General features: G+C 41.6%; 2 protein-coding genes and 2 pseudogenes across 13 annotated transcripts; 2 read left to right on the top strand and 2 right to left on the bottom strand.

Moving 5' to 3' along the window:
• Positions 1-25,328: 25,328 nt before the first annotated feature.
• On the top strand, positions 25,329-199,612 carry VSTM2A (V-set and transmembrane domain containing 2A). 9 transcript variants are annotated; one of them, XM_055131847.1, is made up of 5 exons: positions 25,329-26,174; positions 27,993-28,159; positions 28,961-29,011; positions 31,934-32,270; positions 196,449-198,030. In XM_055131847.1, exons 1-5 carry the CDS (start codon positions 26,096-26,098, stop codon positions 196,562-196,564), a joined length of 750 nt encoding a protein of 249 aa, XP_054987822.1. In that variant the 5' UTR covers positions 25,329-26,095; the 3' UTR covers positions 196,565-198,030. The 9 variants fall into 9 exon arrangements, with proteins under 9 accessions (XP_054987822.1, XP_054987825.1, XP_054987826.1 ...); XM_055131850.1 differs by lacking the exon at positions 196,449-198,030 and adding an exon at positions 182,272-182,485 and having other exon boundaries at positions 25,331-26,174; XM_055131851.1 differs by lacking the exon at positions 196,449-198,030 and adding an exon at positions 42,737-42,810 and having other exon boundaries at positions 25,331-26,174.
• Positions 125,113-125,635, top strand: LOC101553653 (riboflavin kinase-like; annotated as a pseudogene).
• On the bottom strand, positions 193,815-397,147 carry SYNDIG1 (synapse differentiation inducing 1). 4 transcript variants are annotated; one of them, XM_055131844.1, is made up of 5 exons: positions 396,771-397,147; positions 352,755-352,851; positions 304,316-304,873; positions 256,830-256,967; positions 193,815-195,011 (listed from the first exon to the last, which is right to left on the bottom strand). In XM_055131844.1, the coding sequence occupies exons 3-5, from the start codon at positions 304,793-304,795 to the stop codon at positions 194,853-194,855; spliced, it is 777 nt and encodes a 258-aa protein (XP_054987819.1). In that variant the 5' UTR covers positions 304,796-304,873; positions 352,755-352,851; positions 396,771-397,147; the 3' UTR covers positions 193,815-194,852. The 4 variants fall into 4 exon arrangements, with proteins under 4 accessions (XP_054987819.1, XP_054987820.1, XP_054987818.1 ...); XM_055131845.1 differs by lacking the exon at positions 352,755-352,851; XM_055131843.1 differs by lacking the exons at positions 352,755-352,851; positions 396,771-397,147 and adding an exon at positions 396,014-396,165.
• LOC129403767 (small nucleolar RNA U3) lies at positions 374,068-374,165 on the bottom strand (annotated as a pseudogene).
• Positions 397,148-478,936: the final 81,789 nt, after the last annotated feature.

Consider the following 478,936-nt stretch of genomic DNA (forward strand, 5'->3'; position numbering starts at 1 on the left):
CTGGGGCCCCTCAGAGGGGATGGGGTCCAGCTTCCCTCCCCACCCCGAGCAGAGCTTCTGGCAGCTGAAGACCATCAGAATCTAGCTACAGCCATGCTCCAGGCCCCTCTCCACACGTTCAGACAGGCCTCATGCATGAAGGTACTCGCAGAGGAACCCAGCTGTGGGTAATCCCAACAATGGCCAACATCCAGAGAGAGACTTAAAAGCAAGCTCTCAGAAGTGTGTGGCTGCAACGCTCCATGCAATAACTTGTAGCCTACTTCTCCCTCTGGGAGAAACTGGCAATCTTCTGAGAGTTTCCTGCCCACATGGGACAGTCTTGCAATCTTCCCATGGTGTATTCATATGCTAAATCCAGTAACAAGCTGGATCTCAATCCCCTGACCCTCAAAGAGCCCCCAATGCAACATCGTTGGGAGGGCCAAGTCGAGATAGACTTCTAAGATCTCAGGGAAAGGACGAAATGAGAGGTTACTGAGCCCGCCCGAGAAATTGGTGATTAATGGGATTTCGTGATCATCATCGTGATTTAAAATTCTATCTCCTGTCCCCGCACCAGTCTTTCTTCAGAGGGGTTCCTCAGAGGGATATGGATTGGGTTTTCCTCCCCACCCCAAGCAGAGCCCCGGCAGCCGAAAACCTCCAGAACCCAGCCACAGCCATGCTCAATCCACAAGCTCGGAGGAGCCTCACAAATGAAAGAACCGGCAGAGGAATCCAGGTGTGAGGGACTTGTGGCTGAGATCTCCAAGCCTGCTTGGAGATCTGGGCCTCCTGCACCCAAACCCCCCATCTTCCAGTAGCTTGGCAGTCAGACCCACAAACTGCCCCGGTGCCATGTAATCCCATCTACAGCCAAGATCCAGAAACTATAAAATAAAGATCTCAGTAGCGCAAGACCTCGAACCTCTTATAGTCTAGCTCACTGATGTACGTAAAGCAACAAACATATGTTTGGTCTTAACTTGCTTGTATTCTCTTATGTACATTCTCTGTCCCTCTCAGAGAGCCCAGCAAGCTGCCAAGAGTATCCCTCCTGCACGGAAGAGCCTGGCAAGCTCCCTGTTGTGTATTCGATATGCCAAATACAATAACAATAATAGGTCTCATTCTCCTGACCCTGAAAGATCCTCCAATTGTTGGGAAAGATGAGTCAGGAGAGGCTGCTAAAATCTCAGGACTGGGGCAAATGGAGACATTACTCATGCCTGCTCGAGCAAATCAATGAACAATGGGATGATAGTGATATAGTGATTTAAAATTCTATTATTGCTTAAATATTCAAAAACTATATTCTTAGGCATTGGGAAAATAATAAAGCCATAGTAATCATAAAGAAAACATTTGAAACTGGTCAAATTTAATGTTGAACTTTTTACTAGGAACATTGCTTAAATATGTGTTTAAAACAATAATTCACAGCCACTTAATCAAATCAAGAAATAGACTATGACCTTGGTCTCAAAACTTCCCCCCTAAGCACTGCTTTACAGTGTTAATATTTACTGCCAAGACTATAGTATACTTTTTACTGGATTTTCCATAATTATTAAATAAAACATGAATTCTTCTTTATCAGAAGTCTTATGCTCAATATATTTATGGGTTGCTTACCTGTTCTTTGACAGAGTTTGCTTTTACAGTGGAATTTGGGAGATCAGGGGTCATTCCCAGCCCTACTCAGCTTGATGGCATTGGTATTTGGGCCTGGTAGTGCCTGATTGCCCTGTAAGTGCTCAGGGATGCTCAATACTATTCAGTGAACCATGTGGTGTCAAGATTGAACTCAAAGCTCTGTCTATGCTAAGTATGTATGGTTCTATGTGAGATAAATCTCTGACCATGTACATGTATCTTTACAACTGCCTTTGACAATATAATGGGAGAACTGATGCACACAATTGAATTAGGTGGGGGGATGAGAGGACCTTTCCTCTCATCTCTGGGGCCAGTTCTTGGGAAAGAACAATAGATACACTGGGGATGGGTGTGGTGGTGCAATTATGTGTACAAGAAACCTCATGAGTAGTCTTGCAAACCATAGAACTAAAACATAAAACAAAAATATTAAAACATAGTACCATGATTAACAAAGTTAATAGAGTTGTTGCAGGTATACAGCATTTCAACAGAAATCCCACCACCAATATCCCCTACATTCCTCCAGTGTCTCCAGCTTCCCTGCCACCCGCAGCCAGATCCCTTGGTAGGCATTAATACCTGTTTATTTTGATGCCTGAAAATTTTCCAAAAAAAGAAACATGCTAGATACATTTGTCACTGACTACAAATGACCTTCTGATATTTTGACAGGAATTCTCTATATTGGCAAATTTTCCTGAGTATTTGATCACTTATAAAGTCTATTTTTAATTTATGTTTTACTTTGGTGGCGGTACACCAGTTGTACTCAGTGATTACTCTGGTCTCTGAGCTCAATGATCACACTTGGCAGGACTTGGGGATCAATATGGCTGCTGAACCCAGATTGGACTCATGTAAGGCCCTGCCACTGTATGATCCCTCCAAAAGGTTCTACAGAGACCCCAAAAGTCTCTATATTTTATTAATATATATAGCATCATGCCAGAATATGGAACACAACTGATTTGATATGTTCATAAAGTATCTAATAGTTTTTGTAAAATATACTTACAGTTAGTGACAATTTGCACTTTGTCTATTTTGGAGAATGATCGCTTTGCAAACTCTGTGTGCTCTCAGCTCTATCTTTCTCTTTGTCCATCTCCCTCTTTGTTTATCTCTTTCTCTCTAATCTCTCTCACATATCTTTCTCTTCCCTCGTGCCTGGTGCATCTCAATTTTGAAGGTTTACCTGTATCTCAATCTGAGATGTGAATCCTTGGTTTTTACCCTTATATAGCACTGTAGCATTGTCATCCCATTGTTCCTCGATTTGCTCGAGCGGGCACCAGTAACATCTTCATTGTGAGACTTGTTGCCGTTTTTGGCATATCAAATACGCCACAGGTAGCTTGCCAGGCTCTGTCATGCATGCGGGTGGGGTATTCTTGGTAGCTTGCTGGGCTCTCTGAGAGGCACGGAGAAATTGAACCCGGGTCGGCCACATGCAAGGCAAACGCCCTACCCACTGTGCTATCGCTCCAGTCCTTATATTACTGTATCACTGTCATCCCGTTGTTCGTCAATTTACTCGAGCGGGCACCAGTAACATCTCTATTACACTCAGCCCTGAGATTTTAGCAGCCTCTCCTTACTCGTCTTTCCCAATGATTGGAGGCTCTCAGGGTCAGGGGAATGAGACCTATTGTTACTGTTTTTGGCATATTGAATACATCATGGGTAGCTTGCCAGGCTCTGCCGTGTGTGGGAGATACTCTCGATAGTTTGCCGGACTCTCCAAGAGGTATGTATATATCTTTTACTGTATTTGGGATATGAATACTCCATGGGAAGCTTGCAAGGCCCTCCTGTGCGGGCAATAGACTCTTGGTAGCTTGTCAGGTTCTCCAAGAGGGAGAAAAAGGCTATTAGATGTCGAGTGACGACATTGCGGGAGCTTGGTTTTAAAGTCTCTGGATGTTGGCTGTTGGTGGGATTACATGGCGCCAGGGGCAGTCTGTGGATGTGGCTGCCAAGCTACTGGAAAATGTGGGGTCTGGGTGGAGAAGGCCCAGTCCCAATCTGAGCAGGCTTGGAGATCTCAGCCCCAGGTCCACACCCCTGGGTTCCTCTGCTGGTCCCTTCATGCGTGAGGCTTGTCCAAGCGTGTGGAGAGGGTTCCTTGAGCATGGCTGTGGCTGGGTTCCAGAGGTCTTCAACTGTCAAGGCTCTGCTTGGGGTGGGGAGGGAAAGGTAAACCGTCCCCTCCAAGGGGCCCTGGGGAAGACAGGCAGGTGCGGAGCAACAGACTCTATGTCACTCTCTTCCGGGAGCTTGGTCTTATAGTCTCTGGATGTTGGCCATTGGTGGGATTACATACTGCCAGAGGCAGTACTCATGTAGAAGGATATATTTTCTCTTGAACACCTCCTCTGTCTCTCCCTCTCTCTCTCTCTCTGTCTCTCTCTCTTGTTCTTCTATTTTGCTTTCTCAATTTTGTTTCTTAATGTCTTATTTTATTTTGGGTTTTGAGGGTCACACCCGGCAGTGCTCAGAGCTTACTTCTCTCAGTGTTCAGGAATAACTCCAGGCAGTTCTTGAGAGACCATGTATGGTGCTGGGAATCATACCTGGGTTGATCACATGCAAGGTAAGTGCCTGAGCAGTTTTAATACATCTCAGGTCCTCTAAATGATTATCTTCTGTGTAAAACTATTTTACTTCACACAGAAAAAAAAGTGAAAATTTTCTTAGTTTTCATATTTTCCACATATGCAATCATATCAGCAGCAAATACTGACAGTCTCAAGAGGTGAACCATTTTTTTATTTTGGTTTTTGGCCACACATAACAGTGTTCAGTGGTTACTCACATATCTGTGCGCATAAAAGTGTAGTTCTGGATTCAAATCACCTTCCACATGCAAAGCATGCCCTCAATCCTTCAAGCATGTCTTTAGTTTCCCTCTTTTTCTCATGTTCTAAATTTTCATATACGTTTCACTTAATTTTTCTGACCCAAAGCATTAGCCAGTATGACCAGTGAAATGGTAAGGTTGTTGTCTGGAGCAGCTCTGAAGAAAATCAATGTGGACGGTTATCAATAAACTCAGAATTGGGCTCCCATATGACCCATATATTCCATTTTTGGGTATCTCTCCCCAGGACAGCACTCATTCATTTGAAAAAATGTTTGCACACTATTACTTATTGTAGTACTCAGTATAATATCTAAGATTTGGAATAAGTGTCCAATGAGAGATAAGTGGAGCACGAAGATGTGTGTGTATATTTAGATATAAGGAATGATGAAATCATGCAACTTACAGCAAAATGAATTGAAATATAAGATACCCTGTTAAGTGAAGTAAGCCAGAAGAAAGAAGATAAACACAAGATGATATCACTTATAAGTGCTATTTAGAATAATTGGACAAAAAAATGCAATGTTTTAAATACTGGATGCTCAAATCAACCTCAGCTCCACAGCCTAAGGTCGAGAAGGAAAGAGAGAGGAGGGAAGCAGGAGAAGAGAGAGATGAGACAGGTCAGGGAGTCAGGCGCAAAGGTGGTGTTAAGGAATGACAGAGATAATATCTGAACCACAGAGACAACAAAACATGAAATCATGAGACCCAAACTTTAACAACCAAACTTGGAAAGGTTCCTGTGAGAGGGCAGGCTGAAGGGGACAAAGAGGTTTGGGAGGAATCCTGGGAACACTGGGGGAGGGACTGATGCTGCAATCTTGTGTGTCCAAAACTTAACTGTGAATGTAAATCATTGTGATTCAATTAAAAATTAAAAATAACAAAAATCATTTTTAAAATATTAGATTGTGGCGAGATTTGTGGACGTCTTTGTCTATGTTCCAAACTCAGAAGCATGTGTTACCAGTTTTGAATGAATTGTGATTTTAAACTTAATAACCATATTTATAGCATTAAGTGTTTTCTTTTTTTGTATCTATAATGTTATTTTCTTATTTATTATTACTATTATTATTATTTTTAAGTAATGTAGGAGTACTATTATTTGTTCAGCCATTGATTAAACTGATTGAATTGGGCATGAACTCCATTTTACTTTTTTTTTAATTGTGTCACCATGAGATAGAGTTACAAAGCTTTCATGTTTGAGATTCAGCCATACAATGGAACACCCATTCCTCCACCAGTGCACATTTTCCACCACCCACATCCCAGCCCTCACCCTGCCTCTATAGCAGACAATTTCCCCAATACTCTCTCTAAATTTGGACATTATGTTTTGCTCGAAATTTCCCACCACCATTCAAGCCTACCTACCAGGGGCAGACAGTAGATAATTTATTTTTCATTGCTTATTTTGAGTATCATGAGAGCTCGCATGGCCGTGATTGTAAATGTAAATTTCTAAATTGTAAATGATTGGGTTCCAGAGACATCTCTGTATGGCACTAATCCATTTTTGGATTCAATTGGGAGTCTCGATGCCAGAGCTGTTGGTGTGCTAAGATGGAGCCCAGCGGCAAATTGTTGGCATGACAGCCAGTCTTCTGGGAGGGCAGGAACCTGGAGAGGGGTAACCTGGGTCCTCTGCCACCATGTGGCCTGGAGATTTAGTCCTGGAACCCGCATACCTGGGCCTTGCTTGTGGAAGCTCTTGGTCGCCGGGATTTCATCTAGAGTAGGTGGGGAGACTGCACCTGCTCCATCTGTGGTGCCTGGTGATATTGTCTCAGTATGAGGCCTGAAGAGATCTCCGGCACTGTGGTGTCTTCTGGGACTTGCTGCTGTGTCTCTGGACTAGGGCTGTTGGTGCGCATTACAAAATTTTCAGCAGATTTTATCTTGGTGATATCCATCCTGAGATGGTAGTCAGGCTCAGGTATGGCGGCCAGTTTGGATTGTGGAAGCAACTGGCTGCTGGGGGCTCTGCTTGGGCGGGCACAGGTCATCCCACCCAACTCCAATTTATCCTGGTCTGTTCAGCCATGCACGAGTCCCAGCTTTTCTGTGGATTTTTATCTCTTTCGAGATTTATTTAGGGGTCTTTGAAGCAAGGCTGACAGTAGAGCTTACAGGGTGGTGCTGGAGTTGGTTCATGGGGGTGACTGCCAGTGCTTCCATGTGTATTGGGAAGTGGGGGGAGGTAGCCCACGCCAACTCTAAAAAAGTCTGGAGATTTCAGTCACAAAACCCGCATACCAGAATTTTCAGCAGATTATATCTTGGTGAGGTTCTTTTCTGAGATGGTGGAGTCAGGCCGGGTATATGGCAGCAATTTTGGATTGTGGAACCATGAGGTTTCTGGGACTCTGCGTGGGAGGGCACCAGGCCAAGGCCAACCTGACCCCTCCAATTTACCCCAGTCTGCTCAGCCATGTGCAGGTCCGAGATCAACAGTGGCCTTGGATATCATTCAAGATTTATTTATGGGTCTCTGAAATAAGGCCAATAAATAAGCTCGAATAGCTGAGCCAGAGGTGGTTTGTGGGTGTGGCTCCCACATACCTAACTTTGGCCATTAATTTCTTGGTAAACTTGATCCCAAGTTGTTGGGATCTGGCCATAGGCACAGTGGCAACTTTGGGGTATCAGGAAGCCTAAAGGCAGCATCAGGCTGCTGATGCACTTGCCCCACAGGTACAGGTTGACCTGCTGGTGACACCATACCCCCATATTAAGTATTTTCTATGTTGCGTTTGTGCTAAGGGATTTTATTTTTCAATATCATAACCAAAATGTTTATGCCACATATTTATTAATTAATAACGTGGCTTATTAAATGATTCTCAATATTTAAGATGCTAACATAACTTAAAAGTGATTTAACAGTATCACTGTATCACTGTCATCCCATTTTTCATCGATTTGCTAGAGCAGGCGCCAGTAACATCTCCATTTGTCCCAGCCCTGAAATTTTAGCAGCCTTTCCTTACTCGTCCTTCCCAAAGGTGCTGTGTTGGAGGCTATTTCAGGGTCAGGGGAATGAGACCCCTAATTATTACTGTTTTGCGCACATTGAATACACCACAAGGACTTTGTCAGGCTCTTCGTGCGGGCGGGATACTCTCAGTAACTTGCTGGACTCTCCAAGAGGGATGAAGAATGTATACAAGAGAATACAAGAAAGTATATTAAAACCAAATACATATGTGCTGCTTTAGGTACATCAGTGGGCTGACTGTAAGAGGTTGCATGGCACAAATGTGGTCACATTCTGCCGGGAGCCTTGTTTTATAGTCTCTGGATCATGACCATTAATGGGATTATACGGTGCTGGGGGCAGTTTGTGGGTGTGACTGCCAAGGTACTGGAAAACGGGGGATCTGGGTGGAGGAGGCCTAGTACCAATCCAGGCAGGCTTGGAGATCTCAGTCATGGGTCCCGCATACCTTCTGTAGGTTCCTTCATGCGTGAGGCTCATTCGAGCTTGTGGAGAGTGGCCTTGAGCATGGCTGTGGCTGAGTTCTGGAGGTGTTTGGCTGTCGGGGTTCTGCTTGGTGCACGGAGGGAAACTCAACCCTCTCCCTGCGAGGGGCCCCAGTGGAGACAGCCTGGCATGAGCGCAGGAGATTCTGTGTCGTCTGATTTAACAGTATACTTAGTTGAATAAGATTTTAACTTTAAAATGAGGTAAAAATGATGAGTTTTCACAATAAATAAATCATAACGAACTTTTAAAATAAATTATTATTAAGTTGCATTATTTAACCATTAAAGTTTAATGATAAGCTAAAGAGATAACATGGCAATCAGAGTATCCTGACTGCCATAAGCTAAACATTAGTACTTAATAATCATACTTAAATATTAAATGTTTTTCATATTGCTTTTGTGCCATGGGGTTCTATTTTTCAATATAAAGCTAAAAATTTTATATACAATATATTCATTAATTAATAAAGTGACTTATTAAATGATTCTCATTATGGTAAATTGGTCATGGTTACTCTAATAAAATAAATCATTACTCAAAGTACTATATGGCAATATCAGAAGAGATATGGATGGCTTTTGTGAAATAGTTGATCATCTAATGTGTTAAGAGAGCAGGAAAGGAAAATAAATGAAATAAAAAATTTTACATAAGCAATGCAATGTCAAAATTCATATCTCTCAGATATAACTGTTCTTGGAAATATCGATATTCATAAGGAGTTAGTAGAAATGGTATCTGAAGTAGGTTGAATACTATTATTTATAACCCAACTATAAATTTGTTGTATTAGTCTTCTGAAAGCAGCATCAAACTGATGGTCAATGTGTGTAAAAGACAAGGTTATAGGTTAAGAGATAAGTCCTGACTTCTCCACAGATTAAGGATAGAGTCAATGAATAATAAGAGAGTGATATATAATTTTAATGGCATAAGCTTCAAAGGAACATTAATCTTAAAGTGGATAAAAGTCAAGATGGGAATTTCTGATATTTAGTTATTTGAAGAATAAAAACCCCAGTTGTTTCTACAGATGATTTCTGAGTATATGTGAATTGTAGATAGTCAGGAATTAAATAAGCACTAACTGTATGCTTATTTAAAAGGAAAAAATTGTTGAAGTAGGTGGCGATTATAAGTTTGTTAATTTAAAAATGAATAAACTAAAAAGCAGTGGTTTTCAACCGTTTTTATTCATGTGGGCTACTGTTGGAAAATCACTGTTCTAACAGAAAAAGAAGAAAAAGTAGGACATTGCTAAACGCATGAAAATGAGGACTTCATCATGGAGAAAATCTGGCATGCATCTCAAAACAGATGGACACAGCATGTATGTTCCAGTAAAATCATCTGGCCAAAGTCACAAAAAGATGATTCCAGCTGTAGTAATCCCTTCAACCTTCTGTTTAATACCCATTCCCTTTATTCATCTTACCTCATAACTTCATAATTGTAGAACGCTGTGCATTAAAATATGCTTTTAAAGTGGAATAGTATGCATATATTTCACAATTAGTAATCAAGACCTCCAATATAGAACAACTTCAGAGGAGAATAAAAAAATGCCCTTCTAAAAATCTTTTATTTTTCTCATTATATATTTTATTTTATTGCGGTAGTTTTGGTTTGTAAAACTATAAATATATGGGGCCAGAGAGATAGAACTTACAAGTGTGTGTTTTATTTGTTTGCTAGCTGCCCCAGGTTCAATCCCTAGCATTCTCCTAGATGGTGAGCCCGTACCCTGCCAGTAGTGATCTCTGAGCACAGAGCCAGGAGCAAACCCTGAGAACTGCTGAATATTTCTCCATCAAAAAATGACTTATAGGTTTATTTTTGTTGTACATATTTATATCGCTACCTCTACCATCAGAGTGCCAGTCTCACAGGCAAGTCCCTTAGATTTCTTAAACCATTTCAGTCCAATCTACCCACAGGTTTGATTAGCCTCAACTTTGCAGTAATAGTCTTGGGATTTGTTTCTTATCAGATGTTGCATGTCCCTTTCCTTATTTCTCTACATACCACATAAGAGCAAAACATTCTCTGATTTTTCTTTCACCTTCTGGTGAACTTTGCCTAAAGTGACCTCTGAATTCCAGTTATAACATTACAAACGGCAAGATTTTATTCTTTCTCATAGATGAGTAGTATTCCATTCAACTTCTTTATCCACTCAATTATCATTAGATCCTTGAGCTGTTTTCAAATCTTTGTTGTTACATGCAGTGCGACAGTGACCACTGAAACACATTCATCTTTTCAGATAAATGTTTTTAGATACTTTGGATAGATAAGTTCTTTGGAAGTGAATTCCTGAATCATGTGGCATATCTATGTGTGGTGGGGGTGAGGGATATTGTGTGTGTATGTGTGTGTGCATGTGTTTTATTTGTTTGTTTATTTATTTTCAAAAATTTCCATACTTTTTCCATGGAGGCATGTGTGTGTTTTATTTGTTTGCTGTTTATTTTCAGAAATGTCCATACTGTTTCCATTGGAGGCATTCTTTGGGATCAAAGAATCCACACTCTCATAAGCACTTTTTGTTTTTGACATTTTTAATATATCATTCTCACAGCTATTAGTACATTCTCATAGGTTTCACATTTCATAGATTTCAAATTTTTATTTGCATTTCCCAGATTATAAGTATCATTAGGCATTTCACATTGTGCCTTTTGGCCATCCGTATATCTTCCTTGGTGAACTGTCTGTTCAGTTCTTCTAACCACCTTTCTTTTAAGGATGTTTCACTTTTTGTTGTTGAGTTTTCTGAGTTCTTCATATCTCCTAGATATTAGCCTTTAGTTAGATGTATGTTATGCAAATATCTTCTTTTATCCAAATATATGTCTGTGGTGTCATTATTTTAAATATAGTTTATTTCACTGTGCAGAAGTTTTTTAATTTTCTCTTTTAGTGGTTTGGTTTTAGGGCCATAGCAGCAGTGCTCAGAGCTCATTCATGGCTGTATACTGAAGGGATCACTCCTGGTGGGATTCAGGGGGACATAGGAACATATCAGGTGTCAAGGTCAAATCTGGATCAATAGCATGCAAAGCAAATGCCCCATTTACTGGATTTCTCTTGGGGTCCAACAGTTTAAATAATCATATTTTATTTTTTGTTTTACTTGCTATTGGAAAGAAATCCCTAAAGACGTGACTGGATTCACTATCATGGAGTGCTTTGCCTATATAATACACTGCATTTGATTTTTTTCAGATTCATCAACCAGACCTTTGTTTAGCACTATGATTTTCACAACATTAACAGTTTTGTTCAATTGATATTACAGCTTGTTTTGGGCATTCAATGTCCAACAACCAAAATTTTAATTCATTTTGAGTACGCTTTTGTACATAGTGTGAAATTATAATAGATTTCATTATTTTGCATGTGGTTATCCAGTTCAAAGAAAAATTCCTTTCTTTGTTTTGTTTTGCATTCTCATTGTGAATTAACTGTATATGTATATATACAAATATACAGTTGATGATTTTATATATATATATATATAATCATCCTCATCCTCATCATCATCATCCTGTTGATCATCGAATTTCTCGAGCGGTCTCAGTAACATCTCCATTCATCCTAGCTCTGAGATTTTAGAAGCCTCTCTTTATTCGTCTTTCCCAACAGTGCCGCATTGGAGGCTCTTTCAGGGTCAAGGGAATGAGTCCCATCATTGTTACTGGTTTGGGCATATGAATACACTATGGGGAGTTTGCAAGACTCTCCCACATTGGCAGGAAACTCTCGATAGCTTGCCAGGTTCTCCCAGAGGAAGAACTAGGCTAAAAGATGTTGCACAGCCACTTTGCGGTCACATGCTTCTGGGAGCTTGGTGTTATAGTCTCTGGATGTTGACCGTTGGTGGGATTACATGGCGCCGGGGGCAGTCCTTGGGTGTGACCGCCTAGCTACTGGAAATGGGGAATCTGGGCAGAAGAGGCCCAGTCATATATATATATATATATATATATATATATATATATATATATATATTATATAAGCATTTATTTCTTAGCTTTCAATTATATTTCATTAGTCTGTTTGCTTTTATTCCAGCCACACTTTTTGTAGGATAGTTTAAGATTTGAGCATATGATGCATCAGTTAATTTCCATCAAGATTGATTTGAAGACTGACTATTCAGATTTTGTGCTTCCATACAAATTTCAGTAATGTTTGCTCTATTTTATTCAAAACTTTCATTGACATTTTATATTAAATTGTATTAAGTATGTTTTATGATTTTGGTATGATGACAATTTTAACAATTCCTCTGTTAGTGAGCACTGAATATTATTCCATTTCATTGTGTTTTCTACTTCTTTTGGAAATATCAATAAGTATATCATGCAAATATATTTTACATCAATAGATATATTGTATATTTTACATTAATCAATATCTCATACTTATGTATTTATTGATGTAAAAATCTCCCATCTCTTCGGTGTTAAAAATTCTATAATATACTAAATTATTTTTTGGTATTGTAAATGATGCTGTGTTTTTTATTTCTTTCAATTAATTTTTGAAGACTTATTTTGTTAGACTCCTACTTTCCTAAATCCTTCAATTTTTAATAGTTTTAGTAGAATCCTTAAGGTTTTCTATTTTTACATACAACATATACCATCAAGAAATATGTAAATAGTGATAACATTAGTTCTTTTCAACTCAGCTCCTTTATATCTCCTTTACTTGCCTAATTGTTCTGGATAGGAGTTCCAGCTTTAGGTTGCTAGTAATTCTGGTAGTCAACTCTTGCCTACGCTTGATTTTAGTGAGGATGTTTTCAGCTTTTCACCACTATGATCATGAATATGGGTATGTTGTTTTCTTTTTTATGTTATTTACTCAGCTGAATTATGTCTTTCTATCCCCAATTTATTGTTATTTTTATTATAAATGTATGTTTCAGCTTTCCCTACACCTACCAACATAATCATATAATTTTTATCTTTTCCTTTTGTTGATATAATATATCACACTAATTAACTTCTCTGTTGAATTATTCTTTCATCCCTCTAAACAACTCCATTTTCTTATGGCATGTAATATTTTTAATGCATTATTAAATTTAATTCCCTGAGATCTTATTGGAGAGGTTTGCACCTAAGTTCATCAGGGATATTGGTTTTTGTGTCCTTTTACTGTAATGTCCCTGATTTTGGTATTTAAAGAAATATTGGTTTCATAAAGGTGGTTCGATAATGGTGATGGAAAGCTCACACCTAGTGGAGGGTGCAATATTGGAACATTGTACACATGAAACACTAACAGTTTGTAGGGGTAAGAGATATGGTACAATATGGTACAGTGGTTGGGTTACTTCAATTGCACATGACCAGTCAGTAGGTTTCGATCTCCAGTAATTCATATGGAACCTTGAGCTCTCCAGCAGTAAGCCCTGAGCATTGCCCCCAAATATAAAATAATTATAAAAATCATGGTTCCTCAAATGAAAAATTTTAATTATAATACAATATCAAAATGATAATACTTAAGCAAGCTGTAGCAATAGTGTAGCAGGTTGACTGTTTGCCTTGCACACAGCACACCCACCTGGATTCCGTCTCCGGTACCACATACATTTTCCCCAGGCCCACCAGGAGTGATCTCTGAGTACAGAGCCAGAAGAAAGCTGTGAGAACCACCGGTGTGTCCCCATGCAAAGAAAAAAAAAATAGGGGCCTGGGTAGAAGATTTGTCTTGCAGCAGTCGAACTAGGTTCAATCCCTGGCATCTCATATGGTCCCCCAGCACCACCAGGAATAATTCCTGAGTGCAGAGCCAGGAGTAACCCCTGAGCATCACTGGGTGTGACCCAAAAAGCAGGAAAAAAACAAAAATAATAATAGTAGTAATTAAATAGTTTGCTTTAAATAAAATATATTATGTTTTATAAGTATTTGAAATAATTCTCTTCAAAATTTTAGAAGAACTTGAGAATAATCGATAACATGTTATCACTGAAGGTTTGATAAAAATTGTCAGTAAAATTATTCCAACCTGAGATTTAATTTTGGGATATTTATAATTACATTTTCAATTTCCTTATTTGTAACTAGGTTGTTTTGATTTTTTCTGTCTCTGTCTCTGGAGTTTCTTTGAGACTAAGAATTTGTGGTTTCTACTCTGTTCTCTAAGTAGCCTAAAGTTATTTATAATCATCATTCTTGAGCCATTGTATTCATGCTCTATTGGTTATAATTTTCATTTCTATTGTATTACTCTCATTTTATTGTATATCTATAATTTTTCATTATAAACTTAACTCTAGGTTTCTCAATGTTGTTTATATTTTCAAAAATCAAGATTTTGGTTGCTTACTGCTGGGAATATATCCCAGAGAAGCAAAAAAGTATAGTAGAAATGACATCTGCACTTATATGTTCATCGCAGCACTATTTACAATAGCCAGAATCTGGAAAAAACCCGAGTGCCCTAGAACAGATGACTGGTTGAAGAAACTTTGGTACATCTATACAATGGAATACTATGCAGCTGTTAGAAAAAAGGAGGTCATGAATTTTGCATATAAGTGAATCGGCATGGAGAGTATCATGCTGAGTGAAATGAGTCAGAAAGATAGAGACAGACATAGAAAGATTGCACTCATCTGTGGAATATAGAATAACAGAGTAGGATACTAACACCCACGAATAGTAGAAATAAGTACCAGGAGGTTGACTCCATGGCTTGGAGGCTGGCCTCACATTCTGGGGAGAGCGCAACTCAGAGAAGGGATCACCAAGTACAATGCGGTCGGAGGGGGAAGGGTGATGTGGGCTGAATGTGGGCTAGAGACTGAACACAATGGCCACTCAACACCTTTATTGGGAACCACAACACCTAATTAGAGAGAGAGAGAACAAAAGGGAATACCCTGCCACAGTGGCGGGGGGGGGGGGGGGGGGAAGGGGGGGAGATGGGATTGGGGAGGGTAGGAGGGATGCTGGGTTTACTGGTGGTGGAGAATGCGCACTGGTGAAGGGATGGGTTCTCGAACTTTGTATGAGGGAAACAAGAGCACAAAGATGAGTAAATCTGTAACTGTACCCTCACGGTGATTCACTAATTAAAAATAAATAAAGAAAAAAAAGATTTTGGTTGCTTTAAAATCAAGATTTTGGTGCTTTGTATTGCCTTTCATAAATATATTTTATTACTCACTGCTTTATTTTTATAGTCTTATTCTACTGATTTGGATTTAACTTGTTTTCCTAATTCCTTAAGATTTGAGGTTAGATTTTTAATTTGAGATCTCTTGTGTATCTTGTGCTGTGTTATGGATTGTTACGGACTTCCTTCTATTACTGCATTTGCAATGTCCCATATGTTCTGATAGCATATGTCTTCATTTCTTTCTGGGAATTTATTTTTATTTTATCTTTGATTTCCTTCTTGACACAATAATAATTCAATAGCATGCTGTTTAGTTTCCATATGTTTGAGTTTTTCCAGCTTTCATTTTGTGTTTAATTTCTAGTTTTATTCTACTGTGATCTGTAGATACTTGGTATGATTTCAGTCTTCATGAATTTATTGACACTGGTCTTTGTGTTCTAGCACTTAGTTCTGGCAAATATTTCATGTACACTCCAGACAATTGTATTCAGCTTGAAAGTGGCAAACCCTGTAAATGTCTTTTAATCTCACCTTGTAAGACCTCATTTAAATTAATACTTTCTTGATTTTTTAAGTGTTTTATATAACCCTTTGCAAAAATGACATGATAAAGTTTAAGGAATTGCTCTCATTCTTTCTCTTTAGGCTTTCAGAAGTTGTTTTTATCTATTTTGACAATGCTTCTTTTGGAGCATTTATGTTAATGAGTGATAGGTCCTCTTGATAGATTTAGTACCTAGACATTATGTAATATGTCCCTGTCTCTGTTACCTTTTTTATCTTGGGGTACATTTTGTCTAAATGATATAAGTATAGATATTCCTGCCCTTTTCAGTCTATTATTTTTCTGTATTACTATTTGCCCATTGTTGTACTTTGATTCTGTGTTTATTACCGAAGTATAGAGTAAAAATGGTGTCTGCTAAAACAGATGAAGCTTAGTTTTCTAAACTTAGTTTAGAAAAAGTCTTAGTTTAAGTCTTACTTTGATTTGATAAGCAGATGGGGGTTTTATTTTCTGATTCATCAGGTTATTTCGTTTCCATTTAATTGATGAGCTTAGATCATGTACTTTTAATAAAATTGACGTAAGTTAATACATTGTTTATTCACAGAGATAACTCAAAAAATAGTGGTGGCATACATTTATCATTTGCAGAGTCCCGGGTATCATTCTCAGTACCACACAGACTCCCTACATGTCCTTTCTAAAAAACCACCCTCGACCCAAAAGAATTCATTGTCACTTTTCATGTGGGTTCTGGTGTAATTGCATTTTGATTTTGTTTTATTTTTCTCATAGTTTTTTATTTTTAATTTTTTAAATTTCATTATATTTTGTCACATGTTTACAATACTGCTAATGCTTATGATTTAATACACAGTTATTTCATATTACCAATGCCAAAGTGTTGGGGACCTTCTACCAGTGTCTTTATGCTACTTCTTAATGCTACCAAAACCCTTTAGAGTTTCCCCAAAAGGCCAAGGTTTTGTCACAGTCCAATACTGTCTATTGTCTCATTTCTCTGTAGATCACAGATAAGTGTGATCATCTGGTATCTGTCCTTCTTATTTCACTTATCATTCCAGTTCAATTCAAGTCACAGTGAACTTGAAGATTTCATCTATTCGTACAGCTTCCTATTATGTCATTGTGAGTATACACAACTTCTCTATCCATTCATCTGGTGTTAGAAATTTGGGTTCTTTTTATATCCTCTCAACTGTACTAAATGCTACAGTTAAAATGAATGACCATATATATTTTAAATTAATATTGTGTGCTTGGGAAAAACACATAGAAGTGGAATTTCTGGCTAAGTCTAGTTCATATGAAAGCACTATTCTGATTTTTCTGAAAAAATATTTATAATGTTTCCATAGAGAATGTAAAAACAACATTCTTATAAAGGTTTCTTTTTCACCACATTTCTAATAACACTAATTTTTCAATATTTTTATCCATTCTATGAGATGACATTTACTTGTAATTTTTATTTGCATTCCCTTAATAAGTGGCAATGAACACTTTTTTGTATGCTCATTGTCAATCTTATACATTCTCTTTGGGAGAGTGTTCATCTCCTTTCCCTGATTTTGGTGATTAGTTTTCTGTCCTTGCTGAACTTTATGGGTGCTTTAATAAAATTTGCTATGGCAGCGAGCGAGCAAAAGGACAGTGGAGTCCCATATTAACTGGCTATACTTCAGTTTTTAGCTATTGCAATGAGTTCTATTAGCTCATTTTTTTTATTTCACTGAAGGTTTTCCTATAAATCAAATCACCATGAGATACAGCGTTAAAGAGCTGTTCATGGTAGGGTTTCAGTCACACAGTGTTACAACACCCTCCCTCCAACAGCGCACATTCCCATTTCCCACCACCAGTGCCCCCAGTTTCCCTCCTGCAGCTTGTTTCTATTTTCATCACACAGTTCTTATCCAGCGTGATCATTTGCAACTCTCCTTGTCATAGTGGTCCCTTCTCTATCTCAGCTACCTTCTCCCCGAGAGCTTGAGGCAGACTTCCAAGGGTGGACCAATCCTCTCAGCCCTCATTTCTACTATCCTTGGATATTAGCCTCATATTATGTTTTTTTATATCCCACAAATGAGTCCAATCATTTTACCTTTATTCATCTCCTTCTGAATAATTTCACTCAGCATGATGCTCTCCATGTTCATCCATTTATAAGAAAAATTCATAACTTGATTTTTAACAGTTGCATAGTATTTCATTGTGTAGATGTACCATCATTTCCTTAACCAGTTATCTGTTTTGGGATGCTTGTGTTGTTTCCAGATTCTGGCTAGTGTAAATAGTGCGACAATGAACATATAAGTGCAGATGGCATTTTTTCTGTGTATTTTGGGGCCTCCAATGTAGATTCCCAAAAGTGGTATTGCTGAAGGTCATTTCTAAATGTCTATACTTTTGGATTATGTGGGCTCTTCCGGGTTATAAGGATGTGGCTTACTTTATATCAGATTGGTATGGACAAGTGTGGATCAGATATATTTGTAATTTTTTTCAGCCCCTAGCTAGTTTTTTGCTAGGCTTTCTAGGGGCAGTGAAACTGTCCTCAGGGATCTACCCTCAGAGTCTGATTCTATCTAAGATGACATTAGTAAGGTGTCCACAGACACTGTTATCAGCAAGACTGCAAGTGATAACAAAAGGGCACCTACCAGTGACTTCAATCTCATATTACATTATATGGCATCTTGCTTCCTTTTCTAATGCTATAATATCACAATTAGAATGCTGGGTATCCCATGAAACACCTCTCCCAGATCTGTGGGGTACTCTTCTGTACATTACCAATCTCTCTCTGATTGCAACTTGTTGCCCCACAATGCCATTCATTTCTTGGCATTGGAGTTTCTGTCACTAATTTCCTTGATGCTGTCCTTTTTCCCTCGCTGCTGCAATTATTACATATATAAAAACTAAGTGATGTCTAAGAAGGATAAGTCACTTGCTTACAAGCATAGAGTTAATACCATTTTGAGGTAGTGTACTTAGCAGAAAGTCTCTTGCCCCCGAGCCAGGCTGTCTTGTCTTCACTGGGGTCCCTCAGAGGGGGTGGGTTTCAGTTCCCCCCTGCCCTGAGCAGAGCCCATGCAGCCGAAGACCTCCAGAGCCCAGCTACAGCCATGCTCAAGGACCCTCTACACACGTTTGGATGAGCCTCACGCATGAAGGAACCGGCAGAGAAACCCAGGTGTGCGGGACCCAGGGCTGAGACCTCCAAGGCTGCTCGGATGGGGACTGGGCCTCTTCTGCTCAGATCCCCCTTTTTCCAGTAGCTAGGTGGTCAAACCCAGGGACTGCACCAGGTGCCCTGTAATCCCACCAACTGCCAACATCCAGAGACTCTTCTTTAATCTCTCATAAGTTAATCAAGCTCCCAGAAGCTTTGCAGCTGCGCAACATCTTATAGCCTTGTTCTCCCTGCCTTGTTCTCCCTCTGGGAGAACCTGGCTAGCTACCAAGAGTTTCCTGCCCGTATGGGAGAACCTCACAAACTCCCTGTGGTGTATCCATATGCCAAAACCAGTAACAATGATGGGTTTCATTCCCTTGACCCTGAAAGAGCCTTGGGAAGGACGAGTAAAGAGAGACTTCTAAAATCTCAGGGCTAGGATGAATGGAGACGTTATGGAGACCGCTCAAGAAATTCAATGATCAACGGGATGATAATGATGATGATGATGATGATGTACTTAGCACTTGCCTTGACAGTGTGGAACACTATTAAACTCCCAGGACCACAAAAAAAAATAGAGAAAATTAGACATTTTGAGAGAAAGATACATATAAATATAACTTTATTACATATTGTTATAATTGTTTTATCTTCCTGTGCCTAAATTATTAATTAAACCTTACCATAGGAATGCATTATAGATAAAACTCTGCACCTATGCTTACATATCTTATACGTGTACTATTTTATATAGTTCATATATAAAATATACTACTATATATGATTTTAGACATTCACTGGAGTCTTAGAATGTATCCTACTTAGATAAGGGGAGACCACTGTACTGAAGAAATTGTTGAACAGCCTGATAACCAATTATTAGGAAACATTTATACTTTAAAGTGTTTTTAATTGGTAAACTTCTATACTTAAAATATGCTAGTTAAATGCTTACAAATTGCTTTGTTTCTTGAAAGATTTTCAACAGCATTATTATGAGTTATTATTTACTTTTTTAGGTTGTAAATATAGGCAATGAAATAGAGCAAGCTTGGAAATTATAGACTCTACCAAAAATTGCTGCTTTTCTTGTTTTTTAGTTTTCTTTCCTCAAATAATTATCTGTTGTATAAAAATAGATGTAGACAGTAGTTATTCATGTCTAATCAAACCCACAGGATTTTTAGTGGAAAAAAACATATATTGAAATTAATAAAGATCACAAATGCTGAGTTCACACAAGGTATAATTTTGAAGTGAAAAGAAAAGTTTTGGTAATCATAGCTGTGGTGTAAACATCCTCAAGTCTTCTAGTCACAGATACTTTTACTGGGGAATAGACACAGTAATCGTATCTCTCTTATTTATTTTTTGCTACTGAAAAAATTAGCAGATCCAATTTAAATTTGATCACCTGTCTTCTTTAATCTCTCATAAGTTAAAAAATTGTTAATTCAAGGGTTCTTGAGGGTTTTTGAGGGTTCTAAGCAGATTGTTGCAGCAACTTTTACAGAAATGTGAAGCTTCTCTTTGCAGTTTCAAGAGGTCACCTCTAGGGTAGACATTACAATCTTAAAATGGCATAAGATGATTTTATAATGATTTTGATTTTTAAATTTGTGAATTTCAGCCTCAAGTTCCTTGGAGTTCCATAGAATAAATCAGTTCTAAATAAATTACTTAAGGTTGTAATGTAGGACTGAAAAAGATAAAGGAAAGAATGTGAACCTGGAAATTCTAAAGAATGGCATCTATACAATTTAAATGAGGCCCTTTAGACTACTTATTATTTAAAATATGTGATTCTAAACTACGAGTTATCCTCTCTCTCTACGAATTATTTTCTTAATAAGAAAAATATATAAGGCACCAATAAATTGTGCAGAAGGGATTCAATGACTAGTACCAGGACCTAGAATTTTAAATGTCAAGAAGTTATGGGACACAATTTTTTTTGACTAATTACTTTTTCGATATGACTAGTAGGAACAAAACCAGACCAACAATTAGAATGTTTGCCTTGAAAAATTTAATCCTCTACCACCTTTTTAAAAAAATATATTAATTTAATTAAAGAACTGTGATTTACAAACTTATTGATAGTTGAGTTTCAGGCACATAACATTTCAATTCCACCACCAGTCCACCAGTGCCAACTTCCCTCAACCGGTGTTTCCAGTTTCAACCTTCAACCTCTGCCTCGTCCCCTGCACTCTACCACCTTTCTGAACAAAGTTAATATTATGACCTTGAAGAAATAAAGTCTTAATCTACTTTTATGACATAATAACAGGTGGTCGCTAGCTTACCCTCAGACATCTTGTACAGAATGAATGGTTTGAAACAATTTGTTTTCTGAGTCCTACTCAGTACTGAAATGTACAAATTTTACAAATACATCTTATAGTCATGTATGAAAGAGCTTTTATTTACATTGCTACTTTAATCATCATCATTGTCCTCTCATTTCTGAAAATGTGACAGGTGAAAGATCTGTAAATATTGCCCTACCAAAATGTTGCTTCTGTAATTCAATGGAAAACAAATGTAATAGTTTATTTTTGGTTATGCTAATGACTTCCTCTTGAAATTTTCTTTTCTATTAAAATGAAGTTTCTCTTTGAAGTTTCTATATTATGTTTATATTTAATGACTAACATTTTAATTAACCTAGTGAGAAAAAAGTAGGCATGAGGTCACAGGTGAAAAATCTCCAAAACCCTGAAAAATTCTACCTATATAGTTCTGATTCCTCCATGGAACAAGTTCAAGAGTACCTTAAGATGCCCCTCTAGGTGAAAAACCATATGCTGTATTGCACCTGCTAAGACAATCAAGAGAAAAAAGAAAAAAAGATCTTATCTATAAAAAATAAAGTTCACTTATTTGAATTCTAAATAAGGTAGTAAACTTTGTGTCTTCCAATTATGAGAACACCTTTATATTTTTGTTGGATGCACTGATTATGGGTGAGGTGTTGGATTTCTGTGCATGGGAAATCATCACTACTGTATTGATGCTGGATTTATACACATGGGAAACCAGCAATATCACAATAGGAAACACTGTAGCACTGTCCTCCCATTGTTCATCAATTTGCAGGCACCAGTAACATCTCCATTGTGAGACTTGTTTTTACTGTTTTGGGCATATCGAATACACCAGGGGTAGCTTGCCAGGCTCTGCCATGCGAGCAGGATACCCCTGGTAGCTTGCTGGCCTCTTCGAGGGGATGGAATAAGAAAATAAAATAAAAATTCAGGGGGCACTTAAATTACAATTTAGAGCAAATTATGAAAACATAGATTGAAAAGTCATTCATGATTCTAGTAATAAAATATTGTGCCCCATCAAGATCAGGGTGCACACATACCCAAAGCCCTTTGACAGAGTCTTATCACAGAACTGGAAGCTCTCCTGAAAATCATCTCTTGATGTATTCAATGACTCTGGAATCTCATGCTCAAGCTTATGGATATTAGAAAACAGCATTTAAAACACAAAGTTAAGTGTGTGTGCATATTTATTTACATATATGGATGTATATATACACACATACACAATATATTACTTTCTAAATAATGTACCAGAGGAGGACAATGAAATGAATTTACATAGATTAATTTTTCCTGAAGGAATAATTTATTCAAATTAACAGTCATATTAGAAAATATAGAAAAAAAATAATTGTGGGGATACAGATATTTGGGGCTTTCTGTTGGGTTAATTTGTTGGTTGGGTTTTGGCCATACTCGACAGTGATCAGAGTTTACTCTTGGTTCAACCCAGAAATGACTCACAGCAGAGTTCAGGGGACTATATGGGGTGCCAGGGATCAAATCCAGGTCAGTTGCATGCAGGCAAGTGCTTAACCCCTGTACTATCTCTCTGAGTTCTTTTTGTTTGTTTATTTTTTTTTGGGGGGGGGGCTTGGGGAATTGGGCCACACCCAACAGTGCTGAGGCTTGCTCTGGTTCTATACTCAGAGAAAACTCTTGGTGGGCCTAGGGAACCATATAGGGTACCAGGGATGAAATATGGGTGGCTCTCATGGGAGCAAGCCCCCAATCCACTGTATTATCACTCTGGCCCACATTGTGCTCTTTAAAAAACAAAAAATAGAATGAGAAAAACTCAAGTGGCCAGGAAAAAAAATGAGATGGTGTTATTTTATTTTTGGAGTATTAGGCACACGTGTGTATTTTTTAAAAGGATATTTGCAGACATTTTTATAGGATAAGAAGTAAGCAGTCACTTGAGATAAAGAGCTGAAACACTCCAATATCTGCATGTAGAAGAATTGTCTTTTCCCATAAATTCCATCACAACTAGTAGGAGACTACCACATTTTGCTAGATATGTTCAAACGAGGAACTTAAACTCCCAGTGATATCACTTAACATACTGATACTTTTCTTATTATTTCTGTAAATATAGATATTTATCATAATGTGGCACATTTTCTAAAGGGGATGACCTAAAGTTTTATTTTTTTAAACACAAACATTTTCTTTCTAGAGATTATATAATGGAAATGTAAGATGCATTTTGGTCTACACTGAGAACCTAAAAAAAAATATGACATTTTTTAGAAGAAATAGAACATTAGTCTTTTAGTAATTTGATGTTCCTTCTTCCCCTCTCTCTCCCTCCTTTCCTTCCTTCTTTCTTTTGTTTTAAATGCTTATTGCTTTCTCTTTAAAGTGCCTTTTTTATCTGCCATACACAAGTTTAGTATTATAGAAGTACTTTAATGGACTTTTTCAGTTGCAGTGATTAAGTTTCCCTTATAAACAGTTTGAAGTGTTTTACAATACTCATTAAGACTATCCTTTGCTTATAGTCCATACCCTTTTCTTTACATCGGAAAATGTTATATATCAATAATCTTCACATGTGGTCATTTTTCTAATATATTAAGATTTTGTTTATGTTAAATATTCACATGAAACTGATACTTTGTGATAATTTTAAATATATTTTATTAGGCACACTATATAAGGCTTGAGTTAAATAACTTTTGACAATCTAATTCCAGCAAAATTTTGTTTTCTAAATAATACTTAGAATGGAGTCAGTGTATTAACTTGATTTTATTTCTGTATTACCAATATATTGTCCATGAGAGATTTTTGTGGGCAAAAAGAAACTTATTTGTATAGAGTGACAGACTTCAAAATATTTTGCTCAGCATGAAAAGAAAATAGACTAATCTTGAAAAAGAACATGTTGCTGAAATATCTTTCATGACTTTCTCCAAATCTTATTCTACCTTATCCAAGTTAAAAAATAAAAAGATCTTCAAAAGTCATTATTATTAAGTTACTGTGTCCTCGTTTTTAAATCATTTAAGCTCCTGCCACATTCAGCAGTAGAAAGATATGGGAATTAGAAATCAGACAACTATGTTAAAGGGTTTGTTTGCACGGTGGATGAAAGAATTAATCAACTACAAATTCTATATAAATAAAATGAAAATACATATACTACATTGGTTTCCTGACAGCATTGTTAAGACTGAGTCATATTTCCACATAGCACTGAATATTTGTGGTAGAGTTACATAGAAATATTAGAAAAAATGGTCTGGTTCTCTCCTTATATGACAAATATTTTAAATGTTGCTAAAAAGATTTAAATTTGTCAACTTTATAATGGTTGGGCTATATAAAGACAAATAGAGTCATTAACATGCTATGTATGTGTTTAGATTCATAATTAGAAATAAAATATCCATTGCAAATCTTCTACAGAGCAGATACCTACATTTCCTCCCAATTCAAAAACTTACTGTGCTTTTTGCTCCTAAAACAATATTCCTTGTTTATGTAATCCTAAGCAACATCAAATCTTTACTGTGTTGTGCAAAAGAAAGCAAATAAAACAAAAACAAGCCATGCAAGAAGCTCTGGATAGGATCGGAAACCCCTCCCCCACTCCAAAATACAGAGGAGAAAGCAGAGGCAGATTTTCAGAAAAAAAAAAACTGAAAGTAAGCCTAGTATGATGGTTTTTCTTTCTCGAAAATTCTTTCATTATGTGAGTGTGTGTGTGAGTGTGTGTGTGTGTGTGTGTGTTCTGTGTTCGCGTGTGCGCGGGCGCGTGCGTGCGTGTGTGTGTGTGTGTGTGTGTGTGTGTGTGTGCATGTGTGGTCTTCTGTTTGCCAGCTAGCACGGCGTCTCTGCTCGAGCTCCTTGCTTCCAGGCTCCTGGCTGCTGGGGGCAGCGCCGCAATAAATTCCTGTGAAATCATAGCCGGGATCGTTCTAGTTAGCGCAGTTAATAACTGGTGAAGCTACATCTCCCTCAAATGCCTGCTCTTGTTGCCCCAAGACAGCCTCACCAGATCCAATCCCCCTACAAGCGCGCGCGCACACACACACACACACACACACACACACACTCACACAGACACGCTCAGACACACACGCACACACACTTACACACAGACACGCACAGACACACACAGACACACACACACACACACACACACACACACACACACAAACGGAAGCGCGCGGCGCGCGCGCTTTCACTGTCCACTCCAGTGCACGCCGGTCGGAGAGCGCCGTCCCGCTCGGCCAGTCCCCTGGGCCCTGGGCCCGGAGGCGTCCCCGCCTGCTCCTGCTCCGGGCAGACTTGGGTCGCGGGGAGAGGAGAGAAGGCCGGGAGCACCGACCGGGAGCACTCGCTGAGCACTCGTCGGGCACTAGCCGGGAGCACCGGCCGGGAGCACCGGCCGGGAGCACTCGCTGGACACTAGGCGGGCACTCGCCGGGAGCATTCCCTGGGCATTCGGCGGGCACTGACCGGGCACTAACTGGGCACTGACCGGGCACTAACCAGGCCCTCTCCGGGCGCTAGCCTGGCCCTCTCCGTGCACTCTCCGGGCAGTCTCCGGGCAGTCTCCGGGCAGTCTCCGGGCACTGGCCGGGCACTCTCCGGGCGGCGCGGGCAGGACGGCGCGCGCGGGGTTAAGCGTCCGCCGAGCAGCGGCCCCCGGCCAGGCGCGGGGAGGGGCGCGGCGCGCGGCGGCTGACGTGGACCAGCTGCAGGTACCGGAGCCGCCAGACACTCCCGCGTCGCCTCGGACCCGGCTCCCGCCGCAGCCGCTCCCGCCGGCATGAGCCGCGCGCCGCGCCCTGCGCTTTGAGCCCCCAGCGCGCGCCTTCCCTCGGCCCTAGGCGCCCCGCCACACGGATGTGACCCCCCTCCCCGTGCGGGAATGATGGGGATCTTCTGGGCGTCTGTTGGATTTGTTTTCTTTTCCGTTTTATATGTACAGCAAGGGCTTTCTTCTCAAGGTAAGTCGGCCCATTGGCAAATATACCATTGGTAAATGTGTGTGTGTGTGTGTGTGTGTGTGCTCGCGCGCGCGCGCGTGTGTGTGCGTGCGCTGTGGGTTTCTACTGTCAACGAATGCCCGGACAGATGTAGTGAGGGTCTTAGCAACTACTGGTTACACAAATAATATTCGCTTTGGAATTTTTCTTTTTAAAGTTTACAGTTAAGCAAGATAGATTTGAGAGCAAAGCTAGTTGGTGCCTGAAAATGAAGTGAGTTTCTTGACAAGTACACACACATGGGCCTCTGTGTGTGTGTGTGTGTGTGTGTGTGTGTGTGCGCGCGCGCGCGCTTGCCTTCATCTGTGTGCATGAACAGGGTGAACACTCATGCATACATAATCATCCCAAACAAACCAACCCTGGGGATAGAGCCTCTCCATTGCCAGTTCTCCTGGTGTAAGACAGAATGAGTTTCGAGTTTCCTTCCCTTGCATCCGTGTGACTTGGTTTGCATATGTGCTCTTTCAAAGGGCAGGCTCCTTTCAGACCCATAAACTGGCACGACTTGCATCCAAACAGCAGCAGCCTGCTGAACCCAGTTGTTCTGCACTTCTCGAGCTGCAGTGATTAGTTCAGCACCATGAACAGATCACATCTCTGCTTCAAACTGCATCACTTCAACACAAGCAGAAATGCATCCCCCTCCAGCGGGCTGAACAGAAAAGTCCTTTTCTGATCAGAATGTCTTCGAAACAGCTCCCGTTTCCTTTCACATAGATCCCATTTTATTCAGTAGAGATTTTTTTCTCTGGCTTTTATACAATTTTGAAAAGGGGCATCGTGGTGTCTTTTCTTAAAAAGTGGGGGTGGGGGGGATGTATCCTGCCAATTCAGCCTCGGAGCCCCTTCTCTCCCTCCCCATGCCTGTGCCCTGTGGCTGTACTCTACCAGCCACAAATCTCTCCAGGACTTTAAAGGAATCATCAGTTCCTCAGAAAGTGTCCCTTAGACAAGATAATAACAAACATCCAATGCATTCCGTGTTAAAGGAATGCCTCCAGGAGCAAGGAAACATCTTATTTTTGTGAGTCTCAGCATGACTCCATGAATCTTGCAAACTAGCAGTGTCAAGATTGGTAATGGCTGTAAAAAAAAATCTGTCTAGTAAATTCAAAACACTCTTTTAATCTGAACTAAGCCCAGGTGTGAAGTTCTTCTATTCTGTTGGTGCATGACCATTTATAATGCAAAGGTTTTATGTGGAAAAAATAGTGAAGTTCATCTAAAAAGAAATATTTGCATCTTTGAGTGTGCAATGTGTTTCACCGCTGAAATCTTTAATATTGCTAATATTTCTTTGACATATCATTTTGACAGATAATCATGATCCATTCTTCATTACATGAAACATTCAGTTTGTCACTGACTGTTTAGGAACCAGAAGGCAGAGGGTCTTCTCATACATCAACTTGACAGATCTGTCTAAATTATATCCCACTGAATTGCTCCGTATGTTTTGGGAAATACTGTAATGTGACAAAAAAAAAAGTGTCTGGCTCTAATGGTGGGCAGCTTGGCTAGCAGGGGTGGGGGGTTATTGGCAGCCTCGTTAACCTTTCTTTTCTCTCTATTTGATCAATAACGTGATTTAGGCATGCTGCCAAAAATAGAACAGGAAGAGGGGCTTGCGGAGCCAGGCTAAGCCCTGAGATGATATAGAAGGGCTTTTGTTCCGGCTGTCTGAAGTCCAAAAAATATACGAGCTCTCAAAAACAAAAAAATTGATACCTTGGTAAAATTGTTGTGGACATTTCAAAAGGGTTTCTGTCTTTGCAGCAAAATTTACTGAGTTCCCGCGGAACGTGACTGCGACCGAGGGGCAGAATGTGGAGATGTCCTGCGCTTTCCAGAGCGGCTCGGCCTCAGTGTACCTGGAGATTCAGTGGTGGTTCCTGCGGGGCCCTGAGGACCCCGAGCCTGGCGCCGAGGTGGCCGGCGCGCAGGTAGAGCAGCGTGTCTGGGTACCCGCCAGCGCCCTCCCTTCATCCCACTGCCCCTTCCTCGGATGCTCCCTGGGGTCCGGGGCCCAGTCCGAGGCCTGGAGCCCCCTTGGGACGCTCAGAGACCTGGGGAGTGAGCCGGGCTTCATGAGAATCCTAGGTTAGAACGGGAGTGAAGGGAGCGGAGGGAACCCTGCTGCCCCGCGTCCCCTTCTCCAAACCAGGAGCCCATCTCCTCCTCCGACCTGGTTTCCGGCGGTGCTGTCACCATGGGGGGAGAGCAGGGTCCCCCTGGGGCGAAGGCTCCGTCCCCGCGGGCAGAGAGAGGTGGCCCTGGGCAGGGAGAGGGGGTGGAAGGGAGGCGGTGTGCCCATGCGGACGGGAACGGGACAAAGAGGGGACCCCAGGGACTTGAAAATGATGCGGAGGAGGGAAGGATGGAGGGAGTGGAGGGGACGGACGCAGGGGGGGCGGGGAGGGGACCGGCGCGGGGAGGGGGCCCGCCAGCGCGCACTCACTGCCCCTTAGGCCAGTCGAGGCGCCGACTCCCTGGGTCAGCGCCCTTCCCGGGCACCCCCTCTGCGCGCCCCTGCCCCCACCTGCGAGCCGCGCCCCCGGCCGACCCGCGCCCCCGCCGCTGGCTCCGAGCCCGCGAGCCCCGTCAGTCTCGCGCGGGCGGCGGAGACGCGGCGGCGGCCTTGCGCGCCACCTGCCGCCGGCGGGGCGGCCTGTCCCCGGGGCCGGCGCGGGGGTCCCGAGGCGGCCCCCAAGCCGCTGCCCAGCGCGCGCCTTCCCGCCCTGCAGGTGGAGCCGGTGCCCGAGCGCGACCCAGACGGCGACGGGACGAAGATCAGCGTGAGTACCCGGGGCGCCGGCAGGGGGCGCCCTTCTCGCAGGGCCGGGCCGGGGCTGCGAGTGGGGGGGGGGGGGGGGGGGGCGGCGAGCACCGGTTACCCCCGGAGGAAGCGATTTGACAAGCACAGGACTGTAGTGAACTATGAATCGAAGCCAATTTATGGCTGATAAAATAGAATTATTTTTAGCATGTGTTTTTTAAATGATGACTAGAGAGTTATTTCGCCGTCCAAAGGGGTGTGTAAATATTTTCTTGCTCCCTCCCTAGTTATGCAGTGCAAGGAATAAAGCACTGCGCTCTGCTCAGACCCACCTAAAATCGTGGAAGCAATCATCCGTTTGATAGGTAGAGAGCTAATATACAAAAATCTTACAAAATGAACAAAAATATTAAAACATCCAAATGAGCTGTTGAATTTGTAAAAAAGACAATTCAATTATCAATATAATATGCATAGTGCACATAATGAATTTTTAATCCCAGTGTTAAAAATAATATAAATAAAATATATAACCAAAAGACTATATCAATATTAAATAAAGATCGACCTGTTGAAAATGCAGTCATCATTTTTATTCTTCTGGTTAGTAGTTTTAATCATTATGTGTGCAATTAGAAGATAATATGAAGATCTTGTTTCTAATTATACCTCATACAAAGTCATATAGAATCATTTTATTCTGACAGAACCAGTTAGCTGATTGATAAATAGTAAATATATTTCCATTACTTGAAATAATATTATAATGAACCAAGTCTTTAAAATAACAATAAAATGTAAATAGATAAACATATGTATGGAGTGTAAAAATTCAATTTTTAAACATTTTTAAAAATAAATTTAATATGAGGTTTTTAATTGCATAAAGTGATATTTATTGGGGTTATGTCATAACTACATGTGGAAAAATATAATAGGATCAAAATGTATAATCTTATTATTATATTTCAATTCTTTAAAAACCAAAAACATTACATATAAAACAGAAACTTTAATTTTTAATTCATTAAATTACCACCTTTTAGAAATTCCAAATAAATTATTTTTGTATCACAGAAATAGTTGCTTCCATGCATTGTTAGAAAATTTTATATTGGTTAGATCACTGACAAACTATATTTTATTAAATATTTAATATAAATTGCTATAATTATGTTTCTCAAATGTTCCACATCAGTGGTTAGGTTTATGATGACTAGGGAGCTTCCACCACTCACCCATTCCCATACTGTCCAAAGTAATGAAATATCAAAATAAATCTATACAGTCCTAGCCCAGGGAAGCTTCTACTCAGATACATAAACACATATGCAAGTGCTTGCTACATTCTAAGCCAATTAGTGATGAAATGTCATAAATTGGAGCTAGTTCTAGATAGAAATTAATGTAGAAAGTTCCTTGGTTCCTGTGAACGGTGTCATCTCAAGAGCAAACTTACTGTTCTTGTATAAAGCCAAGTGAGATTGTTTTCTGACAGTTCTCCAGACAATTCTACTAGGCAATATTCAAATTCGTTAATCCCCAACTACTATGTGAACATAAAAACCAAGAATAATCATGTATAAAGAAATATGTTGAAATACTAGAAAAATATAAAATTTAATCTTATGGGGCTAACATTTTAATTAATTTAATTAAACTCTTCAAAAAAAAAGATTCAGTAGCCTTATCTACTTTCACCTCAGTTTACTCTAAAAATGTGATAATAAAATATAAATAGACCTCAAATTCTATGTAGGTAATAAGATTATTTTTGAAAAAAATTAACTTCCATTATTTTAGTAGTATTAGTATCTGATCTGTAATGTTGCATACAAATTAATATATAGTTATGGTTCAAATGTGAAACACTATTTTGTATACAACTATAGAGCTGTAACTATAGAGGTTACTGTTTCTCAAATGTCCTGAATTATTTATGGCCATTTGAAAATACAATGATCAATGGCAAAATAACTTTCTGCCTTCACTTTTTTCTTTATCTTTCCAAACAGTCAAATCCTTAAATCCTGAATTCCTTGTGAGATCCGTCATTCTGTTAGTCAGGAATAACATAGAATTCATGTCATAGCTAGCTCTTCTGATAAAGATCTCTAAGGATATATTTAGATGCATATGTGTATCTATATTGTATATAAAATGATATATCAAATATTAGTTATTACATACAATCTCTTAATCATATGAAAATATAATATTAATATTAATCTGGCCTATGACTATTAGGAGAATAAAGGGTTTATTTAAAAAACCAAATCGATATTTCATTGATGTTACCTCAACATCTAGTAAATTAAAGAACAAATAATATCGTATATACATTGGGAAGCCATAAGACTTCAAGTGAGATAAACTTGAAATTTGGAATATGCCACCCTTAGACTATAGTTTAGACTGCACAGAACTAGTCTGGGAAGAAAAATCTTTAATTTCCCAGTCTATTTTGTCTGTGTGTTTAGTAGTCATTTCAATGTGAAGATAAAAACAAATTATCATTTAAACTTGAGGTTGATCTCAATGATCAGAATCATTTGATAATCTCTCTGAGTTGTAGCCTTCGGTGGAAAGAGATGTTAGCTATAGATTTGCTCTCATTAGGTTTGTTTGATTCGGCTGAGCTAATGGAGCCAATCCATGATTAGAAAATAGCAAAGTTGCCACCGGAACCTGGGATACCAGGACCGCATGGGTAATGGAATTTGGCGCTGACTGGACTGAACGAATTATTCCATGATTTTGTGAAGCAGTTGTTAGTAGATTAGAATAAATTGGACCTGTGCTCTGATTGCTGAGAAAAGAGAAAGCTCTCTGACTGTGCCAAGTCAGACCCTTTAATTTCTAGAATTAACAAGTTTAGGACAAAGTATGGGGAGGAAATCATTTGACGTAGCACTTTACCTTTTTGCCTGCAATTTTTCAGACAGTGAAAGTCCAAGGCAATGACATTTCTCACAAGCTTCAGATTTCCAAAGTGAGGAAAAAGGATGAAGGCTTATATGAGTGCAGGGTGACAGACGCCAATTACGGAGAGCTCCAGGAACACAAGGCCCAGGCCTACTTAAAAGTCAATGCCAACAGCCACAATCGCAGGATGCAGGCCTTTGAAGCTTCGCCCATGTGGCTGCAGGACATGAAGCCCAGGAAGAACGTCTCCGCAGCTGCTCCCAGCAGCCTCCACAGCCCTACGAACCAGCGAATGCACTCCACCTCCAGCCCTCAAGTGGTAGCCAAAATCCCCAAACAAAGTCCACAATCAGGTATGGAAACTCATTTTGAGCTTTCATTTACCACTCACAAAACTTCCACAGGAAGCTCGGTCCAGTAGAGCAGACTGATTTATGTATGGTGTTGTTTGAGTCGGAGCCCTAGTTCAGTGGAAGTCATGATGTGCTGACGTAGAGCCCCAGGCTTGCCTTCATAAAGGGTGTGACTTGCCTATTAGTTACTGGCAGTGCATCATGTTTAGGAGATCTAAGGGCTGGTCTTTTGTTCTTTCTGTATTTATACATTAGAAGAACAATAAATCATGTCATGTGGATTGCATTATAAATGCAGGTTCTTTTTCTCCACAGATTTATGTATCCATAATGACCCAAATTATGAGGCTTTCACTTAATCAAAATGTAAATGAAAGAGGCACCATATTTTCAACAACCCATAGCTTTAAGCATGACTATTCTTCAAGCAAGGGCTTTTGATTGTGAAGGAGAAACTTCAGCTGCTTGTAATGAAGTGATGATGCTGATGGAGGAAGTGGTGGGGTGGGCAGAATGAAAGGCAGTAAGTAGTGAAGAGATAAGGCAGCTCCTGTAAATGTGCCTTTGACGCCAATTTAGAAGCTTAGTCACACATTTCCTAAATCAGCTGTGCAAGTTAAAGCTGTTCTGAATAGCATTAATTTATGCAATCATTCAGCCAATGGAAGCTCATTGATGTTTTAACCTTGATGTGGGATAAAGGCTTCTTGGATTGAGCAGTACCCTGCATGACCCCCCGAATGTTGTGTTTTTTTTTCTCGAACATTTGTCAAACATAGGATTAATGGAACACAAACATAGTTAATGTTGTTTTCTCTTCACATTTTATCATTGACTCTTGAATATACTGTTGGTGATAAAAATCATAGTGCTTACGTGCAAGGTGTCAAAATACCTGGTCATTTCATTTGAATGATTTCACATACCATGTATATTTGATTGTGAACAACTTTTTAAAGAATGGTTTCAACACTGGTTCCCTTTTTGTACTCCACATGCTAATGGAATCATTTACTGGGAACTTAACTTAGGGTTCCTGTGAGTTTGTTTACTTTGAAATGGAGTTGCATTATTATCCTAATATGTTTTGGTCTTGGAAATTTATGTCAGACTGAGAAATAGCTAGGTTGGTTTTTCTGAAGGCCACTTTGTGTGGATTTGTCTTGTTTTCCTCATAAGCATCTATTTTGTTTTCCAATTTAAAGAATACATATATACACACATTTGTATGTACCTCATCATTTTAATTTTGTAACCGTAATGTGATCAAAATATACTCGTTTACTTGGTATCCTTGCTCTCTCCCTTTCAGTCTTACAAAATGAGCCAGACTTATAGTAAAAATTATAGAGTAACTTTAGTAGACAATTTACAATATAATTAGTATGAGTTCTAAATCATGGAAGTGAAATTATTAGCTTACATAAGAATATACCAAGGCAGATATCATAAATATGTTCTATAGAATAAAACCAAGCTGTTCCAAATGAATAAATGAAAGCATAGAACAAAATATTTTATTTCTAAGCTATTTATTTTGGATCACAAATGATCTAAAATATTTAGTTAATTTAAAAATCATCCTTAGCATTGTAATTAGAGATAAATAGCAACCTATGGAGAGCTTCCAATAATTTTTATTTTTTAAAATTTATTTATTTTTTAATTAGTGAATCACCGTGAGGGTACAGTTACAGATTTATACATTTTTGTGCTCATGTTTCCCTCATACAAAGTTCGAGAACCCATCCCTTCACCAGTGCCCATTCTCCACCACAAATAAACCCAGCATCCCTCCCACCACCACCCAATCCCATCTCCCCCTACCCCACCCTGCCACTGTGGCAGGGTATTCCCTTTTGTTCTCTCTAATTAGGTGTTGTGGTTTGCAATAAAGGTGTTGAGTGGCCATTGTGTTCAGTCTCTAGTCTACTTTAGCACACATCACCCTTCCCCCTAGTGGCCTCCAACCACATTTTACTTGGTGTTCCCTTCTCTATCTGAGTTGACCTCTCCCCAGCATGTGAGGCCAGCTTCCAAGAGCTTCCAATAATTTTTAAATAAAAATCATTGCTCGGGGCCGGAGCGATAGCACAGCGGGTAGGGCGTTTGCCTTGCACGCGGCCGACCTGGGTTCGATCCCCGGCATCCCATATGGTCCCCCAAGCACCGCCAGGGGTAATTCCTGAGTGCAAAGCCAGGAGTAACCCCTGAGCATTGCTGGGTGTGACCCCAAAAGCAAAAAAAAAAAAAAAAAAATCATTGCTCATTTTCTCCCTGACCAGCTTCACTCATTTTTCTCTAGAGTAAGAGGTCAAGAGATGCTGACTCATAAAGCTTATTTAGTAAAAGACCTTTTTACAAAAAAATTACTTGATAGCAAATGTTTATCTGAAATACATCATTTTTTAAATTTTTATATTTTCCTACTTAAATACATCAAAATTACTCATTTTTTAAATTTTCTACCAGTGAATACTGGAAGATATTGTATATGTTTAATATTTTCTAAGGTCTAGTTCAGAAATAGAGGTGATCCCATTGTACCCATGTGTAAATTTCATTTCTTGCAAAATTATTGTTGTTGACAGATTCTTGGAAATGCAGCTTTATAATGAACAATATTATGGAAAATCCAAGTCCTCAAATAACTTTATTTTACTCAATAGTGGCCAGTTTGTTTTCTTTCTTATCTGTGCTGTACTGAAATAGCTTTGAACACAGCCAAAGTATCTGAGGACCTGCTGTATATGATCATGGGCTATATCTGATACAGTATCTACAATGAATATTTATTTCCTCTATAATAAATGCATCCTGATTTATAGTTCACTTTATAATTCTCAGGTTAAATTCAAATAAAGTTTACTTCATACTCATGCTTCATTTATTCACTCATTTATTAATTCTCCGGCTTATAGGTCAGGCACAATAACACTCCCCCAAAATAGAAAAACCTTTTTAAATTAGAAGCAACATTTATAAATTCTATTTATCACTCATTCTTTTATTCTATTAAACACTAGGTCTGATAAACATACCAAATTAAGACTAAAATATTACCTTAAATTTTCACTTACTCAAAAAGTGATACTGCTTCTAACAGGGCATGGTTGACACTGAATATCATCCTGTGTCTTTGAAAACCTGGTGTTTTCCTTTATTTTCATCATTACCTTTGACTTAGTTGACTAAGTTACATAAATTAAATAATCACAAAAATAAGTTATTGTTTTGAGGTCACACTTGGCATTGCTCAGGCATTATTCCTAACTCTGTCCTCAAAGGTCACTCCTGGAGATGATCAGGGGAATATTTGTGGTTCTGTGATCAAACCCAGGTTGTTGATGTAAGGCAACTAAGCACCTCTCCCTCTGTACTGTCCAGCTTAATATTGCTACTTTACTATCAAATAATTTCTTTGTATGAAGGAAAGTATTGGTTGAAAATAGTAATATGTGCACATAAGTAAAGTTGAAATTGTCACAGATTTTTAAAAACAAATCTATTGAAGAGAGATTAAATATAATCAGTTTCTATCTACATATCAAAAAAATTAAAAATAGATATTATTTCATATTACCATCCCCATATTTCCTAAACATTTTCCTAAAGTTAGTGATTAGCCCCCTCCTATTTGAATTTTTTTCTAAATCTTTATAACATCTTTGATTAAATTCTTTTAATTCTACTTCCATTTTATAATCAACAACTATAAGCAAAGTAAAGAAAAATTATAAACCTGACAAGATAAATAACTTTTGGACTCTGCAATTTCTTAAGCTTCTCCTTTCTATTTTTTAAAAACTTGAAGTTTTTTGTACACATAGCCAACATTGTTCACATCACTTCTCATTCCCCATCTTAATTTTTATGCTCTCTTTATGTGAAGTATAAAAATGGGAGAAAATATAATTGATATGATTTATGCAGAAAATAAGATATAAATACAGATGTTAATAATTGCTCTATGTATTTTTTGAGATGGAAGAATCTCAAATTCTGGCTATAAGCATCAGGGAAGGCACCTGAAGAGAGTGTGGAGTTTTCACAAGCAAAAATGGTGCAGAAACCTTTGGAAAGATACGTTGCCACAGGAGCCCAAGCTCACCATGCACCACACTTCCCTATCTTCCTTGATCCTCTTAGTCTTCATTCTGTCCAACTGATCCCCTCCCAGTGTCCTTACAAAAAGCAAATAAAGGGGACCAGAACAATAGAACAGCAGGTAGAGTGCTTGTCTTGCAAGGGGCAAACCTGCTTTCAATCCCCAGCACCATGAACACACCAGACTGATCCCTGAGTGCAGAGCCAGAAGTCAGCCCTGAGCATAGCTGGGTGCACCCCATTTCTGGTGCAAAGCAAATCAACCGTTGCCAAATTTCTTTCCCTAGTTCCCCAAACCAGCAGCCACATCTCTCAAATTGTGCACATCCACTGCTAGCCTCCTCCAGAAACTTAATTCTCTCTCCTCCTGATTCAATCCCCACCAGGCTTCCTTCTACCTGTCATATTACCTGTCAGGGTGCTAGGGAAAGGCTTTCCGGCTTGTCGTTATCTTCCCAAGCTTCATATTCTTGTGCTTCTAGTGTGTATCAGTTAAGTAGCATTTATTCAAAGGCCCCTCCAGCAATATTTGAATCTGTTAGCATAACCCTTTCTGGCTTCTGCTCCCACATTCTTCTTAAATGCAACACCTCCATTCTCAACTCTCTGATCTTCTAACCTATTTCTGGGCTCATGCTGAAAAGTTTTCCTTAGTAAATTTTTCCAGCCACAGTTTAGTGTGCAGTTTCTCTCTGAAGCTCCAACTAGGCCTCATTCTTGTCCCCCGAATATCAATATCATCTCTACTACAAATAATGATGGCCACACTGTTCATGCACCACTCTCTAAGATGCCGCCTAGCTTGTCTCTTCCCTAGAAGCTTGTGCGTCCTGTGACTACTTTTATAGCAGGTGGAAAGAATGTTATGCAATCAGTGCAGTGCCTGTTCTAGGCGAAGTCAGCAACAAGCAGTTGCATTGGAATCCTAATCAGCAGCCGTCATAATAGAAATCCAGCCGCCTTGGGATCATATTCTGAGCTTCAAGCCCCTCCAGCTGCTTGTCAGATGGCAGCATTAGGGATCCCGGGACGGATGACTAACTAGCACATAGCTCCACAAAGCAAGCAAGAAGAAAACTGCTGTTTCACATACTGGGTTTTCAGATGTTTTATTTCACAGTGATTAATTCAGAGATCAGGCACCTAAACTCAATCATCTAAGAATGGATTTACTATCTTAGTTTGCTCACCAAAAACTAAATACTATTTTTCAAAGATTTTCCAAATTCTTTAAATAATGTTGCCACCACCATAGAGGTCTTGAGAGAATACAGAAAATATTCCAATCTCCTCTTTGACTGTCAACAGCTACAGCAAATTATTCAACCCTACTAGTATCTCTTCAAAAATATCCTTCAAAAAACTACAGCTTTTTACCAACATTGGGTTGAAGGGTCTCAGAACATACCCAACTACTTTTCTCATCTATTTGCATAGCTCCTAAATTTTTCTTAGCTTCAGTTACAATACAGCAAACAAATAATAGCAGAGCAAATACCTGTCTCCAAATCATGATCATTGGCTTTATCTAAGTGCCTTCCCTATTCCTCCAGACAACCTAGTCCCCACAGGAATCTCCCTGAATGCTTACATATTTTTCTTACCTCTGCTTCTTTGCCTATGCAGTTGGCTTTGCAAGTGTTTTGCCTCTCTGTTGAGTTTCTTCTCAAGTAGTTCTTTTATCGGGTTTTCTGAGATCGTTCAGAGCCGTTTGCTCTTTTAGGTCTGTGCTTGCAAGCCTTTGCTATACCTTAAAGTGCACTAAGTTTTCTTCTAGGAGTTTCTTCCCCCCCCCCCCATCATTTCTCTTGTTTGCTTCTTTTGAAGTGATTTGTTAAGGGTGTAAAATACTTATATATAAATACCACACCCACACCACATCCACCTCAAGCTGAATCCCACATTCTGAGACATTTGTCATCTCAGATGACCCCACATAGGGCTCCCTCCAAGAGCAGCTCTTGGCTGAAAAGATTCCCTTTAGATCTGCATTCCTCCAAGAGCCTAGGATGGTGAGAGGCATGCTTGCTGGGGACAGACGGGGCCGAGAGGGATGATATATCATGGTTTTGATCTTTTCTTGTAATCTATTTTCATAAATACATATGATTTTTAAGATTCCAAGACAAGCAAAACTCTTAAGCTGTTTTTCTAAGTATATAATATTGATGACCAGTGTCAGCTGCACCGTTTCTTGTCAAAAATCCATTTTCAAGAATTTTACTTTAGCACTACTGAGTCACACTTTATGAATCTTAAGTCAAAAAGAGGAATTTTATGTGTAGTAAATCATGAGAATCATAGGCCTATAAAAGTTGGTTCAAATGATGAAAAAATCATTTTCTGTACACATATATGTATATATATGTGTGTGTGTGTTGCTACATTTATAGAAACTGTTCTTTTGTTGCTATTCTTTTATTCTGGCATTAGGATAGGCTCTTACAGAGTGTTCTCATCATTCCTGTGATGAACAGCTGGAATTTACAAGAAAACTGGCCAGAGTTAGGGTATAGTTATGTTTCTACATGTGAAGTCTGTGGTTACTCAGCAGGAATGCTGGTTCTCTGGACTCCAAAATATGATTATTGTGTTTTTACCGGGAAGTGGACCTGAGTATTGAGAGGCAGCTGCTGTTACAGCTGCTGGAAACCAGGAGCTCATGGAAGCCCCTCTGCTGAGGATAAATGTGGCAGCTTTCCAGTATTGCCAGATTTGCAGGAAAGACATGAACACATAGAATTCAGTGCTGAGAAGAGAGATGTGTGACTGAAGTTTTTCTAGGAGATTTTCCCATGACTTGATGTGACTAAATGGTGCTTATGTCTGAGCCACAATAAAATGCAGACTGTCATGTTGGTTTTGATTTCAATGGGTCAGCTTGGCTGCCTACTTACACAGGTTAAATTAATTTGTTGTAATTCTATCAGTCAAAAGACTTCTATGTAAATCCAATGTATATAAATGAGATGCAAAAATTAATTTGAAGCAATGCAAATCAAGGAAACTTTGAGATAATGCAGACCAAGAAAAGTGCTAGAAATCTATTTGATCCCAGATCAGAAGATGACGAGTTTATACTGACAAAATTCTCTGAGAGCCTGAAATTTAACTTAATTCACTGAAATATTGTGACTAGCTACCTCTATGAACCAGAGCCAGCCTTAAGTGAAAGAGGCTACTCATTGCATAACTGTTTACATAGCAATTGGCTTGGGGTTATTAGCAATTCTATAATTGTGGAAGCATAATGCAAAATTCCCCATGTGAAAGGTCTTATGGCTAATGATTTTTTTAAATTTTTTTATTGAATCACCATGTGGAAAGTTACAAAGTTTGCAGGTTTAAGTCTCAGTTATACTATGGCTAATGATTTTTTTATCCTAAACATTTTTAGAAGGGGCTGGAGCAATAGCACAGGGAGTAGGGCATTTGCTTTGCATGAAGCAGGCCCCTGGGTTAGATTCCCAGCATCCCATATGGTCCCTCAAGCACTGCCAGGAGTAATTCCTGAGTGCAGAGCCAGGAGTAACCCCTGTGTATCACCAGGTGTGACCCAAAAAACAAAAAAAGAATTCTTTTTTAGAAGCTGCAATTGGAGGAGCTTTTAGGATATAAGACTAGAGGGGTGAGAAATTACAATTAAAAACATTACTGGTCAAAGTCATAGGTCCTTAAAGAGAAGGAAAAAGGCTCCTTCTCCCAGTAAACTCTGCTGCCCTCTGCAGCCTGACCCTTTGCCTCCAGTTCAGCTGCAGAGGCTGGAGGAGGCCTCTCAGTCTGCTTTGGCTGACAGAACTAGCAGCTCAGTAAGCGTAGCAGTGAAGGACCCAAACTCTCACATTTGATGTTTATCACCCGTTATCTGCTCACATCTTGGGTCTTTGTTTATTAAATGGAGATATAGCACTTTCTTCATTGAGCACTGAAGATAAGTGAAATTGTATACATAGATGGTGCTTGGTATTGAATAAACCCTCAATAAATGTTAAGTAGTTGCTATCTTAGCATGACTCATTGTGCATGCTAATACGTTATTATTAGCATTAGCAGTTAAAATGATGAGTAAAATAGTCTGTACTATTTGGTCCCACAATGGTGAATATTATCCTTCTTGATTGATAAAGACAGTCTTCATTCCTTTTTATGTTTTGTTGGCTAAAAGTTTAGAACTTTTTAATTTTTGTTCTGTCACATTTCTTTTAATTTATGACTAATTTTCCTATTATCATACCATATTAACCACCATATGTCATTTCCAAGGGTGTATAACTAGATCTTTAATGTAAGAAATAATGAAATTTCAAAGGAGTTTTAAGAATATGAAAATGTCACATGAATCCAGAGCGTATATTTGGAAGCCACAATTACACAAACTAGTTTCTCTCTTAATTAAATTCAAGGTTGAATGGAAAAGACCCTCGGGGGGTAGAAAAATAACACAGGGGTTAAGGAGTTTGCCTTGCAAACAACTCGTTTCATTTAAGTCCAGCACACTGCATAAGTTCCCAAAGCACCACCTGGAGTGATCCCTGAACCTAAAATCAGGAGCCAGCCCTGAGCACCACTAAGTGTGGCCTGCTCCCTCCAAAGATACTCGGGACTCTTAACATCAGAAAGTAATTATAGGTACATTGAAGTAACAAGCAAATGAAGTTATTGGTAAAAGAGAGGATAAGATGTTTTTAGAACTGTTGGCAAAATGACTCAGTTTGTAATAGTCAATGTAAAATCACTTTCTAGAGGCCCTCTTTATAATAGCGATGCTTGGCTAAGGAACAGAATGTCTGCACTGTAGAATCCTCAGTTATAAAACTAAGATAGTGATGCTGGGCACCAAGGTTTACTTTCAGGATTAAGTTACATAATGATGTAGTGGAAAAATCTGCGCAAGATTAGCAGTTGTTACTTTTCCTCTATTGTAGGTACCATTATTAGAGCATGTTTTTCAGTTAGCTGTGATTTACATTTATGATAAATATAGATATGACTAGAGATTAAAGAAAATAAGAGACTTAGAAAATAAAATTATGAACATATATAGCATTGTATATATTTCAAATATAATTAAAGAAATATTTAATTAATAAATGATAGAAATAAAATTATATATCCAAATTAATTCTAATTAAAAGCTAATCTCAAGAGAAGAACTAGACCTATATGATGAGCATAAAATCAAGGGTCTGAGGTTTTGAAGACTTAATGTTACAAAATATATGAAAATAAAAATAACATTTTATTATCACAAAACTCAGTATTAACCCCATGCTTGGGAATGGAGTGATAGTAGAGCAAACAGGGAGTTTTCCTGGCACACTGCTGAACTGGGTTTGATTCCCAGCACCCCCAAATGCATACTTCCATGAGTGATCCCTGAGTGCAAAGTGCACAGTCCCTGAGCCTTGTGTGGCCTGCAAACAAACAACAGCAAATTAAATATATATAATAGACATTTATATAATTCAAAGTAACTAAAAGTGAAGTAACTAAAAACATATATGTACATAAATATGTATATATGTATATATACACACATAAACAAAATACATAGAAAAGAAGGAAAAAATAAGTTTTACAGATTCTATGATTATGTAATCCACTCCAAACAGTATAGCTAGTAAATGCTATTGTGTAACAGTAATAAAGATGAGATAAAAGTTATACAAATCAACTGTCCATATAAGAGAAATCACTGTATCACTATATCACTGTCATCCCATTGCTCATCAATTTGCTTGAGCAGGCACCTGTAACGTCTCCATTGTGAGACTTGTTGTTACTGTTTTTGGCATATTGAATGTGCCATGGGTAGCTTGCCAGGCTCTGCCATGCGGGCGGTATACTCTCGGTAGCTTGCCAGGCTCTCCAAGAGAGACAAAGGAATAGAACCCCGGTCGGCCGTGTGCAAGGCAAACGCCCTACCTGCTGTGCTATCACTCTCATTTGTTAGCCAGAGATATAACACAGGTATTGAGGCACTTTCCTTGTATGCTACTGAACTCCACAATTCTATCCCAGGACTGCATGTGGTCCCCACGGCACCAACAGGAGTGAACACTAAGGAAGACCCAAACATAGAAGATGTTGCACAAAATTCCCAAATTATTTTAAAGAAATTATTTTGGGCATAATATGTAATCTTCAATAGTAACACAACAATATGAATAATAACAAAAAGAATAAAATACATAGCTTTCTTAAAGTAATAATTAGTATAAATGCAAGGATAATTAGACCACAATTAAAAGAGGGTGGGTCTGAACAACAATTTTAGATCCTTGTTTTTTTATGTCCAATCTCAGTATTGTAAGAATGTCAAGGTTTTTTGGTTATTGTTTTGTTTTGTTTTGTTTGAGGCTCAAACCCAGCAATGCTTGGGGCTTACTCCTGGCTTCATGCTCAGGGATCATTCTGACAGCACTGAGGTGAGTCATCTGTGGTACTGGGGAGACAGCCCAAGTTAGCCATATGCAAGTCTAACCCCTGTCCTATCTCTCTGGCCCACAATATGTCAGGCTCTAAAATATATATTCACAGGCTTTTATATACAATATATATTACTTTATGTGTACTTTACATATACTATATACAAATCAAAACTCAATTAATTTTTACAAATACAATCTTGGTAAAGATTTTTTTGACCACTCAGTTGTACTCAGAACTTACTCCTGGCCTGTGCTCAGGATCAGGAATCATCCCCCAGTAGTCCACGTGATGACCATGTCCAGTGCTGGGCATCAAACCAAGGTCAATAGCATGCGAGACAAGAAACTTACTTGCTGTGCTATCTCTTGGGTCCCAAAGATTTCTTTTTGGGGGTATGGGGTAAGGGGTAATATGAATTTAAATTATTTTAAATGTTTTGTTTCTGTGTTTTACATATATTTCAAAGATGTCACACTATGCTCATCACCAATATATATTTTTTAAATGTTTAATTGAATCACTGTGAGATAGATCCTTACAAAACTGTTCATGATTGGGTTTCTGTCGTACAGTGTTCCAACCCCCATCCTTCCACCAGTGTATGTTTCCCAGCACCAGTGTACCAGGTTTCCTCCCATCACCCCCCACCCCTACCCCCTGCCTGCCTGTATGACAGATTCTTTTCTTCTCGCTCTGTCTCTCTGTCTCTGTCTCTGTCTCTGTCTCTCTCTCTCTCTCTCTCTCTTTGGGTATTGTGGTTTGCAATTCTGACACTGAAAGTTTATCAAGAATGTCCTTATATTATTTTTAGCACTCAGAACTTGTCAGTATAATCATTCCCAGCTATTGTTGTCATACTGCTCTCTTCTCTATCTTACCTACCCTCAGCCCCACACACACTTGTGGTTGATTCCAACCATTGGCCAGTCCTCCTAGCCTCTTTTTTTGATCTGACTGTTGATATTCACAATAGCCAGAATCTGGAAACAATGTGAGTGCCCAAGAACAAACAAATGGATAAAGAAACTATGGCACATCTACACAGTAGAATACTATGCATTTGTTATGAGAAATGAAGTTATGAAATTTGCCTTTAAATGGATGGACATGGAGAGTATCATGCTGAGTGAAATCACCAATATTTTCAAGTCAACCTGTGCCATATAGGTTTTAGGAATCTCGCATTTTGCTGAGTCATTATTTGTATGGTAAACTGGAACTTTCTCGCAGGAAAAGAAAAGTTAGAAAGCTCAGCCACAGGGATTTTGTCTTTGTGGCCCTTCTGTGGCTGAAGATTCTCTTGGGAGGAGAATCCCAACAGTGAGACCAACCCAGGACCAGGGAAGGGATGCTTATCACTGAGTCTTCCAGTAACTGAAAAAATTCAGTGGCCTCCAAGTTGGAAAGTCACAGAATGAATATGCTTAAAAACAACATATCAAGAAGCTTCTCGAATGTCATATTCAGAGAAAGGTTAATAATAATAGAAAAGACTCATTAAAGAATATAATGCAAAAAAATTAATAGAAACTTTCAAAGTGAAACATAAAAAGTACAAAACTTTAAATCAACCTGTGGTGTATGCGTGGGGATAAATGCCCAGAAGGAAATGTAAAGCAAAAGTAAAGTTTTGGTTTGGAGGCAGGAGAGCTAGTATAAGAGTTAAGACTCATTCCTTGCATTTGGCTGACCCAGATTTACTTCCTGACACCCACCAGGGCCCCTGAGCATGACTGGGTGGGAGGCTGTGCCTAGCACACCAGCACTTCAAGCCAGGGGCCATTCTGCAGTCTCCGGGCTTCCCAGTGAAGGCTTCTGTGTAGTGGGGGAGGCCCTGGGGAACAAAACTCAGTTATTAGTTTTGTTTGTTTGTTTGTTTGTTTAGGTCATATCCTGAACACTGCAGGATAGGACCCGAACAAACAAATTCCTGGTTCAGCAGAGATCACTCCAGGCAGTGCTCAAGAGTCCATATGCTGACCAGGAATTGGACCAGGGTGGGCTACATGCAGGTGCCTTCACCCTTGCACTATTGCGCAGTTCAAAGCTATAACTTGGAATTATTTGATTATTTTATTTCTATTAACATTTTTAAAATGTTCACATTGCTTTTGTTATGTCATAAAAACATTACTTAAATTTTACCAAATTTAAAAATTGGTGGATTTCAGAAAAACAGAATCTTAGTAAACACTAAAATATATCTAACAGAAAAAGTTAAGTATGGTTCTAAGTATCTATGGAATTCATCACAGATTTTAAAAATGTATATAAACACATGTCTCTATACATACAAACATACTTACAAATATATGAATCTGGTATATTTTTAAAAATACTATAATAATTATGATGTGCTAAAATTTTGTAATAGCATTGAAATTAGAGACATATCATTTCTTAAGAACTTAGTGTATAACTTGATGATCAAGGTATTCTTATTTTTCAAACATTGTTAATATGAACCCAATAAATTTATATTAAAAACGAATTAAGCAGATATGAAGTCCAAAGTATTATGGAATCATTTTTTTGAATAGTAACTCATATAATGCCCCCAGGCTAAAAAAAAAGATCAAAGTGAGGAATGTTATTGGCATTGATAGCGTCAAGAGAAATCAACACACTGGAAAATTTATAAGTGCTAATTGTTTTATTTCAGAAAACTTTTTTATAAATAAAATATTTATAAATAAGTTCTGAATCCTATATGCATAAATCACACCAATACAGGCTTAACTCTTAGTGACTGAATTAAACAAAATGTAAGGGCTAGGAGTGAGATTCATGCTCCATAAAGCACACAGCTCTGGAGTTATTGGTAAAATAATTTTAAAAATTAAATAAATATTTTATTTTCAAAAACAAGAGTGTTTTAATGTTAATTTATGCAGTCAGGTTGTCAAAAATTCAATATAAAGGTCTCAAGGATTTCAAAATAAGATTGATTATTATGTTTACTTTCTTATTTAGATGTCTTAAGTACAAGCTGCAATATCTCCAGCTATTTATAGAACATTTTATTTTTCTTGTTAAATAAATGTATAGGCTATGAAGGCCATTTTCTCTATTCTCTTAACATTGGAAATAGATTTTTAAAAAATTCTACATTTAGTGGCTGGAGAGGTAGCATAGCGGGTAGGACATTTGCTTTGCACTCGGGAGACCCCCAGGTTCGATCCCCAGCATCCTATATGGTCCCCCGAGTACTGCCAGGAGTTAATTCCTGAGTGCAGAGCCAGGAGTAACCCCTGAACATCACCAGGTGTGACCCAAAAAGAAAAAAATTCTAAATTTAAAGATCAAGCACTAAAATCACACATTAAGTAGGAAAAATTTAAATTTAAAAACTTAGGACTTTGAAGATACAAATTACATATTGATATTTTTATTTTATGGCAGTATCTATCTAGCTCTGTGCTTAACATTTAATTAGAGCTATGTATTATAGAGGTGGACTGAATGTGTTGGTATATATATCAAAACTTTTATGAACTAAGAAGAAAGATTTGCATGTACTTTGGCTTATCTTTAAGAAAACAACCCCAAACCACCTATCAAGAAATGGAAAGAAAAAACTGGAAAATAACACTTGGACCATACTTCATATAAAATAATATTCAGTTATTTTAATATATTTTAATTTAATTCTATTTAGTATTAAATTTTGTTCAGAAAGTTTGATTAACATACCTAGTCATTTTTTCATCATTTTATTAGCATGTTATGATAAATAGGACGTATACAATTTTTAAAGCTTGAAATAACTGTTAATTACTTAATTCTGATTACTTAAGTGCTAATTTCAGTTATTAAGATAATTTACAAAACATTCTAATTCAGATCATTCTGCAATAACTAAGCCAAAGAAAATGGTAATACCATTGGCTCAAACTTGGGAAAGACTTGTCTATAGATGTTTTTCTTAAAATGCAAAAAGAAAGATACAAATATCTTTATATAAACTATTGGCATTAGGTCCTCAAAAAAGTTCTTCAAAAGCAAATATTATTGATCAATTAAAAGTATTTTTAATTTAACTGGATCACCATATTTATAAATTATATTGACATCTTTACCTTCCATTTATATAAGATTTGTGATACATTTGCAGATATAGTCTTTCCTTCTCTTTTTTTGTTATATTTCTTGAGTTCAGTGGCCAATGTTTTTAAGAATATAAGAGATGTTGTTTACTTATTTTGTGAGAAATTTTTCTCCAATGTTAAATTGGGGATCTATGATGACTTGAAGAAATGAGTGTAGGTGGGAGAGTATTTAACTGTAATATGAAATACAGTGAAATACAGTCGTCAGTAAAACCAGTGTAATGCTATTTTTTTCAGCTTTCTCAGTGGGAGTTCCTTCTCCTGCTCTACAATAGTAACCCGAGTTGTCAACAGTCTTTAGTAATGTCATCCTGCATTGATACCAGTTTCTCCAGAGCTTTCTCTGTTTCATTCCCCAACTGGAATGCACTTACCTAAGCTTTTATTCAAATTTATCATTGTGTAGCAATATGTTAGAGCAATAAAACTGTGCATGCTATAGATGTACCAAAGTTTCTTTAACCAGTCATCTGTTCTCAGGCACTCGGGTTTTTTCCAGATTCTGGCTATTGTAAACAGTGCCTCGATGTACCCACAAGTGCAGATGTCATTTTGACCATAATTTTCTGTTTCTCCGGGATATATTCCCAGAAGTGGTATTGCTGAATCAAATGGAAGCTCAATTTCTAATTTTTTGAGAAGCGTCCATATTGTTTTCCAAAAGAGCTGAACCAGTCGGCATTCCCACCAGCAGTGTAGAAGGGTCCCTTTCTCCCCACATCCTCTCCAACAGTGGTTGCTTTTGTTCTTTTGGATGTGTGCCATTCTCTGTGGTGTGAGGTGGTACGTCTATACAATGGAATACTATGCAGCTGTTAGAAAAGATGAAGTCATGAACTTTGCAAATAAGTGGATCAACATGGAAAGTATCATGCTAAGTGAAATGAGTCAGAAAGAGAGGGACAGACATAGAAAGATTGCACTCATCTGTAGAATATAAAATAACAGAGTAGGAGACTAACACCCAAGAATAGTAGTATATAATACAAGGAGGTTGGCTCCATGGCATGGGAGCTAGCTTCACATGTTGGGGGAAAGGCAGCCAGGATAGAGAAGGGAACACCAAGTAAAATGTGGTTGGGGATCTCGAGTGAGAAGAGAGATGTGTGTTGAAAGTAGAGTAGAGACTAAACACAATTGCCACTCAATACTCCTATTGCAAACCACAACACCCAAATGGAGAGAGAACAAAATAGAATACCCTGCCACAGAGTTGGGGTGGGCTGGGTGGGTACGAGATTGTAGGGTGTGAGGGATACTGGGTTCATTGGTGGTGGAGAATGGACACTGGATGAGTTCTCGAACATTGTATGAGGGAAACACAAACACAAAGATGGGTAAATTTGTAAGTGTATCCTCACAGTGACTCACTTATTGAAAAATAAATTTTAAAAAAAAGCACAAAAAAAAAACGTGCATGCAATTCCTAGTATGGAACTTGTGATCATTCCAGCAAGTTCTAGATTAACATTTACTTTTGCCGTATTAAGAATCTTCCACTTAGAGGCCAGATGTGGCCCTGTTGGATCCCCAGAACCTCAAACAATGGGGAAAATGACTTTTCTAATGAGGTAAATATATGCATTTGACATATTTAAATTCCATTAATAAATAGTTTTGAGCTCTTTAGCAGCATTTCTTTACATACTCGTAAAATAATACCACTAGTACATCATTTTTATTTATGCCTTAAAGTAATTATTAACTATATGTAGTATTATAACTTCATTGTTTAAAACATTTTTGTTTTCCCAATCATATTGTTTTCCTTTGCATTTTATTAAAACTGTTCTATTTCCTTTTTTTGAATAAGCAGACTGAGAAATTTATCATTTTCAGGTGTGAAAAACTATCAGATGAAGTAATTAAGAAAATTCATTTGTAGATTCAAATAGAACTGATTTTTAAACTCAGCAGCATTACCTCCTAGCATAGTAAACTTGAACAAGTTATATAAATCCCTCACCTTCAGTTCCTTAAACAGTCAATCGATTGTGGAAAAACTCCAAGGATCACTGTCAGAGGTAAAGAATTAGTCTATTGAGAAATCATAGTTGCTAACATCACCCTCATCATCCCGTTTCCTGCACTATAGCCAGGTCTTTCTTGGGTGAGTGAATTGCATGAAAATGTGTTTTTCAGATGCACTGTAACCTTTGGGTGGGGATAACAGTGTCACTATTACACATCTTCACTTTAGTTACTGTAGGAGAAGAAATTTTGAAGGCCAGGGATGACTTGTTCTAAGTCTGGAACATTCTGTGGGAATGAGTCATCTTTTTTCAAATGCCCTGTTGTTCAGACATTGTGTGTGGGATGAGCTGCTCTTTCCCTCAGCAACAATGAGAAGGCTCATAACTAGAAGAAAGGTATAAATTTGCTGACTAAAGGAAAGCAGGGAAGGAAATTTTCACAGCTGCTGCCAACATGGCAGGGCATGATAAAATACGTAAATAGGCAGTTTATGTATTAGGTCAGATAGAGCACATTATTTTTTTTCGAATGGCTTTTGAAAAAAATATGGCACTGGATCAATAATAATTCTAATAAAATTTTATTATTTTCAAAAACTATAGGATAAAACATTTCTGTCATTTGATTTCCCCCCTTAAATAGTGATCTAGAATGTGCAAAACTGAATAAAAACTGTATTAAAAGCTAGCTTGAATTTTCTCATACAGCTCTTTTTATTTCTGAATGCTGGCATCTGTAATAAAAGAGAAGTATATCAAAGGGACTGTCTGTTCTGGGCGCCGGAATGGACACTTCATTCTTTATAAGCTTGGCCTCTTTACAAATGAGAAAAAAGAAGAAGGGGGGAGAGAAAAGTTATTTACTGTTGCTTCTTTTATTATTGGAGGACTTCCTTTTTTAGATTTGTTCATATGATATGCACCATTAATATTCACTTCTACAAACTAAAGGTTGTTGAGTCAGACTATGGAGTCACAGCAGGAGAGAAATTGCTTTCTCTGGCTTGTATTACTTCTTTTTATTTCACTAAATACTCAAATAACAAAAAGAGAAAAGCCTGTGAAGGATCACACCTAAATAGCCTGATCTGTGACTGCTGTTCACCTAAACCAACTAAAAATTATATTGACACAGAAAATTATCCCATCAGAAAATACTCATAGTCAAGAGAAAGTGGATATTTAGAGAACTGGTAGATGTATTCTAGGTTGCCTCAAAAGTCCACTTAATTCTTGGAACTAAATACCTGGATCTTTCTGGTAACTAAGCATTGCTTTTCATTTCTTGCCTGTCACTAATAATGATACTTTAAGCAAGTAATCTTCCTTGGTCCCGGCTCTCAAATTTGAATTGGAAACAACTTCCTAGAAAGAAAAAGAACTTAAAGATTTAGGTATCAGCACGTCTCACACAAACATCTAAATGGATGTGGAGAAAACTTTAAGCTTTATAAGTTTGAAATATGAAAAATTTAAACTCTAGTTAAGAAAACATTTGAGGGGGTCGAGGGTGAAATATGTACTGACTCCAAAGGACTCTGCCTAAGACAATGTATCCTTACTCCTGACACATACTAGATGCTCACTCATTGCACTGGAGACTGATGTGGGCAAGAAGAGGGAGCAGTATTATGAATTAGTTATCTCCGGATTGCAGATCAACAGTCTAAAGAGATACCCCTCGCAAGAGAGGGACTGAGTTTTTTTTCTCTGAAAGGGACAAGGGATCTGACAATGTCCCAGTAAGCACAGTACTTGCACCTATAAGGTAGAATGAGGTGGAAAGTGACTGTCCTGATGATACAGTGGTTATAGTGGCACATCACATGACATTGAGGACTCAGGGCCTCATGTGAAACAGGTATTTTTTTTTCAATCAGTTATTTTTAAAAGTAGAAACCAGGACCATAAAGATAGTAAATAAGTTTAGGTGCTTATCTTGCTGATGGCTGATGAACCCTGTGTACAGAGCTGGTAGTAACCCCAGCACCATCAGACATGGTGCATCCGGTTGTTACTGTGAAATAACCCTAACAAAGATAAAATATTTGAACTTTCTTTTACTTGGTTTTTTTCCTTGATCAAACAACACTGACAGCAACATGAGAGTGGTGGTGGCATAAAAGGTTTAATCAATGCATGTCCTATACTACTTAGATATCTAAGATTTCTTATACTTTTCTATTTGGAAAATAAAGAAAATATCTCTCCTGTCTTATAATGTTAGCAGTTATTATATTTAAGAGGCCACAATGAAATCTGCTAAGCACAAAAGATGGAAGTGTACAATTATTAGGTAGAAATCAGAGGACATCACAAAATCATAATCCAAGTCAGAGAAAAATGGCACCTTTCTTTGTTCTCCACTGAACATTTGCTTTAGGAGCAAAAATACAAAACTCTCAACTCATGGTCTTAAACATAGAGAAAAATTATTTGTATAGATAAAATTGTTTTGTCTACTCTGATAAAGCCCTATTCTCTCTTGAATACATATATTTTCTTTCTCTTTCTCTCCCCTCACATTCTTTAAGTAAAATTATTTTCATAGAACTGTTTTGCTTTTGGGGCTGGAGCGATAGCACAGTGGGTAGGGCATTTGCCTTGCACCCGGCCGACCCGGGTTCGATTCCCAGCATCCCATATGGTCCCCTGAGCACCGCCAGGGGTAATTCCTGAGTGCAGAGCCAGGAGTAACCTCTGTGCATCGCCAGGTGTGACCCAAAAAAAAAAAAAGCAAAAAAAAAAAGAACTGTTTTGCTTCAATAAATAAATAAAAAGTAAAAATTTCACCATCTGACTTTAGTGAGTTTATAATATAATCAGTGAAATATGTACAGTATAATGAATAAAGGGCAAACAAAGTACATTAGGAAAGGCAACACCAAAATGTTGCTCTTTATCGTAAGAAAGAGAAATTACAAAGAGCTGTTCAGAAAGGGAAAAATGGGGAGAAGTTTAAATGAGGACATGATTGCTAAATGCGTGGTCTCAAGAAGACAGTAAGAATTTATTTTGCACAGCCTGGATAAAAGAAAAAAGAAGCCAAATTAAACAAAATAGGTGATTCTGTTTCAATACAATGTCTGGCATAATAGCTAACAAAAAAGATAAAGCAATAATATGCAAAGAGGTATTGTACTCAATCTAGAAAACAGGAAATAAGCATCTCATTTGTGACCTCATAATTGAGTGGCAGTAGAGGAAATTAAAATTTTGGGTTTCTGACTACATCTACTATGTCACAAAAATGAAATGTTTTTATATAAACAATGAAAATGGAACATAATGAGCATGGTGGCCAAAGTTTGCTTTTTCAGAAAGTGTTTTTTTTTAATTTCCAATACAATAGAACTAATCGTATTTGATAAACAGTTTTTTAGGTAGAATGTTATATTCTAAATAAAATACAGCTGAATGAGAATATCTATAATGGCTATTCATTAAAATTATATGGGAAAATTATTGCATCTTAAGTACTGAACTGTCTGAGTCTTTACGTTTCATTTTCATTTTGTTCAAGGTATAATTAAAACAAAAGAAAATTCCTGTGATTTGATGTCAACATGGGTTTGCTTCAGTCACTGTAGAGAAAAAAAATAATTGTAATTAACCAATAGAAATAAATTTAAACCACGATGTATTAGGAAATGCATGCACCTAGAGTGGATGAATGATTGCAATCTGAGAATACAGTCTATGTACAATGAAATATTCATGTCAGTCAATATTTGAGTAGTCATGAAGTACGCCATACTACATACTTGTTTTCTTCCCAGTTAGAATGCTCATGTAAATCCTGTTTTAACTTGCACATGCTGGACAGAGTATGATAGGAAATGCTGGATTAAAATGAACCAGTTATCCACTCTCTGTCTTAAAGAAATGAGGAGTCAGGTACTTCCTATGAGGGACTAATTAATTGAAAAAGGGTCGTTGTTTTAAATTTGAATCAATAAGAAATGCCCATTCTGAAAAGGAAATCATTATCTGAAAAAAATACATGTCTCCAAGAGTAAATAGTTTTGCTTAGTTGTACTGCTTTTTAGCTAATTTTTTTAAACTCAATATTTGCCAATTTTATTTACCAAGTGCTATTGGCTATTTAAGAAATCATATTAAAGAAACTATTTTAAAAATAGCAAAAAAGTTAATTTTGGAAAGCTCTGATGCTAGTGGTTCATTCACATTGCATATACATATATTTTCTTTGTGCTTTGAGTTGCATGTGAACTATCTATAACTTTTCATTTTGACCTTTTTCCTCAACTTGATGAACTGATACCCTCCAGAGGTCCATAATTAAGTATTTGGCCCAGAAATTTCTGTGAAGAAACTTCATGCTAACTCTAGGGCTCACCTTCCAGCAAAACAAATACTGGCAACACTTAAGTGACTGAACTAAAAAAATAACAGTGGTATGAGACTACAAAATGACCATTTTAATATCCCCAAATATTTGTTCTTCTGTGACTCACTAAGCATGTTTGTTTCCTTAGTTTTTTTTATTGCCAATATATACCTACGCATGATTAGCTAACATAAACAGAAGATTGTGCTTCCCTATTCTATTCCCTACTCTATACCTTCCAGCCTAATTTACATTTCTCCACTTTGGGAAAAAAAGGAGTCCGAGCAGCACCATGGTTATCCAAAATGCCCCCAAAATACTTTGAGCTTTATAAGAAATTTCATCACCCATTTTGTTTATTGAACAAAATATATAAAGAAAATTGTGCAAATACAATTTAATTCTCTTCCTTCCATGGTCTCAGAGCTTTTTCAAAATTACCAATTCTGACAACTAGTAAGTTTTCCTCAGATTCCAAGAAAAACATTTGAGAGACATCATGACCTAACAACAAATGACCAAATGCACTTGTCACATATTTCCCCCCCCCCCCCCCCCGGGGAAGCCTGTCCTCTAAGTTGTGTGTCTGTGTTTCACACTTGGGAGGCAGTAATATAGATGAGTCTTAACTACCAATATCGGAACAACCAAATGACATGAGGGATGATCCTCAAAGTTACTTGAGGGAAAAGTATTTGGATTTGTTCCTCTCAGTGTTCCTGACCTTGGGATGGCATTGTTTGAAAACAGAACAGACAAACAAGACCGACTTCCTGGGACTGAAACACTCTGTATGTGTTGTTATTTGCAGTGCATGCCAAGACATTCATGAGCACCAGAGCCAAGCTGGCGAGCTAATTAAATATATATGTGTATGTGTTTAAAACAGCCTAATAAGGAGCATTGGAAATCTTCAAGATGAGCGAATATCTTATAACTTCTTCCGCAGGTGCGAGGATAGCTACAAGCCATGGACTTTCTGTCCTGCTTCTTGTTTGTGGCTTTGTGAAGGGTGCTTTGCTTTAATCTAAAGTGCTGACTTTTTTCCAATATCACTTTCTCTTCTTAAAGCAAAGAGCAAATCGTCTGTAAAATCTACGGAGCGGACAGCAAAGTTGACCCTAAACTCCAAGCACCACTCTGCACCCACTGTACTCTAGTTACCTACACAGGAGCGCCTGCTTCCGGAGCATAAACGAAGAGGCTATCACATGCTTTATTCATAATATTTTCTTTGAAAAATCACTGATCCTTTATTTCAAGAAAATTAGTGTGAAGTGGTAGAACATTTTTCTAATATCAAGATCTATTTTTTCCCTTTCTTTTGGCTACTTGAAAGCATCATCTCACTGACTGTCAGGGGTTGGTCTGAAGGTCAACAGGATAATAAAAATATATACCCGTGGATACCACTGATTTCCAACTAAAAGGCCAATATCTTCAAGAAGCAAACAGAACGAAAGGAAACAGAACACAAGCTATCATCAAATAAAACTCCCATTTGTGGGGGTAGGATCAAAATTCTGCAGTTCAACAAGGAGAACATTCTTTTAAATGACAATTAACAAAAGAAATACTTTTATTTTTGGTTTTTCCCTGGATAGTTTTTTTCTTGATTATAGTTGTTGTTCTATATGATGGAAGTGCTGATCATGGCCAATCCTTGTCAATCCTGGGCGGTTTATATAAATACATTTGAGTGTTCTGTATTTCACTGTATTTTAATTCATTTTGAAATTCCTGTATATGCAAACTTGACAAATTCTGTAAATTGCTTACAGTATGTGTGATATAACTTCACAGTAGATAGACTATGACTCTCATGCAAGCTGATTTTTTATCATATATAAATATATGCACATAAATATCTATTTGTTGGACCACCAACTTTTTTGATAAAAAACCCTTTGTTTCCACATATGATTCATATATTGTGAAATTCATAAGATATAGTTTTACTTCTACAGGTTTGACAGCTGCAGATGGCCGCCGTTGCCTCTGCTTTCTTCTGGAAAAATGCATATTAGCATATTCAAAATTGTATTAGTCTCTGATTAGTTAATTTCTTGTGTGTATACTGTGTCAAAATTTTCTATGTTCCTTTATATATGGTGTTTATTGAGGTTTGGAGGTTCTTCACTCTAAAGAAAGTATAGTATCTGGTTTTGACAGCTATTCTTGTCCTATTAATATTGTTAAAATAGAATGTCAATTCTAGATTACTTAGGAGTTTAATGTGGGGAAGGTAAAGTGGTCATCATGATTCCCTACTTTCATGGAAGAGCATTTCTTTCTGCAACTAAAAATGCTACTTTCTTTAACTGTTATGATTTTCTGTAGCTTTGTCATTCTGTTATTTGCTGCTAATTACAGTTTAATGTCTCCTAACTAAGAACTAAAATGTGACTTGGCAAAATATAAAATGTAAGAGATGACCGCAAATCCCTGACTGAAGAAGAGGTGTTCAGTTTTCACAAGTTAAAATAATTATAATTTTAATTGTGCCATTCTTATTTTGGCTTTATAATAATTCAGAGTATATATTTGGAATCTGCTTTCTAATCTGGCAAAGACTGACAGGCAGAACTATTAGTTGTTGCATGTCACTGTGGAATAGATACGGGTTAAAATCTAAATGACATGAGTTTTCCTTCCAGATGCTTTTTTTTTTTTTTAAGAACAAAACTGGAGGCTCATCTCCAGCTTCCAGACTAAGGTCCTAACTAAAGCTTAAAGGTAAAGAATACCTCTGCTTTTCAAAGGTAAATGCATTGATTTTCCACAATTCAATTACAACTAGTGTGCATATTTTCATACTATTTTTAGCTTTATCTTCTAAGAAAAGAAATGTTTCATGCTAAATCTTTTATTGACATTTATCTGTTCATTTGGTTTCTTATTTCAGTCTAGTAAAAAAATAAAGATTTGATTATGCTATTTTCCTAACCTACAAATTAATTTTCTCCCAAAGTTTAATACCTAAAATGTGTAAAATTATGGTAACATAAGTATCTTCTATTAAGTATTTCTAGACTTAAAAGATTATATACACTCAAACAGAAGTTAGTATCCTGAGTCTAGTAAGTCAGACTGTGAAAATATGCCTTTTGATTTATTTTTACCTGAAATTTAGAACATGAGATCAATGTTCTTTAAGATCAAGTTTTTTAGCAAGACCCACCCTCTTTAAGCAGGCACATGCTAAATTAAAAAGAGTTCTCATTAAACTCATTGTGTCAGTGTCTAAAACAATGAGAAACGTGAATATTCTACCAATACTCTGACTCATTAACTTCTCTGAGAAAAAAATTTTATTCTCCCAAACCTTAAAAAGTTAATGTTGAGCCTTAAAAAATGAAAGAGAACACTAGGAAATCGAGGAATCTTCTAATTGTGTCCCTTTGAGATTATTATTACCTGTATGTAATCATGACTATAGAAACAAATAAAGGTTGAAAACTAAATTATCTGAATTGCTCTACCTTGATTTCCAAGGATATATAATAATTTTGATAAGAGGAGATCACCAAATAATGAAGTTGGTTATCTAAATTCAAGCCAATTTTTTGTTTCTGTTTCAAAGACTTGTCACTACTTACAAATGGAAACAATTTAGGATAGTTAACTGAAAGGACTCTAGAGCAGGGGGTCTTGATCTGTTTCAGTAGGTAAGTTTGGTATAAAACCACTTAAACCATATGCATATATTTGAATATGTATATTTACTGCACTATGGGTTGATTCTGAAAGTGAACTACTTATAATTTGCTGCCCTAAAATGAAAAATCTTAGAAGGTTTTGAGCACCTATGGCCTGATTTTAATATCACTGAAGTTGTTTGCCTTAAAGTTATTGGGAGCAAGATGTTTAAGTTAAGTATTTTAGTACAAAAAATGCTTACATGTGTATTTCTCATATGTAGCATGGAATAAAAAAAAATTAGAGAATGTGAAAATTTTAAAACCCATTACTTATCCTTCAAAATATAACTTTACAAAATAGATGGATACCATTCAAATAAGTTACTCTACAACTAGTCTATGGGAAAGACAGAGTATTAACTATAATTTAGGGATTATTCCTATAAGAAAATATAAAAGCAAAAATTTCTCTGAAATAGTATATAAACTGATGACAGTACATGGAATTAAAACTATGAAATTATAAGATATATACACATTTAAGTTTAATATCAATTCCAATTATTTTTAGAACTGGTTATTTCTAGAGGATTAATCTACTCTTCAATAAGTGCCATATATGTCAAAGTTTTGGAAACAGAATAAATAGGATCTCTTCCCTTTATCCAGATAGAGACAGAAAGAGTAAACATTCAAAAAATATATTGTGGGAAAGGAGAAAATTATGTAGAATGATAAAAAGGGTATGTCTAGATGGTAAGGCTAGAGGACATTTCTCTGAGGAATCAGCATTTAAACAAAGATTAAATAATAAAATATGAACCAGAGGAGACTGTGGTAACAGAACCTTACTGGGGAAAAAAAAAATTGATGTATGAAAAACTCCCAAATGTTGTCTACACTGGGCTGACTCATGGACAAGAAAGAGGCAATGATGTTAAATAAGTTCAAATCAAGATCCAAGAAAAGAAAACACATAATTTTTAAAAATTCTTGTACAGACCATAATTCTGACAGATAGTTCAGGTTGTAATGTAAGATTCTTTTGGGAACAATATTAAATCTTTCAGTCTAATTATACTTTTCTATAGGAACTGCAGGGATATTTAGAGGCCTTTTATTTATCTAGTTAAACATTAAGTTAGGGAACTTAATTTAACATTTTGATAATTTAGAGTTGATAATTTTGAGGAGCAGGAAGAGAATAAAATATAATTAGGACTGCTTTTAGTGTACAAATAAAATAGTTGCAACAATGGCAATTGTATTTTTAAATTAAGTCATGAGTATGTATATGGAAAACAAAACCAGGTTGAAAGAAGACTTTTTTTCAGACATCTGTTGACAGACATTGTAATTCAAAGGGGATGCTCTAGATATATATACAGAGATATAAAAATTTCAAATTTTAGAGTTCTCACCAATGCAAATCCCATATGACAATAGAGAGTAAAGTAGAAAAAATTCTAAAAGAATAAATTATATTTTTAAATGTTATAATCACACTGTCAAAGAAATAAAATTACTTGGAAGTAGAGAAGTCCCATAGTAAAAGAGCACATAATTTTTTTATGAATACTATTTGTCCATATATCACCAACTGAATTATGCTCAACATTTATTAAAATAAATAGGAATACATAATCTTCCATATGAGCTTAAAATTGTGCTAAATCTAAATAATTTTAATTAACTATACAGAAGAAACAAAATTCAAAGCAACAATTCTTTTGTGCATGAAATACACTGCAATATTACCTGTTTTGCTATTTTTCTTTTGATTTTGTTAACATTTGCACAAAGCACAGAATTTGTTTTACAACCCAAAATTCAAAACCAAAAACATGGTAGGTGTATGTATTACAAAATTAAATTAATAGACATAAATAATAATGTATGATACAGAAATATATTTACTTGAGTTCTAATTTGTTATAGTCTATTATAACAGATTAGGAAGTCTTTGAAAATCTAGGAAGTAAAATGTCTAGGGAAGGGAAAAATATGTTCTTTTGCCATTCATTAAAGTGATATCACTTTTGGCAAAGGAAAATAGTGCCCCTGTGATTTTGTGTTTGCTTTAAGTTTAAATCTTCTTCTGGTTTATCATGTTCAGAACCCCTTCCTATGTTTAGAAGATTATCACCACTTAGTTAAAATCAAAAAGAGCTTCTAAAACATTTCTTTCTTTAAACTTAGGAATGCACCAACTATTTGAAGTCATTCCCAAGATCTCTGCAGATATACAAAAAAAAAAATGTAGTGCTGTTCACCCGGGTTATTGCAATTAGAAACAAAGTCCAAGAAGGTCAGAAGGATCATCTAATCCAGATTTGAATAGTTGCTTAATCACTAGATCTCCAAGAAGGAAGTGTAAGAAAACCCTTCTTAAACTCACACTTGATTTGTTTGGTAAGAATAATCCTGGCTTTTTGGAACACAGAACTTTGAACCACCTCATTTTAGTCACACTTCTTATCCAAACACATCCCAAAAGCCATTTCAAGAAACAGAGACCCTTCCATTGAAGTGGTCCCTAGTTACAAGAGTAACATATGTGGCTGCTCTCAGGCTCTCCAAAATAGCTAAGATTCATAAAGTTACATTCATAAAGTTCATGTGCATTGAGGAAACAGAAAGTAGCAAGGTTTTTTCTATATTACCAGTCAATGACTCAGAATTTATTACTAGTTCCTGGGCTGTGCTAGTCAAAAATTGAAAGCAGATTAATATATTTTGTAAAACATTGTTTTACAAAATATATTAATTTATAATTATTCCAATTTATAATTATTCCCACAGCTCCTAAAAACACTTGAAATGTGTAACTTTAATAGTGGAAGAAAATCTGCATACTCTATCTTCGAAGGAAATTATTCATAAATATAAGAAAGGACCTGAAAGTTTTTTTCTTTACCAAAATAATCAATGAAAAACAATGACAGGAATAATGATACTATTAAAATCATTGTTGAGGCATTTACCTCTTTCTTTGGTAATACAAAAAACAGCAGAATCTTAGGTCTAAGTTATCAAAAGCACAGTTAGATGCTGGGTTACTTACTGAAGTGAATTAGCAGAGTTATTAGCACCTGTTGTGCAGTCAGTAATTTAGCAATTTTCTACTTTATTGCAATTATCATAGATAGAGAGGGTATTTTTTACTGCAGGGTTTCATAAGGATTAACAGAGTAATCCCAAGCAATTGAAAAGTGAAAAAAACATTGTCTTGACACTGGAACATAAAATGCAGAATACACTGGATTTTTTATTTTTATTTTTGACACAGCAGGGAGGAAAATGACCATCTTGCTTCCAAGCTATATTAACTCCACATACCCATTACGTTGATGACATCATGATGGTAGGATCTAATGTCAAGAAGAAATAACATCCTGGAGCTCTTAAAATTCACATGCCTTTACTGAATCAAAGATAAACTTGTGGGGAAAAAATGGAGGGCTATCAAGACTATATTTAAACATTGAAGAAAATGATGGTAATTTCAGTCTTTTAAAACTATTCCAGAAAATAGAGAATGCAGCATGCCTTCTAGATTGTTTTATGAAAGTGATATTCCCTGCTAGAAAACCTGACAACAGTAAGAGAAAGAACAATCACAGTATAATATAAGTCATGCATATCGGTACAAAATCCTCTACATAATAATAACAAAGCAAACACATCAATAAATGTTGTACCACATGAAGTAAATATAAATTATTCCATGATTGCAAAGGGAAAAAATATGATTCCCAACTATCTATGTATGTAGTGACCTAAGAGCAGATGTGAGAATAAGATGTGAGTCAAATTGATTAACTAATTTATTTGTGAGATTCAAGAACCAGGAATAGAGAAAACTAATAAAACAAAAAAAAATGACAAGGCATATTATCAAGTCAGTTACCACCATGAGCACTTGAAGTAATCCCACAGGGAAGTAAAACTAGCACAGTGCACAGTGCCTCCCATTCAGTCCCAACCAAAGGAGAGGCTGGAGTATTTAGACATCAGTCTGTGTGAGTCATTGACTGAAGGTGACTAGCCCTGGGGAGATGGAGATACAGGGTTAATTCTTAGGCTCTTAGAGCTTTGTGCAGGCACAGAACAGGCTTCTAAGAAAATCTTAGTTCAGAGAACTGCAGATCTTGATGGATGGAAATTTGGTTGAACACTTTGGAAGTGCTAAGGTCAAGTTAAATATAGGCCACAATAGCTCCTGCTCCAACAGCCATTAGCAGAATAAGAGAAAAGCACGCAGACACCTTAGCGGATAAGAGGGAGGCATTTGAGGAAATGCTACATCCATTCATGCATGACTTAAAATTTAGAAAACCAAGAACATAAAACATTGTATTAGTTTCAGGTATGCAGCATAAGGATTTTTAAGTTTGTGTACACTGCAAAAGCTTTACTACAATAAATCAACTTAACTTATAACTTATAATTGTATATAGTGAGAAATTTTTATTCTTGTGATGAGTACTTTTAAGATCTATTCTCTAATCAACTTTCAACCATGCAACCAAGTATTGTTAACTAGAGTCCCTGTTCTGTAGAATTATGTCCCCAGAATATATTTCTTTTACAACTGGAAGTTTGTACCACAGGACCCACTTTATCTGTTGTGCTTACCATCTACTGCAGCTCTGGCAATCACCTCTCTGTATCTATAAATCTATGGGATTGTTTTGTAGCCTATGACTTTAGATTACACATACAAAGGAGAGCCTCTGGTATTTGCCTTCCTCTGTCTGACTTATTTTCATTTATCATAGTGTTCTCAAGTTCTAGCAATATTGCTAAAAATGACAATAATTACTTCTTTTGGATTAGTTTAAGGAATGACCTGGAGTTAGACCGATTTTGGTGAAAACCAAGAGTAAGAAGGCTGCTTTTCTGTCTAGACCATAATTGACCAGTCTTAACGCATGCCAGGCCTTTCTCTAGGTGGTGAAATTGGCCGAGCAGGGAGGGAGCAGTACTATTTTCTCAAGGCTCCCTCTCTCCTCCCCACTTCCCCCGTTACCAGGGACACCATTACACAGACAGTAGGCAACTGGGAGGAACCTCACTATGAAACCAACTGTGTAAGAACCCGTGGACCTCATTCAACTTGCACATTGACCTGAATATCTCAACCTGCGATGTGTACTCTTGGCTTTTCCTCTTCTGGAGAAGTCCTGTCTTTCTTTTTCTCTCCCCTCACATTTCTCTTAAGTAAATTTCTTTAAATAAAATATTTTAATTCATTATTTTGTCTCTTCCTTTTTTGTGAGGGAAGGCAATGTTTCTGAAAAATCTGGGCAGAGTTAAGTAAGGATTGACTTTCCTTTTCCTGAAAAGAGCAATTCGTCACTCCAGCCTGAGTTCACAGCTCCCCGAGAACTCAGCTCATGGATACCAGTTCCTGCACTTTGTTAACCAAGTGAACATTAGGTGCAACATGATGGCTACCTTTTGGGACTAGTGGGATGCTGAGCACCTCTGCTGAGATGCAGAATGTTCAGCACCTACATGTGCTGCATGGATGCTCACACTTACTTTAATAGTTCTAACCCACACAACACATCTACTACCAATTTTCTAGGTGGGTTGGGGTACTTTTTCTCCCTTTACTCCTTTATTGTATTGCAGTACAATACCCATAACAAATATCATCATAAATATCACAACAGTTCTACACAGAACCTGGTCGTATTGAAAATAATTGAGAACAAATCCACTGAGCTATCTTGACTGTGAGATTTTAGATCAATAATTATTAGCATATCTTAATAACCTTTAAGGAAGCAAAAAGAAGTCACTTTTCAATAGACTGACAGTTCAGTGGAGTAGGTATCCTTTAGAAGCAAATTAGTACCAGAAAACAATGAAGTTTAAAGTTGAAAATTGTTCTCTAAAAGGGTAAATGATAGAAAAGGTAAAATAAGAGAAGAAAAGGTCTTGAGATTGGGGAAGAAAAAGACAAGGAGAAAGGAATGCAGGTGAGGAAGAAGAGGAAAAAAGATCTATGCAGTCCTTCTTGAGAGGTTAACAGAGAATATTATTCATTAGAGAAATGTGGGAAATAGATTAAGAATTTAAGAAGATATAGGATTTATGGAGAGATCAAAGAAAGAAAATGGTAGCAAAGTAAAAGATTTACCATAAGTTTTGCTGCCAAGAAAGAGCTCTCTAACCATTAGCCTGAATAATTGGTTCTCAAAAACCAGGTTCCATTTTAATTGAGAACTTTGAGAACTTGTTAAATGTAAATTCTCTTGGTGTTATCTCACTGCGCCCAGAAGTTCTAGGATCTGTAAGCTGAACCTATGAGTTTCCACAACAATGGCTGTGGGGTGTGGGTGTGGCTGATTCCAGAGTATGGTTGGGGAAACGTTTCCACCCCTACTCTAAGACCTCATGGTTCTAAGCCTGAAAACCAGTATACCTGGAATTTTTGTAACTTTGGTGTCTCTACATCCAACATTTGTTGAGAAGCACTGGAGCTAAGCCAATGGCGTGACAGAAGCTGTAGGGTGTGGGTGAAGTTGCCAGCGCTTTGCCTGACTTGGAAATAGTCGAACCATTTCCTGAGGGCACTAGAGTTTTCAGATGGGAGACTGGTGTACCCATAAATGTTATCATCTTGGCTTGCATTTCTTCTGACATTTAGTCATGAATCTGAAGAGTTGGCCCATGGATAAATTTGCATGACAGCGGCTGTGTGATTTAAGTAAAGATTTTTAAAAATTAGGCCAATTCTGAGCTCTTGACAGACTTACTGATTCAAAATCTCTGAGGTTGGAGCACAACCATCTGTGACATTGGGAGCTTTAGAAGTATGATAAGTACTGGTACTAGAACCTTGGACATGTACTGGGATCGTGCTCAGAAGTCTTTAAGTTTGTGCTATTTTCCTGAATTTATTATAGGCAACAAACATGAAACTTTAATTTTTGTAAATGAGACTTCTGTTTTGAAAAACAGTGTATATTCTGAAACAGGGTCTTGAAAATATAAGGACAAATATATGAAAAATATCATCTATAATTCTACAATCTGGAACAAAGCAGAAAGTTGTTATATTACATATATATATTTGGATGAGCTATATGTATTTGAATAAGATTTTTATTTAATATAATATAATGAATATTTTCCATGTCACTGAAATAAAATCTTTCCAAATACTACTTTACTGCTACATTGTTCATAATATAGTGGTACATATGTAATTTTAAGTAATTTGTAAAAACATGCCTCTACATGAAAGCTGGAAGTTTCTCTCATTATGTAAAGACTAAGCAATGCTGTTCAAGTCCTGGTGATTCCCTCTAGCAGTTTGTTAAACTGCTTCACTTTGCTTCTTTTCATCCAATCTCATAATCTCAGGATCTCATCCATAGAATTCACTATCTAATCTAACAATGCTTCAAAAATCCCGGATTTTATTTTTCTTTCTAGGTTTTGTGCCTTGGCTCAATGATTGATGTCCTTCCTCTTGTGTCATTTACATGTTATGTGTCTTTTGGTGCATTAACTGCCTATTAATTCTGGTTTCTTTTTCTATCCATGTTATTTTTCATTGTTTTTTATTTTATATTCTTCATGTAGAATTGTCTTGAGGATTGAGCAGGATATGTGTAAAGCATGGTACTACATGCTTGGAGCAGCATTCATCGAAAATAAATCCTAAAGCTAACAAACACTGCTCTGAGGAAAGAACAAAAGAGTGACAGCCACTTTAGAAAAAATAAAGAAAGAAAGAAATAGTTCTGTGCTACTTGACCATGTGAAAATTTAACAAGCCTGTTCTGTTCTACATGCACAAATATACAATGGGACTTGTACATAAATGCATATTCATAAAAATCATCAACTGGAGAACACAGAAACTATACCATATAATGGAATATGGAGCTACAGTAGCAAAAAGATAACTAAATAGAACAATAATGACAAACACTATAAACTTATGCAAAATGAAATGTATACTACATAATAAAGAGAGAGGAGCTCAAAATGGGACCCTGGAGGGGTAGTAAAGGAATTTACTAGGAAAGGTAGATTGCGTAGATGGGAGCAAAGTTTACTAAACAAGATTATAAACCCAGTGAGATAGTAAGAAGAGTAGTGCACTTTTCTTGTAAGAAGCCAAGCCAGGTTAGAACCATGGCATCCCACATGACCCCCTGAGAACCAACAAAATTGATCCTTGACTGCAGAGTCAGGAGTAAGCCTTTGTACAGTTGTGTGTGACCCTAAACCCAATAACAACAATAGCAAGATTATGCTGATCAGGGAATGGACACATGCAGAAGGAGGCAGATCAGTTTAGCAGTCTTGGGAGTCTTTTATTATGTGTCTGTGCAGGAAGTTTCTGCATTCTAAGGGCACATTCTAAGTAGAAAAAAAGCAGCACATTTAACTACAAAGATGTTTTAAAAAATGAAGGTTGAAAGAGAGCATATGCACAGGATTCTAGGGAGCTAAGAAAGGCCCAAACAATTAAGGACAGGCTCTTAAGTCATTCTAAGTGAGATAATCTTAATAGAGAATGTTGCAGGCAACAAGATAGGGAAACCCTAATAATGTATAGCTGGAGAAAAACCCTATCTGAAAACTAGCCCAAACACATAAAGGGCTAGTTTAGTTTTGAGACACAGGACCCATGCCCTCTCAGGAGCCAACCATGATGAACCACTGAGATGCAGAATTACAGGCGCAGAGCATGGCTGGAACCCTGGGGAGAGGCTCCACTGCTTGAACAAAGGCCATGTTAATATCACCAAAAGAAATCACAAAAAGAAGACCATCATCAAGCTCACTCTCCTGGCAGCCACACATAAATGACACTAGAGGACAGTTTTGGAAAACTGTATATAAACTAATCTGAAGAGGAAAAAGTGTGCATTTGTCCACATTTCCCCCTGAAATGTGTAATGTACTACTTTAGGTTACATCTTTCCCGTTCTGGGGAAAGGCTAGCATGTCCATCCTGGGATGTTGACTTACACTTTCTCCGCTCTGAAGAAGCCTGTGTTCTCTCCTGAGCGTGTATCACTCTCTGTTTCTCCCTTTCTTTCTAAAATAAATTTATCTTACTTTGCTCTTCATCTCCTCCTGAAATTCTTTTCTTCAAGGGAAGGCAACAAACCTGGAAAGTCCAGGTAATAATATAGGACTGGCTTTCCTTTCCTGCAAAGAGCAATTCCTTGCTCCAGCATGAGTTCCGCGGCTCCCTGAGAAACTGGGCAGCAGACATCACCTCTAGACAGAACAAATGGAACCCAGGTACAGTTTGATGACCACTTTCACAACTGCCTTCACTGCTACTTTGTGGGACTGGTGAGACAGGAGGCCTGGACTGTGCTCGAATCTATGACAGACATGTAGTTATCCTAGATTTCCTTGTGTACTTTCCTGGACGACCAAGGTGAGCACAGAGGGAAGTGGTCGGCTCCCTCTCGAGGGCTGCCATTTCTCTACCCCCACCTCACATAAGCTGCTCAGGAACACTACTCCTTTGACTGTGAGACTATTCCATAGTCAAAAGAGAATAAACGAATGGAAAGCACTGAAAATGGTTCATTTTCTTTATCAACTTTGTTCTTAGAATAAAATATGATGAAGAGGACAAGCTGAAAAGCCATAAAGTATTAGAAAGTTATCTAAGAGAAAAAAAAACGCCGAGTTTGAGACTGGAGAAGTAATAGATTCCAGACCCACTGCAGAAATAGAACCAATAAGATGTTAAGTAATTAGATATTAACTCTAAGTGAATGTTTTATCGTTCCACTTTTATCTGGTCAAACAACATGGGAATTATGTCCTACTAATTCAAAGAATATAAGGAAGGAAATAAATGTAAATGAATATTTTAAAATAATAATCCTTTACTAGGGGCATTTTTACTCTTACTTCCCAAGTATATTATGCATCATTTTTCTCACAATTTTCAGTACTGCTGACAATGTTGCTAATGTATCCAAAATTTTATCTATTTATTCACTAAAAATGATACTTCTTTTAGTGCTGTAAGCCACAAAATGCTTTGTATCTACTTTCCATTCCTCTCCAATATCTCCACCTTTCTCTACACTGCTATGTCCTAGGGGGAAGATATAAATTACTGTGGTATAATCAAAAGCACTTTCAACAGGGAACTTCTAGCAGAGGCTTCCTTGCCACCTGTTCTAAGCAGGACTGCCCAGTGAAACTGGGAGGGAGACATGCAGAGTCGATGACAGGTGTTATGGAGGACAATTCTGTTTTCTCTCCCTCAGAGAAAAGAGCCATTGGATGAGATCTGAGCACTACACAATAATTCTCTTCTCTATCCTTATCTTTCTCTCCTTCCTTTTCCCCCTACCCTATTTGCTCCCTTATTTTCACCCTCTCTTTCTCTCTTTCTAGGTTGGCTTATATTTTCTGAGAGTTTATCCTCTCCTTCTCCTTTGCTTGTCCAGGTCCGTAGGTGGAAGTAGAGTCCCCGTAGCTAGCTAGGTGGACTACACTCTGTCAGTTTCTCTACATTATGCCCACATCTATTTAAACAGCGCATTGATTAAGCTGTTATCAAATTGCTTATATTGAGTGTAACATCTGTTTCCTGCTGGGATGTTAACTGATACAGAAATTGGTACTGGAAATAGCTTCAGGAAACAGACCTACATGGAATTCTGGGATTGGGTCAGTCTCCTTGCCTCTGGGAAAGGGACCATGATTTTCTGGAGAATCATGATTATTCAAATTAAAGCATAAAACAATGAAGGGCAAGTGGAGGGCAAATTGCTGTGAAATCAATTATCTGTAGCAATCAGTCTCTATAATGATAATCTGGATTAAAATATTATAGCATTAGGTGGCCTATATTTTGATAGCTCTTGAGTAGTGATTCTCAGTTAGCTACCATTTTGAACTCGGACAACCTTTAGTAATATCTTGGGATTGTAGGATACTATTGGAATCCAATTAGTAGGGATTCTGCTAGTTATCTAATTATGATGGCTGTCACAACCACAAATTATCTGGCCCAAAATGTCCAAAGAGATGTATCTGCCTGAGAGAGGAAAGGAAAACAATGAATTGCAAGTTGAGGATTTGGATAGATATCAATGTTTTTGATGATAGATTCAGAATTCTCCTCTCCTGAAATTTGGGGCAGGCTGATATGAAGATCCAGTGAAAGGTCTGATCATAAAATACTCTACCATGTCAGATTCCACACATACCAGAAATGTCCTGCTGAATTGTTGTGGAGCTCTGGGACAGAGCAGGACACTTGGGACAGAAACATTTGGGCCAAGGAAGGCAAGGTAGAGATGTAGAGCACTCAAATCTTTCCCAAAAATCTCAAATGTGGAGACAGATGATCACTGACTTCCTGAGTAGGAGTCCACCTTTCCTGGATCAAAAGCTCATCAAATTCTTCACCTGTACCAGAGGTGTCCACAAGCTGATGCCAATTTTCACTAGACAACTTCTATACCATGCATGAAGCTCCTGATCTAGCTAGACTCCAACATAGGTAGGCAGGCCTCTAGAAATAGGTACTAAATCAAACTTTATAGTCTTTATAGTCCTTATAGACTAGAAATGGTCTTTATAAATAGATTCCAGAAGTAGATATATACTGAACTTCATAGGGTTGATCCAAACCTGTTGTGAAATACACTATAATTGGGTTTCCTGTGACCTCTGTATTGGGAGTGGCATCAATAATAAGGTAGGTTGAATGACTAATATGGTTTGTATTAGGTTGCATTCTGGGAAGTGCAGTATGGAGCTTCCATGTCCCGCTAGAGATTTTCTGACTGTCAGTTCCCTGGGAGTTGGATCCCTGGATCCTCATATGATCCCCAAGTCCCACTAGAACTTAGCACAGAGCTGGGAGTAAATCATTGATATAACCAATTATGCTTTTCCTCACATAAAAATATGCTTTTGCCCCTAGAAAAAAAATCCTCCCAGAAAAATTAATTTTCTGGTGATTCTAGCATGCAGCACAGACAGATGTCACCTTCAGGGGAGGGATATGAGTCCTACCAAAGAGGACTTGTAGTGTGCTGCAGAAATATATGGCGTATATAAAGAACTTCTATGCAATTTTTCAGATGAATCTACTGACCTTAGCTGGTCTGATGGAAGAGAAAACAGAGGAGTTGCGTGAATTTCAACAAAAGACCTAACAGTAACTTAAAAAATCTAGAATGCTGTGGTAGCCCACCCAGATGACTGGCTCCAGGAAGGCAGCTGGCAGAGGAACTCTAACCTGAGTTTGCATCTGCAGTGGAGCAGTGAAATTATAGATTCCAGACTGTGGGGCTTTTTTGCCCTACCGGAAAGATAGCTAAATTAGTCATCAGGAGAATGTTCTTGTTTATTTCTAACCAGTGGAATAAAGACCACTGCAGTTAAAAAATAAACAGATGGTGGCCTGAAAAAAATATTCATTTCTGAGAAGGTTAGTTAAATTAAAATGCCACCTCAGTAGGGAATGCAAGAGAAAAGTGAGCCCATTGACTACTTAGAAGAATCTTGGGTTACCAATTTCATCTCTTTTCACTTCTCATGTTTGGCTAATAGAACAGTGACATAGACCTTCCAGATACCTCACCAAAAATGAACACTAACCCCTATCGGGAAGCCCTAACATTAATATGACATTACTCACCAAGTGAGCAATCTGCTCCATGAGCTTGGGTTGTTCTATTGCACATCTTTGATTATGGAGGGGAAGGTGACTTATCATCATTTGACAGATATATGGACATGGTGAAAGTCAATCCTCCAATTATATATTTCATGCCCCTATTTTTGCTCAATGATGCCATTTATAGATTTACAAAATTCCTTCTTCATCTTTGTGTCACCCTTCACATATTGCTGCTGCTCAAGTCACTCATTTTTATCGTGAAGAATTTATGGCAATGCAATCTGTTCTTACCACCTACACTTTTCCCCTGAAGCTAGCTCATTTTATACCAGTAAGGAAATAGTACTCTAGTAGGCTAATAGAGTCAGGCCCATTTCTTTACCACTGTGAATATGTTAACTTATAGCCATAGTCAGGTTCATGATCCAAGGCAAACTGTAGAAGTAACTCTGATTACTAATAAAAATCCCGATGAAGAACTATCTGAGCTGCTTTGGACTTAGTAGTCTTAGACCCAAGGAAGTGATACTTTCCCCAGAGAATACAGGTATGAAAACATGATTTGGAACATTAGCCATTTTATAAACTGTATATCACCAAATGGACAGAGGAAGTTATCTTATGTGGTTGGTTCCAGTTGAATGCTACTAGACTCCTTGTTATCAAAGACCTAAAACTAATAAAAAAAGATTTATGATGTTTACGGTCCACTTGAATAAAAAGTGAGTCATTTAACTAGGTAAAGCCTTACATTGCTGAGGTATGTTAACCAAAATGCAGGAAGAATTTAGAATAGGTGGGGAAAGATGACAGCCATGACTGACAGCAGAGCTCTGCAACTATAGCCAATTATAGTATGATTATTACTTTATATTTTTTACTTTTCAGGGGCCAGAGTAATAGTACAATGGGTAGAATATTTGCCTTGCAAGCCACCAACCTGAGTTTGATCTCCAGCACCACATACAGTTCCCCCAAGTCAACCAGGAAAGATCCCTGAGTGTGGAGGCAGGAATAATCCCTGAGCACAGCTAGGTGTGTTCCCAGTCCTCCAAAAATATTTTTAGTCTTCTACCAATATTCAGAGGAACAGTGTACAGCTTCATTGTAGCTAACAGTGTAGGTTTCAGAAAGTAGTATGGGTATTGAGATAAGTCCCCATAATGATATGCATATCTTCTGTTCCTATTTTTAAAATGTGGTTTTCAAGTTGAAAAAGAATAGGGCAGAAGGCTGAGAGACCAGTGGGAGAGCTGTACAGATATCTCCCATTTGTCTTCCAGATACACCACTAACCTTCCCTTCCTGTTTCCCAGGAGGCTAACCCAGTAATAACTACTTTCCCACTGAGTTCCCAAAATTCAGTAAATTAACTAAATAAATTGGTCACTTCCTCCTCTGATGTTGTCCCTCTGGGGTTACATAGATGGAAGACCCCTTCATAAAACTTTTCTGTGAATGAGCCCTTCTTGTCCTCACCCTCAGCACCCCATGTTCTCATCGTCTATTGGGATTTCAGGGGACTTCCGAGCTTTGGCAGAACATGAAAGATCCCACCACAGGTTCACCCAGTGCTGGGTGATCACCACCCTGGAGCCGAACTCGCTGTGTGGAGCTCTTGCACAGACGATCTTAAACCACAAGATACCTGTGGATGCAGGTGCCGGGAGTGGTGGGGTGGTGTCAGAGCTCCAGAACTCTGAATTGCAAGAAATACTTCCAGGCCCTGTGCTTGGTTGAACTTCAAATCTGGGGTACCCCAGAGGGAAGTGGGTTTTGGGCAAACCCACTCCCACCTGCCCAGCAGAGTCCCAACAGCCCATAGCCTCCAGAACCCAATTGCTGCTATGCTCACAGCCAGAGCCCATAGGCTCAGGTGAGCTTCTCGCATGGATGCATCTGTTGTATAACTCAGGTACGTGGGTTTTGTGACCAAAATCTTCAGGCTTCCACAGAGTCAGGATGGTTGACCTTCCCCTAGTCTCCTCTTTTCCCAGGAGCCTGGCAGTCACGCCCATGAATTGCTCCAGCACATACCAAATAAGTTCATTAACCGGCTGTGATCCGGAGACTCATAGATAAATCTAGAAAAAGATTAGCAAGCTGCAGAGATGCTTCTGGAGTCCAAAATCACCATCCAGTTAGTAATTCAACCCCACTTGTATCACCTCATCAAAAATGTAGAATTCCTGGAAAGCTGCTACACAACATCTCATACTTCACATCACTGACATACTGGGAGTAGCACGCCACATTGGATGGGATGTAAAGTGGAAGGCAATCACAGACTTTACCTGTAAACAACATGTTAGTACTCTTTTATACAAGAGCTTAATGGCTCTAGGTTGAGATACAATAATACTTATATTTCTTTTAAGGAAATCTGTTTTGACCATTTAAGAGTAATCAAAATTTATCATGACAAGCAATATAAAATGAATCATTAAGGGTCTGGGGCAGGCCTGGGTGGTTTTGGAATATTGAATGCAATAACAACTTGAACAATTTTATAAAAATAAAAGTAAAAATATAAAGCTCTCCTGACCTGAAAATTCTGGTTAAGTGCTTCCTAGATTTGCCCATCTGGCTCAGATAAACTCCAGGCAGGCACCAGTCAGTATCCTACACACATTGGTAACAATGTTTATTATTTATCAAACTTGCATCAAGTGATCCGCACTGAATTTAAACTTTGTTTTTACCCAGACTCTGGATTATACAGTTCCTCTTTTGAATGATTATTTTTCTTTTTTATGTTCTTGCTATCTGAAAAGTTTTAGAATTTTTTCATTGAAATAAAATAATAGTTTCCTAAAGAAAATTCAAACTTATATGTGTATACACACACAGACATACACACACATACATTTTACATTTGGGATGATAAAATTCAAAATAACCCTGATTTTGGATTGCAGGCTACCAAATTGCACTGTAAATAACTTTGATTTGGAATCGTGTGCCCCAAAATCAAGGCTATTTGCAAATTTATTTTACCAAAATCAGAAACTGAGTTTGAGAGTTCCAATCCACTTACTTAAGGGAAATATTGTAACAAACTGAGCATAATTGTAGAAGAAAAGTATAGAAACATTTTTCTTGCCTGTGTATATCTAATTTGCAAACTACAAACAATATTTAAGCCATTCATTTGAGCTCATTTGCTCAGTTATTGCGGTTACTTCAATCAGAACCATAGTTCTCTCAGTATGGCACTGCCCAGCTGAGAATGATAATTCTGCTCCCTGTTTTTAAGTATGCTGAGTCAGAATTTCTAAAGAGTGTTTAACAAGCTAGCCAAAGAAATGAATACATTTCATATCTCTTCAAAAATATTCAAACTCTGAATACAGACAAAATAAATACATTTTAGGATACGAGTTGCAAAATAAGCATTCAAAATGTGATATTTATTGAGCACAGGACTAACATTATTTCCATTTCCTAGGTAGTACACTGCCTAAATAATATGGCCTTGTGTTTATATCAGTGTAAAAACTATACACTTAATATTTCTCCATACTTATAATGCCAAGAGTGTTTCTGAGACATTTAGATATTAAAGTGTGACTCTTCTAGATGCCTCTTCAATAAAGTCGCCGAATTTCAAAGCAAGAAGATAGACATGAAGTAGACTAACTTCGAAAGGAGGTTGTGAAGAGCTCTTAATCTGAGGGTGAGAGTCGCTATAGACATACTGACTGACTAAGGGATTAAGAGAGCTATTCACCCTAGGGCCAGTGGGCATAGTCTTTGCACATACTCTACCACTGTGAACCTTTTATAAACATCCATAGTAGGCTTGTGCCACACCCATGAACTCAGGATGGTGGGGATGGGAGCTAGAGATCACTGGTTTTTTTTTTTGTTTATTTGTTTTAAGATTCCAAATATGCCAGCAAGATTGAAATCATGGCTGTATGAACTGAGAAAACAGGACACAACTTTATGTTACCCAGTCTCAAAAAGATAGCACTGTAGCACTGTAGTACTGTCATCCTGTTGTTCATCGATTTGCTCAAGCGGGCACCAGTAACGTCTCCTTTGTGAGACTTGTTACTGTTTTTGGCATATCGAACATGCCACGGGTAGCTTGCCAGGCTCTGCCTTGCAGGCGGGATACTCTTGGTAGCTTGCCAGGCTCTCTGAGAGGAATCGAACTCTTGGCCACCTACCTGCTATGATATCGCTCCAGCCTCAAAAAGATAAAAAGTAAAATATTTCATTTGTAGCTGACTGGATGGAGAGAGATTCTTGGCAGGGACAATAATGTCTATATTTTCTGCAGAACCAGAAGACCCTGGACCCAAAGGAAGTCAAGCTAGTGAAGAGATCTTAGGAAAGGTGCAGTTTAGCAAGGCTTCCAGCCGGGGTTATGGCACCTGTGGAGGAAGAGACTATTAAAGACAGAGGCTGAGGACAATGCACTAAGCTGCTGCTACTGCAGCTGTGTCTAGAAGTTAACCAAGGCCTCTATGTTTTAATAATGATACTAGACTACACCAGTGCCACAAAGTAAAATTCCTCTTGATCCTCTTCAATCCCCTCCCCCAAACCAAGAGATTGGCCAATCATGGAAAAGGCGAAAAGAAAAGGAACTTCCTTCCTCTTTCTCCCCATTAGGGTTTCTCTGTGGGAAACTGACACAGTTGGAGGAAAAGAAAAACTTTAAAGTATGCTTAGAGCTTCGGTTATTACAGGGCATGAATATTTTAATTACTAAGAATGTAATGTTCTTGGAATTAAAGATACAAAGGGAAATTCTGTTATCTATAGTAACTAAGTTTGAAGTTCTATCCAAGATTTTATCTGAATTACTGAGAAAAATGCTGAAGTTGGGGTTGAAAGACAACGGCTGTTTTTGTTTGTTTGTTTTTGTTTACATTTTCCACACTTTCAAATTCCACTTGCTCAGCAAAAGTGTTACCTCCATGTTGTCCAGTTTTCTGCTATATATTCAGACTGCAAATGAAAATGTTTCCCATTCTACTAGCTAAGACCAGTTTACTCAAGAGCCCAGGAGACCTACTGTGCTACTCAGCTGTCATTGATAGTCATCCACTATGGAAAGGAATTTACAATTTAACAAAAATGAAAGTATTAACAATCATCATTATTGTACTTTATTGTACTTTAATGTACATTATTGTACATTATTGTACATCATTATTGTACTAAGATATGAGAATGCCAGTGGAGCCACTAAGGACAAGCACAGAGGGAATGAGTGTTCAAAGTACTTGCTGCTCACAAATCCCACTGTTTCAGTGAACTAGCTAAGCATAGAGATGTTGCCAGCCCAGCTAGGGATGACAAATATTTTAGTAACAGATGTTCAATACCATTTTTATTCATGTGGACACTGTATAAGACTAGTACACCGAGCATCAAAGGTCTGTGTGTCACAGTTCTTTATTTTTGCAGCTCATATAAGAGGCACTGACAGCAACCTTTATATCCAGGACAGCACCTCAGCAGTCATACATTGCCTCCTATCAAGAGTCCTCTAACTCCCCCTCAAAAAATTCGGAAGGCACCAGAAGTAAAAGAGCTGGGGAAAAATTGGCATAACACCAGAGCAGCTGAAGCAACAGCAAGAGGGGTAACAGCAGCTCTACAGATCAAGGACTGCAACTCATTTTGAGTATCCATATCCCATGCCTGCTAGCAGAAGGGACTAACACAAGGTCTTAATTATCTTACCCCTCCCTCCTTAATTTCCTCTGTAACATTCCCAAGTCTTGTATAAAAAAGCCTTGGAAAAACCCTAAATGCTTTTCAGGGTATGGGCTTGAGTCCTTTTCCTGAAGCTAGTTCTCGCTGGAAAGAGACACTTTTACTTGTAGGACATGTGGACTCCCCTCTGGCTTCCCAGCCAGAGGAGTGCCTATGGAGGCAAAGTCCAGAGTGCTTCACATTTTCACGTGGTGGGTCAGATGGTCATGGCGCAGAGAAGCATAGTTGGCAACAGGGTCCTTTGAGGTTCTTCGGATCTTGGTGAGACAGACTTGGTGATAAGATAAGGGGCAGATAAAACTAATGGAAGATACTATATCTAGATCTAACAAGAGGCCTCTTTATATGTGAGAACAAGTGATGTTGAGGTTGGTACTTACAAGTTAAAAGGATGAAGTAGCAATCACATACTTCACAGGAGGCTTTAAAGAGGTGTTTTAGGCCTGGGAAAATTAAAAAGTAAAATATTTCATCTGCAGTTGGCTGGATGCAAAGAGGATGGCCTAATGCTATTTCAGGATGGTGAGTTTGAATTAAATTTGAGCTCCCACATATTTATACTAGAAATAGGCTTATACAGTATACTTACCAAAGGGGTACTTATATGACTGAATTAGTTCTAGAAAGAAAAGCTAGAGAAAGACTGTAAATAAAACCACAGCAGGTGGGGAAAAAGGTTAATTTTGAGTATTTTATATAATTCATCACAATAATTTACCCAGCCTGTTTTATCAACTCCCAGTGAGTATGAGAGATAGAATTAAAATGTAAATAGCCATATTCACCTCATATTATGCAGTCATCAAGATTCAAGCTAGTGCCGCTTGGTTGCCCCTGAAATTAAGTTCAGCACAAAAGCAAAACAACAACAAAAAATTTCTTTATTTTCCTATTCAGTATAGGATTTGTCATTGTGTTCAAGTTTCATTTGCAAGTTAATTTGGCCTCACTTAAAGATTCATAAGCACAGCAGCAGTCATTTTGACCTTTTGGTAAATTGTCACACATGGAGATGTTCCAACTTTTATGTGGCCACAGCAGTGGTTTAAGGGAGCAGGGTGGTGTTGGAGGAAATGAAGGTGCCCTGAGGCGAGAGTTGGAAGGGAAACTCCAGGATTGGGAAACAGGCAATTGTTCTCAGCTCTCCATCTGCTGGAGCATCACATCAAGGTGAAGAAATGGCCATAGGGACAGGCAGGAAAATAGCAGATCCTATTCAGCATGAATAAACAATGAAGAAACACCTTGGAACTAGTAATAACTGGATGTTATTCAGATGTTTCCAGTGAAGGGGAGAATTATAGATATAGTTTTGTGCCAGCAGAGCAAAATAGTCAAATGATATGACTGATCATATCAAAACAAGTTTTTGTGTTTCAGTGCAAGTCTAATGGAGACGCAAAGGTTATACATAGCATTTCTGGATTTGAAATACTTTTTAGTAACTAAATCTAAGTGCCTACACCAGTGAAAAACTGTTAGCATTAAAGAATTCCATTTCAACCCATCATTTCCCTTTGTCAAATCAGATTTGAATTCAAATCTGAAAGAAAAACTACATTCCTATGAGTAGAGTGATATTTCCTCTATCTGGAAAGAAGAGGGCCTGGTCAATAGCATATACATAAAGATGCAATCAATCATAAAACATGATTTCTTTCCTAGAGCTTTACTAACTGCTCTTCACAAATATTAATGCTCTATATAGTTTGTTTTTATTAAACTATTTCTTCTGTTCTCTGTGAGGAGAAAAAGAAATTGCCACATTAAGTATCACTGTACAACTTTCACTACATTATGTGCCTGAGTATTGTACCCTCTGGCACACAGATATTCAGGAATGTTTTATTCTTACATATTAACAATTTTACTCTTGACTTCACACAGACATATCACATCAATTTTTCTGGATTAGTCCTGTAGGTTGAAGAAATAAATTCAAAGACAGAATCTAGGGAAGTCTTAGGTCTTTTGCTGCATTGCCAATATCACATTTTAGTAAAAACTTTATAAGAGATAAAAGGCACCAGTCAAATAATAATTCAAAGACCCAGAAAACCTAGAATGCTGTTACATTGTTTTAGAAATATTGTACACTTAAGAAATATTCTCATGCTTTAGTAATCTAACATTTACTTAATTTTTATTATAAAGTTAGCTCATTTTCTTACATAAATTTGAATAAAGCAAATAAAAATAAAAACACTTAACTAAAGTTATACTGTTTAAATTTATATGTATATACATATACAATATTTTCATTGTTCACCAACTGTTACTAATATGAGAATTTCAGGGGTTGATTTTCATTTTATATTTTTAAGACTGTCGCTTGACGAACTCCACATAGGGACCCATGGCCTAGAATGGAATGAACAGGGTAAGAGACTGTCTGAGTTCATCATGTCGACCAAGACCATCCATGGTAACTCACAGTTCCAGAAGGCTGAATCTGAATGTTGGTCATGGGAGTCTCCCGGTGGACAGTTCCACAACAAAATTGACCACATCATATTCGACTGAAGTCACTGTTGTCCCAAAATTCCAAATAGGATTCGATGCCCATGTCCTTCATGCAAAATTCTACTTCACAGAGCAGGGAGGAAGGACTTCAAGGTTTAAGTTTAAGAAGAGAACTCCTAGAATGACCACCAACTGGAAGCTCTTTATCACTTTGCGGCAACATGGGAAGATGTCCTCGTTGACAACGTCAACAAGGAATACGATCGACTGTTTCAGCACCTCCATGATAGTGCGAGGAATGCAGAGAGTGGAAAAGCCACAAACAGACGCCTGTCTTTGGAAACTCTCGAGCTCATTCGCCAAGTGGTTTGGCACTAGCCTCAGGCAATCACAAGCTAATGTCCAAGCTCGCAAAGCTGTGCAGAAGCAAAAAAGTAAGACCTCAAAGAGAGAAGAGCAGCAGTGTTGGCTGATGCGGCAGAAGCTGGGAAAAGTTTTCGAAACACTTGCCTGTCCTTCGCCAACTACAAGACCAAGATGACTGCCCTCCGACATCCTCACAGATGTATCACATCTTCCAGAAGGGCAATGGAGAAGATTATTCACAACTTCTACTCAGATCTCTTCGACAGCCAGGCTCACCAGCCCACATACCAAATTCCGCAGATTGATATGTCGTTCTCAACGTTCTCCCTTCCAAAATCCAAAATGCCATTTTGTCGGTAAAGACACATACAGCACCCGGTCCAGACAGGGTCCGGCCCAAACACCTGAAGAATCTGCTGCCAGTACTCGTCAATACACTGGCTTGACTCTTCACACACTACCTGTCTGAATGCAAGGTTCTGTCCCAATGGAAAACCAGTAGGACCGTTCTGTTGTACAAGAAGGGAGACATCCATGACATCGGCAACTATCACCCAATCTGCCTGCTGTCTGTCATCTACAAGTTGTTCACTCAAGTCATCCTGAATAGAATAGGCAGAACACTAGACAAAGGACAACCATGTGAGCAAGCCAGGTTCCGAAAAAGATTCAGCATGATCACCATATCCACACAGTGACCAAGCTCATTGAAGTTTCACGAGAGTTCAAGATGCTGCTCTGTCTAATGTTCATTGATTTAAAGAAGGCCTTTGATTCTGTTGAGACTGAAGTGGTCATTGTTGGGGATGGGCTGAGCTACCAGGGCGAGCCCACGTAGACTGTACTACAGACAGGAACATTTTCCCTCTTCAAGCTGCCTTCAGAAAATAATTTCAGTATATTGAAAGAAACAGTTTTTCCTTCTCTCACAGAAGCCTGGCTGGTTTTTGACATGCAGATCTCAGGTGTTAGCCAGGCCTGACCTTTGATATTGAAATTTGTAGGCTCTGGCCCAGCCTAGTCTTTGGGATGTAGATTTCAGGTGCTGCTTAGTTTGTAATTGACATGTAGATTTCCTGTGGCAGCCCAGCCTTGTCTTTGGGATGTAAATCCAAGTGCTTTTAGCCCAAGAAAGTTTTCAGTTTTGGTTTTGTATCTTCTTTCCGGAGGCCTAGATTACTGGCCTGCAGATACAAGGAAATAATGTTGCCTCAATGTTCTTCCTGTAACATCTTTTGATGCCTTTGGTGACGTCACTGTATTGCACCCTTTAGAGGTACCATGATCAATAAAAGGAGATCCACGAGGCCCTCTGCCTTTGCTAAGAGCCAGTGAGAGCCTTAGTCCTCCATGAGACACATTTCTTCCTCGTGCCTTATCTCAGCACCGCTGATCACACGAACGTTCACGCAACAGGTCATCAAAGCCAAACAGGGCATTCAAACTCAGTACATCAAGATCCTTCATGAGCTGTATTACAGATTCACCATTCTACAAGGAAGTGATGATTGGCATAAAGAGAGGGGTTCGGCAGGATGATACCATTCCACCAAAACTCTTCAGTGCCACCCTTGAGAACGTCATGCGATGACTGGAATGGGAAAGAATGAGAGTGAAGATAGATGGTCGGCAAGTACACCACCTCCGCTTCTCTGATGACATTGTTCTAATAACACCAAGCATTAGCCAAGTGGCACAAAATGCTGGCTGACTTCAATTACAAGTGTGGAAAGGTCGGACTGCAGCTTAATCTCACCAAGACAATGTCCATGAAAAATAAACTAGTCCCTGACGCTCCATTTGCTCTCAATGTAATCAACATCTCTGAATGCAGCAGCTATGTATACCCGGGTCAAGAACTCAACATGAGGAACAACTTGGCACCAGAACTGCACAGGAGGAAGAGAGCAGCGTGGAAAGCCTTCAAGAGCATCAAAGAAGTTAAGAGGACACAGAACCTTTGGCTCTGAGCACATGTTTTCAACTCCACTGTTCTCCCTGTGATGTAGGCAGGTAGATAGGGAAAGGCCCTTGGCAATGAAAATTGAGATTTAACAGAGTCTCTGGGAAGGGGACTCTTAAGATGTGCAGATTCAAGAAAACAAAAGACCAGGAAGAAACCATCAGCAGACCCTGAGGACAATAGACCCCTCCCCAGGGGGTTCCCCAAAGAAGGCCATCACCACTCCCAACCTCCCTGGTAACCTCCTTAGCAACGGACTTTTACCTGGGAAGAAGCCCCCACGTGGGGGCAGGTTGGAGAAACCCTATAAAGGCCACCTTGAACAAAGGAAGGGCGCGCATATGCTGCTTGAGCCCATGTGCTGCTTGTGCCATGTGGCCGAGCACATGTGTCGCCCGCATCTCCCCCCTTGAGATGTGTACTTTCATGCTTTCGTGTCCAGTGCTATGATGTGTGTAGAGCTCTCTCCATCTTTGGAGGAGCCCGTGTTCTTTCTTGAACGCGTTACTCCTACTGGTTTTCCTTTTCCACTTATCCCTTCCTCCTTCCCTAAGACCTTCTAAATAAAGCCTGCTACTTCACTGCTTGTCTACTCCTGAAATTCTTTTCCGCGAGCGAGACAAGAACCCAGTAACCCTGGGTCCCGGGTGCTTGAGGCGGTTGGAGAGAAAGTGACTGTCTTTCTCCTCCCCACTTCACGTAAGTCACCCGTGGGGCCCACCGACATCATTTTGGCGAGCCAGCCAGGAGTAGCAGTGAAGAAATCCACGAGGAAGGAGGTAATCTGTGGAAAATCTGCTGTGGAGGTATGCTCCCTTGGAAATCTCTAGGGGGGATGAGGGAGGAGTGTGATAACCTCTGTGTGAATGTGTGTGTGCATGAGCACCCTGATAGGTCCTCCTATCAGGCGTGATTTTGTAGCTCCACGACCTGGCACTCTTAAAGTCCCTCTAAGTCACGGAGCTCGAGTGGGCTGCCTGCGATTCCACGGAGAACGTACGGTCAAGGGTGGCACTGTCATAGCTGCCGGTCGCAAGTCACAATGCTGAACCACTAAGGCTAAGTTCTCCACCGGCCAGGCAAGCATCTGAGTGGTCTCTGCAAAGAGGCACCCCTCCTTTGTCTGTCTTGCGTCACCATTCACTATGGGAGGAATGGGAGGGAAGCCCACTAGTGAGAATAATCCGGGAAACTAAAGTGAATCAACATCCAGGTAGAACATCCTTTCCCCACCCAGTCGCTGTCCGATTAAAGGATTAGCTAGAGGTCGATTGTAATGCTAATGAAGGCAGCCAGCATGTTTAGCTCTAGACAAAGTGAGACTGAAAAAAAAAAAAAAGAGGTAAAAGCAGGGAAGATGTAGCAAGCTAAGAAAGGCAGAACTTCTTTCAAGGAGCAGGGCTTCTTTAAGACCACAGCATTAGGTTCGGCTCGGGCACACAGCTGTGGGTCTGCCCGGTGCCAGGGACACCCAGGGACGCCTGCGGTGGAAGCAGAGGCTATTGGTGGAGACGTCCAGATCCAAGAACCCTCTGAGAAAAGGCCTATATAGGAGGGGTTAGAGTCCCCTCAGGAGAGGCCAAAGTAGAGGCCAGTGTATGGGGGGTTAGAGTCCCCTCGGGAGAGGCCAAAAGAAGGCCAATGTAGGGGGTTAGAGTCCCCTTGGCAGAGGCCAAAGGAAAGCCAATGTATGGGGGGTTAGAGTCCCCTCAGGAGAGGCTGAAGCGAAGCCCTGGAGAGTAGTTTTGCTCAAGAACCATCCTGTCTTAGGTTTTTTTCTCTTCCCTAGGTTGTTGCTGGTACTCAAAAGACATGGGCAACTCAACTTCAATACCTAAAAATTCCCCTCTGGGTTGCTTGTTAAAACATAGGAAGAGTTTACAGTTAGGTAGTTTAAATAAAGATCGTCTTGTCGACCTTTGCAACATCACATGGCTTGAATATAATCTAGAGCATGGGGAAAGATGGCCAGTGAATGGCAGTTTGCATTACCAGACCATTTTGCAGTCAGATCTTTTGCAGGTAACGAAAGAAGTAGGATTATCAAAGCAGAGAAAGATTTAATATCAAGAACGAAGAAGTGTGTCACTAAGGTGGTTTATCCCCACATTTGATAAGAAGATACTAGCTCCCTGCCTCAGAAGTAATCTTGATCTTAAAATGGTAACATCTGGCAACCTTAAGTTTCAACAACTTGGTCATAGTTTTGCCGGCTTGTATCAACAAAAGCGCTTTCTTGACCCATTTTTAACAAGCAGGAAACTGGCTGGTCAGGCAGAGAAACGGGGAGCAATGTTCCCAATCGGCCGACAGGGCTTAACTTTGCCCTGGGAACTGCTCCTTCCTTTCTCAGTCTGTCAGTTCTCTCCCTGCCATTTTTTGAAGGGTCAGATTGATCGATCAAATGCATACATGTGCACATGTAGTGGTGTTTTTGTTAGTAAGTTCATTGTCTGTCTGTCTGTCTGTCTGTCTGTCTGTCTGTCTCTATGTGGAACACTTGAACTTTTGAGTGTTGGAGCCAGAGTGAAAATCAGCAGTAAAAATTAGACCAGGGAAAGCAAGATCATCACGAGAGATCAAAGTGATATGTAGTCCAGCAATTTAAAGGGTTGAAGTGTTTTTGGAACTTGTTAGACAAGGTTTTAAACAAAGATTTCTTATCAGAATGTTGAGCCTACAGAGAAGGCAAAATTCTCAATCTGGATTTCTTATTGGAAGAACATTAATGGCTATTACAGTTGTAATTCATCTGAACTTCAGAATCTACTATCTAGGAAGAGCTGCAGAAGTAGTGCCTAAAACTAAAGTGAAATAAAGCGTTCAGAGGATGCAAGGCTTTATTTTACAAGATTCAGCCAATCTTAATGAGGAATTTAGCCAGTTTACAGAGGTACAGAAGCCATCAAAATAGTTTTCTTATGTTTCCACAAACATTGACAGTCCAAGTGTTTTTTCTATGCTATTATCAAAGTTTAGTTAAAAAAAAAAGGGCTCTTTCCATGTTAGAAAGCATGTTTGTATTGTGCAATTGTTAGTTAGAAAGCTCATGATTTGAAATAACTAAGGTACAAGAACTATTGGATTTAAGCCAAAGAAGGTTTACTCATGTTTCATAAAAATTGATGGTTTAAAGGTCTTATGCTGTTGTATCAGTGTACATATGCATCTGCATTGGATTATTAGAATGTGAGCTGAAATAATTGTGGAAAAGCAGGTTCAAAGGGTAATAGTTTAGTTAAAACATGAGTTTCTAGAGTTATGAATTTGGTTGCAAATCTTATCCTACTGGTATTTTATTTGATCTGAGACTTTTGGTAACTAAAATTTCTAGAGATACTTAGCAAATAATTATAACAGGTTAATCTCAGGTGTTAGCCTGATAGTCTGAAGCCATAGCATTGGGCCTTGGTTAAAGTTTGAGATAAGAATGGAGTATTTCATGGAAAATGTGGGAAATTTTACTGACTATTGTTAAATCAGTCTGTCCAGTACATGAAAATGCATGTTATTATTCTGATAACTTTATTCATTGCAAAGCTTTGTCACCAGGTATCATATCTAGCTCTGACCATCACAGAGAAGTTTGTATGCAAGTGTGAGATCCTTAATATTTTATGGTAATCTATGAGTGTTTTAATCTTTATATTTGTGTTTTCCTAGAAATCAGAATTCTAAGATGTCTCTTGGTTAATTTCTAATGTGAAGTGAACTTTTGCCAAGTGAATATGTTGTAAGAACTTCCTAAACCTTTATGAATATCTATAGAACTGATAATGCTTTTGAAATGGTATGGCAGAGTAGTTTTGTCATGTTAAATGAGATGATTGATAACTAGTGTCCAAATTTGGGAAATCTTGTTGTACTGAGTTCAGTAAAATAAGAGTTTAAATTTGTGGGACGACTATAAGGAATATAGATGTATGTCTTAAGTCAGAAAGATAATGGATGCAGATATCATCAGTTGGAAAAAGGAAAGGAATCCTGTTAAAGTGAAGTTGATTTTGAAATGGGTTGAAGGAAAGTTACAGGACAGAATGAATATAAAGGAAAGTGTAGAAGGTTTGAGGTTGTGTTTGAAGAAAAGAAACTGATCACTGTTTTAAGAAACTCTTTAAATCACATGCAGAATTGTTCTAGTATGTTTTTGGTAGGATCTATGGAAAAGATATTAGATGGATTGTCTGGAACTCCTGTTACAGTGCTCTTAGATTATTGAATTCTTCAAAAGTTGTGGAAAATCAAGTGTTTTTTCAAATGGGATTAAATGAATTAGACATGTTTAACTGTACACTGGACTCCCAGTACAGTGCTCTTATTAATGGGAAGTCAAGGTTTTCAACATGGAATTGAATGGGTTAAACATGATGTAAATTGTACACTTTTCCTCTACAGATTTTAGCTTCTTTGACTAGGACCCACAACAAATGGGTGTGTTGCATCTCACTGTGAGTAAAGTGAAATGTTTGCTTTTCTCTTCTTTTGTACCTTCAGTATGTTTTTGATGCTTCATGGCACTATGTTGGTTTGCATAAATCCAGACAAAAGTCTTTCCTCTCTGTAATAGGGTCTACCCCTCATGCAGACAGGAAAATCAGTTTTGGGACCCCAAAGCCCTCTTTCAGGGAAACAGTCAAGGGATTGGTCTAAATGACAGGAGCAGGTATTTAACAGGTACTGTTTCAAGTACCCTACAAACCTCAGGGAGACCCTAGAGGCCAGTTGGCTCAAGGAAAGAATGGAAATCATCACTGCTATGGAAAATGAGAAATCCGGGAATCTGTGTGACTGACACAGTCTGGGCCTACTCAGCATCAAGAAAAACCCTGGAAACCAGGATCTCTCTCAGCCCTGAAAAAGGGAGGGGATGGACTCCTTTCTGCCAGGATGCATCTACGGAAAAGGCCACCTCCAGTTCAACCTGAAGGCTCGAGACCATCCAGTTCATCGTGGGACATTTATGGCCAGGCCTGGGTAACTCTGACGTGCCACATAGAATTAATGCCATTATTGGCGTGCCTCCTGTCTTTAGCCAACCCCCAGGACTTCTCAGTAAATAATGGGGTACCCCAAATGGAGAGTTCTCCAATCTTGCTGTATTTATGCAAAAGAACAAGTCAGATTTGTTAAGCCATCAGGCAAATTTTAAAATGAAGGTGGAGAGAAAACCATGTTTCTGTAACTTGCTTTTTAAAGAATCAGATTCAAATTCTACAGAGTAATCTAGTAAATGTATTCTAATCTTGATCTAAAAGGTATCCCTTTTGGGTAATTCAGGTACAATGTGTTTTGCTGACTGTAAAGTAAGCAGCCTAGTCTTTGGGACTCAATGTTGAACATGCTGTCACTAGTCTGACCAGGAGATTGGAAGCCAGAGCTTTAGTGGGGGGAACCTCAGCTCAAAGTGCAGAATTAATGCTTTCCCCAAACCTGTCAATTGGCTACAGTGCCAAGTGTGGACATCTAAACTGGTTCTAAGTATTCACTTTTAGTTCTATGAACACAGTCATTTGGAGATAACTAACTAGAATTTTAACAGCTCTTAATTTTCGTTCCATCATGGGATTAATACCTCATCCAGAGAATACTCATCTAAAATACTCTGCAAAAGAGGAACAATAGGCATTGGAACAAGGTTTTCAAAAGGAAATTGATAAAGGGTTACACTAAGCTTCCAACACTAGTGAAAGCCATCTTTCATGGGAAGGAACTCAGAACTGTGCTTTCTGTTTCATTAATGAATTGTGGGCCTCCTTTCCTAACACTTGTAACTTCAAGGAACTTGCCGAGGAAAGGATTGGCAGATTGACATGCAAATGATCAAACGCTCATATTCAAGATATAAATATCTACTGGTTCCAATTGATAGCTTCAGTGGATGGGTAGCTTTTCCAGTCTGAGAAGTAGCTTGGTGTTTCTATGCCACTAGAAAAATCTGGACATAAGTCATTTTCTATCAACCATGGGTGAAGCAGTTATTCTTTTTTCATTGTATTTATAATAGAAATGGGTATTGCTTTGGTTTCTGTTGCTTTAACTCTTACGTTTTCTAAGATAGCAAACTATTTTGTCCTTACTAGGTCAGAAAGGACCTTCCACATCTCTAGGGTCTAATCATTTCAAAGTGCCATCCCTCAGTCTAATTGATCTGATCTTTTCTTTCAGATAACTTCAGGAACCCAACAAAGTCATTGCCTGGGGCACATAAGGTAGCATGAGGTTTCACCCCTTACATAGGCAGAGTCTGCGCCCATCTGTCAGCATGAAGCAGCTTCAGAAGATGGATCACCGACCATTTTCCCCTTAAAGATTTAAGGTGGTGAAATCTCTAGGGGGGAATATGATGTAGGCAGGTAGATAGGGAAAGGCCCTTGGCAATGAAAATTGAGATTTAACAGAGTCTCTGGGAAGGGGACTCTTAAGATGTGCAGATTCAAGAAAACAAAAGACCAGGAAGAAACCATCAGCAGACCCTGAGGACAATAGACCCCTCCCCAGGGGGTTCCCCAAAGAAGGCCATCACCACTCCCAACCTCCCTGGTAACCTCCTTAGCAACGGACTTTTACCTGGGAAGAAGCCCCCACGTGGGGGCAGGTTGGAGAAACCCTATAAAGGCCACCTTGAACAAAGGAAGGGCGCGCATATGCTGCTTGAGCCCATGTGCTGCTTGTGCCATGTGGCCGAGCACATGTGTCGCCCGCATCTCCCCCCTTGAGATGTGTACTTTCATGCTTTCGTGTCCAGTGCTATGATGTGTGTAGAGCTCTCTCCATCTTTGGAGGAGCCCGTGTTCTTTCTTGAACGCGTTACTCCTACTGGTTTTCCTTTTCCACTTATCCCTTCCTCCTTCCCTAAGACCTTCTAAATAAAGCCTGCTACTTCACTGCTTGTCTACTCCTGAAATTCTTTTCCGCGAGCGAGACAAGAACCCAGTAACCCTGGGTCCCGGGTGCTTGAGGCGGTTGGAGAGAAAGTGACTGTCTTTCTCCTCCCCACTTCACGTAAGTCACCCGTGGGGCCCACCGACATCACCTGCACTAACATATTCTCAGAGACCTGGGCCCTATGGAAACAGGATGAGAACACTATTTGGGTGTCCCAAAGAGGAATTGAAAGAGCCATGGTAGGAGTATCATGTTTTACTCAAGAGAGAGGAGGAATCCAGAGTTCTCACCTCTGTCAACCATCAAGATTCAGGGACATTGTCTTGTTTGCCAGGCATCGAAAATCAGATGGGCCAGACATGTAATGCGATTCAGAGACGACCTGTGGACTGGAGCTGTTTCCGACTGGATTCCACAAGACGTCAAAAGACCACATGGCCGCCCACCTATGAGATGGTCAAACTTCTTCGTCAAAACCCTGAATGAACAACCGGTTAGAGGCTCTTCATGTTCCTGGAGTGAGCAGATACCATTGGGCTACACTGACACGAAACAGGGATGAATGGAGACATTACTGCTGTCTGCTCGAGCAAATCAAAGATCAACGGGATGACAAGTGACATTTTTAAGACTGACTAATATGGGAATTTCAGGGGTTGATTTTTTTTAATATGTTTAAGACTGCACCCACTATAAAAGCTCCAGTTCTATCATCAAAATTATCCTCTACCTTCTCATTTCAATCCCTTTTCTTCCATTAAACTAGGGATTACTTCAGATTTTACTCAGTCTTGGAGTTAGCTTTATTGTTTACACTAGTTAAGTGTTTCAAAAAAACAATTTTTTTTTTTTTTTTTTTTTTTTTTTGCTTTTTGGGTCACACCCAGCGATGCTCAGGGGTTACTCCTGGCTCTGCACTCAGGAATTACTCCTGGCGGTGCTTGGGGGACCATATGGGATGCCGGGGATCGAACCCGGGTCGGCCGCATGCAAGGCAAACGCCCTACCCGCTGTGCTATCGCTCCGGCCCCTCAAAAAAACAATTTATTTTCTGGAGGTGATAAAGTTTGGGTTACATTTGGTGCTTCTTGAGGCAAATTTCTGGCTCTGTGTTTAGAGGACCAGACCAGGGTTGCCCAAAAGAAAAGAAAGCATGGAGTTTCCATACTGCCACAGCCTCTTTATCCAGTTATCTGTTGACTGGCATTTAGGTTGACTTCATACTTTGGACTACGGGATTAATGCTGCTATAAATATAGGGTTACAAATAGTCTTTCAAATTAGTGCTGTTATACCCCCCCATGCCAGGCTGTCTTCACCAGGGTCCCCTCAGAAGGGGCGTGTTGAGTTTCTCTCCCTGCCCCAAGCAGAGCCCCAGCAGCCAAAAACCTATAGAACCTAACCACAGCCATGCTCAAGGCCACTCTCCACATGCTCGGATAAGCCTCACGCATGAAGGAACTGACAGAGGAACCCAGGTATGTGGGACCTGTGGCTGAGATATCCAAGCCTGCTCTGATCATGACTGGGCTTCCTCCAAGTAACTTGGCAATCGCACCCACAACTGCCCCCAGCGCCATGTAATCTCATAATCTCATCAACAGCCAAGTACCAGAGACTATAAAACAAAGCTCCAGGAAGAGAGCGATGCAGAATCTCGCACAGCAGAGCCTGACAAGCTACCAATGGCATATTCAATATGCCAAAAACAGTAACAATAATGGGCCTCATACCCCTGACCCTCACAACAGGGACGAATAGAGACGTTACTGGCGCCCACTTGAGCAAATTGATGAACAATGAGAGGACAGTGATAAATATCCTTAGATATATGTCTATGGATGTTATTGTTAAACTAAAATTTTTATTTGTTTTTTGTCTCTTAAGCACACAAGGCTTATTCCTTTTATTGATCATGGCACCCTTTAGAGGTACCATGATCTCGGGGATCTCTGGAAATGCTCAAGGTACCAGACATTAGACTGGGGTCAGCTGCAGGCAAAGTTAGTACCTCACCACAACCCTTTGTACTATCTCTCCACCCTATTTCCAGTTTCTACTTATTTATTGGCTTTGGGAGGAACTCCTGTAGTACTTGGAGCTTTCTCATGGCTCTGGACTTAGGAATCACTCTTTCCTGGCTGTACTTAATGACCAGGTGAGGTTTCTGCATATATGTGGATATATGTGAGGTTTCTGGATAGGCTTTCCCTCTCCCCCAGTAACAATTTTTTCCTAAAGTTTATTCTATTAGTAATCAGTACAGTTCTCTCTCACTTACTGATTGCAAAGTATATCTCTTTCCATACTTTTTCTTTCACCTTATTGTATATTTCAATCTAAGGATGTTTATTACAGGCACACAACTGAATCATTACTTCCTCCTTTCTGTCAATCTCTGCCTTACTGAAGTGCTCTACTTTGAATATCATTACTGATAAAGACGGAAGAGTGCTTTTTTTCTGGAGGTGGAGTGTCTCCCAAGCAGCACCCAGGGGGACCAGGAGACACTTCTACTGATACTTGGTTAACCAGGCCAGAGAAATCATGCTAAGGTATGAGTATATAATGCTACATGGGCCTTACGGAACAGAGGGACCCCCCAAACCTGAAATTGCTTGGGTCTCACCAAACCTATATCTAATGGGCTTTGACCCCTACAAGACTATACATGGTGTTGCTCTGAATGGTGCTGGAGATTGAATCAGGGTCCTAGGCATGCAAATCATGCACCCTGATCTCTGTGCTATATATCAGTTTCTCTTTTTTTGTTTGTATTTCATCTTTTCCCTCTATCATTAGATCCTTTCATGTGAAATATTTTTTGAGTGTGTAATATCAATTACCTTGTTTCTTATAGTATTTTTATACTTTTTGTAGTTTTTCCTTAGTACTGACCTGGGCATAATTCATATCATAACAGTCTTGTTAAACTGATCACCAAATTATTTTGAGCTATAAATCAACATTATTTTATAAATAATGCTTTGTGTAGTCATCTTTTGAGAGGAAGAATTATAAGCAAAAATACCTCTATAAATTTTTTCATATTAATCTATGTAGTAGTGTAATTACCTTATCCTTTTTTTTTATCATTTCAACTGAATTTAAGTTACTGTTTAGTGTCTTCCATTTCAGCCCAAAATATTTCCTTCAGCATTTTTGCAGGTCAGATCTCCTAGCAAAAAAACCTAAGAAAAAAAATCTCTTAGTTTTTTCCTTTATACAGTAATGTATAAATTAAGACTAATTTTTTTTCTTGTTCTGTTCTCCCTCCTCGCCCCCCCCTCACAATTTTTGCCGCACCCAGTGATACTCAGGAGATTCTCTTGGCTTAAAGCTCACGAGTCACTCCTGGCAATGCTCAAGAAATCATGTGTGGTACTGGGGACTGAGCCCAGGTCTCTTGAATGCCAAGTATGTGCTTCAGCCCAGGGAGCCATCTCTCCACTTTTTCTTTTTTTGAAGGTTAGTGAGCCAGAGGAATAGTACCATGGGTAGGGCATTTACCTTGCATGCAGCTGACTCAAATTGAACCCCCCCATGTAGTCCCCCAAGATCTACAAGGAGTAATCCCTGAACGCACTTTTTGAAGGATAGTTTGCTGACCTGATTCAAGGTATTACATATCAATATAGTGAATCCAAAAGGAAGACAGTTATAAACGAACACCTGACAACACAGTCCTAAAGTCTCAGCATCAAGCGCGGCAGATTTGAAATGAAAAGTAAAAAAATTATTTTGTTTGGGGGCACACCGACAGTTCTTAGGGGTCAATCCTGGCTCTGCACTCAGAAATCACTCCTAGCAAGTTTGGGGCACCATATGGGATGGCAGGGATATGCACCCTACCCACTGTACATATCTCTGACTTAAGAACAATTAGAACTAGAACAATTCAATAATTGTTATTACCAATTATTCAGTTTAAATAATTGCTAACAGTTAAGTGAGATATAATGTGACATATTTAGCAGTCTTGGACACAAGGTGAGCATTTGATAATTTTAACTTATTTAGAAAGAAAAATGAGACACACAGAAAGTTGTTCATGATTGAGTTTCAGCCATACAATGTCCTAACACCTGTCCTTTTACTAGTTTACGTTTCCCACCACCAATGTACCCAGTTTCCCTCCTTCCACCCTTCACCCCTAGTCTGCCTCTATAGAAGATACTTCTCTCTCTGTCTTTCTGTCTCTGTCTGTGTCTGTCTCTCTCTCTCTCCTCCTCCCTCTCTCCTTTTGAGCATTATGATTTGCAATAAAGATACTGAAAATTTATTGTGTATGTCCCTTATCATGTATGTCCCATGGCAGGCTCTCTTCACTGGGGTCCCTCAGAGGGGGTGGCAGCTGAAGACCTCTATAACCCAGCCACAGCCATGGTCAAGGCCACTCTCCAGACGCATGGACAAGCCTCACACATGAAGGAACCAGCAGAGGAACCCAGGTGTGCAGGACCTGGGACTGAGATCTCCAAGCCTGCTCAGATCGGGACTGGGCCTCTTCCAACCAGATCTCCAATTTTCCAGTAGCTAGGTGGTCACACCCACAAACTGCTCCCGGTGCCATGTAATCCCATCAATGGCCAACATCCAGAGACTATAAAACCAAGCTCCCGGAAGTGCGTGGCCATGGCCGCACATCTTATAGCCTAGTTCTCACTCTGGAGAACCTGGAAAGCTACCAAGAGTTTCCTGCCTACACAGGAGAGCCTGGCAAGCTCCCTGTGGCGTATTAATATGCCAAATACAGTAACAATGATGACTCTCGTTCTCCTGACCCTGAAAGAGCCTCTAATGCAGCACTGTTGGGAAGGACGAGTAAAGAGAGGCTGCTAAAATCTCAGGACTAGGATGAGTGGAGACGTTACTGGGCCCACTTGAGCAAATCAATGATCAACGAGATGATAGTAATAGTGATTCTGTATAGGCCATACACAAAGTACCTTACCTGCTATGATAGCTCTCCACTCACTATTTTTATTTAATAGGGGAGGATTCACAGTGTATTATTGTTAAAAAATATTTTTATGGCACCATGATGTACAACATTAGTTATGGTACAATTTCAGATCTACAATATTTTGATACCAATTCCATCACCAGTGTTAACTTCCCTCAATGTCCCCAGGTTCCCTCCAAACTTTTAACTTTCCTCTCACAGGCATATTTTAGGTTAATTGTAACAGTGTGTGTCTCATGCTTCGATGTAAATGGTTCTATGGTTTAGATATATACATAGATATATACACTTTAGATATATACACTTCTACACTATATATATCTAATATATATATTTAGATATATACACTTCTACACTACCTACGGTCTCAGATCCCCCAACCTCTGCTCCTGTTACCGTCTGCCTTTTCTTACTCTCTAACTTCGATTTCTTTCTTTTCCTGTCATCTTTTCTATAATCTAGAGCCAAGGGAAATCTAGCTCTCCTGCTTTGATACCTTTCATTCCTTTATATTGCTGTTATATATACCACAGATAAGTGAGATCATTATTTGTCCTTCTTTTGACTCACTTCACTTAACATAATACTATCCAATTATAGCCAGGTTGCATCAAATTGCATGACTTTATCATTGCTTGCAGCATCATAGTATTCCATTATATATATACTTAACAGCTTTCATTATCTACTCCTCTCTCCTTGGACACATAGGTTGCTTCTATTGCTGATGCATTGAAACTTTTATTTTTCAAATAATGTAGGAGTACTGCTATTTGTTCGGCCATTGATTAAGCTGATTGAATTCGGCATGAACTACACATTACTTTTTTAAAAAAAATTTTATCACTGTGGGATAGAGTTACAAAGCTTTCATGTTTGAGATTCAGCCATACAATGATTGAACACCCATTCCTCCACCAGTGCACATTTTCCACCACCCACATCCGAGTTCTCACCCTGCCTCTATGGCAGACAATTTCCCCAATAATCTCTCTCTAATTTTGGGCATTATGTTTTGCTCAAAATTTCCCACCACCATTCAAGTCTACCTGCCAGGGGCTGACGCTAGATAATTTATTTGCCATTGCTCATTTTGAGTATCATGAGAGCTTGCACGGCTGTGATTGTAAATGTAAATTTCTAGATTGTAAATGATTGAGTTCCAGAGACATCTCTGTATGGCACTAATCCATTTTTGGATTCAACCCTTTGACCCAATATTTATTAAAGAATATGGTGCTTATGGTGCTTAATTTCTAAATGTTTTAATTTTTTCCGTTTCTTTGAGTATTTGTTTAATATAAACAGTAGCACTGTCATCCCATTGTTCATCGATTTGCTCGAGAGGGCACCAGTAATGTCTCCATTGTAAGACTAACTAGATGTTACTGTTTTTGGCATATTGATTATGCCACGGGTAGCTTTCCAGGTTCTGCCATGCGGGTGGGATGGCTTGCCGGGCTCTCTGACAGGGAATATAAGCAGTAAGAAACAATATTTCTTACATAAATTTATGCTTTAATTTTTGTTAAGACATTGTGATTTACAAAGGCTGTTTATAATAGAATTGTTTCAGAAAATACAATAGTGCAACACCAATCTCACCACCAGTGTCTCAGGGCCCCTGACATCCTCCAGCCTACCCTACTGGCTGGCTTATAATATATCTGTTTCATATTACTTGCTCCAACAAAACTAAAAGAAATGGAAAATGGAATTATCAGAAGATAAATCAACAAAAGTCCATTTGGAATATTAATTACTATATGATTTTAACCTATGTAAATAAGAAAGTTCAAATAATTTAATGCAATATAGTATGCTGTCTATTCTCATTTACTCTGGCATCTAAAACATATTGCATTAAATTTTATTTTGTATTTGAAGCTTATCCAGATCCCCCATTTTCTAGTAGCTTGGCAGCCACACCAACAAACTGCCTCCAGCAGCTGTGTAATCCCATCAAGGGCCAAGATCCAGAGACTATAAAACAAAACTGCTGGAAGACCTCTTATAGTCTAATTCTCCTTCTCTGATGACCTGGCAAGGTACCAAGAGCATCCTGCCCCCTTACGGCAAAGCCTGGCAAGCTCTCTGTGGCATATTCGATATGCCAAATACAGTAACAATGATGGGTCTCATTCCCCTTACTATGAAAGAGCCTCCAATGCGGCACCGCTGGGAAGAACGAGTAAGGAGAGGCTGCTAAAACATCAGGGGTAGGATGAACAGAGATGCTACTGGCACCAGCCCTAGAAAATCAATGATCAACGGGATGATTTGAAGCTTATTGCATTATCGTCATATCTTTGCTGTCATAAATGAGGCATCTTTTTTTCCACCATGGTAGCCACATAACAAATTTATTTTCTATTTCTTGGTCCAAAATTTTTTAAAAATAGCAAATAGAATTATCAGAAAATAAATCAATAGACGCCATTTTGTGATGATTAATTGCTATATGTTTATAACTTTTAAAAAATATATTGTTTACAGGGTTGGAGTGATAGCACAGAGGGTAGGGCGTTTGCCTTGCTTGTGGCCGACCCGGGTTCGATTCCCAGCATCCCATATGGTTCCCCAGCACTGCCAGAAATAATTCCTGAGTGTAGAGCGAGGAGTAACCCCTGTGCATTGTTGGGTGTGTCCCAAAAAGCAGGAAAAAAAAATGTGTTTAGTTCTAAATGTTAGTGACAGGTCTAGGCCTCACCCCTCGCAGAAGGAGGGACAGAGACAAGCAAAGGGAAGAAACAGGAGAATTTTGTTGGGGTGCGCTCCTGGGGCAAGGTTGGGGTATGGGGTAGAGCTGCGCCTTGGGAGAGGCTAAACTGGATTTTAAATAGTCTTGAATGGGGAAAGGAACAAAAACCAGTGGGAGTGGTAGGCTTGGTAAGGAAATGGAATGCAGCCTGGGGGCCACCAAACGTGGGGTGGTCCATGGAAGTCCTGTCTTTGGTGCCCCCAGGGCAGGTGATCTGTGATTCCAGAAATGTCACTGTTTCATCACCTGAACGCCATTTGGTCCCAAGCAAACCTGACAGTTGCCATTCTTTTCATGGTTTGTTTTCACTTTCACAGTGAGCTCAGAAGATAATTGGTTGAATTTCAATACTGTTTACTTCACTGACATGTTGTTAGTGCACAGAGCATCCAAGAGTAGTCACACTCTCTTCTTGAAACTGGCTTCACTCCTGTTGTTAGCAAACCATGTAATCTCTATAGAGTAAATTCCTCAGGTTTTGTTAGGATTTTACCTCCGTGAGAAAGAAAGGTATGCATTTTCTTGTCAGAATGAAGTACTATTAGATGGCAAAATTTGAAGTTTATAGTTCTTCCGTAGAATGTGATCTCTAGGAATATTCTCTTCAGACATTTTTTCCCTCAACTTTGCTGAAGAGTAGTAGCTGTCTGAGTTAGAATTTGTTCAAGTGGTACAATCCTGACCATCTTTGAGTTATCTTTAGTACACAGGCTGAAGGCTTTATCTCCTTGTGTCATGAGTTTAACAACAAAATTGCTCCGGCTAACATATAGCGACAGGCAAGTCATTTTAAAACAATTGTACAAAAAATTCTTTACAGTAGTGATTATCTTTTGTAATAGTTATTCCTAAGCCTGTCATTTTGAGTGATTCAAATGCATGGATCACTCCCTAATAGTAACTTGGGTGTGAAGATGGGAGAGGGGAGGTGCCCTTCCTTCCTCTCTCTCAGTGAAGAAATTACAGTTTTGGTTTATGCTCACCATAAAATATATAAAAAGAGAAACTTACATAATGAAATTGATTTTTTCATTTTTGCAGTATCAGCAGCACCTTAAGTCAGGTATAATGTCTAACAACAAAACCACTTAAGAGGATTCAGTCTGAACAAAGAAAAGATATTGCAGACATTTTCATCAAGATGGTTTCATATAATTTTATTGTATCATCATAAAGTGTAAATTAAATATAGGAAGTAGAGATGTTAAATAAGTAAAGTCATTTGTTATTCTCTGTGATCAGAAAGGAATGAGATGAGAAGAAAAAGGTGTTTGACTAAAGTAAGTCTTCTTGTCCTTAAGACAAATAGTCATTAGCTCTATTAATCTTTATTTTGAGTTCATTATATCAGTTGCTTTTCTGGTAGACCAAAAGGCCAGTAGGATTCTTTGCATAGATGCAATGGATGTGGAAATATTACCAAAGAGAAGTTGTGATTGACATGTAGAATAATCAAAATATATTACATGATAAAAATTTTATATAAATATCATGCAGATATATGTGGTTTATCTATTCTGTTTATTTATTCTATTTATTTATTTATTAATAAATAAAAATTCTATTTATTCTATTATTCTATGAAAACATAGAAGGCATATCAGTTGAAATGATTTTTTGAAATTATATGCTACTATGCCTTTCTGGAAGATGTGATATCAGGATGTCGGAGGGCAGTCATCTTGGTCTTGCAGTTGGCGAAGGACAAGCAAGCATTGCAAATACTTTTGCCGGCTTCTGCTGCACTGGCCAACACTGCTGCTCTTCTCTCTTTGAGGTCTTCCTTTACCGCATCTCTGCACAGCTTTGTGAGCTCGGATGTTAGTTTGTGGTTGCCTGAGGCTCACACCAAACCACATTGATGAATGAGCTCGAGAGTTTCCAAAGACAAGCGTCTGTTTGTGGCTTTCTCACTCGGCATTCTTCACACAGACATGGAGGTGCTGAACCAGATCATATTCCTCATCGATGTTGTCAAGGATGGCATCTTCCCAAGTTGCTGCAATAGTGCCAAAGAGCTCCCAGTTGGTGGTCATTCTGGGAGTTGCCTTCTTAGACTTAAATTTTTCAGACTTTTCTCCCCGCTCTGTGAAGTAGAATTTCGCATGAAGGAGACAGTGGTCCGATCCCGTTTGGAATTTTGGGACAACAGCGATATCGGTCAGACAAAACCTTCTATTGAATGTGATGTGGTGAATTTCATTGTGGAACTGTCCACTGGGAGACTCCCATGTCTAGCGTTTAGATTCGGCCTTCTGGAACTGTGAGTTACCATGGATGGTCTTGGTCGACATGATGAATTCAGACAGTCTCTCACCCTGATCGTTCTATTCTAGGCCATGTGTCCCAATGTGGAGTTCTTTGGGAGACCTTCTTGGACCTATCTTGGTATTAAAGTCACCAACAATGATCTTGTAGAAGGTGTGGTCTTCTTTATAGAACTTCTCCAGTTCCATGTAGAACCTCTCAATTTCTTCTTCATCATAGTTGGAAGTTGGTGCGTAGATGATGAAGATAGAAACTGCAGGCAGTGAGCCACATCAATTCAAGTGTAATCGTCCAATTCAGGTTGTTAGGCATTCAAATGAATCGATACTCATGGCCAAGTTCGTGTTGACAAGGACACCAACGCCACCAACACCTCTGTTGTCGCATGTTCTGAGGAACAATTCTTCTCCGGTGTCGAAAATGGCGTGATGTGATTGCTGTCTCTTCGTTTCAGTCAGACCAATGATGTTGTACTTGATCTTCTGCGCTTGCACCATCAGGTCCTTGATGGATGTTTCTGATGCCAGTGTCTGTGCATTGAAAGTACAGACAATCATTTTAGTCTTTCTTTGTTTTGGCAGTCTAGTTCATCCCCGAGATTTTTTCAGCCTCTCCTTGCTTATCTTTCTTAATGCTGCCATATTGGGGGCTCTTTCAGTGACAGGTAAATGAGGCCAATTGTTGTTACTGTTGTTGGCATATCGAATATGCCACAAGTAGCTTGCTAGGCTCTGCCATGCACACAGGATACTCTCGGTAGCTTGCTGGGCTTTCCGAGAGGGACGGAGCTTTTATAGCAGCCTCCAATCGCCCTTAGAGGTGTTACCATGGTTCACACCAAATTTGAACCCTATCAAATATAGTATGGAAATAATGGGTATTAAGTGTCTTATGGCAGTCTGGAGAGCAGCCTGGAGCGTGGCGGTGGCTGGGTAGTGGATGTAGTGGGGGTTCGCCAGTGAGGTATTTATCTGGCTTGGGTAGGGTGGGCGTCTAGGTTTGACCCTCCCTCAGATGCTGGAGATTGGAGGAGGCAGACAGAGGATCTTGCTTTCAGGTCTCGTTGAACCTAGAGTTCAAGGTGGCAAAGTTCTGCTTACCTGGCTTTGCGGGGCTTCACTCGTGCATGAGATTTGGCCCAAGTGTCCGGAGAGTGGCCTGGAGTGTGGCAGTGGCTAGGCAATGGAGAGGATTACTCACAACTTCTACTCGGATCTCTTTGACAGCCATGCCCACCTGCCCACATACCAAATTCTGCAGGATGGATAAGTCTCTCCCAACATTCTCCCTTCTGAAATCTGACACGCCATTTTGTTGGTAAAGACGCGTACAGCACCTGGTCCGGACAAGGTCAGACCCAAACACCTGAAGAATCTGCCGCTAGTACTCATCAATACACTGGCTCGATTCTTCATATACTACCTGTCTGAATGCAAGGTTTCTTCTCAGTGGAAAACCAGTAGGACCATTGTGTTGTACAAGAAGGGAAACATCTACGACATTGGCAACTATCACCTAATCTGCCTGCTGTTTTCATCTACAAGTTATTCACTCGTGTCATCCTGAATAGAATAGGCAGAACACTAGACGAAGGACAACCATGCGAACAAGCCGGGTTCCGAAGGGGATTCAGCACACTTGACCATATCCACACAGTGACCAAGCTCATTGAAGTTTCTTGAGAGTTCAAGATGCCGCTCTGTCTGACGTTCATCGACTGAAAGAAGGCCTTCGTTTCTGTTGAGACTGAAGTGGTCATCGAAGCCCTGGCCAAACAGGGCATTCAAACTCAGTATATTAAAATCCTCTGTGAGCTGTATTGTGGATTCTCACCAGGATCTCACCATTCTACAGGGAAGTGATCATTGATGTAAAGAGAGGGATGTGGCAGGGTGATACCATTTCACCGAAAATCTTCAGTGCCGTCCTTGAGAACATCATGCGTTGACTGGAATGGGAAGGAATGGGAGTGAAGATAAACAGTCAGCAATTACACCACCTCCGCTTTGCTGATGACATTGTTCTCATAACGCCAAACATTAGCCAAGCAGCACAAATGCTGGCCGACTTCGACCACGACTGTGGAAAGGTTGGATTGCGGCTGAATCTCAACAAGACGATGTTCATGAAAAACGAACTGGTCCCTGAAGCTCCATTTGCTCTCAATGGAACGAACATCTCCAAATGCAGCAGCTATGTGTACCTGGGTCGAGAAATCAACATGAGCCAGAACTGCGCAGGAGGAAGAGAGCAGCGTGGAATGCCTTCAATAGCATCGAAGAAGTGGTTAAGAGATCGAAGAACCTCTGACTTCGGGCACATCTTTTCGATTCCACCGTTCTTCCTGCACTAACATATGCCTCAGAGACTTGGGTTCTACGCAAACAGGATGAGAATGCTATTAGGGTAGCCCAAAGAGGAATTGAAAGAGCTATGCTGGGAATATCATGTCTCACTCAAGTGAGAGAAGGAATCCGGAGTTCTGACCTCCGTTGACAGTCAAAAATCAGGGATGCTGTCTCATTTGCCAAGGCATCAAAAATCAGATGGGCCGGTCACGTAATGCAATTCAGAGATGACTGCTGGACTACAGCTGTTACCGACTGGATTCCACGGGACGTCAGAAGACCTCGTGGCCGCCCACCCAGTAGATGGTCAGATTTTTTCGTCAAATCCCTGAATGAATGATTTGAGGCTCTTCCTGTTACTGGAGCAAGCAGATATTATTGGGCTGCACTAGCACACAACAGGGACAAATGCAGACGTTACTGGTGCCCGCTCGAGCAAATCGAAGATCAACAGGACTACAAGTGATACAAGTGATATGCTACTATGACTAAATCCATGACAATGTTTACATCATTTAATATAGTTTTTAGAATATTAATTTACATAGCATTAAAATAATAAATAATAGAGTAGGAGTACAATGATTTTGTTTGCTTTTGCCTATCATAATCATAGCTAAAAGATTCAATTTTATTCTTCTTTCAAAATATATTCACTCCCCAATCTAAGATCTACATGTCTTATTTTTTTTAAATTTTAAGTATCACAATTTTCAACACTGTCAATGATAGGGCTTCATGCATATGATGTTCCAACATCACACCCACCACTAGAGCATGTACCCCACCACCCATCACCATTGTAAACACGATTCTGTGAAGTTATCAGGTTCTGTGACCTTTGACCATTCATTATTGCCAATATTTTAAGGGAGATAGACGAGGCCAAGTCTGAGTGATGGGAGCCATCTTAGCTATAGAAGAGAGACTTTGAGCAAGGTTTTGATGCAATCGTACATACTCTTTACTGTCATATATACATTGAATTAAAGGTCAGAGAAGTGAAACAGCAAGCAAAAAGACTGTTAATAGAAAAATGTGATAAATTAGAATGAAAAGGTGAGATTCTGCAATAAGCTATTTGGGAAAAACAAAACGGAAATTGGCAATGAAAAGTCATTATAAAGACATAGAAGGAATTAAAATTCCTAGTAGTTTGACTTGAAGAATCATATAAACAGTCTTCCCATTCAGTAGAAGTAGGCTTACTTCTATTGAATTAGAAATAAGAAACTAATTTGGGAATTTCATTAAGCAATAGGTTGCACAACCAAGCACAGGTGTGTTTCACATTTTTTATATTTATAAATCTGAAGGACTGTTTATTTTTCAAAATGTACACTTTGAAAAAAGTAATCATGATATATTAAAAGCATTTATTTATGAGTCATAGGAATTTTTTTATTGTTTCTGTGGAAATATATGACAAGATTTTCAACACAAACAAAATACTAATCAGATTTAAACGGTGCTAATTTACTCACTAAGGATTCATTATGAGTTTCCTTTGCAATAGGAAACTCATAATGCCAAGGCAAAAAATAATAAATAGTCCTTTTTCCCTAAGAACATATTTTTACACAGGAGGGGAGCAAAGTGACAAAGAATCTAATGTTTTAAGCACCAGGACACAAGTACAAAGGAATAGGCCAGGCACAGAGAAGGTTGCTATGTGCCAGCGTTTCATCTGGCCATGAAGATAATGAGGATGCAATTTTATGTGTGATTTATACTTGTCTCTAAATCAAGAAGAAAATCAGGGAAAATTTTCAAGCCTTTCATCTGGATTCCAATGTTTCCTTTCCAGACTCTTGAGGGAGCCCGGTGTGCAAAGAGGTGTGAACCACAAGCAGTTTTATTTAGAATGTACGTCCATCTGGGAGATTTTTCTTCCCACTTTTGGCATCAGACTCCCCATGAATCTGTTGCAGTCATGAGTTTGCATCTGTTTTATTTTCCTTCACAGGCATTTTAATGAAATTTAGACCTTTAATATTGCCAGTAAAGCTGGTATAGTGTTGATTAAACTTCAGCAGCTTTTGCTTGTCTGAAAAGTTTTAAATTCTTCACTTCTGAAGGGCAACTTGATCAGATGCAATATTTTTGTTCATCAGTTGGTTTCTTTCAATATCTTTAGAATATTGTGCAATTATTTTTCAGCTAACAAATTATATGCCAATGATTTCTCTCTTTTTAAAAAATTTAGGGTTTTATTTGAAGCACCCTGATTTATAATAATGTTAAAGATAGAGTTCCATGCATACAGATTATTGATACCACACCTTCCACCAGAATGACCACTTCGGTCCACTGTTATCTCAGTTTCTCTTATTCCAGCCCAATTTCCCCACCATAGTAAGCTTCATTCTATATGTCATTTTTTATAATCATGTTCCTTATGGCCATTGGTTGTTCACTTATTATGTTTCTTTTTATTTCTACACATGAGCGATCATTTTGTATCTTTTCCTCTCCTGATTACTATGCTTATAATCATATTTTCACATATATGTTTTTTTTTGTTTGTTTCTAAGATCTACTTCTAGTCTTTAACTTGTTTTAATTTTTTATTTTTTTATTAATTTATTCTTTTATTGAATCAACATGTGGAAAGTTACAAAACTTTCAGGTTTAAGTCTCAGTTATACAATGCTCGAACACCCATCCCTTCACCAGTGCTCATATTCCACCAACAAGAATCACAGTATACCCCCCCCACCTCCTCAGCCCCCCAACCCGCCTGTGTAACTGGTAAATTTCACCTTAGTTTCACTTTACCTTGATTACATTCAATATTTCAACAAAAAACTCACTATTATTGTTTGGAGTTTCTCCCCCCCTAAAGTCGACCTGCTGAAAAGGAAGCATTTGATAATTTGTTTTCCATTGCTGAGAATGAAGAGATATGAGGTTGAGAGGCCACACTAGCAGCCGCACGGTTTTGGATTTCTGTATTTTAGTATTTTAGTAACTAAGTCCAGAGAAATATCTGTCAGAAATTGCATCATTGTAAGCTTGTACTTCTCAGCTACTTTATATTCCACATATGAGTGCAATCTTTCTATGTCTGTCTCTTTCTCTCTGACTCATTTCACTCAGCATACTTTCGATGTTGATCCGCTTATATGCAAATTTCATGACTTCATGTTTTCTGACAGCTACGTAGTATTCCATTGTGTAGATATACCAGAGTTTCTTTAACCAGTCATCTGTTTTTGGGCACTCTGGTTTTTTCTCAAATTCTGGCTATTGCAAACAGTGCTGCAATGAACATAGAAATGCAGATGTCATCTCTACTATACCGTTTTGCCTCTCGGGGATATATTCCCAGAAGTGGTATTGCTGGGTCAAATGGAAGTTCAATTTCTAATTTTTTGAGGATCGTCCATATTGTTTTCCAAAAGGACTGTACCAGTTGGCATTCCCACCAGCAGTGAAGGAGAGTCCCTTTCTCCCCACACCCACACGAACACGAGTCGCTTTTGTTTTTTGGGATATTCTCTGTGGTATGAGATGATATCTCATTGTTTTGATCTGCATCTCCCTGATGATTAGTGATGTGGAACATTTTCTCATGTGCCTCTCAGCCATTCGGATTTCTTCTTTGGGAAAGTTTCTGTCCATTTCATCACCCCATTTTTGATCGGGTTGGCAGTTTTCTTCTTGTGGAGTTCAACCAGTGCATTGTGTATCCTTGATATCAACCCTGTATCAGATGGGTACTGCATAAATATCCTTTCCCATTCTGTAGATTGTCTTTGTATTTTGGTCACTGTTCCTTTTGAGGTGCAGAAGCATTTTAATTATAATATGTCTTGGTGTGGATATCTTTGCATCCATCTCATTTGGACCTTTCTGAGCTTCCTGCAGTTTACTGCTTGTGCAAGTACAGCCAACTCTAGATTAGAAAAGTTTTCAAATCATAAAGCATTTCCAATAATAAAGTTTTCAAATAATAAAGAAATTTCAAATAAATCCTCTATATTCATTTTTTTCCTGGAATCTCTCCCATGCAAACATCTTTGTCTTTGGCTCTGTAATTTCTATTTGGCACATTCTCATATTTTCATATCTTTTGCAATTCTCACTTTACTCATGCATCATCTTCCTCACCTCTCTTTTTTTGATTAGTGTTCTTAAATCTTTATAAAATCCATCAGTCCTTCCCTGTACTCTTGGGTCTATTTCTGAGGTTTTTATCCTGTTCTTTTGTTTGAAACACATTTCTTTGCTTCTTTCCTTTTCTGTGACTGTCCATATTGGTTTCTATGCATTAGATAAAACGGTCACTTCTCCAGCCTTCTTATCCTAGTTTAATATAAAAGAAGAAAAGCTTAGATTCAGGATGATTAAAATAGGAGCTCTCAAGTGGCAAATTTGGAAGTATACAGTAGACACCTTTTAGGGAGAGAATGGGAGAGAAGTGTTTTTTCAATGTCCTCTGTATCAGGCCATTGACATCATAGACAAAGAAGTGATTTTTGGCCTATATAGATCTCTGGGGCTAATTAAAGTATATATTCTAGACATTAGAACTTGATACAAAAGCCAGAATGACAGAAATGTACTCAAGGTTGTTCCATTGAGACACTGGAAACCTAGAACTAGCTAGAGGTGAAATACGGGTGTAACCCACCCATGCTTGTTCAGTATCCAGGGAACATTTAAGTCATTCCTTAGAAGTGTTCTGAATTAGGATTTCACCCTTGAGCCATACATCAAGCTGTATTCCAAGACAGGTAGGAAGTGGGTATCTGGGGAAATCCTAAGCCCTGCTCAAGAGGCCCAAGGTCCCTCCAGATTTCCCCACCAATCAGGTTCAGTGCAAGGGTCTGAAGATGTGAGGCCTGGACCATCCCTATGATGCTTGAAGACCTCTAAGGACACACCTGGTGATATTTGAGAGACTATGGGGTGTCCAAAATCAAACAAGCGTAGACCATTTTATTCTACCTGAGATGGCCATTTGTGTCTACAGTCTCTGTGTTAGTCCCTGGATCTGTGTTAAGACAGAGAAACACATCTATTTTAAAACATTTACATTTTTCCTTCTTTTTTTTTCTGTTTTTGTTGTTGTTGTTGTTGTTTGTAAAAAACATCTGCCAGAAGTAACGGCCGGGGGAGAGCTCCGACGGCTCTCCTGGTCAGTCGTCCGCGGGGTTTCGTGGAGTTTGGTCCCGGGCCGCTCGCCCAGCCTGAGTGATCTGGGCCATGGGGCAGATGAAGGAAGAAATGAGGGCCAAGCCAATTGCTCGATCAGTTGCCATTTATTCCATTCTCTTCTGTCTCTCTCTCCGCTTCTCTCCCAGCTCTCGATCTCTCCCCCAATGCACTCTTCCAGCCTAGTTAAATCCCCCCACCATGAGGGGGTTGGGGTTTACACATAGGTGTGGTAACAATCAATAGGGGTAAAGTTCTTTCCCTCAGGGGATGTTGCTTCTAGGACAGGGTGGAGTCCCATGAGTGTGTTTCTCCTTTCCTCATCCAGCAAACATATAAGCATTAATAATATTAATCATTCGTATGGACACAGTAAGAGATACATTAAGCTTATAGAATTGCTCTCCTGGGGCCATCTCAATCTCAGACTACGGTGCTCAGGCCAGATGAGTCTTTCTTATCCCTAGCAGGGTCCTGGTCTCATCATTACTTTTGAATAATGACAGCATTTGTCCATGATTAAGCTCTTAATTTATAGTTAAGAATTGGGCACTTTACATGGCAAGCATTATCCTCAATGGAGAAACATTAAAGGCCTTCCCTCTAAGATAGGGAACAAGACAAGGATGCCCACTCTCACCACTTCTGTTCAACATAGTACTGGAAGTACTTGGAATAGCAGTTAGGCAAGAAAAAGACATTAAGGGTATTCGGAGAGGAAAGGAAGAAATCAAGCTCTCACTATTTGCAGATGACATAATTCTATACCTAGAGAATCCTAAAACCTCCACTAAGAAACTCCTAGAAACGATAGGTTTGTACAGCAAAGTTGCAGGCTATAAAATCAATACCCCAAAATCCCTGGCCTTCCTATATGCAAATAGCGAGACAGAGGAAAGTGAAATTGAAAAAAAAATCCGATTCACAATTGTGCCCCAGAAAATCAAATACCTCGGAATCTGCCTAACTAAGGAGGTGAAGGATCTCTACAAGGAAAACTACAAAACGCTACTCAACAAAATAAAAGAGGACACGAGGAAATGAAAGCATAATCCCTGCTCATGGATAAGAAGAATTAACAATGTCAAAATGGCAATACTCCCCAAAGCATTATATAGATTCAAGGCGATCCCTATAAGAATACCATAAAATTCTTCAAAGAAATTGATCAAACACTCCTGAAATTCATATGGAACAAAAAACACCCACGAATAGCTAAAGCAATTCTTCGGAAAAAGACGATGGGAGGCATAACCCTCCCCAACTTCAAACTTTACTACACAGCGGTAACAATTAAAACAGCACAGTACTGGAACAAAGGCAGAGGCGCTGATCAATGGAACAGGGTGGAATATCTGTACATGCAACCCCAAATATATGATCATCTGATCTTTGATAAAGGAGCAAGAAATGTGAAGTAGAGCAAGGAAAGCCTCTTCAACAAATGGTGCTGGCATAACTGGACAACCACATGCAAAAAAATGGGCTTAAACCTTGACCTAATACCATGCACAAAAGTCAGTTTAAAATGGATTAAAGACCTCAGCATCAGACCACAATCCATAAGACACATGGAAAACAAAGTCGGCAAAACCCTCCACGATATTGAAGCTAATGGTATCTTCAAAGATGACATGCAACTGATCAACCAAGTGGAAACAGAGATATACAAATGGGACTATATTAAACTAAAAAGCTTCTGCACCGCAAAAGATACAGTGACCAGAATACAAAGGCAATCTACAGAATGGGAAAGGATATTCACCCAATACCCATCGTATAAGGGGTTGATATCAAGGGTATACAAGGCACTGGTTGACCTCTACAAGAAGAAAACATCCAACCCCATCAAAAAATGGGGCGAAGAAATGAACAGAAACTTTCTCAAGGAGGAAATACGGATGGCTAAGAGGCACATGAAAAAATCCTCTTCATCACTAATCATCAGGGAGATGCAGATCAAAACAACTATGAGATACCACCTCACACCACAGAGACTGGCTCACATCAAGGGGAACAAAGACAACTGCTGTTGGCATGGATGTGGGGAGAAAGGAACCCTCCTACACTGCTGGTGGGAATGCCGACTGGTACAGCCCTTTTGGAAAACAATACGATCACTTCTCAAAAAATTAGAAATGGAGCTCCCATTTGACCCACCAATACCACTTCTGGGAATATATCCTAGAGAGGCAAAAAAGTATAGTCAAAATGACATCTGCACCTGTATGTTCATCGCAGCACTGTTTGCAATAGCCAGAATTTGAGAAAAAACAAATGCCCGAGAACAGATGACTGGTTGAAGAAACTTTGGTACATCTACACGATGGAATACTATGCAGCTGTTAGAAAGGATGAAGTCTTGAACTTTGCATATAAGTGGATCAACATGGAAAGTATCATGCTAAATGAAATGAGTCAAAAAGAAATAGACAGATACAGAAAGATCGCGCTCATCTGTGGAATATGAAACAACAGAATGGGAGACTAACACCAAAGAATAGTAGCAATAAGTACCAGGAGGCCTGCTCCATGGCTTGGAAGCTGCCCTCACATGCTGGGGGAGAGGGAAGCTCAGATAGAGAAGGGAACACCAACTAAAGTTTCATGGAGGATCCACTCGGGATGGGAGAGGAGGGTTGAAAGCAGCCTATAGACTGAACACGATAGCCACCCAGTATCTCCATTGCAAACCATAACACCCAAAAGGAGAAAGAGAACAATACGGAATTCCCTGTCACGAGGGGTTGGGGGTGGAGGAGACAGCACGGGTTGGGGGGAGGGACACTGGGGCCATTGGTGGAGGAGAATGGGCACTGGTGACGGGATGGGTATTCGAGTATTGTATAACTGCAACACAAGCATGAAACTCTGTAACTGTACCCTCACGGTGACTCATTAATAAAAAAATTAAATTAAAAAGAAAAAAGAATTGGGCACTTTGGCCAGGCCCATCTCTATGCCAGGGTAGCACATAACTCACCACTTGCCCTGGGTCTGTCCTGTCCCTCGTCAGGACCCTGCCTTTGGAGTGCTAGGAACTGAAGGCAACTGAGGTTTAAGTTGAGAAAGCAGATGCCCAGGAACGAATAATATTCAAAGCCAATTAAATCCCAAGTTTAATTAAGACAAGAGCATAATATTGTCTTCTTATGTCTATACAAAAGGGACATTGCTTTAAAGTAAACTATCCAAAAGACAAAAGGAGAGGAGAAAGGCAATATTAACTTACAATATAAGTTCAGTATCCTAGAAAGATCTGACCTTACACATTAAGTTTCATTAGGGGGAAAAGCTGATTAACTGTTTGAGGAAGAGAGCACAGACAAGTGGTTATAGCTAAACAAAGGAATGGGAGTGACTCAGGAGCACTTTGATGGGTGTGACAGGGATAAACCTAAGCTCCTTGTGGCAAGGGGGAAAGGACACAGCAATGTCATCCTACAGTTGTTTGTTTGTCTTGGCAGCACAGCCAGCAATGTTCAGGGCTCACTCCTGACTTCATTCAAAGACCACCCATGCCACTGCTCATTCACTGTACTTTTGTATCTCATAGACTCAAGCCCCAATGGCTTTCAGAGCTAGGTCTTTCAAGCATATATCCTCAAGTGGTCTCCCAAGAGCAATGCCATCTGTCATAGCAAAAGCCTTCTTTGACCTGCAGAAAGAAGCTGGGAGCTATCATTTCACCTCCCACAGTGGAGGTCAATTTCCTCCTGGTAGAATTTATTATTATAAGTCAGTAGCCTTTTCTACTCATTTTTACTGCAGTTCGTTTTTCCCCCTCTTTGCCTGAAGTGTAGGAGTTTATAGTTTTCTTTCAGAGAAAATTTTTCTATATGTAGTTAGAGATTAGTGTAGGATAACATAGCCTCAGGTAGTTTAGGTTTATTGGGTTACTCCCGTTACAGTGCTCCTATTCCTCTTTGTTTATTTGTAGCTTCTTTCTTAGTGTTCTGTTGACTTGTAAATAATGTTTTTCTCTTCTCCTTGAGTCCTTTGCATAGTTTATTCATAGCAAGTCCTTTTTGTATGGACACAGGAAGACTTAACAAATGTTATACTTTTGTAACCTGGGAGTCATTTGACTCTACTCTACATGATATTTTCCTCCAGGGCATCTGTTCTCTTGACCTAAGCCTCAGCTGCCCTTACTTCCTAGCACCCCCAAAGCAGGGTCCCTACGTGGGACGAGAAGGACTCAGGGCAAGGGGTCAGTTGTGTGCTACCCTGGCATCGAGATGGGCCTGGCCAAAGTGCCTAATGCTTAACTACAAGTTAAGAGCTTGATCATGGACAAATGCTGTCATGATCCAAACAGTGATAACTAGATTTGGACCCTGCTAGGGTGAGGAATGATTAATCTGGCCTGAGTGCTGTGGTCTGAGCCTGTGGCAAGATGTTGCCAAGAGAGCTGCCTTGCAAGCCTCAATGTATCCCTTGCTATGTCCATACAAAAATAACTAGTATTAAGATGTTAATAAGTTCCTGGACTAAGAAAAAGAAAAAAAAACCTTAAGAGTGAGGAAGGGCTTTGGAATGCCCTGCCCTCAGGAAGGGCTTTCTTATGTTGATTTTGCTACATAATCAAAATTGATTTGGCTGGGTGTAGCCTAGAGGGCAAGGTGGGAGAGAAAAGTAGGGGGAGAGATGAGAGAAGAAAGAAAGAAGCATCAGTTGATCCAGAGAGAGGCCGGAGTTGGGAGTGCAGGAGATGAGAAAGATGGAAGATTGAATAAACGGTAACTAATCAGCAACCAGCTTGGTCCTCGTTCTTCCTTCGCCTGTCCTTGCCCACCGGCCGTCCTGATCCAGTCCACACACTGCGGTTCCAGGGCACCGAACGTGGGCGGTGAGACAGAGCCGCCCGGAGAGCCTGCGAGTGCACTCGCCCCTCGGCGAGCTTTAGTTTTTTACAGATTAGTTTGGTCTGGGGAAGAGATGAACTAAGAAGGAGCTTATCAGAGATTAGGTAGCTCTCTTGGACTATAATAACTATAATCAATAACATTTATTTTAAGAAATGCTTAATCAGAAAACATTTTCCTAAATGTTAAAGTCATTGCAAAAACACTTGAATAACTTGGCCCAGCGATATAGCAGTAGATCGTAGCAATACATAGTCGTGATAGATCATAGACCCCAATGACTGAGGTCCTGAATTCATCCCTGGCACCAATAACTAAAAACAAAACAAAAAACATACCAACTCCCTACTCCTACCTTCCTGTCACCTAATAATAACAACCAGAAAAAAATATGCAATATATTTATATTTTTACGTCATCAACGAAAAAGAATAGTGATATTATTTTTAACTACTTTAATATAATTTATAAGTAATATTATTTTAAATCAGCAAGAAAGAGCTAAAATCAGCTAAAACCAGTTTCTTGTATGGAAAATTGAGTGAATAGTGAGGCCATGTGCTGAGTTGTAAAAAGCAGGAAGAGAAGGAAACAAACAGGAGAAAATGATTTAGTTTTATCTTATATTGTAGTTGGAGATCTGAGATGTATGGTTCCTTGAACCCTCAGAAAAGGTGAGAACCATTGAGAAGATGATGGGAACGAGAGTATTTGTGTAAACTTATTGCTGTGTGACAGGGACACCTTTGTAGACCAGAATTTCAGAGTATAATAAAGCAGTGGGGTATGAGGGTGACAATTTGACATGGCAAGCCCAGACGGTGGAGCAGCACGCAACAAGCAGCTACCGAGAATGATGGGAACTGTGTTTTAAAGTGTCTGCATGGTTTGGATTTCCTTCTTGTAGAACATAAGTTACTAGGAAATATTTAAAATGCAGTCAAAATATGAAGAGAGAACAGATTCACACAACTGAGTACTGGGGAGAGGGGTGGCAAAGGGAGGGCTACAGGGATTCCTGGGAGAGAGATGCGGGTACACTGGTGATAGGGGTTATTGAAGTTACATGCATGGGAAACCATGATTAACAGTATTGTGTAAACCGCAGAAGTTCAATCAATTAACAGTATTGTGTAAACCGCAGAAGCTCAATCAATAAAAAATAGCTGAAGAAAAAAAAGAAAACATTAAGCTGTGTCCAAGGCATCTAACAAGGATCATTTTAGTTTGGGCCCACAAACATCTTTTGGAAAGGAAGCATTTCAAGGGCACCCAAGGTATACTTTGTCGGTATAGGTGAAACATGAAACTTCATGAAGACAATACCAAGTAAAACAAATCCCAAGAGGCTGTGGGCAAGGTTCCATCAGAATATACAAAATCTGCTCTTTTTTTTTTTTAATTGAATCACCGTGAGAATAGTTACAAAGCTTCTAGGTTTAAGTCTCAGTCATACAATAATCAAACACCCATCCCTTCACCAGTGCACATGTTCCACCACCAAGAACCCCAGTATACCCCTCTCCCACCCCTTAGACTGCCTGTGTGGCAGATGATTTTCACTTTACTCTCTCTTTACTATGATTACATTCATTTTCGACATAAAACCGACTATTATATTTGGAATTTTCCTCCAACAATCAGACCTGCTGAAAAGGCACCATTGGATAATGTGTTTTCTATTGCTGATAATGAAGAGCATATAATGTCGCATGGCCTCGATAGCAGCTGCGGGGTTTTGGAATTCTGATATTTTAGTAACTAAGTCCAGAGGTATTTCTGCCAGCAGCCGCTGCCTTCCGAGATTGGTTTGTGTGCCTCTGGGATCATGGCTGTTGAGGGGCGGAGGAGCTGTTCCTGAGTGTTTTTTTGTATATCAGCAAAGGTTGTGCAGTGGCTTTAGAGGCTGCACCATTTGGAGAAATAGTCCTGGTCTCCACATATCGGAGCCATGTTTGTAGAAGCTCATGGTCACCGGGATTCCATCTGGAGAAGGCGCGGAGACTACACCTGCTCCATCTGGGGCACGCTGTTGTTATCGGCTCGGCCTGGGGTCTGGAACCTTCCCTGGCATTATGTGCCCACTGGCCAGGATTCTTCACTATTGAGTTCGGCAAGATGGTGCCAGGGGCAGGTTGAGGGTGTGACTTCTGGGGTCAGGAAAATCTATTCTTTAAGAGATAAAATCAACTTCGTCAAAGTGGAAGTGTTTCCCATTACTGTTATACAGGAACACTACACGTTGGAACTGGGTTTGGTACCAATATCTAAGCAATTTCAAAGAAGAAAAATGCCAAACCTTTAAGTTGTAAAGCTGGAATAGACAAGTTGTTAGATGATGGGAAGAGTACTCTTGACTATAATTTAGTAGAAAAGGCTTGACTGAAAATAGAACCAGAACAGGCTTCTAGAAAGAAAGAAGTCCAAAGCCAATATTCTATCAGTAGAAACTCAGTTTTGAAGTAAAATTAGTGATTATGCACTGAAAAGACAGTGTTTCATATTTAAACACATTAGCAAAATAAGACAAGGCTGAAAATGTCAAGAAGTTCAGCTTACTAAAAATCAATCAATCAATCAATTAAGAAGAGTTCAACTTACTTGATTCTCAACCTCCATGAAATGCAATCCCTTATAAGCCCCATACACTTAGAATATTTCACTATAATTGTGTAAAAAATTCGTCATCGTCATCATCATCATCATCATCATCATCATCATCCAATTGATCGTCGAATTTCTCGAGCGGTCTCAGTAGCATCTCCATTCATCCTAGCCCTGAGATTTTAGAAGCCTCTCTTTACTCGTCCTTCTCAACGATGCTGCATTGGAGGCTCTTTCAGGGTCAGGGCAATGAAACCCAGCATTGTTACTGGCTTTGGCATATGAATACACCATGGGAAGTTTGCAAGGCTCTCCCATGTGGGCAGGAAACTCTCGGTAGCTTGCCAGGTTCTCCTAAAAGGAGAAATAGGCTATAAGATGTCGGGAGCTTGGTTTTAAGTCTCTGGATATTGGCTGTTGGTGGGATTACACAGCTTGGGGGGTCATTCTCTATGTGTGACCGCCTAGTTACTGGAAATGGGAAATCTGGGTGGAAGAGGCCCAGTCTCGTCCCGAGCAGGCTTGGAGGTCTCAGCCCCAGGTCCCACACACACCTGAGTTCCTCTGCCGGTTCCTTCATGCGTAAGGCTCGTCCAAAGGTGTGGAGAGGGGCCTTGAGCATGGCTGTGGCAGCTACATGTAAAACATTGATTAAGGAAATTAATTTTTTCTTACTTCAAGCTGTACATTACAAGGCCCAATCAATATTTTTGTGTGAAAAAATAAAGACCAGAATTTGGTAAGTCTATAGATATCAGAAAACATTAAAGGTATTTATAGGGAAGAATAAAGTGAAAGCAAAGACCTAGAGACTCAACGTGAGCTATAATGTTACACTCACTGAAGAACTAAAATTAAAGAAGGCCTTAGGACTTCTGCTTGCTACTCCAGAATGCCAGGTGACTGCCTCTGACTGATATCACTTGCCCTTGGCTCACTGGGCCTATTCCAAACTGGAAGCAGAGTTAAAATGGGAGGTAGAGCCCCTTCCTACCCAGTGAATACACACCCAGATTGTGCCATATAAAGTATCCATACCGCAGCTTTTGAGGCAACAGATCTATTCAACAAATTGCATCCTGCTTACAGTTATTATTCTTGTCATTCTGTGAAGATACCCCAAGAAGACAGAGGTAATCTCCAGCTTAATCCCTCAATATTTTCCAGGGAGGTTAATTACAAAGACTCACCCTCAGGTCTGTAAGAATGCTAGAAAAACAATGGGAAAAACACAAAGAAACTCTCCACGCTCAATGAGTGAAAACACTTGCGCGTTCCCCTGGAGATCTCTCCGGCCCGCGGAGAGACAACAGTGGAAAGCGCTCCTAATTAGGTGGATTCTGTGAGGGTCCCGATCTGAAATAAGACTAGTGAGGTTAGTAAACAGGGGGCCCAAGACGACACATACCGATCAAGGGCAACTTTATTAACTGCCACGCTGGCTTTATACTTTTCTTAGCAGGGGGTTGGTACATAAGTTGTCAATCATCAGGGAAGTGTCTTCTCAGACCAAATAAGGAAAGGTTCGGGGTGTATTAGGTGGGCTTACAACATTCTTCAAGAGTAGATTGAGAAATAGTGGGGAGAGGAAGGCAAGGGTTTATCTGGCAGGAGCATCTGGCAGGAGGAAGGCACAAGGTAGAGGAAGGTATTCTACTTTAGGGCTTTATGGGGTCTCTCAGTTAACTGCCCTGGGCTACTTTACCTCTTGAGTTTGGCTATTTCCTTTGTCACAAGGGCACCTTTGCCTCAGGTCATGCAAAGCTGGTAATGGAATTTTCCGGTTTGTCCAGGGTAAAGGTTTCGGGGTCCTCTTTTGTTCAGGGTCCTGAGCAGTCCCCAACAAACACTATCACCAAAGATGTAAACACCACCAGTAAATCCTCAGACTATGATGTGGATGTTCAATGAGTTCAAGGAAATGATAGCACAAATAGCAAAGCACAGGAGAGTATGAGAGTTAAAATGAAGAAATTACTACAGTCAGAAATGACAGAAATGAAGAACATGGTAGGTGATATAAAAAGTCAATAGAAGCTCTCTTTCTCAGAATAATAGAAACTAAGCAAAAGATTGAGAAGCAGAAAACCACTAGGAATAGCAGAAAGTGGAAAAGAGCCTGAAAAGAAATGAACAGCATACCAGGAGCTATGGAATGAGCTCAAGAAGAACAATATAAGAATCATCAGAATCCCTGGGGAACAGGAAAACAAATATGATGAAGAAACAGTAGTTAAAGAAACTATTAATAAGTGGTGTGGAGGGATAGCATAGTTGATTGGATTTTTATGTTGAACGTGGCTGATATGGGTTCAGTGCCTGGCACCCTATATGGTCCCCTGAGCCATACCAGGAGTAATCCCTGAGTGTAGAGCCAGAAGTAACACCTGAGTATGCCAGGTATGCCTCGCAAAAAAAGAAAAAAAAACAAAAAATTATTAAAAAGAGTTTCCCAGAGTTGAGTATTACAGTCACCAAGATCCAAGAGACCCAAAGGATCCCAGTAAAAATAGGCCCAATTAGGAAAACTCCAATACATATTATCCTCAAAATGACTAAATCCAAAGACAGAGACAATGTTGACAGCAGCAGGATCAAAAATGTAGCTTACATACAAAGGAAAGCCCATTAGATGAACAGCAGTTCTATCAAATGACACTATAAGCCAGAAGAATATGGAAAGAAAGAGTTTGATAACTCAATGAAATGAATACCTTCACAAGAATACTCTACCCAGCTAGATTATCATTCAGCTTTGAAGGAATTGTATGGAGTTTCAGTGACAGGGAACAGCTTAGTGAATGCTTAGTCTTGAAACCAGTTCTGCAAGAAGAATTAAAGGCCTTCTTTAAATCAATGAACGTATGACAGAGCAGCATCTTGAACTCTCACAAAACCTCAATGATCTTGGTCACCATATGGATATGGTCAATTGTGCTGAATCCTTTTCAGAACCCAGCTTGCTCACATGGTTGTCCTTCATTTAGTGTTCTGCCAATCCTATTCAGGATGACTTGAGGGAATCGAGAGAATAACTTGTAGATGAAAGACAACATAAGATCAGGTGATGTCGTGGATGTCTCCCTTCTTGTACAACAGGATGGTCCTGCTGGTTTTCCACTGGGATGGAAACTTGCATATAGACAGGTAGCATGTGAAGAGCTGAGCCAATGTATTGAGGAGTACTGACAGCAGATTCTTCAGGTGTTCAGGTATGACCTTGTCTGGACCAGATGCTGTATGCTTCTTTACTGTCAAAATGTTGTGCGGGATTTTGGAACGGAGAACACTGGGAAAGACATATCCATCCTGCGAACTTTGGTATATGGGAAGGTGGACATGGCTATCAAAGAGATCCAAGTAGAAGTCGTGGATAACCATTTCCATTGCCCGTCTGAAAGATGTGATAGATACATCAGGATATCAGAGGGCAGTCATCTTGGTCTTATATTTGGTGAAGGACAGGCAGGTGTTTAGGAATACTTTAACCACCTTCTGCCGCATCAGCCAACACTGCTGCTCTTCTCTTTTTGAGGTCTTCCTTTATTGCTTCTCTGCACAGCTTTGTGAGCTTAGACGTTAGCTTGTGATTGCCTGAGGCTCATGCCAGACCATGTTGGCAAATTAGCTCGAGAGTTTCCGAAAACTGGCGACATTTTGTGGCTTTCCCTCTCTGCATTCCTCGCACAATCATGGAACTGCTGAAACAGTTGATTGTATTCCTCATCACTGTTATCAATGACAGCATCTTCTCATGTTACTGCAATAGTGCCAAAGAGCTCCCAGTTGGTGGTTGTTCTGGAAGTTTTCTTCTTAAACTTTGCAACCTTTATCCCCATTCCGTGAAGTAGAATTTCACATGAAGGAGATAGTGGTCTGATCCCATTTGGAATTTTGGAACAACAGCAACATCAGCCAGGCAAAACCATTGATTGAATATGATGTGGTCAATTTCGTTGTGGATCTGTCCACCAGGAGACTCCCATGCTCAATGTTTAGATTTGGCCTTCTGGAACTGCAAGTTACCATGGATGGTATTGGTCAACATGATGAACTCAGTCTCTCACCCTGTTCTTTCCATTCTAGGATATGGTTCCCAATGTGGAGTTCTTCAGGTGACCTTCTAGGTCCTATCTTTGTATTAAAATCACCTTCAATGACCTTGTAGATGGTGTGGTCTTCTTTATAGAACTTCTCCAGCTCCATGTAGAACTTCTCAATTTCTTCTTCATCGTAGTTGGATGTTGGTGCATAGATGACGAAGAAAGAAACTGCCGGCAATGAGCCACATCTATTTAAATGTAGGTGTCTGATTTGGGTTGTTAGGCATTTGAATGAATCAATGCTCATGGCCAAGTTCATGTTGACAAGGGCACCAACAACACTGACACATGTTCCAAGGAATTTTCCAGTATCGAAAATGACATGATGTGTTTAATGCCTTCTCTACTCGGTCAATCCAATGATGTCATACTTGATCTTCCCTGCGTGCACTATCAGGTCCTCGTTTGATGCTTCCGATGCCAGTGTACATGCGTTAAAAGTGCAAACAGTCATTTTAGTCCTTCTTTATTGTGGCAGCCTAGATCGGCCCTGAGATTCTACCAGCGTCTTCTTGTTTGTCCTTCTTAATACTGCCGTATTGGGACTCTTCCAGGGTCAGGGGAATGAGGCCCATTGTTGTTATTGCTTTTGGCATATCAAATATGCCATAGGTAGCTTGCTAAGCTTTGCTATGTGGGCGTGATACTCTTGGTAGCTTGCCAGGCTCTCCGAGAGAAATGGAGGCTTTTAGAGCAGCCTGTAGTCATCATTATAGGTGTTCCGATGGTTCACACCATATTTAAACCCCATCAAATAGGTGCAGAAATGATGGAAAATGGGTAGGAAGTGTTTATGATGTGCCCAGGAAGTGGCCTGGAGTGTGGCAGCAGCTGGGTAGTAGAGGTTCGCTACCCAACTTTACTTAAATTTATATGGAGCCAGCAAGGTGGGTCTTATGGGTGTGAGCCCTATGTCACCGGAAATTGGTGGAAATAGGCAGAGGATCTCTGTTTACGGGTCCCGTTGAGCCTAGAGTCCATGGTCACCAAGTTCCACATTACCTGGTTCTGTGGGACTTCACTCATGAGTGAGGCTCGGCCCAAGCATCCGGAAAGCGGCCTGTAGCGTGGCAGCAGTTGGTTAGTGGAGGTCAGCTGATGAGGAACTTACTTGCCGATGAGCAAATAATATGAAATAAATTTGTTATATGTCTGCCACATGGGCAGGAAATTTGGGGAAATTGATAGAGGGAAGGGGACATTGATGGTGGGATTGATGTCAGAATATTTTATCATGAATCACGAATCAGAAAAATCCCATTAATCACCAATTTCTCGGGCGGGCTCTGTAACCTCTCATTTCTTCCTTTCCCTGAGATCTTAGAAGGCTATCTTGACTCGGACTTCCCAACGATGTTGCACTGGGGGCTCTTTCAGGGTCAGAAGGGGAATGAGATCCAGCTTGTTACTGGATTTAGCATATGAATACACCATGGGGAGCTTGCAAGGCTGTCCCATGTGGGCAGGAAACTCTCAGAAGATTGCCAGTTTCTCCCAGAGGGAGAAGTAGGCTACATGATATCTCACTTCAGAGAGCTTGCTTTTAAGTCTCTCTCTAGATGTTGGCCTTTGATGAGATTACACACACCTGGGTTCTTCTGCCAGTACCTTCATGCATGAGGCCTGTCTGAACGTGTGGAGAGGGACCTCAAGCATGGCTATAGCTAGGTTCTGGTGGTCTTCGGCGGCCGGGAGCTCTGCTCGGGGTGGGGAGGGAATCTGGAGCCCATCCTCTCCGAGTGGCCCCGGGGAAGACAGCCAGGCGTGCGGGCAAGAGACTCTCTGAATATTTTATGCCTATTATGTTCTATTATGAACAACTTTGTAAATCATGGTGTCTTAAGAAAAAAAACTTCAAAAGTGCCTGAGAAATTGTAAAGGAGAATACTATTGATAACTTAATTTATATTGAATATAAGAACATTTTTGGAAAAGACATACATGAAGTATTGAAGATCACTTTTTCTGAAATGAGAATTTTGGCATTTTTTCATCTGCTTTGTTAAATTCCACAAAACACTTAGCTATTTTGAAACTCATAAATGATCAGTCAGAAAAAAAAGAGCAAAATCTCTATGAATGAGCAACTACCAGTAAAGACCATGGTCAATGACAAAGACATTAACTAAGAAAAACTTGGGGCCAGACCAACAGCACAGCATGGAAGGCATTTTGCTTGTATGCAGCCAACCCGGGTTTAATTCCCAGGACCAAGTACCCCCAGAAGTGATTTCTGAGGGCAGAGGTAGGGAGAAGTCCTAAGTACCAACAGATACGACACATACAAAAAATTTTAAATAATAAATCATATTATTAAGCAATTAACTATAAATAGGTAACTCAAAGCAAATAAATTTTTAAAAATTTAACCTAATATAAAAAGGAGAAGCATTAATAAATCATATTGGTTAAACTATAATAGTGAGTAAAATTTAGCATATATTTTTCTACAAATAAGTAAGAAACATAATTAATCTGAATACATTCCAGCTATAAGATAAATGAAATATTGCCACTTGAAAAAACATAGACATAAGTATTAGAGTGCTACACTTAGTGATATAAGTCAGCGAAAAAAAGAAAAACTACATATGATTATATTTATTTTATGATATATAAAAGACAAGTGAGCAAACTAAACAAAATAAAAATCAAATGTTTTGACAGAAGACCAAATCCACAGTCACTATTAGAGAAAACGGATGGGACATGGTAAATCTAGAAAAAAAGGATCAATTGTATGATGAAGGGTGGAATTGGAATTATGTAATTAGCTTTATGCCGCCTACATAAATATTAACCTATAATGATTATACCTGAAACTTTCACAATATCAAGATGCATTGTTGCTGAAAAAAAGAGTATGTGATTAAATGAAATTATATTTAGCCAGAAAAATTAATCATGTGGAAAAAGCAAAATAAATAAAGATTCTAGGAAAAAATTTTGAACATGATTTCCAAAGAAATCATACTGGCGCTGGAGCAATAGCACAGCACAAAAAGTATTTGCCTTAAACGCGGCCAACCCAGGTTCGATTCCCAGCATCCCATATGGTCCCCTGAGCACCGCCAGGAGTAATTCCTGAGAGCAGAGCCAGGAGTAACCCCTGTGCATTGCCAGGTGTGACCCAAAAAGTTAAAAAAAATTTTTCAATTTAAAAATTTTTAAAAATTCAAAGAAATCATGCTCTCTGGGATACTCAAAGCAAATCAATTTAAAATAAGCTTAACTTAACCAAATACAAAAAGTTCTGAAGTTATTGGGAAGATGTAAATTGCAAAGTTCTAATCTGGAAAAAGAATATGCTGCAAACCCAAACTAAAAAAAGTCAATAAAACCAGAACCAATTCTTTGCAAAACAGAAAACCCTTAGAAAATGTGAGAACATAATAAAGCATTTTAAACAATCCAGATATTTTTAGCTAATTATAACCCACATTTGCATTCCACTTATTGGAATATAAAAAGCACAAGGTGTGTGTGTGGGGACAATCACCTGATGAAACTGAAGTACTCGCTGATTCTCGCAGCCGAGCACTTTCATCAAGCAGCGATCAGCTCTTTTCCTTTCATCTTTCTCAATAAACATGCAAAACATATTAATCAATCTGCTCATAGATTCTGTAAAAACTAGTTCTTCTCTGTTCTATTAATAGCTGCCTAGTTTTTGAATCAGGAGTTGATGGCTCAAGATGATTAACATTTAAATGCAGTTTTCTCCCACTGGAAATCAGATTTGGAATGATAAATGTGGGAAAAGGTATACAGAGAAACAAATAGTAATGCCTATTTTCCTTAGTCCAAAAAGTCCAAGAATGTTTCTAGTCCTCAATCAATGCTATTATGAGTCATTATGAATATGAAACTTCTCCTTAAATCATCTTCTCACTCTCCTAATAATTCTATACCCTTCCCCTTTAAAATTGTTCTTTTTTTTCTCATGCATCACTTAATTTTCTACTTATGTATAGAATTCCACGGTCTGCTTGGCCTCTTTTTGGTTTCTAAAAGGCTATTATTCTATCTCTCAGAATATTGTGAAAAGTATCATGCAATTTTTTTAATGTGATAAGGTCCATAATCTGACAGTCATTAAATGCTTTCCTTACCATTTGAGAATCCAGACAGGCTTACTATTGAAACTGGCAAAGATAGCCTGAACTCTTTCTGTGCCTTTATCTCATTAATTGGCAGACAAAAAAAGAGAAGTTAGCATTTTAATGGGGATTATTATAATTGCATTTTATAACCTTACAGAAAGTCTTTAAACTTCTCTTAACTATAATATGGTCAATGCGTAAAGTCATTAAGAAATGAGGATGTTTACTTTTCCTTCTTTGATTTGTGTATGCTTCTCTTTACCAATTGATGAATAAAATCTGACAGTCAATACCACATTCTGAGACTTTCAGAAATTTGCCTCCACTCACATTTCCTTGGCATGAACAAGGAAGTATCTTCAACTATGAAATCAATTAGTATATTTGGGAGTTCAAATAATAAAATCATATACTCAGTACTATGAAGCTAACAAAATTAGAGAAAATATCACGTATGATTGAAACAATATGCTTTGTGGGACTGAAATTATGCTTCTGCTGCTTTGCAGATGTTCCCTATCCAAGCCCCACTTTTGGCACATCTTGGGCCAGGATCAATGTGAGAAAAGGAAATGCTCCACGGGAGCCCGTTATTAGGTCGCCTGCCGTGATTTGGTTCATTTATCTTCTCTCTCTGCTCTTACAGACACAGGGACTGATTCCATAAGCCATTCGACCAGGATCACCAGCTTTTATCTAGCACACAACATAGAATTCTCTTTCCTTCCGTGGCAAGGTCTCATCACCCCGGCACTGGAATATTTAGTATCCCACAGTATCTGTGACGCCCCAACCTCCTTTCCAATCTTCCCTTCCAATTTGGGTGCTGTGACGCCTAGAACTATCTCCAAGGTCCACAATTCCCCCGGGGTGATAAGGCTCCCCATCGCAAATCTACCACTGACTTCAATGGTGTCAGTTGTCCCTTCACATTTTGTTGCCTCTACTGTTTCTCTGTCGCTTTCCAGTACGTGGACTGCAGCAGCAAACTGACGATGACTGAGAAATACTTCAAATCTCTACAATGACTGGACTTATGAGAAAATGGTAGTAGAATTTGAATATAGAGCTACCTAACTGTTGGAGAGTAAGTAATAGATCTTTTTTAAATAGGGAGCACAGCCAAGCGTTGCTGGGGGTTCCTGGGTCACTGCAGGCTCTTCTGCGCCTGCTCACGGGTTCCTTGTGAAATTGCAGAGTTAAAAAGTGTTGAGTATGTGCTCTACTCTTTGACCTCTCCCTGCCTAGAGGAATCGTTCTTTTTTTCAACAAAAAATAACATGGAGGACTAAATATAAGACATTGTGCAATTTTAATCACAAATTAGAAAAAAATCCATTCCTGTAAATTAAAACATTTCTACATATGGGATTGTTAAGACAATACTGGTAGTGATTTCAAAATACTTGTTATAACAATTTGTAGCTGAGGAAAGTTCTAAAAATATAAACCAAATATGGAGGAAATAGGTAATACAATTCGGCAATTAATACTTAAAGCAGTTCTGTTGTGACTTGAGTTTAAGTACTGTGCTGTAAAACAATTATTTTGAACTAAATTATGTATGTCCCAGTAAAATGTTTGTAATTTACTTTTGTAATTTAATTAACTTTACAAGTACACTTACCTTTCACAGTTCATGGTTTGATATAGGACTTGAAGTAACTGAGCAACAACATAGCCCTCCTTGACTAAGATAGGAATTCTATTCTGAATAACACATCCTAAATTAAAAACACAATAGGGGCTGGAGCTATAAGACAGGTAGGGCATTTACCTTGCATGTGACCAATTCCCAAACGTGAGTTTGATTCCCAGCATCCCAAAGGATCCCCCTGAGCACTACCAGGAGTAATTCCTGAATGCAGGAGCCAGGAGTAACCCTTGTACATCTTTGAGTGTGAACCCCCCAAAAAACAAACAAACTAACAAATAAATAAATAAAAACACAATAAGCCAAAAATGTCATTAATGCAACTCATCTATCAACATTACCATGGCTTCCCCTGGGGGCCTTCCACCTGTTCAGCAGCCTACACTGCCTACCCTACCACTGAGCAGTGATCTCAAGTTACATGTCAAAACCAATTTTATTGACTAGAGTGTTAACACAGCTGAGCAGAGAAGGTGCTCGTCTGACACTGCTGTCCTGGGTTCCATCCCCAGCACTCCACTAAGGGCTGGGACATCAAGCACCACCTGGAATGATCCCTGAGCACAGAGTAAGTGCTGAAGTGTGCAACCCAAAGGCAACAATAATAAAGACATTATAAATTCTTCTGCTTCTTAGAAAAACAGGACACAGGTATTTTGTAAATATAATTTAATATGAAAATATATACTACACCATATCCAAAATATATTGGCAGCAGAGGACCTAATATTGAATAGTTGAGTGAAGACAAGAAAACAGACTTCACAGGGGATTTAGATGTCTATCAAGGTAGACAGACATCTACAGCTGTGTGCAAAAGAACAGGACACAATATAAAGAACTATTGTCCATTTATGGTATTTTTATGTTCATATTTTTATGATAGAGAAATTATGTGATTCCTACTTCAGAATGCATCTAAACATATTTTTTAAACAAATTTGATGCTCAAAAATTCTCAGAGTTCTAAAATGTATGAAATTACTGTATGAAATAACTATATGAAAGTTTCACTCGTATCACTTGTTGACCCGTTGATCTTCGATTTGCTCGAGCGGGCACCAGTAACATCTCCATTTGTATCTGTCTAGAGCCAGTGCAGCCCAATGGTATCTGCCCGCTCCAGGAACAGAAAGAGCCTCAAATCATTCATTCAGGGATTTGACAAAGAAATCTGACCATCTACGTGGTGGGCGGCCACGAGGTCTTCTGACGTCCCGTGGAATCCAGTTGGTAACAGCTCTAGTCCAGCGGTCGTCTCTGAATCGCATTACATGACCCATCTGATTTTTGATTCCTTGGCAAATGAGACAGCCTCCCTGTTTCTTGACTGTTGACGGAGGTCAGAACTCCAGATCCTTTTCTCACTTGAGTGAGTGAGATGTGATACTCCTAGCATAGCTCTTTCTATTCCTCTTTGGGATATCCGAATAGCATTCTCATTCTGTTTGCGTAGGGCCCAGGTCTCCGAGGCATATGTTAGTGCAGGAAGAACGGTGGAATTGAAAAGATGTGCCCAGAGTCGGAGGTCCTTCGTTCTCTTAACCACTTCTTTGACGCTCTTGAAGGCGTTCCACGCTGCTCTCTTCCCCCTGGGCAGTTCTGGCGCCAAGTCGTTCCTCATTTTTCAACCCAGGTAAACATAGCTGCTGCAATTCGGAGATGTTCATTCCATTGAGAGCTAATGAAGCTTCAGGGACTAGTTCGTTTTTCATGAGCATTATCTTGTTGAGATTCAGCTGCAATCCGACCTTTCCACACTCGTGATCGAAGTTGGCCGGCATTTGTGCCGCTTGACTAATGTTTGGTGTTATGAGAACGATGTCATCAGCAAAGTGGAGGTGGTGTAATTGTCGACCATCTATCGTCACTCCCATTCCTTTCCATTCCAGTCAATGCATGATGTTCTCGAGGGCGGCACTGAAGAGTTTTGGTGAAATGGTATGACCCTGTCGCACCCCTCTCTTTACATCAATGATTACTTCCCTGTAGAATGGTGAGATCCTGGTGGTGAATCCACAATACAGCTCACAGAGGATTTTAATATACTGAGTTTGAACGCCCTGTTTGGCCAGGGCTTCGATGACTGCTTCAGTCTCAACAGAATCGAAGGCCTTCTTTCAGTTGATGAATGTCAGACAGAGCGGCATCTTGAACTCTTGCAAAACTTCAATGAGTTTGGTCATTGTGTGGATATGGTCTATTGTGCTGAATCCTTTTTGGAACCCGGCTTGCTCACATGATTGTCCTTCGTCTAGTGCTCTGCCTATTCTATTCAGTATGACACGAGTGAACAACTTGTAGATGACAGAGAGCAGGCAGATTGGGCGATAGTTGCCGATGTCGTGGATGTCTCCCTTCTTGTACAACAGGTTTTCACTTGCTTGCCAAGGGTGTTGCATCCTAAATGATGTGTTTTGTTTTAACATCATGGAGAGTTCTTCCTACCTTTTCTTGTATGTAACTTATGGTTTGTGGTCTGATTCAAAGTTCTTTAGTATTTGTTAAATTATTTTACTTTTTAATGAATCACCATGAGGTACAGTTAAAAACTTAGAAACTTTCATGCTTACACTTCAGTCATACAATGATCGAGTACTCATCCAGTGCTCACTCTGCACCACTAATGTTCCCAGTATCCTATCACCACCCTGACCCCATCCCCTGCCCCTGCCTCTGTGGCAGGAACATTCCCTTTGACTTTCTCTCTCTTCTTTTGACTATTATTGTTTGTGATACAGGTATTTAGTGACCATCATGCTCAGTCTATAATCTACTTTCAGCGCACATCTCCCATCCCAAGTGGGCCATCCAAGTATCCTTTATTTGGTGGTCCCTTCCCTGTCTCAGCTGCCTTTTCCCTCAGCATGTGAGCCCAGCTTCCAAGCCATGTAGCAATCTTCCAGGTCCTTATCTCTACTATCCCTGGGTGTTAGTCTTCCATTATGTTACTTTATATTCCACAAATGAGTGCAGTCCTTCTATGTCTATCCCTCTCCTTCTGACTCATTTCACTTAGCATGATATTCTGCATGTCAATCCACTTATATGCAAATTTCATGACTTCATCTTTTCTAACATTTGCACAGCATTCCATTATGTAGATGAACCAGAGTTTCTTTAACCAGTCATCTGTTCTTGGGCACGCAAGTTTTTTCCAGATTCTGGCTATTATAAACACTGCTGCAATAAACATACAAGTGCAGATGTCATTTCTACTGTACTTCTTTGCATATCCAAGATGTATCCCCAGAAGTGGTATTGCTGCATCAAATGGGAGCTCAATTGCCAAGCTCGGCTGTGTGCTCCTGCTGGCCCAGGGTCCGGGTGGCACCCCCACGACGGTGGCTCCGTGGGACGCATGGACCGGGCCCCGCCTGCAGCGGACAGCACCATGCGGCACCTGCCCTACTTCTGCCACGGGCCTGTGGTGCGGGACTTCGGCCACGGCTCCTGACAGTTGGATAACCCCACGGCCAACTTCTCCTAGCAGGTGGTGGACAGCCTGCCCCTGGACCTGCCCATGAGCATCTACTACGCTGGCCCAGCGTGGGCAGTGGGCCCGTGCTCCTGATGGTGGCCAGCGTGGGCTGGAACCCCTACTACGGCAATGCCAAGAAGTCGGCGGAAACTCATACATGCACACCTTCAAAGAGGACTTCTGTGGAGAATTCCTCAATGTAGCCATCATCAGCTACCTCAGACCAGAAAAGAACTTTGATTCTTTAGAATCACTGATTTCAGCAATTCAAGGAGATATTGAGGAAGTATAGAAACGACTAGATTTACCAGAACATTTGAAACTCAGAAGACAATTTCTTCCAGGTGCCTAAAGGCAAAATAATGAATGGCCACTGATGAGAATCATTTATTCATTCACTGTTTTCTAGTATTTTGCTGATCATACTATGTAGTTTCATTGTCATATATTTTATAAATCAGACCTATTCCTGCAACTGTGGATTAGTTTAAACAGTACAGTATAGTCTAGTTACCGTATTAAGCTTCAGCTGTTAAATTAAACTCACCAGGCTATCCTACTAAAATGATTCATCAGAACTCTTTTTATGTATTATGTTGATTAGAATGGACTGGTAGGATTTTTCCTTGTCTTACATAGCCCCTTTAGTCCTTCTTTTAAGGTTGGTTTTGAGTCTATGAAGGTCCTAAGCTGTTGTTTATCCATGAAATAGTGTATCATTACTTTGAGTTTGAGTGAGAGTTTAGCAGGATAAAGTATTCTTAGTGAAGCGTTCATTTCATTGAGTTTTTTCACTATGTCCCACCATTGTCTTCAGGTGTGGAAGGTTTCCTCTGATAGGTCTGCTGTAAATCTTAAGGGGTGCTCCTTTTTATGTGATTTTTATGTGATTTTCTTCTTTGATCTTCTGCTTACAGTATTGTGTCTCTATATGTGCTATCTGTCATTCTAACTATGATATGTCTTGGAGTCTTTTTATTATGGTCTCTTTTAGCTGGCACCCTTTGGGCTCTTTGGATGTGGATGCTTGCATTCTCCAGCTCTGGGAACTTCTCAGCTTTAGCACAGTTAAAGTGATATCTTTAACTGTGGCTTTTTCTTTGGGATTGCCTTCCTGTCCTTCTTGTACTCTGATGATTCTTATGTTGTTCCTCTTGAGTTCATCCTCTAGGTCTCTGATTCACCCTAGAGCTATTTTGTGGTCTTTTTCCATTGTGTGTTGTTGCCTATAAGCATTCTGCCGCTCCTGCGACTCATCTTCAAGCTCACTGATTCTGTCTTTGGCTGTAGACATTCTACTGTTTAGGGCACCCACTGATTTTTTTTATTTCATCGACTGAGTTCTTTATTAGTGACACTTCTATTTGTAGCTTTATTATTTCTACTCTTATTTCTCCCTATATTTTCTCGGCAGTCCATTCCACTGTTTCCTTCATGTCCTCCTTTAATTTCCTGGATGCCTGTTCCACTATTTCTTTTAGTTCATTGAACATCTTCAACATTTCATCTCTGAATTCCTTATTGTAGAGTTCATATTTGTGAGTAACCCCTGTTGAGTCTTCTGGACTCTTCTTCATCCTCTTCTCTTGGTAGGGATTTGTGCTGTTTCTCCATGCTGTTGTGGTAGTATGGGGATGGGAACCTCCAGTTCTATCAGTGTACCCCTCTCGCTGGGAGAAAGGATTCTGTATGAGCTTGTTAATGGTGGTCGCCTTTTTCCCCTCCTAGAATACAACCTTCCTCTTAGGTGCTCCTCTGTGACTTATGTGAGGCCTCAAGTGAAGCTTCAGAGAATGTGTTCTTTTATATTAGGCTTGTACAGCTTCTTGTGTTCACCGGTATTTTGGTGAGATTGGAATAGGCTAGTGTACTATTGGCCTAATGTGTTTGAGATAGCCATGATGTCCTCCACAGGATTAGGTGAAGGAGATTGAGATGTGAGTCCAGAGAGCTGCTGAAGGGAGCTGGGGATGGGCTGGAAGCAGGTTGAAGGTCCTTGGGATGCTGGGAGTTGTTACCATTCGTGTTCCAGGTTGAGGCACACGTGGGGAATGGGTCACTGGCTGGGGGGTCCACACACTTGCTGCTGCTGTTGCTGGAGGGAGCCAAGGCGGCGCTGGACACAGGCTGCAGTCCCACGGGCTCTTTAATACATTTTGATTTGACATTTGTGTGTAGTTTGATGTTGGGGATGGGTTTAGGCACCCCCTGCCTCTGTCCCTGTAAACAAGGACTGGGTGAGGAGGGGGCCTAGGCACTCCCTACCTTAGTTCCTGTAAATGGGAATGAGTATGGAGAAACTCGGCATGAGGGCGAGTCATCCCCTGAGAGCCGACCTTGACAGGCAGCCGAAGGGCCACCATGCTCTGGCGGCCAGCCTGGTAAGGGGGTCGAAGGGCCATCATGCTCTGGCAACCTGCCTCGTGAGAAAAGTTGAAGGGCCACCATGCTCTGGCAGCTGGACTCTAGAGGAGGCTGAAGGGAGGATTGGCTCGTATCTGCCATAGCCACGCTCAAGGCCACATCTGCTTTCCCATGTTTCTCAAGGCTGACAGAAGGAACCGAAAAACAAGTAATACTGGCAAAAATAAAGTTGCTTGCACCACTTGATTAATAACGTTTACGCCACTTATGTAACCTGCTGATTATTGCTAACGTGAGACTATGTAAACCTGCTTGGATTTCAATAAACTTGCTATATGCCGTATATTGCATGCAGTCCTCCCTAGCCCACTCAACTCTCATTCCCTCTCTCCGACCGAGGTTCAAGTTGGCCGCGCGGGCCTCGGCAGTTTGAAACAGGTCTGAGTTTGCTTTTTTGCATATATTCAACTGATCTTCCCAATACTACTTCTTGAAGACTTCACAGTTGTTGCTCCTTTATTGAAGATTAACTGACAATATACCCGAGGGTCTATGTATTATCTATGCCATTAATCTGAGGATCTGTCTTTATTCAAATACTGTTACTATGCTGCTTTAATTATTACTGCTTTATAGTACAGTTTGAAATTGGGAAAATAATGCCCCTCATCTTATTTTCCCCAAAGATTGCCTTAGATATTTAGAATTTGGGCTGGAAGTGGGCATTGCTCCATATGAATTTCAAGAGTTTTTGATCTATTTATTTGAAAAATATCATGGATATCCTTATAGGGACTGCACTGAATCTGTATAATGCTTTGGGAAATATTGCCATTTTGATTGTTATCTCCCAATTCATGAACAGGTGATATGCTTCCATGTGCTTGTGTCCTTCTAAATTTTATTTAAGTGGTCTTTTGTAGGTTTTTTTTTTTGGTATAGGCGTCTCAACTATTTACTTAACCTAATTCCTAGGCACTTGGTTTTCTTAGGCACAATTGTGAAAGACTTTTAAGTTTTCTCCATTGAGCATAATGTTTACCTGGGTTCGTACTAAGTGGCTAAATGTGTTGAGGAAAGTCCCTTCAATTCTCATTCTGTTGAGAGATTTTATCATGGATTATATTGGAACTTGTTGAATGCTTTATTTTCATTTATTGACACAATCACATGACTTTCCCCCTGTTTTTATATGTCATATTACTTTGACTGATTTGTGTATGCTAAACTCTCCTGGCATCCCAGGGATGAATTCAACTTGGTCATGTTGTGTGGTCTTTTTAAGAGTTGTAGGAATCAATTTTCTAGTATTCTGCTTTACTAATGCCCCAAGAGTCCCTCCTATTCAGTACCCAACCACTCACCCACCAGCCAGCTCAGTCAGTAAACCAACTCTCCAGCCCTGTTGCAGTAGGTCATTTGCTTCTCCCTTACTGTATTTTAAATCCCACCTATGATTAATATTCTGCTTGTTAATCTCTTCCTCACTGACTCCACACAGTGTGATACCCTTCATTTCCATCAATGTACCCACAGATTGCTTGATTCCATTTTTTACAGTCCAGTTATACTGTATTGTGTATACATGGCACATTCTCTTCATCCATTCATCTTTATCTTATTTAGAGCCAATCTTTGGGGTTCCAGGACTAGAATGTATCTTACATAATAGATCAAGTCTCAAATCTTGCATGATCAAATCTTGCAAGATCCACTTTTCAAAACCCATCACCAAGTGACATCCCCCCTACCCCCCACAAACACTCACCTATACTTGTGGATGTGGCCTTTGTGGCCTCCAAGCACCACCAAGTATGGTTCTAGTGTCTCCACAATAGAAATATAAGGGGGGCGTAATATTTTTTTTTAATTTGCCAAAACCTCATAAAATGAACCCTTAGCAAAGTTTGAGATTTGGGGTTAATGCAGCCCATTTTCTCATTAAGAATTTCCAATGGTACTCTGAACACATTCCAAAAATACATGAAGAATCTTTTATCTTTCAGATGTACACATCTTATTTTTCTCTCTTTGTATATTATGTTAGTATGTTAGTATGTTGGTATGTTAGTATGTTAGTATCAACACAAGAAAGTGTCAGACTAGGGTCTGGATGACAGTAGAGAGGGTAGGATGCTTTTTCTGTGCTCAGCCAGCTGTTTGATCCTTGACATCCCATATGGTACCTGGAGTGCCCCACTGTCATTCCTAAGTGCAGAACAAGGAATAATCCCTGAGCATCAATCGCCAGGTATGACCCAAAAACCTAAGAAAAGAAAAGACTGTCAGATTAATTCTACTGTTGCTTTAAAGTGGTTGACACTAAGACATGCAGTACTTTTGTCATTTTCTTTCCTGTTCTTAATTTTGCAGACGACAAGAGATGGATGTGTCTTTCTGCAGGGACCAGAAATACAACACCCTTCCCCTCCCAAACACACACACACACACAAACACACACACACCCTGCATCTCCATCTGAAGATTCAGTTTTCATTGTTCCGGTTTCCAGCCACCATGAACTTGAAAATATTACAAACATAAGATATTTTGAGGGAGAGATTATCACCATTTGTTATAGCACATAGTCATAATTTTATTTATTTATTTTATTGTTATTCCTCTCTAACCATTCCTGAGTGATACACAAAGTTCTCACAGGCATATCGTCTTAGGGAAAACAAGTATCTGGGGTTCAGGCATTCTTTAGAGGGTCTGGGATTAGATCCCCCATAGGTTATGGGAGGTTACTATGAAGTAGGAATGGAGCAGGAGCGAAACATTCAACCAAGTGCTTTGCATGTGAAATACAAGTGAGTTCTATGATCTGATGTGTGGCTGATTCCACTATATTACTTGAGCTGAAATGCAGGAGACTTATTTTCCTACAGACAGAGAGATGTAAACAGGTGTGTGTATATGGTGGTGTGTGTGGGGGGGGGAGCAAGGTGTTGGCCAGTTGCCTGTGCCCAGGGCCAGAAAACTCTCTGATCCTGCACCCACTTTATCCTAAAAGAAGGGCATTGGGAAAGGTGGTTCCTAAGGCACTCCTCAGTGATATGGGTCTACAGCTGTAATGCTGCTAACACTAAGAAAATGCACATGGTAATGTGTCCTCTCGCTGTATCACTTGAAATAGGACACGATTCAATAAAATGTCAATTTTCAACTGCAACTTCATGGTGTAGTTTTTTAAAATGCATTTTGAGACAGGAAGATTGTTCTAAGCTTTTATAGATGTTAATACTTTTTAACTTTTGTTTTTTACTCACAAGATGCCAACAGGAATAATGTACCTCTGTCCTTGTTCTGTCAGCATCTGTCTATGGCCTTGTTCCAAAATTATGCCAGCCTCAGCATATAAATGTAAGTATCCTGAACACAGAAACCTAGAAATTAATGAATTGATATTTAAAAGAATAAACAAGAAAAGTTTCAAATTTGATGCTTAGAAAATTTCTTATGTGTGTATATATGTACATATGCTTATAAACTGTACTTTTTTTTCTTTTTGGGTCACACCCAGAGATGCACAGGGGTTACTCCTGGCTTATGCACTCAGGAATTACTCCTGGTGGTGCTCAGGAGACCATATGGGATGCTGGGAATTGAACCTGGATCAGCCGCATGCAAGGCAAATACCCTACCCGCTGTGCTATCACTCCATCCCCATATACTATACTTTAATTGAGTATTTTGCATTTCTCTTCTTTTTTTGACAGATACCCTGATTTATAAGTCCGCATGTATTTTAGAGGTACAAATTCACACTTCTTCAAATGGATGCTCCACACCACACCCACAACACTAAAACCAATTAGGTGACTTGAGTTATCTAATTTTTTCAGTTGGTTTTAACTGTTCCCTTGCCCCTGTTTTTGTGTTTATACCACATATGAGTGAGATTACTCACTACATGGCTTTCTCCTTCTTAATCCTTTTATTCAGCATGACCCCTCCACTCCCATTTATCTTGTCACAAAAAGCAAGACTTTTTCTTTACTAGTAGCTAGCTAGTATTCCATCATGTATACACACCACCTTGTCTTCATCTATTCATCATCATTAGGCACTTGAATTGTTTACAATTCTTCGCTATTGAAAATAGAGCTACAATGAACATAGATGAGCATATATCAGCACTAATTTTTTAGTATTTTTCATGCATTTGTTGCTCAGACATTTGTTGATAAGACATTACTACAATGGTTTGTGTTATAGAATTAGACCCCAACTGTGCCTGCTTCACCATCTTCACCTCAATTTAATAGGTTCCATTCTTGAATTTTATGCACCAGTACAAAAATTTACCAGGCTACACTCTAATTTAGTTAATATCATAATTCATCTATATGACTGAGGACAATAGATTAGGTCTTTCCAAGGTGTCATTGGAGTGATATCTGATGGATAGGAGAAATCGGCCTTTGATTCACCTCTTTTTTTGGTCTTTAGGGAAATTTAAATTCATGAGGATCAAAACTTATCAGGTTTTTTATTTATTATCCATAATATTTTACAACTTGACTAAATCTATACCAATACAAATAAATGGCATTTTGTTTACGAAGAACTTTCACGAATTTTGTTTTGGTTTAGCAAGTAAGTCGTTCTAAATGTAATTTTTTCCTTATAATCTGAGAAAAGTGAGACTTCAAGCAGTAACACTAAGTAATTAAAACAACACTGTTGTTATCTGGGAAACAAATACAACAAACCAATTAATTTTCCAGTATAATATTTCTACCCATAAAGTATAAAGGCATACCTAAATCACCTGAATATATTGATTTGTTAGAGATATTCCAAATACCTGAAGCAATATTAAAATTGGTTAAATATTATTGTGCTACTTCTTTCAAGGCCAGTAATTCTACTCTCATGATGGATAAAAAAATGTTAATCCACATTTCTTTCATCAGAATAAGCAGCCAAATATTAGGACAAAGCATGAATAGCTTCTTGATTGTGGGCTGTTTTACAAAGAGGCCAGTGAAGCCTCTTCTCTAGCTCTAAGGATAGGATACAGCAGGGAGGAACTCAACTCCCCACAAACCTGCTAACACTTGTGGTTCCTCTGGTTACCAGGAGTTTACAGCCTCTCCTGAAAGGATATTCGTCGCACCTCAGCCTGTTTCCATGGCTTCCAGAGAAGGCAGAGTTAGGCTTTCTCTCTGTAAGCAGATAAACTCATATTTGTATCTGCCATTATGTCTCTACCTAGCTCTGTCCACCAGGAACTTGGCATCAGCTAAGTCTCCTTTACATGGGGGACCTAAGATGAAAATGGTGTCTTAGTTTTGCAACTGTTTGACTCTACTACAACCAGTCAGTTTAGTACACTAGAGCTGTTTCTGGACTTGAATCCTTCAAATAGGCTGGAAGCAGAATTTGCCTTCACAATCCTGAAACACTAAATTGATTATAATTAGCCCAATGAGGAAATTTACTCTCAGGGAATTCTTCTTTTTCTCAGACCCTCCTCGGCTGCCCACTCTCCAATCTGGGTGGGTCAAAGAAGCAGCAAATCCACCAATACACTGCATTGATTGATGTGTGACTCTGTGTGACTGTTTGTGCATGCAAACTCCTAGGTTTATAGTTAACTTATGTGTGTGTGGCACTGGGATATTAAAAACAAGTAAAAATCAGAAGTAAAGATACTCAGGGAGGGACATAGTCTAGCCCATCAATAGGGAAAGCCACATTACTTTAAATGAGAACAGAAAATAATGTAGCAATCTTAAAACGTGAGATGCTTTATTCATTTACTGTGGCTTTACTGGACTACAAAATTAGGCTGGAAGGTTTCTATATCAATATATGAATCTATAAGAATTGTATATCTCAATCCAAATTTCCAGTTAAAAGAACTGAATCAAAGTGATCTTTCTTCTACCGTAGGACCTGCATTCTCCTTGGGAGAATTTGCACTTGTAGAACTGCTCATGATTTTGTTCGGGCCTCTGTTTTGGTCTGAGCTTATGTTTAGAATGTGGTTATGACTTTCTTTTGATCAGTTTGGGTATTTGTTTGAAATTTTGTTTGAGTTATGTTTGGAATTTGGTTTTGTTATTTTTAATTTACTGGCATTGCTTGGTATGTTATCTTGCTGGCACTGGAAGAGTCAGGACTGCTGAAACTAGTAGCCAAGTGCCTATACTCTCTCCCAATTGGAACTGCCCCATTAAGACCTGGAAGACGAGATAAAAAGGTTTTAGGTTCAGGTCCATATGTGACTGCATAATGGGCTCTGCTCACAGGGTTCCACATCACAAATAGTGGGGAGAAGGGGCATCTCTCCTATCCAATATAGCAAAACCTGAAAGACAAAACATAATGATAGAACTCTTATGGAAAGTCTGAATAGGTTTCTCCCTCTGCATAGATCCTTGTACCTCTTCCTGCCAGCCACTTTTATTTTATTTATTTTAAATTTATTTTTACTTTTTGCTTTTTGGGTCACACCCGGTAATGCACAGGGGTTACTCCTGGCATTGTACTCAGGAATTACCCATGGAGGTGCTCAGGGGACCATATGGGAATCAAACCCGGCTCAGCCGTGTGCAAGGCAAACATCCTACCCGCTGTGCTATTGCTCCAGCCCCCTGCCAGCTACTTTAGCAGCCATCAGAACTACATCTCTGTCCCTTTCACAGTCTGTTACTAAGACCCCACAGCTAAAGCCCCTCTGTCTTATGTTTAAAAGATTCAGAGATTTTTCCTCTTTAAACCATTACCTCCAGCAATGTAGTAGACCACATCTTATAAGCAAAACACTTGCTCTTCTCTCTACTTGATACCTTCTACACAGTTTTTTACTTCAAAGCAATATCTCTCTTCAATAAAAATGCAGAGACAGATGTTTTACCTCTGTATCAATAGCAAAATGCTAGTGTTGCTGATAAATATGTTATGAAATTCTAACCAAGAAGATAGCCCTCGAGGTGTATGAGGGACAGAGCATGTTTGCTGGGCAGGCAGAGATCAACCTAGCTATGACCCTGGGAGTCAAGGCATGAACACAGCTCCACGAAATTTTTATACATTTCTCTTGGCAGGCAGCAGGGGGTGAGTGGGAGTAGGAAAAATATTTTAGTTAACACATTCCATGCTTGGGAGATCTGTCACATTAGCTCCCTGGCCAGGTCCCACTATACAGGTGGTGTTCTCAATTACACCGTGTTTTGTGAGGGTACTGTCTGATATAAATCAACTATTAACTGTTAACCAAGTATTAATTTGCTGATAAAAGTCAGCTAAGTTCCAGCACCCAGACATCCTGTTTTGCTTCACTCCAAGTCTTGACAGGCGCCGCCACAGCTGCACAGCTGGAATCTGCTTTTGCAGACTCTGGGAATTCACCATGCAGTTGTGCAGGCTACGTGAGCCAGGGCCCAGAGATCTCTCAAGATCTTTGTAGATCTTGTATCTAAATTTTTACAGAATGGAAAGTTACCCTTGCTATTAACATAGTTTTCTTTCTTTCTTTATTGACAATCTACTAAAAAATTACTGCAACAGGTTGAGCTTACTGCTAATAAACCTTGCACCTCAGTTTTGCATAGCACAATAAGAAAAAAAGGTTCATTTTATGTATAATTTTATATTATGCCTAAACAGCTTCTCTGAGCTCAGGAGTAAGATGTGGAATAGGAGTGCCTGAGGAGTAAGCTCAAGAGTGAGAAGCAGGGTGATATTATTTTCTGGAGATATCTCATCATATTCCCCAAACTATAGTCCCTGGTGAATTTGTTTTAGCTTTTCCCAGCTTCATAGGCCCTTGCATTTTTCCTTTGGACAAGAACCTATTCTATGACCTTGTTCTGGATGACTTATAGCTATACTACTTGTGGGCCCTCAGACCCTTCCACATCAAAGCTAGGGTGACATGACACTTGCCTTGGGCCCATCCAGATCCTATGAAATTGAGGGTGTCATGATGACTGCCCAAGATTCATCCAGTCCCTCAGCAGGATCCTCATTTTTGAGTGTTAGTGTAAGAGCCAATCTTAGGGCAACTAAAGCTTAAAATAGTTAATATGACAATGTACCACCAAGATCTACTCACAACGCTAGCATTTTAGAGTTAATTATTTTAAAAAGCAAGTATTTATTATCTGCCTTCCCATATCTGTGCTAACAAGATATTACCATGAAAAATGTACAAAAGGCATGACAGAGAGACAGAGTATTTCTGGTAGTCACAATGAGCTGATATAAGAGCAAATCTAGAGTCAAGCCCAAAAAGTTATAGACTTTTCTTTCTGTAGAATCTACCTCACATGAATGGTCTGGCCTTCAAGCCATCCAAAGGAGACCCACAATGAGATTAAGGATTTTGAGATGAACATTGTACACCGACCATACTGTCAATCACACATATGTACATCAATATCAAAGTTATTGATCTGCTCCCCCACATTGTGGGGGTGACAGAATAAGCCTACGGCTGACAAACAGCAAAGATGCATTTGGGTGCTAGCATATACAGGGTACACTGGAATATCAAGAATTCTGGTAAGTGTTCCTCAAGTGTCCACCCTGCATTGACTAGCCAGCTTCCAGAATGTGGCCCGAACAGAACCATTATCTCAGCTGGATGTGGAGCACATCACCTGTGCCGGTCTACACTTTGCACTGAGGCTGCTCCCTTTTAACAAGCACTTGGCACATCCCAGAGCAGAACATTGGACCTGCAATGTTAAGATTCGTGGGGAGGACAAGAACCACAGGGCTGGGTCCTTCCAAATTGGTTGGAGTATTTCTATCTTCCACTGTTTAATCTAGATGTGATCCCCGAGCTGGAAAATCTGTCTGTTGGAAAATCTGTTCAGCACTTGTCTTTGGATTCTGCTGTTCAAATCTACGTACTGTAGGATGGTACATTTCAGGGTTCCCTGGACATTTCTATTTCCATGGTTAGGGATTCCCTGAAGAAGGTGGGGGAGTTCTTGGATCTGTGGGGTAACTAAGTCTATATTAATTGTGTTTTCCTGCCCATCTCTGCATTCTCCCACTCAAAAAAATGGGGGTCAGCTCACTGGCACAATCTGTAGGCAGAAAAACATATCTCTTAAAAGATAAACCAAGGCGGCACCATGACAGGCTCAGAGAGGAATGTGGCCGACTAGGTCTAAGTTTTGGTTCCCTAAACTTGGGTTGCAGTTTTCCAAAATAAAGTGGTGAAGTCAGCAGAACAACTAATCAGAATGACGCCAGCTAGAATGTCTAATCTCTTCAAACCAGGAAAGACCCCACCATACCCGCATGTAACCTCAGCCTCCACCCATGTAACCTTAGTCCCCACCCAATCAGAAGTTACCAAGTCATGGAAAGTCCCCTAGACCATCCCCAACGGAAAGCCCCTGCTATGTAAATGCTATGTAATGCTGCTATAACAACCCCGCACTTCTGTGGCTCGGGGCGCTCCCTAGAAGATGTCACTGTGTTGGTGAGTCAGACAGCAGCCCTAGCTCAGACTAGCTGAGCTAGTCAATAAAGATCCTTTTATGCTTGCACTGGAGTCAGCTCCTTGGTGGTCTTTCGGGAAACTGAGTCAGAGGCTAACACTCTAACATACAGGCAAGTAAACCACTGGACTGCAGAGGAAAGCAGAACCAAGACAGTATAGGAATTGGGTCCTTCAGGGCAAATAATAATCATTGCCCAGCACAGTTCTTGCACAGGTCAATAGCTCCCTCCTTCGAGATTCTTAATCAGGAGCAATGGAGCGTTCTGAGGCAAGGGGCATTCCACCAATATTCCAGCCTCCCGGAGCTTCTCTATATGTTTCTGGACTTCACAAAATATTGGATAGTGTCATTGACCCACAGGACTAGCTCCTGAGGTCAACTACCAAAAGGACATGGTTTCTTGCCATGCAATGTTCTTTACTTCTACCCCAGCTTCATAAAATTTGATTGTTTTGTTTCATTTTTATCCTTCTAGGCATCAAAGTCCATGGGCACAGTGACAGCCGTTATGAGGGAATCCCAGAGGCATTTCACATTAGGGGAGGACATGTCATTTTCATTAGTGTGGAAGTTTATTTGCATTACAACTTAATCAGTTCTCACCTAGAGCTACAGGGAAGTGAGAGAGAGAATCTTGTGCTCCACTCATGCCCACCCCCGTCCCCTAGAATACAAGTGTCAAGCCCTGCAAAGAATATACAGGCTCTGGCTCAGTAGTTCCCACTGTAGGATCTATCATTTGGCCAGTAAATGGAGCAAGTACTTTGGATACTATCTTTGTATCAACCGTCAGTCTCAGTTTTGGGTCCCAAACACTGGCTGAGATGTTGGACTCTTGAGGAGTCAGCAGACATGAGCTAAATCTGGCATGAACCTCTCCTGCAAAGACAATGAAATATGGCACCTTTCAACTCTCGTCTGTTTCCACCTCATGTCTCCACCCTCAACTCAGGCATCCTGAGACATGCCCCTTTCCCGAAGGACAGCTCTTCTGAGACCACTGGCTCTTCCAGTGACCCATCCCTGTGCAGTCAGTGCACAGATTCAGTGACAAGGCGATAATATTTCGCTGTTCTTTTGTCAGAGGTTTCCTGGATGACAAGGTCTGTGCTAGGGCAGTGGCCAGGATATTGACTTTCTGCCCCTTTCTTCCATCTGCCTCTTTCCTTTCATCACAGTAAAAGGGGCCCTGAGAGGCAACCCAGGATATGGAAGGGAGCATCATCATCCCTGATAGATATTTGGCCTCTTTTTTAGAGGGCCTCATGTACAAAGCCTTACTCATCTGACTTCCTTAAAGAAGATGGATGACCAATAGACCTACAAAAAAGTGTTTATCATCAATCCTGATTAGGGAAATGCAAATCAAAACAACAATAAGATATCCTCTTATGCTTGAGACTGGCACATGTCAAAAAATTGGAAACAGTCTTTCCAGGGTGATGGTGAGTAAACCTTATCCAATGTTGGTGAGACTGTCTTCTGGTTCAGCTTTTAAGGAAAGTATTATGGATATTTAAAAAGAAAATAGGAGTAGAATACCATATGATCCAGTGATATAATTCCTTGGCATCTATATCCAAAACAAACAAATATCACTGTGTCACTGTCACTGTCATCTCATTGCTCATCAATTTGCTTGAGCGGGCACCAGTAATGTCTCCATTGTGAGACTTGTTATCACTATATTTGGCATATCAAATATACCACGGGTATCTTGCCAGGCTCTGCCATGAGGGTGAGATACTCTCAGTAGCTTGCCAGGCTCTCTGAGAGGGACAGAGGAATGAAACCCAGGTCGACTGCGTGCAAGGCAAATGCCCTACCCGCTGTGCTATCGCTCCAGCCCAAAACAAACAAACAAACAAACAAAATAAGCATGATTTGAAACAATACATGCCTATGTTCATTGCTGCACTTAGTGAAATAGCCACGATATGGAAACAACCCAAATGCCTAACCAGAGATGAATGGATCAAGGGTTCGTGGAATGTGTGTGTGTGTGTGTGTGTGTGTATATATATATATATATGTGTGTGTGTGTGTGTGTGTGTGTGTGTGTGTATTCGTGGTGTGTATATATATATATATGTATATATATATATATATTTGAATACTAAGCAGCTCTAAAAAAGAACAAAATAATGCAACTTGCAGCAACTTGGATGGAACTAGAAATACCATACTAAGTTAAGTCAGTCAGAAGGAAAAGGATAGATACAGAACGATCTCCTATCTGAAACTGAAAAATGCATAGCAAGGTAGCAATGATGATCCAAAAGCAACAAGCATAATGAGAGAACTGATCCATGCAACTGAGTTGGGGGACATTGGAAGGAGGAATCTTGGGGTCCTTAGGACTCGGCTCCCTAGGGTGCTAATGGGGCCTGCTGGGGTCGGGCCCTCCTTATAATAATCATGGGGATTGTCCCCAAGGGACTGGGGAGACAACTGCGGAAAGGCGGGGGAGGAGGACGAGTGGGTCTCCGGCCGGCTGCTGGGGCGCCCTCTGGCGGCTGCTCCCTCAGCGCTCTGCCCTGCGTGCCCGCCTGCTCCTGGACTTGGCGTCCAGGGCTGGGCTCAGGGAGGCCCTGCCGCTCTCCCGGCCCAAGACCCAGGCCTCGAGCCCGGGCTCTCCTGCCTTGGTGTTTTACTGAAGGTAAGGCGGCTGCTGGCCAGCTGGGCCAACCCACTGGACTTGTCCAGTTCACTTGGTGGCCTGGGAGGTCAGGACCCCCCCGCACGAGGCTCCCCCTGTCTTTCTCAGCGCCCCCATCTCAAGTCCAGCCCCCAGGCCTGGGCAGCGCCCCAGGGGCTCGGCTCAACGATATGGGGGCTTGCAGCCCCGCCTCCTCAGTCCTAGGCGGCAGCTTCCGGTCACTGCGCCCTCCTGGTGAACAGGACGGGCCTAGACTTGCAGGAGTCCCCGGGGCGGGGTCTACACTCAGGCTTCCCTGGCACCCATCCGCACAGATTGTCCGGGCTTCACATCTCGGGCCAGCCAGATCCGACTGGTTGGTTCGGTTTGGTTGTCTGTGAGTACACCTGACCTTCTCGAGGCTCTGCACTCAGGAATCAGTCCTGGGGGACCCAGGAGATCATATGCAGTGCCGGGGCTGAACCCAGATTTGTCATGTGCCCTGCCCACTGTGCCATCTCTCTGGCACCAAAGTTTTGCTTTGCTTTTAATTTTTTATATCTTTGTGTCTGCTTTTACTTTAAAAATATTTAAATGTATATGGGGAGTTCCTTTTTTGCTTTCTTTTACATCAGGGAGGGCAAAAGCAGACAGCTTAATTTTAATTTCTTAAAACATTTTGGATTATTTAAGTTTTTACATCTACTTCCTAGGAACATAATGGGGTTCAAGACGCCTAAATTTTAAGTTTTTACTATTTTAATTCAATTACTTATTTACTCTGGAGTGAGGAGATACAGGATGCCTGGAGGCAAGTAGTGTTGGGACTCTGCAGAGAGGGTGGAGTCCTGGAGGCAGGACTTGAGGCAGGGAAGCTTGAGGGGTCCATAGCCAGGTAATGAAGGAGAAGTGCTCTTAAGCGTTTGTTGCTAAAGAGTTCACCTATTGTGATTTGTATTTATTTAAATCACCTTCTGATCCCTGACTCCATCTGCTGCCCCCGCCCCTGCACCAAAAGGAAAAAAAAAGACGGTCTTTTGTCTTTATTAATTTTTAGATTACCTTTTATTAGTAAGTACCTAAATTGATTTTTTTATGAACGGATCAATGAAGGTGTTATTGGTGCCCGTTTGAGCAAATCAATGAGCAATGGGATGACAGTGACAGTGACAGTACGGATCCTTAAAGTATTGACTTTTTTTTTTTTTATTGAATAACCGTGAGATAGTTACAAGCTTTTATGTTTGGGTTACAGTCTCACAATGATCAAACACCCATCCCTCCACCAGTGCACATTCCGCACCACCAATATCCCAGGAATGCCACCCCTCTCCCACCCTCACCCTGCCTCTAAGGCAGACAATATTCCCCATACTCTCTCTCTCTACTTTTGGGCATTATGGCTTGCAACACAGACACTGAGAGGTCATCATGTTTGGTCCATTATCTACTTTCAGCATGCATCTCCCATCCCAACTGGTTCCTCCAGCCATCATTTTCTTAGTGATCCCTTCTCTATTCCATCTGCCTTCTCCCCTCCGCTCATGAAGAAGTCTTCCAGCTATGGGGCAATCCCCCTAGCCCTTGTATCTATTGTCCTTGGGTGTCAGTCTCAGGTTATGTTATTCTATACTCCACAAATGAGTGCAGTTCTTCTATGTCTGTCCCTCTCTTTCTGAATCATTTCATTTAGCATGATACTCACCATGTTTATCCATTTATAAGCAAATTTCATGACTTCATCTCTCCTAACAGCTGCATAGTATTCCACTGTGTAGATGTACCAAAGTTTCTTTAACCAGTCATCTGTTCTAGGGCACTTGGGGTGTTTCCAGATTTGGGCTATTGTGAACAGTGCTGCAATGAACATATAGGTAGATATGTCATCTTTACTGTGCTTTTTTGCATCCTCAGGATATATTCCCATAAGTGGTATTGTGGGGTCATATGGAAGCTCACTGTTTTTGAAGGACTGTCCATATTGTTTTCCAGAAAGGCTGGAATTCCCAATTTGGCATTCCCACCAAGAGTGAAAGTGTGTCCCTTTTTCCCAAAATTCACGCCAGCACTGGTTGCTTTTGTTCATTTGAATATGTGCCAGTCTCTGTCGTGTGAGATGATATCTCAGTGTTGTTTTGATTTGCATCTCCCTGATGACTACTGATGTGGAGCATTTTTTCATGTGATTTTTGGCATTTTTGTATTTCTTTTTGAGGAAACTTCTGTTCATTTCTTCTCCCCATTTTTTGATGGGGTTGGGGGATTTTTTCTTATACAATTCTACAAGTGTCTTGTATATCCTGGATATTAATCCCTTATCGATGGGTATTGGGTAAATATTCTTTCCCATTCTGTGGGCTGTTTCTGTATTTTGGTCACTATTTCTTTTTTTTTAATTGATGAAGGTGGGATTATAATTCTTTTTTTTAAAATTTATTTATTTTTAATTAGTGAATCACCGTGAGGGTACAGTTACAGATTTATACATTTTTTGTGCTCATGTTTCCCCTCATACAAAGTTCGAGAACTCATCCCTTCACCAGTGCCCATTCTCCACCACCGGTAAACCAAGCATCCCTCCTACCCTCCCCAATCCCATCTCACCCCACCCCACCCTGTCACTGTGGCAGGGTATTCCCTTTTGTTCTCTCTATCTAATTAGGTGTTGTGGTTTGCAATAAAGGTGTTGAGTGGCCACTGTGTTCAGTCTCTAGTCTACATTCGGCCCACATCACCCTCCCCCCGCATGGCCTCCGACCGCATTATACTTGGTGATCCCTTCTCTGAGTTGCCCTCTCCCCAAAATGTGAGGCCAGCCTCCAAGCCATGGAGTCAACCTCCTGGTCCTTATTTCTACTATTCTTGGGTGTTAGTCTCCTACTCTGTTATTCTATATTCCACAGATGAGTGCAATCTTTCTATGTCTGTCTCTATCTTTCTGACTCATTTCACTCAGCATGATACTCTCCATGCCGATCCACTTATATGCAAAATTCATGACCTCCTTTTTTTAACAGCTGCATAGTATTCCATTGTATAGATGTACCAGAGTTTCTTCAACCAGTCATCTGTTCTAGGGCACTCGGGTTTTTTCCAGATTCTTGCTATTGTAAACAGTGCTGCGATGAACATATAAGTGCAGATGTCATTTCTACTATACTTTTTTGCTTCTCTGGGATATATTCCCAGCAGTGGTATTGCTGGGTCAAATGGGAGCTCAATTTCTAATTTTTTGAGAATTGTCCATATTGTTTTCCAAAAGGGCTGAACCAGTTGGCATTCCCACCAGCAGTGTAGAAGGGTCCCTTTCTCCCCACATCCTCTCCAACAATGGTTGCTTTTGTTCTTTTGGATGTGTGCTAGTCTCTGTGGTGTGAGGTGGTATCTCATGGTTGTTTTGATCTGCATCTCTCTGATGGTTAGTGATGCAGAGCACTTTTTCATGTGCCTTTTGGCCATTCGTATCTCTTCCTTGGGAAAGTTTCTGTTCATTTCTTCGCCCCATTTTCTGATGGAGTTGGATGTTTTCTTCTTGTAGAGTTCAACCAGTGTTTTATAGACCATTGATATCAACCCCTTATCAGATGGGTATTGTGTAAATATCCTTTCCCATTCTGTAGATAGCCTTTGTATTCTGGTCACTGTGACTTTTGCAGTGCAGAAGCTTCTTAGTTTAATGAAGTGCAGAAGCTTCTTAGACTTTCAGCACCACCTGGTCCCGCGGTGTGCCCTACGTATCTGTAACCGCGACTTCAGGGATGGGCACTTCCCAGGACGGCCGGCAGGGGGCGGGAGAGCACCACGAATGTAGGAAGCAAAAAACCCAGAACCAAACCAGCAGGGAAGGAGGGGCTGGAGCTTCACTAACCCAAACGGTGGGGGGGGATTACTAGCCGGCACCCCGGGTGGTCTCCTGAGCACCGACGAGAGCGACTCCTGAGCGCAGAGCCAGGACTAACCGCTGGGCATCTCCGGCTGTGACCCAAAGGGGAAAAGAAAAGAAAGAGAGAAAAGCGGCGGGGCGGCCATGCAGTACCGCATCGGGCCGTGAGGTGGGGCCGCAGAGCTCGGCCGGACCGAGAGCGCGCAAAGCCCGGCCGCGCTCCCGGGCCCTGGACCGGGATGAGAGGGTCCGGTTATCCCCAAAGCGCTGCTCCTCACTCTCCCTCCACTTCCACCACGGTCACCGCGCCGAGACCAGCACCGGGCCCTGGCATTCCTGCCCATCCCACCTCATGCACACACAGACGTTACAGAAACGAAGGTTCCTATCCTGGGAAAGCCCCGACCTCGCTGACCCTTAGGGGCCAGTGTGCACCCCCAGGCGCCCTGGGCATCCTCTCTCTGCGGACTCAGAACCTCAGTAAACAATGCTGGGACACTGGCCGGTCTCCTGCAGAAACGTACAGCTAAATCCTCGGGTCCCTTCACTCATAAAAGTTAGTCATAGTACACTGAAGGCCCCAGTAGGACTGAGTCCTGCCGGCCGCTGTTGCTGGAGAGGGGCCCTGCTTTCGCTCACCTTCATCTCCCTGGTCCTCCTTCCCGAGTCTTGGATGTGGAGCGGGCAGAGCTCACCCGCATCTCATCAGTGTGTGTATGCACTGGCTTGCCTGCGCTGCTGAGGCCCATGCAGCCTGAGACCCCTTCCCATCGTCTCCCACCAAAGGAAGATGGTCGATAGTTGAAAGCAGTTCACGGCGGCTTTTCCCGGAACATCTGCTTTTCTTAGGATTTGGAGGGAACTACATGGGCAGTTCCTGCGGGAAGCTTCAGACTGCTCTGGGGATAAGCCCCTGTCATCTTTAGCTATGAAAAGCTAAGAGGCTGTAGGACAGCCTTAGGGTGTGGGAAGCAGAATCTGGCTTCTGCCCTGTGTTTGCCACTTATCCCTGGAGCCCTTCTGAAGACTGTTCAAACCCCTGGAAGCATCTGGGGTAGACACAAGTATTGTTGTCCATTGGTTGCCACCACACCCATAGACAGAAAACCATCTTGGTCAAGAATTCAAGGTTGTGGTCATAAAACCCAAAAGGATAGTGGACTACAAAACTCAGAAACTGGGTGAAGACTCATTTCAGAACTCCCTGAAATTTTTCACAAATGCCAAAGATAATTCAGGGTATAAGAGTGGCAATAGGTCACAACACGAATGCCATGACGTAGACTCAACTCTGTCCCAATGTGTGCATGGTACAGGCATATACGCATGTGTATGAGAGAAACAGTGTATGTGTGTGTGAGGGAGTGGGTAGAGAGAGAGGGAAAGAGAGAGTGAATTTGTGTGTGAGAGAGACTGTGTGTGCGTGTGGGGGGGGGTGGGTTGGGTGGGTGGAGAGTGAATTGTATGTCTGAGAGAAGTGTGTATGTTTGTGTGAGTGTTTGTGTGCCCAAATGTGTGTGGCCTAGGGACAGCTGTCTCCAAGCAGCTGGGTGAGTTGTCAAACCCAAACCCAGGGCAGGGTAACTGCCGGCTGGGGTGTACTGGGAGGTGCTCTGTAGCCAAGACATGCAAACCTCAGCGTCTCCTGCCCACCCCCATGGAAGGCCTGAGCAGATGCAGGTCTGCCCTGACAGGAGAGCATCAAGGGCACAGCCCAGTGAGCCTGAACTCGGCAGGGGGAGGCAGCGCTCCTGGAGCTGAGCCTCTGTGGTCCTTCCTCAGCAGAGCAGGCCACAGGGGAGAGAGAAGCTGTTCTACATTTCCTCCCGGTCCAATTCCTCTGAAGAAAGTCTGGAATCAGCCAGCACCAAGCAGAGCCAGACACCGTGCACGCAGGAGTTTGAGACGGGCCAAGGAGAGCCAACTCCCCGAAGGGCCCCGCCTTCTCTGTCTGGGTACCTGTCATGGCCTGGGTCAAAAGCGAGAGAGCCAGACTCTGTCATTCCTTCAAAAAGACAGGGCATGAGATCTGGGGTATAGACCTGTCCGGAAAGGGGATGGAGAGATGGCTCACCCCGAAGTGCCCGAGGGGAGGTGTTGGACGGGAGCAGGCCCGAGACCTGGTCTAGGAACATGACCCCGGGAAGACGCCCGGCCGTGTACCATGGTCTCTGCTCTCCAACAGGTCCCGACTGTGGTGAGCATCGGAAAAGCTCAGGGAGGCAGCCATCCGGGGACCGTGGTTGGGAAACCATTATCTCCAAGGTGTGGGCACGCTGCGCACTGGGCCAGACAGGAGCATGGAGTGACCCTCGAGCAGGCTCATGATCTCAGCTCGCTCTACTGACAAAGACACACACTCTTATTTTTTTAAAGAAAACCTAGAATTCTTTTTGTTACATTCTTTACCACTTAGTCCTTTTTATTTTTAATTTTTTTATTTTATAAGGTGTTTCACAATATTTGATTATATTTAATATTCAAATGCCAATCCAACCACCATTACACCTTTCACCAACAAATTTGGGATGTTTCCATTCCAAGCCCTAATCCCTGTCCCAAAGCACAACCGAAATAAAATATATTGTATTGTCCGTTATGGAAAACCATGAAAATGCTACAAAAAAGTATCCATAGGGGAAACAGTGTGAAGATTGTTCTTTATTGACAGGGGCCACTAAGATATTCTTTAGGATATCACTAACATGTTGTTAAAGGCTGAGTGATGTGAGCTTTTGTATATATATCTGAAAAAAATATATATGTGTATATATTTTTTCCTCTATGATCTGTTGCCTACTAGTTGAACCCCATCAACTGTGGTGTGGTACTTATGCAGAATGGGTAGAGAGTGTCTTATGATGTGTCTGTGCAGGTCCAGGAATACATTCACTCGTACGAGAGGCTTGGCCTGCACAAGAATACACACATTCTTATAGAGGGTCTAGGCATACAGGAGGCCCAACCACATAAGAGCTGACACTGTTGACCTCTCACCCTTCCTCTCTGTTGTGCCCTCGGTCCAGTCCCCCTTCACGGCTGTATGTTGGGCTTAGGGTAACTTCCTTAGAGGTACCTGATGGTTTCTGCTTTTCAGGTATACACCTAGTGAGGCTCAAGACTGGACATAAGATGCAGAGACCCTGTTATGAAATCTCTGCCCAGTTACTCCCCCTTCTGGGAGTAACTGGGCAGAGTTTCACTTCAGGGTTGTTTGGCAAGGTCAGGTTTGTCCTGCTCCAGGCCCCGTCGCCCTGCTGCACAGCCTTTTATTCTCCAGGCCTCAGTTCCTGCTCTAGAGGTAGGCCTGGGCTCTTTGGACAGCACCAGTGACATCTCTGGTAGTGGCTGCAAGCACCAACAGGACTGGCAACATTGGGCAAGGATCCTGAGTCCCAGGAGGACCTGCCAGGAGTGTCCTGACAAAGCGAGATCTCGCTCTCTGACCAGAGTCTTGTTCTGTGAGACAGTAGAGCCGGGGCCTCCAAGTCACCATCTAGGAAATAATAGTAAAGATACGTGTAAGAAAACACAGACTGTGAATTGCAAGACCTTGAGGTAGAGGATAGGTGAGAATAATGGATAACAGAAGGAACATGTAATACATCAGAAATGGATTCAGGGAACGCTGCACAACACTGGTAAAAGACTATTATATCCATAGAAAATAACATTTTCTGGGGCATGGGAGAGAGTCCAGTGGCCATGGTGCTTGCATGCACCATCCGGGTTTGACTCCAGCACCACATAAGGTATATTTTATGTGGTCTCATTAGCTCTTCCAAGAGTGAAGAGCTAATTCTGGGCACAGGGCTAGGAATAAGCCTTTGGCACTGCTGGGTGAGGTTTAGAAGCAAAACCAGAAAAAAAATAAAACCGCATTTATAAAATCAAACAATTAAAATTTATTTCAATTCAAAATCCTGTATCTACTTATCCTTGGGTGTCAGCCTCAGGTTATGTTATTCTATACTCCACAAATGAGTGCAGTTCTTCAATATCTGTCCCTCTCTTTCTGAATCATTTCACTCAGCATGACGCTATCCATGTCTATCCGTTTTTAAGCAAATTTCATGACTTCATCTCTCCTAACAGCTGCATAGTATTCCACTGTGTAGATGTACCAAAGTTTCTTTAACCAGTCATCTGTTCTAGGGCACTTGGGGTGTTTCCAGATTTGGGCTATTGTGAACAGTGCTGCAATGAACATATAGGTAGATATGTCATCTTTACTGTGCTTTTTGCATCCTCAGGATATATTCTCATAAGTGGCATTGTGGGGTCATATGGAAGCTCACTGTTTTTGAAGGACTGTCCATATTGTTTTCCAGAAAGGCTGGAATTCCCAATTTGGCAATCCCACCAAGAGTGAAAGTGTGTCCCTTTTTCCCAAAATTCACGCCAGCACTGGTTGCTTTTGTTCATTTGAATGTGTGCCAGTCTCTGTGGTATGAGATGATATCTCAGTATTGTTTTGATTTGCATCTCCCTGATGACTACTGATGTGGAGCATTTTTTCGTATGCCTTTTGGCCATTTGCATTTCTTTTTTATTTATTTATTTATTTATTTATTTATTTTTGATTTTTTTAAAAAAATTTTATCACCATGTGGAAAGTTACAGAGTTCTCAGGTTTATGTCTCAGTTATACCGTATTCAAACACCATCCCTTCACCAGTGCCCATATTCCACCACCAAAATCCCCGGTATATCCCCCGCCCCCCACCCCAACTGTATAACTGATGAATTTCACTTTATTTTCTCTTCACCTTGATTACGTTCCATATTTCAACACAAAACTCACTATTGTTGTGGGAGTTATATCCCCAAACAAGATAACCCTAATAAGGAGGCAATTGATAATTAGTTTTCCATTAAAAGATTGTATGTTTTCAGGTTTTAGAAAAGTCCCGAATCCTGGAGCCGTGTTAGTTGCTGCTCAGTGTCGCCAGGGTTCCATCTGGAGAAGGTGTGCATTTCTTTTTTGAGGAAACTTCTGTTCATTTCTTCTCATTTTTGATGGGGTTGGAGGTTTTTTTCTTGTACAATTCTACAAGTGTCTTGTATATCCTAGAAATTAATCCCTTATCAGATAGGCATTGGGTAAATATTCTTTCCCATTCTTTGGGCTGTTTCTGTATTTTGGTCACTGCTTCTTTTGAAGTGTAGAAGTTTCTTAGTTTGATGTAGTCCCACTTGTTTATGTTTGCTTTCCACTTGCATAGTCAGTGCTGTTTCATCCTTAAAGATGCTTTTAGCTTCAATGCCATGGAGGGTTCTGCCTATATTTTCCTCTATGTACCTTATAGATTCATGTCTGATATTGAGGTCTTTAATCCACTTTGATCTGACTTTTGTGCCTGGCATTAGACAGAGGTCAGAGTTCATTTTTTTTTTTTGCAGGTAGCTGTCCAGTTTTCCCAACACCACTTGTTGAAGAAGCTTTCCTTGTTCCACTGCATATTTCTGCTCCTTTGTCAAAGATAAAGTGGTCATAAATTTGGAGGTCTGTGACAGAATATTCCACTCTGTTCCATTGGTCAGAGGTCTGTTTCTAGCCCAATACCATGCTGTTTTAATTACTACTGCTTTGTAGTAGAGTTTAAAGTTGGGGAAGGTGATGCCTCCCATCTTCTTTTTCCCAAGGATTGCTTTAGTTATTAGTGGGGGGTTTACTGTTCCATATAAATTTCAGGAGTGTTTTGTCTATTTCTTTGAAAAATGTCGTGGGTATCCTGATAGGGATCTCATTAAATTTGTATAGTGCTTTGGGCAGTATTGCCATTTTGATCATGTTAAATTTCCCTATCCATGAGCAGGGGATGTGTCTCCATTTCCTAATGTCCTCTTTTATGTCTTGAAGTAGTGTTTTGTAATTTTCCTTGTAAGGTCCTTCACCTCTTTGGTTAAGCTGATTCCAAGGTATTTGATTTTCTGAGGGACATATCCCCTTTAATCTCTTGCATTGTCCTGTTATTCTATCTACCATAGGGAAGTGAGGTCATCCTGTGTTTGTCATTCTGATGTAGTTCACTTAACAGGAAATCTCCCTTTTCATCCAAGTTGCAGTGAATTGCTTGCTTTCACTGTATAGTATTCCTTTATGTATATATCACTTGTGTCACTTGTCATCCCCTTGCTTATCAATTTACTCAAGCGGGCACCAGTAGACCTCTCCACTCATTCCTTTTGCATGCTAGTGTAGCCCAATGGTGTCTGCTCACTCCAGGAACACGAAGAGCCTCAATCCATTCATTCATGGTCTTGATGAAGAAGTCTGACCATCTCATAGGTGGACGGCCAGGCATTCTTTTGACATCCCATGGAATCCAGTCGGTAACAGCTCTAGTCCAGCAGTCATCTCTAACTCGCATTATGTGTCTGGTCCATCTGATTTTCGACGCCTTGGCAAACAAGACACATGACTGATTCTCGATCATTGATGGCAGAGGGAACTCTGGATTCCTCCTTTCACTTGAGTGAAAGGTGATACTCCAAGCATTGCTCTTTTGTTTTCTCTTTGGGAGATCCGTATAGTGCTCTTATCCTTTTGTAGAGCCCAGGTCTCTGAGGAGTATGTTAGAGCAGGAAGAATGGTGGAGTCGAAAAGATGTGCCCGGAGCCAGAGGTTCTTCGTCCTCTAAACAACTTCTTCAACACTTTTGAAGGCATTCCACACTGCTCTCATCCTCCTGCACAGTCCTGGTGCCAGGTCATTTGTCATGTTGAGTTCTCGACCCAGGTACACATAGCTGCTGCATTTGGAGATGTTCTTTCTGTTGAAAGCAAAACAAACATCAGGAACTAGTTCGTTTCTAATGAACATTGTCTTTGTGAGATTCAGCTGTAGTTTGACTTTCCACACTCACGGTCGAAGTTGATCAGCATTTGTGCCTCTTGGCTAATGTTTGGTGTTATTAGAACAATATCATCAGCAAAGCAGAGGTGGTGTATTTGCCAACTGTCTAGCTTCCTTCCCATTCCTTCCCATTCCAGTTGTCGCATGATGTTCTCAAGGGTGGCAATGAAGAGTTTCAGTGAAATGGTATCGCCCTTCTGAACCCTTCTCTTAACGTCAATGATCATTTTCTTGTAGAATGGTGAGATCCTGGTGGTGAATCCGTAATACAACTCGTGGAGGATCCTGATGTACTGAGTTTGAGCACCCTGTTTTGCTAGGGCTTCAGTGACTGCTTCAGTCTCAACAGAATTAAAAGCCGTCTTTGAATCAATGAACATTAGACAGAGCAGCATTTTGAACTCTCGAGAAAACTCAATGAGCTTGAGTGAACAACTTGAAGACGATGGACAACAGGTAGATTGGGCGATAGTTGCCGATGTTGTGGATATCTCCCTTCTTGTACAAACAGAACAGTCCTTCTGGTTTTCCACTGGGACGGAACCTTGCATTCAGACAGGTAGTGTGTGAAGAGATAAACCAGTCTGTTGGTGAGTACTGACGGCAGATTCTTCAGGTGTTTGGGCCTGACCTTGTCTGGATTGGATGCTGTACACTTCTTTACCACTGAAATGGTGTGTCAAATTTTGGAAGCAAGAACATTGGAAATGACATATCCATCCTGCAGAATTTGGTATGTGGGCAGGTGGATGTGGCTATTGAAGAGACCTGAGTAGAAGTCATGGATGACCTTTTCCATTAACCTTCTAGAAGATGTGATAGATCCATCAGGATGTCAGAGGGCAGTTATCTTGGTCTTATATTTGGTGAAGGACAGGCGGGTGTTGCGAATACTTTTTCCAGCTTCTGCCACATTGGCCAACACTGATGCTCTTCTCTCTTTAAGGTCTTCCTTTATTTCTTCTCTGTACAGCTTTGCGAGCTCGGATGTTAGCTGTGATTGCCTGAAGTTCACACCAAACTGTGTTGGCAAATGAGTTTGAGAGTTTCTAAAGACAGATGTCTTTATGTGGCTTTCTCTCGGCGTTCCTTGCAAAATCATGGAGGTGCTGAACCAGTCGATCGTATTCATCGTTGATGTTGTCAATGATGGCATCTTCCCATATTGCCACAATAGGGCCAAAGAGCTCCATTTAGTGGTCATTCTGGGAGTTGTCGTCTTAAACTTTGCAACCCTTTCTCCCTGCTCTGTGAAGCAGAATTTCACATGAAGAAGACGGTGGTCTGATTACATTTGAAATTTTGGGACAACAGCAATATCGGTCAGGCAAAACCATCGATTGAATCTGATGTGGTCAATTTTGTTGTGGAACTGTCCACCAGGAGACTCCCATGTCCAACTTTTAGATTCAGCCTTCTGGAACTGCAAGTTACCATGGATGGTCTTGGTTCACATGATGAACTCAGTCTCTCACCCTGTTCATTCCATTCTAGGCCGTGGGTCCTGATGTGGAGTTCTTTCAGTGACTTTCTCAGTCCTATCGTGGCGTGAAAATCACCGACAATGACCTTGTAGAATGTGTGGTCTTCTTTATAGAATTTCTTCAGCTCCATGTAGAACTTCTCAATTTCTTCTTCATCGTAGTTGGATGTTGGTGTGTAGATGATGAAGATATAAACTGCCGGCAACGAGATACATCTATTCAAACATAAGTGTCTGATTCGGGTTGTTAGGCATTCGAATGAATCAATGCTCATGGCCATGTTTGTGTTGACAAGAACACTGACACCACCAATGCCTCTACTGTAGGATGTTCCGAGGAACAGTTCTCCAGTGTGATGTGGTTGATGTTTTCTTGTCTCAGTCAATCAAATGATGTTGTATTTGATCTTCTCTCCTTGCACCATCAGGTCCTCAATGGATGTTTCCGATGCCAGTATACGTACGTTAAAAGTGCAGACAGTCATTTTAGTCTTTCTTCATTTGGGCAGCCTACTTTGGCCCTGAGATTTTAGCAGCCTCTCCTGCTCATCCTTAACGCTGCATATTGTGAGTTCTTCCAGGGTCAGGGGAATGAGGCCCAAATTTTGTTACTGTTTTTGGCATATCGAATATATCACGGGTAGCTTGCCAGGCTCTGCTGTGCGAGTGGCATGTTGGTTCACTCTTTGACGGTTGGTACTGCTGCCACCCCCTCACCACAATGAGGCAGTGAACCATTGAGGGGATATATATATATATATATATATATATATATATGTATATATACTTCACTTTTATTATTAACTCATCTGTTTTTGTGACACTTGGTTGATTCCAGAGCCTAGTTATTTTCATAAGTGTTGCAATGAACAAAGTGTGCATATGACCTTTAAAATCAATATTTTTGTGCCACGATGGTATATATTCAGAAGTGGAATTGCTGGTTTGTGTGGAAGCTCAGTTCTTACTTTTCTGAAAAATCTCCAAACTGCTTTCTATAGGGGTTGAACCAGATATCATTCCCACCAGCAGTAAATGTGAATTGTATTTTCACCTCATACCTGCCAATACAGATTGCTCCCAGTGGGTTTTTTTTTGTAAGTGACATTTCTACTGCTGTGCAGAAACTCTTTAATTTAATGCAGTCCTATTTGTTCATTTTTGTTGCTGTTGCTTTTCCCATTGGTTGAAGACACCTTTGAGGCGCAAGTCTTGGAGAGTTCTGTTCATATTTTTCTCTATGTATTTTATGGATTCTGGTCTGATCTGATCTCAAGGTCTTTCTTGCACTTTTGCCTTTTTATAATGTCTGATATATAGATCTAGCTTCATTTTTTAAATTATGTGCTTATCCAGTTTTTTCAATACCATTTGTTGAAGAGGCTGTCTTTAATACGACTCCTTTGTTAAAATTTAGTTGACCCTAGCCATCAAAATTCAAAGATGCATTGGTCTCTCGGCTGAAACCTCTGTAGCCCCCCTCTGAGGTGGTAGGCAGAGTTCCCGCTCTGCTGCAGCCCTGGGGCTGTGCTGCAATGCCCACAACTGCTGCCATGAAATTGGCTGATTCTACAGGCTCATGAATGCATTGTGCAGAGAGGACAAACTGACAAGTCTCCAGGCTGAGAAACTCTGGGATTTTCTTGGAGGGGAGGCGAGATCCTCCCCCGTCCCCATACTTCCTGGGTATGGGGGTATGGGCCCAGCAGCCACACCCACACCCCACAACTTCAGCCATGAAAGCTCATTGTTCTTTCATGTTCTTACAATGGTTTCGATCTCTGGTACCAAATATGGTCCCCCAAGTCCCTGCAAGAGTGAATCCTGAGCACAGAGCCAGGAGTAAAACCTTGAGCAACACCAGGTGTGGCCCCAAAGAAGCAAGGGACTTCTCACAGATGACTCACACAGAAGTCTCAAGAGACTCACACAGAAGACTCAACTAACAACAGCCTAGGAAACCCTCGACAGGTCTCAGTATCCTGATGGTGAGATATAAAAATTTTCACAAATTTTCTTTTACTGAAATATTTTTGATAATTGCATGAGTCACTTAATGGTAGCAAGCAAGACAAAATAATTTATTTTGTGCCTGCTCTGGGGCAGCTTATGGGGTAGTTGGTAAATGGGGACATTGGTGAAGGGAAGGTCATAGTGATGATGGGATTGGTGTTGGAATATTGAATGTCTGTATGAAATAAACAACCTTGTAAGGCATGGTTGTTTATTTAAATAATGGAGGCGGGGGAAGAAAGAGTTGGCCATAGGTCGGTAATTTGTCTTTGGTTACTCAATTCTTATACTTTGGTTAGAGTGTCTGTCTACCTTGCTGTTTCACTACGCTGCTGTTTTGATAGCAATAATATTGTAAGATAGCCTCAAGTAGGTAATGAGATACTTACATTTGCTTATTTTCAGTATAGCTTTTACTATTTTGGGATGCTTTCTGATATATATTTTGGCTGTTCTAAATCCTTGGAGAATTTCATCGGGTTTGAATGAGGATTGCATTGTATCTCCATAATAATTTTAGCCAAGTTGGTCATTCTGACCTTATTCATTCCTCCAGTCCATGGACATGGAATAATTTTCTATTTCCTAAGGTTTTCTAGCTTCTATCTTTAAGTGACAGAGTTTTCAACTCTTTGTTAAATTGTTTCCTAGGTACTTGATGATCTGGACTCCATTTTAAAAGCGGGAGACCTTTTGGTTCCTTTCTCATCTAGTTCATTATTTGCATATAGGAATGCTGCTGCTTTTTTTCAAAGAAGGGAATTTTATTTAATTTGTTCTTTGGGGCCACACCTGGTGTTGCTCAAGGTTTTACTCCTGGCTCTGTGCTCAGGATTCACTCTTGCAGGGACTTGGGGGACCATATTTGGTACCAGAGATCAAAACCAGTTAGTTTTGATCAAGGTGAACTCCTTACTCTGTAATATGTTCCTAGTGAAAGGCAAGGTGGAGAACAGACTGTTTTTAAATCATTTAAAACTTTTAAAAAGTATCATTATTTAAAACAAATAAATCTTTGCACATATCTTAGAACAAAAGTCATTATTATCATGATGATGATGATGATGATGACGGTGATGATTTTGCTTTTGGGGCCACACCCACCCGTGCTCGAGGTTTTATTTCTGGGTCTGCATTCAAGGGCAGCGCTTGTGGGACCATATATGGAACAGTGGACCTGCATAAGCAAGCAGCCCTATAGGCTGCACTCTCGAGCCCCTCCATTCTTATTTTCATTGCTTTTTACGACTTCCTCCAAGAAACAGTGAGGTAGACAGGCCTCTGTAAGTTTTTAAGTAATGATGAATCAATTACTAACTTCTTGTGTGGAAGAACACACCCAGAGGCTGATACTGGCAATGTTGGACAAGAGGCGTGGTGGGGGGGAGAGGGGGTAGTATTTGAGGTGGGCTCAAGAGAGATTTGCAAAATTTTTTCTTTCATTTTCTTTATGAGTTTACTCTAATAATTGCTATGAATTAATTCAGTTACTGATTTCTTGTGTTTAAAAAAATATTTATCCTAAGATTCACCTGGTCTGGGGTGTCTCGTCGTCCTCCCGGAAGCTCCTTTACCTAAACATGGTATGCTCAGACCTATTCCACACGTCTCCAGAGAAAAAAAACCCTTTTTCTCTCTGTAGTCATCCCCCTTTAGAAATCACAGGAAGGTAGAGCTGTTCCTAAGAAAGGCTAGCAGATGGCAGCAGAGGACAGTGAATCCAGGACGCTGGGTCAGCAAAAACCCATTCCAGATTTATGTTCTCACTTCTGTGCTATTTCTCACAATCTCCTTGTTTGCCCTACTAACACTTCAAAAGTAGGGTTTTTTTATTTGACTTAAAAGACATATGACATTTTATTTAAATACAAATGGCAAATAACATAACATGATCACAACAATTTCAATTCCATGCTGTGGCATTCCTTAGAGCCTTTATCATGATAAGAACACTCAGGATCAACGTTTGAGCAACTTTTCAGGCATCAGTCAGTCACTTTTATTCCTTATCATCACAGTGCTGCGAATTAGATTTTAGAATGATTCACTTCTAAATAGAAAATTTGTAGCACATTCCCTCCACCTCCTACTCCCTAAGATCCATCATTCTAATACATTTCTCTGAACTCAACTGCATAAGAATATGAATTATATATGAATTGACTTATATATGAATTGAATTATAAGGTATTTGACTTGATTTGACTTATTTAACTGATAATATGCTTTCAATATCCATCTCTGCTATCACAAATTACAGAATCTATTTCTTCCTTAGGGTTAAACAGTGTTCCACTGTGTAGTATTTATAGTATTTATCTGCTCATGTTCTATTTTCCTATGTGTGGGAGATCTTGATTTCGCTGTTGTTCAGAAGAGCAGAGAAATTACAAATGTGACTTCTTTAGGTAAGGAGGTAGGCCACCTATATTCTTGAATGTGTCTCCAAACTGTGCATGGACCATCGTCCTTACAGTCCTGAGTTACAATGCACGAACTGCCTGTCATGGAAGAAAATAGAAAGAAAATACAAAAAAAAAGTCGATATTTTAGCTTTTAAAAACTCGCTCAGCATATTTCCCCACATAGAGCCTTAGAGATGAGCCTTGATCAGGAACCTCCTCAAAGAGCAACTGTCACCCAGTGGAGTGAGTTGAGCCTTGAGGTGTTTGAATCTACATTAACAAGATGAAGGTTTTTCCCAGGTTACAGCTAGGAATGAGGATGGAGAGAGGCAGGAACCCCTGAGATTGGACAGCAGACCTCAGGGACGGTTTGAAGGGCCCAGAACGTGATCTGAGTTAGGGACAGGGACTCAGGGCATTGGTCACACAGTGGGAATGCGTCCTGGGGATCCAGGGCTAGTGCTGTGGAAATCTCTGTGAGCCATAGAAAAACAAACTGAGTGGCTCCGAGAGGTGGAATAACACGGGTTTATTACTCCAGTGGACCCAACAGAGCTTGTGCTCGGAGGACTGTGCACTGCACAAAGTTGGGAGTTACATTTTAGAGTGTCTCTGGTGTGTGTGTGTGTGTGTGTGTGTGTGTGTGTGTGTGTGTGTGTGTGTGTGTGTGAAGGGGTGGACAGAGAGCATTTGCAGGCAGCTGGCAGAGTACAGAAGTAGAAATCCTCAGTCACATAATTTTCCAGGGCAAAGACAAGACTACCTCAGGAGATGAGCACATTTGGAGCACAGTCAGGGTAACAGAGAGACTCTGCCACTGTTAGGGACATCCAGAATGCAAGGCGGGATGACGTCATGTTGTGCAGACTCTGCTGTCCCCAACTGCTCCTACCCTCTGGTGTTGGTCTTACTGAAGTCAGAGCAGGGGTCTAGTTTCCAGAGAAGCCCCTGCAGAAAGCCAGAGCTCAGAAGGGGCCAAGAATAGGCGCTAGTGGACATTATTTAGGGTTAAGAAAAGGGCAAAGACTGATGTTCCACCTGCATTTGCTCCTCACGAGCTGAGTGTTTTCATGAGCCTGTTCCAGACCTGGGTTTCCAAGACTCAAGGTTAGAGGTGCACCCCCCAATACAAGTGTGGTACCGTGTATGAGGTCCCGCTGAGGTCTGGAGGACAGAGATTTCAGCATTTAAACCTGGTACCTAAGGGCACTATACTGGGTATCCCCAGGAACTCTTAAGGGCTGAGCTCTATCATTGGTCCCATTTAAGTGGGATAACCATAGGGACCAGCAAATGTCACCCTGGATACCTTGGGGCAGAATTGCCTTTCATTGGGACTAACTACATGGAGGACACACAGACAGACACACATACACACATATACACCACACACACACAGGGAGAGTGTGGAATTGCCAGAATTCCCAATCACTGTCCCACTCCGGCACTGTGATCACCCAGTGTGTGCACCTTATTGCCTGCCCCATCCCCCCTGGCACCTCTTGTGCTCAGCATGGTCCCATCTTTGGTGCAAGACTGACACTGGCTTCCTAAAAGCTTATGAGTGTCTGGAAGCTGCCCCCAAACTCAAAAAGATTGCTTGGGAGACTCTGGGTACAGACAAGATTCTATCCATCTGCCATCTGCCTGTAACAGGCAAAGGGCTGTGTCATGTGGGGTCACTGGAGAGCTGTTCTGGCATGCTTGTCTCTGTGACTTTGGGGGCCACTCAATCAAGACCCAAAAGGTGCTTGATAATTCATTGTTGTTAATTCTACTGCATAGTCTCCTCATTAACTACTTAATCTTGGCATTTTGTTCCTCATCTAGGCATTTTTTAAAAGGACAGGAGAAGGGGAAGACTTATTATTCTCAGTCTCCCATCCATAAGAGATCTATATATTTATTGGACATATTTTTCCTTCCCAATCTCAACCTGTTCCCTTAGGTACATAACAAATTTACTTTATATTGCTTATTCCAACAAAACTGTAAGAAATGGTAAATAGAAGGATCAGAAAATAAGTCAGAGCCAGAGTGATAGCACAGCAGGTAGGGCATTTGCCTTGCACGTGGCCGACTGCATTCCATACAATCCCCTGAGCACCACCAGCAGTAATTCCTAAGTGCAGAGTCAAGAGTAACCCCTAAGCATGGCTGGGTGTGGCCCAGAAAACAAAAAAATGAGAGAAAGAAAAAAGAAGATAAATCATTAAGGACCAATTAGTAATTACCATATAATTTTGACCTGTGCAAATAAGAGAAAACCATTAAATACAGTATAAAAAATGCCTATTCTCATTTACATAGGTTCATTTTCAACTCTAGAACATAAAATATATTGCATTACATTTTATTTTATACTTGGATAGTTATGGCAGTAATCATATCTCACCTGTCAACAGTACTCTCAAAGCAATTCTGCGTTAACATAATTTCAAGTTTACATGGAATAGTAAGGGAGAGCCTGGCAAGCTCCTTAAGGCATATTCATATGCCAAATACAATAACAATGATGGGTCTCATTCTCCTGACCCTGAAAGAGCCTCTAATGCGGCACTGTGGGGAAGGACGAGTAAAGAGAGTAAAGAGAGGCTGCTAAAATCTCAGAGCTAGGACGAATAGAGATGTTACTGGGCCTGCTCAAGCAAATTGAGGGTCAGTGGGATGATAGTGATAGTGATAGTGATTTTCCCCCCTTATGAGATTACAAAGTCATTCATGATTGAATTTCAGGTATACCTTATTTCAACATCATCCCTTCATCACGGCCCAGCTCCCTCCACCAACTTTCCCTACTCCCCATTTGCTGCCCACCCACCAGCCTGCCTCAATGAGGGCACTTAAAATCTCTGTCTTTTCATCGTGGCTTACAGCACTGTTGCCAGTAGGGTCCATACAATAACACTCCAGCGCCAGGTTGATCTTCCCTTCACAGTGGTCATTGGTGTCCTATCTCTGGGCCCCATATCCACCCCCACACGTGATATGCTTCCCATTGACTGCCAAGTCTTCCAATCTCTGTTTCCAATGTCCTTGGGCATTCATTATTCCCCCTTATGTTTTCTGATCCCCTGCAGATGAGAGAGCTTTTTAGTGCTTGTCTCTTTCCTCTGCCTAACTTCACTCAGCATCATACTCTCCCGGTGCTCTCCATGGAGCAGCAGATTGCCTCACTTTATCTTCCTTATGGTCAAGTAATATTCCTCTGTGTAGATGGACTGTAGTTTCTTTATTCATCATCTATTCTTGGACATGGGTTGTTTCCAGATCTTGGCTATCACGCATAATGCTGCAAAGAACATAGAGATGCAAATGACTTTTCTCCATTTTGTTTTTGGACTCTTGAGGTATATTTTGAGAAGTAGGGCTGCTGAGTCAGTATAAGCTCAGTTTCTAGATTTTGGGAGAAATTTCCATATTGTTTTCCAAAAAGGCTGGGCCAGTCAGCATTCCCACCAGCAGTGAATGAGAGTGCCCTTCTGCCCGCATCCACACCAGCACTGGCTGCTCTTGTTCTTTCGGATATGTGCCAGTTTTGATGGCTTGAGCTATTTAATTGTTATTGTGATTTTGCATCTCCCTGATGATTAGCTATTCAGATTATTTCTTCATGTGCCTTTTAGCCATTTGTATTTCTTCTTTGAAAACATTTCTGTTCATCTCTTCTCCCCATTTTTGATGGGGTTGGACATTTTCTTTTACAGTTCTACTAGCACCCTGTATATCCTGGGTATCAACCCTTTATTATATGAGTGTTGGGTAAATAGTTTCTCCCATTCTGTGGGGTGCCTTTGTATTCTGGTTATCATTTCCTTTGAGGTGCAGAAGCTTTTTAATTTAATGTAGTCCCATTTATCTTCACTTCCACTTGCTTTGTCAGTGGTGTTTCATCCTTGAAAATGACTAGCTTTCATATCATAGAGAGTTTTGCCTACATTTTTCTGTATGTGCCTTATGGGTTTGGGTCTGATATCAAGGTCTTTCATCATCTTGATTTCACTTTCTTGCAAGGCATTGGAAAGAGGTCTGAGTTCACTGCTTTGCAAGTAGCTGTTCAGTTTTCCCAGCACCACATGTTGAAGAGGCTTTCCTTGCTCCACTGTGTGGACGCTGGGGTGCTGGCCTTGCTTGTCTTATTTTTACAACTGATTAGGCCACACAATCAAGGCCCAAGGACACTCGAGAAAACACTACATTAATGTTAAGTCTACATTATACTTTCCTCATTAACCACACACATTCAGTATTATCTTTGTTGTACAGTGTTTGAGACAGGACAGGAGAAGAGAAACACTCATTATTTTCAAGCTCCCATCTCAGAAAGGATTGGCATATTGATTCAACGCATTTGAAATTCCCTTTGTACATGTACATGTACACACACACACACACAGACACACACACCCCTATGGCATCCCTAGGTTGAGATGCTTAGAACCACATCAGTGGCTGAAGGATATATAGGTATTATTTAAGGTTCATCATTGGTAAGAAAAGGGTCCAGGACTGAAGCCACCTATGTCCTTATACCAGAACAGAGATCCTGGTGGAAACTCTGCTCTCCAGGAGCTGAGTTTACTCTCTCTCTGTCTCTCTGTCTCTCTCTCTCTCTCTCTATATATATATATATATATACATATATGTATATATATATATGTGTGTGTGTGTGTGTGTGTGTGTGTTTGGCGTGGTGGGGGGGAGTGTGTACAAAACTTGGGTGAAGATGGAGAGAAGCAACTCAGAGGAGCCACAGGGAGGTCTTTATGAAGAGAAGGAGCAGGTCTGAGGACCAGGAAGTGACCTCATGTCTGATAGAGCTTGGAAGCCTGGTCACCAGCACCCACATTCTACAAGCAGCAGTGTGCTTGGTTCACTTGCTGGCAAGTAGAGCAACCAGCCATGTTTCACTGTTTCACTTGCCCCCCGGGCTGTGGCCTAAGAAGACAGGAGGGGAGCAGGTGACTAGAATGAGAACGTGGGTGAGGACACAGTGCTGAGCCTGGTGGCACTTTGCACAGAGGACACCAAAGGTGAGCCAAGGCGGCACAGGTGGGCCAGGCAGTCGGGGCCACCACCCTGATGCCAGGGCACTTCACATCCCCTCCCCAAGCATGATGTGTGTTCAGACGCCCACCTGAGCACACATGCGTTGGGTGTTTGTATGTGCGTGTTTGTGTGAAAAGGCCTGACCCTGGGCAGGGGGTGAGTTAAAGCCCCAGCCCAGAGCAAGGCTGGCTTCTCAGCCAGGGTTTGTCTCAATTCTGAGTGTATCGTACTCAGCCCTGGAGGACCCCCGTGCAGGTGTGTGGGATCTGGGGGTCCAGGGGACCAAGCCGCAGTGGTGAGCATGGACAGGGCGCTAGTGCTGAGCTGCTGCTGTCTTGGCTCCTCAGGGCTACACACGCTTAGACGGGGAGCTGGCTGTGGAGGACACCCCACCCCTCTCTGGCTCAAGCACGGGGTCCCAGCACCAGGGACACCGGGGGAGGTGTGGGGCTGCTTTGGACCTGGAGAGGCCCAAACAGGGATTCCGCACTGGCCAGGTAGAGCCATTTAACAAGATGCCAGCAGGGCCACTTACACATCATGGTCGCAGGAGAGGCCAAGGAGGGCAGCCGGCCTCAGGCCACCCAGAGCCGAAGCTGAGAAAGCAGGATGGGCTGAGCATCTGGGCAGGAGGGAGGGCCACCCAGGGGGTCCGGGAACTGGTGTTCCGACGGGTCCATCTTAGGTCCCGGCCTTCTGGGCAGTGTGGTGGGGACACACCCTGGGCTGGGCCTTGGGGAAGCACGCGGGGCAGACGCGCCCGAGCCGCTCTTCTCTCCCACACCAACGTCCTCCCCAATCCCAGCTGCCTCCCAGCCCCTCGCCCTGGCGGCGCGGGATGCGGCCGGAGAAGCCAGGGGCGCTCCCGAGCCCGCTGCCGCGCGCCAGAGGGTCCCGGCCTGGCCTCGCCTGGGACCCAGGAGAGGAGACGGAGGCAGCGCTACTGGCTGACCCAGCCCTGCTCCCTCCCGCTCGACCGCCCTGCAGGGGCCCGGGGAGTGGCGCCGGCTCGCCCTCTGGGTACTGGCGCGGATGTTCTTTGGTGTCCTTTAATGCTGTTTGCGCCCGGTTGTTTTTATGACTCTTTGATGCTTTAGTGAAGCTTCCGTAGTCTTGTCTTATCTGAAAGGTGCACGCCCTGAGTGACGCAGAGCACTGGCAGAGCTTGGAAGCATCCGCCAAATCTACCTGCAGGTCTGTCACAGGAAACCTGCTCTAAAACCCTCCCCATCCCGCATTCCCCCAGCCCCGCAGCTCCAGATCTTCCACTCCCTGCCTATTGCCCATTCTGCAAATCTCCTACAGCTGGCATTGTGCGCGCGGAGGGTCCATGCAGTACTGAGAGGCGGCCAGCAGATGGCAGCAGAGGACAGAGAATGCTGGAAATCCGAAAGGGCCCATTCAGGATAAAAATATCCATTTCTTCTCCCCATTAACCTTGAAAAACAGTTATTTCATTCAACAAACAAATGAGAGTTTTATTTAAATATATTTTGTATATAACATAATCTAACAGCATGATTCACTCTATAGCATTAGGTAAGATCTCCAGGATATCAAATTATTTACTGTCTTTGTTGTTGTGGGTTTGTTTTGGGGGGGAGGGGCTGTAAAAAACACATAAGACCTAGTTTTGGAGCAACTTTCACAAATTAATAAGTTCAGTCTTTTCTGTTATCACAGCTTTATGCATTAGGTTTCAAAATTATTCACCTTCAGAGACAAAGTAAGAACTTCCATCAACTTCCAACAACTTTTATATAACAAGTTCAGATTCCCTCTACCTTTTACTCCCCAGTGTTCTAATCCCCAGTGTTCTAATCCGTTTCTCTGAAGTCATCTTAGTAATATCTTGTTTATTAACAAAATTGTATGGTATTTGCCTTTTTCTGATCTTTTTCACTGAGAATGGTGCCTTTCATATCCATCTTTGGTAACCTAAGTGGTAGTTTTCTGAATATTATTCTGTTTTGTGTATATTTACATACACAGCTTCTACTTTCCCATGTGATGGTAGCCATGGTTTTGTTCTTTTTCACAAAGGTTCTAAATTTGACTTCTTTATAATAGTGAAATAGGGTCACCCTTACTTTTGCAGGTGTTTGTATACAATGAATGAACTAACAAATCTATAATACTGCACCGCAATGCAATGAAACACAGGCCTTATTTTCTAGATGTCAAGATTAACTAATGTTGAGTTTTATCTGTACCTGGGGATAACACACACATATGATCCACTTAATCTGAGTTGAAAGCTTAAAACTCTACGCATACCCTGATAGTTTATAATGACACCGATTCTCTGAGGGTCACACTGACAGTCCCCAGAGCATCTGACCATTGCCTGAGAACCACTATTCTCAACAGAGTTTTGGCTGCATGCTTGCATTTAAATCTAAATATTTTATTTATGAAGAGGCAAGATTGTATTTTACATTTTAATATGTATCATTATTATTATTATTAGGGTTTCTGGGCCACACCCAGCAGTGCTCTGTGCTCACGCCTGGTCCTCTGAAGAGTGGTGGTATTTGGAGGCCGAGTGTGGTTCTAGGGAACCAAACCCCGGTTGGCTGCATGCAAGGTGTGCATCTAATGAGAGCAAGGCAAATACCTTATTCCTGTTTCTCTATTTGGCCCCATATATATTTAAAGTTTCTATTAAGAGTATTATATTTCAAAAAGCTTATGTTTTGTGACGTGGAGGGCCAGAGGTTACTGCTTTTTGTCTCAGAGAAATTGAGGGGTTAGATGACAATTTTATTATAGGTTATCTGAAGAGCTATGTATAGGAGAATTCTCTGGTGTTTATGGCCAGGTCAGGCCTTCAGGCTCAGGATCGGCTGGGGAATTTTTGAAAAGACCTAATGTTGAATTCCTGACAACTGATGATATGTAGACTTACAGCAAGTCTTTCTCTTAACAAAAAAATACATGCATTTCTTTTAAAATTTATTATTTTTTATTAGCGAATCACTGTGAGGGTATAGTTACAGATTTACATATTTTCGAGCTTGTGTTTCAGCCATACAATGCCTGCCCGATGCCTCCATCCTGCCCACCTAGTGGGGTCGGGAGGAACATCTCCCCACCTCTTGTCATGCCTGGGCTCAACCCTTCCCTGCCTGTACCCTCCATCCACTGCCATCCTGCACTCTTGAACTGCTATGGGGAAATGGGCATCAACCTGGAATGCTGCTTGCCTCAGTAGCCCCAAGGGAATTGTAGTGCACCTGGGTGAACTAGGAGGGGTGCTGTCACTCCATCTGTGCTCCCAGGGACAGGGGCCAGAGGACTAGTACAGGGCATCCGGTGCTTGCCCTGTGTCAGCTGCCCAGGGTCTTCCTGTGAGCTCCTTATGGTCCAGGAGCACAGAGCCTGGTGTAAGGCCTGAGGCAGGAGAAGGGCAAAGAGTCAGCCACACCACCCTGGCCTTTTGGCCAGGTGCTGTCCCTAGACGGAGTTCGGAAGTGTCTAGCTTGGCGCCATTATGCACAAGCCTTTATAAAGACAATGATGATGACTAATTGGGAAGTACTCAGAACACAGAATGAAGAAAAAGTGATTAAAAGCCTATTTTCAGATGGATACGGATAACACAAGCATGATAGAAGTCCAGCTAATGTGATCATGATGGGGACATGGTCAGTCCCCAGACAGGGTGCCCTGCTTTGGGGGAGTCTGCAGGCCACCAGACTGCATTGTGGTGAGTCTCTGCCGTATCTGAGCCATACACAAGGGCACGTGTCATCTCGTGCACAGGGAAGCTGCGATAGGTCTGATTCCTTATTTGGTTGGCTGAGGAGCCAGTGATGCCTCAGAAGCAGGAGGCTGGGAAGGAAGGGCCTGTGCCAGCATCTCCTGGGGCCCTGCAGTGCTGAGCTGACAGGAACCTCCTTTGGAGGCTCTCATTTTAACTTTGTCTCCAAAGCACAGCTGTAGTCCAGACTGAGAATGATAGTCTTGGATGAACCCAGACCTCCGGCACCTGATCACGTTCGACCTGCAAGTTTTCTGCTGAGAAAGCAGACAGTCTTTTCTTCTGACCACTTGAGAGGAAGTTGGGTCGTATTGTGTCCTTCCCCCCAGTGTTTAAGGATTTCCCCCTAGGAGTCAGAGCACACTCACTCTTATGTGGTCATGGGATAATCATCCCTGACCAGGAAGTTCAACATTAACATAGTTATGAATGCCCGTTTCTCTCCCATCTTTCCTCTGAATGTCCCTTTTTCTTTTGGGGGGTATGATATGACACAAAGTTTGAGGTAAGTTCCTATATCCCGGTTCTGTTTTGCTCTGTGGATGTGCTGCTTTTTAAAAAGTGACCTAAAGTTCTCAGGCTCACATCTACTCAGAGCTTGCCTCAGTGCAGGTATCTGGGCCACGTTGCTAAGTCACTTGTTTCTCCCAGGGTGAGCTCTCTCTCTCTCTCTCTCTCCATCTCCTTCCCTCCCCCTTCCTCCCCTTGTGTGTGTGGTGCTATTAGTAGTACTCTGCAAGCTCAGGATCTCACTGATGGTTCTCAGCTCAGAGATTCAGTTTTGTGCTTGAGGGATCACTTGGGTCCCTTGGTGAGCCTGGGACCCCAGAGCTGCACCCTGAGATGCCTGCAGGACCCTGTGACATGGCAGATCAAACCATGTCTGGCTCATGCCATGCAGGCACCCTAACCACTGCAAATTTCCTGGCCTTGTATGAAAATGTTTTAAGCCAAAATGCAATAAGCAGATGCCATTAATTCATATGTAAGAAAAAAAAAAGACCATTCCCAGAGGCCCAGACCCCCACAGTCTGCCAGGTTATACCAAATAGTGCACAAGACCAAAAGTCACCGTGACAGTGGAGAAACGGTCTGGGAGACAGTCGAGGAAGCGAGTTCCAGGAAGGAGGCATGATGCTCTGTGGGTTCTCAGGCCCGCATCCTCGACCAGGCGAGAGGCTATTCCAGCATCTTGCTGCTAGTGTCAAAGCAGAAATCTTTTCTATCTTCCTGAGCAGGCAAATGGGCAGCAAAGAGATCCTTTCGCATCCCAGGCTTTCGAAAACCTGCGGGTTAGCACCCTGACCTGCCTGGCCCTGAGCGTTCCCCGTTCTCTCCTCTATGGTTCTCGGGGGTGGCACGAAGAGCAGGCAGTGGGCACGGAGAGCCGGCGTCTGTGGCAAGGACCCCGCCAGGCAGCCCGGGCACTGACACTCTCTCGGACCCAGCAATAGGAAGCCCCCAGGGGCATCTCCCCAGCCCTCTGATGGGGGCTCGGCCGGCACTCCCCTGCCCAGCCGCAAGACCTGGAATGCTGCTGAGGGCAGCAGGGCCGGCCCCGCCTGCAGCCCAGAGGGAGCACCAGCCAGTTCCCCAAAGACAGCACTCAGGAGCCAGAAACAGAAGCCAGGCCGTGAGACACAGGCCTGATCCCTCCACCGTCTGCGCCCTGCTGGCCTCAGAGCCTGTCTGCCTGAGGGGGCAGCGCTGGCAGGCTATGGGGCTGCTCTGTGCCGGTGTTCAGGGTCTTCAGCGTGTTTGCGCAGAGGGTGTCATTAGCATCTCCTTTCCCGCCCCACGCCCCCAAGCGCAGGAAGTCTTTAAGGCGTGAAATTTGGCTGCTCCAGTGAGGAGGTCAGAGTGACCCGCTTCATTGGATTTGGGGCCATTCTGCACAAAACACTCCAAGATCGCCCTGCCCTTCCCCTGCCACCCACGACTTGTACTCACCCGGCTGTGAGGCTGCTTCTCCTTTGGACACGACATTAAACGGCCGTTTTGTGGTGAGGCTGTTCTCGCTTGAGCAGATCAGCAAACGGGCAGCAGAATCTTCGCTGCAGTTGGGAGGCGAGAGAGAGTGAAGTAGTGTGGAATGTCAGGGCAAAGGGGCGGTAGGGCAGCGAGGCCAGGAGTCGGCTGCCTTTCCCTTGGCCCGTTAGGGGATGGTGCGACGCGCTTAAGCCTGGGAAAGGGAGGCTCTGTCCAGCTGCTGTCCGGTTCCCCGCCTGCCGCTCTCTGCCTCCCAGAGGAGTTAGGGTCAGCACCCACCAGGCTTTCAAGGAAGACAGGTGTGCCCCGGAACTAAAGCGCCATGAGTCAGTTACATGGGTTTCATCAGAACCTTCTGCATCTCCTCGTCTGCACATTCTAGCATTCACCGAACAGACATATCCCAAATCCAGAGTCCTCATGGGAAGCATGAAAGGTCCCGGTACCTCCCGGGCAGGGCTGGTGTTAATGTCCCTCCCAACCCCACCCCACCCCAGAGGGGACAGAGCCCACACTGAGGAGATTCTGATGAACCTGTTTGGACAACTAGCTCTTCTTATCCACCCAGACCCGGATGCACTGTCACAAATCGCCAGCTCGGTTTTGATGACTCTTCCTCTTAGCTCTGGGGTGACACGAGAGGAGCCCCATTGCATCTGAGAAAACTGAAGGGGGTCACAGAGAGAGATGAGCACCATCGCCCTGTCTCTTCTCCTCCCCCTCTCTGGCCCTCCCTGCCCTCCAGTTCCCCACTCTCTGCTTCAGACCCCACCACCTAGAGCACCCATAGGCCTGGACCCCGTGGGGGGTGTCCTTGGGGTGCCTGGGTGGTCTTTGCGCCCGGCTCCTCCCAGCAGCCTCCTGTCCTGAGGTGTGCCTAGCTGCTTGTCCGTGAGTTTGAGATCAGGCAGGAGGGGTTACCTGCTCCCTGCTTGGTGCACGGTGGCCCCACCCACTGACTGACCCCACATGGTGGTCCAGGAGACACAGCCATGGGGAGAGCAAAGAAGCCAAGCCTGGCGTGAGCTGGCCGGGCTGTGTGGAAGAACATGGAGGGACAGATGTCCTTGGTGGAGCCCCCTTCAGAGGTTTGCTGTCCAGACCGTATTTGACAGAGCTGACCTCTGTTGTGCTGACCAGAGCATGGGGACCTGTGTCATTGGGCCAGGGGAGGGCTGGGGGTAAACAGAAGATAAAGCCATTAGCCACAAGGTGGGTTCCTTCCTGACACGCCCCTCAGCCTCTCCCACCCTCAGGCACTCAGTTCTTCCCTGCATCTGAGTAGCTGTGGGGGCCAGCAGGGGAATGGTAGATTTGGGCCTCAGAGGGCATCTCAGCTGCATGGATTCCTCGGGACCCGGCGGCTGGCTGGTGGCTAGTGAGTCCAGTAGGGCCAGCTGCCTGTCTAATTAATCTCTAGCCGAGAACCTATGTCTCACTCCTTCCACCGGCTGGAGGTGAGCATGCTTCCTGCCATGGTGTCCGGTAAACAAAGGACCTCCCTGCTCAAGGCCCAACAAAAGCCCGTTTGACCCCAGGTCTGACTCAAGGTCTCAGGAGGATCTGGGGCCCCACCGTTCGCTCAGCCAGGGCCTTCTCAGAGCTGGAATCCTTTGGGCCTCCAGGGAACAGATGGAAGCTGCAGAGCAGAGTGGACACGACCTCAGGCTTCCTGTGGCCCTAGGGGTTTACTAGGGCTCCCTGAGAAAAGGGTCACACCTGTGCTCCTCGAACCCAGCACCTCCAGGTTCTACTCTCCACCGGGTCTTCCTCCTAATGGCCTCAGAGGCTGCCCCAGGCAGGGCACTCATGCTCCTGAGCACAGTATTTCCCAGCACCAAGGGACACGCACAGCTGCACCCTTGGGTGAGTTCTCTGGATGGGCAGAGGTGGGTGCCAGCTCCTCCTTGGCAAAGCAGTCGCCAACCTACCACAGGAGACAACAGTAGGTGGTGGTTCTGGGCTGGCACCGCGTGGAAGGAGGAACACTGGGGTTGGGGGTGGGGTGCAGGGTGGGGAGAACAGTGCTGGACTCAGCTGGAGTAGACTGGCCCAGAACCACATGCCCCATGGCCTCTTCTGAGCACTCCTGGAGAGGGAGCTGGCAGCTGTCACAGCCCCGGACAGAGCGACCGACCTGCACAACCCTGAGAGCAGGTGCAGAGGATACTGAAGAACAGGCCCACAAGGAAGTGCTCTCAGAGGGGGCCCAGCTGGGGAGGTTCCAGGGAGCTCTCTCTGTGGGGACCCCCATTCCTATTCCTCACAGTGGCCGCCTGCTTGCTGGGCCATCTGCTGTGCTGAAGCTGGGGCTGCTCCCTTGGCCTGATCCTGGATCAGGGCTAACAACCGGTATCTGCAGCACCCCTGCTGGAGTGTCCCATCCTCCTCTGCGTGGTACCTCCCTTCTGTGCTTACCTTCTAGGTTTCCTTTTGTGTGCCAGGTTCTGCTTATTTAGAAACCTGATATGTCTGACTGTGCTTTCCAGGAAGTGCCTGGACCCTGTGATGTGCCTTCTATTTCTGAGCTTGCACCAACCCAAAGCCCCCTGAGCACTTCTGCATGTCCCTGTGAGCAGAGAAACCTAGATCTGCACAGGACTTTGACCCAAATGAAAGTGGCTTTGGTCTGTGGTGATATCAGAGGGAATGAGGCTTTGGCAGGCGGCTCCACAAAGGTTCTGTGGTGGGGACAGTTCCGAGGGTCAGGCAGACGGCCAGGCTGCAGGAGAGAGAGATGGAAGGATGAGTTCCGTCCTACAAGTTTCTGTGAGCTCCTGGCCATCTCCCAGCCCCAGGGAACCAGAGCAGAGGCAGAATCCTCTACTGTACAGCAGCCTGGCATGTCGCTGAGCCCAAGAGCCTGGCAAGGAGTGGTACAAATCACATCTTGCTTGAACAGGAGATGGTGGGACTCAATTAAATCAAATCCTCCTTCATCACCTTCCAATGGAGCTCCCAGTGAGGGTCGCCTCACTGCAGGGCTGAGCAGAGAGCCCTTCAACTTTCAATTACTCTGCGTCTACGTGGGCTTCAGGTTGTGTCCACAGCACTTCCTCAAGAGGAAGGCACCTCTTTCTTGGGAAGCACGTGATGTTCCCCAGCTAGGAACCAGCCCCCGTAGGAGCTTGTGGTGCACAGACTCGTGTGAGTGCATGTATTATTGTGCATCCATGTGTGACGTGCACCTGTGTGAGTGCATGTGTGTGCACTGCATCTGTATCTGTATCCCATTGTGATAGTTACCAGGTGTCTACTGGACAGCGGCCAGCAGCGCATCTACCACCAGCTAGAAAACTGGTTCCCAGAGGACCAGAGACTCCCACAACCCCATGTAGCTTGTCTAGCTTCCTGCATGGAAAGGATGTAGGGATTCTGGATCCACAGAAAAGCCTTCTCTTGGTTGTGACCATTCTCTTTGCTTCCTGCCGCCTGAGCTGGGGACCCACAGTGGCCCTTATCTGTGGGAAATGCAGGTGCCGGGAGTCACAGTGGACCCTATGCAGAGTGCAGAGGGTTGCTGCACACAGACCCGCTACATCCTCTTCCTGGAATGTCAGGGCCTGTGGCAGCTGGCACCTCCTGTCCAGAGGAGGGAGAGGCGGAATGAATGTCATAAGCACTGGTCAAACCTTCATCCCTCTTGGGACCGTGAGTCTGAGCCCTCAGTGTTACGGATCCAGGTGGATCTGAAGCAGAGAGGGAGCACGTGGGTGAAGGCATTTGCCTGCACCTGGCTGACAGTGGTTGCTTCCCTGGCATCGCACACGGACCCCTGAGCACCACTGGGAGTGACCCCTGGGCACAGTGCCCCTCCCCCTAAACCCCGATGGCTTCTTTCTGGTGCCTCAAAGCCCTCATAGAGCAGCTGGGCCCCGGGGGTCGCCTGTGGGGAGGGCCGGCCTGGGAGCTGGAGACGCGGGTCTCAGGTGGGTTCTCCCCAAGCCAGAAGCCTCTTACGCAGAGCGTCCTCATTGGTGAGTGACGGTGTTAGAAAGGGACAGGTGAGCAGAAACGGGGGCCATGGCTGGGAGCTGGCAAGAGCTGACAGTCCTCAGATGTACCTGTGTGACATTCCCATCACAGATGACATGTGAGGTTCAGAGACATGCCTGGGCCAGGCCTTAGCATCTCACTGTCTTGTAACTTTGGCCCAGGGCTCACTAGTGGCCCCGCGTCATCTTTGGAGCATTTCAGTGTCACGTCCCTGGATTGGCATCCCCGACCATTCCTGCTTGAACCCTCAAGAGCCATTTTGTCACGTGCCTTTATGGCCTCATGGCCTGCCCGCATCTCTGTTGCTCTCTCACTGACACCCACCAAGACTGGACTCCCCTCACCGCACACCCCCCTCAGAACTGAGCCCGACTCCAGGGCAGACATTGGTCAGCGACTCTCCCTGTGCAGAGACCCATCGAGTGGAAGGATGGCGGCAGGGGGCACCTGATGGCACGTGCAGAGTCCCCGTTGACTGGAGCAACGGCCAGAGGAGCTGGACCCAAATGGGCTTGTCTTCCGGCTCCCTCCCAGGCTCAGCTGCCCTTGCTGTGAAGCGCTTCAGCTCTGCCCACCTGAAAGGGCTTCCCTATCACACAAGCCAGCGCTGCTGTGGGGGGCCCCGGGCTGCCCTTTGACCCTGCAGGGCAGCATCACTTGTGGTGGTGCAGAGCCCGTCCCACCAGACCAGGAGCAGGGAACCCCCTGCACTTGGCTCTGGGAGGCTTGGGGGCTCTGGAGCTGGCTACAGGGAAGCCTGGGCGTGGGGGCCAGGAGAGTGCTGAGAGCTCAAGCTGAGGGCAAAGGTGTAGAGGTGCCCTTAGGACCTGCTTCTGTGCTCCTCCCAGGCCGGTACCCGCAGGGCTGTCCCTTCTGACTGTCCTCCCATGCCCTCTCTTTATGCCTGGGCACTTCCCATCCTCATCCTGGCAGGGCCTGAAGCCCTGCCCGACTAAGGGTGTTATGGTTCCCAGAAGCCCCATGGCCGGGAGCGGATCCCTGACGGCTGTCTGAGGTTTCATGGGTCTCTGTCTGCTGGGACCAGGGGTGGCATCGAGGGAGGAGCTGAGATCAAGGGAGAAGCTGAGTGCCTCCTCCAGCCTGGGTCCTCCTCCTCCTCAGACACCAGTGCCCCTCCCGCCCCAGGGCGCAGGGCAACCCCAGAGCTCAACAGAGTACACAGCTGGGGCCCACGTGTGCAGTGGGCTCTGGGGATCGGGACTCACAGAGTGTCCATCAGCACCTCAGGGCTAGAATCCTGGGCCCAGCTGGACAGCGACAACCTCTGGAATCGGGGCAGGGGAGGTTCCACCTCCCAGAGGAGCTGCAGGGGCTCCACCTGCTAAGCGCCCTGCTGCTCCCGTCAGGTCCCTCAGGCTCTCAGGCCGGGCCCCTCCCCTGCGCCGTGGTGCCTGGGTCCCGGCTGGTTCTCTGAGCTGAGCCCTTGGCATGCTCCATCCCCTTCTCGCGGGGTCTGGCTTTCCTACAGGCCCGCAGAGGTCTGGCAGGATGGCCCAGGCCTGCCGTGGTTTGCAGCCAGGGCCCCTTGCCACACACTCTTCAGATGGAAGCCACATGCTGTTCTTAAAAGGCCACAGAAGGGCAGGCGGGAGCTAGTCTGGACACTTGGAGAGCTGCACGGGAGGGAGTAGCGGGAGCTGTCCCGGGTCAGCCCCTGCCTTTACCTCTGTCAGGGACTGAAGCCCAGGGCGAGGATGGGCCTGACCTGATTTCTAGGTTAGACACCGTCCCTGGGCCGCAGCCAGCCCTACCAATGGCGGAAGGAGCCCTTAGTGTGAGTCAGGACGCCAGCTTTAGGTCGGCCCCTCCATAACTCAGTCCTCGCAACAGCTAATTTTAGCAGACCCTCAGCGCTTACTAGGGACATTTCGTCTTGACTCAAACAGACTTCTAAAGGTGTGCCGGGATGTGAACTGTCCCAACATAATAACAAGCGGTGCTTAAAGGGATGCTGGTCTCCATACTCCATCTACAGATCAGTGCTAGTTTGCATCTGATGAAGGAGCCCCAGTGCTTTTTGGGTCATACCCAGCAATGCACAGGGGTTACCTCCTGGCTTTGTACTCAGGAATTACTCCTGGCCATGCTCAGGGGACCATTTGAAATGCTGGGAATTGAACCTGGGTAGGCCGCATGAAAGGCAAATGCTTTCCCCGCTGTGCTAATGCTCCAGCCCCTCACTGTTCATTCTTTAGCTGAGTCTTGAGCTGGACTCCATGGTGTGAGGCCTCACCACTCTGGCCAGAGAGGCTGGTAGAACCTGGCCGAGTCCTGTGGGTGCCAGGGCGATGTTAGCTGCCCACTGCCCTCTCACACAGGGGCAGTGCTCTATGGCCGAGGTCCTTCATCATCAACCAGGTTTGTCTGTTTGTTATCTGGCAATTTCCTGTCATCCATCAATGCCATCTTACCATTGTCTATTGATCTTCACTATCACAAGTGAGCAATCATATCCACTTATCTACCTCTCATAATCTGTCATCTTCAGATAGGCCCCAATGACCTAGTTCAGTGCAAATCCAGGCATAGTCCTAGAGGCCACAGAGGCACAGGGTCCCTCCCTGCTCAGGCAGTGCCCGCTGGCTGGCCGTGTGCAGGGCCAGATGCTGAGCTCAGACGTGACCCCTTCAGCCTGGGCTAAGTGTTGCTCTGGGCTCTTAGGGTGACAGAGGAAAGGCTTTCTAGAGACAGTAAGGAAGGAAGGGGTGTCATCTCGGAGGAAGGGGTGTCATCTCACTGCAGGAGCCCAGGTCCACCCCCTTGGTGGGACAGTCTGGGTGGGACAGCACAGCAACAAGCAAGCGAGGCCCAGAGGCCAGAGCGGCCCTCACACTGCAGCTGATTTGGATGCAGTGGACACCCTGGGACCACACCCTGGGACCTGGGCTGCACCTTGCTCCCCTGGCCACTTTTGTTTGGGCAAGCCCAGGAGGGTCCACCCCAGGGCTGCCCTTGGGAGGCACCCACTTCTTCCCCAACACCCATGCATTCTTCCTCATCCTGCCGTGCTCTTTTCTACCTGGAGATCTGGGCAAATGTTTAGCACCACCAAGGGAGTTTACCTGCCCTGACTCCTTCAAGCCCATCTCTGCTCGGGAGGCCCATTGCCCAGCAGAGGACAGCCCCCTGCCATGGACACCTCCACTGTGACTTAACAGCTCCAGACCTGGTCTTTGACACCATGGAGCTCTGAGCCCTCTGGTGCGACCCCACAGCCTGCCCTGATACAGGCATTGCTGGATTCACTCTTGCAGGAAGCCGCAGCCCGATGGTCCCACAGCCCCGGGAATCAGTGTCTACCTCAGCTCTGCAGAAATGAGTAGAATCTTCAGTGAGAGCCTTGGGCAAGTGAGGGGCTCAGCCCCTAGCAGCTTGCCTCCTCTTCCTGGGAGGGGCTTTTTGGAGACCGTGGGTGGGGAGCCCACAGGTGTAGCTTCTGCTACTTCTGCTGACCCTGTGTCCCTAAATGTCACCAACAGGACTTAGAGACAAATGTGACATCCAGATGGGAGATGGGTGAGGGATCATCTTCCCAGAGGGAATCGTTAGCTTGGGGGTCTGAATCTGCCTTTCAGGGTTTATTGGCAAATTAGTGCAACAGACACGATCTGGCAATGGGTGTGTGGAGCTTTGAGGAGGATGGTGGGGCACTTGTCAAATGGGATTTCCCAGACAGCTTGGACACAGGGAAGGGGCGGATTTATGGGATTTCCCAGACAGCTTGGACACAGGGAAGGGGCGGATTCTCTGACTCTGGACTGTGAGGAATGCCTCCCATCACGGGAAACCTTTCCAGCTAGGGGGAATTCTCTTGATTCCTTGGGGGCGGGGGATGAGACACCTGGTGTTGTTCAGGACTTCTGGTTCTGCACTCAGGAGTCACTTCCAGCGGTACTCGGGGGACCATGTGGCATGCTGACCCCAGTTGGCTGTGTGCAAGGCAGCACCACACCCTCTTTACTCTCTCTCCAGCTTCAGTTCTCTTAATTTTGACTGGGGCACCTGAGCCAGAAGTTTCCCTCTTCTGGGTCTGGAGCCGGGAGAGAACACTTGGCATGTTTCATTCCTAAATGTGCTACACTTTAACATCGCACATGGATACATGCAGTTTCTCCTTCAGTGAGTATTTTGAGGAAATCACATTCCAGTGATTTCAGGCAGTTACCCTACCCTGGGGGTTGTATATGAGCCCACCTGCCCACCCTGCTCCTTAAAGAGACCCTCCCCAGAGGTGTGTGCATGCACGAGTTTCATCTCACACACAAACACAAAAGTACTCTTTCTCACACATATGCACTTCTTTCTCCTCTCTCCCTCCCTCTCTCCTCTCCTTCCCTTATCTCCTCTCTTTCTCCCCCTCTCTCCTCTCTTTTCTCTATCTTCCCCTTTCTCTCTCCTCTTCTCTCTCCCTCCCTCCCTCTCTCCTCTCTCTCTTTCCTCTCTCCCTCTTCTCTCCTCTCTCTCCCCTCTCTTTCCTCTCTCCTCAGTGCTGTGGCATGGACCTGCCCTGAATTACCTCTTGTCTTTGTGAAGAATTCCAGGGAGTTTGGCAATGAGTCTTCACCCAGTTTCTGACTCTTTTCAACATGCTACACGTTGGGGTTTTATGACCACAATTTCGAATTCTTGGCAAACAGCAAAGCATGTTTGCTTCCTATGCATTCCGTAGTGAAGGTAGGAACTGTGTCTGGGTGTGGTGGGGAGGCTTCCAAGTTCGTCTGATTGCATCACAAAGAGAGGTCAGTGAGGGTCCTCAGAGTGCACCACAGGGAAGAGGGGTCAGTTGTGGGGTCTTGTAGCAGCACTTCCTCCTCATAGAGATCTCTGCATGGCTAACATAAGCTGGTACTGATCTTCCTCTTCCTTCAAATTATAATCACACACAGTTACACAGACACAGTCAACTCACAACCCTGGAGCAGGCAGGGTGCAACTAAGGCCTCAAGTGTGAGGACACAGCTGACCCAGGCTGGACCTTCTTTGTCCTAATGATGAGACCTTGAAGAATGCCTGAATCTCTCATCTTACCCATTTTGTTCATGGGTGTGCTATTAGAACATCTAAGCTTTCAATAGTGTGTGTGTATGTGATATAGGAGAGAGAGAGAGAGAGAGAGAGAGAGAGAGAAAGAAAGAAAGAAATGGGTTTGGATAATATATCAATCCCTTGGGTGTATTGTGTCGCCAGCAGGTTAACCTGTACCTGCGGGGCAAGTGCATCAGTCAGCCTGATAGTGCCTTCAGGCTTCCTGACACCCCAAAATTGCTGCTGTGCCTTTGGCCAGACCCCAACAACTTGGGGCCAAGTTTACTAAGAAATTAAATGGCCAAAAGTTGGGTATGTGGGAACCACACCTACAAACCACCTCCGGCTCAGCTATACAAGCTCATGTATTGGCCTTATTTCAGAGACCCATAAATCTTAAAAGAGATCAAAAGCTGCAGTTAGGGCCAGCGCAGCAGGCTTCGGGCAAGCAGGCACGCTCTGCAGGGTATATGCCAATAGTTTATTTCTCTGGAAAAGATAGAAACAAGGGCCATGATCTAGAGACACACAAAAGAATTTCTGAACCCAGCAGCTCTCTGCAGAGATCCTCCAGACTTTAACCAGTCCGACTTCATGGGGTGCCTCAGATGGGGGCAGGCGTTGTCCCTCCACCTGCCCCCTAAGAGCCCTGGGCAGCTGTCAACTACCAAAACCCAATGAAATGTACAGGTACATGGGTTCAGTGACAGCAAACTCCAGGCCTCAAGGGATAGGGGATGGGTCGGTCCCTCTCATCCCCCGTCCCCATGGGACACTGGAGGTCACGCTCATAAACTGCCTCTGGCTGCCACTTAAGCTCCTTAACAGCCATGCTCCAAGACACACGAAGGAAACATGGAGCAGCTCACTGCAGAGATTTCTCCAGACCCTAATAATCTAAAATTTAAAATTACAGGAGCAGATGCCATGCAACATCTTATGCTCTTCATAAGAAATACAAGAACGTCGGGGAGATACTCTATGTTTGCCATCGAGGCAGGGAGAGAGGTGGGATGGGTAAGGAGTATACTGGGGACCTGGGTGGTGGGAGATGTGCACTGGTGGAGGGTTGGGTGATCAGTCATTGTATGACTGAAACTCAAACAGGAAAGCTTTGTAACTGTATCTAGCGGTAATTAATAAAGGAAAATAACAGAATAAAATTAACATACTGAATAAAAAAAACGAAATGTGGAGTTCATGCCAAATTCAATAAGCTTAATCAATGGCTGAATAAATAGCAGTACTCCTACATTAAAAAAAATGTCAACCCCTTCAAAGGTGACATCGAGAATAATGAGTATTTCCCTGCTTTTGTCCCTGTTAAAAAGCCCATAAAAGGAGTATAACACAGTCTATGGTGTTAATGAGGAAACTGCTTTAGACTTAACACTGATGAATTGCCTTGCCAATTCACCTAGATCTTGATTAAGTGACCTAAATAGTGGTGGAACTGGACCTCCACACTGGCATTGTGTCCTCAAATACTCATGCTCCAAGTGCCATGCTTGTTCTCCTATAAAGGTCAAGCACACACTTAGATGGAAGTTCCACTGAAGACCTTGACACAGCACCATTCAGACACACCTGCGATTTCTCTGGATCCAAGGAAATTCCTCTCCCAGTCTGCTGGTTTCTTAGACACCCCCTGCAGAAGTTTGGAATTTACAAAAAAATGCATGTTCCCTGCTGGCTAAAAGCTTCCTTGTGTTCAGACTGTGTCACAATCAGTGCACAGGGGTCCCGTGCTGTGGATGAGTGTCACAATGGAACTCAGGGCTCCTGAGTTTGTCATCTGCTCATGCAGCCTTGTTAAACTCTCTCTTGGTGGGCAGATTTGACTTGACATACTTCTCTTGTATAACACGAGTCCCAAAGCATGCAGTGTTCCTTCTCAGAGACTATGGAACAAAAGCATTGTGAATTCTGATGAGTTTCTTAGGTGTCCTCTCCCTCTCTCACACCCTTCTTACTTAGCTGTGTCACTGGATATCCTCATAATCATTTATCATTATTTTTATGTTACACTGATTTTACAGCTGAGGGACCACTGATGGATTGACAGTTGATTCTACAAGTCAGTGCTGCATTGTAGGGAGCAACCATTGAACGGTCGATTCATTCAATACCCAATGGCTGTGGGATGGGAGCCAGTGTTTTCACATGAAAGGGTGTGTCTGACATACGTAGCCACATCTGAGATCTCTCCTCCACTTTGCTCCTCTAGCTTCCCTCAGCTCCTGGCCTGAACCTAGGGGAAGAATGAGCTCTCCCTGGGTCAGAACAGTATAAACATGGTCCTCAGGGTCTGGGAGCCTCTCTGTCCCACCCCTCAGCATTGTGTGTTTCAAGGGGCATAGTGTCCTGCAGTCTCAGGGTCTACCGAGGGTCAGTGGTATCCTCAAATCGGGGAGGAGGGCAGGTCTCACAGACTGATTCTGCCCAACAGAAGATACCCTGGGGTAGTAGGGGATATCTAGGGACATCCCTCACTCAGATGGAGAATGTGACCTGGATGGTGTGGATTGCAGTCTGAGCTACTGCTTGGCCCATGCATTGGGACACAGAGACACCATGGTCCCAGTGCCAGCAGTGCTGAGATCAAACTTCTAACTACATTTACTGGATGGAGGGTTCCTGAGAAGGGTGATCAGGACAGATGGTGCTAGGTTGGCATACCTGAGGCTGAATGCCTAGGGATACAGTGAAGGCTGGCATGGGATGCCCACACTCTGGCACCTTCCACTCACCCATGCCTGCAGCCCTCTAGATGACAATCCTGTGCTTCTCACAAGATCAGGCCCAGCTGTGACCCAGAACTGTTTGGAGAATGTGTGGTCCAGTATATGGAGCCATCAATGGATACTGGAGAGCATGACGAGGAACAGGAACATTGAAATGACATGTGCTTGATCCAGACTACACAGGGGTGGTGACTCATGGGGGTGGGAACAGGCCTGCCAGAGACCTCTCATACCGCTGACTGGTGTCATGGGAGTCCCAATTGTGTTTCTCCAGAAGCTTCAGTTTCTTCCTCAGAGCCATGTGGATATGGTGCCCTGTGTCTGGGTGGGAAAGAGGAGAGTTTCCACAGGAAAGGGATGGAGAAGTGTAGAGTGTCCTCAGGGGACAAAAAGGGTGGGTGGTATTTCCCACAAGTATGTTTTGGGGTTGCAGATGCTCCAAAGCCAGCCTGCATCAATCAGATGGAGGATGTCGGAAAATTTTCTGGATTGACGGGACAGTCAAGGGATGGCTCAGAGTGTGGTGCCCAGAGAAGGCTCCAGTAGGCCCCTGCCTGGTCCCCACTCCCCGGGGTATTAAGGAAAAGGCCCAAAGACTTTGCCGCCTGCTTCCTCCTAAACAGCTAAGGGCAGGAGGGACATGGGAGGAAATAAATAGAAATAAAATGCACTACAAAGAGGAAGAAAGGCTGCAGCAGGACCACTGTTGGGACTCTCTCTCTCTCTCTCTCTCTCTCTCTCTCTCTCTCTCTCTCACACACACACACACACACACACACACACACACACACAGACCTCACTGTGGTAAAGTGCAAGTAACAATGTGCTCCATCATCACCACACAGCAACCAAGAGAAGATGGAGCAGGTGAGGAGCTGTTAAAGAATGTGACCATCCGTATGGGAGAAAGGCCTGCCAGGGTCCCAGCTGGTGCTCCCAGATGGAGCCCAGAGCAGGTTTGTAACATCTGGTGCAGACTCAGGATGTCAGGCACTCAAAGCCAGTGCCCCAGTGCCAGCCACACAGTGGTCTTTAAAATATCACTGATGGATCAATGGAATCACGATTGTACTGAGCTTCCCAAGCCAGACTAGGCAGGCCCAAAGATTAGTCACAGCCCTCACAGCCCATCAGGAAGATGGTCCCATCAGTTACATCAAGGGTGTCATTCCTCTGTGCTCAGGATGTGACAAGGGATGGTGGGTGGTGAACACCGGGTGATGCCTGTGGGTGTTGGAAGTCCTTCAAGGACACACTGGGCAGGAAGTACTATCAGCCATCAAAACTCAGTGGTGCTAGGCTGTCTGCCTGGCCCCTGAGCCATAGCCACCTCTAAAATACTTTTTACGGGGTCCAAGAGAGAGGCAGTGGGAACAGGCCCTTGCCTTGCATGCAGCTGGGCTCAACCTCCAGCATCCCAGGTGAGCCTCTAAGGCTGCCGTGACTGATCCCTGAGCACAGAACCAGATGTCAGCCTCAAGCACCAGTGGGAGTGGCCCCCAAACCAAAACAATTAAAAAGTCATATAAAATATTTTTCACTCGGTTGACTCCATGGCTTCGAGGCTGGCCTCACGTTCTGGGGAAAGGGCAACTCAGAGAAGCGATCACCAACTATATTGTAGTTGAAGGCCATGTGGGGGAAGGGAGTTGCGGGCTGAATGAGGGCTAGAGACTGAGCACAGCGGCCACTCAACACCTTTATTGCGGGCCATAGAAGCTAAATAGAGAGAGAGTACAGAAGGGAAAGCCCTGCCACAGTGGCAGAGTGGGGTGGGGGGTGAGATGGGATTGGGGAGGGTGGGAGGGACGCTGGGTTTACGGGTGGTGGAGAATGGGCACTGGTGAAGGGATGGGTTCCCGAACTTTGTATGAGGGAAGTATAAGCACAAAAGTGTATAAATCTGTAACTGTACCCTCACGGTGATTCTCTAATTAAAAATAAATAAATTTAAAAAAATAATAAATAAATAAATAAATAAATAAAATATTTTCCACTCATGAGGGTAGAGGGCCTCAGTGTTCCCACTGCAACCTGAGACCAGTCAGAGTAAACTGGAAACATGGGGATGAGCCTCTCCCGTTCAGAACAAGGAAGGCCATGCATGACACCCCAGTCACTCCTGGCATATGTCAGTCTTAAAATCCAGGGGGTTGAGAAAGGTATTTTCAAGGAGATTCAAAAGACACGTTTGTCTGTGTGTTTTCTCCATGCAGGCAATCCCAACAGAGGTAATTCTGCTCCAGGCCCTGGGCAAAGTGGGTAGGGTGAGAGACTGAGATTCTCCCAGGTCTCATCATTACTATGAAGAGGGTCCAGAGTGAGGCCAGTGGTGTCCTCACACCAGAGCCCTGGCTGCACCCTGCTCTCCCCAGGGTCTTGAGTTCACCGTGTGAACAGAACTGTGGGGAGAGGAGAGCAGTCCCTGCCCAGAGGGGCCATGTGGAGAGCAAGCCCTGCGACCAGAACCCACAGCCGACCTGTCCTCCTGTGATGCACTCTGATGACCTCACTGACCTCTCTTTGTGATGCAGCCAGACAGCCTGGCAACCTCCCCACACGACGCCCCACCCTCACTACTTGGTTCATTGTGGAAACGCATAGGAAGCAAACATGTTTTGCTGCTTACCAAGAACTTGTGGTTGTAGAACCCCAAAGTGTACGGCACTGAAAAGGCTCAGAAATTGGGTGAGGACTCATTGCAGAACTCCGTGGAATTCTTCACGAAGACAGACGGAAATTCAGGTTAGCAGAACAGGCCTGGGCAGCCCAGGATGCCAGAACAGCACTGATGCCCAGGATCAGTCTTCATCAACTCCCAGAGCATGATGGCGCAGGTGCTGTGTGTGTGGAGAGTGTGTGCACGTGTGTGTGAAAGTGTTTATCTGAAAGTATATTTGAGTTTGTACTTGAGATGGTGTGTGTGTATATATGTGTATGCGTGTGTGTATGTATGTGTATGCGTGTGTATGTATGTGTATGCGTGTGTATGTATGTGTATGCGTGTGTGGATGTGTGTGTCTACATGTGTGTGTGTGTTATGGGATCACCTTGAGGGCAGCCTGCTCTAAGCAGGTGAGCCATCAAATCCAGCCCGCAAGGCAAGGCCACTGCTTGCTGAGTTGGTACTGGGAGGTGCTCTATTGCCAAGACTTTTCTAAACTCGATTGTTTCAATTTCTTCCCTCTGGGAGGTCTGTGCAGACGCAGGTCAACCCAGCAATGTCTACCCAGCAAGGAGGAACTCAGGAGGGAGGGGGGAGGCAGCGCTCCTGGAGCTGAGCTTTTGTGATCATTCCTGAGCAGAGGTGGATGCGGGGAAGAGAGAGGCTGTTCTACATATCCTCCCGGTCCAATTCCTCTGAGGAAAGTCTGGAATCATCCTGCACCAACCAGAGCCAGACGTCCATGCAAAACGTTGAGATTGGCCTAGAAGAGCCAACTCCTCGAAGGGCACGGCCTTTAATGCCACGTCCTGAGACAGATGTCAGAGAACGAGCCTCAGTGCATCAGGAGAAGAAGGGTGAGAACCAAGGGGTGTGTGTATGCACATATGAAAGGGGAAGGGCAGAAGGCCCACCCAGAGGTGTCCTAGGGGCTGGTGTTGGAAAGGAGAGCCCGCTCTGAGAAAGCCTCTACAGGAAGCACCTTGAGGTGGGCCCGTGGTCTCCCCTTCCTGTTGGGGTCAGCTTTGGAGAATCCAAAGAAGTGACCATCTGGGTGACCTTTTCTCTTACTGATTCTCTAGCTCCAGCTCTGGAAGCATACTTGGCTCCATCTCAAAGGACAGAGCCATCAGCGACATCTCCAGGTCCAGCTGCAGGGCCACCTGCTCTGGCAACATTGGACAAGTCCCCAAAGGACCTACCCGGGTCACCACTGGAAGCCCAGGGTCTCAGCCCCACATCAGCGTCTCTCTCTGGAGACCCTCTCGCCAATGCCTATCTCTCCTTGGCATATTTTATTATTTTTATTCTTTGTTTTCACTTTATCTGTTATATTTACATTTAAATAAATTTTCATTGCTTTACTTTGTGAATGCCATTTTATTTTTGTTTTTGTTTATGAGCCTTACCTGGCAGTGCTCAATGCTTCCTCCTGACTCTTCGCTCAGGGATCTTTCTTGTCAGGGCTGATGAGACCATATGGTGTGCAGGGGATCAAACCCAGTTTGACTGCACGCAAGGCCATCTCCCTGCCCACTGTGCTCTCTCTCTGGCCTCAGCAGATGTTTTTCTCTATGGATACAATGAAGTCTTCTGAAAGTGCTGTGCAAAATTCACTGAATCCACTTCTGGTGTGTTTCCTGTCCCATCTGCTACCCTCAGTTCTTACCTACCCTCTTTCTCTAGGCCCTACAACCTCCAGGCTGTGTTTCGTTCCCAGTTTCCTTACCGAGTTTCTGTATTTTCTACAACAGGAATACCATTGGTACCTTGGGGGTTCTCCCATTATTTTTAAGATGAACCAATGATTTGGGGTATGATTTCATGTAAAATACCCATTGAAAGAGAAAGCCCAGGTGTTTCCATGTGCGGTGTTAAATGAAGCTCTTTAGAATAGAAACGCAGTGTGCTGGGTGGAGACTGTTCTAGCGTGGCACCAGGCCCAGGAGAGGGACAACTGTGGTCCCTCACAGCCCAGACCAAAACTGAGAGGAGATGAAAGCTGGAAGGCTGACCAGAATGAGGCGTTTGCCACAGTGAGGAGCCAGAGAATGGGCTCCCCTCCGTGTGTCTGAGACCTCTGGGGAGGCGTGTGGGAGAAGGGCAGAGGCAGGCAGGAGGCGCTCAGTAGTGGACCCGCCTGGCGGGAGTGGGGCCAGTACTGTCATCCTGAACACAGCAAAGGGCGAGTGTGGCGCAGGGGCGTGGGTGGCTGTGGTCCTTGGCACCCCCAGTGTGGGATCAGTGGGCAGCACCCAAGGTGCACATCGCCACAAAGCCTGTGAGCACTGTGGGCCCCAGTACACAGCAGAGGGGAAGAGAAGGGAAATAGACTAAACCGCCATCTGACATCTAATGAAGCAGCAGCACCAGAGGAGCCTCTCTCGGGTAGGTGAGACCTGCCCCCGTCCCCTCAGGGTCTCACCGCCTCAGGCTGACACACGGGGTGCTCTGGAGAGCTGCTGTCCGCTCACCGCCAGGCTGGAGTCTGGGCACCAGCGGAGACCGCGGGAGGGGAGCAGGCCCTGCAGATGCCTCTCCAGGAGCGACGTTGGACAGAGCCACCCCCCCCTCCCTGGCTGACACAGGTGTCACCTGCCCCAGGGGCCTCTCCTCCGTGTGCCGGGAGCCCAGCACCTACTCTGTGCAAAGGCCCAGCTCTCCTATGCATCACGGGGCTGAGCACACGGGAACGACCCCCGAGCAGGGATGGAGCGACCCCAACGAACTCAGGGTGTCGATGTTCCCGCTCCCCACAATAAAATAAGAGAGGGGTCTGTGCCCCGGTGTTGGCGGCAGGGCCTGCAAGGCGCGGTGTGAACAGACTGCAATGTTGCGAGCCCTGAGTGTGGCGACTGCTGACGTCAGCAGATGTGGCCCGAGCCCCCTGCCGCTCCCCGAGACCCCCACTCTGGGCAGCCCTGCCAGCAGCGGCCAGCGGTCCCTCTGGCTTCCCTACCCGGGAGACAACTGAGGCAGGTCCGTCCCGCAGATGCGGACCTGGGCTCCGGGCACTGGCTCCAGGGCTGACCGCTCGCCGGGAGGACCCCGACACCAGCCCTCCTCCCCTCCCCCCGGCATAGGGCGGGGGCGCCTCGAGTCCTGGAAAGAATCAGACGGACTTGGTGGTCTTGAATGCCCGCACCTGCTCACAAGAAAAATCAGGGTGGTCCGGGGGCGGGGGGGTCAGCGGTACCTCACAGTGCATCGGCCGGTGGGCTGGAGACCTTCCCTCGAGACGAGGCCGAGCGTCCAGGAGCCAGAGCCCTCTCAGATGGCACCGGCCTCCGCGCCCAGGCGAGGGCCGAGGTGTGGGCGAACCCAGACACGCAGAATGGAACAGGGGGAACTGATCTGTGACCTCAGGGCACCAAGGCTCACCCATGCAGTAAGTCTGAGAGTTGGTCAGCAGGAGCCCGAGTTTCCCCCTCAGAGACAGGGATGCGGGCGGGGGCAGGGGGGGTGCAGAGGGGCACTGGAGGCACTTCACAAACTGCAGCGTGGGCTGCTGGGTACATGTCAGCATTTCAGTGGCATCCTTGACCTCATTCCCTTCCCCCATCTGTGGTGACTTCCCAGCTGTGTCAGGCAAGCCACAAGCCCCCAGCCACGCCAAGGAATAATGATTCTCAGAAGCCCCATGGCTGGGAGCTGGTCCCCTAGGGCTCTCAGATCTCAGGAGGCGTCTGTCTGGCGGGATCTGCGATGGCTGGGCAGCAAGAAATGCGCTAGACCCTCCGTCCAGCCTGGCTCCTTCTCCATCCCAGACACCTGTACCCCGATTCCCCACAGGGCTCAGCGCACCTCCAGAGTTCAGCACACAAAAGCAGGCTGGCTCCCCACATGTGGCATGGGTTTGGGCGCACAGGACCTTGTGCTGCCACGTGCCCGTCCACACCTCAGGGAGCATCCTGGGCAAGGCGGAGAGTGGTTGGGCTCAAGGGAGTGAAAAGGAGGATCAGAAAGCTAGAACTGGGCTTACAGCGCTTTGCCTACATGCAGACCCCCACCCTGGTTGAGTCCCCAGCACTGCACAGAGTCCTAGAGCACCACCAAGAGTGACCCCTGATACAGGACCAGGAATAGCCCTTAAGCCCGGTGTGGCCCAGATACCAAACAAACAGGAAAGGCAGAGGAATGCATGGGAGTTCAGGGTGACACACACCATGTGTTTACTGTCCTCAGACAGGAACAGAGGGAAGGTGGTGAGGACAGAGGGAGGGAGCCATACTCAAACTCAGGAGAAACTTGCCTCTTGTACCTTGAGCTGGGTCTTCTGACCTCCAACTGTGTGGAGTGAAGGTCTGTATTTCCACCCCCAGCTATGGAGCATGGTGGCTGTGTCAAGACCCCTCCCTGGCTCACACTGGTTTTCCTTGGCCTCTTCCAGTGTTTGCGCCTGAGCTGGATGACTTCAGGGGCATGTCCATACCCCGATGTCTCTGCCCTCCCTGTGTCTTCACGTGACACTTCCAGAGGCCCCCAAAGGCTTCTAAAGCTACTCCTCGGCCTGGCTGGCATCAGGCTGCTGAGGAGATGCAGTGAGGGGAGAATACCTTGCTAGGGCTGCAGAGGTGAACTCCGCTGTGGCCTGCTGGGAGCAGCTCCTCTTCTGTGGGGGTCCCTGCCCTTGAAGTTTGGTCTCCCCTCGTCATGTGAGTGTTGAGATCAGTGCTCACATTGAGGGCTGATGAGCTTTCAGGGCAGAGACCCAAGACATTCCTGAGATCCACCAGGCACACACCCCCCCCAGGACCATGTGGGTTGCACTTCTTCCTGCCTTTGCCCCCACCCCATCCAGCCATGTGGAGTTAGGGGTCTGAGTTTTCATGGCTTCAAATCAGATCAGATTGATAATACTAAGAGTGAGGGAGGGGCAAAAATCTCAGTTCAGGGCCCACAGCAACCCCCTTGTTGCAGGATTACATGCCCCGTTGACACCCTGGAAAACCAGAAAACTGCTCATGGCACAGTCTTATTCATCTCTCTGGCAGGTATGTACCAAGGAGGATCCTAACCCTTTTTAGATTAGGTGGGTTTGACCCTCAGATCTCACTGCTCTGTGACCTTGAATGATCCTCTCCATGACAGAGCTTGTTCCTGTCAGTGTGCAGGATATTCTGGGCATGTGAATGAGCCCAGGTCAGTGACAGGAGACAAACGTTCAGAGCTGAGGCACCTTCGATGCCTCCTGTTAACCTCGATGTCATAGCTACCTCATCCTTGAGCTTAGGATGACACTAAACTTGTGACAGAAAGGGGAGGATCAAAGATGCTTCCTCACCCTCCACTTTCAAGCCTACAGGTGGTCTTGCTGGCCATGAGTGAGGAGGTCTTTCTCTCCCTCCATGCCAGCTCAGGCAGGTACTGAGAGGTGGAAGACAAAGCTCTTTGTCACCAGCCCTCTATGAGAGGTGAGACTGTCATACAGGTTCACTCAGATCTGGGCTGTCTCCTTGGTTTTCATGGAATTGTGAGGTGGAAAAGACATTATATGGCACAAAAGTTAGTGGACACTGGACCCCATGTTGGTCGGCAAAGATGATTAGCAAACCCAAGAGAACTGAAGGTTCTGCTGGGAAGGCTGGGCTCTGGGCTCAACACTAATTTCTGGGTGTTCTGGAAGATCACAGTGCCGGCCTCAGGGAGGAGTTCCCTCTGCCCGGCCCGCCTGCCCCATCTGCATCACTCTGCTCTGGAGTCAGTCTGTGGCTCCATGCCCCAGCTCACCTCCATGGGCACCTCTGGCACTCACAGTCCCACCTTCCACCTGTGCACTAGGCTAGGTGTTTTCTCAGACCTGTTATCTTCCTGTATTTGCAACCTGAAGGAACTTTGCAGCCCGTGTGCACTGTACACACAAAAAACGCCTCTTGAACTGTCTTGTGTTAAGGACCAGATTGGGATCTTCCAAACACAAGGGGACTTGGAATGACATTGTGGAATCCAGTTGTCGATGAGATCAATCCTACAGAGAATGACAGTAAAGCCCCTATTTCTCTTCATTCTCTTCTGAGCCACCTACCATCTTACTAATTCCCTTCTCCACTGAGAAGGAGCAAAAGAATCACTTCTTTGCCAGTTCAGGATGAGGAGCCCTGATCTCTTGAGTGTAAGTTGGAAGGGTGTGGGTTTGGAAATGTGCCTCAGTGGCAATGGAACTGGAAGAGTGGGAACAATGATGAGGCTAGTCTGGTCCGACAACTGCCTGGTCTTTTGCTTCAGAACAGCTGGTGAAAGGTGCTCGGATGGCAGTGAGGATATCAGGTTCCTGTCCACCTGTCTGTCCACCCATGTTCTGCACCAGGGAATTTCTTCAGTGGCTGAACCAGGTGGAAGGCTTTTTCTCCCCAAGACACATTCATTGTGAGAGCTGTAATTATGGCTCCAGCACCCTGAAACCAAAATGGATGCTGATAGGTAGTGGGTCTTGAAAAATAATATTTTCCAGAAATCTGGGGTGGGGGATCCCCATCCCACCCCATTTTCTTTTAGGGTTTTGAATTAAGTTGCTCTATTGAGTAGGTTCCACGTTTCCTGGCTGTTTGCATTGGGGGGTCCTGATTTATTCTTCACATTATTTGTGCTGAGCCTGACAACGTGCCAGTGGAGGATTTTCAACACCTTGTGTGGGACTGTTTGGGGGCAATCCTGTGTGGTAACGAATTTTGAGCAGCACCTTTGAACTTTATCCACTATAGAGGCAGCTGTAATATTCCAAATTGTCTCCACAGCTGAGGCACCTGGGGTGGGATGGGGTGGAGAGAGGATGTCCTGGGCTGTCATGCCTTCCATACCTCCAGGCCTACAGCTGTTCTAGGGCTCTGTCCTCCCCCTCCTGGCTGAAGGACTGGCTTGTCCACCACTGTCCTTGCTTCCTGGAAATTGACCTGTAGTACTAGGGCAAGAGAAGTTCTGTCTCGTGTGGGAGGAGGAACCCCCATGTGCCAAGTGCCCTGCTGCTCCCTCTCTGGTTCCATAGACTACCAGGCAGGGGCTTCCTACTCCCCTGTCCTGTGCTGTCTGGGTCCTGCCTTGTTTTCTGAGCCATGCCCCTGGACAGTCCATCTCTTTCTCGTGGGGTCTGGCTTTCTTATACGCTCACAGAAGTCTGGAGGATGGCTCAGGCCTGCTGTGTTTGAGGCCAAGGCCTCTTGCGACACACTCTTCATATGGAAGTCACACTGTTTTTAAAAGGCCCACAGAATGGCAAGTGGGGAGCTAGTCCAGACACTTGGAGAGCTGGGTTTAGGGAGGGGAGGGAGTATCAGGAGCTGCTTCCGGGTCAGTCCCTGCCTTTACTTCAGTCAGTGACTGAAGCTAAGGGAGAGGATTTTCCTGACTTGATTTCTAGGTTAGAAACTGTCATCTGTCATTGGGCAGCGGCCAGCCCTACCAACGGCAGAAGGAGCTCTTAAGAAGATAAATTGAATGCCTGTTTCTGATGCTGAGTTAGAGATGTCACAGTTTTATATCAGCCCTTCCCTAACTCAGCCCTCAGCAACAGCTAATTTTAGCAGAACCTTCATGCTTACTAGGGACATTTCATATACTGAGTCAAATGGAGACTCTAGAAATGGTGTTGGAACCATATATAGGGAATGAAGACAACAGGTGATTTAGAAGAACACTTGTAACCCTTAGCTCATCACCCCCCTTCATCAGTTTGAATCTGAAGGATCTCCTGGTATAGGTAGACAACAACCTCAGCTCACCAGTAATTGCTTGAGTCACAGACTGGATCCAGTGATGTGAGGCCAGAGAGACTGGCAGACACCTGCTGCTGAACCCTGTGGGTGCTGGGGTGGTGTAAGCCCTCCCACTACTCTCTAAATGGGCAGTACTTTAGGACCTAGGTCCATCATCATCATCATCATCATCATCATTTTCATTTATTATCTGGCAATCTCATCTGCCATCGATCAACCACATCCTACCATAGTCTAATGACATTCTCTTTCAGAAGCTCTTAATCATATCTGCTTATCAACACCACTAATCTGTAATTTTCAATCAGCCCCAATGACCTAGTCCAGTGCAAATCCAGGCATAGTCCTAGAGGCCACAGAGGCACAGGGTCCCTCCCTGCTCAGGCAGTGCCCGCTGGCTGGCCATGTGCAGGGCCGGATGCTGAGCTCAGACGTGACCCCTTCAGCCTGGGCTAAGCATTGCTCTGGGCTCACAGGGTGCCAGAGGAAAGGCTTTCTGGAGACAGTAATATTCGAAGGAAGGGGTGTCATCTCACTGCAGGAGCCCAGGTCCACCCCCTTGGTGGGACAGTCTGGGTGGGACAGCACAGCAACAAGCAAGCGAGGCCCAGAGGCCAGAGCGGCCCTCACACTGCAGCTGATTTGGATGCAGTGGACACCCTGGGACCACACCCTGGGACCTGGGCTGCACCTTGCTCCCCTGGCCACTTTTATTTGGGCAAGCCCAGGAGGGTCCACCCCAGGGCTGCCCTTGGGAGGCACCCACTTCTTCCCCAACACCCATGCATTCTTCCTCATCCTGCCGTGCTCTTTTCTACCTGGAGATCTGGGCAAATGTTTAACACCACCAAGGGAGTTTACCTGCCCTGACTCCTTCAAGCCCATCTCTGCTCGGGAGGCCCATTGCCCAGCAGAGGACAGCCCCCTGCCATGGACACCCCCACTGCGACTTAACAGCTCCAGACCTGGTCTTTGACACCGTGGAGCTCTGAGCCCTCTGGTGCGACCCCGAGACCTAACCTGACACAAGCATTGTGTCTGGACCCTCACTGTAACTTAACAGCTTTGGACGCTTGTTTCTGCATCTAAAAAGCTCCTTCTGGTTTGACTCAGTGGCAGGGCCTGACACAGACATTACTGGATTCTTGTGTTCCTCTTGCAGGAGGCCACAGTCCGCAGTCCCCACAGTCCCGGGGTTCAGTGTCTACTTCAGCTGTAGGAATGAGCAGAATCTTTAGTGGTCAAAATCACTTGACCAAGTCAAGTGAGTGGCACAGCCCTGGCAGCTCAGCTCTGCTTCCACATGAAGGCTTCAAAGAGGTTGTGGTGGGACTTCACCCCTACAGCCTCCTGCTACTTTTGCCCTACCAGATATCCACAATGTCACCAACTACAGGACTTTGAGACAAATGTGACATCCAGATGAGAGATGGACAATGGGCTCATCTTTCAAGAGGGAAGTGTTAGCTTGGGGTCTGAATCTACTTTTGCAGTGTCTTTTGGCAAATTGGGGCAATAGACACAAACATTCTGTCAACTGATGTGTAGGGGCTTGGAGGAAAGATGGTGGAACACTAAGTTTCCTTGGAAAGGCCGCTCTTCAAGACCAGTCCGAAGAGGCTTTGAGAAAGCAGGCTGGCCACTGCCTCAGTCTTCAGGGTCTGTGGACAGTCATTTCTGTGCAGGGTGGCAGCTGTCAGCAATGAGAAATGAGCCACATTGGCCTTTGGCACAGATCCACTTGTGGGTGTGTCGGCCTTGGGCAGGCAGAGAGGTCGGCGTCATTGTCAGTGTGTGCAAGCACCACTCCAGCAGTGGGCCAGACTGTACTCTGCCATCTGGACACAAGATACATGTCACAAGTCAAAACTGATGCCAGGGAAGTCACTGACACTTGTTCTAGTCAGGACTTTCCTCAGGAGTCCTCATAGCTCCCAGTCAGCCGGGGAATACCAGGTCCACAGAGATGCCAGGAAGCACGTGATGCCAGTTCACCTCATGAAACCAGAGACTGGTGAGCTGGGGACACCTGGCTAGTGAAGTCAGGTCAGCTTCACACAGCAGCAACTGAGAGATGCTGAGTTGAAGGATGCAGAAGAGAGATATCATATAGGGTGACAAGGTGGGTGCAAGAAATCCTGTCCAGGAGCCATCTTCTTGGGTATCACCTCTGTCTCCTTGCCTTTTCCCCATGTATCTCCCCAACAGACCGACCTGCCACCATACACCCTCCTTCAGGTCCTGTCCCTCTGACTATGTGACTTAGGCCCATAAGTGGCTTTTCTCTCTTCAGACAGTCCCAATCGAGACAATCCGATGAGAGGAGCAGTGGGTCAGGGAGGTGGAAGTGGGGAAAGTGCCCAGAGGGCTGCAGTGCAATGAGGAGGCCCAGGCTTGATCCCAGTGTTCCATGGTCCCTGGAGCACTGCTTGGGGCCAAAACATAAGAAAATAAAGCAACAAGCAAGCAGCCATGGACTAGGACTGAGCTGATGGTCTGGTTGCTTCGTGAATGTGCTGTTTTCTGGAGCACATTATGGGGAAGTTACTGGCCTGTTCTGGGTCTGTAAAGAAACTGATTGTGGAAATTGCATCTTAGGACTGAAAGGAGCTGGTGAACATGAAGGCTTTGGCCTGTGGTGAGGGGCAAGGAGCAGAGTCCCCCAGAAGGGCTTTGGGACCAGGCAGGCCAAGAGCTTTCCACCTTTCACAGGTGGCTTTTCTGTGCCTGGGTGAGACTTCTTGTCTCACCTGCCCACCGGGGTTCTTGGGGCTCAGGAGACAGTGTGGGCCTTGAGTTGGATCAGGACCTGCCAGAATGGTACCTTATTCATGGGATCTGACGACAACTAGGACAAATGGCATCCCACTGCATTTAGAGGACTGCTTGCTACCCAGTGGACACCAATATAGTCACCAGTCACTGGATATGATGCCTGCCACACCCTTCTACTGAAGCCAAGCTGGTCACAGGACCAGCCTCAACACATTCACTGCTTCATTCACTGAAATGAGTGTGTTGTCTCTGAGGCACACACACACACACACACACACACACACACACACACACACACCACGCAGAAGCACATGACACCATGTGTTGGTTCTGGAGGAGGACTTGGTAATATCTGCAGGGACAAAAGATTACCTTGTGGACAATCTATTCAGAAAGGAGGAGGAGATGGGCGGCCGGTCCAGAAGGCTGTGCACGAGTGTTGTGACCATGCTGATGAGCGTGGGCAAGCACAAGCCAACTCTGTCTTTAAACCTGGAGCTCTGCGCCCCTGGGATTTCCATGGGCCCCTTTGTACAGTGGCTGTAAGCCCTGAGAAACTAGGGTGAAAGGCAGAAAGGGCACAAACAAGTGTGGGAGAGACCCTAACTTCTTAGACTGGGGGGTTGACACCACATGGAGCATAACTGAGTGTGGGGGCCACAAAAGACTTTCAAAATAGAATTAATGATTTGTTGTTATATCTTTGACCTGAATTCTTAGTTTAGATGCCCGGTGGTGATCTAATGATTTTTTTGGTGAAAAGAGGCCCCTTGAGTGTAAAATGTTTCTAAAGCCCCAGGCCAGGGACTGGAGAGAGTCCACAGAGGGCAGGGGCTTATCTTGCATGTGACTGATCTGATTTTAATCCTTGCCGCTGTGTTTGGTCCCCCACCCCACAAGGAGTGATCCCTGAGCACCACAGGGAGATCCCCAAACAAAAAAACAAACAAAAAGAAAAGCACTGGGTTTGACTCTTCATGGTTCTGGAAGGAATGGCAAATTATTGGTGCCATACTCGGGGGCCTGGGTTTTGCCCACTCATTCACCAGCCATCCTGAAGAGTTGACCACATCCATCACCCTCTCCTGAGAGGAACTTGGAGGTTGCACTCACCTGCCCAGGATCACACAGCTACAAGTCCACAACTGGATTCCAAGCCAGGCAGTGTGTTGTTAGTGGCCTGTCTGCTCTCCAGATTACTCTGACTCTGAGGGAGAGTATCAGGGCTTCTCATGGTCTGCTGAGAATGTGCTAACAGGACGCAGGACCCCTCTCATGAAGCCAGTGCTGGTAGTTTTCAGAACATGAGGTGAGTATTTGGGGGTGGGGGGCAAGAGAGTGAGACTGGGGGGCAAGTAGGGGGGTAGGTGAGCAGAGAGAGGGCAGAGGATGAGGCGCAGAAGCCAAGGCCCTGTTGCAAGACAGGATCTGAATTCCCACTATACCTGGCACTAACACATGGACCCCCAAGCCACCAACACTCCAGTTTCTGGGATGGAGAGCCCAACAGCACGGTGAAACACAGTTCCCGAACAGCGGGCTCTGCATTCCTTGGCAGGGAGGGCTCAGACTTTCCATCCCTGGTACTGTAAGCAAGGTTAAGTAGATGGGTCGGTTATACTTCCTGTAAGAGGCCTCAACTCTGCTCAGAGGGGATGTCCTTGACTCTGCAAGAATCAAGATTAATCAGCAAGAAACGTCGTAAGCCAAAACAATTTTTTTAAAAAAGCTCAATGACCATTTTTGCTAAATAAAACATCAAACAGCAGTGAGATGGTATTAAAATGTCTCTGATTATGTATTTATCAGCATTCATCTGATAACCGAAGCAGCATGAAGTAAGAGTTGCACTTCAGAAAAGGACAGGAAAACAGCTCTTCAGAGCTGCCAGAGGAGGCTCCTCTCCTTCATAAGATTGCCAGCAGCGCTTCCCAGGCCGGGGCAACAGCCAGCTCTGAAGCATTCGCTGGACCTTCAAGCTGCTCTGCCCTACGGCTCTTCCTGAAAGCATCTGGAGCAAATGTGGGGGGTCCTTCTTCGAGGTATGGTGGAGGGTCTGTGGCCTGCCCCCAGCCCAGCCCCTGAGGTCCCAGGACTGCATATTGCTGCTGTGTTGGCTACTCAGCCAGACACGTCTAGGAGGATGCCGAGTACTTTGGCTGGAACAGCACTTGGGAATGACACTCTGCCTGGGGACATGTCCTGAGCACTTCTGTCTCTGCATCTTCAGGGCTGGGTCCATCTGTAGCCCCATGACAGGTGGAGTCCCACAAGCAGCATCTGTCTCTCTCTCCCCTGTCCAGGCCCAATTTCTTCCTGCAGGGGAGCATGTGGACTGGGGGATGCGAGAGAGTCTTGCAGGGTCACAGACAGCAGAATGGCTTGTCCTCTGCCCTCTGCTTATGGCGCCAGACTCAATAAAATTAATTGCCACCCCCCAACCAGCAGCAGTTGGCCATTGTCGTATTGCTAAGTTGATGGCCTTCCTGGCACAGGTGGAGGTTGAGGGGAGAGTTCACTGTTGTCCACTGGGCAGAGCCCATCCAGAAACAGCCTCAGGAATCAGGATCTTTGGAGCTTCCCTTTGGAACAGTGAGCAGTGCCCAAGTGTCTCGTGCTTACACAGTGCTGGAAAAAAAAATATGAAAGCGAACTCAGAAGAAGTCCGCGGGGAGGAACCTCCAGGCTGCCTGGTGCCACCTGCAGCACTTCCTAGTGCGTCCGGGCTGGAGGAAGCTCAGAGGTGGTTGCTCTTGGAGAGGTAGGCGATGAGGGCCACGGCCACGCCCACATAGATGCCAGTCCCGATGGTGATGGAGAGCACCGCCAGGAAGAGAGCCCGCCGGGAGCTGGTGCTGGCCTGGTGGAAGTCCCCCTTGGCCACCGCTTTGTTTGTCTGGCAGGGTTGGAAAGAGGAAGTGAGAAGAGAGAGGAAGTTAAGGTGAGAAAGTGGGGTCAATTGATAAGAGCTTCTTCCCAGCCCTGGAGGTGACTCATTTTGGAGAGAGGTGAGCCAACCAGTGCTCCGGGCAGCTGTGGGGGGCAGAGCTCCCAAAGGCTGAGAAAGGGATGAGGCCTCAATATCTCCCTCTTTCTCCCCCACTGCAAGGCAAAGCCTGTCTCCCACTGCTGAGCTCTGGGGCATCTACAAGCCAAAGGATAAATGTCTCACCTCTGGAGTTGTTCTGTTTCCTCCAGAACGATGGTCTATTTCATTATCACTAAATAAATTGGCATGCTTGCTTCTAATGCATGTCCACATTTTTTTTACTTCATCTACAATAAGATAGGGGAGTAGGAAGGAAAAGATAGTTCTCTTTTCCTGGAGAGAAAACTCTGGCACAAAATCATGTGAACTACTTAAGATCTTACCCTTTGGCAGGTGGCCGTGGGCTGATGTTTCTGCCTCTCTTCTATGCCATCTTTGGAGCTCGTCAAGTTTGCTCGTGAATAAACTAGTTTTATATGACCAAAATATCTATTTTTTTTGTTTGTTGGACCACATGGGGTGATGGTCAGGGTTGATTCCTCACCCTGTGTTCAGAAATTACTTCAGGAAGACTCGGGGAATCATGTATTGCCAAGGATCAAACCAGGGTTAGTTTGCCACAGTAAGGCAAGTGCTCTACCCAATATGCTATCTCTCCAGACCCAAAATCTCTATTCCTAGTAACTCGATTGCTTAAGAATAAATTTCTTCAATGAGATTTGTGATACTTGTGTCTCAAAATAACAAGAAACACGTAGGGTTCAGTTAACTATACCTGACCTTGTACTTTTGTGGCCAACCTCAGACCCCCTTCCCAGCCCTTTCTTCTCTCTCTCTCTGTCTCTCTCTGTCTCTCTCTTTCCCCAAGACAGATTAGAAATGAGACATGAGACCCTGGTGTTTGTCCATTTCCACTGCAGTCAGGAATGCTTGTGGTTATTTGGTGAGATCTCAGGGGACTCTGTGCTGTATTTCTATTGTGTATGTAGTTAAACTGAGAAGGATTTTGCTCCCTTGGCAAAATAAGGGGCTTGTAGGGATGATGTAGCCCCCCTCCTCCTTTCCATCCTGGGATGTGAATAGGATCCAGAGTGTTGGATATTAACCCTAAGTGGGTTAGGCTTCACCAGTGAGTTGCCCCTTTTCCTCCTCCCAGAGAAGCTTACTGTGCTCTTGCTAGCATCCCCGATGTAGTTCAAGCTTATCTTTAACCTTTCCTTTGTGTTTTACCTCTCATTGTCACAGTTCCCCAAGTCAATCTTGATTACCTGTAAACCAAAACTTTCTGGTAATTCTGTATTTTGTATTTGTAGTGAATTATCTGTTTTTCTATTTCCCCTATAGCCCTTTCATATTTTATTATAGAGAAAATCTCCAGTACTATAGAGAAAACTTCCAGAACCCAACCACAGGTATGCTCAAGGCCACTCTCCACATGCTCAGATGAGCCTCACCCATGAAAGAACCGACAAAGGAACCCAGGTATGCAGGTTCCAGGTATGTGTCTGAGATTTCCAAGCCTGCTCAGATCAAGACTGGGCCTCCTCCACCAAGATCCTCAGTTTTCCAGTAGCTTGACAGTCACACCCACAAACTCCCTCTGGCACCATGTAATCTCATCAACAGCCAAGATCCAGAGACTATAAAACAAAGCTCCTGGAAGAGAGAGATGCAATTTTTCCTGGAGCACATGGCCGCATTTGCAGCCGTGTGACCTCTTTATTTTTATTTTTTCCCTCACAGCAGAGCCTGGCCAGCTATCCATGACATATTTAATATGCCAAAACCAGTAACAAAAACCTGCTCTTCATGTTCCTGGAGTAAGCAGATGCCATTGGGCTACACTTGCATGTGACAGGGACAAATGAAGACGTTACTGGTGCCTGCTTGAGCAAATCAATGAACAACAGATACAGTGATACTATAGAGCAATTCTCTTTGGTTAAACACAGAAAAATCATTAATGCTGTGTTCCTAATATTGGGGAACTGATTGACTCTGAAATATATCTACTAATGGGCATTGGTCATAATTACTTGACTCAGGTTTTAGTTGCTGTATTTCCTAACACCCCAAAAGGGAGGTCCCACCATGGGACTGGGATGGACCTGGGAAAAGTGGTGAAGCTATCCTGGCATCAAAATGGGACAGTCTAGAAAGCACAAATGCACGGTCTTGATGCAAGGTATTATGACAAGAGATAGGACCCTCATGGGGAAGGACAACTGGGAATTACAGTAAAAGTCTTGCTTGCTCTCAGAGCCCAGAGAACTAAGTGTTGGTTTGTCTTTGCCCCTTCCTTTGTTTATCCAAACAACTGCAAGTATTGATAAGAAGTAAACTTAACATATACAACTAGAAGGAAAGCCAAAAGTAATGTAGATGTTCTTGGAAGACAGAATGTTTCCTTCAGTTAATCTCCCCAAGAAAATTGCCTCTGCTGAATGTTTTATCTCTGTAAATGATCAATCACACCTATGTCCTATACCTCAACCCCTCTCAGATGCTCTATAAGTATGGTAGCAACTCTGCATTAATGGCCATTTTCACCATCAGACTATGGTCTCTCTGCTTCTCTGCTGGGGAGGTGTGGGGTGGGAAAGTAGCTTGATCACCAAAATCAGAGGGTGCCCGCATATTATTTCTTGAACACACATCCGAAGAGGACAGATTTCTCCAGAAAAGCAGGGAAGTAGTGGTGACTCTTTGGCACCTCTTAAAACACGATCAGATCTTGCACCTGGAGTGGTGGAAGGAGGGAGAGATCCTTGCCTCTTGGGCTGCTGCTAGCTGGGTGGAGGGCTTCTTGTTGACACACACCCCTCCCTGACCTGGAAATGTGTGTTGGGGGTAGGGGGCTTGAGTGTGATTAAACTTTAGTCATCAGGAAATGACATGAGTAGGCTCTCACTTGGCTGATGCAGGTGGGACATTAATTGATGCTGATGAAGTTAACTCTAAGACAGTGGCTGGGGGTGGGGGGGCGCACAGTGGGGAGATTCTGGTCATAATAAAGACAGAGCCTGCTTCTGGCAGAATGTTTTTACTTGTTGTTGAGCCCATTTCAAACCATCGGTTTCTCACCAGGTCCCATTAGCCATGTGTGTCAGTCTCAGAATTTCAATGTTTTGTTTTTAAACTTAATGTTTATGTTTTATATTTGATTTTCTATATTTCATAGGTGAGAATGGGGAATGGCATCTCAGTCACTTAAACTGAACTACAGTAACACCTCCAGAATGGATGAAGGATTGTACTTAATACTCAGAAGATGAATTTCCTTCTTCACCGCCTGACCGTGACCTGGCGAAATGTGGTGATGGGAGCAGGTCTGAGAAATGACTTGGTCCTTCTTGTAGCCTTCATCTCTTTTTGTCTTTAACTTCTGGATACTGATGGTCAGTTTTTGTGTCTTGTTCTGTAATCTTTATTTTTTGGCTTGGTAGATAACCAGGAGTTCACTGAGGACAACTTTAAATGAAGCAGAGCTAAGGGAATACAAACTGGGAAATGTCCTAGGACAATGGTAATTGAGTCTTAATGAGCTGAGTTTCATTTTATCTAGCAGTGTTCCCACATGCTCTAATTCCTGCTGTATGGATCATGCAACTGCCTTTCTTGAGGTCGTGAGCATTAAAACAGGACTTTGCTCTTCTCTCTGTCACTGCACATAATTATTTCAATCCACAGAGAACTCATGCAAGAGAGGAGGTGAGGAGATGGAGAATAAGAAAGAATAGCCACTGGACACTCCTTGACCAGGAGCCCAGGACCCTTCCAAGAGCATCTGCATCTTGACACTGCCATTGGTATCAGAATCTACACATATGAGTGATGCCACATAGAACCTGTCTTCTGTGAGCCACCAAAATCTGCCTGAGGGAAGATCATCCATCTTTTGAGTGCCGGCTGGCCGGGGCCTGGGCTTCTGCCAGTGGCAGAAACTCACCCACATTCTGGAAATGACTTTAAGAGTGAATATGTCAAAATTAGTTATTTTAGTCCTCCTTGGGGGTCACTGAGGTGCCTGTTCCTGGCTGCTCTGGGAGCAAACAATTCATTTTCTGGACAAGAGGACTGCTACCAACTGTCCCACCACCTGCAACCTCCAAGAAGCTCTGTGAGGCTATGACAGCACAACCATGCTGCACACCAGACATTGTGGACTAAGGAAGGTGAACCAGACACATATGCACTTCATTTCAGAGACACGTGTTTAATCCTACAGATTCCATACCAAAGACCCAGGCTCTTCCCAAGTTTCCCGGCTCTGTAGAAAGGCAAAGGTACATTCCTTATCAGGGCTCATATGTTTGTGAACTTCTGGTGCTAAAAGACTGAACTTTGAGTAGGGTGGCCTTTTTGTGAAGAGGTGTGTGATCTCACCGCATTCTCTGGAAACCCTGCATCCAGCTGTACCAATGCCCACTAAGAGGGAAAGAGGGAGAGAGCTGCAAATAAATGGAGTCAACTTTGCATCTCTGAGAGGGACAATAGGGCATGGGTCTTGGGGGTTGAGTTTTTCTTTTCAATACCCATGATGGTAGCACATGGGGTGTGACTATTCAGATGTCCTACCCCAGGTTGGACTGTGTGTCTGTTTAGCATCACTAATCACAAAGGTTTGGTGGTGCTCAGACCTGGTAAACCTCTGAATGGCGCAGTAGCTTTTGAAATTTCCTCTATCTGAGCATCCCTGGAGCTCTATCTGTTACTCTATCTCTTAACTCTCTATCTGTGACTCTCTGGTTGCCAAAATACCTCCCATTAGAGCCCCTGCCACTAGAGCAGGGAGTAAGCTCTGTCCCCAAATGTCCTGCTGACATACCTGTGTGAGGCAGTGAAGGGAGCCAGAACCACAGAGGCATATGTGGTAGTCTGCAAATGTCAGTGAGTGGTATTCACGCTCAGAGCTTCAGAAATCTGTGGTCAGCACTCACAAAACTTTTAGAACAAAGAAACAAAGAAACCCTTCCATTCCAGCAGACAAAATACATAAGGCCATGCAAGTTCTCAAGTTTGTCCAAATACTCAATCCTAAATCAGCAAGTAGGATCTCGAATCAACATTATCTAAGATGTTAATGGAAATTAAGTCATTTCTAGAAGAGAAATTCAAACAACTCAAAGAATATCAGCTTCAGAAAATTAAAGAAGCCAAACACATGGAACCAAGAAAATTAAAGAATATAATAGCAGGTCACAGCTGCAGAATTTAGAAATCCAAGAACTGCTATCATGGAATTCAAGGACAAGATACAAAGTTTCAACAGTAATGAAGAGGCAAAAGATAAGACACTAAAGAATAGAGCAGAATTTACAATCCCATGCCATCTGGGGAGGGATTTTCCCTCTCCACCCTGTTTTTCTACGCGGAAAATGGTGGTGGCAGCAACATCCACGTGGCGAGAGCCACCTCCTAAGACTCCCAACCCAGAGGTATGAATTTTGCAGTGACGTTGCTCATAGGAAATCATGGGGGGGGGGGCGAGGTGTTACCAGCACGCCCTCTGCCCAGATAAGATCTGGAGCTGTTGAGCACGAAACGGACCCTCTGCTCCTAAAGACTATGATACAAGAGGTCTTCTAACCCATTTTGGTACCCAGAGTGGCTTCTTACAGAGATGCATCTAGATTGTGAACTGAACTAAAATGTCAGAAATCCAAAGCTGCGCGGTTGTGAGCTCATAGAGTCTTCATTCTCAGCAATGAAAATAAATTATTAAATGAGGCCTTTTCAGCAGGCCTGATTATTGGGGGTAAATTCCAGACAATAAGAGTGAGTTCTCTATTGAAATATTGAATGTATTCGAAGTATAGAGAGAATAATGTGAAGATCATTAGCTACTTAGGTGGGGGGTGGGTGGGAGGGGGGTATATTGGGGTTCTTGGTGGTGGAACATGTGCACTGATGAAGGGATGGGGGTTTAATCATTATATGACTGAGACTTAAACCTGAAAGCTTTGTATTTTTTTCACGGTGACTCATTAAAATAAAAATTTAAAAAAAATCCACTTTGAGCACACACACACAAAAACAACAAAAAAAGAATGGAGCAGAATAGAAGAAATGTAATGGCTAACAGTAATATGAATTATCTCTGAATTATAGGAATACTGGAGGGAGAGAAGAAAGAGAGAGGTAAGGATAACTGGTGTGAGATTATAGCTAAATCAATAGTCTCAGAAAAGGGGTTACTTGCAGATTATAGAGGCCCAAAGAGAACCAAACAAGAGAGACAGAAGAAGAGTAACACTAAGATATCATCAACAAAATAGTAAGAGAGGAAGAAAAGAAAGAGAAAATAGGAAAGGGAAAGGGAAAGTGGAAGAAAAAGAATGAAAGAGAGAAAGCAGACAAAGAGAAAGAGGAAGAGTTACAAAAAGAGAAAGAGAGAGTACTTAAGGCATTAGGAGAGAAAACCTCAGACATTCAGGTAAATTGGGATGAGACCCTGTCAGGAGGAATACCCGATCACTGCACTTCTCTTGTCAACATACCTCCTCAGATGGTCTAAGGGCTAGACACGGATCCCAGTTACCCTTCTCCTGATACCCGCACTTCGACTTGCTGCGGGCTCCTGACTCTGAGCCTGGCTATGATTGTCAGTGGGCAGCAAGAGGGCCTGGCAGCTGCCTCTCTCCTGATTACTGTGGATATTTCCCCAGCTTGGTGCCCAAGAACAGTAACAAGCACTTAGATCTTTCCCACTTTCTGAGGGTTGAAACTTTGGGATCCCTTGGCTGTCAATAGATTTTCAGGGTCCTGGGCTGTGGACACCCCAATATTCTCATGTTGCTGGGGGCTGAGTCAGAGCAGTGAGTGCACTCCTGCACCCCTTCTTCATCTGCTGACTCTGCATGGGCTCAACGGCAAATGCCTTTTGTTCATGGGGACTGTGGACAGAAACTTCTGGATCTTTACCCAAGGTTGGGCCAGCCTCCAACCAACTCAGAGAGATGCCTTCTCCTAGAGAAAAGGTTCAAGATCCCTCGCCACCAGGTTCCCAATCTTATGTCAACTGGGGACTTGCATCCAGAAACTGTGAGGAAACCAGTGGCCATCGGGTGAATGAGCTCCTCCAGGTGCAACCCCAGAATGTACACATGCATAAGCACACACTCAACACATCATGGTCTGCAGTGCCTCCAGGCAAAGCTCAGTCCAATTAGGAAAAACCCTCGTGGAAATGGGAGAGTTGGACTCCTCAGAGGAGGCCCAGAGGTGGTCTTTCTCTGTGGTATACTGCTTGGAGGGCAGCTTGTCCACGAGCAGTTTTCTCTCCGTGCAGTGCAGTCCCCTCCAAGCCAAGAGGTTACTAATGTTAGACAAAAGTGAAGGTGATAGAAAGGCACTAGTCAACCCCTCTGACAGGCCTGCAAATGACATTCCCTCCCTGGCCCTGAAACCTGCAGGAAAGTGCCCTACTCCCTTCCTGGGCTGGAACTTTCCCGCAGCCTGAGCTTCCTCTCTTGCTCTCCTACCTAAAGCTGTCAGGCCTAAAGCTGGTTTCTTGTCTTTGGAAAGATTTTTGTCGAGAAAACTGAGTGAGCAGGACTGGCTCTATCCTGAGAACTATCACATGTACTTTCTGTGGCCAGTGTAGCATGAAGAAAGCATATGATGGGGCCTGAGTAAAAGTCAGCAGAGGTAGTGAGAGCCTCATGTCACAGCCTGGAAACAGCCACAGGAACTGTTGGCCTCAGGTAGCATCACACAGCCGACTCAGGAAATGGCCTTCAGCCCACAGCTGGCTGTGCTAGCTCACCCGGCTCCCAGGGGCTGTCCAACACATGTTGACAGGTGGCAATGTCCAACACACACCCCCAGCTCTTGGTGTAGAATGCAACACTGGCCCTCTGCAGTCACATGCAGAAAACCTGATTTGAAATCATAGTGCATGTAAAACGTGGGGGTGGGGAATGTCCCTCCCTTGAATGAAGTGCAATTGGAAAGGAGGAAATGAGAACCAAGCCAACAGAGAATGCACAGCCTGGGCACGTGGCTCTCACAAGGAGGTCACCAGTAAGGCGGACACACTGCAGGAATGCAGAGGTGCCCCGAATCAGCCCTCAGGTTCCTGTCGCGATTAAGTCCTGTTCACCCAGAGCAATGCAGATAAGAAGATCCTCCCACACGGTCCCATTCTCACTTCCTCATGCTCAGGACTTCCTGAAAGATCAGTTGTCAGAGGAAGTGAAATCCGTACATACGTATCAGAACTGCACCGGATCCACTGTCAGGCCCCAGTGCTGGGAGGGTTAAGGGGACGGTTCTGTCACAGACTTCCTCCTTCTTCCCTAAGCCAGCATCTTGGCTGTCATCACCATAATGTCTTCCCTTCCTGCTCTCACCTAAGGGCTTGACTTACCCTGAGTTAGTTCCCAACACCCTGCAGTCTCTGTCTTTCCTCCTTTCATCCTACCTCAGTGCATCAATGACAGGTAGAAATTCCACACAAACCACCCTGCAGGACGCACAGTCCAGAAGTTCCACATGGCTGGGAAGCAGTATTTGGTAACTGTGAAAACAGAAGTCGGAGTTGCCAGGAATTGGAATTTGGAATGCCCAGGTTCCCCAAAAGAGACAAAGGATCCAGGCATTTGGATGAGGATGGGCAAAGGATCCATCCTCATCAAAGAATGAGGTTGAGGAAGGATGCAGAAAGACTGACATCATATGCTATGTGTCCCTGGTCCACTCTCAGAGAAAGGGTAGATGCTGCGGTCATTGTGGGCCCAGAGGATGCAGGGGTTCTTCTAATGGTGTCCTTTGTACAGAGAACATGGGAAAATGACCAGTTTCTGCCTGGAGAGTCCAAAGCAGAGAGCTCACTACCAGTTAGGGGAAGAGACCTTGGCATTCCCTAGGGACTAGCCTGGGTTGCCAAGAGGCTCATCTTTAATCCTGTCCAAGAAAAAACAACCAAGACCCAAGAGACTTTCATAATGTTGGCAAATAACAAATGGCCTGTCTCAAGTAAACTGGAGTTGATGATGCAGAAAGTGTGTGTGTGTTTGTGTGTATGTTATGTGTTGTGTGCTGTGTGTGGTCTGCAAAGGGTCCAGGTGAAATTCCCAAATGAGAAAGAAAGCTTCACACATTGAACCCAGAAGGAAAAAGACCCCTATGACAATATGACTCAGGTAAGATGGACTGGAACCCTTATCTCTCCTGACTCAATATGCTTACCCCAAGTGGAAGACATCATGGCTAACAAACTGAAGTGGGGAAGGATGACCACAGTCTTTCTTCCTAGGCATGCAGGCATGTCCACCAAGTACTCCCTAAAGGAACAGTGCTATGTGCCAGCCCCAAGACGGCTCAAATGGAAAAGGATCGAGTACAAAATGTGGGTAAGACTATGTAAAAGTCCAAAATTCTCACACACTCATTACCAAAGTGTAAATTCATATTCCCAGCTGGTAAACACGTCAGGATTCCTCACAAGTGAACATAAATATTGATTGCAAAACAACTTCATTTCTAGTGAATACTCCACTGATAGTATGCATTCACCAAAACACATCAAATTCTTGCATGGAGGACTATGTCAATCACAATAGTCCCCAAAAGGAAATGAGCCAAATATGTAACACAATAAAAAGGGACCAATAATAAATGTGGCCAATAGCAGTAATGAAATGTATCATGGATGTTAATGAATGAAATGTTGAAAAACAAAGCCTCGTTAAATTGACATAAGAACAAAAAGAAACCTCATTCAGTTTATATTAAGGAAATTCATGCTAGGTGAATACAGGTGAGTGGGTATTTTGGGGTAGAAATATTATGAAATACAGTTTTATACTCTAAGATAACTTCGTAGAATAGCAGTGATTCTATGAAGAATTAAATGAATAGGGAAGAGCTGTCCATAAAGAATATATATTAATTACATCTAATTATAGTAATAGGAAATCTTAAAACCAAATGAGACAAGAAGAGCGGGAGCAAAGGCAAGAAGATACTGATTTCCTCTCTATAGACAGATGAAGAGGGGATTGGTCAGATTTTGATGCTGTGACCTGTTCTGCTTGCGTTGTTCTCAGAGTTCATCTCCATTCCAATCCTCTCTCTCAGGTTCTAGCTCCAGGATAACCTTGGTCACCCTCTATTGAAGTACAGGCCGGAGTGGCCTTGAAGGTCTCCTTTCCAGCCTGCTACTTCCTGTGCACTAGTGTCTATTTCTCTGCACCCAGACTCCTGCATGTTGTAGTGCCTGGATGGAACTTGGGACACGTTCATGCATGAATAATGGGAGAAGATTGAGGCAACTCAGTGGTCATCAGCTTTTCTTCCCACTGTTCAGAGCATGACAGACTTGGCCAGAGACCATCCTGCTGGGATATGAAGGCATCATTTTGACCATAATTAATGGTTCCCTTAAGGATAGTGTTCACTTAAGGATAGGGTCATAGTTCATCTACTGACTGATTGGCAAAACAACTGAAGGATTGGATATGCCAGGGATGAAACTGGGACCTCACGTGAAACATGTGCTCAGCCTCTAATCTACACTCATGGCCCACAGTGATCACTGTTCTCACAGAGAATCTATAAGAGCATAAGGTTGACAGCAGCATACGCACACACACACACACACACACACACACACATACACACACACACAGAGAAATTACAACTAGCGCTCCTTGTTCTGACTGGAAAAACCTGTACTTTCCAAGCAACCCCACGCATTGAAAGGTCTTAGAGATATAGACTGGACAGGGTGAACTGCTAGGTGGGCTGAGGGGAGCAACCAGCAGGCAGTACATCCCTTGTGCGTGTGCTACTACATCTCTGAGTGACATTTTACTGATTCATGGAATACAATTAAATTCTGTCGACGGTAAGTTCCAGGATCCCATCAGTCACATTGTGAGTATCCACAAACAGAGGGTTTGGAGGAATGGAAAACCCTGATGTGGAAAGAGTTAGAAATATGGACAGAGGAAACATGTGAGGCTGTGGGATTCTCCCTAACCAGGAAAACACTCCACGAGCCTGTGAAGATTCACATGTACGTGAAGCACTATTCCCCCACCTGCTTTACAGTCCAACTGTGGGAGGATGGGGTCACAGAGTGAATGCAACAGCCACACCAAGAAGAAAAATGGGGTAACCCCAGGAAAGAGAAAGGAAATTGAAAATCTGTTGAAACTGAGGCAGGTTCGGGGACTTCCACATGGCCTTAGAAGCTCACCTATGTCCCAGAGGTCTAGCAGTCTCCCGCACACTGGCATCCCTCACAGGGAGTCCTCCTGATCCCACCCCTGCAAGGCCACAGCAGAGTCCTTTAGGCTGAACTTCATGCCTCTACTCATGACCACCTCCTCTTTCCCAGGACATCTGGAGGTGCCCCAAAGGACCAGGATCTGGCCTTTCTCAGGGGTTCCCAGAGCCTTGGGTAAGCATTTCTCTGAGGTCTGGATTGTGTTTTTGCAAGTGTTTTGACAAAGGCTTCATTTCCTTTGGCTGAAAAGTACCACCCACTATTTGAGGTTCAGAAAAAAATTAATGATTTTCTCTAAGATACATCCTGCTACTTTGTTTTCCTTACAGTTCCTATTTTTAGGGCCAGACGCTGGTAGGGGCAAATGTTTCCACACACCACATCACCCACAGGCACACCAGCCCTGACCAAGGAGAGCATTGGGGCCTCACAGGAAGTGCCTGTGCTGGATGCTGGCCTCTGAGGTCTGTGACTAGGGCCCAAAGACGGCTGCTGGAGCCAACTCTGGAAATTTATAGCACCTTGGTATTTTGTGGCTCATTTTTCCTCTAGTACCAATATCTGACTGTCTTGATTACATTTCCTAGCATTATTGCAAAGGTTATTCCCATGATTTATTACTGACTACCATTTGTGACTCACTGATGAGGTTCCCAGAGCTGTTGCAAAGAGGCAGACTCAATGTCACACTCTGGTGAGGAGGACCAGGCTGACTCAGACCAGAAACTGTGAGGCAGAGACGTCCCCCAGACAGTCTCATGCTCCAAACTCACTTAACATGCAGGTCTTCCTTTGCACAGGGAGTTAGCTTCAGGCGCATGTGTATGATCTCCCCTTTGAAAGCAAATTCTGCTCTGAGACTACAAAAAAGACAGATCTAGACTACAAAAAAGACAGATCTTTCATGTTTACTCGAGTCTAAATGATAGAGAGGAGATGGACTGTTAAACCCCTATGACTTGTCAAACCTGAGCTTGCATGTCCCCTGGCCCTGAGGATTGGACTCTTCCTGGGTTTGCATCACTGCACTTGGGCTGGTGGTTTTCTACAGAGATGGCAGCTGGCAGAGGGTCCCTGTTATCAATTAGATATCATTTCCCTGAGGCACAGCCTTGACGGCACAATAGCAAACAAATGCCAGGGTGTTGGGCCCAAGGACAGTCAGGTCTCCCAATTCTCCATGTGAGAGGAGCGGCTGCCAAATGTCCAGGGATCACAGCAGCCAGCAGCCCTGGGGAACCTTCTCAGGCTCTTCCACTTAGTTACAGGTTCCTTTTCCAGTTATTTACAGGTTGGCTCCAGAGACAAGCTAGTCTTCACTTCCTAACTTGCTCTTAGTTGGCTTGTCTATACAAGGAAGGCTAAACAGTTGGAACTATCCATGTGAGAGAATAAGGAAGTCTACAGAGTCCAAGAAAGTGGAAATCGCTGTACAGGCAAGGGGAGCTTCTATTCAGGGAACTTCCCTGTGTCTCCCTCGCCGAGGTGGCCCAGTAGCCAGAGTCCTGGCCCCCAAGTGCCTCTCCCACTATACTTCCCAGAGCCTATCCCCACCCACATAGCTATTCTCTTATCATGGGTGGTCTAAATGAAGGTTCTTAGGGAATAATAATGATCATGAAATCATCAAAATTGTATTATTAAATCAGAATGACACCATATAAAGGGTACAAAACAATTGATGCTCTTCCCACCTCACACATTTGAGTGGCTGTAAATGGCCCTCCATTTCCAAAGTGGCTTTTCTATCTTCTATTCTTTTTATTTATACATAAACGAAAGTTGTAAAATATGTAAAAGAAACTGTAAGTGGAGGCCCCCAACCTCTAGATCCTTTAAGACTCCAGTTCCAGCAGAGGCTCCTGCGGAGTGCCACTAAAAGGCATGCCCTGGAAACCTCAGGATCATGGCAGAGGTAGCAGCAACAGGGACATAAGTGGCCCCTCCCACCAACAGATATGCCAGCGTGTTGGGCGTGTCTCTGGGGCAGCCACAGTTATTTTCCCAGCACATTGGACTCACAGCTCAATCTCCATTACCTAATTCTAAAGCGGACATCCTGACTATCCCAAACATACTAGACCATAGATCACTAGCCTAGTCCAATCAAATTATACCGAAAAAGTGGCCACCATTGACCGAGCTCTTCCAGAATGGAGAATGCAGGCATCCAGATCCAAGGAGCCTGAAGGGTGCCAGCTAAAAGAGAATCTAATAAAGACTCCAAGACATATCATAGTCAGAATGACAGATGCCATAGATAGAGACACAATACTGCAAGCAACAAGGTCAAAGAAGGACATCACATACAAAGGAGCACCCCTTAGATTTACAGCAGACCTATCAGAGGAAACCCTCCATGCCCGAAGACAATGGTGGGACATAGTGAAAAAAACTCAACAAAATGAACGCCTTACCAAGAATACTTTATCCAGCTAAACTTTCTCTCAAACTCGAAGGAACAATACACTACTTCATGGATAAACAATAGTTCAGGATAGCTCAGGAACTTCATAGACTCAAAACCAAACTTAAAAGAAGGACTAACGGGGCTACTGTCAGACAAGAAAAACCCCAACAAGCACAACAAACCACTAGAGAAAGATGGCAAAAAAACACATGACAATAATCTCTCTCAATGTCAATGGTCTAAATGCACCAATTAATATACACAGTGTGGCAAAATTGATTAAAATCTGAAACCAACATTCTGCTGCCTACAAGAAACACATCTGAACAGTTGGAGCAAACACAGACTCAAAGTCAAAGGGTGGAAAACAATCCTACAAGCAAAAAACTCCCTCAAAAAAGCCGGGGTGGTCATACTAGTACCTGACAACATAGATTTTAGGTAGAAAAAGATTAGAAGGGACATAGAAGACATTTTTTTTGTTAATCAAGGGATATGTACAGCAGAAAGAAATCACACTTCTAAAAGTATATGCACCTAGTGAGGGATCAGCTAAATACTTCAAACTACTGCTAACAGATACTAAGGAGGATATTACTAGCAACACAATAGTAGTCAGAGACTTCAACACCACCTTATCAACTCTGGATAGACCAACAAGAATAAAACTCAGCAAGGACACTGTCTTTGAAGGAAGAGATAGAAGAGAGAGGGCTAATAGATCTATACAGGGCTTTACATCCCAAAAAGAAAGAATATACATTTTTTTCCAGTGCATATGTAACAATCTCCAAAATATGCCATGTGGTGGGTCACAAAACATATCTCAATAGAATCAGGAAGATAGAAATTGTATCAACTATCTTTTTAGACCACGATGCACTGAAGATAGAAGTTAATCAAACACAGATGTAGAGAACCAAATTATACATCTGGAAATTAAACAACTCAATGTTAAACAAGGAGTGGGTCAGAAAGAAAATCAAGGAAGAAATCAAAGATACCTGGAAACAAATGAGAATGAAACACGAGCTACCAGAAACTATGGGATGCAGCTAAAGCCATATTAAGGGGAAATTTTATAGCGCTGCAAGTGTTTCTCAGGAAGGAAAAAAGGGCCCACATAAATAACTTGACTTCACAGCTTAAGATCTTAAAAAAGGACCATCAGAAAGACCCCAAACTGGCAGAAGGAAAAAAAATAACAAAACTTAGAGCAGAAATTAATAACATGGAAACCAAAAAAAAAACAATCCAAAAGATCAATGAAATCAAGAACTGGTTCTTTGATTATATAAACAAAATTGATAAACCACTAGCAAGATGCAAAAAGAAAGAGAGAGAGAATTCAATAAACCGAATCAGAAATGAAAAGGGGGACATCACAATGGAAACCAAAGAAATACTAAACATCATCAGAGACTACTGAAAGTCTGCATGTCATGAAATAAAAGAATCTAGAAGAAATGGATAAATTCCTGGATTCCTATAACCTCCCAAGACTGAATCAAGAAAATTCGGAATACCTAAATAGATCTATCACTATCAAGAAAATTGAAACTGTAATCAAAATTCTTCCCTAAAACAAAAGCCCAGATCCAGATGGATTCACTAGTGAATTCTTCCAAGCATTTATAGAGGATCTATTTCCAGTTCTTTTCAAGCTTTTCCAGGAAATTGAGGAAACAGAAACTCTTTCAAACAGTTTTTATGAGGCACATATCTCCCTAATACAAAATCAAAGACACAACTAAAAAAGAAAACTACATGCCGATATCCCTGATGAACATGGATGTGAAGATCCTCAACAAAATACTAGCAAATAGAACCCAACAAGTCATCAAAAAGATCATACACCACTGTAGAGTAACATTTGGTTTGTCCTTTCAGCCTTGCTGCAGGGAACTTAGTTTACCTGAAAGCAATGGCCTTTCTGTATAGACACAGGAACACAGCTAATAGTATGCTTTGCAACTTGGGAGCTGATTGATTCCAATAATACTTACTCTTGGGCATCTACTTTCTCAACTCAGTTGCCCTTAGTTCCTCGCACCCCAAAAGTAAGGTCCCGATGAGGCACGGTAGCTGTGGGTTACCCTGGCATCGAAATGGGTCAGGCCAAAGCTCCACAATACTCAACTATAAGTTGAGAGCATAGTCATAGACAAATGCTGTCATGATCCAGGAGTAATGACAAGACTAGGACCCTGCTGGGGTTAGGAAGACTAACCTGGCCTGAGGACTGTGGTCTGGAATATATAGTGAGATGTCCTCAGAAAGAGCCAAACTTTAAGTTTGATATATCTCATACTGTGCTCATACAGAATGACATTGCTAGAAATATTAGAAGTAGATTTACTACAACTAATAAGTGGATTACTAACTGAGGAAAGAAGAAAGCAAAACACCCTGGATGGAATCCCACCCTTTAACAGATTTCCTAGTAATCTGGAGTAATCTCCTTAGATGAGATTTTGTTAATCTCCTGGAGGATTGGTCTTACCCCTCTTTGTTGATTTGTTAATGTTCAACCCACCTTTGTGTCACCACCCTATGTGATTGCTATATAAACTAAGACTGTAAGAGAAAGAGGGAGAAGACACAGTAAGACACAGAAGAAGAGTAAAGAAGTAGAGAGAAGACATGGAAGCTAGAGAGAAGATATAGAAGCGGGGAGAAGACACAGAAGCAGAGCACAGAGAGAAAGAATCATCAGAGCCAGAAGCAGGGGAAAGAAAGAGTACAAAGCAAGTGAAAATAAGAGTCAGGATCAGAAGTGAGAACAAGCACAGCTTCAGAGAGAGAAGCAGAAGGGCAAGAGAGAGAGAGAGAGAGAGAGAGAGAGAAAGAGAGAGAAAGAGAAAGATTAGAAGAAGAGAGATCAGAAGAGACCAGAGGAGAGATGACAGACAGAGGTCGAAAGAGAACAGAGGAGAGACTACAGAGACAGAGATAGAGAGACAGAAAGAATAGAGCACAGCGGCATACACAGAAGCAGAGCCAAAGGAGGAACCATCCTGATCCAGTCCATATACAGCAGCTCGAGAGCACCAAACATGAGCAGCGAGAGAGGGAGTGTGCCGCCTCAAGAGCTCAGAAACTTTCTCAAGGAAGAAATATGAATGGACAAAAGGCACATGAAAAAATGCTCTTCATCACTAATCATCAGGGAAACGCAGATCAAAACAACAATGAGATATCATCTCACACCACAGAGACTGGCACACATCCAAAAGAACAAAAGCAACTGATGTTGGTGCGGATGTGGGGAGAAAGGGACACTCCTTCACTGCTGGTGGGATTACCAACTGATTCAACCCTTTTGGAAAATCATATGGACGCTTCTCAAAAAATTAGAAATTGAGCTCCCATTTGATCCAGCCATACCACTTCTGGGAATATATTCTGGAGAGGCCAAAATGTATAATAGAAATGACATCTTCACTTGTATGTTCATCGCAGCACTGTTTACAATAGCCAGAATCTGGAAAAGACCCAAGTGCCTGAGAACAGATGACTGGTTAAAGAAACTTGGTATATCTACACAATGGAATACTATGCAGCTGTTAAAAAGGATGAAGACTTGAAATTTGCATATAAGTGGATCAGCATGGAGAGTATCATGTTAAGTGAAATGAGTCAGAAAGAGAGGGACAGATATAGAAAGATTGCACTCATTTGTGGAATATAAAGTAAAGGAATGCAAGACATACACCCAAGAATAGTAGAGATGTGTACCAGGAGGATTGTTCCACGGCTTGGAAGCCAGTCTCATATTCTGGGGGAAAAGGCAGTTCAGATAGAGAAGGGACCACCAAGTGCTAGGAGGGCTCACCCGGGATGGGAGATGCAGGCTGATAGTAGACTATAGACTGAATATGAAGGCCACTCAATACCTATATTGCAAACCACAAAACCCAAAGAGAGAGAGAGAGAGAGCGAGCAAAAGGGAATGCCCTGCTACAGAGGAGGTGTGGGGTGAGGGTGAGGGGGTTGGGGGGATACCAGGATCATTGGTGGTGGAGAATGGGCACTGGTGGAGAGATGGGTACTCGATCAATGTATGACTGAAACATAAGCATGGAAGTTTGTAAGTATGTAACTGTACCACTTGGTGATTCATGTATAAATTTTAAAAAATTTTAAAAAAAGAAACTAAGTTTACATGTATGTGTGCATAGACATATGAGAAACCTTACATCTGTTATTGCCGTATACTTTATGTATGTTGGACTTGGAGGATTCTTCACTTATCTTTTAGAGCTCGACATTTAAGACAGGATATCCATTATGGTTTCAAAGCATCTGATTCATTGTGTGCTCATGCTGCTCTCACAGACACACCGCCCGGGCACTGCTGCACTGACTGATGGACAAAGGTCGAAGACCCGGATCAGATACACACACAGCCTTCTGTGGCCTACGGATGGAGTAAGTCAAGTATCGGGAACTGGTGAAGGCATGGGTTCCCGAACTTTTTTTTTTTTAATTTATTTATTTTTAATTAGAGAATCACCGTGAGGGTACAGTTACAGATTTATACACTTTTGTGCTTATACTTCCCTCATACAAAGTTTGGGAACCCATCCCTTCACCAGTGCCCATTCTCCACCACCCGTAAACCCAGTGTCCCTCCCACCCTCCCCAATCCCATCTTCCCCCCACCCCACCCTGCCACTGTGGCAAGGCATTCCCTTCTGTTTTCTCTCTCTAATTAGCTGTTGTGGTTTGCAATAAAGGTGTTGAGTGGCCGCTGTGCTCAGTCTCTAGCCCTCATTCAGCCCGCAACTCCCTTCCCCCACATGGCCTTCGACTACAATGTAGTTGGTGATCGCTTCTCTGAGTTGACATGTATGTGTGTGAGGCTGGAACGTGAGGCCAGCCTCGAAGCCATGGAGTCAACCTCCTGGTACTTATTTCTACAGTTCTTGGGTGTTAGTCTCCCACTCTGTTATTCTATATACCATAGATGAGTGCAATCTTTCTATGTCTGTCTCTCTCTTTCTGACTCATTTCACTCAGCATGAAACTTTTCATGCCCATCCACTTGACTATAAAATTCTTGACCTCCTTTTTTCTAACAGCTGCATAGTATTCCATTGTATAGATGTACCAAAGTTTCCTCAACCAGTCATCCGTTCTGGGGCATTCGGGTTTTTTCCAGATTCTGGCTATTGTAAACAGTGCTGCGATGAACATACATGTGCAGATGTTGTTTCGATTGTACTTTTTTGCCTCTCTGGGATATATTCCCAGCAGTGGTTCCCGAACTTTTTATGAGGGAAGTATAAGCACAAAAGTGTATAAATCTGTAACTGTACCCTCACGGTGATTCTCTAATTAAATATAAATAAATTAAAAAAAATAAAACATTTTATAGGTTTAAATAACGATTGAATAGATGCAACTGAAAGGTGAATTTGTATGTTCAAAGATAGCTATGAGGGAACAACTAAGATAGGCAGAGAAAGACCCAGAGATGAAAAAGTAGGAAAGTGACATATAAATACATAGGAAGTAAAGGTTCACCAACAAAATAAACAAACAAATAGGAAAACCCAGAAGGAGAGAATGAGAAGAGGATGGGTTGGTATTCAAAGTGGTGACATTTGGGAATTGTAAGCTGAAGACAGGTCTGAAAGCCAAAAAGAAGTTCACTAAGACCTCAGTAGAATAAATAAAACTGAGGCTCATAAAGACACAGTATGGTGGAACTACAGCACAGGGGATGGATATACTAACAAAAAGTTTGGCCTTCAAATACACAGTTTTCTACTTTCCACCCAGGCCATCTCATTGATGCCAACAGATTTGATGATCAGATGAATTTATCATCCCGGCCTGGATAGGTATGAAGGAGAATATCTTTACTTGGAGAGCCAAAGGTGATAAAGCAGGTAGGCAGCAGATGGGGAAAGAGCTTCCCATGGCAGAGTTCTTGGAAGTGATAAAATCAAGTAGCCCTGAGGTGGTCAGGAAAACTTCCTTGTGGATTCAGGAACTAAGACCTGATAAGACCTTTACCTGGAGCCTCTGTAGACACAGAGAAGACTGGACCCCCTCAGAGAAACTCCAGAGATAACAAAGGCCAAGAATGAAATTTCAGTGAAGACCATCAATTACTCCCAACTCTAGGCAACTACCCTAGCAACAGAAGAGACTCTTTTTTATTTTATTTTTTAAATTTTATTGAATCACCATGAGATAGTTATAAGCTTTCATCTTTGGGTTACAGTCTCACAATGATCAAACACCCATCCCTCAACCAGTGCACATTCCCCACCACTGATATCACGGGTATACTCCCCCTTTCCCACCCTCCCTCTATCTCCATGGCAGACAATCCTCATACTCTCTCTCTCTACTTTTGGGCATTATGGCTTGCAACACAGACACTGAGAGGACATCATGTTTGGTCCATTATCTACTTTCGGCATTCATCTCCTATCCCAACTGGTTCCTCTAGCCATAATTTTCTTAGTGATCCCTTCTCTATTCCATCTGCCTTTTCCCCTCCGCTCATGAAGCAGTCTTCCAGCTATAGGGCAATCTCTTACTGAGGTAGAAAGCCCAACATGGGGAAGGTTGGGAAGAAACCTATAAAAGACTATTTTAACCAAGGAATATATGTATGTGCTGCCTGAGCACATATGTCACCTGCACACATGTACGTTGCTAGCCCATGCATACAATATCTGCACACACATGTAGATTGTATCTCCCATCTTGAGATGTGTACTTTCATTCTTCAATGCCAGGGTGTGGCTTGGGGCTCTCTCCACTCTGGAGAATGGAGAAGTCTGTTTTCTCTTTATCCCTCGAGCTAGAGCATGGTTCCCTCTCTCTCTTTCTCTGTCTCTGTCTCTCTGTCTCTCTCTTTCATCCTCCCTCCTTCCTCAAAACTTTCCTATAAAACCTGCTTTTACTTCACTGCCCCCAATGGCCTGGGTAGTTCTAGGACTGACTTTCCTTTCCTGCAATGGCCTGGGAAGTTCTAGGACTGACTTTCCTTTCCCAAAGAGAGCAAGGCTCACAGAAGACTTGATCAGTCCTATATTTCTCCAGCTGTTCCCAGTGTGGCGGAGGCAGACAGAGAACATTTGTGGATTTTCTTCTCCATGGCACTGCCTCTCTCCTTTTCACATAAATCAAGCTTGGATGCCCACTGGTATCAGTGACCTGCAGAATAGAGTTCTAGATCTATTTTGGATCATTCCTGCTTGAATAATGGTCCCTCCACCACATCCATCAACATTACCAGTTTTCTTCAGTACCTCTTTAATTAAGTGTGTCTCAAGACACTGGGTTCTAACCCAAAGCTCTAAATTTACACTTGCTTTGGTTTCACTCAGGAGAGACCCACAGTCTCCCTTCCCTTCTTAGAATTCACTAGAGAGAGAGACTGCCTTCTGCTCACTTTTTAAAAAAACCTTCAACAGAATATAGTGTCATGCACATGAATGATATTTAAAAAATTCCTTTAATGAATGTATAGTTTTAAGGCATGCGAGTTCTTATTTTGCAGCTGTATTCCAAACATTTGAGTGAATCATTTTCCTTTTTCAACATGAAATCAGACACAACAGAGAACTTGTGAATCTGGTGATGATATACTCTGCAGACAGTGGCCTCTGCCAGCTGCTAGCATCACAGTGTTGACTACTGAGCCCGAGCCTGGCTCTGCTGGCATGGCCTCTGTGCTGCTTGCACATTCGGCTCCCTCTTCTGACGGCTAGCCTAGAAGAGTTGGACCCCAGCTTCCTAAAATCATTTTTGCATCTGCTGCCAGTCAGTTGCCCATGCTGTCTTCATGTCGGCCTTACTCCTGGGTGCCTGGTTCTTCCCTGGGAGCCTGGTTGGCTGCAAAGTCTGCTGGTTAGCATGTGTACTGCCAAATTCCATGTTCTCAGGGGCCCAATATTTACCTCTATTTTTTTCTGCTGCAATCATTCCTGACCCAAGGTAGTCATTGACAGATGTTGACTATATGGGAAGGAAAACTTAGGCTTTAGGACTTAGTTTCAAGCCAAATGAAATCAATGTGATGGGGTTCAGGGTAGGTACCACTAACAAGGTGATCCAGGGAAATTTTTATTGAGCAGCTGTGAGCCTCTTTTCTTCAAAAGACAATGCCTGCTTCAAAGACAGGGATTTGAGATCTGCTGAGTATTCTTTTATGTGCCAGAGTCATGTCTGCAATCCAAACCACTAGAGACTGAGATTTGTTGAGAACCAAGTGTTATTACAAAGTCTGTGTGCTGGTCCTGAGGGAATGCTCAGTGGCAAAGCACATGATGGGCACCTGCGAGGCTCCCGGTGGGATTCCCTCCACTAATTCTTCTGGGGTATTGCCCTTTGGTCTCTCCCAGCACCACAGCAACATGAGTATATCTGGCATGATACAACCAAGTGTTTGCAAATGCCATCACTCTGAGCACACAACACCCAGCCACAGAACATCAGAAAGGGTAAGCAAAGGGAAATGTGGGGAAAAGGTATTGCACCTTAAAAATACACCAGGGTATTTGGAGGTGGAACTTTTGGGAGGTGGCTGGGTTTGGGTGAAATCAGAAATTGGATTCCCCAGGGAATGACCACCCTCCCAAGGGATCCAGGTCCAGAGAAGACTGCAGGAAACCAGAAAGAGAGCCCTCACCCAAACTCCACCTTGTTGGCATCCTGATCTCAGGTTTCTCTTCCTCCAGAGCTCCGAGAAACACAGGCTTGTTCTTTAAACTGCCAGTCTGTTGTCTTTCACAGCAGCTGAAGCCAAGACAGACCTCTCTGTGTGCCCCTAACTGCCCAGGCGTTTCCTGTGTCTACTGTCTGGAATATAAAATTCATTTCCTCATCTCACACAGGAAAGAACGGCCTCCAAAAAAAGGCTAGCAACATGTAGTAGGGAAGTGAAAAGGAGCTCTCATTCTACATTTGCGGAAATTTAAATCAGCCCATTTCTTGTTAAAGAAGTATAGCGATTTCTCAAAATATCAGAACACATAGCTATATGTCTATCCAAAGGATAAAAAGACACAATCTCAAAAAGATAGGTGAATACTTTGTTCATTCATTGCAGTGATATTTACAAGAGTTAAGACTTGTAAATAATCCAGGTGTTTAAGGTGGATGAGAAGATGTTTTATATATATATACATACATATGTATGCATATATATGTATATATATACACACACACACACACACACAAATCACTGTCACTGTCATCCCATTAGTCAACTTACTCAAGCGGGCACCAGTAATGTCTCTATTCCTCCCAGCCCTGAGATTTTAGCAGCCTCTCCTTAGTCGTCTTTCCCAATGATTGGAGGCTCTTTCAGGGGCAGGGGAATGAGACCTATAGTTACTGTTTTTGACATATCAAATATACCACGGGGAGCTTACCAGGCTCTTGTGGGCAAGATACTCTTGGTAGCTTGCCAGGCTCTCCGAGAGGTAAGGTATGTGTGTGTGTGTATATATATATATATATATATATATATGTATATATATATGTATATATATACTGCATATATATGTACATATTGCTCTCTATGATTTGTTGCCTACTGTCTGAACTCCATCAAATATGGTGTGGTAATTATGGAAAATGGGCAGAAAATGTCTTTATAATGTCTGGAAAGCAGTCTGTAGCTTGGTGGCGGTTGGGTAGTGGAGGTCTGCTGTTGGGGCTGACCTTCGGGTGGGGAGGGTTCTCACCCGTCTCCCTCTGCACCCCCCACCAGTGCAAACAGCCTGGCTCAAAGTTCGGTGGCATGGCTATGGGGGCCTCATTTTATACTCCCCTCTGGGAGGAGCAGCCATTGAGATCTGGTGGGTGGTCAATGAGGAGGCAGGGTGTGGCAGGGTGTGACTTATGGGTGTGATCCTTGGGTCACCGGAGATTAGCAGATAGCAGGCAGAGGAACTCTGCTTTCATCCCATTGAGTCCAGAGTCCAAGGTCACAAAGTTCCGCGTTATCTGGGCTCAGTGGGACTTCATTCATGCATGAGGCTCTGCTGGAGTGTCTGGAAAGCAGCCTGGAGTGTGGCGGTGATTGGGTGATTGGGTAGTGGAGGTTAGCTGGTGGGGCTGGGTCCCTTGGGGCGGGAAGGGTTTTCACCCACCCCTCTCTGGGGCGCTGTGAGTGCAAACAGCCTGGTGCGGAGTCCAGACTGTTTTCATATGCATATATCACTGTCACTGTCACTGTCATCCTGTTGTTCGTCGATTTGTTCAAGCAGGCACCAGTAACGCCTCTCATTGAGAGACTTATTGTTACTGTTTTTGTTATATTGAATACACCATGGGTAGCTTGCCAGGCTCTGCCGTGCGGGCGCGATACTCTCGGTAGCTTGCCGGGCTCTCCGAGAGGGGCAGAGGAATCGAACTTGGGTCGGAGGTGTGAAAGGCGAACACCCAACCACTGTGCTATCGCTCCAGCCCATATATATATATATATATATATATATATACATAGTAGTATGTATATATATGCAATGGACTATAACTCAGATATAAGAAAAAATATGTCTTATCTTTTGCTGTAACATGACTAGAACTGGAGAGGTTCATGCTAATTTATGTAAATCAGAAGGAGAGAGACCACTACCCAATGTGGGATATAAAGAAACAGAAAGAGAGGAGAAAAGAAAATGAAAAAATAAAGACTCCTGTATCTGCAGAACTGAGATTAGGAGAGAAAAGGTGGAGGGATGGTGATGTTATATAGTGACTTAGATAGTGGCCACATTATGGCAACCTGTTTTGAAAAAACATAAAATTATATGCTTAAATAAAAAATGGAAATTCAAATCAATACCACCTCAATAAAAATTTAAAAAAATCTTAGAACTATGAATAGCTGTGCTGGAGTGACAGCACAGTGGATAGGGCATATACCTTGTTCATGGTGGACAGGAGTCCATCCCTGCCATCAAGTATCCTCCCTTGAGCCCTTCCAGGAGTCATTCCTGAGCACAGAACCACGACTAGGCCCTGAGGACCACTGTGTGCTCCTATCCCCCTCCCCCACCCAAAAAAGAGAACTGTGGATGCTTACTGAGGTGAGTATAATCAAGATCAAACAGCTGGTAACAACTTTGCTTGGTGATACACCTGAATAAAGACTGTTGTGTAGTTCTCAAGCTTTAGGCAAAAGTCTTTTTCTTTGATCAAATGGAAAGAAGAGAAATGGAGAAGAGAGAAATCATTTTCTTAAATAACACTGGGGAGGAAGAAACATTCCTGGGAAGAAATGTGCATGTTTGGATACTGCAGATGACCTGCCATGCACAGCAGGAGTGACCAGCAGGTGGGAAGAGACTGACTTGCATGCCCCAGGGCTCCCCTGCTGTGTGCAGCTGTTACAGGCCAGTGACAGTCATGGGGTCCTTGCTCAGTACCTCCGCAGAAGTCAGGAGTCCACCCATGCTGTCTGCCAAAGTGCTCACTACAGCTGAAGTTGGCCTGTGCACCACAGGCCTTCTTTACCTGCTACAATATGGATGACATAGTCTATGGGCCTCAGGTACATTTCTATTAAAAATATCTCACAGAAGGTTCACTAGACAATCATACTCATTTAGTGACTTTAAGAAAGGATTTTTTTTAAGATGGGAAAATGAAAAAAAAGGGTAAAATATGAAAAAGACCAAATCATTTATATATGACACTGTAAAGAAAGTTAGTAAGAACTCTAACTGCTTTAAAACGAAATGTTACAGCCATATGGTGGGATATTGGGTGGCCATAAATAATCAGGCTGACTGAAGACTGCAAATAAACCATCCCACAAATGGGTCACAAAAGTAAATATTATTATATAATCTACACTATAGAACAATGCAGAAAAAAGACTAAAATTACCTGCCTAAATTCCTAAGTATAGATAATGTTGAACTTTTCTGTTGTTTTTAAAAACAGCTATATTTATCTGTCAATCTATAGTTTAAGGCATTCACAATTTCAGTGGCAGTAAACAAAACCCAAATGGTACTTCAAGTGCCATTTTCTCCTAGATAATATCAGCTGAGGATTCTATTCCTCTTTCAGAGTGCAGCTGAGCGACGATAGCACCTGGTCACTGCGGTAAGGAACAGGTGACACCGTCCCTCCCCAAGCACTGCAGCTGCTGGAAGGCCTCAGAGCTCCACATCTGGATTGTCGACAGGGGCTACAACACTGTCCTCTCTGGTACTGACCGCAGGGGCTGTTTGGTTAAGGGCTAAGAAATGTCACCACAGCTTGTTGCTGGAGGGTCACCTAACTGGGTCATGACTCTTACTTTCATTAGAGGCTGTGAATCCCCATCTGGACAGCCGACACCTTGCGATGGGCCTGATCACACCATGACCACCACCAGCTTCACAAAGATGAGCTTTCCCTGCACTTTGTCTCAATCTTCCCAATGTCCATATTTCTAATTGGGACCTTTGATGTTCTACATGACTATCGGGTGCGAAAGCTCCTCAGTTTTGTGGGGGGATGACCCCAACCCTGATTCTTATTCAGCCCCAGAACCAGGAAACCAAAGATAGCATAGGGCAGCCTCCGACTTGGGTCAGAGCAAGGCTCAGCATGGAGGCCCTCGAGCTTGGCCTTTCCCCTGGCCACCTCTTGGCACACCTCTGCACTGCCCCAGACAAAGTTCATGAAGGATCCAATGCTTACTCTGTGTGCTCAGAAAGAGGAACAGTCACATCCCAAGGTGCGGGTCAGAAGGAGCTTTTCATGGTTGAGCCCTGAGGTCTGCTTTCACATGTAATCTACCATTTATCTTAAAAAATTGCACTTCCTTTCCTCTGTTCTCAGTGTGTTTGTTTTGGGAAGCAATCCCATCCACAGATATTCATCCAGTGGCACATTTATGAAACATGCCCCTTCTATTTTTACCTTCCATCATATTGCTGCTCCTAATACATTTGCATGCTTGTCAGCTATTGGTCCTTCTTTGAAAAGACAAACAATCCCATTCCATGCCTGATGTAGAAACACAAGACTGATGAATACTTAAATCCTACACCCCGACAAGCCCTGTTTCCACATGGGCTCTTTTGCAGTCCTCTGGACTGTCTCACCTTTGGGGAACTGATTCCATTTCAGATCTCTTTCTTCACAAGGTGGGTAGGGAGGTGGGTGCTCTTGCATATGGTGTTATCATGGGAACACTAAACCTTTGACAAACTGTGGCAAGTCACATGATTTCACTCAAGTGAGGTCAGATTTTCCCTTCCAAAACTCAAGTTTTACAGCTCTCAGAAGCTCCACTTCTCCTGGTCAGATAGATTGGTTCAAACTTCCCATAGCTCAGCTCCTTCCCTTTGTTTTTTTTTTTTTGTTTTTTTGCTTTTTGGGTTACACCTGGCGATGCACAGGAGTTACTCCTGGCTCTGCACTCAGGAACCACCCCTGGCTGTGCTCAGGGGACCATATGGGATGCTCGGAATCGAACCCAGCTCGGCCGCGTGCAAGGCAAACGCCCTACCCGCTGTGCTATCGCTCCAGCCCCCAGCTCCTTCCCTTTGGCTAGTCCTTCAAACAGGCAAACAGTGATCACCCCTCAGCCACATCTGCCAGTCTTCCAAGACCTCCCATACAGCAGGGTTCAATGTTGACCCCAGCTTCAGAGGATGGGCTCACTCCTTTGGTCCTGTCTTTCTCTGTCCCATTTATCACTGAAGGGCTTGGCTTAGGGATGTGGCAATTGTTGCTTGATTACACTGCCATTCTTCTGCAGGTGATGAGTGAGTAGTATCTGTTTTCCTTAGAGGACCTGTTTGCTTTTCTCTCATATGATCTGGTTAGGTGGGGGAATGTGCAATATTGAAGGAACAGTCTCTGAAGCTTGGAAAACTGGGAGTTTATCCCCTGGTCGAGCATCTAACCCCTCACGGCCTTAACAGTCTCTAAGATATTTCTCTGATCTTCTTGGGTTTTATCCAGGGTATACCAACTACAGAGTCTAGTGGATGTCTGGAGGTTTCCTGGGGGTGGAGGGAGAGAGAATACGGTGGGCAAAGAGCTTCACTGTGTGTTCCCTCACCCCCACTCTGAGCCCGTGTCTCCTGGTGAGACCTGCACCCCTGGGTGTTTCCTGCTGGGGAAGCATCTGTTCTGCTTTTTGCTGTGTGTTCTGTTTCTAGAACATCTGCCGTCTCCTTTTCCTTCTTTGAAATTTAGGAATGCAATGACTTGGTATGCTCTACATTTAGGAATATCAGCATTCCAGAAGCAGGCCAGGGAATTTGGGGATAGCAAGAGATTTCATGAAGAGGATCTAATGGCTAGTCGGGGACTCTGAGGACAGAGCTCTCTAAATCAGTTCCATGATTGCAAGCATTCATTTTCAGTCTTGCCAGCGCTTACTGCAGGGCAGAGGCTGTCAGAGATGTGGGAAGGTGGGGGATGGGGTGGGAGGAGGGAAAATGATGCTATGTGAAAAAGTGACCTTAAGTTAACAGGACATACCTGCTACCAGTGTGTATGGTGACTTGCTCGTCGTTCACTGGTTTGTCCACTGTGTATTTGTCATGTTTAGTAGATCATGTTTATGTTTAGTAGATCGTGTTTAGTAGATCTCACTGGTGCCCTGTCCAGACCCCCTTTTCAGAAACTCTGCCCTTTCTCCAGCTGCAGGGAGAGAGACTGCTGATGGATCATGGGACATTGCCTTCAGCTATGGGCGGCTGTCTTCTCCAGGGTTCCCTCACTAGAAAATAGTCTCACTAATGTCTGGCTCATAGGGGAAGTTGTTCTCTGTCTCTCTTTATCTCTCACTCTCTTGCTTTTTTTGGCCACACTTGCCGATACTCAGTGGCCTCTACAACTCTGTGCTTGGGGGCCACTCCCAGCAGTGTTCCAAGTAATATATAATGCCAAAGGTTGAACCATCGCAACATGCATGCAAGAGTGCACTCAGCCCACTGAGGATTTTTTTTTTCCCTAAAAGGGGAATTGCAAAGTTTTCTGTAGGATTGACAGAGGCTTTCAAGGCCACCTGCTATCTCCTGCCGCATTCCTGGGCAAGGACTGACACAGTCTCGGTAAGTTTCTTCCCTAATGCTAGCTTAAGATTGCTTCCAACATATGATAATGAAGTCATTATTCCCCCCCCCACAAAAATAAAACCATCTACTTGCATTCTAGTCAAGTGCACCCTCAAAACCACTTTTATTCCGGATATAGGTCATTTGCTATTGGTGTGTATTTTTCTGTCTTTTTTGTTAATGTTATGATTATCATATCAAATTTGATAATTTAAGTTGTTATTGATTCTTTTAAATTCTTTCAAATAAGTGATTGTAGGTTTTATCTTCTGTGCTATTTTCAGTATTAATTAATTTCTTCTCTGATTTTCATCAATCCCTTATTAGTCTGATTTATTTTTATTTTTTTTACTTTCTTAAGGTAGAAACTTAGGTTATAAAATTTTAAATCTTCTAATATATCCATCTTATGCAAAAAATTTCCCTCAAGTGTGACTTTAAATACATATCTTTTTATTATGTTTGTTTTCATTTCAAAAACTTTTTACTTGGGGGGGCTGGGGGCTGCACTGCAGGTGCTCAGGTCCTACAACTGGTTCTGTGCTTAGGGATCACTCCTGATGGTGCTGGGGGATCCATATGGTGCTGGGGATCAAGTGCATGGTCCATGCCTCTCCTGTTGTGCTCTCTCCCTAACCCTGAGAGTATGACCCATGAGTACTGAGAAATATACATTTAAATCCAAACTATTTGGGAAACTCCAACTATATTTATGTCCCATCAAAAAATGGGGAGAAAAAATGAACAGAAGTTTCCTCAAAAAACAAATACAAAAATGCCAAAAGGCACATGAAAAAATGCTCCACATTGCTAGTCATCAGGGAGATGCAAATCAAAACAACAATGAGATATCATCTCACACCACAGAGACTGGCACACATTCAAAAGAACAGAAGCAACCAGTGCTGGCGTGGATGTGGGGAAAAAGGGACGCTCCTTCACTGTTGGTGGAAATGCCAACTGGTCCAGCCATTCTGGAAAACAATATGGACAGTCCTCAAAAACTAGAAATTGAGCTTCCATATGACCCCACAATATCACTTCTGGGAATATATCCCGAGGATGCAAAAGAGCATAGTAGAAATGACATCTGTACCTATATATTCATTGCAGCACTGTTCACAATAGCCAAAATATGGAAACAACCCAAGTGCCCTAAAACAGATGATTGGTCAAAGAAACTTTGGTACATCTACACACTGGAATACTATGCAGCTGTTAGGAGAGATGAAGTCATGAAATTTGCTTATAAATGGATAAACATGGAGAGTATCATGCTAAGTGAAATGAGTTAGAAAGAGAGGGACAGACATAGAGGGACTACACTCATTTGTGGAATGTAGGGTAGCATCACATGAGGCTGACACCCAAGGACTGTAGATACAAGGCCCAAGAGGATTGCCCCATATCTGGAAGACTGCTTCATGAGCAGAGGGTCAAAGGCAGATGGAATAGAGATGGGATCACAAAAATAATGATGGCTAGAGGAACCAGTTGGGATGGGAGATGCATGCCAAAAGTATATAATGGACCAAACATGATGACCTTTCAGTGTCTGTGTTGCAAACTATAATGCCCAAAAGTAGAGAGAGAGTATGGGGAATATTGTCTGCCTTAGAGGCAGGGGTAGGGTGGGAGAGAGGGCTATACCCGGGATATTGGTGGTGGGAAAAGTGCACTGGTGGAGGGATGGGTGTTTGATCATTGTGAGATTGTAACCCAAATATGAAAGCTTGTAACTATCTCATGGTGATTCAATAAAATTTTAAGAATTATAATAAATAAATAACATTATGTGTATCTGGTATTAAAATATTAAAATATGCCAACACACGTTATTATTTATGTCATATAAATTCTAGCTCCTTGAGCTTTGTCCATGAGTGAAAACACACATGGAGCAGACAGAATGGAAGGAAATGTAAAGGAACTTGAATTAGCTTTTGGAAAAACAAACTCTTCCTTCCTTGCTTTTTTGTTCTTTTGAGCCACTCTCAATTTTGCTCAGTGTTTACTCCTGGCTTTGTCCTCACAGATCACTCTTGGTGGGCTCAGTGGTGGGGGTGGTGGGGGCAATATGAGGAGATAGGAATTGAACTCATGTTAGCCATGTGCAAGTCAAGTATCTCACCAGCTGTTCTATCTCTCTCCTCCTCTTCCTCTCTTTTATTGTGAGAAGCCTTGATATTCATGCCACCCTAATTTTTTTGCATTGTAAAAAACAATAATTTCTATAATAAAAGTGCCTCTCTGACTAGGAAATTAGGAAAAAAATAGTAATGGACTTGACTCTTGTTTTATTTCCAGTCTCCTTCCAGAAAATGACTTGTATCGAGTTCTTCCTTCGAGTCAGTCCAAAGAGGCAAACCTCTATCTTATCACCTCCGAAGTGTTGAGAAATCAAAGGAGACATTATTATATCTGCACAAGCATTTGCTGCCTCTAGTATCCTTAACAGCAGCACAGGTCACAGAAGAAGCTGGAAAAAAAAATGGGAGGAATCAACCTCCTCAACTTCAAACTCTACTACAAAGTGGTAATAATTAAAACAGAATGGTACTGGAACAAAGGCAGAACCACAGACCAATGGAAAAGGGTGGAATATTCTGACACAGCACCCCAAATATATGATCATCTAATCTTTGATAAGGGAGCAAGAAATGTGAAGTAGAGCAAGGAAAGCATTTTTAACAAATTGTGCTGGCAAAACTGGACAGCTAATGCAAAAAAATTGACTTAGATCTCTACCTATCACCTGTACAAAAGTCAGATCAAAAATGGATTAAAGACCCCAACATCAGACCACAATCGATAAGGTACATGGAAGACAAGATCGGCAAAACCCTCTACGGCATTGAAGTCAATGGTATCTTCAAAGATGATATGCCACTGGCCAAGCAAGTGAAAACAGAGATAAATAAATGGGACTATCTTAAACTCAGAAGCTTCTGCACCTCAAAAGAAACTGACCAGAATACAAAGACAGCCTACAGAATAGGAAAGGATATTCACCCAATACCCATCAGATAAGGGGTTGATATCAAGGATATACAAGGCACTAGTTGAACTCCACAAGAAGAAAACTGCCAACGCGATCAAAAAATGGGGTGATGAAATGAACAGAAACTTTCTCAAAAAAGAAATCCAAATGGCTCAGAGGTACATGAGAAAATGCTTTACATCACTAATCATCAGGGAGATGCAGATCAAAACAACAATGAGGTATCATCTCACACCACAGAGACTGGCCTACATCCAAAAAAACAAAAGCAACCAGTGTTGGCGCGGATGTGGGGGAAAAGGGACCCTCCTTCACTGCTGGTGGGAATGTCGACTACTTCAGTCCTTTTGGAAAACAATATGGACTATTCTCAAAAAATTAGAAATTGAGCTCCCATTTGACCCAGTAATACCACTCCTGGGAATATATCCCAAAGAGGCAAAAAGGTATAGTAGAAATGACATCTGCAGTTGTATGTTCATTGCAGGACTATTTATAATAACCAAAATCTGGAAAAAAAGATCGCCCAAAAACAGATGAATGGTTAAAGAAACTTTGGTACATCTACACAATAGAATACTATGCAGCTGTTAGAAAAGATGAAGTCATGAAATTTGTATATAAGTGGATCAACATAGAAAGTATCATGTTGAGTGAAATGAGTCAGAAAGAAAGAGACAGACATTAAAAGATCGCACTCATCTGTGGAATATAAAGTAGCAGAATGAGACACTAATACCCAAGAGTAGTAGAGATAAGAACCAGGAGGTCTGCCCCACAGCTTGAAAACTGGCCTCACATGCTGGGGGAAAAGGCAGCTGAGATAGAGAAGGGAACACCTAGTAGAGAATGTTAGGAGGACCCACTTGGGTTGAAAGCTATGTACCAAGAGTAGACTATAGACAGAACATGAAGGCCACTCAATATCTCTATTGCAAACTACAACATCCAACAGGAGAGAGAACAAAAGGGAATGCCCTGCTGCAGAGGCAGGGTGGGTGTTGGGGGTTGGGGTGGGGGGGTGGGAGGGATACTGGGAACATTGGTGGAGGAGAATGAGCACTGGTGGACGGATGTAAATGAAATGCAAACATGAAAGTTCATACATTTGTAACTGTACCTCACGGTGATACAATAATAAAAATTAAAAAAAAAAAAGAAAGAAACTGAACTCTGAGCAGGGAATACCCCAGGTGCCTGCTGAGTGGAGGAAGCACCATCCAGACTTCTGCCCTGGGGGATACTTACAGTCTCTTTGCCCAGCCTAGACCTTTCCTACCTATTCTGACTAAGGATCTTTGTGCCCTAATAAAGGTCAAGGTTGGTTGTAGGTTCCAATAAGTGATTCCCAGGCTTAACATGATATACTTACTTAGCCTCCAAATAAAGTCCTATGGTTCACACTTCAAACTGGTGAAAAGGAACAAAACAAAATAAAACAAAACTGAGGATCACTGACTCTCTACCCACTTCCACCTCCTTTCTGAAGGCCTAAATTGGAGGGCATTTCAAACAAAAGCCACCACCCTTCTCCACTCCCCAGCCCACTGTCTAAGGTGTGACCTGCATTTCCCAGCACCTGAATGCCCAAGATCTGCATCTTTGAATAGAAGAACAGTGTAATTTCTGCATCTTTTTAAGGAAGAGCCAAACTGGTCAAAATGAGGTCATGTGTTACCCTGGGTATCATTTGATGATTTCCCTGGTTACTCCCATTAAGGAAATACTACTTTGAAACGTAACTTGGTCATTCTGTTGGCTATAGGGGACTGATGTTTAGGGAAAAAAGCAAGGCAGAGAAGGAAGAAGTGAAAGGAAAAAAAGTACAAGACTATTTCAGAAAGAAGGAAAGGTCACTGTGGCTATTTCTGATATGTAAAATATTCCATTAGCATTATCATTTGGAGGAATTAGCATATGCATGGTGAGAAGGAATATTTTAATACAGAATACCATTCCCCCCCCCAGTTTCAAAAGTTAGGAGCAGAATACAAAGGGGAAAAATTAGTGAAACTTCTGAGGTAATGAAGCCTTTTTCTCTGCAGGGGCTTTTTGTGAGAGTAACAGGTGAACAGGAACATCACTTCTGGGGTCAGAAATGACCCTGGCCAAAGAAGGGACTGGATCTCTCGAGTGCACTGATCTTTCTGACTGGATGCAAGACCAACTTTCTGGTGTGGCCCGGGACCACCCCTCTTTGGAGCACCTCAGTCTCTCCACAGCCCTCACCTGGGCAGCCGGCCAGTGACACTGAGAGCCCCAGAGACCAGCCCACCTCAGAGAGAAAAACACAAGATTGCCGTCCTGTTCTAGACCAGAGCCTGGGGTCTTAAAGGGGAAAGGGGCTTCTTTTGCCTGGATTTGGAAGGAAGGAGGGGTTGTTTGATCCCTTGCAAACACCCAGCACCCTCCCCTAGGTCACTGTGTACCTTCTGTTGATGGCCATGCTGCTTCGCCTCCCCTCAGGAATGTTGCCCCAGGGACCCACCCAGTGTCCAGAGTGAATTCATCAGTTGTCTGTTTTCTCACTTCTGTGTCGAGAGGAGGGGGCAGGGAGACATGGCTCAGAAAGGCTGGATGCTGGCAGTGCAGAGAGCAAGCCTTGGTGGAGTGTGCAGGCATGCTTCCAGATGCCTCTGGGTCCTGTCAAGTCTCACCCTCGCCAAATGCAGGCAATGAGAACAGGAAACACAGAGGAAGTGATCTCTCATGTCAGATGTCAGTCAGGGTTATTAGTGAGGCTGCTGATGAGAGTCAAGAGGTGGGAGCAAGACAGTGAGGGACCTCTGGGGCAGCAGGAGGGCAAGGCTATTTCCCAGGACAGCGCTTCTGACAGTGAGTCCCCAGGCTACAAAGCACGTTTCCGGCATGGGGTTGGCGGGCGGGGGGGTGGGGTGTATTTCAGGAATCTGTTTTCTAAACTTCAGGACTTTCAGAAACTGGTGTCTGGGCCAGAGTGATAGTACAGTGTGGAGGGCATCTGCCTTGCACACGGTCAGCTGGGTTCAATTCCCAGCATCCTATATAGCTCCTTAAGCATCACCAGGAATAATCTATGAATGCAGACCAGGAGTAACCCCTGAGCACTGTAGGATAACATTAGCTTGTGTTTTCTCCCTGGACGCAGGGTGCTTAGGTTTATTGGGCTACACCCATCACAGTACTCCCGAGACACTCCCTTTCCTCTGTTGTATCTGTAACCTCTTCTCTGTGCTCTGCTTCCCCAATGAGTCAATCACCTTTTTCCCCTAATCTAACTCTGTTGACTTGTAAGGTCAGATCCTCCTAGGAAACTGGATTTGTATTTGTAAGTGAAATTGCATTTCTCTTCTTACGTCCTTTGCATAGTTACTTTAGAGCAATGTCTTTTTTTTTTGTGTAGACACAGCAACACAGTTAATGCTATACTTTTGTAACTTGGGAGTTAATTGACCCCGAATAATATTCACTCCTGGGCAATAATTTCTAGACTTAAGCCTCAGTTACCCTTAGTTCTTAGCACCCCAAGTGCAGGGTCCCGACAAGGGACTGGATGAACCCAGGGATGTGAGCTACCCTGGCATTGAAATAGGCCATACCAAGCACCATAATACTTAACTATAAGTTGATAGTCGTGAACAAATTCTATCATAATCCCAAGAGCAACAACGGTATTAGGACCCTGATAGGGTTAGGAAAGACTAATCTGGCCTGAGCACTGTAGTCTGAAATCTATAGTGAGAGAGCCACCCTATAAGCTTAATGTATTTCTTACTGTGTCCATAAAAATGACTAATATTATTAAGAAATAGAATTAAGGTAAATGTTTAAATGGTTGTTGGAGTAAGGAAAGGAGAAACACACCCCAAGATTATATTTCGCCCTTAGGCGGGTCATCTTGCTGGATGAGAATTTGTCCTAGGAGAAGCTTCCCCTGAGGGAATGACTTTACATCTGTTGGTTGTATGACCATGCCTAAGTGTAATTTCTACCCCAACCCCTCATGATTTAAGGATATAACTAAGCCTGTAAGAATATCAGAGAGAGGAGAATCCAGGAGACTTGGGAAGAGGAGAATCAGAGAAGGATGGAGGAGAATAGGAATAGGATTGAGAAAAGATTAGAATAAACTGTAACTGATCACCAACCAGGCTAGCCCTCATTTCCTCCATCTGCCTACTGCCATCTGCCATCCAGGGTGGGGAAAGAGGCCTGAGACCACCGAACATAGGCCACAGGTGGCAATGTGGCTTGTATTCATTGGTTGAATACACCAGCACTACTGGGTGTGGCCCCAAAGCCAAAAGAAAATGAAATAATAAAGAAACTGGTGTCCACTTCTGTGGGCATGAGAAATCTGCCTAAGGGCACAGGGACTCTAGTGGTAAGATAGAGAGAAGCACCACTTGGCCAAGATCTCTGGGGCCGTGGATTCAGGGAACATGGTTCTATCTCTTGATGTAATAAACTGTTGCAAGTAAAGAGACTGCACTTGGCCCATGCAACCCCTGACACCAAGCCTTGCAGCTCTCTTACACCTCTTCACAGTGCATGATTCACAGAGGAAAAGCAGAAATGACAACAACAACTGAGAAGGGCTCAGACAGCTGGATCTCCTTAACAAGCCCCAGCCTCTGGTTTTGGGAGCTGGGGGCTGGCAAGCAGAGACCTGCTGCCCTGCGTCTGTCACTCTGCACCCTCTAAAGGGCAGCTGCCTTCCCTCAACCCCCTAATCACCTCCCCCACTTTCTCCTGCTGGACCCTGACACCTACAGAGGGTAGCTGCACACCGTGAAGAGGGATGGCGGGGGGAACTGTAAGGTTGTTGTGTATCAATCATGTGAACTTTGCCCAAAATGGGGAAAAACTCCAGAGCTCTAAGGCAGAAATAGAAGGAAACATGGGAAGCCATGAATCAAGACATAGAGATTGTGCACATGGAAAATTATGAACCAAGACTCCTATCACAAACCATGCGCAAAAGCCATTCAAAATAGATTAAATACCTTGATAATGGGCTGGAGCAATAGCACAGGGGGTCAGGCATTTGCCTTACACACAGCTGACCTGGGCTTGATTCTTTCATCCCTCTTAGAGAGTCTGGCAAGCTGCAAAGAGTATCCTGCCTGCACTGGCAAGCTACCTGTGACATATTTGATTATACCAAAAGCAGTAACAACAAGTCCTAAAATGGAGATGTTACTGGTGCCCGCTCAAGCGAATTGATGAACAACTATACAACAGTGCTACAGTGCTGCTTTGATAATAGATCTGAATCCATAAATTACAATGAAGAAAACACAGGCAGGAACCTTCATGACATTGAATCTAGAGGCATCTTCAATAATTCATACCACTAGCTAAGCAAATGAAAGAAAGATAAATAAATGGGATTATATCAAATTATGAAGAGAAGCTGGAGATATAGCATAGTGGGTAAGATGCTTGCCTTGCATATGGTGAGATCAATTTTTTTTTAAATTTATTTTATTGAATTACCAAGTGGAAAGTTACAAAGTTCTCAGGCTTATATCTCAGTTACAAAATGCTCAAACACCCATCCCTTCACCAGTGCCCATATTCCACCACCAATAAAAACAAAAACAAAAGCAAAAACAAAACAAACAAACAAACAAACAAAAAGGTATAGATCCCACCCCTCACCCCCCAACCCATCCCATACTTGAGTGATAATTTCACTTCCTTTTCTCTTTACCTTGATTACATTCCAGATTTCAACACATAACTCACTATTGTTGTTAGAGTTTCAAAACAGACTCACTATTTTTGTTGGAATTTATCCCCAATACAGCTCTATTAATAGGGAAATATTTGATAATAAGTTTTCCACTGATGAGAATGAAGAGATAAAATGTCACGCGGCCGCGGTCGCGGCGCGCGGTTTACAATTTCTGTATTATAGTAATTAAGTCCGCGAAGATTTAAGTTTGAAAATGAATCATTTCCCTTCCTGGAACAGCATGTAGCCAAAGTTAGTTCACAGTCTCCATACATGGGTGCAAGCACTTGCTGGAACCCCAATTCCTAAAGCTGTCTCTGGTTCCCGCTCGTTCCACATCCACCGGGTCTGCAGAGGCATGGGCACCCGGGCCGAAAACCTGGCCGGCCGGAGCCGAGCCACCGGCCCCGGCTGGGGCTGGCCCTGTAGGTGGGATCAATTTCAATCCCTGGCACCACATAGGGTCCCATAAGCCCTGTCAGGAGTGATCCCTAAGCAGAGAGCTAGGAATAAGCCCTAAGCACTGCAGGGTGTGGCTTGAAAAAAAATACAATTTTTTTTAAAGCCTCTGCACTGAAAAAGAAATGATGACCATAATAAAAAGATAGACTGGGAGAAAACATTTGCCCACTACTCAACTGACAAAGGGTAAATATTCAAGATATATAATGCACTTATAAAATTTAACAACAAAAAGAAACCTGGGTTGTTAAATAAAAAAAACATTAAATAGAAAAAGATATGAACATAAACTTCCTCCAAGAAAGTATACAAATGATGAATAGCTATATGAAAAATGCACTGCATTACTCACCATCACAGGAAATGTAAACTAAAATGACAATTTGGTATCTTCTCACATCCAGCAATACTTGCACAAATCAATAAGAACAAAAAGTAACTAGTGTGGGCATGGTGTGGGAGAAAAAGAGCCCTCAGAAGTGCCTATGGAAATGTCAACAGGTTCAACTTTTTTGAAAAACCATCTGGATGCTTCTCAACAACTAAGAACTGTGCTTCTATATGATCCAACAATTCCACTTCTTGGCATCTCAGAAAAGATATTTGTGCTCCCATGTTCATTGCAGCTTTATTTGTAATAGCTAGGGTCTGGAAACAGTGTTCAAAAATGAGTGTCCAAGAATAGATAACTGGATAAAAAACTATTATGTGGACATATATCAGTATATATCATATATATGCATATATAAACATACTCACAATGAAATACTAAACTATAAGATGAAATTACACAGATTGATACTTCATGGATGGAATGAGAGGTATCATGCTGAGTGGGTCAGCCAAAAGGAGAGGAATTGATACAGAATGATCTGTCGTTTGCAGAATATGAAGAAATATACCAAGGATATAATATATGGCCTATGACAACAGAATCCAAGAAGTGATCTTTGAAACTAAGTTTTGAAGGGTGGAGGGAACACTGAAACAATGATAGAGGGATAGAGTGAAGCAGAAACTCTGGTAGATAATATGGTGTTGGAACACTATATAAAACTGTTTCATGATCTGTATTGTAAATCATGGTGCCTGGAAAAAAAAATTTTTGAGAGAGAGATGGTGGCACTCAACAGGTGAGAAAGAGGTTCCGCTGGACGAAAAAGGTAATCAGAATGCCTGGTGGCCCTTCATCTCTGGTGGCATGATGACCACTAGAAGCAGGCAAAACTTTGGTCAGAATAGATCTTGTAAATTTATAAAATAAAACCAAGGATCAGAGTAGGCATCAAATATATTCAAATAGATTTTAGAAAAGACTTAATTTTTGTAAATTTCAGTTAAGCTTTGTAGTGTTAGGGTAGGACCCAAGACTTGATACACATGAATCATGCACTCTATTGCTAAGACACAGCCCTGAAAATAGTTTAAAAACCACAATTGTGACCAAATCAACGTAGGCACAACTTTGTTAAGAAACCAAACAGTAAACCACTGGGAATTGCTTTTTCAGTCTGACGAATCTAAAAGGGCTTTCAGATCTTTTAAACTACGGTCCTCTGAAGATGCCTGGGACTCTACTGTGATGAGTCACAATGGTGTTGTTGGTTGCTGACATTCATAGTTGTCAAGCAGATAAGTTAAGTCTGGTGAAAATCAACATGTGGAAGGTAAACAAAGCACCTTTGTCTTCTATACTCATGTAAGCTCCTGGTTCCCAGAAGCTTCCTCACGGCTAAGGCAAGCGTATGGGTATTCTTGGGGCTCTCAGGCTTTTTTTTTCTTTTTGGTTTGTTTTCTTTTGGGGGGAGGGCACACTTGGTGATGGTGCTCAGGGCTTATTTCTGGTTCTGTGTCCTGGGGCCACTCAGGGGATAATATAAAATCCCAGACAGAAAAGCCAATTCAAACTGCATCAAAGCCCTTAATATTGGAATAGAAACTATAAAGGACATTGGGGAAAATATAGGCAGAAAACTCCAAGATTTTGGCTTCAAAGATGCCTTCAAAGACCTAATACCACTGGCAAATGCAACACAATAAAAAAATAAGTGAGACAACAAAAAGTTAAAAAGCTTCTGCATGGCAAAAGAAACATGAACTGAAACTAAAAAAGAGCTAACTGAATGGAAAAAATTGCATCACACAAGCTAAGATAGAAATGTGAAGTGACTGAAAACCATGGAGCTTCCTGGAGCACTGTAGCATTTCTCTATGGGAAGGACCACGGGCCGTGAGGGGCTCCAGAGAAGATGCCATTACTGAACTTGACTAGTCCCTGGGTCAGAGCTGTTTCTAAGGAGACCTTTGCTCTCTTTCCACATCTGAGCAACCAGGAGTCCTATAATTCTAGAACTCACTGTCTTAACATCTGCATTTGAGTTGATTTTGAGGTGACTAGTTCCTGCAGCCCTCACTACAAATACAAAGCAGAACACAAGGGGTTCGCCACAGCCTGGTCTCAAGGGCCCTGGAATGCTGCCACAAGTTCCAGCAGCCGTAGACACGGATCCATGCAGGTGTCCAAGATATTCTGCAGGTGTCCCTCAAAAACTCCATGCTATTTTACATTTGACCAGGGAAGAATCACCACAAAGAGTGCCATGTCTAAAAGGAGATAAAAGGAGAAAGAAACACAAGGAGTAGACAACAGACGCTCTGCAGGTCAGCATGGCACATAGTCTGCTATGGGAAATTTTTAGTTCTACATTCAGGATCTGTTATGTTCTATGTCTGAGATTACCGAAATTCTAAAAGTGCCAGAAAAATCCTAAAGTAGATCAAGGAAGCTAAAAGGCAGTGTTTTAGCTGCTATCTCTGCAGTGGTGAAGCCAGGCCCTATGTTCCCCATTTCTCACTGTGTGGCTTTTTATGGTGGAAGTGCACATGACAACATTATAGACACCTTTAAAATATCTACATCTATAGCTGCCTGATGGATGTTGGAGCTAGCAAAGGATTTATGTCAGGAAGAAGGATATTATTACCTTGTGTCAATCTCAAATGGAAATGCCAGAGAGAAATCAAAATTGGCCCTAGATTTCCATGAAAACTAATAATGTATTTAGCAACCATGACTCATCATAAGCACTCTTAAATATGTACATCTGGTTTGCATCAATATATCTGTAGGTCGTGACATATAAAATCAGCATCCTCCAACTAAAACGGTGCTCTGAATAGCAAGTCAGATCTGAAGCCTTACCCTGTACCTAGTGCAGGAGGGAGTGGGCAAACACTGACCACCCTAAGACAGCCGCATCCCCGGCACAAAGAGCCCAGAAACCTGAGTAATGCCATGTGACTGTACAGGAAGTTATTCTGCTGCGGCTCCTACACATGTCTGAGGCGACCCTTTGTCACCTGCCAGTGTTCTGCTTGGATGTGTTTCCTAGAAAGGTTCGAGGAAGGCTGAACTCAGTCCTAGTAAGCGTGACTCAGTGGTGGCCAGCAGCAGAAGGTCACTGAGGGAAACAAAGAGCTCCTGGCACCAAAATACCTCTTTAATTTTTAGGGTGCAGAGGGCCTTGATCTTAAGAGGGAGGAAAAGAAACATGAACAAACCCACGTTCTGAGGCTCTAGACACATCATCTAAACACAGAATGATTGCCCCTTTGGAAGTGTCATCTTAGGCAAGTCCTAGGGACAGATGGGGGATTGCAAAATTTAATAAATGGCCTGTTTTAACCTTCAATTTTGAACATGCAGGCATGGTTGGGCTCTGCACTTGAAGTATTGTTATGTGGGTTTCACTGATACAGACAAATGATTTTGAAATCAAGACACTAATTACTGAGACAATTCATCACCTAAAAGTGAAAAAATTAATCTGCCCAGGATACTCTGGGGGAACAAAGCAGACATGATATATTTGTTCTTCTACATAAAGAAACAAGTTAAAATCAGTAACTTAACTGTGGAATAGATTCCAGAGGCGGGGAAATAGATCAAAAATTGGATTTGTCTTGTCTGCACCAGATCATTAATATTCATATGGAATTGTTTAAAACTAGCAGTTGCAAAACAGCTCTCAGAAGCTACAATCAGCATTTAGATAGACATATGGACATGTAGATGGGGGTAGAGAGGGAAAAAAGGGAAGGGATAAAAGGAGGGAAGAGAAAAAAAGGAGGGAGAATAGAGGGTGGGGATCTCTCTGGATCCCTTTGATAGCTACCATGACGCCACTGCATTTTGTTACAATTAAGAATCTATCCATGAAGCATCCTGGGCCCATTCTTCTAGGGATGTGTTTCAATTCTTTTATCCATAGTCACTGTTGTTCCTGTGCCTGGTGGATACTTGGGGCTGCACAATTTCCTTCCCATAACTTTAATTTATAACTAACTCACATGGAGAAGCTGAGGTGGGCTTGTTCCAGTCCTTCCCACCCACTCTTCCTCTGGTATATTCTCAGTCCTCTTCACCACTCCATACCTGCTGGGGCTGGGACATCTTCTGCCAGGCCTTTCTCCCCCAGCTCCAGAAACGATCTGAGTCTTTCATAGTTACCTTAAAGAGCCACCTCAATCTCCGTCTCTGTTCCCTTAGAAGACCTATGTCTCTGGTGAGAAAATCAGTTGAATCTATTGCTAATTATGAATATGCTAGTGTCTGAGATGTATTCACTGAGTGGTATTTAATTCAATACTGTCAATCAAGGGACATTTATAAAAAGCTTGAGGATAAAAAAGGGAGATAAAAAAATACACTAGCCAGCCTGCAGTGCATGGAAGACACAATGATCAGTTTCATGTAACATATCTCTTCTAAGTGCACAACCTTGAGATGAAAGGAATAGCAAACCTTTAGAAAGACTATCACTCTTGCCATAAAGTTTCAATAACAGCAAGGTTTCAATCACATGAAACAATGCTTTGTTTTTATGAGATAATTGTTTAGAAAGACAGGTGACAGCTTCTGAAAACCCAAAGCATTTTGTTTCAAATGCCTATCATGAATGGTATACATCACAGTGGCTCAAAAAACAAAAACTGACTCAAACCCAACAAAGCAAAAAGTAAACAAACAATGTCTGATGCCAGGGATGTAGCATAAAGGTAAGAACACAGGTCTTGCAAGTGTGGGAGAACCTGGGTTTGATCCCTTGCAACGCATCATACCCCCACCACTCGCAGATGTGGATCTAGTGCCTACTGAGCACCCTGAGCAGAGCATTGCACGGTAACAAAAGCAACAAAAATGAGTAGCAGAAAATAAAAATATATCCAGGGAAATGTCAAAGTGAGAGCAGGGAGACACAACACAGCAATTAGAGTTCGCATATACTGTGATGATCAGTCTGTCACTGTCACTGTCATCCCATCGCTCTATCTATTTGCTCGAGCGGGCACCGGTAACGTCTCCATTGTGAGACTTGTTACTGTTTTTGGCATATTGACCACGGGTAGCTTGCCAGGCTCTGCCATGTGGGTGAGACAGTCTAGGTAGCTTGCTGGGTTCTCCTAGAGGGGTGAAGGAATGAACCCAGGTAGGCCATGTGCAAGGCGAACACCCTACCTGCTGTGCTATCACCCCAGATCAGTCACAGATATAAAATAGCTCTGCTTCCTACATTCAAGGGAATTACAAAGTCTGAAAATATTGACAGGTAATTGACTATTATACAATGAACTCTGCAGATGTGAGAAAGAGGAAACAAAGAAATTTTAGAGCTGATAAACTTAAAAGAGCTTATTATAACCTATTAAACCTCTGGTAAACGGTTTTTACAGAATTTTCAGTACAAAGTTGGAACTATCAATCAGACTTTTATACCTTATGAAAACAACTGCAGGATTTAAGTAATAAAAACACTTTTTTTCAAACAACACGAGACAATTTACAACCTGCATTTTCACAGTAGAGATTCTAAAGAATGTTCTTTTGACAAAAGTAGTTATTCAAGTTGGTTATAGATTCAGTAAAGAATTAGAAACAAAGCAAGTGGATTGTGTGTTTATATAAAGAAATACTAATAGAAAACAACACTTGTCTTTTTTAAAGCTTCTGTGTTTATCTGCCTGCTATCAATTCATCTATTCATGCATCCATGCACCTTTTTATTTATATTCCTCAAAAATAAAAGGATTAGTTTATACTTTAAAATATTAATAACATTTATTATTTATATGAAAATGACAAAATTCTAGAAAAATACAACTTTTTCAAAATTCAGTATACAGTATTCAAAGCATCACAGAAAACTTAACCTGCAATTTAAAAATCCTTTAGTAAAAAAAAATCTCTGGACCAGGTAACTTCACCAGTGAGAATTACCAATGATTTAACAAGCACATAATTTCAATTTACACAAATTTTCAGAGTAGAAAAATGGAAGTATTTATAACTAGTATTCTGCTACCAAACTTGAAAAAGAAATTGCCAGAAAAAATAGTAGTCTCTCTGAGCCTAGATATGAAATTTCCAAGCAAAACAAAAATGTAAAAAATTGACATCTAAAACATACAACTAATTATGGTTTTTCTGTGAATGCAAGGTTGGTTTAACACTGTCAAATCAGGGGTCAAGGAATAAACTCTTTTGGGGGGGAGGGTATGACTCTTTGGGTCACACCTGGTGATGCTCAGGGCTTTCTCCTGCTTTGCACTCAGGAATTATTCCTGGCAGTACTCAGGGAACCATATGGGAAGTTGGGGATTGAACCTGGGTTGGCTGCATGCAAGGCAAATGCCCTCACTGCCATTGCTCCAGCCCCCCAAGGACTTAACCCTCCAGGTTGACCACATGCTTATCATGTGGACTGGCCTGTGTTCAGTCTTTGGACCTACATGGTCCACTTGATAATGGCTGGGAGCAACCCCCAAGCAAAAATCTGGGAGTATCACAGCATCAGCAGGTGTTGTGACTTCCAAACAAAACATGCAATGAAATATAATTTTCCATATTTCAGATTAAAGAAAGCATTCATTATTTTCTTTTGCACAGAAATAATCTAATACATTCAACATCTATTCATGAGTTATAAATGAGTCATGGAAAACATCCTACTTAATAATGAAATGTTGAAAATTTTCCCTTAGAGACCTAACAAAAGATAAGATTGTCAGTTACATTCATCATAGGTCTTATAAATGCCTAGGTAGAGGGAAAGAATTAAAGTCTTAAAAAGCAAACTAAGGCAGGGAAAGTAATACAGCTGTGCAAGGAGGTTAATCCTATAGAAGACGTGGCTGTGGTCACTGAGTGCCGAGCTGGGGCTGTCGCTAGAGTCTGGGGCCACACTTGGCAGTGTGCTTTCCACACAGGGTATCAGCTACCAAACTCGGATTGGCCCTGTGCAAGGCAAATGCCCTACTCCTCCTATCCCTCCAGCCCCTACATGCTCGACTTCTAGCCCTTTCTGTTACAAGGTGAACTAAGGGAGTGCTCCAGTAGTCAGATGCCACCGTGTCTAGCTCAGGGCTCTGGCTTCCAAGACGACCTGGGCCAGACCACTTCTGGTGGGACCGGGGGCAGGGAGGGCAGTTTATCAGGCTCTGCCCTCTGGGCTTGTCCTGCCTGGCTGCCCTGACTCTAGGGAGGACTGCCCGTACTACCTGTGGGAGCAATGGTCCAAAAGTCCTCCTCTGGTCCCTTCCACTGTTGTAGGAAATCCTGCCCAGAGAATCCTGTGAGAAGCGTCACTGGTTATGCCGGGAAAGTGAAGGTTGGTAGGATAAGACACTACTCCTCCCCCCTCCCCGCTCCTGCTCCTCTCCCTCTTCATTCTGTTTTCCTCTCCTTCCTCTTTCCCTCCTTTCCCATTGTTTCCTTCCCTTCCCTCCTTCTACCCATTCTCTTTTTTCTTGTTTGTTGGCCTGGGTATGTGCCTCTAAGGATAGCCCTAGCACCCCAACCTTGTTACAGGCCATTGTCCTAGGGAGCCAGCAGACCTTAGTCCAAGAGTTCTAGCTCCTCTTCCCCCTACGCAGGTTACAAGTACAGAGGTCAAGACCCATTAAATGTGGACGACTAAGTGTGTAAACAAAAGGAAGGAAGGTGATCATTGCATCCATCTGACAGGTCTGGGGGCAGGATGAGAACACAGAAACCACATGAGTTAAATGCCACTGACCTATTCTGTATGGGTGGGGGTTAAATAGAACAAAGACCCAGAAGCAAAGAAGGAAAAAATCTATATGTCGAGTATTAAGAAATAATGCTCAGAGTCTCGGGCCGGGGCCAATACTGGCTTGCACTCCGCCGAGATTCGACCCGGGTGGCCATGTTTTTGCACGGCTACTTTGCTGCTGAAGGACCAAGATCCAGAGCCAGCTACAATACTTCTGGTCCCAGCAAGTGCTTGCAGCCATGTCTCTAGACTGTGAATTAAGCCTTTGCCCCATGCTGGCCAGGAGGGTAAATATCCTTCTTCCTCAGTTTTTCTCCCTTTTGGGGGAAGAAGCAGCATGGCATCCACCATATTATGGGACTTTTAAGCAGGTATGAACTTGGTGGTGTGGGAAGGAGGAAAAAAAATGTGTTTTGAACTTGAAACAGTGGGACGCTTGGGCAGTCTCAGGACAGGGCCAATACCAGCTCGCGCTTTGCTGAGATTCGACCCGGGTGGCCATGCCTTTGCACGGCCGCTTTGCTGCCAAAGGACCAAGATCCAGAGTCCAACTACACTACTGCTGGTCCCAGCAAGTGCTTGCAGCCATGTCTCTAGACTGTGAACTAAGTCTCAGCCCCATGCTGCCCCAGGAAGGGAAATGATGCAATTTCCAACATAAATCTCCCTGAACTTAATTACTAAAATACAGAAATCCTAAACATATCTCTTCATTCTCATCAATGGAAAATAATAATCAAATGCTTCCTTGTCAGTAGGGCCGTATTTTTGGGGGGTAAACTCCAACAGCAATAGTGAGTTGTGTGTTGAAACTCCAACAACAATAGTGAGTTTTGTGTTGAAATATGGAATGTTATCAAGGTAAAGAGAAAATGAAGTGAATTTTTTCAGTTATGCAGGAGGGGGTGGAGGGTGGGGGGTGGGAGGTATACTGGGGTTGTTTGGTATTGGAATATGGGCACTGGTGAAAGGACGGATGTTTGAACATTGTATAACTGAGACATAAGTCTGAGAACTTTGTAACTTTCCACATGGTGATTCAATAAAATAAAATTTTAAAAAAAGAATACTTTATACTAGGATAGGTACTTTCTACTTTGGGTAGGATATTTGCCTTGCATGTGACTTAGCTGGGTTTGATCCCCTTATCCCATATGGTCCCCTGAGCACTGCCAGGAATAATTCCTGAGTGCAGAGCCAGGAGTAATCCCTGAGTATCAATGGGTGTGACCCAAAAAGAAAAAAAATACTCACTACTAACTAATTACAAAAACTTGATTCATTGGTTAAATGTGTTACTTTATTGAAGACTTAAAATTTTTATTCCAGATTTGTTATGATAGTAAAAAAAATTTTTTGTAAAATATTACTTATATGTGAATGAAAACATGCAAATAATGTCACAAACCTGGTTGGGATGCTGTGGTGTCTGTTTGGATTTTTTCTCAACTGGAATTTTAGAAACCTCCTGAACACTAATATATCATTTCTTTTTTTTTCCTATGGTTATGATTCCAAGGATTTCAGTACTTGCATCTGTCAGGTTTCTGGGGCTATAATTTAGCAAGTGTATTTAGTATCTTTCCTCTGATACTTACTTAGGAACGTATATATTTTGTGAAGTGGAAGGAAACACTTCTAACTTCTTAAATACAAACTACCATAGATTATCATCTCTCCAGTGTATTGTTCCATTTCGTATTTTTTCATTTAATAGCTTAAATTTGCAACATTTATCTGAAAACTTTTGTTGTTTTTGTTATAGTTTTATGGATCTGCTCAGTAATTTATGTGAACTTGTACCTTATGTTAATAATAGAGATTTTCTGCTCTTAACAAATGACAATGTATGAAAACCATTGTATAAAACTTATTAAAAATAAACTTTGTTAAGTTAAAATTTCTTTGAACAGTTAACCAGTAAAAAATCCAGCAAAAAAAAAAAAAAAAGAAACAATGCTCAAAGAGGTTTCACATGTCATGATTAATCCTCTTTCAAAGGAGAACTGGCAAAATAAACATGCAGATTAAAAAGAGTCTTATTCAAGTTGCAGAGGTCAGATATCTTAGTGATGATTAGAAGTCCTCAATGCTTTTTCTGCTCCGTCATTTCAAATTCACTAAACAATATACATTTTTAAAAGAGAAACCCCTCCTATTGTGATATTATGAACCTGAAAGATATATGTGATTCAAGTTTTGTTGTCCTGGCTGACTGTTTTAGAACATCCGAGGACTGATCTTAAGTGCATGATGATAGAAACAGAACCCACCTTTAGACTTGGTAGTCTAAAGGAAGTGAGACATCTTGATGGAGATTGTAGAGATCTGGGTCCTTTCTAGAAAAGGGCTTGTAAAAACTGACAAGTACCCTGTCATGAGCAGTCAATATAGTTATCCTAGGTAATGATGAAGCAGAAGGAGGGAATATTTAAGTGTTACAACAGTGATGGTTTTCCGCCTGTATTCAACCAAGTCCCTTGTTTCCCTTCCTCTGCAGAATTTGCAGAGCCCCTTATTTACAGGAGAAAGGGCATAGCCTAAAAAGCACTTAACTATGTTTTCGCTGTAAGGGAAAAGTCAAATTCAAGAGCAGTAAGTGCCTTTCATATATACTATTACTCAGGACTCTCTTCTATAAATTAATACAATTCTAAGGGAGTCAGATAGGGGTAGCCCAGACATATCCCAAGGAGATAAAATGAGGGTTGTTATTTCACTATTTCCTTCAGAATCCATTGGCATTCTGTCTGTTCTATCGTCTTTCTTTGAAGAACCACATGTCTAGAATAAAACCCAGGTTTCCCTAAGGCACAGGCTATCTTAGGTGGAATCAGTAACCAATCACCAAGCACAGCTCAGAAGTAGGCAATGACTTGGGTTGAAACTGTGACCTGGGGGCAGCGGCTGGACTGTAGGATGACATTACTTTGTCCTCTCCCCCCCTTTCCACAGGAGCTTGTCCCGGTTTTTCCTGGAGTTTAGGCTTACCCAGTCTCACCCATCAAAGTGTTCCTGAATCTCTCCCATTCCTTTGTTTAGCTTGTAATCACTTCTCTATGCTCTCTTCCCCAAAACAATTAATCCACTTTCCCTTAATCTGACTCTGCTAATTTGTAAGGTCAGACCTTCCTAGGACACTGAATATTATAACATTGCCTTTCTCCCCTCTTTATGCCTTTTGAATAATTTACTTTAAAGCAATGTCCCTTTTGTATAGACATAAGAAGACAATATTATGCTTTTATAACTTGGGATTTAATTGGCTTTGAATATTATTCATTCCCAGGCATATGCTTTCTCCACTTAAGCCTCAGTTGCCCTCAGTTCCTAGCACCCCAAAAGCAGGGTCCTGACAAGGGACGGGACAGATCCAGGGCAAGCAGTGAGTTATGTGCTACCCTGGCATCGAGATGGGCCTGGCCAAAGTGCCTAATTCTTAACTATAAGTTAAGAGCTTGATCATAGACAAATGCTGTCATGATCCAAAAGTAATGATGAGACTAGGACCCTGCTAGGGATAGGAAAGACTGATCTGGCCTGAGCACTGTAGTCTGAGATCGAGATGGCCCCTGGAGAGCAATTCTATAAGCTTTAATGCATTTCTTATTGTGTTTATACAAAATGATTAATATTATGAATGCTTATATGTTTGCTGACTGAGGAGAGGAGAAACACACTCATGGGACTCTGCCCTTGGGTGGATCCTCCTGCTGAAAGAGAATCAGTCCTAGGAGAAGCATGCCCTGAGGGAAAGGAACCTCAACCCTATTGATGGTGACCACACCTATGTGTAGGCCCCAAACCCCTCATGCTGGGGGGATTTAACTAGGCTGTAGGAGTGGGTTGGGGGGCCAGATCCACAGACCCAGAGAGAGATCTAGAGCTGGAAGAGAAGCAGAGAGAGAGAATTAAATAAACTGATCAAGCAACCAGTTTGGCCTTCTTCCTTCTGTCGCCTGCCCTTGACCGATAGCACACACAGCGGTCACAGAGCACTGAACGTGGGTGGTGAGACAGCCCACCCAGGCACGCCAGCTGTAAAAAACTAAAGCACGCCGAGGGGCGTGTGCACTTGAGGGATCTCCGGGGCGGTTCTGTCTCACGGCCCGCGTTTGGTGAGACTGGGATAAGCCTAAACTCCAGGAAAAACTGGGACAAGCTCCTTGTGGCAAGGGGGGGAGAGGACAAAGTAATGTCATCCTACACGGGACTTCTCACCTGAACATGTGGACAGCGCCATCCTCCACAGGGGCATGTTGCATGAGCAACGTGAGTGTGCAGTGTGCTCACCCAAGGGTAGGGCCACACACAGCAAGCTCATGGGGCTCATCCCTCCCGGGGCCCACTGTCCTGGCTCCCTGCCACTCCCTCACACCCAGCCTCCCTGCCCTCCTGACTCCACCTCCCCATATCACAACTGATCTTTCTCCTCCATCACTGTGTCCTGCGTCTTGCTTACAGGTCCGCTTGGGCAGGTTTGCCATCCTGGCACACCCCCTCTGCCTGAGGATGTGCACCAGGACAGTGGCCACTGAGGTCTGGGGGTCCAGCAACAGTGGATACCTGCTTCCCTCAGATATCAAAACCCCGCCCTGCCCTCCCCAGGTCTTACCTCGTGGCTTCTCCTGTTGCCTTCAAACTCAACACCTGCTCCTTTAGCCTGGCTGCCTGAGCTGTCTAGGAAGGAGCTCTGAGAGGCCACCCGCAGCCTCGCCTGGGTCTCCTTCAACAGGGTAAGCAGGCACTCCACCCTCCTGCTCCAGAGCTTCTCCCCAGAAATGCTCTTCCACCAGCATCCCCGCCTGCAGGGGGTCATCTTCACTGCATGCAGAGAGGACACAGTTTTTCACACTCAGACAAAAGTAATAATAATCATAGCAATATTGGTGAACACTACTATTACTTTACCACAATTTCTTCCTGTTTACAACAAAATTCTTCAAAGGGATGACTCGACATACCATATATAATTATTCTTCCTTACTCCTTAAATGAATTTTAATTGAACTACCACATATAGGAAACTATATAAGAAAAAAAAAGTGACATCCAATAAGTAAATGCATTTACCTTCCAGCACCCCACTCCCTCCTGGAGCCCATGTGCAGTGTATTAGTGCTAAGCCAGGACAAGTTTAAAAAACAACAACAATAACAACAAATGAATCCAAACGGCTAAAAACTGCCCTTCTGGCTTTAGTGACCTTGCAGTTGAGCAGAGGCAGCCCCCAACCCCGCCGCTCTCCCTCTGCAGCTGAGGCAAGTGAGATGGGAATGGAGACATACCACAGTATTATGCTGATTCCAGTGTTGAAGTTAGGAAGTTAATATCTAAGTGCTAAAAAGTTTTTTTTTTTAGTTTATTTTTAATTAGAGAGTCATCGTGAGGGTACAGTTACAGATCCATACATCTTTGTGCTCATGCTTCCCCCATACAAAGTTCGATAACCCATCCCTTCACCAGTGCCCATTCTCCACCACCAGTAAACCCAACATCCCTCCCCCCCTCCCCAGTCCCGTCTCCCCCCACCCCACCCTGCCACTATGGCAGGGAATTCCCTTTTGTTCTCTCTCTCTGATTAGGTGTTGTGGTTTGCAATAAAGGTGTTGAGTGGCCATTGTGTTCAGTCTCTAGTCTGTATTCCGCCCGCCTCACCCTTCCTCCACATGACCTCCAACCACATTTTACTTGGTGGTCCCTTCCCTGAGTTACCCAGAATGAGAGACCAGCCTCCAAGCCATGGAAAGAATCTCCTGGTACTTATTTCTACTATTCTTGGGTGTTAGTCTTATAGTCTATTATTCTATATTCCACAGATGAGTGCAATCTTTCTATGTCTGTCTCTCTCTTTCTGACTCATTTCACTTAGCATGATACTTTCCATGTTGATCCACTTATATGCAAACGTCATGACCTCATTTTTTCTAACAGCTGCATAGTATTCCATCCAGAGTTTCTTCAACCAGTCATCTGTTCTAGGGCACTCGGGTTTTTTCCAGATTCTGGCTATTGTAAACAGTGCTGCGGTGAACATATAAGTGCATATGTCACTTCGACTATACTTTTTGGCTTTTCTGGGATATATTCCCAGCAGTGGTATTGCCGGGTCAAATGGGAGCTCAACCTCTAGTTTTTTGAGAATCGTCTATACTGTTTTCCAAAAGGGCTGAACTAGCCGGCATTCCCACCAGCAGTGTAGAAGGGTCCCTTTCTCCCCACATCCTCTCCAACATCGGTTGCTTTTGTTCTTTTGGATGTGTGCTAGTCTCTGTGGTGTGAGGTGGTATCTCATGGTTGTTTTGATCTGCATCTCTCTGACGACTAGTGAATTGAGTATATCCAAAAAACAAAATATGTATTTGTGGTAAAAAATAAATTTAAAGCATGAAGTATTTTGGCAGTAAAGTTTTGTCTCAAGAATTATGAAAAAAATAGGAGATTAAACAGAAAACTAGAACGAATACTTAATCTTTGTACTAAGATAAATATAAACAATCTAAAACTTTGTTTCCTTTCTCGATATTTTGTGATTTTCACTTTTTTTTGGGGGGGTCACACCTGGGAATGCTCAGGGGTCACTCCTGGCTCATGCTCTCAGGAATTACTCCTGGCAGTGCTCAGAGTAATGCCGGGGATTGAACCTAGATTGGCCGTGTGCAAGACAAATGCCCTACTAGCTGTGCTATCACTCAGGCCCCTGTATTTTGTGATTTCCAAGAATTGTTTAAAAAATATAAGCTTAAACTGCATATGTAGCTATTTGAGTTGTATATTGGAGCTTACAAATAGCTACTGAAAAAGTCCAGAAAATGCCTCATTTGGAATACTTAGAACAAAGTGTTTGGTAAACTAAAAATATTCTACAAAAGATACAAATCAGGAAGATAATCTAAAAATGTTACATAACTTTCAAAAATTATTAGGGGATATTAATTGGCTTCAACTGTCTCTTGGAATTCCAATTTACACCTTACAAAATTATCTCATTTTTAAGACCTATAATATTAATCGTGTTACAGGTATTCTATACAACAGCACCAGTCAACCAGTCATAGAGAGTAACAGAACCCTGAAAGATATGCTCATTAAACAAAAAGAGGGAATATAGAATACTGGTAAATTTCTAAAATTTGATTTTTTTAAATTTGATTGAAACTCAAAGAACTACTGAATTACATTGCGACAGTCATAAAATTCAAGAAAAGGACAAAAATCCTCCTGATTTGAGGGAAAGTCCCTCTGAGAATTACCGAGTGACACAATATAAGGATCCTGTGACTCATGAATGTGTCCCCATGAATATCATATGATGGGGAAGAGGCTTTAGTTTTACAGATAAAGAAAAAATTTGGTGCAATTCTAAAAGGCTCAAACTGATCAAGAATACACGTAAGTTCATCACAATTAACCCGACATACTGGGCTTACATTCCTGACCCCCTCTTTACTGAGGGTGTGTCCTGAAAGGATAAAGTGATACCTATTTACAATAATGAAACCTCTTGACTGCCCAGCCTGTATGACAATCACAGGCCCCTAAAACCTGAGGGAAAAGGAACAAGTTTTCCTGAATATGAGACAGGAATTGAGGGAATGTCTGTTTGCAGTGGAGCAGACCATTGCCTGCAAATGACCAATCAGGTCTGGCTGACATGCTATTTCTTTATTATTGAGCCTAGACAATGTAGGCTGTTAATGTTCTCAGCTATAGGCTTTAAAACTATTGGATTGGCTACAAATACATCTATACAAGCCATACCTCCGTGTAAACTGGAGGCTGTGAAAGATTTGTACCATGGGGTTTCTTGGAAAAATTGTAGGGGATCAGTCGCTAGTATTTATATTAATGATTCCATTAAAATTCTGGATTGGAGCCTTAAAAGTTATGCTATTCAGATGGACAAAAGAGGAATAAAAAGAAGCCTGATACGGCTATCAAAGGTGATCAACATATGGATACTGTATCATATGACACTATGTATTGGGAAACTGAAGGAGTTATTTCCTACAGAAAGTGTTCCATGCATACGTGTATTAACCCTTCTATGAGACTCCTAGAAGTAGAGAGTTCATATTTTCTCAGAGCCCGAGTAGGTGTATGGATGCCAGTAACTCTTCCTAGACCATGGAAAGAGTATCTAACCTCAGGCATGCTTTGACAACTGATTGTCCATCTCTCCCAACAGATCAAGAGATTCCTGGATCTGCTCATCGCTGCTATTATGGGGATCATTGCAGTGATGGTGATAGCAACTGTGCCCAGTGTGGCCCTGAAGCAAGGAACACAGAAAGAAGAATTCATCCAGAAGTGGCATGAGAACTCTGAGAAATTATGGGTTGCTCAAAGACAAATCGACTCTGAACTGCAGGCTGAATTAGTTGATGTTACACAAACTTACTTTACTCGGAGACCAGTTAGCTAGTCTCTGCTGACAAATATCTTTGAAATGTATTGGAATATTACTTCATTTTGTATAGGCCCTGTACCATATAATGAAATGGAGTTTCCTTGGGAGAAGGTTAAAAAACATCTTTTAACACACAAAAATATTATAGCTAAGATCCTGGACTTGCAAAGTAAATTACACAGTACTTTTAAGGACCATCTTCCTAATCTGGGACCTCCAGAAATATGGCAAGGAATTTCTGATAGACCAAACTCCCTCAACCCTGTAACTAGCATCAAGGGATTGATGGGTGGATCTGCATAAATGGGTGTTCTGCTACTTGTACTGATCATTATGTGTCTGATAGGAAGTTTAAGCAGTACAAAACTAGAAGCCAGAATAAACAGGTGGCCCAATTTTCTATGATGGCTAAAATTTGCCCTAAACTAAAAGGGGGAGATGGTGCTAAGAGAGAACATTAGGATGAGCCTTTGGGTGCTGCCCTGCAAGCAGGAAGCAGAAACAAGGCCCCACTTGTCACTAAGTGGGCAAGCTAAAAACCTGTGAGTCCGATGACCTGGAGAAATACAGCATGCGCTTATACACCCGCCTGCTCATACACTATCTTGGCAGTACAAGGCAGCAGTTTCCCCCTCTCTTACACATCCTTAATCTGGATTGACCTTCAAGTATCAGTCTGAGCCTTCTCTGCCCTACGTGTAACCAACCACAAGGTGGTGGGGGACATAATCTGTAGAGCCTACTGTCCAGTTCCATATCTTCCTCTGACATTTTAAATCATTGCAATATAGCTTTGACAAAACAACGTGTACCCTGATGTTCTTTTGATGAATGCTCATCCTATAACTGTCTGTACCCTCATTAGTGAGTCTTTCTCTGTGACAAAGTCATTAGGATGTAACTGATAAAGAATAGAATAAAAGGAGGCCTCTGGCAGTTGCTCTTCACCTCGAGCCAGACGAACCTTGACCCTCTGTGCGCTGTACATTCCTCTTGCGTATTCTATCTCCATGCCTCCGACTCAAAGAATGTTCATGCCACATCAGTGCTACTGCCCAGGGTCCAGCAGCACAGCCCAGCACCATCTGAGTCTCTGTCTTCTCATGGGGTCATATCCCTGGGCTTCACTCTGGAGCAGCCCTGAATGGCTCTGGTCAGTGCTGCCATCAGCTTTCTCATTGCTGAAAGGGTAACACTATCACTTTGTGTGACATTAATGACTTCTCTCTTTCACCTGGATCTCACTGGGCACTGTGAAACTCTCAGGCTCAACATCAGCCCCACCAGCTTATCGGACACTAGGAATCCTCAGTGGTCCCCAGGCAGAACTGTCTTCAGTGATACCTTCCTTTCTCTCCTTCTTGACATCAACAACTGGAACCTGGTGGCTGTTTTGCCCTGACCCCTCATTTATCACTTATCACTGAGCCATGGCTGTGCCCAGACTCCACTGCTTTCCTGGCATAATTACACCTGCCTGTGGCATGCGTATTCCTGAATCTACCTATGCCCTCTAACTGCAACCCTGTGGGATGTAGACAGACAGTGTCTCTCCTATGCTCAAACACTTTAGTGGCTTATCACCCCAAAGAAAAAGCTCATGGCATAAAATGCCCTAAGAGTTTGTTGCTTACATCTCAGTTCTGCTCATCTGCATCTCACCCCCATGAGCCTGTGGCCTCCTCACCATTTCACACACCTCAGGCATGTTTCCAGGACTCTGTACTGGCTGGACCTCTTCTGGAAAGCTATTCCTCAGGAGAGGCTCACGGTGTAAGAGTGGAGTTTTATGGTGCAATGCCATCCTTCCAGAATTCCTGCGATGACATCTCTATAACACTGTATGCTCTAGATGTCTCATATGTAATTCCAACCTAGTTTTTCTTTATGCCCATTATTTGTGCTGTTGCTGACTTCAGTATGTTATCTGCCTCTTGTCACTAGAACATCCTCACTGTGGGCTGGAGACAGAGAATAGCAGATAAGAAGCTCATCTTGAAAGCAGCTGATTAAGTTCGATTCCTGCCACCACATATGATCCCTGAGAACCACTTACACCTGAGCACACAACTAGGTGAGTGTACTAAAAACTGCCAGGGGTGGCCCCAGAAACTAAGAAAATAAAAAGAATGCTCATTCTGGGAAGTGGGGTTCTTGTTGGTTCATGTTTCAGGACACTGTTATGGGTACACTGGACTTGTTCTTCTAGGTTTTCACGATCATAAAAGATTTTCCTTTTTTCCTCTTAATTCCCTTTGCTGATGCTATTCATAAAATTCATAATTTATACTTAATGCCCTAATATCATTTAATTATTGCTATCTTATTGTAGTTAATAAAGGAAAAAAGTATTTTATGAGAAGAAATGAAATCAGAGCATGACAAATGCTGGGATGTGGATGGCTTCTGCAGAAGCTGTAACATGCACAGCCCTCAAGCCGCCAGCCTGTCCAGAGCAGGGCTCCGGGGGCAGGGGTTCCTGTTTCTGTCTCATGGTCCTGTTTACCTGCCCCCTGGGAACAAGTGAGGGTGTAAAGTGCAGGCACCTGTTCAGAATGAGCTTCTCTTCGGGGCTGCACACAGAGAGTTTGGAGGACATGTATTTTGTCCGTGACAAGATTAAAGTTAAAACATATTACAGAGGATTTTATTTTAAGGGTTAGAAATAATGATATTGGCATTGCGCATCCATTCATACATGATCTCTTCCTGATTTCTATTACTTAAGCCCTTGAAACAAATATTTTATTCATAAGATGAAGATAATAATTTTTTATCTATTAGACTCATAGCCAAGATTCAATAAGCTATAGTGGACTTGTCCACTCACAGCTGCTACCACACATATTATAGGTTCTTTAATAACCTCAGCTTCATTCAGAAGATTCAGTGTTTACAGGTAGACACTCAAATTGCACGCAGCAGTTGCCTCTTTATACAGTGGTCTGCGAAGTCTGTCTGCCTTGGGAGTTGGACCACACAAGTAACTGCACTGGAGTAGGGTGGACTTGTGGGCACGAGCTGTACTCATTCTCCTTCACTGACCTCACAGAAATGTTTATCACCGCTCAGGCCCAAACATCCCTCCCCTGAGACATCACTGAGACAGACCACCCGGTGAATTTCAGCCCAGTAATAGACGGCAGTGGTCCTAGGATACTTCCCTACCTTGCTAAACCTCGATTCCATGGCCCACAAAGTGTCCGATCATCTATTTTCCATGAACAGCCTAGCTTAAGCTCCAGTTGCGGTTGCTTGCAAAATCAGAGGGAGGGTAATTACTAGGCCCCGCCCACTGAGGCTCTGGTTGGGCAGTTCTGTGTGCCCGCCCACTGAGGTTCTGATTGGATAGGTCTGTGTGCGACTGCATATCATTTGCCCTAACCTGGAGTGCTGCTAACCATGAACATCCCGAACATCCCGAGTGTCCAGGTGATTGGTAATCAATATGGTAAAAGGGCTGACAGGCACTTTACTTATCTTTTCGTTTCCACTGTTACTATTCTTCATTAACACTCTTTTTAACCATCGGGTATGCCCCTAAGTCCACCCCCCCAAAAAAATCCCTTCTCCTTTTTAAAATTTTGTTTTATTATTTGGGTTACACCCAAAGGTGCTCAGGACTTACTCCTGTCTCTGTGCTCAGAGATCACTGCTGGTGGGACTCGGGGGACCACGTGGAGCGCAGAGGATGGAACCCAGGTCGACAGCATGCAAGACAACTGCCTTCTCCATGCCCCTGTCTCTCCGGCCCCTAGTCCTCCTTCATTGAATTATAAATTCCAAAAGCTATAAAAAGGATTCTATGACTCCCTCAGATATGTCCTCAGCTGGGCCCCCCAGGTGTGATGACAATTGGACACTCAGTAGTATGTGGTCTGCACCTGCTGCTTCTAGAAAGCTGGTGAATATTCTTCACTTGACCGCACTCTTCTAGCCCATCGAGCTCCATGCCACAAGCTAACAGTATACTAGTGACTGGGAAACTGAGGCCGGGAGAAGCTGCTTGCTGTCCTGCCTTGCAAGAAACAAATGGGATAAAAAATAGATGAAGAAACATTTTATTTTTTATTTTTTTAAATTATCGTAGTCATTGCTTTATTCTTTTTAAAATTTTTATTCAAGCAACATGTTTGTGACATTCACAGGCTTAAGGTACACAACATTATAATTCAAGATCTGCATATAATATATTTTGCTCATCACCAAAATCTAGTATGTCATTGCTTCCTCTATTTTTGACTTTTTGGGTCACACCCAGAGATGCTCAGGGATTACTTCTGGCTTGAAGAAACATTTTAAATGCAGAGATCCTGTGAACTCCCTCTTCACTATTCCCAATATAATCTAATGAGTGAGAGATTTGTTTTCCCAGAATGGCTTCCCATATTCCCTTGGCCTCACTGAGTAGTTATTTTGACAATGGACAGACACAATCTAATTGCCAGTGATGACGCTGAGATCTGGTCTGTGATAAAAGAAACCCTGAAAGGCACACTTAGATGCCAGAGATTTTATTGTGAAGAGCATTTGGAACTGAAGGGTTTGGATTGAGACCATGCTATTTACTCTCATCTGACACCATCATCCCAGACTCCAACATCCTGGGCCTGAAGGTGTTGGCAGGAGTCAGGAGAGACTAACGGGCCTCTGGAGCCGGTATGGAACTTCCAACTGGCCTTGGCCAGGAAAGCACTGACTTAATTCAATGCAGTGGCTCCAAAATGTCTGTTCTACTATGTAGTACACAAACTTCTCAGCAGCTGCCTGCTCTCCTGCAGTGCTGTGCGAGTCTGTATCTGGCCTCTGTAGTTAGCTCTAGAGACACAGACTTAACATTCAATGGCCTCGGGCTCCAAGATGCCTTCATGCCAGAAGCAGCTCCCCTCCCAGCTCTGCAACAAAGCCTAGAACCACCCCTGCTGGGAGACTGAATTTGAAGGGGATTTCCCATCAAAGGGCACTTACCCAGAAATGTCTCAAGAAATATGGCAACTATTCTTTGCTGTGATTTAACTGAAGATAATCCTTGCTCATAGCACAGGGAAAAGGTAGGGATAGTGGAGTTTTTCAAAAGACAAAGCAATCCTGATCCTTTTCAAAAGTGTTTGCTCAGCACCTCTAAGAAAAGGGACCAAAAGCTTCTGAGAAAACATACTTCATATTCATTGGTGAGCAAATCATCACAATCCTCTTTATCAACAAAGGTATTAAATGGCAGGAGTCTCAGCCCTGAGCCTAAAAGGCTGTTTCTCTGTGAAGAATAAAATTAGTTTCTGACAAAAAGAACCAAAATGCCAGTCTCTGAAAACATGACCTTGATTGTTATTATAATTACTGTCATCCTGACAGATGCTGTGCACAGCTTGCCCTGTTCCAGAGACAGAAGCTTCACGCCAGGTTGTGTGGAGTAGTTGAGACAAAGGGAACTTCACCACATCCTGTGCTGCCCCCTCCCATTTACCCAGAGCTCTTTGACTAGCATGACCCTAGCACCCTACTAGCAAGATGACATCAATGCCTACTCTTGTCTATTTGAAGAGGATATCTATTCCCATGATATCCAAAGTAAAAATAACAATGCCATAGCTGTCAATCAAAATCTATCCCTGATGTCCACAGTAGTCCTTCTGCTGTCGTGGGTAACGTTTGGTCTGAGGAGGTTGGGATGGTCCTTTCCCCTTGCCCCAGAGATGGGCAGAACTAAGACCAGCAGCAGAGGGTTGCTGTCACACAGCCGGGCCAGCAGGAAAGCAGGCCTTGTTCAGGATCCGTGAGACACTGCATTTCCATCCTTCGTCCTCCTGATCATCATGTCCTAACAGTGGAAGTGCATTGCCTGTTGTAGTGTGCTCGCCAGGGTTTGGGTGCAGTTCAGAAGGGAAGGCCTTTTCTCAGCTGCTGGAGGCCTCCTCAGACCCATTCTACAAGCCGAATGGGTCTGTGTCCATCTTTTCTACAGATATTTCTATGTGCCTTAAGCTCAGTTTCTCCTTGGGATCCAGGCACTTGGCTGGAAAGTCCCCTCTCTGACCAAGGAGCCTTTAGTTCCCTGATGTTTGTCTGAAGCACAAATTTACAGAAGAGAAGAAGCCTCTAGGCCAAAGCTAGATAAGAAGCAATTGCTCAGTCCAATGTCAGTGGCACACAACCCTCAGCCCTCCCAGAGAGGAACCTCTGGGTCCCCCCACCCTAAGAAGCACCTGCCCTCTGATCCCTTTCTTGACCATTCCTGGCACTAGGAAAAGGTTTGGGTGGGAAGAAAGAGCATGCAAGGACAGTCTTCCATCAAAGAACACAAGTCGGCACAGATGTGGGTGAGGGGCTGCTGTTCATCTCTGCCAGGAGAATGAAAACAAGCTCCTCTATAGTAGCAAGGGGCAACCTCAGTACCAAAGACCAAGACCTCCACGTAATGGGCACCATATTCAGGTATAGTTGGGGAATGGTTGGACCTGGTGACACCAAAACCACACAATTTAATAGGCAAGTGTAAATGTCATTCTTTGATTACAAAGAAAGAAAAAAGAGGAAAATGTGGACTGTTTCTCAAGAAACACTGTTTTGTCAGAAAAACACTTTTGAAAATCTGGGTTCTAGCACATTCTCTGCTGCCTGAATCACAGTCTATGATGTGTACTTTCTCGCTCTCTTTTTCTGACCCTTCTTGCATTTCTCTAAATAAAACCATTTTACCAAAAAAATTAAAATAAAATAGGTTGTGGGTCCCATGAAAGCATGACTAACAGATGCTTTGCACTGAAAAGAGATGGTCCTGCTGCCCCATCAAGAAGCACTGCTCGAACTCAGTGCTCTTCAACCACCAGATCAGTGCCAGGCACAGGTGGAGAAAGATTGAGTACCCAGGGTCGATGGCCTTGGTTCTAACTGTAGGTCTGTGTGTTGGGGATCATGGCAGGTACTAGTCTGCAGGTATTAAAAGGTTGCCAAAAGCTGCTCTAACTGACCTTTTGTTTGGAATGAAAACACAGAATCTGTTAGAATCTTGTTTATTTGTCTGAGCCTCAACCTCCACCCCAGTCACCACATGCATTCCTGCATGCCTGGCTTCTCTTCTCACAGAAAACTCAGCATTCTCACTGGCACTGGGTAGTGCTGGGAAATACTGCTGGCAAGCTTCAAGTGTACTGGAAGACTGGCTTTCCGAGTCACTCACCTTCTTCTGTGAAGACACAGGCTTCTATCTAGCTGGTCTCTTTCCAGAGGTTTATTTTGGGGCAGGGGAGGGGGACAGAGAGGGTAATCAGGGATCAACCCAGGTCTCACGCAGACAAGGTATATGCTTTCCTGCTGAGCCACATTCCCTGCCTCTTTCTTCCCAGCCTGGGTGTCCCCCCAGAGAGATCTTACCTCATGGGATAGGTAGAAGGCTGCAATACCCAGCGGCCAGAAGCAGCAGAGCATGGAGAATACACTGAGGCCCAGGTGATCCCTTGGGGGCATCATTAGGAAGTTGTCCTCACTCTCTGTGTCACTGGAGTAGTCACTCTGTGGAAGAGGGGATGAGAGAGAGTGAACAGAAGTATTTAAGGCTCCAGACACAAAGGGTGCATGGGTGGCAAAGCAAACATCTGGGAAGGTTGCTGCTGTTGCTGGTGTCTGTGACCCCGGGGGAGGGCAAAGCATCAGGGTTCTTGGCCATTTCATCCTACACAGGTGCGTCATTTCACAGGCAGTGGGAATGAAGTGTTCAACAGTGGGGTACAGGCTGAGTCCACAGAGAAAGAATCAGGAGTTTTTTGAGGCATGTGAACCAGCTCTGGAATCCACAATAGAGGATAAGGGTTCCAGCTGTTTACAGGACAAGGCAGGATCAAGTGCAGGGAGTGGCAACAGCATCCCTCCAGCTCAGCTCTCTTATATGCCGGCATGGGAAAGGGATGCTGGTGGCCTGGCTTCAGGCCTGGACACGGGCTACATCCCAGGAGCTGATTTGGTAAGAAAGTGCCTTTGACTGGGTGGGGGGACATTGGCTCAGCACAGGTCTTCACAAAACCTCCCTGTAGTTTGGATATGGTTCTGGGACTGATGAAAAGCTGGCTCTGCTGGTGCCAACTCACTCTCTCCAAGAGATGGGAGTGCTGGGCAAACGCTATGCACAGGCTACACGGTGCTCGAGCTGCTGCCAGAGGCCACCTGGCTGTCCCTGCTTATGGAGCCTGTGCACAGATGGCCATGCCCGCTAGCTGGACCTCAGACTGCTGATGCTCCCTCTCCAGTGAAACAGGGACACTCAGGATGACTCACCCCAAAAGCAGGGTGCTTATTTTATGGAGAGATGAAGTCATATTTCACTCCAGCATTTGTTTCCTGAAAAGAAATGGGGCATTTGCTTGGCCATCCTTTGCCTGTTGTTCGAGGCTATTGACTGTGTGGGTCTGATGCCACCTGCAGAAACTCAGGTCATGCAGCAGTACCTGCTCGCCACTCCCTCAGGTGACTTCAGACATAGACAGTGAACAGAGGAAGTAAATGCTCAGTGGGCATCTGTGCCAGTATCATGCCTGTTACCCTCGGATGCCACTGAGACAGGACCATGCTCAGTAGCCCCCAGTGGGCCTCTCCCAGTGTTCCAGAATACAGAGACACAGGAGTCCAGAGGTGACCACAGTGTCCATTCCTATTTTAGTTAATAAAATGCCCATGAGACTGCCAGTCAGAGCCACGCATCCACAGGCAGACAGCTGCAGTGCTGGATGGAGTGATGGAAAATTCCTGAGAAACTGCTTTTTTCTAGCTGAAAGAAAACAGGCAAAAAAATGATTGGGCTCACATGTCAGAGAAAGGGAGTTTCTCCAAAGGACCAGAAAGCAGGGGACACCCCTTCAACCACACTCATACATGCACACACACACTCACAATGACACACCTACATGCACTCACACATATACTCAGTCACATACACGCACACTCACTCACTCACATACATATATACACACTACTTGAAGGACAGGAACTTGGAAGGATTTCTCTCAGAGATGGTCAGCTTCCACTTCTTTCCTGCCACGCAGTCAAAGTGTACAGTCCCTGGGGTGGGGTCTCTGAATCTGGACTGAAGAACATCTCTTCCTCCCCAAATTTCTATTCTTCCTGCTCTGTGGCACAGTGCCTAGTACAAATAATTAAAAACATGAGGGGGAGCAACGGTCTCAGTGACAACCCCAGAGTGAACCGTGTCCAGTGTCCCCTGAGAGAGGCGTGGATCTCAGAAGAAGCACTTCCTGCTTCTATTCCTTCCCTCAGATCTGTGTTCAGGAACTTCAGGCTGACAGTCCGATCGTCATGGGGGAACAGTCTCATGAGCTACAACTGCATCTAGCACATGTGCTTTGCTTCTCTTTCTTCCTTTTCTTTTGTGGATTTTTGCTTTCTCATGGTGTATTATATACCTGAGTTGACTGGATCATCATGATTCTAAAACTAGGTGCTGTTACTATTTTTACTGCTATTTCCATTTCACAGAGAACAAGGATGTGCTCCAGTGACCAAGTCTCACAACCATTGCATGTGAAGGAATGGTCCAAGCTTGCAGCACAGGCAACCGGCTTTGGAATTTGCTTTGATCTATACTATAAGCTTTATGAGCCAAGAAAATTTATATTTCAGGGCACTCCCCCAAATCTTCACAGATTTTTATTTAGAAGCATAAGAAAATCACATTCTCTAAATTGTCAAGTTGTGGCTACATGGCTCTAAAATAATTAGTCGATTTTGATTAAAATAGATTTCAAAAATTCAGGCAAATTATAGGGCAGGCAAAAATAGTTCAACTCCTTTTATGTTCTCTCCTCCCTCCATGGGTGCACTATGGGGAGAGCATGTGAGCACCAAGCATGTGAGAGCAGGAGTGGAGCTGAGCTGGACGGGGCGGCTGGGGGGAGGCAGGGGAGCTACCCAGACAGCCAAAGGAGAAGAGAAAACACACACAGCCCTGCACCAAGACATTCATCACGCAGAGCAGCTGTTTTTAAAAATTATCTTCATGGGTCATTACATGAGGACATCTGCAAGGCACAGAGTGAATTCCAGAAGAGTTTAACATTCTTGACGAGATGGAGATCCTTCCTCTGAAGCCAAACTTTTGGGGAAGCAAAATACTTGGAAGGTCAAAAGCTAGAAGCTGCTTGACCTTGGAGGCATCCTGCAGGCTCCAGAGTTTAACCCCAGGTGTTTTGCCCTGTGTCCTCACCTCTGCTCTCCGCTCAAGAGGCGGCAGATCCCCAGAGGACTTCTCTTTGTGGTTTCCTTCCTTGGACCGGTTCGAGAAAATGATCCCAATATTCCGTTATTTTTCACATTCTGTGTTTCATGTTCACTCAGCTCTGTGATCAAGAAGAGACCTCCAGGGCTGACACTGGGCTCAGCCTTGTTCCTCAATCTTGGTCACGGCCACACACAGCTGCCTCCTGCCTCCTGTGGCCTCACGCTGCTTCGTTATGCCCCACTCATCTCTGCTGGCTTACTACTGCTTGAGGAACAAGGGAGTGGCGGGCCGGAGGGCAGGAGAACACTGCAGTGGCCTGCTCCAGGTCACAGGGATGCAGGGGCTGCTACAGGGGCTCTTGCTCAGGGCGGGGGCTAGGCAGGGAGGTGTTCTCCCAAGAGTGCTGCTTGCAGCACTGTTTACTTAGGATTTAAAAATTATTTTATTGAATCACTTGCAAAGCTGTACATGATTAGGCTTCAGTCAGTGTCCCAACACCCACCCTCCACCAGAGGACATTTCCCAGCATATATCAGTGTCTCCGAGTTCCCTTTTCCCCTCCCATCACCCCACCCCCCCACCCCAGCCCCCAACCTGCCTGCTCCTATGGGAGGCAATTCCTCTCTCCCCCTTCTCTCTCCCCTCTCTGTCTCTCTCTGATTCCTTTTGGGCATTGTGGTTTGCAATACAGATGATGAGAGATTGTCGTGTTTATCCCTTCACCTACATTCATCACTCCATTCTTGTCCAGCACGATCATCCAGCTATTATTGTCATACTGGCCCCTTCTCTATCTTACCTACACTCCTCCCCCCACACACTTGTGTTAGATTCCAGTCACAGACCAGTCCTCCTAGCCCCTGTTTCCCTTACCATGAATATTAGTCTTCTACTATATATTTTTATATTCCACAAATGAATGAGTCATTCTGTATCTGTCCCTCTTCTTCTGACTCATTTCACTTAGCACACCACTCTGAACATGCCCAGTTTCATCTGTGTTTGCTTTTTTAAAAATTTTCTGACAGAATATTGAAAACTGCAAAATTACAAAAGAATTCTACATAGAATTTTATATAGTTATGTGGATGATGGTGCTTATTTACTGACTTAGAAAGATCTTTATCACAACCAAAATAGAAAAATTATAGTAGAGTGAGAGAGGGAGAGAGGAAAGGTGCCTGACATAGAGGCAGGCAGAGGGGTAGGTGGTAGGGAAACTGATGACATTGGTGGTGAGAAATTTACACTGCTTAAGGGATGGATGGGTGCTGGAACATTATAAGACTGAAACTCAATCATGAACAACTTTGAAACTGTGTATCTCACTGTGATCTGTGATTCAATATAAAAATAAAGTATGTATATATATGTATATATATGTACATAGGGCTAGAATGATAGTGCAGCGAGTAGGGCATTTGCCTTGCACGTGGCTGACCCGGGTTTGATTCCTCTGCCGGTCTCGGAAAGCCCGTCAAGCTACCGAGAGTATCTCAGCCGCACAGCAGAGCCTGGCAAGCTACCCGTGTGGCGTATTCTATATGCCAAAAACAGTAACAACAAGTCTCACTATGGAGACGTTACTGGTACCTGCTCGAGCAAATCAATGAGCAACAGGATGACATTTATACAGTGATGACAATGATGATGATAATCATCATCATCATCCCGTTGATTGTCGAATTTCTCAAGTAGTCTCAGTAACATCTCCATTCATCCTAGCTCTGAGATTTTAGAAGCCTCTCTCTACTTGTTCCTTCCAATGGTGCCACATTGGATGCTCTTTCACGGTCAGGGGAATGAGACCCATCATTATTACTGGTTTTGGCATATGAATATGCCATGGGGAGTTTGTGAGGTTTTCCCATGGGGGCAGGAAACTCTCGGTAGCTTGCCAGGTTTTCCCTGAGGGAGACTAGGCTACCAATTATACAGTGATATATGTTTTATATTCTCTTTTTCTACCATATATATATATGGTAGAAAAAGAGAATATAAATGAGTGTGTGTTTTTGAGTATATATGAGTGTGTGAATGTGTGTGTGTAATTTCTTCAAGAATATCAGATCTTAGATGCTTCTGACGGTGGCCATGTTTGTGACATTTTTCCTTTTTGCATGTCTGGATCTTAGTATTTTCTACAATAAGCAACACTTAGGTGGCAATGAGAATGATAAAGGTGCATATATGTTAACAGGTGTGAGCGTCTATCATTCCTCACGCAGGAACCCTGTGGGATACAGCCTTTCTGACTTGGCATAGAGAACTCAGGTAATGTGGTCTTCCTTCCTAGTGAGCAGCTGTTTGGACAGGATCAGAACCATCCCAACACCCTAGGGAGCTCAAAAAGGTCAGACCCAGCCATGACTCCCTTGGCCTACTCTGACTCAGAGTCAGAATGAGTGGACTTGTCATGTGTGTGTGGACATGGACATGTGTGTGGAGATGGCAGCCATGGACATAGTAGTTTCCACTTATTACTTAAAATTAAATACAACTTATAATCATTCCTTTAGTACACGCCAAAATCTCGGGAATAGAGATGGTTAGTCTCTACTTACCACATGAATAGCATGGATGTTAAGCATTTCTCTCCTCTCAGAAAATTTTACTGGGCAAAGTTTTCTTATACTATCTAATCCCCCATTAACACTAATTCACTTTTTGCCTCTGACAGTGAGGCATTCTTCCCCACTTAGCATGCTCCTACTCCAGGACCTTTGCACTTGCTGTTGCCAGACACACATGTGACTCAGCCTCTCAATTCACTTGGGGTTTTGCTCAAATGTTATATCTCATTAGGACCTTCCCCAGATATACAAGACTGTCATTGCTATGTAAATCCTTATCCTTTTAGCCTATCAGTGTGTGTCCCTTGTACCCAAGGTGAGACTGGCTTATTAACTGCCTGATTCTTTTTTGCTAATTACCAGAAGGGCAGAAATCTTTGCATTCATGTTTGAGCCGCATTCCACTAGCCCCAGATGGTACCAGGGACACAGCAGGCAGGCAATACATTTGTGTACAATGGAGAATTCACAAGTGCCCTCAGCCATTTGAAGAGTACTCACTGAAGCCCCCAGTACTTCAGAGTGGACCTCAGAAGACATCTATGGCTTTTATGTGATAACATTGGGGTAAAGAATAGGATCAATGGGCCTCAAGATGTAAGGAAAAGCCTCATGCTGAAATGAATCAACTGATGAAGGGACTAGCTCTTCTGCAGCCAGACGTCCACAGGAAATCCCTTCCAAGGCCCAAAGGGGCCCAACCCAATGGCAGATGTGAGAAGAAATGGACCTATGCTGAAAAAAAAAAGGCATGCATATGTTGCCTGAGCTCATGTGCTGCTTGGGCCCATGTAATTGAATACATGTCACCCACATCTCCCCTCTTGAGCTGTGTACTTTCATGCTTTCATGTCTAATGCTGGGACATGTGTAGGAGCTCTCTCCACCCTTGGAGAAGCCCGGGTTATCTCTTGAGCAAGTTACTCTCCAATCTCTTGCACACTTTCTCTTCCTCCTCCCTTTCAAAACCTCCTGACCATTAATGGTGGGTCTGACCTAACCAGTTGTTTTGCGCAACACTGAAAGCATAACAGTGCAGGGAGCAGAATCATTTGTTGTTTTTCACGGAGTACTGGGGTACATGACAAACCATAGTGCACACTGTGGGTCTCTATGTACACAACCTTTGGAGCTAATTCACCACTCAGCAGAAAACATTTTATTTTCTTTTATTGTCTCCTGGGGTATTTGATTCAATATTTCCTAAATGATTTCATATTTTTTATAAAAGGAAGTTTGTGTAGAAGTACTGAACTCCTCAAAAGCATAAAATATGAGCTCTATTTGATTATGAGGGAAATAAAACTCAACTCAGAAAGAAATAAAATATGACACATGTTGCATTTTCCAGAATAAAAAAATCCAGATCTTTTGATTATAATTTGAGATATGTCCATATATAAAGGAACACACATCTATGCATTAGCCACCTATCGTAGTCTTGCACTTCTGATCCTATGGTCAGAACCAGAATATCATAAATACTTAAGTCTATTAGTTGCAAATAGTTTTATCTGTTAAACCAGTGTCCAGTGTGCAAAAATGGGAGCTTAGAACCTAAAAATATGTAGTTTGTGGTTACATTTAGGCACAGTGGTTGATTTGCTACTTTTTCTACAATTTACTGTGGTGCAGCCTTCAGTTTCTATTTTATTTCCTACCAGGTTTCATGAAGACTATGTCTATAGTCTTGATCCATGGATTTGGTTGGTCTGAGATTCTAGTTCTCTGATGAAAGGATCACTCTTCTGGGGCAGACATCAGATTCTGGAAAGAAACTCCTCAGAAGTGCAATGCACTTAAGACAGCAGCTGGGGAAGGGACTAGGCTGGGGCAGCAGACGCAGTGTTGGTCCTGCAGCTTTCCAGAAGGCAGGCATTTGTTCACACAAAGCTGCTGTCAAGAGCAAAACTTGAACTGCTGGTGGTTGCTTATTCTAGTCAAAGTGCAAGTTTACCTCTTGTCTGAGAAATGTCTTTAGCCAAGGACAGTTGTGATCTAAGGAGCCTGAAATGTTCTGTAAGCAGAGGCCAAACAGGCAAGAATCATTAAGATTCTCATCTGAGTAGAGCTCCTGGTTTGTCTTTGTCTGGGTAGGTGCAGCGTATGACTCAACATACTTGGGCGTTGTTAGCTTATCTCTTGCACCAACTGGAATGTTTGCTTATGAACAGGCTCTGGGGATGGCAGTATAGTAGTTGGGTTAGGAGAACCGGCTCCTTGCTCAGTGTCTTCCTGTGTGGAGGCTCTGAGCACTCTGAGCAAAAGGTTTTCTTGGAACCTCTGTTTTGTTCCCCTAAGAAGCAGATCTTAAGGGAAGGATTGGGTTATAATAATTTCCTGGTGAAATTAAATAGGAAATGCTGGCAGAGAAGAAAATTTTAGCTGGTCACTCTCAATGACATTAATGTTACCATGTATTGTCCTTCTGTGGCCCCTGGAGACCAGGTCCTGGTGGGCCCTCACAGGTGTCAGAGCACAGCCTTCCCAGAGTTGGGTCCTCGGGGTTAAACCACCTCATGGACATTAGAGGGTGAGGACTTCTCTTGAGGGAATAGGGTCTCCTACATTTTATAGGATAGACTTCAGGTCCCCAGAGAAAGTCCTCAAGTGAGGAGAAGCCGGAGCCCAGGGCTTCTCCTGTAAGGCTGAAAGTACCTGCTACAAAGCACTTGTGGGAAGATGGTAGAAATTTCAATCAGGGCAATAGAGCAAACAAAGCCCATACTTGTGAAACAGATGGAACACTCACAAGGAATGTGTACATCCAGAAGGATAAACCCCATTCACTGTCAAACAAATAGACCCAGTAAGAACAAATATACGTAATATGTTCTCAAAGACAGAGTTGTGCAAAGCTTTCTAAAATGATTGGCCAGAGTGAACAATTAGTGTGTGTCATTTTTATGTCATTTGTTCATTCTCATTTGCTATTGTTTTTAATGTATGGATAAAACTGAGTTGTACACTAGACTTTGGATTTTGCAAAGAAATGGAAAGCCTCATCACAAGTTTCCATCTCAATCCAGGGACCGAGAGGAGCACATGAGCACATGCACGGGTACAGTGGAGTACTGTGCACATACAAGTGGCACACAGCAAAAAGAAGGTGTGAAGTCCACAGCCAGAGCACTCAGAGCACTTGAGAACACCTGGGCCGTCTCACATCAATTATGTGACAGGACATAAACAGGGACACGTACAGCCTTTTATGACAACCCAGAAGAGAAGGTGGGTCACAACTAACATGTCCCCAAGTGCTTGATGACCCAGTTTATCTATGCACATCTCTTCCACCAATCTTGAATCTTGCCTTGAGAAACATTCTGAACCTTCACCTCCGAATTTTATATATCTATGTGTATATTTATGTAGTCACATTTGCACATGTAATGGGAAATATCAGAAATGATTAAAAAATCATTGACAGGGAAGTGATTACGTAAACTGTGAGTTATCTGTGCAATAAGTGTGATACCACTTAAGAAGGGGGATTATAAAGATGACCCATTAGGAGGGCCCAACCTCCCTAGAAATTCTTCCAAAACTGTAGTCACTTGAGCCCACCCAACAAGAAGCATAAGACGGACACCTGTTGAGGGTTTTTCTATAAAAGAACTGACCTGTACTCTGCAAAATGTCAAGGTCATGAAGTACAAAGAAAGTAAAGTCTTCCCAAGTATGGAAGACTGAAGGTTGTTGCAAGAAAAAGCAATGTGAGCAATGTGAGAAAAGAATCCTGGATCTGTTTTGTTGTTCTCATTTTTTGACTTTTGGACCACATTCAGAGATGCTCAGAGCTTATTCCTGGTTCTGTGCTCAGGAAATTACCCCTGGAAGGACTCAGGAAACCATACACAGTGTGGAAAATTGAGCCTGGGTTGACTGTGTGCAAGGCAAGCACCTTATCTTACCTGCTGTACTCTCTCTTGTTATATGTTTGGTTATTTTTTACTTTGCTATAATGAGAAATATTCAAATAACTGAGAAAAAAATAAGAAAGGACCATAAATTAAAGAAAGTGAGTGGCAAGTACATGGAATTTGTACTTCTTTGACCAAATTTTATGCATATTTGAAATTATTTCAAAAACAAAAAAGTCAAAAAAATCTCTATATATGTGCCATTTTACGAGGAAAAATTGTACTTTAAATTGAATTTTTGCTTTTGGGATTAAATAGTGTCTGCATATTTTCTTCCTATTTCAACTGGGCTTTAATGAAAACACTGTAAGAATTGCTGGAAGATTGAAAAAATATTGAATTTACTTTTATCATGATGTATGAATAATTCATTTTATAGTGCAATCTGGAATTTCATCAAGTTGATTCTTTTCATGCTTCCACCGAGAAGTAACTGTGTAAGTCTGATATCGCACACCTGCACACAGGAGTTCAGCTTAGAAGAGATCTCACAGAGCTGAACAAACCTATAGCAGACTCAGAGTAAAGCATGGGCCCTGTCAGAAGAACTGTACCAAAGCCATGAGTGCCTACTTTTGGGTGGCACACACAGGATTCCTGGGGTAATCTGGCAGAAAATAGCTCCTTGGTGCTCCTGAGAATATTAACCCAGAAGATGCAGGACCTCAGGGGCTCCGAGTAGAAAAACGGGTACAACCTGGCTGACTAGTGTGAGGCACCATGGACTGGGAGCTGGAGAAGTCTGGGAGGGGGTAGAACATTCAAGTAACAAAAGGCAAGTTGCAGTGCTTATTATTCATCTAACCACACAGCTATGCACCTCCACCAAAATAGGGCATGAGCTCCATGCAAGTGCTTGGAATTGTTCTTGTTTATGTGGGAGAGATATAGTAGGTATCACAGTGTCCTTTTCTGGAAGAGATCCATGGCTAGCTATACCCACATACTCAGTCTTGTGCCACACACAAAGTACAAGAAACCTCTTCACCATCACTAGGAAGCATCTCAATCTTGTTCTGAAGAAGGTAGAATGTTGGTCTTCCACCTGATTTACTTATTATCTTCTCTGTCCTCTAAAAGTTTCAAGATCTGACCACCAGTCCCTAGGTAGTATGAGACCTTCCACATCTATAACAAGGAGGAGAGCCAATTGTCCAAATCATTGGGTCAGGATGTATCTTGTATTCATGAGTCCAAAAATCCCTTTTGCCCAGTGACTAACAGAACACAGTTCCACATATTTGGAAGCACCAATGGCCCAAATGAATTTCATAATTTTTAAGAATAATATTTTTTTTACAGCCTGCTTCAAATATTTGACAGAACTTCCATAATGACCGCAGGAAATCTACCCCAAGAACACTAGAACATTCATGGAAAAAGATGAATATACACTGATATTAATTTCAGAAACATTTATAGTAACCAAGACCTGGTAACAAAAAGCCCAATAATAGATTACTGAATAAAGAAAGTGTGGTATATAAACAATAAGGAATACTGCTAAGCTATGACAAAGGATGAAATTTAACAGTTCACTGCAAGTTGGATGGAATTTGAGATTGTTAGTCATTAAGGAAAAACAAATAAAAACAGCAATGAGATATCATCTCACACCAGCAAGACTGGAACACATCACAAAGAACAGCAGTAACTTGTGTTAGTGAGGATGTGGAGAAAAAGGAAACCCTAATTCACCTCTGATGGAAATGTCAACTACTTCAGACTTTTTGTAAGTCAATATGGACATTTTCAAAACTAGGAATTGAGCTTCCATATAACCTAGCAATTCCATTCTTGGGTCAAAAAGCACAATGCATAAAAGACATCTACTCTCCCATGTTCATTGCAGCCCTACAAACAATGGCCAAAATCTGGAAGCAACCAAAATATCTAAGAAGACATGACTGGATAAAGAAACTATGGTGCATATACACAATGAAATACCACATGGAATATAAAGAAATATAGTTTCAAATGCCCAAAGGCAATAGAAACAAAAAGCAGATGAACTGATCTTCAGGAGAAGCTGACGCAGAGGTCAGAGTGAATACGTTAGGGAGAGATTACTAGGATAATCGCAGAGGGGAAATGTACCTGCCACAGAGACAGACTGGGGCTGGGGGTGGGTGGGAAGGAAACTGGGGACATTTATGGAAGGTAGTGGACACTAGTAAAGAGACTGCATTGGAACATTGTATTTCTGAAAATTAATCAAAAATATCTCTGTAATTCTTGGTGATTCAATAAAAATAAACTAATAAAAAAGAAACAAAGAAAGATTAGACTATCCCCAGTTGAAACAAATCCTGAAACATGATCACTAGAACTAGGAACTGAGAGGACTCAGAAGTGATGGAGGGAAAGAACCTTGGGGTAACTCTGGAAGAATCTTAAGCACTGGTGGAGGGATTGGTGCAATAGGTCTGCAACTATAGAAATAACCTCTTTAGTATTACTATAAACTAGGATACTTCATTAAATAAATCTTGCTTCCTTAGAATGTACAATTATAGTAAACTTCTGGTTATATATCAATCGACTGGTTGGCGTGTTCTAGGTCAGTCTTTCTTAACCAAGAGCCATGTGCCCTACCTCCTTGTGCTGTTTCAGGTTATTCCAAGACACCACAAATGAAAAAAGTGACAATAGAGAGGCCACAATATGAGACTAGGGGACCAACCAGCAGAAGAGAAAATGTCACAGGAAGGAAACAAGATGGAAAGGAGGCCAAGTTGGAAAAGATTGAAGAAGAGTGTTTTAGAAAACCAAATATCATCCAGCTAAAAAGTAATTAATTTCCCTCCTTTTCAGTATTCTAAAATATTCTGCGTTATTGAAAGAAAATCTTGTATTTAAGTTTAATTTTAGTTTTAAGACTACTGAAAAATTATGAAAATGCATTAAAGATGATCTATTAATCCATATATGTATAGATATGTAAATATGTAAAATTATTTTAAGGCATGTGAAAATAATGTGTGTAAATATATCCTTTCACACACATATACTCTGAGAGTATATAGATATATATTTTTTAATGCCTGAAACAATTTTAGAGTCACATAAAAGTTTCAAAAATAGAACAGAGTTCCTGTAGCAATGACAAAGATAGAATGAGAGTTCCCACAGAGCTTCTTATATAAGCACAGCACACTGACGAAATGATTAAAATCAGGGCATTGGCAGCAGCACAGGACTATGACTAAACCGCAGGCCTGAGTTGGGTTTCATACTTTGGTCATGTCTTCACATTGGCTGGTTTATTTGTTATGGTGTCTAGACCTGTGATTGGTTCATGAGCAGATTATGGAACCACTCCCACCATCAAGAATAAAAGAAAGTTCCGTCATCTACCAAAACCTACTTTAAGCTTTTTATGATATGCCCCACCCATATCTATTAAGCACTGTTATCTGTGAAAATAGAATTCTAAAATAATGTCCTAAGAAGGGAATCAGTGAGTGACCTTTGAGGCTGGTCATTTCCACTCAGAACAATTCTGTGAGATTCATCTGGGATACAAACTTATTTGGCCATTGCTCCTTTATTTTTGGAAAAAAAAAGCATAATCACACAGCAGTCTGCTGGAAACCTATATTCTTAAAGTTTAGCAATAAAAAATGCATTCTAGTTGCACCAGAGGCCACTACTGTTCAGCCCCTAAAGATGGGAGCACCCACTTAGGGAAAGAAAAAACGCTTATTCTTTTTAATTTCCTAGCAACAATCCATGATGAGCAAGTGCTACCTTGTGTTTTTCTATAACCACTAAAGAACATTTGTTTCTAGTTCTTTGTAATGAAAAATAAATGCCGTGACATATTTGTACAGGTTTCTGTTGAAAGTAAGTTTTCAGGGGTGAATATCCAGGGGTGAACTTCTGGGCCATAGAGGGGATGGCACTTTTTCAATAACTATTTCAGAGTGTCTATACTGTTTTGCATTTCTACTAGCAATAAATGAGAAGTGCATTGCAGCTCTCCGACCAAGGTCCTGTCCTTTTCTTAGATTCAAGCCATTTTAAGTGTGTTGTCATATTTTGCCATGGTCTCAGTTTGAATTTTCTTGATGGCTCATGATGCTGAACAGCTTTTTGTGTGCTGGTTCTCATTCGTATATCTTACTTGGTGAAGTGTCTGTTCAAATCATTTCTCCCTTATTAGAGCTGGAATGTTTGATTTCATACTTTGGACTTCAGTAAGGTGTTTCTTAACACATGGCATAGAATTTTTAAAATATGAATTTTTGTTGAAGATACAATTTTGTTGAAGATATGATTCAGAGAGTCTCTTGCCTGCACGCCTGGCTGTTTTCCCCGGGGCTCCTCGGAGGGGATAGGCTCCAGCTTCCCTCCCCACCCCGAGCAGAGCTCCTGGCAGCCAAAGATTACCAGAACCTAGCTACAGCCATGCTCGAGGCCCTTCTCCACATGTTCGGACAGGCCTCACGCATGAAGGTGCTGGCAGAGGAACCCAGGTGTGTGTAATTCCATCAACAGCCAACAACCAGAGACTTAAAAGCAAGCTCCCACTTTGTGGCTGCACGATATCTTGTAGCTTACTTCTCCCTCTGGGAGAAACTGGCAGGCTTCTGAGAGTTTCCTGCCCATATGGGACAGCCTTGCAAGCTTCTCATGGTGTATTCATATGCTAAATCCTGTAACAAGCTGGATCCCATTCCCCTGACCCTGAAAGAGCCTCCAGTGCAACATCATGAGAGAGACTTCTAGGATCTCAGGGAAAGGACGAATGGAGAGGTTACTGAGCCCGCTCAAGAAATTGATGATTAACGGGATTTTGTGATTCATGATTCATGATATGATTTGAAAATATATTTCTCCCAGTCCATAGCTTGTTTTTTATTATCTTAAAGAGTTTGGCAAAGCACAGTTTTTAAATGTTGACGAAGTCAAGATTACCTATATTTTCTTTATGGATTGTGCTTCTAACATAACATCTCAAAACCCTTCATTAAACCCCGTGAGTATTTCCTATATAAGTTTTATAGTTGTACACTTTACATTTAAATCTAAATATAAATTTTATTGGCCCACTTATTTTTCAAAGTAATGCTGCTACACATTTTTTTCAGTAAATTGGCACATTAGAATACATTTGCCTCAAATAAACTCTAGACTATGAAATATAAAGTTGAAAAAATGTATATCTTAGTTTTTAAACAGAAGGTTAAAGGGATTAATGAATAAATGGTGCAAAGACACCTGCTCATCTCCTGCACCAAATGCATTCAGATAGATAAACATACATAACAGTTAAAAGAATTATACAGCAATGCTCATGCAGAAATCACTTAATTCTACTTTTAGCAATTCTACTGTAATGCCCAATCTGTTCATTCCTTTATCCATCCATTACTTCATCTCCTTTTTTATGTCTCTCAAAGTAAGTTGCACACTGGTACGTTCTCTCTGAACACTTCAGAATGCATGTATTTTTGGTGGTGCTCAGGGAATCAGATGGAATGCTGGGGATTGAACCCAGGTCAGCTGCATGTAAGGTAAGCACCTTACCCAATATACTATTGCTCTGGCCCCTATCATTATTAGTTATAAATGTGAAAATGTGATTTTGGTCTACAATCAAGATACAAGATCAATGAGATTGGTGGTATAACATTTTATGCCTACAATGGGACTATCAATCATGGCTCTTTAATAGCACTGTAGCACTGTCATTCCGTTGTTCATTGATTTGCTTGAGCAGGCACCAGTAATGTCTCCATTGTGAGACTTGTTATTACTGTTTTTGGCATATTAAATATGCCACAGGTAGCTTGCCAGGCTCTGTCGTGCAGGTGGTATACTCTTGGTAGCTTGCCGGGCTCTCCGAGAGGGACGGAGGAATTGAACCCGGGTCGGCCGTGTGCAAAGCAAATGCCCTACCCACTGTGCTATTGCTCCAGTCCATGGCTCTTTAATAAAACAAAAAAATATAAAAACAAAAAAAGACCCTAAAGACTCCAGTAAAAACTCTTAGAAACAATTACTAATATATCACAGTGCAGGCTACACAATCAATAGATGAAAATTGGTCAACTTCTACATTAAATAACAGACTAGAAGAGAAAATAAGAAAAGAAAATAATAAAACTATTTTAATTTCACATTAAAATAGTGCCCTCAAAAATCAAATATAGAAATTAACTTATCAAAATATGTCAAAAACCTAGTAATTGAAAACAATGTAATTTTGAAAGAAATTAGTGAATAATAGGAAACGGAAAATTAAATGTTAAAAAAATCTACATTGTCAATATGACCAAAGCAGTACACAAACTGAATGCAATTCCCATCAACATATCTGAGTTAGAATAAATGGAATAAATTGTATTAAAATCTGTATGAAATTGTAAAACTACCCAAATAGCCGAAGTCACTGTGAGAAAAAAAGAAAATGCATTTATGGCTTTAAATTATGCAATAAAGCTATAATGTGCTAGAATAACGACGGACTCTCAGACCAATGGAACAGAAAAGAGACCCAGGGATAAACGGTCAGATTTATGGAAATTTAATTAATTTATGACAAAGGAGCTCAGTGCATAAGTGAAGCAAGTAAAGACTCAACACATACTGCTGAGAAAGCTGGATACCTAAATGAAAAAAAAATAGATTTTTATATTATACCACACGCAAAATTAACACAAAGTAGATTGAATAGATTTAAAACCTGAGATAAGATCAGAATGTATAAAATTTATCAAGGGAAATATAGATATAACTCTCCGTTTATGGATGTCAGGGGTATTTTCAATGATTTTGTTCCATTGGCAAAAAGAAAAAGAAAAAAAATGGAACTAGATCAAATTAAAAAGTTTTTTTTTTCAAATTAAAAAGGTTTTACATGACAAAAGAAGCTCGAGCTAAAATAAAAGGATGCCTACCAATCGGGTAAAAATTTCAAATACAATACATCTGTTGAAGGCTAAATTTAAAAAATAAGTATAAATTATTCATAAACTTCAATAAAAAATCCAAAACTAATAACCACATCCCAAAATGGGGAGAAGAGATGAACAGACATTTCTCCAATGAGGACAGTAGGCTAGTAGGCAGATGAAAAGTGTTCACCATCTCTAATGGATAAATAAAAATCAAAACAATGAGATAGCATCTCAGGCTAATAAGATGGCATATATCAAAAATATTGGTAATGAGTAGTGTTGGTGGGAATGTAGTGAAAAGGAAAACTTCTTTCACTGTTGATGGGAATGTCAATTGGTTCAGCCTCTATGGAAAAAAGCATGGAGATTCTCCAAAGAGTAAGAGTAGAGTTCCTATATTACCCAGTGGTACCACTTGTTGACACACAACCCCCAAACTCAAAAGTATTAATTCAAAGAGATATATGCACATCTAAACCTATTGCTGTAATGAATACAGTAGCCAGGATATGTAAGCAACTAAAACATCGAATAACAGATAATGAGTAAAGAAGTGATACATAATGGTATATTATGTAAGTAATAAGATAAGATAAAATTAAGCAGTCTGTTGCACCTTGGGTGGAAAAGGAAGATATAATGCGAAGCAAACTATGTCAGAAGGAAAAAGTCAAATATCAATTGAGCACTCATTTATGGTAAACAAAGGAAAAGGACAAGAGAATAGAAGAAATAAAACCCTGACCCTGGATGAAAGAGCTGATAATGACAAGTAAAGGGGATATGATAGGAAGAGTGTTGAGCTACACTGGGTGGAACAAAAGAACATTGGTGGAGAGTCTCAGGGATTCTGGTGGTGGTGAGGTCAGGTACTAGTGTACATTCAAACCATATGCACTGACACGAACATAAGCATGTGGTCCAAACTAGAATAATTAAAATCTTAAGAAGAAAAATATTGACCCCAGACATTTTATGTAATGTATAAATTACTGTATTAAAAAGGGAACTCCGGATGGGACAGGGCTACTAGTCCAACCTGAGGAGTGAGTGAAGTCCCAGAAAAAGGTACTGTCTGCCCCCTCCCCTACTTTTGGGTCTTTTTTCTCTACTGGCCAAAGAGGAAGTGCTATGGAGATAAAAATTACCTTGGATTTCTTCTTTTTAAATTTGTATTTAATTTTATTGAATCACCGTGAGATAGTTACAAGCTTTCATGTTTGGGTTACAATCACACAATGATCAAACACCCATCCCTCCACCAGTGCACATTCCCCACCACCAAAATCCCCGGTAAACCTCCCTCCCCCTTACCACCCTTCCTCTATCTGCATGGCAGACAATATTCCCCGTACCTCTCTCTATAATTTTGGGCATTATGGCTCGCAACACAGACACTGACAGGCCATCATGTTTGGTCAATTATCTACTTTCGGCATGCATCTCCCATCCTGACTGACTCCTCCAGCCATCATTTTCTTAGTGATCTCTATTCCATCTGCCTTCTCCCCTCCACTCATGAATCAGTCTTCCAGCTATGGGGCAATCCTCCTGGCCCTTGTATCTACTGTCCTTGGGTGTCAGCCTCATGTGATGTTATTTTATACTTCACAAATGAGTGCAGTCCTTCTATGTCTGTCCCTCTCTTTCAGACTCATCTCACTTAGCATGATACTCTCCATGTCTATCCATTTATAAGCAAATTTCATGACTTCATCTCTCCTAACAGCTGCATAGTATTCCATTGTGTAGATGTACCAAAGTTTCTTTAACCAGTTTTCTGTCCTTCAAAAACTAGAAATTGAGCTTCCATATGACCCCGCAATACCACTTCTGGGGATATATCCTGAGGATGCGAAAATGAACAGTAGAAAAGACATCTGTACCTATATGTTCATTGCAGCACTGTTCACAATAGCCAAAATTTGGATTTCTTCTTACATAAGATACCAGCGCTCATTGTATCCTTCATGCTATTATCTTATTTCCTATTTTCAGCATGTTTTGTCATCCTTTTTAAAAAATACTGTCAGCTCTTGTGTTTCAACATGGAGTCAAATAGTGCTTGGGAGCATTACTTAACTGGCGATGCTAATCTGTGTCTTTCAGAGAGAAAGATGCACCAAGGCACTGCGGGCTGTGCAGAGAGCTGGCTGGGCCAGAGGCTACCTGTGAATCCCACCTTTTCTTCAATTTGACCTCAGAGACTAAAGCACTTTACTGAAAAAGTCAAGGTCACAGAAGATATTCTCATCAGAAGACCCTGTTGGAGCTTGAGTGCTCATATCACTTAGCTTCTTTTCTCTTTAACAGTAGCAACAAGAAACAAAACAACTTCTGATATTGACCTTGAATTCTCCTCTTGGGGGTTCATTCATTTATCAATAACCTTAATCAGCACAAATGCCTACTTTGTGGCTCTCTGAGCTCAATGCCAGAGACGGATTCAGGAGTTTATGTCTTGGCCTCTCACTCTGGAGGCTAGGAAAAGTGGGCCTCCCGTCACCCGCACGAAACTCACATGCTGGTCCTCTCTGCAGCATGAAACCTAATTTCTTGACTCCTCTCTTGCTTTTGCTTATTGCTGGCTGGTTGGTTCTCCTAGGAGCATTTTCTTTGTAAATCACTTGTTCATGGTCCTCACTCGAGGGACATGTGAGGATCAGCCTCTGTTGACTGAGTCAAACAGGACAGAAAATAAAAAAGTAAATCCATTCCAATTGCTTGATTTTTCTATTTTCCAGAGAAACTTTGAAGTCCCATTCAACCTGTCAAATGGAAGCTGATTCAGATCTCATCAGTCTGCAGCATTAAAAGTACTGAATGGTTTGCTGGGAAGATGTCTTGAGACTTTACTGTAAGTTATGCACACCCCTCATTTTGTCCAGGCCCCATCCAATAGCAAACCTCCCCCAAACATCATATAATCTCTGCTAAGTCAGTATTGGATTTATATTTTACAAAATGGACCTTCATGAATGATGTATTACATAATGTTATAAGATTCCAAGTAATGTAATTTTGTTCAAAATATATTTCTCTTAACTCTAAAGACATAAATCCATTTTTTAAAGATTACAGTCTTTTACTATATTCTAGGGTACATTGAAACTCTCCAAATGTGAGGTTACTGTTTGTCCTCCAGCATATGTCACTATTACAGGTTAGATAACTTTTTTGCCCACAAATAGAAAGGTATGAGCGTAAATTCCTCCTACTGGGCTTCCGATGGCTCTCAAGCAGCCCCAACCTACCTCGCTCTCCCATGATCCCCCAGACCCTGCCTCCCACTGCCACGCCTCTCTGCTCTCTCCCAAACCGAGCTGCCCCTGTCGTGCAGGTAATCAGCCCATCCTGAGCACTGCCACTGTCCCAATGGTTACTGGGGGCATGGCCTGTATCTCAGGGGACATGGCCTCAAAAGGGGTGTGGCCTCCTGCCAGAGCAGCAGCAGTTATTATTACTTTTTTTTAACATAATCTGTATAACCTGTTTCTCTGAAAAATACCCTGGCCATCTCAATCACTGTACATTAATAGTCTATTAGCTTATTCTAACTTCACAAAAACTATCCGTGAACAATAGAAACTTTGCAAGGAAAGCATAGCTGTAAACATTCACAAGAGGCCCCACATAAATCAGGATGAGAGTAAGAAAGAATCCTAGAATAGGAACAAGGCTACCATTATCAATTTAGCACAATCAGAGCCCCTCCTCCTGCAGCAAGAGGGAATAGGGATAGACAACTAGAACATTCCAACTCTATACTTCCATACCAATATGAAGAAATAGTGAAAGTCCCCTCCGCGAAGAGAGGATGAAGAAAAGATTCCAGAAACCTCAACAGGGGGTACCCACATATACTACATATACGATCTTTCAGAAAAAGAATTCAGAGAGAAAATCTTGAGAAGACTCGATGTACTCCAAGCAACCATGGAATAGATATCCAACAAATTAAGGTAGGATATAAATGAAGCATTGGATCTGTCCACCAAGAAAATGTAGGAAAAAATGAGAGCAGAAATTTCAAAGCTATGACGGAAGTCACAGAAAGAAAGGAATCACTACATGAATTAAAAATCTCAGTAGGAGCCCTGAACAGTAAAACGGCTACAGCCAAAGACAGAATCAGCAAGCTTGAAGATGAGCTGCACAAAGTTTACAGACAACAACAAATAATGGCAAAAGACCTCAAAACGACTCTAGAGCAAATTAGAGTCCTAGGGCATAACCTCAAGAGGAACAACATAAGAATCATTGGAGTACTAGAAGCACAGGGAAGTAACGCCAATAAAAAAAAACACACAGGAAAGACATCATTGCTAAGAAATTCCCAGAGCTGGAGAACGCAGGCATCCAGATCCAAGGAGCCCGAAGAATACCAGCAAAAAGAGACCCGAATAAAAAGACCCCAAGGCACATCATAGTCAGAATGATGGAGGCTGTGGATAGAGACACAATACTGCAAGCAGCAAGAACAAGGAAGGGAATCACATACAAATGAGCACCCCTTAGATTTACAATAGACCTATCAGAGGAAACCCTCCAAGCCCTAAGACAATGGTGGGACATAGTGAAAAAACTCAATGAAATGAACGCATCACCAAGAATACTTTATCCGGCTAAACTCTCACTCAAACTTGAAGGAACCATACACTATTTCTCAGATAAACAACAGCTCAGGAACTTCATAGACTCAAAACCAAACTTAAAAGAAGGACTAAAGGGGCTATTGCAAGACAAGGAAGAACCTCACAAGAACAACAAACCCAAAGGAAGATGACACAAAACCCCATGACAATAATCTCTCTCAATGTTAAGGGTCTAAATGCACCAATCAAGAGGAACAGAGTGGCAAAATGGATTCGGAAACTAAATTCAACTTTCTGCTGCCTACAAGAAACACATCTGAAAAGCCAGAACAAACAGAGACTCGAAGTCAAAGGATGGAAAACAATCCTGCAAGCAAACAACTCCATCAAAAAAGCTGGAGTGGCCATACTAGTATGCAACAACATAGATTTCAGGTTGAAAAAGATCAGAAGGCACAGCGAAGGTCATTTTCTATTCATCAAGGAATAGAAACAGGAAGAAATCAACAGAAGAACAGAAGAAATCAACCAAGTACAACAGGAAGAAATCAAACTCTTAAACGTATACACACCTAATGAGCGGCCAGCTAAATACTTAAAAGAACTCCTAACAGAATTTAAGGGGGACATCACTAGCACCACGACAGTAGATGGAAACTTCAACACTGCCTTATCACCTCTGGATAGATCAACAAGAACAAAACTCAACAAGGAAACAATGGCTCTGAAGGAAGAAATGGAGAAGACAGGGCTAATAGACCTATATAGGACTATACACTCCCAAAAGAAAGAATACACATTCTTTTCCAGTGCACACAAAACATTTTCCAAAATAGACCACGTTCTGGGTCACAAATAATACCTTAATAGAATCAGGAAGATAGAAATTGTATCAACTCTCTTTTCAGACCATGGTGCACTGCATATAGAAGTTAATCACACACAGACACGGAAAACCAAATCAAACACCTAGAAATTAAACAACTCACTGTTGAACAATGAGAGGGTCACGAAGGAAATAAAGGAAGAAATAAAAAAGTACCTTGAAACAAATGAGAATGAAGTCACAAGCTACCAGAACCTATGGGACGCAGCTAAAGCTGTGTTAAGGGGAAAATTTATAGCTCTCCATGCATTCCTCAGGAAGGAAGAAAGGGCCTGCATAGATAGCTTGACTTTGCAGCTTAAGATCTTAGAAAAGGACCAGAAAAAGGAACCCAAACCAGATCGAAGGATAGAAATAATAAAACTTAGAGCAGAAATTTATGACATGGAAACCCAAAAAACAATCCAAAAGATCAATGAAACAAAGAGCTGGTTTTTCGAGAAAATAAATAAGATTGATAAATGGCTAACAAGACTCACAAAGAAAGAGAGAGAGAGAACCCTGATAAACCAAATCAGAAATGAAAAGGGGGACATCACAACAAAACCAATTAAATTCAAAACATCATCAGAGACTACTTTGAAAATCTATATGCCACAAAACAAGAGAACCTAAAAGAAATGGATAAATTCCTGGAATCCTGCAATCTCCCAAGACTGAATCAAGAAGAGTTGAATACCTGAACAGACCCATTAATATCAAGGAAATTGAAACTGTAATCAAAAGTCTTCCCAAAAACAAAAGGCTAGGCCCAGATGTTTTCACTGGCGAATTCTTCCAAACATTTAAAGAGGACCATTGCCAGTTCTCAAGCTTTTACAGAAAATCAAATAAACAGGAACCTTCCCACACAGTTTCTATGAGGCACATATCTGCCTAATACAAAAGCAAATAAAGACACTGAGAAGCTCCTGGTCCCCGCCAATTCCCACGTGGCCGTGAGGCTGGGTTGTCCAGCAGCAGCTCGACCCCGCCTCCCCGCTAGGCACCTCCCTGCCTGGCTCCCTAATACCACCTCTGTCTCCAGGTAATTGAAACACCCCCGCCTCGCCTCCAGGTCCCTGCAGATTCCCACGTGGCAATCAGGCCGAGTCATCCAGCAGCCAACTGGCCCCGCCTCCCTGCCTAGCTCCCTAACACGGTCCCTGTCTCCAGGTAAACCCAAGAGGATACTGGGGGCGTGGCCTGTGTATCAGGGGGCGTGGTCTCAAAGGGGCGTGACCTCCAGCAGGAGCAGGGGCCACTAACGTGGCTGCAGTTATTATATTTTGCCTCAGCATAATAGGTATAGTCAGTTTCTTTGAAAATCACCCTAGCCATCTCATTCACTCTATGCAAAATAGCCCATTAGCTACTTCTAACATCACAAAAACTATTAGTTAATAATAATAGCTGGACAAAACCTTCATAAAGAGATCATACACTTAAGCCTTCACTAGAGCCCCCACATCAATTAGTTAGAGCGCCCGAGAGTAACGAAGAATTCTAGAATAGGAACTATGCTGCCATCAACAATGGCACAAACAAAGCCCCCCCTCCAACAACAAGAGGGAATAGAAATACACAACTACAAGGTTCCAACTCTATACTTCCATAACAATATGAAGAAACATTGAAAATCCCCTCCACACAGAGAGGGAGAAGAAAAGATTCCAGAAACCTCAACTGGGGCTACTCACATATACAACCTCCCATATAAAGAATTCAGAGAGAAAATCATGAGGAGAGTCAATGTACTCGAAACAACCATGGAACAGACATCCAATAAGTTAAGGGAGGATACGAACGAAGAATTGGAATGGTTTACCAAAAAATGCAGGAAGAAATGAGAGCAGAAATTTCAAAGCTACAAATAGAATTCACACAAATAAAGGAATGAGTAGATGAAATAAAAATCTCAGTAGATGCCCTCAACAGTAGAATGACTACAGCTGAAGACAGAATATTGAGCTTGAAGATGAGCTGCACAAGCATACAGACAACAACAAATAATGGCAAAAGATCTCAAAATGGCTATAGAGAGAATCAGAGTCCTTGGGGATGACTTCAAGAGGAACAACATAAGAATCATTGGAGTACCAGAAGCACAGGGAAGTAACCCCAATGAAAGAAACACCGTCAAAGACATCATTGCTAAGAAATTCCCAGAGCTGGAGAAGGCAGGCATCCAGATCCAAGGAGTCCGAAGAGTACCAGCAAAAAGAGACTGGAACAAAAAGACTCCAAGGCATATCATAGTCAGAATGATGGAGGCTGTGGATAGAGACACAATTCTGCAAGCAGCAAGGTCAAAGAAGGAAATCACATACAAAGGAGCACCCCTCAGATTTACAGCAGACCTATCAGAGGAGACTCTCCGAGCCCGAAGACAATGGTGGGACATAGTGAAAAAACTCAACAAATTGAACGCCTCACCAAGAATACTTTATCTGGATAAACTCTCATTCAAACTCAAAAGAACCATACACTATTTCTCGGATAAACAACAGCTCAGGAACTTCACGGACTCAAAACCAGACTTAAAAGAAGGTCTAAAGAGGCCATTGTAAGACAAGGAGGAACCCCATAAGAACAACAAACCCCACAGAAAGATGACACAAAATCCCATGACAATATTCTCTCTCAATGTCAATGGCCTAAATGTGAAAATTTAGAGACAGAGTAGCAAAATGGATCCGAAAAATAAACCCAACATTCTGCTGCCTGCAAGAAAGACACCTGAACAGTCAGAGCAAACACAGACTCAAAGTCAAAGGATGGAAAACAATCCTTCAGGCAAACAATTCCCTCAAAAAAGCTAGAGTAGCCATACTAGTGTAAGACAACATAGATTTCAGGTTGAAAAAAATTTGAAGAGACAGTGAAGGTCATTTTCTATTTATCAAGGGATATATACAACAGGAGGAAATCACACTCTTAAACGTATACGCACCTAATGAATGACCAGCTAAATACTTAAAACAACTCCTAACAGAGATTAAGAGGACATCATTAACAGCACAATAGTAGTCGGAGACTTCAATACTGCCTTATCACCTCTGGATAGATCGACAAGAACAAAACTCAGTAAGGAAACATGGACTCTGAAATAAGAAATAGAACAGAAAGGCCTAATAGACGTATACAGGGCTTTACACCCCAGAAAGAAAGAATACACATTCTTTTCTAGTGTACACGGAATATTTTCCAAAATAGACCATGTACTGGGCCCCAAAACATACCTCAATAGAATCGCAAAAAAAGAAATTGTATCAACCATCTTTTCAGACCATGATGCGCAGAAGACAGAAGCTAATCAAACACAGACACGAAAAACCAAATCAAATACCTGGAAATTACAAAACTCAGTGACGAACAATGAGTGGGTCAGGAAGGAAATAAAGGAAGAAATCAAAAGATACCTAGAAACAAATGAGAATGAAGACATGAGCTGCCAAAACATATTGGACACACCTAACGCCGTATTAAGGGGAAAATTTATAGCTCTACAAGCATTCCTTAGGAAGGACGAAAGGGCCTACATAGATAGCTTGACTTCACAGCTCAAGATCTTAGGAAAGGACAAGAAAAAAGAACCCAAACCAGACCGAAGGAAATAAATAATAAAAATTAGAGCAGAAATTAACGACATGGAAACCCAGAAAACAATCTGAAAGGTCATTGAAACAAAAAGCTGGTTCTTTGATAAGATGAACAAGATTGATAAATGAACAGCAAAACTCACAAAGAAAGAGTGAGAAAGAACCCAAATAAACCGAATCAGAAATGAAAAGGGAGACATCACAACAGAAGCCAACAAGATTCAAAACATCATTAGAAACTACTTTGAAGCTCTGTATGCCACAAAACAAGAGAACCCAAAGAAATGGATGAATTCCTTGATTCCTACAATCTCCCAAGACTGAACCAAGAAGACCTGGAATACTTAAAGTACTTAATGGAATACTTAATATCAAGGAAATTGAAGGTGTAATCAAAAGTCTCCCCAAAAACAAAAGCCCAGGTCCAGATGGATTCACTGGCAAATTCTTCCAAACATTTAAAAAGGCCCTGTTACCAGTTTTCCTCAAGCTTTTCCAGAAAATTGAAAATACAGGAACTCTCCCAAACAGTTTCTATGATGCACATATCTCCTGATACCAAAAGCAAACAAAGACACCACTAACAAAGAATATTACAGAACAATATCCCTGATGAATACCGATGCAAAGATCCTCAACAAAATATTAACAAATAGAATCCAATTACTTATCAAAAAGATCATACATCTCGATCAGGTGGGATTTATCCCAGGGATACAAGGATGGTTTAACGTTTGAAAATCAAACAACATAATCCATCATATCAACAAAAATAAAGATAAAAAACATATGATCATATTAGTAGATGCAGATAAAGCATTTGACAAGATCCAACATCCATTTATGATGAAAACTCTCACAAAATGGATTTTGGAGGAACTTTCATCAAGATATTCGAAACCATCTACCACAAACCCATGGCAAGCATTATCCTCAGTGGGGAAAAACTCAGGGCCTTTCCTCTAAGATCAAGGACAATACAAGGATGCCCACTCTCACCACTTCTATTCAACATAGTACTGGAAGTACTTGCAATAGCTGTTAGGCAAGAAAAAGACACTAAGGGTATCCAGATAGGAAAGGAAGAAATCAAACTCTCACTATTCGCATACGATTTGATAGTATATCTAGAGAAGCATAAAACCTCTACTAAGAAACTCTTAGAAACAATAGGCTTATATAGTATAGTCGCAGGCTATAAAATCAATACCCAAAAATCCATGGCCTTCCTATATGCAAAAAATGAGTCAGAGGAAAGGGACATGAAAAAAGCAATCCTATTCACTATCATGCCCCAGAAAATGAAGTACCTAGGAATCAGCTTAACCAAGGAAGTAAAGGACCTCTACAAAGAAAACTATAAAACACTAATCCATGAAATAACAGAGGACATGAGGAAATGGAAACATATCCCCTGCTCATAGATAGGGAGAATCAACATTGTCAAAATGGCAATACTCCCCAAAACATTATACAGATTGAATGCGATTCCTATAAAGATATCCATGAAATTCTTCAAAGAAATGGGTCAAGCTATCCTGAAATTCATATGGAGCAACAAACGCCCACGAATAGCTAAAAAAATTCTTGGGAAAAAGATGATGGGAGGCATCACCCTTGCCAACCTTAAACTTTACTACAAGGAGGTAACAATTAAAGCAACATGATACTTGAATAAAGGCAGAGCTTCAGACCAATGGAACAGGGTGAAATTTCCCTACACACAACCCCAAATGTATGATCATCTAATCTTTGATAAGGGAGCAAGAGATGCGAAGTGGAGCAAAGAAAGCCTCTTTAATAAATGGTGCTGGCACAACTGGACAACCACATGCAAAAAGAATGGGCTTAGATCTAGACCTGACACCATGTACAAAAGTCAGATCAAAATGGATTAAAGAACTCAACATCAGACCACAAACCATAGGGTACATTAAAGACAAGGTCGGCAAAACCATCCATGATATTGAAACTAATGTTATATTCAAAGATAACATGCAACTGATCAGCCAAATGGAAACAGAGATAAACAAATGGGATTATATTAAACTAAGAAGCTTCTGCACTGAAAAGATACAGTGACCAAAATACAAAGACAATCTACAGAATGGGAAAGAATATTCACCCAATACCCATCCGATAAGTGGTTGTAATCAAGTGTATACAAAGCACTGGTTGAACTCTACAAGAAGAAAATAGCAAATCCCATCAGAAAATGGGGCAAGGAAATGAACAGAAACTTTCCCAAAGAAGAGATACAAATGGCCAAAAGACACAAAAAAATGCTCTTCATCACTAATCCTCAGGGAGATACAGATCAAAACAACTATGAGATACCACCTCACACCACAGAGACTGGCTTACATCCAAAAGAACAAAAGCAACCGATGCTGGAGGGGATGTGGGGAGAAACGAACCACTTTACACTGATGGTGGGAATGCCGACTTGTTCAGCCCTTCAGGAAAACAATATGGATGCTTCTCAAAAAATTAGAAATTGAGCTTTCATTTGATCCAGCAATACCACTGCTGGGAATATATCCCGGAGAAGCAAAAAAATATACTCAAAATGACATTTACACTTATATGTTCATTGCAGCACTGTTTACAACAGCCAGAACCTGGAAAACACCCGAGTGCCTGAGAACAGATGACTGGTTAAAGAAACTTTGGTACCTCTATACAATGGAATAGCTGTTAGAAAAGATGAAGTCATGAATTTTGCATATAAGTGGATCAGCATGGAAAGTATCATGCTAAGTGAAATGAGTCAGAAAGAGAGACAGAGATAGAAAGATTGTGCTCATCTGTGGAATATAAAGTAACAGAATAGGAGACTAACACCCAACAATAGTAGAAATAAGCACTATGATTTTGGCTCCATGGCTTGGAAGCTGGCCTCACATGCTAGGGGAAAAGGCAGTTCAGATAGAAAAGGGAACATCTGAACATCACATGAAAAAAATGGGCTCAGATATCCACCTATCACCATGTACAAAAGTCAGATCAAAATGAATTAAAGACCTAAACATCAGACCACAATCCATAAGGTACATTGAAGACAAGGTCGGCAAAACCCTCTACAGCATTGAAGCCAATGGTATCTTCAAAGATGACATGTCACTAGCCAAGCAAGTTAAAACAGAGATAAATAAATGGGACTCTTTTAAACTAAGAAGCTTCTGCACCTCAAAAGAATTAGTGACCAAAGTACAAAGACAGCCTACAGAATAGGAAAGGATATTTACCCAATACCCATCTGATAAGGGGTTGATATCAAGGACATACAAGACACTGGTTGAACTCCAGAAGAAGAAAACTGCCAATCCAATAAAAAAAATGGGGTGATGAAATGATCACAGACTTGCCCAAAGAAGAAACCCCAATGGCTTAGAGGCACATGAGAAAATGCTCTATATCACTAATCATTAGGGAGATGCAGATCTAAAAAACAATGAGATATCATCTCATACCACAGAGACTGGCTCACATCCAAAATGGTAAAAACAGCCGGTGTTGGCGTGGATGTGGGGAGAAAGGGACTCTCCTCACTGCTGGTGGGAATGCCGACTGGTTCAGCCCTTTTGGAAAACAATATGGACATTTCTCACAAAACTAGAAATTGAGCTCCCATCTGACCCAGGAATACCTCTCCTGGGAATATACCCCGGAGAGGCAAAAAGGTATAGTAGAAATGACATCTGCATTTCTATGTTCATTGCAGCACTATTTACAATAGCCGAAATCTGAAAAAAACAGGGTGCCCATAAACAGATGACTGGTTAAAGAAACTTTGGTACATCTACACAATGGAATACTATGCAGCTGTTAGAAAAGATGAAGTCGTGAAATTTGCTTATAAGTGGATCAACATGGAAAGTATCATGTTGCATGAAATGAGTCAACAGACATAGAAAGATCGCACTCATCTGTGGAATATAAAGTAGCAGAATGAGACACTAATACCCAAGAGTAGTAGATATTAGAAACAGGTGGTCTGCCCCACGGATTGAAAACTGGCATCACATGCTGGGGGAAAAGGCAGCAGAGACAGAGAAGGGAACACCAAGTAGAGAATATTGGCAGGACCCACTCGGGTTGAAGGCCGAGTAACAAAAGCGGACTATACTCCGAACATGATGGCCACTCAATACCTTTATTGCAAACTGCAACATCCAAAAGGAGAGAGAATCGGAGGGAGTGCCCTGCCATAGAGGCACGGTGGGGTGGTGGGGGTTGGGTGGGAGTGGTGAGAGGGATACTGGGAAAATTGATAGAGAAGAATGGGTACTAGTGGAGGGATGTAAACCAAATGCAAACATGAAAGTTCACAAGTTTGTAATTGTACCCGACAGTGATTTATTAATAAAATTTTTTTAAAAAGATCATACACCATGACCAAGTGGGATTCATCCCGGGGATGAAAGGATGGTTTAACATTCGGAAATCAACCAACATAATCCATCATATGAACAAAAGTAAAGTTAAAAACCATATGATCATATCAATAGATGCAGACAAAACATCTGACAAGATTCAACATCTGTTCATGATGAAAACTCTCACCAAATTGGGTATTGTTGGAACTTTCCTCAAGATAGTCAAATAAATCTACCACAAACTTATGGCAAGTATTATCCTCAATGGAGAAAAGCTAAGGAAAAACTCAGGGCCTTTCCTCTAAGATCAGGGACAAGACAAGGATTCCCACTCTCACCACTGCTGTTCAATATAGTACTGGAAGTACTTGCAATAGCTGTTAGGCAAGAAAAAGATGTTAAGGGCATCCAGGTAGGAAAAGAAGAAATCAAATTCTCACTATTTGCAGAAGATATGATACTATATCTACAGAAGCCTAAAACTTCAACTAAGAAACTCTTAGAAACTATAGACTTGTACAGTAAAGTCGTGGGCTATAAAATCAATACCCAAAAATCCATGGCCTTCCTATTTGCAAACAATAACACAGAGGAAAGGGACATGAAAAAAGCAATCCCATTCACCATGGTGCCCCAGAAAATCAAGTACCTTGGAATCAGCTTGACTAAAGAAGTAAAGATCCTCTACAAAAATAAATATTACTCCATGAAATAAAAGAGGACATGAGAAAATGGAAACATATCCCCTGCTCATAGATAGGGATAATCAACATTGTCAAAATGGCAATACTCCCCAAAGCATTATACAGATTCAACGCGATCCTTATAAAAATACCCATGAAATTCTTCAAAGAAACAGATCAAGCAATCCTGAAATTCATATGGAACAAACACCCATGGATATCTAAAACAATTCTTGGGAAAAAGATGATGGGAGGCATCACCCTTGCCAACCTTAAACTTTACTATAAAGCGGTATCAATTAAAACAGCATGGTACTGGAACAAAGGCAGAGCTTCAGACCAATGGAACAGAGCGGAATATCCCTACAGACAACCTCTAATGTATGATTATCTAATCTTTGATAAGGGAGCAAGAAATGTGAAGTGGAGCGCAAGGAAAGCCTCTTTAACAAATGGTGCTGGCATAACTGGACAAACACATGCAAAAAGAATGGGCTTAGATCTAGACCTGACACCATGTACAAAAGTCACATCAAAATGGATTAAAGACCTCAACATCAGACCACAAACCATAGGGTACATTGAAGACAAGGTCGACAAAACCCTCCATGAAAGCTACAGTTATCTTCAAAGATGACACGCAAGTGACCAACATAGTGGAAACAGGGATAAACAAATGGGACTGTATTAAACTCAGAAGCTGCTGCACCGAAAAAGATACAGTGACCAAAACACGAAGACAATCTACATAATGGGAAAGAATATTCACCCAATACCCATCTGATAAGGGGTTGATATCAAGGGTATATAAAGCAATGGTTGAATTCTACAAGAAGAAAACATCCAACCCCATCACAAAATAGGCCAAAGAAATGAATAGAAACTTTTCTAAGGAAGAGATATGAATGGTCAAAAGGCACATGAAAAAATGCTCTTCATCAATAATCCTTAGGGAGATGCAGATCAAAACAAATATGAGACACTACCTCACACCACAGAAAATCGCACACATCCAAAAGAACAAAAGCAACCGATGTTGGAGGGGATGTGGGGAGAAAGGGACCCTTCTACACTGCTGGTGGGAATGTTGACTGGTTCAGCCCTTTTGGGAAACAATATTGATGCTTTTCCAAAAATTAGAAATTGAGCTTTCATTTGATCCAGCAATACCACTGCTGGGAATATATACCGGAGAAACAAAAAAGTATAGTCGAATTGACATCTGCAGTTATATGTTCATCATGGCACTGTTTACAACAGCCAGAATCTGAAAAAAATCCAAGTGCCCGAGAACAGATGACTGGTTAAAGAAACTTTGGTACCTCTATACAATGGAATAGTATGCAGCTGTTAGAAAAGATGAAGTCATGAATTTTGCATATAAGTGGATCAACATGGGAAGTATCATGCTAAGTGAAATGAGTCAGAAAGAGAGGGACAGACATAGAAAGATTGCATTCATCTGTGGAATATAAAATTTCGTAGTAGGAGACTAACAAGAATAGTAGTATATAATACAAGGAGGTTGACTCCATGGCTTGGAAGCTGGCCTCACATGCTGGGGGAAAGGCAGCCCTTATAGAGAAGGGAACACCAAGTAAAATGTGGTTGGAGAACCCATGCGGGAAGGGAGATTCATCCTGAAATTAGACTAGAGACTGAATAGGATGGCTACTCACTACTTCTATCGCAAAGCACAACACCCAAAAGGAGAGAGAACAAAATGGAATACCCTGTCACAGAGGTGGGGTGGGGTGAGGGGGGACGGGATTGGAGGTTGGGAGGGATATTGGGTTCATTTGTGGTGGAGAATGGACACTGGTGGAGGGATGGGTTCTCAAAGATTGTATGAAGGAAACACAAGCACGAAGATGGGTAAATTTGTAACTGTACCCTCAGGGTAACTCGCTAATTAAAAAAATATATATATATATATTGTTTTAAAAATGAAAAGAAACCTGCTGGATTCAGAAAAAAAGGAAAGGTATGGAGTACAATATGAAAAATGTTTTTTTAATTAATACCTCTATACTCTATAAGAGCAAGTACCTCATTCATCTCATAGATTTCTTTCTTGAATCGACAAAGGTTATGTTTATCTTGCCATGGTTAATTATTTTTTGGCAACATGTTCATGGCATACAATGCAATTTTATTTATGTAAGAAGAAAACATCTTTTCTTAATTTTTGGTCTTAAGACTTTCAGCCTGTTCTAATATCCAGCTAGTTCATTAGTATTATTACTTTTATTAACTATAGTGAATGGAATTGCAACCGTCATGAAAAGTGAGGCAAGAATTATAGTAAAGACTCTTATTTTTTCTTTTCTTATTTCCTTCAAATGGCTTAAAGCACTAGCTATGTACATCATCGTACTACTCAAAGCCAGTGTGCTTATTGCTCATCCTAGCACAGTTTCTTCCTACTTTTTTTTTTAAACTTTTTATTAAATCACCATGTGGAAAGTTACAAAGTTCGCAGGTTTATATGTCAGTTATACAATATTCAAACACCCATCCCTTCACCAGTGCCCATATTCCACCACCAGAAACCCCAGTATACCCCCCGCCCCCACCCCCTACCCCCTACTGTATAACTAATGAATTTCACTTCATTTTTTCTTTACCTTGATTACATTCCATAATTCAACACAAAACTCACTATAGTTGTTAGAGTTTCCAAGCAAGAGAGACAGACCTACTACATTTGATAATTAGTTTTTCATTGCTGGAAATGAAGAGATATGTAGCCCCACTGCGACAAGTACATAACTCTCTCTCTCTCTCTTTTTTTTTTCCCTTTTTCCTTTTCCCTTTTTTTTTTTTCCTTTCTCCCCCTCATCCTCCTTCCAGCGCCTCATAGTATGGTGTACGCCACGCCGCGTAGGCCAGCATGGGGCTTTTGCTTAGTTCACAGTCCAGAGAGCTGGCTGCTACATTAAAAACATTCAATATTTCAACAAAAACTTACTTTTATTATTTGGAGTTTCCCCCCCCCCCAAGTCAGACCTGTTCAAAAGGAACCGTTTCACATTGCTGGCAATTATAAATGTTAAGTCGGTTTTGGATTTCTGTATAAAGTCCAGGGAAAATTCTGCCAGATGCTGGAACCCCAATTCCTAAAGCTGTCTCTGGTTCCCGCTCGTTGCACATCCACCGGCTCTGCAGAGACATGGGCACCCGGGCCGAAAACCCGGCCGGCGGGAGCAGAGCCCCGGCCCTGGCGGGGGCTGGCCCTGTATCCCGCGCCTGTTTCCTCTTCCTACTTTTAATGATTTGAACAGGTATAGTGGCTCAAACCAACAAAACATCATCTTTTAAAGAAATCTTAATTTAGAATCCCAGCATCTGAGAAACAAAAGATATACAATATTTTTTTTTTCTCTCACTATAGTTTCTTTCTGCATAGGAGTTCATTATCTGCTTCATACCACCAGTTTTGGTTTTTATTCTGTTTCAGGTTTTTATTCGGCTAATAGAAAACACTATTAAACTGAAAGTTTGTGGATTATAAAAAAATGAAAAGTAGTGGCTAAGACCAAAGTTGAATTTATCTTGGTTTGTTTCATATATTCTTCCATTGTTCTCTGGAAGCACTTAAAAGTTGAGCTGTAATGTAATGAGGACTTTTCTCATAACCCAGTTCATTTTGTTGCTTATTTTGAATTCAAATAATGTATTTCTTCTAACAAGATTTGTATATAATGCTTATCACATAAGAAGCTTAAGTCTGATCTACTATCAAGATTTAAGTTTAATTCTTTATTGCATTGCTATAAAACAGTAAGGAGATAAAATGTCAGTCATAGCAGCAATGGCTAATCACAGAATAAATATGTTTTATACATGTATGAAGCTATTGAACTATTGAAGAGAAATCTTTCAGCAAACTATATTATGAAGTATAAGTGTTATTTGACAGAAGTGGCCCTCCAGCTAAGCTGGAGGGTGAATAATTTGGTTTAGAATAAGTAATTTTCTGCTATTTGTTAAAATCTAAGTGTGGAAGATATTTTTTCCAAGCTATGGGTCTTCTATTCATTTATTCAATTCAAATTAACCTATTTTGAAATCATTTGGTTCACAGTTACATGAAAATATATAAAATATGATTTGATTATAAAATTATAGTACCACTATGATAAAAATTTTCAGTCCTCTGACAATCATTCCTTCTTTAAGGTATAGATATAACAAATAGTTTGACTTGCAACTCAGAAATCCCAATAAAAATTTTGATCAGAATAATTACAAAATTAAAAAGGCTTTCTTTTTAGCATATAATTTGGTTTTACACCCTCACTCCTTTATTATAAAGTGTTTCACAAGGAAAAGAATGATACCCTCATATTATTATGACATATGAATTTATTACCTTAGAGTCCCTTTACACAAAATAGCTATAATTATACACAGCAGTGCTCTTATTGAATATACGAGATGAGAATATCCTAAATGAGAATTTAAAGATATTGTTTATTATTTTTAGAGACATGAATTGTGTTGCACATTTAAGACTTTATACTTAATACAAAAATTAAAATAATAAATGACATGCTACTCTTCCAGTCATGCTATTATTTCTAGAAATATTTTAAATTTTCTTTATAAATTCTAAGTACTTACTTAAAGGAGTCTCGATAATGACAAATGTTAGTTTCACAAATATAAATTAATCTTCAGATGAGCCTATTATCATGCAGTCCTTATTTATAATTAGTTATGAACTGCACACAGTTTGGATAATGCAGAATTAAATGTGACTTAGGCATGCCTTGTTTTAATCTCAGATAAGATGCTTGTTTGTTTTTGTCAATTGAGTGTTTTAAGTTACTGTGCATTATACTTTTCTGTATTTCATTCTGGTAATTTTCATAATATCTGAAATTTTCTCATTGTGATTATGATCTGTGACCTTTGATGTAACTATCATAATCTTTCTGTGACACCAATGGTGCCCATATGAAACTCTAAACCAAACCAATTAATGATGTATGTATTCTGACTGCTCTGCTGGCCAGCCCTTCCCACAACCTTCTCCTTACCTTCTGTTCTAATCAGGCCATTGGTCTCAAACATTCATAGAGTTAAAGCGTTATACAATAGTTATAACTCTTTTGTTATAACAAGTCACAAGTCTCATCATCAATGAAAGCTAGAAATACATAAGGTGAGTGATAAAGGCATGCTGAAGCCAAAAACTAGACTTTTGTAACAAGTTGTTACTTATTAGAACCATTTTTAATAGAAAGGAAGGAATCTTGATGGAAATTTAGAGTGCTACTTCAGGGAATTCAATAGTAAGAAATAAAAACAATCTTTTGATAACTGGGGAAAAGTATAGTTACCTAAACTGATCACATTAACTAAAATGTTCTCTTAAATTAACACAGGGCCCTAACTTTGTTCAATTTTATGGAGGCTGAAAGAGAAACAAAAACTTCAGAAGGAAAAAAATGGAAGCTTAGCAAAGGTTAGTTCAGATTTTATCTATATCTCCCACTGAGACGTGTGTTTCATTTTTCATTTTGTTTGTTTTGTGTTTCATTTATTTTACCTTAGGCTCATTTGCCTGCATTTTCCTCTTATGTGCATATTTTATTTCTTTTACCCTATGGCTTTTTTGGCCAATATCTGCCTGAAATGTGTGCTCTCATTTGACAAGGCACATTTCTGCATCCAGGGGTCAGGGGACTCAGGTACTTTGGTCAGTGTGGAGGAGTGGAGTAGTTCTATATCCAAATCACAGAATTAATTCCACTGAAAACAGGAGATACAAACTACAACAACCAAACTTTAAAATGTGCCTTTCAAGAAATTGACATTGGTGGTGGGATTGGTGAAAGAATCTTATATGTCTAAAACTCAACTATCAATAGTTTATTAAATCATGGTTCCTTAATTAAATTAAAGTTTTTAAGAAAAGTTTCAAAGAAATGATAGACTGATAGAGGGTAATGTAACTGATGATGCTAAGTTGAAACCAATAATCATTTCCTATTCTGAAAATCCTAGGGTCTTTCAGAATTATGCTAAATCTACTCTGTGCTCTAAAAATGGAACACAAAGCCTGGATGGTAAGCACATCTGTTTACAACATGTTTTGCTGAATATTTCAAACCCATTAAGATTTATTGCTCAAGAAAAGTATTTCTTTTGAAGTATGACTTCTCATTGACAATGTACCTGGTCACCCAAGAATCTGATGAAGATATGCAAAAAAGATTTATGTTCATATCATGCTTACTAGCACAACATCAATTCTGTATCCCATGCATAAAAGTAGTTTTGATTTCAAGACATTTAAGAACTGAGCTTATTAAGGTGGGGGAGAGGTATTGGTGGTGGAAAGGGAACCCCAACACATTAGTGGAGGAAAGAGGGAACTCTGAAGGACAGTGTGGTGTTGGAACAACTGACACATGCAACTCTAACATTAACAGTATTGTTAATACTGTCAAGTCACAGTGATTCAAAAACAAACAAACACTATATACATTTTATATTGTTATATAGCTGTCAAATATAGTGATTCCTCAGATATATCTGGGAAAACTGAGTTGAAAACCTTTCTAGATGTCACTAAGAACAGTTATTAGGGACAAGAGAGATAATACAGCAGGGAAGGTGCTTGCTTTGCATGAGGCTGCCCCAGGTTCAATCCTTGGAACTTCACTTAGTCCTCTGAGTCTTGCCAGGAGCAATAATAGTTGAGCAAAGAGCCAGGAAAAAGCCCTGAATACTGCCGATATGACTCAAAACTAAATAAATAGAAAAACCATGATTCCTAAGAGGAAGTTAAAATACCAATACCTGTAGGATTGTGTAAGATACTGATTCAACCTTAATGGGTGACTTTGAAAGGTACATTTGTGCCTTCAGTGAAGGAAAGACTTGCAAACATGGAAGCAACAAGAGGAGAAGTAGAACTTGAAGATGTGACTAAACTGCAATGGTACCCTGATAAAACTGGAATGAATAAGGATTTGCCTCTCATGGAGAGCAAAGAGAGTGCTTTCTTGAGATGGGATCTAGTATTGGTAAAAGACGCTGTGAATACTATGGAAATAATACCAACAGATTCAGAATGTCACATAAACTTAGGCAGTGGCAAGGTTTTAAAGGATGAGTTCCAATTTTGAAAGAAGTTCTACTATGGGTAAAAAGCTGTTGTATAGTAACACATGTTTCAGAAAAACATCTTTTTTGATAGGAAGAGTCAGCCAATGCAGCAAACTTGTTTTTTTATGAAATTGCTAAAGTCGCCTTAACTTTCAGTGCTTACTACCTAATCAGGAAGCAGTTATCAACATTGAGGCAAGACCCCCAAGCATCATCTTCAAGATTACAACTGTTAAGAATCAGATAATGGTGGCAGTTCTCAAGGACAAACTTTAAAATGTTATTTGTATTGAGATAATATCAATTTGTAGTACTGTATAATAAAATATTTTATTTTTATTTATTTTTTTTTGGTTTTTGGGTCACACCCGACGATGCACAGGGGTTATTCCTGGCTCTTCACTCAGGAATTACCCTGGCGGTGCTCAGGGGACCATATGGGATGCTGGGATTAGAACCCGGGTCGGCCGCGTGCAAGGCAAACGCCCTACCCGCTGTGCTATCGCTCCAGCCCCCTAATAAAATATTTTAAAACTGCATATTTTTTTCTTAGAAATGCTATTACATACCACCTAATTGCCTATGTTATAAACATAACATTCATATGTACTAGGAAACAAAAAAGTCACATGACTGGCTTTATTGTGAAGTTCAAATTTTGGAGGACCCAGAATTAAAACTGCATTATCTCCAAAGTGAGCCTATATATGGGGAAAAAAGGATTCCCCTCTGTGAATTATCCACACAGAGATCCAAAAGACACTAGAATATCTAAATATAGTTCTTAAATTACAAACTGTTCTGAGGAAAGAAAAGTAGTAATTTCATTTTCAGGCTATAAGTAAATGAAAGTCATTATTTAAAGGTAATTTATTCTATTAAAATTCTTAACCTAACCCAAAGTCAGTCATGGGTATTTGAACACATTCTTTGTCTGCAACTACTGCCTGAAGGAATATACTTGTCTAGCACTCCTGTAATGTCCTGGAAGACTCTGACCTAGCAGAGCCTCCCACCAAGAAGCAGCTGGTCATACTGTCAGAACAGCCTTCTCAGGGCTCTTGACGTTGACCAAAGACCAATACAGTGAACAGTGTCGACTCACCAAGTACTGCTGAATTTTGGGTAAGAATATTACAGTATTTGATGCTCTTGCTTCAGGCTGTTTGTTCTCCACCATTTGGCTCCTGAAGTATTTCTATTAGTGTGGGTTTAGCCATGGAAAACAGTTGCTTTATTTCCTAAGAAAATTAATTGATTACTAGAAACAGAGGGAAGAAAATCCATTTTTAGCTCTGAATGGAAAAACTTTGCTGTCTTCCAACTTAAGTCTAAAGTTCTGGTTGGGCCAAGTGGAATAACCAATGGATAAGACAGGAATTAATAAGTAGGGCTTTGGAATGCCTCTAGGTGGTGTTTCCTTTGAACCTGGTGGGCCCTCAGGAAGGGCTTTCCTATGTTGATTTTGCTGGGCATAGGTAGGGCCCAGAGAGACAAGTAACGGGGGAGAGACTAGTGAAGAGAGAGCAGAATCTAGAGAGTTGGGATGGAGGAATGAGGGGCTACGAGAGACAGGAGGAGACAGGAATGAGGGGCAGTGTGAGACTAGAATGGGGAGCTCAGGGAGACTGGAACAGGCGTGTGGAGAGAATGGAATAAATGGCAACTGATCAATCAACCGGCTTGGCCCTGTTTCCTCTTTCATCTGCCCCATGGCCTAGGCCTCCCCAGGGCGATCAGCCTGGGACCGCCCCCCCCGAACCCAGGCAGCCTATGGGGAGAGTCACCAGGGCTCTCTCCCCGCTGCCCCCACCCCCGCAAATGTTTTTTACAAGAATGTATGTCAATTAAAAATATAAATGCAAGGCAAGAGAGATAGTTTGCTTTTCATGTGGCCGACATTGGTTCTATTCCCAGAACCACACATGATTCCATGAACCCTGACAGTAGAGATCCCTGAGCACAGAACCAGGAGTAATCCCTGAGCCCTGCTGAGTGTGGCCCCCCAAGCCTCAAACAAATAATAAGAGAAATCCAACTGCATGTTTTCTATGCTTTCCCTTTAAAAATTAAAAAAAATCTTAAGCAAAAAAGATGAAAAAAGTTGTGTAATACATACAATACTAATAAATTTACCACTCTATCAGTAAGTTAAGTTATAGTAATTCAAATACTCATTTTGGAACTAATTATGTTCCAAAATACATGAAACAAGCATAAAATTTACAGTAAAAGTAGGCAAATAAAAAGCAAGAAGAAAAGATATGAAGAGCAAGTCAACTTACTCTAAAAAATATCATAAGCTTTTTTACACAATGATAAAATATACACTTTTCAAGTGCACATGGCAGTTTTCCCAGAACACATTAAACATTAGGCCCATTCTGAATCTCAATAAATTTAAAGAGATTTTATATAAACTATGTTCAACTGCATAAAATTAAATTAGGAACAGATAAGGGTAAAAAGGAAATCCCTCAATAAAGAACACTTATAAATATTCCATTAGTAAAATAAAAATCACAGAGTATATTAGAAAATATTTTTAATTAATTAGAAAATGAAAGAAAATCAACATCTATAGAACACAGTTAAGTGTTTGAAAACAGTATAGCATTAAACACAACATCATGACAGGAAAAAAACCTCAAATTCCCCACATACTCTATCACCTAAAACAATTAAATAAAAAAGTGCAAGTATGACCTAAAAAAAGCAGGGAAAGGACATCATAGATAGTCCAATAGAAGTAAGTAAAACAGAAAACTGAAAAGGCAAGAGAAAAATCAATGAAGCCAGAAGTCAACTTTCTATAAAGATAAACAAAACTTAGCTAGACTAAGGAAGAACAATAAAAACTCAATTACCATAGATGAAAGACAAAACAAAACATTAACCAGCAAATCAGATCTAAAGTAAAATGGAGAGATTTTTAGAATTTAGAACAGATTCTTAGAACAAAGTCAATTAAGAAATTGGATCAGATCAATAATAAAGAATTCTTCCCACAAAGAAAAACCCAAACTCAGGGGCTGGAGCAATAGCACAGCATGTAGGGAGTTTGTCTTGCATGTGGCTGACCCAGGTTCAATTCCCAGCATCCCATATGGTCCCTGGAGCACCGCCAGGAGTAATTCCTGAGTGCATGAGCCAGGAGTAACCCCTGTGCCGGGTATGACCCAAAAAAGAGGAAAAAAAAAACCCAAACCCAGAAGGTGTCGCTGGTGACTTCTAACAAGTGTTTTAAGAGAAATATTAATACAATGAAGAGTTCTTCAGAAAATAGAGAACAATTTCAACTCATTCTGTGGTGCCAGTATGACTTTGATGTCAATGTCAGATAAAACCCATACAAAAATGGCAGATTAGTATTTCTCATGGACATTTAAAAATCCCTAAGAAATTGCAAATCAAATCAGCAGTTTTTTTCTCTATTTTCTTTCTTTCTTATTTTATTATTTTTTTAATTGAATCACCATGAGCAACACTTAAAAGCTTTTATGTTTGAGTTTCAGTCCTCTACAGTGTATATTTTACACCACCAATATCCCCAGTATCCCTTCCCCATCCTGGGTGTCTCGCCCCTCTCCCTTTCTCTATGGCAGACAGTTTCCCTCTTACTCTCTCTTTACTTATAGGTGTTATGGTTTTCAATACAGATACTGAGAGGTCATTATGTTTGGTCCTTTATCTACTTTTAGCACACATCTCCCATCCCAAGGGATCCCTTCAATCATTATTGACTTAGTGATCCCTTTTCTATTCCTGCTGCCTTCTCCTCAGCATATAAGGCAGGCTTCCAACCATGGAGCAATCTTCCTGGCCCTGTCTCTACTGTCCTTGAGTGTTATTTTCACAATAGCCGGAATCTGGAAACAACCCAACTGCCCAAGAACAGATGACTAGATAAAGAAAACTTTGGTACATATACACAATGGAATACTATGCAGCTGTTAGGAAAGATGAATTTATGAAATATGCTTATAAGTGGATGGTCATGGAGATTACCATGCTAATTGAAGTGAGTGAGAAAGAGAGGGACAGACATAGAATGGCTGCACTCATTTATGGAATATAAAATATCTAATCAGCAATTTTTAGAGTACACTCTTGAGAGTGTATCCCAAAGAGAATTTATCCTCAAATGCAAGTATGATTTAATAGTTTCAAATCAGGAAATGTGATATATCATATTTATAAAATGAATATCACCCCCATCCCCAATGCGTAAAAGGCCCATGTAAGTGTTAGTATGTCTGGAAAACTCTCTCTAATAGAATTCAGGTTTGTAATAATAGGTCTTGGACAGCCCAACAGAGTTATAGGAAGATGAAAACATGGCCTGTGACCTCCCTAGTTTTATTTGTGGAGTCTTAAACAGCAGTTTACTACGACATTTTCTACTCTTTTTCTACCATAGGAATATTGCCACGTGGAAACAGTCTGGAGTGAGAACTTCTCAAATCCTAAAGCTGCAAACAAAGCTATCAGTGGCAGAGCTGGAAAGGTGTCCCAAGTTCTGCCTCATGCAGAAGGCACAGCAGTAAGACCTGCCGTGAGAATGAGAGGACAGATACCTGTGGAGGCTTGGCAGGTGCCTCTCCTCCTTCCTTTTTTACTCAGGATGAAACAGTTCATCCCTCTTAGGTACTATTTCGGAGAGATAATATTCTATGTGCTCAGGGTTTTTAAAGGTTTTCCACTGTCACAGATACATGATGATGATGATGTGCTTTTCTATATTTGATAAGGACTGTAAGGGGCCAGAGCAATAGCACAGCGGGTAGGGTGTTTGCCTTGCATGCGGCCAACCCAGCTTCGATCCCGGCATCCCATATGGTCCCCCAAGCATCGCTGGGAGTAACTCCTGAGTGTAGAGCCAGGAGTAACCCCTGAGCATCGCTGGATGTTATCCAAAAAGCAAAAAAAAAAAATCCATTGATAAGGACTATAAGAGCCAGAGGCTGTTAGCTCCTCCAGCTTTGAACTCTAAGCACTTGAGTTTATAGTTTCAAACTCTCATTTTATATCTTGATGCTTCATTCCCTGTGCCTGAAATATCAACATTTGTAAGAAAGCAAGTGATTTCCTGCTGTTCCAACAGCTATAGCTATAGGCTGATAAATACTGAAATAGTGGTCAAAATCCAGGCAAGAGGTTCAGGGCTGCCAATCATCACCCAAAAAAAGTATACCTGAGGCATCTCAGAAGCGAGTAAATCTGCTCATATTGAATTAATACACCATTCTATGAACCTGTGAACCCTCCACTATGAGAGTGGACCCTGCAGACCCTTATTTCTGACCAGATTCTTACTCTCTGAAGTTTGAGTGGGGCAAATCATAATATCTGTGAAGATTTGCAAAATCAGTCACTGAACCCATTTCCATGAACACCATGGCATGGAAGACTTGTAAGGCTTGTAAAACTGTATGTAAGGAGAAAAACTTCTCTGGACCAGAGATTTCCCAACTATAAATGCTGAGTATGGACTTCTCTTGGCGCAGGGATAAAGGGACAGAGAAGAGATAGTCACAGGAACTCCAGTGACAAGAGTTCCTCCTCTTATTAAAGTCAATGGCTTTCCTCCACTCTCCGCCGAGATGTAATCTGGGTGGCCGCACGTGTGTGATCTCTCCGTTGCTGGAGGACCATGATCCCGGAGGCCAGCTAAACTACTTTTGATACCAGCAGCTTTTTGCAGAAATGTCTCTAGACTGTGAACTAAGCCATGGCCCCATGCCGCCCCAGGAGGGGAAAGGTTTTTCTCTCTTGGCCTTTTCTTTCCGGTGGAAGGCGTGGTGACCGCCATTTTATAAGGACCACTAAAGAGAGATGCAAGCTTGCAATTTCTGACATAATTTTCCCAGGACTTAGTTACTAAAATACTAAAACACAGAAATCCAAAACTGTATGGCCGCTATCGCGGCCACACGACCTCATATCTCTTCATTCTCAGCAATGGAAAACAAATTATCAAATGCTTCCTTTTCAGCAGGTCTGATTTTGGGGGGGAAACTCCAAACAATAATAGTGAGTTGTTTGTGGAAATATTGAATGTAATCGAAGTAAAGAGAAAGTAAAGTGAAAATTATCAGCTACACGGGAGCGGGAGAGGGTGAGAGGGGAGGTATACTGGGATTCTTGGTGGTGGAATATGGGCACTGGTGAAGGGATGGGTGTTCAATAACTGTATAACTGAGACTTAAGCCTGAATGCTTTGTAACTTTCCACATGGTGATTCAGTAAAATAAAAAAAAATAAATTAAATTAAAAAAATAAAGTCAATGGCTTCTTTATCAATACTATTAATATGAGACAAATGAAGAGAAGTTATAGAATTCTCAAATAAATCATTTTTCTTTCCTTTGACAAGTAAAACTACCTTTTGGGAAGGGTTTCAGTTCAATATTTACTACACTTTTTTTTCGTTTCAGTGGCATTACAACCATGGCCATTATCCCCATTCTACAGATTATTGTTATTTTTTTTTACCAAAGAGTTCAAATGTATTCTGCTGTAAATAGACACTGTAGTATAGGCACACAGTTCAAACAGTCCTATACCAATTTGGGGTTTGGCTATGTGACGAGCTTTGGCCAACAAAACAATATGTCATATAGATAATATTTGAAAAGCTTCTGTATCTTGGAACTCACTCTCTCTAGGATCTGTATTACAGCTGACATGTGAAGCCACTGAGGACCAGCTGGGGATACAAGTCATGTGAGCCGATAGCTTCTGTGGTCAGCCAACAGGTATAAGCATGGCTGCCAAGCTAGATGGCAATAAAACACAGATTTACAGGGAATCCAGGGTAGATGAGCAGAGTAACAACACCCAGCTTAGGCCCATGCAAAATGATCTTTGAACAATGTCTGAAATAGTTGATATGTAAGCTCTGATGGAATTAGTTGAACATTTGATGTTAAATACTTGTTCTTTTATCATTCGATGTATTGGAAAACAGAATAAATATCAGAGCAATTACAATATATCACTTTTAATTACTATATAATATAAATAGTATTATATTATATATGTATATATAGTAATACTTTTATATTACTCTTAATTACTCTGATAATTACTCTTTCAAATATTTATTAACTTTCTTGTTTTGCAAAAGCAAACAAGAAGTGTCATAGCTTTTCAAAAACATTCTACAGAAATAACACTGTCTTTGTAAAATTTATAAATAACCAAACTGACTGTTCTTAGTGATGTGGTAAATTCTACCAGGATATAGTCAACAGTTTTAATGGAGCAAAAGGTATCACAACCATGTGTTGATTTCTTCCCATCAGAATTGGGAGAGGGAACATTTATAAATCCATATTGGATTTTTGGAGTATCAGTCAGAGTCTGACCAAATGCTTCAGAACTCACCTAATATTTAAACAACTTGCTATCTCATTGATGTCATTGGGTTTTACCCTTATGGTTGAGGTATAAACGCCAACATGCCTTGTCTGACTACTAGTTCATGGTTACTACAAAAATATGAACACACGGTAGGTATCACTATTATAACTAAGATCCAGTTAAAATAACTGTTTCTGCTGGGGCCACCATCCAGAGCACAGCGAGGCTGAAGCGCACATGTTCCCAGAGACCTGACATCCGTTTGAAAGTCTTGACCCAATATCGGCCCCACTTCCAGGCATTTAGCCCAAGAGACTGTCACTCGGTGGATTTCAGACCTCTGGAGAGTTCTCAAAACTACACCAATAAAGTGCAAGAATGTTGCAATAAAATGGACTCAATAATTGATGGCCAAAAGAGTAGATTCAAATGTACTATGAATAAAACTTTTGCATTTAAACATTGGGTTTTTGAGGGCTTTTGTTTGCGTGTGTGTTTGTTTTATAAGCTCAATCTTAAGAAGGTGTAAGTCTTAAGGAAAGAAAAAATTTTCCAGAGTTTAGATCACTGTGAAGTTACAGAAGTTAATTAAGGCCTCTAAGATATATATATACAAGTGGTATCTGAAGGTGTTTATTTGGTTGATTTATAGCTTTGACAGCCACATTTGATGGTACTCAGGGATTACTTCTAAGTCTGTGCTCAGGGATCACTCCTGGCAGTGCCTTCCCTACTGTACAATCTTTCTCGCTCCTACACAGGTATTCAAGGACAGTGTGAATATCAAAATAGAAAGATGCATAATGAAATTCATAAAGTGAGAAAAGAATGATGGAGCTATTTATTCAGGCACTTCTTTCACATTTTTTTCAATAAAATAACTACGACAAGCTATGTACTATGGAAGAAAATTATGTATTGGAGATTATTTTCAAAAAGTTTTAACAAAAACTGAAAATCCCCTCTTGGTCACCTTGGATTCCTGGGGACTTGTGAATGCATCTGCATAAAAGAGATCTGACTTCTTTCTCTCCCTCTTGTCTCCTAGTTTCCAGAGAGAAGTTAAATAATCCTTTCCTTTCAATGCTGTCCTGATTCTCTCACTCACAGTCTCTCCTTTTCAAACAACAAACACATTGGTTTGTTTATTTTCTCTGCAGCTAATGACACTTTGCCCCACAAAATGGGACTATGCTGGTTGACAATGTGGTGATAAGGCTCGGTGGGACTGGGGGCCACCAGGGAACCCCTAGTAGTAATTAGAGTCCTGGCACCTAAACCCAGCAGCGCTTGGCAGTGGGGATCAAGCTCAATACCCTGAGAATGCTAGGCATCATCTCCAGTCCTTTCTGCTATGTAGGATGAGCTCCCACCATGCTCAGCATGTATCCACTGCTGGCCTAGCTCCCTTTTCCTCCCTTTCCCACATCTTTGTAGTATTCTTCAGTGAGGACAGATATGCTCTCAGTCCTCCTACCAAAATACCCCTGGGGGTTCCCTACACCCACTATCAGGGTGTTCAGTAAGTAGCTGAGTCTGTATGGTGTGCCCCTCAGCTGAGGAGTTGGGGGTGTCCCTAATCTGGGCCAGCCCTTCTGCAGGGACCCTTCCTTGACTTTTACCCAGCCTTTCTGTGTAGGCATCTACTTTGGTGACCCATCTAAAAACATGTCTCCCTTAACTGTCTGTAAGATCCTCAGTGTCGGTGACCCCTAGCCCCCACTTCCCCAGGCTCAGTAGATTTCAGCAATCCTAAGCAATTCTCAGTTCTTGTTTTATCTTCCCAGGACATCCTATCAGACAGATTTTTCTGACACCTCTTTTTCTGAACATCTTCCTGTTTTTCTCTGGGCACTTTGCTCCCAGAGCATGAGCCAGGAGTAAGACCTGATGAGCACCACTGGGGGTGGCTCCAAAACAAACAAACAAACAAACAAAAAAACAGGAAGAGGCAGCAGCTGGGGGTAACGGAGACAGAGCAGGGCCTCGGGCAAACTGGTGTTGTATCTACCTATCTAAATCACAGAGCAAACATGCCTATCAGAGAAGCTGGTTGGGGTTTGCAGGGGGATGTGGCCCTGAGGACACAGGGAAGTTGATAGTGCTATTGGGATTAGTGCTGGACACTGCATGTCTGAAACTCCAGCATGAACAAGTTTTTAAGTCATGCTTTAATTAAAAAATAAACAACAACAAAAAACACATCCTAAATTGCTCCCACTCCTGCATTTCTAGTCATCTGAGGCCTGAGGAGCATTCAGCTTTCTCTGACCTCTCTCATTTTTGTCAGTAAAAAAAGTGAGTTCCATCTCTCCTCACAGTTGTCAGACAGTGGGAAGTGACCTCCTGGAAATGCTTAAGTCCACTGGTAGTCCTGCTTCATACCCTGGGTGGTTTCTGGCCGGAGTCCCTGTGAAAGGTTACACTCAGCCTTGGTCCTCAAGACTTTGTCCATTCCTTCCATCTCCCACAAATACAGTTTAAGGGACACCATAAAGGCTTTTTGCCCCTCTGCATTTGTCTGCATGCATCAAAGCCCTGATTTCTGCCAGGCACACATGGATCCCTACCCAATTTCCACCGCCCATCCCTGCAGGCCTGTGATAACATGTTATCTGACCTCCAGCTCCTGGAACTCCTCCTCCTCCTCCACGTCATAGGAGAGCGTATGGATCTTGATATCATCTGAGGAGAGGTCGATGAACTTCCCATCAGGGTACTCCAGGCTCTCTTTGGTGGGTGACCGTTCCTCGATAAAGGTGGTCTCACAGCATTCAGGGGCCACCCCTTCTCCCCAGGAGTGCAGTATACCATCTGAGTAGAGGAGGATGTTGGGGCGGTAGTGGGATTCCACGGACTGCTGCAAGGTATTGGGGTCCAGCAGCTGTTGGACGGGCTCATTCCTGCTGCTGTCCAGAGTTGCTGAAGCTGCACTGGTCACCCCCCGCTGGCTCTGGTACTGAGGTGCCGGGTAGACAGACACCAGGCCATCTCTGCTTTCGGCCATGAAGTTTCTGGTGTTAATTAAGCCATTCCTCTTGCCTGTATCACTGACCTTACTGTGTGTCAGCATGGTCTTCTGTTCAACGATGCCCTCCATGGTGCTCTTCTCCCCGGCTGGTGCCAGGTGGGCGGGCTGGACTTGAAGGCTAGACTTGCCTCACAGGACCCATTACTCCTGGGGGAGAGGAAGTACAGATAAGAAAGAAAAGCACACTTGAAAAGTGTTAATCTTGTGGTCTAAAAGATCCTACCTTAGGTTGAGGACTTGCCGTCCACATCACCAGCCCAGTTTTCCTTCCTATTACCACATATGGTCCCCACACACCACCAGAAGTGACCCTGAGTGCAAAGCCACAGAGTGTGCTCCCCACCCCCCCAGAACAAAACAATACAAAATGTGGTAATTCCCCAGACTCTTATTTCAGACTAACCCTTATTTTCAGTCTGACATGCATAGTAGCTGGGAAGTCAACTGATATTCTTCTCCAAAATATTCTGCCAATTAGAAAATTGGCCCTATCAGGGCAGCCAGCAGAGCTGCTAGAAATCAATTTATCCACATCTCTACAAAGTCTCTGCTTCCAAATGAAGGGAACTGTACAGAATTGGAACCACTGCAGCTCTAGAGGAAACCTCTGGTTGTCAGTAATTTCTAAAATCTGTTGTTAAACCCAATCCCATTAGCACAGAAACAGTCCACAGGAAAAATAAGGTGGCAAGTCTGGAATGGAAATTAACTTGTCCCAAGTTCTCGTTATTTTTTTTCTTCTTTTTTTAATTTTTTTTCATTTGAGCACACACCCAAGAAAAGAAGGCTTTAAAATAACATTCTCCCAACGTATTTTGAAATAAATGACAGGAAGACCCACACTATTAATACTGTATCAGAGCATATTCTCTAGCTGAGGAAATGCATGTGCATTCTAAAACATCACAAACTAGCACCTGTCTACCTGCCAGGCTTCCAAATGGTCCCAGGAAAAGGATTGGAATCTTCCAACTTAATGATGACCAAGTTAAAGTTACACACTGGGGATGCAATTACAGATGATTCCAAACTTTTCTCCCTAAGTAATTGATCTTTCTAGGATTATAAATGTAAAAGAGAAAAAGGAAGATACCTAAGTTTAAGAATTTTAGAGATAGGGACTGAAGAGATTTTTCAGTGGTTAGGGCACTTGTCTTGCATGTGGCCAAACCAGGTTTGATTCCTGCTACCTCATATGGTTCCCTGAACACTGCCAAGAATAGCCAAGAGTAATTCCTGAGCTCGAGTCAGAACCACACCTGGAACACTACCTACCAGGTTGGCCCAAACACTCCCCCACACCACCAAAAAAAGAATTATGGAGATAACTAATAAACTTTCTCAGATTCCCCTCTTTTTCACACTGACAAAAGTAGGAGAAAGTATATCACTGTGACTAGCTAGATGATGTGAAAGAACTCCAATAGGATTAACAAGTAGCTAGTCAAACTACCATCTATGAACTGAATAAGTGGATTTAGTTTTTGATATTTTTTTTGTTTTTGGACCACACCTGGCAATACTCAGGCTCACTCCTAGCTCTTAAGTTAGGAATTACTCCTGGACCTTGTACTTGCTCAGATCATACGGATGTTGGAGATTGAACGTGGATCAGCTGTGCACAAGGCAAGAATCCTCCTCACTGTACTATTGTACAATATACTAGTGTATATTGTTTAAGTGATCACCATCCAAATGAAGAGAAGCCAAAACACACATAGTCACTTCTACAAAGGTGGTGCTTAGCTCTGGGGGCACGTTCATACTCAGAAACAAAAACCATTAATTAAAATAGTAGAATTAGATCTTCTGAGCACCTGCAATATTCAAGGCACAGCATGCATCTGAGCATCCGGTCCACCTGATGATTTTCTACCTTAGCACACTATGCTTACTGTGGAATTTTTGGCCCAAACACTGGACATCTGTAATCCTTTAACAGAAGTTTCTGGTTACTCTCAAAATCAAGTGATGCACACAGTTTGTGATTAATTGGATGAATTATTCAGACTGGATATTTTATAGCTCAGTTCCACTTTGGGGATTTAGCACCTTCTGCACATATTTGGTCTCTTTTGTTGGTACTTGTTCAAGTCCTCCTTTACAGAGTCGTCTGCACTTGCCCAGTCTGAATAACATCTCCCTTTTCTGAGTTCTCATCTGCCGTGCTATTTTTTTTCTGCACAAAACCTTTATTACCCTTCTCTGCCACCCTGAAAGTCACTGTTGGCAACACCCTTTCAGTTCCTGTCCGAAGGTGTTTGGCTGAAGACCCAGAGGCCTTTTTCTCTCCTAGCACCTGGGATAAAGCAAGTAAGTACTCAGTGAATGTCTTTTAAAAGAAAAATGTTTATTGTTAGAACAATCCCGACCCAGTGATAATCTCCTGGATATGTATAAGACTCACATGTGTCTCCAATTTCCCAACATCTTAAACTAGGCACAGCTCAGCTCTACTAGGTATCCACTATAGCTTTCACCTGAGTGGCTGCTAAAACCTGTAGATCAGTGTCACCTGGAGATTGTTAGAAATGAAGAATAGCAACTGGATCAACTGAGTCTATCTGCAATTCTCATAGGGACTTCTTCCCCGACCCGACCCCCTCACCCGCCCACAGTGCTTGGAGGCCACGAGGGGCACCAAGGCATGTGGTACCAAGGATCAAACTCAGGGCCTTAAGTGTGCTAAGCTTATGCTCCTCCCAGCCCTCAATCTTTATTTTAACATGGTCACAAGTAACCATACATTGAAACTTAAGGGCACTGGTGTGCAAGCCCAGTGCAGTCTGGATTTATACAAGTTAGCTTGGCTATACAATGGATCATTTATTCTTTTTTTTTTTGGCTTTTTGGGTCACACCCAGCAATGCCCAGGGGTTACTCCAGGCTCTGCACTCAGGAATTACTCCTAGCAGTGTTCAGGGGACCATATGGGATGCTGGGGATCAAACCCGGGTTGGCCACATGCAGGACAAATGCCCTATCCCCTGTGCTATTGCTCCGGGCCCCACTTATCTTTTTAGAAGAACTATTCAAATAAACACATCAAGTAATTTATGTTTTAAAAGCATTACTTTCCATTGAAGTGAATTTTTCAATATGGAGCATCACAAATTATGATTATATTCAAGTAAAAGGGCTGAAATTACTAGTATTTTATTATTGTAAATATCTGTCAACGAAGACTGATTTCCATGTACTTTGTGTTTAATTCTGTAAAACCTGCGTCCGTATTTTCACAGGTAAAATGGGAAAAGAGTGTCAGTTCTGTTAGCAGCTGGGTTACTCCCTGACTTATTACAGAGGTTTTCTAGAATCTTACCCAGTGCTTCAGTGCTTTTCTTCAAATGCTCTGATAAAGGATGTTAAGCATTATTGCTTATATTACACAAGAACCACTACTTTATTTTGAATTTTTTCCTCTGCCTATGATTTTCAGAGCCAGCAGTACAAAGAAACAAACCTCTCACTTCATTCTTTATTTCTGATTTTCTTCCATGTCTAGAATGTTGTCTTATGCTGAAAAAAGTTGTTTTTTAGGGCTCTCGAGATAGGACAGCAAGTCAGGCAATTGCCTTGTATGCAGTCTGCGATTGATCTGGGTTCAATCTCTGGCACTGCATATGGACCTGGATCCTTGAACTTTGAGCACAACCATAATAGCCCCCAAATAACAACAAATTTAATTAAAAAAAAAGAAATAAAAAGTAAAAATAAGAAAAGTTCTTTTGGGGCTTCATCTATAGTTGAGTTCCCAAGTTCATCCTTTGAGTAAAGCCTTGGAGCTTGGAGTCAGGTTTTTGTTGTTGTTGTTTGTTTGTCTCTTTGCTTTCTTTTTTTGTTTTTGGAAAAAGTCTGTCATGAAAAGTTGGTTAAAGTACATCACTAGTGAGCCAGGCCATGCCTGTCGCTTGTGGACTGTTGGCTCAGAAAAGAGAATACAATGAGAGGACCTTCAACATCCCTGCATCTGAGCCCTAGTTACCTAGTTACCTGTGAATGATCTAAGGAGTCATTCATATAGAGTTTGGTGGTATCACTAGTAAGATAAGAGGACTGGCAACACACACACATGCCAAAGTATATAACCGGTTCAAATTCTTTTGTTATATGTAATCTTGTTTTTCGTTTTAAGTTTTGATTTTGGGTTGTATCTGGCATTCATATCTGGGTCATATCATGGCTTACTCTTGGGTCTGCAGTCAGGAATCACTCCTGGTGAGGGACTCAGGAGACCTTGTGTGTTGCTGAGGATCAAAATGGGATTGGCTGTATGCGAGGAAGCATCTTACCTGTTATACTAGCTATCTACTCCTGAAGCTCATTCTCTTTTATTTTGAGACCGTTATGACATAGAGAGTTCAATAATATGTGAACAAAACCTGCACTCAGTCCCAGTTTTACAATGAACTGTATGCATAATCCTGAGAAAATTGCTTACAAATATGGAATTATAAAGCTACTGAGCAAAAGAAGTTTTCAGACAACTTTTAGCTCTATAATTTATATTTCATGATGCACAAGTCTTGGGGTTTGTGGAATTAGATACATTTTGTCACAAGATAGAGAAGACTCTCACATTGATCATAATAAGTAATATTTTAGCTCAGTAAAACATACATCTATTCAACTGCTTATTATTTCAAGGCATTATAGTTGGTGCTAACTGGTATACAAATATTACTTTCTAATATGAAACAGGAATAAATAAAATAGAAAATAATTTAAAAAGTCTGCATAAGCAGCTAGACAATGAACTTACCAGGAAATTATACATCAGCATCATATTGCTTCCAATCAAATATGGTGTGGTAGTTATGAAAAATGAGTAGGGAGTGTCTTATGATGTGTTGTACCCACGCAGTTTGGGAATATGTTCAGTCATATGTGAAGCTTGGCCCGAGTGTGTGGAAAGTGGTCTGCAGCATGGCGGTGGTTGGATTGTGGCCAGGCCGAGTCCCAGCGCTGTCAGACATAGAGCCATGGCGGCAGTGCACACATTGGCTCATCCACTGTGGGGTGCTGTCAGCCAACCACCAGGTAAACTGGGACTCAGCACAGGTGTTCAACCTGGCACAGACCCTCCGAGATAGAGTCCTGTTCTGCCCACTGCTCAACAACCTCTGGGCGTACTCCATCAACCTCAAGAGATCAACCCGAGGCAGCAGATATCCCAGGTGCTGCCCAGAGGTGCAGGCAGGTGCGTGTTTGTCAGTGTGCAGATCATTACAACATGCCAGTCGACCAAAAGCTTACATTAAGTAGACTGGGAACACTTGTAAAGGTGATTAGAGGCCACCCTAAAAGCCTCCGTCCCTCTTGGAGTGCCCAGCAAGCTACCTAGAGTATCCTACCCGCACGGCAGAGCCTGGCAAGCTACCCATGGTGTACTCGATATGCCAAAAACAGTAACAACAATGGTCCTCATTTCCCTGATCCTGAAAGAGCCCCAAATACGCCATCAGGTTATACTACCAAGTGACATACATGGACGAATGGAGACATTACTGGCACCTGCTCAAGCAAATCAATGAACAACGATTTCAATGAACAATGGGATGACAGTGATACAGTAATACAGTGATACTAAAAGGAATCAAGAAAAGAGAAATTATGAGAGAATAACATAGATTAAAATTGTGGGAAATAAGAAAAATGTAATTTACAGGTAGAAAAGTGAATAGAACTAGGAAGTAATTATGATAAAAAAAAAAGTAAGTAATTTCAGAAGTCATGGCTAAACCAGAAAGGTCACGAATGAATAAAAACAGGATTCATACCTTAAAGGAAATATAACATGAAAAATAGGAAAAAATTTAAATTACAAAAGCACGAGGAATTTTAATTATATGAAATTCTATATCAGACAAAAAACTCTTTATTTACAAAATAAATCAAAATATTGAGTCAGGGTGAGAAGAAAGGGCAGAAAGAACAAGAGAGTTGAGACAATGACAGAGGAGAAGGTGCACCTACCTACATTAAAGCATTGACCAAAACCAATCAATCTGTAATACCAACGGTGTGGAATTTCTTAGTATGCTTTACAAAGCTTAAACTGTTTTTGAAAAAAAAAGTGATAAATGTAGAATAAAGTCGAAGGACTTCAACATGCATGTAAGAAGAAAATAAACAATAAACAAGCAAATACAAAAGCTATTCTTTAAGGAAAATTTCCTGCAATCTGTTGAAAAGGCACAATAAATTAACTTAGGATGACCAGTCACAGTATACGAGCAATCAACTAACATTTGAGGAAAAATAAACGAGGAGAAATACATTTCAGTTAACCAGGAAAAATACATCACTGAAAAATACATCACTGAATTCAGGTGGTCATCAGACTTGTCAACAAAAGTGTTTTATAACAGAAAGCAAACCCAGTGAAGTACTAAAGAGATCTAAGAGTACTAAGATCATGAGATATAGAGCCAGGAAATTTATATGTAATTAGACTGACCCTTAAGGTTAAAAGCTGTACGTAAGCAGGCATTAAAGAGCTAGAAGAAAAGTGTTCTGAGGACAATCTTCCTTGGAATATAAATAAATAGAAGCTGAAATTGAAAGGAGAGAGATTATACAAGAACACGTAGTAGTCAATGGCATGGCTACTAGCAGGAAAAAATGAAGAGAAGAAAGTAAACCCTCAATACAAATAGATGCCACTACCATGAAATCTGCTTTCCAAGCAAAACAAACCTTACTTTAATCAAATGTTGCATGTATCAATTATAGGAGATTCAGAAGACAAAGGAGCATATAAAATTATATCATGGGTCAATGCAACCAGTAAAATGCAGAATGTGAAATGCCCATTTCATGAAATGCAGAATGTACCCCCACCAGAAAAATAGCCCAGAACAATTTAAGAACCAATAAACACAGCAGAGATGGAGACTAAGGATACTTAGAAAACATACCAAATAATTTAATATGTAAATGCTACTTGGATTTAATCCAAACAAATGACCTGAGATTATATATGTACATATACAAATGAGTACATGTATTTGCATATATGCACAAATATTTATACATGCTTATATATGCATAAGTGTATTCATACGTTCATAAATAAGATGTTGGAGAAATAAGAGCACTACTTGGATGGCTGATACAGGAGCTCTACAATTACAGTTTTTTGAAGGCATATATAATGATGTACTCTTTCGGGCAAATCGAATACACCACAGATAGCTTGCCAGGCTCTGCTGTGCAAGTGGCATTTTGTAACAGTCTGTGTTGATTCACTCTTCACCAGTTGGCACCATTGCTGCCCTCTTGCCACAATGAGGCAGTGAACTATTGAGGTTCACTGAAGAACACCTGGCTGCCCACCTATGAAATGGTTAGACTTCTTCGTCAAGATCCTGAAAGAACGGTTTGAGGCTCTTTGTGTTCCTGGAGCAAGCTGACGCCATTGGGCTACACTAGCATGCAACAGGGACAAATGGAGACATTACTGGAGCCCGCTCAAGCAAATCAATTAACAAATCATTGAACAACATGATGACAAGCAATACAAGTGATATATAGTGAATACTAAAAACGAGATTCATGCTAAAGTATTTTTTTCATGAGAATTATTTTTAAAAGAGTCATACAGAGCCGGGGCCGGTGCTTGGCTCCGGCCGGCCGGGTTTTCGGCCCGGGTGCCCATGCCTCTGCAGAGCCGGTGGATGTGGAACAAGCGGGAACCAGAGACAGCTTTAGGAATTGGGGTTCCAGCAAGTGCTTGCACCCATGTATGGAGACTGTGAACTAACTTTGGCTACATGCTGTTCCAGGAAGGGAAATGATTCATTTTCAAACTTAAATCTTCGCGGACTTAATTACTATAATGCAGAAATTGTAAACCGCGCGCCGCTACCGCAGCCGCGCGACATTTTATCTCTTCATTCTCATCAGTGGAAAACTTATTATCAAATATTTCCCTGTTAATAGAGCTGTATTCTTAGGGGATAAATTCCAACAAAAATAGTGAGTCTGTTTTGAAACTCTAACAACAATAGTGAGTTATGTGTTGAAATCTGGAATGTAATCAAGGTAAAGAGAAAAGGAAGTGAAATTATCACTCACGTACGGGGTGGGTTGGGGGGTGAGGGGTGGGATGTATACTGTTTTTTTGTTTTTTTGTTTGTTTGTTTTGTTTTTGCTTTTGTTTTTGTTTTTATTGGTGGTGGAATATGGGCACTGGTGAAGGGATGGGTGTTTGAGCATTTTGTAGCTGAGATATAAGCCTGAGAACTTTGTAACTTTCCACTTGGTGATTCAATAAAATAAATTTTAAAAAAAATGAACAGTAAAAAAAAAGAGTCATACAAAAGTATTTATGGATTAAAAAATTATATGAATCCTGGAATTCATTTTAAAAAATCTAAATAGGAAGGAGTGATGAGGAGGGTAAGGTGAATGCAGGATTAGTCATGACCTTTGCCATTAGACAAAGGCAAAGAGATAAGATATGTTTGGGGGAGTGCTAACAGAAATAAGGCGAAGAGGAAACTCTTGAGGGGTTAGGACCTTATCGGGGGTCTTGAATACCAAGTAGGTCCTTTATTTTGGCAGAGTGAAAGAAATTCTTGAGTTAAGTATGGTAGGTGTAGAGATAGGTCAGGAAGATGGAAAAGCACAATCAACTCTAGGCTTTAACACTCAATAATGCTCTTTGTACTCATAATACTCTTCTAATGCCCAGCTGCTTCCAGAGCGAAAGGGATCTATCTGTAGGAAGCTTTAGGGTGTCACGATTCAAAAGAACTCTTGATATTGCTCCTGGGTTTTGCATATTTCATCCTCTAACAGATGGGCCAGGAGGAGGCAGTTGGGGCACCGCTGTGGGGAGCTGGAGGAGTCCACGCCAGCACCTCCTGTGCTTCTGCCACAACAGGCAATAGAGTCCATCCGGAGGGGGATCCACAGCTATGCAGAAAATGCTGTGGACTTCACACAATTTAACTGAAAGGGGTCCAGGCTAATGGAGATGAGCAGCACACATAGTTTGTTCTTATTTAAGGATCTCAGACACATCCATTCTTCTAAGTCTATTAGAGTTTCCCACCCCGGGGAAGATTGTTTAGTTATGATCATCAGAGAAAGGATGCTTCAGAATGGCAGATGGGGTTTCTAATGCACGGGAGCTAGAGGGTCTGAATATGTCTCCAAAGAGCCAGGGACTTGACACTCACTGCACAGCCACTTGGAAGTGGATACTCCTGAGTCATCTCCCCTGAATAAAGCAACTATAACATACCTTGCCTGGGGGTCTCCAACTGTGAACTGCAGCTTATTCATCTGGGATGCTTAACTGGGTGACATTAAGGAAACAGTATAAATGGTTCAGTCTCCCATTGCTCAAGGAGATTGGTCAAGGAGGTAAAGCTGTTTATGAACAATGCATGAAAAAAGGTGAGAAACCACCCAGGAAGAGAAACTCAACATAAGTTTGCCTTCAGAAATTAAAAAAAGAGCCATTTAAAAAGACCTTCTAAATCAGTCATATCAAAGGGTAAGATGTTACTATTGGTGGACACATCTTAAAACAACTAAAAGCAAACAGGCTGGACAGTCCATTCACCTGCATATTCATAAGCTGCCTTATTGAACAGACAAGTGTGTGTGGCCACAAACCTGTGGCCCCTTGGTCCTTAAGAGAACACTCTCTCACTATTGATAAATTAGAAATCTGGCTCCATAGACCAGTCTCAGAAGGTGTGGTAACTTAAGCCTCCTTCCTAAAAGAGGAATCTATCCAAAAGAAAGGTTAAAGGTCAGACCTGAACTCACCCCAAATCTTCATCCAGAAAAATAAAAGCCCACACTAGTGGTCATATCCCTGATGGCATCTTTTTAATTCTACAGGGTCTTAGATCACAATAGCCAATAGTCCAAGGAAAAACAGAAAAGAAAAAAAGTCAGGAAGTAGAGGAGGTGGGGCCTGACCACAGGAGGATCAGACTCCAAAATTGACAGTATCTTCACACAGAGGGAGCTGACATCTAAAAATCTCCTGAAAATTTTTTGAAACACCTTAGAATATGAAACAGCATCATAATCTCACACATCTCAAAGTCATGCGGTGTTTCAGGAAGATCTCAATTATTTTGTTTCAATTATTAATAGCATTAATCTTTAGCAACAAACATCAACATTACTAAGATGTAATTCACACATCAGAAAAGCCACCTAACTTTTCAAGTGTATAATTCTTTGTGTTGCTATTTCAAAGGTCATGAAACCCTCACCACTTAATTGTGGAATATTTTCTTTGCCTCAAGCCCTTTAAGAAGTCACCCACTGTTCCCCAGCCCCATATACCCACCTATCTACCTTCCATCACTAAGGATTTGATCATTCTAGATATTTTGTATATTGGACTTACAAAAGGCTGTGAGTGTTTTGTGAGCAACAAAACTTTGCATTCTATATTAATTTAATTCCTTTTTATGGCTGAATAATAGTCTATGGTAAGCCTAGTGCTGATTGTGGAGGGAAGTGGTAGGTGCTATCATTGAAATTTTATATAAAACTGGACTAATTAATAATAGCATCTTTCTTGTTTACTGGTTAGTAAAATAGTGCAGTTTTTCTTCTGCAAATATATAATGAGAACAAAAAAACTTCTAAAGCAAAACAAAACCTCCTCAGACTGCATTCAGAGGGAGAACAGGGCACTTTGGTGTGACATGAAGCAGTGCCACGCTGATCACAGTGGTAGGAGTCTCAGAGGCAGATGAACCAGGAAAACCCCTGGCATACAGCTCACTCCCCTCAATGATGGAGGGAGAATTGCAGGCTGAGCCGAATCTTCTCTGGGAAAGATGAAATTTAGATGCTGCAGTGTAGCATATGCTTCGGCAAACCTGAGTTTCATATCAGAATAAGGCAGTCCATGATGCAACCAAACTCAGGTCTTCTTTGTTAAAAAGAGAATCTGAGTAATTTTATGTTCGGTCTGTCACTAGTTCCTACAACATACACACTGTTCAATATTCACAGCAGGTTCCTTCCTCCAGGAATGATATATATTGAATATGGCAGAGTTAAACATAGACCTCTTCCGTAGAAACTGGAATTATACTTTATAAGTCTTCCTTCCTTCCTTCCTTCCTTCCTTCCTTCCTTCCTTCCTTCCTTCCTTCCTTCCTTCCTTTCTTTCTTTCTTTCTTTCTTTCTTTCTTTCTTTCTTTCTTTCTTTCTTTCTTTCTTTCTTTCTTTCTTCTTTCCTTGGAACTTGAATGTTTAAAGGGTGATCTCCTCTGAGAAAATGCACTGTACTGCATTGTCATCCCATTGTTCATTGATTTGCTCGAGCGGGCACCAGTAATGTCTTCATTCTGAGACTTGTTGTTACTGTTTTTGGCATATTGAATATGCCGTGGGTAGTTTGCCAGGCTCTGCCATGGGCGGGATACTCTTGGCAGCTTGTCGGGCTCTCTGAGAGGGACAGAGGAATCAAACCCAGGTCATAAGATAGTCTTATAATTATTTTTAAACAAAGGCATGAATAATGAAGTAGCAAAATATAAAAGTATTAAAAATTCTTTGATTTTTTTTGTGTGTGTGAGGCAATGAGCAAGTTAAACAATCTGTGTCTCTGTCCTATATCCCACCTACCCAATCATCCCAAACCCAGACTCATACCTTCCCAGAGACTTAAACGTTTGTATTGCTGGGTTTAGGATTCATTTATGTATAGGGTACCAGGAATGTTCCTAGCAGTTACTAATATCCAAACTTTTATGACTGACCAAGGACCTAACAAAGCTTTTGTGCAGTTAAATTTATAGATTTTTTTAGGAATGTCCATATTGTCCCAAGAAAGACTGGCCCAGTCAACATTCCCAGCAGCAGTGAATGAGATTCTCTTTCTCTCTGCATCCAGGTCAGCACTAGTTGCTCTTTTCCTCTTTGATACATGCCACTCTCTGTAGTGTGAGATGGTATCTCATTGTTTTTATTTATACCTCTTGAAAATTGGTGATGCAGAAAATCTCTTCACGTGCCTTTTGACCATTTGTATTTCTTCTTTGAGGAAGTTACTTTTTATCATTTTTTGCCATATTTTTATGAGGTTGAATGTTTTTGTCTTGTAAAGTTTTACCAGTGCTTTTTATGTAACTTTGATACTAACCCCTAATCAGATGATTGTTGGGTAAATAATTTCTCTCATTCCATGGGCTGGCTTTGTATCTTGGTCCAGCCTTTCTGAAAAACAACATGGATATTCCTTAAAAAAATCTAGGAATTGAGCTTTCATTTGACCCAGCAACCCCATGTTCCCTTTCCCCAACAAAAAACTGGGGAACAGACATTTGCACCCCTAAGTTCCTAGCAGCACTCTCCCAAACAACCAAAGTCTGAAAACAACCCAAGTGTCCAAGGACAAGTGACTGATAAAGAAACTATGGCACATAGACACCATGAAATATTACTAGCTCATGGGAAATGACAAAGTCATGAAATTTGCTGCTGCATGGTGGGGTCTGGAAAGTAGCAGGCTGAGTAAAGTTAATCGGATATAAAGAAACTTAATGAATCCCCCAACACGTGGGTATTGATAGGAACACATAGAGAGATAATGAAAACAAAGAACATGAGAACTGGTATTCAGTAGGAAACATGCCAGTTGAGGTGGCTGGGGCTAAGGCAGGGAGGGGGCAGTGTCTGTGGTGGAGGGAAGCATTCAACTAAGAGGAGGAGGTGGTGCTTAAAGGTGATAGATAAAGTGTCTATGAAATCCTACCAGCAACAGTGCTGTAAAGCACAGTGCAAAAAGTTATTAAAAAATAAAAACGCATCTCATAGATGCAGACTGGTGGGTGGGAGGCAAATGGGGTTGGGGAGTATTGATGGACAGAAGTGGACATTGGTGAAGGGATCAGTGCTGAAACATTATATCCTGACAACCAATCATGAATAACTGTTACTTCATAGTGACCTAATAAAAAAAATTGAGCAGTAAAAAAACACACATATCTTATGAAACAACCTCTAGAGAGCCTCTCCAAGGAGAAACAGAATACTGACAAAGAAAGTTAAGCCAATTAGCAGCTCCGTTTAGTCAGAGACATGTGGGAGATGCTACTGGCACGGACTCGCCCAGCACTTAATCCCTTCACACAGAGCTCAGTTAGGCAGAGAATTAAGAGCCTACCAGGCGCTGGGCTTTCCCTAAACCTCAACACTCTTAGGGGACTTTTGTGCTAACAACAACATCTCCCTCCTGCTAAGAAAATAATATATGTGTTTCCATCAATACCCACGTGTTGGGGGAAAAAAATAACTGCTCGAAACTGCTCATTAAAATAATTAAAAACTGCCTTTAGCATAAACAGAAAAGTGTGATTTGGCAGTGGGAATAGTTAATGAAGCACTAAGAGTCAGATCAGTTATTGTTATTTAACATTTAAATGGCACATTGCAATTGCAAAATGCTGCATCATCAAATTTATCACTCTTGCTGCCCTGAGACTTTTTGCTCATAAAAACAATCCAAATCTCAGATAGCAGGCAAAGCTTTGTCGTAGAACCTCCGGAAAAGAGTGCAGGAGTTCTAAATCTGATTCATTAATAGTAAAAGAAGTGCAAAAAGTGGTGTGATACTGGAAATAAGAAAACCTGCATATCAGAGTTATTACTTGCTAGGAAAGTTGTAACTTCCTTTAGCTTTGTCAATATTGTAGTTTTAAGGAAGATTTGATGAGAGGAACCTACAACCACACCTCCAACAATCACCTTTGCCATATCGATCCCTTCCATATTTTGCCAACAATACACCATCTCACAGGCATTACCACTACACCTCCACCATTATGATCAGTGGTACCATCATCTCCATCATCACCACCACCACCTTTACCACCACAACCTACACCACCACTAATCTGACCACCACTATCAATAACGTCCAGCAACAGCACGACTATATCACATTTCTACTAACTACCACCACTCCAATCTCCTTCCCAACCATAGTCACTACTCACCACCACCATTATCATCACCATCACTAATTCAATCACCAGGAGTTATAAAAGGAGAGCCCAAGTAAAAAATATTCAGGGGCTTGAGAAATACAGTAGGTAGGCAGCTTGCCTTGCATGTGGCCGACGTGGATTCAATCCCTGCACACCGAAAGGTCCCTGGAGCCCCACAAGGAGTGATCCCTGGGCAAAAATTCAAAAGTAACCCCTGAGCACACAGATTAATTCCTATGGTCAAGAAAAGAGAGAGAGAGAAAAAGAGAGAGAGAGAGAGAGAGAGAGAGAGAGAGAGAGAATTCCAGACTATCACCTGTGTTTCCATGCAGCACTCATACAGTTTCCGAAAAACATGAGTGGGGAGGGGAATCTTCTAGAGGTCGACTGAGAACAGAAAGAAGAAATTCTGCTAGAAGGTGGTATAAATATATAGAGAACATAGTATTGCGCTCCTATTTTGGGGGATAATGAAATAAAGAAAAAGTTACTGCCCCACCTACCACTATGAAGTTATTCTTCTTTGGTGGTAGGATGGCTCTGTCAGTAGCGCCACTCAGCTACATGACAGTGGCAGCTGGTAGCAAGGGTTTGGCAGTGTAGACGTAGTGAAAATCCCTACCCCCACAGCCCCACGGGTACCGCCCCTCCAAGCTTGCCCTCACTCGCTGCTTCTGGCTGCCCTTCTTCTCTGCCAAACCCTTGCTCACTCACTCAGTGCTCCTTCGAGTGCCTACCTTGTTCCCCCATCACTGCCCAGCTTGCAAGAATTCCCCTATGACATGCTCACAGGAAAACTACTCAGGAGCAGGGGTCAGGTCCCATGGCTTGCGAGCACCAGAATCCAAGTTCAATCCCCAGCGGTGCCTGTCTCCCATTCTTTTCTTTTCTTTTCTTTTCTTTTCTTTTCTTTTCTTTTCTTTTCTTTTCTTTTCTTTTCTTTCTCTTTTTCTTTCTCCTTCTTTTCCTCCTTTTCTTTCTTTCTCTTCCTTCCTCCCTCCCTCTTTCTTTCTTTCTTTCTTTCTTTCTTTCTTTCTTTCTTTCTTTCTTTCTTTCTTTCTTTCTTTCTTTCTTTCTTTCTTTCTTTCTTTCTTTCTTCCTTCCTTCCTTCCTTCCTTTCTCTCTTTCTTCCTTTCTTTCTCTCTTTCTTTCTTTCTTTCTTTCTTTCTTTCTTTCTTTCTTTCTTTCTTTCTTTCTTTCTTTCTTTCTTTCTTTCTTTCTTTCTTTCTTTCTTTCTTTCTCTCTTTACTTCTTTCTTTCTCTCTTTCCTTCTTTCTTTCTTTCTTTCTTTCTTTCTTTCTTTCTTTCTTTCTTTCTTTCTTTCTTTCTTTCTTTCTTTCTTTGTTTCCTTCTTTCTTTCTCTCTTTCTTTCTTCTTGCTGGGTCATACCTGGTGATGCTCAGGCCTTACTCCTGGCTCTGCCCTGAGTAATTACTCCTGACGGAGCTTTGGGGACCCTATGGGATGTCGGGGATCAAACCCAGGTCAGTCGCGTGGAAGGCAAATGCCCTCCCCTCTGTGCTATCACTCTGGCCTCCCATAATGTATTTTCTCAGTGTAATACATGTTTATCGAGCGCCCAGTTTTATGACCTCATGAGAAGGTAATGAGAAGGACAGGACCAGCTCCCGGCAGAGGCGTCCTGCTTCCTTCATTCTGCAGGCGGGGGCTGTGACCCTGTGAGAAGGGGATGTTTTTAGAGGCAGGTTCTGTTCCAGTATGATAAAGACTCGTCAAGAAATAGGATAAAAATATTGCTAGCTTAGGTCAAGGATGCTTTCCCTCCTGTCCCAGCCTTTCCTGCCCTATGGTCAGAGGACCCTAGGACCCCGCTAGGATGTTCTCAATGCAAGGGCTTGAGATGCAGTGTTGCTTAGGACCTGCAGTGCTGGGAAACTGCCACCATTATCGCTGCTTGCGACTTCTAGGTTATAACTGGAGGTTCTTGGGGGGAAGCCTCAGGGACTTCACCTGGTAGTGTTCAGGGGACCATATGGTCTTGGGATCAAACCTGGATTGGCTGCATGCAAAACATGTGCCTTAATCCCTTTACCTCCTTTCAACATCCATGTGTGTGTGTGTGTGTGTGTGTGTGTGTGTGTGTGTGTGTGTGTGTGTGTGTGTGTGTGGTGGTGGGAGCACACCTGGCCGTGCTCGGTGCTTATTCCTGGCTTTGCACTTAGGGATCACTCCTGAGATCTCATGGGACCATATTTGGTGCCAGTGATTGATCTGGTTCAGCCTTGTGCAAGGAAGCGACACCCTGCTGTACCATCTCTCCAACCCCTCCTTATGATTTCTTAGTAATCTGAAACAGTGCTCAGAATCCCCCCCCCAATCATGTTGCCAAATACAAGGGGCACTGGGAAACCAGGACAAGCAGAGCCGGGTGAAATAAGGGAATGAGAGACCACCAGGGGCAGCAGCTTGTGATTGCTTTGAAGTTTGAGATCTGGAAGGCAGAAGGGTTTGCATGGCGATGATTCGCAAGGAGCCATTGCCCATTGGATGGTCGCAGAGGGAAAGCCTCCCCTGCCAATAAGCAGGTTGAAGAATTTGGAGGCTTTGGAACGATGGCCAGCTTGAGTAATAATCTTGAAATAATCGAGAACTTGCACATTGAAATCTAAGTGGGCAACTTGAGGGAAAGTCACGGCTGAGGAATTGAGAGGACACAGTCAAGGCTCTGATTGTGGATCTCAGCCTGGGGAGAGAAGACGCTGTCCACAGAGGGTGATGGACAATTTCTCTTCACTTTTTTAAAATTTTCACTTTGGGGCTACATGCAGCTGCGCTCAGGATTTACTTGTAGCTCTGTGCTCAGTGGTTGCATCTGCTGGTAGTTGGGGGATTACGTGGTGTCGAGAAAAAGACCGAGCCCACAGATATGCAAGGCAAATACTGTACCACACAGCCACATAGTTTCTGGCCCTGTACTCTCTCTCTCTCTTTTTTTTTTTTTTGTTCTGTTTCGTGTCCTCACCCAGCGGAGCTCAGGGCTTACTCCTGGCTCTACACTCAGGGATCACTCCACTCCTGATGGTCTTGGGGGTACCAGGGATCAGGGTGGGTCAGCCATGTGCAAGGCTAGGGCTCTACCTGCTGTCCTATTGCTCTGATCCCTGTACCTTTTGATGCTCATAAACGTGGAGGCCACATTTGGGAGGGAGCTTTAGCACCCTCCCAAATGGTCCCTTAACAATGAAAAATCGGGGGCCGGAGAGATAGCACAGTGGGGAAAGTATTTGCCTTGCACCAGGATAACCTGGGTTTGATCCTCAGCATCCCATAGTGTCCCCCAAGCACCACCAGGAGTAACTCCTGAGTTCAGAGCCAGGAATAACCCCTGAGCATTGCTGGGTGTGGCCCCAAAATTAAAAAACCCAACAAAAACATTACCTAAAAACAACGAAGAATCACCTCACCTAGTTGTCAGTAGTGCTGAAGCTGAGAAAGTGAATTCACTCTAGAGAAACTCTTGTTTATTCAAGGAGGAAGACCCTGATGGTTTTTCTTTCCAGTCTACTATATATGTCTCCATGTCAGTTCATTCTTTCACTTAGCGATAATGCGTGGAGCTTCACTTCCGTCCCACGTGCCATGCTTGTCATCAAGTTTTGTTAGACTTCCTTTTAAAAAGTTTATTTTAAATAAAACAATGCTCCTGGAAGTGAATGCGGCCGTGCGACCTCTTATAGCCTACTTCTCCCTCTCAGAAAGCCGGACAAGGTACCAAGAGCATCCTGCCCACATGGCAGAGGCTGGTGAGCGCCCCGTGGCTTATTCGATATGCCAAATACAGTAACAATGATGAGTCTTATTCCCCTGACCCTGAAGGAGCCTCCAATGAGGCAACACTGGGAAGAACGAGTAAAGAAAGGTTGCTAAAATCTCAGGGCTAGGATGAATTGAGATGTTACAGGCGCCCACTTGAGCAATGATGATCAACGGGGTGACAGTGATACAGTGATCACCTATGTTTGTATAGATCACAGCTGAAAATATATTTATATTTTAAATTGTTTTAAAATTAGCCTATTTGGGGGCCAGAGAAATAGTATAGGGGGGTAGGGCATTGGCCTTGCACACAGCTGACCCAGATTTGATGCTTGGCTCCCCAGATGGTCCCTGAGCACTGCCAGAAGTGATTACTGGTACAAAGCCAGAAGTAACTCCTGCACAGCCAGGTGTGTTCCCCAAACCATAAAACTCATAATTTTGAAAACTATAATACATTATAATGTCAGAGGCCACAAATGATCTTTTTATTACTCTACCCACAACCACTCATTCATATACACCTATGGCTGGCTCTTTTACACTACAATTCCCTTTGTTTGTTTTTGGGGTCACATCAGTAAACTCAGCTTACTCCTGCTCTGCACTCAGAGAATCACAATTGGCAGTGCTTGAGGGACCATATGGGCTCGGAACAGAACCCAAGTCAGCCTACCTTATTATCTCTCAAGACTTATAGTACGATACTACAGACAGCCTGAAATATTTATTTTCTGGCTCTTCACAGAAAAAGCTAACAGGTTCCATATCACTATTATTACCATATTACCACAATTACCACAACCACCATCACTCACAATTAGCATGATTACTGTTACTAACTCCACCACAATCATTGGCACAAACAATGCCATCATTACCATCACCTTCAGTACCAATAGCATCCCCAGAGCTTGCTACAGTTTGGAGCTACGGAAACAACCCTTGTGGTCAAAGAGTTTAATGACCAGACTGTTAATGTGAACATAGACTATTAATATCAACATAGACTGCTAGTGTGAACATAGAAGAAGGAGCTCTTCTTGCCCACCGGCTGTCTCTAAAATTATCATGGGCAGTCTGGATGGTGCTGTGGAGACAAAGAATTCCTAATGTAAACCTGTACACACACACACACATGCATACCCACACATACACACACACTGATATTTCATATTCTTGGTGTTCTAAACAATTGGATACTTAGAGTGTTTTAGGATGAGAATGCAGATTTGTTCTGGGAGAATGAATTAAAATTATGTCTGAGGGCAGAGAGGCAGAAGGGGTTAACGGTTAGTTATTAACTGGCATCCCTCGTGTGCAGCTGAGTTCACTTCAATCCCTGGCACCACATAGTCTCTAGAACATCTCAGGGTGGCCTGGGCAATCCGCAACACCTTGCCTCCCCTCCTGTCCTGGGAGCACAGCATCCACATACCCTTCAAAATCTTCTTGTGGGGTCAGGCCTCCAGAGCCCTGCTTGAGAGGACAGAGAAATGAAACCTTAAAAACTGCTCATAATGCTACTTGGAACTTGAGTTTGGTATTAAACAAAGCACAAACAAATAATCTGACGGGAACAAAACCACTATCAAATTAGATAACAGTGACTACAAATATTAATATTACTAGATAAAACAGAGCATAAACATGGTTTTTTTATTTAGTGCTTTAAACTTTAAAAATTAAAAGAAATACATTTGTACAATTAAAACTTCCATGGACAGATATTCATACTGACACTAAGTTGATCAGATGTTCTAAGGAATTCCCTCACTACAGATTAAGACTTCAGATTTGAATGCAATTTGAAGAAAAATCTACAAGGATTGCTGCTGTTCCATAAAAAAAGGATTTACTGAAAAGGAGAGAACTGCACTGGGGTAGAATGCCAGCAATAGGCATGAGAGTAAATGATGTAAGCTCAGTAGAGAGAAAAGCTGGGAAAATGAGACTAAACCCCTCTTCTCGGGTTTAATAGAGTGGTATTGAATTTAACATGAATTGAACACATTTTATTTGTTGAGATAACACTTGCTAGTCTCAACCAGTGGAGTTTTTTATTCAGTAGGACAAGATCCAAACATTGTTTTTCTAAGAAATTCACAGGTGATACCCTCTGTTGCTACCAGAGGCACTATAAATATTTTGAGAACTATTGTTTTGTAAGTTCTGACAGAGTAAAGACAGGGAACATAAATGAACAAAATAAAGATGTTCACAGATAGTTTAAAGACTAAGGAAATTAAACCCTAAGGAATTCTAAAACTTTCACTGGCTAAGTGTCAGAACATAGAGGATTCACTATCAGGCCAAACAATAGGTTTGTATATTTAACCAAAAATCCCCTCAATTGCAAGGTTTATTAAAACACACACACACAAGCACTTAAACACTAAAAATACTGTATGTCAATCAGGCAGTAGGTGTTACTCTATTGTTGTAAAGCACTCCGGTTCTGTCCTCAGGCAGTCAAGACTAAATGCAGAGGACCAGAGAAGGCTTGGCCAAATTCAGTAGAAACTTTATTTGAGGTCACAATCACGATCACAAAATCCCGTTGATCATCGAGTGGCTTGAGCAGTCTCAGTAACCTCTACATTCATCCTATCCCTGAGATTTTAGAAGCCTCTCTCTTCTCAGCCTTCCCAACGATACCGCATTGGAGGCTCTTTCAGGGTAAGGTAGGGAAAGGCATGGATGGGAAAGCATGGGGTATCTAGAAGTAAGATGCCTAGGAAATTTGAAAATTTTCTCTTTTTTATAGTCTCTTTACCATGGGGATGACTGAACATTCTGTGTTGGGCTTAAGACATACAAGATGGGGCTGGAGAACGGCAGCTTGGGAGGTTGCCTTGCACCTGACCGACCTGGGTTTGATATGAGGCATCCATATGGTCCCTCAAGCACTGCCAGGAATAATTCCTGAGTACAGAGTCAGAAGTAACCCCTGAACATCACAGGGAGTGACCCAATAAAGGCAAAACCATGAAAAATGGACAGATAAAGAGGTTGGAGAGATCTGAATGTTTGAAAGGATTAATTTCCATACATCTTGCCCACATCCTCAGGAATTTTTCTCTTTAGGTCCACCCTTTATAATCTCACTCACCTATTTCCTTCCTAGCTATATAATTATGTATATCACTTATGATACTTATAATAATTGTGTTAAAATAATGATAAATTACTTATAATTTATAATATACAAATTACTCATAAATATATAAATAATTATAAAATTGTGTTAATTAGTTTTAACTGAGACAATGGTGAAAAGAAGCAGACATTTTCGTGCTGGGTGTGGAGTTGGACTGCTGTATGTCTGAAACCCTATAACGGACAATACTGTAAACCATATTATCTATAATCTAAAAAATAATAATTAAAAATATTCAGTTCTAGACTCTGACTAAATATTCACAGGATAAGTTTCAGTGATAAGTTCCAAACCAACAGAGATAGGCATACGTCATAAACTTTTAATCTAGATTTAAAATAATCAGGCATAAGATTTACCTAAAACATAAGGACATGGGAGCATTACAAGCAAGAACTAAAAGAACGTAAATTATAAGCAAAAATATAAGAAACCTGCCACAATTTGGTGAATTTCAAACAAGGCAGGCATTAAAAGGAAGACATTATTCCAACACAAGTTTTCATACAAACCTTGTAAAAATAATATTATCTGCTATAAAGGGGTGTGGGAATACTTTCCCTTGACTCCAGTGAGTTCCTAACAATACTTCTTCTTTAAAGTCAGCTCTAAGACAGAAGTCGACCTGGGGACAGTTCTCACACTCACAATAGGTCCTTCAGCAAGAACCATAAAAAACTTGGAAAAATAGATTTTTTTTTAATTACTAGGCCTGGGGACTACACAAAATTCCTGGGAGACAGTGAGATCATGAGCAAAGTCACAATCAATAACATCAGAGAACTTCATGATTTAGGTGGTTTAGTCTTTATAGGCAGATTAAAAACATAAATACTAACAAATAGGTGGGAAGAGAGACAAGAGGAAAAGGAAAATTGAAATTGACATCAGTAACTTTCAACTCATTAGTGATCTTAATCGGGTGGATCTACAGAGCAAAGGGGCAGGAATGGCGGCAGAGACCTACAGTCCAGGGCTCTTCATGGGCGCCTTGAGGTGATGACCCCATTGTGGAAGGTTAAGTCAGATTTTTGCATAGGACACAGAGAAAGAGAGAGAGAGAGAGAGACAGTGAGAGAGAGAGAAATCAACTGTCAGGGTTTACACCTGTATCACTATATCACTGTCATCCCGTTGTTCATTGATTTACTCGAGCAGGTGCCAGTAACGCCTCCATTCGTCCCAGCTCTGAGATTTTAGCAGCCTCTCCATACTCATTTTTCCCAATGATTGGAGGCTCTTTCAGGGTCAGGGAATGAGACCTGTTATTGTTACTGTTTTAAGCATATCAAATATGCCATGGGAATCTCGCCAGGCTCTTCCATGCTGGCGGGATACTCTCAGTAGCTTGCCAGGCTCTCCAAGAGGCATATTTCCCTTATGATGAAATGTCGCATGGCCTCGAAGTGGCCGTGTGGTCACTCATGTGTGAGGTTCAGCCTGAGCGTGTGGAAAGCGGCCTGGAGAGTGGCAGCAGTTGGGTAGTGGAGGTTGGCTGCCGGGGCTGGGTTCTTTGGGGCAGGGAGAGCTCTCACCCGCCCCCCTCTGGAGCACCCCTGGCATGGAGTCTGGTGGCATGGTTATGGGGGCCTCATTTTATGCTCCTTTCTGGGAGAAGCAGCTGTGAGTTCTGGAGGTTGGACAATGAGGAGACTCTCTGGCACTGGCAGGAGGTGGCTTATGGGTGTGACCCCTGGGTCGCTAAAGATTGGGGGAAGCAGGCAAAAGATCTCTGGTCCTGGGTCCTGTTGAACCCAGAGTCCAAGATCATAAAGTCCAGCATTACCTGGGTTCCGTGGAACTTTGCTCATACCTGAGGCTGAGTCCAAGCATGTGAAAAGTAGCCTGGAGTGTGGCGGCAGTTGGGTAGTGGAGGTTGGCTGCCAGGGCTGGGTCCTTTGGGGCGGGGAGGGATGTGAGGGTGATCTGGCTATGACATCTGTCACCCCATTGATTGCCAGGGTTTACACCACACATAGTTAAAACAAACAAACAAACAAACAAAAAATGGGGAAAAGAAATGAATAGAAACTTCCTCAAAGAAGAAATACAAATTGTCAAAAGGCACAAGATAAATGCTCTACATCACTAACCACCAGAGAGATGGAAATTAAAACAACAAAGAGATATCTCACATCACAGAGACTAGCACACAACAAAAAGAACAAGAACAACCAGTGCTAGTGCAGATGCAGAGAGAAAGGAACACTCATTCATTATTTGGAAAACAATAGGGTCATTTATCAAAAACTAGGAATTGAGCTTCCATATTACTCAGCAATACCAATTTTTGGAATATACCATGAGAGCTCCAAAATGCACTGGAAAAATGCCATCTGCACTTCTATGTTCATTGCAGCACTATTCACAATAGCCAGAATCTGGAAACAACCTGAGTGCCCAAGAATAGATGACTGGATATAAAGATACTATGATTTATCTACACAATGGAATACTATGCAGCCACCAGGAAAAAGAAAGTCATAAAATTTTCTTATAAATAGACATGGAGATGGGGCTGGGGAGACATGAAGATGGGGCTGGGGCGATAGCACAGCCGGTAGGGCGTTTGCCTTGCACTCGGCTGACCTGGGTTCAATTCCCAGCATCCCATATGGTCCCCTGAGCACCGCCAGGAATGATTCCTGAGTGCAAAGCCAGGAGTAACCCCTGAGCATCGCCGGGTGTGACCCTAAAAATAAAAACATAAAATAAAATGAAATAGACATGGAGAGTATCATACTGAGTGAAATGTGTCAGAAGGAGAGGGACAGACGTAGAATGATTTCACTCATTTGTGGGATATAAAAAAGAAAAAATAACAGTGTGATACTAACATCCAAGGACAGTAGAAACAGGGCCAGAAGGATTAGTCCACTGTTGGAAGCTTGCCCCAAGTAGAGGAGGTTAGTTAGGAGAGAAAAGGGACTACTATGACAATGACAGTTGGAAATGATCACTCTGGACAAAATTGCATGCTGAGAGTAGGTAAAGTGATATACACAATAATCTGTTCGTCCCTTGCAAACCATAATGCCCAAAAAAGAGAGAGTGAGAGAGATACAGAAATAAGAAAAGTGCCTGTCCTTGAGGCAAACTGGAGCAGGGGATGGGTGATAAGGGGGAGGGGCGGCGGGAGGGAAATTACAGACATTGGTGGTGGGAAGTGCACACTGGTGAAGAAAGGGGTATTTGAACATTGTATGACTGAAACCCAGACATGAAAAAAAAGTAACTGTGTATTTCATGATAATTCAGTAATAAATACATACATAAATAAATGAATTTTAAAAACCACAATTTAAACCCCTTCTAAAAACCATTAAATAAATGACTTGGGCATTGTAAAAATAGAAAAGAAAAGGTCCAATTATCAATACCTAAGTACACATTCACTCATATCATAGTATAGAAACAAAACTTATAAATTAATAGAATAAAAGACACCCCCACTACCAGAACAAGATACTTCAAAATGTCCAATAACATCAAGAACATAAGGGGCCAAAAATAAGAAAGACATGTAATATTTAAAGTAAAAAGTTTAAGCAAATGAGTATATGTAAAACAACATGAAAATTTAAGCATATATTCTTCTAGGTATATATCTTTCTTCTGTTTCTCCTTATCTTTTATTTCTTCCCTCTTTCCATCTCTCTCCACAAAAGAATAATAAAATGTCAGGCCATGAAGTATAAGAAAAATTCAAATAATAAATATCATATAGATTATATTCTCAAACTACAATAGAGTTGTTAAGTCTATATGTAACACTGTAGTACTGTAGTCCCATTGCTTATTGATTTGCTTGAGCGGGCCCCGATAACGTCTCCATTGTGAGACTTGTTGTTACTGTTTTTGGCATATTGAATATGCCACGGATAGCTTGCCAGGCTCTGCCGTGTGGGCGGGATACTCCTAGTAGCTTGCTAGGCTCTCTGAGAGGGATGGAGGAATTGAACCCAGGTCAGTCACATGCAAGGCAAATGCCCTACTCGCTGTGCTATTGCTCCAGTCCCTGATTTTAGAAATTAAAACAAAAACCCTGAACTAGTTATGAACATTTATTTATTTTCTTTTGGGGGTCACACCTGGCTCTACACTCAGAAGTTACCCCTGGAGGTGCTCAGGGGACCATACGGAATGCTGGGAATTGAACCCGGGTCAGCTGCGTGCAAGGCAAATGACCTACCTGCTGTGCTATGCTCCAACAAGTTGTGAACATTTAAACATTAAAAAAATTCCCAAAGAGACATGTCTCCCTATGTGAAAAAACCAGCAGGTGCTATGCTGAGGTTTGCTCTCTTCAGGTGAAGGATCTGATCTCCAGGGAGCACCAATCTTTTCATCACTTTAGACAAGATTGGTTTTACAACTTATTCCCATTTGGCCCCATAAATATTTACACTAACAATCCTTGCTTCACTGATTTCCAGGAGAGTCTATGAGGCAAATATTTTCAAAAGTCTAACCTTAAAAACTGTGATATACTATCAACACCAAAATCAAAAGCTGACACCATGTTTCTTAAATGTAATAGTTTTTAAAAGGCCTATCAGTCTATATACTTAATTAAAACACAATTATTTAGACAAGAATAAAAGAGAAATGATTTCTTCATAACCACTGGACCAAAACCAAATCAGAATAAAATAAAAAGATTTTGAGAACTGAATCAATTGAAAAACAATATACAAAACAAAACAAATTACATATCAAAAACTAGGGATGCAAGTTAAACAGGGCACACCCTTAAATGATTATACATTAGGAGAAAAAGCTAAAATTTAATGAGTTAAGATACAAATGAATAAATTGCTAAAAAGTAATAGCAATGAGAAAAATATGTGTTAGGTGGTAAAAAAGACAAGAACAGAAACTAGTGAAAACAGAAAGCAAAGATACAACCTGGAGACTCACCAGAGTCAAAATTTTGTTTGTATAAAATCCCTCTCATGAAACTGATGAAAGACAGAGAGAGTGAAAGTGTCCATTGAGTTATACTTCTGATTCTAGAGAGAGGACTGAGCAGATATTTATTTTCTATCCCCTCCTTTTAAGATCTCATAAAGTTAATGAAAGAATAAGAGGTCTTATGGCCAGGGAGATAGCACAATGGGCTGAGCACAGGTGTTGCCTCAAAGAGGCATGGGTTTGAGAGACACACACAGAAATCTCGGACTCAAGTAACTTGGGGCAGAGATGGCCCGGGACTTTGCAATAGGCCTTTTTCTCTAGCTTGCTCCAGATGGGGGCAGGTGCTGTCCCCCCGCCTGCCCTCTAAGAGCTCCAGCGGGTGCCATTTTCTAGAAGCCAGCAAGAAGCACCAGCTCCCACATGGCCACTATCCAGAGACACACATAGGAGTCTCAAACAACAACCTGTTGCAGCAATTTCTTTGGATCCTAATTATCAAAACCTTAGAATTCCTAAAGCATGTGGCTGCAAAAGTGGCCATGCAACATTATATCATATCCATAACAAGTGATACAAAACACATTTTCTAGCAATTGTATTTTAGGTAGATATGAGGGGAGGTAGAACTGGTCTCAAAATATTGAAGGTAACTAAAGTAGAGAAAGGATACCTTGCAAATTGTCTGCCACACAGGCAGGGGGAGGTATGGAATTCGGTGGGGGGAGATATTGGGGATTTTTTGGTGGTGGAAAATGTGCACTGGTGAAGGGATGGGTGTTGGATAACTGTATGATTGAAGTTCAAACATAAAATTTTTGTTACTGTATCTCACAGTGAATTAATAGAAAATAAAAATTTAAAAAAAAAGAGACTTGGGTTCAATCTCTGGCACTTTATGGTCCCCAGAAAACTATTGGAAATTACTCCGAAACACTGAGTAGATTTTGAGCACTGCCATATCTGATCCATAAAAAAACAATAAAATCAAGGAACTGAAGATATTCTACAACAGGTAGAGTACTTGCCTTGCCCCTAGGAGTGATCCCTGAACAAAAGTTATTTGTAAGCCCTGAGCACAATTGCTTGTGGCCCAGAAAACAAACAAACAAACAAAAACAAAGTAAATGAAATCTAGCTGTGCTAAGGACTTACTCCTAGCTCTGTACACAGAGATATGTCTGGCTTGGCTCAGGGGGCCATGTATAGTACTGATGGATCAAACTCAGTTGGCTATATGCAGGGTAAATGCCTTACCACTGAAATATATCTCCAGCCCCCCAATACAATATCATACAAGAAAAGAAAATAGTAACAAGCACTTAAAAAATAATTTCAAACAGCCATAATAGGGCCAGAGAGATAATACAGTGGCCAGGTTCTTCCCTTGCCTGATCCCAGTTAGAGCTCCCCAGTATCACACATGGTCCCCCAAGCAACAGTGGGAGCAATCTCTGAATGCAGAGCCAGAGTCAATCATGGCCACTGTTAGGTGTAGCCAAACATCAGCCCCCCAAAAAGTATTAGCAGTGGAGGGGGATCAACAATTTGCTAGAGGAACAAAAATGTTGAATTCCTCAGGAGACAGATGATGAACTGATACTGAATTCCAATTAAAATATATGCTAGAAAGACCATGGGGGTTATCCCTACAAATTGCAGAAAAAAGAACCTTGAAATGATGTAGTTAAGGGATCAATCACTTATGTGTGAAAAAATAAAGTAAATAAAGCAATCTCTTCAGTAAGTATTCTCAGTACTAAGAAAATTTATCTCATACATATCCTCTCTAATAAGTAATACACAAATTTATTCCAGAATCAAATTACAGTGAAAACCAAGGAAGTGGGTAATCAGGGAGAAAAGAAACAGTGAATAACTCCTGAAATGAATAAAAAGAAATCCCCCTATAGCAGCTGTCCAGAAACAAAATGTCCAATTTATAATAAACATACATGGGTTTCTTCAGGCTGTTACCATGACAGGAAAGAGAATAAACAAATGACTAGAAGATACTGTGATGCTAGAAAGAAGCAGAGGTTTTCTTCTCTCAATATCAAAAGGAAGCCATTTAAAAACTACAAAAGAAAATATTCCAACCAGATAAACTACAAGAATTACTGGCTTTAGATACAAAGCAAAACAAAATGTCTCTATGTTTTGAATAGCATGAATTCTAAATTACAGAAACCACTCAACATAGACACTAACATATTTCTATTCTTCTGGGATAGGGGTTATCACATGGAAACCTATATGTAGAGAGTATTATTTTATAATTACAGCTGGGATTCCTAGTTAATAACCAATCTTTATAGAATCATAAGAATAATGATTTAACATTTGGAATCTACATGAGTGGAAAACAGATCTTTAAGGTTACCCAAACTAAGTCGCTATCATCACTATTAGTATCATTGTCATCATCATAGTCAAAGCAGGTAGGCAGACAGAGGAGGAACACCTGACAATGAGTTCTTGGGAAGTAATAAACTCAAGAATGAATTTGAAGAATTCTTGTCCTAAGTCCTAAGGTAGCAAAAAAGCATTATGGCTCAATCCATTTTGTGGACACTATAATTAAGACCTGGTAAGTTTCTAACTGGTACCAGCACCAGCCCAGAGAAGGTTGATAGCCATCTAGAGAGGAACTCCAGCAGGACTGTGGTCAAGCTCTTATCCTTGACAACATCACAGCAATGGACTCGTGCATAGAATTTCCCACGTGGGAGAAAAATCTGTAAAGCCAACTTTGCAAAGGGAAGCAGAACAATTCCACATTGAGTGCAGCAGATGGCTGGGAGTACAAGAGGGTCTCACCTGCATTTTCACCTGAGATGTGTAATCTTAGGTCTCACCCCTTAGGAGAATCCCCTGTTGTCTTTGAATATATAATTCTTTGTCTTTATCCTTCCTCACAATTTCTCATTGAAATGGCTTTATTTTTGTTTATTCCTGAAATTATTTTCTGTGAGGGAAGGTGGCAAACCTGGATAATATCTAGGACTGTATTCTATTTCCTCTGGCCTGGAGCGATAGCACAGTGGTTGGGCTTTCGCCTTTCACGTGGCCAACCTGTGTTCGATTTCTCCGCCCCTCTCAGAGAGCCTGGCAAGCTACTGAGAGTATGGAGCCTGCACAGCGGAGCCTGGCAAGCTACCCGTGTGAATAGATTATGCCAAAAACAGTAACAATAAGTCTCTCAATGAGAGACGTTACTGGTGCCTGCTCAAACAAATCGATGAGCAACAGGATAAATTCTATTTCCTCCAAAGAGAAATTCCTAGGTTCAGCCTGGATCCCATGACTCTCTGACAAATCAGGTAATAGGGATTATTTCCCAAGCAAGACAGAGTGGCCTCCAGGTGTGGTTTGATGACAGCACGTGGGGCTGGTGAGACTTAAGGTTTGTATGGTGCAGGTGCTCAATGCAGACTTTCAGCAGTCCTACACTTTCCAGGCACCTCCCCGGGGAGGCCAAGGGGATCAGAAAACATAATCTTTTTTTTTTTAATTTTTTTATTGAATCACCAAGTGGAGGGTTACAAAGTTCTCAGGATTATGTCAGTTATACAATATTCAAACACCCTTCCCTTCACCAGTGCCCATCTTCCATCACCAACCCCCCCAGTATATCTGCCGCCCCCTCCCACCTCCCTAGTCCCCACCCTTGTACGTGATAAGTTTCACTTCATTTGCGCTTATCTCGATTACATTCCATATTTCAACACACAACTCACTACCGTTGCTGGGGTTTCCCCCCAAAAAGAAAAAGACAGTCCTATTGCCAATGAGGCATTTGATAGTTCTCCATTACTAAGAATATAGAGATATTAAGTCCTGCTGTTTGTTACATAACTTTTCTTTTTCCCCCTTGCCCCGAGCCACCAAGTTCACGCCTGTTTAATAATCGCCACGCTGTCTGACAAAGGGAAAAAAACCCGAAGAGGATGGTTATTTCCCGTCATCAGCTGGCGTGGGGCTCTGGCTTAGTTGATAGTCTAGTAGAGTGTCTGCAAGCAGTTTCTGGAACCAAAGGTCTTGCGCTGATATCGGCCCCAGCTCGAGATACCACCAGCGTCCCGCTGGTCCATGTACCTAATTTTTCCCCTTATTTCCCATTCCCACGCCACCAGGTCTGTTTGCTTAATGGACATCACACTATGTTTGACACCACACCACGTTTCTTCCCGAGAAAGAAGGATATTTCTTCTCAGCTGGCGTGGGGATATGGCTTAGTTCAATCTAGAGAGATGGCTACCATTTTGGTTGCCTTCAATATTTCAACAAAAAACTTACTATTCTTGTTAGGATCACCCACAAAAGTCCGACCCATTAAGAAGGAACCATTACATACTGCTGATACTAAGATGACATTAGGTCGCGCGGCAGCGGCCGCGCGGTTTTGGGTTTCTGTCTAAAGTCCAGGGAAAAAGTTGAAGGAGAGAGAGAGAGATTTCCGCACGGGGGACCTGGCGGAAACTCTCAAGTCACATACTGCAGGTTGCTGGTGGGCTGCTGGTGTCCCAAGCAGCTGCCTCCTCTTCGTCAGTCATTCTGGGGGTGCGGGCGCGGAGAAATGGGAAAGCCCACGTGGCTGCACTCTCTTTAAGTGTCCGATGTGGGCGGAGACCGGTACTTCCCCGCCCTCGATCCCCCGCCAGCCACGCCGCGCATTTGGGTGCGTCTCTCCATTTTGTGCTCAGAGAAGTGGGGTAGATGCTGTGCTGTGCCCCGGAGAAGTTGAGGGAAAGAGAGAGAGATTAAAGAAAAAAAAAAGAGAAACGCCGGTCCCCCGCTCGGGGGACCTGGTGGAAACTCTCAAGTCACATACTGCAGGTTGCTGGTGGGCTGCTGGTGTCCCAAGCAGCTGCCTCCTCTTCGTCAGTCATTCTGGGGGTGCGGGCGCGGAGAAATGGCCAGAAAACATAATCTTTGAGGCTTCTACCTCTGTCTTCACATAAGTTATCTGCAGCAGTCATTATTTTGGCTCAGAATAATGGGCATGGAGCATGGAGCCATGAGATAGTAAAGTAGTTAGGGTTTAGGATTAGCATGTGCTCGACCTGGATTTTATTTTTTATTTATTTTTTAATAAAAATCCCATCCCATCCCTCCAGCAGTGTGCATTTTCCACTGCCAATGTTCCCAGTATCCCTCCCACCACCCTCATGGATGTGATTACAGGCACTACTACACCTAGTGTAGTTCAGGAGGACCCTGAGAACCACAGGTATGATACTGGAGGCCATAAGCCTCTCCAGAGAGGCCCCATTAATTGCTGCAAATAGGGCCGGACAGCATCACAATCACATCCTTGGGAAATTTTACCGAAACTCTGCTTGGGCCACTGAGAATCACGAAGAACTTCTGAGCACAGCTTGGGAGACTCCTTCTCCTTTGACCCAAAATAGAATTAAAGAGCATTTCTTACATTCCACAAAAGTGCTAATGTTTTTATAAGAATTACCTTGTTGGAACTCTTTACAGTTTCTATGGGGCCAATATTAAGATAATGCACAAAACAGAAAGACACAATTAGAAAGACACAACTAGAGAAGAAAATTTCAGACCAATTTTCCTGATGAAAATCAATGTAAAGGGGGATGGAGCAATAACACAGTGGGTAGGGAATTTGCCTTGCATGTGGCCAACCTGGGTTGGATTCCCAGAATCTCACTGAGTAACACCAGGAGTAATTCTTGAGTGCAGAGCCAGGATTAACCTCTGTGTATCACCAGGTGTGACCCAAAAAGAAAAAAAAAATCAATGTAAAAATGCTCAACAAAATCCTAGCTAACTGAACAATAATTGGAAAAGTGATAATAAATGAAAATAAATAGAAAAAATCCAAGCTAACTGAATCCAAAAGCATATAAAAATATCCTACACCATAATCAAGTAACATTCATCCCAAGCATGAAAAAATGGTTTAACATATGCAAATCAATGAATGCAATCACAGCATATGAATTAAAGAAAATATAAAAATTATATTATCATATAAATTGTTGCAAATAAAGCTTTAGAAATGATCCAACATCCATTCATGATAAAAACTCTAAACAAAATAGGGGTTGTAGGAACCTTCATCAAGATATTACTGGCTATCAAAAACAAAACCACAGCTAGTACTATTCTTAATGGTGAAAAACTGAAAGCATTCCCTCTAAGGTCAGGCACAATGCAAGGGTATCCCCTTTCCCCACTTTTATTTGATACAGTATTAGAAGTCCTAGTAAAAGCAATCAAGCAAGATAAAGAAATCAAAGTGAAAGAAATTGGAAAGGAGAAAGACACTATCACTCTTTGCAGATGACATGATAATATACATTCAAGATTCTACAGAGTTCATCAATAGGTTCCTAAATATAATAAAACAACACAGAAAACTAGTGTGCTACAAAGTGAACACACAAAAATCTGTCACATTCTTACATGCAAATAATTACTTAGAAGTTAAAGCAATGAAAAAATCTACCCCTTTCAAAATAGTGTCCAAAAACATCAATTACTTAGAAAGCAACAAAAGTCGTGGGAGACATATACCTTGAAAACTATAACTCACTAAGAAAGAAATAGAAGATCACTGTCACTGTCACTGTCATCCCATTGCTCAACAATTTGCTTGAGTGGGCACCATTGTGAGACTTGTCTCCATCGTGAGACTTCTTGTTACTGATTTTGGCATACTAAATACGCCACAGGTAGCTTGCCAGGCTCTACCGTGCAGGCGAGATACTCTCAGTAGCTTGCCAGGCTCTCCAAGAGGGGCAGAGAAATTGAACCCGGGTCGGCTGCATGCAAGGCAAACACCCTACTGCTGTGCTATCACTCAAACCCAAGAAAGAGTAAGAAGATGAGCTTAGGAAATAAAAACAATATTCCATGTTCATGGATTACAAGAATAAATATTGTCAAAATGATCATCCTACATAAATTATTATATAGTTTCCACACAGTTCCATCAATAATAAAATTTATTTGCAATCATAAAACACTTAATATAGCCAAACTCATACTAAGAAACAAGAAATTTTGAGGTATCTTATTGCTTGATTTAGAAGTGGACTATAAAGCTATAGTAATCAAAACAGTATGTTAATTAAAAGAAAAGAGAAAGACTCTGGCCAATGGGTCAGAATCAAGTGCCCAAAGACAAATCTTCAGATCTACTGTCAACTAATTTCGACAAGGGATGCAGGTTCATTAAGTGGAGGATGTATAGTCTCTTTAAAAAATGGTACTGGAACTTTATAACCTCACAGTACCTTTATTGCGAATCATAATGTCCAATAGGAAAAAGGGAGAAAGAAGAAAAGTACCTGCAATAGAGGCAGGTGGTGTGGGGGTGGCAAGAGGGAAACTGAGGACATTGGTGGTGGGAATATATACTCATGGAAGGATGGGTGCTAGAACACTGTATGACTAAAACCCAACCATGAACAGCTTTACAACTGTTCATCTCATGGTTATTCAATAAAATTAATTAATTAAGGAGCTGGAGCAATAGTACAGTGGGTAGGGCATTTGCCTTGCACACGGCCGACCCGGTTTTGATTCGCAGCATCCATATGGTCTTCTGAGCACTGCTGGGGGTGATTCCTGAGTACAGAGCCAGGAGTAACCCCTGTGCATTGCCAGGTATGACCCAAAAAGCAGAAAATAATAATAATTAATTAATAAATTTTAAAAAATTTAAATGTTGGGGCTGGAGCAATAGCACAGCGAGTAGGGAGTTTGCCTTGTGTGCGGCCAACCCGGGTTCAATTCCCAGCATCCCATATGGTCCCCTGAGCACCACCAGGATTACTTTCTGAGTTTAAAGCCAGGAGGTAACCCCTGTGCATTGTCGGGTGTGACCCAAAAAGCAAAAAAATAAATAAATAAAAAATAAAAAATTAAAAATGTTGTTGGGAAAACTGTATAGTTATTAAAATTGGATAGAAAGATGAACCTGACCATATCTCATACAACACACAAAAGTCAATTCAAAGTGAATCAAAACCATTGGGACAAGAACAGAATCCATAAAGTACACTGAGGAAACTTTGGCAGACTACTTCAAGATTTGGAATTCAAAGGTGTTTTCAATGATACAATTCCACTGGCAAAAAAGCAACATTAAAAAAATGGAAGACATCAAATGAAAGACTTTTTCACAGCAAAAGAAACATGAGCTAAAACTGAAAGACATCCAGCTGAATGGGAGAAAGTATTTTCACTAACAAAAAGTTGTTTAATATCCAAGAAAAATAAATAACTAAAGATGAACAAAAATTTCTTTTTTTTTAATTAGTGAATGACCCTGAGGTATAGTAAAAAACTTACAAACTTCCGTGCTTGCATTTCAGTCATATAATGGTCAAATATCCATCCCTCCACCAGACATTTTCCATCACCAATGGTCCCACATCCCTCCTACCATCCCCACCCCATTCCACCTCCCCTCATCCCACCTCTGTGGCTGGGCATTCCCTTTTGCTCTCTCTCTCATTTTGGGTGTTTTGGTTTGCAATAGAGGCCATCATGTTCAGTCTATAGTCTGCTTTCATTGCACGTCTCCCATCCCGAGCAGGTCCTCCTAGCACCATTTACTTGGTTATCCCTTCTCTAACTGAACTGCCTTTTCCCCCAATATGTGAGGACAGCTTCTAAGCTGTGGAGTAAACCTCCCAGTACTTATCTTTAGTAATCTTGGGTGTTAGTATCTCTATCTGAGCTGCCTTGTCCCACAGCTTGTGAGGCCTGCTTCCAAGCCATGGAGTAATCCTCCTGGTACTCATCTCTACTGTTCTTGGGTGTTAGTCTCCCATTCTGTTACTTTATATTCCACAAATGAGTGCAATATTTCTATGTCTGTTCTTCTCTTTCTGACTCATTTCACTTAACATGATACTTTCCATGTTGATCTATCTATATGCAAATTTAATGACTTCAATTTTCTAACAGCTGCATAGTATCTCATTGTATAAATGTACCAGAGTTTCTTTAGCCAGTCATCTGGATGAACAAAAAAATTCTAAAAAAAAATATCAAAACCCAAAGACCATATCCAAAAGTAGAGGAAATGAACCGTTACTTCTGTGAAGAAGAAAGCCAACCAATAAATACATGAAAACTGATCACCACTTATCATCAAGGAAATTCAAATTAAGAGGACAATGAACTATTATCTCACACCAGTGAGAATGGCACATATGAGAGAAAAAAAGGAACAATCTGTGTTGGAGGGAATATGAAGAAAAAGAAAATCTCACCCACTGCTGGTGGGGATGTTGTCTGGTTCAACTCCTATAGGAAACAGTATGAATATTTCTCAGAAATGTAACCCTATCACTCAACAATTCCACTTCTTGGTTATCTACTCCTAGGCCACAAAAACAATCATTCAAAGGAAATACACGTATTATTATTCGTTGCAGCACTTAGCACTATAGCTGAGAAATGGAATCGACCTAGGTGACTAACAACAAGTGAGTGGATAATGAAGGTGCTGGATATATATAAATGTGTATGTATATATGTATATATATGTATGTATGTACATATATATACTCACACACAGAACAGAACACTACAGAGCTGCAAGGAAAGATTAGATCATGCTATTTGTTGCAACTTCAAAGGAACTGGAGGGTATCATGTTGAATGAAGTAATCATAAATAAAGACAAATACCGTATAAACTCAGTTATCTGTGATATTATAGAATAACAGGTCAAGATAAATCAAAGGGAGAATCTAGATCCTATGGACCCTGGACCATAGGACTAAGGATAAGGAGGGGGAAATTGAAGGAAGAAATGTAAGAAGGGCAGGCAGAAGGTAACATGAGCAGGGGCAGTGCCCTTGGAGACACTGCTAGTGAATAGGTGTTGTTTATGCATCTGAACTGTATAACCAGCAAGACAAAGCATGAGACCCAAACTGTATCACTCACTGTATCACTGTCATCCTGTTGTTCATAATTTGCTTAAGCAAGCACCAATAACATCTCCATTTGTCCTAGCCCTGAGATTATAGCAGCCGCTCTTTACCTGTCCTTTCCAATGGTGACAAATTGGAGGCTCTTCCAGGGTCAGGGGAATGAGACCCATCATTATTACTGGTTTTGGCATATCGAATATGCCATGGGGAGCTTACCAGGCTCTGCTGTGTGGGCAGAATACTCTCAGTAGCTTGCTGGGTTCTCTGAGAGGGAGAAGTAGACAATAAGACAGGGAGAAGGTGGGAAAGGGGGGTGTATAACGGGAATATTGGTGATGGGGAGTGTGCACTGGTGGAGGGGTGGGTGTTTGATCATTATGTGATTGTAACCCAAACATGAAAGCTTGTAACTATCTCACAGTGATTCAACAAAATTTTTTTTAAAAAAAAAAGGTCAAACTTCTGGGAGCTTGGTTTTATTGTCTCTGGATCTTGGGAGGTGACTGACTAGCTACTAGAAAATGGAAGATCTGGTTGGAGGAGTCCCAGTCCCCATCTGAGCAGCCTTGGAGGTCTCAGCCCCAGGTCCCGCACACCTGGGTTCCTCTGCCGATTCCTTCATGCGTGAGACTAGTCTGAACGTGTGGAGAGGGCCTTGTGCATGGCTGTGTCTGGGTTCCAGAAGTCTTCAGCTGCTGGGGCTCTGCTCGGGGAGGGAAGGGAAACTCAACCTGCCCCGCTCCAAGGGGCCCCAGTGAAGACAGCCAGGTGCTGGGACAGGAGACCCAAACTACAATAACCAAACTTAAAAAGCTGCCTATCAAGGAGGTAGTTGGTGAGTGGGAGGGAAATTAGTGACACTGTTGGATAAAACATGACACTGGTGTTGGGACAGTTGTTGGAAAACTGTATATATAAAATATTATAAAAATATTTAAAAACCATAAAAATATTTTAAAATCATAAATTATATTTTATAATTATAAAATATTTTAAAATTATAGAATTATTTTAAAATATATAAAATATTATATGTATAATAAAATTTTGTACATAAATTATGAAAATATTTTTATAATTTTAAAATTATTTTAAAAATTGAATTTCATTTTAATTAATTAATTTTTAATGAATCACCATGAGGTACAGTTACATACTTACTTTCGTGCTCATATTTCAGTCATGCAATGATCGAGTACCCATCCCTCCACCAGTGCCCATTCTCCACCACCAATGTTCCCAGTATTCCTCCCTTCCACCCAGCCCGCTTTGTGGCAGGCGTATTCCCTTTTACTCTCTCTCTCCCTTTGGTTGTTGTGGATGACGTATCCATGTATCCATGAAAAGTATCAGTAACAGTATTACAAATCCTAGTACTTAAATGAAAATGGGTTGAAATTTTTAAACTGTGTGAATATACTTAATGTCACTGAACTGTGCACTTAAAAGTCATGCAATTGTACTTTTCAGATAGATGGTTCTGTTTTGGCTGAGGTTTTGATACATTTCTCAAACTTCAGACTGCTGTCTGTAAGTTTCCTTTTCCTGTAAAGTGCCAATAATAAAAAAGTACATCCCTCTTCCAAAAACAAAGAAAGTCATGAAATTGTAAAATGTATGTTAAATATATTTTATTACAAGAAAGAAATAATAAGAAATAGCAAGAAAGAAAGAAAGAAAGAAAGAAAGAAAGAAAGAAAGAAAGAAAGAAAGAAAGAAAGAAAGAAAGAAAGAAAGAAAGAATGAAAGGAAGGAAGGAAGGAAGGAAGGAAGAAGGAAGGAAGAAAGAAAGGAAGGAAGGAATGAAGGAGGGAGGGAGGGAATGAAAATAAAGAACATGAGAACTGGTGTTCAATAGGAAACATGCCACTTATCTATGATGGAGAAATTGTTCAACCTGGAGGAGGCAGTGTGCTGAAAGATGGTAACGTGTCATATGTGAAACCCTCTCAGCAACAGCACTATAAATCACATTATAAAAAAACATTAAAAGAGAAAGTTCCTCAAAAAGTACAACCGAAACAACATCTGCACATGTATGTTCATTGCAGCACTGTTTACAATAGCCAGAATCTGGAAAAAACCCGAATGCCCCAGAACGGATGACTGGTTGAGGAAACTTTGGTACATCTATACAATGGAATACTATGCAGCTGTTAGAAAAAAGGAGGTCAAGAATTTTGTAGTTAAGTGGATGGGCATGAAAAGTTTCATGCTGAGTGAAATGAGTCAGAAAGAGAGAGACAGACATAGAAAGATTGCACTCATCTATGGTATATAGAATAACAGAGTGGGAGACTAACACCCAAGAACTGTAGAAATAAGTACCAGGAGGTTGACTCCATGGCTTCGAGGCTGGCCTCACGTTCCGGGGAAAGGGCAACTCAGAGAAGCGATCACCAACTACATTGTAGTTGAAGGCCATGTGGGGGAAGGGAGTTGCGGGCTGAATGAGGGCTAGAGACTGAGCACAGTGGCTGCTCAACACCTTTATTGCAAACCACAACAGCTAATTAGAGAGAGAGAACAGAAGGGAATGCCTTGCCACAGTGGCAGGGTGGGGTGGGGGGGAGATGGGATTGGGGAGGGTGGGAGGGACGCTGGGTTTACGAGTGGTGGAGAATGGGCACTGGTGAAGGGATGGGTTCCCGAACTTTGTATGAGGGAAGTATAAGCACAAAAGTGTATAAATCTGTAACTGTACCCTCACGGTGATTCTTTATATAAAAATAAATAAATTTAAAAAAAAAAAAGAGAAAGTGCCTCTTATAAAAGCAGGGTTGGGATTCAGTGGGGTGGGTGGGCATTGGTGGAGGGAAGTGAACAGGTGAAGGGATCAATGTTAAGACATTATATGCCTGAAACCCAATCACAAATAATTTTGTAACTTTACAGTGACTAAATCAAAAATAAAATAAAAATATAAAAATTAAATCATGACAAAGAAGGAAATTAAACTGCCTTTAAACTATTCATGCATATTATAATCCCCCAATTTAGTTCTGTTTTCCTTATTGTAAATTACAAACTTTTTATAATATATAATTACATAATATCTAAATTACATATTTAAACTATAACATTTCATTATTACTGTTGTTTTGTACAGTTCTTACTGGTTTACACTTATCTATACATGTAAACTTAGTGAAAAACCCTATATATCATCAATTATCATAAACCACTGATGGTAAAAGGAATCATTAGATTATTGCTTCAAATGGAAAGAAGAAATTTTTCTTTCTTTCTAGATTGTAACCTTCACTCTAGCATGAGTTACTTACTAAATGAGCTTCACTAGCAGTAATTACAACCTAAGTATAATGTAGATGTGATATGAGTAGGGAGAGAGAAGAGATACAGTGAAAACATGAATGAGACAGACACAGTAGAAATAAGTGGAGAAAGATGAAGGGATGAGAAGGAGGGAAAGAGAAATACATAACACACTAAGCAGACCCAGGGTTTGATAAGGAATATAAATTGTTAAAAATAATAATTTAATATAAATTAAATTTATTTATATGATGAATATAAATTATTAAAAGTTCAAAGAAGTCACGGGTTGCCTCTCTGTCAATCAATAGTAAAGCCACACACTGATTTGGCAACTGCTAGGACCCATTTTCTGGGAAAAGGCAAAAACAAAACTGTAATAATGTTTCTTATATTCCCAAGTTCAAGAAATGAATTGAAAGTGAGAAGGTGGTTAGTTCATTATCCATATAAGTAAGTAAGCATCTACAAAAATACTTAAGGTGCAACAGGAATTACAAGTCACCCAAGTCACTTTATTTTGCTTATGCAAATGGTATTTTTACCAAACCTAAGATTTCCTGAAAAAAGTAAAAGTATGAAATTTTAAAAAATGTTTATTTCTTTATATTTTTAAATAAATAATTGTTATTGAATATAGGAAAACAGTTTTATTAAAGATTCATAAACTAATGCATGATCTCACTGGTTGCATCCTTGGTCCACCTTCTAATTAATTAATATAATAAACTCTAGGACTAATTCCTGGACTTTTATTTTATAAACACAGGCACATTTTAGCCTGGGAAACACATGTAAAAAAAATTAGCTGAAATTAATTTATCAGAATTCCGATTTTGAGAAAATGAGCCTCATTTTAACTAAGCATTCTAAGATGTTAATGATGTTAATATCTCAAATTTAATCCTCTGGCCATTTACTCTTTAGTTATTCTCTCTGCCAGTCAGTTGATGGCTTTCATTAACTTAATGAAGGCCAAATAACACAAATTGGAACAAAGAATTTCAGGGAATCCTAAGGGTGAGTCTTGGTATAAGCCAGGGTATGTTTGGACTGCTAAATGTAAAAGGGTGAAGCTAATCCTCACCCCAGGTCAGCAGACAGTTTTCTTAATAGTAACTGGCTTTTTAAAAAAAGATAAAAATTTTCAACATTTTTGTGGTCTGTGCTATTTATGAGTGAAAACACAGAGCTAAGAGATTTGCTCAAGCAAGGCATATGGAAATGAGTCACTTGACAACTCTGCAGCTCTTACAAATCAGAGCTCAGCAGGAAACCTGAGGCTGAGGCATAAGCAGAGCGACCCACAGCTACAACTTGTGCAGGCACTAGAGAAGACTTCTTTTTGGAGCAAGGAATTTCTCTCTGACAGAAACATTTCACTGTTAGTTAAGTCCTAGGAAGAAAGTAGGAAATGAGCCCAGCTATTTATTTTTATTTCCAATGGGACATGGAGAATCCTCATAAACCAAATTTCTGCACAAGAAACCAACTACAATAGCAAAAATATCTGCAGTCTGATTTTGAGCTAGTACCACTTTATTATCATTGAAAGTCCCATACTCTCTTAGAACACCTTGCCTACTAAACTATCCAACTGCTAACCTGTGTTTCTTCATAGCATCACATCCAGAGCTGTTTCTTTCCCAATTATTCCTCATAAATTTTTAGCACAATACACCATCCTTTGAGAATCTTTGTCTTCCTACCAAGACTGCTCCAGAGATTTCATATAGTCCTCTCATTTTGCTGCAATAACTAAACCACAACCTATTTTACTACTGGTGTATTCCTATTGGTCATTACATTAGCTGGTGGATTTTGACACAGAAAAAAACACAAAGTCATACACACACACACACACACACATACACACTGCACCATATTACTCCAGATTACAAATACCAACACAGGAATGAGAATTATGATTCAAGTGACAAAATGTGAGATTTAGTAGAGAATACATTCCCCCACTCAAATTTCTGTCCTATTTTAGATCTGCTAAAACAAAACAGCCCTGGTTTTAGATCTACTTGCCAGATCTTCAAATTATTTTCTATGAGAAATATGCTTTAACAATTGAGGCAGACAACACAACGTGAAATCCTCCTGCAGCAAAGCATCAAAGTCTATTTTAAAATATAGCATAAATTCCTTCAAAGGGATAGCTGAGTTCATAATAAGGCAAGAGAAATCTGCAGGGACAATAATTAGAGAAAGAAATAAATACTTACAGAGCTGCTACTGCTGCATCCTTGGGAACAGAGGACAATGTTGATAAACAAGACCTGAGTTTTAATGGTCATCACTGAGAGAAAACAGGCTGAATGTCCCCAAGGAAGAAACAGAAGCTAAGACCCCTATTTAAAGATGGGAAATTCAAAGGATAACATGTCCATTAAAGTGTAAGAATGAAAATCTGGTTCAACTGCTGCTGATCTTTGGAGGCAGGTAGAGAAAGAGCTTTATGAGCAATGAGCCTGCAGGCTGGAGGATGGCAGACTCACATCCTAGTGATCCATCTCTTCTGCTCAGTCATAAGAAGCAATTTTTATAGGAAAAAAAAGAGGGAAATACATTTCTTTGCAAAGGGGGGTTGCATGCAGTCTGATAGATGCATGATCAATCAATATTCTCATGGGCTGGTTCCCTGAGGTACACTTAAGTGTACCTGAAAATTTATTCTGAGATTTCTGACTAGATCTTAGTTCTTAATCTTAATCCTATTTCTGATTAAGAAGCACATTCTCAACATTTTCGACTATCTTGCCCTGAGATCTTGCTTATTTTTAATTTTGAATTTAAATTTTAATTTATTTTAGGCCAGTTTCAGAAATACTGTCTGGAATCACCATGCCAATCAGTGAGAGAGAAAACAGAAGCTTGGTTGAAGATATGAGAGAGATCCTATTGGAAATTCAGTACCATGTGAAACTGAGGTTTGAACTCTAGGATTGCATTGTCATAAATTTCTAAACTAGCAAACTCTCATAGAAATTGTCCTCTAATTTATTCTTTTTTTTTCTTTTGGGGTCACACCTGGCGATGCACAGGGGTTACTCCTGGCTTTGCACTCAGGAATTATTCCTGGCGGTGCTCAGGAGACCATATAGGATGCTGGGATTCGAACCCGGGTTCGCTGAGTGCAAGGCAAATGCCCTACCCACTATGCTATTGCTCCAGCCCTGGCCTCTAATTTATTCTTATGGATGACATCTTCAGCCACAATTTTCACTAGAAGTCTAGTAAGAGGGAAACATTTTAAGAAAATAAAATATTCCAAGAAAATAACTCACCACAATAGTAAGTCTCTATTTAGAGAGGCCTTCCCAAGAACTTCAAATAATGAAGCAATAAGTGTTCAAATAAGTCTCTTAAAGACATTTAAGTTACATGAGAAGGAATTTTAAAATCCACATAAGGAAAGTATATTATCAGAAGTTATAAGGTATGTTGGAACTTCCTGACATAAAACACAGTACTGAATTTTAATGTGATGGGTGTCTTATAAACTGAACAAACTGAATATGTCTTATAAAGGACTTACTGAACTACAAAATGGAGCCAATGATATATCTACAATTCAATATAAGATAGAAAACATGAAAGACATGAGAAGGTAGAAAGATAAAATGAAGAATGTTTTTAATCAATAAAATTCCTCAAAAAGCAAGTAATAAAATATCTCATAAAGTCAGAAAATTTCAGAATGAAAATATCAAAAATGGGGAATTGGAAATGATGTCTAAAGGGATTTGAAAGTTGAAGGGATACTACAAGGATTAAAGTACTTGTCTGGCATGTAGCTAAGTCCTATTCAATTACTGGAATTCCATACGGTCCCCTGAGCACCACCAAGAGTGGCATCTAAACACAGATCCAGAAACTCACCTCAAATACCACTGAGTATGTATGTATGTACCAATCTCCTCTTCTAAACAATGTTTTTGATAATTTTCCAAACAATGAATATGTGAATTTGTAGATTCAGAAATAGACAATGCAATTATTCCACAACTTCATTTGTATATCAAAGCAACATAAAACCATTATTTTGATTGGAAAAAAGTATTACAGGAAAAAGTTAAACCAAGTATATATTTTCAACAATAGTTACAGAATTCATAATATAAAAAATAGTCTCAAACTTCATGAAAAAGGAATCTGTCAAGTCTGAAACTAGTATGGTCTCTTTGAGACATGATGACTTGAATTTGAAGATCCAGGAAGAGATACTAGCCTGAAAGTCATGGGAAGAGACTAAACAAGTGGAAGTGAGACAAAAAGCACTTTACAACAGTGAGAACAATCCTTGGGCTGTACCTAAAGGGGTGTTTTCTCTCTAATAATGTCAGTTTGGATCTTCCAAATAAGGAACATTTTTGATATGGTGGTAATGTTCTACCCAATCAATGTTAAATATTCTCAAGTTTAGGATTTGAGGTTATATTTTCCCAGTTTCCAAAGGTGGTGGTATCAGGAAAATGTTTTGTTCCCATAACATGGGGGGGGGGGGTGCATTTTTTTCTCCTAAACTTGATTTCTTAACGACTTGAATGTGTCATCTCACTTATATCTTCCCTTTCTGAATTTGTGGGAGTGCTTCTGCTTGGACAAATGGCATGTTTTAAATAAAGGCTTAACCATCCCTTATTCCATGTGCCACTGGTCTTAAAACTTACTCAAAATAGGGATTCCTGATTGGTAGGCCCTTTCCTGGTAGCACTGGACAATGGACATGCTCCCAGTTACAGCTTTGTTAACTTAAAACAGTTAACTATTTGGCTAACAAATAGAAAATCATACCCCATGTCAAGGTTGTTTATGAATAGAACCTGGTGAGGCTATACTAAAGTATTTTGGAAAGACTGAGGCATCTTGATGATGAAGATAGTTATGTCATTACCCCAAGCCTTAGGGTCAATATTTAAGATTACATTACAGTCCTGCTGACAGCTGACATGGATCATATACTGTGAGTCTGGTTTTAAAAAGCACCTCCATCTAGCAAGTTGTTCTAAAGCCTGCCTCCATAGGTTTTTTAGAATATGGAGAATCAGACAACATTCAATTAAAAAATATTGAATCTGAATTATTTAATAACATTTCACTCTCTTCAGACTTTTGAAAATGTGTTTCCTGGGACCAGAGAGAAGCTGCAAGGTGTAAGCTGACCAAGATAGAATCCTGGCATGTCATATGATTCTCCAGAACTCTCAGGAGTGATCTCTGAGTGTAGATCAAAGGGAAGGCCTGAGAACCAGTGGGTGTGGCACAACTCCCCACCCTTAACCCCCAAACAAAAGAAAACTTTCTAGTTCTAAAAGTAAGATCTAGTCTCTTATCTTGCACTTAAATTTCTAATCCTAGGGGCCAGAGCGATAGCACAGCGGGTAGGGCATTTGCCTTGCACACGGCCGACCCGGGTTCGATCCCCGGCATCCCATATGGTCCCCCAAGCACTGCCAGGAGTAATTCCTGAGTGCAAAGCCAGGAGTAACCCCTGAGCATCTTTGGGTGTGACCCAAAAAGCAAAAAAAAAAAATTTCTAATCCTAGAATTCACAAGCTACACTGCACTCTGATGCCTAAGAAATGATCTCCTAAGGAGAATGCTGAGAAGTTTCTCCAGTCAGCAGAAATGCTCTAACCAGGTTAGTGAAGCAAATTATGAAACAAACATGGGCTAAGGAAACCTGGGATCCTATTAAATTCAAATTTTAAAAATAATGCAATATTAGTACAAGTGATCTCAAGGTATAAGAAAGAGATAGGATGCCTGAAATTCACTCATTTTTTTAGCCGTGAGGTTGAGTGGGGAGGGCAGATCTAGAAGAAGAACATGTAGAAACTCAGTCTGGTTATGGGGCCATGTTAGAGCCATGTAAAAAACTATGGTCTAAATGTGACCCCACAGGACATTTTTCACATCATGCCTAACCTCCCCCAAACCTGTGACTCGTTGGCAACTCCCTTCTTCTGGAGGCAATAATCCCCATGAGTCCCTGGGTGTGCCTTCTCCTGCTGTTCAGCCTCCCCATCCAGGTACTCCCCCCTACCCTTTGCAGATCATCCTCTGCTCAGTGTTGAGCGTCAATTACTTATTAATAATCTTAAAGCCTCTAGTGCCAATAATCATCCATGTTCCAGTGATCAGCAGACCCACCAGAATCTTCATCTCTTAAAAGTATCAAATTGAACATGCACCAAATTCTGTTGATTCTCCAAACCCTGTAGATCCCTGATCTGTGCACTGTCCCCCTAAACACCTGTGCAGCTCCAGAGAGACTGGCTTAGCCATCACCTACTTCTATGCATCAAAGTGTAATTTTAACAATCCTGCTGATTCTTCAGTCTATTTCCCTAGTCATTCCAGTCAAAAACATTGTCAGCTGCTACTCAGGCTACTTCAACACTGATCCTTCCCACTGCTGTTTCCAATGCAGTTATCACAATTTGAGCCAGAAATTCCATTGCTCTTGAGACAATCCAGTGTAAATTCCCCCAGTAAATTCCTGGGGTACAGACCAAAGTCTTTTCCATAGCTTATAAGTCCTAACATAAGACAATCCCTGCTTAATAATTCCAATTTCTTAATCCATCTTCCCCACAAACCACAGCAAAGAAAACTTTCTATCCTCTATTCACTTTTTAAAGTAAAAACTAATTTTCATGAAGTACAGATTTCCCATTTAGATCTTGATTCACTGAAAAAAAAATCCTGAAATCTCTGAAATTTAAATACTTTTCTACTCCATAGCATTAAAAGTAAAACTCAGGAACTGAACTCTCAAGTATCCCACTGGGTCCACAGATATTCAACCAGACTAACCAATTTATGGGAAATTTTAGGATAATCCCATTTGGCTTGCACAGACTTCTTCATTTTGACCCACTCTTATTTTATTTCGATATATTAATTTAAATATCATATGTGTGGGCTTTTTATGTTCACCTTTATTTAATCCTTAGATGAGATATATCACAAATTATGTTGCACAGAGACAGATCATAGAGACATTCCAAGAATATTTGGATAACATTAAACTACTCTTAATTGTATCTTACTTTGTAAGAAACAAAGCTTAAATAAAATTGCTTAAATCATTCATTCAATACATATAGACACCTGCCCTATACTGTGCTATTCTGCCTTTCTCAGGGCTGAAGGCACGTCAGGGAACCAGCCAGTAGTCTCTTTGTATGAAGCTTTGGTTTCACCTAAATATGGAAAGTAACAGTGAATTTCATGAGTTAGTTTTATAGGTAAGAGTAATGGACTAGCTGTAAAGGTAAGGGAAATGGAAGGCATGGTGTGGAAGGCAGTCCCAGTGGCATTTGGGGGAGATTCTGTTCATTACAGTACAGCGTTGTTTCAATGAGAACTTTCTATCTTGTCTCGGCAACAGAAATAGATGAGCTTCTTATGGTCTATTTTTACACTTGGACACTATGAGTCATGTTTCTGACTGTGTCTCCCTCTTTTCAGTGCTGCTGATATACTTACAGCCAGTTCTGGACATTAAATGTGTGGTGTGTGTGTGTGTGTGTATATATATATATATATATATATATATATATATATATATATACACACAGGAGATCAGTGTATATATATATATATATATATAATCAGGAGATCAGTGTCCTGATGTTGACATATATATCAACATCAGGACACTGATCTCCTGATTCCATATTTTTGTGGTTTATAAATTTTCCTCTTAACCTGCAAGCATCACATGTATTTAGTTGGTTAGCCAATCTTTTTATATTGCTGAGTTTTTTCAAAATGCTGGTGATAAACACCATGCATAAGCAATCTATTTTACCTCAGGTAGAGTTCCATCCTAAGCAACCATTATTCAGGAGATAGAAGGGAACTTGCTGCACAGTTCAAAAGAAGAAAGAGCTGAGAAAAAAGAAAGAGGATCCTATAGTCTTAGAAGCATCCACTGAAGATAGCAGAGCTCCAAAAACCTTTACCATAAATCCGGGATAAAAATCCCCTCACACACTGAGGATAAAGGATCCCTGAATCTTGGAAAGCAAGGGGATTATATGAATAATGCTATGACTTTTAAAGGAACACTGCACATAATTTTGTCAATGTTCACATGCAAAAAAAACCAACTTAACTAGCCTTATTTTAAAGTCAAAAAATACAAATAAACACAAAGATATAACTCTTTTGAATGTCATTTCCAGATACAACAGAAATGTATATCTGAAGACAATTTATAAATAATAGTTTTGATGTTTTATCTTATTTCAGAGTCCTCTGCAATTTATTATCTTTAGTGACAGAGGACACTCCCAGGGGCTTCATAACTTCTTTACCAGAGGTCACATTTCAATTTACTGTGATGGAAAACCATTTGATCTAAAAAGGAAAATCAGCTTGTTCCTAAGAAGTTTTAGATAAGATATCTTAGAAATAATGCTTGCTCTTAAGAGTCACTAAAATTGTAGTTGGAGACAAATGAATGATTGTTTTTAAAGTCGTGTTCTTTCCCATTAGACTTTACAGAAGATTTCATTTGTGAGGAACTGGAGAAAGTCTATCTATGCCTGGAATGTGATTCATGCTAAAAGGCTTAAACATAGTATGAATCAGAGCATCAGCAATGCACCAGCAAAGCCACTTAGTAGAGGACACTGCCTCCCAGTCCGACACAGTGACTGCTCCATTTATCTTGGGGCAAAATTTATTTAGAAGGAGGTGCATACTCCCACTGGCCTTGCACTTCAATCGAGCTATGATTCTGTGTCCCTGCTGCTGATGTTTGTGATTTTATGTTAACAGGCACGATTGGAGTTTAAATACTTAGTTAGGGAGGCGGCTCCAGAAAACACTGGACAGGTGGTGGTAAATGAGGTGGGAAATAGAGAGAACCATAAAAAGTGTGTTCTATTAAGCCAGTTTCTACTGCTTAACTCAGAATTATTTAACTTGAGGAACTAGGGAACTACAGCACTTCTATGCCAACTCACTGTCCGTTATTGGAGCTGCCTCTGGAGCCTCCACTATTTGGTCATGGTAGCTTGTCCTTGTAGGAGCTGAGTTGTCTTCCATTGTTGGCAAGAACTCCTAGGCAGAAAGTCATCAGTGTTAGCTGTGAAAATTTGGGGCTTGCAGAAGTGAGTGTACTGAAGATACACTCTCTGAGTCATAAACATCTGCATGAGAGACACCATGAGTATAATCATTCAACAGTCTATATTAATACACAGATATTGTCCGGTGTGCCCCAGCCACTCTGTCACATGTTACTATCCTTATTTCAGAATGGGAACTGAGGTTTAAATAAAACTTATCAGTAACTAATAGACAGATAGCTCAAAAGTGGCAAAGTTGGGGTCTGAACAAGCCAAGCCAGCCTTGGAGCTCCTGTCTCCAATCTGCTCTACGGAGAGTCCCATGACACTACGGATACTGACACACATTCAAAAGAACAAACGCAACCAGTGCTGGTGTGGATGTGGGGAATAAGGGACACTCTTTCACTGTTAGTGGGAATACCACCTGGTCCAGCCTTTTTGGAAAACAATATTAACAGTCCTTCAAAAACTAGAAATTGAGTTTCCATATGACCCCACAATACCACTTCTGGGAATATATCCTGAGGATGCAAAAAAGCACAGTAGAAATGATATCTGTACTTATATGTTCATTGCAGCACTGGTCACAATAGCCAAAATCTGGAAACAACCCAAGTGTCCAAGAACAAAGGATTAGTTAAAGAAACTTTGGTACATCTACACAATGGAATACTATGCAGCTGTTAGGAGAGATAGAATCATGAAATTTGCCTATAAGTGGATAGACATGGAGATTATCATGCTATGTGATATGAGTCAGAAAGAGAGGGACAGATATAGAAAGACTGCACTCATTTGTAGAGTATAAAATAACTCAAGACCGACACCCAAGGATATTAGATAGAAAGGTTAGGAAGATTGCTCCACAGTTGGAAGCCTGCCTCACAAGTGGGTGCTGAGAGGACAGCTGGAATAGAGAAGGGATCACTAAGAAAATGATGGTTGGAGGAATCAATCTGGATGAGATGGGTGACAAAAAGTAGATAAAAGAGCAAACATGATAAACTCTCAGTATATGCATGGCAAACCATAATGCCCAGAAGTAGGGAGAGAGTATGGGGAATATTGTCTGCCATGGAGGCAGGGGGAAGTTGGGGAAGGTGGGGGTATACTAGGGATATTGGTGGTGGGGAATGTGCACTGGTAGAGGGATGGGTGTTTGATCATTGTGTGATTGTAACTCAGACATGAAAGCTGGTAACTATATCTCATAGTGAATTAATAATTTTTTTAAAAAAAAGAATATAGTTGGCTGTGAAAATGAACAGATCCTTTTTGTGCATAGCATAACTATGGCCTGAAATAAACTTAAAGGCTGAGAAATGGAATCCATCACAGTGGTGAGAAAATTCATCATTAGCTGCTGCTTCAACAGTGATCCTGTCAGCTTGACCTAAGAAACAGTAACCCTGGGTGATTAAAGCAACAGGCATTTATTTCCTCGTAATTCCGAAGGTGAAAAGAAAGGGTTTGCCTGACTTAGTTTCTGGGCTTCTTGCTTGCAACAGGCTTCCTCCTGTGTTCTGGCAAGGCCTTTGCTTGGACGCTTGCAAGCCCATGGAAAGCTCTCTCTCTCTCTCTCTCTCTCTCTCTCTCTCTCTCTCTCTCTCTCTCTCTCTCTCTGTCTCTCTCTCTGTCTCTCTCTCTCCCTTTCTCAATGCTTCTAATCATGATGATGTTCTACCCTCATAATCTCATCCAACCCTAATTGCCTTCTAAAGAGTCTATCTCCAAATAGCACAATGCTAAAGATTAGGAAGATAATGTGAAATTGGGGGAGGGGAGATGCTAACACTCACCAAGACACCAAGCACAGTGGAAGCACAATTTTTAAGATCGTTAATATAATATATAGCACTGTAGCACTGTCATCCTGTTCATCAATTTGCTCAAGTAGGTACCAGTAATGTCTCCATTGTGAGACTTGTTACTGTTTTTGGCATATCGATTACGCCATGGGTAGCTTGCCAAGTTCTGCCATGCAGGTGGGATACTCTCAGTAGCTTGCCGGGCTCTCCGAAAGGGATGGAGGAATCGAACCCGGGTCGGCCGAGTGCAAGGCAAACACTCTACCCGCTGTGCTATTGCTTCAGTCCAATATAATATATATAATTACATATTTCAAAACCAATCTAAGGGCTGGAGACACAGACACATTGCCTTGCATATGACCACAAGGGTTCAGTCTCTGACACCCTACTTGAACCCCCAAATCCCACCAAGAGTGATCCCTGAGTACAGAACCAAGAGTAAGCTTTTAACACTGCCAGGTGTGGCTCCAAAACAAAAAATTAAAATAGAAATTGAATGGTCAAAACTAAGCTGATAGTGCTTATATAAAATATGACATAGAATTTGTAACATACATAAACAAAATGTACAAATACATCATCCAGATAGATTCCTATGTTTTCTTTTTCTAATAGATGCAAATTACTGAGGATGCTTGCTAGCTTAAGGAAATCTTTATTTATTTAATTTTTCTTGACATTCATATGGCAAACTTGTTAAGCCACCTGCTTCCGTTTCCAATTTGCATCTCTAATTAGAAAACATGACCTTGGCCCCTGGAGATCCTGAGCATAGGCCTTACTGTCAGACTCAGACCTTAAATGAAATTTGTTTTGTTTTGTGGGAAATGAATCTCCCACTGCGCAGGCTTCTGGGCAGAAATCCCACATTATGTCTCATGCTCCTCCCAGGGCAGAGCTGATGTTCTGAGAGACGTGGCTGATATGATCAGCATTTTAAAAGCTACACTCTAACTAAGTGCACTGGAAGCCAGACAGAGTCGTGTCTCCAGCACAGTGCCTGAGCACTCAATGCAGACAGAACCTATGATTTTATATTTTTTAAATAATAGGAAGTTGCATAGCATGAGAGTCCATATAGAAGTAAAAAGAAGAAAATGCTCCTCTTTCATTGACAACTAGAAACATCAGACTCTCAAAGCTGACTGTGGAATACACAAATATCCCGTTATTTGGAAATTTGCTGGAGCAATAGCACAGCAGCAAGGCGTTTGCCTTACACGTGGCCAACCCGGGTTCGATTCCTCTGCCCCTCTCAGAGAGCCCAGCAAGCTACCAAAAGTATCTCGCCCACACGGCAGAGCCTAGCAAGCTACCCATGGTGTATTCAATATGCCAAAAACATTAACAAGTCTCAAAATGGATATGTTACTGGTGCCTGCTCAAGCAAATTGATGAGCAACAGGATGACAGTGACAGTATTTGGAAATTCATGGCAAAAGCATCAAAACCAGAACTTGAGATAAAGGAGTCCAATCCCTTTGCCTTCAGTGTTATGAAGCTGTCCTGCCTGCCTGCCTTCCTCCCTTCCTCCTTTCTTCCTTCTCTTCTCTGGCATATCTCCCAATTACAAGTATCCCAGTGGCATTAATATATCCCAGTTACATTTATATCTTTTAAAAGAAATGCTGAGGCTCCTACTAGGCATCTTTTTTCTTGTAGGGGCAATCCCCAGAGGCTCCAAGTGCCCTCAGGCAACTCTTAGCCATATTCTTTCTGGTGGTGCTTGGGGCAAGCAGAGTAGTGGTAGGCCAAGAGTTATAGCTATCGCTCAGACATACCGGCACACCTCCTGCTGGGGAATGGGACACTTGTTCGTCTTCATTTTTCTTCTTGATTCCTTTGACTATTTTACTTTCCACCTGACTAAAGTAAAGGGGATGAGAGTGGAGACCTGTGGATGATCCTGATGCTTCTAAATGCAGCTCTTTGTATTAAAAACATGCCCTTTTCCTAAAACTGGAGAGATAGTACAGCAGGCAGGGTGCTTGCCTTGCAGGATGATGACTTGAGTTCAATCCCCACTACCCCACAGAATCTCCTGAGTTCTGAGTGCATAGCACCACAGGGTTTGGCCCCAAAACTAAAGAGTCATTAAAATTAATAGCACACTTTCAATTCATATTATCCCCACTCTGTTGGCTGATAATCACAAGTCAAGTTTACTATATTTATGTCAACCATTCATAAACAGTTCCACCTTGTTCTACAGAAATTTTTGGTGACAAAAGTGGGCACTCCTTGCTTTATAAGAATGCTTTTTTGTTTTGTTTTGGTTGTTTGGGGGCTACACCCAACAGTGCTCAGGAGTTACTATTGGCTTTGAACTCAGAGATCACTCCAGGTGTTCTTGGGGGATCATTTGGGGTGCTGGAGATGAAACCCAGTCAGCAGTGTGCCACGCTACAGGAATGCTTCTCTGACTTGCTCTCTCTCATATCAGTAAGCAACTTGCCTGCACAAGACATGAGGAGTTGCTATATGTGCAGGTAAGCTTTTCTGCAAGTCTGTAGATTTGAATTTGTACTACCACCTGGTCTATTTCACTTTGTGTGTGTGTGCGTGTGTGTGCTAATTTATTTATTTATTTTTTCTTATGTTTTTATTTATTTATTTTTATTTTAATGAGTTATCATGAGATACAGTTACAGACTTACAAACTTTCATGAATATGTTTCAGTCATACAATGTTCGAGTATCCATCGCTCCACCTGTGCCCATTCTCCACCACCAAAGTTTCCAGTATCCATCCCGCCACCCCTGCCCCTTACCTTCTGACTCTGTGACAGGCACATTCCCTCTTTCTCTCTCCATCTGGGTGTTATGGTTTGCGAAACAGGTACTAATGGTCTTCATAGCCTACTATCTTTGGTTCATAGCCTACTTTCAGCATGCATTTACTGGGGATGTTATTTCACTTATATTCTAAGAATATAAGTGTGTGCTATGCTACAACATTGTTAACACTCTCAGTTCTTACATGTTCATAGCCAAATGGCCTGATGCCATTTACTGAAGCTTTACCTGGAGTGGTGGAGGTGGGCACTGGTGACCTTAAAATTCTCCCCTTCACACCCTTCTGAATTGAACCTTGTCCTACTGAGTGAGAGAATGAAAGAGCCTTGACCACTCACACCATGAACTAACTCTGTGACTTCCATCCAGACCCATGCATCCCATTTCAATTCATAGCATATGATCTCGAAATTCTAGCTAGGCTTCTAGTTAAGCTCATTTTTTTAGCCACTGCTGCTGATTTTCCTCACCAGCTCATCATTATTGTTAACAGTAAAGACTCAAGTGTTCATTCAAAGTTCCTGTATTAGAGTTATAGAGACAGTACAGAGGTTAAGGCACTCCCTTGCATGTGGTCAATGCTGGTTCATTCCCCAGCATCACATATGATCCTCCAAGTACAGCCCGGAGTGATCCCTGAGTATCACTCACATAAGAGTAAGGCCTGACCACCACTGGGTGTGGTCCAAAAACATTAGAAAGTGACTTTTACAAGTCTATCCCCACTGACTGCTAGTGAGGATTGTGCCTTGTGCATGCAACCTGGCACTCAAAGGGGACATCACCCATCCTTGCAAGCTCGGGCAGTCAGACTGTTACAATTATTCTGAAATCTAGAGATCCACATACACAACTAAAAACAATGACACTGAATAAAAGAAGAAGAAGAAATTTGCTTGTCTACAAGACTGGGTGTCAATTACTTCTATGCTTAAATATATGTCACAATATTCTATGAAATATATGTGACAAATATAAAAGTATCAAAGAATGATACTCCTAAAAACTATGTGCTTCCATAAAATAAGCTACTAATGAGATATCAAAAATTACACTGTACCACTGTACTTGAACCTTAATTTGCAATTATAATGATAATTTTATTTGAAGAAATATTTTCTGCAAGAAGCCCACAAAAAGCTGGATCAAGTTTTTAAAGAAATTAAAAGAGACTGGGTGGGGGTAGTGAAAGAAATAGAAGGATTAAAAAGAATTAGAAATAAATAAAAAGATATTACTGAATAAAACATTTTTCAATATCTAAAACACAAGTTTTTTCTTTCAACTCTACTGGGAGTATTTTGATATAGCATACAAGGAAAAGCTATCACGTGAAAAAAGTTACTACATATTTGCTACAGAAAGGAGTAAAAATTACTATTCCCTAGTGCTGTGATATATACTTTTACATTATTATCCAGGATCCCTTCCTTAGCCCAGCAAGAATGAGTATTAAAGACATTGAAAGACAGTCCCTACAAACCTACTTAGTAACATATCATCTATATCCAAGTTCGGTAGATGACCAGGCTCATGCCATGATTTAAAATAGCATTGTGTTAGAGCCACCCCTTTCATCTGTGTCTGTCATGATTCTCAGAAGCCTAACAAGATCTCATAACCACCAGCACCCTGCTTTCCTCACAACCATGTCCCACCTGGATTGGCACAGATGTCCTCACGTGTAGCTGTTTCCCTTTGCATATGCCACACTCAGTCCTCCCAGGGAAAGGAAGACTTCTTTAGATATGTTAGTCATATCCTCTCCCTCCTTGGCTGACAGCCTGGAAGGGTTCCCTGATGGACTTAGAATAAAGAGCCAAACCTCTCAGGCTGACTTTAGCTCTGGATCTAGCTCTGTCTCAACCTGCTGCCCCAGGCCCACCTCCTATCTTCATATCCTGTCCACTTGGTGGTCCAACAACAGAAACTGCACAATAGCATAACTCCTCCTGCTTCACAAACACTGGCTTGAGTTCTGTTTGGCCCCGCACCCCACCAGGGCATTTGCATTTGTGCCAGAGCCTTTGCACACAAGCTGGTCAGCCTGAGCCATATTTGTCATTAGTCTCTTAGCAGTAAAACTGTATTTTTAAATGGGCTGTTCTTGGCTACCACATATATTCTTCCACTCTCCTCATACTGTCACATGAATCTATGTTGTATAGCATTAAAAGTCTAAAACTATTTGTTGCTATATCTATGCTGTAGGAAATGTGTACCCCTTGGCAGCTGGAACTATACGTAATCCATTGGGCTGGTATGGCATCCTCCCAGAAGAGAACTTGACAAATAATACTCAACTATTTCTCAAGAGAAAAATACTAAGCATTTCTTGAAAGCTCTAATTCATACTCCTCTAGAGGCTGTTTCAAAGATTTGCTCCTACCTGAGCATGTGATTGAAGCTTGAGCGTTCACAGTTTTTTATTTAGATCAGTCATAAACAGGCATAAAGGAACTAGGCAGAGTGACAGGAGAACAGGCACACCAGATCATGCAGTCATGAATGAGGTCTGACTTAACTGGTATAGTTTAGGAGTGTTATTCAAGCTCCAATGGACATCCCTTGTTCAATGACTCGGCTTGAGTGTTTAAATTCAGTACACCACCTGGATTAAGAGTGAATTTAGTCTCTCATAAGTAGAAGCATCCAAGAAAATTGCATCCTAATAAAAATACTTCCTTTTGTGAGACTCTGAGAAGAGATAATCTGAAAGTCATGAGGTACTTATTTTTAATATGATAGCTTATCATTTCTAATGAGCACTTGATATTGGAGGGGAAATCCAATTAAAACAAATCCACTTAAATTAGCAACTAAATTTTATAATAGTGGTGAATTTTTGTGTGAGTTTCATGCCAGAGAAAGGAAACCCCAAACTACAAAAATGAGTTACTTTAACCTTTTGTGAGATCTAGATTATAATTCTGAAATTATGTTAATTCTCAGGGCAAAGAATGATAGAGTGTGTTTTTCATTTCCTAATCTAGTTCATTCTTCCCCAAAACTGACCTTGAGAACAATGAAAAAGTAATGATTTTTGCAAAAATACTTAAAATTTCTTTCCCTAATTTTTATGGAGACATCTCAATAGCCTGATAAACTTTGGTTAAACAATGCCTAACTTATGTAACAGATTTCTCTATTATTAATGAGTGAGCATGGAGGGACTATTCTATGTTTCAGGCCACATGAAGCCATCCCCCAGAAGCAATGCCTGTTATGCCTGCCACTGAGCATTTTTTGTCTGTTCAGAGGATCTAACTTGCCACTGGCAGTTTCAGCCACAGGGGAAGAGGAGGTTACTGGGATGGAAAGGGGAGGGAAGCTAGTGGGGACGTGGAGAAGCGAGCTGAACAGGGTTCAGGGAACTTTAGCCTTCAGAAAATAAAGACAGTCTAATATTTCATGACTCCCCACAGTTCATTAAACTCTCTCAGCTCAATAGTGTGAAATGGTGATCATACAAAACCTGACTCGGTCCAACTCTGCAGAAAATAGAAGGCATTTTCGGACCTTTAGACTGCAGTTAGGGTGACTGGGAGGTTTTGCTTTTGATTTCTCTTTGGAACTTGATGGTTTGCCAAAGTCTCCCAAGCAAGATGGACATACGCGTGTTTCAGCAGCCATGCTCAAAACAAAGCACAGAGAGACATCCAGAGCTGACCCTCCCGACAGTCTCCCTGCCCCACCACCTTCACATTTGATGGGGGCTGCTGACAGAGCCTCAGTCTGCCTGCACACTGGAATGCCTGGCAGGGGCTGGTAAATGAGACTGAAAGGGACTGGCAGAGAGGGCTTGACTCTATGGGACATCCAGAAGCTCAGTGTTTGGAGCGCAACTAGTCAACAGCCACAGTCAGATGGAGCTGGGCTGGATCACATGGACCGTTCCCTGGGTATCCCGAGCAGACCTGAGCCTCATTCCTGCCAAGTATGCAGGCAGAAGAAATAACATCCTACACCATAGTGTGGTATCCATTTAGACTTACTTTTATTTCCTTCATTCTCCTGCAACATCTCTGATTGTTGTATCTTCATCTTCTGGGATTTCCTTTCAAAATCTACCAGCACTGAAATAAAGTAGCAGCTTCCTGAGGGAAAGTCTAGCATCTTGGTTTTTTGCTGTGCTCCTAAAAAGCACAGGCACATGCTTGGTACTCAGTGGCTTGTGACTCAGTGTATAAAATATGAAGTTCTTTGATATAACCACACTCCAAATATTCCTTAAATATTCCAAGCACTGTTCAAGTCATGCCATTAGCTAGCACAATAAAGTTTCCTATTTCATTGTTTAATCTCTTTTATTGGGAGGGGGCAACATCTGAGAGTGCTTATGGACTCCTACTTTGTGCTCAGGGATCAGTCCTGTGGAACTCAGGGATGTGGGACTCATATGCTCAACCAGGGATGAACCTTGGTTGGCCATATGCAAATTAAGCAACTTAACTCCTGAATATTAACATGCTAATGTCAGGGATCCATGTGACTCTAGACAAAAGGTGTCACTACAGACATGTGGAGTGTCCCCCCAAGCTTCAGGAGCCCATGGCTGGGTCTGCCTTGCTGAACGCAACCCATTCGTGTAGCAGCGAGCCTTTTGCTCCCCCTGCACATGGTCCTGCAATGCCCAGTCACTGTAAGAATCAGAAGCTAGTAATGTCCAGGCAGGGGCATCTGAGTCCTACTGTTTTATTTTTTTGTGTGTGTGCTTTTTTTTTTTTTATTGAGTCACCATGTGGAAAGTTATGAAGTTTTCAGGTTTAAGTCTCAGCTATACAATGCTCGAACACCCATCCCTTCACCAGTGCACATATTCCACCACCAAGAATCACAGTATAGCTCCACCCCACCCCCCTACACCCCTAGCCCCCCACACCCTTAGACCCCCACCCCACCTTTGTAACTGATAAATTTCACTTTACTTTCACTTTGATTACATTCAATATTTCAACAAAACTAACTATTATTGTTTGGAGTTTCTCCCCCCCTAACGTCGGACCTGCTGAAAAGGAAGCATTTGATAATTTGTTTTCCATTGCTGAGAATGAAGAGATATGAGGTTGAGTGACCGCACTAGCAGCCTCACGGTTTTTGGTTTCTGTATTTTAGTATTTTAGTAACTAAGTCCAGAGAAATATCTGCCAGAAATTGCATCACTGCAAACTTGTACTTCTCAGTTATATTATATTCCACATATGAGTGCAATCTTTCTATATCTGTCTCTTTCTTTCTGACTCATTTCACTCAACATGATACTTTCCATGGAAAACAATATGGACAATTCTCAAAAAATTAGAAATTGAGCTTCCATTTGACCCAGCAATACCACTCCTGGGAATATATCCCGGAGAGGCAAAGAGGTATAGTAGAGATGGCATCTGCATTTCTATGTTCATTGCAGCACTGTTTACAACAGCCAGAATCTGGAAAAAAACAGAGTGCCCCAAAACAGATGACTGATTAAAGAAACTCTGGTACATATACACAATGGAATACTATGTAACTGTCAGAAAACATGAAGTCATGAGTCCTACTGTTTTAATCCACCACACCTGTCAGTCAAACTGTCAACTTGTCAGGAGTAGGTTTACATTGTTCTGACATAATCTGTTCTACACAGACTCCAGGCTGTTGGAAAATAGTTTGTCTTCACTTGCGTAGATCTCAAGTTGCCCAGGACAGACCGTACGGTGCTTTATTCAGCATTCCACTAGTCTCCAGATGTACAGCAGAATTCACAAAGCTGATTGCAACTGATCTCACATTATCTCTGGCCAATTGGTTGGAATCTTAAGAACTAAATCTGCAGAGCCTTTTCAATGAGTTCATTTGACTTTTCTGAAATATTTTCTGTAATCTTGGATGCACCATTGATTCAACCAGCCTTTCCCAACACCATACCTCACTGGCTAACCCTCAGGTACTACCACAGTTGGGTCCATGAGGCTGTGCAAGGCTGTGGCTTCATGGTGTCTTAGAACTTAGCCAGGCTAAAAAGTATTGGGTCAAACCAACCCCTGTGATTTACATTCTCCTTAGATCTCTTCCAACTCAGAACCTTCAAGTTTCCAGAATGCTGGGCACAATTTGTTGACTTGTCCTCCAGCAAGGCTCTCCAGAGTCTGCAACACAGTTGACAGCTGAAATTCTCACCACCTTACCCACAGCAGCTTCCTACATCCAGATCCACTGCCCCAGAGCTGACCTGTGTTAAGTCAACTAGCAACAGTTGTCAGGTGCTGACCCTGTTGTGCCTGATAATGCTGAGATGTGGAATTCTCTTTTCTCAAGACAACACCTTGGAGGGATAATTGGGCTCCTTCTTATCCACAGGGAAACAGACATGGAGAGGTTGAGTAACTTCCTTAATGCTAAATGATAAGCGAGGCCTCAGACCTGTGCAGATCACAGAGTCCCTAGGAACAGCATCACAGAGACCCCACAGCACTCCACCACTCCCCTCAGCCCCAGCCAGCCCTCGCCCAAGCTACTGTAATTTAGTTTCTCTTCCTCTCAGCATTTCTCCCTCTCCTTAAAGTGAGTTTCATCCTTGCAGGCTCATAGGCAAAACATAACTGTTATTTTAAGTGAAATAGCTTCTATAAATATAACCAAGAAGCCAGAAATATATTCTTTACATAAAGTACTCTGGGAATTATGACATGATTGTTCTTCATTCAGGCCTGGAAACAAAGTCACCCCCCAAAGGACCAAAGGTCTAAGTTCTCCACTGTGGCTACCAATTCTAGTCTCTAGGGGTAGAAAAAAAAAGAATCAAGGTATAACAGTTTAGGACTGAGCCTTGCCTGGCACCTGTGTTCCCAGGCTCCTCTGCTCTGATCTCTGGGCCCAGGTGGACTGGGCGCTTCCCTGAGAGCCATATTCATATTCCAACAGTCAGAATGCACTGGGAAAGGGCTACTTGAGGAAGTTATTAAATATCCCTTGAGGCTGAAGCCCTCAGGAGCCACTCTCCCTTCAATACCCACAGCTACATAGGCTACACAGACACAGAGTTGTCCCTGGATCACAGTCCACCAGATGCTGCAAAAGCCAGTGAATGCAGCCCAGACATGTGCAGTTACGGACTCTGCTATTGAGGCCATCTTTGCCAAAGCAGGCAATACCACCTTCAGGGAAGGGGGTGCTAAAATTATCCGGGGGACAGTAGTAGCCTCTGATATAGCTGAGGGGCACTTTATTTCTGATCCCTCGAGTTAGATCTTCAAAGAGGCATTGCATGTTTGTGTTTGGTTTTGTTTTCTGAAAAGGGAGCAGAAGTCAAGTAAGCTGGGAACCTCTGGCATGTCCGCGAGAGGGGGAGACCTTGTGGTGCCTCAGAACCTTGCTGGGCTCAGATATGTTGGGTCAAAACATCTTCCTTGGGGTTCACTGGTAAGGTGTGTTGGTGTATTTTCCTGTGTGGTGTTTATAATGTGCCCATGTGTGTCCGTTTGTGCCCGCATCTGTATTTGCTGCTCTTTGTGTGTATAGGTGTTATCTATGTGTGTGAATATGTGTACATCCCATGGGAGGCTGTATGTATTTATGTTCATGTGAATGTGTGTAAATAAATGAACCTAAATCTATATCAGTATGTATGTGAGATTTATTGTTACTGTTTTTGGCATATCCAATACGTCACGGGTAGCTTGCCAAGCTCTGACATGCGGGCACTATATTCTCAGTAGCTTGCAGGGCTCTCCGAGAGGGGCAGATGAATCGAATGTCACAATGAGAGACATTTTTTTTTTACTGGTGCCCGCTTGAGCAAATCGATGAGCAACGGGATGACAGTGACAGTGACAGTGACGTATGTGAGAACATCCCGTGTGAATAGGTGAGAACATGTTTGTGTGTGACTCTGTGTGTGCACATGGAGGAATGGTGATGAGAAAGGAATTTCCAAATATTGTCACCAAAGCAGCTGGATGAGCTGTTCCGGGTCAGGGCACTGGGAGGAACCTTGATCTCCACCGGCAGCTTCGCCTTGACTGTGCAACCAGTGAAAGGGCTGAGTCACAGTGAGAAATGAAACCGAGAGAAAAGGCATTTCACATTTCGCAGAGGGAGATCCCGACCAAGGAACCATACCTCATTTGTAGCACAGCAGTGATTCTTGATCTTTCATGTGGCCCAGCTCAGGCCTCGTGTTTAGAGCAGGATCAGGTCCAGAAATGATATTTCTAACTGAGAAGAGATCTCTTCCATTTTTAACTCTGATTCTGCAAAACACTCACGCCTTGGTCCCACTTAGCTCATCGATATGACACCCTTGGCCTGGCTGCTGCATGCGGAGCTTCTGGCAAAGGCTGACAAATGGGAACCCAACCCTCCTAATAAGAAATCAATGGTATGCGCAGGGAAGTCTTCTTATGTCACAGGAGACTTTGAGCTCTCTGTGCCCCAGAAGAGAAGACCTCTCCAGCTTACCCCTGAATTCTGACCTGGATCCCGGGAGAGGCAGGTGACTTCTCATCGCCTCACTCTAACACTTGTCTGTCTGGTCTGCCTTAACCTCAGTGCATCACAAGTCAGTGTGAGCTCTAATGAGGCCACAAATGCACACCAAGCATTGATGAGGAAAAAAGACTATACACAAGGCACAATTTCAAACACTTTGTATATATGAAGAAAAAGAAATGGCTGCTTGGCACAGGGCTGAATGTAGCAGCATACATGCTGCATATATATATATAGCTGCATAGTATTTTTGCATAAATATATATTTATATATAAACAAATATATATGTAAATGATATAAATGAGTATATATTTATTATATTCAATATACATGCATATATACAGATAAACAAATATGTCACATTTATATGTAAATGTATATGCAACATTATTGTACCTAAATGCTTATATTTATATATGCTTATGCAACATTATTCTTCATATATCTTCAGTCATGCATATCAGTTATAACTTACTGAAACAACTATTCTAAGAACTAGAGGGTAAAAAAGCAACTGTTTTTTTATGCTCCCAACTACCTGGGTTTGTAGATGAGTTTGAACTGGCCTGTATGATTCTTGGTTTACCTGGGGCTATCTATATTCTGGGGTTCCTCAAAAACCTGTAGTCATTGAGGCTTCATGGGAGCTAAATCCATGCCCCACTGACATGATTAGTGGATAAGGAGAACTGTAGGCTGAGGAGGCACCAGCCGGGGTTTCTTCAAAGTTGATAGACGAGATTCAAAAGCAGATATTCAAGTGCACAAGGCTCTGTGAGATTGAGCTGAGAGTCAGTGCTCTGTCATTCTCACTCTTTATGTGGGTGATGCCAGACATGGACCATTCCGATTTCAGGAGAGCAGAGATTGTCTCTTCCTGATGGAAGGTGTGAGAATGCCACAGTCAGAGAAGGCCTGGAAAAAAAGCTGAAGGGAGCCATTACCACTTAGTTTGCAAAATAATCTACCTCACCTCAGAAGGAGAAAGTAAGGAGTGGGGATTGGATTCTCCTCACTCCAGAAGAAGAAAGGGCAAGGAGATCAGTATGAGTACACTAGCTACACACATGCATATATACATAGATGCATATGTGTGCACATTTTAGCACAGAGGATAGGGCACTGCCTTACACGCAGCCAACCCAGGTTCGATTGCTCCGTCCCTCTTGGAGAGCCCAGCAAGCTACAGAGAGTATCCCACCCCCGCACGACAGAGCCTGGCAAGCTACTTGTGACATATTTGATATGCCAAAAACAGTAACAAGTCTCACAATGGAGACGTTACTGGTGCCCACTCAAGCAAATTGAATGGGACTACAGTGCTACATATTTATTTAGCCTCACTGCATGTCAGTAAGTGTACTACAATCTTCGCAAAGTGTTACCTCACTGTCTTTGAGAAAATAGTGATCCTCAGCTGAGAAGGAGAGAAACCAGGGCCAAGAGATTCCAGGATGGAAGATGGTGAGAGGTCCCTGGCAAGTCGGGCTCCCCCCACTCCTTATAATACTCACCCCAACAAATCCACATATTTAATACTGTAACTCCAGCATCTTTGCCTTTGAACAGTTAAAGAAAGGAAAGATGCAAACTTGCTTTTACTACACATTACATAAGACACTCTGTAGGCATATTATATGTCCTGGAACCAATCCCAGGTTATGTAAGTTTACTTAAGGCGACTAAACCATATATGAAAGTTGTCAGCAAGCACACGTTTTCAATGCCAGCAAAAGAACTAATTCCCTTACTTGGCCCAGACTAGGGACAAGAAGTGTGCTCCTTCTCTTTAGGTTCCAAACACCCCCACATCTCCTATCCATACCCCCTCTTACCATCTTGGTCCTGGATGCCAAAGTCTGTCCTGAGGACTAGCAGCACTGTTGGCATCAGACACTGTTAAAGATGCAGGATTCCTGACTCTCACAAGACTGACTGGGACAGAATGTTGTCTACACATCCAGGTGTTTTATTAAACTTTAGCATTAAAGTATAAGGAGCACTGCTTTAACAAGCTGTTTCAGTGAGTAAAATGGATTCATTGGCTCTTTCAATATTATTGACCCAACACAATTTGTATTATTGTCCTTATCTGTGTCTAAACAACTTTCCCAATATCCCCAGGTCAATATAGCCTGCAGCCAAGTCTGAGACCCACCTGGACTCAACCACTCAGAGTGAGGTGGCAGCAGCTCGCCCTATGCTGGGGAGGAGAGATCCTGACCCTGGCCCAATACATCAGAACCTGCAGCTTACAGACCATGAAGAGATGAGATGCAGGGGCTCAATCCTGCTCACTCCAGCAGAGCAGTTCTGTGGGATTCACCTTTCTCCTAGCTATCTGCCTGCTCTCCTTTCAACACACAAACCACAATTTCAGAGTCACAGGCAGCTCACTGATTGTTGCTTTGAGTTCGGAACATACACAGCCTTTCCATCCCTCACCCCCAACACGTTCCATGACCTCCTGAGCTTCACTGACTGACTGCAGATGCAGGCAGGACATCATCTTTATTTACCTTCACTGGAGTCTAGCAAGGCTAAGTCCTCAAACCACCCAGACTTCCCTGTGACTAAGTGTGGCCACAAACCTGGCTGTTAGCTGAAAGTTCAGAGCAAACGACTTCTGAGCAGCACTATCGCCTACATAGCCTAGATCTCAGGGGTGTGATATCAAGGGTGTGATCTGGGGCTAGAGGCACAAATTTGGGGAGGCTGTAGCCATCACTGTAGTCCTGCCTGCACAGCTACTGAGTCAGCGCCCTGCTTCCAGGGTTACTTTCTAACACCTGGATCCCTTATTTTCTATCATTTGTAGCTGTGCCACTTCTAACTTATGTATTTACATGATGGTCTTTCTGTCTTAGGCATAAACAAGAAAGGGTTTTAAAATTAAGGAAAAAAGTTAAGTCCAAATCACAGTCACTGATATCTGTGTAAATCTGGAAAAGTTATTAGATAAAGAATATGAAACTTCCCATTTTTCTTCGCCTTTCCCTTCTCTCTCTTCAGTGATAATACTGGAGAATGATTAAATGGAAAAGAAAACTATAAAATGTACAATTCAAAAATATAACAAATGCACCCATATAATAACCAACTCTGGGGCTTTTAATCTATGCTCTTTCTTACTGTGGAACTGACACAGCACCACACTCTAAAATATACTTTTGAGAAAGAATTTGAGATTCTAACAATTTATATTGACAATGTAAGATATCTAAGGAGATATGGAAGTCGATATATTAAAATATGGACTTAGATACATTTTTGATGAGAAAAAGTCCCACTTTTTACTTATTTGTGCTCTAAAGACCTATTATAAATAGAACATATTTTTTCAATATTTGTAATAGATTGACTGGAGTGATAGTACAGTGGGTATGGTGTTTGCCTTGCATGCAGCCAACCCAAGTTTGATTCCTCCATCCCTCTCGAAGAGCCCGGCAAGCTACTGAGTGTATCCTGCCCGCATGGCAGAGCCTGGCAAGCTCCCCATGGTGTATTTGATATGCCAAAAACAGTAACAACAAGTGTCACAATGGAGACGTTACTGGTGCTCACTCAAGCAAATCGATGAACAACAGGACGACTGTGCTACAGTGTAATAGATATTTTCCAAAGATGGACTCAACAATATTTCCCAGTCACAAATCTTCCACAAGGTAGTTTTGATAGTCCTCTCACTGAGAGAAGGGGCGTCTGTGACCTTCTCCTGGTGCCTAGATAGGCCCATGGCTCACATGAAGTGTGGTAGATGTCACCTTCTGTGACTACCGAGACTGTCAGAAGAGTTCATGCTATTTTTATCTTTCACTACAAGAATCATACAGGAGCCCCAAGCATCTGCTTAAAAGTTTTAGTACCCCAAAGTCACCAGAAGCCTGTTGCCAACTGGGAAAGTCCAGTGTCACCAAGGCAAAGTCCACATGGAGAATTCCTGAAGCTTCAAAGAAGCACCAGCTAGCACACAGATGCCCTGGTCTGATCTTTCTGTTCAAATCACTCTCATCACCTGAATGAAAGAACTATTAGGTCAAGGTGACTGCTCCCTAACCCTCAATATGCAGAGATTGAGCAATGCATGCTAATAAGTTTGGGGTCAGTCATACATTGAGAACAGTGAGTCACAGTGTCTTTGAATTAAGTTGACCTTCTACAGTTCTCACCTAGTTCCTGTGAAGAGCAAATGCCATTGGTGTGTACTGGGTTCTGAAGACATCAGAACATAAACACCCTGCCATCCCCTGGTCTTGCTGAACTCTGTCCCTACCCATTCCCTTTGCCTGGAAGATTCTTTCTTCCTACTTCTTGGCTCTAACCCTTCCATATTTGGAGCCTTCATTGAGTTTGCCAAGACATCCCGATTCCTCATTCTGGCTGAGGTCTTTTTCCCATTTTCCAATTATATCCCATTCCTTTTCTCAGTCAAGGTTGAAAGCAGAGGACCCTTTGGGTGAGAGTGATAGTCAGTGGTAGGGAATTTGCCTTGCAGATGGCAGACCTGGGTTTGATTCCTGGCATTCCATATGGTCCCTCAAGCACCACCAGGAGTAACTCGTGAGTGCAGATCCTGAGTAACCCCTGAAGCAGAAACCCAAAGATGACAAGGCTAAATTCAGGAGAAACTTTGAGAAAAAGGAAAGGGAGAGTAGGAAAACTAGGTCTAGGGTATTCTTGAGTAGGAAGCCTGGGAAAGGTGGAAATTCTTTTTTTTTTTTTTTTGTATTGTTTTACTAGGGTTATGGGCAAGCCTCTGCTTAAGGCAAGCAAGATGGTAAAGGTGCTGGGCAAGAGCTTGAAAGAACTGACTTCTGTATATCCTGGGTGCATATTCTGGGCCAGTCCTCAGGGTTTTTTCCCCCAATGCCATTTGCTTCCTTGCAATCTTAACCTGCCTGCCACTTTCCCTCTCCCTCTCTCTATATATCACTATAGCCCTTGCTCCCTCCCCTCACCACCACCCAGTCTTCTGACTTGAACTGACATATAGCAAAAAACTCCACCAGACAGGCCCTTGGAGGGCATGGTGAAGGTTGTCAGCCTTTTAATCTCATCTCTAATGTCTAACTTGAGATAAAGCAGATGGTAGCTATTGAGATATGTTGAATGAATTATTTATAAAGCATATCTACCAAATTGGGATTTAAAGTCAAAGCTGCCAGCCCTGGTGAGAGCATGCCTATGCTCGAGTGGGCGGGGGCTTCCTCAGCCTGGGGGTCCTGAGCAGGAGCACAGAGAAGCATGTTTGAGAGGCAGGAGACTGGCCCAGCGGAAGTTAAGAAAGTCAGAGAAACATCAACTGACATGGACTATGTGCTAGGTTACAGGAAGAGGCCACAGGGAATGCAAACCAGAAAGCTCAAAATAAAGCCTTTCAAACCTCATTTGGTGCTCCAAACACTAATAATTCAATCCAAACACTAGTAATTGATAAGGAGAAAATTCAAAAAGTTTATAAACAAAAAATGCAAATTTTATTGGGTATTTTATCCTGTCTTGCTCACACATGTATTTTCTCCCTCTGTGTACAAGAGCTCAAATTTATTGTTAAGTCTCAAAGTTTAAACCCTGCTTTCTCGCGTGAGCAGCACAGACTTTGTGCACATACATTTTATTCAACATATGAGACTTCAGGGTTCCCACTTCCCTTCAGAGCTTATAAAAACATACAGAAGGGCTAAAGATTTAGGACAGCATGTATGCTGCCTGCCTTGTAAGCAGTCAGCCTGGGTTCAATCCCCAGCATCCCATATGGTCCCCTGAGGACTGCCAGATATAAGTCTTGAGCATCACTGGGTGTAACCTAAAAACAAAACCAAAATGAAACAAGAAAACAGCATGTACACAAAGGACCTTATTAACCAACTATTTCCATAGATTTCCATAGGCTAGTTTCATAGATTTTTTTACTTAACATGCTTTAAAATGACTTTCAGGGGCTGGAGTGATAGCACAGTGGGTAGGGCGTTTGCCTTGCACGCGGCCGACCCGGGTTTGAATCCCAGCATCCCATATGGTCCCCTGAGCACTGCCAGGGGTGGTTCCTGAGTGCACAGCCAGGAGCAATCCCTGTGCATCGCCAGGTGCAACCCAAAAAGCAAAAAACAAACAAAACAAAACAAAACATAAAATGACTTTCATAAAATGTTTGTTTTCATAAATTCAAACAGTGGGTAAATTTGTATAAGATAAAAATGTAAAAGTTTCTATTTTTTCCTCTGTTTCTCATAGGTACATGCCATTTATAACTGGGAAATACAGACTTTCAGAATATTTTTTGGTTTTTGTTTGTTTGTTTTGGGGTCACACACAACAGTGCTCAGGGGTTACTCCTGGGTGTGCACTCAGGAATTACTACTGGCAGTGCTTGGGGGATCATACTTGATGCCAGGGATTGAACCACAGGTCAGCTACATGCAAGATAAATGCCCTACCCACTTTACGATCATTCTGGCCCCCTGCAGAATCTTTTAAATGAAATGTAGTATCTACTCTTTATAGGATAACACGTTTATACAAAGCTTTGACAAACTGACAAATTTCTCTTGATGCCTGTCCTCACAGTACATCCCAAGCTCAGTCCTGATCGATGCCAGGTTTTATTATGATAAGAATTTCATTATTTTAAGCATATTTAGTCCTTCATGTTTTTTCAAACATTTCATAACTTTAAATCTGGGTATATGTATTTTGTATCTGTTTTTAATGTGTCTTAGAACTGCTTTTGAATATGTTCCTGGCAAGGAGGTAATAGAAAGATCTCAGTGAACAATTCACAATGAAAAAAGGCTGACTCAATTCTCCCCGCCACAGAAAAGTCAGACATTTCTGTCTGAGGAGCCCTCACTGCTCTCAGCATCACTATCTTTAGATCTGTGTACTTGAGAAATGAAACATATATTCTCTAACATAACTTTGTATTCTCAGGATGAAGAGCAAAGGTAAGCATTTTCACAAACAGCTCACACATTAGTCACTTTCATTTCTTCTCCTTGGCTCATGCTCAAGGTTGTTTTCTTATTCTCTCTTCTAAGAATTAACCATTTGTAATACTATTGAAAATGTATAATTCCAATTTATTTTAGGCTTTTTAATTTTGCCTAAAGTGTGCAACGCATTTTGTTCATATCTATCAACAGTCTTCTCATTCAAAAATACCGGTAAAATATTCCACTGCAGGCTAGATTTCTTTATGCTTAATTTTGTCTTTATTTGTTATTGTCCCTTATATATGCAGCCAAAAATTTCAAGATGTGAAATGCAATTTAATTTTATATCACAAATGCCAATTTCCTAAATTTCAGTGTCTTATCTCTTCCCACACCATTGGTTATGGCCCACAAATCAAAACCAAACCATAAAAAAAATAAACAACCAAACCCCAAACCCCTAAGTAGCTAATTTTGTTTTGTTTTATTTTGGTTTGTTTCAGAGGGCTACACTCAGGAGTGACCCCTGACATATTGTTGTCAAACCTCCAGAGCTTTTTCCAATATTTTTTGCACTGAATATCTTCACTTTATTTCACACCAGGTCTCTCTCTCTCTCCCCCTCTACCACTCCCAATCCTTCTCTCTTTCATCCATGCACAAGGCAGGCTGATATCTTCCCATGCTATGGATGAGAAAGCACTAGATAGAATGACTGCATCTAAATGTGAAGCTTTTGGATCATCTGACACTCCCAAGACCTTTTCTCCACAGACGAGCTGCTCATCTGCATCAAGTGCAGCAAGCAACATATCTCATCCTTTGAAAATTATACAAATAAATAGTACTGGCTACTCAGATGTGTTTCTTGCAGGCAGCAGAATGTTGGGTTCAGTCTCTGAATCCATTTTTCCAGTTTGTGTCTCTTAATTGGTGAATTAAGAACATTGACATTGAGAGAGATTATTGTCATAGGGTTTTGTGCCATCTTTCTGTAAGTGTTTGTTGTGCTTGTAGGGGTTTTTCTTGTCTTATAATAGCCCCTTTAGACCTTTTAGGTTTGGTTTAGAGTCTATGAAGTTACTGAGTTGTTGTTTATCCGCAAAATAGTGTATAATTCCTTCGAGTTTGAATGAGAGTTTGGCCAGATAAAGTATTCTTGGTGAAGCATTCATTTCATTGAGTTTTTTTACTATATCCCACCACTGCCTTCGAGCTTGAAGGGGTGCTCTACACATTCAGAGAAACTTCTCTAGTAACATACTATAGAAATGATCCCTGAAAGTATAGTCTTATATACAAGTAAATAGTAAATGTTAGTTTCAGTTATACATTCACCATTTGTATCAATATTGAAATGATTACAAGAAATCCATTTAACATCAACACACAGGTATTACATTTTGTGATGAGAACTTTGAAGGTACACAATTTTAGCAACTTCAAAAGAGATGACAATAATATTAACTATAGTCAACATGCTATACATTATCATGACACTGTTTTATAAGTGGATATTTGTACTTTGTCACACACACATAATACTCTCTCTGACAAATACCAGTCTGTTTTTGTATATAAAAATTGCTTATTTTTGTCATTAGATACCCTGATATAAGTGAGATGTATTCAGTATTTGCCTGATTTCTTTCATTTAACACAATGTCCTCAAACTCCACTCATGCTGTAACAAATAAAAAGATTTCATTATTTTTATGGTACAGTAACAGACCGTTGTGTACTATGTAATGTGTAATATGTATTTACAGATAATATTTGTCACATTTTCTTTATCCATTCAGTCACTTATGGACACTTAGTACTTAGTGTACTTCCATAAACTGGTAAACTATCTACTTAAATAATGCTGCAATGAACATTGGGGAGCATATACCTTTTCTTTCTGTTTTAATTTGGGGACCATTACCAGTGGTGCTCAGGGCTCACTACTGACTCTGTGATCATGGATTACTCCTGGTAGGACTTAAGGGACCATATAACAGTGCTGGAAATCATACCTGCATCAGCAGCATGAAAGACAAGCACCATGCCTACCATACAATCTCTCTGCGCCACAATTCTTCGTTGTGCTTTTGGCTGTTTTTCATTTGGGGGTCACAATCTGTGTTACTCAGGTCTTGCTCCTGGCTCTGCACTAGGAGATCACTCCCGGTGGTGCCAGTATCAAACCTGGTGCAGCCGTGAGCAAGGCAAATGAATTAGCTCCTGGATTGTATCTCTGGCTCCCTAATTTTTCAAGTTAGTATTTACATATTTCATTATGTTGTTGACTGCCCAGAAATTGGATTTCTGCATCAAATGTCTATTCTATTTTTAATTCTCTGGGAAAAATACTTTTAATAGTGGTTGCACCAATTAAATTCCTACAAACAATGCACAAGGGACTCACTTCTCCATTCTTTTTTCTGACACTTATTCTTTTCTTCTTGCTATCAGCCCATCTAACAGGATTCAATTGATATCTCATCGTAGATAGATTTGCATCTCCCTGATGATTATCGATGTTTATTATCTCTTTGGTAACTAACAGTCTTCTGGAAAAAAAAGGTCACTGGACATTTTAACAAAGGTTATATTGTTATTACTGATTTGTAAAAGTATTACTGATTATGTATTTTAGAATTTAACCTACTAATAGACATTAGGTTTGAAAATACTTGCTCCCATTTGATAGGTTGCCATCTTTTTGTTGATAATTTCCTTTGTTATAAAGAAATTTTTGGGTTTCCAGTAGCCACACTTATTTTTACCTTTGCTCCTGCCGCATTGCATTATCTTTTGGTCAAATCCAAAAACAGTCATCATTGGGCCATGTTAAAAAATTTACATTACATAACTTTATCTTGGCATTTTTGTTTTCAGGTATTAAAACATTCAAGTCTTCAATCTATTTTGAAATAATAGTGTAAAGTACCAGCCCATTTTTGCTAGCACCATTGATGTATTATTTGTGTATTTATTTTTAATTATTATTATTTTTTTCCTTTTTTGGTCACACCCAGCGATGCATAGGGATTATTCCTGGCTCAGCACTCAGGAATTACTCCTGGCTGTGCTCGGGGGACCATATGGGGTGCTGGGAATCGAACCCGGGTCTGCCGCATGCAAGGCAAACGCCCTACCCGCTGTGCTATTGCTCCAGCCCCTATTTTTAATTATTTTTTAGCTCAGTGGGCTTCCAAGTGATGCTAGGAACCAAACCCAGAATTCCTGCATTCAAGGTTCTTGCCTTCTGAGTCATCTCCTTGGTCCCTTGCACCATATATATTAAAGATCCACCACCAATGCTATTGATTATTCTTTGCTTCTTGGTCAATTGACCTTTTATGGAGATTTATTTCTTGACTTTCTATTCTTTTCCCTTGATGTGTTTTTTTAAAATTTCCCTTAATGTAATTCACCATTTTGTTTGGCTATAATGTTTTTACATTAACTCGAAATCAGAAAGCATGATTTCCAGCTTTTCTCTTCCACCGAAGGATACACAATGGAGTACCATAAGAATAAGGATATGTGAAACCATGCAATTCACTGAAGTCTAAATAGACCTGGAGAGTATATTTTTACTTGAAGTAAATCGGTGAAAGGACAAATATTACAAGTTCCCACTTAGAATATAGAGCAACAAGACAGGGGATAGAAATTATCACATAATAGAAAACCACTGGCTCTAGATTATAGAAATGATAATGCCATGGAAAAGGTGGAGTGGGGTGGGGCACATTGAGAAAGTGAATTGGTGCTAACTTAAGGGCATTGGTCAAGGGTCTTGGACATTTTGGTGGAATAGGGGTGAGGTTATTATATACATCAAAACCATAGGAGTTAATACTAATGTATGCATCTGATCCAAACTTTAATAAGTAAATTTAAAAAAAAAAGATTGGTTTGGCTATTTGGAGTCTTTTGTGACATCATATGAATTTTAACTTTCTGTAAAAAAATTGCAATTAGGTTTTGACAGGGATTATACTAAGTCTGTATATTACTTTGGATAGTACAAATACTATAATAATATTAATCCTTGTAATCCATGAGCACAAAATAGCTTTCCATTTATTTTCATTTTTAATATCTGTCTCAATATTTTATGATTTTCACAGTATGATCTTTAGTTTAGTTTAATCCTAGGTACTTTGTTCTTTGGAATGCAATTATAAATAGAGCTGCTTTTCTTTTTTTAATATTTATTTTATTTCATTGAATCACTGTGACAAAAGTTACAAAGCTTTCAGGTTTAAATCTCAGTCATATAATGATCAAACCCCCATCCCTTCACCAGTGCACCTGTTCCCCCACCAAGAACCCCAATATACCCCCTCCTACCCCTCCCCCGCACTTGAGTGGCCAATGAACTTCACTTTACTCTCTCTATACTTTGGATACATTCAATATTTCAACAGAGAACTGACTGTTATTATTTGGATTTTTCCCCCAACAATCAAACCTGAAATAAAGGAACCATTTGACAGTTTATTTTCCATTGCTGAGAATGAAGATTATAGGAGCTCGTATGGCCACTATTGTGGCCATGCAGTTTTGGATTTCTGTTTTTTTAGCTCAGCTTGCGTCTAGATGCATTTCTATAAGTCTCTGGGTGCCAAAATGGGTTAGTAGACCTCCTGGATCATAGTCTTTAAGGAGCAGAGGGGCTGTGTCGTGCGTGGCTGCTCGGGATCTCATCTGGGCCGAGAGCGTGCCGGTAACACCCCCATCCCATGCTCTCTTGCGTATCACGTCACTATAAGCTTGCTTGTACCTCTGGGTTGTGAGTCCTAGAAAATGGCAGACGCCATGTGGGTGCTGCTGCTGCTGCTGCTGCCATCTTCCCCGTAGAAAGAAAGCATTGGGAGAGAAAATCCTTCCCCCTCCCCGGGCGGCATGGGGTCATAGCTCAGCTCACAGTGTAGATGCGTAAGTCTCTGCATGCCTAAATGGGTTAGTAGACCTCCCAGATCATAGTCTTTAAGGAGCAGAGGAGCCATGTCGTGCACAGCTGCTCTGGATCTCATCTGGGCCCTAGAACTGCTTCTTAATGTCTCTCTTTTCAATGTCTGAGAGGTTTTTTTTTTTTTGATAGCTCATCTTGGTGTATAGAAACACAACATTTTTGTATATAGATTTGTTTCCAGACACTTCACTAAATTTATGCGTTAGTTCAAACAGTTTTTTGGTGGAGTCTGCAATTTTCTACAGATAAAAAATATCATATTCCTTTTTGGAAGCTGTTTATTCTTAGTCCTGTCGAATTGCTCTGATGAGTCCTTCCCATCTTTTGTTGAATAAAAGTGATGAATGTGGAGCTGAGCGATAGGACAGCGGGTAGGGCACATGCCTCGCACTTGGACAATCAGGGTTGGATCCTGCTTCCTGTATAGTCCCTGGTGTACTGCCAGGAGTGACTCAAGCACAGAGGCAGCTTTGAGAACTGCCAGGTGTGGGGCCCCAAAACAAAATTAAACATACAATGTTGAAGTGGGCATCCTTGTCTTATTCCTGATCTTAGTTAGAGGAAGAATGTTTTCAGTCTTTTGCTTTTAAGGATGATTTTAGCTACATACCGTCACATGAAGCAGTTTACCATGTTGCTGTATATTCTCTTCATAACCACTTTATGGTGATTTGTATCTTTTTGTTTGGGGTCACACCTGGCTTAACTCTGGGCTTATTCCTGGCTCTGTGCTCAAGGATCACTCTTGGTGGTACTCAGGCAACTCTATGTGGTGCTGGAGATCAAAAGGGATAGACTCTGTGCAAGGCACACGCCTTAACCCCCTGATTTCTCTCCAGTCCCAAAGGACATTGAAATGCTTTTTCTTTATGTATTGCAGTGTGATACCTTCATTTTATGGTATCATATTAATTTTCAAATACAGAACCATCTTTATCTCCCCAGAATAAATAATATTTTTGCTGGTATATGACTTTACAAGTGTATTATTGAATATTGTTAGCTATAATTTTTAGAGTTTTTACATTTATGTGAGATATTGGCCTATATTTTTTCTTGAGATGTCATCCTCTGAATTTGGTGATGGGAGAATACTGAATTTGAAAAAGTTCCCTCCTCTTCTTTTTCATTCTGGTAATGGTATTAATTCTTCAAATATTTGGTAGAATAAGTGAACCCATGTGGTCCTGGGCTTTCATTTGATGATAAGTTCTAGAACATTTTTAGAACTTGGTAAAAATAATGATACAATGTTTCTACCCAGGGTTCTTATCCAAAAGTAGGTTATTTTCACCTTATCCTCCATTTATTTATGTTCTTTATTCCAAGAATATATTTATATAGTTTACTTTGTAAAGATGCTAGATTATTCTTGCCAAAGTTATCACTAAAGTGCACATTTTCTGGTGTCTTCGATAATGTCAGACTGGAATGGCAGTGGAACGTGGTAGTGGTGGTGGGGAGGGGGTGTCAGTACAACCATACAGAAGACCGAAGCAGGAACTTGAACTTGGTGCCAGAAAGAGGTGATGATTGAGCTGAGCCATAAAAGGATTATCGAAAGGAAGTCAAGCTAAGATGGAGAGAAGCATGGGTTTACACAATGTGTGTCCATATAGTGTGTGAGGTCAGGAGTGGAACTAGATAAACAAGGTGTGGGGCGGGGGGTGGGGGAAGGATGTGGTGAGTAGAAAACCAATCATCAATAGCTCATATTATTCCATTTGTAGCAGAAAAAATATAAAATTCCCCTGACCCTAAAAGAGCCTCCAGTGTGGTACCATTGGAAAGGATGAGTAAAGAGAGGCTTCTAAAATTTCAGGGCTAGGACGAATGGAGACATTACTGAGACCACTTGAGAAATCTGATGATCAACGGGATGATGATGATGATGATGATGATGATGATGATGATGATTCCATTTAGTCTTACTAAGTCACTGGAGATGAGAATCCAGTGGAGAGCTTTGAAGAAGGACCACGGAGACTTATGGCCTCTTATAAAGTTTGTTCTCTGACAGTCCTGGAGATTACAGGTGAGAAACACATAGAAGCAGAAAATGAGATGGAGAGGTTTCTACTGTGGACATGTGAATTACTTCCTGTCATCATTAGAGAAGGGAATTTGCAATATTTGTTCTGGGGAGGTGCCAGAGAAAGAATTCTCTAAGGGGTTTTCAATGAAGACGCCAGGGGGCATGTGGCTGGATAAGGCTGGGCCTCAGGGTAGGCTTAAGGATAGGAAAAATACATTGCAACCTTAAAGTCAGATGCATAAAAGTCACTGATAGGTCAATTAGTAAATGAAGACTAAAATAAGCAAAGGGCTCCTTCTGGGGAGCACCAGTGAATTCTGACAGCCATGGTTAGATGATTTCAAGATAGAGGAAAGTGGAAGAAGAGAAGAAGAATTCAGAGACAGAAGTGTACAGCCAAGACTGCTCCTAAGATATTTTCCAGGAAGAGGTGAACGAGTAAGTATTTAGAAGCCCCAAGGCCCTGATCTGGTCTTAAGGAGAAATGGAAGCAAATGTAAAGCAGAGTTCAACTCATTAAGAATATACATTTGAAACATACAGAGTTCTGAATGCAAATTACGGAAAGACCAGAACTTCTGGGCAGTTACTAAGGAGATGTTACCTTCCCGTTTTCTGGGACAGCCTCATGCTAGGAGCCAGAAAGGTGCCACTAGACCCGCAAGATCTTTATGGTCAATCTATTTTCAAATTTAGTTCATTTTTATATTCTTTATGATGGCTTCTGAGGATTTTAGCAGGAATGAATTTTCCTCTCTTTTGCTGAATGTGGCATATATTTCTGTTCTACTGGAATTTTAGAATTTCTAGATGGCCTGGCTGTAACTTAGCTATTGTCTATGAATCTCAAATAAGTTTACTTACTTGGTATGGGAACTTTCTGCAAAGGAAACTACTGAAAATAACATGTGGAGAAATGACCTAACTATATTTTGTTCTGCTTGGGCTTTACTGCAAATGGAATTTGCATGCATTTGTGTGTCCATGTATTGAATAGGATGTATAATTTTCCTTAGCATTTTGCCAGGTATGAGCACTGCCAAGACAGAGCATGATTATGTGAGAGGGAAAAAAAAACTTTAGGGACAAAGGAACAAACCTTACAACCAGGCTCTTCATGAGGCTACATGAGTTACAGAGCAGGTTGGATAACACCTGAGTCTCCTAGCGCCAAGTCTATGCTGAACCTGTCAAGAGGCAACAGAGGAAATTGAAAGGGCAGGTGAGCATATTTTTTTTTTGCTTTTATTATTTTTTTTTGGAGGGGTCACACCCAGCGATGCACAGGGGTTATTCCTGGCTCTGCACTCCTGACAGTGCTCAGGGGACCATATGGGATGCTGGGAATTGAACCCGGGTCGGTCGCTTGCAAGACAAACACCCTCCTTGCTGTGCTATTGCTCCAGCTCCAGTGAGCATACTTCAAGTCTCCATTTTTCCCTTTCTTTACTTTTCCCTTCTCCCTAGCACACTTTTCCTCTTACCCAGAACAAATGCCTTGGTATGGCAAGAAGGAGCAAACTACCAAAACGGCTATTTTTTTTCTTTGCCAAGTTAAAAAACAAACAATACATGATTTTAGTCTGGCCTTCAGACAAGCTCAGTCTACTCTGAATTCAGCCCCATTTTAGTCTGAAACCAGCAGGATAGGGGAATACTGTGGAGGTGCCCTGCTTACGTTCGGAAAACAGTCCCAGGCTACAGAGACTAGAGGGTGAGTCCACCCCATGCTCAGCCCCTCTCCTCCAACCAGACCCAGGCGCCAGATGCCACCCATGCGCCCTAGGACCAGAGAGCTTGGGCATCAGAACATCTGCCTCAGTCAGTGACGGCAAGACTGGTCCAAACTGTCAGCTAAGGCATTCCATCTCATCCCAGTGGCTTATGTGTCCTCTGAAGAAGCACTACCATAATCCAATGAACAAGGCTCCGCAAAACCACTACAATGGCCTTTTACATAAGGCCCAGGACAAACAGGCACCAAGCGTGCCCTGTTAGGTCTCATACATCCATTCTAATGGGTCTCTGCTCCAGCACACACTAATCCCATTGTCATGGCAGGCAGCATCTGAGCAGAGTTCCCGCCTGCCCTTCACAGTACTATAGAAAGGCCATGGCACCTCTTGATGTCTCCACCCCTGTGTCTCTTGATAGTTCCATAAGTGCAGGCACACACACACACACATATGCACACACACATACATACACACTCAAGTAGGCACATAAGCATGCAAGCACACACATATATAAACAAGCACGCATTCAAGCATGCTTCAAGAAGGCGATCACGATGCACAATGCTGTTGGAAGGTGGTGCCATCCCCCACCCCAGTCAAAGTGGCACTGCTTTCCCCAAGGGCCTATGGGAGCATTCCGAGCTTCCACCCTGAGTTTGGGCTGCCCACCAGGAGAGAAATCACACACTCGTTCTACAGAAGAAGTGTGAGGCCATGTGGCCCTGCTAAGGGCAGAAACCCACGCTATGGGAAGGCCAATGGCAGAGCTTCCTGGTCCCTCCGGTTGCCTGCAGGAATGCCAGGTCCTGCAGGGACACATGGGCCCAGCAGCTTCCACTCAGGGAACAATCTCTCTGTTCCATTCCCCCAGCTCTTCTGTCTCTCAAGTTATAACATCTCGATGGAGAACTTAGAAAATAAGCTAAACATGGTCCCTTCTAGCAGTCAACATTTCTCTAGCCTAGTAGAGGTGAGCCTTATCTTAAACATAACCTGCAATTGTAAAGTAAACTGAAGGCAAAAAATTTCCCCAGGCACCAAGGAATAGGGAAGTTCACCCTTCAAACAGTGATCACAGGAAAGCCCTGATCCTCACACCTGTGGGGCTGGCAGTTACTGTCCTATGCACAGAACAACTAACTAATGATAGGCAATACCAGTCAAGTTGATGATCAGAATAGATGGCCAGTGGATGTAACCTTTGTTGGTGGGTTTCCTGGTAAAGGAGGCAAAATGGTGGCCTAAATCAAAAGTTCAACTTTCCTAAATGAAATTCTGATATCCGGGACATTTGAATGTGTGAAAACATCCTGCCTTTGAAAAAGATGGTGCACTTGAGGTTGAACCAAGATGAAACAGAGAGAGACACTGTCCATAACCTCAGTAACAGCTTGCTCTCTATCAGTCACCAAACTGACCCGTGTTCTATGGCCCTTTGGTCTGTGAGGCACAACACAGAGCAACAATTGCAATTTCAAGTACAAATTTTTGTGACTCCAGAGTTTAAAGTCCATGTTTTTTTATTTGAAAGGTACTGTGTAAATTTTCCATTTATAGAAAAAAATCTGTTTTATTGAATCACTTTGAGATAGACCCTTACAAAGCTGTTCATGATCGGATTCAGTCATACAGTATTCCAACACCCATCCCTCCACCAGTTACGTTTCCCAATACTTGGTAAATTTTCTATATACAATTTATAACAGAAAAGGAAACTGCAGGAACCCACAACCCCCTGTGCCATGTGTACACGCCTCTCTGCTCCTCTGTAATGCCCGAACTGTCCATCAGGTACTCTCCAACAACCATGATCCCGCCCAGCGACCCCGGGATACTCTTCCAATGGCTCCCAGGCAACAGGGGCTCCCCTGGAACTCCCCAACACCCTGTGCAGTGTGGACACACCTCTCTGCTCCTCTGTATTGCCCAAAATGTCCATCAGGTACTCTCAGATGATCTTGACCCCGCCCACCCCGTCTACCCCGCCCTGTGCCCCAAGAGATTACAGGGAGCATGGCTTGTATTTCAGTGGGTGTGGCCTCAAAAGGGGCATGGCCAGTTGCCAGAGCCTTGGCAGCTCACGCAGTCACAGTTGTAATTTTCCTTACATTATACACTCTATAACCTATTTCTTAGAAAATCATCCTGGCCATCTCAATCATTCTTTGACAAATAGTCCTTTAGCTGACTTCAACTTCACAAAAGCTGTCAGTGAACAATAGAATCTGCACAAACTCCTCGTACAAACAGCATAGCCTTAAGTCAAAACTTGAGGCCCCACACAAACCAAGAGTAGGGCTGAGAGTAAGGAAGCATTCTAGAATTGGAACAAGGCTACCATCATCAACTTACAAAGAAGCACCCTCAGAATTGGAACAAGGCTACCATCATCAACTTAGCACAAACAGAATGCCCCCTGCAGAAAGAGGGAACAGGGATAGATAACTAGAAGGTTCCAACTCTAGACTTCCATAACAATATGAAGAAACGGCAAAAATCCCCTCCACGAAGAGAAGATGAAGAAAAGATTCCAGAAATCTCCACATGGTCTACCCACATACAGGACCTCTCAGAAAAAGAATTCAGAGAGGAAATCTTGAAAAGGGTCAGTGTATTCAAAGCAACCATGGAACAGACATCCAAAAACTAAGGGAGGATATGAATGATGCTTTGGATCGGTCAACCAAGAAAATTCAGGAAGAAATGAGATCAGAAATTTCAAAGCTACGAACAAAGTCACACAAATAAAGGATTCAGTAGATGAATAAAAAATCTCAGTAGGTGCCCTCAACAGTAGAATGACTACAGCCAAAGACAGAATCAGTGAGCTTAAAGATGAACTGCAGAAAGCTTACAGACAACAACAAATAATGGCAAAAGATCTCAAAATGGCTATAGAACGAATCAGAGTCCTTGGGGATGACTTCAAGAGGAACAACATAAGAATCATTGGAGTACCAGAAGCACAGGGAAGTAACCCCAATGAAAGAAACACAGTCAAAGACATCATTGCTAATAAATTCCCAGAACTGGAGAAGGCAGGCATCCAGATCCAAGGAGTCCGAAGAGTACCAGCAAAAAGAGACCCGAACAAAAAGACTCCAAAGCATATCATAGTCAGAATGACGGAGGCTGTGGATAGAGACACAATTCTGCAAGCAGCAAGGTCAAATAAGGAAATCACATACAAAGAAGCACCCTCAGACTTACAGCAGACCTATCAGAGAAAACCCTCTGAGCCAGAAGACAGTGATGGGACATAGTGAAAAAACTCAATGAAATGAATGCCTCACCAAGAGAACTTTACCCAGCTAAACTCTCACTAAAACTTGAGGAACCATACATGATTTCTCAGATAAACAACAGCTCAGGAACTTCATAGACTCAAAACCAAACTTAAAAGAAGGACTAAAGGGGCTATTGTAAGTCAATGATGAACCTCACAAGAATAACCAACCCCAAAGAAAGATGACACAAAACCCCATGACAATAATCTCTCTCAATGTCAGTGGCCTAAATGCGCCAATTAAGAGACACAGAGTGGCAAAATTGATTTTTAAACTAAACCCAACATTCTGCTGCCTGCAAGAAACACACCTGAACAGTTAGAACAAACACAGACTCAAAGTAAAAGGATGTAAAACAATCCTGCAAGCAAACAACTCCCTCAAAAAAGCTGGGATGCAATACTAGTATATGACAACATAGATTTAAGGTTGAAAAAGATTAGAAGGGATAGCAGGGGTCACTTCCTATTTATCAAGGAATATTTGCAACAGGAAGAAATCACACTCTTAATCATATATGCACCTAATGAGAGACGGGCTAAATACTTAAAACAATTCCTAATAGATTTTAAGGAGGACATCACTAATAGCACAATAGTAGTGGGAGACTTCAACTCTGCCTTATGACCTCTGGATAGATTGACAAGAAAAAAACTCAGCAAGGAAACACGGACTCTGAAGGAAGAAATAGAAGAGAAAGGCCTAATAGACCTATACAGGGCTTTACACCCCCAAAAGAAAGAATACACATTCTTTTCCAGTGCACACAGAACAATCTCCAAAATAGACCATGTACTGGGCCACAAAACATACCTCAATAAACTCAGAAAAATAGAAATTGTATCAACTATATTCTCAGACCACATGTGCTGAAGGTAGAAGCTAATCACACACAGACATAAAGAATCAAAACAAACTTCTGGCAATTAAGCAGCTCAGTGTTGAACAATGAGTGATCAGGAAGGAAATCAAGGAAGAAATCCAGAGATACTTTGAAACAAATGAGAATGAAGACACGAGCTACCAAAACTTACAGGAAGCAGCTAAAGCTGTGTTAAGGGGAAAATGTATAGCTCTGCAAGTATTCCGTAGGAAGGAAGAAAGGGCCAACATAGATAGCTTGACTTCACAGCTCAAGGCCTTAGAAAAGGACCAGAAAAAGAAACCCAAACCTGACCGAAGGAAAGAATAATAAAAATTAGAGCAGAAATAAACGACATGGAAACCCAGAAAACAATCCAAAAGGTCAATGAAACCAAGAGCTGGTTCTTTGAGAAAATTAACAAGATTGTTAAACTACTAGAAACACTCACAAAGAAAGAGAGAGAGAGAGAGAACCCTAATAAACCAAATCAGAAATGAAAAGGGGGACATCACAACAGAAGCCAAGGAGATTCAAAAGATCATCAGAGACTACTTTGAAAGTCTGTATGCCACGAAACATAAGAATCTAAAAGAAATGGATGAATTCCTTGATTCCTACAATCTCCCAAGATTGAACCAAGAAGACTTGGAATACCTGAATAAATCCATTAATATCAAGGAAATTGAAACCATAATCAAAAACCTCTCCAAAAACAAAAGCCCAAGTCCAGATGGATTCACTGGCGAATTCTTCCAAACATTTAAAAAAGACCTGTTGCCAGTTCTGCTCAAGCTTTTCCAGGAAATTGAAAAAATAAGAACTCTCCTGAACAGTTTCTATGAGGCACATATCTCCCTAATACCAAAAGCAAACAAAGACACCACTAAAAGAAAATTAGAGACCAATATCCCTGATGAACACCGATGCGAAGATCCTCAACAAAATATTAGCAAATAGGATCCAACAACTGATTAAAAAGATCATACACCATGACCAAATGGGATTCATCCCAGGAATGAAAGGATGTTTTAACATTCGGAAATCAATCAACATAATCCATCATATCAACAAAAGTAAAGATAAAAACCATATGATCATATCAATACATGAAGAGAAAGCATTTGACAAGATCCAATATCCCTTCATGATGAAAACCCTCACCAAAATGGTTTTGGAGGAACTTTCCTTTAGATAGTCGAAGCCATCTACCACAAGCCTACGGCAAGCATTATCAACAACAGGGAAAAACTATGGGACTTCCCTCTAAGATCAGGCACAAGACAAGGATGCCCACTCTCACCACTTCTCTTCAATACAGTACTGGAAGTACTTGTGAGAGCTATTAGACAAGAAAAAGAGATTAAGGGCATCCAGATAGGAAAGGAAGAAATCAAACTCTCACTATTTGCAGACTATATGATACTATATCTAGAGAAGCCTAAAGCCTCTACTAAGAAACTCTTGGAAACAATAGACTTATACAGTAAAGTTTCAGGCTATAAAATCAATACCCCAAAATCCATGGCTTTCATTTATACAAACAATGAGACTGGAAAGCAACATGAAAAAAGCAATCCTATTCATAATAGTGCCCCAGAAAATCAAGTACCTCGGAATCAGCTTAACCAAGGAAGTAAAAGACCTCTACACAAAAAATTATAAAACGCTATTCCATGAAATAAAAGATGACATGAGGAAATGGAAGCATATCCCCTGCTCATGGATAGGGAGAATCAACATTGCCAAAATGGCAATACTCCCCAAAGCATTATACAGATTCAACACGATCCCTATAAGGATATCCATGACATTCTTCAAAGAAATGGATCAAGCAATCCTAAAATTCATATGGAACAACAAATGCCCATGGATAGCTAAAACAATTCTTGGGAAAAAGACGACTGGAGGCATCACCCTCCCCAACCTAAAACTTTACTACAAAGCGGTAATAATTAAAACAGCATGGTACTGGAACAAAGGCAGAGCCGCAGACCAATGGAACAGGGTGGAATTTCCCTCCACCAACCCCAAATGTATGTTCATCGAATATTTGATAATGGATCAAGAAATGTGAAGTAGAGCAAGGAAATCCTCTTTAACAAATGGTGCTGGCACAACTGGACAACCACATGCAAAAGAATGGGCTTAGACCTCGACATGATACCATGCACAAAAGTCAGATCAAAATGGATTAAAACCTCAACATCAGACCACAAACCATAAGGTACATTGAGGACAAGGTCGGCAAAACCCTCCACGATATTGAAGATAAAGGTATCTTCAAAGATGACCTGCAACTGGCCAATCATGTGGAAACATAAATAAATGGGACTACATTAAACCAAAAAGCTCCTGCACCTCAAATCACACATTGACCAGAATCAAAGACAATCTACAGAATGGGAAAGGATATTCACCCAATACCCATCAGATAAGGGGTTGATATCAAGGGTATATAAGGCACTGGTTAAACTCTACAAGAAGAAAACATCCAACCCCATCAGAAAATGGGGCAAAAAATGAACAGAAACTTTCTCAAGGAAGAGATACGAATGGCCAAAAGGCACATGAAAAAAGTGCTCTATACATCACTAATAATCAGGGAGATGCAGATCAAAACAACCATGAGATACCACCTCACACCACAGAGACTTGCACACATCCAAAAGAACAAAAGCAACCGCTGTTGGAGAGGATGTGGGGAGAAAGGGATCCTTCTACACTGCTGGTGGGAATGCCGACTGGTTCAGCCCTTTTGGAAAACAATATGGACGCTTCTCAAAAAATTAAAAATTGAGTTCCCACTTGACCCAGAAATACCACTGCTGGGAATATATCCTGGAGAAGCAAAAAAGTATGGTCAAAATGATATCTGCACTTACATGTTCATCGCAGCACTGTTTACAATAGCCAGAATCTGGAAAAAACCCGAGTGCCCTAGCACAGATGACTGGCTAAAGAAACTTTGGTACATCTATACAATGGAATAGTATGCAGCTGTTAGAAAAGTGAAGTCATGAACTTTGCATATAAAGTTCAGTTTAAGGATCTCATTAAGAAAATGAGAGACAGAAATATTGCAATCATCTGAGGTATATAAAATAACAGAGTAGGAGACTAACCCCCAAGAATAGTAGAAATAAGTACCAGACGGTTGACTCCATGGCTTGGAAACTGGCCTCACATTCTGGGGAAAAGGCAGCTCAGATATAGTAGGGAACACCAAGTAAAATGTGGTTGGATGCCACGTGTTAGAAGGGTGATGCATGCTGAAAGTAGACTAGAGACTTAACATGATGACCACTCATCATCCCTATTGCGAACCACAACACCCAGTTGGAGAGAGAGAACAAAAGGGAATATTCTGCCACAGAGGCAGGGTGGTGTGGGGGGAGATGGACTTGGGGGGTGGGAGGAATGTTGGGTTTATTGGTGGTGGAGAATGGGCACTGGTGAAGGGATGGGTTCTCGAACATTGTATGAGGGAAACATGAGCACGGAAATTTATAAATTTGTAACTGTGCCCTCACAGTGATTCACTAATTAAAAAATAAATTAATTAAAAAAAGAAAGGAAACTGCATGGTTTTGTAACATTTTGAGTCAACGACTACATTTTTCCTCTGATCAAGAATAGATTCTGATGTTTCAAAGAACATCCAAGGTTCCTATTCAGAGCTAATACACCTTCCCCATGAACATTACAATTAGCAATTATACCAGTCAAAATTATGCAAGAGGACCTGACAAGTATGGTGAAAGGGGCTGATGTGCAGATGTGTTTGGATGTTCCTTACAGTAAGTAGTTTGAGAAGGACACTCTTGAAATCTACACATTTATGAACAAGTACAGAGGCTATTAGACATGATTCTAAGAAGATCCTTGATGATCTCTATGTGAAGAAAGTGAGGGCAATGAAATGCTGACCCCATATGTAAAGGTGAGACTCTTCTATCCCCGCACTTTAAAATATCAGAATAAGATTGCTATGCAGAGAATGAATTCAGAAGTGACTTTCCCCTTGCTTAAAATTGACTTTAAGAGAAATTCATTCTTTTGAGAAAGAGAATTTCGAGTATCCTTACAAGAATACTGTGTCCCTTGGTTTAACACACAAACTATAAAATTTTATGAATATTAATTAATCATTGCATGGTTCTTTGTTGCAGACATGCTTGGCCCAAAGTTAGAAAGAGAAAGGAAGGAATTAGAAGAGAAAAATGAAAATAGACTCTAGTTGGGCAAGAAATACTGGACAGGGGACAGCATCTCAAAGCAAGGTTGAGAGTGCTTGGACTGCCAGGTGAGGGTCCTTGCCATGGTAAGCACTTTGCATAAAGGGGATCAAGGAAGAATCTGAATCAGATGAGTAAGGGTCAAAATCCATGAACGTCAGGGTTACTCATACAGACTGGACTCTGTTCATGCAGCATCTCAGTCCCAGGCACCCATGCAGACCGCAGCTTTCCCGGCTTACTTACAGAATCCAGCACATATTCTGACAGTCTAAGGATAAGGTCCTTCTAGGGCAAACAACTTCCTTCAGACTTAGGGAAACTCAGATTTCAGATTTCAGTTAGGTAACGTTACTGGCGCCTGCTCAAGCAAATCGAAGATCAATGGGATGACAAGTGATACAGTGATACTATTAGCCAACATCTCCATATGCTTCTACCTAAAGGCAATCTTAGAACTGCAAATAACAAAATAATTGGTAGAAATCTGGTAGGATAAGCTGGACATCCTTGGGCTTCTCTCTAATGATAAATCCTGAAACAGCACCCCACCTCAATGTAATTACAGACCCCCCAGCCCTGCCCCATGAGCTAATCTCATTAGGCATATGAAAGAAACACTTTAAACTCCTAAACCGGCTAAGAACCAGTGCCTTCACCCTGTGAGAATGGAGATCCTTAAACTGAGCTAAAACTGTTTACTTTAGACCTGACAAAAGGTAAATTTTTCTGACATTTTCTTTCTTCATTTTCTGATCTCTTATATTTCAAGTGGCATCCTTCTCTCTTTCAAAAGTACTTAAACTAGAGTTTCCGTCCTTAGAGCTGGGTCTGATAACAGCAGGGGTGAAGGGGGCAGGAGAAGGGGCGTGGGATAGAAGGGAACCAGAGACAGCGGAGGAGGGGTGTTGACACTCTGGTGGCAGGTGGCAGGTAATAAATGAAATTGCAATAGTACACTTTAGGAAACCAAGGTGCAGGGGCTGGAGAAATGGTGCTGCGGGTAAGGGATTTGCCTTCCATGCAGCTTACCCAGGTTCTAAGCCCAGCACTGCATATGGTCACCTGGTGCCCCAGCGGGTTTGATCCTTGAGTACAGAGCCAGGAGTATCCCTGAGTACAACTGGATGTGACTCAGGAACAAACAAAAAATCATGGATCAGCAAGTTTTTTCAAAAGTAATTTACAGGTGAAGTAAGAACTAAAACAACAACAATAAAAACTGTGTGCTTCTAATGGTCTAAATTGTTTATTTACTTTTGTTTTGGACACTGGGTTTCTATCAGAGAAAGAAAAGTTTAAGGAAGGGACAGATGGCAACACATTTTAAAGTGGCTTGCCAATGTGGTCAGAAAATACATTACAAACAAAATTGCTTTGAGAAGGCATACTTTAAAAAAATACTAAGTTAAGCTAATCAAGCCCTTTATTAAAGGCAAAAATTGCAATCAATACCTATGTTCTTTCTCACTTGGGGTCGCACTCTGTAACTGCCACTCTCACATTATCAGGACTTAAATGTTTTTAAGGACTCTGAGTTTAAGATGACATAAATATGGACTGGAAAGAAAAAACTGAAAACTAAATGCATTTCACACTGATAATCAATTTGCTGCATGAGCACAAAACTCCCATCTTTCTGAAAAATGTTTATTATGCTCTTAGATAAATTATTCTTATGAAATCAAATGGGCAAAATTGACCTCTAGGTTAATCTAAAGTGCTTTTGGACACAATTTGTATTTTCATCATTTTTATAGAAGTGTTTTGTTTCTTGACTATGTTATTCTTAGTTCTATCAAAAAACAAGAACCATTTAACTTAGATCCCAATACTTATGCATTGCTGTTCTTTTAGTAATTTATTTAACTGTTGTTTCTTTTTGCAATTTAGTGAGTCATTTAACATCAAATGATTTAAGAGGACTTTAATTTTGTTTTCCAAACTAAGTTTATAACAAATCATCACATACTATAAATGACACTTTGGGGTTTATTAGTAATCTGTCTTAAAATGGCTTATTCTAGAGAACGTCTTCTATAACTTTCTAATGTGGTATGTGCCTAAAATTAGTAGTGCTAAAGAGATATTTCAAAATCCTTTCCTTTTTATCTTTAATGCCTAATAAATTACCTTCCTCACATTTTTTAAATAAAAATATTTTTGATGCACAACCCTACTTGAGAATCAGATTGTAATAACCGTGCACATTACTTTTACTCTGCTTCTTGCCAACAAGAAGTTGTCAGGTACACGTCTATGTGTCCAGACAGCCATAGAAACACAAGGTTGACCCAAAGGGACTCTCAGTTAAGATTCTAACTTGTTCTCAATCAGGAGTGCTTTTTCATTTAAAATACTGGAACAACTAGCAGCACTGTGTTTAAACTTTTCCAGTGTTTTGTAGCTACACCTGGGTGGTCAGTGGTCAGGAGACTACATCAAGAGATTCCAGTCTGGGCAAGCACAGGAAGCCTCCACTATCTATCCCCCACCCCAGCGCTAGGTACACAGTAGTGAGAAGCACAAGAGATGAGAATCCTGGAAAAATTTGGTGATCTTTTCCTCAGGGCATTCAACCATCAAGCAACAGAGCCCAAAGTTTGAGACCTAAGACTTTCCACAAGCACTCTAGCAAGCACTGCGGGGCAAGGAGCCACGTATCGGAAGCAGAGACCGTATAACTCCTGATTTTATTTTGCTTTTTTAATTTTTTGCTTTGGGCCACACCCCACACTCTGCCCCTACAGTGCTCAGGGCTTTCTCATGGCTCTGCACTCAGTGATCACTCCTAGCAGGGTGCAGGGGACCTTCGTGGGTGCAGAGAATTGAACTGCCTGCTCTACTGTCTCTCTAGGCCCTGCAGACTCCTTTCATTAGATCCAGAACACTACCTGAGACTAAAAAAATAACAAATAAGACAGCAGGTAGGGACCAGGAAGTATTAGTATAAATTTATATAGAGATAGATAGATAGATAGATAGATAGATAGATAGATAGATAGATAGATAGATAGATGCAGTTTCCTGTGTTCTGTTTCCCAAAACAAAACAAAACCAAAAAAATGGCTATTGAATTGTAATGGATAGTCTGTTTCAGCCTTTGATAGTAATTGCAGCTCCTTTTAAAAACACATCACTTATGTGTTTTTAACAGGAATAATCTGAAATGTCTAAGCACAGTGCATAGACAACGTTGAAAACTGCTTTTATTTAATCACTTACTTTTACCTTCATTTTTGTGATGCTTTTGACCTGTGCAGATATCCAGTCCACTTACTTTTAAAGTTCAGAATATTTTTGCTTTTATTTTCTTCTTTGAACACATTGGCACAGTGCCTCCAGAATAGTAATGCTGTGTCAAAAGCCATAGCACTGAGCTATCAGTGCATTTGGGCAAAATAGTCCACTGAACAAACTTCCCATTGAAAGAGCTATTATCTACTCAAACCATAGTGCTCTGCTGATGCTGACAAATGAACATACTGTACTTCAAGTCTCACCACACTTTTATCCACTCATCCAATGAATTTTACTGGTAACAGAAAGTTCAAATTCTAGGTAACAGTACTGAAACCAGTCCACGCTAGCCATAAGAATTTCTGATGTGCGTGGATACTGCAGAAGCTTAGGTGAAGAGATCTGAGGCACACTGGTGTTATAGAAAGGCAAGTGTAGAAGTGAGGAATGTATAAAACTGCTCACTTACAGGATGATTCTTCCTATTACAAAAGGTTAACTAAGGATGCCTTCAAGTACTGCATCTTATAAAGGGTTTTAAAAGTCTGATTAAATCTTTTAGAACGTCATTGACAATTTTTAGAAACAGCTTTTATATTACATAAAGGAAGACAAAAAGATATGTTGGGTGGGAGGAAGCATGTGGTGGTTTGGAGATCAACCTACCATGATCCCCCAGGCCTTCCCCAGTCTGCTCTTTGGGGCCACCAAAAACCAGGCTGGGTTGAAACGGACTCAGGGGCAGCTCTCCCGAGGGCATGTGAGAAGTGACCAGTATGATGACCAAACACTTTCTAATTGAGAGATAAAATATTCAGTACTATCCATGAGCCTCAAAATAGCACCGACTAGTGTCTCTGATAGAAAACTTACGTAAGAAAATATCATTTTACTTTTCTAACAGCAGTAATAACTCCCATGACACTATAACTTAAAGTTAATGAGAAAGATGAATCCAGTCCAGCAGAGCACTCTTAATTTTTCAATGTTAAACATGGAAGGGGAGAACGGCTTATGATTTATGAACTAAGCTTTAAAGGTTTTCATCAAATAAGAGTTATTATGTTTATCATACTTCATCTGGCCCCTTGTTTCTTTCCAAGTTCATCAATTGGTACAAATGGAATTCACTATTTTCCAACGTCTCTTTTCTCAGAATATGAATTCCTCTTTCCCCCCATTCTTTCCCCACTTCATGCTGCAAAGAACATTAAGCTTTTCTTTTCTATCACCCAAATGGAATTGAGAAGGTCCCTTCACTTTGATTTTAATATCACCATTGTTCCTAATAAACAAGTCAGTCAAATGACTGGTTTATAGTGATGAGTAGGTGAGGCGGAAACAAGACGTCATCTCCGGAAATCATGAGAATACACGGGGATGAAGTGAGCTTGTGATGGATTTTCAGATCCTTCTTCCTAGGAGGCCCGGCAGCTTTGAGGAAGGGCAGTCAAGGGGCATATGTGGTGACAGTTAAGGTGTGCGGGGGATTCAACGCACACCCCTCTGCTTCTGTGTACAACTTCACAGCCATTTCCATTAAAAACCAAACCAAACCAACTCCAACCAATCTCCCAGGTCTCTTTGGATTTAACACGGCTGGCCCCAAGACCAGTTTTCCATGTTCTGTAGCAGGTGGGGGCGGGGCGGGAGAGTGCAGACAGCAGCGAACACCCGGCATCTGAGAACATGGGTACTTCTCTCCCACAGCCCACAGGCACAGCACCTGTGGCCAGGGTGTCCGAGACAACGTTCCACGGAACAGAGGGACACGCAACCTGCCAGAACTCATCCAAAAATTCTGGCCCCTCTGATGCGCCCCGACCTAGAGGGAACAGAAGTCAGACTGCCCCACTCCTTTCCAGTGGGGCCGCCTCAGGCCGAGGGGCTTCTGATCCCTGGTGCAAGACCAACCCCCGCAAGTGCTGGGCAGTCGCCCGGCCAGCAAGGATAAGTTGGCTCAGTCCCGGGGCCTGCGCCGCCCGGTGCCGCAGGTCCGCGCTGCTGCCTCTCAGGGCTCACCCCGATGCGCGGAGCGGGGAGCGGGACCCACAGGGACACAAGCCTGGTTCCAATTAGGAAACGGAGCTCCCCTCCCGCCCCCAAGTCAGCAGAGCTCAGTCAAGTGTGCAGTGCACGGAACAGGCGGACGTGTCCAGGAAGGCGCAGACAGTGAGTTTGGGAAGGCGCAGACAGTGAGTTTGGGAGGTTCCGACACGGCAGAGGGATGTGCGCACCGGCCGTGCTGGCGCTGGGCGCCCAACGGACGCCCAGGGTCCCGTTCCAGGGACCCGCAGGGAAACCGAGGCTCCCAGGGCGCCGCCACTTCTAGACTGCCCGCAGCACCCGGCGGTCCCGCCGACCAGCTGCCCACACCCGGCCGCGGGCGCCCGATCCCCGGGTGGGTCGCAGTCCTGCAGTGAAGGAGTAACGACCCAGACACCGAGCCCCCAGAAAAGTGCCCAACTCCGCCCGCGCTCCGCGTGCCCGCGTTGCGGCTGCCGGGGTGGGGGGGCGGACGAGACCGGGGCTGCCCCTCGAGGCCCCGGAGCGCGCCGTGTGCCCCTCTCTGCATCAGGCTTGCGGAGAGCCGGCTGCCGGGGAGTCCCCGAGCCCGCGCCGGTCCCCTGCGGCCCCCGAGGGTCCTGTTCCCTGCCCCAGCCCCGCCAGGCTTCTGCTAGGCTTCTCTGGGGGTCCCGGGGACCCGGGCGCGCTCCCGCCGATCCGCCCGCGCGCGGGGCGCCCCCTCCGACCCGCCCGCGCCCCACTCACCTCCGGGGCAAGGTGACCGCGGGCGCCGAGCCGGGCGCTGGGGGCGCGGAGACTCCCGGGCGCGCCCGAGGTGGCTGCCGCGCGGTCCGGGGGCGGGCGGAGGCGCGGCGCGGGCGCGGGCGCGGGCGGGCGGGTGGACGGCGGCCAACTTCGCCTCGGCCGCGAGCACCCGCCGAGGCTGAGTGTCCCCCGAGCTCGCGACGGACGCACGGGGGGCGGCCCGGGGACGGGCACGGGGGCGCGGAGCTGGCGGGAGCGCGGGCTTCCCTCGATCCTAGAGGCCTCCCGGGCCCGGCGCAGTCCGAGGTCCGAGAGACGCACGCCTGGCCAGGCACCCCTCCGGTCCTCACCTGCCGGCCGGCAGGAGCAGCCCCGCCAGGGTCCCGGCTCCGGGACCCCGGCCCAGGGTGCGCGATACCGCTGGAGCGGGGAGGAAACTCTGGGCTCGGAGGGTCCGGGTCGGGGTGGCGGCGGGGGAGGAGTCCTCGGGAGGAGGTGGGCGGCGGGAGCCGGCGTGCGGGAGGCCAGCTCCTGGATTAGCCTGCTTTCCGAACGGGGGGAGGGGTGGTTTTAAATTTAGATCTTCTGGAGAAAGAAATGTAAAGGAAAGACCAAGCACGCCAGAGAGTCGAAGGTAATGTAGAAAAATAGAAATCAATTGCAGTCCACCCCTTCCCCACACAGAGCGGGTCGCCCGACCATTCCCACCCGGGCTGCAGCCCTGGTGGTCAGAGCAGATTATGACCCCAAAACCCACCTCTAGGCAGAACCTTCTTTCGGGCCGGGAGACCGAGCCCTTCACTGGAGAAGGCCGCTGTCCTCTGCGGGATCTCTCCAAAGGGCAGGAGTTGGAAGTGGTGCGGAACAGCGGGTCTCTGTGCCTGTTCGCTTGCAGGTCTGACATGTGCTTTGCAGGAACTTGGATTTTGTAGAACATCAGCAGCTCAGAATTAACGCTGTTAGAAAGCCAGAGCATACTGTAAGGAGTCAGAGCAGGGGCCAGCAGGTGAGTAAGCCAGCACTACCTGGGCTTCCTCTTCCAGCAGATTTTCATTTCATTTCCACCTTTGTAGCATGGCAAAGCGCAACCAGAGTTTCTACCTCTGGCTCCCCAGGAACGCAAGGCTACAGCGTGGAACTCTCAGAAAAGGACATTGTACGTTATTTCTGTCCAGAAGAGATTCCCAGATGGAAGGGGAATGCCACGTTGTCTGAGGGAGGTTGCTTACTAATCGCAGCTCCTGTCTAGAATGAATAACGCGCTCATCTGAAGCACTGAGTTCAGCAGATCTTACTAGAATTATTTGAGGTGGAACTCGTTTCCCTTTATGAGATGCAAATGTTAATGTTTGTTTGAATTTTTTTTTAAGGCTTAATGAGATTTGGTTTCTAACAAGTTAGTAGGCATTGCTCAAAAGTCAGCTCACTGCCTCTAAATCAGCACACTTTATTTCTCTAGACTTCGGATTAGCCCTGGCAATTTTCATTTAGTCAGGAGACACCAGGCTGGGGGGTAGTTATGACTTGCCTGTGTTTCTAGAACACTGCTTTATTTCTGTTTGGGGGCCACACATGGGGGTACTTAGGGCTTACTCCTGACTCTGCTCAAGGATCACTCCTGGTGGGGCTCATGGTACCAGAAGCAGTGCAGGAGATAGAACACAAGTTGGCCACATGTAAAGCAAACACCAGACTCTTCTCTCTCTCTCTCTCTCTCTCTCTCTCTCTCTCTCTCTCTCTCTCTCTTCCTCTCTCTCTCTCTCTCTCTCTCTGTCTCTGTCTATCTCTCTTCTCCTCTCCTCTCTCTCATTCTGTTTCATCTGAAGTTGAATTTTTTTAAGTTACCAGGCTGGGAGGCATGTTATTAGCTGAAACATTAAACAATCCTGATTGACTGGAGTGTTTTATCGAATAATGAGGGGTGCAATAATTTCATAATTATTGTAAAAACTATTGTTAAAATAATGAACTCAAACCAGAAACATCATTGCAGGCCCTCTTTCTCTGTTGAATGCTGTAGACTGCCATCCTTCATGTCTTAGGTGCTTTGAAACTTTACATACCTAGACTTGGGAATTTTATTCTCTAGCTCATACTCAGGTGCTATGTTGAACATCTAGTTTGCAGATAATAGGAAGAGGCAAGTCTGATTTTTCTAAAAGTCTCTAAGCCTTGTTTCTTTTTTAATAGCATTCATTACTCAGTTTAGCATTTAAATATTTCATTTTCTTCTGTTTTGGAATGAATGTGTAATTGATTTTATGGGTGTACTAACTTAGGTCACTGAATGTTCCACTCCCCCAACTTGTCAAAACAAACAAACAAAAATCTCCAAAGACCAAAACTGTTTGAAAATGGGGTAAAAAACAAACAAACATAAAACCCCAACCTGATGTCCTTGAAGGGTGTAGTTTAAAAGACAAGGAAAAACTTATGTGGTGGAGGGGATTGTTATCATTGTTATTTCTCAATGCACCCACTTGGCTTCAATACTCAAAATTTTTTCTATCGTTTTTGTTTCTGTCTCTCACCTGCATGTGCACATTTGTTAATGTTTCTACATTCTGAAAGGGCCTTACACTTCACTGCAAAACAAGCAAACAAGCTTTCCAAGAATTGCAAATGAAGAGAGGGTTATTGCCAGCTTCCAGCAGATGCGGCTGCTTCACAGGGAAGGAATCTGGGCACACTAAGTGTTTCTCTTCATTGTGGATCCCCAGTTGTTGCCTGGAATGTTACCACGACAGTTACGCTATGATGCAGCATTGAAATAAGAAGGTGCATGAGGTATTTTCACCTATTGGAAAGAGGTAGAAATTGTCCAGTCTCTTGAAAACTGGGAAAGCACCTCAACAGTTCTTATCTCTCCAAAGAGATTACAACACCTTCAGAGTTTAGAGGGGTCAGTGAGGCCACTTCATTTGTGTGAATAACTGTCAATCACACACCCAGTAGCTGTCAAGCTTCTAGGGAGCTTTCAGTAGAGGTTGTAAGATGCCCAGAGATATGTGACTGGATGAGAGGAAACACAGATTTATGAGTTTTTCAATCAGGATATATTCCTTCATACCTCTTGAACTCAAAAGCTAAATTTAGACCAAAAGAACAGATTAAAAAATGTTTATTTGGTGCTATGCTAGTGTTGAAGGTCTGAGAGTAATCATTCAGAAACTTTCTTTGAAACAAAGAATGTGCCAATGTTTAACCTAAAATATTAATATGAATTTAGTATCATATTCATACTAAATATGAAGGATTGTAGATAATTTTGAAATGATGGCATAAATATAGTTTATAAAATATTGTTCGACCTCATGGCTTACTTAATTATTTATTTTAATTGACTACATGAATGAATCACTGTCACTGTATCACTGTCACCAGTAATGTCTCCATTCATCCCAGCCCTGAGATTTTAGCAGCCTCTCCTTACTTGTTTTTCCCAATGATTGGAGGCTCTTTTCAGGGTCAGGGGAATGAGTTCTGTTATTGTTACTGTATTTGGCATATTGAATATGCCATGGACAGCTTGCCAGACTCTTCTGTGTGGGTGGGATACTCTCAGTATAAATAAATATAATAATAAACAATAAATAATATAATAATGCAATATAATAATATAAACAATATAGTATAATATAAATAATATAATAATAAACCAATTGTTTATTAAATATTTTTGATTTAATAAACAATTTTAATAATAAATAAATTAAATGAATGTAAAATAAATCTCCCAGAAACATGCATCCACATCTGGGGCTGCACAAACTCTTATAGTCTAGCCCACTGGTGTACCTAAAGCAGCACACATGTATTTGGTTTTAACATACTTGCTTGTATTCTCTTATATACATTCTCCATCCCTCTCGGAGAGCCGGGCAAGCTACTTAGAGTATTCTGCCCACACAGCAGAGCCTGGCAAGCTCCCTGTGGCATATTTGATATGCCAAAAACAGAAACAATAACAGGTCTCATTCCCCTGACCCTGAAAGAGCCTCCAATATGGCACCATTGGGAAGGATGAGTAAGGAAAGGCTGCTAAAATCTCAGGGCTGGGACAAATGGAGACATTACTGGTGCCTGCTCAAGCAAATCGAAGAAAAATGGGGTGGGTGACAGTGACAGTGACATGAATGAATTAAAAACTTTTGGGATCAGAGAAATAGTGCAGTGGACAAGTGCTTACCTTACACATAGCTGACCTGGATCCAATCCCCCGAGCACCACATATGGTCCACCAAGCACTTCCAGAAATGAAACCCTTAGGGCCAGAACCAACCTCTGAGCACCTCCAGGGGCAGCCCCAAAGCCAAACTAGACAGAAAAGCTGCAGTATCTTACTGAAATAGGAATTTGATGTTTTTGAGGGACAGAGGAGAAGCATTCATATGTCAGTATAGATATGAGGGTCAGGTTCTGATGAAAATGAATGCTATTAGAAATAAAGGGAGAAAGAGTCAAAACCCACATGAATTTGAGGCAATGTTGGCATGAAAGTTTATGACTAGAAACAAATGCAACAAAAGGTCAGAACCTTGGAGTTGGAAGAGTCCTTGGCAATTGCCTCATCCTGCTCTATTCTTGAAACAGCTCCTCAGAGGCTGACAGTCAACCTCTTTTCTAGTCACTGACTCTGAATCAGAGGTCAAGACTTCATATTTTTTTAAAATTCATTTTGGAAAGAATCAAGGAAGCTAGAAAGTTAATATTCATCAAGCAGTGCCCTTATTTGCCAGTGTTTAAATTAGCTATTACTATGGAACAAAATCCCCACTCCCCCATGCACCCAGATCAGTGATTCAAATGACAACGACATATTTGTTCACAATTCTGAAGGTGGACCAATGAGATAGACAGCTCCTAATTCACAGGGTACTGCCCGGATTCACTCATGCACCTACAGTGTCACCTGGGAACCACGAGCTTCCGCCCCTGCCTTGGTCATACTGACCCGCGAGCTCCTCCTCAGTAAAGGTGGCGGCCGTTGGGTTCCTGACCACGGCCTCAGTCCAGGGTACTTTCCGGCTGACGTGCTTGCTGGTGTCTAGCAAGTAACCAGACTTGCTAATGTCTCCAAGACCAAGGGCCGCTCGGGAGAAGTAGTCGCACCTCCTGAGAACGCGGCCTCGGACAGGGCGTGCAGTGCGGCGAGGGGGGCCCAGGCGGGTTGTGCAGTCCGGCTTATCGGGGAGTAAGATTGGGCATCTCTGCAGCACCCCCCCCCCGCGGCCCTTCCGGAGCTCCCGGGGCAGGGGGAGTGACATCCAGAGCAGAGCGTTAGGGTGTCTGGCCTAAGCTGGTGTGTGAGGGGAGGACTTAGAGCTGGCCTGTCTGTGACTGCCCATGTGGGAGTCGGCTAGGGTCTGCTGCAGATTAGGGCCACCAAGTCTAGAGCAAGGAAGCCTTGAGGTTAGGACTTGCACTCCTCCCACTCTGCCTTACCCGCAGGGCTGGGCTTCTGCCCCTCCCCTCACTCAGGCGAGACTGTGTTCAGTGCACTTCCCTGGTCGAAGAGGGCCAGCTGTCCTCCTAAAGACAGCGGGAGAACTAGGCTGTGCTGGGTACTTTTACCAAGCAAGTGGGGGCAGATGGTCACTCTAGGGTCTTGGTAATAAACTGACACTTGTGATGGAATACCCTCATAGGGTACAGAAAAAGACTGGGGATACTTCCTTCATTCAAACCATTTCTTGTTTAAGGGGCCAGAAACTGCCATATTATTTCAGAATCACGTTCACCCCAGATACTTGTGGCTGAATCCATCTGCTTCCATAGCTACTAATGCCATCCAACTGTGTATTTCTTCAGCACTGCTCTCATTCTTGGAATAGTCTTAGTTTCTCTTGAAATACGAGAATAGGGTTTCCTGTACCACTTGGCTCCAGACTGTTAACGCTAAGCCTGGAGAGAGTTGTCTTGCTGTCTCTAGGCCTATGCTCTATTGAAATATTTTCCACAGTTGTGCTTCAGGTTTTCTTCTCTTGAATTGGATATGGTGCCCTGAACTCTGTCTCCTATTCTGAAATTAGAAGCAAAATGCAGCTTCGTTTTTCTCAGTCCCAGTGACAATGAGTGAAGGATCTCTGGGATTATCAAGAGGAAGAGAAGGGTATTGAGGTTAGAAAACCACTCCCTGTGGAAAACAGCTATGTGCTATCAACTGACACCATCTGATGACTAAATAAAAGTTTCTCAGAATCATCACCCAGTGAGGGGGAAAAGGAAAACAGCACACCCAGAAACTCCATCCTGGATGGGCCCAGGGGATAATATTAGTACCTGGACAGTTCTGGATGGAAACTGTCTGTGTCGAACAGGCTCCTACTGGCAGAGATAAGGTGTCTTTTTCTGTTTGTTTTTTGGACAGCTCCAGCAATGTTTAGGGAGAGGATTTCATTTCAGGAGACTGAACTTGGAGCTCCTGTATGCAAAGCACATACTGAGTGCATTGAGGTATCTGATCCCATGGAGAGAGCAAGGAGTCTGTCTTAGCTAAGATCCTGAGATATTCTGCTGTGTGGCTTACCATGTAAAATTCTTGTATCATTCAAGTTTGCTTTAAAGATCTGCATTTCTCTCCAGGATGCTAGGTGCTAACTGCTCTTTCTAAAAAACTAAAACTAACTAACTAACTAACGAAACTGCTCTTTAAATCTGATGATATGCTGGGTTGGGCCAAAGGTAGGTCACCTTTCTGTAAGTCATATCAAATAAGCACAGGGTCTGTTTGGTTATGTTGCCCAGCAGGAATAGGTCTATACTTTTCTCAGCAAATAGCTACCCACACCACAATGGATTCATAGATCTGAGGAAGTAATGAAACTTAAGTAGCTACATTGCCCCATGCAAATATCTTGGGTCCTTTCCTCAGCTCTTCTGCTTGTGTACCTCTTTGAGATTCCCTCTCCTTGACTTGACAGTTCAATTTTCTTTTGAGGCTGACATTTGACCTGGGCGCAGAATGGGTCCCACATTAACTTAGACATGTCTTCGAATGCTAACCTGTTCACACCGAAGTCTCTGACCCCTAATTTCTGTCTTGGGGTGCTCTACCATCTGCTTGCTTCACCTCAGATGACTTGGCAGGTGACTTCTAGTTGAATTCTAGTTCATAATCTGGCAGTCTCATAATTTGATCAATGGCATATCTATTATTAGGACAGAATTTGGTATCATACTTATCAATTTTTTAGAAAACATATTGCCAGAAGCTGAATAATATGATTTTCTCCAGGAATGTTGAAGAGAAAAATAGGGAAAAGCTTAGCTTATAGATTTTTATGAACCTTACTATGGGGCTCTACTGTGAAGCCAGAATTTGCAAGATGTGCTCAAAATACCTAGCATCGAAGTGGATTTAGCTCTCCATTTTGTATCATGCAGTGAAGTAAAAGCAGTGTGTCCCTTTTGCTAAAATGAAAGAACACAACGTTTTCCTTGCTAAACAAAAAAAAACCTACATAGACTAGTATAACTCTAATCTAATAGAAAACTAAGAAATTGGGATTTATGAAAATATTTCTGGCACAGAAAAAAGCATTTAAGCATTTCATTGATTATTAGCATACTTTCTGGCATTTTCTAAAAGACCCAAGAACTTGTTTTTGACTCAAAACATTTTTTTTTTGCTTTTCATGCTGTTTTATATCTGAAAAAAATATTTCTGTTGCAAAAAAAATTCAATCACTTCTATAATTTGCAGGATGTGGAACTAAAGAGGAAAACCACAAAGGTAAGCAATTTCTTTTTTTGTGATTCCCTGCTTATCACTACTAAGTCAAGAAAACAATGCCACTAAGACAAAGGAATTTACTCAGGCAAATGCCAGAACTAAGCTTTGGAGCCTCTCCCTCTGCAGCCAGCCCAGCTAGTGTTCATTGGGAGGTCCTCAAGTGCACCAAGAGGAAGCACAACAAGGGATATGGACTTACCACAGCTTCCCTGGCGGTTGGTTCTTCACAGGATGCTTTAAATATGGTACAGAATCGCTATGAGGCTGTTTGGTCATGCCGAATCTAGTTAGTTTGAGGTGCAGAACAAATACATTCTGTCAGGCAGTACCCAAAAAAAAGGATGCTGGTTACATGGATAATTAACAATACAGGATTTACCAAGGGGGTCTCACCATGTAAGGGATGGCTTGTCCAAGGTGCTTAAATATTATTCTCCACAGTCATGAAAGAACAGCAAAGTAAAATGATTTAACAAATAATGCAAGGTGGTAGTATCCTCAAGTTCTAGACAGATTTGGAAGGCCGAGTGACTGGCTACTGTGTGTGGCAGTTGGTTGGTTTGGGAACTAGACAGGTATCTGCTATCAGGCAGATGTGAAACGGTGACAAAAGAGAGGCTCAGGGGTTGTGATGTATAAGCAAGGTATAACCTTACTTGGAAGGACAGGAGACACTAGTGGTCTGTAGATTTAGGAAAAGACAAGTTTTCAGGAGAGGCAAAGAGGGAAGACTATACATAAAGGTTGTGCCCCATAAGGGGAGCAGGATGTAGAAGTCAATGTGTGCACTAGTGACCGGAAAAAGGTGATTCTCTCAGGCATTGCATTGCTCTTGCAAGTGTTTAAATTGAAGATGACTAGAACACTGAAGTAAGTTGTATAATGTCAGTCAGGCAAGGGAACTAGACAATGACCAAACCACTAATGACATTATAGGGAGTTAGGAATGATGAACTGTATTCTGGGATCTATAGACAACCTCCATGAAAAGATGGAATGGTATCTATATATGAAGCTATGGGCAAGTCTTCTGCAGAGAGCAAAGAAGGATACTCAGTTTTGAAGATTCTTTAGGGTTTAAGTTATCACATCACTTTCTCATATCTTTAAGAAAGTGTTTCTCTTACAGAAACATCTGAGGGTAAATGTACTGATAACTTCATTCAGAGCACAACTGGGGTTCTCATGACTGCGGGGCTCTTGGAAAACAGACTAAAGAGAAGGCAGCTGATGAGGCTGGTGGCTACAGGATCATCACCTTATCTGCAGACAAGCTTGCCTCCAACACCCCACACCCAGATCAAAAATTTATCCTTCTTTCAAGAAGGGAATTGCCTTTATTATTTCTGTTTGAGGAACTGCTTCCTATGTGAAACACTGTTATCTCTCCACTTATAACACTTTCTGTGCTGGGAACTCGATCACATGTACAAATGAAGATAGGGACCTAGGGAAGAAAGGTTTTATTTTGGAAATTTTATGAGGATTATTTCTACAAATGGTTGCTCTGAACACTGTGCCTGGAAAGATCTAAAAAATGTTAAAGAGTTCCTGAGTGATAATACTGTGGGTCGGCACTTCCCTTGTGCATAGTTCAGCCAGATTCAATCCCTGAGATCATGTATGGTGCCTTGAGTCCACCAAGAGTAACTTCATATTGTATTTAGGAATAAACCATGACATAGTGAAGTGTAGGCTCAAAACAAAAACAACAGCAACCACCACCATAACAAAAACAAAGGCATTAAAGAATTGAGTGCAGATTATTTGAATATTCTGGTTCATTGTTGATAATTTCCTAAAATTTATAAATATGGCATGATTTTTTTCTCCTACATAAATACTCTTGATAATTCAAAACTGCGTTATTTCTAATTTCTGTTTGCTAAATATTTTACTGCTGTGGGTCTTTTGCAGCAATGACTGGATGTTTAATCTTGTACCAATTTCTTCATGATTAGAAATGTAGTAGGCCGGATACAGTCATCAGAAATAGCAAAATCAGACAGCTGCCACCCACCTAATTTCCCTACATCAATTGATATGATCATAAGATTTTTATCTTTACTTTTACTGATGTGGTGTATTATGTTCATTGATTTGTGTATATTGAACCATCCTTTTATCCCTGGAATGAATCACACTTGCTCATAGTATATATATTTTTGATGTGCTGTTGAATTTAGTTTGCTAAGATTGTGTTGAGAATTTCCTCAATGATATTCATCAAGGAAATTGTTTTGAAATTTTCTTTTTTAGGTAATATCTGTGTCAGCTTTGAGTATCAGTATAATGTTAGCTTCAAAAAGGTGTTAGAAAGGATTCCTGTTCCTTCATTATTTTGCGTAAGCTTAAAGATTAACGGCAATAAATCTCTGAAGCTTTGAATAACCTCACTCCTAAGTCCATCTGGCCCAGGACTATTATTCTTGAGGAGATTCTTAATTACTTATTTACTTGTTCAGGCTGTCTGCTTCCTCCTCTTTCATTTATAGGAGATTACATTTCTAGAAATCTATCCATTTATTGTAGGTTCTCCAGCTTCACAGAATAGTTTTTCATAGTAAGTTCTCATCATGTTTTGGATTCCTGGGGGTTCTATTGTAATTTCTCTCCTTTCATTTATGACCTGATTTATTTGAGTACTTTCTTTTTTTTCCTAGTGAGTATAGCCAATGGTTTGTCTGTCTTATTTATCTATATGAAGAACCTGCTCCTGGTTTTATTGCTTCTGTATATTTTTTCTTGATTTTTACATTGTTGGTTTCTGCTATGGCTTTTTTATTATTTCTTCACCTCTACTAGTCTTTGGATTCATTTGTGGTTGGTTTTCCCAACATTTAAGGTGTGTTTTTTGGTTGTTTGCTTTATCTTTTTTCTGCTTTACTGTAGGCCTGTATTGCTATGAATTTCCCCTTAATTATCACTTTTGCTGTTCCCCATAGATTTTGGCGATTTGTTTCTTCATTATCATTAGCCTCAAGGAAACTTTTATTTATTTCTTAATTTCCTTGTTGATCCAGCTATATGTAATAGCATGCTCTTCAGTCTCCAGGTGTTAAAGTTTCTCTCCTTCATCTTTTTATGGTTAATTTCTGTCTCAGTGGAATTGTGATCTGATAGGATGCTTGGTATGATTCAGATGTTTGTGAATCTATGTAAATTAAACTTATGTCCTAAAATGAGATATATTCTGGAGAATCTTCTGTATGTATTAGGAGACTGTATATTCAGCTTTTTGAGAATGAAAGGCTCTATGTAAGTCTCACTCTTCTAGTTCCTCGTTTAGGGCTCTTGCGTCCTTACTGATATCCTGTCTAGTGGATCCAGTGGGGATATTGAAGTCTTTCACTATTATTTATGTTTCCATCCATGTGTGTCTCTAGGTTTGTAAGAAAAAGCCTTATAAACATTGTTGACCCAACATTTGTTGTGTAGATGTTGATTAAAATTAGTACTTCATGGTCTATTGTCCCCTTGATCAATAGTAGTGTCCAATTCTGTATCTAATTATTTTCTTTAGATTGAATGCAATTTGGTCTGATATAAGTATGACTGTCCCAGCTTTTTATTTTCCCCATTGGATTGTATAATTGTTTTTCATTCTTTTGCTCTGATCCTTTTTCTATCCTGTGGTATTAGATGTGTTTCCTATAGATAGCAAATGTATTAGTTTTTCCCCATTGTATACTGGGTCCGGGCAGATGTGGGGAGAAGGATGAAGGGTATATGGAGAAATACCCTCCGGGAGTAGCTTATGGCTGTTCACTTTATTATAAAATACACACATATTTTGTAGAGGTCTCAGCTTTACAGGAAGGCCCAATCACATAAAGTTTAGTGTTACTGGCCTATCACCTTTCCTACTCTGCCTTGCCCCGGTCCAATCCCATTCAAGGCTGTTGCAGTTAGGATGGCCTACTAGGCATATACGACAGTTTCTGTGTCTCTGGTGCATGTGAGTAGGAGGTTGAGTGAGGCTGAGTGAGGCTCAAGACCAAACTCCCAGTGCCGACACCCTGTTCTTACCAACTTTGCCCAGATACTCTCTTCTGCAGATCCTCGCTTCAGGACTGCTTTGCAAGGTTGGGCCGTATCTGCTCCAGTGTCTGACACCATGCTCCACACAAATGGATGTATTTTGTTTTCTGATTCAACCTACCTATTCAGTGCTTTCTGATGGGAGAGTTTAATCTATTGGCATATGGGCATATAATTGTATAAAGAGTGTGTTGTCATTTTACTTGTAGGGTTGTGACTTATGCAATTGTTATCTTGTTTATATAAATGGCCTTTCAGTAGTTTATTCCAGGTTGGTCGGTTATCAAAAATATTGCTGCTCTTGTTTGCCAGAGAATATTTTTATCCCTGTCTCCCAGCTGAATGAGAGCTCTGCGGGCAGTGGACTCTAGGTTGAAAGTTTTTTTTATTCAGTAATTTGAATATGTCATTCCACTCTTTTCTCATCTGTACCATTTAACATGGGAACTTTGTTGTGATTCTTATGTTATTTTCCTTATACTTAAGGTTTTTCTCCTCTCTTTAAATTTCTCCTCACTTTAAATTCATCAGTTTCTTGCCAGTTTGATTACTATTTGTCTTGGTGTTGTTCTTGGGTCTATTTGCTTGGTACACTTTTGGCCTTTTGACCTTTTGAACATCTGCAGCTGCATCGCTACAGAGAGTGGAGAGGTTCTCAGCTCTTGCCTCTCCACCTCTCTTTCTTCCCCTGTTCCTTTCCCTTAACTTCTGGTATGCCTATAATTCAAAGGTTATTTTTCTTGTCTTTGTTCATTAAGTACCTCACATGTCTTCTATTCTTTTGTTTCTCTTATTTATTAATGCTGGCCTGTATTTTGTCTTCAAGGTAGCCTAAATATTTCTCCCCCTGTGTGATTCTGCTATAGGGCTTGCTAGTGTGTTCTTTAGCATTTGTTGATTTCAGCTTTTAGCATTTGGAAATGTTCATTTTCATTTGTATGGATTCTCTCATCTTCTGAGACAGTTCTTCTTTGAGTTGGTTGAATTTCTCTTCTAGTGATTGCTTGATTGCACTGGTAAGAGCTTGCTTGTGTAGTGAGTGATAATTTTAGATCCTCAGAGACCAGGCTCATGCATTTGGGTGGGCTTCGAGACTTGCCTGAATTTCTATCGACTACCTGCTTCTGCAGCTGAGTTTCTTAGTTTACTCATTCTTTGAATGTTGTAGGTATTAATGGTAGAGGTTTAGATTCCCAGTTACTTGATAACATATCCATTAGTTTGCTAATATCAGGCAACTACCAATACTACACCAGCCGTTCAGTTTATTCAGTTGATTTTTCTTATTGTGTAATGCTGCTTGATTCATGCATGCATCCCATAAGACACTTGAGTTACTGACACGTAGGTAAGTGTAGAGTTTGTGAAGTAGAAATGGTCTTCCCAACCTAAGCCCAATATAAGATACACACATGCATCTGTGTGGTTTTGGGTTTAGAGATGAGAGTGACATGATATGGGGCCAGCATCTGGCATAGGGACAGAATCTGGTGATGCAAGACTGCAGGATTGGGTCCCAGGGCTTCCCTTTGTGTGGCTGCAGGAGTTTTCAGGCTGCAAGGGTCCATGTCCAGGTCTGCAGTACATGCACCTGGGTTAGTGGTTAGAGCGATGTGATATAGGGCCAATGCCTCGCATAAGGGCAGGGTCCAGTGGCACGAGGCTGCAGGATCTGGTCCCAGGGCCTGCTCTAATCATTTCTTCTGTGCTGAACTCTGGCTCACCTCACTATAGTTCAATTCCCTCCTAAGACATCAAGAGGAAAACAAAATGAAAAAGCCAGACTTGCTTAGTGTCCTCAAATGTCACTGGTGACAGAGTAGACCCAGTTATAAGCTGAAAGGATAGGACATTTAAAGCAGCACTACTAACCATGCTTTCAAGCTTGCAAAGAAAAGGATCCCTGTCTTTTCTTCATTCTATCCCAGGAGAGACTTTAGAGCTCTGAGTTTGATCTGTTTTGTGAATAGTTTTAGCCAGTATCAAAATAGAAGCAGAAGTGTAAAATTTCTTCAGTTGCATATATCAATAGTATTTTCTACCATACATTTATTTCAGAGGCAAGCTCTGATGTAGATCCCCTTTTGGCTTTTATTCTACGTGGGAGAGAACAGGATAGACCATTGAAGCTCTGGGAGGCTGGCTGCCCAGAGCAGTATGTAGTCGACCTTATGTACTATTTGTTGGTTCTGTACTGTGACAAGTAAAGGAGCCAAAACACACAAATACCAGATGACAGAGCATAGCACTGGGCCATGAGCATTTATTGTTTATGGTGAAAGAGAAAATGAAGTGACACCCACGGGTGGGAATCTGAGATATCAAAGGCGCCCCCACTTGTGGAGCTCCTAACATATTTCACTTAGCAGCAACTGATCCATGTATATTCCTTACTCCCTGGGAAGCCTTCTCTTTCACCATTTTATTGACCCCATTTGTGGAGGTGACAATAAAAATGATGCTTAACTCTGAAATTCCACTTTTATCCCTAATTCCATGTGGATATTTTTTCCTGTCTACTGATATTTCTCTCTGGCCCTGATTTGCAGGCATAGCATTTTTGTATCATTGAATGGTTCCAGGGGATACCAATGCTTTCTGAGAACTCTGTTCCACTTTTGTCTCCTCATTTGCCATTCCTTTAAAAAACTCCATCAGTTTTATAAGAAGGAAAGAATGGTATGGGAGAAGAAAAGCAAAAGAAGAATAAAGACAAGAAGGAGAAGGAGAAGGAAGGAGAAAATAAAGGAAAAGAATAACTGGAGCAAGGAGAGGAATGAGGTGTGCTTGGCTCATGGAGTGGAAACTTGAGATTGTAAGGGGAACAAACATTAAGGTCTTCTTTGGTCCAGACGAAGGAAGTGGTGACTTGATTCAATTTTCATCCTTATATCTGGAGAAGGAGATACTAAGTTAAAAATTACACCTCACTTGAGGGTATCAGGAGGATGGATGAGATTGCCTTTCCATATACATTGTATGTGATGGGCGTAACTAGAAAAAATATGTATCAGTAGATATCTTAGTAACTGGAAAAAAACAGTATGAGTAGTATACTCAAGATGCTTTGGGAATCCTTTGATGACACTATGTTGATTCTGAATAAATTCTACTTCAGTTGCTGAGTAATTTAAGCCCCTTTATGCAATAATGAATGTCACTTTCCCATCAAGTATACATATTTCATATTTGAAGAGTCATTCCATTTAATATTTAGTTATTCATTCCCATCTCTGAGTGTATCTGTTTCTACTAACTGCTCACAGTAGCCTAAAGTGCCAGGTCATTGTGTCGGTTGCCATCATTGTTCACAAGAAGGAGGGAGCCAAAGCTAAAGGAAATTAAGCAGTGTCCGAACTCAGTCCACTGGAAGGGACTGTAATCTGGGACGTTCTGAAGTCCTATTCTTATGTAGAAGGCACAGACTGTTTCCACTACCAGCACAGATTTGTCTCTTGCTTGTACTTCTGCTTTCAAATTCAAACAATTTAGAGACATTCCAGGAATGTTCCTTGTGGTAAACTGTAAATTTATAAAATTCACTCTAGGTGAGAACTTGTGTTTCCCTGCACAACCAATCTTAGGCTTGGCTAGTATACATTTCCTTGATGTCTCTGAGACCTGTTGTTCTGTTATGTTCTTATTTCTTGTATATATCTTAACCCTGTTGCACAAGAGGTCCTCAATCCCAGCGATGTGGTCATCCACTTAGCCAGCATTCTCTTTACCATCAGTTGGAACTTGCTTGTACAGTTGTTGTATTACAATTCGCTTAAACTGAAATACTCAAATTTTGTCTGCTTTTTTTCCTTCAACCTATTGCTGTACACTTTGAGAAGGCATCCCATTCTTCTTATACCTCATGGGAAGCAAGCCTATGTTTGGCATGGCACCACATCTGTGGGAATTATCACAGTAATGAAAGGTGCCCAGTACCCCGGGCTCTGGTCTTTTCCCTCTTGATACCATCCTTCTTTAACCAACCCATCGAGCCCTCCAAAGTTTTCTACATGCCCTTCTCCCAATTCTGGCACTGGCAGTTCCTTCAGATGACAGAGGCCACTAAAACTGCATACCTTTAAGTTTAGAAATCTGAGAGTGACTGTGGGCGATGTTCTCCCTGGGGACCAACAAGCAGTGTCATCCTGGTGGGGATCTGAAGTCCTGGAAGCCTTTGGGAGAGTAGTCTTCAGCAGCATTTCCAGCTTTCCAGCCTCCTGAGAGGTCAGGCTGGAGCTCCCCTCTGCAGGACTTCCTTCCTTTAACACCTCCCTTTCCCACTCTCCTCTCCTGTTTCTTCCTCTTTAGAAATTCTTCTAGAATTAGTCACTTGCTTGTGGAATAATCTGTTTTAGATTCTTGTGAATTTCACTTGCTCCAGGTTAGAGTTTCTCTGGATGACCTTATTGGTGAACACTTTGTTCAAAGTTTCTATGCTTGCATTTCTCTCTTGGACTAGAATAACTCACCATCAGCTATAACTTCCTAAGACAGCCATTAAGATCCATAAAAGGAGGCTGCTTTAAGGCGCTGTCACAACATCCTGATCAGGAAGATCTCAGGATTAAAGAGTGTTCTGTCACTTAAATGACTCTGTGTGTGAAAGAGAGAGAGAAAGAAAGAGAGAGGGGGGGAGAGAGAGAGAGAGAGAGTAGAGCTTGAAAGAAGAAAGAAAGATGGAGAGGGCTTGGACCTTGGGGAAACCACTTAACTTCTCTGGTTAACAGATTTTAATGTAAAATGAGGTGATAGTAGCATGCCTTTGTTGTGTTGGTAGGAGTTTCAGGTAGGCCAGAACTAGCATTCAATATTTCCTAACTCTTACTATGCATTCAATACTGCCTTGTGTGTTTTTTCCTGTTAATAATCCTGAAGGTAATAGTAGTGTTTCTAGGAGAATTCTGTCCAAATCATATATCTAGATGCCTTCTCCCTTTCTTGGGGCTGAGAAATAATGGAGAATCACATAAAAAGAGGACACTGCTCTTGGAATTCGACAAAGGAACATTGTGGGGAGCCAGGATCCTGAGTGAGACAACCCACTCAACTCCAGGAGCTGACAACCAACACCTGAGTTTTGGAGAAAACACAAGCTTCTGACACCCACCTTTGCAAAGGGTCAGAAGAGGATGGCTCTGGCTCTGTTAGTGAAAGAGAAGGTATTCATCTCTGCAGTCAATCCTATAAACAAAAGTGAATTAATTTACTCTTCTCTTTGGCTTGCACAACAAGCAATGTTTTATAATTAGGGGAATTTGCCAGAGAGGGAATGTCAGAAATTTATGGCACTGGTACCTGCTCATTGAATGCCTGCATATAAAAGGGGGGGAAAAGGACAAAACACTTAAGGAAATTAGAAGCCATTTAGAAAATAAATCCACAGGGAATCTATTGAATTTCAATGGATCCAGAATAATGCTGGTTTTTTCCCCTACTGTGTTTTCCTAGCTCTTCACTGCTGCTGAAGGGATGGTTTAGTTCTTGCCTACTAATAGTCAGGAACCCCTGAGCAGTCATGAAATTGTGCCTACAGAAACTGGGTTCTAAAGCCACAGATGATACACAAAGCTTTTAGTTTTATTGGTAGACATACGACTGTTCACTTATCCACTTGTTAGTGTGAGGTATATATTTTTTAGATGCTACAGAAAATACAGCTGTGATTATAACATAGTGTCAGATTTGGGAGTGGTTAAGTCTTAACTTCTGCAAGTGGGGAGAGAAGAAACCAAGGACAATGAAAATAAAGAGAGAAAATGCAAGAATAATTCCAAAGCACTGAAGTTAGAGAAAGAGAAGTTATGTCTACTCCCCTGGCCTGCACCTCACTGGGGGCTTAGATTCCGGCATCATCTATCATCTGCTTTCTTTCTTTCTTTCTTTCTTTCTTTCTTTCTTTCTTTCTTTCTTTCTTTCTTTCTTTCTTTCTTTCTTTCTTTCTTTCTTTCTTTCTTTCTTTCTTTCTTTCTTTCTTTCTTTCTTTCTTTCTTTCTTTCTTTCTTTCTTTCTTTCTTTCTTTCTTTCTTTCTTTCTTTCCTTCTTTCTGTCTTTCCTTCTTTCTGTCTTTCTTTCTTTCCAGTGAAGCAACCCCTGTCTTTCTCTCCTCAAGAACTTTTTATTAAACATTTGGTCTTAACAATGTTCAAATGACACATACTCACATATGCTGTATTTTAATTTCTTTTCACTTAAGCATTTTCAGGATATAAACATTTTTTGTAGAATGAAGACTATTTTATTATGCCACGGATATAGAAAATAAGCAACTAACTTGAGACAACTTTTGACTGGTGTCTGGATACAATGTGCTAGTAAGTTAATTGTCATTGTAGCTCAATTTAGAGAAAGCACTTACCAGATTTCTCCACTCAGCCTCTGTGCTATCACATGCTGATGTCTCTATGTAGTACACGTGTCTAGGGATTCCTACTTACCCAAGTTCACCTCCACTGGTATTCTCCCGGGTAGGGCACTGTTCTAAAAATGTTGCTAATATTCTCTGGGGCGTCTATCCCTACCTTCTACATATTTAACAAAATCAATATATTTTTATGACTGTCTCTAATCAGGCTCCTGATTTCAATTTCTAATTGTGTGCAGCATCATTAGGAAGCATTATTTAGAATAAATCATCTGATTCACTAATGCATTCACATTCTTAATACGTCTCACTTGTTGCAAAAATATTAGATTGATTCATTAAATTTTGCTTAATAGGTTGAGTTATATTATTAATCATGCATTGATTTAATATTAAAATGAACATTAGTAGTGAACTCAGAGGAGCGCTTTTCAATACATATTTATTTTTTGATGGACTCAAACTGCTTTCTAAGTTTTCCTTACAGTTAATACTGAGTGCTGTAACCAATATGTGTCTTTATATCAAGCCCCAATACCAAGCAAACACGGGATAAATTGGCTTCCACCTTTCAAAACTTCCTTGATTTGAAAGATAAGACCCTATAAAGACACTGCTCAAGTGTACCCTGGTGAAGGAATGGCTATTGCAACATTGTATGACTGAAACCCAATCATGAACAACTTTGTAACTGTGAAAAAACAAAAGATAATTGAACTTCAAAAAAAATGAAAAGACAGACTATCAAATGGGGGAAATCACTGTCACTGTCACTGTCATTCCGTTGCTCATCGGTTAGCTCGAGTGGGCACCAGTAATGTCTCCATTGTGAGATTTGTTATGGTTCTTGGCATATGGAATATGGCACGGGTAGCTTGCCAGGCTCTGCCTTGCGGGCGAGATACTCTCGGTAGCTTCCTGGGCTCTCCGAGAGGGATGGAGGAATCGAACCTGGGTCAGCTGCATGCAAGGCAAACACCCTACCTGCTGTGCTATCGCTCCAGCCCAATCAAAATCAAAATATGGTCAGGGAATTTGCGCAGACATTCCTCTAAGAAGACATGTAGAGAGCTAATATGCATGTAAAAAATGTTCGTTATTATTTATATTCAAAAAAATGAAATGAGATATCACTTCACATCTGTAAGAATGATCAAAGTCAGAAGGATCAGAGCAAGCAAGTGCTGGTAAGGATGTGAAGGAAAAGAATGCCTCTTACATTGGGTGTCAGAGCAATAGTACAGCAGGGAGGGTGTTTGCCTTAAATGTGGCAGACCCAGGTTTGATCCTGGCATACCATATGGTCCCCTAAATGCTTCTAGAATTAACTCCTGAACACAGAGCCAGAATAACTCCTGAGAGCCTCCAAGTGTGGCCTATAAAACAAAAACAAACAACAACAAAAACAAACAAAGTGATTCATTTCATAATCCTTTCTTTGTGGTACTCACCAATCCAAGGCTGATTTATCATTAAACCAACTCAAATCCAGCTATCTCTTCATGTTTCAAAACCAGCCTAACATTCACTAATCTTAGTTCCTAAAATCAGGATGTGCTCATTCCACAACAATGCTCATTTGAGCACTTCCAACACCACCCAGGTGGGCTTCCCTTACTTTGGTAGTTCTTTCCTCAATTCTTCTTGAGGAGATGGGAATTGATAGGATTGGTACCCCCAAAACTTTTATCCATGGCTGAAAACATCTTTCAGGTGATTTTTATTTTGTGTACATTTTTTGGTTCACACCAATAGTAATTGTAACAAATACTGATCTTGGATCTTATCCTGAATGGTTAAACCAGAAATTCTGGATGTGAGATACTGGTGTTCACATTTATTTAAGACATACATTTGCTATTTTGTAGTTTTAGATACAAAAGATGTGTTTTTGGCACTCAATTATCTGAAAATTTCTTTAACATTTATTGGCTACCTTAAATAAGTCAGGTCACTTTCTGAGCACTGGAAATAAAATATAAATAAAACTGTCTTGGGCACCTATGCTTAAGGAATTTATATTCTGTTGTGGGAAAAATGCATTTCCATTATTAAGACAAGTGCTTATCGAGATAAAGATACAGTGAGGCATATGCATAGGGTCAAGATCTTCATTTCCCAGTGAATGCATAGAGAAGCCCTCTGTTAAGAGAGAGCCGAATAAAGCAAGTTCAAGAAGGAGCGATCCTAGAGGAAAACATGCAAATAATAGAAGGGCATGTAAAGAGAACAACAGACAAGAGCTTAGATTATTTGAAAAAGAAAAATCAGGTTGATTCACTGAACAGCAATAGGTTCGAAGGAGAATGATCTAGAATGTAGCTGTAACATATCCAGGACTGCCCATAAAGTATCTGGTCATGGTAAGGAGTGGCATATTACAAATCCATTGAGAGGTCTTGCAGGGATAGAATAAAAGAACTTTCAGGAATCCCCCCAGCTTATTTCCCAGACATGACTACATAGACCACTGCTCAGAACTTAATAGGAGGGTCAGGGGAAGAAGTAATGAGGCTACTGCAAGATCCTACTCTAGAATCCCAGAGTAGGTGATGGTGATGTCGACCAAGATGAGAGACAAAGGCAGAGAATGGACAAGCTAGATCATTCTGGTATGCAAAATGTAGGCAGCTCCAAAAGATGGTTAGAAGAGTAACTATCCATCAAAAAGGTAAGCGGAAACCGGATAAAGGGGAGGCCAGGGTCACGCTATCCTCACAAGCAAGGTTTTCACACTTGGTTAGTGCTGAGTGACCCCTGGCAGGAAAGGGTCTCTTCCGTGGGCCCTGATCTAATTCCTCTGACACTACTAAACCACTCATCCACACTCAGACTTTCACGTGCTCCAGGACTTCTGGATGTGCACAGCTAGAGGACTGCACCAGAGCTGCTACAGGTGCAGGAGGCTGGGAAAGAACAAAGCAGAGCAAGAAAGACAGAGCAGAGCTCTGGCAAAGTGCAGAGCTGGGTAAACCGAGGACGGCCTCCATCTGAAACCAGGGCACCTCCCAAGTGAAACCAGAGTCATGCCCTGAATAAAAGCAATTACTCCTACCTAGATGTGCCCTTGGAAAGTGGGTTATGAGTTGGACTCTTTTCAAGATGAATCTGGAGCAAGGCCAGTAGAGGACCTGGGTCAGAGAAGAGGAGAAAAGATTAGGGAACAAACATATTAACAGCAAGCACGGGGGAGAGGGAAAATAAGCTCTCGGGGTGTGGCAGCTAGGGGGGATATGTGCATGTTTGGGCATATGTGTGAGCACATGTGTGTCTGGCTTTGTGCACCTGAGTATGTATGAGTTTTATGTGAATGAACGAGCTTTATGTGGATTCCTGTGTGAGCAGTGTGATATGTTTATGCATTTCTGTAGGAGAATGATTTGAGTACAACTATATGAGTAAATGCATTATACGTCTGAAGATGGCAGTTAGTATTGTCTGAAGTAAATAAAATCAGGCTTTTAACTTCCTGCCCTAGGCTGGTTCTTGGCCTGTCCAATCAATTATCTTTTTCAAGAAATAGCATGAGGGAAATACTGTAATTATGCACAAAATACAAATTCTGGGATAAAAGGATAAGAATGCATTGCTGATTTTTCCTCCAAACTTTCAGGAAATAATGGTCTTCAAATACCAGAATTTGTCCCATAATTGAGAACAGATTTGTCAGGACAACCCTGACTATACCACGTTGAAAGGGACACTGATAAATGAGGCTGCAGCAGAAGGGAGTAAAAATTGAGAAAGCATAAATTGCACTTTGGGAAAAGGCAACATGAATCTGGTAATAGAGGTGCTTGCATGTGGACTGGGCTCGACCTATAACTGGTGCCTCCTGTAGAATCAGAGTGCCAGTGAATACTGGGTATTCAACTGGCAGGAAGCAACAACTGCATCCTGAGGGAAGGGTTTCTCCAGAGCATCTGGCTCTGAAAGTGCTAGGAATGGGACCAGACAAGATAAAGGGTCCTTGTTGAGTATCTGATCTGTTGAATATGCTCAGGTCCTTCAACCCAAAGGTTTTTCTATTGCTCAAATCCACTGAATAAACCAGGTCATGTGAAAGCATCCTACTACTATAAGAGCATACCACTAGACTTCATTCCTCTGCACTCTTCTGCAGAAAGCAGCTAATGATCTCCAGCACCTAGGGGAAGGACAGCATAAATGGTGCAGGGATGGTAAAAGGGTGGGTTACATTTAGAGGAAAGATATGAAATTTCAATAACGGTCAGGTGCACATACTATGAATGTGTGAAATTGCATAGTGAATGGAATCCTAAAATATGTGCAATATCCTGGGTAAAGGAAGCTTAAGAGAAAGCACTGGCTTAAGCAGTAAAAATCCTGCTAAGGAAAGCACGGGCTTAAGCAGGAAATGTTCTGATAGAGAACTCAGGAACATCTAAGCAGGAAACATCCCGCTAGGTAGAGTACAGACTTAGGAAATGGGAGTCTTAAAGACACATAGTCTAGCAGAAACAGGACTGCCAATAAAAAGGGGTCACCCTCTAACTTCAAGGCTTTTAGATCAAATGTTCAATCTGTCCCCATACTCATATAGGTGTTTATATCTGGTCCTCTGTCCTTCTGTCTCAGTGCCACCCTTGAGAACATCATGTAACGACTGGAATGGGAAGGAATGGGAGTGAAGATAGACGATCAGCAATTACACCACCTCCGCTTCGCTGATGACATCGTTCTCATAACCCCAAACATTAGCCAAGCGGCACAAATGCTGGCCGACTTCGACCACAATTGTGGAAAGGTCGGATTGCAGCTGAATCTCAACAAGACGATGTTCATGAAAAATGAACTGGTCCCTGAAGCTCCATTTGCTCTCAATGGAACAAACATCTCTGAATGCAGCAGCTATGTGTACCTCATGTTGAGAAATCAACATGAGGAATGACTTGGTGCCAGAACTGCACAGGAGGAAGAGAGCAGCATGGAATGTATTCAAGAGCGTCAAAGAGGTGGTTAAGAGAACGAAGAACCTCCGACTCTGGGCACATCTTTTCGATTCCACCGTTCTTCCTGCACTAACATATGCCTCAGAGACCTGGGCCCTATGCAAACAGGATGAGAATGCTATTAGGGTATCCTAAAGAGGAATCGAAAGAGCTATGCTGGGAATATCATGTCTCACTCAGGTGAGAGAAGGAATCCGGAGTTCTGACCTCCGTGGATGGTCAAAAATCAGGGATGCTGTCTGGTTTGCCAAGGTAACAAAAATCAGATGGGCCGGTCATGTAATGCGATTCAGAGACGACCGCTGGACTAGAGCTGTTACCGACTGGATTCCATGGGACGTCAGAAGACCTTGTGGCTGCCCACCAACTAGATGGTCATATTTCTTTGTCAAATCCCTGGATGAATGATTTGAGGCTCTTTCTGTTCCTAGAGCAAGCAGATATCATTGGGCTGCACTAGCACATGACAGGGACAGATGGAGACGTTACTGTCACCCACTTGAGCAAATCGAAGATCAACAGGACTACAAGTGATATAAGTCCTTCTGATATGTACTTAGTCTACCCCACATCTCCCACTCTCACATCTTATCCTTTATGACATTGATATGTACTAACTATAAAGAATTGGATATGTGATGGGTGTCGAAGAGGAAAAAGTGGTTGTTATTAATACATATGCCAGGACAGCCTTTGCTAGTTGCTGCTTGGGCTGGCTTACTACCTGGGCAAGCTTCTGTGTCTGATTCATTCTTTTTTAAAAAAGGTTTTTATTGGTGAATCACCGTGAGGTACAGTTACAGACTTATAAACTTTCGTGTTTTTGTTTCAGTCATACAATGCTCAAGTACCCATCCCTCCACCAGTGCCCATTCTCCACCACCAATGATCCCAGTATCCCTCCCTCCCACACATCCTCACCCCATGTCCCACCACCCCACCTCTGTGACAGGGCATTCCCTTATGTTCTCTCTCTCCTAGTGGGCGTTATGGTTTGCAATAGAGGTATTGAGTGGCCATCGTGCTCGACCTATAGTCTACTTTCAGCCTGCATCTCCCATCTCGAGTGGGCCCTCCTAACACCTCTCATTTGGTGTTCCCTTCTCTATCTGAGCTACCTTTTCCCCCAGCATGTAAGTCCAGCTTCCAAGCCATGGAACAAACCTCCTGGTACTTATCTCTACTATTCTTGGTTGTTAGTCTCCCATTCTGTTACTTTATATTTCACAGATGAGTGAAATCTATCTTTCTATGTCTGTCCCTCTCTTTCTGACTTATTTCACTTAGCATGATACTTTCCATATTGATACACTTATATGCAAAGTCCAGGACTACATCTTTTCTAACATCTGCATAGTATTCCATTGTGTAGATATACCAAAGTTTCTTTAACCAGTCATTGGTTCTAGGGCACTCGGGGTTTTCCCAGATTCTGGCTATTGAAAACAGTGCTGCAATGAACATATGAGTGCAGATGTCATTTCAACTATAATTTTTTGCCTCTCCGGGATATATCCCCAGATGTGATATTGCTGGGTCAAATGGGAGCTCAATTTCTAATTCTTTGAGAAGAATCCATACTGTTTTCCAAAATGACTGAACCTGTCGGCATTCCCACCAGCAGTGAAGGAGGGTCCCTTTCTCCCCACATCCACCCCAACACCAGTTGCTTTTGTTCTTTCGGATGTGTGCCAGTCTCTGTCGTGCGAGGTGGTATCTCGTAGTTGTTTTGGTCTGCATCTCCCTGATAATTAGTGATGAAGAGTATTTTCTCATGTGCCTTTTGGCCATTCGTATTTCTTCCTTGAGAAAGAGTCTGATTCATTCTTTGGTACAACTGAAAGGCAGAGCCAACCGTGCCAGCCTGGTTGACTTTTAGGGCGGTTATCTACCACAGTGAAAGAGTTGGGATGACAGGGGCTGAGTTATATCTGTGTTATCTGCCAAGCCAAAGAGTAAACAAATAAAAGAGGGGTGGGGAGAATTGTAGTGGTGTGAACTGTCTCTGAGGTAGTAGAAATTCATGCATATATCTCCTCTGGTGAGAAAGACCCAGTCTTCTGGCTTATAGATCTAAAAGACACAGACGGATAGCAACACTTCAGATTCATCTCCTTAAAACTGGCCCAAAATCTGTGGCTATGAGTTGAGGCTAAAACAAGATCAGACAGATTTTGTCTTTAAAAGGAAACTTACTTGTCCAAACAGTGAAATGTGGCTTTCTCTCTAGCATTCGAAAATAAAGTTTTCTTTTAGTAAGGGTCACATCATCTGTGGGGTGGGGTGGGCTGGGATGGGCTGGGGTGAACGGTGCTCTCTGTGATGCTAGACCTAGCAGTGTAGTCTTCACTTTTCACTGTGGGGCCCATATGTGCTTGGGGACCAAAGGCACCCAATTAGCCTCACTTCATAAAAAGTAACTTACATCCCTTAGTCTTCTAAAGCAAAGCTTTAAATATTATAACAACATGCTTTTGTCACTTCTACTCATTTTTCAGGTCATCATAATGCCCTAAAAATGTATGAAGAAGAGGAGAAAAATGTAGGCCTGATATTTCTGTTGTTTTGATTTGGGGGCTATATCTGATAGTATTAAGAGCTAACTCCTGGTTCTGCACTCAGGAATCAATCCATCCTGTGTGACTCACATGACTACATGAGGTCTGGAGCTCAAACCCAGGTTGGCTGCACACAAGGCAAGATCGTTCTTGCACTGCCTGATATGGTATCTTTCCAGTCCCCAACCTTATTCGAATGTTTAATTCTTGGACATGTGTGACATGGTTGGAAAATGCTGGCCATTCATATAGTAGGCTCTAGAGTAAAAACTGTTGATTAGAAAAGTAATGACAGGCCACAATTATTTGTATTTTGTTGTTATTTTAAGGCCACAGATGTAGGATAACATGGGGTTTGTCCTTTTAGCCTTGCCGCAGGGAACTTAGTTTACCTTAGAGCAATGGCCTTCAGCCAGGGCCAGTGCACGGCTCCGGCCGAGTTTCGGCCCGGGCGCCCATGCCTCTGTACAGCCGGTGGATGTGGAAAGAGCGGGAACCAGAGACAGCTTTAGGATTTGGGGTTCCAGCAAGTGCTTGCACCCATGTATGGAGACTGTGAACTAAGCTTTTGCTACATGCTGTTCCAGGAAGGGAAATGATTCATTTTCCAACTTAAATCTCTGCGGACTTAATTACTATAGTACAGAAATAGTAAACCGCGCGGCCGCCATAGCGACATTTTATCTCTTCATTCTCATCAGTGGAAAACTTATTATCAAATATTCCCTTGTCAATAGAGCTGTATTCTTGGGGGATAAATTCCAACAAAAATAGTGAGTCTGTTTTGAAACTCTAACAACAATAGTGAGTTGTGTGTTGAAATCTGGAATGTAATCAAGGTTAAGAGAAAAGGAAGTGAAATTATCACTCACTCATGGGGGGGGTTGGGGGGTGAGGGGTGGGATGTATACTGTTTTTTTGTTTTGTTTTGTTTTTGTTTTGTTTTTGTTTTTATTGCTGGTGGAATATGGGCACTGGTGAGGGGATGAGTGTTTGAGCATTGTATAACTGAGATATAAGCCTGAGAACTTTGTAACTTTCCACTAGATGATTCAATAAAATAAATTTAAAAAAAATAGAGCAATGGCCTTTCTGTATGAACAGAGGAAGACAGTTAATAACTTTGTAACTTGGGAGCTGATTGACTCCAATAATATTTTCTTCCAGGCATCTGCTTTCTCAACTCAGTTGCCCTTAGTTTCTAACACCCCAAGATCAGGGTCCCGACGAGGGACGGAATGGACCCAGGGCAAGCTGTGAACTACCCTGGCATCGAAATGGGCCAGGCCAAAGTGCCACAATACTCAACTATAAGTTGAGAGCATGGTCATAGACAAATGCTGTGATGATCCAAAAGTAACGACGAGACTAGGACCCTGCTGGGGTTAGGAAGACTAACCTGGCCTGAGGACTGTGGTCTGGAATGTATAGTGAATGTCCTCAGGAAGAACCAAACTTTAAGTTTATATCTTTTACTGTGCTCCTACAGAATGATATTGCTATAAATATTAGAAGTAAATTTACTATAGCTATTTAAGTGGATTACTAGCTGAGGAAGGAAGAAAGAGACACACCCTGACACACCCTTGTTTGGATCCCACCCTTGAGCCTTGAGCGGATCTCCTAGTTATCTCATCAAAATCCTTAGATGAGATTTTGTTAATCTCCAGGAGAAATGGTCTTACCCTTCTTTGCTGATTTGTTAATGTTAAACCCACCTTTGTGTCACCACCCTATGTAATTTGCTATATAAACTAAGACTGGGGGGTACTGGAGAGACAGAAGAAGACAGAGGGAGAAAGAAGAAGGAGAAGAAGAAGAAGGAGAAGGAGAAGGAGAAGGAGAAGAAAGAAGGGGAGATAGAAGAAGAAGTCAGAAGAGACAGAGAAGGAGACACATGAGAGGAGACACACGAGAGGACATGGGAGAAGAACAGAGAAGACACAGAAGCAGAGACAGAGAGAGGTCAGAAGAGGCCAGAGCACAGCGTCACACACAGAAGCAGAGCACAAGAATGAGCCGTCCGATCTGGTCCATACACAGCGGCTTGAGAGCACGGAACGAGAGCGGCGCATGTGAGAGAGAACTGCCCCGAGTGCCCTGGGACAACAGAACGACAGGATGCATTATCGCGTCTCCCCCTCCCATGTGCATGCTGCCCTTGTGATTTTTTACACACACCCAGCAGTGTTCAGGCCATACTTTTGGCTTTCTGTTTAGGGATCATGGCTGGTGGGCTCAGGAACCACATATGGTCCTGGGGATCAAATATGAGTCTGCCATGTTAAAAGGCCAGCACCCTAACTTCTGTGTGAATGGTCTGGCTCTTCCCCCCACAAGCCCCATAGTCAGAATTTTTTGTATTTGTTGGGAGAATGAGGGCTCACACCTTCAGGAAAGTAAGGATAAGAGGTTGGGAGGAGTACAAGTTGTCAGTTTGAAGGACTTCAGTAGTATGGTACCCTGAGAATGCAATCACTTGTATCACTTGTCATTCCATTGCTCATCGATTTGCTTGAGTGGGTGCCAGTAACATCTCCATTCATCCCTGTCACGTGTAGTGTAGCCCAATGGCATCTGCTCATTCCAGGAACACGAAGAACCTTAAAGTGTTTATTCAGGGTCTTGACGAAGAAGTCTGCCATCTCGTAGATGGGCGGCCAGACGTTCTTTTGACGTCCCACGGAATCCAGATGGTAACAGCTCTAGTCCAGCCGTCATCTCCAAATCGCATTACATGTCTGGACTATCTGATTTTCAAAGCCTTGGCAAATGAGACAGCATCCCTGATTCTCCATTGTTAACAGAGGTAGGAACTCCGGATTCCTTCTCTCACTTGAGTGAAACATGATTCCAAGCATAGCTCTTTCGATTCCTCTTTGGGAGACCCGAATAGTGAATGCAATAGGCCAACATAATTATAATTGGTGGCATTGAGATCTCCTCACATGAAAGTCAACAGAAGGGCTGTGATAAAACCTGAGATGGGGTGAAATTGACTCTGGAACAGGGAAACCTTTCTCATGTCTCAAAGAAAAATGTCCATGCATTTGTTCTGTTACTATTAGTAGCAGATATTGTGTGGATATTTATTGAGAAGTGAAGCAGAAAACATTTTGTTAAGTCCTCTGAGAAAACAACCACAACCCCAAATGGAAGAAATAATTATAATGTATGCCCAACATGGGTTTATCTTGAAAACATTGCACAAAGTAAAATGAATCCGTTGCAAAAGGACTAGTTATTGTGTTATTCCCTAAAGTGATCAGATTCATAGAGATGAAAATTAGTATGATGTTGGGTAGGACCCGGGAGGGAAGAGGATATAAAGTTAAAACTTTATGGGTACAGAGTTTCAGTTTAAGTAGTTTAATTACATTTTTGTGGTTTGGGTTCTGACTTTAGTCAGAAAACTACATTCAGTTGTAAATGTGCTGGAGGCGGAGGATGGATAGTGATAAGATTGCTTATCAAAGACTGTGTACTCGTGTTGTGGAATTAAACAATATTTGTTTAATTAAAATAGTTAATAATTAAAATTAGTTACATTAAAATAGTTAAAATACTGAAAATACTGAATGGTATGTGTATTTTTAAATTTCTAACTTTTATAAAGTTGTTCACAATAATTTATTGCATTCAATATTCAACACCAATCTCACCACCATTATTTTGAATTTTCCCATCATCACCCAAGCCTGCCCCAAAGGCAGATGCCAAATAATTTATTTTGTATTGCTTGTTATAAATAATCCGCTAAAAATGATCCAAAAGTTTTCTTTAGAAGAAAGTGTGTGAAAACTGTTATCTCACCTTGGAGCCATTAAGTCCCTATATAAGAGATCATTATCATTTTGTTGGACTGAGCAATAGCACGATGGGTAGGGTGTTTGTCTTGCATGCGACCGACCCAGGTTCGATTTCTCCATCCCTCTTGGAGAGCCCAGAAGCTACTGAGAGTATCCCATCCGCACGTCAGAGCCTGGCAAGCTACCGATGACATATTTGATATCCCAAAAACAGTAGCAAGTCTCACAATGGAGATGTTACTGGTGTTCACTTAAGCAAATTGATGAACAATGAGAGGACAGTGCTACAGTGCTACCATCTTGTTATAGGTTGAGCCTTGTGTGCTAATCGTACATACATATATATATGTGTGTACATATATGTATATATATATTTCAATCAAGATTCGTTGCCTTCTACTTTACACCCCATCAAATGTGGTGTCCTACTCTTGGTATAACAGTGGCATAAAGTATGAGATATCATGTGGCCATGAATGAGGCCATATGCTTCAGTAATCTTAAATTTTTTAACAGGGTGAGAGAGCTAGAGTTAAAATTTTAACTGGATGGTAATTTGGGGGTCTAGAGGCATCTCTGCAGTGTGTTGCTCTCTTCTGATATTTATTTGTAAGTTTCTGGATCTTGGCCGTTAATGAGGCAGCTCTTGGGAGTGGCTGGCACCTGGAAGCCCAGGGAGATGGGGGGAGGGGCCATTCTTGACTCCATGTGAGTCTGGAGATTTCAGTCACAAAACCTGCACACCTGGGTTTTCAGCAGGTTCATTCTCACGTGTGAGAATGAACTCACACATCCTAAGCCTGTGAAGATTGTGTGTGAGCATAGTAGCAATTGGGTTCTGGAAATTTTCAGCTGCAGGGGCTGTTGGGGCAGGTAATGGGCTCACCTGTCACTCTGAGGTGCTCCAGATAAAGTCAGCCTGGTGCTGGGTGAAGAGACATCTCTGCAGTGTGTTGCTCTCTTCTGAGATTTATTTGTGAGTCTTGTTATGTGTATTTTTCCATAATAAAAACTTGGGGAATGCACAGGTATCACAACCTTTGCAACATAAGGGATGCTACCAGACTTACAGCTATGGTGAAAGAGTACCAGGTAGGGAGTTCCTGAGCTAGACCTTCCAAGGGCACAAAAGTTTATTGAAAAAAGAGGAATAAGCTAATATTTGACTTAAATAGTCACATCACGTCACATCATGTCATCCCGCTGCTCATTGATTTGCTTGAGCAGGCACCAGTAACATCTCTATTGTGAGATTTGTTGTTGCTGTTTTTGGCATATGGAATACTCCATGGGTAGCTTGCCAGTCTCTGGCAACATAAATAGTAAGAGCTAAATTGGAGATGACATCCTGATGGATCTATCACATCTTCCAGAAGGGCAATGGAGAAGGTTATCCACGACTTCTACTCATATCCCTTAGATAGCCACATCCACCTGCCCACATACCAAATTCCACAGGATAGATATGTTGTTCCCAGTGTTCTCGCTTCTGAAATTCGACATGCCATTGCATTGGTAAAGAAACATACAGCACCTGGTCCAGACAAGGTCATACTTGAACACCTGAAGAATCTGCTGCCAGTACTCGTCAATACACTGGCTTGGGTCTTCACATGCTACCTGTCTGAGTGCAAGGTTCTGTCCCAATGGAAAACAAGCAGGACTGTTCTGTTGTACAAGAAGGAAGACATCCATCAGCATCTATCGCCCAGTTGGCCTGTTGTCTGTCATCTACAAGTAAGTCACTTACAAGTAATTCACTTGAGTCATCTCGAATAGGATTGGCAGAACATTAGATGAAGGACAACTATGGGAGCAAACTGTGTTCTGAAAAGGATTCAACACGATTGACCATATTTACATGGTGACCAAGCTCATTGAGGTTTCACGAGAGTTCAAGATGCCGCTCTGTCTAACGTTCATTGATTTAAAGAAGGCCTTTGATTCTGTTGAGACTGAAGGGGTCATCAAAGCCCCAGCCAAAGAGGGCATTTAAAGTCAATACATCAGGATCCTCCGTGACCTGTATCACAGATTCACCACCAGGATCTCACCATTCTACAAGGAAGTGATCATTAATGTAGAGAGGGGTTTGGTAGGGTGACAACATTTCACTGAAACTCTTCAGTGCCACCCTTGAGAATGTCATGCAATGACTGGATTGGGAAGGAATGGGAGTGAAGATAGACGGTCAGAAACTACACCACCTCCACTTCGCTGATGACATTGTTCTAATACACCAAACATTAGCCAAGTGTCATGAATGCTGGCCAAGTTCAATTGTGAATGTGGAAAGGTCGGACTGCAGCTGAATCTCATGAACACAATGTTCATGAGAAATGGACTAGTCTGATGTTTCATTTGCTCTCAATGGAACAAACATCTCCAAATCCAGCAATTATGTGTACCTAAGTAAAGAACTCAACATGATGAACGACCTGGCATCCTAGCTGTGCAAGAGGAAGAGTGGCGTGGAACATCTTCAAGAACATCAAAGAAGTTGTTAAAAGGGTGAAAAACCACCGGGTCCGGGCACATCTTTTCTACTTCACCATTCTTCCTGCACTAACATACGCCTCAGAGACCTGGGCCCTATGAAAAAAGGATAAGAACACTATTCAGGTCTCCCAAAGAGGAATCAAAAGAGCTATGTTTGGAATATCATGTTTCACCCAAGTGAGAATAGGAACCCAAAGTTCCGACCTCTGTCAGTGATCATGAATCAGGGACGCTGTCTCGTTTGCCAAGGTGTCAAAAGTCAGATGGGCCAGACATGTAATGCGATTTGGAAATGATTGCTGGACTAGAGCTGTTACCGACTGGATTCCACGGGACGTCAAAGGAACGCATAGCCGCCCACCTATGAGATGGTCAGACTTCTTTGTCAAGATCCTGAATGAATGATTTGAGGCTCTTGTGTTCCTGGAGCAAGCAGATGCCACTGGGCTACACTAGCATGATACAGGGATGAATAGAGATGTTACTGGCACCCATTTGAGCAAATCCATGAGCAACAGGATGACAAGTGATACAAGTGATACAAATTGGAGAATTTGGGATTAAAAATGAGAATAAAAGAGGGCACTAAAGCCAATGAATTGAATGAGAAACATGAGAGGTGAGTATAGAAGTTGCTAGGATGAGAAGGGCATTACCACATGGTAATGAATAAGACAAATGGCAACCAATCTGTACCCACAATCTGGCAGAGGCAGCCTTGCCCCTTAGGAATGCTGCTAGAAAATTTGGTGTCTCCTGGTGTGTAGGAGACTTTCCTTTTCCAAAAACTGAGTGTCTTTCCCCGATGTCATACCTACCCAGAAGGGTAAAACTATCTTGGGAAAGGATTAATTTTATGATTTGATAAGTGTATTTGTAATGCTTCCAAGTAGTAAAATTTAAAATAATAATTATTCAATATAACAGAATTACAAAAAGATTTACTATTTAGAAATCCACATGGAAAATGTATGATCATCAATTAATTGTCAATAATGGGATTTAGCTATTGGTAATTTTATAAAAATTACCACTGAAAAGGTTTGCTTTTTCATTGCAATCAATAGTCTGGTGTGATTCTAAGAGAAGTTTATATTTAGTTTCAAAACGTGTTTTTATTTTTTTCAATCTAAAGCTTGTTGATGTATGTTATTTCTCTGATGGTTGTAGTATAGAGCTATAAAAGGCATAGCTCTTGAAAGGAAGATGCCATATTTTGTATCAGGGAGCACACAAACAAGAGCTTTTGGGGTTTAGGAATCTGTATCAGAAACCTGTGGCAACTGTAGATGGAGCTGACTCGAGAAGGATACATTTAGAAATCTTGGTTTCTCTGCTTCACATGACCTAAAGTCAGAGCACAGTAAGAGAAAGATTATTGATTGTTTGGAGGTTGAGTTGAGACAGAGATTCCCCATCATTTGAAGACCTGAAGGTCTTCAAATGCATGTGCCTTTGTTCTACACATGGCAATAGAAGTTATTTCTGGCTCTGCACTCAGGAATTACTCCTGGCAATTACTCATGGTAAACTCTGTTTACCATGTGGGATGCTGCGGGATCAAACTCAGGTCAGCTGTGTCCAGGGAAAATGCTATACTTCCTATACTTTGGTCCTTGGTCTGTCTCTCTTTCTTTTATGCTGTGGTCAAGGCTGTGGTCTGATGATGACCATTAGGTCCATTAAGTGGTTGAGTCCATCAAATTTATTATTATAATAGAAAATATTCTTGTAAAAAATCATTCAGAACAATCCTAGACTCACCATCATAGTTTGGGTAAGGAAATAGGTTTCACTAGTCACCAAAATATTACTTGGTCCTTAGTAAAGTAAGAATATCCTTTAAGGAACCCCTTTGATACTCATACTGTCACTACATTCTTGATATTATTGCAATTAGCATATTTCTCAAATAAACATGTTAATTTTATGGGTGTGCCTCTGAGTATCACATTCAGTCTGCTCAAAGTTGGCTTCACACATTCCTTTGACATTCCAATAGCAGGGATATTTGAGCAACCTGATTTATACTTATCAGATACTTAGATATTTCCATGTGAAGGAATGTTACATATTTTAGATGTAATCTCTAGGAAAAGGTTTACAAATAATTTTTGGTGCTGGAGCAACTTATACTCTTATAAAAAAAAAGTAATACCATAAAAAATATGGGACAGAGCCAATATGATGATTTTTTGCTCTGCCATTCAAGTAATCCCTGCCTTCTTTAAGGTGGTAATGGCAAAAACAAACTACATGGTAAAATTATATTTATCTTTATGTTATTGGGATCCTGCTCTTGGAAGGTGTTAATGGATATTTTGTGGTACAGAAGTTTGCTGATGTTGGTTCTAAAGGTTATCTTGCACTGTCCTGATTTTGATTTGTAATTGAGTATGTAAATAACAGTTAATGCAAGTACAGAAGTTTCTGAATGACAGTAACATTCATTCTATCAGTGCCAGAAGTAATACTGACTACCATGTACTTTATCTGAGCCCCATTAATCATGGGGATTTTCCACCTCCAAATATCCATTTTGTATTATTTTGAAAATAGTGCCCCAAAATATCAAGTATTAAGGAATTAATTTAACAAGCAACATGGAAGATCGATACCATGAAAACCTTAAATCACTTAAAAAAGAGATATAGAACTTAGGAAATGGAAAAAATATTCTATACTCATGGGTTGGAGAACCAATATTGTTAAGATGACTATCCTACCTAAACTATTTTGTAGATTCAATGCAATTCCCATCCTCATTCAGACTATTCTTCAAGAACCTAGGAAAGTCAGTAATAAAGCGTGTTTGAATCAGAAGAGACCTAGACTAGTCAAAATCAGACAGAAAAGTAAGAAATTGGGAGGTATCTCATTACTTAGTTTGATAACTATACCATTAAGGTATGGTGATAAAAACTCATGATACTGGAACAAAGATAGGCTCTCTGATCAATAGGTCACAATCAAATAACGAAGTACTTGCGATAGCTATTAGACAAGAAAAAGAGGTTAAGGGCATCCAGATAGGAAAGGAAGAAATCAAACTCTCACTATTTGCAGACGATATGATACTATATCTAGAGAAGCCTAAAGCCTCTACTAAGAAACTCTTAGAAACAATAGATTTATACAGTAAAGTTGCAGGCTACAAAATCAATACCCAAAAATCCATGGCCTTCATATATGCAAACAATGAAGCAGAGGAAAGGGACATGAAAAAAGCAATCCCATTCACAATTGTGCCCCAGAAAATCAAGTACCTTGGAATCAGCTTAACCAAGGAAGTAAAAGATCTCTACAAAGAAAACTACAGAACACTACTCCATGAAATCAAAGAAGACTTGAGGAAATGGAAACATATACCCTGCTCATGGATAGGGAGAATCAATGTTGTCAAAATGGCAATACTCCCCAAAGCATTATACAGATTCAACGCGATCCCTATAAGGATACCCATGACATTCTTCAAAGAAATGAATCAAGCAATCCTAAATTTCATATGGAACAACAAACCTCCAAGGATAGCTAAAACAATTCTTGGGAAAAAGACGATGGGAGGCATCACCCTCCCCAACCTAAAACTTTACTACAAAGCGGTAACAATTAAAACAGCATGGTACTGGAACAAAAGCAGAGCCGCAGACCAATGGAACAGGGTGGAATATCCCTACACACAACCCCAAATGTGTGATCATCTAATCTTTGATAAGGGAGCAAGAGATGTGAAGTGGAGCGAGGAAAGTCTCTTTAACAAATGGTGCTGGCACAACTGGACAACCACATGCAAAAAAATGGGCTTAGACCTTGACCTGACACCATGCACAAAAGTCAGATCAAAATGGATTGAAGGCCTCAACATTAGACCACAAACCATAAGGTACATTGAAGACAAGGTCAGCAAAACCCTCCACGATATTGAAGATAAAGGTATCTTCAAAGGTGACACGGAACTAAGCAATCTAGTAAAAACAGAGATTAACAAATGGGACTACATTAAACTAAAAAGCTTCTGCACTGCAAAAGATACAGTGACCAGAATACAAAGACTATCCACAGAATGGGAAAGGATATTTACACAATACCCATCAGATAAGGGGTTGATATAAATGGTATATAAAGCACTGGTTGAACTCTATAAGAAGAAAACATCCAACCCCATCAAAAAATGGGGCGAAGAAATGAACAGAAACTTTACCAAGGAAGAAATACGAATGGCCTAAAGGCACAAGAAAAAGTGCTCTACATCACTAATCATCAGAGAGATGCAGATCAAAACAACTACGAGATACCACCTCACACCACAGAGACTAGCACACATCCAAAAGAACAAAAGCAACCGCTGTTGGAGAGGATGTGGGGAGAAAGGGACCCTTCTACACTGCTGGTGGGAATGCCGACTGGTTCAGCCCTTCCTGAAAACAATATGGACAACTCTCAAAAAATTAGAGGTTGATCTCCCATTTGACCCAGCAATACCACTGCTGGGAATATATCCCAGAGAGGCAAAAATGTATAATCGAAACGACATCCACAAATGTATGTTCATCGCAGCACTGTTTACAATAGCCAGAATCTGGAAAAAACCCGAATGCCCTAGAATGGATGACTGGCTGAAGAAACTTTGGTACATCTATACAATGGAATACTATGCAGCTGTTAGAAAAAAGGAGGTCATGAATTTTGTATTTAAGTGGATCGGCATGAAAAGTTTCATGCTAAGTGAAATGAGTCAGAAAGAGAGAGACAGAAGTAGAAAGATTGCACTCATCTGTGGAATATAGAATAACAGAGTGGGAGACTAACACCCAAGAATTGTAGAAATAAGTACCAGGAGGTTGACTCCATGGCTTGGAGGCTGGCCTCACATTCTGGGGAAAGGGCAACTCAAAGAAGGGATCACCTACTATAATGTAGTCGAAGGCCATGTGGGGGAAGGGAGTTGCAGGTTGAATGAGGGCTAGAGACTGAGCACAGTGGCCACTCAACACCTTTATTGCAAACCACAACACCTAATTAGAGAGAGAGAACAGAAGGGAATGCCCTGCCACAGTGGCAGGGTGGGGTGGGGGGAGATGGGATTGGGGAGGGTGGGAGGGAGGCTGGGTTTACTGGTGGTAGAGAATGGGCACTGGTGAAGGGATGGGTTCCCGAACTTTGTATGAGGGAAGCATAAGCACAAAAGTGTATAAATCTGTAACTGTACCTTCACGGTGATTCGCTAATTAAAAATAAATTAATTTTTAAAAATAAATAAAAAAATTAAAAAAAAATCTTCATTCAGCCATATGGGCTTGTAGGCACCCAAGTTTTTCCCTGTGTTAGCCATTGTGAATAAAATTATATTTGAACTGGAAAAAAAATACCAAAGGACAAAAACCCATATTTATGGACAGTTAATTTTCAATAAAATTGCTGATAACCTGAAATGAAATAAAGATAGCCTCTTTATCAGATGCTTCAGGGAAAACTGAATAATTGTGCACAAGAAATTAACCCTGATTCCATCTTGCATACTACACAGAAGTCAACCCAAAGTGGATCAAAAAATTTGAGATCTGCTCCAAAACTATAACGTACATTGAGGAAAATATAGGCAGGGTGCTACAAGATCTGGACATCAAAGTAATCTTCAATGATCTGGTACCATTGACAAAGGCAATATAACCAAATGAGACTACATCAAATTACAAAAGTTCTGCATGGGAAAATAACCAGAGGCTAAAACTAAAAAACAGTTAAGTGAATGGTAAAAAAGTCTTCACACTCAACACCTCAGATAAAGGGTTGATATCCACGATATAGAGAGTACTTACAAATATCAACAACAACAGAAAATCAAAAAACCTGACAAAAATGTGAAGAGGAAACGAAGACAGTTCTCAGAGGAAGAGAGGCAAATGGCCAGTAGGCACATAAAAAACTGCTCACCATCACTTATCATTAGGGAAACCCAAATCAAGGTAACAGTGATATATCGAGACTCTCACATATCAGAAATAGTTGGAACAACCTGTGTTGCAAGGATGTGGTGAAAAAGGAACCTCAAACACTGCTGGTGGGAATGCTGTTTGGGCCAACCTCTGTGTAAACTAATACAGAGAGTTCTGAGTAAACTAATAATTGAGCTGACATACAAAGGAGCATTTATACTTTTGGGCATCTGCTCTGAAGACCAAAAAAAAACCCATTCATTCATAAAGACATACACACCGTTATTTGTTGCTGCACTTAGCACAGTTGCAAATACCATAGGTGTATTAGAACAGATGAATGGATTATTAAGATATGGTATATACACACAGTATAATACTATGCAACTACAAAGAATGATGAAATCATGATATTTCCCTGCCTGGAACTGGAAGATAACATATTAAGTGACATAAGCCAGAAGAAGTACAAACACAGGATAGTTTCATTAGCTGTGGTATCACTGTATCACTGTATCACTGTCATCCCATTGTTCATTGATTTGCTCAAGCAGGTGCCAGTAATGTCTCCATTCATCCTAGCCCGGAGATTTTAGCAGCCTCTCTTTACTCATCCTTCCCAATGGTGTTACATTGGAGGCTCTTTCAGGGTCAGGGCAATGAGACCCATCATTGTTACTAATTTTGGCATATTGAATATTCTATGGGGAGCTTGCCAGGCTCTGCCATGTGGGCAGGATACTCTCGGTAGCTTGCCAGGTTCTCGAAGAGGGAGAACTAGACAACAAGAGATCTGGGAGCTTTGTTTTATAGTCTCTGGATCTTGGCTGTTGGTGGGATTACACGGTGCCCGGTGGGAGGGGCAGTTTGTGGGTGTTAACCAGCCTAGTTACTGGAAAATGGGGGATCTGGGTGGAGGATGCCCAGTCCTGATCCGAACAGGCTTGGAGATCTCAGTCCTGGGTTCCACGCACCTGGGTTCCTCTACTGGTTCCTTCATGTGTGAGGCTCATCTGAGCATGTGGAGAGTGGTCTTAAGCATGGCAGTGTCTGGATTCCAGAGGTCTTCGGCTACGAGGGCTCTGTTCAGCGCAGGGAGGGAAACTCAACCCGCCAGAGGGGCCCAGGTGAAGACGTCCAGGCACAGGGGAAGGAAACTCTGTGGTATATAGAATAATTGGATAAAGAACTGTAATGAAGTAAATGGGGGATGCTTAGGTCACCTTTGACACCAGAATATAGGAAGGAGAAGAGGAGAAAAAGAAAGTAAAAGTAATCAATGTTTGAAGCAAAGAGAGGAGAAAGGGAATAATGAGGTAATATGGTTCTGAATCCTCAGCATGCTGATGATGTCGGAGAGGGGTATTGGTGCATAATCAAAGCAAAGACTCAACAACACTGAAATCATGAGTCCTAAGCTACAACTTAATGTGCCTGTCATGGTGGCAAAAGGGATGGAGGGGTATGGGTTGGAAGCGGAGGGGGGGCAGAGGTGGGAGGGAGCATGGCAATGCTGCTGAAGAGAAGTTGACAGTGGTGGTGGGATATGTGTTGAAATATTGTGTGACTAAAGTTCATCTAACAATAAATTTGTGAATCATAGCTTTTTAATTAAAAATTTTAAACGAGAGGAACATTAAAACAAGAACAAAGAAACAAAAAATGTTGCAAAACTATTGTCTTCTGATCCTGGGAAGTGATGATTCAACTCAGTAATAGACAGACTCCTTCATCGGTGTCTGCTTACAGACTCAGGACACAGAATCCAGTGATATTCTTGGGACCTGGATTGGAGACCCTGCCTTACTGGTCCTATGCCCCAGACCCACAAAACACTGGGACCAAATAAAACAGGGGTTCCTGTAACTTCTAATTCATAAGAATTTGTGATGCAGTAATGGAAAATTCACAGTCATTCTGTAGGTTCACCTTGTAGACACGAGACAAACCATCCTTTTTTGATTGCTAACAATTCTAGAGGAAGTATGAGATTGGCAACAAATGTTGCCAAGATTAATGGTGAGGTTGTTCTTAGAGGGGAGAAGCAGGAGTGTGAGGTAAAGCTGGTTAGCTATGTGGAAAACTAGAATATGAGGACACTGCCCAAATAGCCAGTGTCCAAACTAGGGATCTTGAGGGGGAACAATTGTGAGCCCTTTCATTTCTCCTGGGAGTCCGGGCTCTTGGGTGTTCTAGATACCTGTCAGACTCTTAAGTGTGTTAGGAAGGAAACAGATGCCACTTTTCTGGAAGCTCAGTCACTTCTAGGTCTTACTCTCTAGGAAAGCTGCTGACAGTGTATAAGTTAATCCTTGCTATTTGAACTGTAAAAGTAGCTCAACAACAACTCAGATGGCTCAAAATATGCTTGGATATTAACACCTAAACCAGATGTTACTATGACAAGTTTGTATCACACCTAAAATCACAACCAGATTTCCTGAAACAACCTTCACACAGTGACCCCAGTTACACTTACAAATTCCCTTATTACTGTGGAGAGTCACATTTGCAGAAGTGCTGAGGCTCTGAGAAATCAAATACACAACCCCAGTTGTAGCTTCAGCAACAGGAAAATTAGCTACAGGCTCAGAACTTGGCTTTGCATCCTGATGTCTGCTCTTCTCCAGTCAGCACCTCCTGAGTAGTACTGCTTCTCCAGCAGGGCTGAGTTACACCTGGCTGCAAGCTTCTATTTGCTGCATTCACTACCTCACACCTTTCCACCTATTAGCCAGACTGACAGCATCAGACAACATTTTTTTATTTGGTCTGATTGCGAAGTGTGAAAGACTATGGATATGTTATGCATTAATTCCAAATAGATGCAAAGCCCCTTTCCTTACAGAGCTGAATGCCCCACCTCCCACTCCCCCCCGCCACACACACACAGCCCTGTTTACTGGAAACTTCTTCCATGAATACCCAGGCCAAGGTTCTCTGCAGTTATGTCTGATCACAGTTATCAGTTATTGAGAGCTTACCATGTGATGTTCATAGTGGCCCTTTGCGACTATGGTAGGACAGTAGGACAGTAATGACAGGTGTGCAAACAACAATGCAGAATATTCAAGGCAAAATCATCAGAGGTGGGAGGGAGGGAGAGATGCTGGGTTTACTGGTGGTGGAGAATGGGCACTGGTGAAGGGATGGGTTCTCAAACTTTGTATGGGGGAAATATGAGCACAAAAATGTATAAATCTGTAACTGTACCCTCACGGTGATTCACTAATTAAAAATTTTAAAAAAAAATAAAAAATTTAAAAAAAGCATCAGAGGTGGTTCAGAACCTGCCTGGATACATAAATCAGACTCTTGGAGATGCCAAATATAGAATTCAAGGAGGCCTAAGGGCCGGTGGCATGCTGAGGCAATGGACTGTTTCAGCCACCAGATAGGTGAGGGCCAAGCTGGCAGATGGTTCCGCCTCTCTCCTTGGAGCTGTCCCCATTCACGTGGTGCAGTAAAAAGACAGCACACAGTGACCTGTGAAAATTTCAGATCCTTGAACAGCTTAAATGGTTGTTCTCCTTTGAGATATTATATTTTCAGGAGTTGTACTCTTTTCCAACTGATTCTGGGGCACCGGCCTGTTATGAACTAGAGAAAAGTATGAGATCCAATGCATTGACCTTCTCAAATCTTTGTCACACAAAGAGATGGAGGAGTGGTTAAGTCACTATTTGCTGAATAAATAAATGCACTATTTACAATTGCAATCTATCATAATTATACTAAAATAAGTTTGACCCCTTTTTTCCTTAAAATAAGTTTTACCCCTTCTGAACTTTCCTATCTTGTGGCAATATCTATCATTTTAAATTGCAGTGAGGACATGATTAATACATTTGGTGTCTGAGAACCACCTCCCCAGGCCTCCACAGCAGGGGAACAAAGAGACAGGGACTCATGGATCTATGGTAAAAATGGCCATTTTAATGTAGAGCTGTTAGCATAGCTACAGAACATTGGAGGGGGTTCAAGGTATAGGACTGCAAGTAGGTGTGATTGATCATTTACAAAGTGCTTCAACAGAGACAATTCTCTTGTGGGGTGGGGGGGATTAACTCAAGGAGACACTTTGTCTCCCAGAGACATAAATATTGCTTATCTCTGTCCCTTTAGTTGTATATATTAAACAATTAAGTTAATTATTATTAATACTTGCAGTTATTTGGATAAACACAGTAAGCAATAGAAGATTCCAAAACTTAATTCTCTGGGCTCTGAGGGCCAGCAAGTTTTATCGTAAATCCTAGACTAAGTTCTCAGGTTGGTTCAACTTGTTTCCCCATAGGGGTCCTGTCTCTAAAGTTATAACATCTTGCATTAAGATCATGCTTTTATTCTATCTAGGGTAGATAAAATGCTGGGGTAGTTTCAACACTCGCCGAGGGTCCTCGCAGACCTCCTTTTGTGGGATATTGCAAAGTATAGCAAAAGAAGCCTGAGTTAAGTAACTGACAGAAATCGACACCTGTCTGCAAAAGTAATTGACTTTTAGGATGGTTTTAGTTCATGTCTTTTTGTCATGGAAAATATGTCAAATGCTGAAAGAAAAAGGAGTGATAAGATAAATATATAATAAGTATGTTAAATATCTCTCAAGAACAAATGGCTAGAGGGATAAGACTAGAGATTGATCAACATTTGATAATGCTGATTTGAGGATAGTGAGATCCTGGTGACTATTTAAGAATTCATTTTCAAAATACTTGTGCTATACTTCATTACATAATTCTTGTACCCTATTGTAAATTAATGCCAGCAAATTAAAACAAAAAAGTAGTCACACCCCACATTTAAAAAAATTTGTCATAAAATTTGTAATGATTATGAGGTGAACTGGAAAAACATCCATGTTCATTATTGGAGAAATAAGCAATGTCAACATTTTCATTTCACCTAAGCATTATATAGGTTAAATATGTCATCAAAATTCCTGTGCCTTATTCAAAGTCTTAGGACACAGTCTATAAAATTTATAAGCAATCATAAAACTCTACAATTATCCAATGTAATCCAGGAAAACATGGAACACTACACTTCATTATATTATATTTACTAATAGAAATTAGAATAAAGGCAGAATTTAGAGCACTCCAAGCAACACTGCAATTCAAGAACATTTAATCTATGACAGGTATTTTGTGCATAAAGTGGAGTAAGGAAAGTAATTGGTTCTGAGAGAAGTAGATAGCCACATGAAAAAATATAGAGAAAAGAAACTAAATCTGCTTCTCATACCACACAGGAAAAGTGGATTGAGAGTTTGAAATTAGACAGAGTCCATAAAAGATAATGAAAAAAATCAAAGGTGGAAGTTTCCAGGATATGGACTTCAAAGGTATCTTCAATTCTTGAGTCCATTGGCTAAGAAAAAAATAAAAAATAAACAAATAGGACTACATCAAAGTAGTTTGTGGTATAGTTTTTGTAAACTCTTGCTAAAATTAAGATGACATGCTAAATTGGTGAGAGTATTTGAAAACAAGACATTTGATAAAGAATTAAACATACAAGATAGAGAAACCACTTACTAAACCCAATATTCAAGTAAACCAATAACCCCATCAAAAATGAGGAGAAAATATGAACGCTTCCTGTAAAGAAACACATAGATGACATGTAGGCATATGAAAAGCATTCATCATCACTTATTATCAGTAAAATGCATAGCAAAACAATTACATATTATCTCACACCAATGAAAAGGGCACTATAAATAACAGTAAGCAAGCACTCTTGGTGGGGATATTGTGAAAAGAGAACCATCATTCATCACTGGTGAGAATGTTGTCTGGTTCAGCCTCTAAAGAAACGGTGTGAAGTCTTCTCACAAAAGCAAGAGCAGATTCCTATATAACCTAGTGATTTCACTTTCTGTTATTTAATCTACAAAGAAAATTATTAATTCAAAAAGATATATGCACATCTGTGTTCATTGCAGTGCTGAGCACAATAATCAGGATGAAAACAGCACAGATGACTAAGGATAGGAGAATGGATAAAGAATTTGTGTAATATATACACAATAGAATTCTGGGTTGCTACAAGTAATTTGTATGCAACTGGAGGATGCCAAATTAGGTGAAATATGTCAGAGAGAGATGGACAAATACAGAATTTCTAAAATCATGCTACCTATGGTATAGAGAAAATTAAGGAATGAATGTTTTCAAATCATGAATAAACCTTGGCCTTGGATTTCAAAATTAACCAAATATAATCTAAGGAGTGAAAGAGATGACCTAGAAATGATATAAGGGCAAGAGCAAGGCTTGGATACTTTGGTTGTGATAAAGGCATGTGCAATAACTATACATAAAAAGCATAAAGTTAACAATATTATAGCCATGTTACCTAAACTAGAACAGAAGTAATTTTTAATTTATTTATTTTTAATTAGTTAATCACCGTGAGGGTAGAATTACAGATTTATACATTTTTGTGCTCATGTTTCCCTCATACAAAGTTCGAGAACCCATCCCTTCACCAGTGCCCATTCTCCACCACAAATAAACCCAGCATCCCTCCCACCCTCCCCAATCCCATCTCCCCCCACCCCACCCTGCCACTGTGGCAGGGTATTACCTTCCCCACCCCTCTCTAATTAGGTGTTGTGGTTTGCAAAAAAGGTGTTGAGTGGCCATTGTGTTCAGTCTCTAGTCTACATTCCACAGGCATCACCCTTCCCCCACATGGCCTCTGACCACATTATACTTGGTAATCCCTTCTCTGAGTTGCCCTCTCCCCAGAATGTGAGGCCAGCCTCCAAACCACGGAGTCAACCTCCTGGTACTTATTTATACTATTCTTCTATTCTTGGGTGTTAGTCTCCTATTCTGTTATTCTACACTCCACAGATGAGTGCAATCTTTCTATGTCTGTCTCTCTCTTTCTGACTCATTTCATTTAGCATACTTTCCATGCCGATCCACTTACATGCAAAATTCATGACCTCATTTTTTCTAACAGCTGCATACTATTTCATTGTATAGATGTACCATAGTTTCTTCAACCAGTCATCTGTTCTAGGGCACTCGGGTTTTTTCCAGATTCTGGCTATTGTAAACAGTGCTGCGATGAACATATAAGTGCAGATATCATTTCGACTATACTTTTTGGCTTCTCTGGGATATATTCCCGGGAGTGGTATTGCTGGGACAAATGGGAGCTCAATTTCTAGTTTTTTGAGAATCGTCCATATTGTTTTCCAAAAGGGCTGAACCAGTTGGCATTCCCACCAGCAGTGTAGAAGGGTCCCTTTCTCCCCACATTCTCTCCAACAGCGGTTGCTTTTGTTCTTTTGGATGTGTGCTAGTCTCTGTGGTGTGAGGTGGTATCTCATGGTTGTTTTGATCTGCATCTCTCTGATGATTAGTGATGTAGAGCAATTTTTCATGTGCCTTTTAGCCATTAGTATCTTTTCCTTGGAAAAGTTTCTGTTCATTTCTTTGGACCATTTTATGATAGGGTTGGATGTTTTCTTCTTGTAGAGTTCAACCAGTGCTTTATATACCATTGATATCAACCCCTTATCTGATGGGTATTGTGTAAATATCCTTTCCCATTCTGTAGAGTGTCTTTGTATTCTGGTCACTGTATCTTTTGCGGTGCAAAAGCTTTTTAGTTTAATGTAGTCCCATTTGTTGATCTCTGTTTCCACTTGGTTGGCCAGTTGCACGTCATCTTTGAAGATACCTTTAACTTTAATATCATGGAGGGTTTTACCGACCTTGTCTTCAATGTACCTTATGGTTTGTGGTCTGATGTTGAGGTCTTTAATCCATTTTGATCTGACTTTTGTGCATGGTGTCAGGTCGAGGTCTAAGCCCATTCTTTTGCATGTGGTTGTCCAGTTGTGCCAGCACCATTTGTTAAAGAGGCTTTCCTTGCTCCACTTCACATCTCTTGCTCCCTTATCAAAGATTAGATGATCATACATTTGGGGTTGTGTGTAGGGATATTCCACCCTGTTCCATTGGTCTGTGACTCTGCCTTTGTTCCAGTACCATGCTGTTTTAATTGTTACCGCTTTGTAGTAAAGTTTTAGGTTGGGGAGGGTGATGCCTCCCATCGTCTTTTTCCCAAGAATTGTTTTAGCTATCCTTGGACGTTTGTTGTTCCATATGAATTTTAGGATTTCTTGATCCGTTTCTTTGAAGAATGTCATGGGTATCCTTATAGGGATCGCGTTGAATCTGTATAATGCTTTGGGGAGTATTGCCATTTTCACAACATTGATTCTCCCTATCCATGAGCAGGGAATATGTTTCCATTTCCTCATGTCTTCTTTTATTTCATGGAGTAGCATTTTATAGTTAACTTTGTAGAGGTCTTTTACTTCCTTGGTTAAGCGGATTCTTAGGTACTTGATTTTCTGGGGCACGATTGTGAATAGGATTGCTTTTTTCATGTCCCTTTACTCTGCCTCATTGTTTGTATATAGGAAGGCCATGGATTTTTGGGTATTGATTTTATAGCCTGCTACTTTACTGTATAAGTCTATTGTTTCCAAGAGTTTCTTCGTAGAGGCTTTAGGCTTCTCTAGATATAGTATCATATCATCTGCAAATAGTGAGAGTTTGATTTCTTCCTTCCCTATCTGGATGCCCTTAATTCTTTTTCTAGTAATAGCTATTGCAAGTACTTCCAGTACTATATTGAAGAGAAGTGGTGAGAGTGGGCATCCTTGTCTTGTTCCTGATCTTAGAGGGAAGTCCCATAGTTTTTCCTCGTTGATGATAATGCTTTCCATAGGCTTGTGGTAGATGGCTTTGACTATCTAAAGGAAAGTTCCTCCAAAAACCATTTTGGTGAGGGTTTTCATCATGAAGGGATGTTGGATCTTTTCAAATGCTTTCTCTGCATCTTTTGATATGATAATGTGGTTTTTATCTTTATTTTTGTTGATATGATGGATTATGTTGTTTGATTTCTGAATGTTAAACCATCCTTGCATCCCGGGAATGAATCCCACTTGGTCATGGTGTATGATCTTTTTGATGAGTTGTTGGATTCTATTTGCTAATACTTTGTTGAGGATCTTCACATCCGTGTTCATTAGGGATATTGGTCGATAATTTTCTTTGTCAGTGGTGTCTTTGTTTACTTTTCGTACATGGGAGATATGTGCCACATAGAAACAGTTTGGGAGAATTCCTGTTTCTTCGATTTCCTGGAAAAGCTTGAGAAGAACTGGCAACGGGTCCTTTTTAAATGTTTGGAAGAATTCACCAGTGATACCATCTGGACCTGGGCTTTTGTTTTTGGGAAAAGTTTTGATTACAGTTTCAATTTCCTTGATATTAATGGGTCTATTCAGGTATTCCAAGTCAGAAGTTAATTTTTAATGCTCCACATAATGGTCACAACCCACTTTTTTGGCAAATAAATGTCATAATGTTTGCCATGATTATATTGTATAATATGGAATTTTTTCTCAAGCAAGGCAGAAATGCTCCTCTCACATTACATCAGACTCCTTCCACATTATAAAAGTTTAAGTTTTATCAGGTAGCAATTTTACCCTACAACCACCCACGATGCTTTAATCTTAGCTCTGTACATCTTATATGTCACATGCATTTCTGCAGTGTCTGAAAGGGACTGTACTTCAATATAAAAATGACTGCTTCAAACAGCTGGACCCGGGCAGTGTGACATGACTGCATTCAGCAACTCTGAAGTACTCATCTTCTGGATGGCCTCATGGTTCTTTGAGAGCCAAAGATGAGAGAGCCACTTCCAGGATCTGAAGTTCCTTCTAACTTAAGCCAAGCATTCCTTTATAAATCTTCCAACAGGCCTTTTGTCAAAAGCAATGAAGTCATCCCTTACAGAAGACACCAATACTTGGGCAAAGGAAGGGAACCATGAGCACTACCACAATCATTAGGAGAGACCTGACTAATCGAATATGAGGGGCTTGGACCAGGAGGAGACAGAGCATGTCAGTCTCTACACTGGCAAAAGGGAAGTATTAACTCACGATATGGGACCTGGTGAAAAATTCCATTATTCCAAGAGAACGGAGAGAGAAAAGCATCACTTGGAGCCAGATCACAGAGGGTAGGGCACTTACCTTGCACACAGCTGAGCTATTTCAATCCGTGGTAACCCATATGGTCCCATGAGCACTGCCAGGAGTGATTCCTGAGTGCCGAGCCAGGAGTAACCCTTGAGCATCACTGGATGCAAGCCAAAAAAAGAAGGCATAGGAATGAGACTCTACATACAATGAAGAAGCTAGTGAGCTGATTTGTTATTCCCTCTTGGACGACTCGCAATGTATGTGATACAGTAGGAGCACCAATCAATCCCAGAGACAGATAAGCATAGTCCTTACCAAAGCTCATTTCCCTTGACATGGCAATGTTAAAAAAGATTCCTGACTCTGGGTGACAAGTGTTGGTATTTGGTAGTGTCCCAGTGTCCCACACATTGATAGATCCCTTCTCACTTTAGTCTTTATCTCTCTAATCTCAGATGCTCATTTCCTAGCATTCTTGGAAGATAGAAAGGATCATGTAACTTTCTTGACCAATGAGAATAAAGGTGAAGATTTTAAACATGTTGGGAAAAATGGGACAGGTAAGAGAGAACATATTTTATTTTTAATCTTATTTAGTTATTTGGTTAGTTAATTTGTTAGTTTTAGCTTTGGGGCCACACCTAGAAGTTCTCAGGGGTTACTCCTTTCTTTGCACTCAGGAATTACTCCTGGCAGTGCTCTGAGAACGATATGGGATGCCAGAGATCAAACCTGGGTTGGTCATTTGCAAGGCAAATGTTCTACACACTGTACTACATTTCTCCATCCTGAGAGTAGAGTTTATATTGTTGCAATATAATTGCAATCATATTGCAATCCCTCCCCCACCACCACATTCCCTTGTGACCCCTGCCAACCTTACTGGCACTGTTCCTAAAGAAAAAAAGGTGTTCAATGAAAATCTAAATCCTTGAGAATGGGATATCAGAAAAATGAAAAGAATCAGAATCATTGGTGAAGCATGAACAACTGGGCCATCTCATGTTCCAGCAAGCAAGATGAATCAGTTTGCATCATTCAAATGACTTTTAGTTGTGAGTTCTGTTCCCTGGAGCCAGATATATCCTATTTGATGAGATGCACTTCAACTAAAAACTTTCCTTTTAAGGAAAATACAGAGGAAATCTGTATCCTTTTCATAAAGGATGCATGAAAAGTAAAACATGAAAAGTCAGCATATTATCTAATACCTAATAGGACAAGTTTTTTATGAAAAAGAGATGATATATAGTAATTATCAAGCATAAAAAGGCTTTTATTTATAAATGAGCTCTTAAAATTAGTAATGATACTTCCTTATATGCATAAAATTTTTTTGTAAATCACACAGAGAAGCAGGCCTTAGAAGTAGCAAAATTGCTAGCTCAGGGACAATATTTTTGACTATAACAGTTTGACATTTATTTTCTGACAGTGCTAGAACTTTAAAATCATATTGAAGGCTCTGGCAGTGTTTTTTATTTTATTGCTTTAAATTTTTTATTATTTAATTATTTTTATAAAGCTGATCATATTCAGATTTTAGTCATATCATAGTCCAACATCATTCCTCCACCAGTGTACATTTCAGGGACATTTTTAATATGGAGTCAGAGATAAATATTTTAGGCTTTGTAGGCCAGATCTGATTCTGATATGAATATTCAGCTCTGCTATTATCCTGAATAGTCAGTCATAGACAATACATAAATGAGTTTGACTGCATTACAGTGAAATTTCATTTATAAAAACAGGTGGTAGGGGCTGAAGCAATAGCACAGCGGGTAGGGCGTTTGCCTTGCACGAGGCCAACCTGGATTCTAGTCCCAGCGTCCCATATATGGTCCCCTGAGCACCGCCAGGAGTAATTCTTGAGTGCATAAGCGAAGAGTAACCCCTGAGCATCGCCAGGTATAACCCAAAAAGCCAAAAAAAAAAAAAACTAAACAGGTGTTAGATTAGTTTTGGTCCAGGGACTGTAGTTAACTCCAAACACAGACTTTAGAAGAAAAAAGGCAATAGGTATTTTTCAAGAGTTAGACATTATTTAAATTGTTACATACTTATTTCTGTCCCAGAGCAATTCTTATAAAACATGTAAGAAAGGTTCAGAGATAAATAAATAAATTGTCCATTATTACATGCTTAGCAAATGACAGAGCTATATGTTATGCCCAAAGCTCTAAGCGTCACATCTTTTACATCTTATTTTCTGCTCATTTTGTAGAAGTCCTGTTGCTTACTCCCATGTCAATGCCATCTAACAAACCAATAACACTGGTAAAGTGGGCATCTAAAAGCATTTTTGCTTCATGATTTGCTAGAAGCTGAACTTTGAAATGGCCTCTTCACACATCCCTACTGAAATAATCACTGCTTAAGGAGAAGGAATATTTGTAGGCAGGTGTAGAGAACTATAGGACTGACTGGCATAAAAAAAAACTGAGTTTGCATTTGAGCTTAATTTGAAATGTGGCGGACATGGTCTATACCAGTCACTTTGTGGCAGTGGCTAATGAGCTATCATCTATCCAGCCACAATGATCTAGTTTATTTAGTTTCAGATCTTATTTCAGACAAAGCTGTAGTGACAGTCTGTCTGCTGACTCCTATAAGAATAATAGCCAAGGGTCAGTCACTCCCCACAGCGCAGCACAGTTTATACTACCATGAAGAGTCAGAAAATTCCTTCTGGAGTGTGAGGTCAGACTTTCATGTTACTTCCTAGTTCTTCCTTAGACTGTGTTCTGAGACAGACACTTTCGAAACAATGTCATGAATTAATAGACTTTAAACAATGTCATGAATTAATAGACTCCTGCTTTGTAGGCAGGAGATAGTAAAGGAGATATTTGGCTCTTCAAAGCTACCTGGACAAAAGAAAGCATTAAAGCAAGTGTTACTACTTCTGGGGAACAAACTCTGGGAAGCCATAGAGATAAGGGGAGGCCCCCGATGCTTACAGGCTCAACCCTGAATCAGGTGAGCTTCTGTAGCAAGTACAATTATTCAGCCACTTCCATAAGGTGGCTATCATGCCCATACGTATACCCACCTTATCTGCGGGGCCTGTGAGTTGAACCTTGACACCTGAAATCTCAGGGAAGCTGTGGGACTTAGGTAGGAAGAGATTCAGCTTTTGGTAGCTCAAACAAAGAAGTTTAAGTCTACCTAAAGAAATCGGGGTTCATAGTCTTCCTGAAAGAAAGAATTCAGATAGAGATTTAAATCACAGTCTTAAGATTTGTTGCAGCATCAAAAATTATCTGAAAAGAGGGATATAGAGTGAGGCCCTGCTGTACCTCAGTTCTCTGTCTTTGTCAGAAAAAGAACTCAGGAACAAGCTAGTGTAGATGATCACTGTATCACTGTCACTGTCATCCTCGTTGCTCATCAATTTGCTCAAGCGGGTCCTAGTAACATCTCCATTGTGATACTTGTTACTGTTTTTGGCATATCAAATACGCCACGGGTAGCTTGCCAGGCTCAGCCGTGCGGGCAAGATACTCTGGGCAGCTTGCTGGACTCTCCGAGAGGGGCAGAGGAATCAAACCCGGGTCAGCCTTGTATAAGGCGAACACCCTACCTGCTGCACTATGGCTCCAGCCCTGGTGTAGATGATAGTAGAGAAATTTATTAAAGACCCAGTACACACCTAAGTGTAGTGTAGGTTGGCTCAAGGGAGTCTTGGTTTTATAACAGTAATATTTTTTACCCTTTCCAGACTCGTTATTATTATTTGAATTTTTATGAAAGCACTGTGATTTATAATTATTCAAGTTGACATAAAATATTGCAGCAATTATTTCACCACTGTGTCCACTTCCCTCCACCAATGTGTCCAGGGTCCCTCCCATAACCCTCTCCCCAGCCTGCCCTCTTGACAGGCACCTTTGTAAATTCAATTGTTAAAGTTTGCATCTCATAATTCAGCATTGTTGACACTGTAGTTTGGATATTTGACTCTGTCATTCCTTAACACCATCAGTCTACCTTAATCCCCTGGCCTGAATCCTCTGACCTGGCCTCTGTTGTTTCTCATTTGTCTTTCGCTATCACCTCTCTTTTTCTCTCCTCCCTACACTCTGGCACCAAGGTTGATATGGGTATTCCCATTTTAAAATATTGCATTCCTTTCTCCAATCCTAAATACCACATATAAGAGATGTTTTTTTTCTTCTTCTGGCTTACTTCATTTAACATGATGTCATCCAGTTTGCTGCAAATGCATACTTTCATCATTCCTTACAGCTGTATAGTATTCTATTGTATTTATATACCACATCTTCATGATCCACTCATCTTTTGTTGGACATCTAGGTTAATTCCCAATCTTAGTTACCTATTGTACTGAGTGCTGCAATGAATAATGGTGTGCATATGTTCTTTGGAATAAATGTTTTTCTGTCCTAGAGATAGATACCTGAAAGTGAAACTGCTAAGTCATATGGGAGCTCAATTCTGAGTTTAATGATAACCCTCCATACTGTTTTCCAGAGGGGTTGTACTAGACAATATTCCCAACAGCTTGGGTGCATGGTTGGAGGTTCAAGATTCCTTTCTTTTTCTTTTCTTCCTTGGGCTTCCCAAGTAGAGCACTGTAGCCCCTTCAAGCAATTCCAGGCCTTTTTGGCCTTAATTTAAGTGACAGCATGAGAAGGCCGTGCTGCTTGGTTCCTGAGGTGCGGGGTGTTACCTGTGATGGAGCAGTGGGTCCTCACAGGCCTCCAGGGCCACCCACAGCAGTGCCTTGGGCAGAGGAGTGTCATGCAGTGCTCGGGATCTGATCCCACTTTCCATGTCTTTAAACATAGGAGATTATCCTTTTTGTTCCTTATCCTGGGGTTCACACTGCCCCTCTTAGGATTGGGGGAAGGTACCAGACACAGAGTAAAGGGCAGGAAGGTCTTGCAAAACTGAAAAGCACATAAGTGTCTCTCAGATGGAGCTGTCTGATTTAATTCAGCATAATTTTATCCTATTATCACTATTTTCTTTTAAGTAATAGTGCCTATTTTATATGATATGTTAATACCCACTAATTACATATGTCAAAAATTATTTTGCCAATTATATATATCAGGGTGTTTTTCCTTTTGAAATTTTGTACATTAGTTTATCTTTCAGAACATGTTTTTTTTTTTTAAGTAGAATTTATCCAGCTTCTTTCTTTCTCCTTGCTTTTGGATTTGGTATGTTGCTCAGGGGGCTTCCCTTCACTTCACATGTACATATGGGTTCTACAAAAGTCTCTTTCAGCCCCCACCTCCCAAATGCATCTCACAAACATTTGTGTATCAATTGCTATCTAACCAAATGTTTTGTTGTATTCAGCTATAAACAAAATTCAGAATTAATATTTGATTGCAGAATAAGGCAGGAACCATACGTTTTCTGTTTCAGTTATATTCGTGTTTTATGACTACTGTAAGAAATTGCCAAAACCTTTGTGTATTTAATCAACACAAATATGTAGTATAATTATACTGACTAGAAGGCATTGTACAAAAATTAAGATGCTTACAGGGCTGCATTCCTTCTGAAACCTCTAGGTGTATTTCTTTACTTTTTCCATTTTCTATGCCATTATTCCTTGCCATTTCTATGCCATTATTTCTATGCCATAATTTCCATTTTCTAGGCATTATTCCTTGCCACATGACTCCTTTATTTTCAAGGCCAGCAGTATCTCATATCCTGATCCTTCATCAATTTCTTAAATTCTGGTCTATCTAGTATTTCTCAGCTTAGTGGGAACCAATTCAGAGAATCTCTTTGTTACAAGGTCCAAAACTAATCATATCTGAAAAGTCCTCTTGTCATGAAAGGCAGTAGATTAGATAAGACATCAGGGATATTTGAGGACTTTTATTCTACTTGCTACAATAAAGTAGTAATTTTCTCCAAATTGTTATATATTGAAAAATCTATTTTTCTTACTGTTTAAACACATTACGCTTATATCATACATGGATCTACTTTTTTTTTTTTTGCTTTTTGGGTCACACCCAGCGATGCTCAGGGGTTACTCCTGGCTCTGCACTCAGGAATTACTCCTGGCAGTGCTTGGGGGACCATATGGGATGCTGGGGATCGAACCCGGGTTGGCCTCGTGCAAGGCAAACACCCTACCCACTGTGCTATTGCTCCGGCCCCTACGTGGATCTATTTTTGAGCAATTAGTTGTTACCTACTTATTTGTTTAGCTAGTATAGCTATTACTATACATATTTAACTATTTAAATTTATAATATGTTTTTGTATCTGTGTAGGTCAAGAATTTTATTGAGTAAGTTAGAAGTGATTACTCTGGACAATACTTTATGTCCTGTTAAAAGGACATAAAGTGATATGCATATGCATGATAGCATTTCAGTAATAGTATTACAAACCACAGTGCCTAAACGGGGAAAATGAGAGAGAGAAAGAAATAGAGAGAGAGAAGGAGGGAAGGAAGTAGGTGGGAGGAAGGGAGAGAAAAGAAAAGCGTCTGCCATAGAGGTAGGCTGGTGTGGTAGCAGGAAGGAACTGGGGACATTGCTGGTTGGAAATGTACACTGGTAAAGGAATAGGTATTGGAATATTGTATGACTGATACCCAATAATGAACAACTTTATAACTATGTATCTCACTGTGATCCAATTAAAAATGTGTTTTAAAGAAAAAAAATATAAACTGAAAAAGTCTAAAGACACTTGTGGTGAAATGGTGAGGCTATCACAACATTGCATGCCTGAAACAATTCTACTTAACCACTTTGTAAATCATGGTGTCTGAATATAAAAATAGTACTTAGTTCTTCATTAACAAAATGAAACTAAGAAAAAAAGACTTTTATTGCTATAAAAAGCAGTGCCAGCGTTTTAAATTTTCTCCTTCACAACCACTTCATAGACACCTTATCAAGATTCAAGAAAATTTATCACAGGGGCTGGAGCAATAGCACAGTGGGTAGGGTGTTTGCCTTGCACGTAGCCAACCCGGCTTCGATTCCCAGCATCCCATATGATCCACCGAGCACCACCAGGGGTAATTCCTGAGTACAGGAGTGCAGAGCCAGGATTAACTCCTCTGCATTGCTGGGTGTGACACAAAAATCAAAAACAAAAAAAGGAAAGAAAATTTATCACATAGTTGTGACAGGTAGTTTAAAAATGTACCAATTAGCCTAATAATCTATATATTTTATAGTATTGGGACCTGACTTATAAGAACAAGTAAGATGTATACTACACTTATTTATCTTTTTTATATACTTTTTGAAACTACAATCTGTATTTTCAAAATTTGTTTATTCTTGGATATTAGATCAAATTGTTATTCTTTCAGATGTGATCTCATTTACTTCTGGTCTTTGCTAATGAACAGAACTACGTATATTTATGCTAAGAGAAGAAAACAAAGCACTCAGTATCAAGCTGCTTTGTTCAATTTAATTATGTTCTAATACTTGGCTGGTAGATTTTTTTTGAGACAAAATATTGGCATTAGATTTTCAGAAATATAAATTAATAACGTTAATCACTATCTTTTAATCAAACAGTTCTGTATTTGGGGGAAAGGAGATGATTTGGACCACACCTGGCAGTGCTCAGAGGACCATATTCAGTTCCTGGGGCAGGATGGACAGCTTATGAGACTTTCAATCCAGAGTGCTGCTGCCAAAGGGAGGGCTCTGTAACTGACCATTTCATCTCTGCTCCTTTTTCTAGAAGAACCTCCTCTTGAGAAGGTCCATTACAAAGATATCTGTCCCAATAAGCTTAAACCATCGCATGTGTAAAATTTAGCCCAGATAAGTTAATGTGGGCTTGGACCAAAGTATGTTGCTCTTGTCCTTCTGATGCATTACTGGTACCAAGAAGTAAATATTATGCATGAATGACAGTTGGGGCTCTCAGTCCATCCACAATGCTGTGAGCCCCCTTACCTCATGCTTTTTCTCTTTTTTCTGTCTCTTAAAGCTTCATGGAACCCTTGCTTCAGTGATGTCCAGCTGGGCGTGGTTTCTGGCACACTTGCCCCATTCCCAATTTATTCAGAAAAGCAAGGGAAGAAAATATAAAAAGGGATGAGAGTTTTGGCCAGAGATCTAGGGCGCGTTCTACAAGATGCTCCTATTTTACTCAGGCAGTTCCACGGGGTCCTTCTGGGTGCCCCTCTCGCGGGGGTGGGGGGTTCTTATGAATATGGCTCAGGTTTTGTGAGCCTTTGTAGGAGTCTAGAATACCCACCCTAGATTAGACGGCACTCACGTAGAGGTCTTGAGTGTCTCATGAGCGGGGGTTTTCATTGCACTTTTTTTCTGTTTATCTTTATATAAGCCATACAAGACCTGATTAGAGTTAAACTTAATTCTTTTTTTTAGCTTTTATGAAACCAATATTATATTCATACACAAAACATATAGAAACATTACTAGAAAAGAAAATTTTACACAGGTTTCCCAAATGAATGTTGATGCAAAAATCCTCAAAAATCTTAACTACTTAAATACAATACATGACAAAAATATCATAAGCCATGATCAAATGGGCTTCATATGAAAGATGCAAGGATAATTTAACATATGCCAAACAATTAACATAATATACTACATACATAAAAGGACAGATAAACATGATATAATCATATCAATCAATGCATAGGAAACTTTTAACAAATTCCAATAAAATTCAACATAATTCAACAATTATGTTGTTTATTTTATTGATAAATAAAATAGGGGCTGTAGAAACCTTTCTCAAAATAGTAATGGCCATCTATAGCACACCCACACCAAGTATAATTCCATTTTTTTCTCGTGTTGAGAACTTTTTTTAAATTTATTTATCTTCAATTAGTGAATCACCGTGAGGGTACAGTTCCAGATTTATACATTTTTGTGCGCATGTTTCCCTCATACACAGTTCGAGAACCCATCCATTCACCAGTGTCCATTCTCCACCACCAGTAAAATACAGCATCCCTCCCACCTCCCCAGGCCCATCTCCCCCACCCCAACCCTGCACTGTGGCAGGGTATTCGCTTTTATTCTCTCTCTCTAATTAGGTGTTGTGGTTTGCAAGAAAGGTGTTGAGTGGCCATTGTGTTCAGTCTCTAGTCTACATTCAGCACGCATCACCCTTCCCCCGCATGGCCTCCGACCACATTTTACTTGGTGTTCACTTCTCTGAGTTGCCCTCTCCCCAGAATGTGAGGCCAGCCTCCAAGCCATGGAGCAAATCTCCTGGTACTTATCTCTACTATTCTTGGGTGTTAGTCTCCTACTCTGTTATTCTATATTACACAGATGAGTGCAATCTTTCTATGTCTGTCTCTCTCTTTCTGACTCATTTCACTTAGCATTATACTTTCCATGCTGATACATTTATATGCAAAATTCATAACCTCATTTTTCCTAACAGCTGCATAGTATTCCATTGTATAGATGTACCATAGTTTCTTCAACCAGTCATCTGTTCTAGGACACTCGGTTTTTTTTCCAGATTCTGGCTATTGTAAACAGTGCTGCGATGAACATATAAGTGCAGATGTCATTTCTACTATACTTTTTTGCTTCTCTGGGAAATATTCCCAGCAGTGGTATTCCTGGGTCAAATGGGAGCTCAATTTCTAGTTTTTTGAGAATCGTCCATATTGTTTTCCAAAAGGGCTGAACCAGTTGGCATTCCCACCAGCAGTGTAGAAGGGTCCCTTTCTCCCCACATCCTCTCCAAAGTGGTTGCTTTTGTTCTTTTGGATGTGTGCTAGTCTCTGTGGTGTGAGGTGGTATCTCATGGTTGTTTTGATCTGCATCTCTCTGATGATTAGTGATGTAGAGCACTTTTTCATGTGCCTTTTGGCCATTTGTATCGCTTCCTTGGGAAAGTTTCTGTTCATTTCTTCGCCCCATTTTCTGATGGGGTTGGATGTTTTCTTCTTGTTGAGTTCAACCAGTGCTTTATATACCATTGATATCAACCCTTATCTGATGGGTATTGTGTAAATATCTTTTCCCATTCTGTAGAGTGTCTTTGTATTCTGGTCACTGTATCTTTCGTGCTGCAGAAGCTTTTTAGTTTAATGTAGTCCCATTTGTTTATTTCTGTTTCCACTTGGCCAGTTGCATGTCATCTTTGAAGATACCTTTATTTTCAATATCGTGGAGGGTTTTACCGATCTTGTCTTCAATGTACCTTATGGTTTGTGGTCTGATGTTGAGGTCTTTAATCCATTTTGATCTGACTTTTGTGCATGGTGTCAGGTCGAGGTCTAAGCCCATTCTTTTGCATGTGGTTGTCCAGTTGTGCCAGCACCCTTTGCTAAAGAGGCTTTCCTTGCTCCACTTCACATCTCTTGCTCCCTTATCAAAGATTAGATGATCATACATTTGGGGTTGTGTGTAGGGATATTCCACCCTGTTCCAATGGTCTGTGGCTCTGCCTTTGTTCCAGTACCATGCTGTTTTAATTGTTACCACTTTGTAGTAAAGTTTAAGGTTGTGGAGGGTGATACCTTCCATCGTCTTTTTCCCAAGAATTATTTTAGCTATCCGTGGGTGTTTGTTGTTCCATATGAATTTTAGGATTGCTTGATCTGTTTCTTTGAAGAATGTCATGGGTATACTTATAGGGATCGCATTGAATCTGTATAATGCTTTGGGGAGTATTGCCATTTTGACAACATTGATTCTCCCTATCCACGAGCAAGGCATATGCTTCCATTTCCTCATGTCCTCTTTTATTTCATGGAGTAGCGTTTTATAGTTTTCTTTGTAGAGGTCTTTTACTTCCTTGGTTAAGCTGATTCCGAGGTACTTGATTTTCTGGGGCACAATTGTGAATGGGATTGCTTTTTTCATGTTCCTTTCTTCTGCCTCATTGTTTGTATATAGGAAAGCCATGGATTTTTGGGTATTGATTTTATAGCCTGAAACTTTTCTGTATAAGTCTATTGTTTCTAAGAGTTTCTTAGTAGAGGCTTTAGGCTTCTCTAGATATAGTATCATATCGTCTGCAAATAGTGAGAGTTTGATTTCTTCCTTTCCTATCTGGATGCCCTTAATCTCTTTTTCTTCTCTAATAGTTATCGCAAGTATTTCCAGTACTATATTGAAGAGAAGTGGTGAGAGTGGGCATCCTTTTCTTTTCCCCGATCTTAGAGGAAAGGCCCTTAGTTTTTCTCCATTGAAGGTAATGTTTGCCGTAGGCTTGTGATACATGGCTTTGACTATCTTGAGGAAAGTTCCTCCAAACTCCATTTTGCTGAGTGTTTTCATCATGAACAGTTGTTGGATCTTGTCAAATGCTTTCTCTGCATCTATTGAAATGATCATATGGTTTTTATCTTTACTTTTGTTGATATGATGGATTATGTTGATTGATTTCCGAATGTTAAAGCATCCTTGCATCCCCAGGATGAATCCCACTTGGTCATGGTGTATGATCTTTTTGATGAGTTGTTGGATCCTATTTGCTAATATTTTGTTGAGTATCTTCGCATCGGTGTTCATCAGGGATATTGGTCTCTAATTTTCTTTCTTAGTGGTGTCATTGTTTGCTTTTGGTATTAGGGAGATATGTGCTTCATAGAAACTATTTGGGAGAGTCCCTGTTTTTTCAATTTCTTGGAAAAGCATAAGGAGAATTGGCAACAAGTCTTCTTTAAATGTTTGGAATAATTCGCCAGTGAATCCATCTGGACCTGGGCTTTTGTTTTTGGGGAGACTTTTGATTACAGTTTCAATTTCCTTGATATTAATGGGTCTATTCAGGAATTCCAAGTCTTCTTGGTTCAGTCTTGGGAGGCTGTAGGAATCAAGGAATTCATCCTTTTTTTTTTTTTTTTTGGTTCTCTTGTTTGGTGGCATATAGACTTTCAAAGTAGTCTCTGATAATCTTTCGAATTTCATTGGTTTCTTTTGTGATGTCCCCTTTTTCATTCTTGATTTGGTTTATTAGGATTTTCTCTCTCTCTTTGTGAGTCTTGCTAGTGGTTTATCAATTTTGTTTATTTTCTCAAAGAGCCAGCTCTTGGTTTCATTGACCTTTCGGATTGTTTTCTGGGTTTCCATGTCATTAATTTCTGCTCTAATTTTTATTATTGCCTTCCTTCGGTCTGGTTTGGTTTCCTTTTTCTGGTCATTTTCTAAGGCCTTGAGCTGTGAAGTCAGGCTATCTGTTTAGGCCCTTTCTTCCTTCCTACGGAATGCTTGCAGAGGTATACATTTTCCCCTTAACACAGTTTTAGCTGCGTCCCATAGGTTTTGGTAGCTTGTGTCTTCATTTTCATTTGTTTCGAGGTATCTCTTGATTTCTTCCTTGATTTCCTTCCTCACCCACTCACTGTTCAACACTGAACTGTTTAATTTCCAGGTGTTTGTTTTGATTCTCTGCGTCTGTGTGTTGTTAGCTTTTATCTTCAGCAAATCGTGGTCTGAGAAGGTAGTTGATACAATTTCTATTTTTCCGATTCTATTGAGGTATGTTTTGTGGCCCAGTACACTGTCTATTTTGGAAAATGTTCCATGTGCACTGGAAAAGAATGTGTATTCTTTCTTTTTGGTGTGTAAAGCCCTGTATAGGTCTATTAGGCCTCCTTCTTCTATTTTTTCCTTCAGTGTCAGTATTTCCTTGCTGAGTTTTATTCTTGTCGATCTATCCAGAGGTGATAAGGGAGTGTTGAAGTCTCCGACTACTATTGTGTTGCTAGCAATGTCCTCCTTAAAGTCTGCTAGGACTTGTTTTAAGTATTTAGCCGGTCGCTCATTAGGTGCATACACGTTTAAGAGTGTGATTTCTTCCTGTTGTACATATCCCTTGATAAATAGAGAGTGACTCTGGCTGTCACTTCTGATCTTTTTCAACCTGAAATCTATGTTTTCGGATACTAGTATGGCCACCCCAGCTTTTTTGAAGGAGTTGTTTGCTTGCAGGATTGTTTTCTATCCTTTGACTTTGAGTCTGTGTTTGCTCTGACTGTTAAGGTTTGTTTTTTGTAGGCAGCAGAATGTTGGGTTTTGTTTCCGAATCCATTTTTCCACTATATGTCTTTTAATTGGTACATTTAGGCCATTGACATTGAGAGAGATTATTGTCATGGGATTTTGTTTCATCTTTCTGTGGGGATTGTTGTTCTTGTAGGGTTTTTCCTTGTCTTACAAAAGCCTCTTTAGTCCTTCTTTTAAGGTTGGTTTTGAGTCTATGAAGTTCCTTAGTTGTTGTTTATCCATGAAATTGTGTATGGTTCCTTTGAGTTTGAGTGAGAGCTTAGCTGGATAAAGTATTCTTGGTGAGGCATTCATTTCATTGAATTTTTACACTATATCCCACCATTGTCTTTTAGCTTGTAGGGTTTCCTCTGATATGTCTGCTGTGAATCTAAGGGGTACTCCCTTGTATGTGATTTCTTTTTTTTTTTTTACCTTGCTGCTTGCAGTATCGTATCCCTATCCATGGCATTCATCATTCTGACTATGATGTGTCTTGGAGTCCTTTTATTTGGGTCCCTTCTAGCTTGCACCCTTCTGGCTTCTAGGATCTGAACATCTGCCTGATCCAGCTCTGGGAACTTTCCAGCAATGATTTCTTTAACTGTGGCTTTCTCATTAGGGTTGCCTCCCTGTCCTTCTGGAACTCCAATGATTCTTATGTTATTTCTCTTGGCATCATCCCCTAGGTCTCTGATTCACCCTAGAGCTATTTTAAGATCTTTTTCAATTGTTTATTGTAGCCTTTGTTCTTTCTGTTGCTCATCTTCAAGGTCACTACTTCTCTCTTCAGCTGCAGCCATTCTGCTGTTGAGGGCTCCAACTGTGTTTTTTATTTTGTCTACTGTGTCTTTTATTCGTGACATTTCTGAATGTAGCTTTCCTATTTCTGCTCTCATTTCTTCCCGTAATTTCTTCGCTTACTACTCCACTGTTTCTTTAAGTTCGATGAACATTCTCAGAATTTCTTCTCTGAATTCTTTATCAGAGAGATCACATTTGTGGGAAACTCCTGCAGTGATTTCTGGACTCTTTTCTTGGTCCTCTCCTTGCTGTGGAGATTTGCGCTGTTTCTTCATGATGTCACGGTTGTATGGAGGTGGGACCTTCCAGTTCACTAAAGCTAATCTCTCTTTCCCTGAGTTTTCGATGTTTTGGTGAAATTGGAGTAGGCTAGTATTTAATTTAGTGTTTTGTTTGTGAGGTAACTGGGGATATCTCCACAAAGTTAGTTAATGGGGATTGCGATGTCTGTGAAGTATACTAGTAAAGGGGAAAATAACTGCGGCCGTTAAGTGACCACCGCTCCTGGGGACCATGACCACTGAAGCGGGGCCATGCCCACTAGCAAAGAGGCCACGCCCTGTTTGGCCACCCACTGAGGAAGGTCAGGGAGGAAGAGAGGCCACCTGGATGAGGAAGCAGGAGACACAGGCTGAGCTGCGGTGAGGGGCGGAGTCGCTTTCCGCTGGACACTGGCTGGAGATCCGTCCTGGGGCAGCATGCACAGCGCGCAGGCACTGACGGCTGGGAAGCTCAGGGGGAGAAAGAGGCAGTGCACCTCAAGTTAAACTTAATTCTATGGTTTCATTATAACATAAAGCTAATCATCACTTAATCTCAGTTTCCAGTGTTTTCATACCTGCTGGCCTTCCTGTATCTCAGCATCATGTAAATATGATTCTATTTAATTGTATAGGATGTGGTGGTTTAAAATTAATATCATTGTTTTCAGAAAATATACAAAAAGGAAAAAGCAGAAAATGGTCATAAGAAGTGATCATTTTTGTTTTAAAAGAACAATTACAAAAGATATATTTATTTATCTAATGTAGAGGTATCTGTGGGGCCCCACAAAGAGAATCAACTTAAGACAGAGCAAAAACAACATAAAGGAATAGTACAGTTTCTGTTCCTGTGTGTATGAGAGAGATACTGATCCATTGAATTCCTGTATCCACTTGTGCCTGAAGTAAAGTATCCTTTGGCTTTACTGTTACATGTACTGAATTGTTTTTCACTTAGATTGTCTGAACAGAAATCTTACTACTGTGATTTAGAATTCTAACTGGACTTCTACAATGTAATTTAAACAGTTAATGAACACACTGAGCACCTATTATAGCCCAACGTTTAGGCAAGGACATAGTTTGGGAAATATAGATTTGAGTGAGATTATTTTGTTTCTTTATAAAAAATTTTAAAACTTAAAATTTTGTTAACAATTTGATATATTTGTGCTTCATTTGAATACATGCAGACACACATATGTACTCTTTTGTTTAAATATAGGAGCACTGCTATTTATTCAGCCATTGATTAAGCTGATTGAACTGGGCATAAACTACACATTACTTTTTTTTTAATCACTGTGAAATACAGTCACAAAGCTTTCATGTTCGAGATCCAGCCATTCAATGATCGAACACCCATCCCTCCACCAGTGCACACCCTCCATTACCAGTGTCCCCAGTATACCTCCCGCATCCCAGTTCTCACTTGCCTCCATGGCAGGCAATTTCCCCAGTAGTCCCTCTATACTTTTCGGCATTATGTTTTGGTCAAATTTTCCCACCACCATTCAGTCTGCTTGCCAGCGGCAGATGCTAGATAATTTATTGTCCATTGCTCATTTTGAAAATCATGGGTGCTGCAGCCATGCACTTCTGGAATCCTAGATTGTAAATAGTTGGGTTCCAGAGACATTTCTGTAGGGCATTAATCCATTTTGGGATTCAATTGGGCATCTCTGGACCAGGGCTGTTGGTGCACCAAGATGGCGCCCGGAGGCATATTGTGGGTGTGACAGCCTGGCTGACGAGTGGGTGGGGAGCTTGGGAGGGATAGCCTGGCACCTCTGTCACCATGTGGCATGGAGATATAATCCTGAACCTGTATACCTTGGCCTTGCTTATGGAAGCTCTTGGTCGCCGGATTCCATGTGGAGTAGGTGGGGAGACTTCACCTGCTCCATCTGGGGTGCCTTGGTGAAACTGGCTCTGTATGGGGCCCGGAGAGATCTCCATCTCTATGGTGTCTTCCAGGACTGCCGCTTTGTCTCTGGCTTTTGATCTTTTTAGAAATTCATTTATGGGTCTCTGAAGCAAGCTAGTAATAGAGTTTACAGGGTGGCCCTGGAGTTGGTTCATGAGGGTGACTGCCAGTGCTTCCATGTGTATTGGGAAGTGGGGGGAGGTAGCCCACCCTAACTCCATGAAAGCCTGGAGATTTCAGTCACAAAACCCACATACCAAAATTTTCAGCAGATTATATCTTGATGAGGATATATATCCTGAGACAATGGTGTCAGGCTGGGGGGAATGGCGGCAATTTTAGATTGTGGAAGCAAGTGGCTGCCAGGGGCTCTGCTTTGGCAGGCACAGGCCAACATGCCCCCCTCTGATTTACCACAGTCTGTTCATCCATGCATGCATCCGAGATTAACTGTGGCTTTTGGTTCCTTTTGAGACATATCTGTGGGTCTCTGAAATTAGGCCAATAAATGAGCTTGTATAGCTGAGCCAGAGGTGGTTTGTGGGAATGGTTCCCACATACTTAATTTTTGGCTGTTTAATTTCTTGGTAAACTTGGTCCCAAGTTGTCGGGGTCCAGCCAAAAGCACAGAAACAATTTGGGGGTGTCAGGAATCCTGAAGGCACCATCTGGCTGCTGATGTACTCACCCCAGAGATACAGGTTGACCTGTTGGCAGCATAATAGCCCCACAAATGCACTTTAGTTTTCAAATTAAACATTTAAGAGTAAGTTAAAGAGTAGTAAAAGGTCATTGCAGCTGATATATGTTAAGAATTAGAAAAATCATTATAAAATTCAGTAGTTTAACACTGATACAATAGTATTACCTAATATGCAGTCCACATTAAAATTTGTCTGTTCCCAAATTTTGCTTAAAGACTTTACTTCACTTATCCAGGATTTAATCCAGGATCACATGTTGCATCTCTTTAGTTTTCATTAGTCTGCAATCATTTGGAAATCTTTTACTGCTTTTCAAGAGAACTTTTTAAAATTGAGGTAACATGATTTACAACAGCATTGATATTTGTGCTTTTGACATGAAAAATTAATGCACCATCACCAAAGTGACAGAAGACTTCTGCCTCCAGCCCTAGGTCGTTTCTAACCTATCTTATCCCTCTCCTTTCCCCCCACCCACTATCCCCATTTGGTAAATTTTACTTCATTGTCAGTCTAAGGCTTTGTTTTCACTGAACATTGTCTACTCCCTTTCTTGTATTATTCATTTTTTGAAGCTAGCTGGATATAAGGTGAGATGGCCATCATTCATTTTTAGATATGGCCCCTGTAGCTGAAAAATTTTGAGGTTTCTTATTCTCTCTTTTTCTTATCTATAGGAGAATAGTTCATTGTTGGATCTGTGTTCTAGATATATTATTGTTCATTGTTACCCTTTATATGTGAATATATGCATTTATGTATATGTGCATATATTGGCAATATTTTTAACTTCAGATCCTCTTTTTCTCTGCATACACTTTTTAAAAAAAAATTTATTGAATCACCATGAGAACAGTCACAAACCTTTCAGGTTTAAGTCTCAGTCATACAATGATCAAACACCCGTCCCTTCACCCGTGCACATGTTCCACCACCAAGAACCCCAGTATACCCCCCATCCCACCCCCTGCCCTGCCTGTGTAGCAGATGATTTTCACTTTACTCTCTCTTTACTTTGACTACATTCAATTTCTACAGAAAAACCACTATTACTATTTGAAATTTCCTCCCAACAATCAGACCTGCCAAAAAGGCATCATTTTATAATTTGTTTTCTATTACTGATAATGAAGAGCATATGATTTTGGATTTCTGGTATATGTAGTAATTAAGTCCAGAGTGATTTCTGCCAGAAGCCACTGGGTTCCAAAATTGGTTTGTGTGCCTCTGGGATCATGGCTGTTCAGGAGCGGAGGAGCTGTTTGTGGGCGGCCGCTTGGGGTCTCATCTGGGTAGGGAGCAGCGCAGGTACTGCCCCCCTCATCCCGAGATTTCCTCCACGCCTCATCATTGCAAACTCATACCTCCATCCAATGGGCTCTGAGAGATGGAGGTCACCATGCCACTGCCGCTGAAAGGAAAGGCCAAGGGATGAAAACCTTCCCCACCACAACCCCGCCTCCCCAGGGCAGCACGGGGCAGTAGCTTAGATCACAGTCTAGAGGCATTTCTTCAAGAAGCCGCTGGGTTCTGAACCTGGTTTATGTGCCTCTGGGCTCTTTCTATAGTTTTGGGCGTTACATTTTGCTTGGATATTCAACACAACCATTCAAGCCTATCTTCTAGTGGCAGATGCTAGATCATCTATTTTCCATTGCTCACTTTGTATATCAAGAAAGGTCACTTGTTACAACAGAATATTTCCATTTACTTCCCATCATTGTAATTTCCAATGCTTTCATTTCTTCTTCCAGATTCATTTGCCATCTGCTATCCTATTTTTTTGGCCTGAAAATTTTTTTCATAATTCTTATTGTGAAGGTCTTTTGCACACAATTTTAATCATACTTTATTTACCTGTTTATAGTTTTTCACCTTTGTATTTAAGATATTTTTGCTGCATCTAGATTATGAGTCATTACATATTTTTCAGAACCTCAAAGCTATCATTTTATTGTATATGATCCATCGCTTTAAATAAAAAGGGATTATTTGTATTGCAGGTCTTGTGTAAAGCACTCTTTTTCTTTGAATACATTTAAGTTGTACCTACCTCTCATGGTTTTGCTTGTATTCATCATGGGTTTGCTGAGATTCTTTAATGTACAGTCTTATGTGTTTTCTGTTTTCTTAGAATGTTTTGGTCATTGCATCTAAATGCTTTTTGCCTATTCTTATTTTTCTTCTGCTCTCATTTCAATTATATTTATGGTATTGTGCCACAGATCATTTATATTTCATCATTTGTAAATATTTTTCTTCAGATTGTATCATTTTGATAGAGCTATGATTAAGGACACTTTTTCTCCTGTAGTCTATTATATCTTAGAAAATTTAAAATAATTAATAAGTTATCTGTTATAGGCATAAATTCTAGATTTACCAGTTGATTCTATAATATTAACTTCATAATTGAAACTTGGATTTTCTTTTCAATCTTTTAAAAACAATTTTTGAATTTCTGCTTAAATGATTCTTTTGATAATTTTTACATCTGGATCAGCTTCAGATATATTTGTTTAATTGCTTTTTCTCTAGATTATAGACCCTATGCCCTGCTTATTTATATTTAGGTGGCTAGTAAGTTTTTAACTATAAGCTAAATGTTATGAATTTTATGTTACTGAGAGTCTGTATAATAAACTCTTACTTTGGAAGATCAGGTTTTGTTTTGACAAGCAGTTGAATTTCTGACAGATATTCTGGTCAAAGCGGCTGCTAAGATTAGTTTTGTTCTGTCTCAGATATGACCTGTTTCCATATTTTTTCAGACTCAGGCATGCACTTTCATCTAATGTATGTCATTTTACAAAGATATATCTTTCATATTTTTATGTGAATTAGTTTGCACCAAAGGCAAAACTTAAATTGTCTCTATAAGGTTCTTGGAGATTCTACTTAATATATTGTTGTTGTGTACAGATTCTAACCATGTGATCCATATTTTTATAATTAAAATATATAATTAAGTTGCAAGAATATTTCAGAGTTAATCACATATAAATAATAAATTATTTAATTAATAATTTTCTTTTATTTACCACACTATAGATATTGTGTGAGTTCTTGAAGAATTTCTAGAGAAATTTAAATAATGTTAAATTTAAAATTATTTAAATATTTAAATAATTTGAAATTATTTAATTATTTAAATAAATTAGAAAATTTAAATAATTTTCTTTAAAATACTAAGAAAAGTTGTAGGTTATTTTACAAATAGTCTCAGAGACTTATAATCACAGAAAATAAGCACATTTTTTCAAACAAAATGACAATATATTTGCCTTTTAGTGCTACATGTCAGGTTTATAGTTCATAAGTAAAAAATGGCAACTTATATTTGAAGTGAAATGGGCACATTTCCTTTATATTGTTAGTGAGATAAAATAGTTTTATTTAAAGAAATTTATTTAGAGAATTAAGAGGAGAGAGAGAGAGAGGGAGGGAGGGAGTGAGGGAGGGAGGGAGGCAGCGAGAGAGAAAGAGAGGGAGAGAGAATGGGGGGATGAGTTCAAGGGAGAACATGACAGTCTTCAGAAGAGGGAAGTTGAATATATACCTTAAGTTGAGATGTGGGCCAATCTCCAGTGTAGATATTATGACTCTACAAAGTTGGGTTTATAGTAGTATTTCTTCTAAATATCGAAATATCCCTGGCTAGAAGTTCCCTGCATAAAGTAAAGTTAATCTGGGTATTTTACAGGGAAATAAAGGTAGACTGTAGAATATATACTACATATATACCTATACATATGTGTGTGTGTGTGTGTGTGTGTGTGTGTGTGTGTGTATGTATTGAATGGGGTTGGGGGCCATACCCAGCTTTGTGTGCTTGGGGACCATTGTTAGTGGTGCCCCCAGGGGTCTAAACTGTGTCCAAAGAAAATGTGTTAACCATGTACTATATTTCCTTCTTCCTTTCATATTTTTATCGTGACTTTTGGAGTCTCTTAAAGTATTCTCCTTTACTGAGGGGATCCTGGCGTCTCTGACACTTGTGTTGTGCTTTAGTTTCTGCATCTGGGTGATGGTTCATTTTCCCCATCTCGAAAGAGTTCAACTGTATTTGAATTTCAAAGGGAAGTGATCCTTATGCATCTGAGCTACTGCAAGGATAGGCAATTTTTTCATTTTTACTATTTCCCCTACACTCATTACCAGATCCTCTTCCCCTGTTAATCTGCAGCATTTCCCTTCTAGAGACACCACCTCCTTAAATATTTAAGGTGGTGTACAGAAAATCAGAGAGATACCTAAGAACTGTGCTTTATCTCCTGTTGATAAAGCTGCTACAAATCTTAGGCCTCCTCTTCTCATCCAAACTGTCTAGGTCAATTTATCCAGTGAAGATTGGCAGTTTGATTTCAAGCAAGTGCCAAAATGTGTAGTATTCAAATATTAGTTGTTTCTTATTGACAATTTTACTGAGTGGGTAGAATTGTTCCCCATCAGTCCTAAGAGAGATATGTCTCTGAAGTGTTACTTTAGGAATTAATTTATAGATTTAACTTACCCAGGTCACTTTAGAGTAACAAAAGAATTTCTTTCACTTTGAAAGTCACCCAAGATTTTTATTCCTCTGCTTTACAGATTTACAGATTAATTTTCAACTCCAGACCTCTTGGAATGCTCAATCATAAAAGTGAAGAATTTCAATTTTGACCTGGAAACAATACTAGGAAAATTATGTCAATAAACTTTTGATTGTGGATCTCTCTCTTTCCTATAGACATTTCCAGGTATAGATTAGCTGGTCAGGCTAACTTCAATTTAGTCCTTTTGAGCCTTTGTATGGTAGGCTATTTTTAATTGGAATTTTCTTTTTTTTTATTGAATCGCTGCAATATACAAAGTTGTTCATGATTGGGTTTCAGTTATGCACTATTCCATCACCCATTTCTTCACCAGTGTATATTTCCCAGCACCAATGTCCTCAGTTTCCCTCCTGCTCCTCTGTCCCCAGCTTGGCTCTATGGCAAACACTTTTATTCTCTCTCTCTCTACCTCATCTCTGTTTCTCTCTCTCTCTTTCATCTTGGGCATTATGGTTTGCAATATAGGAACTGAAAATTTATAATAACGTTTGTCCCTTTATCTATTTTTAGCACTCGATTCTTGTCCAGAGAGAGCAATGCCATCTTTATAATTGTGGTCCCTTCTCTGTCCTAGCTGTTCACCCCCACCCCCACTTGTGGCAAGCTTCCAAATGTGGACCAGTCCTTTCACCCTTGTTTCGATTGTCCTTGGGTATTAGTCTCATACTATGTGGTTTTCTTTTTCACATTCCACAAATGAGTCTAATCATTCTATGTCTGTCTCTCTCCCTTTTGACTCATTTAACTCGACATGATACTTGCCATGTCCAACCAGTGAACATGCGAATGTCCAAGCAGTCTAATATGTGAATTTCATAACTTCATTTTCCCTGGTAACTGCATAATATTCTATTGTATAGATGTATCATAGTTTATTTAACCAGTCATCTTTTCTTGGGCACTTGGGTTGTTTCCAGGTTCTGACTATTGTGAATAGTGCTGCAGTGAATATAGAAGTGCATATGACTCTTCTGCAGTGTGTTTTAGACAGCCACTGTATATTACCAGAGTGGTATTGCTGGGTCATATTGAAGCTCAATTTCTAGCTTTTTGAGAAATGTTCATACTGTTTTTCAAAAAGGCTGGACTAGTCGGCATTCCCACCAACAATGAATGAGATGTCCTTTCTCCCTAGATCTATGCCAGAACTGGTTACTCTTGTTCTTTTTCATATGTGCTAGTCTCTGTGGTATGAAATATCTTATTGTTATGGTTTGCATCTTTCCGATGATTAGTGAGGCAGAGCATTTTTCATGTGTCTTTTGGGCATTTGTATTTCTTCTTTGAAGAAGTTTCTGTTCATTTCTTCTCCCCATTTTTTGATGGGGTTAGATGTTTTTTCTTGTAAAGCTCTACCAGTGCCTTATAAATCTTTGATATTAACCCCTTATCAGATGAGTTTTGAGTAAATAATTTTTCTCACTCTACAGGCTATCTTTGTATCTTGGTTACCATTTCTTTTGAGGTGCAGAGACTTTCATTTAATGTAGTCCCATTTGTTTATTTTTGCTTCCATTTGTTCGGTCAATGGTGTTTCATCTTTGGAGATGCCTTTATCTTCAATGTCATGGAGGTTTCTTCCTACATTTTACTACATGTATCTTAGGGATCCAAGTATGATATTGAGGTTCTTGGTCCATTTTGATCTGACTTTTGTGCCTGGTGTTAGAAAGAGGCCTGAGTTCTTTTATTTTCTTCCTTTTTTCTTTTTGGCATGTAGTTGCCCAGTTTGCCCAGAACCATTTGTTAAAGAGACTTTCCTTACTCCACTTCATATTTTTTTTTGCTTTTTTGTCAAAGATTAGGAAATCATATATTTGAAGGTCAGTTTCAGGATTTTCAACTCTGTTCTATTGATCTGTAAGTCTGTCTTTGTTCCAATACCATGCCGTTTTAATTACTACCATTTTGTAATACAGTTTGAAATGGGGAAAAGTGATACTTTTGTCTTCTTTTATCCCAGTGATGCTTTAGCTACTTGTGGGGTTTACTTTCCCATATGATCCCATATTGATCTATTTCTTTGAAAATGCATGGGTATTCTTATAGGAGCTGCATTGAATCTGTACAATGCTTTAAGGAGTATAGCCATTTTGACAATGTTAATCCTTCCATGGGTCACATCCAGAGATTCACAGGGGTTACTCCTGGCTAATGCACTCAAGAATTACTCCTGGCTGTGCTCGGGGGACCATATGGAATGCTGAGAATTGAATCCGGGTCGGCCACGTGCAAGGCAAACTCCCTACCCACTGTGCTATCGCTCTAGCCCCACTTTTTATATTTCTTGTAGTAGTGTTTTGTAATTTTCCTTGAACATATTTTACAGAGACTAACAGAAACAGGAACAAATGCTTCATTTTGCAGCAAAGTTATCAGAATGCAGAAGACAGAAACAAATTTTAATATGATGGCCATTAGTTTCTTGTTCTCACAAATGCTATGCTCTCCCTGGTGCAGGGAAAGATTCCTTTTCCTCCTCCAAAATCTAAAATAACCTTTAAGTTGTTGTCTAATCTCTCTGATTTCTCTTTCAGATGTTGTCAACTTTGATACTCAATATACCATTTTTCTGGGCCCCATTAATACGTTTGCGAGTGATTTCACTCCCTTAAATCAGCAGGTCTATACCTCATGCTAGAAGTAAGTACATATGAAAGCCACATCTCCACCCATGTATTCTTATATTTTAAATAAATATTTATTATGTACAAAAATTTTCTTGAGGAAATTCCTCCTATAGTATATGGTGATTTTCTGGAGTCATGAAAGTCTTACATCTAGAAATTTAGTGTGTTTGTACATGTATTCAAATTTAGAGGTCTCACTGCCAGCTTGGTTCTGCTTCAATTCACTGCCATCTTGACTTCATGCTAATTTATGAATTATATTCATAAAATATAAGTGAGATCAAATATAACGTCATGTATTTGGAAAGTAAGATTTCAAAGTTAATTAAGTGCAATTTCTTATTTTATTCCTTAAGATTACCCTTCCACAAGATATATGATCTAAAGAAGTGTGGGGACTGAAACAATCAATTCTTCTGAGTTGACTGTCATGTGCTTATTATTTAGGGTGATTTATATACTGGTTTTCCCAAGATTGTCAGATTTTGCTTCTACAGTGCACCCCAGCCTTGTAACCCAAGACAAGCTCCTCCCAACATCTCGCTGGACCCGCACCCACTTGGCAGCTGCCGCAGACCTTACTTCCTCCATCAGGTGTGTGCATCCCCAACATCACTCCCCCATCTACTCATCTGGCATACCCTTAAAACCCCTAATCACAAAACCACGTGGACACTAATGTATCTGTGGGAAGAAGTTATTTTATCTGCACCCCACATTTGAGGTACTAGTTAACCCAGGCCTCACACATACCTATCAATAAACCACAGCAACACACAAAGATAACCCAATTGCAGGGGCCAAAACGTACAACAACACAAGAAAAACTCCAAAAGGCAAGGGTCACTATGGTAAAACAACGCAAAAATTCATTGTTGGTGGGATTGCCAACTGGTGATGCCTTTTTGGAAAACAATATGAACAGTCCTCAAAAAACTAGAGCTCCAAAAATTGAGCTTCCATATGACCAAGCAATACCATTCCTGGGAGTATATCCTGGAGATTAAAAAAAAAACAGAAAAAATGACATCTGCCTTATATTTATTGCAGCACTATTCACAATAGACCAAATCTGGAAAAAGCCTGAAGGCCTAAGAACAGATGACTGATTAAAGAAACACTGGTACATCTACACAGTGGAATACTACACAGCTGTTAGAAGAGATGAATTATGAAATTTTCATATAAGTGGATCAACTTGCAGAGTATCATGCTAAGTAAAATGAGTCAGAAAGAGAGGGACAGACATAGAAGGACTGCATTCATTTGTGGAATATAAAGTAACATAATAGGAGACTAACACCTAACGACAATAGAGTTACGGGCCAGGGGGATTGCACCATGACTTGGAAGCCAGCCCCATGTGCTGGGGGAAAAGGCAGTTGGAACTGAGAAGGAACCACTAAGTAAATGATAATTGGAGGGATAGCACATATGGGAGATGTGCTGAAAGTAGACCAAGGACCAAACATGATAGTCTCTTTGTATCTGCATTGCAAATCATAACACCCAAAATTAGAGAGAGAGTAAGAAGGATGGTACCTGCCACAGAGACAGGGACTAGGATGGGGTGGAGGGGGGGGCGGAAGGACACTGGGAACAATGGTGGTGGAAAATGTGCACTGGTGGAGGCATGGGTACTCAAGCATTGTATGACTGAAACATAATCATGCAAGTTCGTAACTGTATCTCATGGTGTTACAATAAAATTTAGTTTTAAGATAGTGCCCCCTCTACTTGTTGCAATTTCCTTTTGTGGGCTAGTATGTGGTCTTCATACTTATTGTCAAGGGCACCTCATCATGCAATGAGAAGGTACAGTGCAAAGGACAAAATTGTTTTGTTTCAGGGATGTAAATTTTCTTAATTACATTCTTTGGTGAAAATTTGTATTTTGCTCTTCTTTATTCACAGACAACCTCAAAAGACATGGGTTTTCTATGCCTTTTAATTGAACTTGAATACATGAAAGGGAACATTAACCAAGGACACTGAATTTACATAGTCAATTTTACCACATAAAGGAAGCCATATGACCTTGAAAATTAAAATAATGCTTCAGGACACTACCTGTTTTTTTAAGTCTGTCAAACTATTATAAGCTATGTAAAAAGAACAAAATATTCTCAGAAGAAGGAATTAAGGTTAGGGTTCATTACTACTTTGTAAAACACAGGACAATGAAGTTCTGGAGAATAAAATGTAGTCCTTGGCAAATGATGATTTAAAATGAGTTTTTCAGGTACGAGAAATGAGACAAAGAAATAAAATGGGGCATTGGTGTATAATTTATTGTCATATCTGGGACCAATAACAACAACAAAAGGTAAAGTATCACACAAATAGTAAATTGCACCTGCATAAGAGATAGAGCAAAGGCTGACAGTCAAATTACAGCCCTCTTTTTCACATTTCTTCTTTGTTCTTTTCTTGATAAAGGAAAATTTTTAGATTAATTTTTAATTTTTTGGATTTCAAGAATATAATTGGTTCATATACGTGGAAGTACTTTCATATTTTAGATATACAATGTTACCACACTTCATTCATCACTAAAATTCTAATATTCCTTCACCATTGTCCATAAGACCCTGTCTGCCTATTGTCCTTCCACCCTTTGTAACCGTTCTATTTTCAGAGTATAAGGGTTTGATTTCATTGCATATTATGTAGTCCATGATTTTTTTAATATATACAATAAGTAATTTTGCTAATTTGACATTTCTAGATCCAACCATGTGGTAGTAAAGGGAAATAAATATTTCATATTTTCTTATACCTAAGCAGTATTCTGTAGTGTCTATATACTATTCCACTTCGTCCCTAGGAATGGAATTGCCAGAATGTATGATAGTTATCATTATATTTATTTGAGATATTTCAACAATACTTACAAAGGATAAATTGGTTTAGTTTCCAACTCACAATGAATGGTTTTATTTCCCCTTCACATCCTTACCACACTTGTTCCTGATATTAAATATTTTTTACTGAGGCACTGGGATTTACAGTACTATTCATCATCCTTCCCTTTTATGGTTTTGGGACTCTACCAAGCATTGTTCAGGGTTTTCTCTTGGTTCTGTACTCAGAGATCAGTCCTGTTAGGTTTTGGGGACCATATGTGCTACTTGGATTTAATCTGGGTCTCAATGTCCATGGCAGGTGCCCTACCTACAGTTTTATTGTTTCATCCCCTTAATAATACTTTCCACACATACATCACTCCAATATCACACCCACACCAGAGAGTCCATTTGCCTCCACCAGTGTCCCAAGGGCCTCTTCCACTTATCTTCCTCAGTCTCCCTTATAAGATCAATTATACAGATAAAGTCTTCGGTTCTTATAACTCTAGCCATTTGTTATTTGCTCGCTATGTTTCTTTCTTATCCCATCTTATGGGAGAGATATAATTTTTTTCCTTTGGTTTGGGGGCCACATCTAATGGTGCTCAGGTCTTATCCCTGGCAGATGACTGTATGAGCCTGTGACAACTACAGTGGTTACTACATATTGGAAACCTCCCAGAAAATGGATCACCTAGAAGTGCTCAGAGCTTACTTCTGGCTCCGTATCCGGGGATGCAGTGCTGGGGGTGCAGGGAATTGACCCCTGGCTAGTCACATGCAAGGCAAGCGCTTTACCTGCTGTACTGCTTCACCAGTACAGAGAGCCTGTACAGAGAGTCTAAGCAGAGAGTCTCTTGCCCCCGAGCCTGGCTGTCTTCCCCGGGGCCTCTCAGAGGGGGTGGGCCTCATTTTCTCTCCCCACCCCGAGCAGAGCTCTCGTGGCTGAAGACCTCTGGAGCCTAGGCAAAGACCTCCGGAGCCTAGCCACAGCATGCTCAAGGCCCCTCTCCACACATTCGGATGAACCTCACATAAGAAGGTACTGGAAGAGGAAATCAGGTGTGTGGGGCCCAGGGCTGAGACCTCCAAGTCTGCTCGGATCAGGACTGGGCCTCTTCCGCCCAGATTCCCCATTTTCCAGTAGCTAGGTGGTCACACCCAGGGACTGCCCATGGCTCCCAGTAATCCCACCAATGGCTAACATCCATGTGAAAGGCTATGTGACATCGTATAGCCTAGTTCTCCCTCTGGGAGAACCTGGCAAGCTACCGAGAGTTTCCTGCCCACATGGGAGAACCTCACAAACTCCCCATGGTGTATTCATATGCCAAAAGCAGTAACAATGATGGGTCTCATTCCCTTAACCCTGAAAGAGCCTCCAATGTGGCACCATTGGGAAGGACGAGTAAAGAGAGGCTTCTAAAATCTCAGGGCTAGGACAAATGGAGACTTTACTGAGACCGCTCGAGAAATTCGACAATCAACGGGATAATGTTGATGATGATGATGATGACTGCTTCACCAGTCCCATATAGGATTTTTCTCTTTTCTTTTCATAATAGGGCTGGAGTTATAGAACAGCAGGTAGGGCCTTGCACGCGGCTGACCCGGTTTCGATTCCCCCGTCCCTCTAGGAGAGCCCGGAAAGCTACCAAGAGTATCCCACCCGCACAGCAGAACCTGGCAAACTACCTATGGCATATTCAATATGCCAAAAACAGTAACAACAAGTCTCACAATGGAGATATTACTGGTGCCCACTTGAGCAAATCAATGAACAACGGGAGACAATAGTACAGTGCTTTTCATAATAAAGAAGCATATTTTTGTACATGGTTTCATTTGCTTGTTTTGCTTTTGTTTTCATTGTATTTGGAATACCACTTAGGCAATATCAGGAAATGCTTTGTATATTCTTTCTTTAACATATTTTAGGGATTCACAGGTATAAAATTTACTTTTTTAATTTATTCAACCTAAGTTTTGTGTGTGGTGTGAGATAGTGATCCAATTTAATTTTTTTGCGTGTTTATAAGTAATTTTTCCAACACCCTTTGTTGAAGTTACATTGCTCCTAATTCCTGATTCCTTTATTTCAAATGATCTACTATGAGTTCTGTGTTCATAATTCTACTTCATTAGTCTGAATTTCTGCTTTTAGTAAAAAACCATGTTGTTTTGAATACTACAACTTCATGCCTCATTTTAAACTTAAAACCACCAATTCTTTCTACCTTTTTTCCCTCTCAGGGTTACTTAAGATATTCAGTTCTTTTTGTATATCTGTATAAATTTTAGCAGTATATGTTTGGGTCATGCTTGGATGTACATGGGGCTTACTACTGGCTGTGTTCAGAGATTAATCCTGATTATGCTCAGGACCATATTAGATGCCTAGGAGTTAAGTAGTATTGACCCTGTGCAAGGCAAGCATTGTATCTCCTGTCTTCTGTATATCTTTTAGGCCCCGTATTATATATTTATTTAAATAATGAATTATAGTGTATAAATTTTATGTCTCCTTTGTTTACCTAATACCTAGGAACTGAATTTTTAATGCAATTATAAATGGAACTTAAAGATGTTATTATATAATTAATGCTTAATTTGTTAGTTTATTATTTTTAATAGTTCTGGTGGAATTTTTGATGAAATTTTAAATGGAATTTTTAAAATTTCTTATATAGCTCATACCTCATTTATGAGTTTATTTTTTAAATATTTCTAGTGGAATTTTGATGAAATTATAAATGGATTAAAAAAATTCCTTATATAGGTCATACTATACTGTATTAGCTTACTGTTTTTAATCGTTTTGGTGTTTTCAATGTATGCTATCACATCATATGAAAGTGCTGATATACAAATTTAATTCAGTCCCTATCAGGAAACCCATGACATTTTTCAAAGAAATAGACAAAACACTCCTGAAATTTCTATGGAATAATAAACCCCCACGAATAGCTAAAGCAATCCTTGGAAAAAAGAAGGTGGGTGGCATCACCTTCCCCAACTTCAAACTCTACTACAAAGCAGTAGTAATTAAAACAACATGGTATTGGGATAAAAACAGACCTGCAGACTAATGGAACAAAGTTGAATATCCTGTCACAGACCCCTAAATATATGGCCACTTAATCTTTGACAAAGGAGTAAGAAATGAAAAGTGGAATAAGGAAAGCCTCTTCAACAAGTGGTGCTGGGAAAACTGGATAGCTACCCACAAAAAAAATGAACTCTGACCTCTGTCTAATGCCAGGCATAAAAGTCAGATCAAAGTGGATTAAAGACCTCAATATCAGACATGAATCTATAAGGTTCATAGAAGAAAATGTAGGCAGAACTCTCCATGACATTGAAGCTAAAAGCATCTTTAAGGATGAAACAGCACTGACCATGCAAGTGGAAGCAAACATAAACAAATGAGACTACATCAAACTAAGAAGTTTCTGAACTTCAAAATAAACAGTGACCAAATACAGAAAGAGCCCACAGAATGGGAAAGAATATTTACCCAATACCCATCTGATAAGGGATTAATATTCAGGATATACAAGACACTTGTAGACTAGTATAAGAAAAATCCTCCAACCCCATCAAAAAATGGGGAGAAGAAATGAACAAAAGTTTCCTCAAAAAAGAAATACAAATAGCCAAAAGGCTCATGAAAAAATGCTCCACATTGCTAGTCATCAGGGAGATGCAAATCAAAACAACAATGAGATATCATCTCACACCACAGAGACTGGCACACATTCCAAAGAACAAAAGCAACCTGTGCTGGCGTGGATGCGGGGAAAAGGAATGCTCCTTCACTGTTGGTGGGAATGCCGACTAGTCCAGCCATTCTGGAAAACAATATGATCAGTCCTTCAAAAACTAAAAATTGAGCTTCCATATGACCGCGCAATACCACTTCTGGGAATATATTCCGAGGATGCAAAAAGCACAGTAGAAATGACATCTGTACCTATATGTTCATTGCAGCAGTGTTCACAATAGCCAAAATCTGGAAACAACCCGAGTGCCCTAAAACAGATGACTGGTTAAAGAAACTTTGGTATATCTACACAATGGAATACTATGCAGCTGTTAGGAGAGATGAAGTCATAAAATTTGCTTGTAAATGGATAAACATGGAGAGTATCATGCTAAGTGAAATGAGTCAGAAAGAGAGGGACAGACATAGAGGGACTGCACTCATTTGTGGAGTATAAAATAACATCATATGAGGCTGACACCCAACGACAGTAGATACAAGGGCCAGGAGGATTGCCCCATAGCTGGAAGACTGCTTCATGAGTGGAGGGGAGAAGGCAGATGGAATAGAGAAGGGATCACTAAGAAAATGATGGCTGGAGGAACAAGATGGGATGGGAGATGCATGCTGAAAGTAGATAATGGACCAAACATGATGACCTCTCAGTGTCTGTGTTGCAAGCCATAATGCCCAAAAGTAGAGAGAGAGTATGGAAAATATTGTCTGCCATAGTGGCAAAGGGTAGGTGGGAAAGGGGGAGTATACCCGGGATACTGGTAGTGGGGAATGTGCACTGGTGGAGGGATGGGTGTTTGATCATCGTGAGAATGTAACCCAAACATGAAAGCTTGTAACTATCTCACAGTGATTCAATAAAACTTTTTAAAAATTAAAAATTAAAAAAGCAAGTAGTGATATTTTGAATCTTCAAATTTGAATCCCTTTATTTTCCTTGCCTAAAGTGATATGGCTTAGACTTCCAATATTATGTTGAATAACAGTGGTTGGAGTGGACATCCATACCTTGCTCCCAATCCTAGAGGAAAGGTTTTTAACATTTTGCTATAAGTATGCTGTTAACTACAGCTCTGCATCCTTTGCTATAATGAAGGCCAACTCATTCCTTCCCCATTTTACTAAGAGTTTTAAATCACAAATGGTTGTTAGATGTTTTCAAAAACTTTCTCTGCATCAAATGATAAGAACACATGCATTTTAGATTTTGTTTGTGGGGTTTATATTTTAATTGATTTGCATATATCTATATAATCTCCATCCTTTTCCTGAAGTGGCTTGAGCCTAATCTCTAATTCTGCTTCTTCCACCTTCCTGTGACTTTCCAGATCCATCAGAGCTGAGTCGTCCACTGCTTTATTGCACAGTACCTCAAACAGTGGGAGCATAGAGCAGGCAGATTATGAACAGATGTCTCTGTCCCTCTGTGGCTGAGAACTCAAACTCTAATTCCCATTTTTCAAGATGAGAAATGAAGGAAAACAGGAAGAAAAGAGGAAGAAAGGAAACATCAATTCCCAAAGGAAAAATATTCCTTTCAATTAATATTGTACCTCCGGACACTTTCACTGGTACTTAGTGTTTCATATACTTTAAACTTGATGTCATAGATAAAATTTTTATCAATTTAACTAATATTTTATGACAAAAAAGATAAAGACTCATAGGGAAGGTACACATTTATCAGACTTCAGCAGAAACAAATAAATAAAGGATATCTGGCAGCTGATTCTCGAGGGGAGAAAAGGGATATTATGTACATTCCCAATGTACAGACATTGGGAATTTTAAGAGACTGCTTATGAATAGTTATAAGCCAATCACTGTATTACTGTCATCCCATTGTTCATCGATTTGCTCAAGTGGGCACCAGTAACGTCTTTATCATGAGACTTGTTGTTACTGTTTTTGGCGCATCAAACACACCACGGGTAGCTTGCCAGGCTCCGCCGCGAGGGTGAAATACTCTTGGTAGCTTTCTGGGCTCTAAGAGAGGGACGAAGGAATTGAACTAAGGTCAGCCACGTGCAAACGCCCTACCTGCTCTGCTGTTGCTCCAGCCGTATAAGCCAATAAACTACACGAAATGTAAAACATAGGCATATATTTAGAAACATAAAACCTAAGTCAAAATCAAGACATAGATACATAGGGATGGATCAGTATGTCCTTGGACTTCAAGAGTGGGACAACTGACTTGTAAAATAAACATAAGACAACATGTGTGACACAAAAGATTTAAAGATTGGTGATATTAAGGAGAGCAAGATTTTTCTCCAAATATGCATCCAATGCACAGCACCAATCAGGAAGGAAGCAAAAAGACTGGGCAGAATCTCCATGGTCTGCCTGGGCAAAAGGCAGGTCAGGCCTGTGGATTTCATACACAGAAGTCACATAGAGACATAATCATCTGGGAGAAGAGACCCTGATGGAGCACTGCAATTTATTCAGCCACTGATTAAGCTGTCTGAAGCAGTCATAAACTCCACATTACTATTTTTATAATTTTTAATTGAAAATCTGTGAGACCATTACAAAGCTGTTCATAATTGGGTTTCAGTCATATGCCCCCACCAGTGTACATTTCCCACCACCAATGTGCCATTTCCCTCACACTAACCTCCAACACCCTCCACCTGTAGCCTCCCTCTGTGGGAGGCATTTCCTTCTTGCTCTCTCTCCTTTTCCTTTTGTGCATTATGGTTTGCAATACAGGTGCTAAGAGGTCATGGTGCTTGTTCAGGGCATTCGGTATTTTTATCAGGATGGTAAGGCTGGAGTAGCTTCTCAATTGGGTGGTGGTAGCTTTGAGGTGTGGATGTGACTTCTGGGGCTAGTTACTTCTGAGGCAGGGAGGTGGGGGGAGACAGCCCATCCTGACCCTGAGAAAGCCTGGAGATTTCAGTCACAAAACCAGCATACCCAATTTTTCAGCAGATAATATCTTGGTGAGGTCTGTCCTAAGGCAGTAGAGTCAGACTGGGGATATGACAGCAATTTTAGATTGTGGAAGCCAGTAGCTGCTGGGGGCTCTGCTTGGGAGGGGGGCACCAGGCCAACCCACCCCCCTTCAATTTACCCTTGTCTGTTCAGCCATGTGTGGGTCTGAGATTAACTGTGGATTTAGATCTCCTTCAAGATTTATGGATGAAATAAGGCCGATAAATGAGCTTATATAGCTGAACCTTAGTTTGTGGGTATGGCTCGCACATACTTAACTTTTGGCCATCTAATTTCTTGGCAAACTTGGTCCCAAGTTGTTGGAGTCTGACCAAAGGCACAGCTGCAATTTTGGGGTATCAGGAAGCCTGAAGTTGCCATCAGGATGCTGATACACTCAGTTGGCAGCACCATACCCCTGCTCATCTCAATTCTGAGGAGGCACAGAGCTCTCAGCCACAGAGACCCAAGTACCTGAGTTTAGGTGTAGTTAAGTTCTCTGTAAGTCTCTGCTGTCCTGTGGTGATGGAGTCCGGCCTGAGACATGGCTGTGGCTTTGGGGTGTGGAAGCAAAGGGTTGCCAGGCTTTGTTTGAGTGGGCACCCACAACCCTGTAAAGCTGCTTCTTGAGAAAACCCTGGTGCCAAAGTTTCTTTAATCAGTCATCTGTTCTGGTTAAGGAAACTTTGGTACATCTACACAATGGAATACTATGCAGCTGTTAGAAAAGATGAAATCATAAAATTTGCATATAAGTGGATCAACATGGAAAGTATCATGTTGAGTGAAATGAGTCAGAAAGAAAGAGACAGACATAGAAATATTGCACTCATATGTGGAATATAAAGTAGCAGAGAGGTACGAGCTTGCAATAATGGAACTTCTGGAAGAAATTTCTCTGGACTTAGTTACTAAAATACTAAAATACAGAAATCCAAAATCTTGCAGCCACTAGTGTGGCCACACGACCTAATATCTCTTCATTCTCAGCAACAGAGAATTGTTTTCTACAAATTATCAAATGCTTCTTTTCCAGCAGGTCCAACTTTGGGCGGGGGAAACTCCAAACAATAATAGTGAGTTTTTTGTTGAAATATTGAATGTAATCAAAGTAAAGAGAAAATAAAGTGAAATTTATCAGCTACATAGTTAGGGTGGGGGCCTGGGGGGTGGGAGGTTGGGAGAGGTTTACTGTGGTTCTTGGTGGTGGAATATGTGCACTGGTGAAGGGATGGGTGTTCGAGCATTGTATAACTGAGACTTAGGCCTGAAAGATTTGTAACTTTCCACATGGTGATTTAATAAAAGAAAGAAAGAAAGAAAGAAAGAAAGAAAGAAAGAAAGAAAGAAAGAAAGAAAGAAAGAAAGAAAGAAAGAAAGAAAGAAAGAAAGAAAGAAAGAAAGAAAAGAAAGGAAGGAAGAAAGAGAGAGAGAAAGAAAGAAAGAAAGAAAGAAAGAAAGAAAGAAAGAAAGAAAGAAAGAAAGAAAGAAAGAAAGAAAGAAAGAAAGGA

This window comes from Sorex araneus, chromosome 3 (assembly GCF_027595985.1).
Source record: "Sorex araneus isolate mSorAra2 chromosome 3, mSorAra2.pri, whole genome shotgun sequence".
In the NCBI taxonomy this organism is placed as follows: domain Eukaryota; kingdom Metazoa; phylum Chordata; class Mammalia; order Eulipotyphla; family Soricidae; genus Sorex; species Sorex araneus.

Coding starts and splice junctions, on each gene's coding strand:
- VSTM2A (XM_055131847.1), top strand. CDS start 26,096: ATGATGGGGATCTTCTGGGCGTCTGTTGGATTTGTTTTCTTTTCCGTT. Junction 26,175..27,992: donor GCAAGGGCTTTCTTCTCAAG/GTAAGTCGGCCC, acceptor CTGTCTTTGCAG/CAAAATTTACTGAGTTCCCG. Junction 29,012..31,933: donor GCGACGGGACGAAGATCAGC/GTGAGTACCCGG, acceptor GCAATTTTTCAG/ACAGTGAAAGTCCAAGGCAA.
- SYNDIG1 (XM_055131845.1), bottom strand. CDS start 304,795: ATGGAGGGCATCGTTGAACAGAAGACCATGCTGACACACAGTAAGGTC. Junction 256,968..304,315: donor AGGAGTTCCAGGAGCTGGAG/GTCAGATAACAT, acceptor CCTCTTCCACAG/AGTGACTACTCCAGTGACAC. Junction 195,012..256,829: donor CCTTCTACCTATCCCATGAG/GTAAGATCTCTC, acceptor CAACCCTGCCAG/ACAAACAAAGCGGTGGCCAA.